The sequence below is a fragment of the Symphodus melops genome, assembly GCF_947650265.1.
Source record: "Symphodus melops genome assembly, chromosome: 6".
NCBI classification, from domain to species: Eukaryota; Metazoa; Chordata; class Actinopteri; order Labriformes; family Labridae; genus Symphodus; species Symphodus melops.
The window spans coordinates 6,465,276-7,041,991 of NC_136696.1; the positions used below are offsets into that span (position 1 = coordinate 6,465,276).

Genomic DNA, 576,716 nt, shown 5'->3' on the forward strand with positions numbered 1-576,716 from the left:
CTGATTGTTAAAATAAGGGTAGATATTTCGATTAATTCTCAAGTCTTTTTTTTTTTTTTTCAAATGAGGTATTTGTTTCAATGTTTGCTAATTGTCCTTCCTCTTCAAATGTCTCTGGAACATTTTTCAGAAACAGCATGCTACTGACATTTTCCAGAGAAGGTGTTAAGATTCCCAAGCTGCTAACACTGCTTTTTTTTTTTTTCCATAAAGATGAATCAGAGGTGACCAAGAGGTGACTTTTACTGCCCAATAACAAACGTCTTCCCTGAATAAACAGAAACATGCACTAGTTTATCAGTATACAATTGATCTGTAACAACTGATATGCTTTGGATACTGACATCCATACATGTCACAAACTATGGCTGATAGGGTGATGTTCGACAACAATGCCGATATCGGGTGATATCAGTGTTCAACTGCTACATCATTGCATACTTACTAAAAGGTAGACATAAAGCACAGGGAACTAATTTAAAAAGAAGGTTGCAATAAAAGAAGGGTGCAAATTGCAGGGTTTCTATAAAATTAAAATATGTTGCCCATACTCAATGCAAAACTCAACTTCTGTTTCCCAGCTGGCTTACTTTATCTACTGTTGGGTGCCGGGCAGTTGGTGTGTACAGATACATTTACATGTAGGTCTGCTATGAGCCTCTCCACACAGTCGTTTGAACTATGGCTACAAAAAAAAAATACAGCAACGAAGGACTTTTGCAATGGTTGTAACTATTAATTTCTCAATTCTGCTGCATTCACAAAATGACGACAAAATGCAAAAACAACCTTCCAAAATTCTGACTTTGGTGAACTCATTGCTCTGTACAATCTTGGGCAAGTCTTGTATTCATAATTTTAAATGTCCTAATTAATTTACATTACCTGTATTATAATCTATCTGTATTACATAAAGTCATACAACTTCTTGCTCAACCTAAATTTTAATGCTCTTGTGAAACAGATTTTATAGACACCAACAGTTTACTTGAAATTGGGTGTCATGACAGCTATGTATACCTGCACAATAACCATCAGCCAACCTTGTTATCCTTTGTGCAGCAGTAGTCGACATTGCATTATATTTGGCTTGAACATGCGTCATCCTCTCTCCTCTCTCAGTGTTATTTCAACCCCAGCGCTTCATGTCAGAGATGATGTATACCTCAGGAGTGAACAGACCCAGTGAAAAATGGAACATAGCTAAAGAGCTACACTGGTGTATTCAAGGCCTTGCATTTAGTGGGGGAAAAACTACATTAGCAGGGTTGTCATGTACAGAGCTGTGGGATATATTACAGCCAGACGCAGTTTTAAAACTAGTTGGGGCCCTTCCAAGAAAGTCTCAAAGCAATATCTTCAGCCATATGGAGGGGGAAATGCATTCTGCTCTCACTGGCACACAGCTCTCTGACTATATTTAATATTGTATTGATATAACCTGTTGGGAAATCATGATCAGTAACTGATATTAAATTCACAAATGATGTAGCTCTCTGATTTTTTTTCTCCTACTCAATACGTTGTACCTGATTTATTTTTTCAGAAATTATATCAAAAACACATTTGCAATCTTCAATGTCCACTAAGTCTGAGAATTATATTAATGAAAGCAATTGATGGAAGAAATTCAGTTTCAGCTATCCAACTGAGTCGACTGATGAGGTTCAGATTGTTTCAATGACCTTTTTCATGTTTTAGCTCTTTATTTTAATTCAAGTCATTTCACACGCAAATACATGAGTAACTGAGATGAGCAGTCCAACACTGCCACCATGCGGCCAAATGCGGGAACAGTGAGCAAGAACCACTTCTTCAACTCATGTTCACAACATGAACAATGCAGTCTCTGACAGCACATCAAGAAATCCGAAAGTCGTTTAATAAAATAACAATATCAAATGTATCAAATGCTTGGTTAAAGAGATTACCAACGGAACTCACGACAACCAGGAAGAGGACTCATATTTCTGTTACACAGCTTTATTAAACTGCTTCCTGTTCCTGTCGAGAGTAGTCGCTGTTATTTTGAACAGGTTTGGTCATGTTTCGAAATGTTTTGGGTAGACTGGTGACAGAAACAGTTCGTGTTCAACGCTATGTAAAGAAAGCACATTTAATAGAGAGGGTAGAAGCGGCCACCGGCTCTGTCAGGAGCTTCTCTCATGTGAAGGACGAAGTGCAGCTGCCTTTCGACGCCTCCCTGCTTCAGGTCCTAGTATGTCCGCTGTCCAAGAAGCCACTCAGGTGAGACAACAGCAGAGCAACGTGAAGGGACGATAGAAAGTAATGGCCGGTTTACTTATTGAGCACTTTAAGTTCGTGTGTGATACATGTGGTGTCTGGACTGCATACCCTTTGAGTACACGGACATCTGGTTTGAGACTCTGCTTGCTGCACTGATGTTACGACATCTCAGTGAATGATCTTGATTTCAATTGAAATCCGCCTCCACTGGAAACGTGTTGTCACTGATTCTTGCATCCTCTTTCTGGTGCTTAACTTTGGTCATTGACATTGACAACAAGCACTACACTTCTGTGAAATCACTTACTCAATGACAGATCACTGAGCATGTGATCAACTCGATAACGCCTCTGATCAGATTCAATCAATTTAATGTCGGCCTATCTAATAAACAATGTGGACACTTTCTGTTCGGATATTTAAACAAAGGTTACATAAATGTAGTTTTGATAACTGTTGTTAAAACAAACTTATTTAGTAACTATTAAGTGACCACCGTGACTAATATTTGTTGCATTTAGGTGTCGTGGGAAAGCTCAGTCGCTGTATGAAGATGCTGTGTAAAGCACTAATGTCTTAAGTTTTTATGTGGTGAATTAACAAATTGAAGATACAAAAGTTTGTCATACAGGATGAATAATGTTCCACGTGTTGCTCCCAGGTTTAATGCAGATACCAATGAGCTGATCAACGAGGATCTTGGCATCGCCTATCCAATCATTGATGGAATCCCCAACATGATCCCGCAGGAAGCCAGACTGATGCACAAAGACACGGAAACCTCAACTACACCAACACAACAATAGAAACTCCATCAGTGCAACTTCAGCAAAGGCCGGCACAAGACCAGAGGGTTTTGTTTTGAAGACCATTGCACTGAATGAGACAGTACTTGATCCTGATCCTTGTACTTGTAATAAGTCAGATACTGCTAAGCCTGTGTTAGAGCCCACATCCCAGCATGTTCTCTCTTTCCGTGATGGTGGGATTGGTCCCAATAGTATCTTTGTTTGGTTTGTTCTACTCTGCTGCGGTGGATGAGAACTTCCCACAGGGCTGCACCAGCAGCAGCAGCCTGTGTTTCTACAGTCTCCTGCTGCCCGTCACCATCCCTGTCTATGTCTTCTTCCACCTCTGGAGCTGGATGGGGATCAAACTTTTTAGACACAACTAGGCTCTGTTACAGGAAGTCTTCACTGGAAAACACTTCAGTACAATGACATCATCTGTTGGTTATGTTGCTTGGATTTCCAGATTGTGCTGCTGTGATTCGTTTTGATTGAAATAGGAAGAGAGTAGATGCATTACAGGATTATGGTACAGAAGCAGCAGTCTAATGAATGACAATACTGAGATTTTGTGAGTAATAACTGGTGAACACATGAATGGTTCTATTAGTGAAGATGTTTTACAGATGGAGGGCTGCTGTGTGTAAAAACTGAATAAAGATGTCATCTTTCCGAATACTGATTCACGCCTTGCTTAAACATATAATCAACGCTATATTACAATAAATAATGGCAGCAGCATTTCTGTCCACTTGTGACTGAGAAAGTCAAAGAACACAAACATGACACATGAGGGAATGAAAACTACCAGCTGAATCTTGCAGAATGTTTTAATAGGATAATGTGGGTTTCTTCACAGTGAAAAAGTTGAACTGACAAACACTCGCTCTCTCACAGAACAGAGACCAAACGGTAGTGAATTAATATTGAGGTTGAAGCTTCCTGAAAACATTTAAACACCAGAAACTTCAAACTGATCATTAAAGAGGTAACGTGAACTACAAACTCCATGCCAAAAACATCAAATATATATATATTCTTATAAATAAAGTCAATCAGACTTTGCAATCTGCCTAAAGTTCATTTAAGGACAAGCTTTTCTTTGAAAGATAACTCCAGAGCTCCTCCCTGCAGCTGTAACATCTGTCTGAGTTGTCTTTTGTACGTCACGTTTTTTGGCTCAAAGATTTTGACCTAACAACAAGCTTCCTACTGAGCGTTAGCATCAACAGCTGAATGTGTCGCTCTTTAACTTAATGCTTTTTGGTTCCAGACCTGAAAGGACGTCGAGCAGCTACAGTTACACTGAGACACAGACGATGATCGCATGGTCAGTGACCCTTTTTGCTTTTCACCTCTCGGCTGCCCTGGGCGAGTTTCATCAGTGGAGACTCCGGTCTGGGAGAATGTCCCTCTCCTTTCGTCTTGAAAAAGAAGGACTCATTGAGTTTCATCTGGACTGCTCTGACCTGACGTCAAACAAACAAATATTGGAAAACAATCAGTGCAATCAGTTTGCTTATGTTCCAATCTTTAATACCCATTAAACTCGTTTAACTGAAGATTTAAATCTTACATTTGGGTGCACATGATGTCTTAATAATAAATAAATCGTATGTATTCTCCTTGGGGTCTGATATGGATCATGTGCTGCTTTTTACTAATCACGAAAACCCTTGATCTCATGACTCATATCAAACCAGTGTGTTTATAGTATCATGAAAGAACACTGATGTTAAACCACACTGATTCAGACTATAATTCACTCAGCAGGATTGCAGCCTGAACAGAGCCAAACAACCTGCCAGGTGAGAAGTGACACACAGACGTCAACTAAAGAAGCTGCTTCATCTTCACCAAATGCAAATAAAGTAGCCCATGAAGTTTAAACCATGAAGGAGAACAACATGCAGTCGAGGCTGTTGGACATTCATCTACAATGTTTAAAATCCACGGTCCAAAGCTCTTCACAGTCCAGCTGTTGTTAGGTCATTACAGAATGTGATTTTATATTCTTATTGTTTTCACATGTACACGTTAACCTCATGGATTAATGCTGATCAAACTGTTTGTTTATTGGTTTAACCCTTACAATGTGAAACAAGTCTACAGAATGATGCCCCGTCTTTGCTCGTCTGATCATGTCAGTGAAAGGATGGAGGATTGTTAGAATTGTTCACAAAGACAAAAATAGATCCCTCATAGATTTGTAGGACAAATAATACTATGTTCCTTATACTTACTGTATGTACAAAGAGTTCAAGACAGAAGAAAAACCTCTACAATGAGAAAATCTATCGACTTCTTTTCTCTGTTAGCGACAGATGCTTGACAAGAAGCTCACTTCAGATGGATCAGGTCGGATGATACAATCCATCTTCTGGTCGCTGGCTTCAAATTCGTTACAGGATAGATTGAAGATGAATTGTTTTAAAGTCCTAATGGCTCTTAAATAGCTGACCTTCTCAGCCCTTGCACAACCTCCAGGCCGCTTAACTCTACAGACATGAGCCTCCGGGGGTGAGTTAGCATGTGTTAGCAGTCAAAGCTCCCTGACTGTGGAACAGCTCTGTGACCTCAACCAGGTCCTCCCCTGCCCTTCTGTCGCCTCAACATGATGACGTTACAACTTCTCTAACCATTGTATTAGTTTCACAGTTATAATTCTAATATTAAATCTCTTTTTTGCCTGAGCTGTTGCTGTTTTTAAATTTCCTTTACAAATACATTTGATTGAATTGAAATGTGACATATGATGAAACAGGTGTTAAATTGTAAATAGATCACATGATATATTACCTGGGTCTGGTCCTGCCTGCCAGTGCGACTGGGCTGCTCGTTGTCCTCACTGGAGGTCGACGTGTCTGCTGTTTCAGCTTTAGCTCCAGTGCTTACAGAGCCAGGATGCTGATAAGAAGGCTTTTCCTGTACCTCTACCTCTTTAAGGTATGAAGAACACGACAGACGCTGTTTATGTTGGTCGTCATGTGTCCCCGGGTCTTTTCTGGCTCTCTGAGCTGAGCTCAGGTCCAAAGGTTCCAAATCCTCAAAGTGTGCGGCGTCTCTCCTTCTGTGGCAGAAGTTCAGGTAGGAAGAGAGCTCAGTGGTGAAGAAGTTTTCTGTCTGTGTAGAAGTGCTGGTCACTGATGGCTGAAGACAAGGTTTTGAAACAGGAGAATGTTTCTTGGACTGTGTGATCTCTGTGGAGGAGGGTAGAACAATGGGCTTGTCCAGGTAAGGATTCATCACTCTGGGTTTGGTATAGAGAGGACGTGATCCTTTTGTCCTCTCAGTGTGGTTTGTGTTTAACTGTGTCTGTGACTGAGGAGACAGTTTCCCCTCTCTACATAACGCACCTTCTTCCTCTCCTTCTATCTTACATGCCCGTGATGTCTTTGGTTTCTGCTCAGGCATCTTCCTGTCATGCTGATAGAATTCTGCGTCTTCTGAACTTTTAAGTGGCTCTTCATGAAGCTGCTCCATCCGCGTAGCCGCAGCCGGAGGTGTTTTAATGGCTTTGTCAACGGCATCATCACTGGAAGGTTGGGAGGGCGGAGCTCCAAATGTTTTCTGGGTAATAAAAAGGTCCTGGCTGTTTATGTCGTCGCTGGTGTTCTGAGAGTCGGTGTGGAGTGTTAGAGCTTTGCCGAGCCGTGTAGCATGTGAACAGCTCTCACTGCCTCTCACAGCTTCATTCACTGTGGGAGACTGCTGAGTAGACGAGACAAATTTGGGACGTTTGATTCGCATATAAGCTGGTGACAAGTCAAACCCCACTTTCTTTTTCTTTTTGGCCTTCTTTTTTGAGTCTTGAGTGAGTTGATCAGGATGGGGCTTGTCACTGCTGAGTGAACTGGAGGTTTGTTTAGCGTGTGCGTTACTGCTCTGTGTGAATACAGCGCTGTCATCTTGTCCAAAAGGTAATCTGTTTTTCTTCTTCTTCTTTTTCTTGTCTTTCCTTTCCTTCATTGCCTCCTTGTATTTGGAGCTTTTCTTCTTCTTTTTCTGGACCTGTTCCTCAGTATTCGTGCTGAAGTTGTTTTTGCTTTTTAGACATTTTGTGCCCTTTTTCTTTCCTTTTCTTCTCCCAGGTGATATCCAAGACTCCCAAAAGGAGTCCATATCCTCAAAGTCACCCATGGATCTGTCATGAAAAGAGCAGAGTTACAAAAAAAACATTAAAAAACTTCAGTCATCACTTTTTTAATACAAAGTATCTACAAGTCTCCCATGTGGAGAGTGCTAAGGCTTTCTTCAAATGTAAAGTATTTTCCAGTTATGTTGTGATATAATCTCTAAGTAAACATTTAGAAACAGTTTGTAAAATAGATATTAAAAGCAGTAACAGACAGTATCCCAAGGTCAGTTACATAACAGGAAGGTCTAACTTTGAAACTCTGACAAATACTGTACATGTGATTATGCAATTTTCTCCAGATGTTCAATTTGGGACTTTTATTTTACTGGGGGGTTTTTTCATCGCTTACCTTTATTAACCTGACTATCTGAACGTTTTTGACTTAGCAGTGTTAACATCTTGTCTTTTGTAGGAGGAAGCCACATGCCTCCAGCTTTTCAATACAAAGAGTGTCTCAGACTCTATCCTGACGGCATGAGCAGTGTTCTTGTAGGGTGTATTTTCATTCAATGTAATGATAGATAGAGAGATAGATTGATCCTTTATTGGTCCTGAAGGAAATTCAAGGCATCCAGTAGTAGTATACAAGACATGCAGGACACAAGACATAAACAGTAAACATTAAACAACTGCTGTCCCCCCCTCCCTTCAGTATGTAATAAACCTGAAACAAGATTTTGGAGGTACTCTACATGACTAAGAGTAAACAAATTAAACCAGTGCAACTAGAAATAGACTCATACTTATAAAAAGAAATGTAAATAACCTGAAAATATGTGTGCTATTGGTGGTGAAGGAGAGCATTGTCTTAGATGACACTTGAAAAACATCACATAGAGGTTCCACATGGCTGACATATGTGACTTTGGTTTTCCAATCATTTATTGATGTTTTATCTCCAACTTCTGACCTGTTTGTCCAAAGAGACACATTACTGTTCTGTCTGATTTCATCTGCTTAACAACTTCATTTTGTGTTGTCTGTAATCTGCCTTGTAATGTAATCAGGAATGATTGGTGGTAACAAAAGTGTGCGTTAGGTTTCATCTCTTCCATGATGAGGATTTAAACTGGTCTATTTTGTTTATCACTGTTATGGCCTCACATTAAGCCCCGGCATGAGGCAGCAGACATGATGAATGCTCTGTGCTTCTATAAAGATAAACTCAGCAGAGTCGAGACTGTACTCCATACAGCCAATGAGTAAATAGTAATTACTGACTATCTAAATTATGCATATCTGTCTTGCATGTACATATTTTATCCACAAATAACTGGACAATTATACACATTTAAAGTCCACTGCCTACAAGTAGGGTTATAGGCTTGACTGAAGATTTGTATCCTGGGTTTTTATGTCAATTACGGTTAATCTGTTTAAGCGAGTGGGCCAAAGTAAGCCTGTGCATCAGTCTGTCTGTCCAGAAAAATCTCTCTGCTACAGTATCAAATGTAGCATTTCGATAAAAGAGGTTAGCAACAAATGTAAGGCGGTTTACAACAATGTAGCTTACTGATGAAGATGTGACTTATCTATCCGAACAGGTATATTATATCTTTTATCCTACAGTTTTTACAGTTTTGTCTTTACCATCCCAGCTGATGACAAAACAGGTAGACATAGGCTAAGCAGAATAACCTAACCTATAAAAAAAGTTGACGTTAGAGTATTCATGTTTGTGTCTTCATAAAATTTCGGTTTGTACGACTTTAACTTAATATCAAATGACAAAAAAGTCAATTAAAATGCCAAACGTTATTAACAACTTACCATTAGTTTCACGTTCCTCGGGAGGCAGATTCAATTTCAGCGGGTAAAACAAAACTTCAAAGGGGCCGCCTTTGCTCTCAACAGGTCATGTTGCATTAAAGTGCAACCACAGACAGCAAGGGCTTCTCCTTCATAACTACAGTCCTTCAAATACATGCACAACTTTTAAGTGAACGAAAAGGGGAAACTTCAATTCGAATACCCCGCTTAAAATGTAAATACTCATTTCTTGCATTGATTAAACTTATTTCTCTTCGTTTTATTGCCGAAATGCATTAGGAACACAATATTTTCCGGCGAATAAACGTATCACCTCTTACCAAGTCAATTTCTTAGAGGGTCCCAAAATGTCGGGGGTTTTTTGGTATGGTGACTATTGGTAGTAGACACTTACTATAGATGTGGAGGAAGCATCCAGCCTGCTGTAGGCTATTTAATAGTATCTACCATTTCTCGCAAAGAAAATACTGTCTAAAATAAGGCAATTGTGCGAGTTCATGTTTCACAAAATATTCACATATAAGACCACTAGAGGTCGCAATTGACCATAACTTCCTATTATGATACTCTGTAAAGCGCTTTTAGGTGTTGATCTTTATTTGGAAGAAGAGGGAAAATGATTTCTGACATTAAGTATTTGATACCGTTTACAGTTTAAGTTGAAGAAGACACCCATTGTACCAAAATCCATGAAACTGGTCTAAATACATGATTTATAACGATTTACAACGAATTTAAAAATAAAAACTAAACCACACGTTTGCAACTTTAAAAAAACCTTTCCTCTCATAAGATTTGTTTGTGCCATGTTTTGTCTTTTGCTCAGTCACTTTGCCAGTAACCATTTTCATAAATACCCTCGATGACCCTCTCAAAATCCTCCACAGGTTCATGACTCATTCTCTGTGTCCCTTTGTTGAAACCAGTGCGAAGAATAAGGCTACCTTGAAATGACTTGAAAACATTTTTCTCTTTTTCATACATTTCAAGAAAATCAACCATACATCCTGGACCTATAAAATTAAACAACAAAGCCCTTTCACACAAAAAGTTTTGATATAATTATAAAGAAATAAGATTATTGATTAGCAATTGCCAGATGCAAAAGGTTGGATCTGTTTAGCACTTATAATCAGCTATATGGGGATATTTTTATATAGGGATAGTTTTCTGACTACTCAAAGCGCTTTTACACAGTATGTCACACTAACATTCATACCCTTTCACACGCTGATGGCAGAGGTTGCTATGTAGTATCATCCATCAGAAGTAACTAATCCATTTACACTGCCACCAAAGCAGTGGAAGCAATGCAGGGTTAAGTTGTCTTGTCCAAGGACACATAGGACATGTTGCTCAGATAGGGATCAAACTCTCGATCTTCCGGTTCAGAGACGACGACTCTGCTAACTGAGCCACAGCCGCCCCACATATGTCAGAGTTCCTATGCATCGCTGATATAATGATTCATTGAGTATTTCTATGGATACATCAGAGAGATTACATTTAGTCAGTGTCTATAGGCTACATTTTCAGCTATGAATTTGTTTATGAAATTGTTGTCTAGTAATTAAAAATCTCTCCATCTCACTTTCCCCCACTAGATTAAAACAGCTTTTATCTCAAGAGAACAGCTTTAAACAAATTATAGCCAGCGTGCACATTCTTGCTTCCTTACAGGCTGGAGAGATTGCAGAATTTCCATTTTAGAGCCTGTCTGGCATTTCTCTTGAGTAATGCTTTGACCCATTTCCATTTAACCATAACATTAGTCTGATCTTTTAATATGTATGAGGCATGAAGAGGGGGAAAATGAGAGAAGGAAGCCCGAAAAAGAGGGCTGTGAGTTATATATTCAGAAATGCTTGTTTGGCACTATGCTTGTACCATCAGAAAGAAGTCATACTGTATACAGGGATGCAATTTTACTGGAAGGTTTTTTTTAATTCTTTACTTTGTGCAAGAAAATGTCGTTGTATAGTGAGTATAAGTTGTAAGTTTGTCATTTTTAAATTGTTACAAAAGTGTGCAGTGGACTGTCATTGTTAGCCAATATAGAAAGCTGGGATCTGTGTGAATAAAACAACTTCAGCCCTCTGTACAGAGGCTGTTGTCCCTGAAACCAGAAGCCCAGTTTCAAATCTGACCTGTGGCTCCTTCCTCACATGTCATTCTCCACTCAATAGCTCCCTGATTTGTCAATTCTCTAAAAGTGGCTGTGGCACAGTTGGTAGAGTTGTCGTCGTCTCTCAATTGGAAGGTCGAGGGTTTGATCTCCAGCTCCTACGAGCAACTTGTCCGATGTGTCCTGGGCAAGACACTTCACCCCGAATTGCAGATTGTGTGAATAGAATTAGTTACTTGATGGGCCATATATAAATTTGAATGGGTAGGTGTGACCTGCGGTTTGAGTAGTCTGAAGACTAGAAAAGTGCTATACAAGTTCATTAACCATTTAAAATAAACTAATTAAACTCCCCGGAATATGTTTACGAAAATCATATGCTGTAACAAGCTTTTTTTTAAAAATTGAATTGAAGAAATTAAAATAATCATAAAAAGACACATTTAAACAGCTTAAGGAGAACAGAGACTTGTGAGAAGTAAGAAAAAAGGTTAAGTGTTTTTCCATCTCTGGAAAAATATAGATTCAGTCACAGACATGTCTCAAACTGGCTGTTGTTAAGAAACGTTATCATCGTTTAGGCATGTGTTATTGATATTGCTTCATAAGTTCCCTTCTGTAGATCAATGTGTTTCTTACCACTTGAAGGGTAAAACTAACAATAAGGGTCATTTCCTGCTATACAAGGCACATTATATTTCAGGAAGTTGTCAAAAACTTTAAATAACTTGAATATCAAGTGAACACCTAAAAAAGTGTGTCTTTAAGGTGTTTTGTGGCTTTATTTAGAACAAGGACAGTCTGTATTGTCTTCACCAACTCTTTGGTGTCATTTTGATTTGAAGCAAAAAGAATGGCTAAAAAAGGCAGAAGTGAAAAACAAACTCCATCCTCGAACCGAATCATTGAGGCCTTCCTGAAAATGTTTATTAGCGAGTCAGCAGATGTGTGGGCTCCTAGATATCTAGATATCTTAGACTGTAATGAGGAGAGCCAATTGTTCTTACAGTTTCGCAAGAAGAACTTCAAGCATGAAATGTTTGAGGCTCTATATGGATCCTGAATTAGGACGGTTTTGAGTCTTTCAGAGGGCTTTCTCAAGGGTACTAGAGGAAGACATCCTAGGGAACCAGGGCCATTTTAGCAAGCCTTTTGATCCAGCCAGTAAGTTGAGTCTGTAACCAAACTTTGGACTTGTGGCTGATTCTCATGAGAGGTAAGCTGCAGATAAGGTCAACTTGAAACTGCCTATTTAAACTGCCTAGATTTGAGGCATGAACAGCTTTCATTGTGAGTCATTTTTTATTGCCAAGTACATTTAGGTAAGTGAGGAATTTGTCTTGGTGTATTGGTTCGAAAAAAAAACAAGGCTATAATAAAATCAAAATAAGCGCTTAAATACGTAAATGGAACATTATGTAAGTTTTGAAATGTTTATGTTAATATTTCTCTTGTGTATCTGGCAGCTCTGTGTCTAGACCAGTGGCTCTTCAACTGGAACTAAGACAATCCTCCTGTGGTCAAAATGTTCTGTTGTTCAGAGGTACATGTAGCACATCATGGAACAACCTACTCAATCTTACAGTACATATTATACATTCTCGTGCAGCAGTGTGTGCATTCACATCTCTTCCAAAGAGTGCAATTACACCTGCACTTTACAATAATGTGGAATACAAAAAAATTTTAGGATATTATCTCCTACCTCCTTACTGTTTCTGCTTTCAAGTTGATGCTAAATTAAGTTGAGAACGTTTATTTGAAAATAGCACATAAATAGATACTACATAAAAATAGCATGTATATATATATATAGCACATCAAACGGATTTTGTTCTGTCTCCAACTGGTCCCATGACAAACTAATGCTTGCAAAAGGTTCCTAGGTATGTACTGAAAGTGCATCAACCGGCAGTGGAGGAACACAGACACTATTTTTGCATTTGCATTTGGAGCGGATGCAGTTTTATGCAAATTTGCGATAATAGGCGTCAAGGGGTTAAGAATTGATTATACCTTTTAAGAAAGCTGAAAAAGAAAAATTAAACTCAACTTCACAGGCAGTTGGTTAATTTGTTTTGCGCTCTTAAACTTGCGTTGTATCTATTTAAGTAGGTATGATGGTTTGTAATAAGTAATTTTCAACAGCCAGCCTCATTCAGACAACACAATTATAACTTTGTTTTTTATGCTTAATCAACGCAATCAATACAGCTAAGAGAAAGGAGTTCGGCACTTCTAGCAGCCTGGTGTGCGGGTGTCTGGTGTCAGCAAAGTTATGGTGCAGTGCCATAAGAAGAAGGACAGTTCCAGGAAAAGGGGGTCAAGTTGTAATAAAGAAGTGCTTGTAATACACATGAGCTCACTTACTGTTCAGTGCTGACCCTTACCCCTATTCAATTATTCATGCCACTCACACTGAGGCGCACAGCTTTTCTACTCATTGACAGATTTGCGAGCCTAAATACCACAACACTTCTATTAATGGTTTCATTTACTTTGATCTATAAATTGTCTTTAATTGGAACAGACATCAATATCAGACACACTGTTAATTACTTTCTATCAACAGGACTATACAAATAATAAATTCACACCAGAAAGAATTTTTTAATTTGAACAAAATTAGGACATCGATAACAAATTTGAATAAAAATAAAAAAAACATTTAATATCACTTTGTTAAACAGTTTGCAAAGCTGCTTAAAGGCCTGTATCACTACTCTGTATCTTTTACAGAGATGCAGTCGTTCATATTTATTATTTGTGTATTTCTGCTTTCTCTCCTTAATTTTAAAGCAACAAATTGTTTCAAAATTAAAAGTACAGAGGCCTCTAATTGAGACCTGCCTTTATTTGTCAGAAAGTATGCCAACACAATTTTAATTAATGACTTGACTGTCTTGTGAAGTTTTATTTTTTATTAAGAAATGTTTTCTGAAGTGTGAAATCAATAGAACTTGCTCAATGAGGCACAATCTGTTCCTATTAATCTTACTTCTATGGTACACAAACTCACAAACAAGAAGAAGTCTGACAAAGTTTATGTACACTACCTGCACTGCACCAAACTGCAGAGTTATATGTAGAATAGCTAGCAGGTTTCTTTTCTGGTTTTCGAAAAAGAAGGGGAAAGGGGAAAGAATATGTGGCTTTCATTTATCAGGTGGACAGATAAAAAAACTCTGAAAGTACGTTTATGTTGTTAACTGTTTCTGTATTATGAGCTTACATCAGATAACATGTATTAAGACTGGACAGCTCAGCACCTCAGCTTAAGTGATACCAAAAGATTTAGAGCTCCACCTATTGACTGGCTGCGGTATAATTCAAAAAACCTGCCCCCTTTGTGTTAACAGAAGGGTAATGGGTCAAACTTGAAAAAAATCAAATAACACTTAAACTGTTATTCTCAAAGATAATTTTGTCTTGATGATGTGTTATTATCTAACTGAACAAATACACACATACACAAGAGTTATTGAATTGTACATAATCATGAGCGTCTGCTTCAGGCCGACAGGAATCTGTTTTGCTGAACTGACCTGACAGGAGGGATCTTTGTTGTTTCGATGTCAATAATGTGGCTCTTCCACTCAATCTCTTCAGTGCAGACTCTAAATCCCAATGGACAAAATGAAGACCCGCAGTCATGTGGGTATTTTGGCTTCAAATTTGTACAACGGGAGGAGGTTGAGGTGGATTGTCCATCTCCGTTAACAGTCAAACTTTTTCGTTAAAGTTCTGAGCCCCCTAACAGGATGAAAAATAGAAATGACAAAGATGTTTTTTTTTTGTTATTTTTAATATGTTCCATTTAAATTTGCAATTTGTCTTGTTTTTGTGTGTTGTCTCTTTAATGGGATTGTGTAAGTCCTCAGTGTTATTGACTTTGTTTATTTGTGATGCATGCATTATTTGCAAAATGCTAAATAACTTTAAAAAAACAAACAATTTCAACATAACATTTTTAAGAGGCAATCTCATCACACATAATCATAAAATCCACTTGACACATCCCACACCTTTAAGACATTGTGTTCCTGTTGTCTTTGAACTTTCTTTAGTGACTTGAGAAATCAGTATCTCTAAAATGTTATTTATCTTCTCTGTCAGCCATCTTAGGACATGCTGTCACCCTCTATAAAAGTCAAAGCTCAACCTGAAATAGAACTCCTCTTCTACTTATTTACTCTACTGCTATCATTCTTAAGTCTCGGGCACCTGCTTGCTTTACTGATGCACCTGACTTGCAATAGGGCCTGCAATGTGTCCCAAGCACCTTTTTCGCCTATGCATGCCATTGGTAACATGTTACACATTATAAAAGCATGAGGTAATGAGGACCGCATGGTTAAGGACCTGAGCTAAGTTCAGAGGTCAAAGTGTTCAGTGGGTGTCATCTAAACATGCCGTGGCCACCATAGTCTGTAATAGTATCACAGGAAAGCAAGCGGGGGTCAATGTCTATGTAGGGCCTCACCGTTTACCCTAAATCTTTTAAAGCTGCTTTGTAAACAATTGGAACAAGTGCCATTTGTTCATGAAACAACATGTGGAATGATTAAGGACTATTGTTTTTTTATTATTATTATTTAAAGCTCTAAAAACCTTTAATTGTTCATTCTTAACTGTTTTAGTGAAAGGATTTGTAAGTGGAATTCGACAGATCATAGAGCTGTTCACAAATAATTTAGTTAAAAACATAATAAACCAAAAATCATTGAGGTGCTTGATGTAATCTCATAGACCCCCTTCTCACCCTGTGTCGTCATGTTCTATCTTCTTTGTGGGACTGGACGAAGGAAGCACCACATGAGGATTGTGAATTGTCAATTTGTCAAGGATAATCATCAAGCACACTTTACACTTTGTGTACACATTAAGAAGTATAACCTTTACAATTCAAAAACACAAAAAATTATTCCTCATACTACTTTTCTGGCAGTCTTCGTGCAGAGGTACGTCAATCCAACACTGCAGTGGACCATAAAGTCCTGTATGGGGGCTCTATGTAAACACAGCCTTTAATGTCATGATTAAGTCATTCCCAACTCCTGTTACAAATATTAAACTGTTACCCTGTTGGTTACTTAACGTGAATATGTAGTGAACTATGTGCTGGATTGATCTTCCCTGGGACACCTGTGGCTGACAGCTGGGGAAAAGTGCTGATGACCCTTATGCCTGATTGACAGAGAGGGATGGGAGGTGTGAGGAGATCTAAAATTCAACGGACAGCTAAACTTTGATGTCTTTCTTAGATGAGCCTGGTGTGAGTTTATAACAGTGTTGGCTAAAGGGGGCTTTTTCCAATATATCAATGGTAAGGTAAAATGCAACCTAATGGCATTCATTTTAAAATGTAGTGAAGTAATAACTTAATGAAAGGAGAATGTAAATACTTATTTATATTCTTCAAAATAGATGTAGTTCAAAATAAGACATTTTTGCAAAAACTTGTTTGCAAAAGTTATAATTGTAAAAGCCATTTATCCGGATACAGCGCACATGTTTTCAGTGGAATTATATATTTTTTAAACGCTTTACAATCTATTTATTAAAATTAAAATTAGACCTATAAATCATGTCTGTGCAACATTTCTGATAAAGATCCTAAAATTCTGCATAAATGTTGCACAGATTTCTTTATTACTTTATTTACTTAAATCTTGTAAACTGTCTTGTTAAGCACAACTAGTGGTTACATTTCATTTTGAATATTATTTTTTTGAACTAACTGTTGGCTCTTGCATTGATGTGTATTTTTCCTTAATGTAAAGCACATTGAGCTCACTGGTAATGAAAAGTGCTTTATAAATAAACATTCTATTCTGTTCTATAAGCACGCACATACAACCACACACAAAACGCTGATGACCAACATCATGACGGCAACCGCATCATCTACGACACAGCTCCTGAACTCCCATATTACTCTTCGATTCAGGAAGTGTTCTCTGACGTCAGGTCTCTGTGAATGCTCTTTTTTTGGAAGGCCACTCATTAAAACAATGTTAATTCTTGAGTCAAGAGTCTTTGTAACCTGGGAAACCCCCTAATGGCCAATGACAGTCATAAATCCATCCAAATGTTGCCGCTTTTGTTGTGAGGCAGACAATAAAAGGTCACAGCAGATGTGGACTAGATCTGGCTACTTTACTGACAGCAAAGTATGCAGGACTGAAAACATGGAAGGAAATTCTTTGCTACAGTCTTAATCAAAATAGGCCTATATCGACATACAGATGAGGATTCTTATTGTTGTGTTACTTCAAGGACAAATGAATCTTATATTAACCAAATCCATTAAAAAATGTAAACATTCAAATCAGGGAAACTCGTACCTTTAAAGATTTAGATTTTTGGTGTGTATTTTTGAAAATATGGTGGGTGTGGGCAGATTTTGTTCAACATGCAAAGCCAATAGTTTGTTCTGGTATGACAGTGTTGAAAGCCTGAAGTTCAAAGGGGGTGTTGTCATTCCTGTCCTGCCCCCTCCAGGAGCTTGAGGTGTGACATCAATAGCAATAATGAAGTCAGCTCATCAATGGCTGGACCCTTGGGCTATAAAAGGAAGTTGGAGAGTCCCATGCATATCATAACTGATCATAGCATTTCACTAAACTACACTGGCTTGACTTTATTTCCACCAGTACTCATCAACTTTAAGCAAACTACGGAGAAGTAATCACAGAACAGGTATGCTGAACACACCTTCAATTAAGTTTGTTTCTGACAGAGTTTAGTTTATTCAGGTGAATTGTGATGTGTTTGAGAGTTAAACAAGGAAAATAGAAATTTAGGAAAATGTTACCCTTAATAAATTAGTTTATATTCAATGGCTTATTTTAACATGAGACATCTTATTTTATGTCAGACATGTTGAAGCTGTAAGAGGTTTGTCAATGTACAACATTAAAAACTTTTGACTAATCTTTTTCATTTGTTTCAAACAGGTCAACATGGTCATCATACAAAATCTGGACTATAAAATCTTGATCACTGTCTGCATTTTACACGTCTTCGCGCTCTGTGAAGGGGGTCCAATGAGGTAACGATCTCCTCCTATCACTGAATTATTTAAGATCAATTAAGATTACCCTCACCAGCCCATGTACATTGCCTTATTTAAGATCTTCTTTTTTTTTTAAACAGTCTGTTTTTCTGTATTGAACTGACAAATATTTCATGATCATGTGCAGAAAAAGGACGGTGAGTGAGATCCAGCTTATGCACAACATTGGAGAGCTAAAGCAGGTGCAGGAGCGTCGGGATTGGCTGCAGATGAGGCTCCGGGGTATCCACACCGCACCGGGCAGGGGCAGCAGCGAGGAGGGGAGCCGGTTAAGGAGGAGACCACGTCCCCAAGAGTTGAGCGACCTCAGCGACTTGACACCGGAGGAGATCCAGTACGCTTTGAAGCTTTTGGAAAAACTTCTCAAATCTAAACAGTCGTGATTTTGATTGATTCTATCTGAACATCGTTAGTCCCAGCAACATTTCCAAATTTATTATTACAAAGTTTTAGAATCTGATCGCCTTTTTTATTTTATCTGATGTTTTTGATTTTTTTTTTTTACATTTATTTTGGACATTGCTTTTGTATTTATTTATTTATTAAACGGCTATGTATGAAATTTCATAAAGGGAAACGAGGGGACGAGGGGAAAGTTTCCAATTTATTTGCACTTTTATTTAACACATTTGGACCAACAAGTTATTGTTGTTTTTTTGTTTTTTTGACAATTGGATCAAACAGGCATTTGCCTTATTTTAATGTCCATTATAATTGTAATCTATTTTTCTGTTGTTGTTTTTTTTTTCAATATCGACAAAACGGACATGTGGTTAGACCTGATAGGATCTACACTTTGACATAGAATAGTTTTATATGTTGTGTCCAGTGTCCTTCATAAGTAAAATATGCTGCTTTATTTTTTACATGGAGGCGTATGTTAAGCATTCACATTTGTGTATTCAAAAAATAAATAAAAACATGTATTTCAAGTGTTGTCTTAGCTGGTTGTCTGATATTAAGGCTCATTTTCTAGATATCTGTGTATACAATTTCGTGAGTGCATGTAAGAACACATTTGACTTGCAAACCGGCATAGGCTGTCAATATGAGGGGCTACAGTCTTTGGGAGCAACCCACAGACCGTAAATCATCACAACAGCAGCGCAAAGGGGGTTCCCTTGTCCCATTGTCTCGCGATGTTTCACGTGAATTCCGCCTTTCCACACCAAAACAAAGATCCCTGGCTAAAAGAAGTTGCTGTTAGCCGGTGTCACCTTCCTACGGGAATACTCCTGTCTTCAACTCGCCTGAGTCTAAGTGGGCTGTTTCAGCAAATCGTCTAATCGGAATATAATGCAAGGAGGTAAACAAAAATGATCTTAAATATTTTTTTTAATGTATACAGACAACTAACGTTACCAACCACCGGCTAGCTTAAAGCTAACTCAAAGGCTAACTAAGCTGTCCAAAATCTGCTTAGCAACCCGAAAGTCTGTGTGAAGAAGAGTTACTTCTTCCCTTTTATATTGTTGGTTACTCAACAATGTTTACACTACCGCCATTTAAAGTAACGACGTATGCCAGATCAAATGTATCTCCTGTAATACAGTTTACATGTTTAACTGAAGAGAAATATGAAGAGTTAAAAGGCTCTGGATGTCAACTTCCTTTAATCAACTTTGTCGTTACTTTAGAAGGAGTAAAACACGTGTAATTCGTACCAATATTAAGATAACTTAGCTGAGCTATTGACTGTGTGATCCTGCTTTTACTTCATATATCTGGACGTGGTAGAGAGTCTGTTTATTGGCACATTATTGATTTACTACCACAAATAATTAAATTATCATCCATATTATTGACGTCCTGCATCATTTCATTCATAGATAAACTGTCCACATACCGCTCATACTAACGGGAGGTTGTTGTTGTTGTTGTAGTACAGACAGATGCCCTGATGGTTAATCCCTAACTGTGCATTATCTGAAGTGATAGCGACACTTATTCTGAAAATAAAAGCCTTTTAAATCCGGAGGTGACCTATTGGTGTCTCCATCTGGAGCTATGGACCAGTGAATACAGAGGGAGTTGGATGACCTTTCTAATATTACAATAATCAGAGTCATTTTGGTGTAGCTGTTCTAGCCTGAAGAGGACATGTCATAGTTTAGTTGAAGTGTGAAAGAGTCCCCTGGCGTCGTGAAGGTGGTACTGCTTGTTGCAGTACTTCTCAGTCAGTCAGCCTGACTGAGAAGCCTTTAAAGGTGAGGGTGGGGCACTTTGTCTTGTACATTTTGTTGTTATATTTTAGCTAGAAAGAAAAGGAAGAAAAAAGACCCTTGACAGACTTCAGACAGGGTGATTCAAGTATTTGATAGCTTCTTCAATAACGGTCGAATACCGCTCTTGATGATAATTGTATACTAATTTAAAGAAACAAGCTACAAACCAGGATAACAAGTGATTACTGTGCACAAATAACGTTTGCCACTTGTTATATTTAACTGAAAGTGAAGACGGGAGAATGTGATCCACGAATAACGAGTGTTAAATGTGCTGCTTTTAAATTGAGCAGGCAGAGAAGGGGATTTACGAGGAGCACGTGAAGGCATCATCCCTCTGATTCAGTCATGCACGCGGCCATTCACACAGTTTAAGGTCCCTCCGGTGACTCTGGATGACGAGCTGCTCCGCGTCTCTCTCGTCTTGTACACACATTTGAAGCTTTGAGTCGAAGCTCTGGATTGTCGCTGTGAGTTTAGGTCCGGGTTGAGTTTGGGAAACGATGCTGATGAAGTTGCAAAGTAATGAGCGAGGATGCTGAAGCTGCCGGCAAGCCCGCTTTGTTCGGAGGAGCGCAGGGCTTTTGTGCCGCTGTCATCCCGCAGCTCATCCCCTGCTGCTTTGTCTTCACTTGGCCCTCTGAAACCGACCGGTAGGTGCACGATCGCCTTCAAAGCACCGGGAGATTAGCTCTTAGATTGTATAACACATTATGTAGCTTTTCATCTGATATACGCTTAAGAAAAAAGATTTCTAATAACGCACTAAAAAGAAAACAAACTGTATTACCCCTGATGGGACCTCCTCGACTTATAAAACGAGTGAAAGAATAAATAGCGATGATATACTATTTAATAGTTATATGTTGCAGTAGGCTACATGCTTTGGGAAATACCCATGATATCGTGTAAATCTTAAATAAGCAAAGAAATGATGCCAATTTCCTTATTGCTATAAAGGTAATACACCTTTAACGTGTTCATGTCCTGTTATCAGCATCATTTGAAATGATTTGAACCCAGACTGCTGCAGAGAGTGTATTCTCTGCCTCAGCCCGTCTATGTGTCTGTGTCAGCAGCCCCTAAATAATAGATGGGACCCTCACCCCTTGAGGCTCTCACCTCATGCTTTTAATAGTCTACCAAGATGCCTTGCGTGTCAGTCTGCGTTATTTTATGTGAAATTGGTAAGAGAACTTGAGTCGAAATAAACACATCAAACCTGTTTCCAAGCGTTTATAAGCGCTTCAGACCGTTTACCCATTCAGCAAAAGAAAAGAGAGATTGTGACATCAACGAAAAGGCGCCTATTACTGGCAACTTGGACAAGTGAAATGTTAGCCGACTCTTGTTCTTTCGAGCTGTGATATCTTGGCTTCGGTAGATTTGCATCGACACGTGAAAGATGAGAGGAGCTGCCTGCACTGAGTGAAATATTTCCTCCTCCGTTCCTTTGTTCCTTTTACCCCCCCTGGTCTGCTCGGGTCTGGTTGCCTGCATGTTTGGTACAAAGTCCAGAAAAATGGTTTTAATATCCTAATTCTGCCCGGCATTTCATTCTCATTAGAAATCAAGCATGAATTTATTCTCTGACAGACTTCAGTGTAGGTCAATAAAACAATCAATCTTAATTAATTGCAGCAGTTTAGAAAAGACTGGATTGCTTTTTTTTTTAAAGTGAATTTTGTCACATTCTCTGTGATTATGGCTGATATGACAGACTGTACAGCTGAACACACTGAAACACAAGGTGTGTGTGTGTGTGTGTGTGTGTGTGCACCTGTGCATGTGCGCGCACACACTTCTTCCTCTCCTTAGCTGCTATGGTGACCCCTATCTTCAAGGACACTGCCTGTCTGCAGCTGTGGTGAGAAATAGACACATATTTAAAAAAGAAAACGCAAGCTTTTATTGAGCTCTTTTCTATTTGGAGTTTGTTCTTTCAGCGTGTAATTGAGAATTGAAACACAAAGTTTGTCTTATCTTTTTCATCTCTTGTGTCTGCACCCATTTGTTGTGTGTTTAGTACAAAGACATCATCTTACACAACAGACACTGATCGAGCCTCACCCCAATCTGTGACCTTGACTGCGTGTTGGTAAGGTGTAATGAGAATTCAAGCTCACCGGTGTTTGGTTCATGTTTGTGCAGAGCAGTCACTGCGCTGTTGATCCTTTTTTTGTCATTGCGCTGGTCTTACCACATCTTAGCTTGCTCTGTCTGTCTACCCTCCCAGACAGTTATCCAATTAGACACCCAATCAGTGAGCTGGCCACTTCCCTGGCTGTCCAGCACTTTAAGATGTCAGCCGCTATCCAAGGAGGTTTCTCTCATTACCGGCCTTTAAAGCTCTGCCAAATAGCTTTTTAGCTGGACACGATGATACTTCAAAAGTTGTAATATTATTATTCAACGATGAACAGCTCATAATCAGCCTCAAGAACTGTCCACCACATGAGTTATTTTGTTCTGTGTAGTTACATACAACATTGCTTCCTAACTGCACTGACCAGTAGTTCACCTTAACGTGTGAATGGTGTGTTCACGTTTGTCCTCTCATGTTCTGCGTTTCACTCTTTTTTACGTCACTAATCTCCGTTTTATGAAATGATTTAAAAAAAAAAAGAGAAATCCCCTGCTTTCTGTTTCCTCTCCTATTTTCCGTCTCCCTGATCAGGTAGCCTCCAGTAGATGGTCATCATCATATTTCATAGCAGCTCCTCTCAGGAGAGCTGGGCTCGCTTCATTAGTGAGAGCTGGACGTGTTTCAGCCTTATAACCTCGCTGCTGGAGATCAGATCAGACAACTGCATCGCTGCACTGGAAGTGAAATGGATACATTCATTAGCACAAAAGCCAGAGTGCCATTGATCACATCACGGCTCCACAATAATCTTATTGTAAAACATATGCTAACCGTTGTCCTTTGTGTATATCAAACCTTCAGCATGGTGATCCACATTGTCTTCCTGACGTCTGTAAAGTGACGCTGCATCGCTCAGCGTGTGTGGCATGCTGCAGTTTGTTTAGTGACATGTCGACAGACCAGTGAAGACCGGCGTTTTTTTTCTTTAAGATATTTGGGATATGTGCGGCGTGCCTCAGTTCTAGTCTGTTCTTTCTCAACTGGAAGGTCAGGAGTCCGATTCCCCCAGCTCCTGCTGTCCCATGTCGAAGTGTCTTTGAGCAACACTAAATTGCTCGTGTGTGACTGCAGGCTGAGCCTGGTGGGATGGTGGCGTCCCTGTTTGTGCAGCGCTGCAGCTTTGAAACAAGTCGGCGTAATGTGTCTCTATCCAGTCCACTGTTATTCTTATTCTTAGCTAGCAGCCAACAATCAAACCATCAAACCATCAAACCATCAAACCATCAAACCATCAAACCAACACTCAGCAGTAAATGGACTTGAGCTTTTCTAGGCATCTGACTGCTCAAAGTGCTTTTACACCGTAGATCATACCTTCACATTTAAACACACCGAAGACAGGCTGACGTGTGTCCTCAGTGTAAATGAATCCATTCATAAACATTCACACTGCACTGATGAAGCAGTGGGTTGGAACCCCCAACCCCCCGCCACCACTGAGCCACAGTCAAACGAATAAAACACTTCTTATTTCCTGCCTTCTTTTCTACACCTGCTTTTTGTTCCTGTTTTTAGTATTTCTTTTATAATACGTATAATATCCAGAGGTTACAGGAAAACGACCCCTGTAGCCTCAAAATGTGTTTTCTAAAGCTATTTTTACAGCTTTAGTTTACATCGAAGGAAAACAAAAAAGGAAATCTACTCTGGGCACCACATGTAGGGAATGAGGGCCGATGAGGACAGCGCTCCTTTATGGATGAATAAATGAAAGGCTTCCCTGAGGAAATGAGTTGTATAAGTGCTGCGCTGTTTTTTTAGAAAGAGTTTGAGAAACTTTGAGATTATTTTTTTCAACATTTTTTGTCCAATTTAATTCCGAAATGTTCTCTCGAGATTCTTTGTAAAAGAGCTTAATAGTTCTATAAAGAGCCAACATTAATCCAGCATGTGCATTTATAATCCTCCTTTCAGCTCATGTATGTCTGAGCTCCTTTGTGTTGTCTTTGCATCAGATGGTGTGTTTGAGTGCTCTCTGAAGTTGACATATTACAAGTGCTCTCTTAGAGCGCCTTATCTTTCTTCAGGAAAACATAGAAATACAGACGGCCACTCCGGGAAGCTTCACTGACTCTGAGGCTAAAAAGACTATTTGAAAGCCATCACGATCAACTCTCTGCTCAAACAGTCCATCATGTCATTTCTGTCTGTTGAGCTCTGTCTCAGCGAGGTCAGCTCCCTCGGTTTGTTTCAGATGGATAAACTCTCTAATGGAGGCGGGGCTAGTGTTTAGTGTGTGTACTTGGTGGAGCTGCAGGCTGAGCTCGGTGGATAGGTGGCGTCCCTGTTTCTGCAGCACTCAGCTCCTGCAAGAGTCCAAGCAAGTCGACTGCAAACTTTTTTTTTCAGGCTCTCTCCTCGTTCCTCAGCTCAGCACGCACAAAACAAACCCTTTACCCCCAGAGCCATTTCTGCACCGCTGCCTCCAGCGGGGGGGGGGGGACATCATCTATCTCACTGTTGCATGAAATAATGCAGCAGTTCCTCACTTTCTGTACGATTTGCAGTGTCATTCCTCTCAGGCTTGAATTGAGGAATCTGTTTACTGTTCTTCAGTTAATTCATATGTGTTACTCACTGTTTGCCCAGGACATGACCTTTCCTCTTCGATAAGTAGAGTTGACTTTTGGCATACTTTAATAAACTTGTCGTCAGAGCTGGTTGTCGTGATTTTTACAGTAAGTGATGTAAAGCATTTTATCTTCTGTTGGGATGATGGACCTCCCTGTAATTTAGCAAACTCACGGCATGTTTGGATGGATACATACAAATTGGTGATTTAGAGAATCAATGCAGTAAAACAGCTCCCAGTGTGTGTTATCAATATGTTTTGGGGGTCGACTCTTGATCTTCTCAGTGTAACCCCCCCCCCCCCCCCCCCCCCGCCTCAGCATCCAGAAACCTTTCCTCCCTCCCTGCCGTGTCTGTAGCTTTCATTTCTTCGGCTTCTGATGTCAAACGAGTCAAAGGAGCAGCGCCCCCTGCTGGTTTAAAAAGAGAGAAAAAGACATTGAAATCTGTTTTTGTCTCATTGATTGAAATTGTCCATGTTTGCTGGTAGAGCAGATGTGTTTGCTCTGTTCCAGTGGGAAGTAGTAGAAGTATACGCATGACCCCCCCCCTTCAGTCTAATTATCAGTTCTTTTATTTGAGCCTTTTATTTTTAGTTTGGTCCATCCGTTTATCTCTGTTCCCTCTAAATGCTGTTGTATTTCTTCTATCCGTCCATGACTTCTTCCTCTCTAAATGTAGATGTATTTGTTTTTACATGTAAAGCACTTTGTAAGCAGTTGTTTTTAAAGGTGCAATATAAATATAGTTATAATTATTAAATCAGCTGAAGTGTAAGACGACATGTTTATGACTTCCATTTCTTCCGTGTGTGTTTTTGTCTTGTAGTGAGCAGCAGTGGGGTTTGTCAGTGTTGGACAGCGCCCAGCAGCAGCAGCAGGTCGGCACTATGAGTCTGAATGGGGCCGGAGCTGGTGGCAGTGCATCTGGAGGGGCTCGAGAAAGAGGCGGAGCAGAACATTACCGGGAACAACGGCGGCGCTCCAGCGACCGCTCACGTGACTCATCCCACGAGAGGGCAGAGAGCCAGCTGACGCCCTGCATCAGGAATGTCACTTCTCCCACTCGGCAGCACGGTGAGGACGATGGGAAGTGTCACGCTGTCTTTTTCTGTATTTACTGAAAGTTTCCTTCACTGGTGTCTGCGTGTCCTTTTCAGACCGTGAGCGTGGCGACGGAGGCTCATCCTCCAGATCCTCCAGTCCACGTCCTCCCAGGGTCTCTCTTCCCTACCCCCACGTTGGAGGGGCCCTGATCAGTGGACACGTACCTCGGTCCCTGGGTTCTTTGGGAGCAGAGTACCACTCCAAGTCGTTGGGCCAGGGACTGTGCGATATGATCTATGTGTATGACCTCAGCTGTAAGGAAGGCCATCGCAGTGGGTTGAGAGTGGGAGAGAGAGTTACTCTGATAGTGGACAATACAAGATTCGTGGTGGATCCTGCCATCTTCACCGCTCAACCCAACACCATGCTTGGCAGGTAATAACTGAGAGATCGATCTCATGAAGCTCAAACACTTCAATGGAAAGACTAGAGGGAACATAAAGCTGTACACAGTTTTATTTCATGAAAGTCGTCCTGCAAAGTGTTCGATTTGTTTGAACTTTGTCAGCACACGCCGAGTTCCTATCACTGAGGGTGGGCTTTCATGTCTAGATCTTTTTAGACACCACCACCACCACCATCGCACAGTTTGTTTGGACACATGAGGAACAGAGAAATTGCACTCTGATGCAGAACAGTGATGTGTGCAGTGATGTCCGTGAGGAGGTGGTCCCAGCTCGCTTCTATACCGACCCTGGAGCGCTTTGTTTGTGTGAGAACACAATCACCCCAGCAACCCGAAAAAATGATTGTTTGACTCATCACACTCTGGTGATAGTAGGAAGAGCAGTACAAATCTAGAAAGATGCAATTAAACAGTTACTAGGCAATATCCATTACAATCAGTAATCTGTATTAATTCAGTCACCATCTCTCATCACTGACTCGACAACATCTCCACGAGTTAAGGATGGAGATGGTTGAGGCATTATCAGAATTCGAGTGTTACCTACCGACCTTCAGCCTCGTGCGCCGGTGATTGCTTTAGCTGCCACACACATGTGAGAGCACTGATGAGTGCCTCTATGTTTATTTCTTCAAAATGATCTCATCAGATTAGTCTTTAATGGAACAATAAAGAGACGTGCAGAAAACAGAAAAAACGGTTGTCAACAACACAGAGGTATTTCAGCTCAAAGTCACAAGTTCACGTGTTCACGGGTCAAACTGTACCAACGGCAGTGTGTTGAAAGCCCCTCCTCCCCCCTGGCTGTCTTTTTGTGAGTGGGGCCCAACATTTGACACGTCTGCTCAAATATTGATCAGACATTTGACTTCCAAATCATGATTACTTCTGTTGGCATGTTCACTGTGTTCAGTCATGCACCGTTTACCTGCAGAGTGGGAAAAGGAAGCTGTGATGTCATGTTGGTTGGACCAAATAATATTACTGGGATATTCAGTGAAATGTTTGAAAGTATTCCTAGCTAAGGACAGTACGGATACAAAAAAAGTGGAAACACTCAGTGTCTCCCCGAACATTCATTTGGTATGGTGGCCTCGCGACAAAGTGTGCGTGTGTGTGTGTGTGTGTGTGTGTGTGTGTGTGTGTGTGTGTGCAGGTATAAAGGTAGGTTATAGCTTATAAAGCACATTTATAACAGCCAAATTAGACCAAAGAGCTGTACATTTTACATCCAAACATCATAAAGAAAAACAAGTAAAAATGCTAAACAGTAGTAAAAGTTCTCGTGGACACTGCTGTTGGGATGAAACAACTCAACTCGAAGTAAAAGCCAACACAAATAAAAGGCTTTTTAAAAAAGACTGTTCAGTTGTGGCAGCAGATCTTATATGAACAGGAAGTTTATTCCAGCTGAAAGAGAAAAAGGCTCAATCGCCCCGAGTTTTAAGCCTCGTTTTATATATGATAATGTATAATGTGTATATACATATAATAACTATATATGTATAAATTGTGTGGTTTGTGTTTATAAAATAACATTGGCAGAGAATCTGAGATATTTGAGAGGAGCGCTCGGTCACAGGTCTCCAGAGAACAGGCAGAAAATCGTCTGAATGTGATCACCAGCCGGTCGATCTGTGCACTTATTCTCATAAATGTCAACGTTGTGTTTGCTTTTGCTCGCTCACCCTTTTAAGGGCTTCCTCACATTCTGTCTGGTAAACTTTATGAGACATTTTAGTTTTTATTAAAAAAACTTAAGGGGAAAAAAATCCTGCACAGTGTGCTGACACTATTTTCTAAATGTTGATCGTCAGAGTGCTGCGACAGAGTAAAGACTGCTGAATTGTTTTTTTTTCGTGGATGCAAATATAACAGTATCACCATTTCCCATTTGGCTTTGCTGAAGAGGATAGAGATATCGCCCATCTGCCATTCCAGGAAACCAAAAGCTATACTTATTTGTTTTGAAAGTACATCTCCCTCCACCTGTTTTGTGCTGCGTTCTATTTTTATGTCTCAAAGTCATGTGCACCAACTTCTTTTGGAAACTGGAGCTGGTTGTTCAAACTGTAAAGTACTGAAGTTCTCAGACAGCTCGTTACCATGACCCATCTCAACACACTGGAGGAAAAATGTTGGGATGATGTGGTGCTTAGACAGTTACCAAGAACCCTTCAAAAACAAGTGACCATCCTTGATTTGTTGAGGATGACATCTTCTGAGTAAGTCGGGTCAGCTCTGTTTTTCTTTGATAAACGGAGTACTCTAAGCAGCTCTTATTTTTGAAGAGTTTCCTGTATTGCTGTGTTTTTTTTTTTTTTTTTTTTAAGCCTCCAACATCTTTAATGTCTCAGCCTAGCTTTGCTGTCCTTTGAATCAGTTTTTGTTTTTTTAATCACCAATGATAACTGTCGTCTCTCGTTTGTGTGTCAGGATGTTTGGTTCTGGGCGGGACAACAACTTCACTCGACCCAATGAGAAAGGAGAGTTTGAGGTGGCCGATGGCATCAGCTCCACTGTTTTCAGAGCCATTCTGGTAAGAGCACTGACTTCATGTTACACCTTTACCTCCTGACTGCTCGATGTCACACTTAATAAACAGTTCCTTCATCTGTCTTTCTCCAATTTTCTGTCTTTTTTGACCTCTATTGACCTTCTCTTTTCTTTGATCTGTGTTACATCCCCCTCCTTTTCTTCCTCGTCTCTCATTGGTCCAGGGAGTTCTGGACCTTTTATATGACACATGGACTGCATCTCTCAATGTTTTATTCACTCCCACCTCATCTCCCTCTATCCTTCTAGCACATTCTCTCAACAAATATAGAACCCTCCACTTCCTCTGATCCTGTTCTCGTTCTGCTGCTCGGACTGAGAGGCATCTTTAGCTACTTTTACATAAACGACCTGCTTTTGATTAAGTTCATAATTCAAAGCTCCTGATATTGTCTGAGAGTGAATCAGCTGGAAGAGGCTGCAAAGATTCTGAAAAGAACTCTAAAACCAGACACACGAAAGTGTGTTTATAAAAGCAACGGTAATTATCTGGTTGTGTTATTTCACGCCGCTCTTAGATGAGTTGAGGTGTTTTTTTTTTCCCCTCAAACACAAATTCAAAGTAGTGTCATGGACAATGTTTTTGTTAGAATATGGATTAAGGCTGACAACTAATCGTCTTTGTTGGGTTTGATTCTTGCTAGACGGAGTGAATCTACAGAGTGTACTCTAGTGGTTCAGTCAGCAGAAACACACAAATGACAAATTAAATGCAGAGCTCCCTTATAGACTGGTATACTGATGATGTATTTTTGTAAGCCAACCCGAAAGAAATGGCGCCAGTGGTTCCTCAGAAAATTCGCCCATGGGATTTTTGTATTGGATTTTGGATCATTGCAGAAAATAAGCTCTGTGTCAAACACACGTTTCTGATGCGTCGCTGTTTAGTTCAGCGGGATAATCTTTACAGATGAACATCATTTATATGGAGTTTGAAGAGTTAATGCAGCCGAGAGAAGTAAAAGCTAACGTTATGCGCTAGCAAACTACACTGCGGTCGGTTTATAATGACGTCACGGCCGTTATGATTCATCGATCTAATCAGCGGTTTTGACAAACTTGCGAAACCGTAGCTTAATAAGTTGTTTATTAACCTAATATTTGCAAGAACACTGAAAAACATGACAAGAGGCTGTAAGGAGGATTAGGGAGAGAGTTCCCGGCATGATGACGTTTAATGTCTGCAACAGCCACTGTAGTTTCAGTTAGCTACTTGTTAGCAACCGCCGTTTAAAGTTCATGTAAAAACTTTAAGTGGGGTCTTAGCTAACATAGTTTATCCCGTCTAACAAAACGTCAACATCTCTTCAGCTTGTGTTAACTAAAGACCTTATTTCAGGCGTCTAACTACAAACCCATTCAAAACACCCATTGACTTTTAGAGTTAGGAACCCGTGAAGCTAAAATGCTAACTCACTTCCAGTCTATACATGTCAGGGAGGAAACAAAATATTGGAGAAGATGAGCCATTTCAATGTAATCAACCGAGTCCTCTCTGTACACTCAAAGTTCGTCCAGTAGAATCACATGATCTTTACAGCTAGCTTACTCCAAACAGGATTTCTTTTAAAATGTCTGACAGTTCACAACAGAATCACTTTAAGACATCTGCTGAATATATTTTTTATATTCCAGTTGTGAACTAAAAGGAATTTTACAGGAATTCTCAAATGACGTCAAGACAGCATTCACCGTGTTCCAACAAGCTGGCGACTCGGCGCGCAAACAACACGGACACCTCCACGAGTACTTTGTTAGCTAACACCAGACGATACGGTTTGAGCATAAAAATACCACGACAACATGTCGACAGATAAAACGTTACTGCTGATGCACAAAGCAGCCATGTTGGATCATAACTCGGACTGCTGAAGGAGGACTTCAGGGAGGAGTTTCTGACAATGTCATCGACCGTGAACTCAGAGTTTTAGACTTCAGAGGTCAAAGGGACCTCACCATGTATGACAGAGACTCAACGTGACTCCATCCTTCATGAGCACCAAGCAACATTTAGCAACAGTGGCCAGGGAAAAGGGCCCTTTAAGAGAAACTTGATCCAAACCAGAGACCAGCTGGAACTGTGTGAGGTTCAGAGGGCAGGATAGAGGGAGGTGCAGGAAGAAGGACAGGGACAAACAGCAACAACAATAACAACAAAGAGTACCAGGGATTTAAAGCTACAATGCTAGTAATAATGGCAGTTGTGTAGCATTAGCAGCTAGGTATGATTGTAAGAATGAAGACTGATAAGCAACGCTAAAAAGGCATTCATTGTGAAAACATTAAAGGATTGTATAACTCCAATCAGGAGAGTCTTCGTCCTTTCATAATGAGGGAACATGTAGTTATTTTACAAGTTCAGAAAAGCAGGAGAAGCAGGATAGAAAGCCCTCAGAGCTCGATGCACTTCGGTGGTCGACGTGAAGGAAGAATGCCGGCTGGAATGAGGAGCGAAGCTGGAGCTGAATACTGATGAGCTGGAACGCTTCCAACTGGGGTCGCAACCATCAAACTGAAACAACAACTTGACAACAGCAGAAGAGAGGTTTCGAGAATGACAGCAGCAGCAGGATGGTTTGTTGGTAAAAGGCTGAATCTGATTGGTTTAGTTCTTCAAAGAGGAAACGCACAGGACCAGCTGGAAGAGAAAGACAGATCTACTGTATGTGACTTAATGAATACATGAGAGTAGAACTAAGCTGTGATAGGCCGACGTCAAGCAGTCATATCAGCTGACAGGCTCTGCAGCTAAAGGGCTAATAGGAAGTGCGTGGTTGTGGTTATTATGGCGTAATGGATTATGGCATGAGCACATCTTTGTCTGCATTAAACAAAACCCAGGGAGACATGAGAGTGTGTGTGTGTGTGTGTGTGTGTGTGTGAAGAGCTCCTCTGGAGGGAAACAGACGCTGTCGTGACGTGAGCACGCACAGACAGCAGGAGGATGGAAAGTGGAGCAGCGAGGGAAAGTGATGTCCTCCTTAGCTTTCGCTTTCATCCCCCATCACTCCCCCCCCCCCTCCTTTGAGCCTCTCTCACTTTCCCTTCTTATTATCCACTGGTTTTCCTTTCATGGCTGTTCATTCTCACCCCCCGTCCTCCTCTTCCTCATCCATCCCTCGCCCACTCTCTCTCTCTCTCTCTCTCTCTCTCTCTCTCTCTCTGCCGCCTGTGTGAGCAAAGCAGCATCAATAATGGCGCCTTGTTTTTTCTCCCATGCCTGTGTGTGTGTGTGAACACCCACTGTTTCTTCATTTCTGTATATATCTGTGTGTGTGTGTGTGTGTGTGTGTGTGTGTGTGTGTGTGTGTGTGTGTGCGCTGAAAATGGCAGGATTACTACAAGTCGGGGATAATCCGCTGCCCTGACGGCGTTTCTATTCCCGAGCTGCGGGAGGCATGTGACTACCTCTGTATCTCCTTCAACTACAGCACCATCAAGTGCAGAGACCTCAGTGAGTACGCTCGAGCGCACATTTAAACTGTGGGAATTGTGTCGGAGCTGCAGGCGGATGTAGTTGCATGACGTTGGTGAGTGTGGAGCAGAGATCGCTTTAGTTGCTACTTTAGGAAAATGTCATGAGGAATGCTAAAGAGCAGGACCATATTTAGCCTGCTTTACTCTTGTAACTTAATGTGGACGTGTTGCCAGCCTGCACTTTTGAATGCTTCTGTGTTTAGAGTTACCTGTAGTGTTACTGATTGACCGACAACATTTACTGCTTCTGCTTGTAGAACCAAACACAGGCACAGTCCTTTGGTTCCTGTTTGTTTTTTACACCTATGTGAAGCTGTTTGCATCAATGCAGCTGTGACATGAAAGTGTGTAAAGATGCACGTCAGCATATGTGTGTGTATGTATGTGTGTGTGTGTGTGTGAGAGAGAGAGAGAGAGAGCGCGTCTCTGTTATTCTGTGCCTGCTGGTGCCTCTTGTTTGTATCTGTGAGTGTGTGGGAGGAGCTTCAGTTCACAGGCTGCGGACTGTGTGTGTGTGTGTGTGTGTGTGTGTGTGTGTGTGTGTGTGTGTGTGTGTGTGTGTGTGTGTGTGTGTGTGTGTGTGTGTGTGTGTGTGTGTGTGTGTGTGTGTGTGTGTGTGTGTGTGTGTGTGTGTGTGTGTGTGTGTGTGTGTGTGTGTGTGTGTGTGTGTGTGTGTGTGTTCTAAGTAGGTCATGATTAGCTGTAAGATCTAATGCCTGTTACGTGGGAAAATGACCAACTAAGTGAAGCACATCTATTCCTGAACCTTCATGATGTGATGGCAGGTTTTCTGCTGGTCTCATGTAGACCATGCATGATGACCATGACCATGATGTAAACAGAGTGTGTATGTTGCTAATGCTAAACGAGCCAGCATTACTAACAAGTCTCAACAAAGCTCATAAACAAACAAGAAGAGGTAGAAATAGAAAATCTGTGTACAGAGGCTGTAGTCCTCGTCACAGCAGCCATGGGTTCAAATCCGACCTCTGCCCTTCGCTGCATGTCACCCCTCGCTCTCTCCTCCCAGCATCACCTGACTCTTCCATCTAATGGAGGCAAACGTAACTCAGTAAGTATTTTAGTGGAAATCCGTAAACGAGCCAGGAGGAGAAAAAGAACGTAACATACATTCTGCTTGGAGGAACATTTTAGATGAGACACACACACACACACACACACACACATACACACACATATGCTGACGTGCATCTTTACACACTTTCATTAGTGTGTAAAGATGCACCCATTTCATGGGTCATCATTAGGACCCAAGTTTATCAATATGATAAAACAAGAAATGTTCAAATGGCAAATATGGTGAAATCAAAGCAAAGATTAGCAAGGGTCAAGAAGTGCTTTTATGTTATGGATAAAATTCTTCAAATGTGAAATAAATTACAGGCAGCTTTTAGTGAGACGGCTACTTAAAGAATATGATATACTCAGTAATCAATAAATCAGTGTTCAGAGTGTAAACACAGCGTCATCCTATTCTTCTTTCTGCATCTTGTCCCATCTCCCCCATCCCATTTTCAAGCCCAGCACAGTTTAGCAGATGGCTGTTCCGTCATGGGCCCGGGTCTGCTGAAGATTTCTGCCTGTTAAAAGGAAGTTTTTTCTTGCCACGCTATGACGGATTAAGCTGGGCTCTTGTAATATAGCCATAAGTAAGGTCCTTTACCTGCTTTATGTAAACATAACAATGAGCATGGTCTTGTTACCTGCTCTTTTGTTAATGTTAACAGACAAACAGTAAGGTCCTTTACCTGCTTTTGTAAAGTGTCTTGAGATAACGCCTGTTATGAATTGACGCTATATAAATAAAGATTGATTGATTGATTGATTGACTGTGCATGTGTTTCATAGAACATTTTGAAGAGCGTTTCTTCTGATAGCGGCCATCTTCACAGCCATGTTGACTCGTCAGCAGTCTCCATCTTTCTTGTACATTTAAAACACGTCGGTGTTTCATGAGTGACCATCCAGCCGGGACGCTCGTACGAGATGATCGAAACAGGCTGAACACACTTTAACACCTAATCCAACAATAAGCAGTAGATGTCGATATTATCGGCTGATACGAGTGTATCAGACTTTTAGTGTCGGCTCATTTTTATGGCAGACGTGCGTCGTTATAACGATATTAATTTCAAATAGTCAAATAGTCTTCAATTTGAGTTTTATTGTCTAACACTAGCAGTTCTCGTTTTACCAGCAGGGGGCGCTATATGGATCACATCGAGCACTAGAACCCTCCAAAGTGACGGGCGACGACACGCATACATGCAAAGTTACTTTGCCAGTTGTCTTGTCTTCACCCTTCATCTTTTGGTTTACGGAGACAAACCGAAGCATTTTAATGGTATGAAGGATCAACGCAAAACGTGTGTCAATGTATCTCTACAGGACACAGCTCCAAGAAAGAGATCGACCCCAATATCACTATCGGCCTCAAAAATCTGATATGGGTCGAGTCCTACTCATCATACATAATGTTTTTCGAAAGAGAACGGTGTGCGTCCTTCCTAAATACAGCAGGCTGATGTTCTTCTTGTACGTTTTAATAAACTGTATGTGGAGCTGTAGTTTTTGAAGTGGGACTTTTCTAGTATTTGAGTGAAAAGTAAGCAGTCCTGCACATTTTCCTCCTCCTCTCCTTTATAAATCTCCGTGCGGTTCCTCCACAGGCGCCCTGATGCACGAGCTGTCCAACGACGGAGCCCGGCATCAGTTTGAGTGTTACCTGGAGGAGATGGTGCTGCCGCTGATGGTGGCCAGCGCTCAGAGCGGAGAGAGGGAGTGCCATGTGGTGGTGCTGACGGACGACGACGTGGTGGACTGGGATGAAGAGTACCCTCCACAGATGGGAGAGGAGTACTCTCAGAGTAAGACACTGCTTCTGGATATTGAGTACACCGTTCCTCTGTGGCGCAGGGCTCCACTTTTAATCGAAACCATTGAACACACACATCAGTGAGCCAAGCTTTGGCCCTGACTTGTTAGGTCTGTCCCACGTACACACACACTCACTGGATTCTATTTTCAGTCTCCTAATCACGAGAGCCTCAAATGTGGATTAAGCACAGTTTAAAATAGTCCGCTGTTTATTCTGCACAGAGCCGAGATCAGCCTCGTGTTCCCCGCTCCAACGTGTTGACAATGTGAGCAGATCTAAAATCTCTCTCTTGTTTCCCAACAGTCATCTACAGCACCAAGCTGTACCGCTTCTTCAAGTACATCGAGAACAGAGACGTGGCCAAGTCGGTGCTGAAGGACAGAGGACTGAAAAAGATCCGACTGGGAATAGAAGGTGCTGATATGTTTCCTTCCTTCACAGAGACTGAGAAGAAAACGTTTTCATCAGAATCATTTCAGTTTGAAGAAGCGTCTTGTCTGTTTCTGGTCCAGATTTAAAGCTGCATCTAGGAGACAATGCAGACTGTTTCACATCAATAGACGTTTGTTTTAGTTGTACTTCGCAGACATGCTGTCCTTAAAAAACGGTTTCCCCTGGAGAATTGTTCAGTTTGAAGAAACAAAAGGAAACAAATATTTTTGCATCATGGACGCATGGAATGACTTGTAATGGAGAAATAGTCTTTAGTCAGTGCTGGGCTGCAGCTCACTTGGTAGAGTCGTTGTCTCTCAACCTGAAGGTCGAGGGTTCAATCCCCAGCAAGACCTAACCCTGAATCCGGCTGCCTCGGTGTCTGAATGGGATTAGATACCTCTCTCACTTTATATGGCAGCCTGTGGAGTAAAGTCCCTGTATGATTCTTTAAATAAGACTTTTCATTTGAGTTAGCATAGGGGACACATGGGGGAGGATGTGAACACCGTGTAAAAAGTTGTTTGAGATAAACTCAGATGTCCACAACAACGACCTTAAAATGTTTTTAATAAAGTTTTCGTGACCAAACAGTCAATCCCAGTACTCACAGGAGGAGTGTGACATTTACCAGCGCTCGTGTGCCAGCTGACCATTTCAAAACCAACAGCACCCAGCACAACCTCCAGCACCCCTGTAAATTGTGGAAAATAGTTGAATATGAAAGGTGCTTGCAGTTGAATGACTTAATGGTTATGCTAAGCTATGCTAATTAGCGTCTAGCGCCTGCTGACAGTTTACTGTAAAGACGTGGTGTCGATCTTGACTCATCGTGGTCAGTTTGAGAAATATTCTAAACGGATCATTATAAACCAGCTGTAGCATTTTCACTCTTGTTCTAATCAGTTGTCCTTTTTCATTTTGATTCAGGCTACCCCACCTATAAGGAGAAAGTGAAGCGTCGTCCTGGAGGTCGCCCAGAGGTCATCTACAACTATGTCCAGCGTCCCTTCATCCGGATGTCCTGGGAGAAGGAGGAAGGGAAGAGCCGCCACGTGGACTTCCAGTGCGTCAAATCTAAGTCCATCACCAATCTGGCCGCAGCCGCTGCAGACATTCCCCAGGACCAGCTGGTGGTCATGGACCCTCCAGGGCCGCAGGTGGACGAGCTGGACAATCTGCCACAGCCGACGCCCCGCGTCAGCGAAGCACACCAGCTGACATACGGGCAGGCGTCGGCGAACGGTGCAGGGCCGCAGCTCGCTCTGGGCTATGAAGGCCCCAACCAGCCGGCTCAGGACAGTCAGAGCCAGGCTGCCCACAACCAGCAGCAGCACAGCACCTACACTCAGGCCACGTACCACTATGAGCCAGACCCAGACACGCCGTCACCCTCAGCATGAGACTGGCTGCACACTGTACCCCTCGTCCCACTGCTGTGTTCACACCAAGAGCAACAAAAGATGAGCAACTAGGACAAACGCTCTCTGAGCATTGATCTGAAAAACTCCAAATCTGTTCACAAATCAACAGAAATGCTAAGAGTGGCTACAATAGTAATGCTAAGAAGCACAGCAATCTGATTGGCTGTAACCAGCCAATAAGCACATCAAGTTCAACCCTTCACAGCTGGTATTGAAGCACCTACTATTCGTCCTTGTGTTGCTTTCAGTGTGAATGCAGATTTGCCCCGACACCTCCTCCTCTGCAGTGGCAGAACACCACTTTGCCTTCTGCGGCACCACGGCTGCAGCCTTACTCAGCCAACATGGCGTCCGAGCGAACGCCATGTGTTGAGCAGAGAGGACGGATGACAAAGAGCAGCACCTTGGCCTCCTTTTCCATCCCCCTCCACTCTTTCTGTTTATCTGACCAAAGGAGACTTCTGTGTGTGTGTGTGTGTGTGTGTGTGTGTGTGTGTGTGTGTGTGTGTGTGTGTGTGTGTGTGTGTGTGTGTGTGTGTGTGTGTGTGTGTGTGTGTGTGTGTGTGTGTGTGTGTGTGTGTGTGTGTGTGTGTGTGTGTGTGTGTGTGTGTGTGTGTGTGTGTGTGTGTGTGTGTGTGTGTGTGTGTGTGTGTGTGTGTGTGTGTGTGTGTGTGTGTGTGTGTGTTACTGTACCTCACTGAGAAAGTGGATTTCAGTGCCTCTTAGCTGCTCTTTCTTCAGGGGTGGACGGTAAGTTTGAACCTTTTTCAGTGAAGGCTTTGAAAGGATTTTTGTTTGACGCCACGTTTACCTTTATTTTGATATTTGTTAAATAATATATTCCGCTCCCTTTTGTTTTGTGACCAATTGATTTGGTTCCGAGTTTACACTTGTTTATTCCTCTCTCTGTTTGTGTCCTGGCTGACCTGCATTGAAAACTCTCTGTCACCGTTGCTGTGAGCACACAGGATGTCAGAAAAGATGTTGAACACAATGCTTTTCTAATAAATAATATTCACAGTCATCCTCCGAGACTCGCTTCTGTTTTCACGTCCAGGGAGGAAACGAGTCCTCTTTCAGCAAAAGAAACAACTGAATGCTTTAAATGAACACTATGATCTTTGATGAACACACAGCAGCCTTGAGAACGTCTAACATCATTTTATAGGTGAATAAGTGATAAACAATGTGGGCATGTAGGGTGTAGGTGCTGATCTGATCTGAGTGCAGTGACTCAGCGTTGGCTCTGAAACCAAATATAGATATTCTGCATCCAGGCTGCTGCTGCATCACCCCCATCAGTGGTGTGTCATTACACAATGACAGGCATTACTACAAGTGAAACAAACATGCAGCAGGGAGTCCTGTTCTTTAGAAAGCAGGAGCATGAGAACATTGAGATGCAGAACCAAACAAACTCTTTTGAGTTTGAACTCTCAAACAAGCAGGCAGCAGATGAAAGGAATGTTCTATAGCTTGAGATGACCTGACTCAGGGAAGGAATGGAGATGAGGAATTAAATATGCATGAGCTGCTTCCACACGGACTATGATTATTTAATGCATGAGTTCAAAGTATAAGCTTTATGCTTTAAATAACTTTTTGGCTCACAAAATCAAACCATGAATAAGCTAACAGGGTTTCTGAGACTCTCCATATCAGAGAGCTGGTCCAAAGGGAAGGTTTTTTTTTTTTTTTTCCCCTCCAAAGAAGCTCCTGAGTAGCTCATCTGGGACATAAACGCACAAAGTGTATAATTTACTGACCTCCTTTCAGATGCCTGGTGATTAAAGAGGATGAGAGCTGTGACAACGTTTCACACGGCCTTTCTCAGCGTGCAGACACTTCTAGCAGCTGGATGGCAACATCGTTTAAAAATACCATTGGGCTGCTCCGATTGGCCGAGAGGACGGATCAGGTATAAACCAGAGTCATGAATGAAACCACAGAGGAAACGAATGATTTCATGAAGCAGATTCTTGTTATGCTCAAAAAAACAGAACACAATGTAGGAGCACGATGTCTTGACAGAAACCAATAATTTTATTTTAAAAATATTTCACTGCTGATACATACAATACACTCATCATACTCATATATATTTGCATAAAGTATACTCTTAACATGATAATATTTAAAGATTTGATACATTATTGTCAGGTGGGGAGGGGTATATCAACAGGGGGGGGACACTTTATTGTAGTGTGTAGCGTAAAAACATTGAGAGAGAAAACCACTAGAACAGATACAGAGAAGACCTCGCCAGCTGCTGCCTGTTGGAGGACAGAAAGGGGGGGGGGGATTTATATGCCAGGTACTGTGTACACTAACAGAGCTGTATACTCAGATGGGCAACACAGAAGCTTTCAACTCTGATAGAGTGATGCGTTCAATCTTTCATTTCTCATGACCTGCCCATGTAGAAAGAAAAAGTGCGCCAAGTTATTGTATCACAGACGGAACAGAAAAGCATGACTCAGAAAGACACTGAAAAAAAACCCTCCGCAATGCTCTGATTGTGTTAAACTAAATAAAAAGCACAAGGAATCACTTTTCCCAGGCTCTCTAGTCAAACAAACATGTTAGCATGTTAGCATAACGTGGCATGTTTTTGCTCAATTCGAACCTGACCCAAAAGGATACGTTTAATTCTCGTAACGTGTTATTACTATTTGTCCATTTTTAAAAACACTTCACATTCAATTCGAGGTTCTGCACACGTATTCCTGATTTCTTGTAAACTAAGCAGGTCCAGTGTTTACATTAATTTGACCAAGTTGAAGAGAATTGGGATTTCATGGGTTAATAAGACAACTCTACATCACAAACAGTTTAAAATCAGACAGACGCTGACCGAGTCGACAAGGTCACGACTGATCTGTCATGACATGTCCTTAAAGAATCAAGAATCAACCTCAAATACATGAGAAGGGCAAAGAAAAAAAAAACCCAAAAACAGATACCATCTCAAATCCCAAATGTTGGAGAGAATCTATAAAAGAACAAGAACGTTATTTCTATTTCACGAGTCTCTCTGTCCAAACAGGCTTTCATTTAAAACAGGCTTTCATTTATGTTTTTCTTCATTTTTTAATTTAGGACGACTCAACCAGTCTTCAAAGACGGCGGGGAAAACATTCAGAACATCCACGAGCAATGTTCAACATCTTTGTGTATATTTAAAAAGAACTATTATATTTGGCTTTCAGAAGAGGACAAAAGGTTAAACCACTTTCATGTCACGTTGAATGAACACGCACACCACAGGAAATCTTTTCAGGGAGGCCACGTGCAATTCTTATTTCTCTTTAAAGAACTTCAGTATTGCATGAAAAGCTCTGTTCACTTTTTTCTAGATTAGGATCGGATAAAACCATTTCATTCATGTAGGATATGTTGGGTTTTTTAGTGAGATTTTTTTTTTTGCTTCAAGTGAAATTTTTTTCCCCAAACAAATGAATTCCAGAGATGCTTCTCTGATTGATATCGGCGGTCTATGAATTTTCCTTCCACAAAGGCAGGCAGCACAACTTCCAAAAACGAGGATCACTTCCTGACAACTAAAAGGTCTGTGAGACTGCACAGAGCTGGCGAGGTGAAGAGGTTCTTCATGGAGGCAGAAAGGGACACGGAGATGAAGATCCTTGTGGCCGTGCCTCCTGATCCTGTTCACTGTCACAGTACACGATGAAGAGAATGTCAGCCGGCTCTATCTGTGTTACAAAAGCCTAGTCTGCTTTTCTAGACTCGCCCCCTACACTCCAGCGCTCCCTGGTAAATAGGTAGTTTTCTTTGACCGTTACGTGTAGCCATGGTACGTCAGTTTTAACAAGCGCTAATGTTGCGTTTGAAAGTCGAGGAGATGGGTTTTTAAAAAGTACCGCTACAGTAAATCTTGTAATAGAATTTACATCACAGGCATTTTCTTCTCTTTAGCTTCTCACAAACTCAGACAACAACTCAGAAAATGTTTGGACTGTTTCCAAGCCCAGGTTCTCAAATGTTAGGTCCAGTTTTAAATATATAGCACAAAAGGCAAACTAAAACCATTTCAATTGTTTCAAAGAGCCTGGACTGATCCAGAGTCAGCCCTCCTTTAGATTACATGTCTAAGCGCTTTTATGGGGTTTGCCATCTAGAGAAGATGAGTAGGTGGAGACCCTGTGACCAAGACCATCAGGTCTATGTTTGAGCAGGCTGATGCCCGCTGTGTTAACCTGTAGAAGAGCACATCTCTATTTATTGGCAGTGAGGAACTTGATTTGTCTTTGTTTGCAGTAGATTAGCTCTGTAGAGACTGAAACACACACGCACACCTGCACGCTGAGCGGGTGCTCTCTACTCAGCTCGGATTCTCAGTAGTTAAAGCCCTTAGAGCTTTACTCTTTATTTTACCTCTGCTGAGGCCTCTGTAACTTTACTTTGAGGACTTGCACAGGTGTTGCAGCAAAAACGTTGTCGATGGCGACTCAAGAGCAACGAAGTAGAGGTCTTCAAAGTTCAGTTTCTATCCCTGAACTGAGATGAAAATGCAAGGCGTTGGATGTCATGATGGTTAAAATCGTGCTTTTGTTGTTGAGGCAATGACAATGTGGACCGAGGATCATCTATTATCCTTTCCCACCTATCCCTCGAGGGGCAGCAGCCTATCCCAGCATGCACCAGGGGTGGATCCATATGAATGTCCTCTTTAAGTAATCACACTGTTCTAAGATCAAGGTGAATCTCACACATTCACTCTACCTGGGAGGACTGCCCAGTTTTATTTATATTTGTTATAAACCGTACACACTAACCATCTAAGGGCGTGACCACGTTAGGGGTGAAGTGTGCTTCGGCACCAAATGCCTAAAGTCCAGTTTGTTTGACCAGAGCGCTCAAGCACACTTCCTTGGTGCGCTTCGGAGAGCTGTGCTTTGACACGTCCTGGAGGTAAGCGTGCTCAGGCCCAGTTTGTCCTGGAGCAGTGAGTGCAGGCTGAGCCAACCAGCTGGGGTGGGAAATGGAGAAAGGGGGAGGGGCCAATTGTGCTAAAGCACGGCATGGAACGGATTGCACTAACAACAACAACAATCCACCATCCCATTTTCAAGCCCAGCACAGTTTAGCAGATGGCTGTTCCGTCATGAGCCCGGGTCTGCTGAACATTTCTGCCTGTTAAAAGGAAGTTTTTTCTTGCCACGCTTTGATGGATTAAGCTGGGCTCTTGTAATATAGCCATAAGTAAGGTCCTTTACCTGCTTTTTGTAAAGTGTCTTGAGATAACGCCTGTTATGAATTGACGCTATACAAATAAAGATTGATTGATTGAACAAGCGAGTGATCATTTCCTGTAGAGTCCGTGTTCTCAGCAGGACTGCAACACCAATCCGAACTCTTAAAGCGGAGCAGAACTTTGGACTTGTGAAGACCTCTACTCAACAGTTGTTCTGAGTCACTGGCTGCAACACTGAGATAATTATGGGTATCATTTTTTTGAAAGCAGGCATCATAACTTACAGAATGTACCTCAGGTGATTTTAGGCAAAAAAAAAAGAAGTATAAAACTGTATTAAAATCAGTTGAAGTACAGAATCCTCGATCCTTCGGGGAAGAGGTTTTCTGAGGATGAGTTTTAGAAGAAGTTGGACAAAAGTGTGTTTTGTAACTTGAGGGACAAAAAACAGCAGCAACGTGGCTTTAACGCATAATATTCTGTCAATATTTAAATAAACTGAAATACATGTTAGTGGATATTTGTAGCTGGAATATTAGAAACCTTTTAGAATCTTACTAAAAAAAAAAAAATAATAATAATTCTGTGTGTTGGTTTTCCCAGGTTGAATATCAGCTGGGTAGGGGGTGTGCACCACGACCATGTTTGTACGGCACTGACATCTCACGACGAGACTTGAACATTATCGAGATGTTGGGTTGCTTGCAGCATGAGGCAGAAATCAACTGCTCCCCCACCAAACACTGCTCCCTGAATCACTGTCTGTGAATGTCTCGGGAGTCCTGCGTTGGTGAAGTGGGACGGCTGCTGACGCGGCAACGAACGGCCCCCCGAGCCACCGTTCGACACGGCTCAATCCATCAGCAGGCACGTTAGCAGCGCAGTCCTGTCGTCTGCCCGGACTATTGTTAGGTGTAATGGTCAGTCACGGTGGCAATGTAAGGGAACATCTCGTCTGCATGCAACTTTCACTGCAAAAAATATCACACTCGTCCACTCACAGGGAATGATGAATCAAAAAGTGTGAGTGGATTCCTATCTTCAGTAGGAGCCACTCAGGCTGAAATCATCTCCATTTGTGTGTTACTCTTTTAGGAAAAATCTGCGTAATCAACAGACTTTTTCATTCCAAAAGATTATTTGTTGAAAACAGACATTTTTTGCAGTGTAGTCGTGTGCAAAAAGCAAGAAAAATGGCAGCCAGGATTTAACCTGACTGGAATCTGTCCATCAGTGGCTCTGGTGCTCAGAGTCTCTCTGCTTCTTCCCCTACAGCTTCCTCACAAAGGCCAAGGTAAGTCGCTGAAGTCGACGGGGCCGCCCAGGCCGGCGTCCGCCTCCAGCAGGGACATGATGACCGCCATGGCCGCTTCATCGTTACTCGGGCTGCTCGAACCGGGCTCGTCCATGATGTCTATACTCAGGTGGGAGTTGTCACCTGGACAAAAAAAACAGCAATGTTTGTGAGGGCAAAACAAAGTGAAAAGAGAGTTCAGTGTGTGTGTGTGTGTGTGTGTGTGTGTGTGTGTGTGTGTGTGTGTGTGTGTGTGTGTGTGTGTGTGTGTGTGTGTGTGTGTGTGTGTGTGTGTGTGTTCATGACCGTGTGTATGTTCATGACCGTGTGTGACTCACTCATAATGGACTGGTTGGAGTATGGGTAGCCTACAGAATCAGGTCCAGGAATGATCCCTGTGCTGGGCAGCTCAGGTGTGCCTCCATTCTGAATCTATAGAGGTGACACACATACACACACATCTCTGTTTACAGTGAACACAGATCAGTTCCAACCTCCCTTCAGTCCTCGGACATCTTTGTGTTTGTTCACAGAACACCGACTCGAGGCTCATTGGAGGAACAAATCAGAGGAAAGTAAGCAAACTTCAGCTTAAGACAGTTGGACTCATGTCTTTGTTTCAGATTACTATCAGGTAACAAATAGAGCAGAGGGAACAGGTCAGAAATACAGAAAGCAGACAACAGCTCTTCTAGGAAAAAGAAAAAGATCTTTAAAATGTTTTTGTTTTCTTTTGGGGGTGGGGTGAAGGTTTACTTCGTCACTTTCATTGTGACCTCCTGACATTATGTGTGTTGCCTGGAAACCTCACAGTGATGATACAGACTTGCTTTATCATTACAGCTTTAAAGGTCCCACATTTTGCCCTTTTTGGGGTTCATATAACTTAATTTATGTGTCGACTAAAGTACTCATAAAATCAAACTGAAGCAAACTCGTTCACACTGCCTCAATTATAAAAAAAAGATCTAGACAATGTGCAGCAGCTTTTTAATGAAAATATCTGTTCTTTTTGTTGAAGCATCAGTGTTTACTGTTTTAGATCACTATGGAGTATTAGCACAATGGACATGGGATCCTTTAAACAACACGCTGCATCAAAACTTTCTATTTCTAGGGGAGAAACATGACAGTTTTTCACACAATACAATTTCTACATCTTGGGTGAAAAAGGTTGCATGCATGCATTACTCTTTTACACAAAAACATATTTTCATTTTAAACTCAACATTTACTCTTGAGAGATATTTCTCTGTTTTATTCTTTCATGTACATGAATGCTTGGCTGGTGCCGAAAACAATTCACTCCACATTGTTCTGTGTGTATTTGTGTATGTGGTCATAAATGTAAAACTGTCCTATCATAAAGATAATGGTTAACAATGACACATTTTTGTCTGTGTGAGATCTCCATCTAAGATTGATCTGCTCTCTACGCTGCAGTCACATGCTCTGCAGGAGGAGGTCAGCAGAGAGATTGGAGAGACAGATCATGTGGACACACTTGTGAGTGCAACTTTTGTGTTGTTTTGTTTTTTTTTTGTCGATGAAATGTCGCCGCTGCTGAGAGCTGACAAATACAGGAAGGAGAGCGTGGTGGGACACGGCGCTGTGAGCGCTGAAGAGAGGACAGGCGTACAAGTGTGAGGTCATGAGAAGTGAACGGAAACATGGTTCACAAAACAAAGTTGTGTGTGAAGCAAACAGTGAAGATTGTGGGAAATACTGAAATATAACGACCACAAAATAAAGATATTTAAACGGGATTTGAATTTTATGCATTTTGTTTTGTTTCATGGTATCGCAAATAAATCAGATGATTCAAAAATTGGACTAAATGTCAGAACCCAAAGAAAGATATCTGATCTATCTCAACTCAATGAATAGGTAGATTTCATAGTGCAGTCACATGACATAAAATGCTATCGACAGAATTTGCTTGTGTGTGAGAGCATGTGTTACCTTCTTGCCCCCTGGGGAGCAGGTGTCGGGTGGAGGGGTGCTGGTGATGTTCAGAGGGCTGGAGCCACAGCTGGATGGAGAGGAGCCTCGAATCCTGACAGACACACACCGTTAGATTCTCAAATCGACTTTTTCTCAAATCGTTCCATTTCCCAAGATCACGACTGAACACATAGTTACACAACACGGAAACTTAAAGATGTATGATAAAACATCTGTGTCATCTAAACCACAATCACCTGATTTTTAACTAGGTCACAGTTTGTTTTTTTCCTTTCTCTCTCTCTCTCTCTCTCTCTCTCTCTCTCTCTCTCCCTATCTCCAGAGACACCTTGTCATTAGGGTTTTAAATCTTCTCACCTTTGGATCTCCATCACTTCCTCTGCAATCATTCGTCCAATCTTGCCTGCTCCTGCTCTTGTGCCACCAGGGATGCCAGGCACCGTCTGGAGCGCCCGCCTTCCTCCGCCTGCCAATCAATAACAATCAGGATCAGGAGGTTTCACACAGTGTAAGGATTTGTTGTAATCAGATCAATTAGCCACACACACAGCAGTGCGTGTATTTACCCTCTGAGGTGAGAACACTGTCCATGCTCTGTGGTGAGGCAGCGGACTGAGGGTATTCTGACACTTCCATCATGGGACACCTGGACAGGAAAAGGCATTTGTGGAATTATTCTTGATATTTCAGATCTGTGTGTGATCAGTGTTACAAGTGTGATGGTCTTCAGATACTTACGACACGACTGTGTTGGTGGAGACGATGTACTCCACCTCCTTGGTCCAGGGGTTCATAAAGCTGAACCAGCGGCTCCTCAGCGTGATGAAGGAGCCATCTTTTATTTTGAATTTGTAACAGTTGGTGTTGATCTTCTCTCTCATCTGAAGCACTGCACACAGATCCATCGACAGTGTTAGAGAAAACTAAATTTTTTTTTTATTCACGCAGCGTTGTTATTATTACTATCATTGGAGTGTTTCTTGTCCTGTCCATCCGTCACATGTACCTTGTCTGTGGCACTCTGCCAGGTGGCCGATGTCATCCTGGTGGAAATACTCGTAGAAGGAGGTTCCCAGCAGCTCCTGGGGCAGGTAGGCGAGGATGGCTGTCGCTCTGCATGGACACACAGAGAGACACGGAAAGATATTACTGACTTAAAGCGGCTCTTTAAAAATAAGAAAGACAACTGAAGCTCCAGACATGTTGATCTGCAGCAAGAAAAACAACCTGTGTTTAGCTCTTTATCAAGGCCAAACGTAAACTCCTAACTAACCAGTACAATAAGTCATTACTAGGGATGTAAAGAGGAATCGTAAAATCCTAATAAACCGATTCAAAGGTGTCAAGGTTGACGTTGGTACGCTGACAAATGAATCGCAGTCATATCGTCAGCAGTTGGAGGGCGAGATTTTGAAATTGAGGACGCACCCCGACTTTTAAATCGAAGGTGTGGAAGCAGTTCGACTTCCATGAGACAGAAAATGAAAGAGATGCCAAAAACTGTGTGCAAATACAACCAACATGACAGCATTTAAGGAGAAGCTCCTATCAGCCTTAAAGGTCAAACCACACAGACAAGCAGGTCAACAGCCTATTGTGAGGTGATCCCTTCTTGTTATGGAAGCAACAAGATGTGATGTATGTATGTGAGATGATCACATCAGACTCTAGTCGAGGTTCAGGGGGCTTTCAGTCGACGTCTTATTCGTTCAGGGAGATTCAGAGCGACCACAAAATGGCAAAACTAAAACTTATTTAACAACATTTAGTTACATCTGTCAGGCCTATTAAAGCTGCAACTAAAAAAGCCAGTTAACCACCACAGAGCTTCTTAATCTGTGTATTCAAGTGTTTATACTGTATACAGTGTAGTAAGCCTGATACACTAATGGACAATCTTCAAGACGTCCTTATTGACTTTCCTCTTTACTGCTTTCTAATATGACCCACTGCAAACATGTTTAGAACACAAACACAGACCACAGATAAACAAAGGTCAGATGATGTACATATAGGGCTTCATATTGTTTTTTAAAAAAGTATCATTTTAAAGGTGACTAATTCACAGTGGGTTCCTTTACGTGAACGCATACACGGTTGAATTCTCTACACGCCTCTGTGGAGTCTCACCTCTGGTCCACGAAGACAAATTTGCCATCGATGGCGTGCCGGGAGACGTACTCAGTGGGCTTCACCCTGATGTCTGCCAGACTGGGTTGGGGAACTATGTGTGGATGCAGGCGGCCGATGGCCACCAGGCAGCTGAGGTTGCAGCCCTCGTTGTCCGGTTCGTTGTCCTCGTCCAGACCCATCTTGGTGGGCGGCCAGCTCTTCAGGTAGCCTGTGCTGTGGATGGTGCAGAAGCTCTTACGGTCTGCTGTAGAGACAAGGGAGTGTGTGTGTGTGTGTGGGGGGGAGACGAGACTCTGTTAGAGCTTATATCAGGAGTGGACAGGAAGCAGCTCAGCAGGATGCCACCCTCACATTGGGAGATTCTCACAGTTCAGTTAACAAAAATCCTCATTGATATAAAACGACTGTAACGGGCTGATCACTTTTCAATCTGGTGTCATTGAAGATTTGAAACGGCTTACATCCTGTGTTTGTTTTCAACTTTTTAATACATAAAAAGGGAAACTGAGAACAGTTCATTCATTTATACAACATATCATTACATCTCTCTGTTTACTGGCTGAGGTTTAAGATTAGCACTCAAGATGCTTCAGGTTCACACATGCGCTTAAAAGGAACCTTTAAATAGAGACACAGTTCTCAGGGGTCTTCTGCCTGTAAAGACGGTGACTGAGGGCTCAAGTCCTACAGGAAGTACGAGTGCTTGAACTCATCCGATGAGGACATACTGCTGCTCTCCGTTGTCCTCGTGTTAAAAGGTTGCGAGCCTGAAGCTCCAAGTTTTAACATCTTTAAAAAGCATTTTAATTCCATGAGTCCTTTTTAAACGTTCTAACATTTCATCAGCATTGATCCGTAGCGAGACCTTTTTTAGATGACGAAAAAAATGAGCCTCACTCTATGTGACCTCTCTGCATTAGGCTACAGTTTAGATACTCAGGGACTTTATAGATGCACTACCTTCATGACAAACGTGGCTCTTTTTGTTTGCCGAGATGCTGGCCGGAGTTTTAGCCTCCATAAGAACCGTTTGTGTCACACTTACTGAGCTTGAATCTTTGGACAGGAGAACTCCCTCGTTAATCAAATCAAAAGTTTCCCTTTTCACAAATCTATTTTTGTAACCCTGAAAAACATTTTTTGATTTGGACTGTGCACTGACATGAAAAGATATCACCACTGGTCCCCTGAGGAGCTCTAAATTGTAACTTTTACTTTTTTTTGTTGTCCCCACTGTGGAAGTCAGAGAAACGACATCAGAGGGAGAATAAAGTTTGTCTGTATGAAATATTAAGCTAAAAGCACTAAAACATTCATTGTGAATGGCGATGCAGGCAATCTGGGTTGCATGGCTCTTTTCGAATGGCCTGTAAATGTTCTCCTGACTACAAAGACGCTTAGTTCACACTCCAGTTCCTCTCCATGAGCGGCTAACAGAGCACAAGCAGCCAGCAGTATGTTTCATCTGCACTCAGGAACACAGAGGGCTGAAAAAGAGATGTACTCCAGAGAAGGAATTCTTAAAGCTTGAAAAATATTTAGCATGCGCAAAGTGGGCGCTGACCTTGTGTTATTTGAACAACGCAGGATGTTATTTGAATCCAAAAAAAACAGATAAAAGCTCAAGTGCAAGAAGAGGAAAAGTAGTCTACAGTATGTCTCGTCGGAGAGCGAGGCGGATCAACAACAGTCCTGTGTTCCAATAACTTTGTGACATTAAAACCAGAGCAGGATGATAATCAAAAAAATAATAATAATAAAAGGTCAGTGGCCCAGTTAACCCAATGATTTACAGGTGTCATGGCCAACCCCTTTTATTCATTCAATCATTTGGAAGTAGCACACTGCTCGAGCTGTAACATCTGATCTGTGTTGTGTGCGACACGGAGTAGTGAACCCTGCTCGCCCGTTTACAGCCGCCCTCCATGCTGAGCTGCACACTCACATGCTTTCTCTCTCTTGAGCTGTCGTGCGCTGATGTCGTTTGTGAACAGGACCTTCTCTGTAATCTGTATGTATTCATCTGAAATACTTTCACAGGATTAGTTTGTTGGCATGGTAACGATAAGTGAGTCAGGATCAATCTGAAAGTGAGGCTCAAGTGAAGGTACGTCGTAGCTGCATCCGGCTCAGCAGCTCCTTTTTCCTTAAAGTGACTGAAGCTAATGACCACACATCTATCAACTATCGCCATGCCAACAGCGACAATGACTTTACAGGCACTGAAGGCGTTGCTGTGGTTTGAGTTACTGCAGCTTCTGTCTTTAATAGTGTTCTTTTGACAGTCTGATTTGATTGAATAAGGAGAAGGTAAATAATGTAATGCATGCACTCGAAGAGGCCAACTTCCTGGCTGGTATAACAGAGGCCTGTCCTGTCAACTGGGGTGTGATTCCTGCTTCTAATAAGGATGTGCCTCTAAAAATAGAAACAGATGAACACCAGGAAATTAAGGCTTTAACTCTCATAAGACGGTAACTAAGTGTTTTCAGTACGAGGATACAGGTTTAGGCTGAAGAAGAGCCCAAGAGTGGTACTGAAGGAGGAAAACTGAGATGCTTTAAAGAGCACAAAGCTGCTTTTAGAAGGGCTTATTCTTAGCTGATAGTCTTGTGTCAGGTGAGCGGGTGCTGTACCTTTTTTCTTCGAGCAAGTGGATGGAAAGTCTTTGTCCTCTACTTTGACAGAAGGCCTGTTACACTTCATCCTGCAGAAAAATGACCGCCTTGCTCCAGAACAGAGTCTGGAAGGACCCGGTGTGATATCTGTCTTTACTGGAAGACCAGCTGCAAACACACAAACAACAAACAGCTCAAGCAAAAGGTACAGATTGTTCAGATGCAATCAAACAACATTTGTGTCCAATATCATCTGTAAATGTGAAAACTTCAGTTCAACACTAAGTTGTTTTTAGTTGTTTTGAGAGGCCTCTATTTCCAGTCTTCTGTTTTGTTTGTCACTGCTTCCATGTATGAAGCTGTGTTCACTCTTTGGTCCTCTGTGGAGTTATTTAGAGGTAATTCCTTGACATATCTTTCTAGTCGCCCTCTCTTAAAACAAGATGTAAATCACTTTCAGCATATAAAAGAAAATTAACGCCATATATCTGAAGAGGATTAATGCATCGTGCTGCTCTTTCTGAGTCTTTAGCTCAATGATTCAGAATGTTTTGAACCTAAAGACTGCCATCAGTGTCCCAGGAACCAAACAGGGATATATAACTGCAGGAAAAAAGCTCAAATCATAGATGGTCAATGGTTAAACCCAGGTGATGAAATTAGCTGTTAACATTTTGACTAATGTAAGAAGGTGGCCTTCAGACGGTTGGTGGCTATAGTTTCATCCAATGAAACACAACACAACACAAATCGTGGCTTAGACATGGCAGGTTAGTATTTTCCTACTTTTAGCGTCGATGAGCCTCTCTCGTGGCGCTGTGTCGGAAGAGGACAGTTGCTCCTTGACCTTGGCTATGTCCTTGGGGTGAAGGTAGTCGAACAGGCTCTGACCTATCAGGTCATTCTGGGGACGAAGAAGAGAGGGAATAAATCACTAAATAAAATCAGCTGACATTTTCCTTCTCTGATGTCGGTGCTGCGATAAATGCTACACTCATTACTCAGCATCTGGAAACTAATAGAAAGTGCTTTAGCTGAAACTGCTGACAAACAGAATCTCCAGCGTGCACTAGAAAGTTGTAATGCGTCTTAATGGTGATACTTGTTGAACAGTTACTTTTTATAATGGAAACTCTGTGCTCCTGCATCAACTTAATGACTGTCATGATGATTCACCTAGAAAGGGTTTACTGTTCAGGGAAAGCTGAGTAGCTTTAACTAAAAACTTATTTCATATCAGCACTGGCCTTTAGAGTACAGGGCGGTTAACAACACCACGTTAGCATACCTGGCTGTAATTGAGAATCTTGTACACAGACTCAGACACAAAGAGGATCTTTCCACGGTCACAGCCGACCACAAACAGGAAACCATCAGCAGCCTGCAGTGTCGAATACACAAAAGCACAGCAATAAATAAGGGACACTTGTCATCAAGGAAATAAAAGAAAAGTTTCAGTATTAGAATAATGGTGTCATGTTGCTCTGTGGTAGATAGCTTGGTTATATTGTGTATAATAAGAAGTAGAGGTGACTTGGGTGCTGACTGTTAAGAAAATGAACAGTGTTAGAGGTACATTGTAAGCTAATCTCCGGTCTGCTAAGTGACACTAGCCATTAGCACTGCACTCACCCGTAGTATCAAGTGCTTCAGTTCATCATCTGAGAGGAAGGAAGGCTTGTAGTTGGCCTCTGTGTAGGGATTGGCTGCACCTACAAACAACAGTAAACACACTACTCACACCTGGACCTCAGCATACATCACCTGGACATGAAGTTAACACTGCTGAAGAAGCAAACTTTCACTCATGGAACACATTTCCTCTTGACAAGCCTGCACTCATCCATTTTTAATTCTATTTGCACTATTACTCAATCCATCAATAATAATGTGTTTGTCAGCTGCCTGAATGTTATCCTTCAATAAAACACGAGAGAGAAGCAGAGAAGTTTACAGCTTCACTTTCTTCGCTCCAAAAGAAATGAGGAATCACCACAACTGGTCACTTTGTCCTGAGGATATTGTTTACAGTCTTAAGCCGTCTGCCTCTCTCTCTCTCTCTGCCTCATTGAATGGTGTGTGAAGCTTCAATTAAGATTTATTAGTTATCAATATGCATTCATCCTCATTATTTCTAAAGGGAAATGTCTCAGGTCAGATTTTTCAATTCACAAAGGGGAGGGAGGGGGGAGAGAGAGGAGAGAGAGAGAGAGAGAGAGAGAGAGAGAGAGAGAGAGAGAGAGAGAGAGAGAGAGAGAGAGAGAGAGGAGAGAGAGAGAGAGAGAGAGAGAGAGAGAGAGAGAGAGAGAGAGAGAGAGAGAGAGAGAGAGAGAGAGAGAGAGAGAGCGAAAGAGAGACAGAGAGAGAGAGAGCAAGAGAGAGCGAGAAAGAGAGAGAGAGCGAGAAAGAGAGAGAGAGCGAGAAAGAGAGAGAGAGAGTCTCCGTATAGAAAGTACGGATTCAAAATAAAAAGACAAACCTCTGAGTGTCTTCATGTGCTGGACAGCCATGCGCAGGACCGTCAGCTTGTCGAGCTTGCGGGACATGGCGTTACAGGTGGGCACCAGTGAGGCCAGCTCGTCGATGAAGCTGTTCATCTTGTCCCTGCGACGTTTCTCGATTTGGCTGTGAGCCTCCCTGCAGAGCAACAAGCAGCAGGCATTAACAGACGGCCAGCGAACACTGATGATTCCCCTCATTTTCCATTGTGCTGCTGGTATTATTCCAGAGGAAAAAATACATGCAAAAAAAAATAAACGTTTTGGTTGAAAACTATGTTAAAAAAAAAAAAAAACCTGTATCCTAAAACTGAAGGTAATTCAAGAAGGGACAAGTTATCCTTTAACAGGCTGAATTCTTGCACTCTGGATAATCACCTCAGGCTTATCTAACATCGTTTAGAACTGCTAGCATCGTGCTAAGAAAACGGCTCTCTGAAGTTGATGGGTGAAACGCCATGTTAAGTGTTGAGTCTATCCTTCAGGACTGGGAAAAGACTTCAGAGTATCTATCCAAACAGCTTCGGCTCTGCCTTCACTCGCTGCTACTGAGGGGAGACTTCTTTCCTCAGTGGAGAGAAGGAGCTTGTCATTAGCGGTTCGGTATGCTTTTACACTCCCTAAGGTCCACATAATGCTGTGATCTACACACTTGAGTGGATAAAGTTTCTTGTTATCAACGTATACAAAGCTCCCTCTGTCCTGAATCAGACGGAGTGACATTTAAATCATGTCAGAGAGATTAGGAGGTATGGGGAAGGAGACGGAGAGGGAGTGGAAAGACGTTTTTATACCTGGCATTCTTAATCCTGCCCTGGTGGTCACTGCAAAGACAAACAAAGAACAATTAAAGAGGGGAAACTAACGTCCAAATGTCTGTGTCGAAAGTTGAAACATTTGGGACAGGGAGGATATAGAGAAGAGGAAGGAAAAAGGCCTGGAGGGAATGAGGCCACAGCTAACCTCGATGCTTCTGTAACCAACCTCATTTGCTGCTTTTAACAACACCAACGCTTATGCAACAAGGCTAATAATGAGGTTAGATTTGACTGTACAACCTGATGACTGCTTGCTGCAATACAAATATGACTTAGATTCAACAAAACCTCTTTGCATTCTTTCCTCAAGCACCAGGTTACATGACAGTCGAACAAAGAGAGGGATTTCCACCCCACCCACTAAACTACACCCAGATAAAACTTCCACTTGACACAGACTAAAGAGGTTGTTTTTTTAAACAACACATTCTGGAATTGAAATGCCCTTTAAGAACGCCTATTTCAAAAAGGTTAGACACGTTTGTAATAAACCCTTAAAAATATCCTGATGTTACGGGCGTGCTCACGCGAGACAGTCCGTACTGCGCCTCAGCATGTTTGATCCTCAAAATCTGCTTCATTTGACCAGTGTGAGCGCTCCGCCCTGCGCTTCCTGTGGCACATACGGAAGAGGTGTGCTTCGGCACGGGACAGTTCAAGCAATGCTACAACAACGTGGAGATGAAATACATTCTATCCCCAGCTCCATGAACAAGAAATCTAGGGATTGTTACGGCTGTATCTGAGGAAGACAACGCACATGAAGTCAGAACAGGCAGTCCTATTTTCTGTGTTTTTGACCTGGGTTAGTCCTGGAGCAATGCAGGCCAGCAGGGGATTAAAGAAGGGAGGTCTACAGAACACTGTACGGACAGGTGTGAGTGCACCTTAACAAATGCTTTATTCAACCTGGTTTTTAAGTATTGACTTCTAAGATTTCTGATTCCAAAACAAAGAAGAAGAATCAGATGAGTCTTTTGGTTCTTACAGCATTGATGGTCTACACTGCACTGTTTCTGAAACCTTCAGCGACCAACATTTTCATATAACCAGTCCTACAACATGCCCTTCAGACTTCTACCATGTCATTTAGCCCCTTCTCAGAAAAACAACCTGACAAACAATGTCGGTATGAGAGTACAGTCATGTAGAAAACAACACTCAGCACTTTGTTTCACCGGTGAATGAAATCAGATGAAAGAAAGCCGCTGACGCAGCATCAATAAGTCAACATATTGATGATGTTACCTCAGTGAGGTCTGTGCTCACTTCTGACACACATTTGTTGCCATTAAACACTGCAATGTCGTTCACTCAAAACCGTTGAGAGATTTCACTCCCACTTGCTAAAATCATCAGATAAAAAGTGATTTCACTCCCTGGAAAGCCTGATCATTCCTCCTCACGTCTCAGGTTATTATGCAGGTTAAACTTTAAGTGAATAGTTCAGCTTCTTACCTTCCCATCTTGTCTTTGTCTGGGTCCATATCACTGAGGAAGGAAGAAAAAAACAAGACATATTCATTGGACGTTCAGAGAAGCTGACCGGACATGACCGGAGCAGAGTTTCAAACACATCGGTTCACTGGGTTTAGCTTCGTCTTTTCAGTCAATAGAGCATACAATCAATCACAGGTCTTTGTCGTTTCTAATCTGGACTTTGTGCTAAAACGATTACATGGAGTCATGTTTGAACTTACTCAAATGAGAAGCCATCGATTCTGGAAAGAAACACAAATGAAAGGATCAGATTTAGTCGATGCAGTGTTGAGAAATGTGATTTGAAAAAGTAAGTTTGATTGCACTTTAATAGTGCACATACTTTCTGCAGAGACTTTAGCAGACAGTTAAAACTCCCGCCCACCTGATGCATTCGCTCTACTGTGTTCAGCCTATTTATTGCTTTACACCATCTGTTGCCTTCGGGTCATTTCTTTTTTTTCATCACGATCTCTTTCTTGGTTTCCTCATTACTCCCTCGACATGATATCTTTCCCTCCCTTTTATTGCATGCCTGATGGGACTTACTGGTAGTCGGTGGTGCTGCCCTTCCTCTTGCGGGTGTAGTCCATGCCAGGCGTGCTGATGGAGCTGGAGATGAGGTCGGTGGAGCCTGGGGACATGAAGTCAGTCATAGTAGACGAAATGTCCATCCTTTGGTCTGCCATCAGGTCATCTGAGAGAGCAAAGACCAAAACCTTTGATCACTCCACCAAACAGATTTTTCTGACTAACAGGTGCGCGGTAATGACTATTGTTAAGCCTGGCTCACACTGTAACACTTGGTATAAAAGTCCAGGTGGAACATCAGCTCAAACTGCACATGTAAACAGAAACCTGAACAATAAAACCAAGACTTGCATGAGCCCTCGTCTCCTCAGCCACAGACGACTGTAGGTTCGTGCGTTTTGCAGACAGAATTAGAGGTCATAAATAATATTGTGATTATATTGTTGTCATGCGCGACTTCAGCAAGACACGTTTTATGACATAAATTGTCAAGATTTTACTAAATATCAGACACATTTGAAATAAATGGTGGCGTCATGTTAAGATCCCACGACAAAATAATCTGTGTAAATAATGGGTTCCGGGCAGCCTCGAGTCGGGAGCGAGCCTGCGATAGTCGAGAAGGAGGAATCGAACCTCAAAAGGTAATTCATGTCAAACACCAAATACAAGCTGCTGTGGGAACAGATGAAAAAAACAAAAAACAAACCCGAGGAGAGAATGTTTCCATCAGCCGATTTAAATATATATAATATTACTATGCAAATGAGGTGGAAAGGTCAGTCACTGTGTGCACAGCAGCACTGCATCACCTCATTATTAGGCATATATAGAGGGATTGTTGTTTGCTCTGGCTGTTTGAATGAATATGTAAATAAACCCTCAGTGCAGGATTAGTCATATTAGCTTCCTGTACAGCAGAACTTGGCGACATACAAGCTTTAAAAGAAAAGACAAAGTCAAGAAGAAAAAAAAAAAAAAGAGAATAAATCTCAGCTCGATGAGCGTCAGACTTGTAAAGAGACATTTTAGCTGCAAAGATATAATAATGTAAATGATGTAAAGGGAGAGTCCCAGTTTAGAGTCACACTCACCACAGATGTTCATCACAGCCTCTGTGTTAAAATCATCTCCTTCCATCCACTCTCGAGCCCTCAACTGTGAACACAAACAGAAACAAGGCGTTAGATAGACACACACACACACACACACACACACACACACACACACACACACACACACACACACACACACACACACACACACACACACACACACACACACACACACACACACACACACACACACACACACACACACACACACACACACACACACACACACACACACACACACACACACACACACAGAGAGAGAGAGAGTTGTCTTGACACATAACAAACATGACAGCATCTGGGTCACAAGTGGAGGTCGAACGCACAGGAAGCCCCTATCAGCTTGGTTACTGCCTGTGTAATAATATTGTTCTTTTCTAAGATTCAGGTCATACCATATCAGTTACATGACAGACAATAATCAAAGCGATGTGACAGCCGTTTTGTAAAGGTGCATTATTGCAACTCAGAAAAATCATTGTGGCATCCAGACAGTCTGAAACTCACTGTGTATCCTGCTTAACAAAGATGTACCTGTGGCTGTGGAGCTGAGGACGGGGGGGTGGGGGGGGCATTGGATATATTGGAATACCCTATTCCTATTACCTTGTGTTATTTATAAACATTAAGTCCATCAGGTTTTTTGTGAGCGTTCACAAACAACAATTTTTTCTCATCTTTCGTTCTGTTACAAACACACACCGACTCTGAAATGTTCCTCTTGATATCCTGTAATGAAATTACGTGAGCCAAGTGTGGACGAGGTTTGGTAACGACGTACCGCATCGAATGTAGAACGACAACGACAGCGAGCGTCCACAGGACTAAAGTTACACAGCAGCAACAGAAGACTCATATTTAGCCTGACGTGTTCATGGGAGGGACGAAAAAGCGGACGTCTCCTTCTCTCTCTTCAACCTTTTCTTCATCTGACGCTGCTTTGACAAAATGAAAGTGACCAAGAGCTACATGCGTCGCTTCATTTATTCACATAGCACACACCAGCTGAATGAGGCTACACCTACAGTACACGCGGGTAATAAGCCAACGCTTCATCAATTATCTTAAATTCACATCAAGGGTTAGGGTTAGAAAAAAAACAAAAACTGGAATATTTGACACTTTTTTATTGAGTTACATACTCTAAGTCAGCGTACTGAAAATGTCATCAAGGTCCAAGAAAACGTGACTACTTTACACTTTTCATGTGACAAATATGGGAGTTGTGGGAAGAAGTGCACCTATAGGTGAGCTCCTGAGCTACTGCTGTGCTGTGGACCATGTGTAAGATGTTGCAGGTTATCAGATGTGAGGGAAGACGGTTCTCTTGTCTTGCTCATTAACCGGGGAAGATGATCTCATATTAATAATTTTTAAAAAACGAACACGTCAAAATGGTCTGCAGGTTTACTTGTGTGGCATGTACTCCATAAAAAAGGACAAAGATAATGTCAACTACGCAGCACACAGTACGCATTTCTCCTTTTATCGGGGTTCCAAGAGAAATGACTGAGTTACTACACTTAAAGAGTAACTTGGCAACCTGAAACAAACAATCACTTCCCCGAGCGCTGGCGGTGAAGATTTCGAGCTTTCGTTTCTTTTCTTTACTAAGACCTGCTCACTGCTGCAGCTGCAAACACACCCACTCATGAGGTCACAGTCTACGGACTCACCCTTTAGTACATTTCCTACATGCCGAGAAAATAGTACGGGGTGGTTAGTCAATGAATTGAGTCTGTATGCAAACTCAACATTTTGTTTCACCTCACTGTGACATTTCTTCAAAAAGAACCCAAAACGGATCAGATAGATAGATAGATAGATAGATAGATAGATACTTTATTGATCCCGAGGGAAAATCAGTGCACTCAGCAAACATTTCCACACAGTTCAAAGATTAAAGCCAAGATACTTAACCTTTTCAACGGTTTTATTTTTCAAATGTTTAGACTAAGTTGTCCAACAAGGGCCTCATGAGTGAGTCAGCATTAAGCTGTCAAAGTGTTGGAAAATCAAAGTCAGCATCAGGTACTCTGTTTCTGTTTGGGCATGAGCTGACTTTCAGACAAACACATGATTGTATAAAGAGATGTATAAAAAAAAAAGGAGTTGCAAAGCCCTTGTTATCCACACATGAATTGTGTTTGAAGGTAAATGACTGTGACAACTCGTATAACAAGTCCAGCTCTCGTCACAGACGAATGGCTTTACACTACATGAAACATCACCGTGCCTGTCACAGAGCATTCCTCTGACGTCACAGTGCTGAACCTGAGCGATTCACATCAAGCTTAACCCTTTGGCTTTTGTCTCTGGACACCAGCCAACATGCACATTCACTGTCTTTGTCTCGCTCCCAGTACGTTACATATAATAATAAATATATTCAAAACATTAAGAGCGCTGACGTCTTAAGTAGAACACTTCTGAAAGAGTCTATTCTCCTTTAATGTCTGACGCCTGACCATCTGAGAGACTTGTCCTTAAAGAATGAAAGGCTCATTTATGTTGATAATAAATGGCTTAAATAATTATATTATTTATATTGCGTTTTTTCCATTATTTGTCAAAGTGCATTTCTGCAATTAAATCCTTTAAGTGTTTTAGAGAAAACTGATTGTGCAAGCCTGATTTCCTCTGGCAGGTCAACAACACAGGCGCCCGAACAGAGAAGGTCCAGTCGTCTTTTGTCTTGAGCCTGGACTGTGGAAAGACTCAAAGCGCCTTGTAAGAGGAGCTACGGCTGCAGGTCAGCTCATGAAAAGCTAAATGGTCAGTGGTAACAGGCATGGGATGAAAATCAATCAAATCACAGGACAGCTCTCTATGTTTAGTGCCAGTTTCAACTTCTCTATTTTAAATTGGTTTACTGTTTATCTGTAACATATCGATATGCATGAATCTGGGTCAAACCTTCATGCTTACATGTTGTCATTTAAGTGTCTTCATGTAACTAAACTTATGCACAGTGCAGATGTGGAGGAGTACGTGTGCATGGCCTGAAAACATTCAGCTCATGTGTGGTCATCTGAGATCGGCACAGGTTCGGGTCGTCAGCCGGTCAGTCAGGGGCCCCTCTGCTTTTTAAACTTCCAACAATAAATAAATAAATCTTACGCTACATCATCAATCTTCTGGATGACAGTGACGTCTTTGAACGATGAACATGAAGCCCTTTATATCAGCTCCTGAGCATAAACAGGCCAGATGACATTTTTTGTTCAGACATCTCTTTAGATTGAGTAAATGTTTGAAAGCCCTCTGACAGATTTACTTCATACTCTGCCATATTTATACTTTTATATTTCTGGAATAGTTTACATTACATACTGTGCAAATATTTATTCTATATTTCTGAAATTTCTATTTAAAATTAACTATGCTGCTACCTGTAAATAACTTCTACCAAACACATCCCAGCTAACCTTAATTAGAGTGACTTCTTTATGTTCTTCTTCTGTGGTTTTTCTTTTTAGCTGTGTGCACTTCAAGGTTTTGTTGTATCAAGACAATAAAGACTTTCTTTTCTATTAACTGAGTGTATATCTTCTGTGCATGGAGAACTGGGCAGTGTGAGTTACCTGGTTAGGAAACTGGAACAGGTCTCCTGGATGGACCTGGGACTTTTATGGATCAGTCTGGTCCCTTTGTTTCTGATCTGGTCTCGATGTGGTCTGATTCAGTCTGACCTCGATTTATCCGGTGTGATGCAATAGGTCTCGCCTGTTCTGATTTGATCCTTAAGCAGCTGCTGCAAACTGTCTGTCCCTGAGAGACACAAAGAGAGGAGTCGGTTAGATCCAAACATATAAGCAGAATCAAATGTATCCAAACACATGAACACGGCCACACACAGACTTAACACACTGAATACTGAAGTCTTGTGTATTCTTTCTCTGTTCAACATGCATGAACATGGTCACTTGTAGTGAGGTTTTTGTCCTGTGTTAGAACTTCAAAGCTTTACTACATTTTCTTTAGTAGTTGGTTCAAAGTTCCCAAGCTAGGAAATGGATGAATATGTTTCAGATCTGCCTCAAACTTTGAAGATTCTTCCAAAATCATGCCCTTTAAAGTTTACAATTGGAGAAAACTGCTGAAAAAAAAAATAGAAGTCCAAAGCAAAGGCCCTTCTGCAGCCCAGGTACTGCACTTCCTGTGACCTTCTGCACCGGCATCAGGCCAAAGCATGACGGAAAAAAAGAAGAAAAGAAAAAAAAGTTGTGTCATGCTGGCAACTCATCCACGCTTTAGGGGAGTCGACTCGTTTGTCTGACTTTTATATATCTCTCCCTTTGATTCACACGGCCTTTGAGTTAGTTTGCAGCTACGTCCATTTCTACTTCAGTGGTTTCAAATTCAGCACTTTTTATTCTTGTTGAAAACAATCAAAATCCATGCCCCTCCCTGGCTTCATGCTCAATCTAAAGTGAGAAACTAGACTCAATACAGGGCTGACTCAAACTGTGACTTCCTCTGAGGGTTTAAAAACAACAGCTGGGTGCGACACCTTCCATTTAATTTTCAACAATATAAAAAAAAAGAAAAAAGCTCAAGCAGCACAGATAAAGTAGCAGGCAGAAGAGTGTGAGGTCAGGAACGACTCTGTGGCTCTTTTACTGGGACAAAGCTCGGGGCTACAAGGGGAAAACCACTATGTCATGATTGAACACTGAAAGGAACTGGTGCTGGAGTGAAAAGTGGGTCAGCCAGTCTCCATGGTCTCCAAACCAGCCAGCCTTAATTTCCATCCACCACCTACTTGTACTTCATCAATGAGTCAGCAAGCCATTCAGCTTCTTTCCCTGTTGTACACCTCACACCCACTCACACAGCGAGGAAGCAGCTGGCACACCGGTTCATGAAGAGTGGAAAGATCCAAGCTGCACGTCTGATGCCCAGAAATCTCAAACCCTCCCACCCTGACGATGATGAGAAAGCTTTTCTAACAGTGGGGAAAGATTCAAGCTTTTGGTTCTGATTTCAAACACTTTGATGCATCAAAAACTGAAATCCCCAACTCTCCTACAAACAGAGCGATGACGCTATCGGACTAACTTCAAAGATATTTCATGACAGAGTTTATGGAAGGACAAGCCGGCTGCTTCCATAAATGATACAGAGCAGTGCATGTTAAACTGATACAGCATCAACTTTTCTATGTGCACACACACATACGCACATTTAAGGCAAATGTACTCGAGCATGTGATGCTACATAATTTCTGCTACTTGATACATGAGCTTCTCATTTTGTCTTTATTTAACTTTTTTTTTTGATTGCTTTTTGCACAGAAATGTCGAGTGCTACAACAATCACCAAAGTTAGTGCAAGTTCCTGTGATCCAAATCCCCATACAAAGCCTCCCCATCCCCTCCTATCTACACGCACAGTCAAATTCACAACAAAAACAAAGCATGGCAAGATAAACACAGAATAAAAAAACAAGATCAAATCAGAAAAAAGAAAGAAAGAAAAACATAATTAATTACAATATACATGCGTAAAAAAGATGTGAAAAACAAACAAATAAAACAGTTTGTTGAATAGTTGAATAATCACACTTTAAAAATTAAAAATTAAGTGCTATCTTCTACCAGGTCAGATAATTTGTTATGATTATTATAACTAAATCCTCTCTGAGCTGTAAAGATTGAGAGGATCAGCTGCCTGTTAACGTTCCTGAATGTGGCTGCAGGATGACAGGGGCAGGAGTTCAATCTGAAGACTCATTCAAACTGTTAGGATGCGTTTGAATCCAGTTCACTGATTTAATGTACATAAATAACAGACTGTTTGTATCCGGTGATATATATCAGTTTTTCTAGCAGGCGGTGGTGCATCACAACAACCAGTGCTGGCAGAGAGTGAACTCATTTAGTCACACTCGCTTGGCTCACTCTACTCACTGTGCTTAATATAGCTCTATAGCTTTTTCTGTGTTTCACAACACAATCAGATACAAAGCAAACCCACTTGTTTTTAAGGTCGTCAATACTTGTGTGGTAAACAATGTTATCAGAACACCAGCTAGCACAGCAGCCGCTGCACCATGAAAACATCACAATAACAAGTGTTTTCAGTGTGACACGGGAAACTCTTTGACAGCTGCTCTTCTTTACTCAGCAGCATGTCGACTTAAACGTGTCAAAGTAAGAAGCCAAGCTTGTGTTTGGAATATTACACAGACGTCTGAGATCAAGTATGTTAGCTAGAGAACTTGAAAGGGTGCTGACCTGCATCTCGGCTGATAGACAGGAAAGATACCGATAAAGAGACAGACAGACTATTGATCCTGAGGGAAATTCAAGTTTTTTTTGTTGTTTTTTTTTTAGACTAGTTTAGTAGTCTCTACCATGATAAGTAAAAACACTCCCACTCGAAACAGGTTGTGGTGACAAATGACCACAGTTTCTCAGTAAGGTGTCGTAGGTCCAAGCTGACGTGACAAGCGTTGACACTGATTTGAAAGTCTTCAGAACGGTGCAGGTGGAAAGAAGTCTTCCAAAAGATATTCCCTAATTTGGTGTTTTGATGTCAGACCAAACAAACTCCCTTGGACGTTCAACAGGGATTAGACATGCCGACTTGAAAAAGGCAACAGCACACGATTCACTCATCATCCCGTTCAGTGAGCCCTCATGCTCTTTGAACGAGGGGTCCACACTAGGAAAAGACCCCTTCCAGCATGACAGACAAGCATCGTCATAGAATAAAGACATTAACTCTTAACTTTCCACTAAGTGTAAAAGTGCCGCTCAAAACACGACGGCAAACTTCCCTCCATAACATAAAAAAAACTAACAGATCCCTTTTTGTCATAAAAGGACCCAGATTTGTCCTCAAAGTTTCCACAGAGCTTTGGTCAGGCATAAAGATAGATTAGATTTGAGTGTCTTGTCTGGGCATTAACAAACATGTATGTACTTAATACTTCAAACCAACAGAAACACACCTTTGAGCACAAATGTAAAATGCTATTAGAAGAGACACTCTTAATAGCTTATGAGAAATGTACTTGCTGATTGTGAACGCTATAAAGAACCTGATAACAGTGGAATGAATGGGTCCCACCTTGCTCTCTCATACATCCTTCCAAAATGTTTCAGCTTTTTGTTGCTGCAGTTCTGCATTTTATTTGTCACACTGTTTTCAAGTTGTTGTTGTAGCTCGCAGAGTAGCCATGGCAACCACAGGAAATAAAACAAGAAAAAAAAAAAAGGATCACTATAGAGATTGTATCAGTTCAAAGTCTGATCATCCAGGCCGGGACTTAAAAAAAAAACTTTTATGATACAAATAAACCCAAACTTTCTTAATTCAACAAAATCCACTACTCCATTTTAAATTCCAACATGATCGTTTTAAACTGAATTTTGAGATTATACTGTGATGATGAAGGTGTTATTATCCAAGCTGTTTGGGTTGGTAGGTAGCCAGACTGCCAAGAGTCTGCAGAACACAAACAGTAAACGCTTGCTATCTGAAGGACTTGAATCAACTCCACAGTGATTTTAACCGAGCTGTTTTGGATAAGACTCCTTTGTTAACTGGACTTGACTGAATCATGTGGTCTAGGTGTGTTTTAATAAAAGATGTGTGATTTTAAACAGTTTCAGTGAGTTTCTTCTGTGATTATGGGGGGCTCTGGATTTGTTTGATCATCAGTCCACCCAAAGTACTATAGTGGCTTCAGCTGCCTCTTCTCAGGTAACAGTCATTATACAAATGCAACATTATGATAATGTATTACCACATGTACGACCTGCACAAAGTGAGAAAAATATGTGATGTGTGATAACCGCCCAGTACTGCAAAAACAACATGGTGTGATAAATGAGCCAAAAGAGTACAGTCTATCTGCTGTCCTTTATGTTTGTTTGAAACGTGAAGACATTTTTACAACACTAATTTCAACAATTAATAGTAGGGCAGCTGATAGCTAGATCGAGCTTTATTTGACTCCGATGAAAAGCAGTGAAAGAGTCCAACAAGTAAAATGGACACATGCTGCGTTACATCAAATAGTTTCTGTTATCTCATGCCATGAATCTAGACTGTCAATCCTTTCACATGTTTCATCAGATGTAGCTATGTGTGTGTTTGACCTCAAGTGTAACCTGCTGTGGACTCACATGGAGCAGGACAGGTCAAATATATATATATAAATAAAACACATGAGTTTATTGATTGGACAAAGCATGGACAGTGTGTCAGGGTTTGCCAGCTTGCTTTGATACTGTTATCTGTTTTCAGGAAATCAGGCCATGTCAGTTTACTTTTCTGTTTAATAAAACACTTGAAGGCATTATTTGTTTGTGTCAATAACTAAGGTAGCAGCTCAGTCTGCATTTTGTCTGTAGTCCTCTGTGTCTGCAATGAATGGTGCAGAATGTTCTCGCTCTCTTTTATTAGATTATTTTGGTCATTCTGTGAATAAAATCTTACAATCTAAAGACGACCAAATCTGTTTGGATTGATACATCATATCATATAACACTTCACTTCCTCTAAGACTTTTTATTACCATATATACTGCATTTTTTAAGAAGAAGTTGATCAACAGCTGCTTGTATTTATCGAGTAGGAGGGACACATTCTAGCTTCTTTAGTCTACGCTAATAATAACAATACTCAGGTTGTTCACTCTGTATTAGACACAAGTATGTAAGTAAGAGATATGTTCTGCAATCTTTGCTCTGTTAGATGTCACTTATACATCCGAGCACAGCTTTACATGTTGAGCTCTTCACAGTCAGATGAATGAAAACTTCCGTGTGGATGTGCATGTTCGCTTGCTTCACTAAACCAATTAATAATGACTTTACGATCCAAATCTGAGGGGACCCCAAAACAAAGTTAATTTTCTTTCAACCTCAACATCAGATTTGACCCTAACAAATGTCACTAAATATTTTTGACACATACTGCTCGTGTATGCTCCTTTGGGGCATTGTATATTTTACCTAAATATTTTGCTATTTTACTAACCCTAACAACATCATAATGAGGAAGAAAACAAAAACAAACATTGTATGTCCTGGTGAGGCAAAATAGAAGGAACAGGGAATGTTTAACATTACTAAAACTTACATGTCAACATTATTTCTTGTTTCATATACTTTATCCCATTTTATTAACCCTCAAACAATGTATTTCCATGACCAGCAGGTTTGAAAGCAATGACTGGCCTGTTGTTGATTTCCATGATCAACTGGACAGTAAGCTGCTGAGACATCACTGCAAAGTTCTCTTATCAAGCGCCTTGATGGCTTCATTGATGAGTAGTGATAACCTATAATATAGGTTTCTACTTATATGGGTAAAAAGGAACAACACTTGGAAGTCGAAGTCTGAAGTTCACAGAGGATTTCTCTCCTGTCATGAGACAGTTAATACATAAACTACTGATAACACTATACGGTAAGGAGGACAAATGAAAGATGTTATTAGTAATAAGAAAACAAATCAATATAAACGATATATAATCTCGTTGTTAACAATAAAAGGCACAAGGCTCCTGAAATATCTTCATAACTGAGCAAGTGACACCTTTGAAGTGTGTGTCCAATGTGTAAGAAGGATTCATGCTGGTGATGATGGAGCACAAGGTTTACTAGGTTATTAAGAAAAATTTAACAACAATAATCTTGATGGAAAACCCTAAAGTCCATTTGGCACAACATCTACATCACAAAACAGATTCACAACCAAAAGTCAAAGCTCATCCATGATCATGTCTTGGCAGTCACTGCGGACACTGCAGAAACCAATGGTCGCCTAATTTCCGCTGCCATGCCAACACTTTTTCACGATGTCCTCGTACACACACAGTCGCCTTGTGTTCAGGAGGAGCTGTGGCCTCCTCGGTGTAGGTTGAGATTGAAGCGTTTTAAGGGGAAAGTGCAATGGGTGTTTGAAGCTGTCGCTGAATTATGTATTATGATGCTGTCGAAGAAACCATGTACCAGATACCTACCAAGGCCTGTTTACATCGCTAGCATGCTAACCTGGGTTAGCAGTGATAGCCCAGTCGCTCGCAGTCCAGTCGTGTTATGTTAACATGCAATAAGCACACCTAACAGCACTTACCGGTGCCTTAACCCCCCGTCAACACGTACATACAGCAGGTCATACACGGAGGAGGTTTCAACACTTGGATCAATAACAGTAGATTTTTTATTTTTCGCTAATCCCAGGCTACAACTGCTAGCTAAGGAATGCTAACTGTCAAGACTTGGCCAGTGAGCTAGTGTCCCCCCTCCTGCTCCAGAAAACCTCACTGACATGACCACGGCGCCGGGAAAACATCGTCGAGAACCACGACTGCTTATAAAACCAGGCAGCGCGGACAACACCGTGCAATAAGGACAACATATAATGAATTCATTTTATACTCACACTAGGTCCAACGAAATTAGTCTGTCCATTGAGAGCCGCTGGAAAAATGTAATAGCAACCCACAGGACTGTGACATAAACGATTCTCGATCGGTGACCCAGTTTCTCTTCACCGTCATGCCTGTCGGACCACTAACCTAGTTTTTTAACCAATGGCGGGTGAGCCACCGCCGGAGGTGCGCCTCTAACCAATCAAACATCGGGACTAGCTGAGGGAATATGACGGACGTTCTTTTCGACCAATCACAATCAAAGTAACACGGCTTCTTGAGTGTGTGATTGTGTGCGTGTGGAGAACACTGCATTACGAGTCAACGAGTTTGTAGGTCTATGACACAATCGGACCCGGCCCATTATTCATTGTTACGTTATATTTATGCTTTGAAGTGATTAAGTCAGACCTATTTGTAATAATAAATATTAACAGTCTATGGTCATCACTTACTTACTTTTTTTTTAAACATTTGGTCAGAGTTATACAACTGAACAGCTGACAAAGTGAGAATGATTTAAACCTTTGGGCAGAAGGTGTCGCTGTACAATTAGTTTTGTGTTTGTCCCAATTATACTGAGCTCCTGAAGTCCTGAAAAGTAAAACAAATTAACAAACGAGATTATTTGCCGATAGCCTAATAATGATGTGGGCTATTCATTTTTGAACTAATTTGTCTTGGCAAATATGCACGTTTGGGATGTTTAAACACTGAACAACAAGGAGAACGGAGATAATGCTCGTATTTCCCCAGTAGGAGGCTCCAATGCAAAATAAATTATGTTGGCCCGTATTATTACCATGTTATTTGTAAGTAGCCACAAGACACATTAAGTTCTAAATATTTTCCATGTCAAGACATCCCTTCGGGGGGGGGGGGGGGGGGGACGGGCGGGTTCAGTGCCTTGCTCAAGGGTACCTCAGCATTGCTTAGGAAGTGATCTGGCACCTCTCCAGATTTGGTTTGCCCTGGGACTTCAAATCATTTTTACACAAGTATAAGTTCTCCCTTTCTTTCTATTGTTCTGTTTGATTTGTTGCATGTAATGTTTCATATTCATCTCTCATTAGCACTCTCAATGTATACTTGTTTGTACTGATACAGATCATAATTATTATCTTGAAAACAATACATCTGTGGAAATGTGATTTTTTATTTTAGTTGGAATACTCATGATATCCTATTCAGTCTGAACATTTGACTGAATAAGATATCATCAGATATCAAACCAGATAAACAGGAATTGTTCCTGAATCATGGTCTAACTCCATACTTCAAAAGTCCTGTCTCCATGCCCTGGTGGACATCTTATATCACACACTTGTTTTGTAAGAGCAGCTTAACCTGATTCGCTAATAAGTCATGGCGCTCCAGAAGCAAATAATTTAATTATTCCACAAATCGACAAGGTAAAAAAGACTGTATTCATCGGGTTCATCAGACACTGATCAAAAGTAGTTATTCACTTGTACGTATTCTCTTTAGTCCAGCCCAGTAATTTCAATGATTAAAGATTCAATGAGGTTTACTTGATTTCCAGGGAACAACAACGTGTTAGGTTGGTGACATGTAAAAGTGACCTCAGCAATGTTTGGCAGTAATAACGCAAAACTTTATTTTTATTTTGTAATTGCAGTCAAATAATTTACCACGAGATGGCGGTGTTGAGTCATATAATATTACCTACTGGGCAATTGTCAACACACCAGTCCTGTTGCAAGGTTTATTTGCTCGTTTTTCCTTAGTTTTGCTTTTTTTCCCCATAATCCTCAGGTTGGCTTTCAAAGAAACAAATCTAGAAAAATCAATATCTTAACCTGATAATTAAGAATTATCCCCGGCGATACGACTGTGTGGCATTCATGACAGTTCAGAGAAATCGCAACTTCCCGTCTTGTACATTTTCTACAGGCTTTAATATGTGTGGGATTCTGAAAGTTTTACTTGTTTCTCTTGTTGCTTATTGAGGTACCAAACATGTTAAGTTATAAGGAAGGCAAATGGAAGAACTTTTTTGGAGGAGAATGAATGTATAGCAAGATAAATGTTGCTGCCCCGTGCCTACAAAAATATATTTTAATTTAAGTTTTTCTACAATTAACAATGTAACGAACTTAAACAAGCGTTAAGGATTGAGTATGTACGAGAGGGCAGTGTGTAAACAAATTACACACACCAAAAGTAAGTTAGCTGTTTCCACCTCTAATTTTTAAAAGGTCCAATCAGTATATCGCGACCTCAGCTTGAGCGCGCGAAGTATTACGAGCAGCTCGTGAAGGCATCGCGCCTATCACATGGCAGGTGATAGTTGAGGAAGCTCACGCTTCTGTACTGCACAGACGAGGGTCAACTCTTCAGTCCAGAGCACCTTGCATGTGAGTGTGTTTTAAGTGTGTGTCAGGAACATGTGCGTGTGTGTGAGTGTGCGTTAGTGTGCAAACTTTAACTGAAAGTGTTTGCGGCAATCAAAGCTGAAGGATATATTTCGATAAAGGTTCAGAGGAGTCGCATTTCGTAAGTGATTCTAATGACTGTACTTATTTAGTTGTCTATTTAGTGTTAAAGGTTAGCTTTTCTTTCTATGAGAGTTGATTAGACCAGCAGTGTGGCTGTTAACTTCACTATAAGTATTACATTGTAATAAAGAACAAAGTCAATACGGTAAATTTAAAGGAATCCTTTTTACTCAATTTGACTTAAAAGACGTAAGTAAGGCTACTTGTTTAACATTTAAGACATTAAAAGGGATAGGCTATTTATAGAGGTATTAAATTGTTAAATGTAAGGAAATTTGAAAATGTTGTTTATTTTTAAATGGTGGTGACTTTTTTAAAACTCATATACTAAACTATTTCTACTTCAAATGATCATTACAAAATCCTGTTACTGTTATGTATTATTGCATTTTCACATTCGATTACAACTTGCATGTTAAAAACTTCTTATTCCAGTGAATGTGACTTGTGTAAACGTGAATGCTGCAGGCTTGAAAACATGGGACATTAACTGTGACTCTTGTGTCTCTCCTCTTGCTCAGCCATGTAGCCTACTGTCAGCTTGGCACTATTAAATGATGTTTAGTTGCACTGACACATGCTGTGTAATTGCAGATCATTAATTTCTGACAGCGTGGGTTAAAGAGGGAGGGAGGGAGGGAGAAAAAGAGGGGAAGCTGATATGCAAATGGAGAATATCAAGGCTGATGTGAGGCTCCCCTCTGCTGAAGCATCTGCTGTATCTGTCGTGCACTGGAGTTCGTGTGCTGCACAGACATCATACAGGCAACTTGAGAGAGAGCTAAGGGAGCCTCCTGCCACTGAATACAAAGGCCCGGGGTTCTTTTTTATTGCAAATCTCATTTAAAAGGGGGCGAGTTGAAAGGCATCATTGCCACTGACGACAGTGAATTGATTAAGGCTGCTTTGCTTGCCACTTGGGTGGCATTAGCACTGTGAAACAACAGAGGAAATACAATCAGCAGCTGAAGTGGTGCAAATGAATACACCCGGTACATTTATGTTGAATTTATATCGTTAAACAGTTTTTTAAAAAATGTTTTTTTTTCTTGTGGTACTAACCCACTTTGGAGTAGTTTTTAAAAATATGTCTATGCACAAATGCATGAATAGAGCACACACTGGATCAGCAGATAATGGCACTCATCCCTGTGATCAAAGCCATCTTTGTAATACTGTACCAAGACTGGTGGGTTTTCTCTGCAGCCATATAGGTTTTAGATGATTGCTCTGTCATCTTAACTACTGCTGCTAATCACACCACCACTGTAGTTCACAGAAGGTAATCCACTGTTCCCTGCTGGTGGAGAGAGCCAGGGAACGAGAGATGAATGAGAGAAGTAGGAGAGATTAAGGCTGAGAAATGGCTTTAAAAAGAGATGAAGGAGAAAGAGGAAAAGGGTAGAGAGCAGGAAGACACATAAGGCTCTTTATCTACACGGAATAATCCTCGTCTTGCTAAGGGAGAGGGAGAAAAGATACTGGCAATGATAGAGGGAAATACATGAAATGAAATGACTCGTATATATTAGAGGGTATCTTTGGTTTGCTGTTGAAGGAGGAAAAAGGGAAATGACAAAATAAAGTGGTGGAGAAGAGTTGAGGACAGATGCGACAGGCTGAAGTCCTATTCCTGTCATAGAGAAAAAACAAATGAAAAACTCCATCATTGAATTGCTCGTGTGTTTGTTTTTACAGTTTCTTTGTGTATTTGACAGTCCATATTGAAGCAACTCAAAATACAAGTGGGTTAAAGATCAGTTCAGGGTATAACATGTGATTCATGTAAGGTAGCCTACATTATGTTAGAGTTATACGGAGCGATTTATGGAGGTAATTGGTCTCTTGCAATATCTGCATGCTAACCACACTGTCCATTCTTTGAGTGATGTTCAGCAGCATTTTCAGGAGTTTGCACTCTAAATATTACAATATTTTTACAGTGTTAAGTAATGCCTGATGGTGGCCTCCTGGTGACGACTTCTTTGTCCTTCAGAGGAGCTGGATGCATGAAGAAGAAAAACTAAAGCGATTGATGAAAGATGGGTTTTGTACAAGTTTGGAAAAACTAATTTCAAGATGCCAAATTGATGTTAATCTACTATAAAACACTGCTTTTTATATTTAAAAATACTTTTTCTAATTTTTCTACCAGACCAAACTGGTTTTATTTCAGTTGGTAGAGTTGTCACTTCTCTATAGCAGAAGGTCGATGGTTTGAATCCCAGCTCCTGCAGCATCATGTGTCCGTAGGCAAGACACTTCCCCTCAAATTGCTCCTGCTGCTTCATCAGAGGCGTATGAATGTGTATGCATGTGCTTAGTTACTTCTGATGGTCACGTTACGGCAGCCTCTGCCATCACTGTGTGAATGTGTAGGGTGTGACATGCGGTGTAAAAGCACGTTGAGTATTCACAAGACTAGAACGGTGCCATTTAATCAAGTCAATGAATCAATTTAGCATTTACTAGGACTCCTCAGGAATCGTTCTTCTTCTGGTTGACATACACTTTCATGGATCTCACAGTGTACTCAATATAACAGAACAGCTACAAATCTGCATTTCTTTTTTAAACAGTCTGAAAAAAACAACTTGTCTTTGTCTTTGTTGAAGGACTGCAGCGGGTAAAAAACAGTGGTAGAGAGCATGGACCCAGCAAGTGTTGAATAGCAAATAAACACGGGAAGAAGAGCAATTAGATGTGATGTTTACAGTCGAGGATAAAAGCTTGGATCATTTGATTTCCATTAGCTTCCTCTGCCCTCTGACAAGGTTTGAGATTGATAGATTACTTTCCACTGTAGCATCCCAGTTGTTAAATAAAAGATCATGTACAGGGAGTGGGACGTTAAATGGATGGAACCATCACCAGTGTGGGAGACACAGTATGAACTACAGTACGCTCTTCATGGTATCAAGAAATGTTATTGGTCGAATCCTCCACCTTGTGTATACACTTCAGAAAATACCCTAAAAGTAGGTTAAGTAAGCATGGCTGTATTCAAACTTATCAATGTTGAACTTGTCAGGAACAATAGCAAACAGACCAGCGGGCAAGGAGAGAGAGGAGGTGCATGAGCATGGGAAAAAAAGAGTGAATTGAGGGAGGCGAGCAAGAGTGGAAATCTAAGGTAAACGAGAGGGACAAGGCAGGCAATATATTGTAATACTATTATGCAAACAACATTCCTGGTTTTTAAGTCTCCAAGCATATACTTGTTGACTAACTGTTGACTGGAGCCCCTTATCAAAACAAAACGCAGAACTAAAGTAGTCGAAAGTTCAAATGAACGTACCCTCATTGAAATAGTGCTATAAAGAAAAATATTTTTGCACAAGCTTGGTTTACAAGCTTACAGGCAACTTATAGTTAGGAGAACTGTCAGTTTAAAGGTCCCATATGATTCCCTTTTTGGAGTTCATTTCTAATTTATGTGTCTACTGAAGTACGTTCACAATCACTGATGTTTGAAAGAAGTGTCTGTTTTCATGCAGACTCTCTCATCTGCCTGTATTTCTAATGCTCAGAGTCCCCAACAAGCAAAAAAAAACCAAGCAGGATTCCCACATGTGCCAAGTCTGATCTGATTGGTCTTACCAATCTGTTGTAATTGGTCAGTCTTTCCGCTTTGTTGTTGATATGTCCCGCCCCTTTTACTATATTGGGAATGCTACAGACAGTCCGAGGGGAGCTTGTGGGGGGCTAGGCACCAAGTGTTTATTGCGGCTATTGCTACTGCTAACAGAGGGACGTAGGAGAACTTTGTATTTTTGCTAATAGATGTGCCTAAACATGCTCAAGACACCTGGAAAACACACGAAGGAGCATCTAAAACCAGAAAAAGTGGAATATGGGACTTTAAAGTATACTTTAGTTGACCAAAATCCCTCATACCATTTTCTAAACGTGAGCAAAGAAGAACAAAACTGTTTGGAATTGAATTAAGGATGCGCCTCCTGATAAAGTTGTTACTGTACACTTAACCCAGTGCCAATAATCACTCCAGAAGATGTGGCAAGTGTCAATATTTGATCTGAATTGGATTTCACAGTATTATTTATCTTAACTTTGGCATTTGATTCAGGAGCTTTAGGTACCCAATTTAAGGCTCATGACTTTACTAGACTGGCGTTTCTGCAGGTTTGGAATCTATAAGTCTCAGTTAGAGGCCCCTCAGCATTTTGTGTTGAATAGTTTATTAATAAAAATATATAAACAATGGATTCTCTCTCTCTCTCTCTCTCTCTCTCTCTCTCTCCCCCAGAGCTGTTTACATTTTTATCTTTGCTGTGCAGGCGTTTTGTTTAAAAATAGTTAACCCTTTATAGGGCAAGTGACTATTTTTGGTAACTTTTGTAAACATTACATATGGTCACCCCTGTGCACCTCAGTAAGGTCGAGAAGCATGTGATCCTCACTCAGCCAATCAGAAGAGATCACCCTATGTCACTGATCCTGGCATCGTGGCATTTGAACCGAATATGGTAACTCTGTCAATGTTTATTGTTCTACATAAAAATTAAAAAATGTTGCCAAATTTTTTCACAGAAATAAAGTTCAGTTTTGTCCCCCAATAACACTCTCAGGTTGAATTTTTGACTTTCAAAGTATTTTGATGAGTGCCCTATAAAGGGTTAAAGGCCCTTCTTGTATTGACACAGGCTATCTCAAATAAAGGCAGTGTACCGTAAATTCCGTACTATTGAGCGCACCTGGATATAAGCCGCACCGGCTAAAAATAAGTAAATAAATGTATTTGTACATATATAAGCAGCACTTGATTATAAGCCGCAGGTGTCCACGCTATAACAAGAGCTATTTACACAGACGTAGGCTACCGGTAACATCCGCAAATACTGTAGCGTCCGTACGGACGTTAAAGGACGACGAGAGCGTTCAAATAATAACTTTTAATAACCCGATCACTGTCGGCCGTGACCACGCCGTTTACAGCAGAGAGCAACGCATCACTTGCCGTAACAATCCAACTCTCTCCCCCAGCGTTCTCTCATACAGCCACTCAACACGTTCTCGCTGGTGCATTCACTGACTCTCCACATAATCGGAATTATGAACACATTACCAACTACTGACTTTACAACATGAACCGTTACAATACGAAGCCTAGCCGACGGTGTCTGTAACACGGCTGATGAAAAAGATGACCGTAATATATTTCACAAGAAAAAGTCCATCCATTCACTGCCTCAGAATGACTTCATTACTCACTTCCTCAGTCTCTGTTGTCGCTGTCAGTGTCATCTTAACGTGCAGCAGCTCTATTTCCTTCTTTGACAGCCAGGTCGATCGCCTTTAACTTGAAAGCTGCATCATATGCATTTCTCCGTGTGTTTTCCATGATGAGGGTGCGTGCATGAAGCGCAAAATGACTGATATTAAGATCCGACGTGACGAAGTCAAATGTTTTTGCGGCAGAAGCTCATTGTCCCCCATAAAAAATCCATGCATTAGCCGCACCGGAGTAAAAGCCGCAGTGCTCGAAGTGTGAGAAAAAAGTAGCGGCTTATAGTCCGGAATTTACGGTAATTATTTATACTGGAGTAAATAAAAGGCTATTGAGAACCTTTTCTACAGTATAAACTCCACTGACCTGTCTGTTTTTTCATGTCAATGTATGATAGCCATGGGCTGTTATGATAGTCTCCTAGTCTTTTTTAATAGTCTCTTTTTTAACTTCTGCAAGGACAATTGTTTACAGAAGTCAAAGGGATCAGAAATTGTGGCAGCCTAAAAATCTGTTTATAAAAGGAGATATCTCATAATGAAACAACATTGACCAATTTACTTAAAGAGGACATATTATAACCATTGTTTACTTGTTTAGGTGTTTTCACTCTCTTTGACATGCAACACACACATAGGCATACTCATGTACAGGATCCAGACATGCACTGACGGAGAGATGTCAGAGTGACGGAGCTGTTGGTGCGGGGTGGGGGGAGTTCAGTGCCTTGCTCAGGGGTGTCCCGGCACTGCTCAGGAGGTTGTCTGGCACCTCTCCAGCTACCTGACAATTCTCCAAGTTTGGTCCTAACCACAATTCGAACCATCGACCCTCCGGTTTCCAACCCAAGTGCCTACGGACTGAGCTGCTGTCGCACTTTGAACACTGCTGTGGTCTAACTGAAATATCTGTGTTGTGCTTTGGTCCACACACAACATGAATCAAACACCAGAGGAGGTTTGTGACCCTGTAGAAACCTGCTCTCTCAGAACGCTCCGTTTTAGTGTGTGTGTCTCTTTAAATGTAACGAGACCCCACCCCACCAACACTAAGTTTTCCCACTAGACATTACTTTTCTGTTGCGAGAATAAAACTGGCTGACCTGTGCAAAAGTTTTTCTCTAAGCTGGAGGGAGTGTCTATGGGTGGAGACACCAGGAGGGGAGGGAAGGGTAATTTTTGAATCACAATCCAACTTGTGATGTCACAAGTTAAGAAAATTTGCAAGATTTGTAAGATTTATGTAGACCACAAACAAAGGACTGGATGGATTTATTTTTCATTTTGTGGGTCGATAGAAACTCAGGTTACCCAAATAAATGTTCATAAACACAGTCCAAGTGGATTTATCTAAATATGTTCCCTTTAAGTGAGAAAATTGCCTTTTTTGAGGCAAATTCTCTGCATTGTCATCTAAATGGAGACGCAAGGCGTAAATTATTTGTTGGGATATAACAGATGGAGTTGTATCCTCTTCTTAAGACCTGATGCAGAGTGTTGTCTGCATGAACATCAGTTCCTGACTGGAGCAGAAGGAGTATTTTATGAAAAGCCTGAGCTCTGGATTGGCTATGCTGCATGTTTGTATGTTTGTGTTTGTTTGCTTCTTGGTGGCATTTACCTGGGACCTTCCAAAAGACATGAACACACACACCCTACACTGTATTTTCTGTGCCTGTAACTTTATCCTGTAATATGATCGGACTCTGTTCTTGTATAGCTGGCTTGTTAGCAGGTTGTCACTGTGACTCTGTGAAACTCTAGTCTCCTGTAGCTAAGGTGCCGTCCTCTGAAGAGAAGCGCTTCACTGTTTTGTCCAGCTCTGCATGCTTGGCAGTCATTGTGGAGTTTGACCACCCTGCTAGTATGTGTTAAGCCTTTTTCACAGTCAATGGAAAACTGGTTCTCTTGAGACAGTGTTCTGGATGGAGGCTAGTGAGGATGCCAGTTGACTGCACTCACTAGATGGCTGGCCAGAATCCTTAAGCTTCATTTGAATCAGCAGCCAGACCACAAACAGTGCATGGTCTCATTCGGTTTATTCCTCCAAGGTCCACCAAGGGAGACGCTGAAAGAATCATATTATGTTATGGACCAAAAAATGACTGTGTTTAGGTTTTAGACTTAAACACCATAAAGAAAAAGAAAGTCTTGCCTGGAAGTTGTTTAATGCTGAAATTCACATCAGGTCCCTAAGAATTAGAAAATGATGGACGGTGATTGCAAATTGGTTCTGAGATAAGTTGTTGTACTTGGTTAAGAATAACTAAAGAAAATAACTTGTCATCACAAATATTTCATTTGAGGAAAGTTGACTATGAATGAAAACAGCCAAACAATTCCAAAGTCTACATTTGATCATTAGCTTTTTAGTAAAACATTATAATCATTAGTAATCATTATACAGGCACACACATCTGGATTGCCTCGATAGCACGTGTGCTTGTTACAACTGTAAAGCCTTGCTGTGTCATCTCATCAGCGTAAACACATGGCAGAATGAGTCCACTATTGAACTGTCTAGTTCATTACTCACAGTTGGTTCCATTGGCTTTTTCTGTTCCCAGCTAAATTCTGATTGGTCAGCCGTAGATGCCACATGAGGTGGTGACTGTCTTGAATGCGGATGTATTAAGTGGTGTTGACATGTTTTTACAGCACTGGCTTGCTGACAAAAGTCTTTGAGCTCTCTGCTGGTTTCTATGCTCGAGGCCATGTCAGGGCCTCTGAGTGAACTGGAGAGAGATGCAAATGCATCTTTCAAAGCATAGGCACCTCTTTTAAAAACACAAAACTGTACTTTGATTCCCCATGTTGCTCTGAATTAATCCATTGTTTTGTTTCCTTTTTTCTCAAACATTAGCGCTAAAGGCTAAACGAGGCAAAGAAAGGGCAAAAAATGTCCGAGATTGAAATAGAAGTTTTAAGAAAAAACTAAAGACCTAGCTAATATATGAACACCGCTTGTTGGTATTGATGGTGACAATGGTTAGGATGGTTTTGATAGTTTTGATGCTGAACAACTTGAAAAACTTAAAACTGTAAAGTGCTCTGCTTCTGTGCACTGCTTGTTGGCACCTGTGTCCAATCAGACTTGAAACTGTTTGTTTGCACTCACTGACTTTGTGTCCTCCTCTCTAGATCCTCGCTTGTGTTACTATACTCTCTGATGTCTGTGCAGGTTACTCTCTGATGTTCACCACTTTAGTTTTTTGCTCTGTTATGAGGCCTACTGTAATTTCTTCTCCAGGCAGGAATTCATGCAATGAGGCCCCTGCGCTGTGATTACAGTCCTGAAGCTGTAAAATCCGGTCTTTGCAAACTAGAGGTTTGGAAAGCAGGAAGAAAAATACAGAAAATACAGCACAAGCTCTTGGGGTTTTAACCCAAATATGGAATAGGTCACTCACTTCCTGTTTAAAAAATGAACATTTTTAACATGAGTCCTTTTATATTCTGGAACATTCTGGCGGCCATAACCTAAACAGAAAAATACATTACTTTGGTTTTTTTTACGACCCAAAAGCCCAATTTAAGTCTCTTTTATTTCCATAAATCCACATATATTGAATTGTGCCTTTTTCATAATAGTACCTGATCACATTTTAAATGAAAGAGGACATATTATTCCCCATTACCACCTTTTCAGACAGTCTCCTGTGGTTTAAGTGAAACATCTGGGCTGTGCTTTGGTCAAGATATAACATGAATCAAGTACCGGAGGAAGTTTGTGAACCTGTTTAAACCAGATCTCTCAGAATGCCCTGAGTTTTCCCAGTAGACATCCCTCCTCTGTACCAAAAATAAAAATGGCTGACCTGCACAAAAGGTTTGCTATAGGCTGGGGGTGGAGTAGATGGGTGGAGGTACCAGGGGAGAGGAGGGGTTGTTTTTATTTATTTTTTCCTCCAGAATCCAACTTGTGATGTCACAAACTGAGAAAATTTGAAACGGAGCATTTTTCTCGGTGTGGTAAGACTTATGCAGACTACAAACATACATGTCAACATGGATACAATTTAGACACTCAGGTTACCCAAATATATGTTATAAAAACACTGTCCAAGGGTTTTTTTCACAATACGTCCTGATTGACATGCCAGCGATACAACTTAAAACGTGAAATTGGTTTCACTGGTTTGGCTTGGTAAGCTAGTGTTACAGCACCTTGCTCCCCAGCACGTGATTGGATCCCAACCTGGCATGCAGTGATTCAAGGTTTGATGGTACCATTACTGTCTGGTTTCATGATTATCACTATTATTTTGGCCAAAAATGATAATAGCGATTATTTTTGATCAATGAGATTGTGATTATGATTCATGATAATTAAATCATTTAAGGGACAATATTTGTTATTATAGTGATCATTTTAAAAAGTTACTGTATATAATTGCCATGGAGGCTGGACTGGGACAATAAAACAGTCCACATCAACGGCTTAAAAAGAGTCCAACATAGTCCAGCAGCTGCCCCCATAAAGATACAGAGAAGTAACTGCTGTCAAACTTTACAGGAGTCGGGTTATTTGATTCGAACCAAGGCTACTGTTGATGAATGTTGCCAACAGAGGAGTTTAGAGCTGAAAAACAAAGAGTGTTAAGGGGCTGCAGTGTGTGTGGAGAAGAGAAGTGAAGGAAGCAGGTCGAGCTGATAAAAGTCGTTGTCCATGTAAACAAACATGTTTGGGAATAAATGATATTTTCCCAAACATAGTTTAAAAAGGGTCATTCATTGAAATAGCTCTGTGGTCATTTCTTTGTCTTTGATGCAAAGCTTTGTTTTACATAGTAAAGCTACCTTCTGTATCAAGCAGCAGTAAAACAGTGGGACCAGTTAACCACTGCATCCTTAATAACAACACTTGTAGAAACACATTTTATTAATTTCAATTTCAGAATACATTCACTGATTTACTAATCCCGACTGAGTTACTGTCGCTGAGATTGCCAAGTACGAATGTCAAAGGGCACCAGAAGACCCAAAGATCAGAACGCTCGAGAACTTAAATGCACTTGAGGCTGTTATTTTGTTCTGCCTGACAAACTCGCTCTCACTACTGCCGCCCAGTACTCTGCTGCTGCTGCTGCTGCTGCTGCTGCTGTGTGAACGTGTGTAACAAAGCTGTGCAACATCTCCTGTCAAAGTGATTTCACTCTTGTCATCACCCACAGATGCACAAACGCACGTAGACACACACTCGCACACACACTCTCACACACACTGTCTGTCTCTGCATTGTTGTGGGACCGCGCTAACGATCTTTGGTTGGCGTACTTGTGTGATGAAGTGGAAAATATAGTCAAGTAGACTAAAGTCAATCATAGTTTAATCCAAACCTTTTGGCATTGTTCTGTGAAATGTTCACAGTGTGAAATATAGAAAGCCTTGATGTCACGTTGGAGGCTGCCTGTGTTTTTGATAGAATTAACACGAAGACTGGGTTTAGATCTGGTGCTCACTAACAGAGGCTACAGGTTTGAATCCTTTGGTGCTTGTCATCAACTCATTTCTCATTCCACATTCCTGTTCCTCTGTTTTATCTAATAAAGATGACCCGTGAATAAGACAAGTCCAAATACATTTCTAAAAATAATTACAGTTATGATACGCCCTGAATATATCCCACCTTTTTCACATTTGCCCTCTTGAACATTTGGTCCACCCTGACACTGTTTTAGGATGTTCTTTACTTAACGTGTTTTTAACATCTTAGTCCGACCACTGTCCACTTATATCTTTTTCTGCACTACAGTTCTGTTTATACCTGTTTCAACAGTCTACTGCATGTTTACATCATATACACCTGTTCACGTGTCTGCTCTCATCTGATACATGCTTGTCTTTTTTACATCTCACGTCGACGCTGTCCTCTGTATCTAACTGTGACTTGTGTGTTTTTAACTTGTGCTAACATCTAGACACTTTCCTCTCTGCTGCTCTTTGTATCTAACTCTGTGACTGGATTCTAACCTGTACTAACACCCTGACACTTTATTCTTGTTGATTGGTTCAATGTTTTTGTATAGTTGCACTGTCGTTATTTGCTGCTCTGTGTGCCCTGGATTGCCCCCCGGGGACAAATAAAGTTTTTTGAATTGAATTAACAGCTCGTACTGTGTCAAACAGTCTGAACGTTCCGTCGTGCACCTGTCTTCGGCACAGTTAACAGAGCACGTAACCCGTTGTTGTCGAACTGTAAATATCCTAAATGTCTCCAAACTCCTTAAGTTGGGCGTCCTTTCTCTGTGAGCTGTGAGGATCAGCGCTTTCTTCTGTCGCTCACGCTAATTGGAGCTGTGTTTTCACTCTGCTCCGAACGGAGTTTTGTCGATCGTCGTGCTCTTTTAGTTAAGTTTGTTTAACTTCTACTTGCAAGCTGTTATGTACCCTTAAGTTATTGATGATGTGATTACATCATGTTGCTCAGGAAGATTTCAGAGGCAGGTAATCCAGGAGGATGTGTACCAACCGGTCGCTCAGGTTTGACACCCCTTATTGTGTCAGCCCAGGTACAGTTGTTTTAAATAAAGACATTGCTTCAGAGACCAAATGTCTTTTGTGCCAGGCTGTAAACATATTTCAACTATCACAACTAAAAGTCAGAGAAATCTAACTTTTATCTGCAAGCCAAACTGTTGCTCTAACATCAGTTGCTAATTAGCTACCAACATGATAAAACACTAGTACAGTAAAGAAGAGCGAGAGGAAGGAGATAAGAGGGAACATCCTCATCTTAAATGTCAGTGGTCCCATCACAGTGAAGTTGGTGAAGAATCTGGTGTTTCCTGTTGGCTCGTTCTACTTGTGTGCGTGCATCAAACACACAGGGACACACAGTTGTATTTACCCTGTGTGACAGGAGGGCCTGCGGGGTTTAGGACTGGCCTATAACTGTTGACACTAATCCAAACAGGCTAAGCCAAATGAGGAGGAACGGTAAACTAACACACACACACACACACACACACACACACACACACACACACACACACACACCCCTCTCCCCCCTCGCTTTGTCTCTCTCTCTCTCTCTCTCTCTCTGTGTTTGTGTATGAGTTTCTCTCTGCTAATGTTTGACCCCTCTTCTCAGCCTCAAAGGTTCACATCACATCCTGGCATTTCCTGTTCTCACAGGCCGGTCCCAGTAATTGAACCTTGTGAAGGTTTTGGTGATGTTAGCATAGTAAATGTCAAGGTTTCCCTCGTTGCAAAACAACAACAGCTCTATGTGAATGCATGTTCATGTAGTAATGAACCTCTAGACAGCCCAGAGCCTCAGCTTGTGTCTTATTGATTCAGTCTGGAGGAATGTGTGTGGCATGAGTTTTGTTTAGTAAGCTAATGTTTTACCACTGAAGGTAACATTTGGCATTGGCTTTGATGTGGGATGTAGTTCATCATTAACATTAGAGCCTAACCGACAGAACAAAAACATCCCATACCGATATATTGAGCGGCTCCTTTCTTAGATTTATTTTGAAGAGATACATACACATGTATTGCATTGATCTCTCAAATGCAGTTATCAAACACAACTGGAAAGTAACTGTGCATGTACATGCACCGCTGCAGTACATCATTATTTGTATGGCACCGATTCATAACGAGTGTTATCTCGAGAGGCTTTACAAAAGAGCATGTGGGATAATATGTAGACACGTTTTCTATCCCTCATGTTCCTGTTGGCTACACTTCCTGCCACTGAGGCGGAGGTCTCAGCGGGCCGTACATGAATGAGGATGGCGATGGTTGAGGGACGACGCGGTTCGATGGTCGTGGCCGGGCGCCGGGGATGTCGGCTGGTAGTAGTGATGACGTAGAAGACGTGTGCTGCTGCCCTTTGGGCCTGCTCACCTTTGTGAAAGACAGTCAGTCAGTCAGTCCTCACCAACAATCCCACGGAACCTACAAGCTGAGTGCTCAGGAGCTCTCAGGAAAGTATGTGGTTTATTTATCGATCACTTCATGCAGTGAGATGATGTGGACGCACAGAGAGCGAGAGAGAGAGAGAGAGAAGAACTCAAGGTGCCAGTTCCCCCGCTCGTCTAATCCTATAGCAGCATAACTAGGCTGGTGTACACCCGTGCCAGCTCTAACTATGAGATTGATCAAAAAGGAACGTCTTAAGGTTATGTGTGTGTCTGACCCCGACGATTCCAGAGAGAAGAAGCACATAAGCTATTGTAGGCTGTCGAAGAAACGTCTGGATATGAATCATGGACACTCGATAAACAGACCGTTTTACAAACTGCCTGCTCGTGTCCCGGGCTGTTGGTTGTTTCTGATGATCTATCAGTGTGAGTTAAGGCTGAACGATTTATCGTTCTCTAATCGAAATCGCGATTTCAAAAAACGCGATCAAACTGCGGTTTTTGGCCGTGCTTCTCCCGACTGACCCAGGAGCTGTTGTAAAAACAAGAACATCACACTGTCTGTGTGTTTCTTCTTAATAAATAAATGTGAAATCAATTCTTAACGTTAGTTTTCATTCTATTAATTTAGAGTTCTGGCATTTAAAGTTTTAACTGGTATGATGTCATTTCCTGTCATGTTTGTAAATGTTGCTGTACATTGAGAACATTGCACAAGCTTGATTTGAAGAAAATCGTGATAAAAATCGAAATCACAATTTCTGTCAGAAAAATCACAATTCAATCTTTTCCTAAAATCGCTCAGCCTTAGTGTGAGAGTATCTCTACACTGAGCTGTGCTTGTTGACAGGCAAGATTACAGCAAACAGAAACAATTACAGAAACATTACAGCCCAACTGAAAAGCAAAGCGTCCAGCGAATGAAAGTCCAACTTTAAATAAAGATAACAAAATAGCTAATTAATATGAGCCCTACCTTGATCACAGTGGACATTTTCTCCTCATTAATAATTGGGAGTAAGGAAGATGCACAGGAGCGGGAGGGGAGATGTGCGCTTGTTGCCGAGCAGAGGAAAACATCTGCCTAAAAAATTTTAAAAAAAACAAACCTAAACCTGACCCGATTCAAGCCCGAAGGGATTTCAAGAAATGACTGCCCGACTTGTCCTGAACCTGGAGTCGAGGTCGGCCCAGGTGGGTTGGGGTAGAGTATCAAAGCTCTGGGCCTTGTGTGAATCCTAACCCTTTTAATGAACATAATGTATGCATAACCAAATGTCTCAGATAGATGATGTATGTACGTGACGGGCTGGACTCTCATGCTCTCAACCTTTTGTTCCTGTCAGGCAAGTTAAAAAAAACAAAGTGCAGACGAATAAATGCAGATCTGGACTCTTACTGGTTCACTGCCTCTTTTCTCGATATTTCTTCTTGTGTCCAAATCAACAATGCGAGTGGAGGAACCCAGCTTTTATATCAGCAAGAAAAAGGTGAAAAATCTTAACGTGCGCATTTATGTATTTAGGTTCTGTTATTAGACAAGATTTAAACTTATCATATTATGAATGAAACGATACAGACAGGACAAAAACACATCACACAGTGGCTTAAAGAATATGAACTAAAACTATACATCAACTAGTTGCACTTGTTTGAGAACTGCTGTGCAGCTCTCTTTAAATATCTTCTTGAATGAGATTAATTAAGGATCATGGTAGGGTTATCTTTGATTCCCTCAAAACATAGTCATGTGCTGATTGTGATTTCAATGTTGAAAATTTCCTTTTTTTCAAACATGATTATTGTAAAGTTTGAATAAAACAACCTATGTCTTATACAACAAAATGTCCTGGATGAACATTTCTAATTTTAATTTTGAAGTTATAGCCACGAGCGTTAGTTTGTTTCATCTCGTGTCATCATGACTGATCTGTGATCAGTCTGATGATCGGCTTCTCCAGGTGAACCGCTTCTATTCATTTCAATGTTGAACGTCCTCGACTGCAATCCAACCCAAAGTGTCCCCACACGCCTGTTTGAACAACCCGGTCTCACAGTCTGCGTACAAATCACACGACATTACACTTTCAAATGACGTGCCATGCATATGCCAAATTGCAATTTTGCGTGCATATGATACCCCAATCCCTGCCACTAACTAGTGTGGCTTTACCTTTCAACGTCATGACATCACCAGCGAAGTAGCGTGACAGTACAAGAATGTACATAACTTTCATCAGGAGTCAAGGGGTTACCCATCCCAGAATCCATTCCTTAAGCCGTCGGGATGTGTTGCAAGTCAGTCTGCTGGTTAGGCTTAGGACAGTGCTCTGGGAGGGACCAAAGACAACTATTCTAACCTCTCCCGATCCCTTTTCCTAACCTTAACCAGTCGTATCATATGCACGCAAAATTGCAGTTCAGCGTATGCATGGCACGTAATTTGTGAAAGTGTAATGTTGTGTTATTTGTACGCAGATTCACGAGACTGGGTAGGTCTGAAAGAAGCCGTCGGGTGATTGTCTTGTAGCTCTGCTGTGTCATGTCACTGTTCTTCTTCATGGGTTTTAACTTCTTCTTTGTTGAGTAGTTAACAGTTAAGAGCAGATTTCTGTCACCTGTATTGGGGTGTGAATACATCAGTGTGTGATTGCCTTTATCTTCAATATGTGGTTACGAGACAAATACAACTCCAGGCGTGGTTGATTTTATTCTACATTGCAATGTGCTAAATAAACATGGCTAACTTTCTGAGTTTGTGCGCTCTAAAGCAGCTGCTGAATAGATGACTGTCTTTGTTTTAAACAAACAGAGAACTTAACCGGCTGCAGTCTATCTTCAGTGTGCTGTGTTCCAGTTGGCCTTACTAACAAGCCAAGTTCATTCCTTGTTGTCTTCTTTAACTCGTTGTTTTATTTCTGCCTCTGAGAAACAATTATGGATCCAAAGTGTAATCTGTACCGCAGCTTCAGTCCTAATCTTTAAAAGCTGTTAATGAAGAGCTGACACTGGTGAAAAAGAGCTCTGCGTGCCTGTGTTCCTCCATCCGATGGTGATTACAGTAAGCGAGCCTGATAATAAGTAATAAGCGATGTTTCTGCGAACAGTCCAGAGGCTAAGTGTGGTACATCGATCCGCTCGGTGTCAGCTCATATCAGCTCGGCTGTTTGCCTTTGTTGGAGGAGCTCTGCCTGGGGTGAGATCTGTTTTTTTCTCTTTTAAGTTTCTCTTCTTCACGCTGCTTCTTTATCTTTCTCTTCTTCTGACTGTGGATCTCTTTCTTTCCTACAGTATGTTCAGTTGCATCATACTGTGATATCATTTAATAATGTCGATCATTACACCATGACCCATAGCTACCCACATGTATGTATAGTTTCACTAAGCAGTCAACAGTGTTTTAAACAGACAGCTCTTATCTGGGGCATACTGTAGATTGATCATATCTGTCGGTGCCTTTAGGCAGGTTGTTCCCCTCGTGAGTACTGGAGTCACACACAATAATGTGGTCACACTGGATACCTGCCAGGTGTGAACGTTTTTATTCGTTAACAGTAGTAACTCTGCACGTTATCCTTCAGGCTGCTGTTAAAAGTTTAGGTGTCTCTGCATCAGGCAGAATTTGTTTTATCAGAGCACACTTAATTAAAAAATGGAGTCAAGGAATCTTTACAGGTTACAGTTAAAGTTTGTTAAAAACACATTTTTATCTCCTCAAAGACTTCAAGTTGTATTCCTCGAGTAGGGCAATGACTGGTTCTCTTTGTGACCTTGAATCAGAAGCAGCATGTTGTTCCTCTACTTGAGCAAAGTGTTTCATGTCCGCAGCAGGAAGACTGTATAGAAGAGAACCAAAGCCCCGTTTCCACACAGCAGTCCGGTACTGATCAGTACAGTTTGGTTCGATTAAGCCTGATCCCGTTTGTGTTTTCACAGCCACCCGTGCCGTATTTGGTAGGCGGCGTGTAAGCCACATGACGATAACCGCTACGTAAATAGTGTCATATGATAGCAGCTAACCGCTAACTAATGAATTCAACAAAGGAGGAAAACGCTACACAAACAAAACCAACGCTGGAAGACATCCAGCAGTTCATCTACTCTGTCACTGTCATGTGACTCTTTATTACAAAAACTTAATTAAGCTTTGTTTCAGAGAAGGATGTGTGCCTCGAGGACAAATACAGACGTAAACATTCAGCTGGGTATCAATGGTTTAAACACGGCGGGGTTTTGTTTACTGTTGAAACACAGGAAGTGACAATTCTTTCAACCAATCAGTGGACTGCAGTGTTTAGCTCCACGTTTTTGGGTGGGCGAACCGAGCCGTACCGCTCGGTGGAAACGGGGCTCAAGACTCCCAGTCCTGTCAGTGCACAGACTGTAGTGGACAGAGCTGTGTTTTATTTACGGGATAGTGTCCTCAAAGACGGTGAGGAATTACTGTCTCGCTTTATGCTCACATATTTCTTGAATCACAAAACCTTTCAGTCAAGCGACCTTTATCAGGTAACGTATGATGCCTATTTTTTCCCAACCATCGTACCTGATGAAGGTCAAAATGTGACAGCTATGACCCGCCGTGATATAATCAGTCTTCTAATGAGCTCTCTGAAGGACGCAGCGTTACCAATGGAGAGTCACTTATCAGACGTTGACATAGAAGGTTTAGAATCTACGTTTCGATTGCATATTTTACATGATGTTCTCTGACTGTATAATATTGACCTCGCTCCTTGAAAATGATATACATCTCAAACTATTTTTAAAACTCTTACTGAGTGAAGGTCCATCTTTCTCTTTTTGGGGAGTGGTCAGGCGTCACTTGAGCACCCTCTATTGACTAGCCCACAATGCACTTCTGCCAAATGGGACAACAGAAATGTATATTGATCTGTTGGTCTGCAATTCCAGTTACAGATTTTCTCCAAATCCTCCTGATGATTGAAAAAAATGAATAAATATAAATTTTAAAATCATGCTGATGACTTCTCTGGGGTCTATAAGTAATGTTTCAATGTTCACATTTCTGTTTGTTACCATCATGATGATCATTGACTGACAGTCATGTGTTGTTGTGTGCTTCATTAAACTCGCTGTGAGGGCAAACCAGATTACATCAGAAATGAGAGAAGTCAACTAAAGTGAGCAGCGTAGGATAACAGTCAAGGAGAAAACAATCAGCAATCACAACAATCACAGTACACAGAGTGGGCAGAAGACACAGCTGTGCTATGTCTTTTACAGGAGTGAGCAGAATCAAATGCACTATCACTGGATGAACTGAAAGAATTACAGCAGCGCAGCGCAGGGAGCCTCGTGAAGCCACACATCAGCCACGGTTCACAGATCACACCCTCCCCGCAGTCATACCCTCGAAAAGATAATCTAACCAGTGTTCAAGCCCACAGACTTAGCTTTGAGATGATACTTTTTATAGCTTCCAGCTCCGTGAATGTGCGATGGTCTGCTATGAGCCTGAGGAGTAAGTATAGCACACTAACTGAGAAATAAATCTAACAAAATAAAACAAGCTATGCCTCGCTTCTTACCATCGTCACAATGCAAATTCTTCAACATGCAGTCAAGCTGAAGGCTCCAAGAGCACCTTAACGCTTCCATCTGTAAAACGTGACGGCTGACTTCCTTGCTGTAAAGTGTGTAGAATCACTATCATGTTGTTAATTCAGTGTTCATGCTACTGTATCTGCTTCGATCACACTTCCCTTCCTTTTACACTACACTGTTTGTTTCAAGCTTTGTTTATTTTATATCAATGATGAGCTTCAAAAAAGCCTTGAAGCTGTCTGCTGTGCGCTCCAAAACACTTCCCAAAATGTGCCATGCCGAGGACCCCCAGAAAGCTTCATGTCTGTGGAGACCCCGTCCTACTAAATTTCTTAAATTCTGTTTATATGATGATGTAAAATTGTTTCTCATAACTATTTCAATGAGTAAGCCCCTTATTGATTCAATCCATGTGATGTCTTTAAACAGTCCTTTATCATTTCTGTAGTAACAATAATTAACAGTAAAAGTGAAAGTCCCTCCGAAACTCCCAGGCGGTCGGATCCCCACTTTGAAAAGTAACCCAGTTAAGGTAAACTCAATATCTAAGAGTCTTTATCAAAGTAAATGTTGTGTTTTTGCTGATGTTTGGATAAAGAAAGGCTTTAATTTTGAAAAAGAAAAAGGAACTTCCTGTTCAATGAAGGTTGTTGAGGTGGTTTGACTGCAAACAGTGTCGCTGTGGACGAAAAAATTAAAAATAAAATAAAAGTTCAAGCCCTAAAAGAAACGGTAACATGTGGAATCTTTGATGTTTTGTAATTCCCGAAGAGGCATGAAGCTCATACCATCTTTTGGTGGGATGCTACACACTGGTTTAAAGGGTGGTTACTTGCACAGCATGTAGTTTCTGGGTTACCAAAGATGCATCAAACACATCACTACTCAAACACAGATTTAATGAAATGTTTGTTTTCACCTTATCTCCTGATACGTTGCTGTGCGTTAATTAAAATGTTGATTAAAATGCTTGAATTAATGATGTCTAGGCGACATGAGTATAAAAGGATAAAATCATTTTATTAATAAGAAAATCTGTTTTGTTTTCAAAGTGATGTAATTCATAATGCCCAGTGGGAGGGGCTTCTGTTTTAAAAGACAGCTGATTGATACTTTAAGCAGTACACATACTTTGGTCAAAACACAAAATAGCATAGAAATGAGGTTCAGCCACATGGATCAGCCAATAGGGATGTAACCATTCACTAAACTCACACTACAATTCACAATACTGGGTTCAGGAAATCATTCTCTCGTGTTTTATTTTACAACATAAGACTGAAGACAAATTTTGAGATGGCTAAAAAAGATTCCTTTGATTTCTTTTCATGAAAACATCATTGCACCTTGTGATATCTTTGCTCTTCCACTCGTTTCGCATTAGCGGCGCTGCTAACCTGCTTGTTAGTGTGGTTTGGCCTCAGCAGCTGCCATGATAACTGCCTGCTTGTTACAACCAGCACACCTCTGCTCTACAGCTGCTGACTCTCACGATATTACCGCGATTGGTTTTTCAGAGTGCCAGTTTGAAGTTTGACTCCTTTGAATCGATGTTTAAATGTCTCACGGTTAATGTTTACAACCCTAATCAACAATATTTCATCTAGCTATTTGGGTCAGGATCGGGCCAATAACTGATACCAGGAACAGATTGGTGCTATCAACTTACACCGCGGGAAATTCTGGCAAGGAATTCTTTATAACCCTCAAAAACTCTGGACTTGACCTGGGATTGTCAGAATGAGCCATTAGGCCCCAAATTGTCACAGTTACCCCGTGAGTATATTCAATTGAAATGTGCTTCCTGTCCAGCACTGCGCAGCAGACAGACACTCATACATGAACAGATTGGCAGCAGATAATTTTTCCAGGACAATAAACCAGATCTGGCAGGAGAGTAAATACAAAATGATTACAAATGAGAGGTCTGTAAATAGTAGAGCGGTTTGCTAACACATCAGCTATTACAACTTTATAAGAAGGTGAAGAAATCATTCCTCTGTGTTTAGTAAAATTGTCTTCAATAAACCACAGTAGTTTGTAGAAGTTCATCAACTTTTTATTGGTAATCAGCTTTGTGTTTGCTGACAGTAATTTGCTGAGGATTTCTTCTGGTTCTTTCTACCAGTGCATATCATAAACCTGATAGCCATTGGTCCAATCAAAAGTCATATATAGCTTTAGAAATGGCTGCTTTCTGCCAGCTGTGGGAGGAAGAGATGAACGCACACACACTATATCACTCTTTCCTCTGGGCTCATTTTCTCTTTGCTCCTTTTTGTCCCATCTGTCTCTCATGAGACCTGAAGCAGAAAACATACAGATTTGTTTTCTGTCCTTTTATTCAGAAGTTTGTTCAAAAAGATCTCATCATGTGGTGGTTTGCCACATGGGCATGGCGATATATTGAGTTTATAAGATAAATCAATGCTGTATATTTTGAAACTAGAGAAGAGGTCAGACATTGTTGTTTAAATCAGTGTTTCCTCCACTGCTCTTCTGGGGGGGTAAAATCAGATTTTTGGTCCCATATAACCCAGCCCGAGTACAGAATGCTTGACAGATATTTGATTCAGTTATGCAGTGCATGTTGAAGGATAATAGGGTATGGATACCTACTGGACACCTAAAGACTCTATTGTGATTACATGTCTGAAATTTAAAAAGTTCTGAGAAAAACGTTTTGTAAGCTTCAGCTAAAGTAACTGGTGTCAATGAGCTTTGACTGCAGAGTTCAGGATTTAAGCATCTATAAAAAAAAAAAAAAAAAAAAAGGTAGGTGATTGTTCAGTGTGTGTGTGCGTGTGTGTGTGTGTGTCAGTTTTGAATGTATAATCTTTTGTTGTCATTAAGCTGCTGTGTTAACATGTTTGACCTGCTTGCTTGGATGACGGGTTGTAGAGGCTGGTAGATGTGTCGGCTGTTTGATTCAGGCAGCTACAGGCCCGTTACAGAGATACAGCATTAGTATCAGCGGCACCTTTTCTGACATGCAAAACATTGATTGTAAGTGTTCGGGGTGACTTCAGATTGTGTATCACTTTGTCTGGAAAATGTGCTGCTCCTCCAAAGTCTACTATAATCTGCAGCACTTATTTTAACACATATTTGTTTGAAGTATGGGTCTAAGATAGCAGTATTCCTGCAATGTCACATTCAGGGAAAATGCAGCACACCATCATTGTATGACAATATCAAAATGATTACTATTACTTTAAATTCAAGTATTGAACTCTGAACACCTCTGAAACTGTTTTTTAATACTGGACACAATCTCCCAATGGGCAGACTACAGTTTTCTGATTTAGGTTTTTATTCACATCATTAGAGTTTTTTTACCATTTAACATTCAAACTTAAATAAATGTGGTCTTCACTTTCACTTTGTAGTTTCATGTCATTTTATTGAAATATAGCTTATAACTTAAAACCAAGATTTCTTTCCTCATCCATTGTTTTGTCCTATCTCAGTGAAACTAGATGTGTTAGCGTCCTTTTCACTCAGGAGAGAGCTGTCACACTGAGGTGGGAGTAGTTATTGGAAACAGGTCCGGCATTGTCATGTTTAGACAAACTTGTTTTTCTGGAGTATTTCTCTCTTGCTGGGAAAAGGCGTGTCTGTTCCTACATCAAGCGAGTAACATGAAATCAGGGAGCACAGACTGTTTGATGTAACCTCAGGAGAAGATCCAGCCCTTCACTTTAACGCTGGTATGTGATCCTACTTGATCATTACTTTTCAATGAAATAGTTGACATTAATTATTCTAATTTATGTGGTACTCCACAACAGTCAGCTCTACCAAACTTCCTTTGACTTCATAATCTGTATTATAATAATATACTGTAATAGCTGCCTGAGCCCGTTTCCACGCAGCAGTCCGGTACTGATCAGTACGGTTTGGTTCGATTAAGCCTGATCCCGTTTGTGTTTCCACAGCCACCCGTGCCTTATTTGGTAGGCGGCGTGTAAGCCGCATGACGCTAACCGCTACGTAAATAGTGTCATATGATAGCAGCTAACCGCTAACTAATAAATTCAACAAAGGAGAAAAACCAACGCTGGAAGACATCCAGCAGTTCATCTACTCTGTCACTGACATGTGACTCTTTATTACAAAAACTCAATCAAGCTTTGTTTCAGAGAAGGCTGTGCAGCGAGGAGAAATACACACGAAAACAATCACAATCTTCATAAACCTCAAACACGGCCAGGTTTTGTTTACTGTTGTCACACGGGAAGTGGCGATTCTTTCAACCAATCAACGGACTGCAGTGTTTAGCTCCACATTTTCGGGTCGGCTCGACATTCTTGGCACCACAAAGGAAGGGTCCCAAAAAGTGGGACGGTACGGATCGGTTATTTGGGAATCTTTCCCGGGATTAGTGGATGGAAACGCCACAAAATGCACGTTGTACCGAGACGAACCGAGCCGAACAGCTCGGTGGAAACAAGTTGGATAGAGATGATTATTTAACAAGATTTAATCCAAGATATCGAGGACACACACACACACACACACACGCACGTGCGCGCTCTGCCCTCTCTCACTCTTTCCCACAACGCGCACACCTAAAATACGTTTCCACAAGCATGGCACAGATTGTGCAATAAAGAAGAGAGCGGAGAGAGGGAAGCTCTGAGCGCTAACACGTCTTATCTCTATATCAGCACCTTTACATACTGCACACAGCAGAGTCATGAAGCAACAACAACTTCCCTGCTAACACACATTGTCCCTCTCTGATACACACACACAGACACACACGTTGAAACAAAGGCGGTGTTGTGCGGTTGAGGTCAACTGTTGTCACAGTGCTGTTTAACAGAGTCCTTGTGTCACAGTGTTTGAATGGTGCTGTCACCCTCTGTCTCAGCGAGCGCAACACTCAGCCATTCACATTAATAATAACACAATTAACACACAAACATATTGGAGGCAGACAAATTGACGGTATTGAAAGCATTGTTGCTGGAAGCTTACTGGCTGTGTTTTGTGCAGATTGTCAGAGTCAGCTGTCATGATAAGTTGTGGCTGTGAAAGTTAGTGCTAATGTAGAGGAGCATTAGGCTGCTCGGCAGGAGGGTTTCTTCTCCCGGGGCATCAGTAGATTACATCACTGTCCTTCCCGGTGATTTCCGCATGTTGATGTGTATTCATCCGTAAGTCAGCGTGACAGCGGGATGGGAGCCTTGAAGGAGAGATGACAGAGAAGGGATGGGTGCCAGGCAAAGATGGGATGACAGGAGGGAGCATGGGGGCATCGAAAATCATGAAACAAGGATGACGGGAGATGGAGGGGGAGATGGAGATGGAGGGGAGGCCAGAGGCAGCAATGATGGAGAAAAGTTAATTTTTCTTTGAGGAATACATGCGTGTGTTTTGTGAGTCTGTGTGTGTAGTATCTTAATTTGTGCCCGTGGTGGTGTTTTTCAAAGACACGTGCATGCATGGGTTACATGCAAATCAAGAAAAAAGTTGTAATTTAAAAAATCTCAAGAAATAACTTGACCTGTGGCATTAGGAAGACTTTTATAACTTCATTAAGTATGGCATGTGGAAATCTTTCAACTTTTTAGACCTTGAGATGTACAGATACATGCCAGTGTATTTTACATTCAAAACAGAATTAACAATCTAAAGAGATGTGATTAAAACGTATGACATGATGGTCATATATGAAGCAGCAGCGGGTGCTATCGTCGCTTTGTTTGACTTCAGTAGCTGAAGAAGAGAGGCGTACACACATGGTGAAAGGAAGTAAAGATTTAGACTTTTATAATGCGGCCTCAAACAAGGTTAGCAGAAAACAAACAGTTGTGCAGATGTATGCATAACTGTGTTTGTTTCTTTGTTTGAGTAGCACATACATGCATGTTTTAGAGCCCAGACATCTCCACAGATACTTGATTGTGTTTTTCTTGCAGGATGGGTGGATGCACAGATTGCATCACCAGCTTAGTTTTTGTATTTGTTATCCAAACCATTCTCATGTTTTAGGGTTGGTTTGACAGCCGTTGGATGCGTTTGGATCGTCCCTCCTATCTCCTTTTTATTGTCCACTTTACCTTAACCCCGGAAGCATTTAAGTGGCGGCCATGATAAGAGCCGTTCGAATTCTCTAAAAGTTAAGGAAAGGTGGGACAATGCTTCCTCTATAATCTCCTTTAGCATAGGAAACACTGGACCATCCTTTACCAGAGGAGATGAGAAAGTGCCATCCCACAATTCCTTGCGGCCACAACTTTTAAAGTGACTCGCGCATCCGACGGTTCACGAAAACCAACGATGTGTTGGAGGAGAAATGTGGAGTCAATCTGCATTTGGCTTCTATACTAACTAGACTTTTAATTTGTTACTGTCTTTGTGTTCCTTTTCTTTCTTTCTTTTTATTTTCTGTGTGAAGAAGGTGGATACATAAATTGTATAAAACCTTGTTAATAAAAAAAAAAAGGGACGCAGATCAATAGTCTGCCTTAAAAAACTTTGAACAATCTTTTAAAGATTTGTTTATTTTTGGCATTTTGCCTTTATTATAGAGGGAGGAAAGTGAACAGAGGCAGAAATCAGGGAGAGAGACATGTGGGAGGGGACCGGCATGCCCGGGCCGCCCCGAGGACTGTAGCCTCGGTACATGGGCACGTGCGCGCTGCCGCTGCACCACCAACTTTGAACAATCTTAAACTGTGAACGTGACGCTGATGTTGTAAAAATAAAGTATCCTGGTATCTAATATAGCCTACCTTATATTTCATACCCACCTCGTAGTTATGAAAATTATTTCACTGGTAAGAGAGCACAGGGGAAACATTTTTAGATGAGCTTTTTGTAGTCCATTTTTTGAAAACTGTAGTCTCATCCCAGCCATAGATTTAGGTAGCCTACCGCGAAACCGCTTTTTGCACGGCCTATTTAAAAAAAACACGGCCTTGAAATTATTGCACGGCTTGACCTAGGCCGTGCAAATATCTACATTTAATAGACGTGTTTACTACACGGGTTTCTGTACGGTGCGCTAAATATCTGATTAGGCTACATTCTAATTCTGGCAAAGAATATGTTTGCCGAATACCGGTACTGAAAAGCTTAAACCTGATCCTGTTTGCGTTTCTACAGCCACCTGTGCCCTATTTGGTAGACGGCGTGTCAGCCGGATGACGATAGCCGCTATGTAAATAGCGTCATATGATAGCATCTAACTGCTAACAGCTAACCACTAACTAATAAATTCAACAAAGGAGAAAAACGCAACATAAACAAAACCAACGCTGGAAGACATCCAGCAGTTCATCTTCTCTGTCACTGTCATGTGACTCTTTATTACAAGAACTCAATCAAGCTTTGTTTCAGAGAAGGCTGTGATCGGCGAGAAGAAATACACACGTAAACAATCAGCTGTGTGTTACAGTCAACGGTTTAAACACGGCGGAGTTTTGTTTACCGACGTAACACGGGAAGTGACGATTCTTTCAACCAATCAACGGACTGCAGTGTTTAGCTCCACCTTTTCGGGTCAGCGCCACATTCGAAAATGCTGACAGATGATTGACTTATCAAGGTCTAGGGATCTATTATTACTGGATGACACATGTAATATTATGAATTTATGTGTTTGTTTGTTTTTTAAAGAAAGTGCAGAGAGAAGCAGTGGGCCAACCAAGGGCTTAGACAACATGAACCAAGTGAGTTGCAGTCAAATGACAAAGGGGTGTGTCAGGGCAGGGGCTGTACAGTAAATCAACATTATCAAGCTTGGGAAAACTAAAATGTGTAACAATGCATCTCATTGAACAGAATGCACCATTTAGAGACTTATTCAAAACCAGTGTGTTAGGGAGCACATAACCTCCGCTCCGGCGTGCCGCGCCGCCGTGAGTGACACTGAAAAAAATTTGCACCCCCTGTATTTTTTTTTGCACCCCCTGTTTTCCCATTTCTGCCTAAATCACTGATCCCAGCAGACCCATGTAACAAACCTCCGCCGCGATCGCATTATTACGTAACAGTGGCAATGCGGTCGGATTGTCAAAACATCGCGATCGCCTTTTTACAAGTCCTTCATGAATTCTCCTAACACCTTTCCTTTCCTTAAAGGTAAAGTGGATAGTGAAAGTAGAACACATGTACTATGCTTATCAAACCCAAACCCCAGCCATCTTTTGCTAATGTAACTTCTTTGTTTGTTTAGTTGAGCAACACACTTCTGTGTTTACCTATATGAGACCTAAAGTTTTATCTGCTCCCTCTCTATTATATCCTTTATTAGTCATTTTCTGTTGCTTTTTTAATTTTTTTTTAATATTCAAAAAGAAGTGATGTGAGTTGCATATGAAGTAATTTTTTTTTACATTTTTCCGTTTTTTTAAAGAACATCTGGACACCTTACCTCTGATGCTTCCCGCTGTCACCATGGAAACGGAGGCCAGCCACATGCTGGAGGCAGCTCTGGAGCAGATGGATGACATCATTGCAGGTAGGAGTCATAAAGTAGCGTTGGCAGAGAGAATACTGTGCTGTACTGATCAGTGAACGCAACATACGCTTCACGTTTGAGTGAATGAGTTTGGTGTGGAGGGATTAGTTGGTTCGAGTTCAAGCTTTTCAGCTCATTGATCCTCAAAGTTTAATCCCCATGGGGTTACACAGTTAGAGTCAGCGTGTCAGAAATCTGCTCAATTTGTTACAAACTGTTTTCTAGTCCTGTGGAAAATTTGAAATAAAGTCACATGTCTGTAGATGAGAAACTGCTAAAAAAAGGTTCAAGCTGTAAACATATAGTAAGTGAATTTTGTTTAAATCTGGCAAATTACAAATACTGCTCGATGAGAAAACAGCGGAGGAGACAAAGTTAACTTCTCTCTGTGTCTTTCGTGGTCATCATCAGACTCCAAGCACACAATAAAACTTCAATAAAACTTTAAATCGGCCAGAATCACTCCTCTTTGGTGTCCCCCACAAATCCCTCCATAAACTCCAACTGGTCCAAAACTCAGCAGCCCACATCATCACCAGAACCCCTTCCTTCCACCACATCACCCCCGTCCTCCAGCAGCTCCATTGGCTCCCAGTTCAATTTCGTATCACTTTCAAAATACTTCTGTTTACATTTAAGGCCCCCCCCCATCTGTCTGATCTCCTCCACATTACCACTCCCTCTCGCTCCCTCAGGTCTTCCTCCTCCCTCCACCTCTCTATGCCCTCCGCCCGCCTCAGCACCATGGGGAGCAGAGCTTTCAGCCGCTCTGCTCCCCGACTCTGGAATTCTCTCCCATCAGACATCCGTAACATCGATTCTTTACCGCAGTTCAAATCAAGACTCAAAACTCATCTGTTCCAATCTGCTTACTCACTGTAATTTCACCTCATTTTGTTACTTGTCTCTTGTTTTTATTATTTGTATTTATTTGTATTGTGTTTTTAATCCAATGTAAAGCGTCCTTGAGTGCTATGAAAGGCGCTGTGAAATAAAATATATTATTATTATTATTATTAGAATGAGAAATGTGTAGTGTTGTCAATGGATTAGAAAAAGTAAGCAATTAATTACAGGCTTCGTAATTGATTAATCCCATTTAATTAAATATTTTGATCAAATGAGAATTATACAGGGACATTTATTGCACAACTCTGTCTTCACTTGTATAGTGTGAACATTTTTACTCGTGTGTTGGACGGTACTCCATTAACAGAAACGATTCAGAGATTTTGAGGAAATTGTAAATGTTGTGAGCTCGTTAATCATTAATTCCATTACTCTACGGTTTTAAGCTGTTGTTTATGTTATTGAGGATTTCAACCCCTACATTTAAAGCCGTCTATTTCCCAATTTTTTGTCGTGGTCAAAGTTTTTAATTTGGTGGTGTGAACAGTCAACAAGCCCACTGTAGTCATTCTGATCTGACTACCTTCTAAATGCTTGTACTGAGTAATAAAAATAAAAAATTAAAATAAAAAGTAGTACCGTAAATTCCGTACTATTGAGCGCACCTGGATATAAGCCGCACCGGCTAAAAATAAGTAAATAAATGTATTTGTACATATATAAGCCGCACTTGATTATAAGCCGCAGGTGTCCACGCTATAACAAGAGCTATTTACACAGACGTAGGCTACCGGTAACATCCGCAAATACTGTAGCGTCCGTACGGACGTTAAAGGACGACGAGAGCGTTCAAATAATAACTTTTAATAACCCGATCACTGTCGGCCGTGACCACGCCGTTTACAGCAGAGAACAAAACCATAACTTGTCGTAACAATCCAACTCTCTCCCCCAGCGTTCTCTCATACTGCCACTCAATACGTTCTCGCTGGTGCATTCACTGACTCTCCACATAATCGGAATTATGAACACATTATCAACTACTGACTTTACAACATGAACCGTTACAATACGAAGCCTAGCCGACGGTGTCTGTAACACGGCTGATGAAAAAGATGACCGTAATATATTTCACAAGAAAAAGTCCATCCATTCACTGCCTCAGAATGACTTCATTACTCACTTCCTCAGTCTCTGTTGTCGCTGTCAGTGTCATCTTAACGTGCAGCAGCTCTGTTAGCTTCTTTGACAGCCAGGTCGATCGCCTTTAACTTGAAAACTGCATCATATGTATTTCTCCGTGTGTTTTCCATCATGAGGGTGCGTGCATGAAGCGCAAAATGACTGATATTAAGATCCGACGTGACGAAGTCAAATGTTTTTGCGGCAGAAGCTCATTGTCCCCCATAAAAAATCCATGCATTAGCCGCACCGGAGTAGAAGCCGCAGTGCTCGAAGTGTGAGAAAAAAGTAGCGGCTTATAGTCCGGAATTTACGGTAGTCTAAAAGCTTTAAAACGAAGTAAGATAACAGGCTGCAAATACAGCTGTTAATGAAACGGGTTTATGCTACCATGGCATTTCATCATGATCATTTTATTTGAAATGTTTAATTCAACAAAAGCCTGTAAGTGATGCATCCTTTTTTAGTGCAAGAGGGGTCATGTTTGCTGCAGGCAGTTCATCCGTTCTCAGTGAAATGTAACTGTTATTTGAGTACATTTTTAATAAGGGGCATTAACAGTGAGTATGGAAGTCCGATAGTTTGAGTTGAATCACACTTTTATTTCTAAATCTCTCTGACTCTGTGTATCAGCTTAAGTCCTCAGCTCAAATGGCGAGACGCTGTGTCATCTTTCCGATATGAACATAAAGTACAACCTCCTCCTTTAATGCACTGTTGAATTAAAACAAAGGGTCTAAACGGAGCATTTCAGAATCTGAAGCTCATCAAGTCCCTTCTGTTTGCCTAAAACGTGCTGATCACGTTCAGTGCTCTGAGTTGCTGTTCCGGCTCTCAGTGACCACAGAGAGAAATACATTAAAAATCCCATTAGCGATAACATCAGCCAATCACTCGCAAGGAAATTAGAGACACTTATCAACAGAATTCAGAAACGTTGGTCATATTGCATTCCATGATCAACATGTTTTTTTCTCCATGGTTTAACTTCCCTTTGGTTTACATGTGAGCACTTTACAGCTTATTGACTTATTTATAATGTTTTTTTGTTTGTTTTTTTGTGACTGAAATAGCTCTTCAAATTCCTTTTTGTCAGGGAGAGGAGTAACTGTCAGGCTTAATTTCTATTCCAGCTCTGAACCCTTCTCATATCATTTTTATCTTACCAGGGATCCTGGTACTAAAATAACTTACAGTAAGTAACTGAAATGACTTGTACTAAGATACACAAAGTACATATGAAACACACAGTAACACTGAAAGAGGCCTCTTCAGGTTAAAACAGTAAAGAAGGATTTGGAGATCATATCGCAACAGCATTTAATCAAAGAGCAAAGACTGAAGGAAGAATTCAGCTGATGGCACCATTATGACATTTGATTTAATGTTATTATTGTGTCATGCACAAACATTATGCCAAGCCCAAAACAGGCCGACGAGTCACCTTTTTAAACTTTGTACAAAGGGACCAAAAGAGGATGAAACGAACCATCGTGACCTTCCAGCCTTTTGAGACAAACATGGCCAACTAATAAACATTGAAGTTAAACAACCACTCCATCCTGCCATCATTAATCAAAGGCGATCTTTACTTATGATGAAAAAGGACAATAAAAAAGTAAGCTAGCTACTTTTTATAAATAAATACCCCAGCGGATACTTAGTACCAAAGTTGAGCAGAGTGCACTTTCTTTCAGGGAATATAAAGAAACCTGTGAGCAGGACATTGAGGGCGCTTTCACACTTGGCAGTCTGTACTGTGCCTAAGCACGCTTCACTCTCGAAGTCCAGCTCGTTTGACGAGTGAGGAATCAGACTCAACGCGAGTGCCTTTTAATTATTTTCTTTTTCTCTTTTCGGTCTGCCTGTCTTTTAAACTGAGCGCCCTTCATCCTCACATGAAGCTATGCGTGTGTTGTACTGTGCATTATTAAAAACCACAACAGGTAACCGTGCTCAGGCCCGGTTAGTCCTGAAACAGTGGGACTGAAGGCCATCGGGGGAATGAACGGTACAGGAAAACTTGGCATAGTGTGAGCGCGCCCTAAAACCAAATTGTTCTTGTCAGTGTGTGAAAAACAGGAATGTGAGACATTTGATTAAACGTTTGGTTTTATTTAACGAGTGCCAATTCAGAACAAACAATGTCTCAACACACTTTACAAACAGAACAGGTCAGGACCGTTCTCTTTATACAGTATCATTAAACCCTTGACGGCTGAATTTGTTTCCAAGTGTTAAAACTTTTTTTTTTAAATATGTTTCTGCTTTCAAGTTGATGCTAAATGAGTTCACCGTGTGCTTCTTCCCTGCCGTGACAGTGAAGTGTTGTACAGTCTTATGGCCAGGGGGACAAAAGAGTTTTTGAGTCTGTCCGTGGAGCACGACTGTGACAGCAGTCTGTCACTGAACATGCTCCTCTGACCGGTGAAGGTGCTGTGCAGAGAGTGGTGTGTGTTGTCCATGATGGAGAGCATTTTGTCCAGAGACCTCCTCTCTGCCACTGTCACCAGTGAGTCCAGCTCTGTACCCACCACAGAGCCGGCCCTCCTCACCAGTCTGTCCAGGCGTGCTGCGTCCCTCTTCTTGCAGCTTCCTCCCCAGCACACCACGGCGTAGAAGAGGACGCTGGACACCACAGACTGGTAGAACATCTGCAGCAGCTTTTTGCAGATGTTGAAGGACCCCAGCCTTCTCAGGAAGTACAGACGACTCTGTCCCTTCCTGCAGGTAGTGTCCATGTTAGGCGACCAGTCCAGCTTGTCATCCAGCTGCAGCCCCAGATACCCGTAACTCCTGACCACCTCCACGTCGACCCCCCCGATGGAAACAGGTTCTAGATGTGGTTTGTTGCTTCGGAAGTCCACCACCATCTCCTTGGTCTTGGAGGTCTTTAGCTGCAGATGGTTGTCACTGCACCACGTCACAAAGTCCTCGATCAGGCTCCTGTACTCCTCCTCCTGTCCATCCCTGACACGAGCAACTATCGCAGTGTCGTCCGAGTATTTCTGCATGTGGCAGAGCTCAGAGTTATACTGAAAGTCAGAGGTGTACAGGGTGAACAGGACGGGGGAGAGCACAGTCCCCTGTGGTGCTCCGGTGCTGCTGACCACGGTGTCAGATGTGCAGTCCTTCAGTCTGACGTACTGTGGTCTCTCTGTGAGGTAGTCCGTGATCCACCTCACCAGGTACGAGTCCACCCTCATCTCGGTCAGCTTGTCTCTCAGTAGGAGGGGATGGATGGTGTCGAAGGCGCTTGAGAAATCAAAGAACATGATTCTCATCACGCTGCTCCCTTTGTCCAGATGAGAGTAAGCCCTGTGTAGAAGATAGAGGATGGCATCGTCCACGCCCACCTTTGCCTGGTATACAAACTGCAGGGGATCCTGTGCGTGTTGGACCTGGGGTCTGAGGTGTTGGAGCAGCAGCCGTTCGAAGGTCTTCATAACGTGGGATGTCAGAGCGATTGGTCTGAAGTCGCCTGGCTCACTGGGGTGAGGCACGAGGTCTTCCAGAGCACAGGAACCTTCCCAAGCCGCAGGCTCATGTTGAAGACGTGCTGAAGTGGCTCCCCCAGCTCAGCAGAGCAGGCCTTTAGCATCCTGGGACACACCTTGTCCGGGCCTGCTGCCTTCCTGGGGCGGAGTCTCTTCAGCTCCTTGCTTACCTGGTCTCTGGTGATGGTGGGGGGGAGGCGGGATGGATTGTCACTGGAGGTTGTGTCTGTCCTGGTGGAGGTGTTGGGGGGAGTGAGAGGGGGGGAGGGGGTGTGTAGAGGGGTGCTGGGGGGACAGGCACTGGCTGCAGCGACGGGGATGTCATACCTGTTAAAAAACAAGTTCAGCTGGTTTGCTCTCTCAGGGTCCCCGTCTTCTGCGTTATGTTTTTCTTCTTGCAGCCTGTGATGGTTTTCATGCCCTCCCAGACCTCCCTCATGTTGTTCTGCTGCAGCTTCTGTTCTACCTTCCTTCTGTACTCCTCCTTTGCCTCTCGGAGTCTGACCTTGAGTTCCCCCTGCACACGCTTCAGCTCTGCCTGGTCTCCCTCCTTGAATGCCCTTTTCTTCCTGGATCGCTGGTGATCCAGGGCTTGTTATTCGGGAAGCAGCGCACAGTTTTAGTGGGAACCACAACGTCCATACAGAAGTTCATGTAGTCAGTTGTGCAGTGTGTGACCCCCTCAATGTCATCACCAGGAGTCTCTTGCAGGGCACTCCAGTCAGTGGTCTCAAAACAGTCTCCCTGGCCACGCGGGGGGACGTAAACAGCAACAACAATCGCGTGGGAAAACTCCCTGGGCATGTAGTAAGGACGGAGACCTACCGCCAGCAGCTCGATGTCTTTGCTGCACGTTGCCTCCTTCACAGTAACATGTCCATGGTGGCACCATCTGTTGTTAATAAACAGCGCGAGTCCTCTTCCTTTCCGTTTGCCGCTGCGTTTCGTGTCTCTGTCCGCTCTCACTGTAGTGAAGCCCGGTAGATCCACGTTAGCGTCCGGGGTGTTTTGAGTCAGCCAGGTTTCTGTGAGGCACATTAAACTGCACTCTCTAAATGTCCGGTTGTTCCTCACGAGAGCAGCCAGCTCGTCTGTCTTGTTGGTTAGACAGTTTACGTTCCCCATAACTATCACCGGAACCGAGGGCTTGTATCTCCATCGCTTAGCCGCTAGCTTAGCCTTTAGCATAGCCCCTGCTCGACAGCCTCTATACCGCCGCCTCAGCTCCACAGGTATCGGATGAACAATGCCGGCTTGTCCCGCTGTCCGGAGTGAGAGCAGCTTCTCCCTTGAATAAGAAAGTTTTCCGCTGCTATTTCCACGAAAGCACGAAAAAGTATCCATAGGATACATAAAGTTATACACTGAAAGTGTACTATAAAACTATAAAAGTAGAAGTTGGCACAGATCCAAAACAAACGAATAACATATCAAGACGAGTACGACAGGGACGGAGCTACTAGATATGCGGCCACTCACGTCGGCGCACAGGTGAGAAGTCTTGGGCACCCCTGAGCTATCGTGATGAATTCATACAAAGAAACCAACATATGACGTCTTTGGAAGAATGTTCAAATTGGCCGTTGTGTTGAGGTTCTCCTCACCTCGATTTTGAACAAACAATAATTAATCCAAATGTGTTTTTGTTTAATTTTTAACAGTAGTCTCAACCTTAGGGCACTAGGGAACTACAGACAATTTGAACCAAAATCTTAAAAAATGGATCAGGAGAAAAATTCCTACCCCGCCTTGAAGTTTGAACAGTTCTCATTTAACCAGATCAGACCAAATTAAATAACCAGACTATTCTTTATCTACCAAATTAGACCAAACTAGTCAATCTGTGGTACTTTCATCAGGGAGCTGCAATAAGACCACAGGTTAGTGACACCACCTCCAAGACAATCACAAAGACAACAATGCTATGAAAACATTTTTTTCTGATGACACTATTGGGTATAATTCAACAGCTTTGTGTTTTTTTCTGAATTGAAAATGTGTGGGAAAAAAATGTCCTCAGTGTTCTCTGCTGTACAGAGAAGTGGACATGGGATGGAGAGACGAGGCGAGAGTGGGTTGTTGTTCTTGTTGTTTTTTTTTGTTCCCTTTCAAGAAGCTTGAAGTTGTTTGTGGGTCTAACAGGCAGCAGTGAGTTTAGTGCACAATGTACCAATGTCACTGTTGATAGTCATTCCTATGAGATGCAACTATCTCTCTACCCTGTAGCCTTCATATCAACACGTACAAGGTTTAAATGTATGTTTTGCTTATTGTCAGTGTCTATTCAGGCGAGGGATGGACAACCAATCTGAGAACTACTACTGAAAGTGGCTGAGAGTTGTTTACATGCGTGGTGCGTGCGTGTTCGTGCAGCTGCATTAATTTAGAGTAAAACCTTTGTGACATGCACAGACTTGTCCGACCTGTTATATCTGCTGGAAACATCGGAAGAAGAAGCGACATCGCAGCCTGTGTTTGTAAACAATCATCAATAAATGACCCGTAAAAACGTTAAACAACTCTGCTTTGTTTTACACCCTGAAAATGGGAGATATATTTCCTCATAGTTTTAAAATAATGTAAACTTTGTAATATACCTTTTAGACAGTTTAGACCATTTCTAGCAGCGTTGTTTGACGTTTTAACTAAGCTATAGTTCTAAAGGCTTTTCTTGTCTAAACGTCACAATATCACCTGATGACCCTGTGTACTGGGGATCACACTGAGTACTTATTGGCCACTGCAGTGTCTGCTTTCTTCAGCCATCACTGAATGGCTTCATCCATTATACTGATGTTACCTCGTTGGCCTTCTTTGTCAGTGTGGTGAACGCTGTTTTTAAAGTGTTGCCTTCAAGCTACTTTACATTTGAAGTGTGCAGCTTGCTGTCTGCACAATGTTTCTGTTCCACGTTATTGTTGACTTGAATGTGGTGGCGCTACATTGTTTTATTTTCACCCTCTGAAAAGCTGCTTCTGCAAACACGCAAACTTATCCTCCACATGTGAACATATAAATCGTATTTTCCCACCCTCTTTTTTTAACAGGTCAGCTTTGTTGTCAAATATAAATCAGGCTAGCTGTAAAAGACTTGCTAATGTACCAAAGTCACACTTTAGCTTAGCGTATGTGAGTGACCTGACACGTCGATGGAGGTTACTGCTTCATCAATGTGATCCCTTAAGTTCAGCCAGTGACTTAAAGGGCAAATCACCAGTTTTATTGGCAGCTTATCAGCCTATTATATTATTCTTTTTATAATTATGAGGTTGTCTATGTCTATTTGATTGAATTGAAGTGGGAAGAGGCTTTTTTACACAGTCTGGGATCTTCTTAAGGGTTGAGGTCCTGGGTGAGCTACGGAATTCCCAATCCCACGCTACCAGTAGCTGGTGAGTGATTAGACCTGATTTAGGCGGTACAGAAATACAGTTAACATTATTGTTTCCTTTTTTCCACAGAGCCTTGAAACTTTAAGCATTTCCCTTATTTCTCTTTCCTACAGAGGTGTTCAAGGATCTTCTTTTCATTGTGTGTTTTTCATTAATTAGGAGTCCATATACTATATGGATGATTTGTAACTATTATAAGCAGATGTTTCAGTGTGTGTGTGTGCGTGTGTGCGTGTATGTGTGTGTACTCTTGGAGGGGTTGCCAGGGAAACGTTCCAGATGACACATGGACAATTTGGAAACAGGGGGAATATATGGCTGTGGTTACATTGAGTCTCCTCATATTCAAAGCGCTATGTTCTCCTGTGCTGTTCCACATACTCTGCAGGTTCAAAAGCAGCAGCGTCGGAGTTCTCTAACAGCATGTATGACCTGGGTTCTCCCGTCAGTGCTGGTCCACTGCAGGTCGTTCAGTTAGCCGAGGACCTCAAACTTGCCCTGGAGCTGCAGCCCAGCCAGGAGGGGAAAGAGAGCCTCAGAGCACAGCTTCCTACAGAGACGGCACAGGCTCTCATCGAGTGGCTTCAGACAGGAACTGTGAGTACACTGTGTGCTGCTCTTCACCTCATCTCTCATCTCAACATGACATTTTGCCTTATTTGTTGTCTTAAGATAATGTTTGCTTTCTATGTTGTGTTCAACTTCCAACTCCACCCACGTCCATCTCACACCACACATTCAATACGTCTCTTATGGAGTTTCAAGTATTTTAACATTCAACATGAATTAGATTACAGTTTGTGTGAAAAAAAAGGAATAAGAATATGTGACCATTAAGTGGTCAAACTCAGATATTTAAAAACATTTCATTAGCCAGAGAGTTATTGTTGAAACTTTCACTGTCCTGAGAAATCACACAGCTGGGTACGACGTTGCACCGCGTTCTCAGTAAACATGCCTCAGTGAATAACAGTGTGCGAGTGTCACTCTGAACAGAATGTTACTCTTATTTCAGTGTGTTAAATGTGATGTTCTGGAAGTTGACGGAGAAAATGAGGCAAACATGCAACATACGGAGCCAAAGAACCAGCTGTTTGATGTTGAAAGGCCTCTTTCAGACGGGACTTTTTTTTCTGTTTATGGCGCAATGTGTTTTTCTTTGAACTCATTTCTAGGCCAGAGTGAATGAAGCTGGACTGGGTTCATCCGTTCATTCAGTCATGGTTAAGGCTTGTTTCTGATGAGTGATGGTCAAACATCAAAAATAAAATGATCACGTGATTTTTATATATTACTGAAATATCTTATTATTTGGTTTATTTAGTTAATTCCCATTTCTAGTAAGCTTATTTTTGAACAACTTTCATTAAAACATTACAGATTGCACACTGACTTCAGATATTTGATCATAAATCACAAAGTTGTCTTCATTTACTTTTTTCAATCTTGAGACAAAGACAGTTCACAGAGAAGCGGTGACGATCGAGTTTGTGAGTGGAAACACTTTAAGGGATTTTTGCAATGAAGAAAGAGATCTCATGCACCTCTCGGTTATCACAATCTATCACATGGGGTTTTTTTTGTTTTTCAGAAACAGTTAGCAGCGGGGTCAGTAGGGGAGGTTGGAGGGAGAGGAGAGGAATTCAGCTGTTGTGCTACAGAAGTGTTATTCTGTGCTGCGCTGGCTTTGCATATCATTGTGAAGATGACCTCAGGAAGCAGCTTGTCTCTCAACAGCTTCTTTCATTATTTCTTGTGCTGTGTAGAAAAGACAAAGCAAACTAAAACAGACAGCTAAATAAACAATGACAATAAAAAACAAGTTCAATGAAAATGTATTGAGTTTTAGAAGTGAAAACTACTACTAAAAAGCACAAAAAATGAGTATGTCTTGACACAGGGTCAGGAAAATGAGCAAATAGATGTATTCATCAATTGATGGGAGAAGCAAAGAAAACATACAGGAGGGGGGATGGATATCCTTTTTTTACCTTTAAACGCAAAGTATTGAAATTCCACCACCAGGGAGCTCAATCAAAAGAAGATTAAAGATGAATCCAAGGCTGGTAGGGAATTATGGCAGTGTTCCTCTTCGCTTCTCCACCCCGCCCGTTAAGGCTGAACGATTTTAGGAAAAGATTGAATTGCGATTTTTCTGGCAGAAATTGCAATTTCGATTTTTATCACGATTTTCTTCAAATCAAGCTTGTGCAATGTTCTCAATGTACAGTACAAACATGACAGGAAATTACATCATACCAGTTAAAACTTTAAATGCCAGAACTCTAAATTAATAGAATGGAAACTAAAGTTAAGAATTGATTTCACATTTATTTATTAAGAAGAAACACACAGACAGTGTGATGTTCTTGTTTTTAGTGTCAGTTTGACAGAAATCTGATCATAAGTGTTGATATATTTTGTGCCTTTGGGGTTGCCAGGTGACTTAGTTCACAGAAGTTATGCAACAAGAGAAGCCAACAATGGCTCCATATTTTCTTCTAGCCATACGGCCAAAACATTTGCCTGTGAGCTTCATTTCATGTTCAGGTCTTGCATTGTTTATTTTGAGTATGTTTAATAAGGTTACAACGTAAGATAACAACAATTGATACATTCGCGATGCTATCCACTAGCATTCCTATTCAAAATCTCATAGACGTTAGCATCAAGCTAGCGGACTTTTCGGTTTAACTTCTGTTTTGATGTCTATTTAGTTTTACAGTGCTTCCTTTATTAAAGACTGGACAAAGAAACTTCAGCTTCTTCATTGGAGGAAGACTGTTAGCTATCTGTCGAGCTGTGTATCAGGCTAAAGATTTTTTTTTTTTTTTTTTTTTTTTTTTTTTTTTTTTTTTCATTCAAAAACTTTATTGAACGTTTCTTTCAGTACAAACGTAGAAAACAAGTACATCAAAATTGCAACGTCAATATCCAGCACTTCATTTCAAAATAGAGAAAATAAATGACAATCTTAAGAAATAATAAATGAGGTCTGAACTGAGAAGAAAAAGGAAATTAAGGAGAAATAAATAGTAAATGAAATATACAAGGGTATGTAATGTTAGTTGTCTAATACTTTGGGAAAGTTTTTCAAAACATCGTATATCATTTTTGCTTTTTTTCCATTAATTAGTTTTAAGGACTTGAGATAAAGTTTGAAATCATTCAGAAAAGAGACAAAATTGGGGGATGACTTTAAAAATCTATTCTTGTGAATAAAGAATTTTGCCAGACACAGAATCAAATTAAGACAAAGTTCCTCATTTGTATTGTTTGAGATTCCAAATGTAATATCATCTCTGGAGATGGAAGGTAGACGTGACGATATTCCCTTTGCGATCCATTTATGGATCTCAACCCAGAATGTATGAGTGTATCAGGCTAAAGAAGTCAGGCACACACGCAGGGGCAGAATAGACGCCGTGCATGCGTAAATTGACACAACAGCTCCTGGGTCAGTCGCAAGAAGCACTGCCAAAAACCGTGGCTTTGGCGCTCACGTAATCGCGTTTTTTGAAACCACGTGTGTGCCTGATAAATCGTTCAGCCTTACCGCCCGTGAAGAAAATGAACTCTGAGACAACTATAGTCACGATGAAATGCATAAACAGATCTGAATGAAATACAGACAAATTCAATGTGTTCAAGTACAATTAATTAATTATTTTTTTTACAGCAGCATATACAAAAACAGTACGGCAACTTTCGGTAGCAGCTCATGCTTCCTTATGTAGCAGTCTCTGACTTAACATCCGATGTATCCATGGCAACGATAAACATGTCATGCCTGTCACTACACGCAGTGTTGCCAGATTTGGCGGTTTTCCGCCCAATTGGGCTGCTTTTGTTTATGTCAATCGGGGAAAAAATACATTGGGCGGGTGAATAAAATTTGGGCTGCTTTTGTCCACATTTGGCGAGTTTTTCATTTTTTTATTTTATAATGTCCGTCAGGACGTTGCAAGGACGACAAGGTCGTTCATCAGCTCAACTCGTCGCTGTCAGCCATGACCGCCACTAACAAGGCAGAGAACAAGCAACAACTTGCTGTAAAACACTTCACCTGACTCTCTCTTGCCGGCTCACTCACAGCAGCTTCGCACATTCTCCGCTCTGTCCCTCTATTGCATTTCCAACATGAACCGTTACACTATTGTGAAAACAGCTCTCTCTCGCTCTCTATCTATCTCTCTTATTAATAAATAAATAAATAAATAATTTGATATATATATATATATAGCCTGGTAACTGAAGCCCACGTATTCTATGAATTAAAAGCTGCTGTGCAGCCAGGTCTTTCAGCACCACAGGTGTGGAAAGCGGCGAGAAGAAAAAAAGAGAGAAGGGAGAGAGGAAGATGAGCTCTGTATGTGTGTAATTTAGTTACGTACATTGTTACGTGCAGTTGGCATTATGAATAATCAGGGCTTGGCGCTAGGATGCCAGAGGTTCATTTTGCAATTTGTGTAGCCTATGGTTGATTCACTGCACTCTTGTTGGTTGCAATTTGCAAAAACCTACGTTTTTATCTATCATTTATATGTGGTTATTTGATCTAGATATGAAGCTCTGGGTGTGTTTTCTTTTGCATGTGTTATGATTTCGCAGGTTTGCACGGGTGTCTGGCAACTTCGTGGTTTGGGCGGGTTTTTATTGGAATGGGCGGGTTCTAAGAGGTGATTGGGCTGGAAACGGTCAATCTGATCTGGCAACACTGACTACACGGCCGTCACGGCAAGGGACAAAGTCTCGAATTCTCTGGCTTTAATAACTGTTATATAGAATATTATGATATTATAGTGTAAACATAGCATCATTTATTCACATAGAATAGGAAACATACTTTCTGTAGTTTGCTCTCCCGATGAGCCATAAGAGTTCTGTTTACTCTGTATTAGGAGACACTGCATGCAATCAGTTGTTTTTTGTGCTTGTATTCAGACAATGATGGTCATGGCGAGCAGCAGGTCTGCATGTGTAATAGCTCTTCTAGGCGTTGTATTAGTTACCCTGTTGGTAATGCAGCTTGATTGTAGCTACAGGGGCTTCATGCAAAGGCTCTTAATGTGCGACTTGTGCAGAGCTGCTTTTTCTTATTATTTTACTGAAATTCTTTTGAAAAACTTATTTTATGCCTCGAAGCTCGTTGCATGCAGTGTTCCTCCGTGAGTAAAACAACAGAAGGGGTTTGGGACAGGTTCCAGAAGATTTCCTCAAAGACACTATTACAACTCTAATCAACTTCCTGTGCTGGACTCGCTCCCTCACAACCTCCGTCTGTCCTGCATGTCCTCTCAGACGGTCTCACTTTTCTGTTTACAGCCTCCTTTACTGTTTTACCTCTTTCTTTCTGATATCTTTCAATCTGTCTTTCACTTCACAAAGCCTGTCTGCATGTTTGGACCTCCCCTACTGTCTGACTTGAGTCTGCTTTTTTAAGTGGGGGAACTTAGTGCAGCAGTCGAGGCTCTGATGGAGGGATGCATAGTTCAGGACTGTTAAGGTAAGACTAAACAGAACAATCAAAGTGAAAGAGATGACTTGAGCAGAAGGTTTATTTATTGTTTGCAAACTCATTGTTTAGATGTTTGTTCTCTACTCAATCCACTGACATAGCTACTGATGGATTCTGTTGTGGATGTTTGTAGCTGAGTGTTGTCCTGCACAGTCTGCTGTTTTCTGCTCAGCCAGCGGTGCAGAGTTTAACACAAGTACTGTGACGGTTAAAGCTGAAAAGGGAAAGTGAATCTTGGATCCATTTCAGCAGATCGTGGAGCTCATTGTTTCAACAGCAGATGTCGCACATGTTGCTCACTTTAACTTGCCAAGTCAGAATCCCCCCCCCCCCTACTCCTCCCTTCCTCCACCATTGTGTCCACGTTTGTCTCCCCAAGTTCAGTCCTTTTGTGCTGCAGTGATGAAGGTGCAGTACGTTGAATTTATTAATGAACAGATGAAAGAAATTGAATTGAGAGAGAAGCGATACACTCTGATTTTGCTGAATGTTTTAAAGCGAGTCCATTCAGTGCTCATAAAGAAACATCTGAAATGTAGTCAAACTTTCAAATACATAACCAAAGCCTCAGATTGGTCTTTTACTTTTTCTTTGATGATATCAAGTCGTGCTGTCATTGTTGAAACATTAATTACGATGCGGTTAAGTTCCGATATTAAGAATTTTTTAGTTGTTGTTGAAAGACTTATTTTTGGGCTTTTTATGCATTTCTTGTTGCGTTAGGAGAGTGTATGGTGTCAGTAGTCGGAGACAGAGAGAGGGAGAAATGGCATGTGGGAAGCCACAGGTCAGATTGCACACTGTGAGGAGTACAGCGTCCGTACATGGCACCCTAAACACTCTGCCCCTAAATCCTCTTTTATAGCTCATTTTTTCTTTTTGTTATTTGCTTCAGTGGCCCTATAGAGGCGTCAGTGTCAAACTGAGTCTGTTTTATAACCAGGTAAAAGTAATGACGATGAATAAGGCATGTTTATGTTCAGGGAACCAAAAAACCTCTTTAAAACTTAAGTTTATGATTAAAGTATGTAAGTGTATGAGGATTGATCAGAGAAAATCTGTGTCACTTCCTAAATGAGACACGGTCTTTGTTATTACTGAATCCACCTTCTTTTTATACAGTTTTCAAACGATCTATCTCTTACAGTGCCTGTGAACTCTTTTCATGTGCTCTGTGATTTCTGCAGCAGATGTACAAAAGCCTGGCAGACTATCAAGGAAGTTTATAAGTTAGGTTGGCTGCCCCCACTTTTCCTCATCTTGTCCACCTTCTCCTTCTTCCTGCTCCTCCCTGCTGACCTCGAGGAGCAGGATCAAAGATCCTCGTGCCCTGGAATTAGTCTGCCCCCCCGTGGGCTTCTCTCCAGGGATACTCTGTTATGAAAAAGACTCACAGTCACAGATACGCACATGTAAACACAGGAAGCATCATTAGTGTGACACTGGCAGGAAGTTCTTCTCATTACTGCTGAGTCGTGAGTGCGCCTTCAAATAATGATCTTTTACTTCTAACTGACTCGACCATTTTAGGAAAACACTTCCAGTTAGGACTATAAAATGACATAGTTCTCTGACTTTGATAACTTTTAGCAATATTTGAGGGGGTGTAAGTACTCAACTATAGAATAACATGGGTTTTGTCCATTTTTAATTTAAGTTAGATATTTTCATATAAACATTAGCATGCACTTCTACATACTGTACCTTTGAATATATCTGGAAGGTAATCATGCTTGCACTCACAGCTGCTGTCTCTCTGCCTTTCCAGCTTGCTTCAGATATCTTATAAGAGAAACGTCTGCTTCTGAGCTTCACAATTCTATTCTAACTATTACTTTTTGATAACTTTTTGTCAGTCTGAAAAGCTCACTGAAAAGTATTTCCCATATTCAGATTCAGAGTTCATTCATTTTTTGGTAAAGAAGGGCGATCAAATATCCTGTAATTCTTTGATCAGTTTGTTTATATAAACATAAAGTTATTCAGTGCAGATTGAAAAACATTTTAAAGCTATATTATTCTTGTAGATATTTTGTAGATTAGCTGATATTTCAGTGACATGCACATGTTGAATGCAATGTCTTCAGTGGTTTAATAAATATAAAAGGTGTCTTAATACCAGGAGTGAAAAGTAAGAAATATTATTTACTCATATCTACTTCCATTAAGAAGCTTTTTTTGTGCTTTATTAAGTTACTATTCAAAATAAGTAATTTGACTTTTATTTAAGTTTTTGTTTTTGTGGGAAATAAGTTTTTGTTTAATTTTAAATAGCATTAGTTCTTCATTCATAAAAAAGACAAAAAGGAGATGCAAGCGTTCAGTCAGTTGCATGAGACTTTCCAGCTTGGTCGTGATAATGATAATAATGACGTTCAGGAGCACAGAGAGATCACAGAGCAGGAGAAGAGGACGAGTCAGGCCAAAAGGTTAACCCAGCTAAAAGCCCAAGTCATGTTGTTGTCATGACTTGTAGTCAGAGTGAGGTGAATCCTTCGCCACATTTCAACTTCCTGTTCGCCTTCAGTGCGTTGTTTCTATAGGACGTATAAAAAGAGGATCTTTCCTTACTCGCGTTATCCACACGTAATCCACACGTTTGAATGAAGATCTTATTTAAGTAGAGCTGATTACATGGTGTGTTTGTAGAATACTTCATACATGTTTCTGTTTGTGCTAAGGATTATAGCACGTCAAGATTTCACAATAAATCCACAATGTGCTGTTGTTTATTTAATGAAACACTCTTCTTGTTTTTGCACTAAGGAGGAGAGAAATCCTACTTTACCCGCCCCCCCCCCCCCCCCCCACCCCCCCTCCGGCGTATCCATAGGTTCAAGTTGACCTAGATAGCCATGTGCTGCCCTTCATTTAAGCATCACATACAAAATGACATGACGTAAAGTTACAGTGAGTCACACAAAATGCACACACAGACGCAGGAGTGCAGGGACATGTTTTGTTATGTGAAGAGTAGCTCATAAGACAGCGAGCAGCTACAATCTCCCACATGGAGTTTGTACTTGTATGAATGACTGCCATTCAGACATCAGTGTGAGCAAATGAAATTAAAAGGCGAGGGCTGGAGTTTTGAGTTTGTGTTGACATCACAGCCTGTTGCTGGTTCTTTATTCGACATCAAATGCTGCTAGTATAGTGGGAGTGTGTGTGTGTGTCTGTGCGAGTGTGTGTGTGTGTGTGTGAGGGAGAGAGAGAGAGAGTGAGTAAGTGAGTGAGTGAGTGAAAGAGAACAGAGGCCAAGACTCAGACATAAACAGATGACAGAGAAAGAAGAAAAACCTCCCACCACCCACCTCTTTTCTAGGCTCGGCCATTTGGCTGTCAGAACGGCCATAGCAAGAAGAGAGAAGAAAAGAGGGGGAGCAACTGAGAAGTAAAGAAGAGAGAGAGAGAGTGCAGAAAAGAGAGAAATGACAGGAGGTGAAAGAGAAGAAAGAGAAACTCAAACCAGAAACAAACAGAGAGGAGGTGCGGAGGAACCAGCGAGTGTGTGATTGAATAAAAAAAAGAGCAAGGTAAAAGTGAGGGAACATAAAGTAGAGGAAGAAACGACAAAAGTAGCGACAGAAAAGGAAAGAGAGGAGCATGGTTGGAGGAGGGGGACAACCCAGGGGGAGTTTTCTAACTTAGAAGGCAGAGATCGTAAAACGCCCTCCTCCACAGCTGTTACCATCGCAGTCACACAATCACACTCAGACTCTCAGTACAGTGCTCACATGCTACAGCAGCCCGCACTTTACCCGGTGTTTGGGCCGTGCTCACACATCCTCACATGCACACAGTGTGAGTGAGTCGGACAGAAACACACAGAAAGGCAGGGCAGCAATGGGCTGGGAGCATGGAGACTCCCATTGACTTCTACCGGCACTTCTCTTGGCTAAAAAAGGTGAGCACATGTGACGTTCTCTTTCTCATTACTGTCTTTATATAACATCCATGTGGCTGGATTAATACCTGATAGACGTGCCTGATCTTATTTTTTTTTTTTTTTTTTTTTTATTTTTTTTATGGAAAAAAGTGTAATGCTGTGATTGAGAAGGGGAACTCCTCTGTCCCAGCACAGCCTCGTGTTATTGTCCTCTTCTTATTGTGTTCCTTCCTATCAGCAGACTGTTTAATGATGTCGTTTCCTTTAAGCTGGGCTGCATCTTTAACTTATTGCAGTGTTGTTAGGACATGTTGTGTGTTTGTGTGTGTGGAGGCATGCATCACAAAGACTGTTATCACATAAGAAGTTTTATCCATTGGCTGATTGTTGTTGACAAAACAGGGTCTGATACTGCTCGATTCAATCAGAGACACACTGTCACAGGAAATCTGTGCTGCAGTTTAGAGCTGAATTGTTTAGGATTAAGAGGGCTTGATTTCTGGCCGTGTTGTTGTGTCGTCTTGGAGTCATGTAGACAGACTGATGTCGATAGAAATCAGTGCCTTCCTGTATGTGTCTTTTTGTGAGTTACGCTTGGCTTACAGTAACACCATACTTGAACCTCACAAGCTGTATCAATATCATTTCATAAAATGATTCAATGGATTTTGCACAGTAACCTTTTGAACTGAGCTTAAATGTATATTCAAATTGATGCTAAAAAAGAAAGCTACAAATCTGATGTTAAAGAAATGCAATGGAGTATCACCTTGATTTGTCTTTGTTTTCTTGTGGTTTGAACTTTCCCTTATGTTTAGAGAGCAGTTCACTAAAACCTTTGACATAATGCAGGTGTGGGCCTGCACAATATGAGGAAATACGCCATGTACAATAACATTGTTCAGCATTGCAATATATATATCTTTATATCAATGTTTTATCAATCCTAGACTATTGTGATGCTATTTATCAAAATGCATCTAAATCTGACCTTTCTCACCTTGTCACTGCTTATACTGCAATTGACAGCCAAGGACCATAGATTTGTCCTTGGTTGTCCTTGTATTTCACTCATGAAGATTGAAGATTCATGGATGTAATGTTGATCGCCGTGGTTATTGATTCAGAAACACATGGCAAACAGCTGAAGTCCATCATGGGAATGTTTGGTGACAAATGGAGGAATGTCTTCTCCTGACCCCTGTTTGCAAGATAGGAAGTGTTACCATGTACACCTAAACACTGCATGCTGTCTCCTTGTAGTGTGGAGGAGAATTCACGTAACGTTTCTTGCAATTACTTTGTAATACATATTTACAATAATATACAATCGTATTTTTGGTCTTTTCATTCTTCGCCATGTCATGCTGCTTTGAAGATACTTTTCTTTTATTCCCTGTCAGTTCTTCTCTACTTCAGATTCAGTATGCTGACTCAGCGGATGGATGAATGATAACGGCATGTCAGAGTAAAAGAACTGTAAATGTGCTTGTTACAAAGAAATTTGGTGTCAGATAATGTGAAGTCATTTTCGGTGTCTCAGTGACTCTGAAACAGTTCGGATGATGTTGAAGACAGAAATGAACTTCTGTCCTGCATTCCTGCTTAAAGCAAACTCCCTGCCTCGTATATAATTGTATCCAGCTCATCTCTAATCAGCACATTATGCTCTATCATGTGAGATTTGAGAGCTGAAAATTCTCAGTCTGTGCCTGTGCTTAAGATCCTGGATACTGAAAGCCTTAGTTTATACTTATCGATACTGTAGGGAAGAGCAATATGGATCAAATATAATCTTTATATGAAAACAAAGCCTTTGGACAAATGTTACTTTGGTTTACACAATTGTGTGCCTTTATTGGAGAGACAGGAAAGTACAAAGAGATGGAAATCAGGGAGAGAGAGTGGGGATTGACATGCAGGAAAGGAGCCACAGGTTGGATTTGAACCTGTGACTGAACCTGTACTACAGCCTCCATGTATGGGACACATGCACGAACCACTGTGCCACCAGCACCCCAACTTAAATCACATTTAAAACAAACAATAGCCTCATCTCTTTCAAAACCAAAAGGGCAATTTTTTTTATTTATAGGTACCTTATTGATAATATTGATAATCATATTAATAATTTACTTACTTTTGAATACCAAAAGAAAAAGACAAACTTGTGCACACTGTGTCATGTGTGTCGTTACTGTATCACATTTTGGTACAGAAACTTTGCTGACACATTTCTCTACCATCAGCCCTTGGTTTAAAATATGTCTGAAGAAAACAAGAAGTTGTTTTGATTATCTGGTAATTTTGATACCATTGATCATTAAACTTTAAGATGTAAGATCAATAATGATTTTAGAAAACACCACATTTTATAAGCACTCGGATTGGATTTTACCACTCTGATAATCAGGAATTGAATATTTGTATTGCAGAGGAATCGGATACAACGTCCAGATAAGGGTATAAGCATTTTTATGTGTTTTATGGCTTTATAGGCGAAGCATTATTAATAAGACAAAGCTTTAAAATACAGATCACCCTTAATTTTACTTCTAAATGTGTTTTGTTTATTTAACCGATGTCCGCGTACACACGTTTGATGGATGGACACTGGTGAAAGTTTTAGGATATCGCCACCACACGGTTGGTAGCATAAAAACATCAGCAAAGATTCAATAGAGAACCGCAATTCATTACATTTTTAAAATATTTTAACTTGTCAGCCCATTTAAGTGTGCAATCGTGTAAATGGGATCTGCATTTGTATTTGCCAAAAAATTAAAGACAAAAGAAATTAACATTTTTCTCCAACATCAAAAAAATAAATCGTGTCATTTTGAGAATTCAATCAGAAAAAAACAATATAAAGATACTGATAAATATATTCTTACAACCCTTATAAATCCAGACTGCTGATTTCCCTTCAAATTCACTCTCCCAATACACAGGACGTGTTCATTGCCAAGCTGTGCACTCATTAATCCCTATGGCATCATGTTTAGATTCGATTTCGAGGCACAGTGGTGTGACTCGAGAGACGACCCAGGCTAATGTGTTCCACACGCTCCAGGACCAAATTAAATTGACACACAGCGCTAAATAAGCAACAATGAATGTGACAATGTGTTGTTTTCAACCACAGAACCAGTTTGAGGTCCTCACTGACTATAAGAAACTCAGGTTTTAAGTGCAGAGGAATCATATACAGATGGTTTTAGACATTGAGGGGTATGGCATATAAACAACTATGCAGTTACTGTATACATTAGTCTGACACAGTTTATATGATATCTTACGTACTGCACATTAACAATAGACAACTTGAGTCATTAAAAGTAGGCGCTGTCCTGTATGCCGTCATGCATTTATAGACAGTTGGAACATGCACAGTCCTGTATGTCATCAGGATCCCACCCTCTCCACTGGACTGAGCCTTTACACGAAAAAACTCTGAAAACTGCACAGCTTCAGAGAGCTAAAAATCCCCCTGTCCAGATGGCTTCTCTTAGGGAAAAATGTTTACAGCTTCAACTTCTGCACTTTCTCAAATATCTGACCTCTACAGTTGCAGGATATTGACATTGTTTAAGAAAGAAGTTAATGTTGTTAGACTCTTATTGTATGGTCATGAATCTTAAAAAAGTGGCCACAGCTGTAAAGATCCGGCCTTTCTCATAGACTGTATAAAACACATGTGTTATATACTGTCTCCTTGCTCTTTGACTCTGGCAGTCCAGCAGGCGATGAAAGACAGATAGAACCAGACCAGCCTGGTCTCTTTTAAGTGCTTCCCCGATATGGCCCTGCTTCTCTACTGTGTGATGGGAATATCTGTGATTACAACATATTTCAAATACTTCTCTTCTTCTCCCACTGGAGTGACAAACTGAAAACTGCTCTGTAGCCATATTGCAAAAATAAATGAATAATAAATAACTGTAAATATGAGTTCAAGAAAACTCTCAGACAAGGTCTTCTGCTTTTGGCACGTTTAGTGGCAGCTAATCCAAACAGGACTTCACTGAAGTTTTCAGCATGATAAACTCTCTTTTAATCTCACACTTTCTTTCTCTTCATCCCTCTCTGTTTTACTTTTACTGTTAATGTTTGATGTTTCCATGATCTTTGTCAGCTCTTTACAAACTCTGAACCTAATGACCCCAGCTACAGACAGAACATCCAGGATACCAGGCTGACATGATTTGAGGGTCTTTTGTCTGTGTTCCTGGACAGACAGTGCTCAGTTAGTTTGACGTTGTGCTTATACTCAGGAATAAAAAACTAAGGTTGTATTGTCTAAAAGCTTAAAGCGTTTTTATCTGGTTATGAAATCAGCTGAAATGAATAATGCCTCCAAGAAAAGCAGATAAAACCATAAGCAGCCAGATTGATAATTGCTAGCTGGTTGTTTTTAATACTTTTAACATGTTCACTTGGTCGATGTTTGACACTGAGCTACAGCATTCTGCAGAAACACCATGTGTTTTCATTTTCCACAGCAAAGATTCATAGTGAGTAATATATTATAGCAAGAGCACATCTTTAAATTGAATTGTTTTGTCAACAGGAAGTTTGAAAAGAAGTTCTATATAAGTTATAATCGTAACGACATTCACCTTACCTGTCAGTGGTCACAATGTTTTGGCTGATATGGTGGAACCTAATTCTGTTTGGATTTTTTTAACAACTCCTGAGGGACACGTCTGCCTTTTACACTGCTAAATACTCCACTTCATTGACACAGCTGGTGGCATATAAAAGGTTATCCGAGCTTTCTTGGAAACGGCTTTTTAAAAACAAGGTGGATGCTCGAGAAAGAATCAACCACAACAATGGAGTTGTAGGGTGTAAAACCAATGAGCTGAAACATTTTTAAAGAGCTGAGTTGAACTGCAGAGTTCCAGGATGACTTTAGGTTGGTCTTATTGGGGAACAGCTTTCAACAACTATATGTACTTAGAGTAAAGTATCTAAATTGTTTTGTGCATGACAAAAGAGAAAAATATGTGTTCAGTCATGGTCTTAAAATATTCTTAAAATGTAAAAAAAAGATGTGTTAAGATGTTGTTGGAAAAAATGACCGTGATAAATATGTCACCTGTATTTTGGTGTCAATCATCAGTCCAGAGAAGACAGTCTGCTTGTCTGATGAATATTTAAGTTCATAGGACTTGTAATTTTTTTTTCATTTTATAATATGATGAACTCTGATTTCACGTAAAGGGATGCTTCAACTATTTACATTAAGCTTTGTATCATTAGAAACCTGGTAGTATTTTTTGAATTGCCGTGCATCTTGCCTTCATTTTCCCCTGAGACAAGAAAGCTCTTTTTCTTATCTGAAAAGCAGCCTCCGAAGACGCAAGACTCATTATTTTGCGTCATCGGAAGCTGCTTTCGTTAGAGGGGGGGAAACTACAGCACTAGCTCCTCATGTGTTCCAAACACTGAAGCTCCAGACCTATAAAAGATCAGTGGACCCTCACTGCCAGAATCTAAAAACAACGTCCACCATATTGCTAGAAAGCTATGCTAACAGGCTCTGTGGAGAAAGCTGAGAAGAACCGACAACAATGAAAAAAATGTTTCAACTTCAAACTGATATGGATTGAAGGTTTTGAAGTTGAATTGGATGTAGTTTAGGCTGATGGAGGAACAGAAGTCGGCTGTCTACCTTTCTACCTTTTCTCGGTCAAGAAGGCACCAACTTCAGACTGTTTTTCATATTCCTACTACATAGTTGACCAAATTTCAATACAGATGTTTCGACTGGTGAAGTATCCCTTTAATAAATGCTCCACAAGGTTTCTGATTTATGTAGCGACTGTTGAGCTTTTCGTCTGCTCTGCAGCTGGGAGAAGCGGAAACTATCATCCTATAATGTCCAGGCTTCACGACCAGATAATGTACTCCTCTCCGTCTCCTTATTAACAGCAGCAGCAGGCAGAGGAGTCAGCAGTTTTGGACACACGCACTCAAAGACAGGATAATCTGACTCTTAAGAGTGAACTGGAAACTCAACTTACCGTAAATTCCGTACTATTGAGCGCACCTGGATATAAGCCGCACCGGCTAAAAATAAGTAAATAAATGTATTTGTACATATATAAGCCGCACTTGATTATAAGCCGCAGGTGTCCACGCTATAACAACAGCTTTGTTATAGAGCATTTACACAGATGTAGGCTACCGGTAACATCCGCAAATACTGTAGCGTCCGTACGGACGTTAAAGGACGACGAGAGCGTTCAAATAATAACTCTTAATAACCCGATCACTGTCGGCCGTGACCACGCCGTTTACAGCAGAGAGCAACACATAACTTGCCGTAACAATCCAACTCTCTCCCCCAGCGTTCTCTCATACAGCCACTCAACACGTTCTCGCTGGTGCATTCACTGACTCTCCACATAATCGGAATTATGAACACATTATCAACTACTGACTTTACAACATGAACCGTTACAATACGAAGCCTAGCCGACGGTGTCTGTAACACGGCTGATGAAAAAGATGACTGTAATATATTTCACAAGAAAAAGTCCATCCATTCACTGCCTCAGAATGACTTCATTACTCACTTTCTCAGTCTCTGTTGTCGCTGTCAGTGTCATCTTAACGTGCAGCAGCTCTGTTAGCTTCTTTGACAGCCAGGTCGATCGCCTTTAACTTGAAAGCTGCATCATATGCATTTCTCCGTGTGTTTTCCATCATGAGGGTGCGTGCATGAAGCGCAAAATGACTGATATTAAGATCCGACGTGACGAAGTCAAATGTTTTTGCGGCAGAAGCTCATTGTCCCCCATAAAAAATCCATGCATTAGCCGCACCGGAGTAGAAGCCGCAGTGCTCGAAGTGTGAGAAAAAAGTAGCGGCTTATAGTCCGGAATTTACGGTACTTTATCGTCTGAGCTTAATATCATTTAAAGTTGTCCTGCTTGTCTTTTATGTTTGCGTCCTGACTTACACATATTTACAGTACACATGAGTACACATATTTCTGCCGTAATCTTAAATAGCTATTGAACAAAAGAAACCAGTGTTTTGTCAGATTTTATATAACATAAAGTTGCTATTCTTAGACAGAGCCTGACTCAGCTCTTTCTTTCACTCGGACGTCTGTCTTTTTAAAAAGTTTCCATTTCAGCTTTTTTAGACATGTTTGTTGGCACTGCAGTTTACATAGTTGTTTTGTCCTGTGAAAATCATTTCACAAGCTGTGGAGAAAATGTTGCCATTTCAGGCTGTGGTAACAACTGGATAAGTGAGCTAGTCAGGAAAGTCATATGATCTCTTATAACCCTTCATCATGTGCTTTCAGAGGAATCTCTCTACTTGAACAGCAGAGACAGTTGCTTACTGTTGCAGGAGTGTGTCAGCATTTTGTGTGCCGATTGGTCCTGTGCATCAGTGGACCAACATCCCATCATCCTGTACAATGAATTATACTTTAACAGAAAAAAACAGGAACTGTCAGCGTGGACTTCATCCTTTGCTATGCAAAATGGCTACATAACTCTTTTCTTTAGTAGGTTGCATTCAATCATATTAAATCAGTGGATGCTACACATTAGTGACTCTCAGTTGTTTTAAATCATTTTCTTTTCTGTGCCTTTAACCAGGTGAACCTGTGCACTCCAGCCAACAATGAAACCTATCAAGATCGACTGCTTCGCCTAGAGGGGGACAAGGAGTCTCTGGTGCTACAGGTCAGAACAGTGTGTGTGTGTGTGTGTGTGTATGTTTGTGTTTTTGCTTCTTTTACAGTTTGTTTCTCTGAAGTTTTAGTTATTATTGCATAAATTGATTCCAACCAGTTCTCTTTACTTGGATAGTCGCAAAAAATCAAAGCCCACATGAAATTAAATAGTACACGATGAAGCGACTTGAGCTTGTATTGCACATGTCTAATCTTCTCACTACTCTATACTATACACGCCGCCAACAAAGTAGCAGGAGCTCCTTGGCGTTATGTAGCTTGTCCTCGGACACATCAGACATGTAGCTGAAGGAGTTGGGGATGAGATCCGTTTATGAGACATCTGACCAATTGAACCTCAGCCACCACAAAGGGAGTTTTCTAACAGCTAAACCAGTACCAGTTCAAGGTACTTATGCCTTTTTTGGGGTTCATATATCATCTATTTTATGTGTCTACTAAAGTACGTTCACAATTGTACAATGGTATCGCTAATGTTAGAGGGGGACAAAAACGGTCCCCAGGTGTCCCAATTCTGATCTGATTGGTCGGCCGATCTGCTCTCTCGTAATTGGTCAGTTGTTCGGCTGCGTTCTTAGATATGTCCCGCCCCTTTTACCATATTGCGAATGCTACAGTCAGTCCAAGGGGAGCTTGTACTTGCTAAAAAGATCTATTCGGCTTGGACCAGTGACATCATGGGTTTGTGATGTCACAAACCCATTTTCAACGAGGGGGGCTTGGGACCGAGCGTTTCATGCGCAGAGGACGAGGGAGAAGACGCGTTTCCTTGAACTTTGAATTTTTGATAGATAGATGTGCCTAAACATGCACAAGAAACCTGGAAAACACACTAAAGAGCACCTAAAACCAGAAAAGCATAATATGGGACCTTTAATGCTGCTGTTAGAAACCTAAAATGCAGAATAGCATATGAGCAAATACACCCACCAGTAGGGCTGAAACGATTCCTCGAATAACTCGAATAATTCGATTACAAAAATTCATTGAGGAATTTTCGCTGCCTCGAGGCTTCGTTAAGTTTTTTTTTTTTTGCGTCATCAAAACTTTGGTATGAGTATAAAACACGTTTAATGTAGCTGCAGCTACCTGCTCCTCTCTCTTACACACAGACACTTACACACGCACACGCGAGCGCGGCGTGCCCCAGCACACAGTTGATCCGTGATCCATACGACCCAGTCGGGAACACGTGATCCGGTCAAACGGTTGGCTTTTCACCGTTCACTCTCTCCGTGTTTGCAGCTAACATAACGATAGCAGCGTCCTCACAGTCTCTGTCATAGACGTGTCTATGGTCTCTGTAGTCTGTGAGCGCGCTGAATGTACGCGCTGCAGGAGCAGACAGAGATACACTTATAATAATAAACAGGCTGATTATATAAAATGTCTAATGTCATCAAAGCTAAATCAAGACAGAACTTGTTTGTGGAATAATAATTTAGCAAATATATATTTAAAGTTTCTCAATTTCCTTATCTGACATAATGATTGATTCTGTGATTGATTCAACAGAACATAATGCTTTCTCAATTAAATGTACTGTAACAGATGTGTAGGCTACACAAAACAGTATTTGCTATTTCAGTCATTAAAACGTGTTTGGCCTGTATTTTTCATCTACCTGCCGCCTTGACCAGTGAATCAGAAAGTTAATTTGGGACCCTGTCAGTAATATGGTGAGCATCATCAGCAGCTGTAGAGCAGAGGTGGTTGGCTGTAACAAGCAGGCGTTTCCATGGTAACTGCAAAGAAGCAGGTTTGTAGGGACGACCCAAGACGAGTTAAACCTTAATTAAGCAAAAGTATGATTTATTCGATTACTCGATTAATCGACGGGATATTCGATAGAATACTCGATTACTAAAATATTCGATAGCTGCAGCTCTACCCACCAGTGCATGACCTTAAATGTCCCTGTTTCACTTGTAACTGGGAGCTTGTGGTAATTTTTCTTCCAATGTTTGCTGTCAACCTCCTTTATTATGGGTTTAAATACATGGGAAAAAAGGGAAACTGTTTGCCTTTAAACCAGCGGGAGTTTTTGTCAGGTTCCACTCCTGCCAAAAAACAAATCAAAACTGTGAACATCACAATCAATAGGAATCATATCATCAATCACGATTCACTCATGTTCAGTTCTGTTGTGATGAAGGAATTTCTGTTTATTCTGACAAAGTAAGTAAGAAAGAATCAGTGCCACACTTGAAATATATCTCTGTTTCCCATCTCTTATCTTTGTACTGTTTCGTGGTATTTCAAAACAAAACATGCCCCGACACCTCAGACTGTCTTTGCATGTGTTTACTGGCGGCATATTGAGTAACTATCACTAACAGCCCTGCCATGGTAAACAGAAGATTATGTACCTCTACCCTGTATGATGTCAACCGGCTCTCTGTGCTCTTAGATCATTTTAATAGCTGGTTCATACAGCTGTGATTTCCACAATCAGCCTTTACATTCCTCCTCCTTCAAACACTACTTTTAAACAGTCCCTCAGGCTCTCATCACCTGTGTGTTTGTGTTTTTCTTTTCTACTCTGGCTTCTATGTGGCTTTATCTCACTTAAAAGTGCCCCACCCACCTGGTGGTCATGGTTTTTATAAAGTGGACGTAGAGTCCATATTTTATGTCTAACCACCTCCAGCACTCACACACGCCTCCTCGTTACACATTCCTCAACAGCGACCTGCTGTGATTGGCTGATATATAAGGTGACTGGGGCTTCTTTTTCCTGACAGAAGATTTGACTGGTTGTTGAAAGATTGCCATCTTCAACTTTCTTTTATTTTCTCTCCACCTGCGCCTCTTTCAGAACTCTTTGTTAGCGTGTGCGCACTCTTTACTTAGTAAGTCTCCCTGTCGCCCAGTAAGGAACTTTCACTTTTATGTGTGTGAGAAACTCAGTAGCAGAGCTACTACACATCTGGAGGTAAGAGTAGTTGTTTACATCACAGGGAACTCTTACTGTTTAAAAGCCCTGCATTGTCTTAAATGTTTGTGGTAGTACACCTTATAGCCTGTTATTCTGATGGCAGCAGTCTTACTGTGAATGTTACTCATTCATTTACTTGTCCATGGATCAGTCATTGCGAGGTAACACTGGACTGATCATTCTCTTGTTCTCTGTCCTGTGACCACATGTGCCTCTGTTTTCTTTGTAATCTGGATCTGGATACATATTGATCCCTCAACTTTAAAGGAGGTTCTTTATTTCCTGAGCATAGTGAGGCAGGATGAGACAGGAGACAGGATGTGGCTGTAAGGGTACAAATTGGAGGAGGCTGAAGTGACAGAAAATCAGCTGCTTTCAAAAGGATTTGGCAAAGTTGAAGAGGACGTGAGAAGTTCAGAAGCTGTGTTTGTGTGGCATTAGTGTGCTGCCTGCGTGTGCTTGACAGAGCAAGTGGGAGAAAAGTTGTTTCACTTGACTTGAGTGTGTTGTCAGGGAGATTTTAGCAAATGTGCAACACATTCCTGAGTGGCATGCTGCTGAAAACAGTGTGTTGTTTGGAATTTGGGTATGCCAGAATGAATTTTGTGTGTGTGTGTGTGTGTGTGTCTGTGTCTGTGGGCGCCTAGGTTTCCATTTATAATAACAATACTTGTGCACCTGGTAGCTGTGCTACAATAGCAATGTGTCACTTGATATGAATGAATCTGTCACCCATTAGGTGAGCGTTCTGACTGACCAGGTGGAAGCCCAGGGAGAGAAGATCAGAGACCTGGAAAGTTCTCTGGAGGAACATCGACAAAAACTTGCCTCTACAGAGGAGATGCTTCAGCAGGTAATACACACACACACACACACACACACACACACACACACACACACACACACACACACATACGACATCCTGATCACCTTTAAAATAATAATAACAACAGCAATATTAAGCCAAAAGACGACGTGGAAAAATGAAACTGGAAATACAAAGTAATAAAGACAGACCAAAGATAGGAGTCGTTGTTTATTAGACAGTACATTCTTACATAGACTTTTTATACATTTTAATCAACAAAATCTTTATTTTCCATCCACCAAATGTTAAATTCTGTTGTTTATGCTCTTTGTAAAGATGTGAGCAAGAACGTCAAGTTTCAGAAATATTTCACTCCCAGCTACATGGTTGATTTCACAGGGACTCTTTTTCCTGAACACCCTTAAATGCAGCCATACTTTGTGAAATTTTGTTATGAACTGAAGGCAAAGAAGAAAGAAATGATGCAGCAGCAGATATCTGGATGAGATTTTGAAGATGCTGTAGTAAATCTTGATAAAGTATGAATTATTATTATTATTAGCAGTAGTTGTATTCATCTGTCAGAAGTGCAGTGGTCACAGTTTCTGTTAAGATTGAAATTTAAGCAAAAAATAATTCATAAACACCAAAACAATTTTTTTGTCATTCTTTGTTGATTCATGAAATTTGGTCAGAAACATTTCAGCCATATTTCAAAATAATGGTCCAACAAAAACTGAACGTTTGTTAGATAATTTACTAGACTAGAAGTTCAAGTCTAAGATGCTTTCTTGGAATGAATGGTGACAACCTTTATTGCCGAAGACCTTAAGCCTTATAGGGTGACAGCAGTGAGAACTTGTGCTGCTGCATGTGTACATTGTGTCTCTTCTGCTTATCAGAGTCACTTTAGATCTGCTGCTGTCACCTGGCCCAGGGAGCTTCTTTCTGAGCCCTTCATACAGCAGGAGAAAGTGGACCTCTGTTTTTACTTCTTATTACCGCCTGCTTTAATTTCTAATTTAAGATTGCCTCTCTTAAACTGTCAACAAAACTCATTCATGAGGCAGTTTTTCTTGGGCTTTAAATTAATTGGGGGGAAGAAATCAGGCCAAATCCAAAAAAGTGCCTGTCCATCTTTATAAGAGATCACAGATTAATCAGGTCTCAGAATACTGATTGTCAGTCAACGTTTAAAACAGTTTGACTGGTTATTTAAAGCAAACCAAACAATTTAATGTTTCCCATAATCATACAACTATGTATTCTGGAAGGTTCCTAATTAAAATTGACAGCTGAATACCAAACATGAAATGTTGCTTCAGACAAAATGTGATATATTTGTGTGACACGTCAAGCTGCTGGTCTCAGTTCATGGCATTAGCGTGTTTCCTGTTTGGCAGCAGTCAGACAGGATGCACAGACAGTGTGACACGAGGTCGGACGCTGGTAGAAGTTAGGTGCTATTGTAAATGATGAAATAAAGGAGGGGCCTTGTTTGAGGGCGCTCCTGCTTTACTTTATACTGTTGACTTTCTCTGAGTCATCACCTGTTCTGTTATGTCAACAAGTTGTTGTCGTTCACATCACTCCAACACACCGTCCTCTCTGGTCATAACAGGATGAGACTAAAAGTCTGTGATGATCCTCTGTCCTCCAGTTCATGGTCATTCAAAGCTTCATCCACAAGGAAACTACAGTAGGCTTAGTTCAAGTTCTTATCCAACCTCAATGACTGAGCTAGAAATAAGAGCCTCTGTGGGTCAATATTATGCTCATGGTTATGTAATGACATGGAAGCCGTTCATTTGTTTGGTTTTTCAGCAAACTAGCTGAAACAAAAGTAAACTCTGGAAAAGGTGATACTACCGGCATTCAAGTTGCACTGTTAAAATAACAGCTCCTCAGTTGTCAAAACGCATGCAGGTGGTTAATGAAAGAAGAGGTGATGCAACAGAGCAGGTTAAAGACACTTTTTAAAACATAATGCTGATAAAGACTTTTAAAATGGACGTATTATTTTTCAACAAAATGACATTTCTCAATTCCAACAAATGACAAGTTGTCTTTGTGCTAGTCTCATTCATTAATGGGGTTTCAATGTTTTGTAAATCATCACATTCAGTTTTTTATTTTTTTTTACATTTTACACAACTTCCTTTTGAAACATGGTTTTACTATAAGGTATAATTACAGCCTCATGGAGCTGCAAGACTTAGACTGAACTTTATTGATCCCTTTGGGATGACTCCCTCGGGGAAATGTAGGTTTCCAGCAGCATATAAGACAAAAATAAAATGTAACAGGTAACAAAAAAGTAACAATATAAAGAATAAGGTCTGGATTGTCTGCAGGCAGAGGAGTGTTTTAAGCAAACGAACAACTCTTAAACTTGAGGACAAACTTCAACTTTACTTGCAAGTTTATTGAATTGTAAGGATGAACATCTTCTTTCCGAGCAGTTTTACTTGACGTCAATAATGAGGCACACTCATGGGATCTGCCAGGCTGGGAGCAACGAGCACACAGCTCTGTGTATCACAGAATCAAGCCTCTGTTTGGACTCCTCAACAGGCTCTTTGTCCTCTCTGTAGTCAAGATAGAGGATTAAAGGCCAAAGACCCAAAATAAGTTTCACATCAGGGTTGTGACGTTTTTAGAAGATGCAAGAATCACAAGTGGCTTTTATCTTTTTATTTATTTTTTGCACACTACTTTTTTCTGTTTTTACCAGTGTTAATGTAAAACATGATATATATATACACACACACAAACACGTGTATATACAGTATATATCAGGCTGCAAATACAGTAAAATAGATGCAGTCGAATCAAATTTTTTCAATCATAGTTGTTTTCTCTTTATGTCACGTTTTAAGTGTGAGTGTAGATTTTCTAATTTCCACTAAACCTGATCCTCCTTATGATGACTTGAAGTCCAACTCCCTCTCAATCAATCGATCAATCATTGTTCATTGTTTGTGTTACATCGAATCATGTTATCTTGAGACTCTTTAAAAAAGAGCAGGTAAAAGAGAGTCATTGTTAAGAAGAATGGGATAGGGGAAGAAAGGATCAGACGCGGGAAGGATTTCTTCTGAGTATTCCTCGCGTTCCTGATGTCCACACTGAGGTGGAGGTCGAAGCAGGCCGTGCATGAATCAGGACGATGGTGGTTGTAGGGACGACCACAGTCTGATGGTGTTAGCTGGGCGTTAGGGACGTCGGCAGATCACCTCACTGAAGGTTGGGGGAGCTCAGTCTACTGGAGAGTCCAGCTTCTGCTGCCAGGGGGGGGGGGGGGGGGTCCATAGCAGCCGGCCGTCACCACCAACAATCTATCCACTCTGAAGGTTTTATTGGACTTATCTGGAGCTGTTGTCTCAGTTAGTGTGTTGGTGGGTTTCTTTCTGTCTGCTTGTTCCCTTTCAAAGCGAATGACAGCTGCCCAAATAACCGAGGTGATAGGAGATGTTTGCTGACAGGGATGAAGGTACGATCGCTTTTTTACGCATTTGTTATCTCCCAAATCTGCTACTCTTAATTATCCTCAATATAAAGAACGGAAGTTTGAAGGATTTAAAAGGTGACATCATGTTAACGGCTGGATGCCCTCCGTCTGTGTCGCTGTCACTTTTTAGTGTGTGTTTGATTGAGAGGGAAGAGGAAAAGAGAGACAACCATGTAACATTGTGTTCTTGTGCCGCAAGGCTACTACATGCTGCGGGAACCACAACTAATCTAAGAAGAAATAGACCTCAGTCAGCACTCTCTCTCTCCCCCCCCCCCCTCTCTCTCTCTCTCTCTCTCTCTCTCTCTCTCTGTCTCTCTCTGTCTCTCTCTCTCTGTCTCTCTCTCTCTCTCTCTCTCTCTCTCTCTCTCTCTGTCTCTCTCTCTCTCTCTCTCTCTCTCTCTCTCTCTGTCTCTCTCTCTCTCTCTCTCTCTCTGTCTCTCTCTCTCTCTCTCTCCCTCTCTCTCTCTGTCTCTCTTTGTCTCTCTCTCTCTCTGTCTCTCTCTCTCTCTCTCCTCTCCCCCTCTCTCTCTCTCTCTCTCTCTCTCTCTCTCTCTCTCTCCCTCTCTCTCTCTCTGTCTCTCTCTCTCTCTCTCTCTCTCTCTCTCTCTCTCTCTCTCTCTGTCTCTCTCTCTCTCTCTATGCTGGAGGGGGATCCACCCACACATGAAGTCATAATTTGACTACATGTGTTAATGGGACTTTACACAGAAATGAATGAATGGAGCGCTTAATTTCTTTTTGCAGTGTTATAGTAATAATTGGGGGTTATTATCATTGTAAAACCAGGTTCATCTCCTCGTCATTTTCTTTTCTTTCGATCCAAGCATATATTTTTTGCACTTTTATCGAACACATGAGCTCAAACAAGTTACACTTGGACTTGTGTCTTTTTGCCATCACTGCTGAAGCTATCAGGAAGCGGCAAGATACAAACAGCTTTTTTAATGCCAGTGGAAAAATAATTTACAACATGTCGAACACTTTAACTAAGATCCCAGTTTTGGAGACTGGAAGTCTTTCAAAAAGTCGATCATTCATTTTGTGGGGATGAGAGTCTTCTGATAATAAGAGTTAATGATTCAGACCTGATTTATTGTAAATGGTTGAATGAATGGTATAGACGGCACTTATATAGACTTCTATTCTCCTTACCACTCAAAGTGCTTTTACACTACATTAGAGTTTACCTATTCACACAGTGATGGCAGGGGGCTTCTATTCAGAGGCCATCATTACTAACTAACCCCATTAACACACATTCACACACCGCTGGCTATGCCAAGAGGAGCAGTTTAGGGCTCAGTGTCTTGCCCAAGGACACACAACATTTGTACTGCGGGAGCTGTGGACTAAACCCCCAACACTGTGATTTATAGACAAACGACTTCCACTGAGCCAAAACTGCCCAGAGAAGTGGGAAAGGTTTCAAGAGTTCAGCTTCACAAATGGCTGCAGCCTCTTTAAAGAGATCTATTAAAAATGCTCTGGAGAGGATGATAATTTGGCACATGCTGCTTCTCATGATTAAAGTAAAACAGATGTCAGGCAGCTGAGCTGTGGGCCTTGACCACAGAGTTCTGATAAATGACCTCTAAAGACTGCTGCTTATCCTGCTGTAAGTGACGCTGGTGTTAGATTGCAAACTGACATTCATCTGCCATAACTAAGCAGATTGTGTGTGTGTGTGTGTGTGTGTGTGTGTATGTGTTGGGCTGCTGAGCTGGAGTAATTATGGGGCTTTAGCTGTCTGTCTGTGGCTGTGGTGTTGACAGACATTATCCTTTCTTTAGTATGAAATACTACACGTCTGTGGTCAAAAGGAGATGACACGATATAGTAAATGTGATATCTGCACTTTTCAGTGCAAACATTAAAAAATAGTGACGGAAAATACTGGATAATAAGTACAAGCATAGTTGTTCATATATTAAAATATATCAGAATCAGCTTAATTGGCCAGGTATGTTTAACACACAAGGAATTTAACTTTGGTCGACTGTGCTCTCTTTGTACAAAAGTAAATATTAAATATTAGCAGTTAACTAAAAATATGAACAAGTAATTAAAGATCTATACTGTATGTACAAGTAAAGTTTAAGATTCAAACTACAGACGGTGCCTAAAGGCTGACTGTAAACTATGGTGATCCACTGATGTTTTATCATCAGATGAACATTTTGAAGAAGTCCATTTCTTTAGTTCATGACCAAATCATACCTGGACCTCGCTACACAGCGAGTGTGAATCAGCGTCACTCTTAGTATTCATCAGCACATATCATGAATTATGCACATCCCCGAGAGCTCTCTTTCTTTGTAAATTTCTCTTGATCATGTTTGTTTGTTTGAAGTTCTTATTGGTTGTGTGTAAAAAACAAGCAATGACATAATCGTCTTTTTAAGTCTCATGTTTGACCTTCAGACCTTCTAAGTATGTTTTGAATAAAGAGCACTGATTTGAAATAATGACACAGTAATCTTGCTTTTTAATTTTCTTGTAAAATGTATTTTTCAGTGTGTGCTTTAAATGAAGTAAAACACCAGGGATTATGTTCTTTTGTTCTACTCTTTCCAGTATGTGGAACAAAAGAAAGCAGAGACAGGAGGAAAGGAGGTTAATCTTTAAGAAAGTTGCAGTTGATTTTATTTTGCCTCAATATAATCCTCAGCAACTAGTTCTTCTTTCAATGCAAATTAAATCTATTTAAATCAATCAGTTTTACTTATTTAATTTCATTCAAGTGTAAAAGTATCTGAAGCGAGTTCATCTTTGTTATTCTATACGTCAGGGGAAAAACGATACAGGACGTGTTAGAGCTGTAAGTCTATCGATTGGATGAAAAGAACTTACATTTCTTGTTTATTTCAAATACCAACAGGAAGAGTGGATCACGGACTCTCCGTACCTCATAGATCTGGTTTATCCCACTTAGGGGAGACAATTCACAGGCTCAGGGTTTTTAAAAAAAATTTCCATTTCCTTCTGACAACTTTCATCTCAATAAGAATGATTTGAAAAGAAGGGTGTCAGAGGCTTAAACAACAATCCAATGCAACTGAAGTTTTTTTTTTTTATTTCGAGTAGAGGAAGTGGGATTAGCTGCTTAGATGAGGAAATGAAAGCAACATTGACACTGAGAGTTGGCTAAGTGTAATGTGTTTCGTATGAGTCAGAGAGAAACACACACTTCTTCATGTTCGATGGCCTGCCTCTCTCGCTCTCTTTTAGGTACACTCTTTTTTTCTCTCTCCCATACCAAAGAAGCACAGTGATATATTAATAGAGTCCCTCGTTCGCCTGTGTGTGAGTGTGTATATTTAGCTTTGAGGGGTCTGGGCCCCCAGCCTGCCCTGTTCTGTTTGAGTGGGAAGATCATTGTATCGAGTGGAGTCGCACGCTGACTTCCTGTTGCGTTAACCTTTAAGTCTGTATTTTCTTCACTTGTGGTTTCTAAAAGCTATTCAGATGTTGTTGTTTTTTTTTCTGCAACTAACCTCGCTGTGTCTGTGTGTGTTTCTTTCAAGGAGCTGATGAGCAGGACCTGTCTCGAGACTCAGAAGCTGGATCTCACGGATGAGGTGTCGTACCTCAAACTGAAGCTCGTCAGCATGGAGGAGACGAACACGCAGGCTAAAGATCCCGCAGAGACAGAGCAGAACAAAGCTGAGGTATGGACGTTGTGTGCGTTTGTGTGTCTGTGTGTTTGTGTGCTTACTGTATGTGAGAAATGTACATGCATATGAAGCGCAACTTACTTACAACTGATGTAACTTGGATCCAGGAATAAACAACTGAAATGCTGTTTGTATCTGAATGAAAGTAAGCAGAAACATGGAAATACAGTAGGCTACACACTGAGAGGTAGACAGAGACACAGAGAGAGAGAGAGAGAGAGAGAGAGAGTTGGCTCAGTATGAATGGGTTTCCAGTTGATATCGTGTGTTGCTTTGATGTCTATATGTGAACGTCATGTGTAAGGGTTACTCTGGACAAACGCTTCTGCTAAATGAATTGTTTAATTGTAGAAAAGGAATAACGAGTGATCATACACAGCAACATGTTTCATTCAGGAATAGGTCACAAGGAAACACTGAATCTTCACACTTGTGAGATGTAAAGCCAGTTTTATAGAAGAGATTTGACTGAAGTATTTTTTTAAGGTAATATCGTCCAACCCTTCCGTACCATACAAGGATCAATCACTACCACTAATCGCTAGATCAATGTTGTTTTACTATGAGAGAAGAATGAATCCCACAGTTATAGATCTGATGTTTGGTCCATCTCTTTTGTCTCTCTTGAAAATGAAAAGTTGTGTCTCCATGAAACTGTCAAAATAGAAGTGACATTTCTGTTTTTGGTATCTGAGCTACTCTTGTATATCTTGGACTTGATGTATCATTGACCACTACTGTAGCTGCTGTCACCAACAAATCCACAACATGCATTTTTCAACTCTTTTGGAAGATTGTGTTGTCACTAAAACACAGTCAGATCTACAAATCCAATGAAAGACATACACATAGTAAGATCACACAGCCCATTCAACTCGACTGGCAGAGGAAAAGAATGAAATGTGTTTGGATGTGATTCAAGCTCCAGCGTTGAGTCTCTGAAACAAGCCAGATCCCATCAAGTGGCCTCCTCTGCAGACAGTTACAGAAACACCCCTGCAGCAGGCGGCCTGCCACATAAACAGCTGCCATAAAACAATAAAGTCAACGCCTCAAAAAGTACCCATCCTTCAAAAAGTTATGCAGGACATTTATAGAGTAATGCTCAAGCTAATCTAATTTGCCTTGAAATTGAATATTATATCTCTTAAATAAAATGTCCTGAAAATAAACGTTTTTGTTCATCTCCAGAAGTCAGTTCTCTTCCTACATAAACACAATCTTAACTTTATTTCTCTGCTAAAGTAACGTGGTTTTACTCTTTGAGTCAGGTCTGATGACAGCTGGTTGCTGCAGTTGTTATTTAGACCTGATCAGGACACATTCATTCACCCAGCCCGTTTGCCTCCATTGGAAAAGTTATCTCAGATTGCGGTTGCATTTCTTCACCAGAAGACAAACTAACAACTCTGACCCATTGATTTAAGGTCTGCTGTTGGGGGGGGGGGGGGGGGTTGGCTGTCAGCATCATGCTTCTGTAAGCTGCATGATTGTATTTAAAAACAGGCAGAGATGAGAAGATCCTGGGCTGGAAGTCATCAGCTGACTCTTGTGCTAGCTTGGTTGGCTTCTCTGTTATTCAGATCCACTCTGTGACACTCTTTAAGTATAATCGGTCAATTATAATATATATAATGACAAATATAATTGTCAAGAAGCAGAGATCCTATAAAACATGTTTTTGTACAAGCAAACACACTGAACAAGGCATTCAGCAGATTTGGCTTCATTTGTCATGGTTGAGACTGAATCCACTTCATATTTACAGTGAGTGCTCACTGCATGCTGTGATATGCAGTGAAGAGAGGCTTCATGCTGCATCTTACTCCAGCAACTTTTCTGCAATGGTGAACTGCATGTTTTTTTTAATCAGGGAGTGCAAACAGCTACATATATATGTGCTTCATGCAAATTTCACACACACACACACACACACACACACACACACACTGAAGAATGCACACAAGCATAGACAGACAATACTACTGTCCGCTTGATTGGCCATTCTTGTCTTCAGTAGTTTCTTTGTGCAGACTTTGTTCATTGTTGTACCCAGCTGCTCCACGCTGGCACCACAAGTTACCAAATCTAGTTTTGTTGTATTCCCCCCTTATGAGTGTGTTTGTATTTGTGAAGTTTTTATTTTATTTTCTGACAGCACCCCGCTTTGATTAAAAGAAAATCACAGAGATCTATTTTCCACACACACATAGAGCGTGATAAGCGTCAGCAGAAGTAGACAGAGAGGGAGAGGTGGTGACAAGAAGGCTCGACATTCGGGAGAGGACCGAGGGGCGGAGAGAAATGGAAGAGAGGGAACGGTGGGACATGTTGAGAGACAGTGATGGACAGATGAAAAGATAAGGTATGACAGGATGTTCTGTAGAAATATTGTTGTCTGTCCTGCAAGGCACACCACACAAAGTGAACATGCGGGACATTCACACTGCAAATCCTGCAGGATGGAACTGTCAGGGACAACTGCCACTGAAATTCTTGATGTGATCTGTCTCCTCTTGTAGCGTTTTCTGCCACTGCAAAGCAAAGATTCTGAACCAAACAAAATATGAACGTTGTTTTATTTTGAATGTCCGGAGAGGCTGCGATGAGTAAAATTAATGAATTACCATAATAATGTATAGTGTCTTGTTGTGCACGCACACACATACACATAATAGTTTAACTGTCTGTATTATAGTGTAGAACCAGGAGTTTGAGGAATTAAGTCTGAGTCAAAGACAAAGGAAGGGAAAAAGTGAGTCAGTCCAACCACTCCTATTCACACACTGGATGACATATGTGAAACATTCTCACCAAAGGCCCTCCTTATGCTGTTCTGAAGGATTGATTTTGAAATGAAAATATTAAAGTAAATCATCAAATAGAAACAGCAAGAATGAACATACTTTCTTGACGTTCATCCACATTAAGCAGTTGATTGCCTTTCCATTGAACCATTGGCTTATAAAACAAACGAGAGGGAGCTAACAAGTCCTTGGATTTGATGACTTGATGTTAAAGGTCCCATATTATGCCCTTTTTGGGGTTCATATATCTAATTTATGTCTACTTATGTGTCTCACAGTCTCTAATGTTACAAAAAAGTGTCTTTTTTTATGTACTGTCGCTCCATGCAGCGTCTCTCATCTGCCTGTATTTCTAACGCTCAGAATCCCCCAGAAATAGAATATAAATCCAGCAGGGTCCCCATGCGGGCCAAGTCTGATCTGATTGTTCAGCCGATCTGCTCTCTCATAATTATTCAGTCATTTGGCTTTGTTCCCGGATACGTCCGCCCCTTTTACCATATTAGGATTTTCCAATGGGCTTGGATCAGTGACATCATGCATTTCATGCAGCTACTGTTAACAGCAGGACGTAGGAGACGGCTCGTGGAAAACACACTAAAGAGCAAATAAAAACAGAAAAATCTGAAATATGGGACCTTTAAAAATGTGATCAACAACTATGTTTGAAACTTATTATTACCGGTCTTAATAGCAACTTTTTGTACTTTACTTTGCATCTACTACTATCAGCAAACATTACATTTGCATGTGCAGGCACAGATCTCCAAAGAGACAAGTGAGACTAGTTTGTCATGAAACAGAATTTCCTTATAAGAGTTTTACAAAGGCAGCATTCATCAGTATCAAACGTAAAAGCATGATGGTTAGTGAGCGTGCCCCATGTACGGAGGGAGTGACCGACCTGTGGCTCCTTTCCTGCATGTCTTTGCCCAATCTTTCTTTCTCCCTGGTTTCCAGCTCCAATGCCTGTCCGTCAAAGGTACAAAGGGCCCCCAACAAAGTGATTGTACCAACACCTATCTTGATTACTTAAACTACTAATGATAGCTAACATCAGCATGCTATCAGTCTCACAATGAAATGCAGCTGCTAAGTGGATGTATTCTTCCTCTTAGTATAGTGTGTTGCCATTCTAGCATTTGTTAATAGGCATGAAAGACAAAGTTGAAGTTAGTTTTGCAGTCATTATCTTCACTGACCAACAATCATTAGCATCCCCAGAGCCTGAGCAGTGAGCAGGGCTACATGACTCAGGGATCAAGTGCAGTAGGTGAAACAAATAATGGATAATGTTTGGTTTCAGTTTAACATTTCTATTTCAGTGTAAAGTACAATGTTATTATTTTTTTGTACTCTTCCTTCACAGTCAGACTTTAACAGGATTCTCAGCTGTTTACTGGGTCTATTAGGCCTGGGCCTCTTTGTTGGTGACCTCACCAACTAAAGCTCAACATCAGTTCTGCCTCTGGTTACTAACAGAGCTGTTGAAACCTTGACAAGTGTATGCTAAGTTGGTGTAGTAATAAGATACGGTGTCTAATGTTAAGCACACGCGTCAAACCTAAATCCAAAATATCCGACGTTCTGATGTACAGAGGTAGTGTTTGTCTTTGTTCACGTTACGATGGCGACTGACACCATCTACATTTTTGTTAACTGTAAACTGAGAGTGTATGTGAGTGTTCGTGTGTGTGGTGAGTAACAGCTGCAAGGCTCCGGTCGGCTGGCAGGAGGAATGATAGGCATCCATGCTGAGCATTCCTGAAGGCCAAACACTTTCACCTCAGGAAACCAGTCCAACACCAAACACAAACTCACTGCTGTCTGGCCAACTCTGTGAATCACTAACACAACAGATTTTCAGAAACAAGGTGTTTAAATAGCTGACCATGCAGTCGGTGATTTATTTTACGAGCTGCAAGAAGGTTTCATAAGAGCAAAAGGTTGGAAAGTTTGTGATTGACGAACATACACAAACACATATAAAGTGTGTTATTCTGTCACTTCATGTCTGCTTGTTCTCTCTGTCTCTTCCTGTCCTGTCTCTTAGTCTTCTGTACCTGTTTCAGGGTGGTGCTGAGTTTAACTCAGCAGAATGCCAAATAGAGCAACAAAAAAAATTCAGCCAGTCTCACAGATGACTGGAGTAGATCCTGAAGTATGTGCTCATTCATAAATAGACTTTGAATCCATGGAGCAAAGAATAAGAATCGTTTTGAATCGGAAATCGATTCTGATTTGAATCGTGACACACCCAGAGATTCACAGCCCTATTTCTAACCCCTCCTCATACCCAAGTTCAATAATGTCTCCATTACACAGTTCCGTTTTTTCTTCTAAAGTCATTTTTGCAGTTGAGTTTTATAAAATCTGATTTTTGATGTTTTGTTTCCTTTGTACAATTTATCAGTCATCCAGGATCAGAAACAGACATTCCCGAATACTGACTAGATTAACAGAGAAGTTTATGTCTGTTTCTCCTCTCCTCTCCTCTCCTCTCCTCTCCTTACAACTTATTATATTTCTTCCTCTTTTTCTTTTTCTCAATCTCACCAATTCATCTCCTTCACTGCCCTTCATTTGTCCTCCATCGTTCCATCCCTTCCAGTGTGTGGTTAATCTCATCAGTGAGCTCCAGGAGCAGATGTGCAAGTTTCAGGAGGAGATCAGCACTCGTATCCAGGAGAAACGAGCCCTGGAGGAGAAGGAGTCCCAGCAGGGGGAGCCCAGAGGCAGCCAGGGCCAGGGCCACAGCCTGCAGCTCGAGTTAGCCAGCTCAGACCCGAGCCTGTCTGGCTCTGATGTCCGGATCCACAATGGAGGACAGACTGTACACGTAGGGAGACTTGATGGATGAACTCTTCCCCTCCCTCCCCCCATCATTACTTCTCTCCTTCCCTTCTACTCTTTTAACCAGTCCACAAACCACCCGGTATTTTGAATTTTCCACAGAATCAAACTAACAGCCTTTCTTGTAGTGTATCTGAGTGTTTACTGCAGGATTCTGGGGTCTTGCACTACTCTGGTTCTTGCTGATATGGAGACTTTTGATTGGTGTTCCAAATACTTCAAAGTCTTTGAGGGCTTAGTATTATTAAAGCTGAGTGAGTAAGAAGGAGAAGATGCCCCACAATCATTTTTGCAGGTACTGTAGATGCGAGAGTATAGCTACTTAGAAACACAGCTTTATATCCTAGTCCCTCAAGTATTTGAAGTATTTGTAAAAACACATTTCAGCCTCGATCAGGAGTTTCTCTTCATGAATCCTCTCAAATTGTATTCTGAACAGGCTTTGGGTTTACGTTTGATCTGATGTGGTTTACTTGCATGACAATGGTTCCTCCCTCAACTAACAATGTTTATCTTTGTCTGTTTCCTCCTACACTGACCAGGTGGACGGGTCAAGTCACTGTAATCATATGTAATGTTGTGCAAGATTCACCCTGGGCTATGGAGATGTGTGGCGTTCAGAGGCACAGCTTGTTTCGCTGTCACTCTAGATCTGGGTCCTGAGGTTCATCCTTTCCCTGATTGTTGATAACTGCACGCAGAAGTATCTGTTTCAGGAGGATCATGTTTCCTATATTAACCACTGCTCTGTCTAGCCCTGGAGACCTTTATAACTGCACTGAATGCGAACCTGATGTTTGAATACTCTCCTATATATACAAAGCATGTGTGCAGTTGGGTTGATGTTGACAACTCTGACTTTTTGTCGGGATTTAAGTTGTATTATTATTAAAGAGGACATATTATCCCCATTTTCAAACATGTAAACAAGATCTCTCAGAACGCTCCGTTTTGGTGTGTGTCTCTTTAAATGCTATGAGCCCCCTTAGTTTTCCCGTTAGACATCCCTCCACTGTAGCAAGAATAAAAATGGCAGACCTGCGCAAAAGGTTATCTGTAGGCTGGGGTTGGAGTTGAGGCGTGGAGATACCAGGGGAGAGGAAGTTACTTTTTTTTTTTTTTACCAGAATCCAACTTGTGATGTCACAAACTAAGAAAATTTGAAATGGAGCATTTTTCTCTGTGTGGTAAGACTTAGGCAGACCACAAAAAAAGAACTGGAAGGATTAAAAATTTTGTGGGGCGATAGACACTCAGGTTACCCAAATAGTTTTAAAACACTGTCCAAGTGTGTTATTCACAATATGTCCCCTTTAACCATTTAGCAGCAGGTGAAGTCAACCACTTGACTGTTTGACCACTAAAGAGAGGCTGTGTTTTGTTTTGTTTTTTTGCTGCAGGATTTGATACGAGAAGTGAAGCAGCTGAAGAGCAAAGTGGAGGAGCTGGAGGGAGAGAAGGGCCAGTATGAGAGGAAACTGAGAGGCACAAAGGTATGAACATGAACGAGAAGCACATACAGCATGTACATGTAAATTATAACTTATAGTAGCCTCTGTGGATAAAGAACAACAGTATATTATTACTGACAGATTCTCCCAGTCTGGATGGAAAAGTGCCAGAGTTTGTGATGTGTAATAATGTACAGTACTGTGCATATCCAAAGAAATAAAAAGCGAATACAGCTGAGGGTAAACATGGTCTCATTATATCAGATCTTTCTCAGAGCTCACAGAGTCTTTGACATCGCTACAGTCTTTGTCACTACATCAAAATGCTGCACAAAAAACAAACAAATTGCGTGCTTCTCTCAAGAAATAAATCAAGCAGTTTTTATTTGTGTAACGCCAATTCATAATAAATGTTATCTGAAGACACTTTAAATAAATAGGATGTCTAGACTGTACTCTTATTGTATTTTTAAAAACAATCCCCAACATTAATCTGCCATGAGCGCAGCACCAAGCAACATTTAGCTAAGAAACAGTGGCAAGAAAAAAACTGTGTTTAAAACATAGTCAATGGTTGCTAACAACCACATTGCATTGACCTTCAGCTAAAACGCAAATGCTTGTAAAAATGACTGGAGGGATGAGCTGGCTAATTACAGAAACATCAAGTGAGACGGTACTACAGTATAGTATTATACATTTATATTGCATAATGCCATACTGTTATTTTGTCGTATAGATTATTGGAACACTAAACAAATGTCATGATTAGGAAAAGGAGCAGCATGCTTTAAGGTAAAGATCCTTTGATAAACAAAGAATGGTCTTCTGACATAATATTAGTCATTGGTTAATTTAAAGGAGGTAAACTGTCATTGCTTTCTCTGCTTACAGTGCTTCCTTCCTCCTCTCCCTCCTTCACTCTGAATCTGTATCCCCTCCTCTTCCTCTCCACTAACCCTTCTCTCCAACTCGCTCTCTTCACCTATTTTCCGCTCTTCTTTTCTTTTTCGTCATCTCCAAATCATCCCCCGTCATTACTCTCTTCCTGCGTCTCTGCTCTCTCTAGCTCTCTATCTCTTATTCTCTCCATGTGTGTTACCAGTCGCTCATGACCCAGCTGTCCAGCCTCAAGCTGACTGTGGAGCACACACAGCTGGAGAAGCAGCACTGGGAGGAGCGCTGGCGCGGCGCACAGGTGCCTCCTCTTTCTCTGTCTCATCCTCATCTGGTGCTTCTTGTCGCTCGTTTTCCTCTTTGTTTGTTCACTGACGCTGAATGGATACTTAGTCCCTTTGCCAATACTCTGCCTAATGATCTGCCCCCTCCTTTCCCACCTCTTCCACACCATTGTTGTCCTTTTGCACTTGTCTTTTCCTCTTTGCCCTCTCCTTTCTATATTTCTTTTGCTGTGCTTGCAGTTCTTTTTTTCTCACTGCTCCTGACCCTTTTTATTTTGGTCCTGTTTGTCATATGACAGCTGAACTTTTTATAATACCCATTTAATCAAGAATTAAGTACCGTAAATTCCGGACTATTGAGCGCACCTGGATATAAGCCGCACCGGCTAAAAATAGGTAAAAAAATGTATTTGTACATATATAAGCCGCACTTGATTATAAGCCGCAGGTGTCCACGTTATAACAAGAGCTATTTACACAGAAAGATGTGACACAAAGACATTTTTTTAACTTTTAATGAAATACGTACTACTGGTAACATCCGCAAATAGGAAGCCTACTGTAAATCCTTTGTCAAACAGTGTCTGTAACGCGGCTGATGAAAAAGATTACCGTAATATATTTCACAGGAAAAAGTCCATCCATTCACTGCCTCAGAATGACTTCATTACTCACTTCCTCAGTCTCTTTTTCGTTGTCGCTGTCAGTGTCAACTTTACGTGCAGCAGCTCTATTTCCTTCTTTGACAGCCAGCTCGATCGCCTTTAACTTGAAAGCTGCATCATATGTATTTCTCTGTGTGTTTTCCATGATGAGGGTGCGTGCATAAAGCGCAAAATGACTGATATTAAGATCCGATGTGACGAAGTCAAATGTTTTTGCGGCACAAGCTCATTGTCCCGCAAGAAAAATCCATAAATAAGCCGCATCGTTTTAAAAGCCGCAGTGTTAAAAACCGCGACAAAAAGTAGCGGCTTATAGTCCGAAATTTACGGTAATTACTTTAGCAAATAATAAGTATTTTGGTGTACCATGACTTTTTCAGACTCTTTTCAGCCTTATTTCAGGTCCTCTTGGCAATTCACAATGAATAAAAAGAAACACATTTACCAGTGAGCCCTACATGTGCATTATATTCTTTCCTGTTACAGCGCACCTGTTGTTTGACACCTGTTGTGTGCAAGTCGCAACTACTATACCAGCTGTTTCTCATTTTTTCGGATTATTTGTGAACACACCAGCAATATGTAGCCCAGCAAGCTGGCAGGTGGGTGACTTCAGCTCCAAGTTATCCAGGTGGTTTTATGGTATAGGTTTATGGTTTTGAAGTACACACTTCCAATCATCAACAGCTTACAAAACTCTCAAATACATGGTTTGACAAACATTCTCACCTCTTTTATTTTAATGTACATGTGGCATGCATCATCAACATGGCAATTGCATACAAAGTCTATATTATGAGACCCATCATCCGGTGAGCCAGAACAAATATTCTGGTTGTCTAAAGAACTCTGCATCTCCTCTAAACCCCTTTTCCACTTGTAGATATCCAGTGACCTGGAAGACACAGTTATCAGATACGTTCTCTGTCCTCCTCCACAGGCGGAAATCGCAGAGCTACAGCAGATCCTTTCATCCAAAGATGCTGAAATCGAATGCCTGCAGACCCAGCTGCTGGCCAGAGGTGGCACAGCCAATGACAACGCAGAGAGAGGTACACACAGCTGACAGTCTGACCAATCACTTTAGATTTAAATCTGTCAGTGTGGATGTGTGCGAGCCAGCGATATGCATGTCTGTCAACTCTGATTACTGTAACATCTAATCAACATGTCCCTCTCTCCTCTGCTGAATACTTAACTCCTTTGACTCTCTGCTGGCCTCTGCTGTAGAGGAGGTGTATATCAAGCATCTGATTAACAAATGTAAGGCATGGTGGGCTGTCCTTTTGGGTCCCATTTTCAACCAAACTTCCCTGCTTTGATCCGTTTTTTTAAATCTAGCTTAAAGTTTTAAATTTATAAATAGATTATTTATTGTTTGATATCTTAGGACGTGTAATATATTACAAATTCATTTTACTAATTTTACTCTGATTCTGTCTTAAATCTTAACAAATCTGCCGCATATAAACTCTTTATTTGGTGTCTTTATTTGGAAGCAGATTGTTTGGTTTAAAATCGGACTACAGCGTTGCTTTCAGTTTGTGTTGGTTGTATTTAACATTCCAGCTTCACTTGACAAAAGTGTTATAAGACTCAACATCCTTTCAATGCCTCTGGTACGCAGAGCAACATGTAAAATACATACTTAAAGGGTATTATTGTGCTCACTTGAAACCATGATGACAATGATGGAAAATAAAATCAAGTCATTTATGTTCTTAACTATCTCATTCTGGTCATATGTGTTTTGCATCAAGTCTAAATACCAGGATCTTTGGAATCTGAAAAGCCAAATGTAGCTTTTGGCTCTTCGTTGTCAATCTGCTCCACATGAGTGTTATTGATATGTTGTCTCCAGGTGAGATAATGTTGGTGCCGTCTCTCTGGTTCACTCACACAGGCGGCGTCCCTCTGTTACAGACACATTCAAAAACAGTTGGAAGCTCTATAATTCTCTTCCATGCCAGCTGTAGCTTAGCTAGCTTCATTTAGAAATCCTATTAAGCTTTTCTGTTAACAGGTTTTTTTAAGTATACATGTTGCATTAGCTCCTAGTTTATTAGCCACAGCAATGCTGCCTTTATCTGCACTTTTATAATGGTGGAAGCTGAAAATATAAACCTGGCTCATAGGTGTTGGGTTGAACTTCCTGGTTATTATTGCTTATAATCAGTCAGAATTAAGGATTCCAAGTGACTGGGGTATCAGCTTGTTTACACCTCTTCGTACGTAAGTGCTGGCAAACATTTGAGCTTTCTTTTTAGCTTTTTCTTTACTCATCTTAAAAAGTCTATCCAGCTATTAACAAAAATGACTTCTACAAGCGTAAGGGAGACTTAACAGAAATAGAGTAAAGATTATGGTGGGCCAAACTGATTCTTCACAAGCCAACATATCCTAAATCTTTAAAAATACAACTGCTTCGAACATTTCACACAATGCGTCCTTTTGCATTTCCTTTCTCAAAATGTCATTTTGAGATGTCTTTTGTTTCTATTTGAATACTTAAATCTAGACTAGAATACCATACTAGGCAGTGACATAAATTAATTAATTGTTCCAGAAGCTCATCTCACGCTGTGGGTTTTACCTTTTTTTTTTTTTTTTTTTTTAACCACCAATTGTATTCACATAATCTTGAATAGTTGTCTGTGACCTTAATGTGTAAAGTTAGTGGATTTACCCTTTAAGATAAGTATTTATGTTTGAAAGGATATTGACTGACACGTGGCACATGTTTGTGTTGTGTTTATTTGTGAGCATTATATTATCAGTAAAAGTGTTGGTATTTGATGTACAGAAGAAGAGAATTATTATATTTTATGTTAGCACAACCACTTCACACAGCACTGTTCAAATCATCACGGGCGGCAGGATTTGTCCCAGGTGACGAGGAGGTGGAGAGTCACGCTGTCAGTGTGTGTTTGCTTTGCTTGTTTATTCATATTAGCATGGATGTCATGACTGTCACCAACATTACATCAGGAAACCATCAGATGCCTTAAATGAACAAGACGTGAAGTTACTGTGAGTCCAAGTGAATACATCTCATAACTTTTTTTTTCTTTGTTAGACCAAGAATACCAGAGGTTGAAGGTTGGGATGGAGTCTTTATTAGCTTCAAACGATGAAAAGGTAAATTAAAGTTTCCTTTGATTTTCAGCTGGAGATAAGTTCAAATTAAAAAAGGTCCCTTGTTATTATGTTTTCGTTCTTTTTCTCCTGCAAACAGGACCGGCGTATTGAGGAGCTGACCATTCTGCTTGGTCAGTACAGAAAGATGAGGGATGTCATGGCACTCACACAGGGTAAGAATTGCATCCTTTTCTTTGTCTGTGAAGGTTCTCAGTCATCCAGGTCATGGTAAATTACAAGCTTGATCCAAAGGCATCTGGACGTGATTGAAGATTTTTCACCTTGCCTCCGAACTGAAAGAGTCCCTTCAAGATCTTTAACCAAGTCCAGCTGCCTTTGGTTCAAGCTTTCAGTATCCTGAAATTAGTTTTTCATTTCAGAGGAAAGTTTGGTCCAATCATCTTTTTCTCCCCGCTCTTTGTTTCTACCAACCAGGGAGTAGTGAAGAGGAGCTGAGCGGAAGTTTGGGACTCAGAGCCATCACACATAAAGCACACTCTGATATCCTCAGGTCAGAGGTAAGATGATAAAGAGTAAAACCTCTTCTTCCTTCCTTTTTTTTTTTTTTTTTTTTTTTTTAACAATAATCCTCACACCAGATTCAGTCCCAGAAATCTCTTTCCCAAAAACATGTAAGCACACTTTTAAAAAAAACAAATGTGCCCTGTCAATTCATAGATATCTTCCAGAGGATCTTCTCCACTGATGTTATCTTCGTCTCCGTACCAGAGAGAGCTGGACTTTAGGTATTCTCTATTAAAAACAGAGTAACATACACTCAAACACGTGTTATAATATGACCACGTAACCCTTTGTTTGTGTTGTAGTATGCAGAACCCTTTGGACATATCCCTAGTGTCTGCAGGGGATCCAAGCTTCTTTAATGGATCGTGGTAAATACTTGCCTTTTTTTTTGTTGACTTCAGTCAAACTCATCATTAAAATCCCATATTCTGTTTTTTCTGGTTTTGGATGCTCTTTAGTTTGTTTTTCAGGCGTCTTGTTCAAGTTTAGGCACATCTATGTGCAGAAATTTAAAGTCCGCAATTGGAAACTTCTCCTACCTCCTCCTGTTAGCGGTAGCTGCATGTAATGCTTGGTCCCTAGCCCCCCTCGTTTAAAATGGGTTTGTGACATCACAAACCCATGATGTCACTGATCCAAGCCCATTGGCTCTTTGTAGCAAGCACGAGCTCCCCTCGGACTGACTGTAGTGTTCCCAAAATGGTAAAAAACGAACGACTGATCAATTACGAGAGAGCAGATCGGCCAACCAATCAGATCACATTTGGCACACGTGGGGACCCTTCCCCCCCCCTCTTTGTGGGGGATTCTGAGCGTTAGAAATAAAGGCAGATGAGCGAGCCTGCATGGAGCTTCAGCAAATGAAAACAGACACCTTTTTCTAACATCAGCGATTGTGAACTTACTTTAGTAGACACATAAAATAGATGTAGGACATAATATGGGACCTTTAAAGTCTCAGCTGTTCTCAACACGGTGCAGGCTGAGAAAGGAACCATATGAGGGCAGAGCCTTTCCTCTTTCAAACTCCACTCTACTTTATTCCTCAGGCATCAGCGCAGGTTGCTCTCCAGCAGTCTTGAAGAGCTGCAGAGTGGATCCTTACAAAAGGTTTGTTGATGCATTTATCATTTCTGTTGTTTTTCATATTACTGTCATCTAATACAAACATAATCCATGCATCTAATTCAAAATGTTGAATCTGCTCTCGCTGATTAACATTGCATATTACATTTTTTCCCCCAAAATAAACTCTGATGTTCTTTAATCTGGTGAGTGAGTGCTAACCTGCTAATTCTGGGATGTATGTGTGTGTTTGTGTCCGTTTGTTCTCTCTTCTCTCCGGTGTCTGTCTCGGCTGTAGGCTGTACAGATCCAGCCAGTAGAAACAGAATCAGACGTAGGGGCAGAGGTACTGATCTTCTTTATAACCTCATCCAACCTAACCTTTCCCTAAGCACCCTGAAACAAACACTTTTCTACATGTGTTCATTATTGTTTACAGTTTAGAAGGGGAAGTGTCCACTTTGGTTTTTGTGTTCAGTATTCTATTTTACTTCTGTTACTTTAGCAAAGCTTGCATGTGGTACACAGGAATTAATGGGATATTATTTGGCTTATTTAATTGCAGTTAAAATATTTGTTATACAAAAATATATTAGCAGAGGGAGATTCTAAGTTGTATTCATGTTGTGCTCATTCAGAGAAATCTCAAAAATCTTATTTCTTTTACAAAAATCCTACCCTCATTATTTGTCTTATCCTGGCCCCTGACACTACTCAATAATTTTGGGGCCCTAGCTTGATGGAAACACTTAAATGTGGCTTGTGTGTACTGTTGCAAGCCTTTCTGCTGTATAGAACTCAACGTGATGTAACGCACTTTGAACTCCTGTTCTCTGTGTGACATCAAAGTTCACAGCTGGATTTTTCCCTCTGAGGAAAAAAAAAAAGTCTCATCCGCATACACACAGTTATTCACACACATTCTCTGCTCAATAGATCATGCTGCACACATAGACACACGTGGTGTCATACTGTTTATACACACAAACACACACACACACATAAAGGGCCAAGACCCACCTGAAGTGGCTGTCAGAAGTACTCTGCGTCATGGATTCCTCCCAGCTGTTTCCTTCTGCTGGCCTTTCTCCTCTTATTCTTTTGGAGCCCCGGTGACTTTGATGCCTGCTCAGATACTGGCATGATCAGAGTCTCAAAAGGACATGTGTTATGTAACAGTGTACAAGAGCAAACTCCTATCATCTCACCTTATGTAGATAAAGATGATGCCTTAGATGCAACCTGAATTTCCAAAAGCTCTCCTTTTCAGTCTATTTAAGCTCTGTGTTGCCATGGTGATAACAATGTGTCCCACTTGAATTAAGGTAAAGAATAAATGAGGGTAGTTACACTTGAAGTTTCTAAGAAGTATCCATCGAAAAAGTAAAGTCTAGTCTTGATTTCATACAGTGCTCAGGGTCATCATTGTTAAAAGTGATAATTGTTTTGATTTGACGTATTGTGCAGAGTCCACACATGGAGCTGAGTAAGTACCGGACTCTTCCTGGGAAGCTGAGTAAAAGGAGCGAGCTGAGGGCTGAGCTGAACGGTGACGGAGATGGAGACGATCATTATTTATCACCCGTCCGGCTCTCTCCTGTCCGTAACCACGACCAGGAACACAGACTCGGTGAGTGTCTCCAGTTTCTTTTAAAGCTGGGTGTATGTCATCTGCAGCTCCTTGCACATCATTCACTGGATTAGTGTTTCTGGTGGTGAGTTGTTTCAATAAAAGGTAATAACAACAACATTTATTAATAATGAGTAGTAAGTGGGACTCAGTGTGAGCACAAGCATTTTTAAGTGGGACTTGCAGCTTATTAAAGAAAATGTTTTAAATTCAACAACTTTCTTGAAGGCAGGACTTTCTGTTAGTGCTGTAATAGAAAAACGTGTACAATCTTGGATAATTTTCCAAAGGGAGAGACATAATGGTTTGATTGAAGAAGTCAAATCTCGTGCTCTAACTTAATTTGGTTATGTCATATACAAGCCATCATCTTTATTTGTATAGGGCCAATTCATTAAAAAAATGTACCTTAGTACATAAAAAGAGCAGGTCGAGGCGTTACTCTTTATCTCTTCTTAGACAATAAACAGCTGAGATGTGGTGGTAACTTTATTTGTACTTTTATGTGACTTTGGTTTACATTGAGTGAGTCGTCCTCCTTTTACATCAACAACACAACTGGACAAAACAAGATGAAATGACAATATTGCTCAATAACACAGAGATGGGGCAGTCTGGGGAGTTTCTATTTGCATTTTTTAATGTAAGACTTCTATGTGTGTCAGTGGGAGGCCATAGTCAGACTGCAAGAACTGTGCTGCTCAAACTATGTTCTCATGTGAAGGTGATGGTTCACAGCCTTAACAACTGATCTCAGACCAGGTGAACTAAGAATGAAATCCATTTCTTTCATGACCCCATAGAAATATTATTAAATGCATAATCAGGAGATCATCTGAAAGGTTTAACAGATTCCTACCATTTTAGTGAAACTACCAAGACAATACTACAAGAAATTTAAGAATTATAATAATACAAAATTGTATCTTGGAAACAAGAGATAACATCAAAGATATGATGAGTACTTGTTTTTTTGTTTTGAAAAACTTTAATGAGAAATAAATCTTTGTTGTGATTGGCAGAAATTCACAGTCTCTTAGTCATTCAGTTATATAGCTCCAAATATCAACAAAAAATGTTATCCTGTAGCATCTGAGTGCAGCTCGAGGTCATACTGTTAGAGACCAAACAGTTCTCCACAGACACTTTGCAGGAGCAGACTCATTTGTGAGTCATCTGCCCGACCGACTCTGCAGAGAAAGTGGAATATAGAGAGACGAAAGTAATGAAACGAGAACCGTAAACTACTTTGTACACTTAAGAGGGATTGTTCACCTCCCTTGACACATTTGTACGACCAAACGAAAGCATACAGTTAGAGAGGTGTAGCATAACAAAGGATACACGTGAGGCTGTTTTCCTCATAATGAAAACATTCAGCTCTTTGTTCTCTGACATTTAGACTCAAAGTGAAACTGTGTGCATGAAAAGTGTAGTGTATGTCTCTAACTGAACCTTTGATGAAGCTGATAACCTGATGCAATAATCATCTGTTGAAATAACCTTTTTTTCACCTAACTTTCATCGGTCTGCTTCGCTCTCTCTGCCCTGCCTCCCTCTCTTCCCCCCTTGTCTGCTTTGCTGCCGGATTGCTCTTTTCTCTGTTTGTGCTCTGGCTGCAGTTCGCTGCAGGAGTGCCAGCGCTCCGGCTTTAGGTACTGTATGCTCACACAGAACTTCAAATGTCATCACCGGATATATACCCTTTCAGGAGGACTGAGTCACTCTGCTAATGTTGTTTGCTCTGACTCTAAGGTCACAGAAACAAGTTTCTTCTGACAAACAAAATATTCACAGCATCTTTCCTACAAATAAAACACGACGGTCCCTGTCACAGCTCAAACCTCCGAGGTGAGCAGAGTCAGTGTGAGTAACTGTTTTGACCAAGGATCAAGCTCCTCCCAAGCCGGGATTATTAGGACTCCCTCATGACTCAGAGAGTTGTTGAAGATAATGCCTGACTTTCTCGCATCAGCACTCCCTGATACTCACAAACTCTTAAAGCAAATAGGCATATAAGCACACAGCCACCCATGTATCATCCTACACTTATCCAGAGCTTAAAGCAGGAGGCCTATCAGAGACTGAGAAGGCGAGGAGAGCAAGCTTAAGGATGTGTGCAGTTCAACGAGCTTAGACATCAAAAGTAAACAAGGATGCAACCTGACATCCCCCCCCCCCCCCCCCCGTTTTGGCTCTCATTAGCTTCTGCAGCACTTACTCTCTGACTAACTGAGGCTCAGCACATGCAGCTGAGAACGATCAAGAAGAGCAAGTGTTCAAAGTGAGCAGGTGTCACATGAATTACTTGATAAGACAGAATGATTTACATGTGACGGGGTGCCAACATTGAGTGAGTTTGTTCTAGCACCGCCTTGGTTAAACTTCTCAAGGAGAGATTTCTTTAGTCGAGCCCGGTCAGGGCCTTACAGAGGGTGTTTCAGGTTTGAGAGGAAGAAAGAAAAGGGGTGTGGGATGACCTCATTCAGCGGTCGCCTGTAAAGCTTAACGAAGAGCCTCTTAGTCTCAGTATCTGTAGAAAACGTTACCTGTCCAAGTTTCTGGCACCGTTTTTCTTGTGAGGCTCTTTTACACATTTAATATATAAAACATTTAATTTAGATATAAAGAGGCTGCAACTAATGCCTGTCTGTGCTCTCTGTCTGCTTGGCTTTCTTCTCACTTCACTAACCTCCTCTGCCTCAGGATCGCCTGGGAAACATGACCTCTATGATGTTGGTAGGTCTGAACCGCGGTGTGTAACTCTGCTGTCTCGATCAGCGAGCTCGGCCTGAGATGTGTAAACAAACCTTTCCCCGTGTACTGTACGTCTATGTTGGGAAAGTGTGTTCAGCATAAAGGCAGCAGATGAGTCCTTGTTTAGAATGCATGATTTATTGTAGTTTTGATGCTAAGAAAATGAAAACCTGTTCTCTAAATGTTTTGAAGTATGACACTATGAGGCTAGCACAGGTCAAACAAACATCAACAGTTGCTTCTTAAATGTATTTATACTGATCTGATGCTCAACTATTGAATCTGCGTTTACTGATGTGTTCAGACAATAACCAGATTAACCACAAGGAGAAAGTTTAATGTGTGATCACATATTGACCCTATTAACCAGTCCGTCACATGTAGCATGCAGCAACATCAGCATTTATACATTGTTTTGTTTTCCTTTCCCGCTCATAGATGCATGTCCAATATTTATATTTTCCCATTCTGATTTCTCTCCAACAGCTCGTGAGAACTGACTCTTAAATATTCTTTTTATTGTATTGAGAATGGAGGTTTTCTCACTAGAAAAGCAAAACGTTAACCTTTAAGGTCTGAAAAGTTAAATAAGCTAACAGTACCTGGAGAAAAGGCTGATCCTGTCACGTTCTGGGTAGGAAACAGGGAGAGGAGGACCCAAGTGCAGAATAACTAATAATTTATTTTAACAAAAAGATAAAACAAAAACTTCCAAGGAAAAATCCAAAACGTTCCGAAAACCAGGAGGCGAAAACACAGGGAGCAGGAAGAAGCAGCAACCAAAAACGACAACATATGAAAGACACTGACAATGACAAGACAATGAACCAACAAGAAACTGAGGCAAACACAGAGACTAAATAGACAAGGGGTAATCAGACACAGGTGATACTAACGAGACAGGTGAGGAACATCAGGGTAATCAGAAAGGCGGGAAACACAAGGAACAAAGGACACAAGACCAGAACACTGAGGACATGTACAAAGTAAAACCCAACACTGATACCACCACCAAAACCAGATCTACAAAATAAAACAGGAAACACTAAAGACTAGACTTAAAACACAAGACAGGAAATAAACTAGCATGCAACATAGGAGGACACAGGGAAACACATTCAAGACTAAAGTAAACACACTAGGAACATACATACACAGAACACGAGGGAAATAATGAACTAAAACAAGATTAAATACAGAACAAAAACCATGACAGATCCAACTTAATCAATCTGTCACAAAAAAGACCAACCGAAAACATGTTTGATTCATTGATTATTGCATCTTTAAAATCATAGTGCTGCCGTATCTATTAATGATGAGCTGTGTACAACATACTGCATGTGTTCACACACAACTTACTCTGCCATTGCTCCACACTTAGCTGAACGTATGCGTTCGTGAAAGTCTCCTTTGTTTCAAACAGAGCGTCCAGAGAAGCTGGAGGAGGGTGTCCTTTCAGACCAGTCCCCTCTGTCCTCTGGAGTGGACTCAGGACAGCAGTCCCCGGTCTCACCAGAACACAGGAAGAGTCACAGAGGCATTAAGAAACTCTGGGGAAAGTAAGATTTCAAGATCAATATTCAGAAACGTTGCAGCACAGAATTATAGAATTAACCAAAAAAAAAAAAAAGTCCTTTGCTGTTCTTCGTTCTTCAGCGTTATGTCTTTCCACAGGATCCGTCGCAGCCAGTCAGGTAGTCCCTCCCAGGGTCATGACCCAGAGCTTGGCGAGTTCAAGAGGGGAGGCTTCAGGGCGACAGCTGGACCAAGACTAGCTCGTTCAGGGAACTCACGGTACGAAGAGACATTTATACTTCCACACCATGTTTTCACTTCTCTGTGTGCAAAATATCTCAAAGGGTCAGGGGATCTGTACTACAGGGCTCAGGTTCCTGCTGAGCTCTTATTGGAGCAACTAAATGGCCCAACCATCTAAATTGACACATCTCTCTTTAGGACACAATGAGAATGCACAATTCTACAATTCTTTTTTCCACAGCGATGTACCTCAGAGAGTAAGGATGCGGTCACACATTCTGTATGACCAGTGTGACTGCTCCTTTCCATACTTGGTACACTTTCTTGACTTTAGCACACTTTGGAGAGGTGTGCTTGGGCACGGTACACTTCATACGCGGCTACACAACACTGACAGCCTTCATTATGGAGAGATCCAGAGTTTTATGGCTATATGACTAAAATGACTCATAAAAGTCACAAAGTAGCTGACATGTTCTCCGTGCTGTTCTCCGATGTGTGGATATGGACTCAACTGCGTAAAGTGAGCACGCTCCATAATAACTTAAAGCATGCATGTGCTTCTTTACAAGGTTACGTCCAAGAGGTAATCGGTTAGTCCTGATTGCATGTGCAAAAAGGGTTTACTGATGAAAAATCTCTCTGCTTTTTTAAACAGCCCTATCTATTACTTATCAATCATTGGGCGAGACTATGTTCCTGCAGAGTGTCGTTACTCTGCTCGTGATACCAACACTGCAGCAGCGAATTAAAGGCATTGAAAATAAGTATAGAAAAATAATTCAACTGGAGCGCTGATATCCTAGTGCCTATATTGCACGCTCCATGTACAGAGGCTATAGTCCTCGTCGCGGCGGCTGTTGGTTCAAAATCGAATCCAACTTTGACCCTTTGCTGCATGCTACTCTCTCCTTAGCTGTCCTATCTAATTAAATTCTGATGTACTTGTTTCTTTTTGTATATTTGTCTATATTCTTTATGTTTCATAACCTGCTTAAAATGTCTTATGGGATCTTTAAAGAAACCTCAAGAAACAGCTTTACAATAAGAAAAAAAATCCCACCTTTATAAAATCCATCTGTCATGTAATACATATTTCTTTCTATTTTTTCAGAGACATTAAGATACCTTTTTCTAAGTGGAGCACAGAGCAGGTGTGTGATTGGCTTGAGGAAATTGGACTCGGGCAGTACAGCATACTTGCTCGCCACTGGGTCACCAGTGGTCAGACTCTACAGTCTGCCAGCCTGCAAGACCTGGAGAGGGTACATACACACTCAAACACACACTACAACACAACGACTCTATGTAAGCAATGTTTCATAAATGATGCAGGTTAGGTGTTTATCTTTTTCTGCTTTTTACCTGATAAGATCATTTTCCATTGATGTTCTTCAGTTCGACCTGTCTGTTCACTGTCACTGTGTGTCTATTTGGTATTCAGCAACACCTGTCATCACTTTTCAACCTGCTTGTTCGTTTTGCCTTCCACACTGTGACGGCATTTCAAACCCCTGAAACCTTTTCTGTCCTTCATCATCAGTGTGTCTCTCACTCTCAGGTGAACCTCTAATCTGTAAATGATGGAAATGAAGCATGTCATTTCTCTCACTGTAATTCTTCCAGGAGCTGGCAATAAAGAACACACTCCACAGAAAGAAGCTTCAACTGGCCATCAAGACGCTCAGCAGCAAGCAGCCGGAGAAGTCTGCAGAGCTGGACTACATCTGGGTCACCCGTACGTTCTCAAATCAACAATTTAAGAAAAAACATAAACAGGCAGCTTTCATCTTGTATAAAATCTGTAATTTGTTTATGTTCCAAAGGTTGGCTGGATGATATCGGCCTTCCTCAGTACAAGGACCAGTTTAATGATGGGAGGGTGGATGGGAAGATGCTGCAGTATCTGACTGTGGTGAGTAAGAATCAATGATGTGCAGGTGGATGAGTTAGTGTTTGAAAGTTGAAGTAGGGTTCAGGCAGGTAAAACAATAGAGGAGTTGGAATTGTTCAGGATAAGTGTACTAAATATACAGACTTAAGAGGCCCACTTTCTTTTTCTCTTAATTTATGGCCCTCATCTATCTGTCTCCTCTACATGTCAGAATGATCTGTTAGTCCTTAAAGTAACCAGCCAGCTGCATCACCTCAGCATCAAGTGCGCCATTCATGTTCTCCATGTCAACAAGTTCCACCCGAACTGCCTCAAACGCAGGCCCAACAATGAGGTAAGCACAAGAGGGGTGTGTGTGTGTGTGGTGTGTGTGTGTGTGTGTGTGTGTGTGTGTGTGTGTGTGTGTGTGTGTGTGAGAATTTACTCTTTAAGTTTGCCTTTTCTCACAAATTGAAATTCTTTATTTATTATTTAAGAGGCATTCTTTCTATTTGTGCCTCACGTCTTCATACATGGGGGAGGTCTGTAGGGACTGGGATTAGGAAATGGAGGGTCGCTGGTTTAAGTTCAGGCATGGAAATTGGTCTGGTAGTTGTAAAAGTTAAGTTTAAGTGTGTGTGTGTGTTTGTTTGTTTGTTTGTGTGTGTTTGTTTGTTTGTGTGTGTGTGTGTGTGTGTGTTTGTTTGTTTGTTTGTTTGTTTGTGTGTGTGTGTGTGTGTGTGTGTGTGTGTGCACCCCTTTTCCAGAACCAGTTCTCTCCCAGCGAGGTGGTCCAGTGGTCTAACCACAGAGTCATGGAGTGGCTGAGATCTGTGGATCTGGCAGAGTACGCACCAAACCTGAGAGGCAGTGGTGTTCATGGAGGGCTGATAGTGAGTTATCAGACAAAGTCCATCTCTTTTGATTATCAATAAATTCATCCTGTAGGAGCAAAGATGTCACATATTTGCTAGTTCCATCTTCTTAATGTAAAAATAATTTGCTTTTCATTGTTGTTTATGATGTAATCTAAAAGATCTTTACTTTTTTTTAGATTGATTAACCATAAACATAATTATTAGATGTAAATATAATCAGTCGGTTTAGCAATAAAAACAATAAAGAAAGCATCTTTTGTTTTCTCATAGATACTGGAGCCTCGGTTCAACTCCGACACGATGGCCATGCTGCTGAACATCCCTCCTCAGAAAACACTGCTGAGACGCCATTTAGCCACCAACTTTAACAACCTTGTGGGAGTGCAAGCTCAGCAGGAGAAGAGGGAGTACATGGAGGCACCGGGGTACACGCCGCTCAGTATAACAGCGAAAGTCAAGGTAAGACGTTACATGTACAGACATCAGTGTGCAGGCTAAGATAGGAAAGGAAAACTCAGTGGCAACAATGCTGCAAAGAGAAAACATACAGCTACAGTCCTGCTTCGTGCGAAGAAGAAAGCACCTTAATCTGAGGTGAAACCCCGGTGTGTCAGCTCAGTTTAAGCTCTGAGCCTTTCTATGTGTTTAAGAATGTGAGAGCAGAGAACTCCCAGACAGCTGTGCTCCTCCTCACAGCTTTTAGACCTCCTCTCAGAGGCAGCCCCGCACTAAGTCCCTCCGTGCTCTGCAGATGAGAAATGGAAGAATAATCCATCCTGAATCATACTGCACACTCTCTAATGAACCATTTACGACCTTGGGCTCTTAGGTCTGCCATTTCTGACGCTACTATGTGACCAACACACCACAAAAGAAATTCAAAGAAGTCTTAAAAATATTCTCTCAGTGATTTTGTGAGTATGGTAAAGTGCTCTGTGATAACCTCACAGTGGCTTTAGTCGGCGAGAGCAAACCTGCTGTGGACACGTTTCATATAAGCTGCTTTTGGCTTTTTGCCTGATATCACTTCTTACTCAAATGCATTGAGAGCAACACTAAAGCATTTATACTACATACAGCAGATGTGATATTTAAAAGAGACATCAAACAAACACCTTTCATCTGCAATAAAAAAAATATATATATATTAAGCTGTTCTCAAGCCGGGCTACTCCTGGAACACTAGGAGTGCAGGAAATGGGTGGGGATTGGACACTTAGACTGGGACTAAAGCATTTAGTGAATTTGGACTCAGTTGACGGAGAGAAGGACTTGGATTTATACTTTTAAACCCTTTTTGTTATAACTTTTGTACCGTAAATTCCGGACTATAAGCCGCTACTTTTTTCTCACACTTCGAGGACTGCGGCTTCTACTCCGGTGCGGCTAATGCATGGATTTTTTATGGGGGACAATGAGCTTCTGCCGCAAAAACATTTGACTTCGTCACGTCGGATCTTAATATCAGTCATTTTGCGCTTCATGCACGCACCCTCATCATGGCAAACACACAGAGAAATGCATATGATGCAGCTTTCAAGTTAAAGGCGATCGACCTGGCTGTCAAATAAGCTAACAGAGCTGCTGCACGTTAAGATGACACTGACAGCGACAACAGAGACTGAGGAAGTGAGTAATGAAGTCATTCTGAGGCAGTGAATGGATGGACTTTTTCTTGTGAAATATATTACGGTCATCTTTTTCATCAGCCGTGTTACAGACACCGTCGGCTAGGCTTCGTATTGTAACGGTTCATGTTGTAAAGTCAGTAGTTGATAATGTGTTCATAATTCCGATTATGTGGAGAGTCAGTGAATGCACCAGTGAGAACGTGTTGAGTGGCTGTATGAGAGAACGCTGGGGGAGAGAGTTGGATTGTTACGGCAAGTTATGTGTGTTGTTCTCTGCTGTAAACGGCGTGGTCACGGCCGACAGTGATCGGGTTATTAAAAGTTATTATTTGAACGCTCTCGCCGTCCTTTAACGTCCGTACGGACGCTACAGTATTTGCGGATGTTACCGGTAGCCTAGGTCTGTGTAAATAGCTCTTGTTATAGCGTGGACACCTGCGGCTTATAATCAAGTGCGGCTTATATATGTACAAATACATTTATTTACTTATTTTTAGCCGGTGCGGCTTATATCCAGGTGCGCTCAATAGTACGGAATTTACGGTAATTTATTTTTAAATAAGGCCAAAATGATTGATTCCATTTATCTATCTGGTATGTGTTCCTCTGCATGTTCAGCCACAGTTTGCAGACGTATCACTGTGGACTGGGCAAATGTGTCATCAATTTCAGTCCGATCGGTGCGTCTCCACATTGAGAGACGCAGTTTGCATGTATGCAGGACGCAAAGCGCTTTACCTTCTTTAATAAAGTGAACGTCCAGACATGCCTTTAGGGTCAATCTGGTCAAGTTTACCATTAAAGACCTTCACGCATCAATACAAGAAAACACATGCTCAACATCATTTATAATACGTGAATGACAGTTTAGCACTGTGCCCCCCCCCCCACACACACACACACACACACACACACACACCTCTAAATATTTACAAGAAGAGCTACAGACACTTGATGATAAAGCTCAGCTTAGAAGAATTTAACATAACTCAATAAGTGAATGAATGTGCTAAAGTGGAGAACTGAAGCTTTCTGGGCAGATGCTGCAGTATCTGACTGTGGAGAGAAACTTTCAGGATTTTAACTAGTCACACACTTCCCTTTTTTATTTCTTATCATTGCAGCCGAAGAAGTTGGGTTTGTCTAACTTGACTCATCTCAGAAGGAAAAGGCCGGATGAGTCCACAGACTACGTTTGCCCAATCCAGTCAACCTCGTCACTGTCAGGACAGTCTGCGGCCAACGGTGTACAAGTGCGGCCGTACGCTGGCTTTAGAGGCCTGAGTCCCATTCTGGACCGAGAGCCCGACCGCCCCAGAGACCAGGTGGGGCACGATGACAGCAGAGCCGATCCATCTCCATGACAACGGCTTCAAGAACATTATGGCAAAACTGTGTTGACACGCTTCCCATAAGCCAATGGGCAATGCTACTACTCTGCTTCCTTTGCTTGTGACCCATAATTCCTCAGCCCATCCTCTCCCTGCTGCTCTAAATCCCGCCCATCAACCCCACCCTGTGCCTTATGAGTGAAAAGATTCAGAGACGCCTCGATAACTCTTCTGGCTGTCTGCAGTCACAGCTGCGGGTCATGAAGGGTGTACTGAGAACATGAATCGACACATGTGAAGTATTTTAATCGTGGTTTCCTGTCAGATGTATAACTGACCCGACCTCAGCCTCAAACCTGTGCCATGATCTAAGTTATCATGAGAGAACACAGCCTCTCTGGACTCCACTTCCTGTTACATTACTTCCTGTGATCCATACAGTCAAATATGGATACCTGTTGTTGTACAGTATTAAATATTTGTTCTAACATTTGTGCAAAATCATTAGAGGATTTTATATGTGTGTGTCAGTCATCATTTACAACTTTGATTTTCCATTTTAAAAGAGTTCTGTCTCATGGTTGAGATGAACTTGTGCAATATTTGCATCATATTAAGGAGGGATTTTATTTAATATTTATGTCATTGCAGAAAAAAGGATGATATAGCATGTTAAGTATGAACATGAGGTGATGATTTTGTACGGTTATTTTCATATTTACAGTATTGCTGTAATAGTATTTTTATAGGTAAGAAAGCCCTGCTCCTCGCCAGGAAGTTTTGTGCTCTTGATAATGTAAAAAAGATTTTTCAAATCATTTAATAAACAAAATCATATGTGCGTTAAATGGACTTCTTCTTCATACTCTAACGGCAGAATGGCCAAAATCAGAAGTAGACAAGCTTTAACATAAAATTATGTTTTCATACATTTATTTTGATATATAAAAAAACAGCACATAGGAGCCATGTCTTTTCTTCATGGACCATCGTGTATATTTTAAATAAACTCTCTTCCAAATCCCAAAGGTAAAGAACCTGTGGTTACATTTTTGTTTTCGCTTTTGGAAAATATAAAGTATTAAACTTTGCTGTGTGGATGCATGTCTGAGTAATCCTCATCAACCACTAACCTGCTTTCATCATCATCATCATCATCCTCACCATCTTGGACGCCGCTGTCATCGCTCTTTATGACACCAGCTTCCCTTCCAGCAGACCAAGATGGCTACTGACCATTACCATGGCAACCCTGATAAAGATAAAGTCATAGAGGGTGACTTAATGCTAGTTAAAAGTTCTCTTCTGCATACTTACAAGATTGCATACAGCAAAGCTTTAAAAGTCCTCGTTCCACTAAAAGTATATCTGCAATCGGTCTTTTAATGGGTTCATTAGACTGTGTGTGTCGTGTGTGTTGCAGATGGCGATCACAGAGGGTACCATGTTGCAAATAGAAGCTCTGTCTGAAAGCATCAACAACCTTACAGTAAGCACCAACACACAAGCTGCTGCTAATGATGTGTGCAGCTGATTGGCTCAGCAAGCGCTCATTCTTGCTTGTAAAAGAAGTTTGGGTCACGCAGATGGAAAGCTAAAGAGATTATCTGGGTGAGAAACGACAATTAAACCCCACGAATCTGTGTGAAAATAAATGAATTGATATCATGACTTCTCTGTCTCTGCTGCGTCATGACTTAATGATATCAGGCAGATGCAGATGACGTCCTATAACTTCTGTTAGCTGAAGTCAGTCATGTAATTTAACCCTGAGGTTACTGATAACAAGCATGTAAAATCATTATTAAATTATTATTATTATTACTAAATCCTGATTACTTTATGAAAAATGTTCAAAGTATTCAAAAGAAATATAGAAAATACAAAGTCTTTCACACAAATATTTTGTTTTTTAAGCTATTTTAAAATAGGAAATTTTTTTAGACATGCAGTTAATTTGTTCCAAAAGCACATTTCAAAAAATATACAATGTAAGCATTGAATTCTAATCAATGGGGCTGTCTTTTATTATTGCTCCTACATACAGTTCTGAGGAGGGAGGGGGGAGGTAGAACATTTTTTTTTTAAAAACGAGTGAGAGTATTGAAATTTCCTTTACCCAACGGTATGTAGAGCCAAACTTATATCACAATGTCAAGAAACAGGAAATGTAAACACTGAATATTTTTTGTAATGGAAAGGTAAAACCTAATCCAAGTATAAAGAAATGCTCATTACTAAACAGAATAATAGAAAAACAGAAAACAATATTAGTACAGTTAAGTATTTATAATAGTTGAACAATAACATTAACATGATATCCAGTAACAAAAGTTGTCAAATGATTTCCTCATTATTATCCTGTGATCAAATCATTAGTTCATGTAAAATACTTTTAGTTGTGCTTTTTAAGCAGTGAGGATTCTGCTGTGAAAAAGGCTTCCAGTTATTTAACTTTGCAGTGAGTCTGGTTCTGCTCTGACCTGGGATAAGTTTAATGTTCTCTTTCATTCACAACATATAATTAACTCAGACATATTAAACAACTTCTCTAGGAGTTTTCCCCTAAAGGACAGTGCTTAATATACATTTTTGTCATATGCCTAAGTGAACTCCAAAATCAAAGTTTGGCCATGAAAAAAAAGCTGTTCTGTCCATTTATCAATATGACATTAAAAAAACTGGTGGTCTGACTTTATTTTCATGTAAACAGTATGTAGTAAGGGATGTCTCAATACCAGCTTCAAACTCTGATACAATAATAGTTACTAGTAGATGCTAGTATGATGTCTGTAACTGGTTAGATACCACAGCGACAAAAAAGTCTGGCCACCCAATATTTTGTTTTGGTTTTTTTTACATTTTATTACCAAAAATAAACCAATTTAGACAATGTTTGGGATACTACTGATCATTAAAATATCTGTGATCGTATCAGTTTAAAACTAACGGTATCTAAAGTAAAGAATGAAAGAAAGTAATTGGAAACACTGAATGTTCTAAACTGATCCCAGCTCAGTGGCAAACACCAAGTCCCACCCTCTCTAACCCATTATCAATCCCATGATGCTTTGCTTCCAGTACCTGCTCAGCCGAGACGAGCTGCGAAAGGAGATGAGACGCTCTCAGACTACGCTTATTTAAAGGACAATGACCCGGCGCTTCTTGCTCACTAACGCTGTCGATCAGTCTGACACCTGTACTGTACCTCAACCCCAGGCCTAACACCGCAGCGTGAGGCGGTCACGTCCACATCTGCAAGGCGCTGATACCTCATCTAACAACTTCAGACCCTCTGCCGTCACACTGCAGTTACAGTGGACCAAGAAACATGCACAATGTGGAGGATCAAGGATCACTTCAAAACCTTTTCCTTTTCTACAATGAACTAAACTGTACCTAAAGCTCTGTGTGGCATTTTTTACTGCTTTACCTCTTTCCCTATGCAATGTATCCTGTAAAGATGACCAATGTGTTCTCTATACTCTGTGCTGTTTTATCAAAGGGGAGAACAGGCACACATTAGCTGTCTGTTGTCAATTATTAAGCGTATAATTTGTTTCATGGAGTCTGTGATGGAAAAATGCATGACGTTAGCCAAAACAGAACCAGGTGAAAACTAAGTGCAGGAAAACACATTTTTACACAATGAGAATAGTGTTGAGGCAAGTATATCAACTTCATAATTTTACAATAAGACACACAATAAAGTACTACAACAAACTGTACTGTATAAATTTTGTCACTATAAAGGGTCTCAGGAGGCATGATATGAAAGAACTGAGTAGGACAAAAACTTAGCCCTTACCATATCATCCTTCAGTGGGTAAAGATTCAAAAGAATGTTTTTTCTAGTCCAAGTCTCTAAAAAAGCTCCTCTATACAATAAAAAGGCCCTTGAAATATGAGGGATTAAATGGAGCTGTTGCACTGCTGGTGGTGGTGGTATTGGTAAAATGCCTTGCAGTATCTGACAGTAAGTAAAAAATAAAAGCGCAGACCAGAGATACCAAATATGTTAATAGCTCATTTGGGGCGGCAGTAGCTCAGTCTGTAGGGACTTGGGTTGGGAACCGGAGGGTCGCCGGTTCAAGTCCCGGCACGGACCAAGTCCGGAAACTGGTCTGGTAACTGGAGAGGTGCCAGTCCATTTCCTGAGCACTGCCGAGGTGCCCCTGAGCAAGGCACCGAACCCCAAAACTGCTCTGGAGCGCTCGCTGTGGGCAGCCCCCTCACTCTGAGACCTCTCCATTAATGCATGTCACTAGAACCCTGTTTGTGCATGAGTGTGTATCTCGGCCTATGTGTGTGTTAGACAGAGTGTAAAAACTGAATTTCCCCTCGTGGGATTAATAAAGTGTAAATTATAAAATTATTTAGAATCAGTGCCCTTCACAAAGTTTCCTGAAAGCACGCTTGGCCTGCCAGTACCCGTCAGCTGCCTCAGGAGTCCTATGCTCGATAGGACCTTCTTTAGTTTGACAGCCTCCCTTACTTCCGGTGTCTTCCGGTTCAGGGATTGCCGCCACGACAGGCACCAGAGACCCTGCAACCACAGCCCAGAGTAGCTGCTTTGACAATGGAGGTGGAGAACATGGTTCACTCAGACTCAATGTCTCCAGCCTCCTCCAGGATCTGCACGAAGCTCTCCCGGAGGTGGAAGTTGAAGACCTCGCTAACAGAGGGTTCAGCCAGCTGTTCCCAGCAGACCCTCAATACACGTTTGGGCCTGCCGAGTCTGACCAGCTTCCTTCCCCGCCAGCGCATCCAACTCACCACCAGGTGGTGATCAGTTGACAGCTCAGCCCCTCTCTTCACCCGAGTGTCTGAGACACACGGCCCGAGGTCGGATGACATGACCACAAAGGCTATCATCTGCCTCCAGCCTAGGATGTCCTGGTGCCACGTGCAATTATGGATATCCCTGTGCTCGAACATGGTGTTCGTTATGGACAGACTGTGACTAGTACATAAGTCCAACAAAAGAACATGGCTCGGGTATAGATCAGGGAGGCCGTTCATCCCAATCACCCCCCTCCAAGTCTCACTGTCGTTGCCCACGTGAGTGTTGAAGTCCCCTAGTAGAACAATGGAGTCCCCAGTCGGAGCCATTTCCAGCACCCCTTCCAGGGACTCCAAGAAGGCCGGGGACTCTGCAATGCTGTTCGGTCCGTAGACCAAGACAACAATCAGAGACCTGTTCCTACTCGAAGGCGTAAGGACATACCCTCTCGTTCAACGGGGTGAACTCCAACATATGGCGGCTGAGCTGTGGAGCTGTAAGCAAGCCCACAACAGCCCTCTCATCGCGGGCAACTCCATAGAAGTAAAGAGTCCAGCCCCTCTCGAGGAGCTGGGTTCCAGAGTTCAACCCATGCATGGAGGTGAGCCCGACTATGTCTAGCCAGTACCTCTCAACCTACACAAGCTCAGGCTCCATCCCCCCAATGAGGTGACATTCCATTTCCCAACAGCCAGAAGCTGTGTCTGGGGATTGGGTCGCCGAGGCCCCCACCATCGACTGCCGCCCAATCCACAATGCACCTGTTCCCACCAAATTATCCTACTCTAAATTTAAGCTTCTTTTTTGCTTCTTTTTTGGTTTTCATTCCCCCAACTTTTCTGAAATTTGCTCTCACAACAATCATGTTGCAGCAGCAGTTTTTTAATGTGGTTTTGGAAAAAGGTGGATTAGAACCACTCAAACCATGACCATACAACAGCAAAATAGAACTCCATTGAATGCTAATGTTGGTCTGTGTCTACTTGTCCTGGACACATTTATAGTTAACTGTGAGACAACAATAATCATATGGTATTTGTTTTAAATGGTAAATAGTAGATCAACTTGGACTTGTATAGTGTTTTCTAGTCGTTGTCCACTCTGTCTTATTTAGCCATTCACACTCTGCAGGTGTGTGACGCGATGTTAAGTGCCCAACTGTCCAACAGTACAACTCCATTCACACACACTCTGACTGAATCTACCAAGGGAAAGCTGTGACTCAGTTGGCAGAGTTGGTTGACTCCGAACCAGAGGGTAAGGGGTTTGATCCCCAGCCCCTGTAGGTACATGCCCAATAGGTCCTTGGGCATGACACTTCACCCTGATTTGCTTAAGCGATGGCGTGCGAATGTGAATGAATGGGATTAGTTACTTCTAATGGTCACTATGATGGTTCATTTTTTCCCCCTTCGGACAAAATATAGAAATGATGAAACAAATGACCCCAGGACTGTTTTGAATTACAGCAGCTAATTTTTGTTTGATAAATAGGAAAGTCCTTTAAAAGACTAGGCCCTCTAAGTTGTAAACAGCTTGAGAAGGACCCTCATACCAACAGATACATTATGTATGTATATGCCATTGAGCTGGACTATCTTACAAAAAGATGATATCCAGCTGGGGATTTAAGATTATCAATAAGAAATATCTATGCCAGATCTAACCCTTGTATCTTATTAAAACCATCCCCTTCTCCAACCGTATACACACTTAAACTACAGTTGCATTAAAGCTACTCATCACCTAACTTCTGTGACTTCTCAACAAAGTACCAAACCCAAAACTCCTGACCCTAACATTTAAGTCCTCTTTTTGCACTTCATGGTGAAAGGAAGACAGTTAAGCATTTTGTTTACCAATCAAACCCTTCAGGCTTTCCCTGGTCCTCGAGCTACGACTGCTGCTGCTACCAGTTGGCTTGTAAGATGAGTCTTCTGTTGACTTTCCTTGAATTTGTCAAGTTCCAAATACCACACCCATGCTAAGAGTGTCAGGAGAAACTCCCCCACCAAACCTGCGACAGAAAATCCTCTTTATTCTCCTGAAAGTTCTGCACATACCAGGAGACGGAAAACTGAGCTTCATATAGAGCAGCACACACGCACATACACGTACTTTGTATCTCAGCAGGGCAGGAGACAGGAGCGGAGGGCAAACAGTGGACTTGAAGCTACAGAAACCTTCAGACCCATACTGGTGAGTGTCTTGAAGTATTTTTAAGGCTTGTTTTTAAGATATTAGACATTCTGCCCAATGTTTTGTTTAGAAGAAGACAACATTGGAGGGTTTTAAATTTGTCTCATGAACAAATACTCCTTTAGTCACTGATACTTGACTGGACAGCAGCAATGTTTCCATGTGGTGGGACACAGCTGCTATTCTCTAATAACACCGTATGTTGATTTCACATATTGTTCTTTGATGTAATGATATAAATGTATCTTTCCAGTGTATAAGGGAGACCAACCTCTGACGTCCACCCCCCAGCATCGGTCCACCATGGGCCAGACCATCCGCAAGCACGCTCCTAACAGCTTTACATCCTTTAAACGTCGCTCTCAAAGACAACCATCACAAGATCAAAACTTATCACCCCGGCCAAGTATTTTCTCCACGTTAAGAAGGGCCCCTGTCCCCAAAGCCAATGATTTTATTCCACTGTTCAACGACTGCATCTCTGCCGCCTCATGCAGAACTCAAGAGTGCCTTGTCTTCAAAGATCCAGAGGACAAGTTTCGACTGATCCCTGAGGTGATCACTCAGGTAGGCAAATGTGTACAAATCCAGTTCATAAAAGTTCATATGTTGTGCATTGAAACCCCCTTTTTTTAATAGCACCAAGACAGCACATCAAAAGTAGAAAGTGAGAAATGCATCGGCGGGGTATGATCGTGTATAAATGAGATATGCTACCTCTGATGGTCATTTTACATAAAAAACTTTTGGCATCAGGGTGTGAATGTGTAGGTGTGCCCTGTGTGTAAAAGCGCTTTGAGTAGGCAGAAGACTAGAAAAAAACGCTATACAAGCTCAGGTCCATTCACCGTTTATACGTTCAGGAAAGGTATTTGCATTGTTTTGCTACAATAAAAAAGGCCTTTTATGAAAAATAACTCGTCTACTTGGCATCACATGTTGCTCCAAAACTTGTATATTCAGCATTAATACTGATTTCACAAATGTAACATTTACCAAAGTCATTTTTACACTCATGCACTGCCATACCATCATGGATGCTGGCTTTTTGAAATGTGCACTGATGGTCCTTTTCCTCTATCGCCAAAAGAATGGAGACAGAATCTAATCTCCTCTGATTTAATGTGAAGCCATATGAGGGCCCTATGATCATGGCCACAGAATGTTGGTTTTTCACCTTGTCCCATATAGGAAAAGGAAGAAAGGAAAATTATTACCAAATTTAAATGAATGTCAAACTATTACTAACTTTATCCTTTCATTTGCAACCTTAAGAAAAGTGTTTGGCAAATGTTTGCCACTGAATACAATGTTGGAGGGGCAGCTTATGTTAGACAGGAAATGCAGGGAGGATAGAGTGGTGGAAGGTTTACAGCAAAAGGCAAAGGTCATTTATCAAATCCATAGCCAGCTTTAGCAGCTAAATGAATGTAAATAAGTGAAGAATGAAAAAGAAAAGTTTTTGTCAAAGAAAAGAGTGTAAATAATTATACACGGAAGCTGGATTGCATTGGTGTGTTCCCAGGAACATGTAAATACTATTGGTTTGTTTCTTTTATGACTTGATGTATGACTTAAGGTAACAGTGTCATCTTTATTGTTCATAGTCACACATTTCCTGCTCTGAAAAGTCAAACAATGAAAGGCCTTAAGACGTACAGGACGTCATGTTATGCATTAAGCTAACCCCTAGTGAATGAAAATGTCAAGCCAATATGAATTGCATACAGAGATTTCATTAGATGATCTACTTTTTCAATAATATAACACAGTAGACTGTGAATTCCCATGATTTTTTTTTAATTTTACACTGACCAACATTTTTCTTGAACTGTTTTATTATTTTACAGCACATCCTTTTACCCCTTCCCATCTTAACCTCAGAAATACCAACGTGTTGACAGTTAACCTTAGTGGCTGTGAGATGTTCAATCAGGTTTTTTAAGTGAGTTAGTTAGTTAGTTTGTTAGTTAGTTAGTTAGTTAGTTAGTAACTATGTTTATTGGTTGTCCCCTTAGGTAAATTCTTTTTCACAGTTCCATAGGTTTTCATGGTACAGATTCGGAAGAAATTCACACATTTTTCAGACTTTTGTTGACCCAATTTTTTCAATCAACTTATCTGCATCAAATTCCAAACGGGCATATATTTTCCCAAACTTCCCAACTGTGCAATTTCTCAGTTTCAATATTTGACATTTTGTCTTTGTGCTATTGTCAGTGAAATATGATTTGCAAATTATTACTCTGTGTTTCTATTTACATTTTACTTACCAACATCAGAACCTTTTTTGGAAACAGGGTTGTTCTTAAGATTCTACATCATCTAGAACTTTAATGTCTTTGAAATGTTTTTTTTCCCCATAGGTCTTCCTGATGACCTACATCTCTCAGAGTGTCGTCCTTAACTTGACAGACACTTTCAACTGCACAGCCATGACCCCTGAGCAGCGCATCCTGCTGGGGGCTGACTGGGTCTGGGCCCTGCTGGATAAACCCACCAAGAACCCTCGGATTCAGATTGCTGTGCAGGTCCTACACCTGTCTGACAGGGAGGACTGCAAGGACAATGCTCTCTCCACAGATGTCAGTGAGACGGTCCTTATTGCCCAGAAAGAGTCTAGCAACAAAACCATGTGTGAGAGGTTGGTGGACTTCTGCACCTCCATTGGCAAGGACTGCTACGCCCTTTTCTTGTTCATGGGGAAGAAAAATGACACTGTGAATATTTACGGAGTTCTCAGTAACAACTTTGAGGCGGCCATCGGGAAATGCAACATTGACAGAGCTTTAATTGAGAATTTCTTTAAAGGGTCGCGGTACCTCCACACACCCACAGGAATGATGCAGGCTATTATCACCAAGAGAGAGGGAGACGCTCTCACTCTCATGATTAAATTCAGCTGAACCAAAGGGATTAATTGATGGCAAATAACACATTTAAATGATCAAGCTTATGTGATAGAAATGTCTTGGAATATTGAGACTAACTGTAACAACACAGACGATCTTCAGAGAAAACTCTGTTGATGAAGTTCCATTCAGTAAGTAAGTTCACTTTTCTCATGTTTACTTAAAGTCCTGTTTTTTTACAACTTCCTCTACAAACTAAACAAGACTAAACATACTGCACTTACTGTATGTCCCTTCAAAGAGCTACAGGAGTTACTTTAACATTTCAGCTCATCCACTTCTTAACAACATAGCATGGTGCAAAGGTTTTAATGGGTAACTGTAAAGCTAGCCAGGTCCCACTGCATACAGTATGTGTGACAGAAAAGACATGTATCCGATGCTATGGCTTTTTTATTTTTTTATTCTGTACATAATTGTTAAAATTGTATAACAACGGAAAATTATTACCAAATTTAAATGAAGATGTCGGACTATTACTTACTTTATCCTTTCATTTCCAACCTTAAGAAAAATATTTGGCCAATGTTCGCCACTGAATGCAACGTGCTGGGGGGGGGGGCAGCTTATGACAGACAGGAAATGCAGGGAGGATAGAGTGGTGGAAGGTTTGCAACAAAAGGCAAAGGTCATTTATCAAATCCATAGCCAGCTTTAGCAGCTAAATGAATGTAAATAAGTGAAGAATGAAAAAGAAAAGCTTTTGTCAAAGAAAAGAGTGTAAATAATTATACACGGAAGCTGGATTGCATTGGTGTGTTCCCAGGAACATGTAAATACTATTGGTTTGTTTCTTTTATGACTTGATGTATGACTTAAGGTAACACTGTCATCTTTATTGTTCATAGTCACACATTTCCTGCTCTGAAAAGTCAAACAATGAAAGGCCTTAAGACGTACAGGACGTCATGTTATGCAGTAAGCTAACCCCTAGTGAATGAAAATGTAAAGCCAATATGAGTTAGATTTCATCCATCCTGACACTAAAGAAAGCTCAAAAAACTAAAGTTCAATCACAAGTTTCCTTGTCAAAACACTGATTAATGCTGTTTGTTTACATCACATACAAATAGTGGGACTCTTGTCGGTGTTCTCCTTAAACAATAAAATCATCATGTTTTTTAGGCATACAACATTGAACATAAATGTACACACTAGCATCAGAAAAACATAGAAAGCAGCTGTAGTAAGGGTATTTTATCAGCTATTTGGCCAATCTGGGAATAAATTCCTTACCAATAGATTTCTTCACAAACGTGTTCATAAAGGTGTCTTATAACACATAAAAAAACATTTAAATCCAACTCCCATAGGAAAATCCGTGAGAGCGGCTCAAAGTCGGGGTACCTGGAATAGTACTTTCTTGGTACTATATACTTATTGGTGAAAATCCAACCAGGGGGTCCCAGTCCCCACTTTAAGAACAGTAGAGTGTGAAGAAAGCTCAGACCTGGACCCCTAATACATTTAGCAATGTGGTGCAGTATATTTTTAACTTGTATTCGAGATATTAAAATCAACATATAGAGCTATTGTAAATTTACATGTAAAAGTGGGCGTGGCCATTTCTCCACCAAGGAATGGATTTTTTGGAAAACAAATGTTTGCAATGGATTCAGAATCCTAAAGAACCCCTAGTTTGACCCCTCACAAGCTACCAAAAGCAAAGGTTAACATTTTCAAATTTTCACCAATAAGTATATAGTACCAAGAAAGTACTATTCCAGGTACCCCGACTTTGAGCCGCTCTCACGGATTTTCCTATGGGAGTTGGATTTAAATGTTTTTTTATGTGTTATAAGACACCTTTATGAACACGTTTATGAAGAAATCTATTGGTAAGGAATTTATTCCCAGATTTTTGCAATATGCCCACTACTGCTGTGTTTGACAACATGTAAATTAGAGTCAAATTGAGGAGTTCTTCAGTGTTGTTTTGTATCTTATTACTACAAACTACAGAATTTTGCACAACCTATTTCACAATTTAAATTTAGAAATAAATCGTTTGAACTGAAACCACTCTAGTGGTGGGTAACTTTTTTATTCTAAATGGCTATAATATCTCTTTTATTCAAAATAATTGCTAAATTGAAGAAAGAATAAAGAATGATCAGTTTCTTCAAACAGTGGTTTCCTGGTTTTGTGTGTAGCTTTTTACACACCACTTGATCAAGGTGACAGACCTGTCTTTTACTTTTTTTTATCAGAAACCCTACCATGTATTCATTAAATTCTAAGGTATTAAATATATGAAGTGAAGAAGGTAACATTTGCTAATTTCTGCAAACATTTAAGATATTATAAATTGCTCTATTTGTCACATAATATTTTAAATTAAATACAAACATGCATCTTCTGAAAATGTGTTTGGCTTCATTGTTCCTCATTATTGTTGCTATACATTGTTTTGGTTTTTTTGTCTGTAAGAATTTGAAATGAGAAAATGTCTGATGTCTGGAAATCTTTGTGTCCCACAATTCAATTCAATTTTTATTCTTGGCGTCACGATTCAGTTCAGAATCTATTTGAATTCAAAATGATTCTGGATACATGATCATATCCATTCGATCCATTAATGAATGAGTAGTTCAGGATCCACTCCAGTCATCTGTGAGACTGGCTGAATGTCTTGCTCTTCTACTAGTTAAAGCACATAGTGTTAACACTTTGCAGGGAGTAACTGATAAGCCCCAACCAAAACATATAGTTCTCAAAGTTATGAATTTATTTATGATCTCAGAAGAATCTAATTTTTTAAATAAATCAACTTTTTCCCACCTCTAGCCATGCTGTTAGAGAATGAAGAAAATTAATTATTAAAAAAAGGTGCATGTTTTTTGTTTTGGGGTTGATGCAGCTTTCTGTGTGTATTATCTGTGTGTACAGTCACTTATTTATCCACAACACACACACACACACACACACACACACACACACAACTGAAACAGTTTCAGGTTGACAGAGACCAGAGTTTCCACCAAGCAGTTTGGTTCAGTACGGTTCGGTTCGGTTTGGTTTGCGTGCGTTCACATAGCCAACCATTGTCTTATTTAATAAACCAAATGAAGATAGCCGGGAAATAGAGTGACATCATATCAGCCCACTATTATTTTTAGTTCAACGAAGAACAGGACACAGTAAAAAAAAGGAACCCTTGAGGGTCGGGTCGGTACCTTTGACACCCCAACAAAAGAGTACCAAAAAAGTAGGGCGTTAGGGATCCCTTATTTTGGTACCATTCCCAAGTTTTGACTGACCCAGGCCACTTGGTGGAAATGGGGCTTAAGAGTACAACAGATCCATAAGATACTAAAACTCATAATAAAAAGGAGCTTTCAACAGCTAACCTCTACATTTTCTGTTGTACTCTTAAGCCAACATTTTCTGTTTTATTAAAACAGAAAATGTAATTTAACAGTCCCAAACCTTCCTTTTGTTTTCAAGTTGACCCTGAAACTCTGTGTTCAGTCACATATATTCTCGGTCATCTTTTTCAATATGGGTTTGAAAAACTAAATGAAATGTTCCAACTAACTGAAATAGTATACTTCATTTTCAAGTTACCTACCACCAGTGATTTCATTTTCAAGTAAAATGTGCTACCACCATTGGCAGATATTTTTACTCATTACAGGCTATACAGGCCCTATTGCTTGAGTTTTTAAACGCTGAAAGAAAACATTTATCTGGACTTAAATAAATGTGGCTTAAAATAAGTGTAGTGCAATATTATTGACAAGAAATTAGACAAACGTGTGCTTAGATTTCAGTTTTTGCAGTGTCTGAAAACAGACTACACAGACTTAACACAACAGATGATTCAGAGTATTTCACTCTAAGATCAGCTGGAACCAATGAGTGCAAAGACAAAATACTGTTTCTATGTATTAAATTCAATCTTAAGTAAAGATTTAACAGTAAAGTGTGAAAGATAAGATTTATTTAATAAGTCTGTATTTTTACGATAAAAACATTTAGACATATCCAGTCATCCAATATGAAGGCACATTCACATTACAGTTTCTTTACTAACTAGAGCTTTACTCAAGTACAAAAACACACACAGTATAAAAGACAAAAAGTGACATCATGACTTTTCTTTTTAACACTGTTAAAGGTCAGGAATGTTTTACAGAAAAACAACAACAAGAATAAAGCAGATTTCATCATAGTTCCTCCTTCTTGCCGTTTTCTTCTTCGTGGTTTTGACGCTCACATGTACACGCAGCAGTTTGGTCGTCTGGCTGAGGCACCAGCTCCATGTCCACGTGCCGTGCAGGCTGTCCTATCTGCCGCTCTGAATACATTTGCAGCACTCTGTAGTAGTAACAGTACAGTCTGCTGGGCTGCAGCAGCTCTCTAGCTGCGGCCTGACCGGCTCGGGCCATCTTTTGAGCTTCAGCATCGTTCTCTTTGGCCCACTGGATTTTTTCCAAAAGGTCTGACAAGTTTCTCTTCACAGGAACGTAATGAGTTCCTGCTTTTAGGTGGGTGTAGAAGTATTCATAATACTGAGAGTCCTGCTTCAGAACCAGACTGTTACCAAGCATCAGGTAAGGAAAGCGGTACGCTGCCACTGTTCCGTCCACGTTCACCTGATACTTGTACTACAAGGAGGGGAAAATGCATTATTAACTGTTTCATTATTCAATGTTTTATAAGTTTTCTCAAGGAAAGGCTACACAGTTGTAAATCTAAAATACAGGAATAATTAGATAATAAATGTTGATGTTCACCTTGAAGAAGTCAAAGAATCCAACAAGCGGGGCTTTGCCTACATGCTTCTCCCTGTCCCTGAAGAAGAACCATCCCGTGATGCCAGCATCCAGCAGCTCCGGGTTCTCCTTGGACAGAGAGGCCAGGTGAAGACGCTCCTCTCGACTGTCCCGACCACGGAAGAACGCTCGATTTGTTTTGTTAATCCACGGAGGACCTGGAAAGTTAAAGTGATCCAAATGTCAACCCTCGCCAAAAAAACTACAACAACATTCAAACAATCTAAGGTCTCCTTACTTCCTGTTTTTTGCATGAAGGTTGAAAACAAAACCAGTTATATCCATAACTTTTCAGTCTGTTCTTTAAAATGTGAAGTCCATGTTTTTAAAAGCCTTAAAAATTTTTTTTTTTAAAAATCACTAAAAACTGCAGCCCTGCCCAGCCCTGATTTATTATTGTATTTATTATGTAATGTTCTTCTTGACTAAAAGGTCCTATGCTTTTTCAGGTTTTATTTGCACTTTATTGTTTTCCAGGTGCATGTTTAGGCACATTTATTTACAAAAAATCAAAGTCCACAGAAACGCGACTTCTCCTAGGTCCTCATGTTAACAGTAGCTGCAGGAAACGCTCGGCCCGTAACCCCCACTCCTTAAAAATTAAAGTGTGACATCACAAGACAACAACATCACTGATCCAAGCCCATTGGCTTGTTGTAGCCAACACAAGCTTCCCTCAGACAGTAGCATTCCCAATATGGTAAAAGGGGCGGGACATATGAGAGAACAAAGCTGACCAATTACGAGAAAGCAGATCGGCTTGGCACACATGGGGACCCTTTTTTTTCCTCTTCTTTTTTATCTTCCTGGGGGATTCTTAGCGAGAAATTCAGGCACACGAGAGAGCCTGCATGGAGCAGCAGTAGATGAAAACAGATACTTTTTTCATACATTAGCAATTGTGAACATAATTTAGTAGACACATAAATTAAACATATGAACCCCCAAAAAGGGCATAATGTGGGATCTTTAAAAAGCCACTAAAACACCTTATATCTTCATCTCAGACTAAAGATTGAAAAAACATTTTCAGTTTTGGAATTTGTCAATGTTTTGAAGAGAACTGCTGACTTCCTCCATTACAAACCTATTTCCTACAAAGTTGTGTAACATATAAATGATAAAAGAGTCTAATGACAGCAAAACATTGAAACCTTATGTTTAATATGTATGAGGGTTCAATGTTAAGCAAATCATCACATTCTGTTCAGTGGTGCAGATGCCACAGTGTGACGAGTGTGTTACCTGTGTTTCCCTGGACAGACAGCAGGTCAATGGTGACACCTCTCATGGTCTCCAAAGTGGAGTGTGTCACCTCGTAGGTTGGGAGGACAACGTCGCGTGTTTCTGTTGAGCCACACCACGACAGGATCGGAACAGCATCCGTCCTCTTCGTCTCTAACGGCCAGTCACCGACATTGATGTAAAACTCCACATCTGGCAACCTTACCTTCAAATAGAGTCAAGTAAGAATCAAAAGAGAATACAATCCCACACTTTGCAGTTGTATCAAGATATTGTGACAAAAAAACCCCCACTGTGAGCCATTCAAAAAGATTACCTTTCTCATTAGCGAGTGCAGCATCTCATCAGAGAACATCTTGAAGTCGGTGTATTTTCCCAGAGTGCGGCGGTGCAGCTGGTTGTTGATGATGGCGTAGTGGATGAGACCTCCTCTGTTGCTGAATCTTTGAGGCACTTCCTGTCTGAGACGCTGCAGGTCGATTGTTGGAAATGACATGAAGTCTGCGAGGATCTGAGGCTCCTCTGCTGGACACTGCATGAAGCTCTGCCATACAGTGGCGTCAGCTTCTGGGCAGTCACAGTACTCATGATAGACTGGACCTGAGCGGTACAGATGATACGAAGGGTTAAAGGATGGAGGCAGACGACATTTATTGCATCAATCCTGTATTACATTTTACTACTGTCTGGTCTCTCACACTGGTCTGAATCACTCAATTTATTTTTTTAATGTGTCTGGATATGTATAGGGCTGCACAGTTAGCGCTGTCACCACAGAGTAAGAGGGCTCCTGTTCTGAGTCCCCATTGGACAGGGCCTTCTTAGTGGAGTTAGCATGTTCTCCCAGTGCAGGAGTGGGTCCTATCAGGTACTCCAACTTCCTCCCACAGAACAAATACATGCTCTTTACTGTAGGTTAAGCAGGGACTCTAAATTGTCCGTAGGTGTGAATATGAGTGGGTCCAGTTGTGCATCTGTGTGTGAGCTCTGTAACTGTCTGACCAGGTCTTTTTATTGGCAGGGCTCTTTATTGTATGTGAGCATGTTGGGAAGTCCACACCCTGCTACGCTGCTTCCTGTTAGAAACCTGCTAAAGAGCTTTAATGGGGGCAATCTTTCAAAAAAAAAAAAAAAAAAAAAGTACAGGTCATTTGAAAGATGTTGGATGGGTGTTCCATGCTGTAGGCTACAGATCATGTGATTCTGGGCTACTGGAGAGAAAACACTCCACATTCAAATCAATGCATCCTATTTGCATGCATGTCTGGACACAAACCTTGGAGGGTATAGGGTGACTTGGCAACAGCAGCATCTTGGTGAAGGACTTCAATCTTGAGGCCTTTGAGCACAGTGCCATAGAGCCGGTACCTCACCAGGAAGGAGCCGTCTCCTCTGTCCAGAGGAGGGGGGACGTGGATTCGGATGTGCTCCTTCTTGTCAAGTGGACTTATCCTCACCTTAAATGTATCTTTACCTAAACAGCAGTGTAAAGAACATTTCAGTACCAGATATAAATCGATTTCATCTTGCTGTATGAATGGTAAACGCTGGGATCTAATACAGGTGTTTCTTCTTTGTTTGGTGAAATGAGTGGAGTGAGCTATCAGTGTTTCTTCTCCTAACTTAGAGTTAGAGTCTTTCCTTTTTAAGAAAACCCTGAACACAGCACTCGTCTCCTTCCCATTGTGAATGACTGAAACCATATGCAAAGCAATACAGACTGACTTGCATAATCTACCCAGGAGGACTTCAGGCAACAGTGGAAACACAGACAGCTATGGGCCACAGGAATCTTTTAGGTCCTTAACAAGAAGCCCCAAACCTTTTAGTTCTGGGGACCTTTGGTAGAAATGGGGCTTTAGTTAAGACACTTAGAAACCTTTTGTTGCAGCCAAGTGAGACATGAAGGATGGTTATTAACCCGTGTTTCTGTGTCGTCGACACGGAAAAAATCCCTACACTCATGAATACAGCAACGGAGTCTTTGAGAATAAAGCGTTTAATAAAAAAGACTAAAGACTAAATTGTGTTAACACTTTAAGATGATGCACCGCTGTTAGCTTGCTAACATTACTCGAAGACATGTTGGTCGTAAAGACCCTGAAAACACAAAGTGTGTGTGAGTGTGCAGCTCTTACCTGGAGACAGTGTCAGGTTGTCTCCCTTTGAATCGACCGCCTGAACAAAGAAGAAGCGGACTGGTAACACAGAGTCGGGCTGCAGCCCTGGACCCCAGATCAGACATCTCCCTGAGCTGATGCCTTCACAGTCAGACACCGGGAAGTTTGTGCTGAGAAATACCACGAATGCAACTAATTTACTAAACGAACCACTCATACAGGGCATAAATAAATCTGCTCTGCGCTTAGACACCATATTCATCCGACAGCTGACCTCTACACGTCTGAATGTTTTATTAATGACTGTAAAGTTTTGACAGAAACTCCTATGCCGACATGTTGGGGGGGAAAAAATCACGCCCATTATCCTGTGATGCCTTCATGGTATGTGGGAAATGTTAGTTGCCGCTTGGGCAGTTATCCACCCAAACACAGATATCTCAACTTTGAATGCTCATTGTCGGTGCTGGATCTTTTGACTTTATGCTAAAATGCTGCAGTTAACGGCTTCATTAATGGAGGTTTAAATAACATTGTTTGAAGAGGTCAGCACTGCCCTTGTTTTGGCAAGAAGGTTGGATCACCAACACTTAGTGCTCCTTTAAAAAAAAAAAAAAAGTTACAGCCTCATTAAAATATATATATATATATATATTACAAAATTGTAATATTGACCTACGTGTTGCCAAGTGGTTCAAGAGTATATTAAAGCAAAAATACATCACAAATTAAAACAAGAGGCATGGGTTTCAAAATTAATACAAGGTTTTTACAGTTTTTTAATTTTTATTTCATTTTTTATTTGTGGATGTCTCAAGGGTCAGAAAAGGTTTCACTTTTACACAAGTAAAGTTCAAGGCCTATACGGATTTAACCGTATAGTTTAAAAAGTGTATAAAAAGTTCTATCTTGTATAAAATGTAATCACAGAGAATGATGATATTATAGTATTCGCATTTAAAGTAAAAATGAGTCCCTGCAACTTCTCATAAAGTGTTTCAGTCTTAAATGGCAATGTGCCAGATGTATGGCTACATGATGCATATTATTTATTGTTATTGTGTAACAAAAAGAAAAGCTTGCAGGTAAGACTATGTGATCACACAGTGATTTAATCCACAGTGACACATTTACATATTGAAATATTACAGATCAATAACCAGTTATCAGAACTCTAATATGCAAAAATGTTCTCTGTTTTGTGGCCCAGCTTGTCTAGATTTGGCAGACAAGCATACTGGATCATTGGAGGAGGTCCACATAGGACCACAAGGACATCATTGGACGGCGCGGGGAGGCGGTCCTTGATCATGTCAAAGGTCACAAACCCTGAACTGTAGTTCCAATCTGAAAGACAAGTCAAGAGAGAGGAGAAAGATCACCCTTTAACTTCTGAGAAATGGATTTCTAAAAATATGCAGCTTAATGTTTTATCTTCATAAAGCTATTCACAATAATACCTCATTGTTAAAGAAAAACTATGACAGGACTTCCATCCTGCTTCTGTGACAGTATACAAATGGGCAGGATTTACCATTCTAGCTCTGTTGACAGGGTTAAACTGCTATATTTCTGGCCAACAGAGATAATTAAAATTGTCAATTAAAGTCAAAATTCTTTTTTTCTAGCCAAATCCAAAATATGAGAAAAACACCATGTGTTTACTGCCTAAAAAAAGGTCTTTATTCCTTTGTGCCTCAGCACGCAAGGGTGAGTCGAAGAAAAATCAGGATCTTTTCATCTTGAGGATAAGAGATTAAACATTTAAAGAAAGAATGAAAATATAATAAAGTCAAATAAACCAACCATGAGAAACTTTGTTAACTTTATCCAGAAATCATTTTTCTTTTCAATTCAAATAATGACACTTTTACGAACAGGAGGAACCGCTCTTCTAATGAAAAATGACAAAATGCTGATGTGCTTCTATTCTGTGTGAAACTAATGATATACAAGAAGGAATTCGAGCAGCGATCAGCCCTCACAACAGAGATTATGTAACAATATCATGCTCATTTATTTCCTCTTGCTTTAAGGATTATGCAAAGGAAGACATAGCGTTTTACTAAGCTACTGTAACACCTAGTTGAGAGTATCTCCCTCCTCGTCCTGCAGGGATTTTCCTTCAGCTGTGGAGTCTTTGTTTGCTTTCACACTCTGAATATTCAGCAGGGAGCCAAAGGACTGGGCTTTTAAACTGATTTATTCAGCTCCATTTAGCCATACATCACTAATACTGCTTGGATTATTCCTTATGGAAACATTGCACATTTGCATATTGGAAAAAAGTCCCCAACATCCTACTTTATTATCAAATGTGAAAGATTGAAATGTTTTGTTTTATTTCCATTCAAAAAAATGTTTTAATCAGCACTCGTAAAAAATGTAAATGTCATTTATAAGGACAGAAATCAATTTCAAAGTTTTTTCTCTATAATAATAATAGGCTGGATGCTTAATACTAACCCGGGTTTTCCTTATTCTAAATAATTATTATGTATTTTAACCTAAGAGACATTGTCCCACATGCCACAGATCATAATGTTATTTGGTTTATGAGGTTGTAGTTTAAGCTCCTGTGAAGATTTTTTGTGTTGTGTTGATTTTGGCGCCCCCTATAGACAAAGCAGGATGATTTAACTCTGTACTGATCTGGCCTCATTCTGTACATACATAAGTAGCATTATGTGAAAAAAGTCTTCCTTTCATTATTTCTAAAAATCTAGCATGCAACTCACGATGAATTATTAACAGGCTGTTCCTGCATCGAGCTTTGAAATTCCTTGTCTGACACCCATCCTGCAGTAGAAGTGACAGGCATACAACATCTATACAGAAATACTCCATATTGTCTTATACAAAAGCTTTGACATGAATAATGCTATTACCACAGTCTGATGTGATGTGTTAACTGTTAATGTTTTACACTCTGAAAGGTCCAGGCATCTTTTAAAGCTGATTAATCTGTTTTAGCTAATGTCAATAGGGGGCAGAACTACAGTTTGACAAAAACAAAAAATTGGCTAACCAGTCAGCAAGTTTTCAGCTTTATCTAATTAAAGACATCCAGCAGCTAAAGACCAACATCAGTTTATTTTTACAGCTATGTTAAAATAAAAATAAAAACATTTTATATACTTTATTATCTCCCAAGGGGAAATTCTGGTTTGCAGTCTGTTATTATTTTTGAGACTTGCTTCTCACACACACAGGCCTGAATCACACACAAAGATGAGTGATGAGTCAAATGCCTCTGGACTCTCTTTACAGATCTTGTAGTAGGATTTTTCTGACAATAAATCTCATTCTGTTCACTTTTAATTGAAAAAAAATGTTTCACCCAATGTGAATATTTACGGTGTGAAATGTGAAAAAAAGTCCCTTCAGTGTGCTGTATATTTTTTAACTGACCCCAGCACAGGGCTGCAGTTTGGCAATACAATAAATAAATAGTTAATATTAGTGCTATTGGTCTTGTTTTATTGCTTATGTCATAAAGAGACATTAGAATTCCTTTTACTCTGTATTATAAACCAGTTAAATTCTCCTCACACGGGCGCTCATGTTTATAAAATCAGGGCCAAATTACACAATCTTCTGTAAGTTGAAGAAATGTCCTCCTTACCTTGCGGAGGTTTGTCCAGCGTGAACCACAGTTTAACTCTGTCAGGATGGTTCTTCTGCACCTCCTCCAGCTCCTCCCTCAGCAGGATATCCTTCTCAGTCTGAGAGGGAGTAGGAACAAAAGATTTGATTTCTTTAGAGGATTTTATTATTATATACTTATTATTATTATACACCTCATCAATAAGATTCGCCACAAAGAACAAACCTGGTTGGCAAATATGAGGGAGCACTTGGTGCTGTCAGTGGGGTCTGCTGTGATGCTGCGGATTAACTGCAGCATAGGAGTGATACCTGCAATGGGGAAAAAAAAAACATTGAAGGTAGTCTCAGAGGATGGTTCTTGTCTCGAGTGTATCTTTGGAAAGATGTTTTCTGAAATAAAATATACATTCTCAGCAGGGAAGACAAATAAAACATCATCAAATGGTTCTACAAGTGGGCTGACTGTGATTTCAGCCTACTGAGCTTCTGTGATGTTCCCCTGAATATGCACAAATGTACATTATAATGATTAAAAAGTAACAGAAATGTCAATGAACCTGTTCCACCAGCAATCATTCCCAGGTGCTTGAATGTCCGAGCGTTTGGCTCTGACTTCTTGTCTGGTCGGATGGAAAACTGGCCTGATGAAGAGAGAGTCAGTCTCAGTAAGAGGTATAGATGCTAACACAACTCAGCTTATTTTATACCACAGTGACATCTGCTGGCAAATATCTTTCTTATTGGTTCAGACACAAATAACATACCATTTCCCTTATACACCAGCAGTCCATTCGGCCCTCTGAAGTCAATAGTTTCTCCTATAGCCATGTTGTCCAGGTACTGAGACATCTTTCCTCCCTCTGGGAAGGAGGGGTGGGTGTTCTTGTAGTACACCTGGAGAAGATAAAACAATCTTCTCTCTTATTTGAAGCAGATGGTTATTGCCTCAACTGAAAGGATGGACATTATTTTGTTTTTTTGTTGGCTTATTACATGTGATCAGATTTATTTTTATTACAGTATGTAATTATTAATTTGCTTTTATTTGTGCTTTTGGTCAGTATTGTGAATTACCTTGACCACTAGGTCTACATAACCCTGGTCATCATCACAGGACACTGGAGTGTAAGCTCTGACCACCAGACTGCCGTTCACCTTGGCTGACAGGTACACATGCTGACCTGGAGAGGACAGGGGAGCGAGACGTCAAGGGGTTGATTTGAGAAAGTAAGAAATTAGAAATAGAAGTTTGCAAGTATGATAGAAACAAGCTGTGGCTTTTCTCTCACCACTTAAGTGGAAGAGCTTGTACTACTACTATTTAAAGTGAAGTTGGTGAATGATTCTCTGACAAACAAGCATATGTTATATTTGAAAAGAGGAATTTCAATTACTCCGAATCTTAGTTGTAGATGAATGAATAGATTCATGACAACTGTCTTTTATTCCCATTTATTGCTTTACAACATCCTAAAAATCACAGATTAAGTCAGGCCAACAGAAGGCCTGGGTGGCTGGTGATTCATGAGAGGTACAAAGTCACAAAAAGTGCTGGTCAGGCATTATTGTGCAAATGTGTGCTTCACACCTGCATACTTGGAAACACCTTAAAACACTAGAGGAAAGTCTTTCTAGTTCAAGATGTTTTTATTTTAAAAGAAACGTAAAGTAAAGAGAGGGAGGATGTTTCAGTACCTACTGGTAGTCCGAGGACGTTATTCGCAGATGGAAGTCCAAACCGAAATTTCTTTGTGTCATGGCTGATTTCCTGTACATAAAGAAAACGGTTTTTTTCAGACTGGGTTAATCATTTTTGTGTGTGATAAAAAAACCCCATCAAATTACTCTAACTTGATGAAGTTTCAGGCCTGAGTAAGACTCCATACGGCACAGCTCTGCAGGGTGTTATGAACTACATTAAAGGAAAATTCATAGTTAATAAACATTGAGTTGGATTAGGCCACTGGTTTCATTCAACCAGTTTTACAACATTATTTTATGCAAACATTAAATGAATGACTATGTTATTTGGCTCATTTGTATTTGCAGAGACTATGTTTCTGTTGAGAGATGCTTGAGTTTGAATGAATCAAACAAAATGTGTTTAATCATTCAGTGACATCCAGTTCAGTTTTTCTACAGAAATGCTGTTAACGGCATATAAGAGGAAATTCTGAGAAAGAGGATATAAGTATGAGCTTCATTGGTCAATGTGTCCAATGCTAAATGGTACCTGTTGCTTTATTTGTCCTTGCATAATGACAGTAAAATGAATAGGGCTGAACTGTTTAACTTTTATCATTTCAATACAGGATAGAAATACGATCATGACTACAGATGGTGTCAGAGCTCATTTAGTCCAGACCATTAGACAGTGTACAGCATTGTTAATGGTTTTGAATCCACAACATATTGATTGAATAATACGTCTCTGTACAAACAGATTGAAATGTCAATGTGTCTGCAAAACAAAAGTCTATGTCAAGTGTGTGTTCTTATGCTGCCTACCTGTTTGTGAATGAGGGGGAGGGGATATTTGATAGTAGAATCCTGCAGAGTGACGGGCAGCTTCTTCTTCTTCTCTCCTGCAGAGCCTCGTAACAGGAAGTATAGTACAGACACAACCACCACAGAAACAGCCACCACCACCGGGATCACCTGTAACACAATCACCATGTTCAGCTTGGACATTAAGAATATATAAAGCAATAATGCATTAAGAATTACTTATAATACATGACAATTATACGGCTTAGAATAATGAAAGAGCATACTTATTTAATACAAACTATGTAGTGGAAATATTTAAAAAGTAAGTAAAGTCAAAGTTTATTCTTACCAAGCTCTGATCCATGGTTGTAGCATGTATCAACTACTACCTCAATTCAGAGTCCACACATGGAGTCCCTATCTCTCTCTCTCTCTCTCTCTCTCTCTCTCTCTCTCTCTCTCTCTCCTACTCACACAGGGCCTCCAATAGGGGTGTGTCTTTCAGCTAGGGAAAGGACCAATAGAAAGACAGGTCCTGTTATGACGCTGCATAGTGCAGAGGTGGTGTTCATGCAGTGAGGAGCAGAGCACTGACATCACACCATTGAGAGAGGGAGGGGAGATACAGCAGCAGATAGATTACGTAACACTGGGCTGCAGGTTCCTCCAAGAAAGGGAACATTTGATCGCAAATAAAAAAAGCATTCTCAAAGGGAAAATCCTGTTAGACTTGAAAAAAAAGTCTATATTTATGTTTCTACTACATTGATAAGTAAGTCTGATTTAAAGTTAACAGGCAAGCTTATTCAATTTCAGTTCAATCCCATATTTATACTGTCATAACTTTTTCTTGTTTATTTTTGGGATGTGGGGAGGTGGAAACAGTTCTAACAGTATCACAAAAAAATGTTGACATCTAAAGAACTCAACCCATACACTGAAGAGATGAATTGGACGTGAGTTGGGTGGAGTTGTAGTGACTAAATCTATGATATAAAATGTCCTTCCTCCTTGATCTTGCACTGAGCTTCATTTTAGATTGAAATCAGGCAGCAGCCAAGATTATATAAGACTCCTTCAAATACCTGGGTATGACTATTACTAGCTCTGGAAATGCTGTCTCACCCTGACTTTCAGTCAACCTACCAGGCTAAGTTAGAGCTGAGGCAGGTTTAAGTATTTCACGCTGCTGGTCACAGTGGACAAGTTTTTAAAAGCAGAGTTTTTGCTAAATGCATGGATTTTGATAATAATAATTTCACATCAGCCACTTCATTGGACTTAACGATCCAGCCCATTTACTGCCCCTTACTGGCCAGCAGGTGTTACTGTAGAAAAAAATGTTTTCAAATGATGGAAAAGGTTTGTGATGTTGCCCATTTTAGCCTCACATCGCCTTCTGGTGTAATCCTAGGTTTTTTAATCTATCAAAAATGTGTTAAATTAATGTTGAGAAAAAGATATTGTAATAATTAATTACATATTATTATTTATTAATTGTCGTTTTATCGCCCAGGCCTAGCTACAATAAGACAGATGAACTTCCAGCAGATTTAACCTTTACATGCTTTAATTGATATTTGAATTAATATGCAAATTAATCCCCCAACCCTCCATTCATGTCCCTTCTCTTTGTAAGTCTGTGTGTCTTGTTGATTGTCTGTATGCTTGTTTGTAGTTCTTCTTTGTACTCGTGCTCATGTTTTTTTCTGGTTCTTTCCCCACACCACTGATATTCACATTCATTTCTGTATCGACCTTTATAGATAAAATAAAAAATTAAATAAACCTTTGCTCCTTTTTATTGTCATATGAATGTGCATCCAAGAAACAAAATAAAACACAATTCAAGAAAACAGCCATTAGAAACATGTTAACAATGAATTTATTTAACTTTCTAAAAGAAATATCTATGATGATTTGAAATGATGTGAGAAACCCAAAAATTCACATCATTAATTTTAAATTAATTAAAAAGGTAATTAAGAGATATTTCTGTCCATTGACATCCTTCTCTGTCTTTACCTGAAGCCATGCACCTTTTGGCATAATCATCAGTATGATAGTTTTCCTTATCATAGTTTAAGACATCTATTTACTGCCAGTGTTATGCTCTTGGAAATGTGTCTCCTGAGGAATCTCCACTGTAGTCTTCATCATCAAGGCTCACGTCCATAGGCAGTCTGGGACCATTGGGTGTTTTCTGGTCCTTATCATCTATAGAGGTCAGGGCTCTGCTGCTGGACTGCTGCACAACCGAGTCTGCTGGATCCACAAAAGAGATCAATGTAAAATTATGAAAGAAGTTCTGTACAAAAAAAACTGTTGCTACCTCAAAATACACCAGGACAGAATATGGAATGACTCTTATTATAGCTTTATTAATATTATTATTATTAGGAGCTGAACACTTTGAGTTGCAGATCTCAAACAATGGACACTGAATACTGCATCACCCCTGAACTTTCAAAACAATTTTTTTTAGATGTTTTAGACTTTAGATGTAGCTTTTAAGTAAGGGAATTTTAGCAGATATGTGGCCAATCTGGGAATAAATTCCTTACCAATAGATTTCTTCACAAATGTGTTCATAAAGCTGTCTTATAACACATATAAAACAACTTCTACAGTATATACTTTTTGGTGAAAATTTGAAAATGTTAACCTTTGCTTTTGGTATCTTGTGAGGGGTCAAACTAGGGGTTCTTTGGGATTCTGAATCCATTCCAAACATTTGTTTTGCAAAAAATCTACATCTTGGTGGAAAATGGCCATGCCCACTTTTTAGTGTAAATTTACAGTAGCTTTATAGGTTGATTTTAATATCTCAAATACTAGATAAAAAGTATATTGCACCACATTGTTTAATGTATTAGTCCAGGTCTGAGTCTTCTCCACACTGTACTGTTCTTAAAGTGGGGACTGGGACCCACTGTGGGCTTGTGAGACACTGAGAGGGGGGGTTGCGAGATGCTTTCCAACACCAAATACAAACGTTAAATGGTATGGTATGGTATTATGGTATAACATTTTTTATTTTTTTTTAAAGTCAAATATTAGTTGAATTTTAACTGATGGTTAACATGGTTAACAGTGGCAAAATAATTTATGCTTCCCAAGTGAAACAATGCAGGTTGTTGGCTACTTCCTATGAGGGAAATTTGACACTACATAAACTGAGTCTGTTTAGGAAATTGTGAATGTCCACTCAGTCCTACTGTTTATAAATGATACTGTATTATTATACAGCCTTTCCTATATTACACTGCTGATGTGGAGACGGTGAGGTTCCCTGGTCTCCAGCACAGTTATTTTAGGGCTCCATAGCTGACATTTCTGGGAACCTTTGCTCTAGTCTACATCATCATTGATACAGTTCTTGCAAGTCATACCTTTACCATTTAGCTGAGACTGTGCCCAAAAACATCCGACCTGACCTGAGCCAATGCAGGTTCTCTCTGAGCCCAACCTGTCCTTTTAACTGTATTTATGGGCTGAGCCTGACCAAAACCTTACAGGGTGTCTTTTATAATTTGAGTTTGTACTTTTTGAATGAGCTATCTGTTTATTTAAAATCTTAATAAGCACAACAAAGAAGCATCTATTATAAAGAAAACAGCATTAGGTTCCCTTGGAAACACGTATCAAAATACAACAACAAACTACTATACTAACTTTCAGTCAACCTAATGACAGACTAAGAGCTTGAGCTGAGGCAGGTTTTGAGTGTTTTGACAACCAGCTACAACATGCCCGCCTGTCATTCAGGTCAGCTACACGCCTTATTGTGAATAACTCTTAACCTTCATCCAATCAAAACTGATGAGTCATCAAAACATTCACCCCCGTACAGTGTGTGTGGATGGAGACACGAGCTAATCACACTATTTGGTTTTTTGAACCAGGCTGTAAACATGTTCATGTCTGCTGTAAAAACAGGCTTTTTGAATGGGTGTGTATGTGACTTAATGTGCTTCTGCAGCCAGCCTCTAGTGGACACTCGACGTCCTGCAGGATTTGATACTTTCACATCGGCTTCATTTATCAATATTAGAGGTTTCTGCATAAATGCACCAGGTACTTTGCACTTGGTGCCAAATGTACCATATCTGGTCAAATCTCTTGATCAAAACAGGAGTTCTTGGTTATAATAGTGAACTTTTTGCAAGTTACTATAGCCATCAAAGAGCTGGTATCTACATGTCCAGTACACATATCATGTACCATCTATTACTCTATAACTGGTAATGTGTCTGGTTTGATACAGGTTCTTATGGAAGGCGATGGCTGAGTTAATCTAACTCGAAACTGTACCTCCAACAGATAGAGGGTGAAGCTGCAAATCAATCTTTCCAGGCCAAATGTGTTGTAAGAAAGGCTAGAAGCAGAACATAAGTAATATCTGTGTATAAACTGTAGGACTGAGTGGACATTCAACATTTCAGAAACAGACAGGTAATGTCTGTGTGTTTTCATTTGCTGGGAGCGACAAACACCTACATTGTTTTACTTACTGTATGTGAATACTTCAATTAATTTTTTAACCATCAATTTAATTTCAGCATAATTACTTTGCCACTGTAGTTGTATTTAAAATTCAACTAATATTTGAACGTTTTTTTTCCAACATAATGGGTGAGATATGCAATTTTAGATAATTTAACGTTTGTATTTGGTGATGGAAAGCATCCCCCCTCTCAGTGAGAAGACTCAGACCTGGCCCCCTAACACATTTTACAATGTGGTACAGTATACTTTTTAACTAGTATTTGAGATATTAAAATCAATAAAGCTACTGTAAATTTACATGTAAAAGTGGGCGTGACCATTTTCCCACCAAGGAATGGATTTTTTGCAAAACAAATGTTTGCAATGGATTCAGAATCCTAAAGAACCCCTAGTTTGACCCCTCACAAGCTACCAAAAGCAAAGGTTAACATTTTCACATTTTCACCAATAGGTATATACAGTAGTACCAATGTACTGTAGTACAATTGTAGTACAAATGTACTGTTCCAGGTACCCCGACTCTGAGCTGCTCTCATGGCTTGTTTTGTTTTTATATGTGTTATAAGACACCTTTATGAACACGTTTGTGAAGAAATCTATTGGTAAAGAATTTATTCCCAGATTTTTAGCAATATTCCCTTACTATCCGTTTAGTTAATACACAAGCTTTTATCTTGCCAACTGTTTTTTCTACATTACACTGAAATGCAAATCAGGAGTCTTATAGTCTCTTTGACTTGGTAACGGCCAATGGACTTGAGCTTTATAGCACTTCTCTCTTCTCACAACTTAGAGTGATTTACATCACAGGTCACACTATTCACACACTGGTGGCAGAGGTTATATTTAAAATGAACATCAGAAGTACACATTCATACACTGCTGACAAAGCAGCTGGAGTAAACTGTGTTTTGCCAAGACCACATCGGACCCACAGCTTGTGAAAAAATATGTAATTCAAACAATTCAATCTAATATCATATACGATGCATATAATATGTAAAGTGGTCAGAAGAACTGTATCACACTGAAAGTTTGACACATTCTGACTTATGAAATTGGGTGCCATAAAAACATTGAAACATTAACAATAACAAACTTACTAGGCTCATACACAGCCAAATAATGTGGGCGACTGTGGCTCAGTCATTGTCTCTCAAAACCGGAAGGTCGATCCCCAGCTCCTACGAGCAACATGTCCGATGTGCAAGACACTTAACCCCGAATTGCTCCCCCTGCTCCGTCAGGGTGTATGCAGGTGGTCGACCGCTTGGTGTGCTAATTGCCCCATGAGGATAAATTGAGTTTCAAAAATAAAAAAATAAGCCAATAAAAGAGCAAGTGCAAGAATTTAGGCCTGGAACTGCTTCACCAGGATGGAATGCAGCCATCATAAATATTATAATTACTTAAAGTCATTTTTCAAAGAAAGGACAGGGATTAGTCTGCATAAGAGAAGGGCAGCTCCCAGAGCTGTTGGGGGTGTGGTGCCTTGCTCAAGGGTATCCTAGCCCCTCCCTAAAATACAGTCCTTTCTTTCTGCGCTCTACAGAGAACACTTACATTTACTGTAGGTACCAGCCTCACAAAACATGTACTACGATTCATAAGATTTATGGCCATAATCTAAGAATGCATACGGAAACACATTTATGAGAGTCACTTTAGGTTGTGTCATGTTAATTTTCTTCCTTAACCACAAATGATCTGGTGATCTGTAAAACAACAGAGCTTCATTAACAATAGACTCTCAACAGAGTTGTTCTAATATTAATAAGATAATACATTAAAGCTTCTCAGGCAAATGTTTAAACGTTTCATTACTGGTTTCACTTCAATTCCTATAAACTGTCACCAGAGGGAGCTCTTTACCTAAAAATATTGTCACACCTTTTACACATAATCCCAAAGTTCTTTGCATTTAGGTTGATGAAGTTGTTGTAAAGTAAAATTGTGAGGAGTTCACCTCTGTGTCAAATCAAATTAATGTTCATATCTTTAACAACTACAAAGACCGCATCTTGCTTTTCCCTGTGGCAGCTATGATGGTGGATGATGTTAGGACCAATACTCCCCAATAAAAATGACCACAACTTAGTGGAACTTTGCAGGCTTTCCAATCTGCCAATTAGGCCATGTGTGGGTAAAGTACATGAGTAGTGGGGCACCAAATATATTGCTGTTGATGTTCATATTGTATACTGTTGGATTCCCTCTGTTGTGTTCACTGACACTCTGATAGGCTGGTAAAACAGAGGACTTTTTTTTGTTTGGCCATACTTTTCATTTAAAGCTCCTCCAGGGGTTTTGGCTGGTAATGAAAGGGACTGAAAATGACCTACAAAAGAAAACCATACCATCAGTATAAAGATAGACTGTATAGACTGAAGATACACTGTTTATGTACAAAAACTGCTGCTGTGGGGTCAAGACTGCAGAGTCAGTAACCAACAGGCGGCATACTTTTTTTGTATTGTTTTTGTAAGATCTTGACATTTATTCATAGTTATTTCTGAATTCCATACGTGATTGGAAACAGCTGATGTACTGTATTTTGCAATATTCTTATAGTAATAATTTTCTGTGGTTGCTCTTGGTCAGGATTTGGAAAATATTACATTTTTAACTAAAATGGTATATCCGACTGGATTTTTGTTTTGTATAAGATGCAAGCAAAGGTCTCCAGGGTACAAGACCGAGCTTTCATGCAGAGAGCCTTAAAGGTAAATATAATCATGTGAGTAAAATGTTAAAGCATCAATGCCCAAAAATTACCGGAGTGAACCCCCCACCCCCTCAAACCACCTTGACAAAACTCAAAACTCCATTGACAGTATCTTAATCTTAATTTTTATAGGACTTTCGAGAAGAAAAGAGGGGACAAAAGGAGTTTCATGTTTAATGCATAATCATTGTTCATGGTGTTAGTTATATATTTAAGTTTATTTCTTTATATATTTGGGAGAGGTTTGTGCCTTTTTTAAAAGTGTGTCCTATCCCTCATGTGTCAATTGTACCTCCAGTGTTAAATGTCCCATTGTCATTCGAAATGCCTGTGACGCTCACTCCTTTTTTGTTGGACCCATTACACCTCGGGTGGGCAGTCCTGTTAAAACCTCAAAGAGGCATAGAACCATGAGACCGTTCTTCTCCTCCGTATTTAATCACATTGTTTGAAATAAAGAGAGAGAATATCTTTAATGTAATCGAGGTTTACTCAGACAGTTGGAGGAGCTGAGTGCCTACATCGTCTCCACCAGACTTTCATCAAATGAATTGTCAATGCCTTGTGAAAGGAGTCTGTGGGACTCAAGTGAGGATAGTTACTCATTTTCTATCTTGACTTACGTAACATTTTCCCGAGCACCTAGATCCTCAGAATTCACTTCCCTCTAACTAAAACAACAAACCTTGAGTCAACACATTAAAATGCACAGAGGCCACAGAGAGTACAGGGACTGAAAAAACCACCTACCACAAACTCGCTGGTGAGCTGCCAAACCATCCTGATGAGCTCTGAGACCATCTCTCTGACTGTCTGCTACTTCTGGGTCCTGATGTTGAAGGTCTGCAGAAAAATTGGACACAAGTCATCATCCTTCAATCTATAAATCGACAAACTCAATTGAATAAATCAATGACCTCTCAATCATATCAAATTAAATGATAAATTACAAATGGATTTGAGCTTGTAAAGTGCTTTTCTAGTGTTTTGACTTCTCAAAAAGCTTTTACAATGCATGTCACAAATATGTATTCACACACTGATAGCAGAGGTTGCTATGTAGTCAGACGATCAGATCCCATTTGTACGCGTTAATATGCCACCGACAAATCAGCGAGAGTAATTTGGGGTTATAAGTGGCTTGCCCAAGCACATATCCGTCCATCTATCTATCTCTTTACAGGTACTGTATACACACAGACTTTACCTGTATGACTGATGAATGTCAGCGTAGCTCTGAAGCCCCTGTGTGTGATGGTGCTGTCTGACTTGAACTGAAGCACCATGACGCTGTTGAAGGACAGTACTGGAGGAGGAACATCGCTTCCACAAAGCACCACTACACAAAACATAACAAAACTAATTTCTGATTGCAGGTCATGTTTGTATTAATAGTTACAACTGGCATAATATAAAAATGCAGTACAAAGACATGAGCAGGAATATTATTTTGCTTTTTAAACTAAGTGAAGTAAAAGAAAAGTTTTTCATTTTGCCACGAACGAACTGATCCATCCTACCTATCTGGTCTAATCCCTCCACATCGCCCAGCACAGTGAGGGAATCATACAAACACCTGTTTGACTCCTCCAGGTAAAAATCAGCAAAGTCCACCTGAAACACAACATAGTTATCAGCCTTTACTTAATACTGTGTACAGTGTCATTCTTATTCAGAGAAACAATGTGTGCATCACCTTCACTATGTGGCCCTTGGGGGCATACACAACCCAGCGCTGGAGACAGTCATTACTGTAGAATTGTGGGTAATTTGCGCTGTGGAGAGCACCCTGAGTCTCAAGAAAAATGACAGTCCCGCATCCTGACAACACAGACAGGCTCATATTAGTCACGCGCACACGTACACGCGCACACACAGCTGATAAAGCCCCTGTTGTTCAGTGTGCAGATGAATGTGTCTATTTATGTGAAACTGGTCAGTCTTCTGTTATGCAAGTAATGTCTGTAACGGGTGTGTGTGTGTGTGTGTGTGTGTGTGTGTGTGTGTGTGTGTATGTGTGTGTGTTTTGTGCAGCTCATTATTCTGTCATGGGACATTTCTCTATCCCCATGTCGCCTCAAAGTCAAAGTAACATAACACCTCATAACAGGGGGAAAAACTGTGTATGAAATGTATAAACTATATGTTTGAGTGTGTTTTATGAATGTTTATACAGTCATAGTTAGGTGATAGGAGAATAAATGTATTACTCTGCCATACTGAACTGCACATAGTGTTTAACTCTGCATCACATGAAGAGATGTGTGTGTCATTGTGCTGTATCTGTGTGTGTTGTGTTTGCCTCCCACCTGGATCAGAGTGTCCCTGGACAGCACGATGCCTCATGACAAAGCCCCCTCCTGCTTGGTTAATGTCTGAGGAAAAGAGGAGTGTTGCATTCTGGGAGTTATTCAGGAGCACTGGGCCAGGTAGAACACTTCCGCAGAAAATCCCTTGAAAAACAGAGACAATTTGTTTAAAAAAGGATTTTTCTTCTCGCTTGTTACAGTAACTGAACAAAGACAGGATAGACTAAGAGGAGACAGTGGTAATAATAAGCAGGAGGACTTGTTTTGTATTCTCAAATGAGAAGAGGTGACTTCATCAAGTTTTTTTTTTTTTTTACTCGGGCAAGGAATGTTGTTATTATTGGGAATTATGACAGAATTAGAGCTCCTTATAGGAGCTTATAGCTGGTTAAGAAACAGATGGATGTTACAAATGTCTCTTTATGAACCACAAAAACAAACCAGCCCATCAGTGAGAAGAGAGGCAGAGTTCAGGGGTAGAACAGATCATGTTGATGACTGATGGCAGGGCAAATGGAAAGCAGGCAGTCTGGTGACAGGCCAGAAGTCCAGACTGGTCAGGAGGGCAGCCATGAAGCTGACTAAATATGCAGAGCAGGTCCAGAGGGCAGCCAGCAGACCAATGAGATGAGGAGAGCAGTTTGGGAGGGTGGCTTGGAGGCTCAGGAACAGGTGTGAACAGGACCATAAATGTGGGACAAGGATAAGGGGTTAATAAAATGATTGGTGAGAACCAGGGGCCGAGCAGGCTGGGCTGCCAAAGGAGAACCAGGAGTCGGTCGTAAACAGAGGAGAGGCCAAAGGTTATATTATATATATTTTATAGTATATTATTTTATATATATATATATTTTTTTAACTCTATTTATTCCCACACCAAGCGGTCAACCACAGGAGCAGCGACCCGTATACACCCTGATGGAGCGTGGGGGGATGCGTGTCTTGCCCATGTTGATCGCAGTGGCTGGGGATCGAACCCTCAACCTCCCAGTTTGAAAGGCACGACTCTACTAACCGGGCCACAGTGACCCACCATCTGGGGTGGAATCACCACTACGCAACTATGGCCCAGTATTGCTCTGCAGGAACAAGGGGTCAGAGGTGCCCAGCCAGAACAGAGGGGCCGAAGGCACTCGTGAAAACAGGGAGCAGACTGGGGTTTTTGTGAAACTTGGACCCTGAGAGGTTGAAGCCCTTAAAATCTGGGAGGCCAATAAGGCTCTGGGGCACTGGGAGGCTGAGAGACTGGAGAGCTTTAAGAATGGATCTCTGGAATGAAATGACTCGAGGAAGCTGGAAAGTGAAGACTCAGGAAAACTGGAAAGTGGCACAGAACTAGAAGATTGGGATGCAAATTGGGGGCGATAGGTGGTAAGAATGAAAGCCAGGACTAAGGATTGGAAACAAAGCCACATAAGCAAAAAGAGCTTTGTGAAAGTTTTCTTTGACACTTCCCTGTATAGGAACGGCCTCTTTGTATTACCTGCAGTTGTCTCTCCAAAAACGAGCCAGAGGCCAAAACTCAAAAGGTTCATCATCAAATTAAATGCCGACTGTGTCATTATTTGGTCAGTTTACTGTTGGAGTGTACAATAAAACAAAAAAAACAAAAAAACTAGCAACAGGACTCAAGTGCATAAATAATGATAATATCTTTTTGGAAATATGCAAAGCCTTTGAAAGACTATAGCCTATGTTTTTTAGCATGACACTGAACCACGTGTGAAGTTGAATCATGTCTCCTGCAGTATTCATCTGATGTATAAAATGTCATCAATGCAGGCCATCTGAGCCTAATGAGTCTTTTTGTGTGGAGTCGAGTCTTGATAATTTCCTCGACAATGCCCTCACCCCTTTCTGTGTGTCTGTGTTTTCAACTCACCAACAGGTCGATGGGTCCCAACTGAAACAGTGAGCCGATCATAGCGACAGTGAGAGTCACTCTCCAGATCAAAATATTCAAACTCTAATAGAAGACTATAACCTGAAGGCCCACTGATGCTCCACACGCATAGCCTGAGGATACAACTCATCCAATCTCTGTAACAGTGATTTACAAAAGTCAGTGAGCGTGTTTGTTTGTCATACTTTGGTCAACGAAACATGGTCAGACAGAAAGATAATAAACAGTGATAGATCTTTTTGCTTCAGAATTTAATTAAGTGAGAAGTTTCTATTTACTATCTATCAGGGTGAAATTAAGACACGGTTAACCAATAGCTGTCAAAGCCCCTTTCTCCATTCCTCGGGTGTCAACTCACTGGTTGTTGTCATAGTGATTACCAAGTAAGTTGGGGTTTCTGATTATCCCCTCATTGTCAATTACAGGCCCGTCCATCACACTGCATGGATCTGTAAAACACACATTAATACATATACACAACTTCAAAAAGCACTGTGAAATCTGTAAGAATAAGAGATGCTGTGACTCACTTGATGAAGTGGTTCCTGACTGTTGCCCATCAGCTTAAGAAAACAAAAAGCAAAATCACCAATAAAAAGGAAACATGTAGAAGAAAAAGCCAATATCATACCATTGCTGAAATCAAATATCATATCACTGTATGAATATGGCCTGGTATATTTATTTACCTTAGGAATACACATGATCAATCAATATATCAAAGACTAATCAGAGAAGAACATGTTGGAAAGTGGAATTGGGAGATGAACTACATCTTGTGACTGAAAACACGATTCCAAACAAATTAGAATGTTTTCACTCAACATGTAAACTGTCTTGTCTATGTGTTGCAGGTCAACAGACACAATACATCCCACCCATCTTATTATCAAGGTTGATATGAAGCCATTTCACACCAACAAGTAACTCAAAATTCAATGAAAAATAAATTGAGTCACCATGGTCACAAAAGCGTGAAAAACAATTGATCAAAAAATCACATATTTGATGTGCCAATGAAGGGTCCTTGTGATTTCAGAGGGAGGAATCAACCTGAGTAGTAAAAATCTGAAAGAAATGATCTCACCCTCTCTCAGTTTGTGCTTAATCCAGGGCAGCAGCAGCCTGACATCAGTGAAAACCCCTGGAGAGCCTCTTCTCGAAGGTGGGCGGCTGCTGTTGTTATCCCATCTCCGACCACATCCCTTCCCCCAGGAAGTCACACCCAGCACTATCCAGTGACCGCTGCCTGAACTTTTCGGGCATACCAGTGGACCCCCGGAGTCTCCCTGGAGAGAGGACAAATAATAAAATATAAGAACAAAGACAAATTCAAACTCTATTAAAAAGTACTTGTGATTATAATGATAATGATTCATAAGTAATGCGTTGTTTAGAGGGGCGTGTGGAGAGATTGGTTTTGAGCCAAACCACACCACTGATTTATGCTAGAGTGGCCTAAAGTTAATTTTGCTTATTTTTTTCTCCACAAATCATATCTAATTTTAAGTAACACAGACAGCAACGTATAAATCGTCTCAGCTTAATTCCTTATTCTTTAAATAAAGATTTTTCAGATTTTTAAAAAATGCATGAAAACTCCAGCATACTATCTAACGTCAAAAATATATTTATTGGCACTGTTAAGGTACAGAAAGATTGATAGTTAGTTCATTGGGGTGGCTGTGGCTTCGCGGTAGAGTCAGCATTCTATGTCAGTCGGACAGTGTTCGATCCCCAGCTTCTCCATGTGTCCTCGGGCAAGTAACTTAAGCCCAAGTTGGGAATGATTATGAATACTGATGGAGACTAAGTAGCAGCATCTACCATCAGTGTGTGTCAAGGTGTGAAATTGTTTTGAGTAGTCAGAAGACGCTACAAGCTCAAGTCCATTTGGCCATTTACCACTGGGAGTTGAAAAATGTGCAGGATTTTTGTGCACATTTTTCTGAACAGGTTTTTGTTTTATTACACATCTCTCTTCTGAATGAGGAAAGAATTTACATTTTGAACTATAAAAAAATATATGAAACATGAAGAGAAAACTATCAGCAGTCTGTTGAAACATGGCCCACATAGTTCATTTTAACTGAAGTCCTACCTCGAGTGCACCGGGGGTTACCCAATCAGATTTCAAGGGGGCCCATGCCACCCCTTGCTACCCCTCTGATGACGCCCCTGTTTATTTGTATACAGTTCCCATATATTAGTTAAACATGACTGCTTGTAGATGCCCAGATTGCATTGGGCTGTTTGGTGTCATTTAAGGGAATGTTGATGAAAGTCCATTTATTTATTTTCACCTGGCAGGTATCTTTCCCTCCTCTCTCCGACCCAGCACACAGAACGGTCATGGCTGGCAGAGGCCATGCTGGTCTTTGAATAAGGATGGAACTTTTCACAGTCTGAAGGACAAATCTACATTTTGCTGGATCCACCAAGTCTAACTGGACTTCTCTTAGTACAGCCGAAGGACGTCCCTCTGGGTAAACAGAGAACTGAATATCAGGAAAAAGAACTCATGTCAGCTTTAACAATATTTGTTGGAAGTGAGAGAACTACTCACTCTCCCTCATCCTACCCCATCCACCTACAATGCATGTGGTGGGTGCAATGCTATCATCAGGCAAAGGCAGACATATTGGCTGGACACTAGCTACAGTTGGAGAAGAATTTGTCATCAGTGTCTAAAGAGTAAAAAAAAAAATTCAGTGATTCAGTAGCTACAGCCAACCATTCATCTACATGGAAACCTGCCCAGTCGAATGTGTTGATCCAGCTTGATCATAGCGATGTCATAGCTCATAGGCAAAGCATGATGGTACTTCTCATGGACTGAAACAGACTTGATGAGAAAGACATGCTCCTCTTCATCTTCTACTCTCTGGTCAAATTCTCCCACCACCACTCTAACTCCACTGAGGTACCGTCTATAAGACAAAAATAAAAGTGACAGCATACTTTGTTTTGGTAATGTCCATACACACAAACATACAACATCAGAAGTATAGGCATTTGTAGCATAAAGGAACAATGAGCAAGCAGCTTTAAGGAGAGATTATAGGGCACTCATAAGAACCGTACTTTGATAGAGTTGCAAAGCAGTGTGCTGCCGTCATTATCCAGAGATCAGTCAGGATGGCCCCTCCACAGAAATGTGAGCCCCTGTATTTCAGGGAAACCTACATCAAAATACCACATCTTGAGAAAAATTAAACATCACCATGCATGATGTCAGCAAGTCTACAGATTGATAGCATGTGTTAGCAGTTATGAGTAAAGTTTGTCTGGGCTATGGCTAAATGGCTCCATTAGAGAGGGTCATTTATAACATGTTTTAGGTTTGTATGGTTCCTAACTTATAAAGCTCACTTGAAGATCTACACAGAAAGATAACCATTTGTAGCGAAAGACTGATTGATTTAATTGTCTGCAAATTTAAGACATAACTTTGATGACATAGTTTATGCACCCGGTAAAGCTGCTAAACATCAGACAAAGACGACAGTGATAACAGCTATGTATAGTATGTGTAGCTATGTATACGTAGCAATCTGTTATTAATGAAATCTACAGGGAACTGCCATGAAGCCCCCTGCCCTCCTCGAAGAGTGACCGTCCATGGCTCACTGCCAAAGTTATAGTTCAGTAAACAGGTGATCATCACATGCCTTCAAACAAGGGAGAGACGCCATGCTCCCTGTTGAAAGTTATTGTACAATTAAATGGACCTTAGAATGTTTTTTTTTAGAACTGAAGAGTTGACTGTTCAGAACCAGAGGGAGCGATCCCTCTTTTCAGCTTTCAGACTCCTTGGCCTCCGAAAAGACGTGCTGAACCTAACTATTGCTTTGCACATTCTAGACAGCTTTTATTCATATTGAAAGTCACCAAAGAAACCAAAAGAACCACATCATCTGCAAAAGCAAGAGAAGAAATTTTAAACCTGACCTGACCTGCCTGGGGACTGCAGATGGAAATTAGCAAACTGCTATAATCAGGTACAAAGCATCTTTATTTTATTTTATTTAATGTTTATTTGATGTGGACATAGAAATTACAATAGACAAACCAGATGCAATGATTTGAGTGTTTTAGCACATGTGCTAATTTGTAACACATTAACAAAGACGGCTTTTGAAAAGATAAAACAATTAGAGTAGAAAGGAAAAAGAAGAACGAAAAAAAAAATGCAAATGAAACAAAACAAAAGCACAACAGACAAAGAGTAAAACAGCAAAAAAATGCTAGCAATTTTCCACGTTAGTTACAAACTACAGAGCAGAGAAAAACATGATTAAGCTGAGCAATATGATTCGTGTGAGCACTGCTGTTTAGATTTTAGCCATAGTTTGGACTGTTGGATTCTAATTTTACGCTGGTGGGTAGAGAGGTCCAAAGTTTGGCCCCCTTTAAAGAGAGAGCCGACTGACACAATGACATTTTGCATCTTGGTACCAGACAATCACCACTAGTGGAGGCTTGTGTGGTTGCTCTTTGAAAGCTCTGACGCCTGATGGTTAGTTTAGATCGGTGGTCCACAAACCTTTTAAGACCATGGACCCCTCTCAGGTGCCACATTTTTTAAAGGTCTCCCTCAATATTGTAATGTTGATAAGCATTATGTTACTGCAATGTATTTATGTACTGTGTAGTACTTTGCAACGATAGGAGTAAGTAATTTTATAATCTCTGAGAAAATGTTAGCTGTTCAGTGTTTTTTCATAACTTTTTTGTTCTTTTCTTGTTGTGACTATGAAGTGACAGACATGTTACGATCATATCCAAGTTGGCACAAAACTATAGTGGACGGGAATATTGGACAAAATAGCTGATTTTATTGGTGCAAGAGGTCCCAGTTTGTAGATATACTTTTTCAATGTTTAACTTTCATAATTTTTTGTTAATTAAATCGACTCCCAAGGTATGGTTCGCAGTCCCCTGGGTGTCCTGGGACCCCACTTTAAGAATCACTGGTTTAGAGAACAGTGCTGACACATAATCTTTTTTCTGAGAGATTGATGTTATGTTTGTACATGGGCCCTGACAACTAAATTAATAAACTAAACTTAAAGCCACCCTATTGGCTCACTTTCATGTCAATCTTTCGAGCCATTCTTAGCCATGGGCCAAGAATCAAATCCCTGCCACGAGTTGCATGCAATCCCACCTTCCAGGTTAATGTTATATTGCCATTGCATAATGCCAGCAGGGCTTACAGGAGGTGATTTTAAATGACCCTGTTCTTTGTTGTAAATCTGTATTATTCTGGTTGTACAGTGACAAGAGGCAAGTAAAGCCATAGAAATAAAATTGGTATTAAATACAAAATAAGATAGATATCCTTTTTTCTTTTAAGTTTTATTAATCATAGTGCATTCTTAGTACCAAGGTTGATAAATACTATGACATTTACATGTTCTGTTTTGAGTATATCATACTGTATGTCTGTGGAGTTATTTGATTAAACAGTAATGGTTCTTTAGTTCACATACACTTACTCAACACCCTGTAGCTGAACACCTTTTACGTGTGAACACAAAATAACATTTGTGGGCAAATGGTGTGGAGAGGTTAGTCTCTGTGAGAATAAACAGCATCAGGGGCTTATCAAACAAAAACGTGCAAATGGAAAAAAAGGAGTCACTGTATTTAACAAATGAGCAAAAGACACATCATCCAGTGATGTGTAAAAATCACCTCATCCAGTGAACTCTGGAAAAACACAATGGCAAAAAAATGTTGAAAGATGAGGGTTTGACCAATTACCAGCCATGGATGCGATCTGATAGTGGTCTCAGTCCCTCCAACCACCCTTAAAGGGTGCACCAACGGGCTCCACAGCAAAGGATTTCCACACTTTGAACCTGACAGACAGGGCAATATCTCCACAGGCTGGTCAAATAAATTCCATTTGTTATCAAGACTATATTTATAAGAGACACATTTGTGGGTTTCTGCCTTTCCTATGAGGTATCATTCATCACTTACCCCTTTGAGCAGCATTGATGCCAGTGTTTAGGCATAACCAGAGACAGAGTAGAGCAGCAGAAGTCTTCGTCACCAAAGCACACATTTTGAATAGGTCCAACAGGGGAGACAAACTGGTTTATAGAGCTGGGAGTGTGTGAGGTGATTCTCATTAACTAGACAGTAAAAATCTTGCAGCGGCGTGGTTGGTGTCTTTAAATGTCATAGAGAGTGAAAGAAATACGAAGGAGTTACCCAGTGAAAGTGTTGGCACTTTCAAGGTCAACTGTGGCGTAGTGAGTTTTTTTTTTTTTTGTATTGAAAAGAAACGAGCAAACTGCTGTACAACATTCAAAGGGAAAAAAGAAAGTAATAAAATGCTGATAAAAATCTTGGGGAGGGGTGCTGTTTCAGCACGGGTGAAGCCACATGCTGATGTAGGTAAATATAGAGAAGAAGCAAAAGAAAGAAATTAAATGGAGAAGCTAAATGCCTTCTCTGTACCTTTTTCTTTGACAAGGCTTGCTGTAAAAAATAAAAAAAATAAAAAAGCTAGCTGGGAGTAAGATGGCTTTATTGTGTGTTGAGCACAAAGCAACCCTTTTATAACACAAACTCACTTCATTCTTTATTTATGTAAACAACTTGATGGAAACGTGGTCTCATTTGGTTCTAAGGATCGTCTATACCTTTCTATGTTTATTTTACATTTCTGTTTTACACACAGGACTAAATGAGATGGCAACACGTCTAACAACAGTGACATTTAGAACTTACCAGACACTACAGCTGAGTGCTTCATGTTTGCTACAAACAGACAGGTATGTATACAAAAACTAGTATTACTTAAGTTCTGAAATGCTTATCATCAAGAGATATTTAGTCCAGGCGTTCAGTTAGAGCATGTTTAAGTGTGTGTGTATTCTGCCCCTGTGCTCCGACTCTAAGCCCTGTAAGCCTCTGGTTCCTGTTTGTGCAGCCCAGTGGACCAGGCCCCACTGGGTGTGCACGGCTGGATGTGACTCAGTGCTTGGCATGGTTGCTGGGCCACAGTTGCCACGCAGCTGTTGCCAGGTGTTATATTGAGTAGCATGAAATACTGGGGGCTCTTGGAAAAGTACTGTTTTCAATAGCTGATGACCTACAAACTGAACGAAAACATGAAAGAAGGCAAGCTGTCAATGGTCTCGGACTTTTGTCTTGTGCTTCTTTCGGTGTAAAGCTACACAGGAGGAACTATCACACAAACTCAGATCCCCCATCAGACATAAAGATCAGTGTCTGAGCATTTGTGTCTGGCTTCGCTCATTAGCATCTGGGAATTATGAGGGCATTTAATGTTCATTAAATGTTCATGTGTTGCCCATTGATGTTAGTCATTGTCATTGGATGCGTACCTAGGCTCTATGTGGGGTGAGGGGAGGAAGGGGAGGGGTTTGAGAATGGAGGAAGATGATTTAATGGTTTGCTATATTTTAACAAATTTGCTTCCATTGTTAAAAACAAAATAAAATGCATTTGATCATAAAAAAAGATTGTATAGGCCTTTGGGTTGAAGTTTGGCCACCCTTGTTTCCTTTTAAAACTGTCTTACAATGCCTTCACATTAATGCTATAGGTCCTGTTATAGAGGGAAGTTGCTTCTATTAAATGCTGTGTCAAATGCTTGATTCTGATTGGCCATTGCAATGGTTTGCCATTCATTGATAGCAGACTATTGTTACAAAGAACAAACTATTCCTATGAAGAGCAGACAGCAGCTCTCAGCTTCTGTCTGTGCATTCAGTGATTACAGCCCGCTCACTATGCTCGAGGGCTGTGCTCAAAAAATCAATACGGCGAAATATCGCCATGTGCTCCTTGCAAATACAGAATCGATATGGCTGCAAAGCTGTGATGACAGTTTTGAAAGACAATTGACCTACAGTATGGTGCAGCCCACAATAACACCATAGTTCTAGGAGTAAAACATTTGAATGTTTTCGAGGATCTTTGTGGACCTGAATCAAAGTTGTATGATCATCTACTGTTTTTCTTAACATAAAAGAACAGCTGCTGTAGTGAATTGTGTAGGTCATTGTACAAATTCTCAGAATACAGATCGGATCATGGGGTTGTGGGAAATACCCCAGCCCTTCTATACGCTATCCAATACATTCCAGTTTAGATGTTTAAATTTGAGGACTAAAGAGTTTGAATTAAAAACAAAATCAGGATCAAACTATTAAAGCAAAGGTCTCTAAAATGAGTGACCTAAAGGGATCATGGCAACTTAAAAATGTACTTCAAGACATTACATGGCTGATATAGTCTTTGACCAGGAGATGTCCTCCTGAATTAATCCTTAGAAATAGATCAGTAAGCACTTGTGCTTTTTTTCCATGCTGGACTTTATATCTTGAATAGTCCGACTATAAACCATACCCTCCTTTCTAGATATTGTGCCGTCTAAAGTTTCAGGTTTAGTACAAACCAGTGAAAGTGGTCCTCCCTTTTGTTTTATACATTAGATCTGTCCTTAATATACCTTTCCTAAAAATGCATCAAACAAAGCATAGATATTTGCTTTTATCCAGCGATGGATGACGACAAAGCATGACACACATTTGATGTTGGACGGTTTAACCTGTTGTCATTGGGAAACAAAACCTCTCCTGTTTGAAACAATATCCAGGCGCAATCTCCAGGGGCCAGTTTGCTTAGCAACCAGGGTAATGTCAGGGCAACAGAGGAAACACGGGCATTTACGTGAACCAGTGATCATGTTACTGGATTTGCATTGCCTCATACAATAAAGTTGTTATGGCTATTACAGCCTATTATTAGAGGACCAGACTCTTTGTTAAAACACATGATTCTTAAAGGTTGCACTATGTGCTGGCACAGATGTGTTGTGGAGTCCTCTTTAGGTTGCCCCTTTCTATAGAATCATTTAAAGTACTTTACTGCTTTTCCAGTCTCTTGTTATAACTGTACAACCCTTTGTTGAAAGGCTCTGTTGTCATCAAATTAAAAAAATCTTAGCAATTCACAAAACAAATGACATTTCTAAATGTCAACATTTAGTATGTTGTCTTTGTGCCATTTCCAAAACAATATCAACTCCATTTTTAGAAAATCATCACAGTCTAGTTTATTTACACTTATTAGGAAATGGGGCTTTTGTGGATTTAAAAATAATGTCCAGAGCATATTGTGGCAGGACCCTGAAAACATTCCTCTGGACATCACCAGTCACTCCTAGAAAATGAAGATTGAGCCGTCCAGATCAAGGACGGGTCAATCCTTTCATTCATGGAATCGAGTGTAATCCTGAATGGCAGCATTAAATCTTAATGGAGCTGTTCAATAGCTTTTACTTTAGTCGGCTTCCAGATAACTGTATGTTCAGTGGAGGACTCATCTGTTATGCACCACAGGAAACAGGTCAGCTGAACAGATTGAGACTAATGGTTCATTCGTTCCCCATCAATCCTTTTGTACCCGTCTGGCTTCATCCGACTCTTCTCTTGTGTATGTATGAGACATGAAACATCAAGAAGAGGATTAAACAGTTTATTCACACTTTTTGGTGTACAAACTCAAGGCACTCTTTGAATTTTTGTTTCTGTTACAGCTCCTTTCCTCCTGACAGTGAACACAATGAGCTGTGCTTATCCCTCCAATGAAAGTTATGATATAAAAACAAAAAACACAAACATAAGAATACAGTATATGAACACCTCAACAAACAATATAGACACTGTAACAAGTCTGAAAGCAATGAGAACGTCAGAGGAAACATTGGACCAGTCTAAGCATAGGAACCCAGGTTTTAACTTTGTAAAAAGCCATGAAAAACCACAAAGTCGATACAGTAAGTTTAAATCACCACTTCCCCTTTGGTGTCAGAGATCAATACACAGGCCATTTAATCTGAAGCATGCAAGGGGAGAACAGACGAGTCACATTACTTCATGATAACAGTGCATCAATCTCGTAAATTTAAAAAAAATCGATTGATAACGAGTATTTAGTCCAACAGGTACATTTCACTGATCACCTTACATTGTCCCAATATCTATGGTCAAAATTTTTTTTTTTTGCTCCACACTGGTTTATTTTACTATCAGTTGAAAGAGTTTGGTAAGCTCATAGAAAATGATTGATTGGTTTGGATACAATTTCTTGCTGCTGGTTTGCACCAATCTGGATTGAACATTTGAATCAAACCTGATCACAGGTCAGGCCAGTGTCAGTCAAATAGGACCTAAACATACCCTCATAGTCCAGATAAAGCAGAATAACAGAGTTCTGGTATGCATGTTTAAGAGATACGTTTTCTTATTGATACAGATATGGTTGGACTACTTTGAAAATGTGCATTGTTTTCTTGTTGTTGCGAAAGTTAGATACGATTTTTGTAACAAATATCTGCACAAGAAAATGCAGGACTGGAGTGTACCACCAAAATAGACAATCTTTTCATTCCCCCTCACCAACAGATCTTCTCACTTACATCCTCTGCAGAGTAACAACTGTAAACAATTATTGCACAGCACTCAAATGTACAGACACTTGCGTCATATTAAAATTACAGGCAATTATAGTAATGCTAAGTTTTTTGTTCAAGACGTCAGAGGAGATTCTGGCAATGCAAGCTGTTATTCCTTTACATTCAGAGAAAATAAGTACATGTACATACACAGTAAAAGTCAAACAACTTGTAAGAGTTCTCTTCCGTGCTCAAGATGCTGCAAGATGCTTATTTTTAAACATTTACTTTTTAAAGTATTATTTACAGCAGCTGAAGTTGGTTCAGAGAGCATGCCAATAAAAAAGCAACACAATGTTATTAGCATAAAAATAAACCTGTTTCTGTATATTATCAAGTCTACCTAAATAGAGCTGTACACAAAATGATTAGAATACAGATCTGATCGCTCTCTTTTCACATTGTTTGAATATTAAAAAAAGTTCAGGCACGATTTACACTTGCACACGTCTTTCCAAAACGTTCCTATTCAACCATCTTTTACATGATCATTTGTAAAATGCTTCACGCTGAGAGAGTTAAAGAAGACACAAAATCACATTCCTAAAACACTCCCGAAAGTTACATGCAAACAGAACTAAATATCAGAATAATGTATAGCAACACCCTGCTTTTTTGAAAAACTTGTAGTGTGCTTTGTAAAAAGGTAACAGACATGACATTAAGTACAAAGTGCACATGAAAAACCCAGGTATGTTTACCAACAACTCAACATGGTAACAGAGATAATAGAAGAAAAAAAAAAGTTAAGTTCTTAATTTCTCATGTAACAAAACGTACACTGCTGACAAGGTGGTATTTTTTTCATCATTTTTCAAATCTTAAATGCCACACAGCGTTGAATGCATGTTTCCAGGTACAGAGAATTAAACAACTTCTTATACATTTCCTGTATGAAAAGCTACTAAAAAGACTGTTCATGAATATCAGGAGGGGCTTCAAGGTCACGTTTTACAGTAAATATATTCTTGTTTAAACCATAAGAAACAGACAGCCGAGTAACCACAGCTAACGTAAGCATTTAGCCAAACATTAGCAAACATTACAAGCAAGCTAACGTAACAGAATGCCAGGAAATCGAGTCTTATGTTGTCGAACAGACTCATCAGCGTTTATAGACAGGATATGTCTTAGGTTAACCGTTTTAAACTTAGCCAATGTGATATCAAATATTTTACTTTTTAATGTGAACTGAAGCAATCTGGATTTTTCTTCTCTGTTGCATTTCAGTCTAGAAATGACAAAAAGATAATTTGCCAGATTCCCAAGGTTTATATAGTTTGCTAAAGCAGAATTCAGCAGGGCATTACAGGAACAGTTTGGCTTCTCAACCCATGGGTTTCATCTACTGAACTAATGCTGAAGGCAACAGTACAGTCCAAGAGTTATATCGCAGAATAAAAACAACGTGAGCTCATGAAGAAAACCTACAGTCGGTATGGCAATAAAAAGAGACGCCAAAAAAACTGAAATCACCAGTAGAGTGTTTCCATGTCATAATGCATCTTCCAGTAAGAAGAGATTTCAATTCGTAACCATAAATAGTAAAGCAAGATGTGAAATATTGTACTTCTCAACTCCACCCGTCTCATCTAGGACTGCAAAGGGATGGAACATTTCTGGAGAGTTTTGGGAATAATCCAAGTTGGAAACTTCCCAAGGGAATTAACTGGAAATTAAGGGTAATTTTAGCTAAGCATAAATTTATGCAAAATATTACAATTTCAAAATAAAATAACATTTCAACAGATGTTTAATATTATGGTGAAAATGTTTTGTATATTATTTCCCTTTATGTAGAACACTGGCTAAAATGTGTGGCTTCAATAGTCTCGTGCTCTGAGCTCAAAGTGTGGTCCAGGGTTCTACAACTCATCTGTCCATGTGATGGAGGAGTGCACAGTGCATGTAGGGGGTGCAGTAAGCGATGTGCTATATTTGATTAAGGAATAGCATAGATATTCAAGTGTACTTGCATAAAATCTGGCTGTTTTAATCAAGATTATGCTAAAATACATTTTCCTCAATTATATTCAAGTTCCCCGTTAAGGGCCAATCTTCAATTTAGTAAATTCCCAGTTTATTCCCATGGAAAGTTTCCAACTTTGAAAAATCCTAGAATCTTACAACCCTAGTCTCATCTTTTTTTTGAGCTATGAGACTGGAAGCAAAGAGGTATTTTTTGGCAACAACAAGTCAAAGACTGGAACAGATTAATTTTAAACATGAAAAAAAGAAACCTGTAGAAAAAGAAGCTTGATTTGAAAAAATCTGCAGAGAATAATCAGTTTGTAGGCACTGTATAAAGCCATTTTATTACAATAAACATTGTACTTGGTGGCAAGTAGACAGTGTAGAGTACACTGTCGATGAGCCAGCCACCCTTCCCTACAATGATATCTCTCTCTTTACATAACGGCATCAGTGTACACTGTTATAAACATTGGTTGAAATGGCTTTGGTCTTGGGTAAGAGATGAGGGGAGCACAGAGTTATAGAAAAAAAACCCATCTACAGCAATCTTGTCCCTTCACACGTCATCACTCATCTACCACCAACAACATACACAAAACCAGCTCCAAAGCAAAACTGAGAGAAGCCTACGCTTTGCCTAGCAAATGCTACTATCAGATAAAAACCCATGAGAGCTATGCTTATTATACATTCTTGTTAAGGCTAGAACACAAACTTGAGGGATGGAAAGAACAAGAAAAAAAATGGCCTCATCTTTTTAGGTAGAAAAATGACTTAATCAGCAGTTGAAGTTTATTGCTGAATGAAAGACACGGTTTTTGCAACGATCCAATGCATAGTTTTGTATTGCAGGCAGCCAGATGAGCGGACAGAGCAAACTGAGCAAGTTTTGATGCCATAGAGCTTAAAGAAAATAAGAGCGAAGGTGGTTCAGAGGTGGACTGGTTTGACTGGAAATGAACAGACTGAGGGCATTTGGTACAGTTGCCAAGTGTGTTTGGTATGAAGTAGCTCATCCAGTAGCTGCGTCCGTCTTCATGAGTTTAATGGTTCAGTTAATTCCATAGAGTCAGGGAAAGCATGGGGCTAGAGAGTGACAGCCAGGTATCATTCTATGGGCTTTAGACTCATGAAGCTATCATCCACAGCCCGTGTTTCTTCATATCTCTGCCGTTCTGCTGCATCTCACACTGCCAAAGTCCTAGTCTCATTATCTCATGGTGGAGGAAGCTCTGAAGTAGGAGAGAAATTTGAAGCAGAGGCTCACCACAAAGTACCAGATGTTCCTGGCCATCTGTGATCGGGCGATGAAGACACGCCAGATGAGCACCACCAGGACGGTGTTGAAGGTGTAGCGGATATTCCTCAGCCTAGGAATCAGATGAAAGTAAGAATTATCACGTACTACAGTTTTAAGGGTTGGTATGCATACATCTGATTGCCACATCCAACTGTTAAGAACTGCTGCAGATGTAAATGTTGACTTTGAACTGCAAAATTGATGGTAATTAATCACCATACACTTTTAAAATTCAGTGATGAAATTCAAAGTCAAACATTTGCTGTTGAACAGCCCCAGTCGGTTTTTGTTCAGTTATTTTGGTTTGAGATAAAAATAAGAAAACAAGTCCATTTCCCATGTTTTAGTGCGGTATGAGGTCACACGTCTGTTTTCACGTCTCGTATCAAAGTTTCACATGTTTGAATTGTGACAATCCTACTTCACACAGATGCTAAATGTGCCGTTAGCTTTGAATTCCAGGAATGTTTGTGCATAATGAATGAAGGGATTGTTGCCAACGTGACAGTAATATCCAATAGAAAGAGTAAACTGAAGCACTGTCAGGCTGGTAAACAAAGCAAAGCAGCACCTGGCAAAATTTAGAAAAGACATTAATATGTTAATGGGTGGATGAATTAAAGTACTTGAGAATTGTGTTGAATTTGGAGGTGCTAAGATGGGATTGTATGGTGAACAGTCTCATGGTGACCTAGATGTGTCATCAGGAAATCGTCCCTCCTCAGAGAATCTCATGAAGGGATTCATACGGTCTCAGCACAGGTTGGCAGAGCTGCCGTTTTATTCTGTAGACTCTTACTTGTTGAGGTGTTTGCGTGCAGCAGGCAGACCCGACAGCTCCTCATTCAGGACATATTTTTTGGTGCCCATACAGTAGTTTTCCATGTACTCTGCCCAATGCAGCTGACGGACATCAAAATTAAACACCTATAGAAATGAGCAGAGAAACTGTTAAAATGAAAGACCTTTGAGATGCCAAATTGTCAGTGATTGGCAGGTTCCACCTTGAACAAGGACATCTGTGATATGCCAAGTGTAAGAACTAATTAGAACAGCATTTGGCTATTTAGATAAGTTGGCATTGATATTTGTCTTTTTCCCACTGAAAACACAAAGGCCAACTGAAATTAGCAAAAAAAATGTTTTATAAATTACCAGCAAAGCACTTTTATACCGCAGGTCACTCATTCACTGATGCAGAGGCAATATAAAAAGTGTCCATCAGAAGAAACTAATTCCATCCACACACATTCATACGATGTTACCGCAGCAGCAGGAGAAATGTTGTCCAAGGGTTGTCCGAGGACACATGGGACATGACGCTGCAGGAGCATAGTGCTCCAACTCTGACTCAGAGTGTCTTATTGGCTTTTTGACATGAACACCACTGACAGTGCCTACACTATAAAGGCTGACAATAAACCCAAAACAATTACAAGAGCAAGTACCTCTAAATGAATCAGTCATGAGACAACCCTCTGGTCCTGAAAAACATTAACGTTTTATGTCCCAGTTTGAGTCCAACACGTTCTTTAACAATGCAGATTCCTCCTAAACAAACGCCTCTTTTCACGACTAACTGACGTCAGCAGTGAATGAATGACTTTCAGACATTAACACACAGTAGTAAATCTGTCTGCTGTCTACATAGTGCGTAAAGGTCTGTGTTGCGTGGTGAGGGGTCAAGAGGGACACACTGAACAATGGAAAGGAAAATACTCCACCCCTACCCATGTTCCAAAATCCCCATCTGTATCCTCCATACCTTCTTATCCTCGAGGCTCAGCTGGGACATCAGCATGGAAATGTTGTCGTTGTTCCAAACCCAGGAGTGACTGGTGAAATACTCCAAGACCATCATGGCTTTGTGGAGGCGGGTGATTGTCTTCATCATCCTGTGACGAATGAGCAGTGAAGGTAAAATGGAAGAGATGGGGAAGGAGCAATAGGCCAATAAGAAAAGATGAGTGAGATGAATACAGTTGACGGGAGTGGTGGTGAGGCCACAGAGATAATTATTGAATAAACAGAGAAAAAAAAAGGATAATGCAAGAGTAAACAGCAGAAAGTGGTTTAGGCAATGAGTCGTGGGTAAGGATAGAGGAGCACAAAATGAAGGACAGGGTTGAACAATGTTGGAAGAGGCGAGAGAAACACCAGAGTCAATGAACACCACAGGTTTCATATACAGTCCCCTAAGCTTGGTTCAGATTCTATGCCCATGAGTGATTTTAAGAAGCAGAATTGGACTAAATATAAAACAGGGGATGATTTGGACTTACAGTGCTATGAGTTCTTATATAGTTCTTAAATATCTTAAATGTTATTTGAATAAGTAAGGGCTCAAGTATTCAACTGTCCAGATCAAGACAGTAATTTATATAAATACATAGAGGTTTTTATATTCCCCACTTTGGCTAAAGGGGTGGACACCACCCCCTCATGATCTCTAAACAACTGAATGCATAAATTACATTCTGATTTATTAACTTTTTTTTTTTAAATTTAGAAGATTTTTCTAAACTTTCTCATAGCACTGTCACATCTGGGACTCATTTCTCCATTTTTGCCAATAAATGATACAAATCAGCCAAGGGCTAACTGGATTTAGTCAGTGTGAAGACCAGGATCACTGACAGCATATTGTCAAATTATACCAAATCCACACAGAGACTTTGTAAGCCCTGCTCATGAGGGAAGACATCTTGTCTTATGTGATCCTGTCCTCCTGTTAACACAGGTAAATCCATGTAATATAGTCCTTTTATATTATAGTTCATAACATGGATTACCATCCATGTTGTGGTAGTCAAGGTGACTGGTGGAAATGTAAGCAGTATAAGTTAATGGAAAGAAATATGAGGATCTGAGTCTTCAAACTGCACCAGTTTCTGTTCAGTTCAGTTTGAATTTAAACAACTTTTTAAGCATTAAACAAGTTAACATTTAACTGCATTTTGAGAACAAGGTCGCAAACGCTTCAATTCACAATGAACGATAAGCCACTTGCATTTTTTTCAGTAGCACTTCCACTAATCATGGCAGATTGAGATGACTCAGGATCCTTCTGTGAGGACGGGACAAACATGCACATTTGATCAGCGAAGAGAGGGAGAGATAGTAACTACTTACAGCACAGCTGCTGAAATACCCAATCAGACCAAATCACACCACGAGAATGTGAGTAAGCTACAAAGCCAAACTCATTTCAGAGAGCACAACATGGCAAAGTCAGCCCCAAAAACTGGGCGTGCATCACAACGTCTGAAAATCGCTTTGACTTGTAGTAAAGAGGGAGCACAGAAATATGATGAGAATCACTTCACATGCAGAGAGGTTGTATTCAGTGGGACAGAACTGTCTCCAACTAGACACAACTTTTATTAATGACCAAGAAGTCCAAGGCTGCCTCAGGGTTTTCCATGATTGGTTGAGACTTTGGGGGGGATGAACGGCATGTTCTCATATTAAAAAAAGGCGTTAAATAAACAACATTAAAATCAGCACCGAGCTCAAACATGCTCCAGTGAAAGCCAAATGTTGCGGTCATGACACAGTGTCTTTATAAAAGAAAGTCCAGCTGGTGCCATGAGGCGAAGCAAAAACACAGCAAACTGTTTTGATTCTTCTGCCGGGGACCTTCTACCATTCCAAATAACCAGTCAGTAAAAACCAAACAAACTAGTAAAACACACATAAAGGGGGTGAGACTATGGAAAATGTTGGAACTGACTGGGCACAGGGGAAAGTGCAGGAGGAGGAGGGGGGGGGCAGTTGCAACCTTACCAGGGCTTGTGGCCTGTCAGCCTGAGATAGGCATCAAAGAGCAGTGCGGGGAGCGTGTGGCTGACAGTCGTCCAGTATTGATTAGTAAAGGGGTTGGAGCGCAGATTGACATTAGGCCTTCTGAAGGCCTGCTCTAAGGGATTGGTCTTGAAGGTCATGTTTATACAGTTTTCTGTAGGAGAAAAATACATACATGACAGGACAATAGAACACAGGACGAGATGAAGGAGAATCTGCGTTTTCTCCTACTGATGAGAGGCCCATGTAGCTTCACCACTGCTAGCCTGTCATTAGCTCCTATGACATCTAGAGTGCTGCAGATCTTTAATATCTGGATATTTAGGGGAAAGAATCAGTTAACTTAAACACATCACAGGGCCAACATGACTGGATTCCAAACGGCATCTTCAGACTGAAGCCCACCTTAGTCCATTTATAAGCTGGACTGAGATGACTTTAGTGCTGAGATTTTTGGAACCCAACCGAGTACATCGTCATTGCAAGTAGTAAGATGTGAAGAGTGCAGAACCCACCAGTACGCTCCTGTATGAGCAGGAGAGCCCGGGGTTGTACATTCTTCAACTCTCACCAAAACAACACACAAGCATCATGTAACACATCAGCATTGAAGCCACAACGTTAGGCAGCTACACTAGAAGAAAGAAGTTACAGGACTAAAGCAGCAGGCGTGTATGCGTGTGTGTGAGAGGGGGATTTTGATGTTAAAAAAACAGCAGAGGTGCGGCACGTCTGAATCGACGAGGATGAGGTTACCTGGGCTCTCGTCCAATCAGCCTGAGGTACAGGTCATAGAGGAAGGCCGGAGCCTTATGGCTCACGGCAATCCAGTACTGATTGATAAGGTGATTGGATGTGAGATTTACATTGGGCCGACGGAAGGCCTGCTCAAGGGGGTTCCTCTTGAATGTGGATATTACATGGTGCTCTAAGAAACAGAAGGTTGTTCAAAACAAGTCATCAATCAGCACAGAAATACATTTTTCTTCAGCCTGACTGAAAGCTTTGGTCCTCATGTAAGATGGGAAACAATGCCATCAGTTTGTGTTTTCCGTACTATAAACCAACTAACACTAATACAACAAAACAGCATTGTACAATTTATGTGAAGTTAACTACAGAAAAAGGATTCACCAGTATAGTTTGACGCGAGTCTGTTTTGATAATGTTACACAATCTTTCTCAGATTGAGCAGAACAATGAAAACTTTCATTTTTAAACAACTGCTGTTAAACACTGTTGGCATTTCAAGGAGATTTTGGCCTCTGCTCATTAGTCAACACACTTATAGTAACAAAAGCGGCCGACTCAAGTGAAGCAATTATTTAAAATGTTATGGTTGTGAAAACTCCATCGGCCAAAGAAAATGAGATGTTGAATATCAAAACCTGAACTGTGTTTATAAAATTCATTGCAACGACAAAGAGATTTACTTCCCCCCCCCCCCCCCCCCCCCCATCAGGAGTGAACGTTAATCTTCTATGTGAAGTCTGACGTTAGGTCATTAAAATGTAACTTGTGATCCTTCTGTGTGACATGACCATCAATTAGCTCTGAACAAAGATGGTTGGTGGGGGAGGATTCCCTCCAGCTATAAACCAGGGAGCACACAGAACAGGTGAACTAAAGCTCAGTCGAGGTGTTGCAGGCAGTGGATCAGGTTACAATCCGGATGTGTCATTAGAGACAGAGTTTAAACATGTAAGCTACTATTATCTTGAGGCTGCGTTTACGCAAGATGAAGGGACTTCTTACCAACTTCACCCCAGTGAAACGGGTTGATCCCACCGGTGGTGCAGTTGTAAACCAGAAGGTTTCTGGGCCTGAAAGAGTTGAGAAGATTTTTTATTTTTTTTGTAACACAATCATTTTAGTTAAAAGACGATAAAAAAAAAAAAAGCTATACTAGTCTGCACACATGTATGCATTCATCCAACCTGCTGTGTTTCTGTGATCCAGAGTACCACGCTGCTGCCAGTGTCGCATTGATGACCACGTCTACTGGCACCAGGTCAGCGACGGCATCATTAGAAGCCCTCATTGTTCGAAGGATCCCCTTCCCGGCCTGGGGGTGATGCAAAAAGGTGCATTAATGCAGCCGTTTACATTTCCAAGACAGGCGGCAGTAACTACAACATGATAACTAATCAATACACAGTTAAAAAATGATCCGTCACACAGAATATTTAAAATTACTGGATGAATGAAACGGACTGAAACCCACTTAAAAAAAAAAATATATATATTTGTAGAAGGTAGAAATAACTTGCACTCATCGTTTCATTCTAGCTGAACAGCCACATAAGAGCTACAGATCATGAAGGATGTTGTAGGCTGTAGGAAGTGTAAGGACCATGTCCGAGGTACATTTTTGTGAAACACTGGACTGCTCAGATTAGCTTGATGGCTGTGATGACTCCACAGTTCATGCTGACAACTGTGCAACGCTATTTTCTCATCATCTCCTGCTTTTCTGCAAAAACAGGCTGGAATAGGTCTTCCATCAGTCTGAGGCCCAGAGTCAAGGCGTTTAGGTAAAGCTTGAATTTTCCTCGGGATCAATAAAGTAGTATCAGAGCAGTACTGCTACATGACAACATAAAAAAGATTCACCTACTAGGGCAGGCGTTCTCAGCTGGTCTTGCCTCAGGACCCACCACCAAATTTCTGATATTTTTCTAAACAAAGACTGATTGAAACGCACATAGTGACCCATTGATAATGACTCTGATCTACTTTTGGGTCCCTGCCCGCCAGTTGAGAACAACTGTTCATGGGAAATGTTGCTCAAAAACAGGTTTGTTAAGGCTGTCAAAAGTCCCCTTGAACCATGTTTTACACATGTAATTTGTCAAAGAAGCATGTTTTCTGTCCATCATCTCACAGACTCTTGAGCTGTGGTGGGTTAAGTATTCCAGCGTCAAACCATTGAATTAACTTCAGTGGTACAGAAACCTTTTCTGCTGCGGCGTTATGTTTTAATTGATGATAAGACAGAAAGGTACTTATAAAAGCTATTGCTAAAGCTGTCATCACTGTCTATAAACGGCAAGAACAGTTTCTCTCTGACTTACTGCAATAAATATTCCACTCGGTCCGTTGAAGTTATCAATCCAACCCTGGAAGAAAGCACAGAAGAACAAGGAATAAAGTAGTGCTGAAATGAAAGGATAGAAACACAGAAAGATGTCCCCTTTCTTAATACACTTAAACAACAAAGTTTGATTACATGATCTTTTTTCATCTGCTTTATGTTTCAAGTGTGACTAACTGTTTTTCCCTCTCTTTGGATCATATAATAGATTGAATATTATGCATTATGTCAATTCAGCTTGCAATATTTCATAGATTAAGTCACGTTTTTTTAGCACAATGGGGCCTACCGTCTGTTCTAATAAAAATAAAATAAAAAAGGGGGAATCAACTCAGATTTCTGCAACCAGTAAAGCTCTCCACATTAAAGAAACCTGGAGAAAAGGTGTGCAGAGCTTCGTCACTCCACATTCCTGACATTCCTACTCCCACCACGTTGGCTGCCCCCAACGCCTCTGTGCTGGCAGCAGCAAAAGTAACACTAACAGTCTGATTCACTCACTGGGAAAGGCTCCTTCCAGCTGGCTCCGACTATGGAAGGTCTGATGATGGCTACATTTAGGTCCCCCGCCTCCTGCTGCACCATGTACTCAGCCAAGGCTTTGGTATAGGTGTAGGTGTTGGGACGCTCCCCGAGCAGCTTTGGAGTCAGTGCAGTCACTAGCTCGTCATCCATCCAGCTGGACGGAAAAAAAAGCAATTAAAACAAATGACTGGCAACAATAATGACATTCTTCACTTCACATTCAGTTACCAGGGTTAAAATTTAAACAAAGTTTTTCTAAATTAGGTTTTAAATAGTGACCTGATAAGATAAGGCAAAACATGAACTGTCAGATAGTCTCCATGGCGATTACAATTCGTCCTCAGCCAGACAAAATGTCTGAATCTAAAGGTCGACAATACATCCAAAAGTTGTTGAAATTTTTTTGATTTTTTATGAGCTAAAAATTTCAACATGAGATTTAAGTCCATTTAGAATCCCCCCCCCACCAAAAAAAACCCAAACGTTTATAGCGATACCGCATGGCTGTCATGTTCGCTAACTAACAACCAAATGACTGATGTATAGCTACAAGTTACATGTAACTTTTAACTTGTATAAATGTTTTCTTTTATTGCCCACTAATAAATCAAACGTGTAACTGACGTGAAAAGTAGATGTTCACCGTCTCTCTGTGTTGGTCCATTTGGTTTGAGATCCACAGGATGTTACCTCTCGGCACACATTCGTTCAACATCTCTCAAAAGCTCGATACATACTTCTGAATCATCCCAATAATCTCCACGTACTCTGGAGGCTTCTAATGCTTCACTAATCTCTCCCTGAGCAGCTGAGACTGGCAGCCTCTACAACATTAGTGCGACTAAGCAGCAGTTCACTCTTCAGCCATGGCTAAGCTGACATGCTCACTGTGTTATTGACATTAATCGTGATAATACCTTCCTACTTGATTTTTAATGCATCCGATAATCTGAAGAAAAAGATCCTCAACCATCCATCAGTACATCTGTCAACATTCGCAAGCGTGTCAATCAATCATCGCCATGACAGTTAGTGTACTATACAAAAGGTGAACATGGGGAACAGTCCAGATCAACTTACTCCAGAGAGTCGATGAGTTTGCGGTAGTCTACGTGGGGAGGGTACACGACCTCCTCAATGAGCTCTCTGTTGCAGTTGGCGTACGCTGTGGACACATGAAGAAACACCTCCAGATGCTTCATCGTGTGGGCTAGTGCCACCATCTTCTGGGTGGCTAGGACATTCAGCTGCATTGCATCTCTGAAGAGAGGGAGAATAAAGAAGTTGAGACTGGCATGTAGTCGGTAGACAACATGAAGTGACCAGATAAAGTAAAGTGTGCAGGATTCTTTGGTCCCATCCATTCATTTTTTATTATTATTTTTTTTTTAAATCAGCGATGCTTGAACAAAGACGTTTGTATTGACACTGTAGAAGGTCAGATGATTCATACCAATCTCATGTGGAGTTGGAGTGCGTTTGTTTCGTTCTACAGCCTGGTTTTAGGCTGAACAACAGTGACATGCACAGCTCACCAGGACTACTCCTCTGGTTCATTAAGAGCCATCACATCCTTTGATAGTTGGTGTGACACAGAGGCCACCTATCACGTAACAACTGTTGTTTAGTTACTCCATCAAACTGTACATGGCACAACAGAAGCAACATAAACCAAGAGGATAAGTTAAGCCCGTAAAATAATTACTAATCAAGGTGGGTTTTATTGTCATTTAATCAAGGTTACTTTGATTGAAAAATTAAAAATAAAAAGGATTAAATGTAATTTTCTCATCTGTCTCTATAATCATTCATACTTTAACAATTTCCTACAACAGGAAGAGAACTACATGAAGAACTCATGAGAAAAAATGTAAAAAATATTTTAAGACACTTTCCTCCGTGTTGTTGAATACTCGAGCAGTTCGCTGAAGGAACACAATCAGCAATGATTGTTAAGTACTTCGTCAGTGAAAAACTAGAAAATGTGTCTGAACAGCTTGAACATTTTTTGCAAATGTATTCTAGCAGTTCTTTGTCAGCACAGTGCCTTTTAAATCATCAAAACAAGGATATCTGATGATTGAATGAAATGAAAGGTTATCTGTTGAAGCACAAGGTGTCTCTCTGTTTACTGCAAACACATGTGAGAACACATCAACACTGCTTTGACTGCTTCCTAATGCATGACCAGTCTAGTGCAGTCTCCTGCTAAATTATCAGTCATCTGACAGAGTGAAGACAACAGACCAAGAGCATGCTGCCCCTTTTTCTCTCATACACATCATTCAAACATTAGAAGCAGAAAACTTACTTGAGTGCCTCGTTAAAGCGAATGGTGGCAGCACAGTGGAAAACAACATGAATCTTTTCTGCCAGGATGTTCTGATCCTCTTTACTGAGGCCCAGCTCCAGCAGAACCAAGTCGCTGTTCACTGCGACGATCTTCTCTGCAAAGTCTGGCTGCTCCTCTTGCACCTTCTCAAACAACTGTATGAGGAAAAAAACACAAAGTCCAAATTATGCCCAAGTACCAGTTCAAAGCAAATCACAAGTACCAGTTCAGATGTGATGTACACATCCTTACACTGTTATTTATTAAAATAAAAACTTTCAGTTCCTTTCTTTCAAGTGTTCATGGTGTCTGTTCCTGTACTCATTCTGTAACACTGCTCTCTTTATTTCTCCCTACTGATACCTTCTCTCATTTATAATGAAGAGCTGCACTTTTTGTTGTTGTAATGTCTATAAAAAAACAAACATCATAGTTTGCACATCTGGTCAGTACACAATCCCTGCTGACCAGACTTCAAACATTCCCTTCTTGCAAAAGCAGCTTTAAAACACTTGTGTGCTCATAATCAAATTGAGTGTCTTGCATGTGCACTTTAGAAAATGCTGACATATTGGTGCGACTTAAGCAGCCTGTGCATTACGCAACATATTTTAACAAGCTTACAGCATGACTATGACAGTGCTCATATCATCACTCTGTTTAACTCCCTCTAGACTGGGAGTCCTGACATGTCAATCATTCAATCTTTATTTTTTTATATTGTATAGCGTCAATTCCAGACAGGTGTTATCTTGAGACGCTTTACAAAAAGCAGGTAAAGGTCCTGTTAACATTAACAAAAGAGCAGGTGACAAGACCATGCGTATCTTTAGCTTTACAAAAGGCAGGTAAAGGACCTTACTTATTGCTAACATGACGTGTAGTTTTCTGCCTGATCATCTCAGGTCACCATCTAAAATCCAATACAGGGAGTTCATGATGAGCTGCAGTGATCGACATTACACACCGAGGGAAGCTGATCCGGACGAAGAATTTTATACCATCTTATTTGGTGTACAGGATATTGTCACGTTCAAATCAACACATTTGTTAATGTTTGATGTTTGGTTCATTAAAAACGTAAAGCCAGTCTAATATAGACACCTTTTCAAAATAAAGGCATGAGGATTATAGAGACTGAGCCACATCGATGTCTTTTAATTAAAGTGTTACAGTACTTTATGTCTTTAATTTTGTCCCTGGTTCAGTAACGTCGTCTTAAAGGTTGCAGTGTTTGATTGTCACATCAAAACATTCTCCTCACCTTGCAGTTGATCATTTCAGTGATGCGGGCCTGAGGGCTCTGACCTGCTTTTGACCTGACCATCACATAGACTGCTTTGACTCCAGGGCAAGACCTCAGCAGCTTCTCCAGCAGAACCTTTAATAACGAGCAGGTTACAGACATGCAACATGAGCTTTTCCTCTCGACTGTCCACTTTATGCTAGCAGCACTGTCCAACTAAACATTTGCTAACTTCCTCCTTTTGTCAGTTGCAGAAGTTGAGGGCGAAACAAACGTGGTAGCAACGCAGCTACCTCACTCTGCATCATCCTGTTAAACTCAAACACATTGTGTTGAGCTGAATACGGGAACATGAAGTTTATATGAAGGGTGTGCCAGCTGTGACACTAAGACACTGTGTTCATACATGTACTGGAAGAAACAGAGCGCTATAATGACTGTTGTCTTAGTACTAGTGCTGAGAGTATTTGGAGAGAGAGCAGGGAGAAAACATAATGCAGAAGTTAAATTACATGCATGGAGGCAGGCCTGCAGTCTCTGGTCTTGCACTAGCACTTCAGGCTGCGGTATTTACATCTAAAGTGACATCTCACCTTCAATCTGAATTTCACAGCACCAGCAGGGGGGGCAAAGTGTTGTGTGTGTGTGTGTGCGTGTGTGTGTATCAATGTGAACGTGCACAGACGTGATGAAGGCTGAGCTCAGATAAAAAAAAATATTTTTTGCAAGAGAGCAGTCTGAAGAGAGCGACTGATTGAAGGGACTAACGCCTCCACTCTCCTCCGATGTATTGTGATGAGCTCTGATTATATCCTGCTGAGTTCTCGTATCAGCTCATTAGGACTTCCTGCAGAGATTGCTGGAGGGCTGGCAGGAGAAACTCGGAAGTGAAGAAAGTTGGAGTGAAAAACGTGGCTGTTCAAGTCCACACATGCAGTCTCCTCTGGTGGATAAACTTGATTCTTCCTGCTTCATTTTACGTGTGAAACGTTCTTCCCCATGTTTATCTAACTACAACCGTACCTTGCCCATGAAGCCTGTTGCCCCGGTGATCAGGACATTTTTCCCTGCATAGTATTCTGGGATGGTCACCATGATGTCTGCGATCTCAGCGAGTTGCTCAACACCACTCCACCTGCTAGGACAGAGAGAGAAACCACACAGGACATCAGTGAGGATAGCAAGTGTGAGACCAGCACCATGTCTGTTCTGCAAAGTGGAGAAAGAACACGTAAAGGTCGAAGGAATTTAAAACTAGAAAACAAAAATAAAGACTAATTGTGGCTTGCTAAGAGGGTTCATAATTCAGTGCGTCTGTCGAACCTGCCTGAGCAGTAATCAGCAGCACTCAGCCTGGTCCGGGCCTTTCTAGCAGACTGACCAAGTTCAACAGCAAGCAAAACAACGAGACATTAAACTACAAGTATGGAGCTTAGTCTAGCAGAAACTTTAGATCTGTTGATGGTAATCTCGATTTATTAACCTTACAGATGGTACTAAGTTGATGGTCTGAATATTTACAAACCAAAACACACAAAAAAAAAAAAAATTGTAGAATAAATCCTTGTGTAATGTAGTGAGGATATATTGAAAAAGCTCAACTCAATTTCCCACAGCCAAATAGAGGACCCTTCAAATTCACCAAAACATTTAACACGAGAAGCTGAAATCAATATTTTATTTGTTTGTTTGTTTGGTCTATTTGCCCTAAACGTGAGGCTGGCTATGAGAATTGTTGCACATTTACTTTCATCCAATAAACAAAGTGGCTTATCTTACAAGTGTGAGGCCAACCTTACAGCGGACAAAACTATTTGAGTGCTCCTGTGTGTGGCCTTATCACAGCAAGTATGTTAGCTTTAAAGCTAAATGACCAATCAGAGCTGATAACGGCTCATTCGGGAGATAACTCATCGAATCATTAACTCAAATCTTACTCTCAACACTTCACATGATGATATGCACAGCTCATGGAAATAAAGGGAACACTTAAACAACACGATGTAATTCCAAGTCAATCACACTTCTGTGATATCAAACTGTCTTAGGAAGTAACACTGATCAATTTCACATGCTGTTGTGCAAATGGAATCGACAACAGGTGGAAATTATAGGCAATTAGCAAGACACCCCCAATAAAGGAGTGGTGCTCCAGGTGGTGACCACAGACCACTTCTCAGTTCTGATGCATTCTGGCTGATGTTTTGGTCACTTTTGAATGCTAGCAGTGCTTTCACTCTTGTGGTAGCATGAGACAGAGTCTACAACTGACCCAAGCGGCTCAGGTACTGCAGCTCATCCAGGATGGCACATCAATGCGAGCTGAAGCAGGAAGGTTTGCTGTGTCTGTCAGCGTAGAGTCGAGGGCATGGAGGCGCGACCAGGAGACAGGCCAGTACATCAGGAGACATAGATAAGGCTGTAGGAGGGCAACAACCCAGCAGAAGAACCTCTACCTCCGCCTTTGTGCAAGGAGGAACAGGAGCCCTGCAAAATGACCTCCAGCAGGCCACAGATGTGCATGTGTCTGCTCAGACACAGACTCCATGAGGGTGGTATGAGGGCCCGACGTCCACAGGTGGGGGTTGTGCTTACAGCCCAAGACATTTGGCATTTTCCACAAACACTACTGAACCTCATTTTGACTTGTTTTAGGGACATTACATCGAAGTTGGATCTGCCTGTAGTGTGTTTTTCCACTTTAATTTTGAGTGTTACTTCAAATCTAGACCTTCATTTGATTTGTTGTCAGCACATTCAACTGTGTAAAGAACAAAGTATTTAATAAGAACACTTCACTCGTTCAGATCTAGGATGTGTTATTTTAGTGTTCCCTTTACATTTTTGAGCAGTGTCAAGCCAATCATTAGTCTGATATCTGTGAACACATCTACAGTGTGTTTTACATTGCTTTGAATAGAACAGGAACATGTTACTGCTGATAAATCCTCATCGTTCAAAACAGGAAATGACACACACACACACACGAGATTTGGCAGCATACAAATAAAGAGAATAATTAAGGAGTGAAAACTAAAATCATTGATCAGAGACTGTACATCACGATGATAAACTACCAACTCAGTTCTCTGCTGGACATGAACTGGTACCGTTTGTGATACAGGACTTCAACAGACGTGTGTGCACTCCAAATACCCGAGTCAATCTGAACTACTACAATCATATTCATGTAGGCAACACTGTAAAAACATTAAAAAAAAAAAAAAAAAGGGGGACGACCTACACACAGAGGACTAAATGTCAAGTATGTTTTCTATTGTTTTACTTGCTTTAGCCGTAGCCAATTCAATGCTCTGGTAGTTACAGTTAAACCAGTTATTCAGCTCAGTTCATGGGGAAGACACACTTGTCAGTTTATGTGAAGAGCTTTACAGACACTTTATGTAGAACGGCAGCCAGGACTTGTTTTATAGCCTTCTGGCTTCCCTCATGTTGTTTCCCACTGAGAGTGGACCAAATATCGATGCAGCAATATACAGGCGTCCTGACTCGTCTCATACAACCGTCAAATATTGATATTTAACTGGTCACAAATATCAATATTATAATTTTAAAAAACGCCACAGGATCTACTCTTTCAGTCGGCGGGTTAAATCTGAGTGTTGTTTCTAAAAGAGGCTGACAGCAGGATCAGGTCGGAGAGTGGTGAGAAGAAGTCAAAAGATGAAGCATGACAAGAGGTGAAAGTGAATCCATTAATCCTCTGGGAACTACCCACTTAAAAAAATAAAAGCATGCAAATGTAGTTTTTTTAATTTCTCAAGTTCCTGATCTGATAAAAATGATGAATTAATTTCAGACCCTGTCAGTAATGTAGTGAACGCCAGCAGCTCTAGAGCAGAGGCGGCTGGTTGTAACAAACAGGCGTTACCATGGCAGCTGCAAAGACTACAAGCAGGTTTGTAGCTCCGCTCACCAACAGCAAGTTCAAGAGCCAATGAGATTACCAGGTGCAGAGGTGTTTTCATGAAAAATTAAAAAGGAACATTTGTCATAATTTGTCTTCAGTCTCATTTTGTGAAATAAATCGTTCGACATGAATCGTTACATCCCTATTAAAAAGCTAAAGATTACAAATGTTTTTGTTTTTTTTACTATGTAGGTGTGAGATCTGGGATAAGAAATGATCCAGGTATAACACACTAATGCATGCAGGAGACAATTAACTATACAGGATGATAAAGACTGTCAGATAATAACATTTGCGTTTGGATAATATTATTTTATGCATCCCCCCTTCTTTCTTCCTTTTCTGATGTTAGGGAAGAAACACGTGTCGGCGCGATACGAGTCGCAGCAGACCAGTGCCCTCCCTGCACAAACTGTCATTTCTCCGTTTGCAAGATGAAATAAAGAATTATTGATTCACCTTGTAGGAGAAAAAAAGTTTTTCAAAAGAAAATCCCCATCTGTGACACCTGCACGCGTACAAAGCCAGTCACAGTCTGTTTTGAATGAGAGAGGACTTTTTAGAGAATGCTGTGCTATCGTGCATACGCTCCGTGCACCCCCTGCTGCTGCTGCTCGGGCCAACGCTGCAGATGAACTTTTTGCTGCATCACATCCTGTGCCAAATGACCTGTTCCAGCTGCAAGCCCGTCAGACCCCCAGCACTGTGACTACAGCCAAGCTGCACTCTGGAAAAAAAACAACCCGTGGCTCACAAACCAACGAACTCCAACCTCACCATGTTGTTAGACGTTCATTATTTAAAGTGTGCAGCAAACAGCCAGCTTCTGAGAACTACTACAGCAACCGATCAACATTCAGTCTGAAACAGATAATGGTAATAAAAGGAAACTAAATATAGAAAGGTACAGAAAATTTAATTGAATTAAGAAAATGTGCGAGTGAATCGTTCTGGCTTAGAAACATCACAACGTTGTGATGTCATCTGTTATATTACTATGAAGCTACTTTACTTCCCAGGGTATTTATTGGTTATATAAGGCTAATCTAACACAAGCAGTTAGTTAGGATTATTGATTATGAACTGGGTTTCCAAGAGTGCATTTACAAATAAAAATGAGGGAAGCAGCATATTCAACCAACTCAAAGCAAACTACGATATTAGAAAAATAAACGCATACTACAAAATATTTTTGTAAAAAGCATGACAGCAGCAGCTGCTGAATGCAGGGAGGACAGGTGGCAGAAGGGAAAAAAAAGTGGTTTTCAATAACTGCTTCATTTATGCACTACATCAACCTCTGTGCTTTCCATGACATTACTCACTGCTCAGATGATTTGGAAGTAAAAAAGCCTTACACAGTGTCTTAAAAGTACAAGTAGAAAGTGTTGTTTTTGTCTTTTTTGTATGATACATACGAGATCAGTAAAGTACAATAATTATCTGTCATGCATGTTCACACGTACTCCACGCTCGCCACTGTCTGTCGGTGCGACGGTGTAGCTCTGTCGGACGGCGCCCGCTCAAGCTCGTTTCTGGAATGTGCGCACCCACGAGCAGATGCACACTCTGACACGTCACAGGAGAACTACAAAATCACGTGGGAATAAAAGAGAAAAAACGTGGAGACAACATGTTGCTTTGTCTGTCTGAGGAGGATTTGTTGTTCATTCGGTGCCTGTTCAGAGGAAATGTTGACTAAGTGATGAAAAATAGGATCACCAGTCTGTACATTGGGTTTTATTTTGAAATTGACTGACTCTTGTCTGACTTCCTGAGCGGGCTGTTATAATCTGTCCAGCTGTACCATCCATACATGGCCCACTAGATTATCACAAAACAGTGATTCTGATAATATCTAAAGAACGGAAGATGAGTAAATTGTGTATTTTTTATTTTTCGGTTTCAGTTGAACCTCACATCCTTTCCACCGCTGTCATTGTCAATAACTGACATTACACAGACATCTTCTTCTTTGGTCAACGACCTTCTGTTCACAATACCCTCATTCATTTCACATGCCAGTCAAATTACCAGGAAATGCATCAAGAAAAGGTTACATTCAACTATTAATATTGGCAGCAGTGAATTGATGATATCACACGAGTCAGCGTGACGATAAAATGCTGCATCGATATGAGTCCGATGAAGTCTTCTGTTGCAGGTCTAATGGAAGAACCCAAATGTGGAAATATCCCAGAAATGCTCACCCCTTTTAAAAGGTCAGCATAACATGACCAATTCACATTGACCGGCGCCCTCGGCCACCGACGAGCTGACATTAGGTTCCATCAATTCACAGTGCCAAGCTAACGCTAACGCAGCCCGAAGCATGACAATCTAAAAGATCCGTTTGGTTTCATCAGATCACTCGACTTCTTTCATCAGCTCACGAGTGCTTTCAACATGCAGTCATGTACACACGTCTTGTTTGCTCTTTTGTGACAGGTTTAAAAACACTGCATCTGCACTGTGTTTTATTAACATGCGTCACACAAACTCAGCTTCTCCTGTTATTTATAAAGGCCAGGATGACGGCGAACAATTCGTACGCTAAACTCATCGTGTGCTGTGCGTGAAAGCTTTACAGGTAGACACTCGTATGACATCACGCTCATTTAAGCTCCAGTTAAATACGTCTCAATCACTAATATGGAGGCATACAGTAAAAACAAAGCAGTCGTTTGGATAGAGTCAGTACTGAAGGTCTGTCCTTTCACAATGCCAAAGAGTAAGAACATTGAGGCTTCTGTGGAGTTTTAAACTTTCAGAGCATTTCTAGAGAGAAGCACTTGGTTGTGGTTGGGTGAAATGTGATAAGACTGTTGTTATGAAATGTCAATGGAACATGTCTTACAAACTGCAGCTCGCTGATCCTTCACAGAGACTGTCACCAGGGCTGATAGCATCTGGTACAGATGTTCAATGGATACACTGTGTATCCCTATGAGAGCTAAATAAAAGCTACTCTATAACACTTCAAAAAGGGAGAAGAAGCGCTTGGCACGTGAAATGGCTTGTGTTTTTTCAGTACCATCCTGTACTCAGGACAGTCATTGAACACATAGATACTTGTGCCAAAGTGCAGATTTTGCTTGGGCAGTCAACAGTCTACAGACACCTAGAATAAGTGAGAATAAAAATGAAAAATGGCGGACCTGTGAATTTTTTTTAGCTCTAGGCTGGAGGTGGAGTCCATGGGTGGGGATTTCTTCTTTTTTTTTTTTAAAAACCACAATCGCACTGTGACATCACAAGGAAAACAAATATAAAATGGAGCATTGTGTTGTAAGATTTCTGCAGAGCACAAAAAGAAGGACTGGATGGATTTATTTCAAATATTGTGGGTCAGTAGACACTCGGGTTACCTAAATAAGTGTTCAAAAACACTACAAGTGTACAAGTGGATTTCCCATGGTGTGTCCCCTTTAATATTACGTTTCTATTTATTACTATATCTTTTTTAGTTCCCAGCCGGGTCACCGTCATGACAGCAGAGAAAAGAGCAGAGAAAAGTTGCTGCAGCTTCATACAACTTGTCGAACTACACACATTCTGACCCAAATGGCTCCATTATTTTAGTTTTATAAAAAACAAAAAACAGCTCAAATGGTGTGAGAGGAAGAGTTTGAAGTTTGTTTGAATATTTTGAGGCCACATCTTGTGCAAGTAGAATACCTGCCAACTCCAGTTAGTAAAGCCAGGGTGTGTTGTGACCTGCACAACCTTTACACGCACACACTGTGCAAACTAGTAAAAGGCACACACCTTAAGAGTGCTGCATAACTTTGGTTGATTAAACAACAATTATTCCCAAAATATCTTCGAACACTTCAGCGTGTTTCAACAGCTTTGTTTAGCATTGAAAACAAGCCGTGGTTTTATTCAGAACTGCTTTTGTTTTGTGATGACAGCGGCTTAAAGTGCCTGACAACTGAAGACATTTGTCTGAGGGGAAACAATGTAGGCAGCAGTTGAATCTTTTAAGGGAGATTGAAGTGCTGGACTGGAGGCTCCTCTCATATTAGATACGTCTATGTGTGAGGAGTGACATTAAACACATGTATAGGGTTCTTGAATTAACGTCAAGATGACGAGGCTGCAGATGGACGTGCCAACACACAATGCAGCCTCCCGTCCCTCCTCCTGCCGTCATGTTCGACTGGATTTGAAAAAATAAACATCAAATTAGGAACGAAAAGAAACTTCTAGAAATTCTGAAAAAAAGTTAACTTGAAGTCACTGCTGTCAGAGGTAACAAGGCAGAACTGGGACAGAAGAGAACATGTTAAAGCTGCTCACTCTGCAGAACTCCCTGAACAGAACTGGTGGAGAATATTTAATTTAATTAAAAAAAATAATAAATAAATAAAATGTTGTCTCTGTATGTTAACAACAAAGAGCTCTCTAATGGTCGGCCAGGCCGGCTGTAGCTCTTGATTAAGTGTCTGTGAAAGATTTAGTGTACCATATAGTCGGGCAGCAAGATGATCCCTGATGCCACATCTTCACTCTGAATAATTGAGCAGGCGTATTAATGCTTTGACGGGGCTCCTGTGGCTGCAGGCCGCACTACAAAGCAGGATTTTCTGTTAGCTAGGTAACTTCAGATAAGTTTTTTTTGAAAGAAACGCCCAGGGTTGACATTTCCTGACTGAAGAGCTCTGCGAGCAGATCGTGAGAGGGGAAGAGACAGACACACACTTTGACTTTCCCCTGTACGACTTCTCCTGTTTTCTACTGCTTCACTGATACCATCACACAGCACAGCTTTGTCATCATGTACCCATGTAGAGTACTTTAGCTTTTTATCAGACTATACTTAAAACGCAAGCTTTTGAATTCGACCTCCAGGGTGGAACGAAACTGATACGGGGGGCATATCGCAGCCATGTGAACGAAACGGAGCGGACTCTCTGGCTGCGATGACCTCACCACACCTCCCCCCATAAATTTGGACATGCGCAGTAGTCGAGAACAAACAAACAACAATGGTGGCGGATTCACTTGTGCCATGTGCTTTAGCAGCTATTTGCGTTGTATAGTCTCTTATAACAGAACCTTGATATGATACACCGTATGTCGCCGCCCAAAGAGCATCAAATACTTGCAGCAAATAGTTCAACCTTTACCCAAGCGCAGTGCGACCATACGCAGCATTTAGGTAAGCCACTAAAGAGGATGTTGTTGGGGAAGTGGTTGTATGTGTAAATTTGTGTTTAAGTGTCTTGCCTACGGACACATTGAAGGAGCTGGGGATTGAACCCTCAACCTTCTGATTAGGAGACGATGACTCCACCAACTGAGCCACAGCCGTTCCTAAGGTTGACAATATTACTGCTTATTCGAAGCGTAAGCGTTTTAAGATCCAGTAATTCTGTCACTTTCTATGCAACATGAAGCTCTAAGCTAAGTGTGCTAACATTAGCCTGCTAACAAAAATGCAGGCTACAGGGGATTGCAGCTCAAGCCACGGACGGGTGGGCCACAGTTCGCGCTAAGATCCTTTGTGCTACAAGTATGCAGGAGTTGTCCCCAACAGTTTGTTTTAATTTAATGCTGATGCTCATGGGCGACATTATTACAGCATCAAAAAGTATACAAGTATATAAGTAAACATTCTTCCTTTAACAGTGCTATATGTAACTTTAAAAAAATACTGCATTTGCAGCGACAGCGCATGGCCGTCACGTACTGCACCAGCAACCTGTTGCTCGCTCACCCTCACATGCTCGTCATACGTGCTGTTACAGCATCAACCGATATATATATATATATATATATATATATATATATATATATATATATATATCTGAACATATATATTCTTAATGAATCATAGTTTATCTTTCATATTCTGCTCAGTTTTGTACAGCAGCGTGACTTCTGTTGTGCACACAGGTCCAATAAATCGGTACACTGTATGGAGGAGAAGTACGAGGACAATGTCAGAGTCCCATTCAGTAACTCAGGTGATTTCTATTAATCGGGTTTATTTTCTGATGAATGGACCTATCTTAAGTCCGAGGGACTGCAGATGTAAACCACCTCTGAGCTAAATCTGGTGCAATACATGAAATGGCAACATTTATGTTTAATACTGCACATGGTCCCTTTGCAAATAGTTGATAATAACATCGACCCTGAAACACTGGATATTTACCGGCATTTTATTTACAGAGGAGGTCAGACATGAAGCGAGTCTGTGCGTCTCATGCAGGCGCTGCCTGACAGCATCAGTGTGTGGTGAGTTAGTCTGCCTGTGAGAGCTGCTAGGATAGAAATATCAGTTACAAGTACACTTATTAGTGGGCGATAAAAAACGATTGATATTTAGTTACAACACACATTTATACTCACACTTGTATACATGTGTACTTGTAGCTATATATCAATCGTTTTTACATACATAACTTTTTACTTGCATCAATCATTTAGCTGTTAGATAGTTCGCCTGATGGCCATGAATTTAAATTGTTTCTTAAAGTCACATACAGCTCCTTTAAGTGTTGGGTTTATTTTTTTGCATTTACCAATGACTCTTTGTGATTGTAGTCTGCATTAACTTATCATTTTCTAATATCCTGGTTTAATCATGGAATATATGATCTGATGACAGTAGACGTCAACGCGTCTGTTGCTCATATGCAGCTCACACCGCCCCGTTCATGTGAACACACTAAACCATGGGTTGATTCATCAAGCTTATAACTTCTTGTGATCGCTTGACGACATGTCCTTTTTGTTAGAGTTAGTGGAGCCAGGTGACCAAAAAATACCTGTAGTCACTGATGATGACTTCGGGTAGACATCCTTTGAGAAAGACTTCTAGATTGAAATGTATACAAAACCTTGTTTTCACCCCTTTCATTAGTTTATCCTTTGTCAACAGTCATCCAACAGCTGCATGAAAGAGGATTACCCAGCAGATGAAATGTGTCGACATGCCAGGTCATAGTGAGGGAAGAATACTCCAGCAACATTAACATCAAGACATCTCTTTCTGCAACAACCTGAGAAGTTATCCCAGAAAGAGACGCCATCTTTCTGCCTATGCTGATGTCATGACACAGCCCACTTTGCACGTGGCTCTTATTACAGGTCGAATAACCCACGAGTTTTTCAAGACACGAGGAACGTCATGAGACCACTTACTGTACAAAGAGCCGGTCACTTCAGAAGTGTGCCAGTCTAACTGTATCTCAGACCTGCGGTCAGGGCACACACACACACACACACACACTAAAGTCCAATATTTGCATAGGAAAGAGAATGAGAGTCCACAAAACTGAGAAAGTTAAACTACAAAAAGGAGGGCACCATTTCTCTACCACCACCCAAAAAAATGCCATTACATTACCGTAGTAATAAAGACAAACACAGAGACAATGAGATATTTTGAGGAAAGCCAACGTGTTATCACGAAGGGCAGCATATCAAGTCTAACAGTCTGCGAAGACACGACATCCCGTGGCGTTTCCACACAACTGCCTCACATCATTACCAGTCACCACTCACACAGCAGGCTACCTTTCAAACCATACCGACTGCTTGGGTGGCTTTGACAATCTTTAATGTGATTACTGCTAAGCCTGGGTGTAAATAAAAAGGTGGTGTTATACACCGTCAGGCATGCTGCCACTCAAGCAACCATGGCTCCTAAGTTTCTTGTTTTGAAACCCTAATAGGAGGAAAACGACGATTAAGATTTTGGTAAAACACAAAGTGGTGGCTTGGGTTGCAGTCAGAGGTAGCAAATGGCTGATATTGGTGTAACTGTGGCATTAAGGGAGATGGCGATTAAACATGGAAAGCCCACACAGTCTAACTTGATCCCGATATCTGCATTTCTGTTCGACGAACAGTTGTTTTAAGCTTCCCCTCCCTCCTCTTGGCGCATCTCTTCCTGCACGATGTCACACGATGAGCAGCCTGTCACACCACTTGGCGCTTTGAAACCCGCTAGTTTGTGCCACTAAGCAAAAAGCACTCAGCACATACGGTGCGTGGACCTAATTTAAAGACTGAACGTACCCGAAATGTCGAGATTTCCCCCGCTCAGGAACTTGTGGAGTCTGTTGAGTGGCTGAGAGGCAACGTGAACCGCTACAAGCGTCAGAGTGGAGACTCAGCAGGAAACCAGCAGCAGAAGCCTGGGCGGATAAATGAGCCACTGTGACGTCAGCGGGCCAGCAGTCTCCAGCACAGATAGGGTGAACGAGATGTACCACTCCTATGCATTTTAATTTTTTCTTAATTTTTCAAAATTATATATTGGCTATAATTATGTGTGAAGAAGATATGCTCTTTCGCTTGGGTCCAAATGTAGTGTTCTAGGAGATTTGAGAAGTCTGGTTACGTATGGAGCGTTTCCACAATTCCTTGGTAAGCCTACAGTACCATAACAATCAGGGTAAAAGTCGGTTATGCACACAAAACACGTTCAACTAAGTTAAAAGAAAAATCATGAAAATAACAAGTTTCCAGCCTTTCAGTTAAAGTGGGGTGTGTGGCTCGTGTGTGTAACAGGGACCAAAGAGAAGATCATGAGAGCAAACACTGAAAATGTAGCCTAAGGTTATGATTGAACAAGAAGCCAAACGCTGCCTAAAACGTTTGTGGCAATCCATTAGAGAATACAAGTTGTCAAATATTTAAAAATATATGCATACATATATGCATATATGCAAACGTTTTAGGCACAGTAGTCATGTGTAAATCATAATCTTTCTGTTGGCTACTACTTTGTCAACATGAATTGCTGATCTTTCATGCCAATAAAGCTTATTTGAATTGAATGGAGAGAGAGAGAGAGAGGAGCAGGGAACTCTCTTTTTGCTGATAATATCTTTCAGCTTCATCCATAAGGGCATTGAGAGTATTTCTCAGGTTACCATTTGTGAGACAGAAACAAAAAAGACAATGTTTGCCCTCTTGTGGCCATTTTTGTATTTTTGATTTTTGATTTACTCAGAAAATAAAAATAGAATCCATCCATGTCTGCATTCATTATTTTCATCCTGTCATGGGGAGGCAGAGATGTACCCTGGACTGGTTCCCAATCAAAGGTCTCATATTAAACATTTGTATTCAAGAATATTGATTTTCTTGATATTCAGTCACAACTAAAAACATGTCTTTTAATGGCGAAATGATATAAAGTACACATATTGTAAGGCATAAATAGTACAGTGCAAGTCCAGCCAAGAAACAACATTTTGTTCTTTAATAAAATGATGACAAGCAGGTGGGCTGCTCTTTGGTTAATGCACAGTAAGGATGTTAGTGCAGTTCATGATAGGGGATATGTATAACTTCCTCATGCCCTCTTCATCTCCAGTACTACTCTCCACAAACAGATTGGCGCCTGTAGAAGGATAAAAAGAGTTTTTAGATGTACAGCATCTTTGTAAATGATTCATTTTCAGAGAGAATTTAATTTATTTGAATGGTTATACTATGTTTGCTCTTACCCACGAGGTTGACACTTGAGATTGTCAGCACAGGAGCAGTGGTCACTCGGACCTTCCTGGTCCCAGGCCAGCATGTCCATCAGCAGGTTGGGGTTGCTCAGACAATGTTCCCCTTTCTGTGGTTTGGGATTACACACTGGAAACAAAAGCTCTGAAGGAGCAAGAGAGAGAAAAGTCAGGAAGGTCAAAATCTTCCTTTAATTTTCTTTTTTAAATTCAGCCTCTGCCAATATTTGTCATGGTTTGGTTTTGTTTATGTTGTATTTCAGTGTTTTGAGTTCTATTTTATTTATTCTCTAGTGTTGCCTCGTGTCTTTCTTAGTTCAGTCTTTCGCGTTTCCTGTTTTAAGTTGTAGTTCTGGTCGTCAGTGTTGTCTGGTTTCCGGTCTCTCTGTGTTTCCCTCCTGTCTTGATTACCCTGATTATCCTCACCTGTCTCATTGGTCTCACCTGTATTTGATCACCCTGTGTTTGATTACCCCTGTGTCTATTTAGCCTCTGTGTTCTTTGCCTGGTGTTGTCTGTTCATTGTCTTTTGCCTAATGTACCCTGCTGTAGGATTATTTGGATGTTCCCTGTTCCTCGTTTTTGGTTTAAGTTTTTGAGTAGGTTTTGGGTTTTTTTGCTTTTTGTTTAAAACATTTTTTTTGAAAGTTTTTTCTGCACATGGGTCCTTTTGATTATTAGTCCGAGTGTTTTTTTTCTATTAGCCTCTTGTGAATGACTTCTGCCTAACTTTTTGACCCTGCTTCTTGCCTGCTCCTCTGGATTTGTAATTTTGTACCAAGACTCAGTATAAATAAAGGACTGTCTTTTAATCACTACCTCAGAGTCTGCGTTGCTTCGATAAGTTATTTGTCATTGTGTCAACACCTAGACCCTGGCAGCAGTTTCAAGCTATTAAAAGTGACACTATGGGAATAGTCAGTGTTGTTGCTAATGAGCCCTTAGGCCTTCGTAGATCATGTAAAAGCATTGGTGTTAGTTTCAGGTCAGTTTTGTCACTAGCTAAGAACTCCTCACACAAGTATGTGAGTAACAACATTATATAGTAGTACAGTTTCAGTTTTGTTATAAATGTGAGAAACCATTGAGCCACAACTGACATGTGGTCCATAAACACCATTTGAAGTGTGTTATATTCAGATGACAGTTAATTTTTAAGCTTACCTCTTTGAAAGGCACAGCAGAGGTCTGGCCTGCAGTCACTCTGACCCTGACAAATAGTTCCCTCTGTTCCTTGGGTGGCATTAACTGTACACTGGCCCCACACACACATCTGCTCTGAGCAGCACTCCTCATCTTTAGTGCAGGGCTGGGGGGGAGGGGGGAACGTTCAGATAAGCAAACATATGTAAAACATACATAGCCTGTGTCTGCATTCATGTAAACTTTGTATTATCGTTGTGATATGGATCTAAGTAGATCGAGTAAAAAAAAGAGATAGTGCTCATATTTGTACATTAATCAGATGTTCAATATTAATATAAAAAATAATTTGTACTTTATTACTCCCACAAGGGGAAATTCTGTTTACACTCTGTTTAATGGACATGAACACACATAGACCGAAATACACACTTGTGCACAAACAAGATCCTCAGGTTCAATGGCAGGTTATAATTTTGTGGGATTTTGTAGGGGATTTATTAAACTATACATTTTTGGAAAGGTTATGGTATAAGGAGTCAGAAAATCAATGTTTGCATTTGCCCAGATGTCTATGTGGTGGCCATCTTGGATTTTTAAAAATGGCCGCCATGAAACTGTAATTTGTAATATCTCAGCTTCTGAATAAGCTGTTGTTGTTGATTTTAACTGCTAAACCCACATTTTCAAGGTCAGAGAATCCAATGGTGCTAGTTAGAAAGCTACACAACTTTGCCATGTTAACCCATAGATGCATTAGTAGGTCTATGCATTAGTAGGACCTGGTGTAGTAGTTTTCTTGCAATATGATTAGAATGAAAAGTTGTTCACATTTAATATTTCATGTTCCTCAAAAAACACGTCTTTTTTCATCATCCCATAGAAATACATCAGTTTTTTCTTTGAGTTTAAAATTAGCTAATGTAAAACTTGGATGTTTTGGAACTATCAACATGCACATTTAGACCACAGTATGATTAAGCAACCTTTTTAATTAGACAGTTTGCATCACTGCTTAGGAATCATCATCATTCTGGCACTTGCAGCTACACTGACACATGATTGTACAGGTTAAATCCTAAACTCCGCAGATTTACTCTTGAATTGGACCAACTCAAGGGAGGCTTTTGGGGCTTGGAGGACCTCTGTGGTCACTGATTTCAGCATGCCATCCGAGTGTTTGAAGTATCCGTTTTGCAGAGGATCCAGCTGTGGATCCTGCAGAGCAATGGCTTTCTGTACCCATACTCTTGTTTGGACATGGACTCTCAAGTTGCCGCTTCAGAGCTCCAAGTTTTGGCGGGTGCTTGTCACTTTCTGCCCTATGTTTGCAGAAGAAGTGCCATCATAGTTTAGGGATTGCCTTGATGTAGATCCGCTTGGGTTAGTAAACTGCACATATAAAGGATTTTAGAGCTAACAGCGCCAGAAGCCATAGCTACTAGTGACATGCATTAATGAAGCGGTCTCAGAGTAAGGGGGCTGCCAACAGCGAGCGCTCCAGAGCAGTTTTGGGGTTCAGTGCCTTGCTCAAGGAAGTGGACTGGCACCTTTCCAGCTACCAAACACATTGCTGGACTTGGTCCATGCCAAGACTTGAACTGGCGACCCTACAGTTCCCAACCCAAGTCCCTACAGACTGGGCTATTGTCGCCCCCGAGTGATTGAGGGTCACTCAATTAATGTATATGATGTCTTGCATTTTTCGAGTCCCTTTTTCATGACTCACCACAGCACTGTCTGTTTTAAAACACTGCTGTACCAAACTTGTGTGCATTAACCAAAAAAAGGTACCATTTTGACAAGGTGCTAATGATTTATGTGCATGAAAATACAAATGTCATGGAATTTAGACACCAAGGACAGCTGGGAGAATCAATGGCTCCTCTTGATATCTGCAAGGATGTCTGGAGAGAGTTGTTGTTCGTTCCAGGGTTCTTGACATCATAGTTTAGTCTCGGTAAGTCAATGTGGCACAGTGTCGGCTCCAGCCTAAGTTTGGTGGGGGGGCATTAAGACTGCTCTGCGGAGCAAAGTTTGCGCACGCTTACGCGCCTGCACGCACGCGCCTGCACGCACACCTTTGTGGATGTAGCCAACCCTAGGCTCGCTTGCCACGTGGCAGCATGATCATTCCTTGGACCTTCAACTTCACGTTGCTCTTCATCAACTAGGCTATTGTGCACATCTAGCCTGTGGACTGGCGCTAGCTAGTGATTGGCACCTGTAATTGGTGGACGTTTGATGACATCATAAGCCAAACCAGAATTGATTGAGAAAATATCAATCTCTTTGTAAAATTGCCGTCAATTTTGAGTGAATAGTGAGCTACTCATGCAAAACACAATCTAATGCGACATTTGACAGCTGTGAATGAGCATAAAATCATATTGATTTTTTAGTTATTTTTCCATATCGTGATTGAGAAGACAATGTCAATGTCACTATATATACTGCCTTGGATACTTGGAGATATATTGACTATTGGGGGTTCCCTAGCAAAAAACAAGATCACAAATCTTGGGGCGATGTGTTTTGGGGGGGGGCTGGGTAACTGCTAGGGGGGGCACGGCCTGCAAATGCCCCCCCATCGCGTTGACACTGATGCGGCTTGACCCTGATAATGGTAAAGTGTTTTGAATAAATACAGAGCCTTTGGAAGTGTCTGGCAGTTATGTTTGAGCATGACACTGAACCACAAGTGTGATATTGAATCATGTCTCCTGCAGGATTCATTTGATGTATAAACGTTCAACGTGAGCCATCTGAGTCTAAGAAGTCTTATTGTGTGGAGTCAACTCTTGATAATTTCCTCGACACAAATATTGTTTATAATCCATTTGAAGTCTTGTATAACATGAAACCTGAAACGAATATGTTATCTCACTGCTTTTAAATTTGTTTGAAGGTAAAGCCTTGTATTTTTACACTTAACAAATTGCACATTAAGGCTGCAATAATCATCTAATAGTTGCAAAAATAAACAGATGAAGCTATATCCATTCATGTGAGGCACATTTTTGGTCAACTGATGAATTGAAACCATTTTTAATACAGTTCAACCTCATATAATGTTAAAAGGAATTCTACTATACATAATCGGTTGCATTCACACACAAGCTCAAAGTTAACATTGAAATTTTACCAGGGTGCTGGTAGTGAAAGTTTTTGTGTGTTTGTGGTGCTTGTGTTTTGAAGTACAGCGCGTCCTGAATATTTGTGTGTGTGAGTAAATCCACCTGCTGTATACACCACACTGTATGCGCCTGCACCCTCTTACTAAGAATGAGGTTAACGGGAACCAAACGCTTTGGGAAAAGATCCTCAGGCTTAAGGAAACTGCAGAATGGCATAAGTCAATAAGGGTTCGTTACTGCCAAATTTCTAATACACAAATGTTTTGTGAAAAAGATGCACCAGGGCAGGTTTAAAGAACCAACAACGGAACCCACAAAGTACAACACTGACTCAATCCTCACCATATCTGTCGGTATGCAGGGGAGGCACTTGGAGTTCTCTATCTCATACAGGCAGTATTTCAGATCCCCACAGTCCTCATTCACCATGCATTCCTGGATTGAGAGATAACACGGCTTACACAATGTATCTTCAGGGAAAGAAACGTTCAAAAATATTTTACAATGCACATCGAACAATTGTGTCAAAGAATGTTGATCAGGTTTAATGTTCACACGATCTGCTTTCAATCCTCAGCTTGCTTTGTTGTGTTGTACAGAGACATAACCTTATAGAAAACATGTTATCCCATCAAAAAGCAGACAACCAAACGCGGTGGTGTACGTATTAGTAAAAGTTATTCAGTGTCCTTTTTAGTTTCATATGATTCAGGGTTTAAAAGAATGTTTCTTTCCACCAAAGCCCATCTCCATGGAAACCATCTGATAGACGTCTGCAACATCTCAGTTGTACAAAGGGGGCTTCACCTCATAATAACTGCATGCAACAAATGGTTGAGTGTATGCTGGGAGCACTTTTGAAAGAATTTTACCATTTGATGTTTTTTTCCTCTTGTACCAAAACTTTGCTGGGATTTGCTTTGAAAGTGATTTAGATATTTGAGATTTAGTTTGAGTGGTTCTCAGTGGCCAGAGGAAACGCTGCCTGCCAAAAGCGACAGCCGACTGTGAACTCTCCATTTCATTTTTCAAAAGTCTCTCCCTTTCTTTGTACATTCCCTTTGGATAATCAGTGCTGAAGCAGAGCCAAGTGCCTGCAACAGCTTCCAGCATTAAGGCTGACTAGACTTTGTCAAAGAAAGAGACAGCAAGATCCACAAGCTATTGGTTTTTAAAACCATAATTTAAAACTCATAATAAAGACATAGGCATGTACAAATATCAAAATATAATGTGCATAAATATTTCCTTTATGAATCTTTTAAAAAGCATGCTGACTATGTAAGTATGCAACTCAGCTATTGAAATGTTGCTTTCTACTGTTAAGAGTTTATTTTCCACCACAGTCAAGGTCAAGATGCCTTTGATGGCATGAATATCATAACTTGTTTATACTTTATTAATCCTACAAGAGAAAAATTCGGTTTACACTCTGTTTATTATTAAATGGAAACGTATTTAAAAAAATACACACTTGTGCCCAAACAGGTGACGTGCATTAATGGAGAGATCTCAGAGTGAGAAGGCTGCCCACAACAAGTGCTCCAGAGCAGTTTGAAGTTCAGGGCCTTCCTCAATGGAAACTTGACAGTGCTCAGAAGGTGGACTGCCACCTCTCCAGCTACCAAACCAATTTTCGGACTTGGTCCGTGTCGGGACTTGAACCAGCAACCAGAAGTGCTCTTAATCAATGCACCAAACCCCCATCAGCCCCCTCACTTTTACATCTCTCTACAAATGCATGACATAACAAGGAATAGCTAACACATGGCTTAAAAAAGACGAGATCAGACCATCCACTGTATCACACACATAAGTCATTATTATTATTCGTTGATAATTAATTAAAAAACACTACAGTCTGGATTCAGAGGCGCTGCTTGTCATCAGGCAATTGCTTGGGGCCCCCAGTAGGAGGCCCCTGTGCACTCAGAAACTTAAATCAAAGCAGTGGCCCAAAATATAACAATGTTGCATTGACAGTAGGAAACCTCCCCATTGGGTCCCATCTGACAGCACTTACTGTCATTACTCTGCTGAGTGTTGCATTGTTGCAGTGAAAACCAAAGTTTGTTAATGAAAGTAAGAAAAATGTAGAGGAATTATACCCCTTTAGGAGGAAGAAGAGGACGAGGAGTAAGCATTGGGACAAAGGCTGACATGATGGGGATGAGTGCTACTTTTAGGGGCCCCTGTCAAGATTCACCCTATTTTTCATAAATAATGACGAAATGTGTTAAAAAAAAGAGTAATGTTGAAGGCTTACATGCAGTGTGAGATACATTTCAAGGTTTACATCAGTAGCTGATCGGGTATTAAAAGATGCATGATCCATGGCTCAGGCTCAAACACCTCAAGAAGCCTTTGGTTTTACGATAGGTGTAGTTGAGAGTTTATTTATTATTTGATGACTTGAATTCATTGATCTTTGTCATTAATCGTGTTGTAATTTGTAAAAATGCATGCATTCAAGAGATTAATCATCAAAAATCTTATTGGGACAACAGTCCTTACAGCATACAGACACTGAATAAGCCTTTACATTTCTACCATACATATCTCAGTTTTATACTCTGAGTCTTCGACAAACTAAAAGGATACCTTTTTTTCTCTGGGTGTCTTTTATAAAGAGCTGAATCAATCAAATAAACTGCATTCTATCGTCCTTGTTTAAAATCAAGTTTAAACCATAGAGGGGAAAACGTCTACACAGTTAGTCTTTTTGGGTGGGAAGGAGACTGGCCTGGCTTGTAGGGTTTTTTGCTTCCCTGGTATTTTTTTTTCCAGCAGCAGCCTCCATTAACATAACCACCTTCTGTACGGCTGCCAGGAAAGCAAGAGATCAGAAGCACTGTTGTGAAGTAAAATGGCTAAAGAGTCGGCAAGCAGCAAGCACTGCCTCAACGAAAGCTGGACTCCTGTTGGTTAAAACTGTATATATATAAACTAGATGTGTTTGCTGGAGGATCTTATTCTTTATCAAAACAAGTTGAGACAATACAGCCACAGTTTCAGAAAGCTCGGCACCAATTTGTTTCTTCATACAGACATCATCATCATTACAATAATGAGGGAACATGTCAAGACGGAAACATTTAATCATACCCCATACTTTAAAACTGTAAAAAATGTATAAATGTAAAAAAAAAAAGAAAAAAAAAAAGTAAACAATGACTGATGCTGACTTGAATGTGGGAAACGTGATGAAGATTCTCTCCTTTTGTTTGCATCATCACCACTAAAAGAAAAACAAAACTGGGTGGTTGGATTTTATTTTATGACCTGAAAACCAAACGCATATTTCCAGACTCATGAGACAACAGGCTAATAGCTTGAAAAGTGCACACTATACTTCAGAGAATATACTTGGTCAAAAAGCCTGTTCCATTAAGAACCACATCTTGATAAGCTGTTTTGTGTATTTATACTCATTTCAGCAGCATCAGGATGGAGCGAAAGCAATCAACAGGAAACACATGGCAGAATGCTTTAGGCCCATAGTTCTCTAATTATTCACCCAGAGCAGACAGGGAGAGAAACAGACTCACGTGATCCACTGTGTTCCACTGGCCAGACAGCTCCATGTGGCTGTGTGAGAGATGACTCACTCCTGTGTCATTATTGGTTTCCTTTAAATGAAAAAAGAAACAAGCTTCTATCACACTTCAGACATGCAAAAAAAAAAAAAGGTATATTGTTTTTTTTATCTGCATCTTTTAAAGTTAAACATATTTTGTCTCACATAACACATTTTTCCATACTGTTGAAAGCTGACTCCTACCTTATCAACTCTATCCAGGACCTGAACCACTCTGTCTCCATCCTTTGTGGTCCTGCTTGTCTGATTGTGGAAGTTAGGAATCAGATCCAGCGATGTTAGAGAGGATTTTGCACTCTCAGTAGTTATCTGATGGATTAAATGTCAGGATTCATGTGGATTCATTTATTACTCTTTAAGACATAAACACATCTGACATTTCAAGTCAACACAACAGAATGGCATGGTTTGGATTGTTTTAGCAGCCTCCAATATGAAGGACAGGGAGGGAGAGATCTCTGTTGATCATCATCACAATGCTGGCCTATGGAGCTGTTCAAACACATCTAAATGTCAACATTTATTTCCATCTCTGAGGGTTGCACAGACAGCTGAGTCATTCCCTTCCTCCTGGACATATGTTGAAGTTCATCTTTATTTTTTTGTCTTGATGCTCTTTTTCTTTATTTTTGATCACTTCAATACTATTATCATAATGGGGTCTCTTATTGTCGTCATAATGTTCTTGCAAATTTTGTAAGAATGTATTTGTCTAAAATTGCTGCAACAACCAGGCCAGTAAAATAGTCTGGGACTTTAATTTGGATGTGCTTATTTGTAAAGTTTATGGTATTTATGACTTTAGAATATAAGATTTATAATGTGGAATAATTGACCCATAACAATATAAATATCCTGAGTTTGGGTTCAATAGGCCTATATAGCCCAACCACCTGGGTTTAACAGTTCACACTCCATGCTGGATTTCACTATGGATTTAAGCATCTTGTCTCTGCTATAATTGGTCATAATTTAGTTTAATTTAAGTAGTTTTAATTTAATTTTAATTTAGTTTTAATTTAATTTTAATTTTAAATAAGAACGACACAGTTTGAGTTGTTTAACCCAGCATTTAGAGTCTGGAAACTCTGGCGAGTTTGTTGATTTACAGCCTGATCGAGGATTATCTCCATTTGAAATAAAGAGAAAGCTTCACATAATTAAAAAGTAATAATGACAGTTAAATCAGTGAGACTCACTGTTAAACATTATAAATTCCAATCGAGAGACCTGATGCCTTCCAGTCTAACTTCTACCAGAAATAGGTTGTGTTTAAGTTTCTCTTTCACAATCAGTATAGTGTTATTCAGTTAGACCTTTGTTGACTGAATTGATAAGATACAGACTTTAGCATTTACTAAGTTAAGTTTGATTCCGACATGCTGTGGATCAGACATTATGCATACATGGAAACTATGCGTAATGTTTCAAATACCGCATCCTGGTGGTCGAATGTAAACTGACTGCCAAATATTTAAGCGTGACTTACACTGATGTGACTTAACGATCTAACACTGTTATAATAGACCAGCTATAGGCTAGCCTATGACGCAACAATATGCAACTGTAACTGTAGTAATGTGTCACTCTCTCCATTGCCATAGACAACACAGCCCTTGTATGGATGAATAAAAGATGACGCAGACCTGGTCCACAGCCTCCTCCAGTATGTGCTGAGTGTCCTCCATCAGCTCCTCCACCTCTCGGAACATGTCGTTGAGACTGACCGGGTTCCTCTCCAGTGCGTCCCGCAGGACCACAGTCCCGCTTCGCGCTGAGCCTCCGGCCACCCACAACAAGCTTAAACTCAGAGACACCAACAGAAACATGATACCGGACATTTTTCCTCTGTCTTCCTTGTCCTAGACGCTGCTGTCTGCCCTGTACACTGAACAGCAGAGTAGTGTGACGCACGGAGGGCGCACAGCCGCACACAGCTGGATCCGTTTTATTTGGAAAGTCTGAGGAGTGCTGCTGACTGGGTTATAAACCAGAACGAATCATGTTTAATGGTGTGGAAAAGGTTCAAATTGCATTTACTGAAGTCATATGTAGATCAGATGGCTGGTTATAATGATGTCAAAAACGTGCTTACTGTAGCCTACGAAAATGTATAGAATGGTTACAAATAAAAGATCAAAAGCTGGTGGCAGACGTTCTCCAGATGTGATCTATTCAGGGAAGTTCACCCTATACACACTAAGTAGAGACATCAAACACGCAAGTGGAGCAGGCAGGAAGTAGTACACTGAGGTTTAAAGTTACATTAAGAGGTTAAGCACATGAGGCCATTATGAAGACAGCAGAGATGTTTTATTTGATATGCTGCACGCACCAAAGGCTATAACTCTGCTTTGATTAAGGAAAGGAATTGATTGATTTGATGAAAATATATGTCGATTAATTTGTGGGACTGTCTGGCTTGGTTATTTTTTTATTATCATTGTGATAATTGAACAAGTACAAAACAAAAATGTGCACATAGACAAAAAAAACAATTAAAAATACGCAAAACACTAACAAAGACAAATACAGTTAAAGTAGATGTAAAAGTCAAGTAATAAGTTGATGTAGTGTAAAGGAAATGTATGAATGTGTGTGGCAGTGTAATGCATCAAAGTTAGCAGTTGAGCGGAAAGCAAGAGAATAAACAACTGCAAAATAATAATAAAAAAATAATGAAAAGAGTTAATACTAATAATAAATAAAAAAAAGATACATGATAATGACGATGCCTATTGGAAATGATACCACAGTTTTCATAGAAATTGATTGGGGTAAATAAAATACTAATAACATTAACAAGAATATAATGAAAACAATGGTAGCATGGGTTGTATAATATCTAGTAAGTTGGATGGCTATACAAAGAGGGCAGGGAATGTGTTTTGAGGGGTACAGATGTATAATATGTCTGAAGTAAAGAAGGAAGGAAAACACAAATAAGAAAAATACTATGTGGAGAATAAGGGGTGGAGTGTGGATATTACTTATGGACTGGTGGATGTGACTTTAGTTTGAGGTAAGAGTTTTCTGAGATTTTGGTGACTTGTCAATGGATTCCAGGCTGATAAATTGTTCTTTTTGCTAGCTATGATTATTTCTGTTGCGTTATGGTTTTCAGAATTGGACCCAAATGCACGACACAGAAACAGAGCAAGCAGTCTTAACAATAGTTTAATATAACAAGGGGTAGTGACACTAGTGACAAAGATGAGCGAGAGTCCAAGGTCATACGTGAGCGGTGCAACAATAATCCAGGTGACGATCCCAAAAACCCAATTCCAGCACGCGTGAGGTGAATCCAAACAGACGAACAGTGGACGAGCAGACGACAGGATACAGGAGCCAGGTAAGTCTTGACGAAGAGAAAAACACGGAGAGGGGAAAAGAAAACACAGGAGGAGCAGACAGACGGAGAAAACAGACATGTGGGAAGCACTAAAACCCCAGATCATGACAGTAGCCCCCCCCCCATGACCGCCTCCTGGCGGTATACCAGGGTTGGCCCGATAAAAGTCTCGAATCACTGAGTGATCTAAAATCAGAGATCTGGAAATCCAGCTTCACTCCTCCTCCTCCTGTGGACCTCTATCAGAGACAACGTCAGAGGGAATAGCATGCAACCTAAAGACGTGAACTGTGAGCAGTTCAGCGGTCTCGGAAGCAGAGGGCAACTTGGGTAAGGCAACAAAAAACAATGGTTAAAATAACAGTATTACCTTCAGAGACAGGTAACCCAGTAATGAAGTCCAGAGCAATATGAGACCACGGCCAGCCAGGCACTGGGAGAGGATGAAGAAGACCTGCTGGTGGACGATGAGATGCCTTGCTCCGGGCACAGATGGAACAGGCTAACACAAACTCATTTATGTCTTTGTTCATCGACGGCCACTAGAAGTGTCTCCTGATGAGGTCAGTAGTCCTAGAAACCCCAGGATGACAGGCGATCTTTGACGAGTGTCCCCACTGAAGAACCTGTGAACGGACTTGATCAAGCAGTTATTAGGACCCCCTTCAGGAATGGGGTGGGACCTCTGAGCATTGTGGACCACTGACTCGATTTCCCACGTCACAGAGGCCACCAGGCATGACGAGGGTAAAATCGTGTCATTTGAGCTCGGAGTCTCCTTGTCCTTAGAAAATTGTCTCGAGAGAGCATCCGGTTTAATGTTTTAGCTTCCAGGTCTGTAAGTGACCGTGAATTGTCTTTTGGCAGTCTGAATGTAGGACAAGTTTTTATGGTCTGACCATACAACATATGGTGTCTCTAACCAGTGCCTCCACTCCTCCAGTGCTAGCTTCACAGCTACTAGCTCCCGATTTCCAACGTCATAATTGCGTTCAGCAGGTGACAGTTTGCGTGAAAAGAAGGCACACAGAAGTTTTTGGTCACTAGAAGACCTTTGTGACAACACTGCCCCCACACCAATGTCCGAAGCGTCCACTTCCACAATGAATTGTCTCTTAACATCCGGTTGCACCAGAATAGGCGCGGACGAAAACCTAGTCTTGAGGTCCAAGACTAGCTGCAGGAGACCAAAAAAAAGGCACAGTGAGAGAGGCGAGTTGGGTTAGAGGTGCTACAACCTGACTGTAGTTACAGATGAATCTCCGATAGAAGTTGGCGAAGCCCAGGAATCTCTGTGGTTGTTTGCGAGAAGTTGTGTCCCACTCCATAACCGCCTCGATCTTAGCAGGATCCGGTCTCACCTGCCCGCTCTCCAGGATGTATCCCAGAAACGAGACCGAAGATGTGTGAAATTCACATTTTTCAGCTTTCAAAAAAAGTCTGTTCATTAATAGTCTCTGCAGAACCTTCTGCACATGCACTACATGTTCTTCTAGCGGGCGAGAAAAAATCTAAATGTCGTCCAAGTAGACAAACACAGAGTGATTCAGAAAGTCCCTGAGAATGTCACTGATTAGTGCTTGAAAAACAGCAGGGGCATTAGTTAACCCAAACGGCATGACCAGTTACTCGAAATGACCCAGAGGAGAGTTAAACGCTGTTTTCCACTCATCCCCTTCCTTGATGCGGACGAGATAGTAGGCGTTGTGGAGGTCGAGTTTTGTGAAGATGGTGGCGCCCTGAAGAGGTTCGAAGGCGAAACTGATAAGGGGTAACAGGTACTTGTTTTTAACTGTGATGTTATTGAGGCCTCTGTAATCAATGCATGGCCGGAGGGATTTATCCTTTTTATCGACGAAAAAAAACCCTGCAGCGAGTGGAGAGGACGAAGGGCGAATAAAACCTGAGTTGAGGGACTCCGTGATGTAACCCTCCATTGCCTCTCTCTCGGGAGCTGACAGGTTGGAAAGGCGACTGGTCGGAAACGGGGCACCCGGGAGTAAATCAATGGCGTCAATCATAAGGTCTGTGAGGAGGGAGCGTGAGAGCCTTCTCTTTACTAAAAACTGGGGGCGTCGTCAGGTCATTTTTACCGGGGCTCGAGTCAGAATTGGTTCTCTGTTAGGTCTGTGTGTCCGTGTGCGTGCAAGGTCTGATTGTCAGTGCTGAGTGATTAACGTTACGTCAGCGTATCAGACGGTGACTCAAATTTCAGCGGGAGATGGTGGTAATATTTACAAGCTTTGGAGATGGCAGACAGGGGACAAGCAAAACAGTTATCTTTTAGGATTTTTCCAAAAGAGACGAAACGGTAAGCAAAAGCTGTGAGCCTGTGTGGTAACGTCTCAGTGCTGATTAAACCCTGTTGATTTATATTAAGAATCATATTCGACTGTCAGTCTTAATAAGGATTTGAATGGAGGTGCTTTTAAGCTAAAGGTCGTCTGATCCAACAGAAATCTTGCTGCAACTGGTGAGCATGCTAGTTCAACCGATTTGGACAGTTGATTAAGCGATGTCCATCCTCGCAACAATAAATACAGAGTCTCAGCTAGAAACGGCTACTTCTTTCGGCAGGAGTTAACCGACTACATCCCAACTACATAGGGACCTCAGGTTGGACTTCAGACCGTGGTATGTCTTTTTGAGCCAAGCTAGTGACGAAAGAACCAACCTGTTTTAACAAGGTTTCACAAAGTTCCTTACGTCCTCTTTCCCGAAAGCGGTTGTCAATTTTGATAGCAAGCGTGATGAGCTCCTGTAAACTACCCATTTCCGGACAACCCACCATGCTATCCTAAACCACCCACGTTTAACCCTTTAAAGAAAATGCCTTGTAAGGCCCGATCGTCCCAGCCTAGCTCAGCCGCTGACGTGCGGGAGTCAATGGAGTACTCGGCCACACTATAGGAATTTTGACAAAGACTGAGTAGCTGGTTGCCTGTATCTTTGCTGGCCACGGGGTGATCGAACACGGAGATCATGTCCTCAGAAAAACGCCTGTATTCAACGTGGCTGGCGAGAGGGTTGTGCCAAAAAGCTGTTCCCCAAGCTCTCGCTCTGCCTGAAAGCAACCCCAAAACATACGCTATTTTAGAGCGGTCACTAGTCATATGTGAGCGAATGTGTCTCGAAAATGAGCGAGCATTGAAATAAAAAGGATTTACAATCCCCTTGTATCTTTCAGGGGCCGGAACAAACGGAGCAACGGAGCTAACGTTAGCATCTGATTCCTGGTCGGCTGGGTCCATTGTGGCCAGATTATTCTGTGGTTTTCAGAATTGGACCCAAATGCACGACACAGAAACAGAGCAAGCAGTCTTAACAATAGTTTAATATAACAAGGGGTAGTGACACTAGTGACAAAGATGAGCGAGAGTCCAAGCTCAAAAGTGAGCGGTGCAACAATAATCCAGGTGATGATCCCAAAAACCCAATTCCAGCATGCGTGAGGTGAATGCACGCAGACGAACAGTGGATGAGCAGACGACAGGATACAAGAGCACAGGTAAGTCTTGACAAGGAGCTGACGAGGGGAAAAACACAGAGAGGGTAAGTACAAGGAGACCACCGAGAACATCCAGAATACAAAAACTGGAGAGCCTGATTTGAGGTACGATACCACGAGGTGAAGACAATAATCCGGCGCCAACTGCATGGAGAGAGCCGGCTTAAGTAGTGGAGCTGATGATGATCATCCACACCTGTGAGAACACCTGAAACAACTCAAGCTCAGGGGGGGAAGGGAAAACACAGGAGGAGCAGACAGACAGGGAAAACAGACAACAAACACACGTGGGAAGCACAAAAACCCCAGATCATGACATGTTGTGATTTACTATGAGTTAGTTGGTCCAATGGGTTATGTGGCAGGCTCTATTTGATTTCCAGTTCTAATAGATGATTTTCCTGGTGATAGTTAGAGAGATGAGTAGTGGGGTTCTGTGGTTATTTGGGTATGAGATTTGTGTTGTGTCTCCGAGCAGAGAAAGTGATGCTGACGGGGGGGATTTTGCAGCCCAGGATTGAGGAGAGTTCAGTGACTGTGAGCCAAAATAAGTGAACTGTTTGATAGACGCTCTGTGGATGGTTTTGTATTGTATAAGTTTTAGCTTTGTATTGTTGGTCATAAAAAAAGCTGTTATTGATTTGTGTCCAGAAGTCCTGGATTGGGAGGCAGCGTCAGTGTGATGGAGGTTGTTGATGTGGCTATGATTTTATAAAGTTTAGAGAGAATTTTTTAGAGTTACTGATGTTCATGATGTTTTCACTTAGTGGAGAAGTTTGTAGATTGTTATTGATTATATTGATTTGGGATTTAACTATTGATTTTAATTGTTGATACTGTAGGAACTGGTCCCTCCCAACCCCACCTACTTCTGGCTTAAAAAATATTTTTCTAAAATCGAAGAAAAGAACACAATTAAAAATCTTTCAGATGACTTCTTCTTTATCCTCATTAGGCTAAAGAATAAGAATATGGTAAGAGAGCCTAAACAATATGATTGACTGATGTGTTAAAAATAATAGGGATGTGCAGGCTGTTAACACCATATTGTATATATTGTATAACTAATTCATGATTTTAAACCAACGTGGAAATGTAATTGTAGGACATCCTTTAATTTACATGGCACATATCTGATGCAGAGGTGTTAACAATCACTTAAATAAATACAACCATTTGAGCTGCAGTAGTTAAGGAGTTTTCAGGGCTCCATGGTGTCCAATGTTTTCTAACTCAGTTTCAAAGACAGCAACATGTTTCATCATTGAATTTCAACCTGGGAAAAAGGCCTCATTTGAAATATTTGGGGACTGTGGTTAAAAAAGGAATGCTAGGTGTCCTTTAACCTTTGCTGCTACAACAGTGTTATCTGATAATAACATAAAAGTATATACACATAGGACCTTGTTGTATTCGTTAATATTGTTCTCTCAGGCATTTTTACATTGCTATCATTTTCACACATTCACATGAAGTTAAGAAACCACTTGAACATTTAGGGCTATGGGGAGGTTGGTGCCCCAGGCCAGTGGTTACCAAAATGGAACTGGCCCCACTGGGGGTCACCAAGTTTTAGATGATTTAAAATTATTTATTTGACCCATTAATGTAAAATCTAAACAAAACAAGTACTTCAATTGAGTAGTTAAACCCCTATCAGTAAGTGAAATTAAAATTAAATGAATGTGAGAAAATTCTTAGCGTTCACATGACAGTATCAGTAGGTGTCTGCTGCTCTTTATGCATAAAGATGCAAAGTTTTGTGTCTCCGCTCAGTGATACAGTCTGCGCATAGAAATAGCGGTAACTTGTATTAAGCTTCTTGCTTTTCTAACAACGATTTAAAAAATAAAATAATATTACAATTCTAAGGTGTTATATTTATAGTGTTTGTGTGTGTGTGTAATTTACCAGTGTTTGGATAGGTGTGTGTGTGCATGACTGTGCACTTCTTTAGATGCCTTTTCAACCTCTGGGGACAGTGGAGGTCTCCACTCTCTGGCACCCTTATTTTGAGGGTTGTTAGCTGAAAAGTTTGAGAACACGTGCACCAGGCAGCTGCCCACACAGTGTTATAATTGTCGACTTCTAGATGAATACATTGAATCATAACAATATTAAAATGATTATTATGTTTCTACACAATCACTTTGTGGAATGTATAAAAACTTAGACTCTTAATTCTTAATGAATGTAAAATGAACAATCTGTTCTTTCGTAATGTCATAGCAGTCCTTCTCCACCAGATGGCAGAGTCTGGCAGAAAATCTAATCCAAACAATGAATGAAATTTGAGAATGAGATATACAGAAAAAGTGATAATTACCTCAATTTACTTCTGAATTCATCTGTCACAGAGCAGTTAAAAGTCCTTTCACTAGAGCTGATAGTTTGTATGAGGGGAGTGAGCGTTTTAAAATGGATAAATGATGCATCATGGAAGTGCTCATCAGTCACTTTTATCACTTGTATATGTAGCTGTGTTTTGCTTTGTGTGGCTGCAGCCACTATGTGGTTATAATATGTTGTTTTGTCCCATTTCGCTTTACACACACAACAAAATACTGCACGGCAATTGAAGAAAACAAAATGGTTTAGGAGTTAATTAAAGATTCTGGTGTTTATATTTAATACCGTCACTTTTTTTTAGCCCCCTACACTTTTACTGAAATATTTTCCTGCATGTTTTGATAATGTTCCAAAAAATCTGTAAATCTGGAGATTGTTCTCCTTTTGTTTTTAGGGACTCATTAGCTTTAAAGCCCTTCATGGTAAAGACCTCAGTAATATTGGAGTGGAGCAGTTGCATGAGTGTATGTTATCCAACTTCAGATCCTGATGCAGGGTTCTGCTGGCTGTTTCTCGGTCCTATCGAGACTAACGTGGACTGCTGAGAGGTTTTTTTAAAAAAATGTCAAGCAATTTATAGATAAATTGAATAAATTACTGATCAACTAAAGAATATAAAAGTTTACTGTAGGGACTTTGCACTATAGGCCTATCAGAGGTTGCCAGGTCCATTGCAGGTCAACACATTTATTTATAGGCCAAGTCCTGAATAGCTACTGCAAAGGACCTATAGGCTTTTATATGTTGATTATATCATTTTTGTTGTGAAGTTTAGCTTGTTTGCAGTCTTCTTAATCGCCAGATAAGCTGTTTAACAAGGATTTTTGTCCTGAAATATTACATTGACACATTCCCTGGCAGCTTTGCTGTTTGTATGCTCTTTGCCTTAAATGCTTACAGTAAAAAAAAGCCAAATGACAGCCAAACTATTTTTCCGTTTAACGCTCGTATTCCTGTTGGAATGCAATTTCAGAGGTTGTGGAGACGCAGCTTTTCAGATTCTGCACATTTAGTGTCAAGCTATAAAGCATTGCAGGAAATGGAGTAGATTTACTTTCAAAATAAAAGCAGATTTGCCTCGTGTTGACCGTAAATAGCAAGGCATCGTGGAAACGTTTTATTATGTTTAAATATTCCTCTGTCCTTTGGAACAATATGAGAGTAAGCTATGGAGCTGTTTATTTCAAACAAACAAATAGCTATTGCAAACCTATCAACTCGGCTATTTAAATAGGCTACGCCTACACTTTCAGAAAAGCTGACATAAAAAACTGCATTAAAAAAAAAAATCTTTCGTGGACTCCTATCAGCAGGATGTGTTCATTTGTTGCCACTATAACTGAGATAAAATAGCACAGGTCAGGTACTTCTTTTGTCAATGAATTGTAAAGGAGTATTCTTATTCCGCAAGGTAAATATCAACCGGAAATTCGTGCGTCCTGTTGTTGAGCTTGATATTAATCTACAACACACGAGTCGGCACACACACGGCAACTTTCTTGTGAGGAACAGGTCGCTACTTAAAACCAGAGCCCAAGTGCAGACTTAATGTGTGAACCGTGCGGATAGTTTGAGATTTTTCTTTTCGACATACTGTGGATAAAACACGAAGGACTCCAGAGGGACAGCTGTCGAGCTCCCAGGGACTCTGCTGTGTAAGTAGCTGACAGCCGCACTTTTCTCTATCAGCGTGAAAACACAACTGAGCGCTTATCAGGAAGGTTCTTTTGATTATTTATCGTCTTTATTTGAACTCTTTCTTTCATGCTTGTAGTTAGACTTTGCTGCGGCTAAATCATTCAACATTAACTGTAACCAAATAGAGTTAGGCTACAGGTGATTGGACAGACCTGAGGTTTAGCCTCCTTGTTATTTAATTATTATTATTATTTATTTTTTTACAACAAAATGTCAGCATTTAGGAACATTTAGTAAACAGAAGTTAACTTCTCTTGGACTTTTGTTCTTATTTCTTACTTTCAATCTACATTGAAATATTTCGAGGCGCCTGGGCACATACAGGCATTTAAATAACATGTTCTTACCTCTAACCCACAGATATAGCTTAGATAGGCCTAACTAAAGCTTTATATTTGTTGTCAGGTTATAAAGAATATGGGTTAATTCCCCCCCCCCCCCCAATATTTTTAGCACATTCGCCCTAAGGTCCTTAAAGTACACTCCATCTACCAAAGTGAATTTCCCAATGAGTTTAAGGGTGTTGAGTCTACACTAGTAGAACTGTATTTGTTGGAGTGTTCCCCATCTTTAATCCTCCTGTCCATGCAGCAGGTGGCTTCACCTCCACAGAGACCTGAAATCCAGTAAGGCAAGATGACTGCAGTTGAGGAATGATGTTTCAGCAGCAGGATAAACTTACATTACATTTGCACTCGGGTCCAATAATGGATTAGTGTTCATTTTCGCTCTGCACGGTCATCCAAACTTAATGAGTGCTTCCAAATATCATGCTGCTGATCATGTCAGGACTGGGAGCAGGCCTCCAATAATCTTCCCCTCAGGGAGTGTGTTAGTATGACTCCCTGGGTGCTGGAGTTTTAGTGAATGACGAGTTGGAAGAGCAAGTGTTGCAAGCAGCTTTAAGTTGCTGTTTGTGAGTGTCGGTGGAAAGGAGCTTGGTCAGCATAAGGGGCTAACGGTTCAGAGGTCCAGAGGTCCAGAACAAATCCCTGATAAATGGTGGTTTAAAGAGAGTTATTGTTACCATGTTGCTGCTCTTGCCTCACCATTACTGCTGACTAAACCGTGTGCACGTTTAAACCCTTCCAACTACTCAGAACTACAGAGCTATGATTTGATGTGCGGTCTACCGAGACAAACGTGTAACGTTGAGTTCTCAACACTTAAATTAGAGTCTACTAAGACATGACTATCTTTCCCCCAAAGAGGGTTTTCTCCTGTTTTTTCCAGTAGACATTTGTATTTTCAAAGTTACTTTTCACGATCTGTTCTTAATGCTAATGATAAAATACTCTTCTTGAGTCTACTATTTTTTTTAATGTCATTTCTCAGACTTTGTATGAAAGGTTCCCCTAGGAGTTTTTACTTAAGCAAACAATTTAGAAGTGGGACATATCGTTTGTCTCTTTTAGGGCTTCAAAATAAAACAAAACATCTTCATTGATTAAAAAAACAAAACATCAACCTAATGTTTTCAAATCTTCAGTATTTTGCATAAGGGACATCCATGGCTGTTTCTTAATTGTCTCTGTCTTCACTCATCACTACATGTAGGACACTATAGTGTAGCAGATTCATATCACATTAACCATTTGCTGTTCGTCATCATTTGGTATGTTCTGAAGATAATTTACTTTCTTAAAAATGCTGAACATGAAATTGTTGGACTGCCAGTAGAAAGTAGTGTCCATGTCCAGGACGCTGATTTTAGTACACTGTAGAGTTTTTAGGGCACCATGCATTATCACATATGACGTGGAAACAGAAATAAAAGTTAATAATAAATAAATAAAAGTTGTGCAATATAACGGTAAATTGGAGGTGAGTTTGGAGGAAGTCGACGGGTTCTAGCTGACTGTCAATGCTGCACTTCTTGACAACTAACCACTGCCAGTGAAAAATGTGAAACCAATGACTGGTTTGATGTCTTCCTGGTTGGTTTTTTAAAGAGCGACAGGGAGCAGCCCAGAGGTTGCTCCATATTTGTCCAGAACTACAAAAACACTACACTGGGTTTCTTTTCTCTGCATTCAAGCAGAGGAGAAGAGCACTTACTGTAGTTCAGAAATATTTCATTCAAAGTCACGTTTTCTCGTTGAATCATTACTAGCATCATTTGGTTTAATACACAACCTGTACATTTGCAAACAACTGATGTTATGTGACTAAACACACTGATGAGTCAGCTGAGTTTGAATGAAAGAATTAGTAGAAAATGAGCAAACAAATAGAAATACATTTTGGTCACAGAAGAGGCGAACGGTAACCTGAGGCTGTGAAGACGCCTGCAATGACTGAAGCTGCTTGTTTGGCTCTTCATGTTGTATGTTTGTGTCTTTGATAAAGACTCCTACTGTACATGTTTGCACATCTTAACTGACCTCAGCAGTGCTTCAAGTTTGTATTTTCCATTTCGTATTTCTTTTTATTTTATCTTCATTTCTGACTCTTACTGTATGCAGCCAACCCTCGATATCATCTCAGGACGTTTCATGTCGACCTTTCCTTCTTATCTAATCATGATGTCCATGCAGCAAAAAAAAAAAAAAAAAAGAGCTGTTAGACAAGCTGTTGCTTCCTGGAATGCCTGGGCGACTTATAAGGGGTTTGCACTGCCTATATATCAGCCCAGGGGGAGAAACAGGAAGACAAAAATACACCAGGGAGCGTGTGTCACTGTCGCTGGCTGACCAAATGCTGTCCGATGAGAAAGGCCAAGTTGAGCTGCAGTGTACCGGCGGATTTTCCAAAGGAAACCAAACGTTGAGATGTTGGAGGTTTGACTTGGGTCGAAGTAAAACCCTGCAGGGGATTTCTTGTCTTCATCAGATAGTTTGGATTTTTACATGTGTAAGCTGTGTACGAGAATATTACTTGTAGATAAGCAGCAGTAGCTTGCTGACATTTAGCTGCTAGTTTGTTAGTTTGTTTTCATTTTAACCAAATGAATCATCCTTTTAAAACCACCGGGTGGAAACAGTTCTTGGGTTTAAGAACATGTTCGTAATTCTTCCCTTGAGGAACTTCAGAACAAGTTTATGCAAAACCTTCCTAACAGATTGTTGAATGATGTTGAATGAGGCCAATTCAGTCCCTCCAGGAAGTCGCGATCGCATTAATTCACGCAAATTCAACCAATCCCCGCGACTTCTGGGTGATCTTGCAATTTTGTCCAATCACCGTAACTTTTCTGCAAATTTGAACAATAGTTTTCCCCGCAACTTTCACCAATCAGAATAGTCCCCTGCGGAAACAGCGAACTGTACGTCACCAAAATTTAGTGAGTTTGTTTAGTCAGGAGAGTGTGCATGAAGCATTTGTGCGCTGAAAAGGAAAGCGCTGCAGGTCCGTCCTGTCTCCATGACAACAGTTTGTTGACAAAGTGCCGCTGTGTAGCTGACTCTGCTCTGTCTCTTTTTACTGCATGTTTAATATTTTTGATCGTTTTTTAACCCAGCAGACATGGAGCATAGACGATCTGGGTACAAGATGTGATCTGTAGGAAGATAGAAAATACAGGGAATATCATATTGAAAAGAGCAAACATGAAGTCAACAGCGCCTTTCTGAAAAGAGGAAAGAGCTCAGCACGGCCACACAAAAATGACTGTGTTTGTGTTTGTGTGTGTGTGTGTGTGTGTGTTTGTGTGTGCGCGTATGTGAGGGGAAGAAGTCAGAGAAGAAGTGAGGCAGAGGAATATGCTTCAAGTAAATCGCTCTGCTCAGAGTTAAAATATCACTCAGTCACGTCGAAGTGTGTGCAAGAAAATAATTAACATGAAAAAAAACTTGCTAAAAACTATTTACCAATTTTTGCTTCCTGCCGCAATTTAATTGCTAAAAACATTGCAACATGCGTTGTAATTTTTTGAAAAAGCTGCCGCGAAATCAGGCATTTTAGGCCGCAACAATCCCCCGAAAAGTCTGATATCCTGGAGGGACTGCCAATTGTTGGCACATTGAATCACTAATCTCTATCAGGACAGTAAGACTGCTTTAACTAACCTGCCATCTGCTCTGTGTAAAGGTAGGTTTTATTTTTGTGAAGATGCACACTTTTTAAATATTTTAAAGGATACTTTACATTTTGCATATTTAAATCTGTAACATTGAGAATCTTGACTGCTGGTGGAAGCATGACATGTTGTACACGAACAGTCAAATGGTTTTAATGCTAAATTAACCTACAAAACCCTGTACTTCATGAGGACACACTGGTCCAAATCCCAGCACTCAGTGTGGGTGTTACGTTTAATCCAAACCGTCAAGTCTAGACAGGCTGCTGCAGTGCATGTCTGTGGCACAATCAACCACAAGGCCTGGCCTATTAGGACACATGTGCACTCCTTTAGTTTTGTTGAATTGATAAAGTACCAACGAGATCGACTGATTGGAAGTACGGATTGACAGCTGAGTTGCTGTGTAAGAAGATGCCAACATTCGGCGCGTGGTTTGCTGCTTAGACCTCCTTTAACTTGTTGTAATGATGATATGGATAGCTGCACCGTGTGGACATACTGTGTGGGACGTAATGCAACAACTGCTCACAAATTGCCAGCCTAATCCAGCACCAAACCTACACAGTGTGTGGCGTTAATACCGTGAGGATTAAGGGTTTGATTTCAGGTTTCACATGCACCAATTAAAGTGAACATATGGTGAGTACATTCAAGCCAAGCTACTGAACGCTGTGTTAGAGAGGCCAGGTGAGGCCTCACTTAGATCCTAACTATGCTTGTATCTTGTCCTTAAAATCCAATTTACTCAATGTAGCACACAAGTAATGAGGGGAAGATATAGGACATACTGAAACTCACCAGATTTCAATATAAATGAATAGTTTTACACTTAATCGAGTTATTGAAACTTGTTTCACGGTTTTTGTCTGACAATGAGGTAGCTCATTCAGTAACCTGGTGTAACACATTTGACCACTGTAATCGTCTTTGTAAAACAGTTGCCCTTCATTTTTAGTTTTAATTTATTGTTGAGCTTTGCATTTTTCTTAGTAGTCGGGGTGTAAACGGAAGGTCTGTATTTGCCTGCCTGCAGCAATAGTGAATAAATGGTGAGTGTCACATGTCCTGAAGATCATAATGCTTTGTTTGGTTGTCAAGATGTTTGATACTTTGGTATTTTTGAACAATGTGTTCCAAATGATACAGTATCCATTATTTTAATAGCAAAGGACAGACAAAAATGTCACGCCCATGCGGCCCATCCAAGAAAGTGTCAGTGCTGGGTGCTGAAGACAGAAAGACCAAGATGTGCGCGTGCGTGCGTGCGTGTGTGTGTGTGTAGTGATTTCCCTTTATTTAAATTCTGGTTGTATGGAAGGGTTCAACTCTCCCTGATATTTATATTTGCTGAACCAGACCAGAGATGCAAATCGTTCTCTTTGCTTGTTCTTGTGAACATCAGTCAGAGGCCGGACTGTAAAAATAAATCCAAACACAATGCTGAATCCAGTTTAAAAAAGAAAAAAAAAACCCAAAAGAGGGACTTTTAAATAGAGATGTTCCCAGGCAACTAATGTTCAACAGAGACTTTAATAAGGCCAAGCTCGTCTAAAGGTAAGAGAGCAATCAGAAAACAGGATAACATCCACATACCTGGTTACACATTACTATGGTTAATATGACAGTTTAACAGTTTGGAGCCAACATACATTTTTACCTATATTACATTTCTCATCAGAATCCTCTTTATTGCTATGTTGAAGATCAGGTAAAGACCTTACTCATTGTTCTGTGTTTAGTGTCGTTCACAGTGACAGTTTGGTTCCAGAGTTATTATGGTTGAGACAACAGTCTGGACGATGTTCAAACAATACGTCAGTGTGTTTAACCATCATCCTACTTTTATGATCTCCTCCTACCTAATCTGCTCTCTTCCTCAATCTGTTAAATGTAGCTATCAACTCTTTTATCTAATGTACATTTACTGAATATATTCTAACACACTATAAAGGACTCGTGTTGAAGAAGAGTGCGTCTGCACCGTAAGGCAGCTTGTCGGGGGTTTTCCTCTACAGCCAGGCGAGGTGAACTCAGACTTACGACACACTCGGTGTTAGCTCACTTAGTATGTTGAAGTTACAACTGATATTTTGAATGCTTTGTAAGCCTCTTGATGCATGAAGAGAAGTAGTAAATCTGACCACCAACCGGAGTTCAAGCATAGGCTTAGTGAAGCGTGGAATAGGATCTTGTTGTACTTTACCCCCTGAGAAGTTTTGTCTTAAAACTCAGCTGCTCCTTTAAGGCTTTGTTATAAGCTGCCTCATGTTCAATAATGTTTTCATAAGGGATCTCTGCAGTTATACTTGGGCAACATGTTTCCTGCAGTAACAAGTTGTTTTACACTTTGCACCGACCTACACAACCTTAAGGTTGTTAGACAGAACAGACATCATCATTCAGAGTCAACATAGCGAGCATAATTAGCTGAAATTCAGACAACCTCATTGTGTTTTGACAGATATGTAAAAATCCATAGAACTTCATGAAATTTTGGACGTCAGACCAATGCATGTGCGAACTCCAATGGCGACATTTTCCAATCTGTCATCACCCGACTTTATTTGGAATCATCCCTGCCAGCGAGCTCGTACAGTTTTGCAACCTTTTCCCATGAAGTTGGAAGTTGCCAGTCGGAGAAAACAGCAGGACATGTTCAGGATGATTCACTTTGAGCGTGTGTGAGGGGGTGATGTGCTTATCATCCTGGAACCAACGTATGACTCCTTTGTAAATGCAGCATCGGTAAGAAGGTGGTTCCAACGGTGATCGTCTCCCGCTTCAGAAGCATGCGTGTACAACTTCAAGAGATTTCAGGGTCACTATAAGAGAACTAATGAATGTATTAACATCATTCTGTTTCATGGTTCACATTTACTGCCATCTAATTTTTCTGCAGTTTTTTGATTATTCAAACTGAATTGTGACCACACACGTAAAAGCTCTTTTCCGTATGTTTAAGATCATTCACAGTCCTGTGAGCTGTTTTCTGCTGACACAAACTGAGCTGATGAGGAGGTTGTTCCCCCTCAAAGTCCCTTATCAGTGAGTTAAGTATGGGAGTGTCACTTGAAGCCATAGACGAGTTTGATGTGACTCAGAGATATTCACACACGAGTTTCCTGTCTAGAAAGGCCGTTAAGCAGTGTGAGCAGCTACTGACTGTATGGAAGGTTACTCCTAGTGTACAAATAAACAAAACAACTGGGGTGGGAATTATATAGATTGAAGATTTGTATTTGTCACATACTTGTACTGATGTGCAGTGAAATATAAAGACAGTTGGGCAAGGCCAGGCAGTAACAATAAACACTCAATTTAGTAATACACATACAGTAAAATAGAATATAATGTAAATGTGCAATGTCTGCAAAACACAAAGATTTATTAGGAGCTGTCAGCATTGGTTAGTTAAACCTGATTAACTAAGGTCTGAAATGAATACGTTCTTTTTTTCATAGCGATTGTTGTTGTTATTTTGTAGCCTCTGCAGTGACTTCCTGTCGTCACAGTGATGGAGAAGACATGAGGGCTGCGTCTTTTCTCATGGCATAAAACTTGCTCTTTTATACCGCTCCTTTTGGCTGTTTTCACAACGTGTTTAATTATTGATCCGTAACAATTTCCTTTTTCTGTGGTTAAGTTACTGTCGAAAGCTTCAATCTACCAGAAGGTCCTTTTTATTTCAAAAACAAAAGCAGGGTTAAATTAAAAAAAGTAAAGTTCCCTCAGCTTAAAACAGAATCATAAAAGGCTAACATATTAACTTTTAAATGCAATCTAAAGGAATTTCAAGCGTGATTATAAATTTGCGATTAACTGTTAAAATTTAACTATTAATTACATGTAAAATTTGCTCTAATATTATAAAATAAGTCATCATTTAGGAGTTAACAGTTAAAGAAGGCAGTCACCTTCAGTGTTTAAAAATGATGGCTGGAAAAGCCAAATACATGCCATTAAGAGCTCTAACAGCTTCAATGTTACATGTTTAGAGGTTAAAAAGTGTAATTGTCTGACGCTCATATTTACATTGTCTGAGGAAGTACATTTCTCAATTCACCTGTTTTGATTACATGAATTCTAAAGGTCATCTTAAATGTGCTTTCCGAAGGACATGGTTGATTTGTTGGCCAGATTAGATTATCATTCTTATGACCGTTTCTCTGAGGCTTAAGGCCCGCCTTCACTCTACCTCTTTACCTGACACTAACATCGTTTGGCTTCCAAACGTTTTATTTCAGAAACCAGTGGATGTTTTATACAGTCTGTGAGTTGAAGCGTTTGCTGTAACTTACTTAATTAATTTTATTTATTTATTTATTTTTTTCAAATTTGATGAAATGACGCTGTTAAGTTGTTTTTATGAAGAATAATTTCTGACGGTAATACAAAAGTTAATTATTAAAGTGAATTATAAGCAGTGTAAAGTTTTGGATCTTGTAGTGAATTAATGGTATCAGTTTTCAGTTATGTCTGGGTCAGTTCAGGATTATGGGCCCACCGTGCAGCAGTGTGGGAGGAAGAATTATAATATTTGTGATGAAATCATCTTTAAAGAAATAGTAATAGGGAGTGTTGAGTTCAGGGTCACATGACACTGCAGGTCTGTTGAACTGAATGTCTCTGAATTTTGAGTGAACTTGTCATGAGGCAGATGTTTGTGGTTGTTCATTTCAACTTCTTCCATTTCTCTAGATTTTATGGTTGTCATCATTCACCAGACTTTTCTGTTTGTATGTAGCTGTTGACAATTTCAGTCACCAGAAAAACAAAAGTGCTGTTGCTGTAAATGAGCGGCATCGCACTCAGCAGCACCACTGAACTGGACAGATTCAAATTCCATACATTTCAAAACGAAAGAATTTGTAACAGAATTCTCCACGCTCTTAAACTCCCTTTTTGTCTGAGCTCTCCTGACACACACACACACACACACACACACACACACACACACACACACACACACACACACACACACACACACACACACATACACACACTTCTCAACAAGCCACTGACTTCACACATACGTTTTGTGAGATTAGTGATGAACCGATTAGACTAAAACTTGTGATGAAGTATTCCAGAAGTATCATGTCGACACTGTGCTGTTTGGCAGGATGTAAAGCCACATTGAAAACACTCTCTAATATAAGTATAATGGAGAATCCTGTAACAAGCCTGCTTTTTCTTTATTTTAACATAATATTCGCTAATCACTGGCAGTTCTTCCATTTTTGCTGGTGCTTGGCACTAAATGCTTTCTGCCTCTTCTTTTGTGATTTAGCAACAACTATCAGATCCACTAAGTTTTCCTACCCCATTATAAGACGCAGGTCAAAAAATGGGAAAATATATTTATAAGATGATACAATGGTTCCCCAATGCTTTGATTATCTAAAAGTATTTGGAGCACCGAGCCTACTTCTGTTGTGTGCCCAATATACAGAGGCTATAGTCCCCATCTTTGCAGTATTCTTATTGTGGATACAGCCTCTCTTTGTCTGTAGCTCGGGAACACACTTCTCCTGCTTTACTTGTCACCTGTACGCTCCCGTTTCTTGTCCCTTAGGTTATCAGTAACCTGATCCTGTACTTTGTAATGTTATCTTTCTTAACATGTACGTCCTGAGTTCCTTTGGCATTCCTGGAAACTCACAATGGAATATTTCACTGCCTTTAATCTTTACATTGTACTAAAGAGATTTCTCTAATTGTAGGCCGGAACATTCTTTTTGCTGGGGTGTTTACTTATTACAGTCTCTTTGACCAGCAGACAAGTTAGGATTGATAATGCTGTAGCTTATTTAGATTCTGAGATCTCCAATGGGATATTAAATCTTGTGTATCTCCGTATCCAGAGTTCCAAAACATACTTTTATGTAGGGATATCCCAATACAACTTTTTCACTTCTGTTACGATACCGATATTGCATCCTTCAGTATTGACCAATACCGATATCGAGCCGATACGATATCAGCACGAATCATAGATACTTTTATTACTTATTTTTGTACAGTGGAACGTTAGAAAAGGCTTGATCAAGTGACGTTACTCAAACAGTAGGTGTAAGAAAAACTGACCCATTAACTAATTGATTACATAGATTTTAACCTTCAACATAACATCTACAGTATTCTTCAATTGAATAAAATAAATGATACACTCTGAACCCTGAAAAATAACCTCAAAAACCCCCCCAAAAAATAATTATACTTTTAATGTGCAAACAACTCAAGTTCACTTCAGTTATTTTTTACTGTCAGTATATAGTGGGAACAACTGAGGGCGGGGACAAAAACAACAGCACAATATTTTCCACTGTTCAAAGTTAAGAGTTCACAGCTTGGCAATACGGCAAAAGACTGGTATAGTTTTGAGTCCTAAAACCAGGAAGAGAGTTAGCATTTTAGCTTCACGGGTTCCTAACTCTAAAAGTCAATGGGGATTTTGAATGGGTTTGTAGTTAGACGCCTGAAATAAGGTCTGTGGTTAACTGAAGCTGAAGAGATGTTGACGTTTTGTTAGCTAAGACCCCACTTGTGAATTTTAAAGTTTTTACATGAACTTTAAACGGCTAACGAAACTACAGTGGTTGTCGCAGACATTAAACGTCATCATGCCGGGAACTCTCTCCCTAATCCTCCTTACAGCCTCTTGTCATGTTTTTCAGTGTTCTTGCAAATATTAGGTTAATAAACAACTTATTAAGCTAACGTTTAGCTAGCTTGTCAAATCCTCTGATTAGATTGATGAAACATAACGGTCGTGACGTCATAATAAATCGACCGTGGTGTAGTTCACTAGAGCATAAAGATAGCTTTTTACTTCTCTCAACTGCATTAACTCTTCAAACTTCATAAATGACGTTTATCTGTAAAGATTATCCCGCTGAACAAAACAGCTACGCATCAGAAACGTGTGTTTGACACAGACCTTATTTTCTGCAATGATCCAAAATCCAATACAAAAATCCCATAGGCAAATTTGTGTTAGTGGAAAATGGTCTGCATATTGGAGCGCTTACATCAGAGATTTTAGATGCAGTGCAATAAAATCTGATAGACGTTTTCTGGCTGATATTGGACCAATATCAATATCGGATCGAGACACCCCTACCTTTATGGCACTTGATCACTCTTGAGACTGCAATTGAAGGCGACCTGTTGGGATTGATTTTGGGTGTTTCTGTGTAGCTAACTCCCTGTATTCCAACAAAGACAAAGTTGGAATAATGACTGGCATCAGTGTCTATAAATTGAAATGTCAACTCAAAGCAGATTGAATACAAAATGTCTCTTTATGCATACCATGAGTTTGTAGAATGTATGAGCTGTTCATTCACATGTAAAGGGACAAAAACAATTGGTTTTAAAGCAAGTGGTTTCCTATGCCAGTAAAGTATCGCTTGGACCAAGGTGGGGTCCACCCTGGGGACCTACACAGCGACCATGTTGTTACTGTAGACTAAATGACTGTGCCTGAGCTATGTCCACATTTTTAAGGAAGATCTGAGTTCCTACACATACGGCACACATTGTGACAAACACCAACCAGCACTCTGTTTCAAAACATTGACATCATGAGCTATATCAAACATTACTTTTTTATTTGTTGCAAAGATGGTGCATACTGATTTTCAACAGTCTGCACGATGTCACCTTAGTTGATTTCAGAGTGGTCTGATGATGTGATACTGGTGCATGTGAACCTGGGCAACACTGAGACAGATAGATTTACAGTAAACTTGATAATGTAAACCAACCACAAAATCACCTTTTGAAGAGCACTGCTGTACCCAACAAATCCCAGAGGTTTAGTGCCAAAGAGAGGGCAGATGACAGCCGTGTGAAGGGGTGATCAAATATTTGGGGAATACTAAAAGTGATGCGTACTGTACTTTATTGTAGATGGAACTTTTTGGGTAGTGAAAATACATTCAGCAGAAGATCCCATACAGAGGAGTCCGTAACTGGGTTTCTGTGTTTGAGACCCAGAAATTAGAACTATTTCCATAAATATCCATGTCAGTTTGCAGTAGAAACTTCTCCATGTTTTGGCTGATTCAGGCAGTTTAAAACATTCCTTGAAATGCAAACAGATCTGTAGATACTGGAAACCTCCACACCCTCCCACGCTCAGACACACAAGTTAGAAAGAAAAGATGCAAAGTTCACCACTTCCTGTACTGTACTAAAGCTACCAGAGGGCACACTGCCGGCTGGGATTATATATAGTACAGCATCTGCATGTCATCCTTCCCAAACATCTTGAGCTCAGTTTCTCAATAGACGCTTAAGTGTTAGCCAAACAGATGTCGACAGTCATTCTCTGACCTGATATCAGGAGGTTGTTTAAAAAAACCCTTGAATGTCTTTGTCTCCAGCTTATTGTGTCCAAAGGTTTCCTGTTATTTAGAGGCAGAAAGAAGGTTTGTTTTGCTCTGATGGTCTTCACTAAACAATGTTGCGCGGAAGATATGGTTAAGTTTTGTTTTATAGCAAATCATTGCTGCTCTGGAACATTGTTGAATTACATAAAAACAACATTTTGAACCTACTTAAAGTGCTGCTTATTGGCAGCATTTGAAGCATAAAGCTAATCTGCTGCAGCATTCCGGGAAACCAGGACCTTAGCTTTGGAAAATGTTTAATCTGGGCAAAGAATGAAATAGCAAGATGTCTTAAAGGGTTTTCACTTTGTGTGTAGCTGAGAGAGAGAACGTTTGAGGACTGTGTGTGTGTGTGTGTGTGTGTGTGTGTGTGTGTGTGTGTGTGTGTGTGTGTGTGTGTGTGTGTGTGTGTGTGTGTGTGTGTGTGTGTGTGTGTGTGTGTGTGTGTGTGTGTGTGTGTGTGTGTGTGTGTGTGTGTGTGTGTGTGTGTGTGTGTGTGTGTGTGTGTGTGTGTGTGTGTGTGTGTGTGTGTGTGTGTGTGTGTGTGTGTGTGTGTGTGTGTGTGTGTGTGTGTGTGAGAGAATGAACTAAAGGGCCTGCCAGGTTTAGTCCTTTAGCAACAAGCCTTTTTCTCTGCCCTGACACACACACTGTTTGCACACAGAGTTCCTCCACACCTTTCCAGGTGATTTTGTTTCAGGTTCGTTTGATGTTGTATTTGTGTCTGGTGTGTGTCAGAGAGCGAAACAGAATCCCTGCTTGAGCTCCTTCAAAAACTCATGCAGCAGGATCAGAAACTTAACTGACTGTTAGATACCTGCAGTAAGTTTGGCAATGGATTAAAATAACTTAATAAGTCTGTTATTTAGTGGAGTTTGAATAAGAATCCATTAGGGGGCGTTTTTATGTCCGTGTAGCATTTGCATTAGGTCCTTGCATGACCTGTTGAGTTGCTGAAGGCATTGTACAGAGTTGTTTGTTTTTGGCTGACATGTCAACCAAGTGTTACTTAAAGGTATAGTACCTGTGGATTAGCAGGATATGATAGAGGGGATCAGAAGGTTTTCTCCAGTTCTTGGGAAGTCTGATTACTTATTCTCAAAACACCTGACGACTATTCTATGCCTCTTGTGCGCTTCCTTCTGGAGGTGATTTGGGAATGGCCAACTGGGAGATGTGAGAGTAAACCCTGTAGAGAATGTATATCCCCTTTGAAAAGGCATATGCACCCCCCTGGAAAAGCTAGAAATAGGCTACTGCCGCTGCGACCCAACCCAGATAATGGATGGATGTACCTTTTTAAAAGTGAATCAAATCGACAATTGAACTTGTAGTCCATTTCTATTGTTGCAGGGTTGTAGGCAGTTCATCTGCCAGTATTTTGTGGACTTTGAGAAAGCTTTCAACCATGCCCCCCTTGAGGATATTGCTGTTGTTATGTAGAAGTAGGGATTCAAGGTGCCATCTCGCCCTTGTGTTACGTAAGTTACAGCTGTATCTGATTTTTTTTTAAAAAGTAAAAAAAAAACACCTTTTTCTAGAGGGGCTTTGGCCCCACCAATTCTGTTAGTTATCTAATGTCTAGTTTGCAATTTTGTTGTGAGTCATGTCAAGCCACATGGTGCCAGCTACTCCAACGCTGAGACCATGATTCTCATCATGAAATCCAATGCGTTCCTTCCTTCCTATTGGTTGGGCTCAAGTTGCAGCCCCCACATGAAGACTTCAACTATCATGTAACCATTTTTCACATAGAACATCATAATGATCAGGCCGTTTGAGAAGTGGTAATGCAAGAGTTGGCCAGGACCAAAACAACAGCAACAGGGGTAACTCAGGTGGAACCCATTATATAATGTGCTTTGCTTAGTGTATGCAAGCAGCTGAAATGGGTTTACTGTTTGCTGGCTGGGCTTGTCTAATAAGGGTACAATAGTAGCCATTCACACCTTGTATTATCAAACATTTGCCCTCAGTTGGCTGGGCTGGACCTACTGGAGAAAGATCCTGCAGTATGTAATCAACCAGGAGACTTCTCACCTGTGCGCCGACGTGAGTGGCCGCACTTTCAGTAGCTCCGTCCCTGTCGTACTTGTCTGATATGTTATTCGTTTATTGTGGCTCTGTGCCAACTTCTACTTTTATAGTTTTTATAGTACTATACTATATAGTCTTTATAGTACACCTTCAGTGTATAACTTTATGTATCCTATGGATACTTTTTCGTGCCTTCGTGGAAATAGCAGCGGAAAACTCTCTTATTCAAGGGAAACGCTGCTCTCGCTCCGGTCAGCGGGACAAGCCGGCATCGTTCACCCGATACCAGATGAGCTGAGGCGGCGGTATAGAGGCTGTAGAGCCGGGGCCCTGGTAAGGGCTAAGCTCGCGGCTAAGCGATGGAAGTACAAGCCCTCGGTTCCGGTGATAGTTATGGGGAACGTAAACTGTCTAACCAACAAGACAGACGAGCTGGCTGCTCTTGTGAGGAACAACCGGACATTTAGAGAGTGCAGTTTAATGTGCCTCACAGAAACCTGGCTGACTCAAAACACCCCGGACGCTAACGTGGATCTACCGGGCTTTACTACAGTGAGAGCGGACAGAGACACGAAATGCAGCGGCAAACGGAAAGGAGGAGGACTCGCGCTGTTTATTAACTCTTTCCCCGCCAGAGAATTCTAGAATGTTTGCCAGCCAGCGCCAGCCTTTTTCACCATTTTCACCAATCTTTCAAGACTCACAGAATATTTTGTTCTTTGAATATGTAAATATTGAATACATCAAAAGAAAGATCAGAGCCTCTGCTTTCATATACAAAAAACTATTTTATTCAAACTTCATTCAATCTTTTTTTATCAGCACTTGAATATCGGCCATTTTCACAAAAAAACCACATTCCGGACAAAAAGCTGAGAAAACAGCACTTTTGTGAAACACACTTATTTTCAAGAAAAAAAGTGATTTTGAGTTTACATTTGGATTCTTTTTACTTTCATTTGACAACTACAGTTATATTTTAAAATAAATAACTAAAATAAATAAAAATGATTACATAAAATTATTAATTTTCTTTGAATAGTGTAGCACTACAACATTTACAAACTATATTATACATTTTTCTTCTCTTATACACTCAGAAATACTTTGTTTTTACAAACACTTAAATATCATTATTATTTTCAATAATAAAACATTAGTTGAACAAAAACCTGATCAAGAAGAGAGACAATTGTGTCTCCCAGGGAAGTGCCTTCTCCGCAATAGGGTTTCATGTTGTAACAGTAGCCTGTGTCAGAATCGCAAAGGATGTAGGATTTGAACCCATATTTGACAGGTTTTTGGGGATTGTACACCCTGAACGCTAGCAGAAGCATACCCTCGTCAATGCAAATGTTGGTGTTAGGTTGATACATTTGACTGAATTTAGATATAAGGTAATATAAGACAGGGCGGACTTTGTACAACCTGTCAGTGCTATTTGCTGGCCTTGATTCATAATCATTGGAGTGTAGAAATCTCCATATGATTTCAAACCGGTTGTGGGACATGACCTTGTTGAAGTAGGGGGTGACCAAAATGTCATCTGTAGACCAGTACATTTCAAGGTCAGGCTTACGAATGATATGATCAAGAGCAGCAGCATCATTTAGAGGTCCAGGATTCTCAGTGAAAGGAAAGTCTTTTGGCTGCCAGTTCATTTCTTTCCACATCAGATTACCTGGACCAGGACCTGAACCTGGCTGGTTTACAGACCCTCTTGCTTGGTCACCAGGTACTTGACCTCCACCACACCCATAAGATCCACAGGTCCGACCTCTGCCTCTTTGCTGTGTTCGACCTGTAAATAATTAGAAAGACAATTTTTTTATTCAACAGTGTGATGTGCACAAAGAGAGAAACGTTATTTTTCGGCCTCTTCATATCACATCTTACCTTTTTCACCTTGAGTAGTTCTGTATAAAGGACACCTGGGCCTTGAATCCCTGGACTCTGTGTGTAAAATGACAGTAAAATGTCAAACAAATATTCATTTGGTAAATAGTTTGTGTACAAAATGAAAGCTAAATTATTTCTTTTTTTATCTTCTCTCACAAGTTAGCAGATGCTCTTGTCTTGTAGTATCTAATAATCATACAATCCAAGTAACATACTATCAAACTAAATAAAATATGTTATCATGACTCACCTCTTGCACCTACGTGTATGTCTGGACCTTGGAGACCTGGACCTTGGAGACCTGGACTCGTGTCTGGAAATTACAATAAAATGTCCGTCAAAAATTCGTTTGGTACATAGTTTATGTACAAAAATGAGAGATGTTATTTCGACGTCACGTTATCTCATGAATTATCAGATGCATATGCTATCACGGTGAATCAAAAAATAACGTGATCATATCTTACCTCTGACACGTCCTGAATCCCTCCATTCACTATCGCCGCTGCTGTCTTCATCCAGATCAGTTTCACGGAGGTCAAAAAATGAATTATCAGAGTCTGTATCGATAATTAACTCTGTAGTTTCCGCAGCCGAATATCTCCTTGCTGGCGCCGGCATGTTTGTACTGTTCAAGAGCTTTTATCTCATATCTATACGGATAATGTTGACTTTATGACGCGCGTCAAACTCACATACAGACTGATAGAACACCGCCCGCTGGAAAATAAGGACGTAGAAAATGTTTGTTTTTTTTCTCTCTACTTTCCCGCGGGTGGTCTTGTTTGTTGGTTTTTGACCCCACAGTCCTGTAACTTTTTCACAATGTCCGCCAGAGCGCCCCCTATCGTATTACACTGAAAACACCAATTGACGGAAAATTCCGTCAATGGCGGGGAACGGTTGGATCCAAATGACGGAATATTCCGTCAATGGCGGAGAATGAGTTAACACCAGATGGTGCCACCATGGACATGTTACTGTGAAGGAGGCAATGTGCAGCAAAGACATCGAGCTGCTGGCGGTGGGTCTCCGTCCTTACTACATGCCGAGGGAATTTTCTCACGCGATCGTGCTCTGTATTTACATTCCTCCCCGGGCACACGCCGAAACTGCGTGTGACGTCATCCACGCGACCACCTAAAGATTACAAACGCTGCACCCGGATGCTTTCATCGCCATCTCAGGGGACTTTAACCATGTTACTTTGAACTCCACACTACCGGACTTTCACCAGTTTGTAAGCTGTCCCACCAGGAAGAACAGGACAATAGACCTCCTGTATGCAAACGTGAAGGACACCTACACTGCCACCCCGTTACCACCTCTGGGTAAGTCCGACCACAACCTGGTCCTACTAAAGCCACAGTACAAAACTATGATACAGAGACAACCGATAACTACACGCACCTTCAGAAAGTGGTCTCCTGAGGCAGAGGAGGCGCTCAGAGACTGCTTTGAGACCACTGACTGGAGTGCCCTACAAGAGACTCATGGCGATGACATTGAGGGGGTCACACACTGCACAACTGACTACATGAACTTCTGTATGGACGTTGTGGTTCCCACTAAAACTGTGCGCTGCTTCCCGAATAACAAGCCCTGGATCACCAGCGATGTCAAGGAGATCCTTAACAGGAAGAAAAGGGCATTCAAGGAGGGAGACCAGGCAGAGCTGAAGCGGGTGCAGGGGGAACTCAAGGTCAGACTCCGAGAGGCAAAGGAGGAGTACAGAAGGAAGGTAGAACAGAAGCTGCAGCAGAATAACATGAGAGAGGTCTGGGAGGGCATGAAGACCATCACAGGCTGCAAGAAGAAAAACAACAACGCAGAAGACGGGGACCCTGAGAGAGCAAACCAGCTCAACTTGTTTTTCAACAGGTTCGACAGCCCCGTCGCTGCAGCGAGTGCCTGTCCCCCCAGCACCCCTCCACACACCCCCTCCCCCCCTCTCACTCCCCCCAACACCTCCACCAGAACAGATACAACCTCCAGTGACAATCCATCCCCCCTCCCCCCCACCATCACCAGAGACCAGGTGAGCAAGGAGCTGAAGAGACTCCGCCCCAGGAAGGCAGCAGGCCCAGACAAGGTGTGTCCCAGGATGCTAAAGGCCTGCTCTGCTGAGCTGGGGGAGCCACTTCAGCACATCTTCAACATGAGCCTGCGGCTCGGGAAGGTTCCTGTGCTCTGGAAGACCTCGTGCCTCACCCCTGTCCCCAAGAAGAAGAACCCCAGTGAGCCAGGCGACTTCAGACCAATCGCTCTGACATCCCACGTTATGAAGACCTTTGAACGGCTGCTGCTCCAACACCTCAGACCCCAGGTACAACACGCACAGGATCCACTGCAGTTTGCATACCAGGCAAAGGTGGGCGTGGACGATGCCATCCTCTATCTTCTACACAGGGCTTACTCTCATCTGGACAAAGGGAGCAGCGTGATGAGAATCATGTTCTTTGATTTCTCAAGCGCTTTCGACACCATCCATCCCCTCCTACTGAGAGACAAGCTGACCGAGATGAGGGTGGACTCGCACCTGGTGAGGTGGATCACGGACTACCTCACAGAGAGACCACAGTACGTCAGACTGAAGGACTGCACATCTGACACTGTGGTCAGCAGCACCGGAGCACCACAGGGGACTGTGCTCTCCCCCGTCCTGTTCACCCTGTACACCTCTGACTTCCAGTATAACTCTGAGCTCTGCCACATGCAGAAATACTCGGACGACACTGCGATAGTTGCTTGTGTCAGGGATGGACAGGAGGAGGAGTACAGGAGCCTGATCGAGGACTTTGTGACGTGGTGCAGTGACAACCATCTGCAGCTAAACACCTCCAAGACCAAGGAGATGGTGGTGGACTTCCGAAGGAACAAACCACATCTAGAACCTGTTTCCATCGGCGGGGTCGACGTGGAGGTGGTCAGGACCTACGGGTACCTGGGGCTGCAGCTGGATGACAAGCTGGACTGGTCGCCTAACATGGACACTACCTGCAGGAAGGGACAGAGCCGTCTGTACTTCCTGAGAAGGCTGGGGTCCTTCAACATCTGCAAAAAGCTGCTGCAGATGTTCTACCAGTCTGTGGTGTCCAGCGTCCTCTTCTACGCCGTGGTGTGCTGGGGAGGAAGCTGCAAGAAGAGGGACGCAGCACGCCTGGACAGACTGGTGAGGAGGGCCGGCTCTGTGGTGGGCACAGAGCTGGACTCACTGGTGACAGTGGCAGAGAGGAGGTCTCTCGACAAAATGCTCTCCATCATGGACAACACACACCACCCTCTGCACAGCACCTTCACCGGGCAGAGGAGCATGTTCAGCGAAAGACTGCTGTCACAGTCGTGCTCCACGGACAGACTCAAGAACTCTTTTGTCCCCCTGGCCATCAGATTGTATAACACTTCACTGTCACGGCAGGGAAGAAGCGCACGGTGATCCCTGGACTCTTTTTTCACTTTTTTCTCACTCCTCATCTGCACTGCTGATCTCAGAGTCAGCCCCCAATTTGGATACTGTAATGCATATTGATAGTCACTTTACTGAGCACTGGTCACTTTAAAGATAATCACCCTAATCATGTCTGGTTTCATCCTACTGTTGTGTTATGCTACATCTGTAATGGCTGACATGATCACCCTAATTAGGTCAAGTTTCACTCTATTGTCTTCAACTCTTAATGCTAATCTGCTCCTCAATAGTTGGGTACTCAATGATAATCACCCTAAGCACTCCTGGTTTCAGGTTATTGTCTAGGACACTTAATGCAAATCACTGCTCCTTTAAGTTGGTGAGCCAATTTACATTCCTGCATTGACTGCTTAACGACTGTACTCACACCTCTGGCACTACCTCCAACACCTCTGTACATGCACATGTAACTAGTTTCTAGAAGGTCAGCACTTTGTTTCTAAGGTTCCTTAACTGTTTACAGGTCTCTTTTAACCAGCACATGTTTTTCTCTCCTCACAGGTTATGTACATTATGCTATATAAGTTTTAAGTCTAATTGCTAATGCTAACTGCACAGGTTCAATACATAATTATGTTTATTCTTAGTCACATAGGGGCTGCTAAATTTTGTTTGGGGGATTATTGCATACAGAGGGGGGGGGGACAGCGGGTGTGTATTGTAACTAATGTCTTGTGTCCTGCCTGTCTGTATACTGCTACTGGATGCCTTGAATTTCCCTCGGGATCAATAAAGTATCTATCTATCTCTATCTCTATCTATCTATCAGACCTTCTTATTGTGTCTCCTCAGTAGGTTGGATGAGCTTGTTAACTTTGTAGGTGGCGACTACATATCCTGTAGGGATGGCAATTTACTGTCATCTCTGTACTCGAGTACTCTAATTACCTAATGAAAGAGTACTCGAGTACTCACAGATTATTATTATTTGCATGATTATTATTTTTTAATGCTAATGACTTGACGTGAGACTGCCTGTTTCGCTCTCCGCTGTTTTCCAATTGTGTTTAAGCATCAAACTAATATTTCTTTGGTATGTAATTTTAACGCCACAAATCTCTCATTGAACATTCACTCATTGTTTTGTTATCACTTTTCTTGACTGACATGTCGCAGGTGTAGCAGACAGTTCTGTATTTGTTGTGCTTTTGCTTTCTGTCTAGTTTGTCCCTTGAGAGTTGCCGTAGCTGCCTATTGTTTTTGTTGACATCTGGCTCCTGTGTACTGAAGCTGAAGCTGTGGCCGGAGAAGTCATACGTTTGTATCCTGTTCATTATTTTCCTTACTAGTATATTCAGTGAGGTGAAAATAAAAAGCTGGGTCACAAGAATAACGCTGTATGAGCCAAAAGCAGCGCTCGCACAGGTGCAAGAGTAACGAATTGCAACTCGAATAATGGAGTCAGCGGCGAGTACTCGTGCTCGTACGCACCGCTAATATCTTGAAGAACATGCTGTACCACATCCTGACCCCATGACAACCAGATGAGCTGCATGCTAAAGGGTCTACTCTGACCCTCTGCCTTTCCCTCACATTATCCTCGATATTTTCTTCTTTCATGGATACAAAGGGAGAAAAGCTTGTCTGGTTTGTCTTACTGTCGAGAATGTGTTGTTTGTTGTAGCCTCTTGAGGAGGAGCAGCATTAGGGTTAGCTTGTTGGGCTGGTCCTGGCTGTTAGTTCATTTAACAGTGGTCTGGTTTCCTCACTGGTGCATTGCTGTCGCTCTGTGAGTTGGAAGCGTGACTGCTTTGTCTGTATTTCTTCAGCTACATCGTGTGAGCCTCCCCTATGACTGCTCAGCTGAAGCCCTCCAAGTGCGCACTCAGTCATAATCCTATCAGGCATTCAGCTGAGCTGGAGGATAAAATATGTTTGTTGTAGAGACAAAATATGCAAGCTTGATTAGTGACTGTTTGAACCCTGCTCGCTTGTTGTTGGATATGGAAAATCTTCCTTGACAGGAAGGTGAATGGTCCGAGCCGTATGTTCCTGTGTACCTCCTACAGAATGCAGCACATTGACACTTGTGCTATATGAGGCTGTTTATTTTCAGTGCCAACACTCTTTCCATTTTGTAACGTGACCGCTTATTTACAAGATTTCAAACGTGTTCTGTAGAAGACATTATTATCAATGCAGGCCTGGTCATTGTTTTCAATATGATTCAAAGTAGAACTAGATAGTAATCGTTTTCATGACAACCTTTAATACTTAATGACTTTCAAGCAAGTTTTAAAATGATGTGTTAAAAACCCGTCATTATAAACTGTATTGTGTGTTTTCAGATGTGAGCTTGCAAAGTAAGTGTTAGGAAAAGATTTCTTAGAGAGGGCTAGTTTATGTTTGCAGGGTCATTTTTCAGAGCTTTTCCCCTGAAAATATTTCCTGGTGGAGACCAATGAGAGAGCCAGATTAGGGTGCTGCTGACAGAATTAATGACGTCTGGTACATAAGACCCAGTCACTTTTGGTGGTTTCCCAAAGGGAACAAGATTGAAACTGTCCTTCTGCATGACGATTTCCTTTGTGTTCAGCCAAATGTGTAGTTTCTATGCAGCTTTGTAGTCCTTTATAGTCCTGACTGTTTTCACCATGTGAGGTTTAAAATCCTAATAGCTACTGGTATGGTAGTTGAGCTCTCAGCCTGTTGTTAACGTTAATAGTTGTGAGGTGAACCCATGTGGTTTGGTATTAACTTTGTAGATGAAAGACGGATCATCACCAATGTCAACACAGAAAAACAATCAACAGTTGTGACGTTTTTCAAACTTAGCAGCATACATGAAAAGTAACAACCAACATACTTTGGTTTTCTTGGACTATTGGACTACTATTCTTACTAAAGAATTCAAATTCAGAACTTTGACCAGCTGTCAAATAAAAGAATAAGCATAGTAGACTAGCACCTGTCTCATTTTAGGCACTGAACACGTGTTGTACCTCACAGAACCTTTACAGAGTCGTGTCTTTGATTGATTAAATCTATTTAAACGTTAAGTCCATTCCAGGGATTGGAGGGAAAGGGAGCTCGCGAAACTTTTCTTTTTCTTGCTCTCCAATTAAAGACGCAATCTGTATATATTTCAATCAGTGATTTAGCCTTTGTGCTGTCTCTTGGAAACTTTCTGCAGTTTATAAATGTTTGTTAAATCAGTGCTTGGTGCTGATGCTAGCGGTTACTGCTGCTTGGTATTCCTTTAATACTCCTTTAAAACTTAAAGACTTTTTGTGCCTCTTTGGAATCCTTGCGTGAAAGTTTAGCTTTAAATGATGATATTTAAGCTAGGGCTCTGGATTACTGTGTCTCTAAAAATCTTGTATTCTTTCTTCCAGAACAAAGTAAGCATGGCAGCACCCACTACATGACTGGACGGTAGAAGTGACAGTGTGGAAGGATTCAACAGCCAAAGGAAGAGGAATAGAGGAGCGAGTCATAAAGGATATCAGACACTTCCTGCTATCAGAGGAGATGGGTGAGACGGAGGATGAGCGCACAGCGCAGGCCAGCGTGCTCTTTGAAAACTTTGTTCAAGCTTCCACCTGTAAAGGGACTCTGCAGGCCTTCAGCATCCTCTGCAGGCAGCTGGAGCTGGATCCTCTGGACTACAGTAACTTCTACAGTTCACTGAAAGCTGCAGTCAGCACCTGGAAGGTCAAGGCCCTTTGGACCAAACTGGACAAAAGAGCACAGCAGAAGGTCTACAACCAGAATAAAGCATGCAAAGACACCCGGGTAAGAGAGACCAACTGGGGTTGGACTGCTGATAGACTTATCTCAGCAGTCTAGGGATGTTTGAAATTCATCTGCACAGTTTTGGAATACAAACATAATCAAATAGGGTAAAACTGTAATGGAAGGGACATCTCCAGGGTTCTTAGATAGACTAAACGGGTGTCTAACTGTTTACATGCGAATAAGTCACGATAGCTTTTCCAACGTTTTTCTTTTCTTTTCTGAGGACGCGACAACACTATTGGAAAGTATGCTTACTCTCACACAATAATCCTAGCTTCTTATCTTTGGTAACAGTCAGTGACTTCATGCAGCTGAATCAATCGTCTTTTGTGGTGAAGTTTAAATTGACAAAAGAGGTTTGAATAAATAAGGTTTTGCAAAAGAGGTAACATGAATCAATACTTTTCTCTATTTTGTACTTTAATGGCTTTAATTGTCCAATATATTGGAACTGTCAAGACAGTGAGTAACAGGTCAATATTTCAAATCTTTCACCACGTGTTCAGTACCACCATTATTATTTGGTTTGGATTCTATAGGCTATAGCTTCAAACAACGTTAACTATGTTCAGTCTCAAGCTTCTAATGTTCGAAAAACTGAAGAGACATTTGACCATGGGGACACAGCCTCAATGAAACAACAGAAGGCCAAACTGTTAACATGGGAAATCAGTCCATATATCATCAACTCATGTGCTCGGTGGGAAACGGAAAAGACATAGAACCGAGCAAAAAAGGGTCTGACGTTTTAACTGATGGTTATTCAGATCACAGCCATTCCTTTACATCAGAATGTATTATAACCTTTGATACTGCACTGACACTTCAGACAGGCAACTTAGAATTTCCCACTTCCCAATTCAACTGACACGCCTCCTGAAGTTGTATTTACTAGTCGGAATATGGAAAAAAAAAGTAGTTTCCCGACTTAGAATCCAACATGGCTGCTATGTGCATCAAGCGCATGAATAAAAGTGCATTAAAGCTGTAACTGCAGTGTTTATTAGCTGCTTGCTGCTCTTTTTTTCCTGTGCTGAAATCAGTCACACCGATAGTATCATGCAAGTTCTCTCTGAGGTTGTGTTGCCATTTTATTTTCATGCACTAACTATAACGTAGTGTGTTGTTATAGTCTGGTATTAGCTAACTGAAGGTTTTATTAGCTAAGCTTTTCCAATTTGCAAATGGAACGCGCTCAACTCGGGGTGTGACGTCATTCCCAGATCCGAGGTATATGTAACACAGCGTAATACTTTCTCTCTTTTGTCTAATTTGTGTAGAAACAAACATCAAATAGTCAGAGAAAAGCATGTGACTTACACAAAAGCCTTAGGACATAATGCAAGAATTGATTGGCTTCTTCCTGTGTTTCTTATTTTATCTGTCTCCCTGCCAGACCATGTATGTCTAAGGATAATACGCAGCCGATGTCGCTAAGTTCATAATGACCTCATGCTGAAGGAAACGATAAGACGTCCAGAGGGGGAAGGAGGCCACAGACTTGCAGGGGGAAGATTATCAGAACTGGGTTGGGCTGTGGGTTGGCCAAAAATAACAACAGAAATATTCACTTTTTTTTTTTTTTTAAGAAACGGCTATTCAGAAGAAAAAAAATCTGGCACTATAGCAGGGTGGGAGTTCTGAAACTAAACACACTAAGTTCTCTGTATCTCTTATTCTGCTGGAAGATGCACAATGCCAAAATAAGTTCTCCCTAAAGTGATATAACAGTCATTTCACTGCCTCTGCTACTTCCCTTACCTTACCTGTAACCTTTCTTTGTAAAGTGGAACACTGCACATTAACACAGAAGTGGGACAATAACTGTATCATAGAGGAGTCTTTTTTTTTATTTATTTTTTTAACATTTTTTGAAACAGGTTGTCTATAACAACAAATTGACATACACAAAGAAGTACAACATTATGGACTAAGACAAACATATACTCACATTGTAGTAAAAGACGAGACAAGAAAAGAAAACAAAGACACATGCACTCTATCCATGAGTATTGAAAGACCACCTAAAAGGCTGTAAACCTACGGTTCCAGGTCAGACAAAGTCCTCACACTGTTCAAGAACGAGTCCTAGGTTTTGTAGAGTCTACTAGCAGATCTGTTAAGGGTGCATCAGATTTTTTTTCTATCTTGATATTATGCATCATGTCTTTGATCCATTGGTTGTGCGATGAAGGGATTACACCCCTCCATCTGGATAGTCATAGGAAAAGTCTTGCTGATAGAGAGCAAAATGCAATGACCTTCTAAAAACAGGGAGTAAAATGCCAACCTGTTTGAGACACCCAAGATACCTTTTAGTAGAAGAGGGCACAACCATGCAGCCACAAGACTTGGACCTTTTTAATTTCTTGTTGGCGCTTTGTTTACAGATGAGTATGATGACATCATGAATCAAACAGCAGCAACATTTATAGTTTTTGTGTTTCCAGCTCATTCGGCTTTCTCGTGCCTCCTTTTTTTTTTGTCTCAGTGTCTGATCATCGGTGGGGGTCCGTGTGGTCTGCGGACAGCCATTGAGCTGGCCCTGTTGGGTTGTAAGGTGGTTGTGATCGAGAAGAGAGACAGCTTCTCCAGAAACAATGTGCTTCACCTCTGGCCCTTCACCATCCATGACCTCAGGGGCCTCGGAGCCAAGAAGTTCTATGGAAAGTTCTGTGCTGGCTCCATCGACCACATCAGTAAGTCTAAACCAGTGACGTCGAGTTGGGAAGTTCACTGAAACTAAACATTAACAACTTTCTCAAAGGATGACGAACAACTTCTTTTTATGTGTAGACTTCTTCAAAACTTTAACTTGGATGGTTGTAGCAAATAAAAAACACACAATACCTGTAGTCCCCGACCAATCCATTCCTCCTTCAAAAATATGAAGAATCAACTCAATCATTGATACTTGAGAGTGAGTGAGATAAACATGCAAAACACCTGTCCGTGTGAAATCCCCACGATGCAAATAATATTATGGCAACAAAACCAAAGCCTTGCCCGTAAATGTGCCTTTCACATTTGCTCTGTCTATTTCACAGTGTTGCTGGGTTTGGCTGAGGTGTGTAAGAGGGGAGAGCAGCTTTGTTTGTTGCAGTTTGTATCCTCAGTCTCCTTTTGCGTGAAGTTTCCATTGGCGCTCCATTCTGTCCAGCTTTAGGAACGATGTCATTAATATCTCATCTCAGCAATGAACTCTTCTTTGTGCATGACTCTTAACATTAGAAACATACATACATCTTTCTCCCATAAATGCTGCTGAAAGATGTTCTTTAAGCAGTGTTACCTTTTATTAAAATGGTCAAAAAGATGAGAGAGTTAAGAGCAGGACTTCAGAATAGAGAAGGAGAGAGTTAGTATCACTTTGACTTGTTATTTTATTGCCTCTCTGATTGGCTGGGTCCAGGTTGTCCTTTCTTCTCGCCCAGTGACGGTTAGAATTGGCTCGTCCCTCCTGCATCTGAACAGGAAACAGTAAATAGTATAGATTAAGGATGATTACTGTATGTTATTTATGACTGAGAGTTCAAATTGTAAATGTCTTTATTTGGTGTCTTTAGTGTTTGCTGGCACATCCTGTAGCGTTTTCAATTTGAATGGGGAAAAATCAAGTTGGCCTTCCTAAGGCAGGTACTCCATAAAACAAAAATCACAGGACTCCTCACTGGCCGTTTTCATTTATTTGACAGAGCATCTATAATGGAAAAAAAACCATGCACTAAACAGAGAGACATTAGAAGTTGAACATTTGACCACTAAAACACTGAAGCCTTTGAACATGCAGCGCCTGCTCTCCCGACTGAGCCAAACCAGCTGCTGTGTTGGCGACAGAAGTCCGATAGCACACCCAAGCGAAGGCTTGTTTTGCCCCGGCTTTGTACAAGTTCATCCTCAGTGAACTCATTTCACATTAAACACAATAAGTTGGTCTTGGATCAACATATGCCATATTTCCCTCTCAGTCAATAAACTGAATGCATCATATGAGTCACTGTAGGTAAACTTCCATTGCTATCAAATGAAAAATACTCTTCAAAAAGCTACAACCACGTTTATTTATAGCTGTGTGGTAAAATTACAGGAGGCTGCATATGGTACAGTAAATAGGCTGGCATCTGTTAGCTACATAACACTGTTATTACCATTAGCAAGGTGATTAATAACTGTTTCTGTCTTGAAGTATTATGCTCATGAAACTAATATTTTTTGCGTGTAAAGAGCTTTCTCTGCTTGTGTCCTCTTTAAGTATTAAATACGTGTGTGTGTGTGTGTGTGTGTGTGTGTGTGTGTGTGTGTGTGTGTGTGTGTGTGTGTGTGTGTGTGTGTGTGTGTGTGTGTGTGTGTGTGTGTGTGTGTGTGTGTGTGTGTGTGTGTGTGTGTGTGTGTGTGTGTGTGTGTGTGTGTGTGTGTGTGTGTGTGTGTGTGTGTGTGTGTGTGTGTGTGTGTGTGTGTGTGTGTGTGTTCTCAAGGCATCCGTCATCTCCAGCTGATGCTGCTGAAAGTAAGTCTCATCCTTGGAGTGGAGATTCATGTCAACGTGGAGTTTGTTAAACTTGTGGAGCCGCCAGCGGAGCAGACTGACGACAGTGAGTCTGCACCTTTTTGTGCGTTATAATCTGTGCAAGTGGCAGGGACACCTTTGCATGTCCTTGCTATGTATGGATATCTCTCAGCTCACAAAAAAAAACACACTGTACACTGAAGTGGTCAACAAGTGTGAGAGAGAGGGGAGCTATTTGCTGTGTCAGATTGGACTGTGTGGAAAATAACACAGGGCTATTCTCAGAGTCTGCTGGACACAACATTTCAGCTATACTTTAAAGTTGTTTCCCCAATATGCCAAATGTCTTAACTGTCATTTGGGGACATGAGACATTAATATGTGGACGTAAAAGACAGAGAATCAAACAGCTGCTGATGGACAACAAGATTAACCTCAGGTGGTCAAAAAAAGAAACTGCAGCTCTGCATAATGTGAATGAAACTATCTTTGCTTAATGTTGCTTAGTGCTCATGATCGAAATACAACAAAGAGTAAAGAGTGTTACAAATACAGATTGACAGAGATCACATGTTTGAAAGGTACGAAAGTTATCAAATTAAAGTGAGTTCTTCAACTTTGATGTGTTCCTTTCGAGGTCCTGGTTGGCGAGCAGAAGTTCATCCGTCCAGCCATCTGGTCTCAGACTTTGATTTTGATGTTGTTATCGGAGCTGACGGACGGAAGAACACCTTAGACGGTAAGACGGAGGGAAAATCTAACGGACATCCTGAGTTGGGAGTGGTGCTGTGGGGTAAAACGGGGCATTTATGTTCAAAATGAGTCCTCATTATGGAAAGATGACCCAGATCTTTCCATAAAAGGAGTGAGGTGTTGACGGGCTGCTCTCAGTCAGTGGCTGAAGCATTTCCTGTTGACATCCTTTAAGTGGAAACTTAATAGTGTGTGCGGGGTCAGCAGGGGTGGTGTGTGTGCAGGCTTATGAGCTGTTATAGAGCTGTGTTTTTATGTGTATGTTGTGAACCTCTGTAAACGCACCTGTATCAACCCTTGTCAATGTGTACATTGTTAAGTAGGTTATTCACATAGTTTTATAGTGTCATTATCAGTGCTAAAAAATGTCTCCTATCTGTTGACCAACAGCAACTAGGAGGATTAGATATGTTATCCCATTTAGATGGGTTTTTTTTGTCCTATCCAAGTTTAAATGTGTCTCGGTCAGCCAAAATGTAAATAGCTTTCACCACAGGTGCAGTTGTGGCTCAGTGGTAGAGTCGGTCGTCTCTCAACTGGAAGGTCAGGGGTTTGATTCCCAGCTCCTGCAGCCACATGTCACATGTGTGCTTAGGCTCCCAAGTTGCTCCTGCTGCTTTGTCGGCGGTGTGTGAATGAATTAGTCACTTCTTTCAAATGCATCCTGCAACATGTCCGATGTTGTCTTCAACAAGATTCTTCAGCAAGACACTTAACCCTGAATTGTTCCCGCTGCTCTGTCGGTGGCGTCTACATTTGAATGAATACGATTAGTTACTTCTGATGGTCTGCCATCAGTTTGTGAATATGTCGGTAAAACAGTAGTCAGAAGACTTGAAAGGTGTTATACGACACATGCTCAAATCCAAGTCCATTTCCCCCGCTTTACCTCTGATTTGTTTTTTTTTGTTTTAATTCCTATGGTTTTCTTTCTTTACCTGCAGGTTTTAGTCGCAAAGAATTTCGAGGGAAATTGGCCATCGCTATCACGGCAAACTTTGTCAACAGGAACACCACAGCAGAGGCCAAAGTGGAGGAGATCAGTGGCGTGGCCTTCATCTTTAACCAGAAGTTCTTCCTGGAACTCAGGGATGAGACGGGTGAGCAGCCCAGAGGGGGAAAAAAAAGCCTCCTCTTCTCTGTTTACAAAGTACATGTACAATGCAGGGCTTTCTGTTTACTTAACCCACTTTAAAAGCTTCCTCTAAAAGAGCAGTAATTACACCCTGTTTTCAAATGTGTGTAGGTATTGACCTCGAGAATATAGTTTACTACAAAGACAACACGCACTACTTTGTCATGACGGCGAAGAAGCAGAGTCTGCTGGACAAAGGAGTCATCATAAATGTGAGTTCATTCATGCATATGCACGCACACATGCACACACTCACTCACTCACTCACTCACTCACTCACTCACTCACTCACTCACTCACTCACTCACTCACTCACTCACTCTCACAGAACAGAGCATGAAAGTCTGCGAAGATGAGATGGAATATATTCTATAAGACTCGAATGTCTTCCTGTCAGTACAGCAGGTCTTCATGGCTGCCTCCTACACTGACACTCTTCACAGGGACTTAGCAGTAGTATAGATTACAGGCTAAAACTGTGGCGAGTGACCCGAGCGGTTTTAGGATCAAGAGTGAACTGTTTCAGCACTCATCGATGCCTCTTGCTTCAAACACACAAACTAAGCTCATCCATGTGAGGAAAAGTCTTTGTACTCTGAGATGAACATGAAAATTCCAGATATTTTTATTGAAAAATAATAATAAAAAAATGAAAATTGAGAATAATAAAAGATATTTGAAAATAAAAAAACCTGTGCCAAACATGGTACAATTCTTTTCTCACTGGCTGCTCATCACTTGTGGAAATTTATCAGACGTAACTTTTCTATTACTTTTATTATTTTCAACAGCATTTACTTAAATTTGCGTTGACAACATGCAGATGGAAGCAGAGGGCTTTCACACTTTCTCAGAGGAGCTGTGTATGTGAACACAAACAGCCACAGTTTTTCGATCTGACTTTCTCCTACCAGACCTCTGATATTTTTTCCTGCTGCAAGTCCGAGTGAGCTGATGTGAGAACGCCGCAGAATATTCTCTTGACATTTCACCTTGAGCCAATAGGAGGGGTTGTGTTGTTAGTACACTGTGACTGCTGCAGTTTACAGGCGACCACTTGAATCCCACCCCCCGCCCTCCAGTCTGACAGGGAGAGTCTCCCGCTGTGAGGAGCATATGTGAACAGGAGAATCTGTGGAGCAGGCCCACTGACAATATCTTGATAATTTCAGGAGTGCATATGTGAACACACACACACACACACACACACACACACACACACACAATAATAACAACCTGTTCTCAGAGCAGATAGTGAAAGTGTTTTCTGGGTACACTGGAATGTGTGTGTTCACCAGTGCAGTGAGCAGCTGGCTGTGACACTGATTGATGGGCCTCCATTGAGGATTATAATGAACAGGAGCTTTAATTAAATACTTGTCTTTCCTCCCCTGTGCTGTCGTTCTCTGATGCCCTCCTCCAAGTGTAAGGGTCAGGTCATTGTCATTTGTCAGTTCTCCAAGGCAGTCATTTATCTCTCTCTGTCTGTCTGTCTGTCTCTCTCTCTCTCTCTCTCACTCTCACATACTGGCATTCCAGTGGCATACACGTGCAGACTGTGTCTTTCTCTCACACACGTACACACAGGTGGTGAAACCCTGCCTCGCTGTGCCCTCAGTGGTCTCCGTCTAATCTTACATTGCCTTACAGTGCCGAGTGATTGCAACACTCTCAGCTGTGTGAGAGTGAGCTCAGAGAGCAAAAGCCTCAGAGGCCTCATCACTTTGGATGCCTTACTTATCAACAAATGAACCACTTATGGACATCATAGTTCTCACTCTGCAGAATAAATGTACAATTTAAAATATGAGAAATAGGGATTATGTTACTCAATCAGTCCAAAATATTTTCTTCTAAATTTGTCTTTGTTTCTGACCTGGTTTTAAGGATATTTTATTTTGGTGACGATAATACTTCACACCTCCAAACAACAAGATCCAGTTATTTCCTGGGTGACTCAAAGGGAAAGGAAATCATTGAATTAGCCTTCCTTGGACTTGCCACTCACTGTCATTTTCACTGTCACACATTGCTGCCAAATAATATGCTACTTGTGAGGTTGACAAAAATGGAATAACAAATGTGATTTAAGTTCCCTGAAATTATGGAAACCAAATCAGGAAGCTCAAGATTATGTGCAGGAACCATTCTAAGAACTTTCAGCGAAGGTATTGTAGATCGCTTAACAAAAGGTTAAAACCAGCAATAACTCTGAAGAGAAAAGTCTTGGTCCTGGTAGAGTGCAACTTTCTAAATATTTTCTCCTACAGGATTACATCGATACAGAGCGACTGCTGAGCCTTGACAATGTCAACCAGGAAGCGTTGCTCTCCTACGCCCGTGAAGCAGCCGACTTTGGCACAAACTACCAGCTGCCATCCCTGGACTACGCCATCAACCACTATGGACAACCTGATGTTGCCATGTTCGACTTTACCAGCATGTACGCCTCGGAGAACGCCGCCTTGATCCGGGAGAAACATGGACATCAGCTGGTGGTGGCGCTGGTGGGAGACAGTCTGCTCGAGGTACAGTAAGGAGTGACAGCGGCTGTTGTGTTCTGCTCATGTCTGACTGTGTGACATTCAGCTCGTGTGCTCTCGCTCACACCATGTTCTCTGCTTGCAGCCCTTCTGGCCGATGGGTACTGGTTGTGCTCGGGGCTTTCTCGCAGCCTTCGACACTGCTTGGATGGTGAAGAGCTGGACACAAGGCAAGAGTCCACTGGAGACACTGGCTGAGAGGTGTGTGGATTTGAATGCAGCATACTGTAACTTTATGTACCGTAATTTCCGGACTATTGAGCGCACTTGGATATAAGCCGCACCGGCTAAAAATAGATAAATAAATGTATTTGTACTCTTTTTCATTGTCACTGTCAGACTTTCATCTTGAGGCAAATTCGTGCTTGTGCTGTTCTCTTCATCACGCAGCAGTCCAGCACTTCGAAACCCGTTAGTGATAGTTGATTTTTTTGACGCTGCTCCACGCTGTCAGGATCCACTGGCAGACTTGAGCAAAAGTCGCATGAGGCAAGTTTTGGTAAATGAATTCTCACCGTAACTCCTCCAAGCTTCCCACTCAACTCGGAGTGCCACTTTAAATGCACATAACGCATGTCATTTCATTGGTCCGATGTGATGAGGCCAAATGTTTTGGCGTCATGAAGCTTGTTAACCCCCAAAAAATCCATAAATTAGCCGCAGCATTGTTTAAGCCGCAGTGTTCAAAGCATGTGAAAAAACTATCAGAAATCACGGGAAGTAACATTAGGTCTTGTATTTATTTCCATTGGATACATAATAGTGATGAAGAGCAACAGTAAGCATAATTCCCAAAAGGCGAGAGAGGTTTTTGTTTTATAGTGTTGATGGCAACATGTTTCCTGTCTTCAGACAGATCCAGGGCTCGAAGTGTAGTTCTCAGATCTTTCAAGCTAAACTATCAAGAATGTGCAGATCATATCTGCTCTTCTGTTCTTCAGGGAGAGTCTCTACAGGCTGCTGCCTCAGACCACCACGGAGAACATCAGTAAAAACTTTGAGCAGTACTCCATCGATCCTGGCACCCGCTACCCCAACCTCAACTCCAGCTGCGTACGCCCACATCAGGTCAGACCGACACTTTAAAAATATCTGCAATTAAAAGCTAATTGAATTGAACAATTTAAGAGATATTTCATTTATGGAACCTCAGCTCTTATTTACCATGACATCAGAATAAAATGTTTCAATCCAGTTTGTGTGTTGGAGAACTATTTTAACATTCAGGTTTGTGAATTATTTTCTATGTAAACTCCTTTAAAACGATGGTCAACTAAAGGACATTGTCTCTTCTTCTGTCTTTCCTCTTTTTCCCCCCTGGTATTTTTCTTTGTCTTCCTTTCAGGTGCGCCACCTGTTCATTGATGGCCAGGAGTCTTCATGTCAGCTGGAAGTAGGAGGACCTCAACGTAGATCTGTGAACTTATCCAGAAGAGGTGAGGCATCACATCTTCAGTGCCATTAGCTGTGTAAACACTAACATCCTAAAGTAATGATAATGATACATTAAAGATATGAAAGACAAGGATTTTAAGTTAAAATAATAATGATAAGAAAAACAGGAATGGTAAGATCGCTCGAAGCTTTACTCTGTAGATGACATTCACACACTGATTCTACACGCTGTTGGCGAAGAGCTACTTGTTGTTTAGTGTTTTTTCTAGGGGCACTTTGACATGTGACCGCAAGAGATGGGAATTGAACCCTAGAGTGTTTTGTCTTTGAGCAGTGGTGATGGGGCCACGGGCAAAAAATCCATTGGGGGCCCTGCAACCAGTGTTCATCACCAACATGTCTAATAGTGTCCGAACACTGACTCCTCTTCCTCTTTTTCCCTGTTTCTTTTTTCTCTCCTTATTCTTCTTTGTTTTTCTTGATTGACCACAATTGACAAACTTTGGTTTTGACAGTGAAATCCTTAGCAGGAAGAGACAGCAAGAGTGAGTGCTTTCAGATGGGGCCCCCCTAAGGGAGTTTTTTTTCCCCCTACTGTCATTGCAGAATTGGCACATTTTGGGTCACTGCTTAGGTTTCAGTTTGTAAGAACTCAGGGGGCCCCCTTCTGGTCTGGGGCCCCAAGCAGTTGCCTGTTGATAAGAAGCGCCTCTGTCTTTGAGAGATGAGCCACTTAGCCACAGCTGCCCTAATAATGGTAACACTAATGATACAAAATATGGATTTGTTGTTATTGTGGAGATGAGATGATGATGATGGCATTAAAAATAATAGTAATCACATTATCGCTATCATTATAACACATGAATAAAATATACAGTTGAATATTAGAGTTCCAGACATAATACATTGACTGCCTTTAAATTCAGTAACAAACAACAGACAGTATAAGTCAGATTGATTTAAAAGATGATGTGATGACATAGCACAGGAACATTTGTGTCCAGTCTGTTATTAATAAATCCGACTTTAAACTCATGAAAGATCTTTTGGCATGTTTTGGGTCTATGAGGATTGCTGCCAACCTCCCAAATGTGACTTCACTCTTCTTCCAAAGCTCCCTCTTGTGTTGTAATGGTAATCTGATCAGCCGATGAGTCACCGCTGAGATAAGAGGCAGACAAAGCCCATTAGCACTTCATGAAAGTGAGGCTCTTCACAAGTTAAATTAAGATGCTGCAATTGATGAGTGAACGTCTCAGCCCTGAGTCAGTGTGGCCACGCTGTTCGAAGCGCTCGGTGGAAAAGGGGGCCTAATGGCTCACTGGAGAAGAAGGCTGACGTCATAGTGAATGCTTCTGTGTCTCTGCTGAGGGGAAACTTTAGCCTTATCTCAGTCACAGCTGACACACCTCATCACAGACAATACAGCTGGATAAGATTTCACCCACATGAGGGTCAGACATGATGCCTCTGACAGACGTGTGCTAACCTGCCCTGCTCTGCTCCAGCAGGGTAACGCTGATAAACAGTATGGGACAGGGGCGCCAGTTCCTTCACGGACATTTTGGCCAATTCTCGGCAACAAGGCCACCTCTAACTTTACGCTCCTCAGGTTTAGACATAAAAAGTGAATTATTAACTTGTCCAAAGCAAAATGAGGGAGAGTGTGCATCAGGTCCCCTGAGAAATAAAAATCCAGTATTCCCTTTTTCTTGAAGCTTTGATTGCTAACAACTTTAGTCCCCTCCTCCTTAATATGATGTCGGTGAAACAAAACTAAAAAAGGTGTACAACAAAGATGTAGGTTGTAAAGACAAAGCCTGGAGCTAACCGTCACTGTAGACCCTTATGAGCGCTGATGGGAAGGAGAGAGCGATCATTCTGTGTGGGTTTGTCGCTGTGAGTCATCTCCACTCCCAGCACAAACAGTCATCTGACCCATGGGTTGTTGTTCATATACAAGGACAGACTCTTGTTTTCAACCTGACTTCATTGAGGATCATCATTAGTACTTTGTAAAAAACACGTTTTAGAATTTGTTCATGCATAACTTACATCTTTGAAACACAATGTCATCAAGCTCTCAGGATCGTTTCCTCTCTTTATTCTTTCCCTGCACAGGAATGAAAGACACTAATAAACAGAATTGGGCTTCTAAAGTGCATCAAAGCAGTTGCCACATATTGTTAAAGACGGACAGATTGTACAGAGACTTGAATGCTCTGTATCTGCACGGTTACTTTGCTTGAGGCTTGCTGTGAAGTATATCTAGTTACATGGTTTATTTATACATTTTTATGACATGAATTTTATTATTCAAAGTCTACAGTTTGTCGGTACCTCACTGATTTCTTCGTGGGTGTGTTTTGTTTCTCTGCACAGACTCTGATGTGCGTCCTGGCCGGCTGCTGACCTGGTGTCAGAAGCAGACTCAAGGTTACAGAGGGGTCAACGTCACCAACCTCACGTCATCCTGGAAGAACGGCTTGGCCCTCTGTGCTCTCATACACCGCCAGAGGCCAGAGCTCATGTAAGAACACACAGCAGCCACGCTGCAAACTGAATCAGTGACAGTTATTCAGGTTGGGGAAGTTTTCTGAGGCCTTCTGAGGAGTCATGTCCAGACTGGCTCTATTTGAACTAAGCATGAACGCACAGGATCAAATGAATTGTTTTATTGAAGTCGTGTTTAAACAGTCCCTCCCGAGCTAAGAGTTAAAAGAGCTCTTTGCAAAAGAGACCTGGGAGGGAACAAATAACTTAAACCAAACAATTATAACAAAACAGTTCATTTGATTCAAAGAACAGTCATACTGGCAGCTATTTTAGATCTCAGTCTTAAGAAAAGTAGTGGTGTCCGCATGGACTAATTATTAATCAAGGTCTGAAATTAATCCTGTTTTTTAATCGCAGTCAGTCTCATGTTATTTTGTCCCTTCAGGCCTACCACTGTTGTCATAGTTTGAAAGAACGACCTGCTGCATGTTTGAATGGCTCAATTCTTTTAAAGAGACGGCTCAGCTGACGAGTCAAAAGTAAAAAATCTTACCTTATGACCTCAAACATTTCACCTTTTACCATTCCTTATAGCTGTTTTCACTCATTTTTTGAGCGAGTTGTAACGTGTTCTTTTTCAGTTGTTAAGTCAACGTTGTATCCTTCGGTCTACTAGGAGGTCCTTACATTATTTCAAAATAAAAGTCAAACAGCAAGTAAAATACAGATAACAATTCAACATAAAAGCCTAAATGTTTTTTATTTTTAATTTTGATTAAAGGTAAATAAACACACATAGTTTGGCGAAATTCATCTTCATCATAGGAGTTGTCGCTAAACATTTATCATCTTTTTTTTTTTTAATTTCGTTTAACAAGATTGACACAGAGTCTCTCACACATTGATTGCCAAATAATTAAATGTGATCAGAAAGAAAGAACGGCTTCCTCTGCTCAGTGTGTTGGAGGAACCTTTAAAGCCCATCAATGATGTGATTGGATGTTAGGTTTATCAACTCATTACTGAACATGTGGTGCTAAGTGTCCTGAATGCTTAAAGATTAAGACATGAGCATTCTAGAGCCCTTAAGAGGCCAGTGATAACAGAACTCATCGTGGTGAATGTAGCCATCTCAGTGTGGATTTAAGTGTCCAGCAGTTTCTTTTATTCTCAGAATATAGAAAATCACGTCGACACATTTTTCTCTTTTCTAGAAGCAGACTCTTGTGCTGGACAGTATCACCATCTTGTATGTGACCAAACAAGTGCATTGCAGTTTTGTTCCAAGTTGCCTGTGAAAATCTGACACTACACCTAAGTATAGTGTCAAAAACAGGGTGTCATATAGTTCACGCTGACCTACTTGAGCCAGTCACAATGCAGACAAGTGAGACGACAAACAAACACATCATCATGATTAATGGGTATGACGTGATTACTTTGAGAAAGCTCTTTTAGAATCAGAATCAGTTTTATTTGCCATGTATGTTTAGCACACATGGAATTTAACTTGGGTAGACTGTGCGCTCAAATCTAAACATTAAATATTAGCAATTAACCAAAAAATATAAACAAGCAATTGGAGACTAATGTGTATAAGACTAAATAAGGTAATAGTGCAGCGGTAGTGCAAAAGGATGATGAAGTAAACATGAGGTAATTCGAAAAACTCAACAGCTACAAGAGAGAACAGTTCCATGGTAACCATCTGCGGCGCCATCTTGGCACATGTCCCAAGACGTAGACTCAAACGTTCTTCACTGACCTTTGTTGTTGCAGGTTGCTATGTTCTCTCAAACAGAATATAATCTGTACTCATATAGAGAAGATGATTTGATGTTGTACATGTTTAACAGTGGTGTTTAGCTATGATAGTGCATTGACTCGTAGTATGGGTGGTCAGTTCACCAGTCTGCTACTAGTTAGTAAAGTATATTATGGCCAATCAAAGAACTGTTTTAATTCATATGAATTTGGCGCAAACTCTTTGATCTTCAAGGAACAGTTGTGTTTTTTCGTAAAAGATTTCTTCTTGTGATTGCTTCAGCTATCATATACCTTTACATGCCTGCTATCATTGACGTTCTAAAGGAGCAGTTTAATGGTGTTTCACTGAAATACTCACTGTTCACCAACTTGTTGCTTCTATCTGTCGCTTTGGGCTGAACAGGCCCAGTGTACGCGTTTTTATATTTAGCAAACCTCGACGGCACATTCTGTAAAACTAACTGTCGCTGGTTTGTTTGTTCAGTGTTGTTGCATGTCTTCCAAAATTCTCCCCCAAATCCTGTCCATCTCTGAATTCTCAGAAATAACCCGTCCAATCAAAGAAAACTTTCCTCTGAAATAATCCTAAAAAAATAGAAAAGAGTTGAGAAAGCTGATAAAGAAAAACAAGTTCAAAAACAATTCAGCAGCTCTAAAGGAACCTGAAACAATAACTTAAATTTATAAGGTCTTCAGAGCACTCAGAGTGTCACAGTTAAAGTGTCAACATTCACACACACATTCAAACAGTGATGGCAGAGGCTGTAATTTAAAGGGTCTTCTCACCACAGTCCAATCTTATTAGCTCACTCACACATACTCACAAATTCATGTTCGTCCTTTGAAAACTCATTCAAGGCTCACTATGAAGATCATCCATTAGTGATGAAGCCATGTGAGCCTCTGCTGCGCTGACCGTCTGTACCCGAAGTTACAGTGTGGGCTGAAAAACATTTTCAAGGTCTGTAAACAAAGAGGAGCTGCAGATGAAAGTGGTGCTTCTCTGTAGTTACACCCCTCTAATCACTTTCCAACAATGTCATACTAAAATGTGCCTAGCATTAATATCAAGAGTGGGGGCAAACGTAATGAAAATACACTGAGTTTTTCTACATATCTACATTAAAGATATGTTACAAATAGTTAAATTCAAAAAGGCATTGGGTAAAACCATTTTTTTCAGTAAAAGTTAACATAAGACTTCATTATTCTGTGGTCATGTGGTCAGCTGATTATGTACACGACTTTGTCGGGAGGCTTTTTGTCTTGTGATCATCACGTCCGTAAGCGGACTTTTCTCTGGCGTGCATAGCATTGTGGGACAATTCTGAAGGACTTTCTCTAATATAGTCAATCACTTACTGATTTAAAAAAAAAACTAGTTCATGTAGAGCATAATCCACCTGCAGTTTTCCTCCTCATCTCACCACACACGACCATCCAGCAGCAGGAATGTTGAGGATGTTTGAAGACTCCAGCACACTGTCTTACCTACAAACATTCATTGGTGACTTAATAAAAGTTTGTTTGCAAGGTTTTACCTTTAAGGTTTGGTGGACACATTGCTGTCCTATGCACCAGTCTTATGAAATGAATGTGCAAAGGTTTTGTTCCATGATACAGAAACAGCATGAACTCGTAGGCTAACTTCCCCTCCCTTTGGTTCGTCCTCAGTGACTTTGACTCTCTGAACGAGGAGGACGTGGCCGAGAACAACCAGTTGGCGTTTGACTTGGCCGAGCGGGAATTTGGCATCCAGCCAGTGACGAGGGGAAAGGAGATGGCTGCAGAAGCCGAACCAGACAAGCTGCTGATGGTTCTCTACCTCTCCAAGTTCTATGAGATTTTCAGGAACACCACAGGAAACAACAACGGTAAGGTTTCTTCCTGCTTCAGTAAGGAAGCTGAATTCAAATGTAGCATTAGTAACAATCCCACCCACAGAGACTGAGCCCTCCAAAGATGTCATTAAATAATATTGATGTGTGTTGGATCAGCAGAGTTAGCGCCAGCCTCCTGGCTAACATTAGCATCCTCAGCCTGACTTGTATCAGCTTTGGAGCTGCCTAAAAAAAGCTTGTCAGCAAATTATTTGTTGGGTTCAAACACTCTAGCTGTGTTTCTTTTCTTGCATCCTAACCTATGTACAGGTCCTGGTGTAGCAATAAGCAGTCCAACTTTGCTGATCTAATAGTTAAGTTCATGGGATGCCCATATCGTTGATATTATAAAAAAAAAAAAGAACGGCTCATCCCATTTTAAAAATTGGGGGGGGATTACACTTTGATACAGGCAACATAAAGAAACATTTTGTTGTGTTAATAAAATAAATGGAGGTTATTGCTTTAATTTAAGATGGGCAATGTTTTAGCTTACTTCAATGGACCCACCAATGTGGCTTGACCCCAGGAAGCTTTTCCCTTTCCCCCCTCTTACGGGCGGCATTGAGTAGTTGGATGACATTTTTCTGTTGTTCATCCAAAGACAAGATAAGGATTTGGTTAAACATAACATTTATATTGAGAAAATTATTGATCAGTAGTTGAGTGGATGGCTGGTGTGCTATTGATCCTGTGGCTGTCCTACCTGTGAATGCTCAGTTTAATAGACTCATTGGTCAACTAAAGAAAGATTGTTCTCCTTCTTGATTAATGTTACAGCAACCTTCAGTAGATCCTTGAATTCAAATGTACAGGAGTCAACTCAAGCTCTGTACTGTAAACCATGGTATCCAATTTTGGCATGGAATAGAGTGTCAATGCCTCCTTGACTTGCTAACCCCTGTTTCCCAAAGAGGAAGAGATCAGTTAACAAATGTACTGCAGCTTATGAAAAAGAGATCCAGTTCAATAGAACGAACAGATGAAGAAAAGGCAGCTCCTTGGAATACGACACCTAACCAAGTAAAGCTGTGAAAACAGGATGTAGTGCTTTTTTTTAATCAAACAGGGAGAGAGGGAAGTACTTGCAACCTCACTGTTAGACTTTTAATAGTAGTACACATTATCGCTTTTAGTTTTTAACTTCTTCAAAATCTCTACACTAAACATATCTAAAAAGTTTTTTCTCCTTAAGTGGAAGCCAAGTCATATTTGACACAAGTGAGGCTCAGGGACTATTTTATCCTTTGGGTGAGCTAGAGTTGCATGTTACACAAGCGTGGTCAGGTTCGTCCCTGCCAGAGACATGACTGGTATGCGCACTATGTCTGTGGAAGCCATATCCAATCACTCCGTTGGACTTGGAGGTCCTCGGCTTCAGTCACACGAACACTGTCAGCTCAGGCTTCAGCTGCGTTTCAGCTTTGCTTTATTATCATCGTCCTGCGAATGTCAATTCACCCACACTGCTGTCACCATGGAGATATCCACGCCTCTGAAAGGCTGGGAAAGCCATTTTTCCAGTCCATTTGGTGGGAATTTAGAATTCTGTAGAATTTAGAAGACTATTTATATGATTGGGGAAAACTCTGCTCACAAAGAGTTTAATATTGGGTTTCATTGTAACTTGATTAAAGAAATATTACCGTAAATTGTTATCCAAAGCTGCAGTAATGGTTTCTGGCACAGTTTGTATGCAAGCTTGTTAGCAACTTTTTTTAGAGGGCAAAAAGTGTGTGTTCATAGAAAATTTAACAATCCTTTTGAAAATGAATAATGTTATCTTTTACACCCAGATTCCGAATTTTAAACCACACTGACACAGGAGTGTGAAAACTATTCTTCTATTAATAATAGCTCAGAAGTGGATCAACATTACAAGATGTTTTTTTGTGGTCTTAAACTATTTAAAACAGTCGAAGTTATGTGGAGAAACTGCCAAAAACACCAAACTGAAAATCCGTTTCAGCCTGGGTTAATTATGAGTACTTATCTAGAATCTTTGAGCAGAAAAGAGAAACGCTTTAGTAGAGTTTGAAGAGCTTCAGTATGAAAGTCACTGACAGTGGAGGTGGAGAATGGATGTTTCTGGATGAAATAAGAAGTTTCCGCTTGAGATATTTTCAGAGACGTGTAATTCCTGTTTTTTTTTGTTTTTTTTTTAAAGATTCTCTTCTCGTGTTCCTGTATATCTGATGGAAGGATAAAGTTATGTAATCTATACTCTGTGATAACTGGACGAGCCACATGAAATGTTTCTCTAAGTTACATTTGGATAAGAATCACCACGTGTCCAGTTTGTCCCTGGACACTTAACCCCTCGTTGCTCCTGCTGTTTTGTATAAGTATTATGTTTTGTAAGTATTTTTTATATGTCTGTGTTTATATTCCAGGTTCAAGGCAACCAGATGAGAACAGTGAGGAGTATCCATCCAAATCAAATCACAAGCTTGCTCAGCCCAGGAAGAGGATACCCAGGGTAACGCAAAACATAGTTTGAATTCTACATGTTCTGTTTTTCTCTTTCTCTGGGCAAGATGATGAGTGAATTTATAATAAGTGATAAGTTAATGCTACACAGATATTTTGGCATTGTTATAATGACTCTGTAGAGGCCTTCTTGATGATGAACAGTGTAATGCTTAGTTTTCTGTTTTGATAAAAATTAACACTTAAACCGCTCTTAAGTTCCTCTCTGTTTGTTTCAGCATGATTCAGATACTCGGGTGTTTGATATGTTGTTGTTGTAAATGAATCTTTATTAAATCTACTATCCCAGGATGACAAGAAGCTTGAGGAAGATTCAGTTCATAAGAGACGGCGAAAAGGCAACCACTACCTCACAGAGGTATATTTCAAGGGGCATTTTCAATGTTTGGTGTTTCCAGTGCTGAATATTAAGTGAATTTATTTCTCCTTCTCCTATGATCCCTCCACGTCCCTTGCATGGCGTCAGCTGTCTTGTCACAGTGCCCCACCTGCTGGTGAGGATGGAGAGCTACGCGAGAACAAGGTCCGCTCCATGGCAACTCAGCTGTTGGCTAAGTTTGAGGAAAACTCGACAGGAAAGACGAGCAACAAGGTGAGAGACAGAAGGTTTGAAAACGATATCAGAAGAAACTCTGACAGCCGTTAAAGGATCAGCCTCACTGAAGATGAACATTAAAGACATTAAAGCTGTAATAACTTAAATATTTTGAGCTGGTTACTTAATTTTATTAATACATTACTGAATGTATGAGCTTTGAGTTTTACTATTTGTAGCTGAAAAATAAAAGACATCATGTCCCCCTGTGGACTAAAGAGTTGACTTTTGTCATCTGATGGAACAGAGACCTGATTGAGTTGTTCATATTTGACTGGTGAAATACTGATGTAAAATGTTTCAACAATTGAGTATCAAGAGTCAAATCAGACAAAAAATCAATCTTCTGACTTTTGAATTTTTTTCATCCATTCAAAGGAAATTTAAGACATCAAATTCAAAATGTGAAATGGGTAAAATATTAATGCTTTAAATTGAATCACTTTCAAATGTCTTCAAAGTTTCTCACAGGTTATTTCTTAAATAATCAACATTGTCATTATTGTCTTTCCTCCATGTTCCATTCAGAATGTAAATCAGGCTTCATGTTATTATTCACCCTCACCCTGCTGCAGGTGTTGGTCTTTGCCCTTTCATGACTACATATTTCCGAATCCATGACAAGCATTTACATGTATGTGAAAAACCTATTTGTCAATCTCTTCATTTAATGTTCTTCTCCCACTGAGAATATTAAGAACTCTCTTATCCTTATCGTGTCTTTGAGATTACATCTAACATCCAGGTGAAAACGTGCTGTAAATGATCTCCAATCTAATGTTTTCCTTTTCCTAAGCTTCAGTACTTCCCTGTCCTTTCCTCTTTGCATCAGTCTGACGAGGACCCATCTGATTCCTCCTTTCATCCTTCTGAGTCCCCTTCCACCTCTCCACTTCCTCTCTCTGAAGAGGAGGAGGAGGAGGAGGAGGACCGACAAAACCCTCGTTTTGCCAAACCAAAGGAAGCCCCCCCTCCCCCTCCCCTGCCTCCCCCTCGCCCCAAGTGGCAGGTACGCCTCCCTCCGAACATGTCTTAGCACTTTTTGTGAGTGTGGCTGGATGGATGAGTTCGCCATTTGATTAACAGCACTATGCAGCTCCTTATACTTATTACGTCTGAAACTTAAAATGTGTCCTTTTTTTTTTTCTTTTTCTTTTTCTCTTTTGTAAGATAAGCTGTAAGTTTTATTTAGGCAGAGATAATAAGTACTGTGATTCATTAGTGTTAAAACTCCTGTTTCCTCCTCCTCTCCTCTTTCCAGCCTTCCATCTACCTTCGTTTACTGGAGAATCCCAGCGCTGCGTCTACCCCTAAATGCTCTCGCTCTCAGGGCAACTACAGTCGCTCTCCTTCACCCTCACGCTCTAAGAGTCCATTAAGTCCTTCCCGTTCACCAAGCCCTAATGTAGCTAAGCATTACATCCCAGAATGCACCTCTCCTCACCAGAGAAACGGTCAGCTTTCTGCTTCCACTCCTTGTGCTTGGGACAATGATCCTTCCTCCGTCAGGTCAGAGGAGTCATTGCAGCAGGTGAATGTCTTATCGGATGTGCTTGATATTTTTACAACGACTTCAGTTTCTTTAGGGAGTTTCATGTTCTCTTCCTGCAAAATGCTGTCTGTGCAGAGTAAAGGCAAGAGACTGTCTACGAGAGAATTTTCCGGACAGAGTATAAAAGAGAGAGCCGTCCTCCTGTCCTCCATGTTTACGGGGTCTAAGAAACCTCCTTCTGCTCTTCTGTCTCCTCTATCTGAGTCACAGGTGGTGTATTGCACCAAACACTGCTTGGCTTTTGTCAAATGTGGGTTAACTGTATGCTCCTAACAACAGCAGGCTTAAGGGACAAGAACAGTGCACATGTTTCCACATGTTCTACAAGATGCAGTACAAAGAATCAGAAGTAGAATCAGGACCAGTACCTATATTGTCTTATTCCGGCAATAATATCTACAGTATGCTTGATAAAAGATATTCAATATTCAGATCAATTAAGGGGCTCATTGTTTCTTCATTTTACATATAGATTTTTTATTTCCCCACTACCACAAGTTTTGCTTGAAAACGCCAACATTACTGATTGGGTGTTCTTGCACATAAATTTGGATTTTTAGATGCTTTGCTCAGCAGTTTGATAGTACAACCTGTGAAGGCAGATTATGAACAAAACATTTCAGAAGTGTTGTTCTTTAGAAGGCTATAAAGGAATACGCTTAATAATTAATTTATGTAACCATGCAGCTTAAGACGTTAAAAAGAGCTCTGCATATTAACATGCTAAAGTTGTGCCTTTATAAGTGTAAAATGTGAATTTGTATATTTATGTTATCTGAATTTTCCTTCGCAGAGTTTAATTATAGTATACGGTCTTAAAAAAAAGGCATTCTCAAGGCAACACTTTAAAAATAATAGACCTCATAGACGTTAAACTTTACTCATTGCGTCTTCTTTTTTTTTACTGTGATACAAAACCATTTCTTCATATAACCTGGTTTTAGGAATGTAACAATATCTAATGGACGGATTTAAATATAAACAATGTAAATCGATAAGACAAAAACAAAGATATTTCATAATACTCTTTTTAACCAGCAGAGGGCACTTTCTGCTTTTAGCTTGTCTTGTACATCAGTGGTTGAAGAAGTAAAGGTGCACAAACGTGGCTGAAGCGAGTGAAGATTATGTGGCCATGGACGCCCTGTCTGGTTTCATAGTGGGGTGAAGAGTGAAGTAAACGCATGACGGACATGACAAGTGGGAAAGAATGTATACTGATAGACAAACGGCATGACGCGACTGAGAAACTCGAGAGACATCGAATAACAAACAAAACATGCAAGGGAAAGTTTGTTGTAACTGAAATAACAGAATTACTCATCAATAAGAGTAGGACTTCCATCAGAATTGATAAATGGACATCAATTAGGTCACACTTCATGAAAACATGATTAAACCCTATAATGAACCCAGTTTTGTGATTTATATCACTTTCTGAGTGGTGTATATTGTTTCATCCCTACTTGTTATTATTGCAAATGTATTTTTTGAGCTTTTTTCAAGAACTCAAGTAAACACTAACCTTGTGTGGTTTGTATGCTAACAGTGGGGCTTGAATTAATATGATTGACAGTGTACTGCCAACATATACGATTAACACAGCTCACTTTTTATTTTATTTCTGAACATCTGATTGGTTCACAGTCATACTTGACTTGACCTGTATCCTGCTGAAGCCAGCGATTGAGAATAGCTTAAAGTGTCTTGAAATAACTATAAATCTCCAAAGTTTGATAAAAACTGGTTTCATTGAGGACTCAAGCTGATATACAAAGAAGCTGTTAGTGGAACATGTGTTTAAGGCCTTTACTTTGTTTCTGTTAACAGCTTTATTATTCACTTACACATTTTTTTCTAATTTAGACAGTGTGTGTGAAATCAACTTTGATCTGATGTCTATTGTTTACCCTTCACTTTCATCCTTCTGTTTTAATCCGTTCTGTCCCTCGTTTCTCTCTGACTCCTCCCCTGTAGGTGGAACCCTCTATCACCGCTCCTTCATTGTCCCCTCATCCTTCTCCTTCTGCCTCTTTATCTAAGAGCTCCAGTGCCTCCCCCGTTGTCCATCCTGTCCCTGACCCCACTGCTCAGGCCGGTTTCTCCTCTGTCCCCTTGCACACTGCCGGACTCAAGGACAAGAAGCAAAAAGACTTCTCTCTGCCCTCAACCTTCTCTGTCCCTAAAAGACCAGAACAAATGTCTTCTCTTCGTGTTGACAACAAAACACCTGCTGCACTTACATCAACTTGCGTTGATGAGACCTCCTCTCCCCTCTCTGATGTAAACGGTCAAACAGCTTTACACATCGGACATTTGGAGAGAACAGCTGAGATTTCTCAAAAAAATCTAGAAAACAAGCAGGACAAGATTCACAGACGTGCTCAGGAGACATTTGAAAAAAAGAACTTAGCTGAGGATGATCACATGAAGGTAACAGTTTCCTCATGTTTATCCATGTGCAGTATCATGACAAGCTGCAGATCTCTAGTTGCAGCAAGCTGTTCTGTTCACTAGCTCAATGCTATCCAACATTTTTTTTTTATTCCGTGTCATGATGCAAATTTATTTGTGTTAGTGTCTCTCTTACAAATGTAACCAGTCAACGACTGAAGCAAGTCAAAAAAAACTTCTTTGAATGAAGAGGAGATCTCTTATGTCTGATTTTGAAAAGACTCATCCTAAGTTCCTAATTCTTCAGAAAGAAGGAAATGCTTTTTAAATATTCAGCTTTTTATTTAATGTACATGAATTGCCTATCATCATCCGAGTGATGTGCATTCTGGTGTCCACTTAGCCCAGTGGGAGCTGCACTCTTGAGAGCCCTAGAAGAATGTCTCATAAGTCAGTTATTCGCTCTGAGAGTTGTCCAACTGGAGCGCCTACTTACATAAAAGAGGTACCAGTTCATTCTTCTGGTCAATACTGTTTTATAAAGTAGATCATGTTTTCCTCCTGTCCTCTTTCTAATTTCTCTGTGGTTTCCAATTCCCTCTGTTTTTCCTTCAACCCTCCGCTCCTTCTGTGTCCTCCCATGTGTTAACGTTAGCGTACAGTTGGAAAGGTATCATCGGCCATAGACGCTAAAGCTCAGCTACTGGCCGTCTTATATGAGACGGACCACAGGCCCAATGCCACGCCGGTAAGACGCATGTGGAGTGTCAAACACAAGTCTAACCCAGTGTTTACTTCTTAATGGTGTTTTAAAAATGCAATGCCTGCATCTCCAGTTAATAATTGCCTTTGTGTAGTCAAGGCTACAAAGAAGCTCATGTATTGTTTAGAGTTTTTTTTTAACATATCTGTCTGCAGATTTTGCTTAATTTTTTACCACCTTTTAACCTTATCGGAGCAAGAATTCCTGGCAGAGGTGCTGGGCTGCAGTCTAGTACATTTAGACGCTTCGATCTTCAAGTCCATTATTCGCTTAAAGCTTAACCACTGCTCCATGCAATGCTGAAGATATTAATGTTGAAATGTTTAGATTTTTAACTTGGCCTGATTTTGAAGGTTCTGCATCTTACTCACTCACTTTAGATTTGACGCTTGTAAATCTTTATTTCGACTTTGGAATTTGAGGTGAGACTTTTGTCTCAAAGGTTTTCTACCACGCTCTGAGAAACGGACTCAATGGCTTTGTTGCTGAAAGATTCTGCATGTGTAATTTGTGTTAGAACAAAACGTTGTGGTTGAACAAGGATAACAAGCTTGAGTTATACCGACAACAAGACTCCCAGGGACTTAGCATTTGTGTGTGGTATCGCTTGTTTCATACATGTGAGGCATGTAATTCAAAATAACAAACTTTTCCTTTGAGACCTGGACCTTGAGCAGACTCTGGCCTGGCATGGATCCTTTACACTTACATATATACACATGTACTATTAAATGAATAACAGTGTGGATTACCAGAGCCCTGGGACATGAACTGTGTCTCTCTCATGGTATTGCTTATAGCTTGTTTGGTGTAATTGCTATAACTTGTCAGCTTGACTTTATTTCTTTTTAAAATGCAGATTTCACCATTCCGTCAACAATTTGAAAATCACTTGCACTGTAACTTTCATTTAATTTCTTCACTGATTTTTGGCAGTTAGAACGATTGCAGCAGCTTTTAAAATTGAACCTCTCACCGCTGAACCACGGGACTAACTTGCTTCAAGTATATTTCTGCAAACCTTTGTAAGGACAAATCCTCATCCCTTAAAGAAGCAGTGTGTTTCCCCTCTCTGACTTATCTCTGGTCTCGTTTCTTTTAGTGTGTGGTGCGTAAGGACTACCCTCCCGGCCTCGGCGGCAGTGACATTTGCCACTTCTGCACCAAGCGGGTTTACGTGATGGAGAGACTGAGCGCTGAGGGTTACTTCTTTCACAGAGAGTGTTTCCGTTGTGATGTCTGCAACTGCACCCTCCGGCTTGGAGGGCACACCTTCGATTCACAGGATGGTAGGTCTGAGTCACTGTTACTATGGACATCATGTGGTTTGATAAATACGTCCAATGAAACACTAGAAACCTGACCTAACTGATGTCACAAATTTATTGTGGATGTCATACTGCAGTGTTTTTGTTTAAAGGCTTAGGTTAACTTTTTATAATCTTTTATATTGTAGGACTCTAGCTGAGTGGATTTTTGTGTGCTTCCTTTGTAGGGAAGTTCTACTGCAAGATGCACTATGCCCAGCGTCAAACCAGCACTAACACGGGGAGATTCAGAAGGAGAATGGTAAGCAAGATACATTTGTCAATGCTCAATTTACGAAAACTAAAATATAGAAAGGGAATGGAAAATGTGTATTTTGAAAGTTCACCAGCCAGTCTCTGTTTAAAGAATGCTGCCACTTTTGTTGTTTATCTGCTAAAAGATTATCTGTGTGCTGCTACTCAGGAAATGATTGCCTAGCAACAAACAATGTTATCTCTTTCTAGAAGTCTTAAAACTGTTCTAGAATAGATGCATCCAAATGTCCTAACATGCTTCTTTAGATTCTTTTTCATTTACACAATCTTTAACAACAGATAATGGACTAAAGTAATATTTCTAAGTTTGTATTCAAGAAGCAGAGTGATTTTCTGGCACAACTTTAACAACTTGCATGATGAAGATCAATTTTATTAACTTTATTAGACCCAAGTGTTTCGGCTGGTGGCCTTCATCAGGATCATGGAGGAACCTTGTGGCCTTCTTCAAACAATTACAATAATCGATTCAATTTCGATTCTTGGGGTTACGATTCTATTCAGAATTGATTGTCATTTCAAAACCATTCTTTAAACTATTCCTCAAAGAAACGTTTCTTTTGGGGGGGTTTTTTCAAAACATTTTTGGAAATTATGAATCGATTTTAAATCTTAGAATAGAGGAATCTCGATTTTCTTTTTACCACCTCTGATGAGGATCATCCCCAGCCCCTGAATGTTCATATTCAACAAAAGATAGATGTAAAAAGTGTCAGCAATTTATAGCACTGAATTTTTTTGGTCAGTATTGTTGCTTGCTAAAAACGTGTCGGAAGAAAAAAATACAATATTTTTTTGACTGTATTATTTAAACCCCTTAGCTGTGGGCATGCTTGATGATCCACTTTGACATGCCTCTAATTTAAATCAATTGACTTTTTCCTTTGATGTTTGATAGAAGAAAAGATTTTATTAGATTTCTTTTTTTTTTTTCTGTTGCTCTTTCTGGAATGTAGGAGGACCAAAGCCGTGTCAAGCCCTCGCCTCTGGCCAGTGGGAGTTACTCAGTGATGGGCAGCGTCCAGATTCAGCCCTCAGGTACCCTGGTTTCCTTGCTAAGGCGAGGCTTGAGCTGGCCAAGGCGTGCTAGCCGGGCTGTGTGTGTGTTGCCTGGACAGCTGTTTGAAAGTGTGTTTGAGTCATTCACAGCTGGAAGAGCCTACATGAGGAGCTACTCACAAGACTTTATGTTCCTGTATGAGCTACTGAGCCTGGGCTGTCCTCTTCTTTGCATGATGCACGAGGTGCTCGGACAAATCTACCAGGAGCCACAGCTGGTCCAGTAGCCACGTATTGGCTACCAACCATCATGGGAAAGAGAGTTAGACTGGGCTTATTTGTGTTCAGAAACATTGTCATTTCAAAACAAATAATATCTCTGCTTCCCAGATTCCAAGTGTCATTTTAGTTTTGATTTCAAAGGGACATTTAATCTAGCGAATAATAAGTAGACATATATGTGCTTTGCTTGATTTGTTTGCACCTGTTTATTTTTTGCCTGGTGTGAATTTTTCCTGCGATTTTAACAAAAAGCCATTGAGAGCAAAATGTCATGTGGGTGCTCTGACTGATGTTTGAGTATGAAATGGTACATGAACGTGCTCTCAGGTTGGTACATGCATCATAAACAGCAGCTCTGACTTGACCCTTGCATCTTGTTTTAAACTGTTCAGACTTCAGGCCCAGAGTAAATATGTATACAGGTTTGAAGAGTGTTGAGATCTTGCTGAAGTTCCTTTTCCTCCTTGAAGTCTCATCCTGTCAGATTGTGACTAAAGGTTGAACTTTCCTATCTGCACTCCAGACACGCTTTGAAGTATGTTAGCATCTCTTGTGTTACTGTACAAGGATACTTCCCTATAAACAACAGGACAGAAAGGTTTTATTGACAGGAGTTGTTTACTGAAATCCACATCATTTTGATGTTGCACTGACTCTGCATTCTGCCTGCTGCACTTTACCTCTGCACCTCAGAGACATGCATTGGAAATGCCAAAACAGTGTTATTTTTCAAATGTGATTTCATTTGATCAGTATTTTTTACTGAACCTCAATTGATGTTTTTAAGTTTCTCTTTTTGTTCTGTCATTTGATTTTGACTTCTTAATTACAGAGTATGATTTGTTTGTTTTTCTTTGTGTTAATGGAAGAATTCCTGAGCTCTGCTTGTCACAACCAGTACTTCCTATAAAAAAAGTCCATTGTTTACAGGGGCAAAAGACCTATCTTTGAATTTTTGATCAAATCTGAGATGCAGTTTGTCGAGGAAAATCCGTAAAAGCCAAAAACAATGAGAGCTTTTGTCTTTCGATGCTGTGTATTTTATTATTTTACATCTGCCTAAAAAAGTTTCTACCCCCCGAAAACCCACATAACTGAACATCACATGTATTTTAAACTGAGTGGAAATATTTCACTTGTTTTTGTTATTCAAGGTTTGGCTATTCATTTCTTTTGTATATTTTCATCATTGTTTTTGTTTTGATCTTGGCTGTTATGGCTTCAGATCCTCGCTTTCATTGTGCAGAATTAGAGTATTTCTTAAAAAGCACTTTTGAGGCCCTGGCCTGTTGTGGGACAGTCCCTTAATGAAATGTTTTGTGTAATATTTGTATTACAGAGTGTATAAAACTCAGCACTCTGTTTGATTGAGATCTTCCCTTTTTCATCTTTATAACCCACTTCTAATTCATTCATTTTCCTTTTTCATCTTTTTCTTCATTTTTCATCATTTGTCTGTTTTAAATTTCCAATGCTGTTTCCAGAGCTCTGATTAGCTGACGATTGGCCAGCTTTGGTCATAAAACCTTCGTAACACCCCCTCCCCTCCCAACCACTCTACAGTACTCTAATTAACCAATCAGAAACCAGCATGAGTCAGCATTTTCTAACTCTTAAGTTCTTTCAGGTGCTATGTGTTGCATCTTCACATGTGATTTTAAATTGTTATTGTTTTATATCAACAAAGACATTGCACACTGATAACTATAGTTAAGACTCAAGCCAACACTTATAAGTCTGTTTCTCAATACTTTTCCCTACTTTGCTTGTTGCGATGCTACCAATGTGGCTCAAGGAAAGACTGTTCGTTGGACAACCAGTCCCAAAGGACGAGTTTCAATTACTTTTATGATACACTGACCACCGCCTCACACTACACATTTTATTTTTGGAAATATCTTTTTGTTGTTTGTTTACGTTTTTAAAACTTTGGTTTATAAAGAAATACCTGCAAAAGTTTTGACATTCCATCAACCTCAGCTGTACTTCGTTTGAGCATCTGAGCTGCCATGAACCAACCTGGTCACTCTCAGAATGAAAATGAGTGTAGAGGTTAATGACATGTTGATGCACACATAGCACCTTTAGGTGGTCATGTTGCTCCGTCGCTGTAACAGCTGCACTAACACATTTGTTGTGCTGTGGTCTTCGTTAACCCCCCTTACAACAAAAACCCATCGGAATGTCCCTGAATTAATTTTCTCTCTCTGATGCATCAGTAGCAGCAGCATCCCTTCCTCTCAGGCCGATCTGACAGTAACAGCTGTGTACATGTCTGTGGTCTGTCTGTGGTTCCCTCTGTTTCAGAAGGAGGCCTTCCCCCCTCAGAGCCCCTCTCCAGATCTCTCTCATGCACCTCCTAGACTTTGCTCAGGAGATCCGCAGCGCCAAAGCAGCTTTTTTTGCACACTGCCAGATTTATATATCTACGTATATATTTTTGGCTGTACACTATATGCTTTATAGGTTTATATATTTGAGCAGCCTGCAGGCCGTGTTCCTTTTTTCCGCTATGAAATTTACTGTAAAATTGCATAATTTATGGTATTTATAAGCTGTAAATATATATTCAAGAATAAATCAAATTGATAACAAAGACATCTTCTCCGTGGTTTGTTGCCAACTAGTCCAGTTGTATCATCTGAATAACGGAAACGTTTCAAAGATCATTTCTACTCACCAAATCAAACCATTTCAACAAAGCGCCCTCCATCAAGCAAATCCTTCCTCCAGTCCCTTTGCTATGTTGAAGTAACATCACCCACACAAATCATCTTCACAATCACAGCTTTCGTTAACCCAACAATAACGTTCTTTGTAACCTCTAATGAGACGCTGAATGACTCGTAGCTTTGCAGCAGATTCGAAGGCCGGCGCTCAGCATCGGGCTGAAACAGCTCGCCCTCCATTGGACGCTTTTAAAATGTTATACTTGAAAAAGAGACCACTTTTTATGTTGATATGACTTTAAAGATAGAGCAAATCATTCAACCAGAATAAGCCTCGTCATAATCAAACACTGCTGAGCTGATTCAAAGTCAAGCTGACTAAACCTCACTTTAGTCAACCTGGACAGAATTGGAATGAATCACTGGTCAGCTCCTCCTGTCAACTTTCTCATGGGATCTGCTCGTGGGTCTGCTCTATCTTTTCCTCTGGGTTTGCTATCTGTGTTTTAATTGGTTAGGTTTCATCCTCTAGTGGCTAGTTTCATTTCGTAACATTTAGCAAATCCAATGTGATGACTTTGATAGGTACCATTTGAGGAGTCTCAATAATAGAAGAAGTGGATATCTAACTGCATAAATGTTATTTTAAAAGGTTTCATTTACTTATTTTAATTTCTTTGCTCTGACCAAGTGGAATCATCTCTGTACAATGTTGACTTCATTACTCTGTGAGTACTGTCCTGAACATGTTGTGTTTTATTAGTGCTTGTGTTGCGACTAGAAATTAATTTTCTCCTGGCGAGTTACAGAGCCTTTGTGGAGTGCATGCGTCATTCTCTTGTTCTTATTTTTAATGAATGCTTTTACTCTATGAAATGGATTTTAGAATTTGCTTGCTGCGTAACAGGAATATTTGTACCTGGCAACCATTCATGTATTGTTAAAACAGTGACTGTTTTAGGTGATATAATGGAAGAATATGTGCAACTGCTCACCTGTTCAGAAATCCTAGCCCCTTGTCCCATAATGCATGAAATGAGGCACATGCTATGATTTTCTGCATTTAAGATCAGCATTGGTTCAAATATTGTTAAAATTAATTACCCAAATACTGTTTCTATTTGCAGCCAAGGTGACCAGCCTGCATTCAGAGCAGCTTGATAAACTTCAGAAAAGACTTCCTGAAGACACAGAGATGGCTGTTGAAGCTTTGGATGATTTCTGTGTCGAACCCACAGCTCAGGACACTTCAGGAGCCCCGGGCCAGGAGAGTACCAAAGGTCAGTCCAGCTTTGATAGATTTTTTAATAAATTGGCCTGTCTTACCATCTTGTGAGGCAACATACAAAAGATCTCCATGCTTTTTCAATTCTACAAAAGGTCAAATCTTCCAGAAAAGACAGAAATACAGAGATACCTTATCTCAAAACCATAACAATAAATAACCTCTAAACTGATAGTGTAATACTACAGTAAGCTCAGTTTCTTATGATTTAGGGCTGCTGCTGTATCACAGCGAGGAGATCCTGGTCTAATCCTCAGGCAGAAGCCTCTCTGTGTGGAGTTTAGGTGTTCTCTCTGTACATGTGTGGGTTTTCTTCAGGTACTCCGGCTTCTTCTCACAATCCATGGATTTGCTTGTTATTAATTCGTGACTGTCAAATTGTCCGTGTGTGTATGTGAATGTGAGTGGGGTGTGGCTGGTTATCTGTCTCGATATGTCAACCCTGTGATTATTTAGCAAACAGCCCAAGGGTACCCCGCCTGTCGCCCAATGACAGCTGAGATCTGCTCCGGCTCCCATGACTGAATGGTTAAAGCAGTAGCCTATCGATAATGGACCGATGGATGGGTCTTGTTATTTAAAGAAAAGATCAAATAATTATGTGAAAAACATGAGAATTAATAATAAAAAAGTAGGTCTGTTAATAGTTGCTCCTACGAATGGCTGAGATAGAAGATTATACGATCAACAACTATTTTGATCTGCCTTTACTTCCTTCTTCATTTAACAAGAAGAATAACTTTTTGCATAGCAAGAATAATATATTGATCATATTAGATCCTTCTCATATTTTCTAGAGGAAGCTTTTGGATTTATTCCCCTTGATTATCAGAACCCTTAGTTTTGGTAAGATGACCTTTGTGTTGTCTATTGTTTATCATGTGGTCATAGAAACTGACTTCATTACATAGGTGCTTTAGCTTGACACTTCTCCAGAAGATTTAGTGTAAACTGTAAACTCACCTTGCCATGTAAGCAGTATAGTAGGGGGAGCTGTGGCTCAGTAGTACAGTCGACTCCCCAGCTCTCCTGCATCCTTCACAGTTAAACCCTGAGTTACTCCAGCTGCTACGCTCGCAGCGTATGAATGTGTATGAATTCCATTTACCATTTTACTACTCCTCACTCTGTTATTTTTTTAGAATACGTACAGGTTAAAAGTTAACATTTGTCTTAAAGCTCTGTTGAATCTACATGGCTAACAGGCTCACAGAGAGACGCTGATTCTTTCCTCACCCACTGTAGTCACTTCTAAAGTGACCTGTTGTGTTGTACAAGCAGAGTCAGCACTTAACTGACAACACACTGTACAGAGTTTGGTCTCCATGCTTTTATAATGCAACAGGTCAATTGGTCAGTCTTCCAAAAAAAAATGGAAGTCTGCCTTTCTCAGTGTGTTTTGGTGTCTTTCTTCAATCTCAGAGGGTCCTTCTAACATCAAACAGACTAACCGATGGAAACGCAAGATCAGAGCGAGTGGGTACCTCGTCTTTAATTGTTTTTCTTTGCATGGCTTCTCCAATCTGTTTAGTGAACTATAACCTTCCACACTTTATGTTGTATGCTCTGCTTTGTCTACACTCCTGTTTAATCAAATTATTTTGACTTTAGTAATTAGTGTGAGCATCATTTACAGAAAGAACAGAGCACTGGGTGGTTGTGTGTGTACGTGTATATATATATATGTATATCAATGTGTGTAATATGTCATTTACATCACTAGAGGTCACTATCTTTCTCCTTTAAAGACACAAAGAGTGTTGAACCAAACATCTCTGAGAAACTCACAACAGTGTTTTTGTGATAAACACATACAACTCTTTTTTCACAGTTGTTTGTGTGGCTGTTTATTTTTTCCAAATCTTCACAGTCTTTAATGTACAGTATATGTAGAATCTGCACTAAGCACAAGTGCTAAATGTAATGAACATTTAAAATAAATAAATGCTCTTTTTGCCTTATTCAGCGTTCCCTCTGATCTTCATCAAGCACTTCCAGAGTAGCTGGTCCCAGGACAGAGCAGGACCAGAGACCGTCCCTGAAGCTGACTTTGAGGAGGTCGCCTCAGCAGAAAAACAAACTGTGGGTTATCTGTGTGAAAATGATCTGCTTCACTGACTCTTAATATAAAGAATTATAAACCTAGAGTAAGAGTAATTGTTCAAAAAGGTTTTTTTATTGCGCTTACACAATTTTCTTAGAACCACAATGGCAGTTCTGATACACCAGCAGATACCAAGAATTCCTCCGAGGGAAGTGAGAAGAGTGGAGAGCGCTCAGCCACAAAAGGGCTCGTCTGCAACTCGTCCTCCCCAAAGAAACGCTTGATGCTATCTCTTTCCGAGAAAGAAAAGCTTCTAAACTGGGACATGCTGGCTACACCAGAGGAAAGCCCGAGTAATGCAAACAACAAAAACACACAAGAACTTCAAGTGAGTTCTTTGTTAATGAAGCTTTAGGTTTTTTCTAAGGCATAGTTCTGCTCTTTGTCTCTCACTCCTGCTGCCCTCAATAGTATAACACAGTGGCGCAGAGAGTGATGTGAGCAAGATAGGAGGAGTTAATTCCACATTATGTTAACTGCATTTTTCCTGTCCTCTGATGTTTTATCAGTTTCAAGCAGAGACGGAAGCAGATAAGCTTCAGACGGACTCCAGCCAGGATGGGCAAGCATCCCTGAGCCAAACCTCTGCCTCATCAACCTCAACCTTCCAGCTTATAGCCAACGCCTTCAGGAGGACATTCAGTGTGACCAATCCTTCCAGCAGCTCCAACACTGCAGTCCCAATGTTTGTTTTAAAAGCTTGTTTTCTTACACTGTTTTTTTGTACTTAATGGCACCTACATTACATTTCATATCACTTTTTTTTTTTTTTTTTTTTTGCTACTCACCAGAAGGCCCAAACGCGAAGGCAACCGCAAGCAGCGGCCAATGTCATTGGGAGCCGTAGGCCTCACCTCCCTCTTTAGCAACGTGGGTCCAGAGCCATCTCGAGACGAAAATATGACTGACAAGACTGTTGGGGGCAATCCATGGGAGTCGGGACAGGATCTGCCGTCACTGTTGCAGAGCGTTTCGCTGAGGGGCCGCAGAAGCTCTGGAGGGGTATTCTCCGATGACATGGCCTCTTTGCCCCGCAAGAGGGTCAACTTGTTTTCATCTCTGAGGCTAAAAAAGAGCAAGGCATCAGAAAAAGATGGGCAGGACCAGGAAGTGCAAAAGGAAATTATGACCATACTCACCAACCTCAGCAACAAAGGTGGGCCAATGAATCCTTAACTTGGATAATAACTTGACATAATAAGGTTTCAACAGCTTGGAACTTGGTGTAATTGCAATATTATGCAAAACACAGCACTGACTTATTTCCGTTTATGGTGTTGGAAACATGGTACAATGGCCTATTATTGACATATCCAGCAGACAGAACCTTTGTTTTGAGTTCTGTGGAGGATTGGTTGTAGGCAGTATTGAAGAGGTGGGATTTGGGGGATTTCTTGAAGGAAGTGAGTGTGGGGGAGTCCTAAATGTTTTTTTGTGGGGGAGAGCTCCAGAGGGTGGGAGCAGCAAGGAAGTAGGCCCTGTCAACCCCAGGACCAGTAGTTTGTCCTGCAGGGGGGGAGCGCAGGAGGTTCACGTCAGCAGACAGGAGAGCGGCCTTAGAGATGGAAGAGGACGGTGATGGAAGAAACTAAGAAGAGAAATAAAGAGAGTGACCCAACAAAAAGCCAGAAGAGAGTAAAAATTGAACAGGCATTTCGCACGTTGGTGAGAGCTTTGCCAAACAGTAGGCTGTAAGTCAGATGCCATGCTGGCTATGTCAAAATGTGTTTTAGGACATTGCAGTTGCACCCAGAGACCAAACAAAACTAATCATTCCGCCAAAATGTTGTTTTAAATAATACATGATTTTTTGGTTTTGGTTTTCATGGTTTTTTACATTTAAAAATAGCATTGCTGTTTTTACTTCACTTGCTATTTTCTTCCTTTTTTGATGAAGCCTCCAGTCAACAGAACCTGGAAGATCCTTCCTCGAGTGACGATGAGCTTCAAAACATCACGTCCAATGAGAAGGTTAGTGCAGACCATTACTTTGTACTGGAACACTGGACCCTGCAGGGAAGTCTTACATGTGCTGGATTTACATTTGTGCACATTTACTGAATCGTTCCGTACTTCCTGTCCCAGCTGTGTACGGAGAGACTGAGGAGGAAGCAGGAGAAAATGGTGGCCCAGCAGGCCAAAAGAGAGCAACTGAAGCGGTTACACAGAGCTCAGGTAATGATTCTTCTTTTTGAAGTCACTAATGTTTTGATGAATGCTTCAAGCTAAGAAGCTCAACAGGGTGTTAGTATACCAAGTTCAATATTTCACACATTTAGCTGATACTCTTTGGGTACAAAACTCAAAGAGTGAGAGTCTATAAAGAAGAAGGAACACTTCAGTGCAAAACTACTCTTAAAATACAGCAAGGACATGAAAACAACAAAACGAACCTGAGCTGAAACGGTGATTGACAAGACTAGAACTTACTTTAGATACCAACTTGTTTACACATAGGACTTTTTACACTTGCAGAAAACTCCTGATATTTGCCAGAGGAGCTGTATGTGTGAGCTCAAACAGACTTTCACTGCCATCCCCACTATCATTTTTTCTGCTGTAAGTCCAGGTAGTGTAATGTGAGAACGCAGCTGGAAATGTCACCTCCAGCGAGTGGGAGGTGGGAGTGATGTTTATATCCAGTGACTGGAGTCAGTGACACAAAGTCTTTTTTTGATAGTGCGATTGAGTTGAACTACCTTTGGCATTAATATAAAGGCAAATATTCTCATTAAAGCATCGCACAGCGGACTATGTTGCTTCATTTGCTACTTCTGCGTCTTTTTTGCATCACATCTTACCTCAGGAAACCCCCGCCCCCCTTCCAGCCTCATTAATTATGCAGCTTGCTTGTTTCAGTCGTTTTGTTTTCTATACCGAATTGGGGTAGAGTTTGTTCTTTTGAAATGCATTCTAACGAAACACTGAGGATGATGGATCTGTTACTATTCCAATAAAGAAAGGAATTTTAAATAATACAGCTCAGTTTATTTTGTTACTGATTGTATTGAAGATGTACTTTAGATGGTTGTTTCAATTTCCTTAATAATGTCATGTTCTTCACCCACCTGTTTGATCTTGTTGCTTTACCTTTGTTTTAAGGTGTTGCAATAGCGTATAAGGCTATCTGAGCTTTGTTTCCTCTAGATTAAGCTAACAGGCTGATGCCTCTAGCTTTTGATTGAATGTAGGCTCAAGAGTTGTATAGATCTTTTTATCCAGTATTCTTTTCATATTATTAGAATTGAGCTGTGCTCATGGTTTCTACTTTTTCCGTGTTTTAAGTTACAGTCTGAAATCTCTGCCATGACCCTAGTGACATGGAGGTGAATGGAAAATAGCTTAAAACATTTTAAAATTGAATTGAAAAACATCTTTCCCTGAAACCAATAACAAGGAATTGTAACAATAGAAAGATATCTCAAAGTGTGGACTATTAATCGTCTCCTTCGTACCTCCCCCAGACCATTCAGAGACAACTAGAGGAAGTTGCAGAAAAACAGAGAGATCTAGAAGAGCGAGGAGTGGCAATAGAAAAGACCATAAGAGGAGAAACAGGTAATGTACAATATGCTCACCCACGCACCGGTGATTTAAGAAGGTCCTTGAGCCTGAACTACACATTAAAAAAGCTACTTCCATTGAAAGAACTCTGAACCATCCGGCCTTAGTCTAATGTAATGCCCAATGGAATTCCACTGTGAATACATCGATCTTCTTCTCTATTCATTCATGTGCCCATACTTCTTAAACTATTTACAAAAAAGTATTGCCTTGTAATCGCTGTCTGGTTAAAAGCCTCTACACACAGTACAGCTAATAGCTGTACTCACAATAGACAGTGAGACTTCATCGTTGCTTCATCTTTTTGCAGCATAGGCCTTTGTTTGTGTTCCAGTGAATAGTGTTATCTTGTCAAGTTGAGGCAAAGCCCATGGTTTTTTTCTGTTTGTGTACATGGATGTTCCAAGTATGATGATGTTCTTATAATGGCTTTACATAGTTGGTGTAAAATGTTAAATATTTTCTCTATCCTGCCTCCTTCCTTTTCTTCCTAACCCTGTGACATCCATTATGCCTCTGTCTCTCTACTTTCTTCAAATCCTTACAAACCATTTCTCCTCCCTTTCTTCATTTTTCCTTCTTTGCTCTCTGACTCTCCTCCTTTCAGAGTCAGATGACAGTGATGAGACCCAGCTCTATCAGACCTGGTTTAAACTCGTTCTGGAGAAGAACAGATTGGCACGCTACGAATCTGAAGTCATGATCTTGTAAGTGACTGCATTGGATCAATCACTTATAAAGGTTTGAAAAACAACAATTAGGATTTGCAGTTTAGAAGAAGAAAAAAATCTGTTCCTCACTACTGAGGTCACCCAATTGTTCTCCTCTTGTAGTGCCCAGGAGCTTGAACTGGAGGACACACAGAGCCGACTGCAGCAAGAACTACGGCACCGGATGGCTGTTGAAGGTGAGGGTCAACCATTCACACAAACACGATATCTGATTGCACAATACATTAAACATTCCTGTATTCTCTTCCATATCACTCCAGATACAAAGAAAAGTGCCTCTGAGCTGCAGGACGAGCAGGAGATGCTGTCAGAGATTATGAGGACAGTGGAGAAGCGAGACATGCTGGTGTCTATACTGGAGGAGCAGAGGCTGAAGGAGAGGGCGGAGGACAGGGACCTGGAGAGTCTGATATTATTCAAGGGCTATGAGTTTAACTGGGTTCAGTCAGATGACACCTGGGGGCAGGAGAACGTGAACTAAAGGATAAATGTTGAGACCTTCAACAAAGAGACCAATATCTTACCATACAATCTTATGTCCTGCTTTTTTCAATTAAGCTACAACTGTAGAGGAGGCGTTTTAAGGATGTGATGTTGTGAAACCCTTGGTGCACATTCATTCTAAGAAATACAGCAGGGCTTCCAAGAGTCTCACGTTTTGCTGTTTGCTGAGCTTAGAGAAGAATGGAAATGGAGCCTAAAGTAATATCTTTCTTTTATAGCCATGATGGCTAACAATGTGTCTGCCTAAAAAGGCTAACTTACCTGTGTTCAGAAGTGCAATTTGTCCCCAAAACTGGATGTATAATAGGCTTAATAACTCTAAATATTGGTGTGCCTTGTAAAAATTGGCTGCATGCTTTAAGCATGGAGTTTTTGTTATGGGTTTGTTGTCATTGTAGCACTAAAACGCCTCACCGGATAGCACACATAGCGACTCAATATGTTCCATTTAGTTTTAGTGTTTTGCACGTGTTAAGTTTTAAACTGTCTTAAATCCAGAGATTAGTTTTATGTCATGCACTGTTCGCCAATTTGTAGCAAGGCCTTTTGTGTTAACATTCATTTCACATTAATATTTTTTTTATTTTTCACTTTGTGCATTAACACTGTCCAAAAAAGTCTGAATATACATTTACACCAAGACACTATTAAACACAGGATACGATTATTTTATGCCATCTATTTGTAGTTGTTTTTTTCATGTTTTAAATATTGTGTGTTGCCACATAATGCAAGGCTGACTTTGGAAATCTACATTTGCACAGGTTGAGACTGTATTGCATTTTAAACTACTGACCGCACCACGGTTTGTGATGTCACAGCCTTATCCTCCATTAGCTGTTGACCCACCTGCTGTGACTCTGGGGACAGAGGCCAGTAATTTGTCATGCAAAAGTTTTGTCTTATTCTAGAGCTGAAATAACCCGTGACCAACTGCTGACAGTGGACATTAAACTGTGATTGTTTTGCTTTTTTTTTTGTCAGTGTGAGCTGTGAGACAATAATACCCTTCCTCCCACAGGAGATGATGAATAATGTGTTTACATGAGTTTAGACACCATAGTACTTATTTTTGTTTGCAGGCTTTGTGTACATTTCTTGTGAGTGAAGTAACCCTTTATCCAGTATAAGTTATAATAACTTGAAATGTTTCTGTATGTTGGTTTTATGCTTCTTAAAGATTTTAATGTAAAAGGTAAATAAAAATAATTTAGAATTTTTAGAACTGTTATGGGTGTTTTATTTAACGAAGATACATGAGCACCAACCAGCCATGAGCACCAACCACCATCTCATTGGAACCCACCACCTCAGCCAACCCTGTGCGGTTACAATAACAACACCTCAATTTCAAAGCTGACTGTGAAATTTAAATTAAATTTCTAATATCCATAATAATCCAATTTAAAATTCTAATATCCTGACTGAATAAATTAGGGCTACACGTTGTGATAGGCTGCACCTTAAAAAACTCTTTAAAAAAACAACAACAATGAATTAAACTTAAAGCCTATACATCTGTTTGGCAATTTCAAAATATTTTAACATTTTTTAAAGGTGTCATGTTCATTGATCCGAATCAGATATAGCCTTGGCTGTAATTAATTAATGCACAGATGGGAATTACCATAAGCATGACAAGCCTTATCTAAAAGTGCTATATTTGCTATATGAGGGTTTTTATTGAGATAGGAAATAAGAAAAACAATCATTTCACTTCTGGTTACCATTGCACTCGTTCTTAACTATTTGGACACTTCCTCCGTGGAGGTCCTACTGCCCGCGGTCAGCACCCTCCTGCCTTGCTCCTGCCGGCCGTCCTCCACAGAGGACAGGGAGGAGCTACGCACTCAAGCCAACTTCGGGAGAAAATGTGTGGAATTCCGTTTCCGCTTTAGGGAGTGGACGGTGATTTTTTTTTTTTTTTAACTTTACTTCCCAAACAACTTTTAATTCCACGTCAACTCAGTTTCGTGTAAACTTTCCCGGACTAAAGAGCAGTAAAGACGATGGCGTCTTCGCCTCAGAAGTCTCCGTCCTCTCCGAAATCCCCAACAACACCTAAATCCCCGTCTTCCAGAAAGAAAGATGACTCTTTTCTGGGAAAACTTGGTGGAACTCTGGCAAGGAGAAAAAAAGCAAAAGAAGGTAAATAGCTCGCAAAGTGATAAACCAGAAACTGACTGAACAATTTCTTGCTCGTTCAAGTTCTGTAGGCTGTTTCCAAAAGTGAAGATGCAATAAATGACTTTGATAACACTATCACTTTCACTCACAGTAGTTTATGTCTGTTTAGAACAGATACATTCAAATGTTATACAAATCAAGATTTTAAGAGCAGGCTCGTTTCTTCTTTTTGTATAGCGTATGTGAATTCAGTTTGAAACCTTTGAGCTCTATCTAATGGCTGCTTGTGTTTTCATGGCCGCGGGCTGTCTGTTCCCATGTAAGGTCTTGAATCTGCTTCTGCTGTAATAAGTGAGGAATGAGGCATGAGTAAACACAGGCCCGTCACAGACTGAAGCAGGAGGCAACATCCTCTCTGCCTTTCACAGATACTACCAGAACAGAAGTGTGCATGTTGTTCCTCATGGGAAAGGTTGTGCTTTCTGTTCACTTTGCGCCATCACAGGTCAGAGTCTAGGAACTCTGGGACATTTAGTTAACCAGTTGCGTTTTTAATGTCCCAGATGTGATGGATTTTAACTACCATAGAGGTGATAGAATATTCCAACACCCTCCTTTTCTAATTAGGTGACACTGTTCAGTTTATAGCCATGCAGGGATCCTTCTAAAACAGCCTACAGAGAGACTGTGACATTCATTGTTTAAAGGCCAGGTTTTATCATCAAATGAGAAAGGTCTCCTTCAATTGGATGATTACTTTTGTGTCATTCAGGCTACTGCTGCACAGCTGAGCCCCATTTTGTGTCATCGTCAGGACATGCATGCAATCACATTACATTCATGCTGGCTTCTGCACTCCACAGACACACACTCACTGAGCGCTGTATGTTCCATGATTTGATGGAAAACGTTGGTTGGCCGCTCTTGTCTTGATCATTGATTAAATTAAAGTCCTCGTGACGTTTATGGCATTTGCTGCATGTGCAGGGGAGAGACGGGACACTGGGTGAAACAGGAGGTAGGATCGGATGAAAAGAAAAAAGTGAAGGGGGGGGGGGGGGGAGAGAGATACGGCTGAGATGGAGCTCTATAGGACTGGGATGTTTTAATTTGAAAAAGACATGACATGTTCTTAAGGTTTGAGAGCATTGTGCTGCATGCACACGGACACCTTACTGTGTCTGGAAATACAGCAAATAAAGCAAGACATTTCTAGTGCTTTGAGAAATTAGATAGCTCACATAGAATTTCCATTATAAGAGACTTGTAGGATGAGCTGCAGGGGAGAGAGCTGATCCTGCTAGCCAGGAGAGGATGCTTGAAACGGGGACGGAGACAGACAGACATGGGCTGCGGAGCGCTCTGCCCTCCAGGTAGGACAAAACACCAGAAAGCCTTCGTTCTGTACATCACTAGGGCATCACAAAAAAAAGCTTATGACTGAGCAATGTATGAGCAATGTTGATTCCACTGACAGGTTTTTTTTTATTATCATTGTTTAACCAAGTGGGTAGATATTTGCATTTTCATTTTATCACATTGGTCCAGAGGGGGAGGAGTGATATACAGTGAGGACACTCAGGACGCCTGCAGTTCCTGTTCATGCGACTTAAAAACATGGAGAATCTCCACTGAGCATAAACGATGTGTTAACAGAGGCAAGTTAAAAATATAAAAAAAGACAATTAATTACTCAACACATTTATTCGATTTCCTTTCATCAGTGCATGAAACAAAATATCTGTCTTCATCGCTTGAAAACACAGAGTGGCCTTTAGGATAATAATCATGTGTGTGCTAAATATGACCTGCTTTTTAAAGCTAAATATAACTCATCTTACAATAATGTTAGTATGTTGTGGAAGAAATATATGGCTCACCTCATTACCAGAATTGACTGCTTATCAACAACTAGCTTATTTGCTTTCAGGTCTCAAGAAGAGAAGAGTTGATGTGATGGATTTGATTTTATTGAAGCTCTGACAGAAAATCAAACCAGTTAGCAAAAACCTTGAAGTTGAAATGTGTTGTCCTTTCTTAAAGCGTTCTTTTAAATGATCTTACATCTAGAGGTTTGCTCTGTCGTTCACTGTAGGTCACTTTGTAGCCAGGTTATGTGTTCCTCAGCGTGTCTAATATTGAGGGTTTTTTCCATCTGTGCCTTAACCCTGTCAAATAGAGTCCAAATACCAGGATTCCATTCAACACAGAAAAACGTTCTGCATAGTTTTTCTCGCCAGCTTCTAAGATGTACCATACATTTAGCCTTTTCATGCCAGTGTTTTCACACATTCACCAAAGCCCTGGTGATTTTCCCCGACTGATTTGTGACCGTTAAAGGCTGAAATGTTTACCCTAACCTTTCCTGTGTTTTTACTGCCATCACCTCGTAACGTTCTCCACGTAAAGTCGAGGTGAGCAGACATTCAGGGAAATTCCCCGTGAGCGAGCGGGCATGGTTGATTAAATATATTCTGTGGGCCGGTGTGTGATAGGTCAGATCTTCTTGCATATAAGGAAGCTTCTTCAGTATTCTCTTTTTTTTCATTCATCACAATTCAAATTGATTTAAAGGCAAATAACCTGTCACTATAATGTAAGACAGTCGGTTATGTACGCCATTATGGATCTACACAAATGTATGTTTTGCTTTTTGGGACATCTTCCCCCTCTTTAATCATTAAAACTTTATATTGAGAAGGATATGTGTGAGTAAATGAACTTAGAGAATTTCAGGGGCAACCGGTGCTGAATATTTTAAGTGATTTAGTAAAAAACAGATTTTGATACAAGTTCCCTTGTAATGCAAAACTGACCTCATAAAACAGCATTTGACCAGTTGGAACCTGTCATGCCTGTTGTACTCCATGCTAGGGCTGGGCCATTTGACCTCAAATCAATATCACAATAATTGAACATTTTACCTTGATTACGATTATTGAATGATTCTTTCGTTTTTATTTTTTTGCTCTCTACTGTATTTATGCCCCTCTATTAAAGCTGAGATATTGTTTCTGATCAAAGAGTGCATATCTAACGGTTTTGTGCTTATTTATTGAATATATAGAAGTGAGATCAAAGTGTTGCTTGAAATGAAAACAACACAGTTTAGTTTTAAAGTATAACATTAAATTCTCTAAAACAGTACAATATAAACAACTTGTATTTCTTTCTCACTGTTTTTCCCCAGTGTTTCCATTTGACCTCTTTTTGCTCGGTGTCGTCTTCCCTAAAGACAAACTCTGTCCAAACGATTAATTTTCGATTAATTTCCCCGCCCTCCTCCACACCATATCAGGGAGGGTAATGTCAGCCTCACTGTTACACCAAATAAATGGAGGGCATTCAGGCTAACAGTGCACGTGCTTGCTTACTGCTAATAATGATGTGAAAAGCAAAATAAATTTGAACTAAAATTGGATCTGTTGCACCAACACAGTCTGGAGAACTGATGAACTTCAATAAATGGCAGGAATGTGGTCACAAACAGGTTTGGCTGTTTCACCCACCACTGCAGCATTGGCTCGAGCAGCAGCAGCTCAGCAGTCAGCGAGCAGGTTGCTCCGTTCCTTAGTATTTTTTAGAACCTAACCAATAAGGCTGTTTGAATTGTTTATAAAAATGGATACATTTGACTCACACATATAATGACGTTTATTTGTATCATTCCTGCAGCTTGAAAACTGATTAATGTTCATTTAGTGTCTATAAGGGAAGATAAAAGGGATTAACATTTTCTAGAGTAGATCCTGATCAGTGGGTTGCAATTTACAGAACAGAAAGTGGCATGTGCCACTCTGTAGGAATATTCTCATCTGTTACTGTGAGATGTGTTATGTCCATGTGTGTACGTGTACTTGTGGATGGTGTTGATTAAAGAGGAAGTTGTTCCAGTGAAGGCAGAGAAATGCACAGGATGTTCACTCCATGCTCTCAGCACATGTACACAGTCTGACACACACACACACACACACACACTCACATCAGCTGTGATCGAGCGTCCTCAGGTATCTGACACACTGAGAAGAATGGCATGCTGGGATTCTGTAAAGCCTGCTGAGAAGCAGGAAGCAACAGCAGCCTGAGACTGCTGATGTCAAATGGTTCTCAATGGAGGGCCTGCAATGAAAGAGTCATCCATATTACAGATGAAAGCTGCAAGTTGTTAGTTTTGGAGTTATTCCTTTATTTTTTTCATCTGATCTTATCTATTTGAATTATTAAGATTTGATGTTATTTGTTTGATTATATTTTAAAGTTAGCTTTCTGTCCATCCAGTCTGAGTCTGGTCATGACTATCACATTTATATGAAATAAAGAAGACAACAGGACGAAGCCAGAAGCTGTGGAATGCCCTATGACATGCTGACGTCTACATTGTTTGTCTGATCAAATGTAATCTGATATGTTTGTTCTTCTTTCTCATAGTGTCTGAGCTTCAGGAAGAAGGGATCAATGCCATTAACCTTCCTCTCAGTCCTTCCCATTATGAGCTGGACCCTGAAGACACCATGCTAGGTAAACAGCCACGGTTCCTGTTTCACTTGTTGACATACAAATGCTTGAAGAATTTTTGTACAACGAGTGTGGTGATATATCAATGTATAAAGGGGAAAAAAATCCTTCCCTTAGCTCTGGATTCAGGATCATGTAAATGTACTTGTGATTGTACAGTATATCACTTTCTAGTCTTCTGACTACTCACAGTAGTAGTGTTCACAATGACTGTGAGATGAAAAAAAACGCAATACTTAGTTATGTCTGCTGTCATAATGTAATATATCAATGGATCTTCAAAGATTGTTTGTACGGTGGTCCTGACGGTCAACTGAATGCAAAAAAACCTAATTTCAACAAACAAAAAAATCACAAAAGAAAAACATTTGAAATGTTTCATAAAATATCTTTTCAAGTCACAAGTTGTTTTTGTGTTTCATGAAATGTTTGTTGATTTCTATTATAGACATTTTGTGAAATCTTCATTGCATTTGACCTTCAGGGCCGCTGTAGTTTTTGACCCATCTGGCTTGTTTTAGAATCTTTTATAACCATTCTACCCAGCAGTATCATCTCACTGATCAAGCATGTCATTTAAACGCCATCAACAGCCATGGAGTGTTAAACACATCAACTTCTTGAGCTAATGAACCTCTTTAAACTCAAAGACACAAACAAGGAAATGACAAAGGCCCTGTTTCAACGTATGCTTGAAAAATGCTTGACAAGAGTTAATACTTTTCAGTGGTTTATGTCAACCTATCATTTATTTTCTAGTGCTGATCCCACCAGCCCCAAGAAAATCTTTTACCTCTCTTTCTTTTCACATGGCATCTCCATCGATTTGTATTCAAAGTAGGGCTGTCAAGCCATAAAAAAATGTAATTGTGATAAATTGCTGAATTTCAAAAAAAGATTAAAGATACAATATGTAGAGTCTGCCGCTCTCTACTCTCAATCAATGTTACAAAAACAAATGATGGCATCAAGGCTGGCGGGGAATCATGGGAGATCTCTCTGCTACTAGCTTTAACGTTAGACCAATCACATTTAAGAAGTTAATGCTGATTTAATATGCAAAATGTTAAACTTTAACAAAACAGATATCAAATCTATTTTAAATAATGTATTTCTTCAGAATGTATTTAAAAAAAGGTGAAGTTAAACTCCCTCTGGTTATTGTTGTTCATACTGACTGAACAGCACTTCCCAGAAGCTCCACTCCAGTCCACTTGAAATATGCGCTAAGTCTATTTTCCACTGAGGCGCTTCCAGCATGCGTTAAGTTAAACGGATCTGACGGAGCAGGACAGGCAGTCAGACACAGCAGCTCATCCGGTCAATTTTAAAATACATGTACAAAGTCCTGATGATGTTTTCCATCACTATATCAACATCATGTCAAAACAGCCACCAAATGAGCCTAAACAGCTTTAGAAAGGCCACACTACCTATTGTTTGTAAGTTCTCTTTATTCATACACAGGGTGGACTTTTAAACAAAGGCATTAAATGGTCTGATCTTAGATGCTGATACATATCTTCCTCACTTTCTTTGTGTTTCTTCTTTTCCATCAGAGGAGAATGAAGTGCGTACCATGGTGGATCCAAACTCCAAGAATGACCGCAAACTGCAGGAACTTATGAAGGTGAGGTTAGAACTGTAAAGTCATCATTTATCTTGGTTGTCATGTGCTGTAACAACTCGGAACTAGTAAGATATGTAAAGAAAGCTAAAGCACCTATGAGGAGTGCAAAAGGGTCCAGAAAAGTGCCTTTGACTGTGAATAATCATCATGTACCATCCCTACTTGTGATACATAAAGTGGACGTGTTGCTGTGAAGCTCAGCGTCAGCTCCAATAACAAGAACACATTGGGATTGACAAGCAAACAGACAAATTCCTGAGGAAACATTTTTTGCTCAGTCTTAATCTGACGAGGCCAAGCTTAACTCATACTGTATGCTATTGATATTTTCTTTCAATTGACACGCTGGTCTATAAACTACTACAGGCTGATTAATGCTACCTTTACATACAGATAAAGCATTTGCACATGCATTTTGAACGTTAGAACCGTCACTCCCATCGTACGCCCATACGATCTTTACGTTGGGCGAATGTTAAAAATTGCTTGTCTCACACAGACCTCCACTTCTCTTTCACTGCTTTCCAACTGACATTTCTATACAATCTACACGCCCAGATGTTCCCTTCTGTCCTTGTTCCCAGGCAGGCTAACATACATATGTATGGATACACCTTCTAACCAACTAGCATAATCTCTCCTCAGAACGTTCCAAGGTAGACTTTTTCATCGTGTTTTTGCTGATATGTCTTAAACTATTGGCTACACTATTGACCCCCCCCCCCCCCCCCCCACACACACACACACACACACACACACACACACACACACACACTTTTCTAGTTCTATTGCAAGTTTGTGATAGTTTGAAACTTTTTTCGATCCATGTAGGTGTTAATCGACTGGATAAATGATGTTCTGGTGGGCGAGAGGATCATTGTAAAAGATTTAGCTGAAGATCTGTATGACGGACAGGTCCTGCAGAAGCTTTTTGGTGAGGAGTTGAACTGTACCTTTTGAATAAATTCCCTCAGCATAAACAACTGTTCTTTGTGTTTTGAACTGCTATTGTTTCATTGAAATCGTTACTGTTAGCACTGGCTGTAATAACATGAAACCCATGTTGAACTTGAGGTTTTGATGCTCATTATAAAACTGTTTATGGTTAGCTTGAATGTATCTTCTTAGTGTTTGTTTGTCAATGTTTCTGTGTGTCTTTTGTATTCCAGAAAAGTTGGAAGGAGAGAAGCTGAACGTGGCAGAGGTGACTCAGTCAGAGATCGCCCAGAAACAGAAGCTGCAGACTGTTTTAGAGCGCATCAACGACTCGCTCAAACTCTCCACCAGGAACATTCGATGGAATGTTGACTGTAAGAATAGCTACAAATAATTGTTTTATAACATTGCAATCTCTACTTTTGTCGTTGAGGGTTGATTTGCTCAGTCCATTAAATATAGAGTGAGTTATAGCTTGTTCTTGTTAAGCCTAACTCAAGATGTCCCTATTCACACCCTTAAAGCACCATGTGAATCCCTGCCTTCTCTCCTTTTCATCTTTCACCATGATCATTTCTCTTTTTCATCTCCACAGCCACAGTATGTAAATATCTTATACTGCTGTTTTGCTTGTCACTTTTGGCCCAAGAAGAAACAAATGTGTTGGGGTGGCATTTACTCCCTCCTCGAGATACGTTTTTAGCCCACTTGTTATGAACATAGCTAGTTCTAGAGAGCAAGCAGCAGCACAGCTTTGACAGGTTGGAGAAAATTCAAGTTCTGCTGTACAATTAGTCAAGTGGGTCATTAAGGTGCTTCAATCTATCCTCTCAGCTTGGTCTATGAGTTTAAAGGGTGAGCGATTTGACCTTGTGGCTGCTAAGCAGGAGGAAAATTAAATTCACTGAAAGGAAACAAAAGGTGAACGTCACGTATTTTCCCTGAAGGAAAGCAACATAAATGGAAACCTGCTTGAAGTCACTCTTGAATTTGTGTAACAAGTTTCCAGACCCTCCACATTTAGCCCTTCATATTGTTCTTGTACCGTGTTTGTTCACTGGGACAGTGTGCTGTCTATTCACTGAAAGATTAAATGTCATTGAGATGTCAGCACCGAGACAACAGATACGGATACATGTAAAAGTGAGATGCAGTTCTTGTGATGATGTCCTTGAAACCTTAAACTCTTCAAATTTCAAAAAGGACAGGTCCTGTTCGTTGCTGTTGTGAAATACAATAAACCGTATATTAAAAAATAAAAACACACAAGAAAGGATTTTAGAAAAACAACACAAATACTGCTTTGTCTGCTAAAGAGCAAATTAAAATACCTTTGTTATTGTTATATAAAAGGACTAAAAAAGTCAACAAAGACCAAACATTAATCCACCATGAGCACAGCCCTAAGCAACATTGAACAAATTTACAGTGGCAAGTAAATTGTTATTTTTAAAGGTCTCAAGAAACAAAACATGGTGAGATGATTAGGTACCAGGGCCTGCTCTGTTTATACTTTATCCATAGAAGCACTTTAACACTGCAGGTGCTGTGACGCTTTCTATGGACCTAGGAGAAGTCAAAGAATCAACTTGAAGGCCAGACAACAAAGTGAAATAACTTCATTATCTTTCAGAATCTCTAGCTCGACTTTCATGGGACAAAGTCTGCTTTATCATTTGAGATGACATGAATTATGACAGATTTTTTATTAACATTTCTCCTTTTCTTATTGAGCGTGAAACTCTTAGGATAACTTTCGTTGTACTCATGCTTAAAGTACAGTGGCTATCAAAAAGCTTTTTGTATTTGCATACCTTTCCTGCCGTTGTATTTATAAGCTCCCTATAAGCTGTGAGCGTTCAGATGACGATGCACATGCATGTCCATAGAGCTCTCCTCAACTCCTTTAACTGACATAGGGAGTTAAGATAGTCACAGTTATCCTCCCAGGTCGCTTCCTTTTACTTGTGTTATGAATTGTAAACGTGTGTGTGTGTGTTTATGTGTGTGTGTGTATATATATATATGTATATATGTATATGTATATATATATATATATATATATATATATATATATATATATATATATATATATATATATATACATACACAAGGGGGGGATGTGGTAGAACATCTTTTCGATATGGAACAGAAATTATTTTTTTGAAGGTATTTCAGGAAAGAATTGCCGTATCAAAAATTATACATTTCCAACCCAACAATACAACATTCTTAAACACACCTCTGGTACTGGTTTGTCCTTGAAGGCTCTTTGTGTGATGTATCTTTACAAATGGTTAAGAGCACAGTTGAATGAAAGTTCTTTTTTAGTCCTTTTATTTGGATCTCTTTTCAAGCAGTTCACTTTTGTTTGTCCCTTCTTTCACCCCCGCCCTCTCCCCGACGCCTTTGAATAACTCATTTGGGTGTTCTAATGCAGTGAGGATCTAATTGGATTTTATGAAGGCTTTTTAGCTTTGCTCTCTGTGATTTGTCAGTCAGTGCCATGGCCTACAATCAAAGGCTTCTTTAGACACTTTATTGATCCAGATGATTTGGTAAACCCATTTGTCCGGTTGATCAAAGACATGTCTCTCAGCCTGTCTCACTGAACACGAATTTCTTGTTTCTATGCCGGAAAAGTGAATTTAGAGTTCTATCCTTTAAGCCATCTTTTGCTATATTATTTTTATCCTTTAAGATAAGTATACATTTCTGAAAGGATCGAGAATAATAAAAAGACAGCCTTTGGTTAGATAACTTACAACAGCTGAGTGAGCTGCTGTGACATTGACTTTAAGAAAAACATGCAGATATATTTGAAAAGGTTGATGTTTGTTTTGCTTTGTTTCCCTGATTGATGATGGTGAATAACGAGTTGGTTTCTGGTGTTCTCTCTTCTGCTTTTCTCCACATTAGCTGTGCATGCCAAGAGTATAGTTGCCATCCTGCATCTTCTGGTGGCGCTGTCGCAGCACTTCAGAGCCCCAATCAGATTGCCAGATCACGTTTCAATTCAAGTGGTGGTTGTCCAGGTGGGTGTGACATTGTACTTCATGACCTGTAAAGAACAATACATGTTATAAATGGAGAATTTGACAACCCTTTTTACAACCGCTGACTGTGAACTACAGTCCCATTGAGTAGAGGAGAGTCTTCACATGTGTTTGTGTTTTCATACCATGTCTTCCAGAAAAGAGAAGGCATCCTGCAGTCGAGACAAATCCAAGAGGAAATCACTGGGAACACAGAGTAAGTGCTCTCAGCTATCAAAGCTATTTAACTCATAACATTAACATATGTTTAGGGTGACTGACCAACACCACTGCTCAAACTGTCAAAAGTTTGCATAAAACTCCAGAAAATCATGCATGGATCTGTGCGTAATAAATGTGTTAGAAGAACTTTGTCTCAACGTGTGCTTTTACGTGTGTGAATATAAGCACAGCTCTGACCGTGCTCACGAACAGAATCTAGCAGTAGAACATTTAAACTACAAATAAAAAGAACTACAAAATGTCAAAGCACGCCATAGTCAATCTCAACGGAGATGCATGATCCAAGTCTTCTTAAACAAAAAACCCCTGTTAGGGATTTTGTCTAGTTTGAAACAAAGGCGTTGCCTCAAACCCTTTTAAAAGACAGTTTTGGTTTATGAGATAATTTGGCAAACGGTGCGCTCCCCAGTAAGTGTTTCAAAAGAGCACACTGATCTCTTTGGTCCAGCTTGTTCTCTTGTGAGAACACTACTTGATTTTTTAAAATTATTATTATTTTTTGTTCTTGGAGAGAGCTGTGTCCTCAATGCTCTGATCTGGGGTGAAACTGTGGATTATTCTGTTATCCTCCACCTGCAGATACTTCTCTTGTGCCGTGATGTTTTTATTTGTGTATTATCAAACTTTATCTTCGTGTACTCCTCTGACATGCATCGTGTACAGAAGTTGTCACCTTCTCTCATTAGTTCTTTTGTTAATAATCCGACTAAGTGAAACTTAGCACAACAGTTACTAAAATTATTTTATTTCTCTATTTAACTATTTATTTATTTTATGACTGTTTTTTATTCCACCTCATCCACTTTCATTTCGACAACACCCCTCTGATGACAGTAGTGAAAATGTTAGAATTTGTGGCCACGGATTACTAATTTGAGGTCACAAATGATTATTTCGTGGCCTCATATTAGTAATTCATACCAGCCACACGTGATGGATTAGATGAGTGAAGAACTCTCTTGAGTTTTTCAAGTGTGGAGGTGTTTTATTCTTGGATTTTTGAAAGTGGACTTGTACTGCATTTTCATCAATGAATGAACTCATACTATGCATCACTGTTCCACACTGTACTGTAATGTTTCCGAGCTTCTTAAACTCATTTTGAGACCACTCCAACTACGCCCTTCTAATCAATCCATAAGGACACGTTTCATTGGTTTGTTAATAAAAAAGATTTCGATCAAAGACAAATCTGACAAGACTCTTAATCTGTTCAAGTGTTCAATAACTTCTTTCAGGGTCTTGAAAGTTGTGTGGAAAACATGCAACTGACACACTGAAATCAGTACCACAAAAACATTGTAATTGGATTTTTACCTCAAACACAGCAAGTCAATAGCATTCAAACCATAGTGGGACTTTGAATGAAAAACCTTGAAAATCGTCTTTTCTGCACAAATCTGCAGCGCTCTGTGATTTCAGCTGGCTTACAGGAGAAATGTTTTGCAGTGAATGAAAAGGCAACCATTGTATTTCAAAAAGATATGTGATGGCACCCTCAGCTGACAAATCAGACAGTTTAAAACAACACAAAAACACACTTTCTTTCCCTGTGAGGCTGTCCAGCAGCCTGACAGCAGCAGAGAGGGTGATAACAGCAGGCCAACGTGCACCAGCACTCACATTTTGTCATGCTAGATACACCGTTAATAACACACACACACACACACACACACATGATCACAGTGCAAATACGGTTATTACCCCACAACCAGGACCATTGCCCAGACTTGCCTTCCTTTGCCATCATGGATTACACCGTGAACAACGTGTGTGACAGTCTTTGTGTGTGTGTGTGTGTGTGTGTGTGTGCCATTTCTTGCTTGCCTGCCCACTGTGATATCTCTTCCTCGGGGGGACACTCACACTGCAGCGTTCTCTTCTTTCCAAACCACCTGAACCGTTCCAACAACAACATCCTCCATGCGCTAACATTGTAATAATAGAGTGAATTGGCCGTCCATTCCCATAGAAAGCTGCATGTACAGACAGGCTCGGCTACATTCATTGTATCAATACCCAGCAGTTTTTTTCCTCTGTTGAGAGTGTTGCATTGTTATAGTAAGCAGTCATTGTTAACATCCCTGTAATGACACCCATGTTATTTGAATACCCAAGGTAAGACTGTGTTATTGTTAATCAAATTATGATACCCTAGCTGCATTATTGTATTTTCATTTCTGTGACATAATCCCTCCATTCTCTACATTCCTCTGTGGTTGAACTGGAAGCACTTGTCTTTAATTCTCTCTTTTGAGTCTTCAAGCAGGAACTGATTCTGATTGGTGTGTTTGATACATTCATTCTCTTTCCTTCTCTCAGGGCTTTCTCTGGCAGACATGGTACGTAGTCGTGAAGAAATAAATACTGAACCATGCTCTCTTGTTAGTTCCACATGGCATTGTCTCTTTTTTGGCTAACATGGATCTGATTTATTCTTCGCAGAGCGTGATGCTTTCGACACCCTATTTGACCATGCTCCGGATAAACTCAATGTTGTCAAAAAGGTATAAAGTGTTGCAGTGGTGATGTCATATTTCAGCCTTGTGTGGCGAACGAATGGGCCAATAACATTTAAATTAATGTATAAAAGAAGAACTTATATAAAACCGTCTTTGTGTTAGCCCTTATTGATCCTTGACAGGAAATGGAACCTTTAATAAAAAGAAATCTCAGTAGTCCCTTCTTTTCAATCTCTACCCCTGAACCTTTTGAGGGCATGATGTAGTTTATGTCGAGAAAAATCATATTTCAGCATAAATTGATTTTTTTTTTCTTTCTTCAGTTAAGCAAAAGTAAACTTCAACAAATTAACATTCAATTCTAATCATGAAAATACAATTTTACTTTTTGATTACTTTGAACAAAAACACAGTTTTTTAAAAAAAGAATTACCTTGGAGAAAGAAATTTACATTTTTCATTGAAGTTAAAATTAAATTCTAAACTTGTTACAAACATTCAAGATTTTAAAATATTATGTTCAATTTGTGATGGGAGCTGAAATTGCTTTCAAAACAAACTAGTTTAAATTCTAAGACATGAATACATTAATTTGAATTTTAATAAGTGTAAACATGTCACTGTTTTCAAAATGCTGCATCTGTTTGTCCATCTTTGTGTTTGTGTTTATTTTTTGTTTGTTTTTGTTTCGTGGATGACTGGTCCAACATTCCCAGTGTTGCTGCTCATTTCTCCTGACACACTTTTTCTTTTGTATTCTCAGACATTGATCACATTTGTGAACAAACACCTGAACAAGCTCAACCTTGAGGTGTCGGAGTTGGACACACAGGTACGTGTCACATACCCACACACATGCCGCCATGCTTTTTTCCTCTCCTGATATGACTTTGTTGAATTTTTTATTGAATTTTAATGTAAGTTATTTGCATGAACAATTTTTCTGTTTTTTTGTCTACATTATTTTACCAAGTACAATAAACTTTAAGGGTTTTTCTAAGTCAGTTTTAACAGTTTATAACACTGATGATTATTATTGATGTAGTAAGTATTATGAATAATAATACTAATCATGCTTTTTTTGTAACAACTGTCTCTTTTGTTCAGTGACAGTTTTTTCCTCATTCTAATTCAAGAGATCCTGTCATTATTGTTTATCACTCACTTCTGTGTATTTCATCGTCGAGCCGCTCTCAGTCAGTCTTTTCTGCTGCTGTCTCAGTTTGCAGACGGTGTTTATCTGGTATTGCTGATGGGGTTGTTGGAAGGATACTTTGTGCCACTCTACAACTTTTTCCTTACACCAGAGAATTTCGACCAAAAGGTAATGCTACTCAAACATCTCATGTCAAGCCTTCACATTCACACACTGATGGCAGTGGTTGCTACGTAAAGGCATATGCATTCTTACGCCACCAACAAGGAAGTGTGATTGAGGTTGAGTTCAACGACACATTTGACATGTTGCTGCAGGAGCTGGGGATCGAACCCTTGACATTCCATTTGCAAGACGACAGCTCTACCACTGAGCTACAACTCGACCCCTTCTTAAACAGTGGAAGAGCTGGAGCATTTCTCCTTAAAAAGAGAGCCCGAAATGTAACAACGACCTGAAATGTTATTAATAAAAAAAAAACATTGCTTGCCGCATATGACATTATGGTGCAGGCAAAATATTGTTCTCCTAATAATGTAACAACTGGTTACATTTCTGGTAAGAAGTTACAACGTTTTGGGCTCAGCATTTTGTTGCATTATCGTCCAGTTGCTACATTTTGGGTTATGTTACATTGTTTTATAACATTTTGGGTCATTGTTACGTTTCTGGCTCTAACAAACCTTTTCCATAGCTCGTTCTTTCAGGATGAAACACTTGCAGTCTTGAACTCTTTATCTGTAACAATAGGCTGTAACAGGGACTCTGATGATTCATGACAAAAAACTAAACTTCTCCCATTACTGTCAGAACATATTCTACTCTTGTATTGACACATCACATTCAGATATGTTTCATAAAGTTATCAATCCAACAATCAACTACAGATAGAATTTATAGATTGTATTTAACTTGTTTTGGCTGAAGACTGATAATTCAGTCGCATGCAGTTACTTCTCCTGTCTTTGACTTGGAACTTCTATATGGTGATAACACCAAACTTTGCTCAGTTTATAGCAATATTTGGTGATAAATTGAGCAGATTGTACAGTAACTTGAGCTTGAATATTTGTTTTGTAGTCTTCTGACTGCTCTAAGTACTTTTTACTGTGCAGGTCAAACCTACACACTCACACACTGATGGCAGAGGCAGCTCTATAAAGAATCCATCAGTATTGACGCAGCAGCCAGAGCAATTAGTGTCTCACCAGAAAACACTTCAACATATGACTGCAGGAGTTAAGGATTGACCCCCAGAGACACCCGACTCTACTAGTGAGCCACAGCCAGATTAAGCATATTAGATTTCTGATGGAACTATAGCTGTATTTGCACGTGACTTTACGCCTGCTGACCTTGTCTGATCATGAAATAGTCCCTCTGGGAAAAAAAAGTGAAATTCTCTAAAACTGGGCTCTCCAACCTTTTCTTCATAAGAGCTACTTTCAAAAAATCAAAGTGGCCAATTTTTGCTTGCATTTATTCACATAGCACACATCATTTAAATTAAGCTTTTGTTTGAACACATGCAAAATTGCAATAAGCCAATGCTGATGAATAACCTTAAATTCTCATCTAGGTCCACTTCTTTTTGTGCCACTACGGATTTACATTATATATATATACACACAACCGTTTCTGCTGAGCTTGAGCACACACACACACACACACACACACACACACACACACGTATATATATATATATATATATAGATATATATATGTGTGTGTGTGTGTGTGTGTGTGTGTGTGTGTGTATGAATATGTCTATGTATATGTGTGTATGTAATGATATTAAGCCTTCAGATCAAGGTAATGTGTTTTCAATTTTTATCATTTAAAACTGAGAAGATGGTAGCCTGACCCGCTCTTGTTTCTGTCCTCTTGTTTAAGAAACCCTCTTAAATCAGTACTCTATTTGTGAGGAGCATCATGCACTCGGGGTCAGGCATTTCCTCTCCATAGCTTGATAAATGCCATCCGTTTTCCCTCGAGCCCATTCAGGGCAGAGCCGTCTCTCCTCTCCAATGGCCTCTGTAGTACTACGGTATTCTGAACAGGCGATCTGTGGAGACACCACAGTAGCCTTTTGTTTGGGTCTTGGCCAGCCGCCCCTGCCAGGCTGTCGAGCAGAGTGGGCATCAGTGCTACAATGTACACACACACAGACACTCCTGGCCTGGAAGAACAGGCAGCAGCCCCACAGCATCTGTAATCTCCTATTGCACAGGGAAAGACTGGAGTGGCTTAAGGGCTCAGCTCTGTTACTGTGTGTGTTTTTGTGTATGGTTGTTTGTGTGCGGGTGTGAGCCCAGAGGCCTATCAATGTTATACCAGTCAGAAAAAAAGCACTCTTGCTTCTTCTTAGCGAATCTCCACTGAAGGCTCATTCTCCTCTTTTCTCTTTGACTGTCATAGAGGGAAGGTTACTCTTTTTACACAATAAGCCCTTGTAGGAAAAGCTTTTAACACATCACAGCAGCATGAGCACACACACACACAGATACAATGGACTGATATTAGAAAACATCTTTCAACCTCTGTGATTGGTATTTCTCATTTCTTGCAGGTTTTTTTTATGCTTGCTTGTCAGTCTGTCTGTCTCCATGCAGAAGGACTGGAAAGCATAAACCATCTTGAACTGATCCACCTTAACATTATTTGTGCTCTATGTTTTAAATCAATGTCAGGCCTTTGTTTAGGATCATGAATCATTTCCACCTAATTTTCAGTTCCAGGAAAACCTTGTTAGCCGCATCTCTGGTATGTTTGATCCCCCTCCTCGTGCTGCATTATGTAAGCTAATCTAGTGAACCTTAGCCACTCTGTTCCAGTCAGTCTTTGTCTGCATACAGTCTCATTTAAAAGTGTTAATTGAACAACTGTACCTGAATATCTGGCTTCAGTGATGGTATCAATTACTTGGATGTATAGGAGGTTTGTAAGTGAAACGGTTGGCAAGAATCTGTTGGTACATGAGGGAGCGGAGTGTTTGTGCAGCTGCTGAAGGCTTATGGTGTTACAGAACAGAGCTGGGGTGTGTTTGCCGACACAGGAAGCTGTGGTAGCACGATTGAATCGACGCACAGCGTATTGTGGGATTTATCAACCAGTGTCTTTGTTCTGTTATCAGTGAGGAGCTCTCTACAAAGGGGCATGATATGTACTTACTGAAGTTTAGGTCGTGTGTGTGTGTGTGTGTGTGTGTGTGGTGTTCATCCTGCTCGGTGTTGTCCCTCTCTCTGCAGGTCCACAATGTGTCCTTCTCATTTGAGCTGATGCAGGATGGTGGCCTGGAGAGACCGAAGCCCAGACCAGAGGGTAGGACAAACATTTTCTTTTATTGAAGCATCTTCATTTTAACATGTGAACTGCCAAGACTGTTAATATTGGAAACCCAAGTCTTATTCATGTTATTACAGAGACAGCTGTAGCTTCCTAATACTGGCAAATCACTGTTTTATCCAAACATGGAATTCATCTACTAGTTTTAATTCTTACACCTTTAAAAAAAAAATTATACATATATACATTTTTTTAACATGAGCTGGGGGTTCAGCAGCATCTGTAGTACAGTATCCAGACAGAGGAATCTATATACGTACAGAGGTCAGTACGTAAAAAAAAAAAAGCAAAAAAAACTAAACTAAATGCCATAAAGCCAGACAGAGGGACATGATCATGTCACATTTGCACTTTATTGCAAAGAATCAATATTAAGTCTTGATAGATGTTTGTCTTTATAAAACTCCTTTACTCCTTTTTAGACATAGTCAACTGTGACCTGAAGTCAACGCTGCGTGTCCTCTACAACCTCTTCACCAGGTACAGAAACGTAGACTAAAGACCATGTCTAGCAAGAGGGACCACTTTGGACCATGGACTTCATCAAAAAATGTGTGTTTTATTTCTTTTCATGGTAAAAAAAAAAAATCTATCATTATTATAATGCTTACATCACATGTTGTTCTTGATGAAAAGTATACCATAAACACCCAACTCAAACGTCCAATCACACTGTGACATTACTGTGCAGTCCAGTAGGCGTATATATTAAAGAAGATGAGCACATTTTTGTGTAGCTGAGGCTGTATTCTGTAATGATTTTGGTCCCCTCATTTTGGACTTTAGATGAACAAAACTTCTACTTTTAAATTTCAAAATGAAAACATATACATTGTATTTATTGTCCATTTTGTTACACCAGCTCTTTTTTTACTTGCCAGCTGTTTGATTGTCTTTTCCCTTTTTTTGCTCATGTCAGTAATAAGTGCCTTTATTAAAACATGACACCACCTATCGCTCATACTGGGATGTATATTTGTTCCCTGATGTCTTACCGCCTTAGATTTGTATGCACCTGTGTAGGAACATTTGAAACATTTGACCAAAGCTATGATGTATCCACTCTGAAATGCATAAATGCTTTCATTGCCTCACTTTCTTGTTTTTCAAACTAAAGTATGATTCATATTTTTCTAATGAAGTTAACGTTATGCTTATATTCACTTTGCTTTTTTGTGCTTATACATCACGTTTTATTTGTAATAAACTTTTTATTTCTCTTCCTTCTGCTTGAATATTGCATGTGTGTAATGCGTTCCTTAAAGGCTATTTCAGATCAACAATGCAGTCACTGTCTATGGTTTTGAGCAGCCAACCCATTCTCTGTCATGGATCAATTTTCCTTCATTCAGTCAACAAATCTTTTTGTCCATCCCTGAATAGGATTCTATTTTCCCTCCATCTATGGTCGCGAAGAGCATTGCGTTTTCATAGATGTTTAGATTCATGCTAAATACATACAATTGGTTCTGTGTGTGCTAAATAGATGCAAGCTATCCCAAACAGAGTAGAACTGACAGAAGAGTGGACTAATAGATGAAACATTTTATCTTCTCTGACTCAGCAAAAAAAAAGTTTTATTTAATCAAAAACAAAAACTGTTCAGGTTAAAAATCTCTTTTCCAAAAGTGTCCTGGCCAGTACAAACAACGAGCAGCCGTACATACACACACACTACAGGACAAATGACTGTAGGACATGAAGAAGACATCAAATAACAAGGAAGATAGCAATCTATCAAAACTGACCACAATGAAGGCTGTATCAGAGAGAACATCGACTGCCAGATGTTCCTGTTTGCAAGTCATTCAAAATTACATTCAAAGCATACAATGACACAGGCTCTTGAAGAGTCAGGTTTTCTTTTGTAATTTGTTTCAAGTAAAGAGAGTGACACAACGAGGTCAGATACGGGAGGTCATAAGAGCAAACAAATCCAGTGGAGCAGGCTACGGTCGGTAACGAGGGACAGGCCAAGTCAACGCACAAAGTCAGACAAGAAAAATGCTAGGACTAGGTACTCAAAGGAAACTCTAGGAACTGGCAACATGAGGGGAGACACATGAGGTTTAAATAGGGCAGACAATCAGGGACCACAAGACACAGGTGCCGGTAATCAAGACTAACAAGACACATGCAGGTAATTAGGGGCGGGGACTTGACACACAAGGTGAACACATGAGGAGGAGCTGAAACAGAGAAACAAGGGTAAGTAAAACAATCATAAACAATGTAAATGTGACGAGGAAAAAACACAATAACAACTTAACCCGGCTGACTCCTGTCAGAGCAGCAAACTTTTTCACTTTTCCCCCTAATTCACTTCTGACCATTTAAACAGGGGCTATCAAAGAGTGTAAGTTACTGAACTCTTCTGATGGACGTCGTTCTGAAATGTAAGAGACGAGCAGAAGTGAAAGTGACTAATAAGCCATTTTCACACATGTACTTCTGAAAATAAAGACAGGCTGGAGTGTTTGTTAACTCGTCCCTGAAGAAGAATATCCATGTTGGGGGGAAGGTTGGGGTCGTGTCATGATGTAGAAAATATGGCGTGAAAGTGGCTGTTGAATGGAAAGTGTCTGATGCTATGATGACAGTTTTTTGCTTTAAATGAGTGATTTGTGTATTTGTGTAGACTTGTTTGTAGCAAAAGAGTGGAGGAGAAAATCCTGAGGTACAGAAAACATAATGAAGCAGTTTCATTTAATGCAAAGTGACCACACTGATTGCACCCTCCAGTATATGGTAATATGTTGGTTGCGGGATATAAACATCACCTGGGTGGTGGATTTTTCCTGCCAGCTCCCTAATAACCTCCAAATTGTTCATGTGAAAAATGTAATTTTGATTTTTGCCCCCCCACAATGAACTTCGTTAAGCACAGCTCATTTCATCGTATGGTGCCAGAAATGTTTTGAATGTTACAGCAGTCATATGCGTAATGCCTTCACATGAATTAGTGTGATGGCATTGGTGAGTGGACGTAGCAAAAAGACTGCAACTCAAGAAACCCAAGTTTCTTTTCAACAGAAAAAAAGGAAACTCAAACAACAGGTTTAAGGCTGGTGGCGTTACTGCTTTGTCCACCAGTATCATTCTTTTTACTTTGTCTTGCCACATGAAATCACATCCTGTGAGGTGCATCTGTGAACAAGCCACTTGTCTGAAAATGGTTATAGTTTGATAGTAGAGGGTTAAAGTTAATAATCTATCGTGTGAGCTCAGATGCCTTCAGTGTCCAGTTCTTCAGGAAGCTTATAAAACAAAACAAAAGGATGTGTCTGTGTAAAAAGCGAAAAGCTCTGCAGGCACAAAGATTATATGTAAGTTTCAACAAAATGCTTGGAGCGCAGCGTAATATTGTCAGGGCAACAGTATCTGCTGATTATTGTCCACTCAGATGCTCTCCTGTCAGTTGCAACCGATCCTGAGGGATCTGAAACCATATTATGATCATTTCCTCTCCGCTCCTTCGTACGAGCTCCAGGGAACAATTCAGTCGCTCTAGTTATTACCTTGTTACATTATTGTTATTGCATTATTGTTACATTGTTATTCTGTGTGTGGGTCACATGGGGCTACATTCCTCTAATTGAAGACGGCACAATAATAAACGGAGTGATGTGTCACAGATGGAACTGTTTGTTAAAAAGTTTCAGTTTCACCAATCCTAATACACCTTCGTGTACAGCCACTGAAAGAGCGAGATACCTTGTACATGTGGTTGCAGGGGCTAGGGCTCAAACCTCGAACCCTCCGTTGAAAGATAACACACTATCAAACGAGCCACATTTTATGTCATGAAAAGACATGAAATAAAAATTGTGTATGCACAATTGACTGAAGCTAGTTTTTAGTTATTATGTTTAACTTAACATTACACCAACATTTAACATTACAGGTCAACATCAACTACATTTGGGATGCATGTGGCCTGCTGGTTGGTTCACAAGGCCGATGTTCAGAGGCTGAAGCCTCAACACGGGCACCTCAGGTTCCGATCCACCCTGTGGCTCCTTTCCTTCATTTTATTGTTCAATCTCTCTCAATTTGCTATCCTATCCTCTAGAATGAAGGCACAAAATACATCTTTAAAAATCGGCCACATGTGTATTAACTAGCATTTTGTTTTTCCTTATGAAACCTGCACGTAAAGATAACTAAACCGCTTTTGACTACTAACGGCTTCATTTTCCAAAGCTAAACCTCTACACAATCAGAGTCTGTTTCAGACCCTCATTGCTCTAACACTATGAGAAGCCCAAAAAAATAAGTTAGTGTTGCATTTGGTGGTAGATGAGTCAGCAGAGCTAGCATGATGATGATAACGCAGAAGCTTTGGAGATCCCAAATTGCCCCTCTATAGCTTCCAATGACCTCAGAGATCTTGGAAAAAAAAAGGGCCACAAAAAAGACAGTTTTCCTTGTGTGGATCAATAAAGTATCAGATTATTATATTATGTGGCATTAGATAAAAGGCCTGACCATGTAGCCGAATAATGTTTTGCTGGCACTCCATTTAGGTAATGTTACAAAGTAGAGCAGAATTGCCTCATCAATTTTATGAGTATTGATATTATATGTATTACTCTGACACGACTCCTTTTCCCATCATTTCCTCAAAGCTCTTCTCCAGTCTTTTGGATACATATCTCAGCAGAAACTGTACGACATTATCACTTTAGCCTTCAGAGAAGAGACAGGGAGGAGTTATTATCAGATAGGACTTATACAGTATATCCCATTATGTGTTCTAGTGTGGATGTGCTCTGCCTACTATTATAGTGAAGTATTCTCACTCTGCGAGGTCACTGTGCTGATGAGAGCTAGTAGTCACAAAAGGTCTTATCTTACATGAAAAAATGTGTATGAGTGATCTAATGTAATAGGGTCACTCTTAATGACCTGTGAAAGGCACACTGAAACATAGAGTAACTCTAAGTAAGTACAGTGATTTTACAGACAATATTCAGGATATATCAATTACATATGACACGAAGCTGTTCATTTAAGATTAATGCATTTTTCTTTTTCTACACTTTATAATTGTTGCTGTTATGGGGGACAGTAGGTTGCTTACATTTATTTAAACCAACAGAAGTGTCAGTTACAGTTTGTCTGGTGTCATTAAGAACAGCATAAAAACATTGATACGGCCTGTAATGTATCAAACATTACACAAAAAGAGAAAAATTATGCAAATATTGGATTTAAAAAAAGAAAAAAAATGCAACGTAAAAGACTAAATAAATTAAGCGCCTTTAGCAGCGAGGTATTATATTTACAATGTACTTGTGAGTCTGTGATGACATGAACCAGTTAAAGGTAATCTCTTTAAGCAGATAAAGTGTGCGGTCACTTTGAGATATCTTTAAGTGGCAAGAGCGGTTCTCCATTTTTTGAACAGTGCTCATGTATACTAATAAATGGGGCAAGGATCATTAGGATCATTATGTGCACACTGGACGTCCTATTGAAACAAGGCTTGACCATTTTTAATAAATGCTAAACAGTGACTGTTCTGCTGGGTAATTTGAGTTATATTCATCTTTTAGCATTGCAGACAACAATCAAAATGTCGGACCTTCATACTGTGGTGCATAATCTCAAGTGTAGGATAGCCTATATAATAATAATAATAATAATACATTTTATTTGTAAATATGGGGCCAGCCCAACCACCGTGGGCCACATAAACACAATGTAGCTTGAGGTAAGGCTTTCGGGGATAGAATGAAGTTTCAGTATTATTCAAAGGTGTTTGGGCAGTAACATCAATCAAATCAATGACAATGCCATACTCCGTTTTCTTTGAAAGCCTGGTGCAACTGTAGGTAAGGGCATAGCTATTTCTATTGTAGATTGAAATTCTTTACAATGATCAGCTTCTTATATCATTTTTTTAAATCGTTTTGCCTTCTTTTAAGGCATGTGTACACTCATATGTGTGATGTTTTTTTGTCTGTTTACTGTAGTAGTCTATAACTTCTGACTCGCAGCAGGTCAGAGCTTTTCAAAGCTGTTGACCTAAATTTGAGAGTTTATGTTGATGATTCTTTTGATAACTGTGAAACAACTTCTACGTACTAATGTAGTCCAAACAACTCCAGCGTACGTTGAGTGTGTGTAATATTATATTGCTGTATTTTTGCTTGTGTGACACATTTCCATTGGGAGAACAGCATTATGTTGAAATTGAAAAGATGCCCAGGCCACGATGTTTAATAATATGGCCATTAACAACCATTCTAAATATTCAGCATCTCTTTTGGAATTTTGCGAGTAGCCTAAAATTCTATTGAGGTTTTGAGCCTGCTGATCGCCAACTAGTGCTGAAATCTCCACAGATCCATTGAGTTTGGTTGGATTTTTTTTTTCCTGTGCAATGAGTATACTTTTTGGTGAAAAGAATGGCATACTGACTGATGTCATAACTTTAGTGAATAATTGTTTGCCAGTGAAATAAATAAAATATTGGAAAAAAAAAGTTAAACTGCAAATTTCTTGACATTAAATTGATGCAAAATTAGGTAGAAGTATGTTATGAGAGTAATTTTTCAGTGGATGTTGTCAGCACATGTGTTCTGTGTTTCTGGAATAGATTTATTGGCAGCCTGCCCACCCCACTGAGGAAGTGAGAGAAAAAATACCTTTTTCACATTTTTTCAATAAAAAATATATGGTGCATACACTAAAATGGCCACTTTTTTTTCGCAATATTTCCAGCAGAGCAGACCCTCCAATTATTGGTCCTCAGGGTCAAAGTTAACAGAAAAAACACAAATAAAAAGTATACTAAAACCAAGTTCAACCCATTTTTGAGACTTTGGCTCCCCGGCTATGATCAAAGCACACATCTGAGTGAACGTTCTGATGTTTGTGGTCTGGTGATGTGCAAAATATTCTTAAATCAATATGGCTGCCGCAGGTGCAGAACCAAGGGTTGGTCAGGGCCACCTTAGAAATCTGATTGACTACCCAAGTGGCCATCCTAAAATCCTTAGCTTAGGGACTTGTTTTTAAATTAACTTTTTGGACAATGATACAACAGACTGCTTGAATCTTTCTTTTAATTTCAAGGCAGCCTATTGATTACTGCTAAACTGTGACCCTTTAAACATAAATCTTCTTTCTCAGTACTTAAAGAATTAAGCAAAAAATTATTTATATATTGCTACTCATTTTAACAGTAAACATGTTTTTCAAATAGTTGAATAACGTTTATTTATTACTTTAAGTATTGAAAGTAGATATGAATAGCATTTTTTTTCTCTCTCGTGTGTGTGTGTGTGTGTGTGTGTGTGTGTGTGTGTGTGTGTGTGTGTGTGTGTGTGTGTGTGTGTGTGTGTGTGTGTGTGTGTGTGTGTGTGTGTGTGTGTGTGTGTGTGTGTGTGTGTGTGTGTGTGTGTGTGTGTGTGTGTGTGTGTGTGTGTGTGTGTGTGTGTACACATTCTTAACACTTCCAGTCACCCCTGCAGAAGTCAGTAACCCAGTTTAGCCTCCCCTGTCAAAAGGTCTGGCTTTGCCACTGGGTTGCTGTTCTTTGCAAAATGTCCACACATCTTTACCTATCTTTATGTTTTGAATATCTCTTTATTTATTCAATTGGTAACATGGCATACAATGATCGTTAAGAAAATAAATGTTCTTGGTGTCGACTCACACAAACCTCCAGTAAACCTCCCCACCCATGCATATACATACACATGCACACACACATACATGTGTGGGCCTGTGTGTGCAAAAAACATACAAAAACACGACAACAACAAAAACAACGATATTGCAATGTTAAGTGTCCCTCCCTTCCTTCTGACGAAGTATTTATACATATACATTTTAATAAAGAGCAGGACAGTGAGAGCCTCAATGTCCTGTAGTGTCTTTAATTTGGTTATATAGTTGATCACAGGGCCCCAGTCAAAATCACATTTTTCAGATGATCCCCTCAAATTATACTTAATTTCCTCCAGATTGAAGAACATCATTGGGTTCTTTGAGCAGCGCGATGTTTTGGGTGGTAGTGGGGAATTCCATTCCAATCATATTGTTCTGTGAGCTAAAAGAAAGACAAAAATAATACAGTCCTTTTTTTCCCTACCTGATTGTTTGGTGAACTGGTATTACTCCAAAAAAATAGCTGTTTCTGGGCCTCGTTTCAGCGACCTGTTTAGAGCCGTGGCAAGGTGGTTGAAAATGTTTGTCCAGTAGCCATACAAGTGGAGGCAGGACCAAAGCATGTGTGTCCTGTTTTCTGCAGACATGTGCCATCTATTTACAAGTATCTGATGTACTCTCATAAATTGTTGAGAGTTTCTAGTTTGTAAGATAGCAACCATGGACAACCTTACATTTGATCAGATTAAGACTGTAGCAACATGTGCTGTCATTCACTTGAGACAAAACCTTGTGCCAGACATCATCATCTATAACTTTACCAAGTTCCTTCTCCTAAACTTTTTAATATTGTCCAGAGAAGTGACTCTGAGCTGGGATTTTAGAATGTATATTTTTGCGATGAAGCCTTTCTGATTCCTGGGTATGTCCAAGATTGTGTCGATAATAGGAACAGGAGGAATATTGGGAATGTAGGCGTTATTTGCTTACAAAATTATGGACTTGGAAGTATCGAAATAGATGAGAGTACGGTTAATCAAATTTGTCACACAATTCACTAAAGCTGCAGAAGACGTTATCGGAGTAAAGGTGCTTTATCAGTTCCGAAGGAGGAGGAAAAGATGGTTATTGTGTATCGGGCTGTGGTTAGGTAAAGCCCAAAGTTGCCCAAACACATCTTTATGGCAGTAACTTCCATACTAGTCTTCAGCTGGAGCCTTCAGCTGTTTGATACAATGGCTGGGACTAGAGACAGAAGAGGGTGGTAATAACGGAGGAAGAGAAGATGAAAGAGTAGCTCAGCAAGAAGCTCAACTATAGAGTAAATATTGGACAGGCTTTTACATCAAACTTTTATTTACATGTGATGTGTCTTCTGCAATGTAGGGATGAACTGTATTCATCCCATCCTCAAAACAATGTCATTAAACAAATGTGTTTTTATTGTGAGACCCAGAGCAAGTTAAAGGCAGGACATTTACACTCCTGTGCCTTGTCTGCAGTGTAGAACACACAGAGACATAATAGCTGGAGGAAGCCATACCAGACCAAATCCACCATCAGAGGGTAATAGAGAAAGACTGACAATGTATGATTTTGAAGTCAGAATGGTAAAACAGTGCTCTGTTTGCGTATGCTGGAGTTTGTGTATGGGAAGCTCCTGCAGTGTGTTTACAAGCCCTGCTCCTCTCCTCTCAACTCTGTAATATCATGTTAAACCACACACATCAACAATGTGACACCAATATTGCACTGTCACAGATGGAGTGTGTAAGTACAAAGGCATAATGAGGTTGGAGCTTCGATGTGTAAAACCTACTTATATCTTTGTTTGACTAAACAACTTAAGTCTTGGATACAAACTGCGTATATTTCTGCAGAACCCCAACACCAAGCATTATGAGGATGAAATGTTCAGTGATGTGGACATATCACAAGTCCATGTCAACAACAGTGAAGGACTCAAAACATTAGAACATATCAGTAAACAAATCTTTTAACAGTCCGTCATTAACAACTCTGTGTGTGATAGACAGTATTTACCACAAGTAATCATTGAATAATCGTGCATTCTCTCTCTAGTTTATACAGGAACATATGAAGGGGCAGGACAGTGCAGTCTGGACATGGTTTTAAACATCTTCCCTGATCACTTATGATGCACATAATGACAAAAGGAAATCGGATTCAAATCAGCAGAATCAATCTGCTCTGCTCAGCAGCAGAGGAGTGACGGTGCTGGTGACCTCTCTGGACTCGTCCATTCATTCTCATTCCCTCCCAGAGTGAGAGTGAGATCAATGACGTTCATGGAAATTGAGCCGCTTAAACGTCAGTCCTTGAACTACTATCTTTCATGTCTGCATTGCTCTCTCTATCCAAGCATCACATAAATGTCAAAAATTCAAAAGGAGGCTTGTATGCTCCCCATTTCTATAAAAGGCAGCATTTAAAAACACAAAAGGAGGAGAGGAGGCTCGGTGTACCTGAAGCCCTGAGTTTGACAGCACATTACACACACTGTTTTTTTTTTTTTTACTGTAGTCTCTACTATTAAGGTTGCATTGTAAATGTATTGTGTTCCAGTAAAGTGGAGCATTGAGCCAGAAAAGCTCACAGAGGGCTCACTAGTAACAGACCTGAGGAAAGAGCAGCTAAAACAAGCCCTAAGGAAAAAACCTAAATGAATAGGTTAATGTTAATACAAATATTTTTAAAGTGATGCCCTTTACAATCTGTATGTTCTTAACTACAATACTTTTATTGCAGATGTTCATTTTACAAAATGATCACAGTGCCAGAAAAGGAAGTGATGAGGGTGATTCTAAGCTATAATTTATTAATCCCAGATGTAGAGATGTCAGAATAGTGAGCGCTCCTGTGCTGGTTGGGGGGTTGGTGTCTTGCTCAAGGACAGCGAGACAGTACTCAGGAAGTGAGCCGGCCGCACTGGGACATGACCAGCAATCCTTGGGTTCCCAACACAAGTCCTTATAGAATGAGCTACTGCCACCCCAAAGCAAGTAAACAGACATAAACAAAAAAAACCCTGAAGTGTTCTTACTTTCTAATTTTTCTAGACTGTATTGACATAATTCTCAAAATTCGGATCCTCCTGATTGTCTGGGTTGAGTTGCATGTATTAATGCAAAGAGCCACATTTTGCACTCAGACTTTATCCTTCCTTTTTCCTGGCTGCCAGCTAATTTTCCATGTGAAGCTGACTGAGCAGATATGAGAACGCAGCAGGTAATATTCACTGCAAGTAAGAAGAAGGGGGCTGATGACATTAATATCCTGGGCAGGAGCCTGTGACCATTATGATATCTTTGCACATAAGGAAACTGCTAAATTACGTTAGCCCATATATTCTTTGTTCTTTTGTTGAAACAGGTAATATCTCAAACTGCACACAGCATCGATATAAAAGGCAAAAATCGTCATCAAAGGGTGACTCTCTGTTGCTGCGTCCACAATTTTCACGTCATTCTTATAAAGCCATGTCCTGCCTCCATCGACCCCTCCTTATCTGCCACAGATAGCCATCAGCCAACAGATAGTGAGGTGCATGTGTCAACGAGCAATTTACGATAAAACAGCGGCAGCCCGCCAGAAATTTTCTTAACATTTCTTGGAGGGAATGTGTGAGAACTTTTAGTTAGATGAGTTAATAACTGTAGCTGTTTTTTTTAATCAAGTAGTGTTTAAAAATAAAATTTAAAAAAAGCACTTAAAAATGTGTCCTGAATTACAATAACGTATAATTATGCTTACAATCTGCTGAAGATTAAATAAAAGCCTCGTGATTTAAATCTTAAATAAAACTTTAAGAGGGGCAGGCTAATCAGGGCAGTTTTGTTTATTGAAATAACTATTACTGCCGGCCTGAATTACAAGATGCCTCGACACATCATCTCGATGTTTTGCAGAAATTTGACTAGGAATTTGGCATGAAAAAAGTACAGGTAGAAGAAGAAGAAGTTACACTTTATTAATCCCACGAGGGGAAATTCGGTTTTTTACACTCTGTCTAATGACACACACATAGGCCGAGATACACACTCATGCACAAACAGGGTTCCAGTGACATGCATTAATGGAGAGGGCTCAGAGTGAGGGGGCTGCCCACAGCGAGCGCTCCAGAGCAGTTTTGGGGTTCGGTGCCTTGCTCAGGGGCACCTCGGCAGTGCTCAGGAAATGGACTGGCACCTCTCCAGCTACCAGACCAATTTCCGGACTTGGTCCGTGCCGGGACTTGAACCGGCGACCCTCCGGTTCCCAACCCAAGTCCCTACAGACTGAGCTACTGCCGCCCCAGGTAGAGCCTGGATGAAAAATTAGACTGCTAATTGTTGAAGACAATTGTTGAATGTCAGGACATTTTCATGGGGGAAAGGAGCTTTTGATACTCGGTGATAAAATAACTACAGGTAAGTCAAAAGCTGCAAGATAAATTATCAAAATAAAGAACTGTCTAAAAGTTGCCTTGCTTCTTGAAGGAACTGTTTAAAAACAAAATGGATTCATTGGACAATATCAAAGCTAGAAACCTCGGATCCTATCTGTACCACTTTCGTTGTATAATAAGGTTTGCTCAAACAAAACACACGTCTTAAAGTTAAATAGATACTGGCACAAACAAACTGAATATGTATGAGGATGGAACACACTCACAATGCCCAAGGTTTTATAAGAGGACATATCTCTACAGCACAACTAGATGCTGTGCTTCAGGGTGAATTCAGATTCAACTTGCTATGAAATAAATTCCAACAGCTGAAAAGTTAATCAATGTATGCTGAAGTATTTCTTTAATTACTCTTTCTTTCAATTTCAGATCCATTCCTCTTGACAGACTAAAGTATAACAAAGCTTCAAGGCCAAAAATCATTTCATCTTAAATTTTAATCAGTTTGACTACTTCTATTAATGACAAACTTTTGTTTTGAGAATATTCAGTCTCGTTTTAATACTCTACATCAAACACACAAGCAGCAGATGAGACGAGAGGCATCATTGTTGAAGTAGATTTTTTAACCAGTTTGTCTGTTTTAAGGATGTGAATACAGCTTTTGATCTGAGAGCAAAGTTAAACCAGAATGGAGCGTTTTTCCCAGCAATACATCCCACAAACACGTGACAGTCTACTTCAAGATGTCTAGCATACATTTAATGTGGAAATGCAATGACATTTCTGCAATAGGTGGAACCTGCTGTGGTGAGAACGATCTTAAGTTTAAATGGGAGTAGGGCATGACTGCAGAGATGGATTCAACTTCATTTGAGTTGATGTGACTTTCAAGGACACCTGTAAGGAAACTGGTCTGATCCAGTCAAATTTCCTATTTTACTATAAAAAATAAATGTTCATCATTGTCAAGCATTTTTTCTAATGACGACTCCGAGGATCTTGCTGCATTAGCCTCTAATCTTAACCAAAAGAAATTACAAAATGTAGCAATGTAAGCTGTTTCCTACATTAGACATGTAACTTCACCTCTAATTGCTCATATTTGCTCACATTTCAAGCTTTTAACAAAAGATAAAAAAAAGAAATTTAATCTCTCATGAACCCAGCTCTAATACAAACACATTTTTTCATCTGATCCGAAAAAAAGGAAACGCGCGCTAAATGTTGGGGTTACAAATAAAACACACAGTTTTTGACAAATATGTTGAGTGTAAATTCTTGCCTTTTAATGGCTTTTTTTTTAAAGCATCTTGAAACTTTTTTTCCAAATCCCAAGTCACTTACTATGTTTTCTTTTCTGCATTCTGCTTCTTGAATGTTTTTGTTGCGCATTGATATTACTTGTTGATCCCTGAATTACTGTCAAGCCAATGGCTGAATGTAAATCATTTGCATACAGGTGTGCCTTGATGGTTGTGTGTGATAAATCTCAAAGCTTTCATAAAAACAGGGCTGTCTGTTTGCTACTATAGGACAAATGACAATGTTTGAAACTACTTTATATTAGGACAAATGGGCAGCGGCTTATTAATTAGCAGATTATTAATTCAAAAGTGGAAAAAAAAGAAAAAACAAACAAAGGAAACAACTGAAACGTGCTGCAAATGAAATAAAAATGCTCTGGAAAACTGCACAACATCTGGCCATTTGTGCTTTGGACTCTCAGCAGGTGCCTGCAGGTAGAGCTGCAGCTGAATTCTTTTTGGTTGTTTTCTGGATTTATCTATTTTTCTTTGCATATTTAACGTATTTGAAGTGTTATGCCATTGTTAAGGCCTGAAACAAGATCAAAGTTTTAGAAAGCACAAGTCTCATATTTACTCTCTCTACCTCAGCAAACTTTATTTCAGTTTCTAATTGCCCCTAAGGTGTCATGAAGAAGGACTGATACTGCTTTGAAAACAACTCATTATCTGTTATACACAAGATAAAATGAAAAAATTACACCTTTCACACCATTATCGGCTCTGTATGTTTGCCTAAAACTGTAAAGTGTGGTGTTTTTCTGAAGGTCAACAGACACTCTTACTGGCTCTTACATACTGCCAGTTCAAGGCAAGGTCATCGTGCCCCTGCTATACGGCTAGCCAGCAATGTGTAACACACAGAGGTGAAATGGTTGAGCATGGGCAGAACTGCGTTGTGTGTGTGCACAAACTGGGATATCAATATTACATTCTTCCAGATGAAATGTGTCAGTCCAAAGACGTTATTATGACAGAACTTTGTGAAGGTGCTGTTGCTGAATAGCAATCTGTAAAGGGCTAATAAAAAGTTGTATGAATGTTGGGATTGAGAATCTTGTTCTCATATGTGCATTTTGTCATCATAAATGCATCTTTGTATCCACTTTGTTATTTTCAGAAAAATAGGCCAACATTTTAAATTACACACATTTCGACAAATAAGAAGGTTTCGGTTACAGTTGTGATGCCCTGTTCACAGTTGTTTGGACAAGTATTTCTTAAGCATTTTTTAGTCTCTGCTAGGTGTAAAAGGTTGTAAATGTCCAGTTTCAAACTGGTAATCTTTAAACGCCAATTGAAAGCAATCATGGAGTTCATAATGTATAACTTGGTGCCTTAATAGAAGAAAAAACAGGTAATAAACTCACCAGATTAACTGCTGAAATTAGCTGCCTAAGCATTTTGATATGCATGGGACCTGACGAAGATTCACTCAATTGGAGCACTTTTGGAGCCATCTAAAAAATTGAGTTTTTGGCACTTCAGTGTTTTCCTAATTTTGCAGCTTGAGAGGCATGTAGATATTGAAAATCCATAAGAATCTCAGTGCCCTGATAGGCTTCCAACAATTAAAGTGAGTCAGACATGCATATACAAAACACCTCCAGGAGAGGCAGAGGAGGGGTTAGAGCGGAGGTCAGACTGTCGACCTTAAGTCTCCTAACTTAAAATTCGACCAGCCTGTTTTGTGTTTCGTTGCTTTAAGAAGAACAAGAAGCGCATGCCTTAGATATGACAGAAACATCTTATGCACTCTCCTCATGTGAGTATGCTGTGTGTGGGTTTGCTTGTGTGTGTCTGTAACAATTTTATTTTACTCACACACACACACACAAACACAGCCACGCTGCCATGTGGAATGTATGTGTGCTGGTTGGCCTGGCTGGCTGTGGTGTCGGGTTGCAGTAGGTGTTCCAGGCTGTGACCCTGGCATATCTGTGTTTGTTTTATGTCACAGCCCCTCCCTCTGGGGAGATGACAGTCCAGCAGTGCCTGAGGGGATGAAACCTGAGATGGGCAGAGCTTGGTAGTAAACAACAACTCTTTCATGAGAGCCGGCTGCCTGCTGCATTCAAAGTTCTAAGAGAGAGAGAGACAAAGATTTTCTGGTAAAGGCAGTGTTTACTGAAAGTGTTGGTCTCCAAATATCCTGGGGGTTCCTTAAGGATGGTAGGAGAGAACAAGACAAAAAAAGCCAAATTTCACTACTTGATTATTTAAAGTAAGAACAATAGTCTGTGTTTACCTAAATGGAAAGGTAAATGATTCCTTTATTTCACAAAAAGACAGTTTAGATATTTGACTACAGTTACAGAATTGAGTATGGCAGAACATATTTGTGATCATAGCCTATAAACATACAAGGCCATCGGAAAGTAACAAAGATATTTGCCTTTTATAGTTGTATAATAATAAATAATAATTTAGCTTAAATCTTGTAGTACTGCCTATTGTGTGGTTTGTCACGGCTGTTGCTGTTGATGCTAAAGGCCTATTTGTCCAATTTTCAGTCTGTTTGAAGATAAGCTCATAGTCAATATCTTTGATTTTAATATTTATACTGTACATTTCTCTGTTTGTGAGATGAAGAAAGGATTATAATAGCTCATCTTTACCTTTAAGCCAACATTACTTGCAGAGGCATAAGTGAAACATCAACAGCTTTCTGTTCAACTGTTCGGTTTCTGTTTAGAAAGTTTTGGTTTATAAACATGAAAAGTAGAATTGGATTAAAAAATAGACTTGAGGGGTCGCCGGTGGCGCAGCGGCAGTGCGCGCGACCCCATGTATTGAGGCTCAGTCCTCGCGCGCGGGCGGCCCGGGTTCACGTCCGGCCTGTGGCCCATTTCCCGCATGTCTCTCCCCACTCTCTCTCCCCCTTTCCGACTCTATCCACTGTCCTCCTCTATCAATAAAGGCAAAAAGGCCGAAAACAAAAACTTAAAAAAAAAAAAAAAAAATAGACTTGAGATGTGTGTGAATAGGCAATTAATTATTGCAGGAGTACCTGCAGAAAACATCTTTAATGTGGAAGTTGTACATGTCTAAAAGGGGTCTCAGAAAGAAAGAAATAAAAACAGGTCGCCGAAATCCCACAGTGACAAAAGCGTCAGACACAAAAAATGATTGTTTTTTTACCTTTATATCAGAGCTGTTAAATTGATATTTACAGTTTTAGTGTTGTTTATACTTTCCTTCATGTCTTCAACTAGAGATGTATGTTTTTAACAATATATAACTTCTGTGCTGTTGGGATGGACATTAAAATCATGCATCCACTTGCTGTTGCAAAACTAACCATTCCCGTAAAAACTTTAACTTCTCCTTCACTGCCGTCAAACTGACCTTCAGATTCATTGATGTATGTTTGACTCCATAGGTGGGGATATATCTCTTTACAGCTAATTACAATTGGCCCTTCTTTACAGCTAATTACAATTGGCCCTTCTTCCGTCACATGATTCTAACAAGTTAGCAAAAGGCAAGTAGTGGTTGTATATGTTGAGTATGTTTACAGCTCTGTACGCTTCTTACATGCTCTGCACTTTACTTTTAGTTTAAAGGTAATTCATGCTATCCCTCTACTTTATGTTGATATCTGAAGGCAGACTACAACATGACTTCTTATTTTTAAGGATTTATTTTTGTAATTGTTCTGCCTTCATCTGGGAGAAAGGATAGTGGATGTAGTCGGAATTCAGGGCGATAGAGTGGGGAATGACATGTGTCAAAGGGCCACATTTCGGATTCGAACACTGGCTGCTCACCATGAGGACTTTAGCCTCTGTGCAATCTAACCACTGGACTACTGGTGCTTCAAACAATGCAACTTCTCCTATGCTGTGAAACCAGGCACAGGTAATATGTTGCATGTGCAGGATGCCGTTTGGGTTGGATTGTGACGTTTACGTGCCGGAGTTAAGCAATTTCCAACTCGCACCTGCTCCATTTTTCTGCATAAAGTTTGAATGAGTTTATGTAATGTAGCATGTAATGTAATCCACCTTGACTCAATGGGAGGGGTGGTGACGTTTCACTGTAAGGAATTTGTATGAATCTACAAGGAAATTTCAACAGTATGATTCTGTTATTTTTTAAATACAGGACATTACTATAATGGTTAAAACAATATTTTACTGCATTATTGCTTGAAGGAAACAAAAATGGTAATTTATCCTAGTTTTGGCAATGCTTTTTGGGAACAAGAAGTTGAGACCACATTTTTAAAAGGACATTGGAGTTGGATTGTCGTGTAAAAACAAATTAAGCTTCCAGAAAATGTGCAGGAATATGGTCAAAATGAACACAAAGTACGGGCAGAAGGCTCAGTTGTGTCTGTATGTGTCGGACACAGAGTATAAATGAGCCCTTAAGGAGGGCTGGCAGGAAAAGGTCAGTGTAAAAATTGGGAATAAAAAAGAATCAACATGTTGCAATTAGACGTGTCGCATCATCACAAATGTCTCAGGACATTTTCACAAGTTTTGTGCATGTGTAAAATTTTACAAGTGGCTTGCGAACTTCAACTTTTGTGACCACACTTAACCATAGGAAACAGTTTAAAAAAAGACCAATGTGACATGAAGAGAACAGGTATAAAGTCAGGAGACCACCCTCTAATTTTAGTTATGCAACGGTTTCTATAAGTCAGCCAACACAATCAATAAATCAACAAACAATAATAGGCCATACTGGGCCAAGTAAGACCAATCAGAAATGGACAGTTTGTTCAAGTGGTTACTAATAATTTAGTGTTTTCTACTTTAATAAATCCAATAGTCTCGTCAAATTGTTAAAGTAAACCTTTAGAAGACATTAAACAAATTGTATTGGTTTTTAGTGTTTACTTTATCTTGGACTTAGCATGAAAAGTTTCACCTTTTCACAATGATGTTGTCACTGTATGTTTTTCATTTGATTAGTTATCAGCTGCTGTTGCATGCACAGCCGCCCTCGTTTGAATCTCGACCCATTCTTTACTGAATAGAGTTTGGGCGCTCCACTGTTTTCTTTTGTTGTTGAACGCAGCCCATACAGTCCGGCCCCTTCCCCTTCCCCCCAGCTTTCTTTTTTTTCACCCATCCTCCCATCTCTCACTCACTCTACCTCATCCATCCAGGGTGACGCCAGTCCCTCTCACCCCGCCCCGTTCAACTCAGTCCACTGCGTTCATTTCATTCCTGCTCCCATTCCGCGCATATTTCGCATCCTTGGAGAGACGCTGCGCATTTTACGCACTCAGCGCACCCGACCCTTCCTTAAACCAAAACCGAGAGAAGACTCTGGAGTTGACCGAGTGCTTCCCGATGCTTTAAGGACTCCATTCCGTGGGAAAGTGTGGGAATAAATCCATAAAGAGGCGTTTGAAGCGAGGTAAGTTCCCAAGGAGTATAGTCCCCCCCCCCACCCCCATCAGCCTGTAGCCTTCACGTCTGAAAGCCCCCGGACGTTTCGCTTGTTTCTAAACCCCGAAGTGATCACGAAAACTGAAATTACAGAAATTAAGGCGAAATTACGAACAAGATATTACACTTAATCCCTTTATAGATGTTAAGAAGTCTAACAAGCTTATTAATGATTTGTAGCGTGAGCTTCAAAACGAGGGATTTGGCTTTCTCCTCAGTTTTGTCCTCTTTTCTCCCGACACCAATAAACAAACCTGGTTTTCTATCATATCTCTGTCTTCGATATGTGAAGAAACGCTGTCGTATTTGTATATCGGAGTTAAGTTGCTGGATTGATCTTGTTGTAACGCCAAACGGATGAAAACATGTTCGCCGCTGCGCTGGGAGGCAGCTTAACAAAGCTGGGAGTGAATGGGGGACTTGTTGCATCGGCGGGGTTTTCTCTTTTCCTCCACTGGCAGGCCTGAGTCACAGGAACAGGCCATCGGCTGATAACATGTTCACAGCCTGTGTTTACGTAGCGGACAGAGCACATTACTGTAAATGCTCAATGAAAACACGATCAAACAAACTGCTTGTGAATTTGTTAACGCGTGTCCTCCCTACATCTTTAGGCGATAGACATGATGAGGAAGATTTTTCTTTCTTATTAGAGTTTTAGTGTTTAACCATTTACACCTTACACCATGTAGACTAAACGGGGGTAAACTGTGAAAACGGAGGTCAATTCTATGCTTTTAATAAGATTGTTTTTTTATTGATTCTAGCCAGGTCAGGCACATTTTTTATTTTAACACCGACTCCAATCAAATCAGTTTGAAGTGTCTGTGGTGACTGGTGGTGATTTTGGGACCTCGTAGTTTTTAAATCCCTCCCTACCAGCCTGTAATATCCCTCCATAGACATATATGCCTATTTGTGTATTTCCTTTTCAATATTGATTAAAGGACTGCTCTTATCCTTTATAGCAAGACATCTGTGGTAATGCAGGCCAAACCACAATGTAATTATTGGAGAAGATTACAGCCTTCAGCATGAAACATAGTAGCTGCATTACTTCTGTAACAGTAATCCATCTGTCAGATGGGGATGGAGGGGGGGGGGGGGGGGGGGGGTGATAGATAAAAGGTTCTTGTACTGAATTGATGTGGTTGAATGAAACTGTCAAATGGGGTAAATGTTTAGTTTTGTCAATGAGAAATGAAATTGTATTATCACGATGCTATAAAACCTAACAGATTTTTAAAGTCAGCTATTTAGTCCCTCAATCAACTATGATGCTATTATACTTTTAACAATTATTTTCGTAATTAATACAAAATATATTGCCTATCAAATGTCAGTAAACATTGAAATCAGTCTGTTTAAACTTATCCAAGCGTGAGTCTTAATATTTGTTCATATCTTTTACTGGTTGGTAAGAAGTCGATTGTTTAATGTAAATACATTTTTAATATATTGTCAAAAACCCAGCATAGAAAAAAAAACCAAAAACACATCTGTATATTTGTAACTAATTTATATTACGTTTATTTTGTCAGCAGTCTATGTGACTTGAAAAGAATACGTGTGCTTATCTAGTCCAAATATATTAAGTTTTGCTCCATCTGCTGAACATGTAAAATATTGACAAATCAGAAAAAGGTAACCTGTGAGTGCATTAGGTATGGGACCCTTTTTTAAATTTGAAATCTCCTTTTAACTATTAAGTTTAAAAATGATAAATCAGGCAGGATATATGTGTGTGTGTGTGTGTGTGTGTGTGTTTTATTGTCTCTGCATGTACAAAGACCTGTCACTCTGGGCAAACAGCCTCCCGTCATCCCCCCCCCCATTCTTCTCCCTCTCCAGTCCGTTGACATCTGTTTTGAGTGCTCCGTGCACCTGTACAGACTGGGGAAGTTTGTGTGTGTGTTGTAAGTGTGTGTGTTTGGGGTGGCGGGGTGGGGTTGGGGTGGAGGGGGTTTGAAAAGAGATGCAGAATGCAAATTTAGGCATTTGTTCTGGGCCTGAGCAACTCAGACTGACTAACGACCATTTAGTGTGTGTGTGTATGTGTGTGTGTGTGTATGTGTATGTGCCCAACATTTGTGTGTATGTGTTTGCCTCTTGCTGTCCAGGCCAGGCAGGTCTATTGTTGCAGCAGCAACAGGCGTCGGTGGATGAGGACGCACCATATGGCCTCTGTGTGCTTTAGTCACAACTGCTGTGTATGTGCACGTTTGTGTGTGTGCGTGTGTGTGTGTGTGTGTGTGTGTGTGTGTGTGATCTTGCACTTCACCAGTGCTGTAACAATATGGTGGACTTGTGAGCGGCAGGCTGCTCGCCTTATTCCTTGTTGTTTCATCTGTTGTCTCATTTCTAGACAGGAGGACAAAATCCGGCGCACATTTCTTTTATGAATTCGGATTAGGAGGAGTAATCTTCCTGGAATGTAATGATGTCTTTTGATGTCCAGATGTAGTCCTACTTCTCCATTGTCATTCTCATAATTTAACTTTTTTTTTTCCCCCAGTTTTCTAGCTGAATTTATTTATATTACCGTCGATCCAAATCTTTGTTTGGGATGAATCAACAGGTGAAACATTGACTCATGCTGGTCCTGGCTGTAAAGACACCTGTGTTGTGGTTGCTTCTTAAAAAACAGTTTCCTCATATTTACAGTCATGATGACATACACCCATTTCATGCAGTCCTGTTTCTGTTTCCTGTTTTTTTCCCCCCCTAGTCATCTTGGATTATAATACATTCGTCATTTTCTGCACATTGATGTCAGAAAGGGGAAGGAGTGTAGCATGTTGCAGAAACAATGATGTGATTTTAGGAAGATAAAAACTCCTGAGTGTTGATAAAGGGATCCCATAAGCTTGTATGTAATGAAATTTGGGGAGTGGAGCCGGTTTATTAGAGAAACAATGCTGAGTGTGTGGGGGGTGAGTGGGAGAGTTAGATGGGGGCAGGGGCATAAGGGGTCGGTGGGGAGAAGGAGGGTGGGGGCTGGCTTTGTTTAGGGGATGGGGGAACAATAGGTACCCTCCTGGGTGGGGTGGAGTAAGGGAAGCTGGTTTCTGGCTGCAGGAGGCCATAGAGCCTGTGCTGGCTTGTCTGACTGCCTGGACTCCCCGTTTCTTCTCCCCTCATCTATTTGTCTCTCTCTTATATCCACAATGTGTATTTTCTTTGGTTTACTGTTATGGACTTTTTATAATTCAGATAAATCCATGTGGCATATGTTTGCACATGCTATTGTTGGCATTACCATACAGGTGTTTTTGCAAAATGCATCTGTATCTCCTTTGACGTAATTCTCTGCGACTCAAAGGATTGAAATAGGTGAAGCTGTGTCTCCCGAAGTGTTTCTCACAAAAAAGCTTGATTTTCAAAAAGCAGAACAGTTAGGACAAATATTTTTCTGCAGTTCAAGTGAAGGAAATTTAATTTGAACAATTGTTTTTTTTTGTTTTTTTAAAAAAAAATGTGATTCACCTTAGAGTTTTGTAACATCCCACCATTTTCAGTCATTTAAAATAGAAGAAAAATAGTTTTGCTGTTTTTTTTGATAACAACAAAAAAATAGGTGTACACAGCCTGAAGTAAGTGATCTGTCAAGTTTAGCCATTTGACAACCCTACTCACAATGGTGGCAAAAACAATTTCTTTGCGTGGCGTAACACTGTTCAATGTGCGCCCCACACCCTTCAGACAACAGCTTCTCCTAACTGGTAATGTGGACAGTTTTCTGCCCTTATTCCCGGGTTATTAGACTGAGCACAGAAGAGTGACAAAGTAGAGGGACTAACCCTTCATGGGAAATCTAAAACAAACTCAGGTTTCCTGTGCTCAACAGGAAGTGGCCTGGAAGTCTAGATTTCAACTAAGGCCCATACTTCTTGTTTGTTCTTCCCGGTTAGGGGAATTAGCACGATAAACACTCTGCAGAGCAGGATGACAGCTTACTCTGCTCTCTGATACCCTCACATTGGATTGGAGTTTGTTCTCCACATCAATTAAAGTCTTGACCATGCCTGATAGTGATTAGTTTTTTTTTTTTTTAAATTAGTTTTCTGTACTTGTTTGTCTTTTAAAACTGAATACTTATTATGCTGACAGTGATTGGTATATTTCCATTTAAGCCTCAGCCTCTTTCCTGACATTTTTGAGAAGAAATGCGCATGTAAATGCAAGCAGACGAAAGATTTCATCCACAATTTACCTGCCAACCCCCTTGTAATATGTCTGTGAGCCGTGTTTGTGCTGTGAAATAATGAACTATATCTATTTGCTTGCACAGCAAATGCACGAAGAAGAGAAAGCATTGCTTTCCTCCTTTTACGCTCAATTATACTGACACATTTTTGCAGTCATTTTTGCAACCAGAAATAAAGCCAGTTCTGTCCTGAGAAAAGTTAGGCACACTGGTTGCAGAGAATGCACAGCAGCCACAATCTCAGCCTCCTTATAAACCTGCATCAGTCTAAATTGAGCAATACCAAAGTTTTAATGGACCACAAATGGAAAACATAGTTCAGGGGCTAATTTATTTTGTGTCTGTGTGTGTTTGTGTGTGTGTATTTATATCTCTGTTTTAGCAGTGGAGATGAGAGCAGAGCATCTGTTAGCTGTAGAGGATGTAATTGTGGCGGAGAGATGGATATGGAGTTCATGGTACTCTTTCACTTTCACGTAGCCATACAATGTTCTTTTAGTGGGTGGGGGATAAGACTACTACATGCTGGCACACACAAACGTACATGTGGTTTCTCTCTTAGCGCAATGCTCCCAGGCTCACACTTATTAAATGGTGTTGGTATTGCTGCAATCTCCCCAGGCCTTCCTTTCTACAGGCTGAGGATATTATCTCTCCTGTGTGTGTGTGTGTGTGTATGTGTGTGTGTGTGTGTGAGAGTGTGTGTGTGTGTGTGTGTGTGTGTGTGTGTGTGTGTGTGTGTGTGACAGTAACTGCCCCCTACCCAGGAAGGGGCCAGATAATGGCCTAACCTGACTTAGCAAAAGCTGTTGGAAGAATAAAGGTAACAGAGAACGACAGAGAAAAAAGTTGCTAGCGAGACCTTTAACCGTCATATTTTAATGAGAAAATAAGCAAGCACCTCTCTGTGAGCAATTTGTAAACAATTACTGTGTGTGTGCATAAATGGTAATGCATCTGTAAGAAGAGTGGGATGCTTTGAATCACAGCCTCTTCACCGCTCACAAAGCAAGTCCCGCTCTCATTTTCGCCGTTTTTTCTTAAGTGTGTATAAGCACAGGAGAAGCACAAAAGTAGCTTTGTGGGTTTTGTTTCACTGTGGCTGCTTTTTCATTGAGCTCAAATGAATATTTCTTTGTTTTTTAAAAAGAAATTGGGTCAGAACTAATCAATCGGACTCAAGATTTTTTTTCTGGCATTGTGTAAAATGATCTTAGCAGTAATGGATTATAAGAAATTGTGACCATCTAATCTAGAAAGTGTGAAAGCAGACAATAAAACTGAACGTAATGGAGGATAGAGCAGCTTTGCAATTGGATGCTATTGATACCAGTTTGATCTTTGTGGGAAGTATTAATGCTTTTTGAACGTATAGATAGTCCATTAAACAAAAAAAAAAAAATACCCATGCAAATAACAAAAGAATGAAAACAAATGCATTTGATAGTTTAAGAAACTGTCACAGTTTTCCTAGAAGCAGAAAAGATCAAATCTAGCATCTTCTGAACTACACTTGAAAAAAACTCCTGTAAACGCCCTGAAACTTTCAGGGTGCACGGCATGTGTGAACTTAAGAGAACTATTCAGATTTCACCCAGAATTTTCACCATCAGCTTTTTGGTCAATTTTCCATGTGCAGTCGGGTGAGCTGTAAGAGGTTGATGATGTTCATGTCCTGCAGCCAACACAAGACTGTACATGATGACCATCGCAATCTCAGTGCCAGTATGTTCTTTTTCACTTTATGTAAATGTCTCGAACCACACATAGCATTGATTTAAAGGCAAACAGTAGCTTTGGACTTCTTTTCTTGCTTCTTTTTATTGTCATTTCCTGCCTCTTGAGATCCCCTTTACAATACTGTGTGAACAAGCAACTTAGGAAGATTTCAGGGGCAGTTTGCCTGAAATTTTCTGTACATTTTCACAAGTGCATATTTGAAATCAGCTTTTTTGCATCTTGTGGTTGTTAAATGTTTCGGAGATATTGGAACTACACTTACCTGTCCTTCAGTTTAAATCCAGATGCACAAAACACTGTTTGTAAAATATGCCACAGGATTGATGGCTGAGTAGCTATCTGAGAAATAATATCCTTACAGAACATATGATCTGACCCTGCACATTTTTCAGTCGATGGGGTGTTATCTGTTTCGACCACGAGAAGATAACAAAGAGATGCCCCGATACCGATAACAATATTCGACGGTCCGATACCATCCTTAGGTACCTGTACTCATAAAACTACGCGGATACAGTGGCACCGACACCACTTTACTGCGGGCATGAACCCCTATTAAAGTTGAGTAGAAGCGAGATGTCAGCGGTATGGAGATATTTCAGTTCACAGTGTTTATTAAAGCTAGCAGCGTGAGACAGCTACAGCCAACTTTGCAGCTAACGCTGGAGAAGTGAGAGAACATTTCAAGAGACAACCCGTGTGTGGTACTTGTACTCGGTTTGCAAAAAAGTGGTATTGGTGAATTCGAGTGAGTGCTCCTCTATTGCATTTAACATGGCTAACTCACAGTTGGTCAAGGATGTGTGTCCTCATGTGACCTCTGTCGTTCACCCTTCGTGACCACTTTACGATGGTTGTATCCATAGAAGTGTATGTAAGGCACAACAAATGTTTCAAACATCGTTAGAACATTGGTACGCTGATTGCGAAACAGGATTTTGAGGTCGGTCTTCATCTCTGGCTCAACAGTAAAGATCTAAAGTGAGTTGTGTTTAGCAGTAGTTGGTGTTAACCACAGATATAATCAAATAGGGAAGGGCAAAAAATTAGCTCACGTGATGATTCCAAATACATTTGAAATGCTGCATTTGAGCATTCAGCTGAGGTTGAGTTCTTAGATTCTACCCCTGAGTATAACTTTATACTCATTAAAGCTCCAAGAAAGTTATACTATTTTTGAGTGTCTTAAAAAACCCTCAGAATTTCACGTTTTACTGCTGTTTCCTTCATATCAAGTTCCAATTTGGGCTTTCTCTCTTTCCACAGATAGACAATGATCTGAGTGTTAAGTGAACAGTTTTTTTCTGTTACTGAGAAGTTCAGGCTGGATAGATGTGGCATCCGGTTCTCTGTCTTTAAAGTAGTTTCCTTACTGAAGGGCTTCAGCAGCAGCAAGTCATCCACAATAAAAGGATTTGTCATTTCAAGTGAAACAGCTCCAGGTCTTGTCCACACATCTGGATAAAGTGCGCCTAGTCTAACCTTGGACAAATTTAACCCTTGAGTATCACTCAATAATAATGTCCAAATTGGATTTTGAAGTTTAACAACTGCCAAGGTGCATGGAGAATAAAGAACACTAGTATGTTTTATTTTAAACCGGTCAAATTGAGTTAGATAAGTAATACTGCAAGAGTTACTGGAGCTTTTAGACTTCCTCAAATTTTATTTTGAGACAAAAAAAGGCATGATCAAAGGTGTCAAACCTCTCGTCGAATCTGCACAGCAGATACCCCACCTCTGAGAATTACACAGTTTCTCTTGGTCTCCTTTACAGAGGATCAGGGACACGAGATCATTTTAATTTAATTAAAATCCTTAATTTCTTTTTAAACAAATTAATGTTTTACTTCAAGTTCCTTTGATGAGTTTTTAACATACTCAACAGACTGAAAGTGTTGCCTCTTTATGAGGGGGGTGGGAGGTGGTTGTTACCATGAGCTAGGGTTTAATATTTTTATTCATTTACTTACCTTTTTTTAATGTTTTCGTTTTTCTTCTTTTCCTTGTAAAAACATGTCTTTACATTTGTGTGTAAAGTACAAAATAAATCTCAAGAGAGTTCACCAAAAAAAGACCATGTGCGACAAATCAGTCTTTTTCTGTATAGTTATTTAAGTGCCTTTAACAACAGGCTGCTATGTAGCGAGACCATCGGAAGAAACTAAACCCATTTATACACGTTCATACGCTGCTTAGAAAGCAGCAGGAACAATTTAGTGTTAGGTCTCTTTCCCAAGGACACTTTAGCTGCTGGAGCTGGGGATCGAACTTCCAACCGTCCGATTAAGAGACGATGACAACTATACCACCCATGAGATATATCACTTTGTCCACAGGGGGCAGCCTAATAGACACAGCAAAAGCTTTGCAGGAGCGTTAATCCCTCGATATTTTGTTCATATTTCTTAGTATTAAAAGAAAGTTTCAAGATCACTGGCAGTGCTATGATGCAAATTTGTAGTTCGGCTTCCATTCTAAATAGCTTTCAACATTCAAAGTGTCCATTAGTGTCTGCCATTAGTCAACTAGTCCTCACATATTTATAAAAAGTTAAAGAAAATTTTGGGGACAATAAAAAAAAAAAATTAAATTCCGTGGCTGAAAAACATCAAAGCAATGAATACTTTAGTACTAAAATAAGATTCTTAATAGGATATATTATTAATTTTTAGCAACAATACCTCAAAGCAAAAGCAGTTCTCTTAATTAACTCTTAATTTGCTGGTTTAACCATCAAGGAAACTCAACATTTGTGACTTTATTTAGCACTGTTTAGTATATTCCTATCCATGTCTGCATCAATTTTAAATTGATAAGTTCAAGATAGTTTAACCTTATAGATCAATAAAGATTAAACCTAGTGTAACTTTTAAGCTTCAGTCTTTCATATGTTAGTAGTTGTGAAACTGCTGATATCTTTAGGCTGATTCAGTTGGCTTCAGTCTTGCTTGTAGAAATGACAATGAGCAGTGGAGACGTATAATTAGATTTTATAAAACTTAAACCAGGTACTTATTCACTCATCAGTCAATTTCAAAATGTAGAAGAGATCTGGTCACTTAATTTTGAAAAGACTCATTCAATATACTGCACATTAAAGGGATGTAAAAAGGAGAAGAGGAATACGTTTTAGGTTTTTTTCCCCTCATAGTGACAAGTCTGATGTTCAGGGTCAGATTGTACATCAGCATATCATTTATTTAAATACGAGACGTGTGGAAAAACATGAGGTGTACTTGAATGGTCTTTTTTTGCAAATGATGTGTCCACCGTGGAGGCTGTGAACATGGCAAGACAAATGAAGTAACACTGAATCTGTTCAGGTAGACATTACTTTTGTGGCACAAAGCAATATAAATAAATGTTCTGCCTTACGGTACTTGATTAAAAAAAAATCTTATGTAAGCAGAAAACTGGAAACATTACATCAAGTGTTGTATAATTTGATTTGTGTTATAGGGCAACATTAAAACATGACAAAAAATTGTAAAGTGGAACAATGTTTGCTTAGAGGATTATGAGAAAATCCTCTTGTATAAAACCATTGGTGTGAGTGTGTGTGTGTTTGTGTGTGTGTGTGTGAGTTTGTGCGTGTGCATGTGTGTGTGCACAGTTGGAAGCAGTTGAAACAGATGCTGCTGAGTGGTCCAAGAGAAAAAAAAGTGTGAAAGAAGCAGACTAGCCGGTGATAACACATTTAACTTGTATACCAACAGGACCCCCTGCTGCACACACACTTTCAAATACAGACCTCGGCCCCTCTGGTTATGTCGACGACGTGTACACATCAGTTGCATAACATTTCATTACAACCTCACTCGCCTGCTTTTGACACTACAGGGGCTGAGAACCATACCAATTACATGCTCAGGAACAAACTACATGTAGTTGGCATGTAACGGAAGCCATAAAGAACTGAAAGAAAAAAAGTGGAAGAAGAAGAAAGGCAACACAGGGAGAGTGTGAGTCCAAGGCAGCTGCAGGACTGTGGCTGGATGCCCTGTGTGTGTTCTCCTGAGGGCTGGCACTGACACCATGACGCCTGCTGTCCTGGCTGGAGTGGCCTGGGCCTGCCTGGTGACAGAGAGATACACAGAGGGGAGGGGTACTCAGGGTGCAGAGGAGTTGACCAGACAGAGGTGATTGTTGTTTGACTAATGTCTCTCTCCAGTGTCCATCTGCTGCTGGGCCCCTCTCCTGCACACATCTCTTGAGCCTCACTTTAATTCTTCTAAGAATCATGAAACATCCTTTTTTCACAGCTCATAACCAGTTCTAACTAGTCTCTTGAGAGGTAGTAGATGTCATAAAATAATGACACGGAACAAGGAACAGTGTCCGAACCTGTGTGATAACAATTATTGCCTTTATATCCAAGTATTTCATTTAGTTTAAAATATTCTTTAATACATGAGAGAAGAAGAACACACTGAAGAATGGAAAAAATATACTGAAGCAGTTTTATTACTTGTAGTTATAACGCACAGGACGTGTTTTTGCTCCTGTGCTGGTCGCATGACATAAATACGAAATCAGCACTTCTCACTCGTTTGCTGTGACTGCTGCTCATCAGTTTACCCTATCTTCATGCTGAAAATATTTCTGGGGCTGGCGGGAAAAATGTTGTGAAGCGGAAATAATAAATTGGCTGATTTGGTAAACACTTTCAGCTTAACTCCATGAGATGTTTTACAGAACCACATTTTCAAGTAAGGATTTGTGCTTTGAGCTTTTTGGACACTTTACATTTATTGGTGGCATATAAACTTTAAAGCTAAAAAGATAACGCTGTGGTGATATTACCAGATATGTTGTTGTGCGTCTGAGACATCCAGCAAGTATAGGTCGTCTTGATTGAAGTTTCATTTATATAAGAGCAATCTTTACTCTCATCTATTAAGGGGTATATTTAACAATTCCAAATGCTCCATAATATACACCTTGTCAGTAACTCACTTTAAGGTTTTAGATGGATTTATCATAGCTGACTTGCTTACTAAAACAATGCTTGCCATGACTGAAAAAAGGGTTATGGGTTTGCTGGCTGACGACAGTGCTTCATGAAATATTGGTGGAAGTGTAAAATAGGAGATCATTTTGTTTTGGGTTGATCGCTACATGGTAAATGGCCTTGAGCTCATATAGTGCTTTTCTGGGCTTTTACACTACAGGTCACATCTACCCATTCACACCCTGATGGCATTGGTTGCTACATGTGTCCATATGACTGTCAGTGCAGGTTTTGTGTAAAGTGTTAAGGCAGTACACCCCAGGATGCAAAAACGGCACTGTGACACACCTCCTCCGATAAGCTCCAGAGCCAAGAACAAGTAAAAAATCAACTGACTATATCGACGATATAAAAGTCAAACTAAACATTGATAGCTGACAGAGAATTGGATAACTTTGTCTGTTTGTACTGTATGCATCCTTCATACTCTCCCTCTCTCTTTAATTCTGCATTTACAGGATTTCATGTAAAAATAGTCTTACATGATCAAAGCCTGTAACAAAGGACCTCTCTACTTCAGAGCCAAAAGCTGCATATTTAAAACAAAACATCCACAGTTGGTAAAGATAATACAAATCTTGCCTGTAGCAATCCATCCTGTTGGATGAATGGATTCTTCTTTTGAATGGAAATTTACCAGAAAGGACGCTAGTGTAGAGGTCGTTGGACGAACGGAAATAAATCGAACACGCATGAGGAGAAAACCAGAGAAGAAACTCTAGTAAAACCATTCATTACACATGGCTGGGAGTCTAAGCCAACGGATGTTTTCTTTTAGCCTCACAGTGTTTTCCCTCAGGTGTTAAAAACCGTTGAGCTGGGCTCAAGTGTGCAGACAGGGTTAAAATGTGTCCAAAATGTTGCCTGCAGCTCTACATGGTTCTGTTGCATATAGTGTGCCCACTGTCAAGTGTAATTGTGTTAAAATTAGCCAGGCAGAGACACGCACACAGACCCACAAAGTATACACACACTGACATACACTTCACACTGCAGGCTTTTGCATGCTGTGGCAAGGGACAGAGCATGGGAAGTGTGAACAGTAGAAGACCAGACAAAATGACATGTGTTCGCCCAAGGAGCTGGCACTGTAATGGTGTGTGTGTGCATATGTTGGTGTATGAGAGTGGTGCATACTGGGCCAACACTGCTGTTTACCGTGGGGGATTTTAGAAGAATTGTAGGCAGCTGGCAAGATACGTCAGTTTCCTTTTTTACCTAAATCTTCTGTTAGCTGAGTGTAGAGGAAGAGGCCTCTGTCTGTCTGTCTGTCTGTCTGTCTGTCTGTCTGTCTGTCTGTCTGTCTGTCTGTCTGTCTGTCTGTCTGTCTGTCTGTCTGTCTGTCTGTCTGTCTGTCTGTCTGTCTGTCCCATCTTTACTTGCTCCAGTTAGCTGCTTGTGTGGATTTGATAATGGGCTACTACAAAGGTTTTAAAAAATAGGCAATTTCTCACATGAAAAGAAGCAATAATTTCCCTCTAGCAACCGGAATACAGGCCTACAATTTATCGATCACAACTTAAAAGCAGTTCTAGAAAATATTTTTTTGGGAAAAAATCCAGTCCTAATATCAGCATGAATCACAGAAGACGGAACAGTTTCTATTATATTAATCTTCTTTTGTTGATCAAGGTTATAAAAAAGAAAAATGTAATTGAATAAAAAATCCAAACTCTATCATATTCAGTATGTGTGGACAAAATACAAATAAAGCTGAATTTGACTCCTCTTTAAAAAATGATGAAATGCTTTCGCATAAAGCTCTTTGAGTTTCTACCCTCGACTTTTGATCGCCTACTCTTATTAAATTCTGAAACAAAATGATGCAGTGAAATTAAGGGAACCTCAAATCATGAAGTTCTTTGGTCAAATTCTTTAGAAAAAGCTTGAATTTGATCACAAGGACTTTACAACTTCTGTGGCCTGCAGTCATGTTGCATTGTGCCATTCTTTTATCCACAAATATGGAGCTGTTTTGAACAGCTTTGATTACTTCTAATGCATACTTACCAATATTTGTATCTGTTTTTTTGTTTTGTCATTTCTAGAGCTCCTGGAGTTTGACATTGGATTTCTGACTGCCTGGCAGGGTTGTGTACATCCTACCAGCCTCCATCCCATTTGTGGTTGATTGTTAGCACAGCATCTGGTTAAAGATAGCCGCCAGTATGGATCACAGTAGCTGGAGTGGCAGTGAAAGTGCAGGGGAAGACATGGACAGACTGAGTGACTCAGGAGGGGATAAGACCATGGATGGAGACCCTGAGGGAGTCTGGAGCCCTGACATCGAGCAGAGCTTCCAGGAGGCCTTGGCCATTTACCCACCATGCGGAAGGAGAAAAATTATCCTGTCAGATGAAGGAAAGATGTACGGTAAGTTACAGGAGATTAAAAGGCGTGTGATCTTAATTGTTGTAAGAAGAAGGTGGGGTAAATTTGCCACAAAATCATGAAACAAAACAGAACACATCTGAAGGTAGTTTTGTTCAAGCAGCAGTGTCATTTCTACAAGCAAGGCTAAAGCCAATTGAATCAGCCTGATATGTTTTTAAATTTTTTGATATATTTCTGGTTGCTTATTTTCAAACCGAGTCAAGATTTTGAATGAAGGTTGAATATGCAAAGCACAATACTTGATTTTGTGGAACATTACAATGATACCTATTCACTGAAATGTTATCATTTTTGCAGTTGAACACTGCTTTACACATTGTGTTTTTCTGGTAGAATAGGATGTCTGTGCACAGTTTTATAACACATCCAGTGATTGACCGAGCTGTTGAGGTGTTTGCTGTGGTATGTTAGACTGTGAGAATTACTTAGTAGACAGCTGTGTGTAAGGACTGTCTCTCAGGGCTTCAAGTGTCACAGACACAGGAAAGAAGGATGAACTGTAAAAGAGAGGAAATAGAGATGTGCTGTAAGGTGAATCATGTGTATGTGTAAGCACTAAGATTGTGCTTGACAGAGAAAACTCAGTATATGTAGTTGTGTGTGTGTGTGTGTGTGTGTGTGTGTGTGTGTGTGTGTGTGTGTGTGTGTGTGTGTGTGTGTGCACGCGCGCACGCACTAATAGAGTGATGAACAGATGGTCCTCTGGCTGCCACCAGCTGCGCCTCCCTCCTTCTCTTTCACTTTATTTTTTTCTCCCTCTCTCTGTATGCACATTGTACTCTAGTGATTTCTTTGTGTTACTACTTAAGAGTTGGACCTCCGAGTTTTGAATCAAATCCTTGTCATTAATAGTTGTGGTATTTTTGCAATCCATACATCATAAAGACTTGGTTTTAAATGGACATTTAGTGGCTTAATTGTAAGTTGACAAAAACGTCTCTGGTTGTTAAGCATCTGGAAAAAGATCACCCTTTGCTGGTCATGTCCTTCAACAACAAACTTGTCCATAAAGCTGCAAAACATTCCCTAATATATATTATAAAACATTAGAAAAGGTACTTTGTAAAATAAAATGGTGCTGCTTTGAGGGAAAAACTGTTATGCTTGCCCTAATTAGCTCCAATGAATGTTTTAATACTATTTCTCTTCCTGTTTTACACCAGTCAACGTTTTTGGTTCGCTCTGGACAATCTTACCATCTACTATACGTCTCCAGCAGCAACGGCAGGCAGCTGTGTTAAACAACAACAACAACAACAACAACAACAGAACTCTGAAGTTAAAAGGGTTAGGGTTAGAAAAAACATCATCCTTAAAAATAGCTAAATGAACTGATGATATGTTGTGAGTGTGCAGTTTACGGTTTGTTGCACCACCATTTGCTATGTTACTGTTTTATAGTAATCGGTAACTCTAAAGCTAAATATTGTCTTACAGCTGTTTGTTGTACCATAGTGATATCTTTTTTTATTACAATCAAGGGGCCCCAAAATAATGTAATGATATGTTGAATTGTCCACATATTTTTTGGACACATAGTAGTGAAGTCACACCATTAAGAGCCACAGAAACTTTAATACTGACATGCTTCGAGTTATTGATTATTCACCAATCAATCAGTCTCATTTTGTTCTCTGCCTTGGCGACATGTTCAGCACTGTTTGCGTACCCTGTTTACTTTGTGTCCTAGTTGTTGACACGTTTATCACTGTGACCCAATTGAGTTAGACAGTGTCTGTTTTCCAAGGCAGAGCAGGAAAGACAAAATGGCGAGAAGGGATGAGCAGCATTTGGCACAGAGACCAGGGGTTTTAAACATCTGTGCAAAGCAGAATTATGAAACAGCTATTTTTTTCTGGATCATGACACATATAAGGACAGCTTCACATGTTGACCTATTAATTCTGTTTCATTCTTCCACTGTCTTTTGCAGGAAAAGTTCTAAATGAACAGAAGCTTTGGATAACTTTAAATTCTGGCAATATTTTCTTCTTCACTATTCAAAAGTGTCATTAAGAGGATTTTTTTGTCGCTTATTCAAACTTTAAAGGTAAAATGAGTGGCTGATGACTATAATCATGCATGATAAAATAGAAAAGAAAAGGAAATTGTGTAGAGTGCTAAGAAATCTTGTATAAAAGGCAGAGGGAATGAATGATGGTCAGGACTATTACCCTTTATAAAGGTACAGCAGTAGTACAGCATAATGTTGTTGTCCCCTCCAGAAACATTATATGGATCTACTAGAAGGATAAAGTCACTTAATTGGTATTGATTCTTTCCTGGTTTTTTATGCTGTGGATGATAGACATGTAAAGAACATATGCTACATATGCAAAGGCTACATCATACAACAAATGACAAAGAGGAAGTGTAAGCTGTGACACTCACACTAGCCAAGGTGTGATATTTATGTTTCACTGAGAATATGAAGGTTCCGGAGGCATAATGGGCCGACTGTTGCTCAGTGGTAGACTTAGTCATCTCTCAACAAGGAGGTCAGGGCTTTGATCCCCAGCTCTTGCAGATGTCTGTTGTGTCCTTGGTCAAGACACTTAACCCGAAATTTGCTTCCGCTGCTACGTCTGTGGCGTATGAATGTATATGAATGGGATTCAGTAATAATAATGGACACTTTACATAGCAGCTTCGCCATTACTGTGTAAATAGGTAGGTGTAAACTGTGGTTTAAAAGCACTTAAAGTAATCAGAAGACAAGAAAAGGTCCATTTACCATGACTAGGGGGGAAGTTACCCCACTCTGTACTATCTTCTGAAGGTATACAAAGGGATTAAAGGGGTGAGATGGGATCAGCCTCGCCAACGGGGGGTTGCAGTGCTGTGTATATGTACATGTCTGAGCGTGTGTGTATGTGGGGTTCCCACTGTGCTGTGATTCCACAATGCACAATGCAACAGGAATTTACAAACTAGGACACAAACATTACGCTGAGGCAGAATCAATATAAATGTACGAAGATGTAATGACTGCTGAGAGCGAAGCAAAGAAAACCAGACACACATGGGCCCAGCTGAAGAAAACTGCTCAAAACAGAATCCGTTGGAAGGGTGTGGTTGCAGCCCTATGCTCCACCATAGGAGTCTAAAGACAACAACAACAACAAATAGTTTTGTGTCACATTCTTCATCAGCTTGTAAGGTCGGTCAAACATGTAACACATAAATCAGATTGTGAAATTAGAACATTATGGAAACAATGTTTGGTTAAGATATGGTTTGTATAAAATATGCATGTGAAATAAAAGCAGCATAAAAAAGTAAGTAGCTGCTTTTTTTTTTAATTTAACCTTTATTTATCCAAGAAAAGTTCCACTGAGGTTAAAAATCTCTTTTTCAAGGGAGTCCTTGTATTGACTTCATTGACACTTCCACTCTCTCTCTGGGACCTGCTCTGTTGAGAAATTAACTCAATTTGACAGACTTTGTTCCAGGGAGCTCAAAGGGTAAAGTCTGTTAAATGTCATATTTAAAGGTTATTTTCTCCAGATAAACGTTTTAAGATTTAGGTTTAAGTAATTAATAATTCATGTGCTCTGAAAAAAAACCCCAAAAAAGTATCATCTGTAAACACGTAAAAACTTCGACCAATGTCGACACTTGGTGCAAGTTTTATAAACCAATGAAGCCTCTCTACCATGCGTGAGCCCACGCTGACATCCGCTTCTGGACCAATGGTGCAATTTATGCCTGTTATGCCTATTCTGTCATGTGTAAACGCAAGGAGCCGGAATGGTGGGGCGAAGTTGCTCTGTCCCCCTATCGGCCATCAGATGTATACTAAAAGGGTGGAAGATGGTGGCATTGTTCACAGAACAGTGTTGTGTATATGTGTGTGCATGTCTGAGTCTGTGTATGTGAAGCTTACGTGTTTACGCGCAGTAATTCTATTGCCTCCTCAAAGCTGCAAGGCAATGTGAAACCACACCGGTATTACGCTGTTGCAAATGTAATGTTTCATTATAAAGCAACAGCAGCCTCATGTTGAAAAATGAAGCCAATGAGGAAGTGAAGACATGTAGTGTTCCTCGTGTGTCCACTTAGGCTGATTTTAAGTCCCTTTACTAAACTCCCTGTGTTAAACTGTCAATTTTGACACCGTAATAAACATGTTTTTGATCTTGTACAACATTGTTTTTGGTCTGAATAGCTCATGTTGTTATTGGTACAAACTGTACGGGTCCATTTTTAATAGGAGCATGACTGATCTGACTGTAACTGCCTGTTACTAGGTTAACCAATAGCTAGTTTGAGAACATTTACAAATGTTTAGGTACAAATGTGTAAAGATGGTGGAACTTGGTTTACAGCGCTGATGAAGAATTGCAATCTTTCAGCAGAGCTTTAGGGGGCTATGCCCAACAGAATTCTCCCCGAGCCTTTGTTTTAAACCTTCATGCCTTTTTAATAGAAATACACCTTCCACTGGATTTCAGTGTTGGTATTGATACTTGATCCAAGTTTACCATATTCAAAATTTTAAATCTTGAGACAAGTCCTGAATTGATTTCGGCAAAGTTTTTTGTTAAATCTGCATTGATTGTGTATTTGTGAGGCAGGGGAAGCATAACATTGTCAAAAGAGATCAATTATGCACACTTTTACGATTAATGAAAGTCAGTCTGGGACTCCTATTGAGTAGTGTTGTGAGATTTGTAGACTAAGAACCTCCTTTTGCATCTTTGAATGGCTTCAGTAAAAACCTTCATTTCAGCCTCTGTCTGAAATGGCTTATATCAGCTGCTGTCTCTTTAAGGCCCCTCTTTACAGTGTAGAGTCTACACTGACCAACTTTCCTCTGACTTGCCAGCACTGCTTGCATTGGCAGGGAAATGAGCTACTGGGTGGGCGTGTCCTTGAAAGAGCTGACGGGCTGGACATGTCATACATCTTTGCTCCGCAGAATTATTCTGCAGAACTTGACCTCAGTTTCTGGCCAAGTCTGGCAAAGTTCTCCAAAAGTGTCATTCAGAGCATCAGGAAACCACGTCCTTTGATTACGCCAACAACTGTGTATCTTGAGTTTACATTATACAGTAACATTATATATATTGCAAATTACCAATATAATTACCATATGGATCAGCATAATAGATCTCCTTTAACTTAACATTAACATGGTGAACATGTTCCCAAATGGTTTGGGTACACATAAAGACTACTGAAAGTGTTCAGTTAAGACTTTGGAAAGTGACATGAACGTATTAAGTAACTGCCTTCAAAGTCACACTGCTGGCCGATGTTCTGTGAAAGATGGTGTTACTGCCTGTTGTATTTTTCAGATGATGTGATGTCAGCAAAATAGTGCAGGGTTTAGTTACTATTAGTTGTGTGGAAAAAAAGTGATGTAGGTGGTAGATTGGTTGTCTAAGATAGCTTAACCCCTGTACCAGATGAGGATTTAATACATGAGCTGAGATCTCCGCACTGCCACTTAGAAAATCTGACCTCTCCTGTGAGTGTTGCAATGAGCCCACACTCCTAATTTAGCTTGAAGGAGTCCGGTGGTACACAACAATATGTGGCCCTACATTACAGCCTTATTAGCTCGAGCAGTCAGCACAGCTTTAAACTTATGGTGAAAGGTATTTTGTAAGGAGCTGAAAGTCTTAATCTCTCTGTTGACCACTAAAGTAATGTTTTTTTAAGGGTTGGAAATGAGCATTTTTCCAAGTTCTGAAGACAAACCACAGAGGACACTGCATATTTTTATATATATTATTCCCAATCTAATCAGTGACAAAAAAAACAAGTTAAACTGTTGATTACTTATGTTTTAGAATGTCTCGTTTTGTTAATTCTGAGGATTTTATATTACACAATTTTACTAAATATCTTGCTTACACAAAAAGTGGCCATAGCCTGGAAATTGGGGAGGTGTGTGTGTGTGTGGGGAGGGTTGGGGGGCATGTTCGTCATGGTTAATGACCATCTGACTTTGGCCTTGAAGTCTTTCACTGTGCAAGTAGAGAGAGAGAGATAGGAAGAGAGAGGGAGCAGAAGGGAAGCCCATTCACTATGAGAGGGACAGGGGAGGGGAGATGGGGAACAGCCAGAACAGAGGATGGATGGAAAGACAGAGTGGGAGGGGGTGGGGGGGAAGGAAGTCTGTTTTTTTTGTATGTGTGCTGCAGAGTTTTTGAGAAAGAGGGAGGGCCAGAGTGAGGGATGTGTGCCGCAGGGTTAGTGAAGGATGATAATTCACCGTTAAGCCTCCTAGAAAGACCAGCTGGCCCCTCTGGAGTCAGATGTCAGCCTCCGCAGCCAGGACTCATTCTGCTTGGATGTGTGTGTGTGATTGTGTGTGTGTGTTTGCGTGTGCATATGCGTATGCGCGTGTCCTGGCACTTATGCATGCATATACATGTTAGTGTGTGTGTGCTTGTGTGTGTGCTTTCGTCAGTTGCAGCTTTTGACTGCTTGAAGGAAAACACCTGCATGTGGAGCTGTAGATTTTATCATTCTAAGCTCCCTATCTCAGTGAGAGTGGGACTGGTCAGAGGCACACACAGGCACACACAAATGCAAACATACACGAATACACATGCACACACACCATCTGCTTGTTAGTTAGGGCTATTGTTGCGAGCCATTTGGGTAGTGTGTAGAGGTTTGGCTTTGTGCTGATCTTGACCATGAGTTGGCCAGCTGGCCTGACTTTGGGTTTCCACATGGTTGGAAAAGAAAACAGGCCACGAGACAAACCAAACCAAACTAAACTGCAGAACACTAAACATGCTTGGTAGCAAATAAAACAACACTGAAATTACATGATCTAATAACATTTGCTAAAGAAACTGCTGTCCTTGGATTTTAACAACTCAGCAGTAATGTTGTTGGATAGTTGAAGCCAGTGGCACCATCAATTATTGAATTGGACACAAGGACACCTCGTTCTGTCACAAGTTTTCTCATGTAACACTGTGATTTTTTGCTTCTTTTCTCTTGTTCTGTCTCAATTTTCCTCACTAATCTATACTGGCCAGGTCATGCTGAGTCTGCTGTGCTCTCCATTGAATGGGTTGAATTATTCAGCATTGCAAGTGTGTGTGTGTGTGTGTGTGTTTTGTGTGTGTGTGTGTGTGTGTGTGTTTTGTGTGTGTGTATGCACGCGCATTTGTGCACACACATAAGCATGGGTACAGCTGGCCTGCTGGTTCCTTTAATCAGGGGACGGCCGGTCTGCATGAATGCCTGTATTGTTGGGTCATGTGTATTCAGCCATTCTGCCATGGCGTGTGTGATTTTCTGTGTGTCTGTGTGTGGAGGGCTCAACAGGGGTAACGGTGATTACAGCGCAACTGTGTGAAACTGCACGTCACAGGTCGCTGGGTCAACAGCGGTGAATCAGGCACTAAGTTGCTTGTTAGTGTCATATGATTTCTCCTTGTGATTGTCTTTGAGAAAGAGGGATAGTTCAAACAGAACCTTACGTTTGAATGTGTTAGTTTGTGTGTGTGAGAAAAGAAAACAGAGTGCACATTTGATGCTATGTTCCATGTCTTTTCCTTTAGGTCGAAATGAACTGATAGCCAGATACATTAAGCTCCGAACAGGCAAGACACGGACAAGGAAACAGGTAATAATACCAGGTTACTTTAACTTCAATCATACTGTTGATACAGTATATATTTTAACAAAGCAAATTATACCGATGGAAAATGAAAAATGTGTTAACTGGCCAACTGTGGATCCAATGTATTGCAGATGACAATATTAGTATGCTAATGTTATGTGTTGGTGTTCTGCAGGGGCAGCTCGCACTTAAACTGAAGTGCAACAGGCTCGAAACAGTTTAATTTGAGGCTACCAAAGCTTTTAAAAACTGGCACAAAAATTATCATTTCCTCCACAAGCTGATTTATGTATAGAGTGTATGTCCTCTAAGCTGCTGTGTCACAATAGCTTAGATTAATCACTTTAAGTGTGGTAGCTGTAATATCACCAGACCTATCCGTACTGCTACAGCCACATTTGAATTTAAAAGGTGTCTTCTGAACAAAAAGATCTTGGGCTTCTGAAAAATAAAGAATGCAGGAGTGGACCACCTAGACAAATACTAAATCAAAACCCTGCTGCATATATTGTTATATTATTACAACCAAACAAGGCGCCACGATAAGCCATCTAAAAAACACAGCTCTCCAGTTCCACTTTTACTGGCTCTGATTTATTGTTAGGCTTCTATTTCGAGCACAAACACAAAAGCTTACCAAGTATAAGGGATGTGAAAAATTGTGGATTTTTATGCATTATTTGTTTGGTGTCCATCACAGATGTTCATTCCTATGTATCAATCATTTATACTTTGTGCTCATTTGTTACAATTTAGAAATTGTATAAAGGCTTACGTTGTGTTCAACAGCAGATATCGTAAAAAGAGTCAACCTTGTGACACGTGTTTATTTTAAATATTATGACACAACATGAAGTGGCAATCTCTTCATGAAGTGTAATCTTAGCGACTTAGTTCATGGCCTTCCCAGGTGTCTTTTTGCTCTTTCATGTGCATAGATTGGTTTATTCACTGTTGTCAGGGGTGTTGTGTGTGTTTGTGTGTGTATATCCTTCCAGTGTGGCAATCGTCCTTTCATAACCATGGCAACTCACTGTTTGGTCCTTCCTCCTCTCTTTTCTACAATCCAACCCCCCTTGCCTCTTCTCTCTTCTCCTCTATTCTCCTCTCCTCTCTTCCAGGTATCCAGTCATATACAAGTTTTAGCCAGAAGAAAATCCAGAGAGTTTCAATCCAAGCTAAAGGTAAGGGTTGGGGGAGTCTTACATCGAAATTCACTGTCATGGAATTAGTATGACTATATATATGATGGCTGAGTTTAGTCATGGCACTTTTTCAGAAACGTGGCATAAAAGAGCCACTGCATGTCTTGGACAAACAGGCAGAAAGAGCGCCACCTACAGAACAGAAATTATCGAAGCAGAAAACCCTCTGGAAAAATACTTATGGCAGTATTTATCATATTTATATATATATTTGTCTTCTGAAAGACAAATTACAGCAAGATTTATGAGAAATTAGAGTTAAAATTACAGATTTTCACCTTAATTGTTCAGAAAATAATCCTATACTGAGAGCCATGTGAATCATTTGACTGCCTCTACCAAATCTTGTTATATTTTCACTGTGGCTGGATGGATGCTTGTCACAGTGTCTTCAGTATCCTTGGTGTCTAATTAGTCTGGGTTAGGTTTTCAACCCCCACTCCCTCCTCTTCTTCCTGTCGTTCTCTTATATCCATACATTAATTCATTTGTCTCCTTTCAACCCTCTTTTCTCTCTTTTAATCTCTTTTCTTCTGGGTGTCCTCCTCTTCCCTCCCTCGTTCTGTTTTCCAATCACTGTTAGCGGTAATTAACTTCATGTAAAGCAACAAAAGAGCGCTTGTTTTCTGAGTGGACAGTCAGATACAATTTGAAACAAAGCAAGGATGAACAGATATCTGCTGTCATAAATAAGTGGCAGATAGTTCATTAAAACTGATAGCAAGTGTTTTTTCATCAATATAGGTATTACACAGAATACTTATCCAGGTTACGCTATTAATATTATTACAGTATTATGTTTTTATTAGATTTAAAAACCTATTGTAAAAGGAGTAAGTAACAACATTTTATTTAACCCAAATTTCCTTCATTAATAGAAAAGTAAAAAACGTTTTTATTTGTACATATTAATGTTATTTGTATGTGTGTGTGTGTGTGTGTGTGTGTGTATATATATATATATATATATATATATATATATAATGGCATATGCTTTCCTCTAAAATAACTAAAATAAAATAATTGTAAAAAAAAAGGCCACTGTATTTCAAATATATATTATAGAAATATCACTTTTTACTGTAACACACCAGTGAGTTCCACTGTGCACTGTTTCCACTATTTCAATAACATTTTAAAGCACTATAGTACTCAGATATTTTGAATGTTAAAATTGTTCAAAATCTTTAGTGGCAACAAATTGTGTCATTTCCCAATAAGAATAGCAAATTACGTTAAAAAACCCATATGATTCCTGGTATTTATGAGAACCTAACAAGCTGTCCAGCACAATTCCTCCTTTAATGTTATTACCTCCCCTATGATGAGAGATTTTTCTCACTGACAATTAACTTAAGTGAAGCTTCCAAGAAGTGATCTCCAGCTATTGTGGTGCTTCTAATTCCAATTCAATCAGCTGCTTTCTGCTAGAGGATTCATAACTTTCCTTGCTCACAGAATTTTTTCGAAGCTATTTAGCTATTGCTAAATCCCCCTCATGGGCTATTTGTCAGAATGCTAAAGCTGAACTAAACTTTCCTTTCCTGAAGAACATGTTATTTGCAGAGTGAGCCAGATCCAGTAGAAATAGTACATGAAAATAAAAGAAATAAATTAAAAATTAAATGTTAAGGCTTCACCCACCGAGGGAGCACTGACTGTCAAGATTGTTGACAAGAGTATTGATAATCCTTAACCATAAGTAGTGGTAATATGTTCAAATCTGTAAAAAAAAATAAAAAAATCATTTAATCATGTATGTGATTTCCTCATTCTAATGTTTGAATGTAAAGTCCTGATGTTTTCATGTTAGGATTTGTTCAGGACTTGTAAAATATGTTTATTGTGACAATGATGAGGTTGTTAATCTGATTATATGTCCAGGACCAAAATGCGAAGGAGAAGGCACTGCAGAGTATCTCATCCATGTCCTCAGCTCAGATCGTCTCAGCAACAGCCATACACAGCAAGCTCCTGCCGGGAATAGTACGGGCTAGCTTCCCCAGCAATGCACAGGTGAACCTACACACACACACACACACACACACACACACACACACACACACACACACACACACACACACACACACACACACACACACACACACACACACACACACACACACACAAACAAACAAACATAAATAAAATGTAATGGGAAGCAGTCCTGGTAACTACATAACTCCAGAAACACACATTGTAATCCATTAGTGTATTCAAGCCTCAGTCCAGGTTCCTCTCTTTCTGCATCTCCCTCTTTCACCTCCCAAGCCCATCACATATTCAACAGATGGCTGTTTAACATGAGTTCTCTTCAAGGTTCAGTTGTTTCTTGCCTAAAAGTGCTTTGGTGGGATAAAGTTGGGTCTTTGTAAATAAGACTTGCTATTTCATTATGAATTGGCAGTATATTAATAGATATTGACTGACTAATTGTGTTGTCATTGTGTGAATGTGTGTATTTTTCTACAGTTGTGGCAGGGGATGATACCAGGAGGACAGTCCAGCTCCACCACAGAAGAGTAAGTCTCACTTACCTTACACACACTCTCTAACTATTGAAGATTGTTCAGCTTTTAATGAATTATTGCTTAGATATAGGAGTTACTTTTCTTTATTGTTTGGTAAAAGATGGGTAATGTCATTAAACTTTATACTAAGTATATAAAATATGCTTTAGCACTCAATCCTGAAGTTCGAAAACAAGCAAGTCCTGGAAGATGGGTCAAGAATAGCAACGAAATACTATAAATCACAATACAATGCAATAGGGTAAAGAAGCACTGTATAGGTTGGTAAAAGAAAAGATGGATCACATTGGTAAAAAAAAACTGCCAATGTGATCTATCCACACACACACTTAATCCATATACCAACTAATATTAAAGTGTTCAATTGTATGTTTTTATCACAGAGATCCAACCCTGCTCAGAGAGAAAGAGGAGGATGCATCGTTTAAATAAGAGAATATAAATATTTGTTAGTGAGCAAGACTGTTTTTTTTTTCAAAACACTTCTGAGAATATAATTCATTTTGTTATCCTGAAACAACATTACATTGAAAATGGGAATTCACCATCGGTCTCTACTTGAGGGTTTTTATAGTGAGGAGGGGGAAAAAAAGAGAGCCGTCACAAGTTTGTAATGAAGAAAAAAAGGTGATCACAATAATCATCCTTCAGCCACTTATTCATGAACTTCAACTGTTTTACCCTAATTCTTTTGTCTGTACACGCATCCATTTTCCTTTCCATATTTTCTGCTCACATGGACGGTGAGGATCATGTGTTACAAGTTTGCTGCCAGGTGCTGTTACTCGACCATGTGATGATAATGATAATGGTAGATAATAGCGCTTGTATAGCTTTCCTCTGAACTCAGTGACACTCTTGACCTCAATGCTCCTTCTGCTCTTCATACAAGACAAGGAACTGAATTCTTTCTGTATAATGCAGGTACAATGTGACTAGCCCTACTGTGTCTCTTCTTCTTTCAACCTTTCAATGTTATCCTCACTGTCTGTTTGTGTCTCTGTTTCTCTCAGTATCAAGCCGTTCTCTCAGCAAGCCTACTCTGTGCAGACAGCAGGGACCACCACAATCTCAGGTGAGCTCGACCATGGTGCAATTATCTCCTTTCTGTAAAGCAAATAGGTGGTTCTCTCTCCTGCCATTAGGCCACTGGCTCTCTACAGGGTAGTTTATCACTCTGTCCGGGCCCCTGGGTCTCCTCTGTGCCCAAAGGTTTGTCTGTGAAAAGGTAAAAGAATTGTGGTCTGACCTTTCTGACACCACTTGAGGTTGTAATTATTCTTAGAGTAGTTCACCCTAAAGTTTCAAGTTAAACATGAAATAAAATTTAGAAAATGTATCAGAATTAGTGTTTGTTTTTTGAATTTTAAAGGGGTAAAAAGTACCACAGTCAACCACTGTTATACCTTTTTTCTTCCAGTAACAGCAGCTCTAACATTTTTATAAATGGTGGCACTGTTATCTGCTTATAATTACTGATGCATTGTGTGGAGACACAAAATAATGTATAGTTACATATCAGATATGTTTCCTTATGATATGATACGATACTACACAATACAATGCAAAAGACAAGACACAGCTAGATATGATCTGATAAAATGCAATATAATGAATACCACACAAGACCACCACAGTGCAGTTATACAATCCTATAGGTTGTGATATGAAGGGGTTAAGTTAGGTTACGATACACTATGGTACGATACGTAATACTTTATTGTGCCCTTGGGGAAATTTGACTTTGATTCTGTTCTGTGCATATTCTAAGAGCAATATGTACTTTATTTTTACTGCAAGGGGATATTCAGATTTACACTATGTTATTGAACATGGTACACACACAGTTAGAAATACACACATGCACAAACAGGGTTCAGATGAGTCCATGCAACATGGTTTCACTTTCTGAGCAGAAGCTATTCAGTATTGTTTTTTGGCTTCCACTTTCAGTCAGATTACAGAGTTAAGTGTACAAGGTCCTCCCACATGATTAAAGGTACAGACTGCTAACATCTCTAGTGATTATGCATTTGAAAAAGGGACAAGTGATATTTCCTACTATAGATATATCAGCGGCTATAGTAGTGTTAGTCCTGTAATATACTGTATATTAATTTCAGTTTCACTTTGACTTTTTTAGGGAATCATTATAAAATAAATATATTCTTGCCAAATGGCTTACTAAAGAAGAATACATGAACAAAACATTCATTTCAGGAATTTAAGACAGTAAGAGGCCCCGAACATGCTGTTTATATTATACCTCATAAATAAATAGAAAATACGTTCTAAACAATGAATCAAGGCCCTTGAATGTTTATTTGTACCCAAGTCAAGGGATGGCAGCTGACAGTTACAGTTGGACAAAACGAAGTGGAGAGAGGAGAGTATGGGCTTTGCATTTCGCCTGTCTGAATTATTGTTAACCCTGTGCACCTACTTTTTTTACGTGCCTTTTAGTGCTAACAGCCTCGGAGGAACTGTGTCCATGAGAGTCTATTAATGGCATACATTTATACAAGTGCACAGCAAAGGACAATGCCTAAATCACTTGACCACGTTAAATACCATGATTTTATATGACGGCAGTTGTGAAGTGGTGTTAAACATGCTGTGTTTGTGTGTGTTGTCAAGGCTATGAGCCTCCCACTGCCGCCCAGACACACAGAGAGCCAGCGTGGCATGGTCGCTCTATCGGCACAACCAAACTACGACTGGTGGAGTTTTCGTCTTTCCTGGAGACCCAGAGGGACCAGGATGCAGTAAGAACAACACACACACATCTGCACACAAACACAGCGGCCCTGTCTTCTATAAGCACTACCTATTGTCCAATAAACAAAGATGACAGATAACCCCACAGCAGACAGCAGCTTTAAAGCCCTTTCTGTGTATCCTCGTAAGAATAACCTTTGTAGAGCTCTATCTCTCTGCCTGCTCAGTCTATCTGTCATCCTGCCAGACAATAGACTCACTATCATTTTTCTTCCTCGGGCACAAAGACAGCTGGCATTCATCTTGTTAATATTCTGTTTGGACAGTCTCAAACCTCGAACTGTTCTTTGTGGACTTCTAAAAGCAGACTACTTTGGCAGTGGATCTCACCTTACCTGCACAATTTAGCTTTCCTTTAACAAGGGTGTTGCAAATAACAGACCATTGAATTAAAAACGTGTCTGTGTCAGGTTTATCACAAACAATGGCAACGCCACACACCCACTTTCTCCCACCTACCAGCCAACCCATTAACACACAGACTGCCTCCCCTAATTTCTGAGGGCAAACAGGAGGTTAAAATAATTTTATTCAAGAGAGAGGGGCAGGAAAAAAAGATCTCAACAAAATTATAACAATGATAATAATACACTGAAGGCTCTGTGCTTCATTGTCCCACTATTTGTTGAAAAACTGTCACATCACCTTTAATACCATACATTTTGGATACATTAACGTTACTACAAACTTTAATAATGTTTTGTATCGTATGCTTCCTTCTCATGACTAGCTTGTTTGTCTTTCCTCAGTACAACAAGCACATGTTTGTGCACATCAGCCAGAGCAGTCCGAGCTACAGCGACCCCCTGCTGGAGTGCGTGGACATCAGGCAGATCTACGACAAATTCCCGGAGAAGAAGGGTGGCCTCAAAGAGCTGTTTGCCAAGGGACCACAAAACGCTTTCTACCTGATCAAGTTTTGGGTGAGAATACAAACAATGAAGAACTTCCTGTTCTCATGCGAGTTTGTTTCATGATCTTGGCTTTCATAATAAGTCAACTATATTTTAGTACTGAACCAAATATTTTTACTGCTTATTTTCACCCAGTACAATGTCACTGTCTGTACTACTGTGTGTGTGTGTGTGTGTGTGTGTGTGTGTGTGTGTGTGTGTGTGTGTGTGTGTCTGTGTGTGTGTGTGTGTGTGTGTGTGTTTGTGTGTGTGTGTGTGTGTGTGTGTGTGTGTGTGTGTGTGTGTGTGTGTGTGTCCTGTCTTTCCACCTGGAAATGGAGGTGGTGGTTTGATGAAAGCACCCTCTCTTTGTTTGAACACCTGCTCACCTCCTCACTCACAAGTTGCTCTGTGAAGACGTGTGTGTGTGTGTGTGTGTGTGTGTGTGTGTGTGTGTGTGTGTGTGTGCGTGTGTGTGTTTCTGCTTGTTTCACTTTATTTTCCTTTATGTGGGCTGCAGTAGATGAAAAGGCCCTTAAAACCAAGAATGAAAAAAGACAGTTTTTTCCAAAAGCGAAATGCTCACAAAATAACTTTTCCCCAGTTCCAAAAAAGAAATAGGACTTATAATGAAGCCATACTAATAATAACTAAAAGTGTGATACCAATCTTAGACTGCTTCTTAGCTCAGATTGTGATCACCCGATTTCTAATGGGGACTGTAATACTGTTTACATAAGTTTGTTAGACTTATTCTTCAGTGTTTCACTTTGCTATTATGATATTTTTATGTAACCTGTTACCCCAGAACATGATGAATGATAATAACCTTAAGGTTGCTCCTGCCGGTAGGTTGATCATTAGACCATTAGGATGACAGTTGCAGAAACCATTACAGCGGACAAACATACTTAGTTGTGTACACTAAATAGTAACAGTACTTACACCGTCCTCTTTTCCTTTGGTTTTGAAAGCATAGAAAAGAAGGCATCAGTATTTATTCAGCTGCAGCATAGGGAGAAATCTAAAACTTGTTAAGTTGGTGGTGCTAGCTCACTGTTGCTGTGCAAAGATTGGACAATCACTGTTTCGGGGACAGGCTTGTCTACAGTGGAAGTAAGGCCTACAGGCTTACTGCAGGCCTCTAAAGTTTGTACAGTATACAACAAATGTAAGAGTGATATGAGGTGCTTGGATCATGAACACAAACCAAGAGTGCATGTTGTGTTGAAATTGTATGAAGCTCTGTGAACTACAGCACAGCAGCACATTTATTTTAACCTGCTGCTGTAACAAAGAGTGTATTAGTATTAGTATTAGTTTTATGTGTGTGAATGTACCAGTCCTTGACTTAGCATTTTGTTTGTGCGTATGAGAGATTCTATGCGTCTACGTGGGTGTATCCGAGCGTGCAGTCTCAGCCCTAAGACACACTGGTCCTTCGAGAACTCATTACAAACAGTGCAAACCTTTCATCCAGGTGCAGTATGTTCTTGCTGCTCTTATGATACGAATTTAGGAACACAAAGTTACAGAAGGTTATTTTGTTTTGTTTTGTTTTTTTTACCTTTAGAGGATTTTAAACATTAACATCAAATCCCAATATTTGTATGTAGTAGCTTAAAACTTAAAATGAGTATAAATACAGTTCAATCAGGAGAGACAAGTGATATTAAGAATGAATTTATTACAGTGAAAGAGTGATTGACAGAATGAGATTTGACAGAACGTTTTGGCGCTTAGACTCTATGGGGTGGATAAATCCAAAGGTTTGGATAAATGTTCCAGTTGTACCAGTAGAACTGGAAAAAATTACAGTTTAACAGATGCCTCCACAGTCATCACTAGTACAATGAAGGTGAATTGATTTTTTTTTCTCGATGAAAATTATTTAAAACCTCCTAAGATAGTAGCTGCCTATTCAGACTGCCAGTTTTGGGGTGAATATTTAAGCCTCCTGTGCTATCTTCCTGTCAGTGATCCCATCCCTTCGCCACAATCAGAGGCAGTAACAGAGGCATACTGTTAACTGTTCCATGTCCTGGCTGTTAAGATACCCTCAGGTAGTAATGTTATCAATGTTTTTTTTTTTGTTTTCAGGCGGACCTGAATCACAACTTGCAGGACGACCCTGCAGCCTTCTATGGTGTCTCCAGCCAATATGAGAGCTCAGAGAATATGACCATCACTTGCTCCACCAAGGTCTGTTCCTTTGGCAAGCAGGTGGTCGAAAAGGTGGAGGTGAGAATAATTTAAAATGTTTTTTCTGCACTATTTAAGCATCTTTCATGGGCTGTTTTGTCAGCAGAGTCAGCTATACGAAGTGTTAATGAGAATTTGTCTGAACATCTGCGCTAGTTAGACACTGAACCAAGAATGGCGAAGAACATAATGGCAAACAGAAAACATAATGAAGTATTTTCATGACATAGACAAATATGGCACTTGTTTGGTGCCTACAGTCAATCGTTGTACATCAGTTGCAGGATATAAACGTCAACAGCCCCCGACCCCCCTCTTATGCTGCATTCTCACATCAACATACACAGACCTCACATGGAAAATTAACCAGGGGACTGGCAAGAAAAAATAAAATCAGAGTGAAATATTGGTTTGTTTGCCTTCACACATGCAACGCAGCCAGAAAATGTCAGGAAGATTTCAGGAGTTTATGTGTAAAAGCTCCAATGGAAAAATGTCATCTGTGCTTTAAGATCAAGCTCTACACAACCTGTATAACTGTCATTTAAGATTTTATGGAAGACAAAAAGTGCCTCTGATTGTCTTGTCATCTTAAAAAGGTAGAATGAAAATAATTTGTCAGACGCTTTTGTAAACACCATTTTTTAAGTTGGCCACTTTTTCACAGCTGAACAAGATTAAGGGAAAACAGCTTTTGTTAAGCAAGCTTAAGCGTAAGAAAGCCATACTTAGAAGAACAAAGCAATTACTCAGTGAGATAAAACATTATGTACAGAAAGGTTTGCATCCATACATCCTGAACATTGCAAAATAGAAAAGTATGGATGATGAATTGGTTCTTTTGAGGCACATACATCATTGGTGAGTTTAAATGTGAACAACTGTGTGTGTATATTGGAGCATGTGATACAAAGGCATCATTTACCCAATTAGAAAACCTCTTAATCCTAGCAGTGGTCAAAAGCTCACTGGGCACTTTTAATTTCTTGGATCTTGGATTCACAAATTAAGCTTATTAGTATTAGTATTAGAATTGCAAGAGTGCCCTGCTTTAATGGTCAGTTCTTACATTTGAGTTGGTATCATGGTAACTGTTTTCTTTCCCTGTCTTAGACGGAGTATGCAAGGTTTGAAAATGGACGGTTCGTCTACAGAATTAGTCGCTCTCCAATGTGTGAATACATGATCAATTTCATCCACAAGCTCAAACACCTGCCTGAAAAATACATGATGAACAGCGTGTTAGAGAACTTCACGATTCTGTTGGTAAGGACTTCACACAGTCTGTGCTATTTGTGACATACTGTATATGTGAATACATATTTAACCCAACTTTTTTTGTGTCCGTGTAGGTTGTGAGCAACAGAGACACTCAGGAGACATTGCTTTGTATGGCGTGTGTGTTCGAAGTGTCCAACAGTGAGCATGGAGCACAGCACCACATCTATCGACTCGTCAAAGAATAACACACTTAATCATACTCACTCAAACACACGTATGGCCTTTGCTTAATGATTGATGGTAACATTGGAGGTAGATGTTTGACAACTACATTCTACAATAGTGTCTTTCAACAAACATCTCAACTTAACTCAACTTTGTGAAGAAGAAACGATGGTTTCATTTTTATTGCTGCTTACAACACATTACAGCAGTAAAAGGGTAATGTTTAATTTGTATCAAATATGATACAGTAGCCTGCAGAATCCTCTCAAATCCAATTTCTTTAACTTATCGATATGAACTACTCCGTCTGAATTTCATATGCACATTAGCTGTAAAAAAATAAATAAAAAAAATCAACACCAACAGAAAAGCCTTGTGGCAGTGCAGCCATAGAGACCAATTACAATGAACCTGGTTGGTTGTCTCGGCATCCTGACTCATCAGGAGATTTCCTGACTCCTTTTGGTTTCTCCTCCTTTTCTCAACACTAAAATGTGTATGGTCTGACGTGGGACATTAAACTGGTATTTCTGTCATGTGTTTTGGAGATTTAACCTTGAAAAATAAAAATCTCCACTTTACTTCCCTCAACAAAAGTGTGTATCTGCCAAGATACTGATGGACACTGAAGATCAGACCCTGTGTATCTTATGTAACCAAAAAAGAAGAAGAAAAACACGGCACTAACATAAAGTACAGTTAACAGGTGGTTTTTATTGATGGCATCTGAAAAATTGTGTGAGGTACATACCTGCACAAAAAGGGGTTTGTCCAAAGAAAAGAGATAGCAATTTTACATTTTTGTATGTTTTCTTAAAAAAAGGTGGCTACTTTGCAAAATTATTTGTTGATATAAGCATATAGACTATATTTTAATTCCAGGAACACTATCAAATATGTATGTTATAGGATAGTATAATTGAAAATCAACATTTCAGGTAACTTTATGTGCAAAAAGTTATACGTTTATCAAGATTGTATAAATAAATGATCCTGTTAATTTTATAGTCCTTTAGAGTTCTGTCCTGGCTCACCTCTGACTGCTTCATAGTTAAAACTTTCTAAGTAAGTTCAATGCTTTTAAAGCGAGTCAGTAGCAAAAAGAATGTTTTTGCATTCATCGTGATGGAGAGGTTAGAGAGCAAACATTTATCTGTTAGGGAGATACATAAAAACAGCATACATTTGCAAAAATAACACTTTTCACATCCATGAATCCTACCATGTAAGGCAGTCTGAGTATTGTTAGGGACTTGTACACACTAACAGCCAAAAATATTTGTCATGGTCTGAGCAATGCTGAGACTCTGAAACTATACGACATGTTGTACAAAGGGAGGAAACATTTGAAACCATACACATACGTCTGATTTTTACATGTAAGATGTTACTACAATAGTCTTCACCAGCTGATTTGAGCTTTAACATATCCATAATGTCAAACTTATTGAAGCCTAAAACTTCAATGTGAAGCAGTGGAACCTGCTTTTTAGTTGAGGAGTTTTCTGTATTACAACCACTCGTTCAATTCTTGTTTGTAAGTTCAAGAAAAAAAAAAGAAATTGTTGAAAAAACAGTTCCCTTTAATCAATCCAGAACTGGCACCTTCCATTAAGATTATATAATGTCAGAATTAAAGTAATTTATGAATCAAAACCAAAAAAAGTCAATTGTGTTATAGCAGTTAATCTAATGCTGGTATGCCTGTGCCATGCTCAAAAGCATGAAGTGCCTTTGGTGGAGAATAGCAGCAAAAATATGTTTAATGTCTAATATGTTTCGCCTAAGACATGTTATGTGATGAAGCAGGTATAAATCACACAGGCCTACTCCTGTTTTCTACAGTATGCCAGAGAGAAGATTCCTCATGATATGCATGTTACTTATTACTTGAAGACAGCCAGCACTGAATCCTCCAAGAGACTTAAGAATAGTTTTATTACACACAGGTTGTTATTGAAACACACTCTTGTCCATTTGGTCAGTTTGTGTTTTACACGTGTGACAAATTCATAGTGAACTGCTTGCACTCTAGACATTGGCTGGTGAAAAAATGCTTCTTTGATTTGTTACTCCCTGACAGTTCCATATTTAATATCTCCCAATCTGGCAATCAAATAAATTTAACATAATACGGTTGAAATCAGATTCATATCGTAGGACAAAGTCCTGTTAATATTGTTCTATCTACAATCCTAAAACAAATAATTTCACTTATAGGACATCATGTCATTCTCCGCCTTGTTGAGGGTTAGATGAGGAGTGTCTTGTGTCTTTTTAAAATAGTATGAGGCCAGAGCATTAGAACTGGCTTAGCTTAGTTTATATAAAAGAGAAGAAAAATGGGCAGTTTCTGAACACATCTTGGTTACTTTCTAGGAAACATTTTAATTCTGCACAATATGTTGTGTTGTGCATCTACACTTAATAAGAAATATCCCCCTGGTTTTGTTTGGAAAAAGAAATTCAAGGTACATTTTCATTTTGAACATGTATCAGGCTAGCTGAATCCCTCTATCACCATTCTTTCTGCAAAGCTCAGATAATCAACTCCAAACATGATGGGCGTAATGATCCTCTTATCCAATTCAAGCTGAAGTGTGAATGTTGAACTATGTCTTCAAAGCTGTACAGGAACACATTGTCTTTATCCAGCATGTATTTATCAGATAACTTATTTAGTTATCAAAGTTAGTCCGATAACACAGTGGACCTGCCACTCTGAACAGACCCCAACCTCCTTTTACATTGTTGGTGGTAGAGGTGAAGACTCCTGACACACTGTATATGTACACAAACAAAGCCCAACACAAACACCAATAATGAACATGTTAATGCAAAGTGTGTCCGCACAAAGAAAACCACATTTAGGCAACAATTCTGGCCTTAATGCATGTAAGTGCTACCTTTCGTGGCCAGCTGTTCAATATTTTTAAACAGCATTTTTAAACATTATTGAATCACTTTGTCAAGAAACACCCTTTCATAACCTGCCTGAAGCTTTTTTGAGATGTTTGTCTCACACTAGGTGTATTGTTGTTTGCAGGCAAACTACTAGACTTTCTCTGCAGAGTATAATAAACATGCAGTATGACCTGTACATGATAACTTATCACAGAATTAAAGAAGCTGATTTTGCAATAAAGACCCTCTGTCAGAGCATTGTCGACAGCCTGCTGACCAAAGACTACAAGTGATTAAAACAGAAATATCTCAATGGATGCACTTCTATGCCAGTCTCAAAACATAGGTTATAAACCTCATTTACCATGTTACCTTTATTTAATGACTTTATTTGACTTGCTATGGACACCTCTTATAATATGAGTGTGTAGGACAAAGCCCTGTATGAGATCATCCTAATTGTCTGTTAAAATTAACAAGGATTCAGCTGTGAGCTTTTTCTTTTCAATGGCAAATTATTTTCACCAACTAGTGAATGTGCTGTCTTTAGTTTAAACAAAGAGCAGTGTTTACTGTTTCATTAAGGATAAGGTTATGATGTAAAAAAGTTGAGTGAACTGACAGGTTTCAGAATCATTGTTGTCTGTGTTGTTAATGTCTTCTCGTGTGTGGAAACCTGGATATGTATCTTTTTTGTGAACCACATGTGGCACAAATACTATGTTTGTAATCATATCCAAAATGGCCTTGACTCTTTCTGCACCAGTGCATACAGTGCACCTATGAGTGCACTGAGGGTTTTTGATAAGGTGCTTTGTATAACGGTGACAATGACGTTTATTACAGATGTTGTGTCTATCTTTGATATTCTAATATTGATCCTATTTTGTGAAGAAGACTACATTTAGGAATATCCAAAAGCTAGTCAATTGTGTCTATTGGTACTGCACAGGGTCTGATCTTTATCTGGTAACTTTCCCCCTTATTGCTAAAGTATGTTAGATATTTTCTAGCTTTGTAGAGATTTTGTATGTATATGCTATTCAGATTAAATAAATGGTCAGTTCCAAAACTGTGTCCATGTTTTTGTTTTTACTCTCTTAGTCCATATTGACTATAAAGACTGAATTTGGATTCAAATGTGATTGTGCTGAAAAAAGGGTTTTCTGAAGATTTTTTAACCCTTTATAGGGCAAGTGACTATTTTTGGTAATTTCCAAAAACTTTACATATGGCCAGCCTCAGTAAGGTCGAGAAGCATGTGATCCTCCCTCAGCCAATCAGAAGAGATCACAAATATGGTAACTTTGTCAATGTTTATTACAATTTTTGAAAACAGACTGACCTGTTCATTACAATGAACTTCTATGCCAGTCTATCTATCTATCTATCTAATCTTGTTAAGCATTTGAGTTGCAGGTGATGATAAGTCAAACTGAATTAAAGATGCTAAAGATATGTGCTTGTCTATATGCTCAGGTTAGGTAGATACATATCTAGATGCTCCAGTTGTGGAATCATAAAAGATGATTGCAGTGACTGAGTCAATAAATAAACAGCTATAGTACAGTGCCTGATCTATATGTGTGTTCAGTAAATGTGCAAACCTGTGAGAAATACACTGCTGAGGGAATCATCATCTCGTTTTCTTCAAAGCAACTGAAAGATCTGAGAAATGAAACAATAATTCAGTCTGCGTCTATAATGCTCAACAACTGAATGGGACTGTAGTTCTCTATTTGAACACCAGAGAGAGCCATACTCAAAGAATCCAACTGAAAGCAGCTCCAAAGCTCTCTTTCTCTTCATGGTCTAATAGAAGTGGGGAGGATGTCAGGTCTGAATGGCTTTTAACATGCTTCTTCACATATATTGATATCAGTATAAATGGGCACTAATCTCTCACTTACAATGGACCTGTGATTTAAAGAAGCAAAGCCAATTTTGACAGAAGATAACTTTGTTACTCGTATTTGCTCTCTTGTCAGAACTAACCGGAAACACTCGAAACCAATAGTAAGTCTGCAGGTCAGACAAACGTGATGTCCTCACAGGAAATGGGGATAAATATAAAACACATTCTGTTGTCCCACATCCCTAACATAGCACTGAAAATCCTCTTTATCCAAAGCTAGTGTGGACAAGCCGCTGTGAGTAATGGGTCTGTGTCTGGATAAGCAATATACAGTGAGTTCAAATTCCCTGATGGTTTTGAGTGGTTATTTTACAACAAGCATGGCTTGATGCATCATTGAGTGACAAACTAATGGTTGCTGGTGAGGATGAACACTTGCCATTAATGTAATACTCTCTCTCTCTCTCTCACACACACACACACACACACACACACACGCACACACACACACACACACACACACACACACACACACACACACACACACACACATGCACACACCAAAACGCTCCTAATGCAGATAAATCCGTTTTAAAGAATCAGCGACCATATTCTGGGCTGAAATAGTTGAAAAAGCAGATTATAGGGTCAGACACAAGACAAGCCTGCGGGGTGTAATAGATGGATTTCCTTCTGCTTCATGCTCAATCCAGCTGAGCTTCATCACACTGAAGCATTCAGCTGTGTGGGGATTATCAAGATGAAACGGTACAACAATGCACACCATCGTTTAACACTGCTGAGTAAGTGCTTCATTTGGGTTTTTGCTTCAGTCTGTGGTTCTTTGAGCTTGTTACCTGGATGCATTAGTGGTATAGTTTGCATTAGATATCATGAGACTTTCAAAATATATTGTACTTCTAAAGGATTCAGAACTGAAGCACAAAAGAAATCAAACGTGTTAGTTCAGAAATTCAAAAAGGGTTCCAGTGTTGTTTCCTTTTGTCTGGGGCGCTTTGATCTAAATCTCATGGGAAAAAAAAGAAAATATTTCAGTGGGCTTAGAGTAGTAACATAAATCTTAATTATTACTTTTAGTGATGCTTTAGAATAATATTTTGTTCACATCAATAGAGAATTGAGTTGAATTGACATTAAAAGATATAAAAGTTTACTCATATTCTCTCCCGGGAGTCGTTAAGATCTCCGGTCTCAGGTTTCATCTCTTTCTATCTGTATCTCCCTCCATATCACACTTTCCAATCCAAACAGTTGCAGATGGCTGTTCAATATGAGTCTGGTTCTGCTTTGTGGTTTCTGCCTGTTAAAAAGAAGTCCTCTTCACTTTTACTCTGTTAAGTGCTGTGCTCAAGGTGGATTAAAGTTGGTTCTTTGTAAAGCACCTGTCTAGCACCTGCTTCTTTTGTAAAGGGTCTTGAGATAACATTTATCCAGATTACATTGACTTTCTCTGTCCGACAGTTAAAGTTGGAGTAACTAGAACAAACCATGAAATATAAAGGAGTAAAGATAGATGCTTAAATGTTAAAGTGCCTCATAATATTTCATTTTCAAAATTTTAAATACCAATAAAGCTGTACAGAACAGATGACAGTTCACTCTGCAAACCAGTTTCAAGACCTGAGTATTTTGTTTCAGTGGAACATGATTAATATCATCAATCAATCCTAACATAGCGCCTATTCATAAAAAACGTTACCTCATGTATTTTTTATGTTGTGTTTTTTTTACAAAGACACAACATTAATCCATCATGAATATGAGCGAATCATTGTCAGAATAACAGACTCTGACTGTAAAGAAACAAGAAATTAATCGGTGAGCAGGAGTCAACATTTTGCGTCACACCTACTTTTACTCGCAGGTTTCCCTGTGTTAAAGGAAGGAGTGTTTTTTGTGTTTGTGCATGGAAGGGCGGAGGGCGGGGGGGCGTGTCCCACCCGGTTCAGCACCCTCCTGTTTTGTCCCACACACAGCAGAGCAGCAGCCTGTCCTCTCACAAGGACCAAGGACGCACTTTTATCCTCCTTCCTCTGCGCACATTGCTGAGATCAGACCGCCGGGGAGATAGTAATGACGTCCCGGCAGGCTGCTCCGCTAAAACATTGCTGGGAAACATAAATGGATGAATACTTTTCTAAAGACTATTGTGACGGCCATTCACGGCGGACTTTATACTTCTTATTTCAAATGGGAACTGACAAGAAGCGTCGGGAGCGCTGACATTGTTTTTGGATAAATGTTTTGCGCCGGTTCCTCTCAAAACGCTAAATGAAGTTTCAGGTCAAATATAAACGACTCAGATGAGAACTCGTCTTATTACTTTACTTTTCGAGTTGTCATAAACAGAGTGACCGAAAAAGACACGTTTTAGAACCGTATTTTTAACTGGAGATGGAGCCAGAGGAGGGAAAGATATCTGTTTGGGTCTGCCGGGAGGAAAAGCTGGTCTCGGGGCTAACGAAGAGAACTACCTGCGCTGATGTAGTCAGAGTTCTGCTGGAGGACCAAAACCTGCAGCAGGGCGCCTCGGCCGCGATGCTGTCCGGCTGTCCGCAGTCTTACTGCGTGGTGGAGAAGTGGCGAGGCTTCGAGAGGACTTTACCCAACAAGACCAAAATCCTCCGACTGTGGAGCGCCTGGGGGGAAGAACAAGAGAATGTCCGCTTCGTCTTGGTTAAGAACGAAGCCTCGCTGCCCAATAACGGGCCCCGCAGCGCAGAGGCCCGTGTGGTCCCGAGCCGAGAGAGCGGGGGTCCTGGCGGAGTTCTCAAAGGTACCGCCAGGACCTGCTGGACTGCCGCAGCAGCCGCCGCCAACCTGTCACAGGAGAAGCAGAGGCGCATAGTAAGGAAGGCTTTTAGGAAGTTGGATAAGATGAACAAAAAGAAAGAGCAGACTGTTTCTAAAGATAAATGCTCAGTTGAAAAGATGGAGACGCTGGTTCACCTGGTTATTTCCCAGGACCACACCATACGCCAGCAGATCCAGAGGATCAAGGAGTTAGACCGGGAGATAGAGCGATACGAGGCCAAAGTGCACTTCGATCGCATCAAGAGACACGGGGTGAACTATGTTCAGGACACATATATGGTGGAGTCGTCATCGGAGGCTCCCGCGCCATCGGACAGTAAGGGTAAAGCTGATCGACAGGACGCATGGAGTTCAGCGGAGGCGATCGCGCAGTTCGAAGAGTACACGCGCCAGTGTGAGGAGGTGGTGCAGCTTCAGGAGGAGCTGACAGAGCGCGAGGCGCTCGTGGAGTGCATCACAGGCGAGATCCAGGAGGAGCTCAATCGACGTTGGATGAAGCGAAGGCGGGGGGAGAGAGCGGAGGCTGCCCAGGACACAGACAGCGCCGCAGAGGAGATGTGTTTGGCCTCCACTGTCGCTCCAGTTGTGGAATCAGGCGTGGAAAGTTTTTCTGAGAACGAGCTTGCTCTGGAGGAGGAGCGGATCAAAACGCAGTTGGACACTAGTCTGTACATCGGCCTTCGGCTTAAGACAGATCTGGATTCCATCAGAGGAGACTTGGACCTGAGTCTGGCACTCTGGGAGACCAAGGAGAGTGAACTTCTGGACCTACTGGCTAAGGTTGAGACCATGGAGATAGAGCAGGTGAATAACAAACTAACTGACGATGGTAAGGGAGAGCTGGCAGCAGTGAGTGCTGAGGCTGAGCCAGCATCAGCAGAAAAGAGCAGTGGCTGGGTGGAGCAGGCTCGAGGTCTGTCCAAGGCCTGCAATACAAATGACGAGGACTCAGACACAGGCTTGAGCTCCATGCACAGCCAGGACTCTGACAACCCACCTGTCTGTGAGTCACTGGTATAGACTCTTTTCATTTAAATCATGTTGAACTTTTATGCAATTGAAAGCTACAAACTCAGGGGCAGAGAGCTAGCAGAAAGTTAGCAGTACTGGGAGATATTCATCCCCAACCAAAATGCACCTCAGTACATACACTGTAATTCTATAGCAATAATTATTGTATGTAGTTGCACAATAAGCTAGCAAGGACAGCCTGCTTACAGATGTCTGAAAGACATTGCACCTCTTTAATTGACCTTTGACCTCTATGAGGAGGGTCACCAAATTATATAAAAAATAGCTTAGAGGAGAATTATGACCAGTTATGTGTGTATGTAGTCTAAAATAAGGAAGTAGTTGATCTAGGGTTTATAAGGAGTTAGTAAACACTTGCTTTGTAATAATACAAACAGATTATTTGACTAAATTGGCTAAAAGGTAAGGCTGGGTGTTTCAGAGACTCCGTTAAACATGACATGTTAACATGGCATGAGCCTTAATGTACACTGAAATACAGTCAGGGCGGTTTCCAACATGCTACCTTCTTTTTTTCTATTAAGTGCACAATGATAGAGAATGAGATCAGTTCATTTAGTCTCTTGAAATTAAATAAAAAATGATCTATTCAAAATGTCAGTTTGGGTAAAATTGGTCTTGAAATTGTCCTTCAAGAATAGAAGGTCTGTTTATTTTGTCAATAACTGGCAGCATTCAGCTTTTCCAACAAAAAAAGAAAGTTTCAGACAACCCCACATTTAAAAAACTTATATATATTTTAGCCTAAACTAAGTAACGTGTGATTTATTGCCTCCTAAAAGGGTTTCATTGCCAAAAAGAAAAGATCAATCTACTTTTAAAAAAAAATCAAATTCAATTCATGTTTTCTTAGTAATACTTTGATCAGCTTGGGAACCCTCAAGTTCCCAGTCAGGTATCCAAACATACAGACAACTGAAGAGACATAAAGTCAGAGCCAAAACAATGAGTTTTGGGTATTATTTGTAGGGATGCTTCAGATCCAGCATCAAGAGTAATGAACATTTTAATGTGGATGACTCACAAGAGGCAGACTTAAAAAAGTTAGAATAGTAAAGGCAGAGACCGAGACATCCTGACAGTTCTGATGGAATGTGTTAAGATGCTAAAACAGGAACCTACTGCACACTTCCTTGAATGCAACATTTGCCCACTTTTTTTCTCCCAGATTTTTAATTTGTAAGGCAGGGCTTTAGACAAACATTAGATAACCATGATGACATCATCAGGATTATCCAAAACTTTAGCATGCTCCCCCGAGAGCACCACAAGAAATTATACAACTATTTTCACAAGGCTGAGCGTCCTCGTGATATACACAAGGAATGCTGTTTAAATTATTTATCATAACAATTTATGTCTCCAGTGAGAGGAAATTTGTTTAACACTCTGTTTAATAAACATGAACACACTCATGGGCCGAAATACACACACACACACACACACACACATTACAAGGAAAAAGTTCCGCTTTTATATTGTGGCTTCTTTCCCTGAAATGCATCTCTTTCTGTAGTAAATAAGGCAACCAGGAAGGCCTGATAATAATTCAAAGGCTAAGTTTTAAAAAGGACAGAGTTAATGTATTACGTATAAGAATAACATGAACACACCAGGAATTTTAAAAAGAGATGGACATTGGTTGAAATTTTCATTAGGTTCTATCTGAATTCAAAACTATGAACTTTCACATGGAACGTCGGGGTAACTCCATGAAGTTTTCTTATTTGTAGTTTAAATAGATCAAAAATGTAAGACTAACTAAAGATCCATTTATAATATGTACAATAAATGTAAGTCCTTCTGTGGGCCCAAAAACATCTTTGATTAAATTTTAAGATGCTTTTGAATCAACTTCAGTAATCCCACAGTTTCTGCATCTCTGAACGCTGTAACAGTTTTAAGCCTTAGATCCCTTTTAACACCATGAAAATAGTTGATGCAAAGCAGTATTAGTGCTTCCTAGTACGCTTTTCTAGGAACAGCCTAGACAATAAGCAACAGGAAAATAAAACAGAAACTACCAAAATACTTGATTTTGAGAACAGCCTTCAACTATGTCACTGTGTGTTTTCTCGGCTGTTGTGATGTCAAATCTTCCATGTTTGTCTTTGTCAAACTCTATAATAGTGAGATTGAATAACCCTGTGACACGTAGACCAGATTGATGATACTGTTCTGTGGAGTTAGCTGTTTGTTGTATCTGAACTCAAAAATGACCTGTGTGTAGCTAAATATATCACTTGATCTGGGACAGTTAGGGCTTCTCAGTCTATAACATTCAGCCTGCTTTGTCTGTATACTGTATGACTCCAGATCAGCAACAACAGCAGGAAATACTTAAACACTCACATGCACATGCCGGGGGCTGCATTGTGGCAGCAGTCACAGCACACTGTTACCCATGACTGTTGGTATTGAAATAAACAGCAAAACATTTTTGGACTTGAGTGTGGATTTATTCAGCATGACTGACATGTCTAACAACATTTGTATGTGTGAGCCGCTCAGTGTTTACACTTCGCAGTTAAACTCCTCTCTGATAAAAATGTACTCCACGCACAGGCTAGTGTTTCATGCTTTTTGCTGGAAAGGTACTTTTCGTACCTCTAGGCCTGACTGTGAACAGTGTGTATTTGTGTGTGCGTTTGTGTAAAAGTGAGGATTGTAAAGTGCAAATTGCAGCCTCTTTATTCTGTGATATAATTGATGCTTCTACACTACTCATCCTTCTTACTCTGAGTCTTGTTCCTTGTTCCAGTTTTCATTGTTTCAAAGAACATCTAATTGATGATTATGCCACACCCTGATACACTAAGCTATGTTTGGCATGTATAGTATTATCTACAGAGCCTGTCTACAGAATAAGCCCTGCAGTATATATACATTCAAAGAAAAAAACCCTTTTCTTAAGAGTGTTTAAATATAAGAGAAGTTGAGGTACTCTCAAAAGGAAGTACTATAGTCTAAATTGTATGTACACATTACGAAAAATATCAGGTTAAAATGCTGTAATCAAATTACAGAAACAACTTGAGACCAGTAACAGAGAGATTTTTAATTTGCTGTAATTCGAGTAGTGAAGAAGTTGATGGATGATCAATTACTCAAGCCACCAACAATCCAGAAGAATCCCAAATAGAACTCGGGAAATCCCAGGAAAAAAATCAGATGATTTGTTTTCCACTTAATCATAAGAGCCTGAGATAAAAAAGAAAAATCCTTATTGGGTTTTTTAAAAAGATGTACAAGAAAATGAGCAGCAATAATAAGAAATTAATGCATTAACTCTACATCAGCGGCATCCTTCATGTCCTACATGTCACTAGATTCACTATTCAAACAAGCTGACTCCAAAGTTGCTGGAAAAAATGCACTTTAAAAAGTAAATACATTTATTTCAACTGAATATTATAAATCTCATTAGTGTTTTTTGGCCTTGACACTTCGAATTGTTATATGAAGTTAACTACAGTATGTTGCCAGATCCTGTACAGCTGTTGTGGTTGCTGCAGTGTCATATAGGCCATATCTAGACACAAACTGGGAACTGGGAATGAAGGTGAGGCCCTTCAAATGATAAGCTTCAACCCCAAAACATGAGACACAGCTCATAACTTAATACTAAGGTGAAGAGGAGACAATGACAACGATGGAAACAATGAGCTTGCAATGACATAATTAAGGAACAATAATAATTTTGAAATGATTAAGGAATAAGCAGTTGGACCATCAGTTGAGTAGAAGACTGACCACTCAAAAAAGCTGAAAAGTTATTTTCTCATTTGGTCATCAGACAATGTCAGAAGGTGTAATTGCCCATCGTCACTGGATGAAGAATGGCAAAGCAGCTACAACATTATCAAAGACACATGCTCAGAGAACGCTCCGGACAGTTATCTGCTGTGATCACACATCAGTTCATATGGACAAAACAAGACCTTATACTGGGGGGTTCGGAAGGGGAAAATCTGCTTAATGTCTGGCTAAAGTGATTCGGGTATTTGTGTTCTCACACACAGTTCTATGGGGTAATGTGTTTAGGAATGTGGTGCATGTGTGAAAGGGGCTTTAGTTAAATAGTAAGACATTAAAGCAGTTGAAATGTTTACCAAGCAGAGCTGAAGGGTTATGCACATTAACAGGGGAATTCCAGGGAAGTATGTGTTAATATAGCAAATAGTATATTAATATTCCAGAAAGATATGAGACATCATATCATCATATCTAACCCGTTCAAACTATATCGACTAAAAATATATTTTGTAAGGCTTTAACAGCATCAGAGCAAAAAACTGAGAGCCAAAACTTAGCAGGGCCTGACACTGTTAGCTCAGTCAGTTGATTGTCAGCCTGCTGATCTCTCCCATGTAAATGTGATACTCGATATACCTGCTGTCAACCGATATCACCCATTTCATTCCTACACTGACTGCTTTTTAAAGCAGTCCAGGTTTTTGTTTACTGTTTGTTGAAATGACCACGAGCCGCACCTGCTGCACTCGATGGTGAGTTCACCTTTTTTGAATAAATACAAGAGTAAAAGTTTGAGTTATACAAGCCAGCAGCTGACACATACTTTCTCTTCTGTCTCGAGTGGCTGATTGTGCTTCAGTTACACTGTAGGGTTCATTTGATATCAATAGGATGCTTCTGCTTCTGGAGTGATCTTTCTATCTGTCTGCTCTCCTTTACCCTTTGAAAGCTTTTGAGACATTTGACCTTTGTCAGAATGAACATCATGTTACTTCAATATCAGACGTACACAAGCATTTTAAGAGAAAGATCTAATAGATCTGATTATATGATATGTGTCAAAAATGTCTTTTTGGCACACTGCAGGAAATCATGCTGATGGTTAACAGGTATTGAATTGTTAATTTTTTTAAATACTTCAACACTTTAAGAGTTATGTTGCTATTGCCTTCCATATCAACATGCGATTAAATATGAGATCTTTTTTTATAGTATAGTTCAATTGTTAAACAGGAGGGTTTTATAAATTCTAATTGTTTCTGCTTTTTCTGGGTGCACTAGAACAGAATTCTTTTTTTTTCTTTAAATCAAACAGTCAAACAAACAGATAATCAGACAAACTAAAATAATGGACCATATAACCATACTTATTAAAAATACACATAAACATATATTTATAATGATTAATAAAAAGATAAATATGCAAATTAAGAAATCGGACTAGGAGGGAAAAACTCAAAAATACACACTATACATACATAGAAATCCATATTCCCCAAGGAGGTTTCATCAATGAGCTAGTGTATTGAATATCAGTTTTGGAGTTGCTGTTGACTGAGAAGTAAGATGATTTACTGATTAATAATAGGTTACTCTCTTTTGTAGAAACTGGCAGATGAGTGTTTAATTCTTTTCAATGACAGAAAAAAGATAAGGTCATTCAGCCATGATGGGGTAGGTGGAGGATTTTTCCAAGATTTCTGCCTGTTAAAAGGAAGTGTTTTCCTGTCTGGAGATAGCATAGTCTTGACATAGGATGATAAGTGTTATCCTGCCTAGTCATTTAATGCTTAAAAAGAAATACTCTGAAATACCAACAATCTTGCCCCCCCAAAAAAGGTCAAGCATGATAATAAAAAGGGTCTTGGAGGATTCTCCATAATTTCCATTGTGTAAAAAGCATTGATACCTTATTGTTTTGAAAACAAATCCTTTAATAGAAAATGAGATAACCCATTGAACCATGAAGTTAGTTTAACAAGCTGATGGATTGTTCTGCTTATGAACAAAATGTATTTTATACCCCTGCACTATTCACTAGATGACTTCTGTCTGAGTTGTTCTGGACCAATTATGCAAATATGTGAATACATACAGTATTCTTGTTGTAACGTATAGAAAACAATCAATCATCCATAGAGCTCTAAAATTACCAATAACCTACCGCCTAATATGTGGAATAGACAGTGCAAGACTATAGCATTCTTATTTTATTTAAAACACTAAAAACGTATGAAGCTTTCCAGTTAGGCCAGAAGGAATAGCCTACTTAAAACTGTGTGCATTAATGTGTGAGAGAGAGGGGTGGCTGGGGTAGAAATGGAGACAGTCGGAGAAACAAACAGACACAGGAGGAGAACATACATTGGTTATGCAACCTTTGCTGAGTAATTTTTCATATTTTTGTGCATTAGTGTGTTGGGTTTTTCAGAAGAAGTGTGAGTTGGTATGATGACAAGGCAGCAGCAGATGGTCAATTCCTCCTCCCCAAAATCATGACTTTGTATAACTAGACCTTCAAAATAACGCTCTGAGGGAAACATAAGATATGTGTGTGTGTTTGAACAATGGTTGAGTGCTTATAGGACTAAAGCTGTTTCCACCTTCAAAGGTCCCTCGTCCTATAGCCTTAAAAGAACTCATTTCCACCACAAGAAGTGCTGGGCCAGGTTGTTTTTTTTAACTCCTTCTCCAAGAGTAATACCTTGGTACATGAACTTGAGGGATGGGGCTTCCAGCATTGAACATATTTGATTTGTGCAGAACACTGGTTGACCAGCAAGTTGTTTGGCTGGCTGGACAAACTGCCATGCCAAAGTCCAATTTATATAAACAGTTTACTGCACTGTTGGAAGCAAGCGGCAACCTCTGGTGTTTAAATATGAAACAAATGTAGAAGTTGAAAAACTGCCATTCTGTCCACTGGATGCTGGCTCCAAAAGCCAGAGAAGTCCCATTAAGACCCATGGTAATATGCCCCTTTTGATTGTTTGTAAGATCACCATTAACTTCTATATTAAAAGCAATTACAACATGGTACGAACATGTCTAAATAGCTGTGTGAATTTGTTCACTAACCTATTTGTGTTGATTTTATGATTGCTAAATAAGGGCAGTTATGTTGACTGACAGTGAAGCCAGGATGGGATGTTAAGTGTTCTCCAGCCCAGTCTAAAAGTTCTAAGTTTAATGTCTAAAAAGAAGTACTCTGGATTATTTAAAGAAACACAATAAATTAAATGTTATCTTGGTCAAAAAAAGGTCAAGCATGATAATAATTTCCATAATTTCAATTGTGTAAATCCCTGCTGTCTAAAGATGGTTTGAAACCTTATTGTTCAGAAAACAAATCCTTTAATAGAAAATGAAAAGTTAGGTGAACAGTTATAATTTAGTCTTTATTCCTGTAAATGTGTGTACTTGTTTCTCTTTAAAAAACAAAGGAAAGGAAGCTTCACATTGAACTGAACTGAAAACCTCACAATGACAAAAACAAAAGAACAACATGAAGACTTACACAGCCAACTAAATAAATGAGCTTCACTGAGTGCTTCAGGCTGCGGAGATGAACACACAAACAGCTGTCCAGGGTGGATAAAAGAGGATAGTGTGTGAATGTGTGTGTTCACATGCAGATGTGTGTTAAGTTAATCCCTGCAGGAGCTTGCAGACAGATAGGATTGTGTGTGTGTGTGTGTGTGTGTGTGTGTGTGTGTGTGTGTGTGTGTGTGTGTGTGTGTGTGTGTGCGTGCGTGTGTGTGTGTGTGTGTCTCCTCCAGATCACAGACACACATCTGGCATCATTGGCATCTTTCTAAAACAAAACAAACATTTCATCATCAGGATGTATTAAAAGCTCAAAATAGGGACATTCCAGTCGCCCAGCCTTTTAGCAGCCTGTCTTTACTCACATTACTAAGAAGACATTTGACAGAAGACATATTTTGAAGTTTGATTTTGGGAGCTCCTAGGCTAGATTATCACCATTTTTATTTAAAGCTTTAAGTGAAGAGACAGTTGCAGCAGCCACTGCACTGATCATCTAAAGTTGTGAATGTGTGTGTTGCCAACACTCAGGGGCATCCATCGGTCAAACAGCTGGTGACAGATGCGGCTTAATTTTTGTTTTTGGATATTTTAAACACCTCACCAGAAGTTCCCCTACAGGTCGTCTGACACGAAAAATAAAGGTCTTTGGTAGGATTCATCTTGTGATGACAGATCACAAACATATTCTGTATTTTTTTCTATTGCCTGCATGACACTATGTATCATGCATTTGAGCAGGTTTCAACTATGAATTAAACAAACTCTGTACCACTGTGTTTTGTACTGTATATGTGCCATATTTACATAAGTGCAGATAAATCTCTTAAGTCAATATATTAAAAATAACCAATGAGATGCTTGTCTATAAGGAAGAAAAAGGAATCAGCCTATGTTTTAAATGTTTTAAAACATAATAGCCCAAATTGTACTTATTTTCAGGTGCTTTATTACTGTCTTAGTTCCAGTAGTTGTTTTTCTTTTCTAGTCAATTCTTTACTTTTTTCTGGAATGATTTGGCACTATATACTTCACGTGTGTTTACTGGAAATTCAAAGGAAATATTTCCTTTAAACTGGCTTATGATCTACTCACATCTCAACAGGAAAGAAATGTGAACATTGGGTCTTCTGGTTCACGTCAAAGACTGCATTGTGGATAACAATATGCCCATCTTCCACTGATGATGTTGTTTGCATATGTCATACATATCAGTATATTGGGACTTGTTTACAACTAGATAGAAGCTCATTAAAATGTTTAAAAATGTGATAGTTCAAATCCCACACACATAACCCAACACAGAATGTTACAAACCATTGCTTTTATAATAGATAGATATCAAATGTGAAATATTTTTTTCAAATAGATATTCTGATAAAACTTCAATTTAGACTTGATTGTTTGATTTTCAATTTAAAACCCAATGTGGTTTAAGAAGAGTTGACAACACTCATAAAAAGTATCAACCTGACGCTGGCATTATAAATGAATCACTTCTATCATAAGTATTTACTTCCATGGGACCATTAGGGTCCTGTCCACTCATTAACTACTTTTGGGATATTGTCTTTTTAACGCAATGCCCTGACAGAGCAACAGCCACTACAATAATGGTGTGGACCACACTGCAATGCAGCTCAAAATATGTCCCAACTCATAGTGTGTCCTGCAACCATCCAATTTCCATTTGTAGGTTGGTACAACTCTAGGCGAGTTTTTCACTTTCAGTGTGCACGTACAGTAAGCCTGATAGGGCACCCAAAGGCAGCATCCCTGGAAAAAAGGTTTACGTAGGACCATGCACAGCTGCATTGTGCATGATATAGCATATTAGACCCCTCCATCATTCACCTTTTATCACAGCTTACATGTAACTCTGACCCCTGAGTAACAAGCCTTGGAAAGCTCATGATTTATAGAGCTTGTCGTTCATATTATTTATTTAGATGGGTTTATACCCCAAGGCAGAGTCTAAATCTACAGCCTGAATAAAATCCACCAACAGTGACAACTGAGTAAAGACTCAGATCATAAATAATGAAGTAGAAACAGCTTGCAGGGCCAGAGCTGTTATTCTGCCTTGTCAGACTCCATTAAGACAGGAAATGATGAGGATGGCAAGAATGGAATACAATCATAAATAAAAAAGAAAAAAGAAATAGACTCACAATGTTTTGACAACAGTTAGGAGCAAGTGAAGTTGCACCATCATTCAGAAGAAAAGAAATAGCAAGGTGGAAAAAGTTAAAATGTCACTGGTAATCAAATAGTGGTTTGTACAAACTCCAACATGCAGACATGAATTTGAAAGCTAGTTAAAAGTAAACTTCTTCCTCTAAAGTGTCCGAGAAAGAAATTGAATAGTTTGTTGCTCAGAGTTACTATTTTTTTTAATCGTCATCTCTTCTGTTAGCTTAGTAGAAAGTAAAATGCGGCATGAAGATTAGCTTCGTTCCTGGGCAAAGTTTTTTGGAAAACATTTTAAAAGCCTGTTTGGGTTATTACTGCTCATTTGTATTCTGGTAAACACTGCACAGGGGTAAAAAAAAAAATCACAACAGAGCTATTTGATTATTAAACTTGATAAGAGCATGAAAACAGGAACAAGATTTTCCAGTCATTAAAAAAGACCTGCCCTTTGTTGGAAGAAATGAGAGTAAGAAGCACAAGTTAACCCTCAACAGTATGGCACAAACACACAAACACGAGTTTAGAATTTAATGATGTTAATATTGGTCGGACTCATACAATGGGTCTATAAAGGGTAATTTTCTATAACTCAACTAAGCAGCAATCTCCTGTGTTGAAAAATGAGACCAATGCAGACTCGTCAGTATTGATTATATTAGGCTGAAAGTTATTCATAACTAGAGGCATGGCTGATCTGACTGACACATGGGCTTGTTGTAGCAGTTTACCTGAAAGGCATAAGCTTCAGCCTCAGGTATTTACCTTTGTCAAGGTTGGACGAAAGTTGGTTTGAGTCAGCATTTACAATATGGTGATTGCCATCATCGATCAATCGATCCCAAGCTCCTGCAATAACATGTCGAAGTGTCATTGGTATCGACACTGTACCCCAAATTTCTGTGCTGCAGGGTGTGAATGTGTATCAATGGTTAGCTAATACTGATGGACACTTTATATAGCAGCACATCACTGTGTTAATGTGGTATGAATGGGTAGAGTGAAATGGAGTATAAAAAGGGCTTTGAGAAGCCAGAAGGTTAAAAAAGTGTGATACACACTTACTGTGAGTCCATGCAACATTTACCAATGCTGTCCTTCAAAAGTCTGCTCCAGAAGCCAAGAGGTGACGTTATTGAGACTATGTCAATAATCTATATCTACATACTTTAAATGTGAGATAATATCACTTTGAGCATTTAATTAATCTGAAACAATGCATTATCACAGATACGCTTTGTCTCAGATTTTTTAGGGGTAAAAAAAAATTGGTCACTATCATTTAATTCTACCTTTATACAGAGACAAAATAATAAAGTGACCTTTACTTTAAAAAGCTATATTTTTTCATCAGACAAAACTAAAGTAGCTATCCAGTCAGGCAGGTGAAAACTTTATATTTTAATTCAACTTAGAGCACCTTTAAATATCCTCCTTCAACATCATATAGTTCAACACAAAACTATGTTTTTATTGGAATGTTTTCTGAAAATGATCTCTAAACTCTTTTTGCCATTGTTGGAATGAGATTAAAATAAGAAAAAAAACCCTGCACTGAAATAGTGAGCAGTGTGAGTAGATGATAAATAAGAGGAATGAAACACTGTGATTTATAGAGGAAGGGGGAGGGAGTGAGGCCTTGACGTTTATGAACTTGATGAGCTGGTTTTGTTCTTTTCTCCTCTCTGTTTTTATTCTGTCACTTCAATCATCCTGCACCCGTCTGCCACTCAATTAAGGCAGAATGCCAGCAGAGAGGGTGGGGAGAGTGATCAATATTTAACGAAAGCAGCTCAGCCAGACAGACAGAGTGGCGGTGGTGATGTCACAGACAGGAATAACACACAGGCACAAACTGAAAACAGAGCTACACTGAGGATATAATGTATCTGTGTAAATAAAGAAAGCACGGTTTGAGGATCTCTAATTAAAAATATGTCCTTAGACTAATATTAGCTGTTATTTGCTGAACAGTTACGAGGTGAGGTATTAAAAGTCATGATGTGACAGATGAATATTTTAGGAAGTTTAAACTCCCTTTGAGTGTGCTGATTAAAGTCTCTCTAAAAATCTCTTTTATTTCTGTGTTGGTTATGCGTCTCCTTGGATAGGGCTTGAATTAATTAAGCAGCTTGGACTAGTATCCCTGGCATTAATACATCAAATACATACATTGCACTGTATGTATTGTATATAATAATTGTAATAAATACATTAATACTTTTCTACACAGAAAATACATTATTTATTTTTTTACTTTTACTGAGATAGTTGGAATAAAAAGTTACTGCTCATTGTCTTTATAACTGAGCTCTTTTTGAATTGGATGTGTAGTTTGTAGGACATGGCATAATAACTGAGCACTCACTGATTTATTCAAAGTCAGTCATGTGTATTTAGGAGGGACGGTTAGAGGAAATGAGACGCAATTGGATGAAGTCCAGGTGCATAATTTGTTGGAAAATTGAAAGATGAAAGTCAAAGAAACCTATTGGAAAACTGATATCAAACATATGTGGAATTATCTTGACATCAGCACCATCACAGTCCTGTCTATTTCTAGTCATTCGTTTTCCAGATGGGCTGTCCCGGGTCAAAGAGATTGGAACAGTACCATTACACTAATAGAAAGGAACAAATCTGTGATGCAGAAACTATGGCCTGTAGAATTAATGAAATTGATATCATCCAAAGAGAAGTTACAGTTGCATCTTTTAATGGGTCAGGTCAGCATTATTACATAAAAAACATATACACAAACTAAGATGAAACCCTGCAGCCTGAAGTTTTGATACTCTGAATACAACCTGCTTACAGAAAGGTCTGTTTTTTAAAGAATAACTATTAGTATGAGTAGAAGCTACAAGTGTTACATCAGAAAATGTATTTCATGTAATGTAATGATATCATAGTTAATTGATTAAACTAATTATTCAGATCTTTAGATAATTCTTAAACCAATTAATTTTCCAATGTTAAAACTTACCGGTATCTGTTGCCTGTTTGAATATATGAAGTTGTGTTTATCAGTTGGGTGTGGTTGTTCATTCATTGGAGTTGTGATGGCAAGTATGGGGACAATCTCCACCCAGTACAGTAATGTAAACTTTAGATCAAACATCAACCAAGAGTCAACACATACTGCCTGAAGCTGCCTTGACCTCTAAAGTAAACAGACCTGCCTGTGTCAGACTTTTTTTAAACAGGGGAGGAAGTGACATTTAGCAGGTCTGTGAGTTGTCATCACTTTAAATATCCCCTAAGCTGACAATGTGCAGCATTGTGTGTGTAGACGTTTTAACACTAAAACAAGTTCCCACAGGTGGGTGGTATCAGAGCTTCCTACAGACAACTTATCAATCATATTTCAGTAGGAATTTGCTCTGTAAAAGACATTAGCTCCTCTTACTTCCTCTCTTGAAGTGTAGTATATATAGGGTTGTGTTATCCCACAGTGCAATGTGAGCGTAACGCTGAAGTTGATTGAAATTTGATAAGGTAAGAAGGAATTTGGCTTTTAAAATGACTGAATTAATTAACATTTACATGATTTATTGAATTGAAAGTGAAAAGATAAAATATTGCTGCCTCCTATGATAATATACTGCTGAGGTCTTTCCTTTGTAAATGTGTCTCCCAGGCGAAGCTGGTTAATGTCCTTGTATGACACTTAAATAAATAGCCAAGTATAAGTGTGTGTTAAAGGGTGAATTTGGCATTTCACGTGAAGTGCACAGAGTGTAAAAAGACCAGATGGGCTCAATAGAAGTGGATTCCATCTAACAATTCCTGTAACCTAAATGTGACATCAATAATCCACTCTACTTTCTCAAACTAATTGTTCTGCTGAAGAAACTGTTATGAATCAAGTGGGTTTGTATTCAATAAACAGTATTCAACTGAGCAAAAAAGCAAATCTTCCAATCTCTTTCACCAGATGAAATACTACCAGTGTGGCAGATTTTTCTGAACCTAAAAAAACCTAATTCACTAGCAAGGACCACGCCACAACCATATACGTTTAAGATACTAATTTAATGATTGATGGCATGAATGATGAGACATGAAGTTATGCAAAGGTAATGATTATGATGGAGGAGGACGTTGTCGGTAGGCTGGTCTGGAAGGATGAGCTGACTGCAGGGCAGAGTGAGACTCAGGGTGAGGGTTCCGTCTCAGGCGTAGTGCTGCCTGAGTTGATCATTGCCCCCCAGACTGTACCTAGAATTAGACGAACGAGGGAGGAATGGTGAATGGAAGAGAAAAGGGAAGGGAGGGTGGGTCGTCGAAGAATTGAGACAGATGGTGTGGAGTAGGATGGCTTAGTTTAAGTAGTCTTGTCTTGTGATTGGAGTTGTGGTTTAGGTGTGGTCCTGCGCCCGAACCTAAGTAAATACATTAGCTCCCTATAAAAGCAAACAAAAAAAGGTGGTACATATAACACTGTACACACTATGTAAGGGGGATGTAGTTCTCATTGCAGCAGCTGTGTGTTTGAATCCAGATCTGACCTCAGCCCTTTCCTATCGATTAAAGGCAAAAATTGCCCCAAAAATTATCTTCAAAGTATCCATCCCCTTATAGAGTTAACAATGTAATGTGTTTTAGAAGACAAAGTAAATAATGTAATGTGTGTTAGAAGATTTTAATGACTCTAGGTCAGATAAACTGTGGGCTGACATTTGGGCGATCAAGGGCTGACATTTTAAGTTAACATACTGTAACAGGGGTTACAGTGTGTTAACTTATGAAAGGGGTATTAATAAAGATTACTCTCAGCAACAACCAAAACAACCATTCATCTTATTTTTAAACTGTCACTCAAAAATTTGTTTTGGCTGAGAAATAACCCTTAAAAACAACTTTAATTTAAATAACTCAAATGATTTTTTAGACACGTTTGTTTCCATGAACCAAAAAGAAAAGTCTCGTATTGCTACATCGGCTATCATTTCAGCTCCACATTATGACACACAGCGACATAAGTGCAATATGGATGATGCTAAAAGGAGCAACAGCAATACTGCGTGTCTGAAGTAAAAAGATGTGTGTATGAGAGAAAGATGGAGAGAGACCAGGCGACAGGATGAGCAGCATGCAGGATGTTTAATCCAATCCAGCCTGATTTTAGTCAACACCAGTTGAATGGAGGGAAACAGATGCAGTCTTTTACTTTCCTGTAGGCGACTTCCTATGACTTCCGCAGAAATTAGTTTAAGACGTTTCTGTGCTATGCATTAAACTTTCCTTTTCTGCTTTCTTTGGCAGAGATTGATATATTGCGGTGAGTGTGTGGGGTTGAAAGAGCGAAAGAGAAGGTTAGAAAGTTTCAGCAAAATGTTTCAATCTTTTTTCTTTTTTTAAAAAATGGATCTAAATGTAAAAATGTTTTAGCTGTTATTCCTACCGGCTGTTTGCTAGGTGTCAAGAAATACTTTTGTTTCTTTTAAGTAATCTAGTCCATTCAACCCTCACCGTTTTCGGTACTCTTTATTATTATTAAATCTGAAAATTTGCATAAGGTACATAAGGTTCAAGCACTGGCTACTTATAAAATATTTTTAAAGTATTTTTTAATACATACCAATTATAAATATAGATTTATTTATTACTGGCTCAAACAGATCACTCATCACAGGAAAAAAAACAACAGAACTCAAGTTGTCCCATCTGGCATTGGTTTTTTTTACATTACAGAGACAAGTATTGAACAAAGGTAATTTTTTCTTCTCATTAAAGCCCTGAAAAAAATGCCACACATTTACATCATCTATTTAAGCGAAAGGACTACAAGGACCCAAAAACATAACATTATATTTTTGACCGTAAAATGGCTTCTTTTATAAATCGTTAAATCAGGAGTCTTAAGAGTTTCCTACAATCAGCACCTCACTGAGTTATGCTGACCCTGTTATGATGTTCCACATCCAGTATCAACTCAGAACAAGGCAACTTAAATAACTGGGATAAGAAAATATTCATGCTGAACCAGAATTTGTGCTTTCTTGTCACAACAGTGTCATTTTTTACACTTGCAATGTGTAATGTACTTTTGTAACCTTATTTCTGTGTTGTCAAGTCAGCACTTGAATTAATTATGAATACTCATTACATTTGAAGTCATTATTTATGCCGTTAACATTTGGTATGTGCTGCAGTCTCTGCCAGGATTGAAACAGAGACACTCCCATGGAAGTTCATTAAAGTTCTTATCCACTGTGGCACAGATATCAGGAACACGAGGCCTCTCCTCTACTCCTCCTCAGAATGAAAGAATGTGATTGCAGATTAGCTAAACAGGGAGGATGTCAGGAAACAGGAGGGAATCATTAACCTGCATATCCAGCCATGGATTTTAAACTCTCACATTTCTTCTCTCTCATTCTGGATCAGTTAACTGTTTTCCTTTTGTATGTTTTTCTTGCTGTCTTTCTTTATCGTCAATGCTGCAACTTTTCTCATCTTACATGGCGTTATTTCTTAAACTAAAAAACAAAGCACATAATAAATACCTATATTCAATCAAACAAATTTGAAAAAATACTTTTAAATTATTCATCTTTTTATCTGAATCTGTATTTCTGATAGTACGTAGCATGAATATTATATTTGTAATTCTTTCCAAAACTTTCAAATTAAGAGAGATGTTACCAGCTGCACAAATGAATTCAGGAATGAAAAGACGAAGTGAAGTAAATGAAAGACAAAAAAAAGTGTGGTGATGTAATATACAACTACATGACATAACAGTGTATGCTAACATTTTAAACAAATGATATTTCAAATAATCAGACATACAAATATTAAGAAGAAAATTCCACATTTTCAACTTTGGTATGGTCGTGCAGACTGTTCTTTGAATAGGCAACATTAATTTAATAATAATTTAAACATTTGAGCTTCACAAGGTTTTCATCATACTGAAAAAAAAAAAAAAAAGTATTTCACTTTTATGTCTGTCCATTCAGTGGAATCCTTTATTCAAGATCAATGAGAGAAGGAGATCAGGAAAGACTGAGTTTATGAAGTATACACAAGTATCTTCGTCTCTAAAATAATCCCTTTGATACATTGTAATCCAAAGTATAGGCCTTACGTTGCAACTCTCCTTTTTTTCCAGATAATGTGAGCATAGATTTTTAGAAAGTAATACCTTTGGCCTTGACTGAATATCGATGGATCGAAGAGGTTGCTGTGAATCCAGCTAGTATAGGAGCTTCACTTCATTTCTCCATGTCACAAGTTTCTTTTTAAATGATCTCAAATCAGTTCACTACTTTCTGCCATCAAGCAAAAGCCCTGTCACACACACTCCACAGACACAATTTCAGGCAGGTTGTGATAGCGTTCCAAGTTGTTCTGTCACAAGTCCCTTAAAAACAGAAGATTTTTCATTTTCCATCAGGGTGTCTCTGGAGGCAATATATGACATAAAAAGGACACGCGAGTCACAGTGTGTTGTGTGTTGTGTGGTGTGTGTGTGTGTGTATAAATATATATATATATATATATATATATATATAAAGATCATCAAAGATGGCTGATGAAGCAACATAGTCCAACACCATGATGCTAGTTTAATTCATTTAAATCAATGTTATAAGAAATAGGATGTATTCACATGATGATGACAAAGTGTAAGAGATCAAAAAAGATAGAAAAAATTATGAAGCACAGACTTGTCTTGAATATGAAGTCTTCACACATGAACTCATTCAGAGTTCATGTGGGCCTACTTGAAAAAAGTCTGGATAAAGTTTGGGGCGAATTGTGACAGGTTGCTTTTGAACATGCAGCTCTCCCCAAATGTTCTCTGGGATTGTATTAAGGAGTTTTGCAAGTGTGTAAAAAGGCTAAAATCCACTAATCAAAAACCCAACCACATGAAGAGGCTAAAATGTACTACAACATATAGAACAAATTATAACAGATGGAGACACAATTTATAACCACTCAAATCCCCATAAGAAGAGTATGTTTAGTGTCATTGGGAAAAAGTGAGCCTCCTGATTGAAATGTGAACTCTTTAGTTTCACATTCAACCTCTTAATAGATTTTCTGTGAAGACAGATTAAAAATAAAAAAAAAAGGCAGCTTGCCTGACAGTAACAGATTAAAAACTCAAGCAGAAGGTGAAAGTTAATGTTTTCAAAATGTTACGTATTGAAACTTTTCAGGCTAAATGAACACAGGTATGTGACCTCCAAGTCCAACCCTGCGTTCTGACCAAAGTCGTGCAGTTTACCTTTGATCCTGAACTAGCAGGTCAAGCCATTACAAGGTCAGAGGGTCCACTCTGTGCATTCCACAGCTTTTAATAAATCACAGAGCTAAAACACAGAGCTTTCATCCATCCACATCAAATTCAGAGTCAAGTGTTTTTTTTCTCTATTGTCGAATAAAATGATGGATTTAACACCTGCATCAAGCTCTCCTTTTATGACTCTGCACCTGATGGAGGAAGAGGAAAAAGTTTTATTTTCAGTCAATAATCTGTTTTAAGTTTAAAAAATATTATTTAGTTTAGCTAACCATTGTTTTTAGATTAACCTCTTTGTTGTATTTTCAAATTGATAAGTAAAACTTTAATCAATAAAAATTGCTTATAGATGGTCTGTAGTGAGAACAGACGTGCACAAATAAAGCCTGCTAATAGACATTTCATGCTACAGGTTTTTTTTTGTTTTACAGATTACAAAAAAAAGGACCAATTTAGCTAAAGGTGTGATTGATTAAACAAACCTCCCATTAAAGGTCTCATATTCTGCTTTTTCTGGTTTTAGTTGCTCTAGTGTGTTTTCCAGGTTTCTTGTGCATGTTTAGTTACATCCGACCCAAAAATTCAAAGTCTGCAGAAATGCGGCTACTCCTACCTCCTCATGTTAGCAGTAGCTAAATGAAGTACAGGGTCCCTAGCTCCCCTCGTTAAAAATTGTGTGACATCCCACTGCGAAGATGTCACTGATCCAAGCACATTGGCTCATTGTGGCAACCACAAGCTCATGCTGCTCTGCTTAGAGAAACATTCTGCATTTCCAATATGGCAAAAGGGGCGGAACATCAATGATAAACGATGCCAAACGTTGCTACCCAATTACGAAAGAGCAGATTGGCTGACCAATCAGATCAGACTTGGCACACAAGGGGACACTTTTTTGTTTTCTTTTTTTCTTCATGGGGGATTCTGAGCATTAGAAATACAGGCAGATAAGAGAGCCTGCATGGAGCGGCTGTAGATAAAAACAGACCTTTTCTAACATTAGTGATTGTGAACGTACTTTAGCAGATAGATATGAGGGCATGAAGGGCATAATGTGGGACCTTTAAACTTCAGTGGCAGCGCAGCCTAGTATTGTAGTCCAGAACACTCTGACCGAGACCAGAGTGCTCCAAACTGAAAAAAGACCAAGACATTTTATGATCGAGGCCGAGTCAAGACCAAGACGACAAACATCAATGAAAACTCATCATCTTGTGAGCAGGGAGCATGTCACTCACTAAGACGTTACACCAGTAATGTTGCGGTTGTAACTGGAGCATTCTTATCAGAGTAATAACATAAAATGTGCTTGTCAGTATTCGTCTTGATTTACAGTAATATCCACACAGTCCGAGATGAAGACAAGACAAAAAAAATGCTTTTGATTATGAGAGGAAACCTTCAAAAAGAGGTCTTTAGACCGCTCTTAAGACTAAGACGGATTTTAAATATGACAGCACTGCAGCCCACAGGTCAGTTAGCCTATATGAATGAGTAACCTTTATAATAAAGTCATGATAATAAGCAATCATTAAAAAGGATTTTATTTTGTTAGAGAATAAAAATCAGTTCTTTGAAACATGGGTGAACTGGAAAAATAAACAGCACCAGGGCAAAGCACATGTAAAAAAAGACATCAGTGCTACAAGCATGTGTACATGCACAATACTTTACCCTCGAAACATTGAATTACAAAGACACTCTCATAAAAGGCCTTGTATTCATATGCAGTCAAAATCTGCTTTTACACAGCTAAGTTACTCAAGTACTTTTCAATAATCTACAGTTTGGATTTGTGCTGGTAGAGAACTCATGCAGAAGTCCCCAGATGACATTAACAATTTAATATGGGTCTTAGGTTTTATGAGTTATTCATCTGGATCCCAGATCAAACTAGATCACCTACATGACTAAAGTGTGTGGTATGTTTGTTATGAAAACATGTTGTATCTCTTCACTTGTTAAACCATCAGATCAGCTTGGACTCTTTGGTGTTTCGGAATGGGAAACTGGTCTGATGTCTGGAAGACAACTCCCTAAGAAAGAAAGACAGGAAAAAAATAAACATTTATTATACAGCGTTAGAGGATAAATACAGGTTATGCTCACATCAGAACAACAGCATCCATGGAGATAGAAGTTCACAAGCAGTAAACACACAAGCAGGCAGATGATTGCCTGCTTGAGTTAAGCAACAAGAATTTAGCAGTGAGTCTATGTGCAGGAAGGCAAACTTTTCTCACAAGAAAGACGCAATGAACTGAACAACAACACACCAGACCAGATCCAGGTGCAGCTCATGTTAGCTCAGCAAACCAAGGAGGAGCTACTCCATCCAAACAGACAAAGTTTGATTTGAAATCACTGTAAACCAGGACTAAAACAGGTATGTTGTGTTGACAACATGCTTTAAGTCAATTGTTGAATCTGTTGCCTTCACTGAATTAGTAAAATACCCACATTATTAAAAAGGTCTGCAAAATAATTTGAAATTTGTTTCCCCCCAACACAGCCCCAGGAACCACTAAATAAATGTGTAAATTAACGAGTATTAGCACAAAAGACTAACGCTCAAGTTACTACCCAAAGTAATTAGTTAGATTTGTTATGCAGTAACCGAGTTTGAAAGTAGTAACTAGTTATACATTTTCTGTTTCCTGGTGTATTATTCTTATTCTTGCTCTTATATTGTGTACATTTTTAGTGCTCTTCTACTTTGTATTCCATGTTATATTGTTTTGTTACTAATACTGTATGTTTGATGTCTTGCTGCTGTAACGCCACAATTTCCCAGCTTGGGATCAATAAAGCACATCTATCCATCCATCCATCTGTCTGTGAGTTCCTGTCACTGGTTATTTTTTAATGAAAAAGGTGGTTTGCATTTAGCTTGCTACGAAGTGATAAAGCAGATATGTTGATTCACATAATCGGAGAAGAAAACACACATTCCGACTATCACAAAACTAATTGTGCTCTTTTTAGATATCTTCTGTTCTTAATAGCTCCTTGCTTTTCTTTGCCCTCTTTAGAGACTTCAGCATTGTTCCAGAAATGTTTTTCATTTACACATGACAGCTCTGGTTTGTTTTTTGACACAAAAGGACTTTATATTAGATCCACTTTGTTCTGTCAACTTGATATTGACAAGCCTATCTTGACTCCACATGACATTAAACACCATGTTTGCACCGTTTAATAAGATCAATGACTTTGACTGTGGTGTGAGGGTGTGTGAGGGGGCACATGTGCCAAAGGACACTGTGCTCAAATGTTCCATCTTGAGTATGTGTTTGATTGAATCAGTGTTGTTTGGCCTGTGTTTTATTGTTGGTGAGCTGAGTGAGTGTGGAGCGATTATCTTGAGCAGGTTAGCCACGGTGGCTTTAACTGCATGTGGTTGGAGACAGACTCAAACTGATTGTAAGTAGCCATTCACTCTGGCCAGCCCACAGTCTGGCCTTCTTACAAAATCTGTCTATGGAGCTAATTCAATGGATGAATTGTCACTATTGTGATTGTGACCCTTGACACAAGCCTTACACTATACGAGCTCCATGTCCAAGTCAGTCACTGCCAATTAGCAGCACAAGTCCATGGAGCAACCAGTGAGGTAGGCCCCAGATTATTCATTTCAGTCTTTAAATGAACTTGAATAACCACATTCACACCCAAGAAAAGTCTTTGGAAAAACTATAATGCCCCTGATAATTATTTCCTGAGGAATGGATATGGCTCTATATAATGAATGCATACGGCTCAAAAACTACCACCACCCAGTTGGGAAACTGACCACCCACACAGAACAAATGACAAAACAAGTGCAAATAAAATACGCCTGTCACCACAACAAGAAATTTTCTCACACAATCACTGGAGTTAAACATGCATGGACAGTGTCCTATCAAGCATTTGCAGTTTCCTCCATTATGGGAAAAATCAGGACATAAATTAGCATCAACTATCCCTCCCTTTTTGCAACATCTACCTTTAACCTCTATTCAGATCCTTCAGCTCTTCTATCACATCTGTCACAGTCATCCTGATTAATTAACTGAAAACAATACTGGTTGTAATCTTATTATGTACACATTAGAAAAGTGACACCACTCTTCCACAAACTACGGAAACTCTGAGACTGTTAGCTTAGCAAAACATGAGAAAGCAGAGGGGAATGGCTGGTCTTCCTTTTTCTTCAAACAAACGTTTTAAGAAGAATCTATCAAGCTCACTGGTAATAGAATAGATACTTCAAACTTTGATTTGATTTTGGCACCCTTGATAATGCAGTCCATCATTGCCGTTCTGATTTCTTTTAACAGTCAGATGTATCACTAACCGTCAAATCTTTGCCATGGAAAATGTAAAAAAGAGGGTTTTTTTTGTTTTTTTTAAGCAGGCGACTCACACTCACTTTGTCTGACACCCCTACCTAGCTGAAGTTGGCAGTTGCAGCATTAAAAAGAAAAACATAGTAATTTCCTTCTTCCTGATGGTCTTGTTTGCTTTTCTGGGAGATATTAAAGCATCAGTATTTAATTCTGTTTCATAACCAGTTAACAGCTCCTCACAGGACCTGTGAGAAAACAGTGACAGAGATATTATTCATGTCTGTCAGAGGATGTTGCACTCAAAGTGAGCATAATGAGCTCTTTTGACAAGTTCAGGCCTGAAAGATTAAGTCTTCTGACTGATGCAGAGATCATTACAGTTTGCTACCCTGTCATATAAGGTTACTCAGTTAATAACGTTTCCTGCCATAAAGAGTCACATTTGGTCAAATGCATGCCAAACCATTTAGACATCCACGCACAGTCTGCAGGCCTGGTTCAGTAATGTGATAGTGTTAGTGGAGTGACTTGAGCTCAGGTTGCTTAAACTTAGAGCATGTGAGCATTGACACACTACATTGCCATGCTGACACATGTGGGAGGCTTGAACTACAAAACACAGGATGTTGAATGTGTACGACGTATATCTATGCATGTGTTTGTCTAGGGCTGGGTTAGTTACATATAGTTTTTGTCCATACCATTACAGCACTGTTACTGTGATTGTCAGGCAAAATGTGCACTTTAGAGCATACTGTACTTTAATGTTTTATTCCTTCTAAACTGAAGAATAATGCAACCATAAAATATATGTTTACGTTGTTTTTTTCTAAAGCTACAGTATACAACCAATGTAAACATCCTGATTTAACAAATATCGGAAAGTTCTGGGTATTACTATCATCTTAATGTATTATTGAATTGATATCGAAGCATATTGAATAGACAGGCAAATGAATGAGTCCTAAAACCCAGAAGTTAGTTAGCATTTTAGTGACATGGGTTCCTAACTCGAAAAGCCAATGGGGATTTTGAATGGGTTTGTGGTTAGACGCCTGAAATAAGGTCTGTAGTTAACACAAGCTTAAGAGATGTTGACGTTTTCTTAGAAGAGATAAACTACGTTAGCTAAGTCCCATACTTTAAAGTATTTACGTTAACTTAAAACACTGGTTGCTGACAACTGGCTAATTGAGACTACAGTGGTTCTCGGGGACATTAAACGTTATCACACTGGGAACTGTCTCACTCCTTACAGCCTCTAGTCATGTTTTTCAGTGTTCTTTAAAATATTAGGTCAATCAAAAGCTTATGACGCTACGGTTTCGCTAGCTTGTCAAAACTGCTGAGTAGATTGATGAAGCATAACAGTTGTGACGTCAAAATACACCGTCCGCACTGTACTTCACTATAGCATAATGTTAGCCATTTACTTCTTTTGGCTGCATTAACACTTCAAACTCATAAATGGTGTTCATCTGTAAAGATTATCAAGCTGAACAAAACATCTACGCATCAGAAACATGTTTATTTCACAGAGCTTATTTTCTGCAAAAATCCCATAGGCAAATTCCCGTAGGAACCACCGACGTAGTTACTTCTGGGTTGGCCTTCAGAAATACGTCATCACTATTCCAGTCTATTGTGAGGTTGTAGACAATACCCAGCTCTATCCGAAAATATTCAATGCTGAGTATGATGTTTTAACTTTACACACTACAGATCCATTAGGACTGAGACGAGGTGGAAGTACTGATCACACAAGCAGCTGGCTTTAAACTACACAATGTATCCGAATCTATGCAACTGACCCTGCCTCTCTGCACTTTTCTAGTCATTTGTTTGATCTTTATCCTCTCCAACAATCAGCTTTTGTCTCTACTTTTATTATAAACAGTGGTGATCTGAAAGGGGATAAAATGCCCTCATTTCAACTGAATGAAGTTACTAGGCTGACAGTCCGATATTATTGTAACAGTAAAGAAAGGACTTCACCTGACTGTGTGTATACGCATTTTTTAATGTGCAGGTAATCAAGATATCTTTCGACCTAACTAGTTGCTCGACCACTTTTGTCCAAACTAACCCCTCTTCAATGTGGCTTGCTTCTAATTTGACACCAAGTCTAAATGTTTTAACACCTCAATTGTGACTTCTTTTAAAGAGAAAATTTTAACTCAGTAATATTTTATGACAAGGAAGGTAACTAACTTGAGTTGAACATCAGTCACTCATACATGGACGTACTGTATAAATGAAATAGTAGAACATGTGCAAAGCTAACATATTAGACACAAACATACATTGGTACATATTTAAAATACACATGTATAGCGAATGTGTGAACATGAACAAAATGAAGAGATTCTTACCTCTCTGCTCGAGCAGACATACATCCTGCATAATTTAAATTTAATTATACTGCCCGGAGAGGACGAGAACAGAAGAGACACAGGAAGCCATTATGTGCTGCACCAGTATAACCATTTCTTCTGTGGCAAGTTAGCAAATCACACCAACTGAGCTCAATTACTCAGCTCTTTAAGTCATAAGTATAGAGTAGAACTGAGATGCTAATGACACCTGCCACCAGAGATCAACTTGGCTTGATGAAAAATAGATCATACTGAAATGCACATCCTCTGTTAACTTGCCCAAGGCATAATGGTAATACTGATCAATTAAATGACTGATTAACTAGCAACATTTTGATCGGTCTATTTTCTACAGGTAGCCAAATTTTATATTACAAAAGAAATACGCAAATACAAGAATCTAAGAAATGCCAGAGATGGTATCTGCCAAGGGCATCAGGAAAAGGTGAAGTTTGATTTGAACTAAAAACAAACACTTGCATTCACATAAAGCAAGTGAGACATTTCAGCAACATTTCTAACATCGAGTTATTATAGAGTTTCTGTACTTACTTGATTAATGTGTAATGTTAATTCACGGTTGCTGATATCAGGCAGACCAGACACAGTTCACCTTTAAGAGATCAAGGACAGCTTGGAGAGTGTCAACAACTCTTCCTGATATCTGCAAGGATGTTTGGGAGAACTTGTTGTTCACTCCAAGTTCCTAGACATCATAGATTATTCTAGGAGGGTGAATGTGACACGACCCTGATAATTGTTTCTTTTAATAATGGCAGAGCTGTTGGAAGTGTCCTGCAGTTGTGTTTTAGGATGACACTGAACCGTGTTATGTTGAAACATGTCTCCTGCAGCATTTGTCTGATGTATAAACTTTCCAATAAGTCCAACGAGTGTTATTGTGTGGAGTCAAGTCTTGATAATTTCCTCAACACAGATAAAGGGCTGTAAACGATCTGTTGTTTTCGTGGCGATTAATTGCAAAATTTCAAAGGTTAATCATTAAAATTTCATTGCATGTTTAAAATGTGATGTTAACATGTAAAGCACTTTGTGCTACTTTTAAAAAGTATGAAAAGCGCTTTATAAATAAAGTTTGATTTGATTTGATTTGATAAAATTCCATCAGTTGCATTTTAAAGCAGCGTTTAAATCTGTATTCCCAATGTAAAGCAATTACCAACAGTGGCTTTTTTTGGAATCAAAGTAATGCTAAGAAGTGTCCTCTATGAGCTTGACTTTAGATTTCTTATTTAAATAACTGCTGCGCTGCTACAGCAGTGTGCTCTGAGAACATATGGCAGGAGACAGCGAAGGTGTGCCAAATAGGACTAAATATTCCGTTAATAGTGCAACTGCAAAAGACATGTCAATTTCGGACTTTAAGCACTTCGGGAATGGTGCATTAACGCTAACAGCCCTAGTATCATGTAACTTGTTCCAGCTGAAGGCATCGCACGTTTGCATTCTTACAATTACTAATGAGCAGTTAACAAATAGGACAACTAATGCTTATTTCAATGTTATACCGTTGCAGGCATTCAGACATAAAACAACAAAATGGACAGACAGAAATCTTGAACCTGAGTATGGCAATTGAGAAGATACTCGCTTACAAAAAGTACCTGAAACAGGAAGTAATCTGAAGAGTCTGAGACCAGTATGTTATTTATGAAATGGCTGAACAATAAAATAGAACTACAAGTTTAACGTCAGTTTATTAATAGTTGAAATTGATTCAGATTTATTTCTCTTGATTGGTTTATTGACAAATCATTTCAGCACTATATTTTGGTTTCATTGTCCCTGATCAATTGGAGTTGTGACATAATACATTAATTCACTTTTAAGTAGTCTTAAAAACACAAGTCATACTAGTTATGTAAATGTAGCATGAACAAACAACGATTGAGAAAACAATAAAAAATTAGAACTTCCATTAAACATCCACGGTGAGATGGGAAAGGCGACTTGGTAAACAATATGGTGAGAACGTTAAGGAGAGTTCAGAGGAGGGGTCTCGTATATCTGAATCTTCACTGATGCTACTCAGCATGAGAACTCACTGAATCTCATTCTTTTTGATGTTTTGTCAAAGCACTACAACCTGGCTTTTTTTTTTTTTTTTTAACCTGGAGACGTTTATTTGACACATCAGTGAAGAGCTGGCCTCTCACTTATAGAGACAATAGGCTCAATCATTCACCACCAACCTTTACAGCCCTATTTCCCTCATCCTGTCCTCAGCAGGTGTTCATAGTAAGACAGAGCGGATATCAGTTGCAATCTCAGATACGGGCGGGCTATAGGAAGTGCTGTGAAGATGATGAGACTTTAAATGACAGTTCATTAGATGCAGGACAGATGTAGATAAGGGCAGTAACAGGGTGAGTGAGTGTCTGTGACTTATTTAACTGATCCATTAATAGAGTCTCTTTTTGAGGCCGTTTATTTTTTACAGTCTTTGGCCAATAGACAAAATCTCAAATTTGTAATCAGATACAGCCATCACAAGTAAGTTCACTTTTAGCACTGCCACACTTAGAATCACAAGGTAGTCTTTTGTCACATTCTTAAATAAACAAATAAGATAGGGACAATAAAGCGTGCTTTTTTCCCCCTGTCTTTACTGCATAATTTGATCTGGGGGAAGATTTCTTTTTGTTTTTGTTTTCTGCTTTAAAAAAAAAATATCCTAATTCAAAGAATTGACAAAGATGCAATTCCTTCCCAATTTTCTGGTCATCTTTGTCATTGGATCATCCGATGGAAGGGTTTGAATTTCTGTGATTTATGTAGCTCTTTCCTTCTTCTGTTCAGTTCATTGCATTATTAATTTTGGCAGAGGGTTTGAAATTAGCTTGAAACGATGGTAGAGGGCTCTGTTGTTGATCGCTGTTGTTGATCATCATAAGGGATGCTCAATGAAAGAAGTCAGCCGAGCTCTTAGTAAGACTAAAGTTGATAACCACATTTGATTCCCTGTTTACTTTTGTACTTTTAACCTACAAGCCTTTTTTCCTGACTGCCTTTAACCATGACCTGAAAAGACTAGCATTCACTTTCTTTAAGATTACAGATAAGAAACGATATAGGACATGTCTGAGTGAAACCTGATTTTTCCATTAAGAATGACAGTACCCTTTGTGACACAGAAAATAAAAAACTAAGCGCTGACACAGCAATGTATTTTCAATCTTTACAATTTATCACTTTGCTCTGCTGCAGACATGGAGGGAACCCTTTTATTCAGGTCTTCAAAAAAACACTGAGGTGTGGTCCATTCATGGTTCATTCACTTTTAAATGTATAGCTGTTGGCTTTTGTTCGCCTCTCTAAACAAAACACCACAGCCATTCAAAACGCTGTACATTCTGTCTCGAGGCTAACTTTCAGTTATGCTCTGTTCAGTAAATCACTACAAATTTAGTACATTTGTAAATGTTCAGTAAATTATCAATACACTGTAGTGATATGATCGATATCTAATTAAAACAGACTCTGAATTTCCATTTTAATAAGATACACAGGATGTCTGAGTATGCTACATAATGATGACATGGTTGAAGGTTTTTACTAACAAAAGGTGACTTTGGTTCTGGAATGATTAATGAGCTTAGAAACAAAAAAGGAGATTTTGACTATAAACTTTAACAGATATATGTGGATCTCATGAAAGGGGAAATATTTGAATGCAGTGTTTAAACATTGATCTCTGCTAATTTATTTCATTTTAAAACTATCAGGGTAAAGGTCGACAGTCATCATAGAGTCAAATGTGTGCATATGAGGCCGAAGGCTTAGTCTTTGATCAAACAAACACCACAATGAGGGATGTCATCGGAGCCTTGCTTTTTCACTCAGGTGTGACCTGGAGGATGTTATCATTCACATGGTTGAACTATGCAGTTGCAGTAGACTTACAGACCCCGATGTGTACGCACGCACACACTCACTCACTAACAGCCGGACATTGCAGGGAAATCTGAAAGGAATCTAATGAGTGAATAAGATTGCAGTAAAATGTGTTAAGAGGACAATACTAAAACAAAAGTCAAGAACTCTAAAACATTTTAGCTGACAACTGAAATAATATAAGCAAACTAAAAAAGTCACAATTCTCTCCAGCTAAGCAAGGCACAATTAACTCTTACTTGCCCAAATGTACCAAGACTTACACATACAGTTTCAAATGACGTCAAAATCTGTCCTTTAGCAAGGATACACATACAGTAAGCTAGAGGCTACCCCGAGGCACTGTGAACTAAATCAGACAACTGAGCAGACACACAATTAAACCTGGAATATAAATTGCATCAGTTTATAAGTGGGGGTGTCCAAGAGGGACAGAGCGACAAAACGCCTAAACTGTCTTCCATGCCTGATGATTTCCACTGTGGTGAGTGCACAATGTGCAGTTTCTGTGCAACTGTGGAGCTCTTTCTAGAGCTATCTGTTTTCCCCATGTGGAGTTTGCAATCCTGATAGCTGCTGGCACAGTAGTTGAACCTGCTGTTATGTCGGATAGTTGTGATGTATGGACCCCAAAGTTTATTTACATAAAAGTACAATTTTCTTTGGATGAATGGCTGTGACTGAATGAGGGAGAGAAGCTGCATTGCTTATTCACCCAATTTTATGGCAAGTAAGATGTTTTACCTGCATTCCAGTGGATGAACTAAATATCATGATGTAGAGTACTCATCCATGTGTTTGCAGCGATGTAGTTTTTAACTTAGCTTGGTAACTAATGCGCATATAACAGTGATTGAAGCCATGCCTGATTTGTTTATGGTAGTCCGGGGGATAAAGGTGTCACATGGTTGGTTAAAGCACAAAACACTGCAGTTAGAGCTCCACTGTCCCTTTGTTTCTTTAAATAGGATGTGCTGCGTTTGATCACTGATCCGTTCTGTATCCTCACTACCCCGTTACATAACAGCACAACACCTGCATTGGAGCAATTCCCTTAGCAATGGTAGAGGCTGTTTATGTATGGATGTGTTTGTTTCTAGTTCATTTAACACGAGATTCAGTTTGCCCATTTGATTTAGGATATTTCATGCATAATCAACCTGAAACTGTTTTACAAACTTACAGAGTTACAATTTCCTTGAAGAGATTTTTTTGTCCAAAGCGACATATATCTGAGAGTAAGAAGAAGACTGGCAAGGATCGAACAGGAGTTAACAATGTGTGTAAGGCAACAAACCATTTTAAGTCAGATCAGACACAGGTGCTGACAACCACTGAGGCCATGCAGTGTATTTTACGTCGTGTTTCATCAATTGAAGCAAGCACAATTATCAAGCCACATCAACATAAACATTTTGAAAACACATGATCACGTTTTGTCAGATATTATGGATGTGTAGCAAAGCCAGTATCATTTTTTTAAGTGCCAGCTCACACAGAAAACATTTGACCCTCATGATGAACATTTTTACATTATTTTATAAGAGAGTCCAGATCAAGTCTTCTACTCGCACTGATAATCAGTTCAATGAGATTAGCAGAATATCTGCTGATATTTTCAAACTCCTATATTAGAGATTAAAAAGCTTGACATGTCAAAGGCTCTTTCATGTACTAAGGACAAACATGCCTTCATCTAAGCGGTTCATCTAACTTAACTTTTATTTTTTATAAAACATATGCAAAAGGATTTATCAATAAAACCAAAGTGGTTTTCTTCTTGATACTGATTTTGATGTTATTCATGGACAGCTACACTCACTGCTTTGCCCTTCATACATTTGACGGCTGTCTTAAAACAAGGTATCCATACAGCTTACTTTGCCAATATCAACATGTTCAACTGAAATAATTAAGCTGACATCCCCTTTATGCACAGAGGCCCCACAATTCCACTGCGAGCAAGCACTTGGCAACAGCAGTGAGGAGAAACTTCCTTTTAATTCACCAAAACCTTAAACAGGAGCGGGCCATAGGGCATCTGCTTTGAACACATAGTAGCACGTTACTAAAGAGAATGCGTCTCTGAACATTTCCCCAGAGAGACAAGATGAGAGCTGAGTACAGGACCAAAGAGTGGCTCCCACACTGCTGAACATACAGTCTACAGCAGCAGAGGATCAGGTGACAAGCTCTAGTCAACACACACTTTAAAACACACAAATACCCACCAGCTCATGCAGTATGCATAGGTGTGAATCATGGTTCTGTCTCATCCCATACATGCAACCTGAATGGCTGCACACTGGACTCTGCCTGTCATCCTTAAAGCTGGTACAGATAATATCTTTTCAGTCACAAATTCATACCGTGTTCTTCTGACAGACTGCAGGGATAACATATGTTCTGCTACTCTAAAATGGGAAAAATGACTAATCGCGTCAGTGACTTTATCCTGCACACCTGAACGCAACGATCACCCTCAGTGTCCTCACACAGTGACCAAATACTGAAGGGAGGTTGTGTGAGCTTCTATTTTTCTACAAGAGAGTGTTTTGTGTCAAGAAGAAATGTAATCAAAGTACAGAGAACAATGTCAAACTAAAAGTTTCAAAACGTATACTGGATACATGCAACAATACAGAGGTTCTGCAAAATGGGAAAAGTTCATTTCATGACTGTGCAATTGTGTGATTAAGTTTAAGGAACTGGGTGCACGTGTAAACCTGTGATTGCAATACTGGTTGAGCTTGTTACCTGGCACTGTGTCAGTATTTGCTTGAGCTGTGATTCTCTCTGGGAAAATGTTTTCTGTCTTGCTAACCTGCTTGTCTCCATTTTGTTTACTGTGTTACCGTGTGTACGATTGAAGACAAACAAGTTTCATAATTAGCTAAAATGCAAGTTTTGTGTGCATGTTTTCTGCAGCATTGCCGTGCACCCATGCCCTTTCCTGTATGCAGCACTTTATCTGTCATTGCCTCTCTGTGGCCCTCTTTTTTTTAGTTCTTTCCTTTATCTGACCTCCAGAAAGAGAAACGCCATGAAACGTGGAAAAGTCATTTCAGGCTGGGTGTGTCTGGGCCTCTGGCAGGCAGATAGTGTCCATCACTACGGTAGGAAACAGAACAGCTTTGCTCATCTTCCTGTGCATGTGCAATGTTTCTCCTCTTTTTCCCACACACAGTCAACCATGAAATACTCCACTTCAAGTTCTCTTTCAGAATGCATGCATGCAGACGTAAAAGAAATTCCGTAGTTCAATAGCAGATATGTGATGAGTTTACCTTCTATGACAGTCTTGGGAGGGACGTATGACATAAAAGGTGCATAACCTACTAAACAGGAAACTGCAGGTCTATTTATGTACTGTGGTGACCCCACCCTGCCCTGCAATGGAACATACAGCAGAGTCTGTTTGCTCTTTTGTCTCCATGTTTCACACACACACACACACACACACACACACACACACACACACACACACACACACACACACACACACACACACACACACACACACACACACACACACACACACACACACACACACACACACACACACACACACACACACACACACACACACACACACACACACACACACACACACACACACACACACATAAAAAATCATAAAGTCATTCAACATTACAATAAACAAATCGGTGTGATCTGTTAATATTGATTTTAACACCACAGCCTGTCACACACTAATCTGGAAATCATGCAGGGACCTGGCTGTGGTGTTTCTGCCTGTGGATGGTGCTGCTCTTGTGGTTCAAATATGACATTTGTCAGCATGATCCTTTCAGATTGAAAAAATACAACATATTTGAGTGTTGAATCATTTACCTTGTGTGGTTGTTCAACATAAATCTGATCAGAAGCAAAGATTGCTTTTTGTTTGAGGAGTGGTGCTAGTTCTCTACATTGTCCATGTTTTCAAATGAAAAAAAAAAAAAATCAAATCGATTTTTGATTTTCAAGAACCCTAAAGCAATTTGTTAGCTGTTTCAGGAGATTGCCACTATACACTTGGTATCTTCAGTTCAAAGAGTTAAAAATCAAAAGTGAAAAATCAAAAACAAACTAAATATTGCGATCACATATTGAAACTAGCTTACATGGTGGATATCATTTGTTTGGGATTCCATAGAAATACAACAAAGACATCAAATGGAAAATAACATATTTTTAAGAAAATTAAGCCACTACATAATTTACACCTTATTTTCTATTTTACTTTAAAACATTAATGTAGAGTACAAAAATCATATAATAAATCATAGTCAGGATATCTTTCTCAAACAAACATACCTGCTGTTAGTGTCGAGATTGTTCAGTTTCGAGTTCTCCATTCATCAAAATGACAACTTAACAGTGACTCTAAAAACTGGCTAAGCCGTCAGCCAGTGTGGAGGTGAAACGCATCACAGGGAGGTCAAATAAGAGTCAGTGGGATTCGGGCTGAGATGCATCTCCTTGAGGTGCTTTTACACTCAATACCTGGATTACTTTACTGCAAAAAGGAATAAATACTAATCAGACCTTAAATCCACTAATGTAGAATGCAGTATTGGCAGGTTTTATCTTCAACTTGCAATTCTTAAGACTTAGAAAAGTGGGATGTGGGATTTTGACAATTATAAAAAGGGGGTACATTTAAGAAAAAGTGACTTCAATTCAATTCAAAAAACTTTAGTTGTCCCCGGGGGGCAGACTTGTTAGACAAATGAGACAGTCGTGATGCTCTTACTTGAGGAGAGCTGTGCGGGGTGTGTCCTGCTGCTTTGGCTGGTCCTCACGTTGACTTGTGCTGGACGACGATGGACTTGAAGCCAGGACAGATGGAGAAGGAGGAAGGGTCGAGGAAGAGGAGGAAGTCGGTGTTTGGCTCGGATGATTCTTTTTGTAGCGGAGGACACGGAGTGACTTCACTCTGGTGGGCTGAACTTGGCTGTGTTTGCCATGGAAATTGGCCACCTTTCCAACAGGACCTGTGCCTGCCCTCTTGAAGGTTCTATAATAAAATAATATTGGGTTAAGGTAGTGCTTGCTCTCCAGATATTTGGATGTTTGGTGAGTACATTTCAGAGGCTATCTGACGAAATGTCTTACCAACAAGTCATCAAAACTATGCTATGAGTATGAAGCGAGTTTTATGTAGCTGCAGATATACTCCTCTCTCTCTGCTGTCATGACTGTGAGCCTTGGGGAGCACAATGAGAAACCAACATACCGACTAGCGCACACGCCCACACCAGCCAGCCACCACGTGGCGCAGCCCCTTTAACTTTCAGTGCATCAGCACACAGTTGATCCATACGGACCGAGATCTGGTCAAACAGTTGATTCTACCTTTCTCCGCTAACTCTGTGTCTGCAGCTAACGTAACCATAGCAACGTCCTCTCACAGTCGCTGTAGTCTCAGTCTGTACACGTCTCCATTCATTCAGTGAAACAGCGCTGCGTTATAAACACTGCAGGTATAGTGCACGCGAAATCCACGTGCAAAAAGCATGTTTCTTAAATAATTCAACTTCTGATCTGATAAAATTGTTGAATCTGTGACTTAAATCTGCGATTAATAAAACAGAGCATAATGCTTTCTCAATACAGTACAGTACAGTAACAGATGTGTCTTTGTTATTTCAGCCGTTATAGTATAGCGTCAGCAGCTGTATAGCAGAGGTGGTTGGCTGTAAAAAAACAAGCGTTACTGTGGCAGCTGCGAAGTCAAACTATTCCAACAAGCAGGTTAGCAGGACCGCTCGCCCAAACAAGTGTAAGAGCCAAAGAGACTAAGAGATGCATTGGTGAGAAAAATGAGAAATGAGAAAAAAATAAAATAAAATCTAAGCAATAATTTTTAGTCATAATTTGTCTTCAGTCTCATTTTGTAAAATAGTGAAAGAATTATATCATGAACCCAGTATTGTGAATCTTATTGTAAGTGGAGTGAATCGTTACATCCCTAGTATGCACATGTTTAGGTTTCAACATCAATACACATTCGTTCATGTGCCCCTAAATTGTTGGCAAGACGGCCAATCAGCTCATTAAATAAACGGTCACAAAATCAAAGTGAACATATAAAGCTGCTCATACACACATGAGGAAGAAGGATTCAATGTAGTTGCCAAAAAAGAAAGCAGTGCCTTCTAACATTTGTATGAAGTTTCTCCTCCAGCTAACTTCCTGTGTTTCTACCAGTTTCTTAACAAATGCAAGACAACCATTCAAACAGGATTCCTTCAGACAAAGACATACAGAAAGTCAAGATGCCAAGACAATGCAGTATAGCAAGAGATATGTAACATGGTCATGGTATAATGTCAAGCTACCGTGGTATTCAAGCATTGTGACTTTTTAGGCTATAGGTAAGGGAACAAAGCCCTGAACTTTGACCCTTCAGAAGCAGCATCCACTAAGAAAAGTGTGATACAATGAAGAGTCCTCAGCAGATGACATTGTTCTTCAAGTGGCAGCCATGTAAACTCTCCAGCTTAGACCAATGAACACCAGGCAAAGAGAGGCAAATATTTATACAGTACAACTGAAAAGCAGCTTTAGTTGACGACACTTAGAGAAGTATTTAAAATATTAATTGAATTCTAAAGTAGTTAAAAAAAGAATTCTTGCTAGTCCAGCCACACAAAATTATCTTTTTTGTCTACCAGAAAAGCTCCACTTAAATAAGTAATGTATGACAGGACCAAGGATGATTTTAAAAGCCTGAGATCTGCCAAGGTCAGGACCACTGTCATGACTTGTTTGTGTCTTTTCTAACAGAGATCTGCCTTTTGTCATCTGTTGATCTGGAAGACAAGATTTAGAAAAGATATTCTGACAAAATGGACAGAGGGAATTTTGCAGCACTGCACTTTGACAAACTTAGGAAACGTTTAAAAAAACAGTGCAGGCTTGAATAATAAAATGTTTTTCAGCGACTGAGGTCTGCATGAGGTCCTCCTGGCCATCTTTGATTTAGAAAATTTTCATCAAGGTCGCTGACCTGCTCACAAGACGTTTGGATCATGGTTGTCACAATTTCATGAATACACATTGCTAAGTACATTTCTTGGAAATCTTTTTGATAATATGGGTTGGCATCACCTGTGCTAAATTTAAGAGTAAAACCTGATTCATGCTTCATGTGGTCAGTGTGGTCAGCATGGTGTGGCTGGAGTGTACGGTCCCTGCGAATGTCAAGTTGTTTCATACTGAATGCGGTCAGAGCGGGTAGAATGGACCTCTTCCGTAGTCTCTCTCATCTCTTTGAACTCCTCCATTTTGAAAGTGACAAAAAATTTGAAAGGCATAAAGTCCATTCGAGCTCTATAGCCAATCATTGCAACACGGTCAGCGAGCTTGATGAGAATGTATCAAAGCATCCACAGTATGAAGGCCACTTTGCTCTCTCAAAAACTGTCACTGACTTTTGCTTCAAATGCAATGAATGAAAATGTATTCTAAATGTATGGTGTGTAAACCCTGAGCAGTGGGATTTCATGAAACTTGTTCTCTTCCTTGTTGTATGTCTCTTCCTCCTCGTCATCTTGATGACAGTTGTTCTTTGTTTTAATCTCTCAGGCGTGCGCTGTTCTCAAGACCGAGCAAGACACATTTTACAGTCGCGTCCTCCTCTACTAATTTGTCACCCAATAACAATAATTCTCATGGTGACCTCTGAGGACCCCTTCTGACCCACATTGTGGTGATAACAAACTAAACCACAGAGCACAAAGACTGCATTTGTGAGGAATTACAAGTATGCTTAAAACACCAGCACTTACACGTGCATGCAAACACATGGAAGACAGAACGTGCACACACACAGCACTAACACAAGAGTGAAGGCCTTTTGTTTGGAGTAGTACCCCTGTCAAAGGAAGAAACAACATTACCATGAGAGGATTAGAGGACTCTTGTAAAATTTAAAGTCCTGCTGGATGGCTTGCTGGTTTAACTACAGATACAGTGAATGTGAAAAATTCAACTTTTAATTATAAATAATAAACTGAAAGAGATCCACAAAAGAAGCTGATGTCATACAAGGAGAACAGCATAACTGATAAGAAAAAAAAAGTATGAGTGGGTGCACATCTTGTTATAGTGTTTTAGCATACACAGATGAAATGAAAGAAACTCTGAGATGACACTGCTAAGTAGATTTCTTGGAAATCTTGTAGGTCATGTGTTGGTAGCTCCTTATTAGCAAGCCATTTGTTTTAAAGATGTAGACACTTCTTGCTTTCAAACATATGGTGTTATAAGCAGGTGACTAGAGCAACCTGTGGACATTGGAGTAAATGCTATTCTGCCTGTTGAAAGTTGTTAAACTGCAGGATTGAATTTTAAAATTACTCTTCTAAGATAGAAACGTTTCATATTGTTGCTTTATGTTCTTTTTAGTTTATCTGTTGTGGTCCCACTTTCTTCTGCTTCTGTGAGAAAAATTGGCAGCAAAATCTGTGTATAGGGCCATATTTTTTTTAATTTAAATATTGATATATGACACTCGTGATTTGAGAATTGAATTACACGATGCATGACAGGGATATTGCCATATGGATATGTTGTCCCACTTTTAATTAACATTGCTGCCTTCAGATTACTGCTGAGAATTCAAAAGTTACGGCAAAGCTTGTTTGAAGCAGCTCTGATCCCAATTCCAAGTACAAGTGTTTGCTGTTGATGTAAAAGTCGTTAGCTTGGTAGCTTAATGAAATCCTTTTAAAACTTCCGTTTACAGCAATTTCCTTTGTTTTGGCTGACTTGAATGAACCAGTTCCCTAGTTTCACCTTTCCCCCACCTGCACTCTGCATGCTACACTGAGCAACTATACAGATGGGCAAAGACAGGACAACACCAACGTGTCCACTTGGTGATTTATCACACATGGAGTGTCTTGGTCTTAGAGATTTGATGAGCTTCAGAAAGATTTACTGTTGGTCGACTCTCACTGCAATATAATGCAAAGGTTGTCACGCCACTGGGCCCTTCCTCTGTCTGCTATGTACAAAGAATTAGAGTAAAATACACTTCTTGCAGAAACTTGTTAGAATTTATACTAAGAGGTCCACAGATGGCCATTCATGTACGCAAACAGTATCCTACTACACAGTCAAATGAGAAAAACAAACACTTCAGGAAAGAGCTGATGGGCATGAGTTCAGGCATGTGAAGTTCTGTATGCCTTTTGTAACCTTTGTCCTCACCTGTCAGCTTTCCCATTACCAGCTGTATCAGTCACATTGACAGATGCCCCAGTGAGATCACCACTGCTTCCCCGCACTGCATGCTGCTGTGCTCTGCCCATCTGCTGGCTCCGCCTCCTGGTTTTAATCTGTAAAAAGAGGATGGTGATCCATCTGACCATAAATCAGATAACTATGAGGTCCTTCATCACAATGAAGATGTATGAAGTTGCTCTTTCTTAGCTCCTAACCCCCAAAGTCCGAATAGTTAAACATCATTTAAAAGGTCCCATACTGTGCTTTTTTTAAAGGTTCATGCATCTAATTTATGTCTACTAAAGTACGTTAACAGTCACTAATGTTTGAAAAAGTATCTGTTTTCATGTACTGCCGCTCCATGCAGCGTCTCTAAATCCCCCACGATCAGGGTTTCCACGTGGGCTTAGTTTGATCGCTCAGCAAGGATGTCACATGGCTGTACAGCACGAGCTTGATCTTGCTACAACGAGCCAATGGGCTTGGATCTGTGATATTACATTGACAAATTTCATTTGGGGCGGAGGGGGAAACACTTGGGGCCGAGTGTTACATGCAGCTACTGCTAACAGGAGGACGTAGTCGCGTTTGAATTTGTGCAAAAACATGCACAAGACATCTGGAAAACATACTAAAGAGCATCTAAAACCAGAAAAAGCAGAATATGAGACCTTTAAAAGGAAGCGTTTAAATCAGTTTCTAGACTGAAGTGCTTTTAGTCCTTGTGTTAGGAAGTAAGGTAGCACTTTAAAACAATAACTTAAAGACTTTGAACATGTTTTAACCAAACATGTCTGAGGGATAACAATTTTTTCATGTGGACTCAGCCAAAACACCAGTTCCTGTTCAAATACAAATACAACTTTGCTACATGGTGCTATGTTTGAACTGACAAATTACATTTACAGTTCACACAGGGTTTAAGGATGTGTCTGAACCTTTTTACAACTAAAATTTGATTGAAAATGAGAGTTGGGTCATTTTTGGTGAAGAAATAAAAAAAGGGAAGTATAGATGAGTCAGCATGAAGAATAAAAACTTCACTTGTCATTAACGGTTAAAACAAGAGGGCCTGTACACACGCATTCCAAAATAACTATAATAAACTTTATTTTGTTAATGAAGAACTTCTTCTTTGTTTCTATTTCAACAGATTTAAAATGTTTACTTTGAAAGTACGCTTTGGATCTTTTTCATGTGGATACCTGAACCTTCAGGAAACATGTAAGAACACAGGTATTAACAAGCCACGGAAAATGTTTTTTTTTGTTCATGTCCAAAATGGACAGCTAAGGCAGCAACTGACTTGCACATTAATGTTAAACATGATTTGCACTTTGCACGTGTGCCAGCAGGCTAACCTTTGCTAATGAGCATAGGTTGGCGTAAAATTCATCCGCCAATGTTATTTTTTTTCTGGTTCATTTACAATGAATATAGTTGATGATGCATTCATGAGTCAAGACAACAATTTTCCAAAATAGAGGACTAAAAGTTCCTTAGTCACATAAGCTTCTTAAGAGAGATTTCAAGAAAAATCTGAAGGAAAAGAGCAAAAGAATGAATGTTAGTAAGTTGCATGCAATGACTACTTTTACAAAGCGTTACCTGAGCATGTGTAAGTGAAGCGGAGGTCCGTGTCCTAAGCCCACGCCTGCTGGGTGCAGGACTGCGCTGTCTGGGCTTGGCTTGTGTTTGAAAACCCTTCTCTTCAAGCCCCTGTCTACCCATTGGGTTTAACAGGTACCGCTGGGCCAGACCTATCACACGGTTCAGCACCTTCTTGACCCCAGTGACTGACTCTGCAGTAGAAAAAAAAACAAAAAACGAGTTAATGTCATAACTTCCTTAGACAAATGTCTTTTTCCCTGGACACTTTCTTCTGGTGTGTATGTATGTATGGATGTACGTATATATATATATATATATATATAGTACATATGCCATTGAGGAGGATGGTATAAAGATGCAAATAGATCTCATTTTTGAAAAAACTAACAAAAGGCCTTTGCTCCACTCAGTTGCAAATCCTGTGACGATACTTTATGCCGTGCTTATTGGGAAAACAAATCAACTTATCATTCCATTACAGACCTCAACTCAGCGATTTTTCAGTGTGTGAATGTGTCCATGTTACACACAAATGTGTGTTATCAGTGGCTCGCCATATTTACTCAGGGGGCACATTCTGCCAATGTAGGAAAGCTGTGAACATAAACCCACTTATAGCTCTGTGCTGTCCCTGATGTGTCTACATTTCTACTCTCAATCCCACACAACAACTAACAACCCTTGCTGTGTGCTACTTGGTAAAATATTACGAGCTTTAATGCATACGAGTTTATTTACTTCTTTTATGCCATCTTTCCACCATTGCTTTCTGAATAATGTCATCATATCTTTCTGTTACATGCCTCTCTCTTTTTTTTTTTTTTTTTCTTCAAATTTCGATGTTGAAATGAAGTATATATAAGTAGTATATTCACATTTTTGGTAGTTGTTTGCTGAAACTTTTATTTCAGTTTACTCTATCCTAATTGAATAACTATTTATACTGAAGTCTACATCATGAATCACTGTCATAAACTATACTGTATTACATATCATAATGTATCACAAAGCTCCTGATTAAGGGTTAGGATAATTGTACGTTTTTAATGCTAAAGCTACATGAAAACAGGTGTGCTGTGATATCACAGTAGCATTAGCAATGTTGAATAGATTACCCAATGCATCAATTTATTTAGTATATGTGTGTGTTACCAACAAGTCCTTTGCTCATAATGGAATAAAGTCCTGTAACTGTCAATAGTATAAGAAAGAGAGTCAGCCAGTTCTGGACTGATTGATGTGTACATTGCAAAAGTCAATTATGTGTTAGTCCCACTTACAAAAATGAGACTGTTCAATTTCAGTCATGACTGCAATAACATGCTAACATTTATTTTAAAAGTCCTGTTTTTGTTGGATTAACAGAATAATCCATATACCGGTAATCCTTTTAAAAAAAAAAAAAAAAAAAGTACTGACTTGATTGTGACAAGGCTGAAGATGTTTCAACTCAAATGCACAAAAAAATACATTCTAATTAGTTAGAGGTCCAAAAGACACTAGAGACACGAACAACTACTTCTGCGTCTATGACAACATTGGAAGATATACGCAGTTAGATGTAGATGAATTTAAAACCAGCATGATAAAATGTGTTTTGTTTTTTATCAGCATTGCTGGTGATTTTTAAGAGCCTCTGTTTCGACATTTCTTTACCGATTATCTATACATTTCTTTTGTCGCAAGTTACAAAAATCAGGTCTCTGTCGTGACTATACGGTGTTTTGTAAGTTGTTCAGTTTGCTTAACATTAGCTTTTGTTAGGGAACTCCACCAGGAAAAAAACAATGTAAAGGTAAAGTGTCCTGACATAGGCAGCTGCTCTAGAAGAAAAAGATTTACTTTTATTGTTCCCCGAAGGGGAATTAGGTGTGAGGGAGCAGCCCCCGGCAGGCGCTCCTGAGCTGGATTGGGGGGGGGGGGTTTGGGGGGGTTTGAGAGACGACTAACGACTTAGCCACAGCCGCCAGGTGTAGGGGGTGAATTGCTCCCCTGCTCCGTCAGGGTGTATGCAGGCCGCTGCTCCTGTGGTCGACTGCTTGGTGCGTGAATGAACGGGGATAAATAGAGTTTAGAATAAAAAAATTTAAAAACAATTTACCCTCGTAAAGACGAGTCATGCAAGTTCCTCAAATATTTTTGTTAACTCCTGCACCTTCTTGATTTTCATTAGTTGGTTGAGAAGTGAAACTGGTGTTCAAAAAGTTGAGCGATTTTCAACGGAGAGCACGGTTTTCACAGCGCCAAAAAACAGCTGAGAGGCCATTTGAGCTGTGGACTCTAAAATTTGGAAACACTGAACTGCACAAGTTTTGAATAAAAAATGGACACTTCTAGCACTCAAAACTGAGTTAGTCGACACAGGCACCAAGTCTTTAACTTTTAAGCAGTAAGGTAATTATCAAGGGTTTAAATGTGACTGCTTTGTGATTTATGAAGTCCCATTCAGACTTGTACATCTGAAACTTTTGCATGCCACTGCATGTTATATATTGAGCCCGCTATACTAAAAAAAAAAAGGATTTGCACTTTTATCTTATTTTATGGATGAGCTTGGATCATTCCTTATTCAGGCTAAAACATACTGATGTGGTAAGTCTGAATACATTATTTTTGTCCTACTATAATCCCAAGAAATGACAAGAGATGCACCCATTCACCTTTCTCAGTCGTCTTTTCATCTTCTGGAGGTGTTGATCCATTTTCATTTCCTCCTCTGCTGACTTGAGATGGATGTGTGACTTTTTGATTTTCATTTTTTTCTGAAAAGGGACAAACAAAAAAATGAACATACAAGGCAAGATTTATCAATGAATGGCATGAGTAGAAACTCAAATGTTCAGCAATGTAACAAACAAGCCCCACAAACAGTTTAAATACATTTAAAAACATCATATCACTATGAAACATAAAAGTGGTTGAAAGAAAATGTTACTATTTTAAGTGTAACACCTGCTATAGGATGCACTTTTTTGCTCAACCTTTAGGCAGACTCATGTTAGAAGCATTTCAGTTAGGTGAGTGTAAGTGCTCTGTAACTGGGCTGTGGTACGCTTAACTTCTTAGAAGTAGCACAGTACACTTGCTACTGCATGAACACAGTTAACATGCAATGGACATTCACACTTTAGCAATCTCAGCCTTGCATGATCCTGGAGTGTTAGATGGCTGTATCTGACCAAAATTACTCAAAATAAGCAACAAATAAGTTAAGTTATGGTCATGCCGCTAATATACAGTCTTTTGTAGTGCAACTGGACATGTTAAGATGGATAATTTATTTTTTAACACGATTCTCATCTACTCTGTCATGAACTGTGAGCTGTAAGGTCTTAAATAGACAGGTGTGTGCCTTTCCTTATCAAGTTCAATCAGTTTAATTAAACAGCTGGACTCCAATGAAAGAGCAGAACCATCTCAAAGAGGATCAGAAGAAATGGACAGCATGTGAGTTAAATATGAGTGTCACAACAAAGAGTCTGAATACTTATGACCATGTGATGTTTCAGTTTTTCTTTTTTTTAATAAATTTGCAAAAATGTCTACATTTCTGGTTTTTTTTGTCAAGATGGGGTGCTGAGTGTACATTAATGAGAAATAAAATGAACTTTTCTTATTTTAGCAAATGGCTGCAATGAAACAAAGAGTGAAACATTTAAAGGGGTCTGAATACTTTCTGTACCCACTGTAGATCGGAATTTAAACCGGATTATACGAACTGCAAATATTGTATTTCCTTACTTGGAGAAAAAAGTTCCAGATTGCAGTTCCGGTGCACTCTGGCAGCACTACACGAAGTTTGATAATATACAAGAGGTAGCCATGCTCAGGCCTGTTTTCCCCTCGAGCAATGTGAGTGCGGGCCAGTAAGGGGAGGGGGAGAGGAGACAATCATGTTCCAGCACAGTACGGGGAAACGGGGCCTATTGTGAGAGTTCCCTTACTGTCATTTTTGCTTTCTAGGATCGTTCTGCTGCCGAAAACATCAACAGTAGTTAATGTGTAAATACTTGGGAAACAGTTTAAGCTTCACAAGATGCTATTTAGTCTAGTTCAATTAAGATAATTATCAATTGACCCTTTTGCCTGTTTTACACAATGCCGTGTTAGTACGTTTAATACAAATTGATATTTGTGATTAAAGTTGCAGCACAAGCACTACTAAGTTACCAGCTAGTTTTTGAATTGCAGGTGATATATATATATATATATATATATATATATATATATATATATATATATATATATATATATATATATATATATATATATATATATATACATACACTGACATAATGTTCTATTTTTTTGAGGCAATGATCATGTTTGCCACAGACCTTTAATGTTGTTTTAAACTCACATGGCCGGAAAGAAATTGAGCTGTGAGTGTGGGTTGTGTTTCTTCTGTGGGAGGGCAGAGGCCATGTTTACTTCTAATTTGTTACCACCTATATCAGTGTTTTAACGTAAGCTTTGGGGATAAGGCGTCATCTAAACACAGAACTAATGATAAAGTACTGTGTTTCCTGACTGAGGCAGAGTTTCTACAGTCTGGTTATCTTTGAAGTTAAAACAACTACATTTTCCAGACTCCCCACCCCCACCCCCACTTGACTCACCCTGACTCAGTATCGCACTCTCTTCCTTCCCTTGCTTCAATCTATCTCAATCACTGTCAGACATCTGTTAAAAAGAGGTTCCCTTCTACAGCAAAATGCCAACTTCAAAACAGAGCCGTGTCACAGCATGTCTCCTGATCCTGATCCGAACTAGATAAGATCATTCGGCTCTTTAAAAATAAGTGGAAATGTCAAGTTTTGGAGGTCTGTGAATATGTTCAGATTTGGTTATTACAAACATGCCCAAATTCAGACCTCTTTTTGGCAACTTTCTTCTTCTCTCCAACATAATCTTATACAGAGACATAAAGAAGGGATCATGGAGCAAACCAATATCTGCACTAAAAAAAACTGTGAAAGCTAAAACACTGATGATCTCACCTGCAGAATTTCCAATGACTCAGAGGTCTGACTGTTATTGTTTTTGCTCCTCGATTTGTCCTGGTTCCACTAGTGCTTCTAAAGATGCCGTGTTTTTCTGAATTTTTCACCGCACTAATAAGTCACTTTCTTTCTCATCAGTGGTGTCACTCTTGCTCTATTTCACAAAATTTAAAGCCAAGTCATTGCTTAAACAATTGAAGATGTTGTAATATACTGTATTTTACTTCGGAGAGAAAAAAGATATCAGATAAAAGCAACTTCCTCCGATAAATTCACTTTGGATTCTGCATGTCCTTACTAGCTACCATAGTAACAACAATTATACCTTTAATCAAAAGACTAAAAGAATAAAACAGTATTAGAGATTATGTCCAACTGGTATTTGGAATTTGGTAGAACATACCCTTACTCAATTTATAGGAAAAATTCATCCAATAACATGAAGCCATTTGGACAAAAAACAAACAAACCATGACATCATATCCATTGACAGAAAAACAGCCGACATGGGCTGTCAGAAGCTGAGATAGAAAAATAGCAGACAATGCATGCCTTGTTTTTCTCAAAAGCCCAGAGTCCTTCAGGCTAATGATAAAGTTATAAATTATTGTCATCACCACTAACCATCAGCCCTCCGTCCCTCTGAGTGAACTAGCACATAAAGTAAGAAATATTACTTAATGGGGAGGTTAGCTATCTGATCTTAACTGAAAGAGGACAACCAGTGGAGCGCTTTTGTCTATATGCGTTCACTTTCATTCAACCATTTGAACCTTTTTTTGTTTTGTAAGGAAAAACTTCAACCATTGTCCACAAAAATAATACAAATGGGGGGGAATCACAATAACTGAAACACGATTGTGTCACAATACTTGTTCAGTCAGACAACTCAGTTTGCATGCGTTTGATATTTATTGTAACAGCAGAACATCGTTTGTTTGGCGTCTAGACTCCAGCCTCATCACTCCTGGCAGTTTTATTTAACATGCAGAAATTTGATTGATGAGATGCTATCTTAAACCCCCAACTGTAGGTCAGAGCGGCAATGAAAAAGCAATGGGGGGAGTGCTAAAATCTTGCAGCCTAAATAGAGAGATAATTGGAAGGAGGTTTAATAATAATAATAATAATAATAATAATAATAATAATAATAATATTGCATTGGGACTAAGAATATTTCTCAGCCCAGCGACACTAATGGGAAAAACACACCCTACTCTTATACAGTCCTAACAGGACAGCTGAGCTGTTATTTAAGCTAATCTTCAAGGTACTTACAGAAAAACCTATTTGTATCCAGTCTGATCAATGATTAGTCAACTGCAATAAGGTTACCACATTCAAACGGTATAACATTGACTCCCTCGCCTGAAAACAACTTGAACACAGTGTTCATCCTGCACTGTAGTTAAGTGTTGAGAGTCAAGGTCGAGTTTGTTTCCGCAGTCGAGTTGTAATTATAGGTCCAACTGATGGCCTCAAGGTCTGTTACAAGAAACACACAGCAAGCATACTCATGTGCATCTTCTTCACAAACAAACACAGATTGAGATAACAAATTACATAACACAAACACAGTGACGTGGGAAGCAAGAGCTTATAAATAAAAACATACAGCAGGGTGCAAATCACAGCAGTTAAAAATGTCAGTTGGTGAGATCAGCGCCGGGGTTTCTCTATGACTCAGGAATATAATGAGAAGGTATGAATGACAGTGTGTTTTACTGCTATCTCTCTCGCTCTCTCTCTCAGTTTCAGATGACAGAGTGCTCTGCTGATTCCTCAGTGTTCAGGAATTAATGCTGATGACACAGTCTTTTGAAGGTTGCGTTTTGGTGTGTTAGAAGCATCTGCTGTCCTCTGGGAGATGGCAGGGCAGCACACCTGTAGCTGGGATTGAATAAGCTCTAATGTAAGACTGGGCTCAGCACATCCCTTGGCCTGAGAGTTTACTGACGGTGCGTAATGGCACCTTTGAAGTACAGCTTATCAATGAAGGGGGGAAAGTAGACAGAACCAGTAGTGGCAGACGGGTAGATCTTGAGAGATATGATGACATCATAAGTTTTGTTCAATTTGATTGTCTGTCCATTTGGTTTACTTTTTTTAAAATGTAATTTGGTAAATGGTAAACTAAACCCAGTCCCTCCAGGAAGTCGTGAAGTCGTGAATTCACACAAATTCAACCAATCCCCGCGATTTCTGGGTGATCTTGCAATTTTGTCCAATCACCGCAACTTTTGTGCAAATTTGAACAATCAGAATAGTTTTCCCCGCAACTTTCACCAATCAGAATAGTCCCCTGTGAAAACAGCGAGCTGTACATCACCAAAATTTAGTGACCACGAACCAAACTCACTTCCCTGTTTATGTTCAGTCAGGAGAGTGTGCATGAAGCATTTGTGCGCTGAAAAGGAAAGCGCTGCAGGTCCGTCCTGTCTCCATGACAACAGTTTGTTGACAAAGTGCCGCTGTGTAGCTGACTCTGCTGTCTCTTTTTACTGCATGTTTAATATTTTTGATCGTTTTTTAACCCAGCAGACACGGAGCATAGACGATCTGGGTACAAGATGTGATCTGTAGGAAGATAGAAAATACAGGGAATATCATATTGAAAAGAGCGAAGAGAGCGAGAGAGAAGTCACTGAGTGAGGCAGAGGAATATACTTCAAGTAAATCGCTCTACTCAGGTTAAAATATCACTAAATCATGTCGAAGTGTGTGCAATAAAATAATTGACTTGAAAAAAAATCGCAACTATGTCGCAATTTAATTGCAAAAAACATTGCAACCTGCGTTGTAATTTTTTGGAAAAGCTGCCGCGAAATCAGGCATTTTAGGCCGCAACAATCCCCCAAAAAGTCTGCGAAATCCTGGAGGGACTGTAAATCTTCTGCAGAGGTCTTTTCAGTGAAATCAATCAGCCGTGAACTACCCAAGCCAATGAGTCAGATTCCACCATACTTGAGAAAAAAAACCCAGCAGTAGGACCGCTACCTCCGCCTTTGTGCAAGAAGGAACAGGAGCCCTGCAAAATGACCTCCAGCAGGCCACAGATGTGCATGTGTCTGCTCAGACGGTCAGAAACAGACTCCAAGAGGGTGGTATGAGGGCCCAACGTCCACAGGTGGGGGTTGTGCTTACAGCCCAAGACTGTGCAAGACGTTTGGCATTTGCCAGAGAACACCAAGATTGGCAAACTGGCCACTGGAGCCCTGTGCTCTTCACAGATGAAAGCAGGTTCACACTGAGCACATGTGACAGACATGACAGAGTCTGGAGATGCCGTGGAGAACGTTCTGCTACCTGCAACATCCTCCAACATGATCGGTTTGGCTGTGGGTCAGTAATGGTGTGGGGTGGCCTTTTGGGGGCCAAACAGCCCTTCATGTGCTCGCTAGAGGTAGCCTGACTGCCATTAGATACCGAGATGAGATCCTTCAACCCCTTGTGAGACCATATGCTGGTGTGGTTGGCCCTGAGTTCCTCCCAATGCTAGACCTCATGTGGCTGGAGTGCGTCAGCAGTTCCTGCAAGATGAGGCATTGATGCGATGAACTGGCCCGCCCGTTCCTCAGAGGAGACCCCTCAGGAGACCATCGGCCAGATCATCAGGAGCATGTGCAGGCTTTGTAGGGAGGTCATACAGGCACGTGGAGGCCACAAACACTACTGAGCCTCATTTTGACTTGTTTTAAGGACATTACATCAAAGTTGGATCTGCTTGTAGTGTGTTTTTAACGTTAATTTTGAGTGTTACTTGACATTTGATTTCCATTGATCATTTTTGTGCGATTTTGTTGTCAGCACATTCAACTATGTAAAGAACAAAGTATTTAATAAGAATACTTTACTTGTTCAGATCAAGGATGTGTTATTTTAGTGTTACCTTTATTTGAGCATATATATATATATATATATATATATATATATATATACTCAACAAAAATATAAACGCAACACTTTTGTTTTTGCTCCCATTTGTCATGAGATGGACTCAAAGATCTAAAATTCATTCCAGATACACAATATTACCATTTCTCTCAAACATTGTTCATAAATCTGTCTAAATGTGTGATAGTGAGCACTTTTGCTTTGCTGAGACAATCCATCCCACCTCACAGGTGTGCCACATCAAGATGCTCATCAGACACCATGATTAGTGCATAGGTGTACCTTAGACTGTCCACAATAAAAGGCCACCCTGAAATATGCAGTTTTTGCTTTATTGAGGGTCTGGGGACTCAGAACCAGTCAGTATCTGGTGTGACCACCATTTGCCTCATGCAGTGCAACACATCTTCTTCGCATAGAGTTTATCAGATTGTCAATTGTGGCCTGTGGAATGTTGGTCCACTCCTCTTCAATGGCTGTGCGAAGTTGCTGGATATTAGTGGGAACTGGTACGCGCTGTCGTATACGCCGGTCAAGCACATCCCAAACATGCTCAATGGGTGACATGTCCGGTGAGTATGCTGGCCATGCAAGAACTGGGACATTTTCAGCTTCCAAGAATTGTGTACAGATCCTTGCAACATGGGGCCGTGCATTATCTTGCTGAAACATGAGGTGATGTTCATGGATGTATGGCACAACAATGGGCCTCAGGATCTCATCACGGTATCTCTGTGCATTCAAAATGCCATCAATAAAATGCACCTGTGTTCTTCGTCCATAACAGATGCCTGCCCATACCATAACCCCACCACCACCATGGGCCACTCGATCCACAACATTGACATCAGCAAAGCGCTCACCCACACGACGCCACACACGCTGTCTGCCATCTGCCCTGAACAATGTAAACCGAGATTCATCCGTGAAGAGAACACCTCTCCAACGTGCCAGACGCCATCGAATGTGAGCATTTGCCCACTCAAGTCTGTTACGGCGACGATCTGGAGTCAGGTTAAGACCCCGATGAGGACGACGAGCATGCAGTTGAGCTTCCCTGAGACGGTTTCTGACAGTTTGTGCAGAAATTCTTTGGTTATGCAAACCAATTGTTTCAGCAGCTGTCTGAGTAGCTGGTCTCAGACGATCTTGGAGGTGAACCTGCTGGATGTGGAGGTCCTGGGCTGGTGTGGTTACACGTGGTCTGCGGTTGTGAGGCCGGTTGGATGTACTGCCATATTCTCTGAAACGCCTTTGGAGACGGCTTATGGTGGAGAAATGAACATTCAATGCCCGAGCAACAGATCTGGTTGACATTCCTGCTGTCAGCATGCCAATTGCACGCTCCCTCAATGCTTGCGCCATCTGTGGCATTTTGCTGTGAGACAAAACTGCACATTTCAGAGTGGCCTTTTATTGTGGGCAGTATAAGGTACACCTGTGCACTAATCATGGTGTCTGATGAGCATCTTGATGTGGCACACCTGTGAGGTGGGATGGATTATCTCAGCAAAGCAAAAGTGCTCACTATCACACATTTAGACAGATTTGTGAACAATGTTTGAGAGAAATGGTAATATTGTGTATCTGGAATGAATTTTAGATCTTTGAGTCCATCTCATGACAAATGGGAGCAAAAACAAAAGTGTTGCGTTTATATTTTTGTTGAGTGTATATATATATATATATATGTGTGTGTGTGTGTGTGTGTGTGTGTGTGTGTATACACACAAATATAATTTTGTAAACATCCCATTAAAATTGTGTGAAAGCTAAGAAAAAATCTAGAAGGAGTCAGTGTTATCAGTAATAGGTTTGCAAATCTCTTCTGAGTTCTTATTGCACCCAATGTTGTGTTCTGAAAAACACGGCTGCTGCAGTAGTTTGGAAACATATCATATCAGGCATTGAATCTGATTAAATTTAGCATTAGTATTAAAGAGTTACAAGGAGGATAAGCTCACTGAGGTTTAGTCAGTATAGTTAAAACATACTGAGCAATTTGTCGAGATTCAGTCGCCTCAGCATGACAACACTAACCGAGAAAAGAAAAGCCCTTTGAGTTTGTTGGTAAATCAAGAGTATGGAGGCTGGGACTGGACATGAGTTGCAAAATAGAAGAAGGAAGGAGGGAAGAAGGAAGAGCAAGCAAAGAAGCTAACAAAAAAAAAGACTGGAGAGATTAGGCAGGAATAGAGCTAAGGAAGGGGAAGAGCAGATGTTAAGGCTAAGGCAGGAAAAGGTTGGAAATACAAAAGTTAAGTCAAAAAGTACTTATTAAGTATGTGTACCAACTGTGTTGACATAAACAAACATTTAGGGTCAAATGTAGAAATGAGAAATTAATAATAAACAACTAGCCAGTGTCACTAAAAACTATTTGAGGAGAGCCATGTCACTGTGCACAGCAGGCATGCCTGTTGTGTGTCCTCCCCTTCCTCTCTCCAAAGATAGGAATGAGAGAAACTTTGGCAGGAAATATCTGCCACTCTGCAGCTGACAGGGAATATTTGTTGAGTGTGTGCATGCTTGAGAGGTTATTGGCAGTGTTTGTATTTGAACCAGCATGACAATTGTCAATGCTTCATCCCCATTCTACTCATAAAGTGTCAGTGCTTAAGTAGCAGACCATTGGACACACAGTGTAAGTACATAAATCGTAAGGTTTGGACGGTTCAGTTGTACAGTGTGAGCTGAGATTCTGCCCATGACATTTAAACAGTCGGACAGTTTACTCCTGTCTTAACGAATTTTTGTATGGAGAAAAAAAAACTGAACATAAAACACATTTTTTTATGCACATAGAAAGCAGACAGCTAAGAGATCCTAATGAAATGAATGACAAAAACTACTGCATGAGCATATGTGTAAAGGGCCAGTGTCACTGGATTTAAACCTCATAAATTGAGACTTCAGGCTAAGATTTAGATTTATCTGAAATTTACACCGTGAATCACTTTTCACTGGAGATGCTACAATCAATGTAGCCCATGTCTTTATTTTTTAACAACTCAGTCATCCACAGTGTATTATGGAAATATATTCATCAGCTAATATTCTCAAAATGGAGACAAAATAAATCTGTGCTGTTGTGCCTACCAGTTTCCAAAGTCAATAGCAAAATCAACTAGAACTGAAATATGAAGGTAATTCTTCTTAGTATTTTTAGATAAATGCATAGAAGCTCTGGAAAGGAGAGAACAGTGGATACAGATGGATAGAGGGATGTGGAGATAAGAGAGATAAGACACAAAGACTTGACCCGACAGAGAAGTAGGGCATAATGGAGGGGAGGGGGCTTGTATGCCCCTGATCCTAACCGACCTGGGAGTTTTGACCCTACCACACCCAATCATTCAGAGCCTGCCTTCAGGCCCTATGCAAGGTCAGAGTTCATTCCCAGTGGGCGAAGGTCCAATAAGAACAGGAAAGCTGGGGTATGTGGGCACTAAGCAACCAGTGACCCTTAAACAATTATAGGGTAGGGCTAAGGATGGCGTTATCACAAATGTAATACTTTGAACACAGTGAATAACAGGTAGGACAGAGAAAAGGAATGAGTGATGAAAAAGGGGTTGATGGGAGACCAAGTGAAAAGACAACACAGGATCTAAAACAGCAAGGTCTCTACTTCCTAACCTGTAATTACAGCTGCCAAAACTAAAGAGATTAATAATCTAAAAACAGAGTTTGGGGCCTTTAATTTAAACTTCACAAGTTCTTGTTGTATTGTGTTTGTTTTCTTGTTGCTGGATAAATGGATAAATGAAGACAAAAGGTCTTTGCCCCAGTGATGGACTTTAAAACCAGACCTCTAATTTCTTATCTTAGATGGTCTGCTTCTCAGATTCAGGAGTGAGCGTCTGCTTACCAAAGCTTGATCAACTAGGGTACTACATATGACCACACAGAGACCTGTTCTGAGATTCATATAGGTCAGTAAAACATTTAGCATCCACTCAAGCCCCTCTTTCCTAAAGTTTTTGTTTTGTTTGCTTTTCATGTATACTACCTTGTCCATCTATCCTGCTATTATTCATCTTGTTCTTATTATTCCTCAGTAGTTCCTGTCGACTTCTGATTGAATACTTGTGTTACTTGGGAATGGACATCTGCTGGGATGATTTACACTTAAATACTGGTTTGTACACAGAAATACAAAACCAGTAAGACAATGAATAAAGAGGTAATGTTAAGAACGAGCATTAGTTTGCATTTTTATTTCTTCCCTCTAATGTGCACTCACAGAGAAAGTTTGCCAGAAAGTTTGCCAGAAATGTTCAACAATAAGCTTATCAATGTTCACACTGAGCTCGGGAGGGTTTGCCTTTCAGTGGTGATTCACATCACTAATATTAAAGCAGGACACATACTGCTTGTGTGGATACTTCATTCATACAGATGAAAACTAAACTCTCTCTGTCAGACTCTCTTTGTAATTATGCCAAATGTTTCGTTGGTTCACTATCAGCTTTGTTTGTATTGTGAAACCAAGATTTTATTCAAAGGCTAAATCCCTTAGCAGCTTGCCACGGTGAAGCATTGACAGCCATTGCAAACATAATGACAAAATGAAATGAATAACTGCAGGTAAAATTCAAATGTAAAAACACCACTACTTTTGATTTGATGCTCGATGAAATTTGTCGGTGAGAAAAACAACTTTTATGACGCCTACTTTCTATTCAGAATTAAAGCGTATAGCTTTTTCAGAACACAGTTACCTTAAGCATAACAACGCCCTTGGCATAATCTTTATTTTTTTCATGTTAAATGGAGCTCACAGACCACTCATTTCAAAATAATCAAACTGTTGAGACACTTTGGGTCCCTTCTAACTCACTGGCCAATCAAAATCTAAAAGGTTTCTTATATCAAACACAGCAACAATAGAAGGAGGTCACATTTCCAGGTCTAGATTTGCTGCTAGGTAATTGTTCCCTCCTTGAATAAAAGCAATTATTAAGCATAGAGCCATTCAAAACCATCTCAACAGTTACTAAAAAGGGAAGCTCAAGGGCTGAAGATAACTATAGTAACCACGTAGCACAAGGCATCATTTGGAAGCGCTCTGAAATTGAGGTTGTTATCTCTACCAGTACAAAAAAAAAGCTTTGTGACCAGTGACCCAGTCAACAGTTTAGCCAAGCCTTCAGGACACTGGCCCTGCCCTATAACCTGCAATATGAAGTTGAACTACTTGGTACAGGGGCGAGCCAGCAGCCTAGTTGTTAGCACACTCACCCATGTATAGAAGTTTAAATCCTCTGGTATGGTTCTGGCCTTTGGCTCCTTTCCTACGTCTCTCTCTATTCTCTTCACCCGGTTTCTGACTCTATCCTCTGAACTTGGTCTAGTATGTAGGTCATTGTTACTAAACACTACAAAACAAAAGTTTAGGTTAAGACCCCTCTGTCCCACACGAGTTAAAGAGAAAGGTTGGTGAACAAGCTCATTTTTCATCTCACCAAGAACAAGCTGATGGACCCTCTTATTTTCCTAGAAACCTGGTCAAGTGATTCCAACTTCTAAGGAGTAAGATAAGAGCTCCGGCACGGTATATACAAAACTGTTGAATAGAAGAGGTATGAAGCCAGCCCATGAGTCACAGTTCCACTCTCAAAAAGTGGCCTCTATTTAAGGGAGTGGGATAGCCTAAGCTTGATTGACTACCACTTCAACCATCACAGACCAATACAGATGGAGAGGGAGGGGCCATTTCAAACAGCCTTTACAAATGAAATGCTTGAAACACAGGCCCTAACTAAGGTCAGAGGCAAGCTACGTGCCCTGGGCTAAGAAGTCTCATCCAGGTTAAAAAGGTGAAATTCCTGCAAGTCTAATTGACACACCAAAAGATGCTTCAGATCACAAAGGTAACTCACATAAGGGCGCCGGTAGCGAAGTGGCAGCACGCGCGTCACCATCTATACAGTACATTGTATATAGTCCTCACGCGGGCGGCCTGGGTTCGACCCCGGCCTGTGGCCCATTTCCCGCACGTCTATCCCTGATTTCCGAGACTATCCACTTTCTCTCCCTCTCTCAATAAAGAGCAAAAAAGCCAGAATATAAAACTTTAAAAAAGGTAACTCACATATTGTTCTACAGATACCTCAGAAGTGTGTGTGTGTGTGTGTGTGTGTGTGTGTGTCTGTGTCATTCCCTTAAGAATGTTTCAAGGAGAACAACTCTCATCTGTAGGTCATAAACTCCAGATTCTGACCCTAGAAAATCCCCCAGATCATATCCTTTATAGTCTTATTGTGTTTACGGGTGGTCACTCTCTGAAAACTCAATGTGACCCTTTCTTTATACCTGACCTTACATGTGATCACATGGACTTCCTGCTCCTCTTTCAGATCAATACAGAGGGGAAATGGTGCCATGGTGATTACCCTCACAACATATTGAAGAGGTTCTGGTGCAACACACACACACACACACACACACACACACACACACACACACACACACACACACACACACACACACACACACACACACACACACACACACACACACACACACACACACACACACACACACACACACACACACACACACACACACACACACACACACACACACACACACACACACACACACACACACACACACACACACACACACACACACACACACACACACACACACACACACACACACATTAATTAGTGCAGTACGCCTTAAGGATCCAAATAACAGATGGACAGTGAGGTAAAAACAAAAAAATGGAGTGATGACAGAGATAAGACCGAGACTATAAGAACAGATGGCAATAGAATTCACTGGCATGAAAAGTATGGAAGCACAGGAATGCATCAAGATAAATACAAAACACATACAGTAAGAGAATTTCTGATTTCCTTTCTGAAGGATTTGACACCCAAGTTGTATCCCTATTCTTATGACATAAGTTGATAGAAACCCATCATTCACTTGGTCGTCCTGCAGGTCCAAAGGCCTGACTCTAGGGTCAAGAGTTGGAAATAAGCAATAGTTTTAAACTCCCTGTGCAGCATATCAGTACCATGCACTTCACTGAAACTAGATTAAATCACATTGTCCCTATTAAGTGAATGAAGTCAAAAATATTTTTTCAGAAACATAATTGAAATGTATTCCATATAAAAGTGGCACTGGTAGTAGGAGGTTGTTTGGGGGCACTGTAAATGCTGAGTCACTGCACTAAGGCTGAAGCTGCAGGCTCACAGGAACTATGCTGGTGTCATGGGAGCCTGTGGAGAAGTACAGGACTATGGCATCTGCTACTACAGCAGGGGGGGCATGGGGGGGAATAGTGACAGGATAAATTATAGGGGGCAAAGGAGGGAGAGTGTATGCATGCAAAGGAAAACAGAGCTGAATAAGAAGGAGAATAATTCATGAGGGGGGAGCGCGGGGGGAGGAGAGGGAGATATTTAGTAGGACACACAAAAAAGAAAGAGGGCAAAGGGAGATATGGTGTGTGTGTGTGTGTGTGTGGGGGGGGGGTAATAGAATAGGACTGTAACCTTTAGAAAGACAGAAGGACATATTTAAAGGAATGAGAGCTTCTCAGCCTGACTCAGCTTTACCTGAAGTCACTTCAATTCTGTCTTTAAGTGCTGACTCATCATGCTGTTGGACAGACCCCAGGGATCCCACCGTCACAACTGAAAAAATCCACAACAATATCAGTCACCACATTTTTTTTTTTACTAGGGCAATGCAACAACAAAAACAATCATTCAGAGCTTTCACGTTAAAAGAATAAATGAAGATATACATATAAATGTTTCCCCACAGAGCTACCAGCAAAAATTCAAAGGACCGAATAATTTTCCTTTTAAACAATCAAAGATCCGATCAGTGTGCTGCAGACGGAGGAACAAGTCTGCAAAACAGTTCCAAAACAATGAGGCAGCAATGTGAAGAAGTAAACATTCAGAATGTCTGGTACAATAAAACCAACACTATGGTCGTTAGCAGATGAGATCAAACATGACATCAAAATGACACAAATTGCAAATCTACAGTAATTTGTACTATAGCAGGAGTCTGCAACCTATTTTATAAGATCCGTCTTTTGAACCCTCTTTTTTATACAGCACATTTGTCTGTGAATTAGGGATCGGTATTGGCGGCCGATGGGTCAAAGCTAGTCCACCATCAATAATCTTTACCAGCAAGTTCTTTTGATTGTATTATTTTCTGTCCCTTCTCTGATGTGACGCCACTCTTGTGGTTAGCTGCTTATGGTGACAAGCCTCTCCACACGAGGCTCATCTATTGTGATAACTGAGTGGCAAGGGAGACTTTAAAACAAGAAATAATAAAATGCAGTTTGCAAATCTGTACACACACTTTGCAAATCAGTGCGCCTGAATCTCAAATCTGTGGGCGAGGTATCTGAAACTGTGAGGATGGTTTTGCATTGGTAATTTGTGTGGTTGTGACAGTTGCTACCATGCTCTCGGGTTGGCTTGGTAACATTGTGGTTACTGTCACATTTTTAGCAAGTGTTCCCCATCTGCATCATGTAGAGGGCAAGGACCATTTGCCAATTTCAGGCAGACAGGAAAAGTATATCAGAGTCTTGTTAATTGCATTAAATAAGAGGCCATGGTGATAATTTAAAAACATCGATGACACGCACTTATAGACTGGCAAAGGAAAGAGTCCTAATACCCGGAAGTGAGTTAGCTTTGGTTTCCTAACTCTAAAAGTAAATGGGTATTTTTAACAGGTTTGTGTTTAGACGCCTGAAATAAGGTCAGTGGTTAACACAAGCTGAAGAGATGTTGACGTTTTGTTAGACGAGATAAACTACGTTAGCTAAGACCCCACTTGGGAATTTTGAAGTTTTTACGCGCCCGTAAAATGGCGGTTTCTAACAAGTAGCTAACTGAAACTACAGTGGTTTGGTCTTCTCACTAATCCTCCTTACAGCCTGGAGTCATCTTTTTGGAAATATTAGGTTAATAAACAACTTATTAAGCTAGGGTTTCGCTAGTTTGTCAAAACCGCTGATTAGATCGATGAATCATAACGGTCGTGACGTCATTATAAACCGCGTAGTTCGCTTGTTGCATAACGTTAGCTTTTTACTTCTCTCGGCTGCATTAACTCTTCAAACTCCATAAATGATGTTCATCTGTAAAGATTATCCCACTGAGCAAAACAGCTACGCATCAGAAACGTGTGTTTGACACAGGGATTATTTTCTGCAATGATCCAAAATCCAATACAAAAATCCCATACACAAATTCTCATAGGAACCACGGGCGCCATTTTTTTCAGGTTGGCCTACAGAAATACATCATCATTATACCAGTCTATGGTCAGTGTATTAAGCCCTTGTATGCCAAAGATGGCACAAGTTGTCTACCACTGTACTATGGAATATCTGTAACATATTGTACCAGCAATTTGCATTAAGAGTCATGTCCTTCTCCTAGTCTTATTTTTTTCACATTGACTTGACAAAGACCAAATGTTTTTCAGGAACATCAATGCTGGGAACAATTCTCCAACAATCCAATAGAGCTAAACACACACAACATCATTATCGCTATGCCCAGTGACAACACTGTGTTTCAATGACAGAGAAAGTGAGTGAAAGTGAGAGAGAGAAGGCCAAACACAGGAATGTTTAACTGTGTTAGTGAGGCTGAGAATGAATCAGCCCGTTTCCTTTGCTGCCCTAAGGGCTAGACAGTCTGACAGCCCAGAAAAGAAGAGTGACTCATCGTTAGTCACACACAGCTACACATTGTACACACGCACTCACGCAAACAAGGATACAGGTCAACACACAGTGTTAGCGGTTAGTCCTAACGGGTTGCATTTGTTTGTGGTTTCCACATCCTTGAAAGAAAACCTATCATGATCCCTCAGAGTCTTTTTGTGTCATTTTTGTAAAACAAACTCTTACACTGAGTCACTCTCTGTCCCCCTCTTCTCCTCCCTTGCCAACTTATAAAGACAATCCTGCAGCCACCGACATGTAGCCTCCCTCTGTCTAGTCTAGGAAGGCTCATACACAGACAAATGTGGACACTACAGCCAAGAAGTAAAAAAAAAAACACACACAAACACACACACACAAGTATACGCACATCAGGTTTGCATTCCATTCTGTCTGTCTTTTGTGAAGATGAGACTGCGGGGTGAGGGGTTTCAAGATCTTATAGAGCGGTTATCTGAGCAATCTTCAAAAGAAAAAGAGCTCCTTTGATCTGTCAAGTTAAAGAAGGCCTAGACTCATGAACACAAGCAGTCAGGTGAACTTGGGCAGCCTTCAGAGACTGTCAACTGATGTAATACGAGTTTTTTTTATAAGGTCCAAAATACAGTTTCATTGGTTAAGGTAGTGAGATACAGAACAGTCTTGTTTTCTTTCTGCATGAAAAAGCCGTCAATGTCTCTTAAAAAAAAAAAAAAAAGTCCACACACCCAACCGTTTTTTTAACAAAAGTTTCAGTGTGTCTGTTAGTGTGTGTAATAGGATCAGCATATGTGTCAGTAAGGGTTAATTAAAGAGGGCTGAATAAGTAACCAGAGTTTGCGCGACTGTCCTGTGAAGTCCCAAGTGTCCTTTTGCTCCCTGAGCCTCTGCCTAAAAGAAACGTCTTTGTCTGTAAAATGTGTGTGTAGTACCTTCTTTGATTCCATTGTGGCTATCATCCAACACTAGACTGTCCATGCATTTAAGTTCCCAGTCCTGGACCTCGGTATTCCACAGAGCAGGGACCAACACAGTGTACTGGGCCCTGCAAGGGAGGGAGGAAACAAGATGGGAGGACTGATGACTTCACAACTTACAAATTAGGGCAAAAGAATTTAACTTGAAAAATAATACTGCAACAAGAACAATGTGCAATTGAACATACTGTTTATATGCGTTTGTAATCTACTTGTATGTTTTAATTCCAAGAAACCTTGTTGAGAAATAGAAGAGGCTATTCAAATTTGAGGGTTTAGTCTAAATGAGTCTTGCGTTTTACCTGTGGCTTGTTTTTGAAATCGTTATTTGGTCATCTGTGTGTTGAGAAAGTTTGAGGTGAGAGTGTGCATCCTGCAGGCATTACTTTTTTTAAAGTCACAGCACTTCAATAATGTGAGAGATTAAGCACCTCACAGTCTGCTGAGGCAATTAATGCTGCAGTTTTAATTGTTACCACCGATGAAATTCTGCTCTCTAAGTTTTGCAATGTTATTAATAAGTCTTTAGACATGAGGCCCAACCGTTGTGATAACTAAATTGGTCTTGAAACTTGTCGAAATGGGAGGTATGTCTTTAGACATCTACTGTATATAAAAACGAGGAAGGCAATGACGTCTTCGAAGTCCAGACCTCTGGTCCCATTATTTATAACATGCATTTATCTTTGTACATTAATGTGGCAGATAAACACAATATCATAACTCTAAAAATTGTGCAGAAAATGTTTTAGTAGGAAAAACAATGTTGTTGCTTAAAACATCCTGGAAGAGACCTCCAGACCCACCTTTACCTAATGGGACCAACAGTGAAATGTAAATGGTAAATATTAATTGGACTTGAGCTTAAATAGCGCTTAGTCTTCTGACTACTAACAGCGCTTTTACACTGATGGCTGCTTTGTTTAGAAGTAACTAATCCATTCATACAATGCCACCGAAGCAGCGGGAGCAATGCTGGGTTTCCCAAGGACACATCGGACATGTTGCTGAGGTAGGAATCGAACCCTTGACCTTCCGGTTGAGAGACAAACCACTGAGCCACTGTAAACATTTTACAATTTGTCATGCATTGAGCAACAGGTTGTCACTGAAGATAAAGTATTTTTAATAGCCTTCAAGGAATACTTCATCCATTTGCATAAAGCTTTGTATTATTAGAAACCTAGTAGTATTTTTGAATAGTCTTGTATTCGTCATTTTCCCCTGAAACGTGAAAGCTCTGAATTTCTTTTTTGAAAAGGAGCCTCCTTTGGTTAGACTGGCTAGCTCCTTATGTTTTCGACCACTGAAGCTACAGACCTATCACAGATCAGTAGGCAGGACCTCATTCCCAAAATCAAAACTTAACGTCCGCCATATTGCTAGGAACCTATGCTAACAGGTTCTCTTGAAAAAGCTGTTAAGAACAGAGAATGGTGAAAAAAGGATTTTTCAACTTCAAACTGATATGGATGAAGGGGATTTTGAAGGTCTTCAGCTCGAATCGGATGTTCATGGCTATCTCTACGAGCCACAATAAAACAACAAGGCAGCTGCTGCCAGTCGGCGGCTGTGATTGCGAGGAGCCTGGTGGTGTCAGTGCTCTCACTGTTTGCCTGTGGACGCAAACAGAGGCCGTTCGCAGGAATTTCCAAGACACCAATTCCTTCTGGAAGAAATCTCGGAACCAGTAGTATTGACTGTAAATAGAGCACCCTAGCTTCAGTGTGGAGTGGCCTGTGGTGCTGAGCATTCTGGGAATTGTTGTCTTTCTACCACATTGGCTGAAAAGACACTTTCTGCCTTTTCTCGGTCGAGAAGGCACCAACTGCAAAAAGTATTTGACATTTCTACTATATAAATGCCCTCATGTCAATACAGATTCATCAATACAGATTCATACTTCACCTGTTTCAACAGGTGAAGTATCCCTTTAAGTTGTGAGCACATCAGTAACCTGCAAAAAGTTGGAAAAAAGTTGGGATTGTGATCCTTCCATAAAAAAATTATAAAAAGTTATTTTGCCATATTGTCCGCACCTTGTCACAAACAGCAGCAGAGCAGGCTGTAATGAAATGATACGTCAAAAGTAATGAATCTACTTTCACTCCCAGTCATCAGTGGAGCCGCCATACAGCCTGAGTCAATAGCCTGGAGTTATGCAGCACTGCCTCTGTCCTACTGGCTGTCTGCTGCCCTCTATATCTATCAGCCTATAATCTATGACAAACAGTTTTTCTGTTTAGGGTTATTACATGGATTAGAATTTAAAAAAACAAGGAGGAAAAAACTGGTGTGGGGCTGCTAACTTTAATGATTTGTTTAATCATTTTTTAAACAGTTTTGTTTTTAAATACCTGTGTTTCAATCGGTTAAGACTCTTTTTTCCTGTTTTCTGACCTCTTCAAGATATCGCTAATTTGAAAGGCTATTATGTCTAAAAGACAAAAATGTCCTAAAATTACAGTCAAAATACAGGCTGATTTGTTTGTAATTGTTAACACATTGCAAAACGTGCTCCTCCAAACCAAATTAAAATATTAGTAACCTGTATTTGAATTGTTCTTACAAAACAGAGTTGTTGCCGACACAGGCACACATAAACAGTCAGAATGAAGGTCTCCACAGACAAGATACACAATTCAACTAGAAATTAGGGGAGGAGTCACATTTAACTCTATTGTGCAAAAAAGCGATCTAAGTAGAAAGAAAAAAAATCAAGATTAATCAGCCTGGCGATCATATTGTCTGATATTGGCATATGCAGTGACAATCGGTAGCGGTTAATTTTATCGTAGATATGCGCCAATATTACTAGATTTATTCACCAGTCAAAGAGCTTTTTCTTTGAGTATCTTTGGATTACACTAGCAGTTCTCTTTCACCAGCAGAGGGTGCTATATGGATCCAACAAGCATCATCACTCTCCTGGGTGACAAGCAGTAATGCAGGTACATGTGCAATTACAGTACTTTTCACTTGAGTCCAGTCTTGTCTTCATTATTCATCTTTTCCACAAGTGTTTGATAAGTGTATTTAAGGCCTCACCACTATAAATGATAGTTGTAATGTTAAAATGTTTTCCTCTCCCCTACATTGCTGTCAGTCCCAAAAATCCCTATTTAATAGAAAGCTCAAATGTACAGTATGTTAGAAAATAATTTGATGATATAAGAGTTAACACAGCAAACACAGGACACCTGATGAGGTTGACAGGAAAACAGGAAATCAGATTGAATGGGACGGTGCTCAGATTTAACTAATTTAAAATGAACAACAATTGCCACAGCCAAAATGCCTGTTCCTGAAACAGTTCAGAAATTCCTTTGCAAAATACTTTAACTTCAAACAAAGTCAAACTCAGACACAATAGCACTATTCGCCCCTCCCAGAAAAAGTGACATCCCAACACCCCAAAATACTTTTAAAGCCATTTGTACTTTGATATACATTATATTAAATTTCCTTTTTGTTGTCATAGTTTGATCTAAGTGATGCTTTTGATGAGCAATTATTCATGAAACACAAATAGGCCATTGAATAGAAGTGGAAGAAATAAACGTTTTTTTACTGCAGATATTTTCAGTCAATGTGTCATGCACTGACTTTCCAGTCATCACAATAATTCTTCCTTTTCGTAACCTAATAAATACAACTCCAATGATGTCACTGAAGGGAATACACATTTCTAAGATAGAAATCTGTGTAAGGTATCTTAGGGACAAGTTCTGCAAGATATATGAGCTAGTTTTAAAAGATAGACGTCAGGGAGAAAAGTCAAATTTATGTCATTTTGAATAAATTATTCAGAAAAACAGGAGGCATCCACTAAGTGATCCCTTTGGAAGACATTTGGGAGGGTTAAAATGTAACTGTTTGTTTTAAAGGGAAGCAAAACAACTTTATTGAAGTCGGCCACGTCAGTGTGAAGCAAGCAAACAGTGTGACAAGGGTCTTAGTTTTATAATGAGGACAAATGAATGGATTGAAAAAGACAAGGGAGGAGGAGGGTAGAGAATACAGAGGAGGAGGGAGAGCTGAGGGAGGTTGCTAAGTATTGACTAAAGTGAAGGACGTGGTGAACAAAAGAGAAAAAAGAAAGTACTGGTGAAAGACAAAATGGAAAACAGTGTGTAGGAAATGTGTAGGAATGAGAAATGGCTAAAGTAGACGTGGACACTGAACCATAAAAAAACATCATGGAATTTATTTTTTTGTCCATAAATTGGGTAATGGATTGAGCATTGGTTAAACAAAGTCAAAATGGTGAAGAACACGTTTATTTAATAAAATGGATGTGTGCATGTAACAGGAAAACATAAAACATAGTTCAAGTGATGTGTTTTATGTGGTTTCCAAAGAGTGAAACAACAGACACGTTAATGTCATTTTCAACTGAATTCCTTTGATGACAATCCTTTTTAAGTTAAACGCTCTAAAGTATATGTTGTAGCAAGATTTTTTTATCATCAAGCTGACACTTAGAGATTCATTTTAGAAGGACAAAAAGGTTAAAAGGGTCATAGTTCGGATTTTTTTTTTATGGTATTGTATGAGGTACTTGTCAACAGTGAGTGTATTTTAATTCTACATTTCTATAATTCAGCAGACACTTGGATCCAAAGTGACGTACCTCAGAGAGTACAGAGGACACAAGCAAGGATCTAGAAAGGTGGAAACAACGTCAGTGAGAGCCAACAAACAGCTTTGGTGCTGATCCGCATCAAAACCATCCTTTATCGTCATAATCAAACTCAACCATCCTCATCACTAATATCATTTAGTGGGAAGGTATTGAGGAGATGGATCCTCAATCTGTGTTTTTCTCCATGACAAAAAAAAATCAACCAGGTCAGCTCCTGCAGGTATCTTGATATACACCTATAAGATAACATGTTTAGCTGGAAAACTCATGAACATCATTTGTGTTTTCGTTTAGACTCAGGGTCTATGTAGTCGACCATAACATCAGAGTTTTAATCAGGCTGTGTTGGAGGTTATCCTCAGATACAGGATATCAGCGTGGTACGGTAATCTCTCTGCTCTACGCCATACATTTTAGGACATCCTCAGGTCTCAGACGAAGGTGTCAAACCTCAGACGAAAAAGCATCAGTTCTCAGGAAAACCTCCGTCGGGTGTCAGGGGGTGTGTGACTAAACGGCCTCAGACATTATTATTTTATTTATTTATATTTTAAAATTGGGGGGGGAGTGGAGCGTTGCCGGGGAATATGAAACGTCATCAAGATGCGACCACAACAACCCTGGTGCGTCTATGGGCACGGAATGAAAATACACAACAGTAAGTTTTAGATAACGCTCGCCGTTCCGTTTCTTTTGCTTATGCCATTGTTAATATATTTTAACTAACTAACTTAACTGTGGTCGCAATGGGCAATATACATTGTGTTGTTCTGTATTGGTCTGTGCCTTTTTGTTCATGTGTTGATATGATTTTGTTTAGTATTGATTAGAGTGTAAGCAGCTGAATGTTTGCCAGCCCTTTGAGTCCAAGACAAATTTCTCCAAGAGGACAATAAGTGTATCGTACTCATGAAAGAGGTGGATGTTTAGCTTTGCATTAGCTGCAGGTCAGCATTGCCCCTTCAGTGAGAAACCAGCCACAGTGCCAGTATGGAATCTAGTCTACATTGCTGCAGACAAGGCTATCCGTACAATGTAATTCAACTCATACCTATAACCGATGACAAGTCTAAGCTATATTTACATTTCTTTCAGATCTTTACCGACTGTCGTGAGCCGCCTGACAGCCAGTTGGCCAGAAAGATTTGGATATGCAATGGATGAGCCTCAACCAATCATCTGTCAGAAAAGTCCTCAATGGGTGCATAAATGCTCCCCTTTAAACCACTCTTAGAGACAATGAAATATTTCAGAAGACGGTGGTGCTCCTGCTCCCCTGTTTCATTTCTGTGTCTTTCCCACTATGTCCCTTCCCCCACTAGCCTAGCTTCTTTCTCCGGTCGCTTCCCCCTGAGACCATGTATTCATCTTTCCTATTTTCTTTAGTCCACTTGCTCCCTTACCCTTTTTCTTTAACAGCATCTTCCCAGTGTAAGGGGATCCTTCCCTGGGAGACAATCACACCACTTAGGGTTGACTTCTGACCAGGCTTTCGTAATGATGCCAAGCCAGAAACAAGGACTTCCCAATGTGACATCGTGGCAGGCTGCCCACTAAACACTAGAGCTGGGACAAGACATGACTGTCAGTGAGGCAATAGATACATTGCATGATGTGCAGTTACTCTCCATGTAGTCTACAAAACGTTGCTACCTTACTGCGGGTACAAAACAATTCTAATCATTTATACCGCAATAAAAAGATTATATTTTCTGCAAAATTTTGCAATAAATCATACAGATTTGTCCTTCGCAAATCATGGCTGCCTACTGTACCTAGTATACATTCTTGTCCCGTCATCCCTATCTGTTGTACTGCTGCATTAAAGGGATACTTCACCCATTTACATGAAGCTTTGTATCATTAGAAACATGGTAGTAGTGTTGAATGGTCAATTGGTCAATGCAATATGACGCTTTTTGCATCACATGAAGAAAACTTCCAGGCAAAGAAAAACACATTTTTCTCGTCTCAGGGCAAAATGAGGGCTGGATTCACGACCATTCAACACTACTACCATGTTTCTAATGATACAAAGCTTCATGCAAATAGGCGAAGTATCCCTTTAAGGGAAACTACAGTACTTGGCTGTGTAGCCTCCAATAATCCATTCTCAACTGCAAATGTCATTAACCTAAGTTTGACTACCTTTGACAAACATACTGAGCGAACGCTATAATGAGAGCGCAGACTTTTAGATTTCAGTGATGGAGGGGAGTTTATCTCACACAACAAATGTGATGAACTGGATTTTAATAATCACTGTGCGCCAGTCCCTCACACAAAGTGGTTGTGTAAACAAACCCGGTGACCCTGCTGAGTTGCCATAACTACAGCTCCGTGGCAACAAAACATGTCCATCGCCGTGTGACGTTTATATACAACATAGCTAGAGATTGTCACAGAGACTGTCTGAAAACTCAACTGAAAGCAGCAGGGGCTGCCGCTGAAGAAATGCATTGAGCATAAAAGATTTGTATTTAAACATATACAAACAAAACCTCACCAAAATAGCCAAAACTTTTCCTGGCATGTTCTGTGTTAAACATGTCCACTTTGATGAGGGGGATTGATATTCATGAGATGCCTGGGGCTTAAATCTGAGCTCTTAACTCTTGAGAAGTGTTCGTCACATTCTTAGCAAGAGCCAGTTTCTCTCAACACATTTAAGAAATAGTCTTGAGGACAACTGTTATGGATAAGTGTTACATTATCACAGCAGGTGAGTCTCGTGTGTGGAGGCTTGTTGTTAATGACGTAGAAATCCAAACATCAGCTAAAATATTGAACCTTATAAAGCTAATGTTCAAAAAATGGTGTTGCACCTCTGTCAATGCTATTACAGGGAGACTGACCACAGTCTCTCTTTTCACTTGCAGAGCATATGATTTGTGCTGAAATGTGTCCGTTGTTGATCTGCATGCTGCTGTTCGATCCAGATTATAAAAAAACTTTAAAGGACATGGAGTGTGGTGACTTTTCTGTTTTTTTCTATTTTTAATTTGACCATTTCAGTACATGTTAGAGATGGGTGTGCATCATCATCATCATTGAGCCATATTGAATAAGGCCTGACAAAGAAAGTTAGCCAGTTATGAAAAGAAGATAGCATGGTTACCAAGCAGTGAGACGTATATGCTTTAGTAATTCAGTGACACTGAGTAATCAGTATCAGTAATCATATCAGCCAGGCTTTTCCCCGTCAGTTGAATCCCTCATAAACACAGACGCCCTGCTTGTCAACAGGCAAGGCAGGCAACTTGCTTGGGGCCCCAGACCAGTGGGGGGGCTCCTGAGGGGTCACAAAATCTGCAAATTTTACAAAACCAGTAGGAAACTTCCCAAAGGGGGCCCATTTATGTGCACAAATTATTGTTGTGAAAAACAAATTTCCCGACCAAAGTCAGCCAAGGAAAATTAAGACGAATTATCCATCTATTGGGGAATAAAAAACAGGAAAAGTGACAACTAAGCGTCAGGACATTGGCAGACATTATGGTGGTCAATGTGGGTAGAAGGGCCCCCAATTATTTTTTGCCTGGGGCACCATCAGACGCTAGAATTGCCACTGCATAAACATCTGGTGTTCAGCCTCACTTTACTTACACTTCAACAGGCACTCTCAACAGCAGGGGCAGCAACGCTCCCTCATCATCCAGGTCCATCAGTTTAGGCTCCAGCAGCTCAATAATGGTCAGGGTCGTGCGAAACACAGCGGAAAGGCCTGAGGACAGACAACAGGATTTTTACTAAGAGGTTAAGGCTTTGTGTTTGTCGTTCATTAAAATGGGAAACAAAATGATGATGAGCATAGAAAAACCCGTCAAAGTGTTCAATTTGTGTTTGTGTGATTGAGTGACTTAGTGTGTGGCTACATACCGTGCAGAATGATTAGGTCCCAAACAGCAAGGACAGAGTCCCAGCAGGGCAGGGAAGTGAACAGAGTGAGGAACCATGGCATGACAAAGTGAACTGTTAAGACTCCCGCTGATTCCTGCAGGGACGTCAAGAAAACACAGGCTTGATAGATCATAATGTATGCGTAGTTTGTTACTACTCTTGTTTCTGTCACTTTCAAACATCCAACACAGGCGATGCAATTGAGTTTGTGCAGAAATATTTGTTTGAATGATACATTTTGTTAAAGCTGCTGAAGAAGAACTATCAGGGGATTTTCTAATCTCCAGTGGAGATTACATGTATATTGGTTGAATAAAATACAAAGCGCTACCGCTTGCCTTTGTTAATCTTGTTCCGTATTTTATTTAAAGGACAGTGCACATAAGTCAACATTTCTGTAAATGTGCCCGTGTTAGCCAGCAGGCTAATTTTCAACTGTAGCACTTTGGCAAGATGTTAAGCTAGGCACAGGGGGGCAAAAAAATAAAAACATATCAAAGAATGCACACAGCAAGAAATAAAACAGTATAACATGATGCCAATAGACTGGTTCCATTAAAACATAACCATTCATACAAACCACCATGGGTTCGACAGGACAGCTACAGCAATACATAGCAACAGACAAACATGCACTCAGATTAAATACTATCAAAGGTGTTCATATTTTTGATTGCTTAAAAGCGGTGGGTACATTTATGGTGGGAGGGGCAATTTCTAATCTCCACTGGCAACTGGTTTCATCATTTAGAGGCTCTCACAGAGAGACCTAATTGACCAAAGGAGCTGGAGCTCAGAGGGAATACACAGTCCCCTCTTAGGGCAGACCTTGTGGTCCTACCGTTAGATTTCTTCTGCTTTATAAAAGTGCAGAGTGGTGGTTGAACCTTGCCATTGATAAATTTAAAAATGAGGCATGTGTCAGTGTTTTACATGCATAACTGAGATTGGCTTTCTTTATTTTCTTTTTGTAAGTTATTAAAAGGCATCAATATCATTTTCAGTCAGTTCCGTAACCAACTAAACTTTAAAGTATAAATAAGCAAACACTCGTGTGACCGATGATTAACAGCACTCTGAGTCATCTGAGGTTGAATGCAATTGTATTAGAGGGGCACTGATGGAGCGATTTGACAGATTGATTGTCAACTTGTTTTGTTGTGATCGGTAACTGGCATCAGATTCTGTGCCTATCTGAGCCTACGCCCCCCCTCTCTCTTACAGTAATACATATTCATCACGTGGCTATACCTGACCTTAAAGATAAAGACATGCTGGGGGTGCTGGTGGCGCAGTGGTTAGTGCGCTCGTCCCATATATGGATATGGATATATATCTCTCTCCCTGATTTCCATCTCTATCCACTGTCCTGTCTCTCCTATAAAAGGCATAAAAAGCCCAAAAATAAATCTTAAAAAACATGAAGACATGCTGCATGTTTTCAACATCCTGTTAGTCATTCTGTCTTTAAGGATCAGTCTCTTAATCTTTTCATTTTGTTTTAAATTATGCACCAATTAGAAGTGCTTGATGGCTATACCTGCATTTTGCTTCATTTAACAGAGAATTAAGCATTTCACCAGGCTCTCATTGTAAGCACAAACCCAGTTAGAAACCAAAATATTGGAAAAAAAAAACACTTACCATGTGCTCAAAGAGCTTTGGCTTCCTGTGTTTCAGGAACTGGTCAAACATCTTCACCTGATGCTGGATCCTGATCAAACCGAATATAACAGCACTATTTCATTAAGTAGAGCCATACTGTACCACAGATCTCCACTAGCACACTCCTTGCACTAGTGATGTTGTCACAAACTATTGACAAATAATTTTGCAGGTTTTCACCCAATATACAACTCAAATTTCTTAAAAGTTGGGATGTTTTGTCATTTCCAATTAAAAACGGAATATGATGATTTGCAAAACTTTGAAATGCAATATTTGGTTGAACGTAGGACAAAGACAGAGGTACTTCCAGTTACATGATGGGGAGGTAAGGCTGCGCAACATCAGAGCTCCCAAAACACTATTGGGAAAATGAGTGGGGAAAGAAGACACCAAAAACGCAAAAATAATGAAGATGAGGTCGATTCCCACTTGCTCCACGTGAACCAGAAGATGGTCATCAAGAAAATACAAGGTAAGCTAGCTGTGATACAGGGATCTGCTCTGGGCTAAAAATAAACATCAGTAAAGAGATGAGAGACCTTAAAATCAGCATCTGGGCAAGCTCTTAAGAAGTGACGTGAAAAAGAATTTGGATCATCTTAAACAAGACATTCACCAGAGACTTGCTGCCCTCGCTACTAAAGGTCTAAAGGAAATCACAATAATCATGTCATTGATTTCAGCTATAAAGTGAAAGAGGATGAAGCAGAAACACGGTAGCCTGCTGAGCCCAGCTTTCTTCTCCTGACAACGCCTCCCTGAAACATCAAATAAAAATCCACAAGAAAAGCTCACCAACTTGGAATCTATCTTTATAATCTGTATTAACTTTGTAAAAATCTTCCTAAAAGATAAATTTAACTACGACAGGATTTTAAACTACATGTTCAAAGACTGAACTGATCTCTGGCACAGAAACCTGTAGATAGAGCCATGCCGAGTACAAACATTTCTGAGCCCAGTGAGGGTGATTTTCTACCAAAGAAAGAAAAAAAGTGAAAATCTCGATAGGAAACAAAACTCTCTCATATGACCATGACGACACCACTGAGATTGTTTAAAAGAGAAAAGAATACAGCGCCGCTAAAAGGGTTTTAAAAGAAAAAGGCATCCGATTCCAAGAATCCCAAGATGCTTATTTTTCTTTACCTCTAAACCAGTCAGGGAGATAAAGCAGGAAATAGTCGTTTGTGATGCCAGCTCCCACAGCAGTGGATACTACACTGCAGCGTGACTTTGAGCTAAGGGAAAGCTACAAGAATTGAATGAATCCTCTGATAAGTACTGTAAGTAATGAAGCAGGTGGATTATGTTCCATTATGTCAAGATTATGACCCTATACGTACAGGTTTTTGTCTTTTTGCGTTCTGTGTGTGTTAGATTTCTTCTGACTTGAGTCCAACATTTTTCTTTGTGCTATGGAATCACTTGCCATAATGCACAGCAGATATCTTTGATGTTGTTTCTTACATACTTCAAGCAAGGGCTGCTCGATTACGGCCAAATTCACAATGACAATTATCTCAAGTGACAAAATGAGCTGCACAGTAACCATTTAACGACTACCTTTTTTTTTCTTTTTTTTTAAAGGGATACTTCACCCATTTTCATGAAGCTTTGCATCATTAGAAACATGATACACAGCTTCATGTAAATGGGTGAAGTATCCCTTTAATGATTGTGGAAAGCCAAATTGTAATTAAAATTGAAACTAAATTCATTGCCCAGCCATACTTGGAGCCCTTTCTTACTTGGTGAGGCCGACATCGAACAGCTCAGCAAGGTACTTTGGTTTATCCAACAAGGCCGTCAAAGCCCAAAACGCTTCTTCCTCTTCCAACTGCATCAGCAGCACTGCTGCTATGTAGGACATCCCTGTAAGACACAAAACAGTGCTGTGGATGTTAGGGACACAACATTTGAAAATGTTATTTCACAGCTTAGAAAAAAAACAAAACACCATTATATTAGCAGGTTGTATTGCTAAGCGAAGTTTTACATCGATATGCTGGAAGAACACACTACGCCAGATGCACTCATAACAACTTCTCAAACTTTCATCTAAAACACAATACAGTGCACAACACATTCTCAAAGGGAGCAGCATTGATGCCTGTACACCTTTAGGTGCCAAGAGGTGTCACAGCGAAGTGGAAACCAAAAAAGGACTTTACTCATGGAGACAAAACTATTTTCAGTTGGTAGATTATCCAACTTCCCTAATGGGCTATGCTGTCACACAATTCATTAGCATCTTTTTTTTTTAAGTAACAGGTAAAGCAAAGGTTCTTTGGAACATTTCACAATACTGTTCTGCATTTTCTATCACGTAATGAATGCACTCATAATCATGAATTAATGAAGGACTCATGATGAACTAAGCCGTGCATTAATCAGCAACAATATGATCATCTTAAGTCATTAATGTATTACTTCAGCATTGTAGTTCAGATATTGTATTAATGATCAAGCTAATAATAATAAAAACTATGCTTCAGTATTTAGAGAGTGATTCAGGAAATGTTTAAATAGGCCTCTGGTTCCACCTGGTGTTCTCATGATGTACTGCACCTTTGTTCATTAAATGAGTGTTTAAGGTTGCAGCTGAGTGAGGGATCATAAATCAACCTCTAATGAAAATGTGTGCCCTCCACTGTTGTTTAGAAGAGGCCAAATGATCTGAAGATAATGTAATGACACACGCTGCTAATAGGCCTTACCTTGGCTGTATCCAACTTGTGGGTTGTACTTAGCATATGCGATGAGGACCCTAAAGAGTTTAGCTTGGCCCTCAATGGCTTCCGGGCTCTCACCCATCAAAGAGCGGTGCGTCGGGAAGGAACGCTCTGTGGAATAGCATACATTGACTTGAACTGATTCAATTGTTCATTTCTTCCAGAATAGACTTGGAGTATGTTTGTACTTTGTGTACCCAGAAAATATGCAGTGTGTATGTGAAAAGTTTCAATATGAGATGAACTACCAAAAACTATAGTAACACACTGCTCATTTTCATCACATCCAACTGATTTTAAATCATATTGTGACTGTCTTCTCCATCTGAAATGTACTACCATCAATTAAACGGATACACAAAGCCTTCAACAAGTGTTCCCCTATGTGCTCACGTAAGTCCAGGGCGATCTGTCTGAAGACTGTGATGTCATCGACAGAGTAACTGGTCTCAGAGCAGCTTGGCGGCTGCTGATGATTCAGACCCAGGTCATTTTGGGTCTCGCTCAGTGTTGCAATCGCAGACAGGATGCCGTATTCACTGACTCCCAAGTCCACCAGGGGCCCTCGCACCTCGGACAAGCACTTCTGTTGGAGAAAGCCCGACACAAGTTAGTGTTAGAAATCAATGACATGTATATTGTGATTTCCTTTAGACCTTTAGGCCACATTACCCTTTTCTGAATTCTAAGTTTCATACTCTTTGATAAGAAGGACTAAGTTTATAACATTGTTAAGAGTTAGGGATGGCGGAACTGTAGAGCATGTGACTGTTAGAATGGTGCTCTCTTAGTTCTCCCATGGGCCCATATATTGAACCCTGAAACAATTTGCGTTTTAATACCACAGTAACACATTTGAAGTCCTGGACCCACAACATTTGGTCGTCTCTGTTTCGGTGGTTTCTTATTAAGTTCTTGAGTTTTGACCTTTCAGTCTGTTAATCATTGCATAGTGGGGCGGAGCCACAGCCAACATTCTGCAGGTCAGGGCTACACTAAACACAGCAACCAGGTGACTTCTCTGTCTTCCCCAGTTTGTACACAAGAAGACAGGGAAGGAAAGCATTTGACAAAAACATGTGCAAAGGCTAATACGAGGGAAACATTGTTGGCCATGTTGTCTTGGTAAATGGCTGAACAGTTTATTACTGAGGGGCAGAAACTGTGAGGGAGACCAGAGGGATTATACTATGAAGCAAGTTCAACCTACCGAGTCTTTTTTATCCAGCTTCACTAACCCAACAAAGGATCAACTGAAATGGTCACACTCGGTTGTCATATCAACTTGATACAACAAACCAAGGTTTTCATGAAGTCACAAAAAAGGTTGTTGTGTAACCGCAAAATAGTAAAAGTGATCAGGATCATGAAGCAGCTTGCCGTCACCAAATGATCATATTTATGAATTTAGAGTTAACTCGACTGTGATATTTATGAGAGATACAGCAAAAAGAAGAAGAGCAAGCGGCAGAATAAGACTCGCCCAGGGCGAAAGCTCAAATTAAGGCTCATTATATTACAATAAATAGATCTTTTGATTATAAGTCCCATTTATTCTGATAAATAAGCTTGTTGCTCAGATGTATTTATTTAGCATGTATAATAATTCAGCTGCAGCTAGATTGTATCAAGACTGGTTTGAATATGAAAACCTATTTCAAAGCATAAGTAAGTTTTATTTCTTAAAAATTAAGGCTACAGGTCTTTTATTAGTGTATGTCATAGGATGATATCAGAAGTATAATGAATATCATTAAATTATTAGATTCGATAGTTTCTCTTCCTCCTCCCCTTTCTCCATCATGCCTGTTAAATAGTAAAAAGGGACTTGAGCTTAAAGCACTTTTCTAGTCTTCTTTCTACACAAAACACTTTAACAACTCAGGTCACATGTACATACTGATGGCAGAGGCTGCTATGTAAAGTAGTGAGACCCTCAGAGAAACTAATCGCATTAGTTTTTTCTATAAATGTTGAAGGCCCATACATGTTGCTGTCTTCATTTCAAACTGTGTGACACCACACATGAGACAATAATTAAGTCAAAGGAAGAAGCAGGAATTATTATATTCAGATATATTATCATAAGCAAAAGATACCCAGAGAATGCTGAACTAGTTTCTTAGTAGCACTGTTTTACATCTTTTTGTGTCCCTTTTTGAACGTTGCATGTGGACAAAATGACTAGTTTAAGGAAGACACAAAGCATTCCTTTTATTCGATGCAAGTAGCACTGTACTTTACCTGGTAGTTGAAGTCATTCGTTTCTATCAAACCGTCAGTAGTGAGAAGGCATTTCCAAACTCTCCCCCTCAGGCTTGGAGGAATACCCATTCTAATAAATCGCTCAATCTGGAAAATGAGGTGCATGTTTAAATGTCACATTCTTTTACCTAGGAGACTGTATAGCCTACTTGTTTTATTGATGATCAGAATCAGAAAACGTGTTACCTGGCTCCTGCAGATAAAGCTGGCTCCATTCCAGTAACTGAGTAATTCACACAGCTCTTTCACCCTCACTGGGCTCAGCTGGGGGTAGCTGCAAACAGAAGTCACACAAGTACTGTAAAGTCAGTTCCCTTGTTGCAAAATACCACTTTGAGCTTAGTTTCAAATGATATCACTTGAGACCGAATATAACGACAATGCCCGTTAGAGCTCCAATTTATCCTTTAATCGTTGGAGTTATTTATCCTCCACTGAAATGTCACAAATATCCGATTGCAGCTACTGGGCTTATTTGTTTGATTTAGACTATAGAAATAAAACAAGACTTTTCATTCGATTCAATGTTTAATGTTTTGGTGTGTTTAATAATATGCTACGCTGATAGACATGTTTTGTTCCTATTAATTGAGATAGCATATTATAAATGGCAATGAAAAATATATGTAAAACGTTAGCAGAAATCATAAAGCCTAGTCTATCTAAGGTTAAATTAGCAAAACCTGTCTAAATGACTTTAGATCGTCGACTTTATCCCCACTGTAACACAATGATACGAAAGAATAGTCCATCGTAAATTGTAGCCTAGTCTATTTCTGATAAAAGGAAAAATAATATGAGTGAAACAGAACTAAAGTTAAAAGTAGCGTTTAAAATCTTAACAGCTTGATGAAGAAATATTAACTATGTTTCAGCAAAATGTAACGTAACTTTGCGCACCTGTAGTCATGACATCGGTGATGTATTTTTTGGTGCTTTCGTTTAGTAAGAGCAAAGCCGAATTCATCAAAGTGCAAATTCTCACTGCATCTTCTAAATGTGGAGCTTCTTCTACTGGCGTTGCTACTGTTTCTCCTCCTCATAGTTTCGGAAAACGTTTAAACTTCACTCTTTTTTCAAAAAGCCTCCCATTCAACTAAAATGTTTGTTTCTGTCACAGTCGCTCAACGGACACACTCGACCCGCCCCGTGCACTGCGTCATCTTAAACTGGAGAGGAGGGGAGGGCACAAAGACGTTTCAGCTGTAGATCCTGTTTACAAATACAATATATCTATAAGAAAACTTTAATTATCTCGGCCGTGGGGCGTATAATGGCACCGAAATTGATAATACGTTATTTGATCATACTGGCGTTTACATGGCAGACTATAATCAGTATTGGCGGAGCTACATAGCGTGATATTTTTTTGTGTTTTTCACAGTCGCTACGTCAGTTACGTCAGCGTTTCAGGCAGCAACTCAAATTTCAGCGGGAGATTATCTTAATACGTGCAGTTTACAGAGATGGCAGAACATGAAATGACAAGATCTTTCCAAAAGAGAAGAAACGGTAAGTATAGCATTGAGACTGTGTGGTAACCGTGCTGATTAAGCGCGCCTGATGATGTTATATTATGAATCATAGAGCTCAACATTGGCCGTCCACTTTTTTTCGGTGGCTCTGATTCCGGAAATACATTTCCCCATTCAAATTCTCCCTTAATTTTTCACAAAATCCTTATATTAACATATTGGCGCCTAGAATCAAGACAATCAGATACCTCAATGTTCGTGACTATAGTTCATTTAATTCGGCACCAACACATTTAACGGAAAAAAGATAGGAAAAAAACTACATTATTTTCAACCGGAGTCAAGGAACTACCCCTCCCACAATCCTTTGCGAATAATATAGTCTTTTTTCTCAAAAGTAATCTTTGTCGTTAGATAGATAGATAGATAGATACTTTATTGATCCCGAGGGAAATTCAGGGCATCCAGTAGCAGTATACAGACAGGCAGGACACAAGACACAAGACATTGGTTACAGTACAAAACAACGGTTACAATACAATACACACCCGCTGTCCCCCCTCCCCTCTCTATACAATAATCCCCCAAACAAGATTTAGCAGCCCCTATGTGACTGAGAGTTAAGGCATTAGCATAAGATTTAAAACTTATGTAGCATGGTGTACCTAACCTGTGAGGAGAGAGAAGCATGTGCGCTGTTTGCATGAGAGAAGCATGTGTGCTGTGTGTGCTGGGTGTATGTACAGAGGTCTTTGAGCTTATGCCCGAGGTGTGAGTACAGTCGTTAAACAGTGAGCAGTGATTTGCATTAAGTGTCCTAAACAAAGAGGTGAGACCAGGGATGATTCGGGTGATTGCCAATTAAGTACCCAACTATTGAGGAGCATATTAGCATTGAGTGTTGAAGACAATAGAGTGAAACTTGACCTAGTTAGGGTGATCATGTCAACCCTTACAGATGTAGCATAGCAATACAGTAGGGTGGAACCAGATGATTAGGGTGATTATCGTTAAAGTGACCAGTGCTCAGTAAGGTGACTATCAATATGCGTTAAAGTGTCCAACTGGAGGCTGACTCTGAGGTCAGCAGTGCAGATGAGGAGTGAGAAAAAAGTGAAAAAAGAGTCCAGGGATCACCGTGGGCTTCTTCCCTGCCGTGACAGTGACGTGTTGTACAGTCTGATGGCCAGGGGGACGAAAGAGTTCTTGAGTCTGTCCGTGGAGCACGACTGTGACAGCAGTCTGTCACTGAACATGCTCCTCTGCCCGGTGACGGTGCTGTGCAGAGGGTGTTGTGTGTTGTCCATGATGGAAAGCATTTTGTCCAGAGACCTCTTCTCTGCCACTGTCGTGTTTGTTGTGTTTATACTCTTAATGCAAGTGTTTTACTCAGGAACTACATTCACAGCGCCATGACAACGTTATTATTACTTTTAGAGTAAGCTAACTTGCTAGCTAGCCTGCTAGCGAAACTTCTCTTCTTCTTCTTTTAGTGTAATGGCGGGTTACAAACCTATCTAAAAGAGGTGTATACCGCCACCTATTGTACCGGACTATGTAGCTTGAGTTTATACATCTCTATTTAATATCAAGTAAATGAAATAAAATAAAATAATAATAAAAAATAAAAAAACAATAACTAAATGACCTAAATCCGATTATATATCTCTATATCTTTCAAAAATTGTATTACAGCTTTCTGTGTTTTCTTGATTCCTTCTCCTGTAGTTCCAAGTAATCCCTCAATACTCCATTTCCTTCCTACTTCTCTTATCTTTTGATTTAGTCTTATCCTCATTCTTCTATATTTTTTGCAATGAAACAATGTGTTCAACGTTTTCTGTGACTCCACATTCCTCACATTCATCTGTTTCTCTTTTACCTAACAAAAACATTGTGTTATTCAACACTGTATGGTCAAATCTCATTTAGTTAAAATTGTCTCCTCTCTTCTATTTTTCCTATTTACTCCTTGTGTATTTATAGATTTCTGTAAATTGTAATATTTCCTCCCATTTTTATTCCTGTCCCATCTGACTTGCCATTTCTTTGTCATTTCTTTTTTGATCAATGTCTTAATTTCGCCTTTACCAAAAGGTACATCTATAAATTCTCCGATTTTAGAAGAAATTTTAGCTATTTCATCTGCTTTTTCATTTCCTTTAACTCCTACATGTGCAGGTACCCAACAGAATCTCACATCTATACAACATACTACTCTATCTGGTTTCACTTCCTCCACCCATTGAAGTCCTATAATAATAGCCATCATTTCTGCCGTATATACTGACAACTGATCACGTAATCTTTTACCAATATTTATTTTTATTGATGGTATGCTTATTCCTATACCTACCCTATCCTCTTCGTCTTTAGATCCGTCTGTCTGTATATATATCTATATAATTGTAATGTATTTTTAATATACTGACGTACCAATATTCTTTTCTCATTGTCTCCCCATTTTCTTTTTAGGTCCATCAAACTCAAATCTACCTCAGTAGCCGGAAACATCCAAATAGGAATATTACTGACAGGAGTAGGAGATGTAATGCATATATTTTCAATCTTATATTCCTTTACTTTTTCTTTTATTTCCCAACCAAATCCATTACCGTTAAATGACTTGCTGAAAGCTTAAATCCCCATTTATAAGACCATTGTTCAACTTTTCTTATTGATTCTTCAATTTTATCTGTCACATTTTTGGGATTTTGTCCTCTGACCCATATGGCTCCATCATCCGCATATAGCGCTGATCCAACTCTTCTATCTAGATTGGAAAAGATATCATTAATCATAACATTAAATAGTACAGGACTAATAACACTACCTTGTGGAATCCCATTTATAATATCATATTCTTCAGACACTTCTGAACCTATTTTTACTTTAAATCTTCTATCTGAAAGAAAGTCTAATACCCAGTTATAAAACCTGCCTCTAATTCCTATTTTGTTCAATTTAATTAATAGCCCTTCCCTCCACATAGTCATACGCTTTTTCAATATCAAAAAATACTATATTCATAATTTCTTTCATTTTAAATGTTTTCTCTATCTCATTGTTTACTTTTACGATAGCATCCATAGTTGATCGTCCTTTCCTGAAACCACTTTGATAAGATGCATATAATCCTCTTTGTTCTAGGAAGAAGTTAAGCCTTCTGACTAATATCTTTTCCATCCATTTACATAGATGAGATGTTAAGGCTATGGGTCTGTAATTACCCGAATTATTAGGATCTTTCCCAGGTTTATTAATTGGTAATATTAATGCACTCTTCCAATTTTTTGGTAATTTTCCTTCATTCCAAATCTTATTGAAGACATCCAATATTCTTTCATACATTTTCCTAGGAAGTTTTTGAAACATTACATAACTTAATTGATCTTCTCCTGTAGCAGAGTTCTTAATTCTATTTAAAACTGTTATCAATTCATTCATGTTGATGTCAGCATCCAAAGAACTTTGCTCACGGTCTTTTTTATTATTCACATCCTTATTTTCGTCTAGAATTGTGGCTTTATTTTTCCTGTGATCATCATCTAAATGTTGACCTATGTACACTGGCAAACTTCTTTCCCAACATATTTGCCTTATCTTTATCTGTTATTGCCAGTATTCCATCTTCTTCTAATACCAGTACTTTAGTATACATTTTCTTTTATTTTAGTTTTTTCTTAAAACGAGGCTAATGCACGCTCTTGTGTCCCCTACAGGATTATATACCATCATTTTACACCCGGCTAGCTCGTGGTAAGTTTACCCTTGATGGTTATGACATAGAGGCTAAAAATCAAATCCGCTATGAAGAAATCGAATAGGATTTTGTCTTCTGGAACCACATTGTTGAGCCCAGCAGTCAGTATTTCTCAACTCACTAATTTTACCATACAATGTGTAGGCTACTGTGACAAGTAGTAGCAGAGCATCCTAAAAACAGGAGGCTCTGCTACAAGTTGGGTGGTGAAGAGTAATATATGGGCCATCTCAGCTGAAGTGGATTTATTTTTTCTTCTACAACATTTAAGTGAAAAAAAATTGGTGTTGAATGCAAGAGAGAGCAATTGCATGACTCTGCTGATGTGATGTCAAGCATATTGGTGGGAAAATCATTACACATGAAGCACCCCTTGCAAAATCTAAAGAAAGTTATAGGCTATAACTTATAAATACGACATTTTTAAAATCTGTCACAGATTTTTCTTTGGTAATGCATTTGTGTCAGATAGTATGTAATAATATTGTGAAAATGTGTTGTAATATTTTCTATTTAAAGCAATGTTCAGTATCCCACTTTTAAAAAGGTTGGTTTTAAAGATAACCATGGGACAGCATCTAAGTTATTTACTAGAGGATCGAGGTGAATTTTGGAAAGATAAAATCCCTCCACCTGTTCTGTATTTGGGTTTGGAATGTAGCATAGTTCGTCTTTTTAGTTTGAAAAATTAATAAGGAAAGCCACATAAAGGGTTTTGCTTGTTTTTTTCTTTTTCTTTTTTTTCCTTCATTTCAGCACCCCAATCATCTTCACAAAATGTTAACTGAACGTGTAATTATTCTCACTCTGCTGTCTGAAAAAATGTGTGTTCTACACTGTCTGTGCAGTCACCAATTTCATAAATACTTTATTTTTCACATTTCTGTCTTTTTTGTCTTTATTTCATTAGTTTTGTCTTTTTAAAAAATGTTTTTTTAAATATGTCGTGTCTCCATGTGAAAGTTAATCCTTGATGGATTTTAATGTCATATAGGTCAAGGGTTCCCAAACTGTTCAATTTAGGATCGTCAGAATCAGGGTGCCAAAGACTGAGGACCCCAATGTCCATACAAACGTTTTCTGTAGAAAGAATAAGAACCAAGATAAATCAAAATGGACTTAGCTGAACTCCTGTTCAAGATGCGCCACAATAGAGTCTGAAAAGAGGGACTGGGTTACATCAATGTGTCATGTGAGTTTGGGGAAAATACAACATGAAAAAAATATATGAAAGTATATTTTATCAAACTAAGCGTTGTAGTATAACTAAGATGAGTTGATTTATATGTCCAATAACTTTTAATGGCATGACAACATGTTATATTAAACATTTCAATAATAACCTCGAGAAAACAATGACCATCAGTGGCAATATTGACTGATAAATCTACAGCTGCTGTATTTTTTTGGTGTTGTGTTTTTAAACTGTAAAGGCCTTAATTAATATCACAGCTGAAGAGAGACAGGAAGTAGTGGAAGAGGAGCAGGGGATAACATGCTGCAGGGGACTAAGCATTGAACTCAAGCCTTGGGCCTTTGAGGCTAAGTTAATGAAAATATACATGCCATTTAAATGCTCTTTATTGTTATGATTCAAGGTTTACTGAATAACGTCCTTTAAATTGGACATAAGCGTACGTTTAATATGAATGACAGTGAAAGATGCTGCATCCATTTTCCAGCAGTGGATAAATATTAAACCACAATGGGTTATGTGCTTCTCTTAAAAAACCTTGCTTTTATAAGACATGCTTTTTTAAAAACTGATAACAAGTTTTCAAAGCTGAAGTATATCTTCATTCAACAGTGACTTGATCATTTCTCTTCGTCTCCACTTTGTATATTGTTTGGTAGCCATCGTCCCAGGCGTACAGCTGTTTCTCTCCTGGGTGGTAATGGATGCTGCTGTGGCTGGTGTAGCGCTTCGGGAAGAACATCACTGGGCTCTCATCACTGATGATATATTTTACATCAAAAAAAAAAAAAGAGAGAACATTTGGCAGGCGTAATAAGTACTAATTTAATGAATATATTTTGTGAGAGAATAGCTTATATGTGGGCTACTGTATCTTGATGGCTATAACAAACCTGTGGATGGTGTCATGGATGTCAAAGAGACACTGTACGGTGGAACGCCCTCCATAACGTGTGTTGTATACCACATAGAGGGTTCCACATATAAGGAAGGCTCCCTCTGCATCACGACTTCTGCATTGTGTATCCCACGTGTACTCTACTGCCAAAGACCCTGCGATAGAAAGACAAAATGGAGAAATTATAGGTTATTTGGCTATGCTCTGTATACATCTGTGTCTATGTACAGGGGTGCTGTGCTCTACCTTTATCCAGTTTGGTAATGATCAGGTTTCCTCCGTACTCAGGGTCAGCATGGATGACCCACAGTCCAAGTTCATCCACAGCCAGGTCCAGGTAGGTGTTAGGGTTCAAACTGTAAACTGGTAGACGACCTGCTCCTGGTAGCAGTGTATTGTCAACCACAGTACCATTCAACAAGTCAACCTTTTTCAGTGGAAAGAGATTAAAATAACAAAATTCTATCAACGTTTTATTCATTTTCAGTACTTTCAGACGTGTAACAGCTGAATTGGATATGTGAAAATATATCTATAATGTTGCTCACATTTAAAATTCCAATTAATAGTAAACGTTATATTTGATAACTTATGTTGATCATTTTAGGTATGTTATATGATAGCCAGCTAATATTTCCTTATTGGAACTGCAGTTAGAGCTGATTGGAATTCCATCATTGTAAATTATTGAATGAAAGGATGCCATACTTTATAAGGGTAAGCACCAGAGTCAATAGGATTTGTTGCATAGCAAGTTAGCCCTGAATCAGTGCATCACGACAAGCAGGCAGTAACTATTGCCACACAATGAATATTCAATGTCATGTGACCTCTGAATAATCAAACAATTTATCCAATCCCTTTTATATTTTACAAACCAAGTGTAAAGTAACAAAGATTTACGTAAAGGGTCAGACATGTACAATATAAAGCTTTAGGCTTTACTTTACTCACACACCTTCAATATCTGGTTCGGTGTATCTGCCTTGTGGTAGTAGAGGAATCTGTTGTAGACTACATGACCGGTTCCCTGCCAGTGAAAAGGAAGCTGCAGAACCTTAGCTGGTGGTGCAGTGGTTCTCTCTGTGAAACTGTGCAGCGAAGAATACTCCAGCAGAGTGTTGTTACGGATTCCACTGAGCAAGTAGACCTAGGAGATTTACAGTAACAACCATTAGAGAAATAAGTCAAATATGTCTTGTGCAACTCAGCTGATGGTAAATGGACTTGAGCTTTTATAGCACCTTTCTAGTTTTCTGATGACCTAAAGCGCTTTTACAGTGCATTTCACAGCCACCAGTTCGAACACTGGTAGCTGAGACTTTACCAACTGAGCCACAGAGCCCTTATACTGCATCATTTGTCATTCAAATACAGAGATCAAATATTATATTACAAATATTAGTGTCTCATATAACTGCTTCTCAATTTGGCCTCGAAGCATTGTATTTTTTTCGGGAGCTGTAGTAGCTATCATCTGTTGATTAAAGATTGGGTTGTAGCCTGAAGCATGCACCTTTATCAAAGTAAAATTGTAACTGAATGACAACCACTTGGTCACACTAATTGTTTTCTTGCATAGGGCCTGTGCTTTCTGAAACAAGTGGATAATTCCACTTGTACTACAAATGCCAAAAACAAAACATTCCAATGCGAAAATCTGGTTCCTGGCCAGAAGATTCTGCATTGTCATACTGTAAATAGTGATTAAGGGGGAAAAAAGTACAATAAGAATGAACTGCTGAAAGACCAAGGTGAGTAATAATTATTCAGCAGTTCAACACTCAGACAAAATCCTAAGCTCAGACAGGAAGACAGCTGTCTATTGTAAACAGTCCACTACTAAATTATGATCAGTCTCAATCCACATCTTTAAAAATAACAGACCTTGTCTGATCTTTCGGAGGGATCCTTGAACCAACAACCGTAGGCATCTCCTGTCTTCTTCACAATCTTGAGAGACTTGATTTGATTCAGGACTGAGTTGCAGTCTGGAGGAAAAGGTAGAAGATAATTAAATGGTAGGTTTTTTTATTCCCATGATAAAGTCATAAACATTATATTTCGTATATTATTGTAATGGTTTCAAGTCTTACTCTTTCCTTATGTACTATAGGTTCATTTTAGACCTTATATTATACAAACACAAAAATACACACAAGGTGCACTTCCTACCCCTCTCAATTGTGATCCTGGCTTTCTTCTGTTGCTGGTCTAGTTCTGCTGCCTTTATCTGTTGTTCCAGCAGTGCCTCCTCTATCTCAATATTAGACTGGAGGGGAATCTTATTTTCAAGATATTCCAACTCTCTCTCCACCCGGTCCACACGGACAGACACACCATCCATCTGGCTCTTTACCTCTGATCTACGGAGAAAATACAATACAATTCTTAAAGTTTCTCCAGAAACTACTCTATATCCTTATTGAGTGACATAAAAGGTGAGTCATTTATTCCTCTAAAAATTACCCGCTATTTTTTCTTTGTGTAAGGCTTACCTCAGAACACTGAGAGTGGAGAGATAACCTCTGATATCAGAGGAGAGGTCATAAGTCTTCTGGGTGATGCCCACAGTGTTCTGCTCGCATATATTTAGACGCTCCTGAATGATACAGAGGAAAGTGTTAACAATACAGAATGAAAGCCATATTTCTTCTCACAATACACTTCAAACCTCACCTAGCGCCTGACCATGGCAGCTATCACATTTGCTATTGTTGATTTTTTTTTTTTTCATGGCAAAGTCCTGTTGGTCACGATGAAAAATCAATAAAATAAAGACATGGGTGAGGCAGCTGAGAGTATACAAATATTTTGGCCAAAGATGTTTCCATAGCATGTGATGTTTTTTGTTATGGTATTCCTTAATCTGCTTAACGAAAGTCTGATGTGTATAACATTATTGCAAATAGAGTTACAAATCTTATGCAGGGTAGAACAAGATAGTAGATAATAGACTTGACAGAGTGCATTAATGTGAGCTGCATCATAAAAGTCATGATCTCAAAAAGAAGTACACCTACCTCCATCTGAGCCAGTCGCCTCTCAAGGTACTGGAGTATAAAGTTATCTTGGGAAGATCCCTGACTCCAGATTGAGCCAACAGTCAGACATAGAGGTATGAAAAGAATGGGAAGCACTTTGCTTGACATTACTAGGACTTCTATTAACAATTCAGCACTAAAACTCTCACTGCTGCTTTAAGAACTTTGGTGGTTCTGTCTGAAATGCCTTTTTAGTGATAATCAGACCTTCGCTGTGAGTTTCCAATTTCTCCTGCAGCAAGCCAGCAGTTAAAAACTGTGTCACTCTGATGAAAAAAACATTAAAGTTCCTGAAATGGCTTGTCTGTTCTCTCCTGCTGACCTCAGTACGCGTTTAGTCTTGTCAGAGTTGTTTCCCAAAGAACTTTCTTTCTTAAATTCAGTTGTTGCGCCAGTGGATTTGGATCCAATTTAACCTCACCCACAGTCCCTCTCAGCCCCTCCCTCTCTTTCTGTTTCTCTCTCACCGTCTTTTTCTCTGGAGTTTCTGTATCTGAAGTATGAGAGAGAAAAATAAAAGAGGAGGGGGAGACAGAGACAGCCAGGGCTAGAAAAAAAACAAGATTGTTCACATCGGTGAGTTTTGTAATACTCTCCAGATGGGCCTCTGACACGTCCTCAGTTCTCACACTGAGTAAAAGCTGTTTAATAAAAGTTTTCGCCTTGGCTACAGTGAAATGATTGGCACCACATTACAGTACCTTATGTGAAAAAGAATAACTTTTATTATCCTACAAACATGCCTGTTTTTCAATGCTTCATATGTTATTTATTTAATCTTACAAAAAAGGCAGTTTCCACCGGATGGATTAACAGTTTATTGTAGTGTAGTGTATTACATGGCCTCAGATCAAATATGAAATTGTTGCCTTGTAATTTTCCTGCTCCCAAGTCTACACTTTGTTGTTAAAGATATGCTATAATATAATATCACTATATCCTCCAAATCAGTGGTTATTCTTCCTGACGAGACTGAGGGTTTTACAAGCAGGAGTACATAAAGGGCTGCATACAATAGCACAGTTATCTGGCTTTATAAATCTGTGCAGTTTGGCATCTTTTCTTCATAAAAAGTTGTGTAATGTGGCAACTTTCTGGCGGTTGCAGTTTTCCCTGCCATTGCACACATTTTTGAAGGGCTGCAGTATAAAGGTTGAACTTTTTTTTCTCCATCTGCTGCCTTTCTGAGCCAGCTTGGCCTTTTTTTCTGCACATTTTCAATGAAAGAAATGCACTTCAGTTTGCAACACTACTGCAGTCCATGGGAATAAACAGAGCTTTGAATGAATGGATCAACTTAGCAAGACATGAACAACAGTTAAGGAACATTTATGCTAATGCAACAAGACATCTTTTTATTTTGTTTGTTTTTATGTTTGTATTCATACTAGTCCTCTGTGGTTATACCAGGTTTCTACCACAAGATGGTGCCACATGACCTTTAATGGCAAGTGTTGACACGCGGAACCATTACACTTAAACAAAATAACAAGATCCACTCTTGAAAAATACCAGGTTATAACAAATATACTACAGGAGTTGTACTTGCTTAGTCAGGAGGATCTTAAGGTCAGGAGGTGTCAGACAAATTGAAAATCAAAAATGTTTTGCAAAAGGGAATATTCCAACTGCATTAACTGAAAAGACGACTACAAACAACACAACACATGAGCAGATGCTACAACACAATCGCAAAAGCAACACAACACCAATGCAAATGTCACAATATAGAATTTGTATTGTGGTGTTTCTATGTGTGTTTCTGTTAATGTGGTTGTGCTTTTACCTTTCGAAAAGTCTTTTAATGTGCCCAACATCTGACCATCTGGCCCTTCCATTTTACATAGCTTCTACATCCTTTTTTTTGCCATTGTAGAAATTATCTCTCTCTCTCTCTCTAACTCTCTCACACAACTCCTCTCACATAGTCTCTCACACACACACACACACACACACACACACACACACACACACACACACACATAATAAGCTGTACCCTCATTAATGTTTAATAACAATTTGTGGAGACCTATAAAATATCCATAGACTCTCAGCAAGACATCCAACGGGGTTCATATTCAGGACTGACAAGAGTAATCCCAAGAGCTTTGTAATGGTGTATGTGTGGCATTTGTGTGTGTGTGTATGTGAGAGAGAGAGAGATAATGAGTTTGTGTCTTTGTTGAGTGTGTTGTTGAATTTATGAATATCTTCAAAATGTGTTTGCCGGCTCATAGGGACATTATTATTAGTATCTAGGTTTTTCTATGGCTTGCTGTGTATCGTGTCTCGAAAGACTTTTATGTAACTATCTACTGTAAAAAATTTATTTTATGAGACAACCAAAGTTATATAAATATTTGATATGTACTTTATTTCTGTTTGTCTGTCCTTTTGTATTTTTATTAATTCATGTATCTCTGTGTGTTAATATATGTTTGTTTTTGTATTAATGTGTACATGTCAGTGTGTGTGCATGTATGTATGATTAAGTGTCAGCTCCAGCACATCATCACTTTTAGGAACAGCTGTGGCTCAGAGTTGGTCAACCGGAGGGTTGGCAGTTTGATTCCCAGCTCCTGCAGCCACATGTCAATGTTTCCTGTGTCCCATTGAGCAAACACTTCACCCTAAATTGCTGCGAGTGTAAATGAATGCATCAGTTAGTACTGATGGACACTTTGCACAGGCTTTGCCATCAGAGGTCAAAAGTGGTGTAAGCGGGTAAGTGTGACCTGCGGTGTGAAAAGCACTTGCAGTCAGATGTTTTCTTTTTAACTTCACTGTTTTTCTACAAAAAAAAGCCCTTCGAGGGAGATGTGTTGCAAAGGAGCCTCACTATAAAAACTATGATTGCATTAGATTGCTGTTTATTTTATCTATGCACAATGTATCAGTCCCTATCAAAACAAAATACACATTTAAAACAATAGAATAATAAAAAAGCGCTATAGAAGTCTTGTTTACCATCATTTGACAGATTCTGAAGTTTCAAAGACAGCCTGGAGAAAGTAAAGTCACCTGTTGTGTAGGACAGAATCTGAAAAGAGACCATGTTAAAATGATTCTTTGTCAGACACTACATGAATAGGTCACAGCTATGCTCTGAAACCTATTATATCCACTGCATTATTCCATGTCACGACAGCACTTTGCTGTGTCAAGCTAGCACAATACAGCGCACCTTGACCCATTGGAGATATGGCCCTATGCTTTCTTTATTCTACATAAAGATTCCTATCAGCCTCCTGGTGCTCATGTATAGTTTATTGGAATAAATGTCATCATACCACTGTGTCTCACTAAATAGCGACCACTGTGTGAATGGGTAGGTGTGACATGCAGTGTAAAAGCTCTTTGAGTAGTCAGAAGACTAGAAAAGCCCTATATTGCTCAAGTCCATTCCATCCATTTACTTGTTACTAACATTGCCAGACTGTCTCTCTTTCCCACTCTGTCGGTTCTCTGACTTCCAGTTGTTCAACTCTTACATTTTTAATTACCAGAATGCCCCCTGGTGCTGTAAGCCCAGGTGAATGCCAATCATCTCCAGCTCTAATATTAATTAGGTTTCATTCCAGGACAATTTAATGTGGTTTTAGTATAAGACCTATTGTATTGTAATCATTCCTTTACAATCAAGTGTCATTTAGTTTTTCTTAGGTTACCTTTTATTAAGATGTTTATATAACATAATAAGACCACAATTATGTAATTCAGTTGCATGGTGTTCTAGAGCCAATGCTAGTGAGTTATAATTGCATATTTTATCCATTATTTTTGAAATGATATACAAAAATTGTTCTCCTTTAAATAAAACTTCAAGTTTCCTTAAGTGAGAAAGTAATGTGTAATTCTTAAAATATAAGTTTGGCCATGGCTGCAACAATGTGTCTGTTGTTCTTTGTAAACAAAAACGCACAAATAATAGAAATGTTCTAAAGCCACTGTTTGGTTAAGATACTGTGTGTGGCTATGCACAATGTTAAATGCATTAACCACTTTCAGCAACAGTTGGGTGTCTTGTACCGTTGTTTTGGGGGACAATTGGAGCTGGGATTGCACTACAGCCAATCCATCATGGCGCTTGAACCACTCGAAACACAAACGGAAACCAGAACACTTTAGATAACAAAAAACTTGTCACCAGAATGAATAGGCCTAGTGAATGGGTTATTGACAACTAGATATTACTTGTTCAAAGGTCTGATGATATCTTGATATCTTTATCTTATTATTAAATAAGAGAGAGAGAGAGCAAACCAGCTCAACTTGTTTTTAACAGGTTTGACTGCCCCGTCGCTGCAGCCAGTGCCTGTCCCCCCAACACCCCCTCCCTCCCTCTCACTCACCCCAACACCTCCACCAGGACAAACACAATCTCCAGAGACAATCCATCCCCCCTCCCCCCACCATCACCAGGGACCTGGTGAGCAAGGAGCTGAAAAGACTCCGCCCCAGGAAGGCAGCAGGCCCAGACAAGGTGTGTCCCAGGGTGCTAAAGGCCTGCTCTGCTGAGCTGGGGGAGCCACTTCAGCACGTCTTCAACATGAGCCTGCGGCTTGGGAAGGTTCCTGTGCTCTGGAAGACTTCGTGCCTCACCCCGGTCCCCAAGAAGAAAAACCCCAGTGAGCCAGACAACTTCAGACCAATCGCTCTGACATCCCACGTTATGAAGACGATTGAACGGCTGCTGCTGCAACACCTCAGACCCCAGGTCCAACACGCACAGGATCCCCTGCAGTTTGCATACCAGGCGAAGGTGGGCGTGGACGATGCCACCCTCTATCTGCTACACAGGGCTTACTCTCATCTGGACAAAGGGAGCAGCGTGATGAGAATCATGTTCTTTGATTTCTCAAGCGCTTTTGCACCATCCATCCCCTCCTACTGAGAGACAAGCTGACCGAGATGAGGGTGGACTCGCACCTGGTGAGGTGGATCACTGACTACCTCACAGAGAGACCACAGTACATCAGACTGAAGGACTGTACATCTGACACTGTGGTAAGCAGCACCGGAGCACCACAGGAGACTGTGCTCTCCAGTATAACTCTGAGCAATACTCGGACGACACTGCGATAGTTGGTTGTGTCAGGGATGGACAGGAGGAGGAGTACAGGAGCCTGATCGAGGACTTTGTGACGTGGTGCAGTGCCAACCATCTGCAGCTAAACACCTCCAAGACCAAGAAGATGGTAGTGGACTTCTGAAGGAACAAACCACATCTAGAACCTGTTTCCATCGGGGGGGTCGACGTGGAGGTGGTCAGGACCTATGGGTATCTGGGGCTGCAACTGGATGACAAGCTGGACTGGTCGCCTAACATGGACACTACCTGCAGGAAGGGACAGAGCCGTCTGTACTTCCTGAGAAGGCTGGGGTCCTTCAACATCTGCAAAAAGCTGCTGCAGATGTTCTACCAGTCTGTGGTGTCCAGCGTCCTCTTCTACGCCGTGGTGTGCTGGGGAGGAAGCTGCAAGAAGAGGGACGCAGCACGCCTGGACAGACTGGTGAGGAGGGCCGGCTCTGTGGTGGGCACAGAGCTGGACTCACTGGTGACAGTGGTAGAGAGGAGGACTCTGGACAAACTACTCTCCATCATGGACAACACACACCACCCTCTGCACAGTACCTTCACCGGGCAGAAGAGCATGTTCAGTGACAGACTGCTGTCACAGTCGTGCTCCACGGACAGACTCAAGAACTCTTTTGTCCTCCTGGCCATAAGACTGTACAACACTTCACTGTCACGGCAGGGAAGAAGCACACGGTGAACCCTGGACTCATTTTTCACTTTTTTCTCACTCCTCATCTGCACTGCTTACCTCAGAGTCAGCCTCCAGTTGGACACTTTAATGCATATTGATAGTAGCCTTACTGAGCACTGTACACTTTAACAAAATAATCACCCGATTCATGTCTGGTTTCATCCTACAGTATTGTTATACTACATCTGTAAGGGTTGACATGATCACCCTAATTAGGTCACGTTGCACTCTATTGTCTTTGACACTTAATGCTAATCTGCTCATCAATAGTTGGGTACTTTAATGATAATCACCCTAATCACTCCTGGTTTCACCTTATTGTTTTGGATACTTAATGCTAATCACTGCTCCTTTATGTTGCTGAGCATTTTAATGGCCCAGTCTGCATCCCTAACTGTCTGCATTGACTGTTTAATGACTGTACTCACACCTCTGGCACTACCTCAAACACCACTGTACATGCACAAAGAACACTTGTTTCTAGAAGGTCAGCACTTTGTTTCTGAGGCTCTTTAACTGTTTACAGGTCTCTTTTAACCAGCACACATGTTTTTCTCTCCTTCACAGGTTATGTACTTTATGCTATATAAGTCTAATGATAATGCTAACTGCACAGGTTTAATCTGTAATTATGTTTACTCTTAGTCACATAGGGGCTGCTAAATTTTGTTTGGGGGATTATTGTATACAGAGGGGAGGGGGACAGCGGGTGTGTATTGTAACTAAAGTCTTGTGTCCTGCCTGTTTGTATACTGCGACTGGATGCCTTGAATTTCCCTCAGGATCAATAAAGTATCTATCTATCAATCTATTAATTTAGAAAAATATCTGCCATTAAGTCTGATTCAGGGAAAAGAAAATCTCTTGTAGCTTTAGGTTTGCTGGCTTCATTATGCAGAGGGCATGTCGCTGCGGCCAGTGGGTTCAAATCTGGCCTCAGCCTATCTAACAAAGGTAAAATGGCATAAGAAAATTCCTTAAAAAACAAACAATAATTATCAAATCAATCAAGACTAGACATTAAGGAGTAATTTATCACTTAACAGACAGAGCACACTCTTGCACAGACTCACAAAACAAGAGGAGATTGAAGATCCACAAGACAAGCCCAGCACACACTCACAACAAGGCTACCTGCAAAGTGGAAATTTTACATTTAACTAAAATACTTTTGTTTGATTATTTTCTGCAAAGAAGGGAAGGCTAATTTTGGTTTTTGAGGTTGTTTTGTTTTATCTTGGATCTTCCTTAACAACATAACAATTGTATTCTTTCTCCTGGCCTTGTTTTTGCTTCTGAACTGTCCACCATTTTTCTAAAATGGAAAGGTAACACCTCCAGTCAAGGACATCAGAGAAAACAGGCTCTGAAAGCAGGAGACATCACATATGCATTAGGATTGGACAGAATAATGTCACATGGCTATAAATATTAGAAACCTTGATCCCAGAGCTGTGTGCAGAGAATATGTAGTCCTAGGGGTTTCTGTTTTATTACCAAGTGGAACCCTGCAAGTATTGTTTCTATATGGTATTCCAATCAGATGACCAAAGATAAAGAACTATATGACAAGTCTTGTCTATGACAAGTCTCAAGAGCTATGAGGAACAAAGCAAATACGTCCACTATCCCTCCCATGATGAAAGACATTATTTGATGTATGAGCTAGAATGATGTCTATAGGTGAAGGAATGAAATTACAAGGTTATTGCCTCTGAACACACACACTAGTTTTGTTGTTCTGTAAGAAATAAGTATTGTTTAGATCCATTATTGGAATGAATGAGTTTGGTCATTAACAGATTTTAATTTGCCAACACATCCCCAGCTATGTTTAACGTGCAACAAGAGAACTCAATTGAAGCAAATGTAAAAGTATTAAAAATTGCTGAAAATATTAGTTGTACACATCTTTCAGAGTTTAAAGGTCAAAGGTATCCTTTTGTCACCACAGGGACTGTATTGTATGTTGTAGCCGGAAAAATACAGTACATTAACAACACTAAGAAATAATCCATCTAATTCAACTTTAAACTGTTATACTTGTAGGTGTGTATAGCAGAGATAAATGTTCAGTTACTCCTGAAGCTACTGTGATTTATTCATAAAACATGGTAAGGTATCTTAAAAGAGGAAGTAAATTGGTTGTACGGCCTTTGAAGTATTTAGGCAGTAAGCATTGAGGCTGTTCTGGACATCAAAACAAAAGGCCATTTATTTTTATAGTTTTGTCTTTCCCTGTCTTATGTTGTACATATCTATGTATTTTAGATCCTGTTCCTCGTGTTCTCCTGACCATGATTGAGCTCACCTGCTTCTTATTATCTCCTGATTGTCTATGTCTTATCCCCTGATTGTCTGTGTATATTATCCCCTGATTATCTGTGTATTATCCCCTGATTGTCGGCGTATATTGTCCTCTGATTGTCTGTGTATATTGTCCTCTGATTGTCTGTGTATATTGTCCCAATTGTCTGTGTACATTATCTCCTGATTGTCTGTGTATATTATCTGTGTCCTCGTTCATGTTGACAGTTTATTGTGTTTTCCTGTGCTGCCTCATTGCAGTAATTTTTTGTCCTGAGTTTAGACCTGCCTTTTTGACTTCTGCCTTTATGCCTGCTTCTGCTGAATTGAACCTGTGTACTGACCTTTTTGGGTCCAACATCTGGTTGGACCCAAAGGTGGTAGGTGCTGTGTAGCATTTAAAAGTTGGGCAAGAGAGATTTAGAAGTTTGTCCACTTCAGAAGGGGCTGGTCCTCCATACCGTACTCAAGCACAGTACACTTCCTTGGCCCTGGAACGCTTCGGAGAGGTCTGCTGAGAGGTAATGCACACAAACGCAACGTGTACATGACGTATAATCATTGAGACCGCTCCTCTCAACAACAATTTTAAACAACAAAGGGTTCAAGTTGGTGTAATGTGGAGGTCCAGTATACGAGAGTACAAGTACAGCTCTCTACATCCCATGCCATTTGGATTCTTTGCCGAGAATGTGCCATCAATCTGTTCATTGAAAAATCTAAATGAAAGACAGAAAAAGTTGTGATGGGGCTTTGTTTTAAGATTAAAACAGGGCATTTGACACTGTTGATCATCAGATTCTCCTTTCTAAATTGACACACTTTGACTTCTCTGACCAAACTATTGATTGGATAAAAAAATATCACAATAGTTAACATATATCGGGAAACACTGCCTGTTACCTTCACTGCAGTGACTTCTAGTCCCTGCTCGGATAACGTGGAAACTAAACCTCTTTTGGATGCTCTTTTTATTGTTAACATGTTAACAAACTGCTGCCAGCTAACTTTGTTCCATCTTGTATTTATTTTTTTGTCTATTGTTGCCACTGTACCAACGATTTTTTTATACATGTTGCTGGTGTCAAATTCAAAATGGTCGTATGATTTTCCAAATATCTTGTAATTCATAAAAAAAAAAAAAATCAATAGCTGGTAGATGGTAGTTTTTCTACGAGGTCTTCCCGGGAAAAGCAGCTCATATGGACTTCGTCTCTTGTCTTCAAAGCGAATGTTTTTTAAGGCCTGGAGTGACTGTGTAATTCAATCTGCAAAGTATTTGAATTAGATTTGTCTATTAGCCATACAAGACATCTGCTTTGAGTCTCACCTAATACAATAGTATTATCTGACTCTGTTCAGTCGCGACCTTCCTTTCTTGTCATTCCCTGAGGCACAAAACTCCATCATGATCCCTCTATCCCCCATGTGATCCAGCATTAAAGGCTTTCACCCTCATATTATTATTTTTTTTATTTGCACTAATTTAAGATTACATAACACTATTGTCCACGTGTTTGGTCTCGAATTAGTTTTGTCAATTTTGACAATCCAATGTTTTTCTGATCAAATTCCAACATTGAATTTTTACTTTTTCATTGTTTCCTTAATTATTTTTTGTACTTATTTGTCTGCCTTAGTTACTTGGGTTTTAAGCTTTTTTGCACACCGTTCTTTCATTCTTTTTTTTAAACTCTTTTTATGGAAGGATTTTTTACTTGATTTCAGAAAACAGGCAATGAGAAAAAAGAAAATAAAGGGATCACTCTTAACATAGATTATCCAGAAGCTGTAAATTCCCAAACCTGCCTTCAAGATTCATTCTCATTTTTTAAAAGTCTGTTTGATTTTACATCTGGTTCAGTAAGTATTGTTAGTTATTGTTTATTTTATCTAAAACCCTTTCTTCATCACTAGAACCAGAGCCAATTCTGTTTTTCTTCATTTTATAGTCTGTTTAAGAGCTTATTTACTCCCTATTTTATTTAATACATTCATTGCTAAAGTTGTTGTCTTTGCCATTTTTTTTTTCAATTCATTCGAGAACTTGACACCCAGAAAATTAGATTGATAGGGTGAGGGTTTCTTTAATTTCAGAAAACGAATAAAATTGCAAAAAAAAAATCACAAGAAAATACAGAGAAAGCTTTTTTCTATCAGTCTAAAGTGAGCCTAATTGTTCACCAACCCCTTCCATATTACCAAATTGATTTGATTGAGTTTTCATAAAAAGGATCTGAAAACAGAGCTCTGCACAACTGTAACTCACAGTTTCATATGATTCAGTTTAGAATTTAAATGGATGTGCATGGTTCTTTCAGAGAACATTTTAGGAACAGATCAATTCATGTGGAGGCTGAACAGATGCCCTCTGTTCCTGTGAGGCAGCTGGGCTGGCTCTGGCTCAGCTGAATCCTCCCAGATAATCTAAAATCTAATCTCCCACCTTCAAAAGGAACACAGACACACTGAAACACATACAGTAAAAAGACACTCAGGTGCACTCATGTGTTCACATTCACACATGGATGCAAAGATATATTATGCACACTTTGATATTGACATAAATAATGAGAGTAAAGTAAAGCAACCAAGTCATAAACAACACACATAAGTGTCACGGGTTAGCAGGTAGGAAACAGGGAGGAGGACCCAAGTGCAGAATACATTAATTTATTTTAACAAAAAGGCAAAAACAAAAACTTACTTAGAAAAACCAAAAATCCAAAAACCACAACGAGGAGAAACACATGGAGCAGGGAGAGGAAACAACAGGCCACGACAACTGACATCCGACAAGACAATGACACGACAAGAAACTGAGGCAAACACAGAGACTAAATAGACAAGGGGTAATCAGACACAGGTGATACTAACGAGACAGGTGAGGAACATCAGGGTAATCAGAAAGGCGGGAAACACAAGGAACAAAGAACACAAGACCAGAACACTGAGGACATGTACAAAGTAAAACCCAACACTGATACCACCACCAAAACCAGATCTACAAAATAAAACAGGAAACACTAAAGACTAGACTTAAAACACAAGACAGGAAATAAACTAACAGGCAACATAGAAGAACACAAGGATACAGGGAAACACACTACGGACTAAAGTAAACACACTAGGAACATACATACACCGAACACGAGGGAAATAATAAACTAAAACAAGATTAAATACAGAACAAAAACCAAACCATGACACATAAGTATAAAGTTTTAAAAAAACATGCTTTTTTTAAAAATCATACAGATTATGTAAAAACAAATATTGTCCACAATGTAAGGAATTAAGCGTTCGAACCTTGAACCCAAAGGCCTAACCACCATCTGAACTAGAACTGAGTAAGGCATGACTGAAATGTATTTCCTGATGGTTTTTTCTAGCTATACTACTTCTTTTCGTGTCTGCTTCTTGTGCTGGTGGAATATATGCTCTCTATGACAAATTAAATACAGGTACTGTTCGGAAAAAAATTTGGTCACAACCTAAAATGTGCTGTCAAGACCAAGTCATCTGACTCTTCAGAGACAAAACATGCCACATTAACTCATTCGCACCATAAACAAACTGACTAACTAACTGCCATGTAACGTGCCCAGCAGTAAAAACTTACAGTATCCCATTATATACACATTCATACACCACTGACTATGTCACTTGGGAGTAATTTTGGGTTCTGTGTCTTGCCCAAGGACACATTGACATGTTCAAAGATTACAGACTCTACCACTGAGCCACAGCTTATCCATAAAAAACATTGACTTCTTATTGATTATGATATCTAATGCAGTTTAGGTTACATCTAGTGATTCCTGGACTCGCAAATCAGATTTATCAGTTTTATACCTTTTAAAACATTATCAGATTCAAGGTAGACACACATTTTGTAATTAAGACATGACAAATGTAGCAATAACAAACCTGCCTTTCTGGCAGGAGAAACTCTAGGTTAATCCGAGCAAAAAAATTCTGCTCTTTGTGTTCACATATACAGCCCCTCCAGGTAATCTCTGAAGTTTTTTTAGGAGATTTCCATAAATGTTTGTAAAGGGTATACAGCTCCTCTGGAAAAATTTTCAGGAGATTTCTGCTAGTGTGAAAACTTTCATATTGTCACTCCCCATTGAAACATTGAATCAGTATTGACACAAACGCGTATTTAACATTGAATTTGTATGACTAATTTTAGCTGTACCATGTTTTCAATTAGATTTTTTCATTGTATTTTCTGTGTTCACAACGCTTAAGATTTCAACGTTGCCCACACTGAAGACTGAATTGTGCAAGCAAATTGTATTTAGATATACCGCCAACAATATTAATAAAAGCTTAGTTATTTTTGAACTGCTTGATAAGAAAGGCATTTTTGGAGGGCCAAAATCACCCTTTGAGAGGGAGAGAGGGAGGCAAGGAACCCTTTATTAGCTTGTTTAGCAGGGCTTAATGTGACTTCATTATTCTGTTCTGCCCTTCATTACCTCCATCTGTAAAGGTCAAGTCATGTTTGCACTATTAGGTGCCTCATTCTAAACGTCTGCTCATTGCTTCACAACACGTGCTAACACAGTGAGAAGTATCATATGACTGGCTGACTCATTTGGCAAAAGAGAAAACGATAAACAGCAGGGATTTCTTGACATTTGCACAGTTCAGATCAGGAGAAGATGAGGCACACAGAGATCTCTGCTGGCTTTCCCTCCGAGGACTTGGAAGGATGCTGCCAGCAGGGCGGTGTTGTGGTAGAGGTGGAGGAGGGCTGATGGAGGCAGAACTTCCTGTCTGTATCTCTACATCTCAGTGCACTGAGAAATAATTGAGCGCAGCGAAAGCCGTGCATTCATTCGAAGACCTTGGCCGGCGCTGCTAAAGCCTGGGGGCTCCGTGGTGATTCAGCAGTGGATGGGAGAAAGAGGGAGAGACAATACAGACCTAACGAAAGACGTAAAAAAAAAAAAAAAAGAAACGGAGAAAAGAAGACCCGACAAGCTGATGTTTCTTTGGTAAACAAAAAAAAATGCCGAAGCCGATTTTTGAAAACTTCTTCTTGCTGAGGTAAAGATCTCCTGCGTTTGCTCAAAATCCCTCTTAACTCCCGGAAATTCGGAACTCACTGGATTGTCGCGCATCATCGAGCTCTCCAGACCTAAGTGGTGTGAAGGTAGCTTTGCGTTACTTGAGACTTAAAGTGATTGTGTGAGAGAGCTGGGAGAGGATCAGTCGAAGTGGCCGACCATTCAGAAGGATGCTGGAGGGCAATGACTGCAGAAAGAGAGGATGAGATTTGTCAAAAGGCGCTGGAATTGCTGTCCGACCTGTGCTCTAAGGGGGAGGTGCAGGATGACAACTGCCTGGATTTCATTTACTACTTCAGGGATCTGGCCAGACCGCGTTACACAGACTCAGGTCAGATTCCATCATTTCTCACATAAAGTAAAAGCAGATTACTTTCATTAGACTTCTACCTGTCTTTTCAAAAAGCCTAAAAAAAGAAGAAGCTCCAACTGTTGGAGCTTCTTCTTTTTTTATGGTTGGATTCGGGTATTGTAGGCTATACTTCTACCCATGTGACAGCATTCTCAGATAGTAATTATTTTATGGTTTCCAAGTTGGCAGACTATTAAAGAGATGTATGTAGAAAAGGTTCAAAAAGGACACCGATGTGTGTCTTTAGTTTACTTGAAGGGAGAAAAATGTTCTGTGAACTTGTTGCTTTCTACCAGATGTATAGAAACTAAACCATTGCAGTCCAGAATGTGTTTTGTGATTGTTTGCAAACGCACTTAAGTATTCATCATCAACATCGTCCATCAGCAGAGAAAGTGTGTGATTTGGTTCTTCTGGAATGCTGTAGAGAGAGAAGTTGCCCCACCCGTAATTCCCAACAGCTCACAGCACTTTGCAGACATGGATCAGCAAAACAAAGAGGATCAGTGATCCACTCCCAGCTTGGAGTAGTTGGTTGAAATGTTATCAATATTAACAATTTTAAACACACATACCCTAAAAACAAAGGGAAAAAAACCACTTGAAAATATATGAATTAATATATCTGAAAATATTCTAATACAAACGAGCCTTCTTCAGTTATTTAATAATTGAATTACATATAAACAGATGTTTCACTGCTGAAATCCAAGTGCAGGAATTTACGGTTATACCGATTAGGCATGGAAGCTGTTTCATAAGAAAATTGTACAATAAATGCTCAAAGTGTCATGTTTGTTATAGCCTAGAAAACAAGCATAGGCTAGAACACTATTCCCAATGCATATATCATATTATGGTAAGCTTGCTGATTCCATCTCCCCTCCTCCCTCTCCTTGTCCTTGTGTGTGTTTGTATGTGCTAGTGTGTCAGTGTTTACATATATGTTGTTTTTTTGGCTCATAGCAGCTGAGGCTCGGCTGCTGCCTTTAAACATGTAACAATCCATTATTAAACATGTATGATGAAGAGGAAGTTCAGGCTACCAGAGTGGTTCCCTTGAGGAGCTGTGACCCACTTTCTCATATATTAGACTGCTCTAAATGAATGCACACACACACAAGCCTGATCCATAACAACTACTGTTCAAACTAAAAAAGGAAAGAGGCAGAGATTTGAGTGACTGTGGATCAATGGTAGAGTCGGTCAACCATAAAAATCCGGGGTTCGATCCCCAGTCCTTGAAGTCATAGCAGCTGCTTTGTCAGTGCTGTATGACTGTGTATGAACTGATTTGTTAATAGTGACGTACACACTGATGACAGCAGCCTCTGTCATCAGTGTGTAAATGGGTAGGCGTGAACCCGTGTTACACTATTTTCTTTTCCTCAAAAAAAAAAAAAATAGTTGTTTATCTTCTGCAAAATAATGGGTTGAAACAAATGCTCTTCAATAGAGTAACATGGTTTTAGTTTTAATTGCACATTTTGGTGAACACATTTTCACCTGTTCAAAGAATCAATGCCAGTGCAATTGTTGGATGTGATTCAAGTGTCTTTGTTTTCACTATTAAAAACGATAGGTGTACAAAACTTTTTTTTTGTTTCTGTGAAATGGTTAAAACATGTTTCTTTCATTCCATACTGAATTACTTGTAACATGATATGTACACAGGTGTTGTCTGAGCATTAGAGACAAGGCAAACATTTGAGCATCAGACACTTTATTTCTAGGTGTATTTTTATTCTCCAATTTCTCATGAAATTGTATTAAGTTTTGCAAAGGGAAACATATTTTGATGAAACAAAAAATAGCAAGTACTTCCTGCATCAAAGTCAAATTTCCAGTGTTGTGATGTTGGGTGCATGAAAAACAGAGGTTTTCTTTAGTTTTCACATTAGCTGTACTCAATTCAGTTCAAATAGCTTTATTAGCATGAATGTGTAAATATTTTGCCAAAACATATCAAAACAAATAATACATTAATAATAAAAAAAAAACATGTTAAAGAAAAAAAGTGTAATTTATTGTTTTGTAGTGTGTGCGTATTTGTGCCATTGTGTGTGCAGATTGGTTTGTGTGGGTGTTTAAATTGTGTTTGTGTGTCTCTTTGTGTGTGTGTGCTCTTCATTTACGGAAATATGAATTATCCAGATTTTGACACAATTACTTTTACACATATTTCTAATGCAGTTTTGAAAAGACTAAGGTTTTCCACTGAAGACATTCTTTTTTTTCAATGCCATCCCCAGGTCATGAAAGATTGTTAAATGGTCCAGCTCTTAACGTAACCTCTTAAATAAATCCTAACTGTAAAATTATGAACTCTTTTCTCTTTTTCTTCCCCTCTGTCTCAGGGATTGTTTATGGCTTTAACAAGTTTTTACTTTGTTTTTATCATTAATGGACAATTATATGTAGTATTTTTCAAAAATGTTGCATGCTGGAGCTCATTAAAAACATGCAAAATAGCTTTTTCTGAGCTGTGAGGAAACGTGATTTGAACATAGGGCTTATTACCCTTTATATGCTGTGAAGGAAAGACAAGGACAAAGATAAGCGAAAGACAAACCAGCAGGCAGACGGAGAGCAGTTCAATATGAACACTGGATGCAAAATGAAAGCAGGACATTTGCTGCTGAAGACTGGCAAGTTTTTTTGGTCTTTATTAGAAAGAAAGGAAATGAATAGAGTCGGAAATTGGGGATAGAAAGTAATAAAAATAATAATGCATTTTATTTGTAGAGCACTTTACATTTGAGAATCTCAACGTGTGACAGAGTTTAAAAGAATAAAAGTTAAATAAAACTCTCTTTTAAAGTTAAAAGTGTTGAGAATGACATGAAGGAAAGGAACCACTGGTAGGATTTGAACCATGCTGCGCGCTTTTGAAGACTGTAGCCTCTGTACTTTTGCACAAACTAACCACTAAGCCTCTGGCACCCCTAAAGTCTTGTTTCTTTACCCATGTAACTCTCAAGTCCATCAGTAGAGTTTAAAAAAATGCACTGCTGTCTGGACTCAATGTCATGCTATTACAACTGTTTCTTATCAACAAGTTCTCTGCAGGTTAATGTTCATACAGAGATCCTCATATCATATTTTCATTTTCGGCAGCACCATCTTTACAGGAAACTTTCCACTTATTACGCCTTCTTTTCTCTTCCTGCTTGGAAGTTTTGAAAGCACCTCTCTGATGCAGTGGACAGATTATGATACAGTGATGCCACGGTAGTAACAATTCAAGAAGTGCTGTCTTCATGAAAACACCTGTCAGGGAGTTACTAAGGGACAGTACTAAATTTGACACAGATGGCTTACTTTTATATGCAAGAAAAACCCTATTTTACCACAAGTTTGTTGTTCACAATGTATTATTCTCCATAAGAAAGATGAGGTGCATCCTGGGGACGCATACATTGCGACTTTAGTGCATTCATTAGATTCTTTTGTGTCAAGATATGTGCCTTGCAAGATCACTTGGGTGGTGTCTCCTAATTGATAACTTTGTCATGAACCTTTATAAGATCCATACACACTATGCTGCTATAAAAGATGGAATGTCAAGGGATGGTTTCAAAGCCTGTGGTTCCTCATTTATATCTCATTGCAGACAGAGTCACATTGAAGGGGTGTACAGCGATGTCATACCTCATTTATGAACTCTTCTGCTGCAGTCACACCAAAGAAGCATTTGGTTCCCCTAAAGCCTCTGATGATGTTCCCTTAGCTAAAGACATGTCAGCTTCTGATGAAGGTACTTTAAAATAATTCAGTAACAGCCCAAAATATAATTTTTCTTTCTACAGTATAAAATAACTTTTTTTTTTGATCTAACATAAATAGATCTGCATTATGTTATTACCTCTACCATTTGATTTATTGATAGTTAAACAAAGGTTTTTTCAAGACACTCATCTAACTTGGAGAGCCATACACATCTGTTGCATCCTTAAAGTTTCCATTAATAAAGAGGGTTGCCAGGTCTGTGCGAAAAACCATCAGCCAATCCAAAACTAGTTTAAAACAACTCTACAGCCATCTAAACTGGCACCCAAACAGCCCTGTAAATCAAAATATGCTGCTGCAAAATCCTTTTTAGTGCTTCAGAGTGAAACACTGCCATTATTGTCAAATGCAGTAATATGCTTAACAAAAAATATAACTTCAATTCAATTAAAACAATTTTATTTGTCCCTGGGGGGAAATTAAAAGGCACACAATGCAGTAAATAAATGACAGTGACGGTTCTTTTTAAATGCTAATGTCGTTACTGATATGTTTTGGAAGAGTTGATGAGTTATTTTGTCAGGTGAATGGTTATTATGTTAGCGTCCACCTTAGGCCAGCATGCTAGCTGCCGAGGTTAGCTTGCCTTTAATGGAACAATACATGGCAAATAACACACTTTGTGTTTTTTGTTAAGAGGCTGAATGAGCTAGCAAAGTTAGGATTTAGACCATAGGCTTTTGGCAGTGGATGCTGCTCAAATGAAGTTTGTGTGTGTGTGTGTGTGTGTGTGTGTGTGTGTGTGTGTGTGTATGTATGTTACAGAAGACAACATAATTTATGTCCATATCACCTTTTTTTTTTTTTTTTTTTTTAAAGATTTATTTTTGGCGTTTTTATGCCTTTATTATAGAGGGAGGAAAGTGGATAGAGTCGGAAGGGGGGAGAGAGTGGGGAGAGACATGCGGGAGATGGGCCACAGGCCGGACGCGAACCCGGGCCGCCCGCGCGTGAGGACTGAGCCTCAATACGTGGGATCGCGCGCACTGCCGCTGCGCCACCGGCGACCCCCATATCACCTTTTTAACAGCAAACTTAAAATTGAGAGCATGAATAGGCTTATTAAGACAAGCTTTCTTTGTTCCAGAAAACCTGACTACCTCTGAATAAAACATTATTGTAAAAAGCAGAAGAGGCAAATAGAGGTCCTACCCATGAGAAAGCACTTTAATTTCTTTGTCTCAAATCTGAGGGATAAATTAAATGTTCAGGGAGATAGGTAAGATTTAATGGTACCCTTGATTGCATTTTAGGTTTTGTTGCCAGGCAACATAATTGTGGTTATTTAGTTCAGTTATCGTTGAGCCTTCGGTAATACTTTTAAATGAACTCAATATTGTTAATGGCTCTTGTCTTCTACACTCTTCTATTCTTGTTCTTCAAAATTCTACCCACAACACTATTATGAATTCCCTGCATGAACATTCCTCCAGGTTTATCCCTGCGCAGCTATACTTCCCTCTCCCCAATAGGTACTTTTAAAGTTGTTTCCAACACATCCCAGCCTCCTCTTAAAACCACACTCATGCCCTTTCCCCTCTATACCTCTTATTGGCCCACTGCTGACTTAGCTGTGCAGCTTATTGACTCATACTCATAGCTTGGCTCCTAAGGGGAAGGACTAGAGTACATAAAAGAGTTTATGATGGCTGGGGATTGGGGCCAACTCTCTGACATTAGCAAATTCAACTTTGAAGACAAAAATAAATATAAAGGTTGTCATTGTAGATGTTCTTTTCCAAAAAGTCTCTCAGTCATTTATCAGTCTCTGATCCTTTTTATAACATACATTTAACATAACATGCAGGAAAGGAGGGCGTATCTTAACTATACACACATACAGACACAGACACGTATAACAATATATATATATATATATATATATATATATATATATATATATATAAGAAGAGGTGCTGGCTATTCATCAACCAGTGACATCAGGAGGGCAATATTATAACTGCGAGGACCAGGACAGATGTTTCAATACAAAACCGTGTGGTTATCTTTGAAGCAGAAATCTGGATTAAAAGCTGAAAAAGTAATAAGACTGCTTCGAAAACTAAAGCCACACAGGACATACTGTAATTCAATCAGGAGAGACGAGTGATCTTAGTATGAATTTATTTTGGTGAAAGTGTGATTGACAAAAGAGATTTGACAGAAGTTTTGGCGCTTGGACTCTATGGGGTGGAAGATGCGATTTAGTGATAAAGTTCTGCTTTGCCAACGATACGGCTGAGAATGATGCTTTGCCAACGATATGGCTGAGAATGATGCTTTGTCAACGATATGGCTGTGACTGATGCTTTGCTGAGACCTTGCCGACTGGGACGAAGAACACAGATGCTTGCGTTGAATTTGCTGTATTTATTTGTATATATACATGTATGCATATATTTCAGGGACTGCCAAACCATCCTCAAATGTGGGAGCAAACCCCCACTTATGGTCATTTACTGCAAAGATAAATAACAAGCAAAATTAGACCTTTAAGACCGTTGATTAGAGTTAATTGAGCCGCTAAACATTTGTACTGAGGGACCACTTCACATTAGAGTGAGTAGACCGGCATAGCCTAAATTCAGAATATTTGATTAATAAAATTAACAGACGAAGTTTTCAAGCAAACGACGGATGGTACATTTCTGAAGCCACCACCACCATTTATTTGTGTAGCTTACCCTTTGCTGTCAAGGTTTTAGAGATCTTTGCGCTTTGATGATAGAAGCTGCTCCAGGACGCACGTAGGAGATGAAAGCAGAAGAAGACCAACGCCCCAGTTGCTGCAGAGAAGCTATAGGCAGGCCTTGCATTGCAGCAGAGGTGGTGGCTCCTATCCTGAATGAGTTTCCTGAATTGTGCTTTGGCGATATGTGACTTTTTAGGAGAGTCTGTTTTAAGTGACGACAGAACCAGGATTTTGATTTGAGATTATTATTATTAGTGAGGAAAAGAGGAGCTTGCGGATGAAGTGGAGACCTGTTTTTTACATAATTAAGCATGGATTTAAAGGGACAAAATTCAGAATTAATTAATTTAACTGTCGAGGCAGCTAGTCCCTTCCTCTATTTAAGAGAATCCAGCATAGAGCCTCGGAAACCTGGTTAAATATGGACGGGCTGCTTTTACACCCGAACGTGAGATGCACGGCAAAATACAACTTGGATTTCCATTTTAGGCCAAAGAGATGCCACTGTGAAGGGTGAAGAGGAACTATTTTAAAGGCATCTTTGATGTCGGCTTTGGATAACTGCGTACCCTGGCCTGCTAGTTTAATCAGCTTATTAGGCAGATGCCTATTTCTCATTATTGTACACTCAGCACCCCATCTTGACAGAAAAAAACTAAATGTACAAATGTTTGCAAATTTATTAAAAAAGAACAACTGAAATATTACATGATCAAAAGTATTCAAACCCTTTGTTGTGACACTCATATTTAACTCACATGCTGTCCATGGCTGGATCACAAGTCCCTTATTTGCACCGAGTGTCCTCCGAGTTGTCTCCTCCACTTGTGTCTTAGTCCCGCCCACCATAGATGCACAGAGGAAACGAAGCCGAGGAGAGAGGACCGAGGAAATCAGCTTTAAGACACATGAGACGTCGTTTCCTCGACAGCGTCACATGACACGACATCAGCTGATCACGTTCAGCTGTCAATCAGCCTAACAGCTGTTTATGTCCACACAAACATGCACTGTATTATTTCTCATCAAACACACACACTGTATTATTTCTCATCAAACACACACACTATATTATTTCTCATCAAACACAGTTACAGTGTTTCGTCTCTTTAGCTGATAACAAACACCTGAAGAACAACCTGCAGTCTGTTTCAAACCAAAAGGACGATTTCTACTGACTAAAAGATTTCATTTTGAATTGTCTATTATCATTTATTATTATTATAATACAGTTTTGACTTAACCTAGCCTGTATTTAGATAACAAACTCTGTATTTTATAAACAGAGATATTTATGTGTCAGGATACTGAAAATGATTGATTAGAATCTAAATGATGAAACTTTGTGAAGATAAATAAGTGTGAATGTAAAACGGACTCCCTCTTCATCAAACTGTCATCCTCACCATCTTCAGACATTCAAACAGTCTGAGGGATGATGAACAGAACATGAAGGATGTATTGATTTGATAGAAGTTATAGAGCTTCATATTTGGTTTTTAATCCCAGCTCATCACAGACTGACTCTTTACAAACTCACTGATGTTCATCATCTGTTTAAATGTCCGACACTCCGTTTAGCGTCTTTTCAATGTTTGTCATTTTCTCCGGTATTAAACTCTGCTAATGTTAAGAAGTTTCACTGAAGTCTGATCCTCTGCAGCCTCTGCCCAAAGAGCTCACAGACAGAATTGTGGCAAGGCACAGATCTGGCCAAGGTTACAAATGGAATTTCTGTAGCACTCAAGGTTTCTATAAGCACAGTGGCCTCCATAATCCTTAAATGGAAAAAGTTTGGGACGACCAGAACTCTTCCTAGACCTGGCGGTCCAGCCAAACTGAGCAATAGTGGGAGAAGAGCCTTGGTGAGAGAGGTAAAAAAGAACCCAAAGATCACTGTGGCTGAGCTCCAGAGATGCAGTAGGGAGATAGGAGAAAGTTCCACAAAGTCAACTTTCATTGTTGCCCTCCACCAGTTGGGGCTTTAAGGCCAGACAGAAGCCTCTACTCAGTACAAGACATGAAAGCCTGCATAGAGTTTGCCAAAAAACACATGAAGGACTCCCAGACTATATGACAAAGAAGATTATCTGGTCTGATGATCAATTTCTATCTTTATTTGTAAATAAATCAATCTTTATTTGTATAGTGTCAATTTCATAACAGGTGTTATCTCGAGACACTTCACAAGAGCAGGTAGAGGACCTTACTCTTTGTCTGTTGACATTACAAAAGAGCAGGTAAACAGACCTTACTTATTGCTGATAAGACCAAGATTGTACTTTTTGGCATTAATTCTAAGCGGTATGCAATTGTAAGAAAGTACCAAGTACAGAGATATCCTGGAAGAAAACCTCTTCCAGAGTGCTCAGGACCTCAGACTGGGCTGAAGGTTCATCTTCCAACAAGACAATGAACCTAAGCACACAGCTAAAATAACAAAGCGGTGGCTACGAAACAACTCTGTGACCATTCTTGACTGGCCCAGCCAGAGCCCTGACCTAAACCCAATTGAGCATCTCTGGAGAGACCTGAAAATGGCTGTCCACCAATGTTCACCATCCAACCTGACAGAACTGGAGATGATGGCAGAGGATTCCCAAATCCAGGTGTGAAAAACTTGTTGCATCATTCCCAAGAAGACTCATGGCTGCACTAGCTCAAAAGGGTGCTTCTACTCAATACTCAGCAAAGGGTGTGAATACTTATGAACATGTGATATTTCAGTTTTTCTTTTTTAATAGATTTACAAAAAAATCTACATTTCTTTTTTTCTGTCAAGATGGGGTGCAGAGTATACATTAATGAGAAATAAAATGAACTTTTTTGAGTTTAGCAAATGGCTGCAATGAAACAAAGAGTGAAAAATGTAAATGGGTCTGAATAATTTAATTTAATATACCCACTGTATATTGTGGCATATATCAGCTTGGAAAACAGCAGGATGATTATCATTTTCCACAAAGATTATTGCTTATGTTGTGAGAGACAGCTAAGAGAACAGATACTACTCATACTTTTAAGTGGTGACTGTAAAGGTGGCCAATTGGCAGATGTAACCAGTCTCCGCAATCCCCATATAACATAGCTCTGTGTAGATTGGCCTGTTGCCAGGTCACTGATGAAGACCGCATACATATCTCCTGCATTGTGTTTTTCCGTTTCTACCTGTCTCCACTGGTAACCAGTGCTATTGAACTGAAGAGGATTCACCAAACCTTCCTTTTACTAATTTACAGATCTGGGCATATATTAAACTAAAAAGTCTTTTCTCAGATGATAATGGAGTCAGAGTAAAAAGGAATGAGAGATGACAGGCAGAGGGAAGGAGAGCATGTAGGGAATATAAAATCACCAGACACAAAATAATTTAGCATTTATTGACATGCCATTTTACTAAAAAGATGACGCAAAGATTTTTACACTTGGCACTAATACATGGAGTTGACAAAGCCAAAGTTGTTGCTACTTTTTTGTTGAGCCATCCAGCATTTAAGGTCTCGGATGCAGTTGTTCAGTGTGTTAAGACGGTTAAAATCACCAGGATTAGAAGACAGATATGGGAAGAATCCTTAAAAAGTGGTAGGAGCCTCACTGGCATGGTTAACAACACTGTACGAAGTCCATGAGTTATGTCAAATCCTATCAGTCAGATCCAAAAGAAATGTGGTTGCTTAACATCAACGCGTTTCCCTCATCCACTTTTTGCAACTTTGTTTTCTCTAGTGAAAGTAATATACAGGAGAACGATTGTATGTCAAATGCAAGACTTTTCTGTAAGTCATATTAATTGTAGGGCACCCTTTAAGCCACAAATACATTGAAAGGTGACAAAGTAAGATAATGTGTTTCTCTAGAACCAGTGCTCATCAAACACAAAAACGGGTTATATTTTCATTCACAGACCCACATTTAAAATTTTGAGGGTGTGTCGCCCATCTGTGGAGTTGCTGTGTTGAGAATTGATAGGCCAACATTTTTTCTGCATTTAACATTAACAAACATTCTTGGTTCTCCAACTATATTTCTGCATGCTTATTCATACAAACCTCTGGATAATAGCAAAAATAGCCTACAATACTTCCTAATATAAATGAATGTCCTGACTGTTTGGATTATTGATTTATTTTTGTCACTTTGACAAATCATCCCTTGACATAGCTTTGACAATACAGTGTGGGATTCAGAAAGCTGCAGATTTGGCTTTTGTTTTTTACGCGATGGAACTAATAGTTGAATGATTCCAACTTGAGCAGGCATTCATTTACATTTTCCTACACGGAAAGTAGTTTTTCCAATTTTTCCAAAATTTTCAGACACCAAATGATTGCAAGGTTAGAGCTATTTGTGTTAAACAGGGGAGCCTTCATTTATAATGAAGGCAGCTTTATGAGTAGTGTAGAGTGTGTGTGTGTGTGTGTGTTTAAAAAAAGAAAGAAGTGCTGGCTAGTGAAATGTCTACACTTGATATTCATTAGTTTGATACATTTCTTACCTTGACCTTTTTGCTTGAACCAGTATGCATATTCATGCATATTAAAATAGCAACCCTGCCATAGACAATTATACTAATCAAAAACTCTCAGATTTTTTTCTTTTTAATTATAATTAGCAACTTACTTAAGTAAGAAGGGAGCTCATTGATAATTGGGGCTCCTGAGTCTGATGAACTGCCACCAGCTGTACTGGGTTTAGCTTGGTGCCTTGATTGCATCCTGCATAGAAACAGGAAAAAAGAGACATCCTGTGGCTTTAGAAAGGGCATTAACAAAGGAAATTATATAAGGTAAAGTCTTCTGGGCTGTTTCAAAATTTTGGCATCAGATTTCTTTTTTTTTTTTAAGACTAATGATGTAAATAATGATGTTAATAGCTGCAATCAATTTTTGAATAAGAAAAGCTGAGGATTGATACGTCCTTTTTTATTGTTAATAAGATATAGGCAGTTGGTGCAGTGGTCAGCACTATCTCTTTACAGTAAGAAGGTTCCTGGTGACAGAGCCTTTTGTGTGAAGTTTCCATCTGCTCCCTGAGCATGCATGGTTCCATAGTCCAAAAACTTGCTTAATGGGTTAAATTGTTGAATTAAATTTTCCTGTAGGTTTGACTGTGAGTGTGAGTGTTTTTTTTGTTCAACCTTGTCATTAACTGGGACCAATCCAGGGTGCACCCTGCGTCTCACCTAATGACAGCAGGGATCAGATCCACGACCATGGAATAAGTATTATAGATAATTAAGCCCTGTTTCCACATAGCAGTTCGGTTTCGGATCGGTACAGTTTGGTGTGGTCTGGTTCGATGAAGCCCGATCCCGTTTGCGTTTCCACAGCCACCCATGCCTTATTTAGTAGGCGGCGTGTAAGCCGGATGACGACAGCCGCTATGTAAATAGCGTCATATGATAGCCGCTAACCGCTAACAGCTAACCGCTAACTAATAAATTCAACAAAGGAGAAAAACGCTACACAAACAAAACCAGCACTGGAAGACATCCAGCAGTTCATCTACTCTGTCACTGACATGTGACTCTTTATTACAAAAACTCAATCAAGCTGTGCAGCGAGGAGAAATACAGACGTAAACAATCAGCTGTGTATTACAGTCAATGGTTTAAACAAGGCAGAGTTTTCTTTGCCGACGTAACACGGTAAGTGACGATTCTTTCACCCAATCAACGGACTGCAGTGTTTAGCTCCACCTTTTCGGGTCGGCTCCACATTCTTGGCACCCCAACGGAAGGGTCGCAAAAAGTGGGATGGTATGGATCCGTTATTTGGGAATCTTTCCCGGAATTAGTCTATGGAAACACCGCAAAATGCATGCCGTACTGAGACGAACCGAGCCGGACAGCTCGGTGCAAACGGGGCTTTAGTGGATGGATGTATTAAATACATGCCTAATACACTGCACATCAAACGAGAATAGTGAACCACGTTACTTGTTCTTTACCTTTGACAGCTGAAGTCTTGCACTGTGTCAGGACCAATGCACTAATCTCATGTATTTTATCTCTACTGCTTTCCATCAATCCCAGCTGCTATCATTTTATCCAGCTGTGTTCTACCTGCTCCATTTAAAAAATCTGTGCAACACATAACTTGTTGTGATTTAAGATAACAAACAGATAACTAAAACAGTATACAAATCATTTACAAGGAAACTAAGAATTAAAGGAGACACGGAGGTCAGAATGCCAAAAACAAATGGCTAGGTGAGGGAGATTTGCATGGCATTCTTAAGGAAGCTAAGGTGGATGCTCTGGGTGTTGGGTGTTGTGATTTAGGGAACCAGGGCACCATGTCTTCCTTTCTCTTCTTTTGAGATGACCAGGCAAGGCTAAGGTTACTTCCGGATATTTGGTTGGGTCTTCAAACAGTTCTTTGATGGCGAGATGTCTTTTGGCTAGCAGACAAGGAGACTAGTGTAGTGCTCAGTGTCTCCAGGAAGTGTATAACGAATACACTCAGAGTAACATTGAAAGACTGCAGTGTGCTCAAGGATGTCTTTTTGGGTTTTGTGTAAAAACTAAACTAGTGTCCTTTACAGAAGAAGAAAGATTTTTGCTGGTTACATGTTTCTACCTGTTTGTTCTATTATGATATGTAAAGAGAAACTAATTTCATACATGCAGTTGTCTTTTGATAAATGAAGACTATATATTGAGACTATAAGAAATTTCCATGTCAGTGTTGAATATCTACAAGTAATAGAAACTAATCCCCTTCCATAAACTGTTTTCTTATTATCAATGTCATGTACACAACTGCTGTTCTGTGAATGTCACTCAATGCTACATTGTGAGATACCTTTGGTTCTTGACTGTAAACTTGTAAACCATTTCAAGATCCAAACTACACGTCTGACCATTGAACAACAAACACGTTTTTCTGTTTAATTTTTCCTACATTTAAAGGTCTACTTTAGGCTACTCCTCCTGTCACTATATTCTAACATTGGCGACAGTCTTTATAATCCAAATCCACAAAAATACATACTCTACAGACATTACATCAGTAAATATCGACTAATTGATTAAGAAATGTTGCCATATCTGTTCAGCTGTTTCTTCAGTAAGGCCAGCTGAACTTTTGAATGACACTTAATGTTTTTTTTTTAAAGATTTATTTTCATGCTTTTATGCCTTTATTTAGAGAGAGGGTGGATGGCGTTGGAGATCGGGGAGAGAGGGGGGGTGGACATGCGGTAGATGGCCACAGGGTCGAACCTCTGCGCTACTGGCGCCCCAAATAACACTTGATTTGACCAATCAGGACCCTCCATTAACTGTGCCGAGGCTACTATAGGGCGCAACAGGGGTTCTGAAATTCAATATCTGATTTTTTTTTTTCCATGGTGTATTTGCATATTAGTCAGGAAGTCATAACCATCCAATGTAGACCTACCATGAGCTACAGTACCTGAGTGTGAAACAATAGTATATGCTCTTGGAGAAGACACAAGTTTGAATCAACCTTTTCTTTAAAACGTGGTTTTTCCTTGGTATTGGGGGAAATAACTACGCTCATGATCAAGTGTCACAGCAACGTGTCTGATTAATGGAGCTAACTGTTACCATGAAAATGTTTCCTGCCCAAATCAAACAGTTAATTAGCTAACACAAACAATTATGGATATATGTGTTATAGAACTGTTCCTGATTCACACAGTGTTAAATAAAAGGACCCAAATACACAACTCAGAGACAGAGACTTCCAATAAACAGTCTTTTAATGACTAAAATATTAAATGTGCACAAGAAGGGGGGTGTGACATCCGTGAGGTGATGTCCGTGCTCTCCGTGACCACAGGTGGCGAGGAGTGTTTCCCAGTGAATTCCCAAGTGAGTCTGAAGCATGTTGAGTGGTCAGTGAAGTAATCATCTGTGAATTGTGTTAAGGTAGCACAGGGCAAACGAGCAGGAGGCAGCAACACGGCCTAGAGCAACAGAGGACATAACCATGATTAGCTTTTGGTTAACAATGGAAAATTCAACAAACACTATCAAATAAACAAGGGAGCCAGAGATCTCTGCCCTAGCTACTATACCACACAAGCAAAGAGTATAATCTGACAATGAGTGGATGTTGAGCCCAGGTAGAGATATGGTAGGTGATGAGTTGATGAGCTGCATTAGTTTTTCATTTTATTCCAGCATTAAAAAAACAAGTTTTCTGTGTTCACTCTCTAAGTCCTCTCTGTTACTCTGCTCTGTTCTGTAGATGTATCTGTGAGCCTGTTGTCCTTGCTGGTGACCACCTGTGGCCTGGCTCTCTTCAGTGTCTCAGTCTTTGTGTCATGGAAGTTATGCTGGGTGCCACTGAGCGGCCGCTTTCTACCAGATCTCCTCAAGGGGGCTCACTTCCTGGGAGGAGACCAACAGCCTGTCCTCACAGAGGTATCTTAATGTCATTCAAATTTCTTAAGAGAGAAATCTGAAACCGATATGTGTTGAAATTATAAAAAAGTCCCCAAACGTTAACAACGTGAGACCCCCGCAGCATGTACTACAGTCAGCACTGATGAGCACAAACGTCCAGAGTGAGTTAAATCAGCTATGTCCCTGTGAACTGCATGATACTGCATTCCCGGTATTCTTTCTGCATTGTTGTCAGCTCTTCCATCTTATTAAGGAGAGATCTACATTCCCTACAATAAAAGTCTGTACAGATGGTTTGTACCGTCCGTGAGTGTAAGCAATGGAGTAACAATTGGCTCAATGGGTCTTTTCCAGATAAAGTATGAATTAGTCCAGAAAGAAGAAAATTCAACACCAGTATTCCCATAAATTGTAGACTGAGGTGTATACATGCATGCAACTCCAAACCCCATTACCTAGGTGTGTTGGTCAGATTTCAAGAAATTTGACTAAGTATATATTTAGTAACACTAACTCAATAAATTGACTTTTTTTAACATAATTGTTTCTTATTACTACTCTTTAAGGTCCGCAATCTAATGTATAGTTGAAAAGTTTGCACTTTCACTGCAGGTTTAATTTAAGCCCTAAAGACAAATTTCTGCTGTGCAGGTGGATGGAGAGGAAAGGGAATACAGTGAAGATGGTTGTGTGAAGGAGCCCATTGGGCCACCCCCATCTATTGCTGTACCAGAGTCGGCCCTGAAGATTAGCCACACATCGCCTGATATCCCACTGGAGGCTCAGGCCAAGTTGGAAAAAAACCAGATCCACACTCTGGCCAGGGACAGGGTTCAAAGGCAAATTACTGAGCCTACCTCCTCTGTACGGTCAGTAAAGATCTATCCTTACAACTACCATCCAGCTTTTGTGAAGCAGGTTAAACATCAATTACAAACAAATTACTTGGAACTCTTAGTTTAGAGTTCCTTTACCACAGTTTAGACCAGATATTAAGATTGTGATCAATTAAAGTGGTTTGAATGAAGTTGTCTTCAAATTCTACTTATTGGCAGGCACAACTCCCTTCGTCGTCAGTTGAACTTGTCCAATCCAGACTTTAATCCTGCTCAGTTCCAGCGTCAGGAGTCTCTGTCTGGTTTGGGCAGAATCAAACCAGAACTCTACAAGCAGCGCTCTGTGGATGCTGAAGACGGTCGTCGTTCCGACAGTTGTGGTCGTCTGGACTTTGTCCTGAAGTTTGACTTTGACTTGGAACAACTGATAGTGAAAATCCACAAGGCCCAGGACCTCCCAGCCAAGGATTTTACAGGAACCTCAGATCCATATGTTAAGATCTACTTGTTGCCAGACCGCAAAAATAAGCACCAGACAAAGGTGCACCGCAAGACACTCAACCCAGTGTTTGATGAGGTGTTTCTTTTTCCCGTGGCATATGCCGAGCTGCCTAGCCGCAAACTGCATTTTAGCGTCTATGACTTTGACAGGTTCTCTCGCCATGATTTGATTGGCCAAGTGGTGGTGGACAACTTCCTGGATCTTGCTGACTTTCCCCGGGAGACAAAGCTGTGCCGGGATATACAGTATGTAACCTCGGTGAGTTACTATTCCCTTAAATTCTATCCCATCCTGTCTGTGTTTTGTTCTCATTTATTGTTTTCCTTGCCCCTATAACCCCTATCCTGTATTCAGCCCCCCCTCCCCCCCTCAATAGAACATGAGAAATATAATAACTATCTAACCCTGTTACAAGAATAATGAAGCTGGAAAAGAATTTTGGTTGATTTGTTTCTCATTGACCCTCCAAGTGGAATTCATCTGATGTTTCAGGAAGCAGAGACATAGAAATATACTTAGACACAGTTCATTTTTAATGAAAGCAGTGGGAAGCACTTGGGGATAGTGACCCAGATCTATACTGACATTAGACTGGGGCTGGTATGACAGAGATACAGCTTCATCGTCTGTATGACATTATTCACTTGGATAAATCTACAGTGTTGGAACATTGTGTATCTCAGTAAATAAGTAAGATTCCCTGCCAGGGAATTATTTTGTTATAACTGTCTTTTTAAGGCGAGATTGCAGTCAGATAGGTCTCAGTATGATAAAGAATATTGTTTTTCTTTTATAGACAAACTGTGTCTGGGCAGGCCATCCTCGGGGGGGGCAAGGAGGGGGGGGGGGGGGTTGTTTGGGCAGGCCATCCTCACCAACAGTCCCAAGGAACCTAAGAGAGCTCAAGGAACCTAAGAGAGCTCAAAAGGAGAGGTTAGAATACAAAGATAGTGACAAGCTACTGCTTGTCACTATAGACATATCTTATTACTATAAGATAAGAAAGCTGGGAGAGAGAGAGGGAGAGAGAGATAAGAGATCCTGGTGCCAGTTCCCCCGGTAGTCTAGGCCTATAGCAGCATAACTATGAGCTGGTCCTAAGCCAGCCCTAACTATAAGATTTATCAAAAAGAAAAGTTTTAAGTCTATTCTTAAAAGTACCTAGTGTGTCTGCCTCCCGGACCCCGACTGGTAGACGATTCCAAAGGAGCGGTGCCTGATAACTAAAGGCTCTACCTCCCATAGTACTTTTAGAGACTATAGGCACCACAAGCAGGCCTGCATTCTGGGAACGTAATGTTCTTGTCGGATAGTACGGTACAATTAACTCTTTAAGATACGATGGTGCCTGACCGTTTAGAGCTTTGTAGGTGAGCAGAAGGATTTTAAATTCTATTCTAGATTTTATAGGGAGCCAATGGAGAGAAGCCAATACAGGAGTAATGTGGTCCCTTTTCCTAGTTCTAGTAAGAACACGAGCTGCAGCGTTTTGGACGAGTTGGAGGGTCTTTAGAGATTTACCATAGCACCCTGCTAAAATAGAATTACAGTAATCCAACCTGGAGGTAACAAATGCATGAACTAATTTTTCAGCATCATTTTGTGACAGGATCTGCCTGATCTTAGAGATATTACGAAGGTGAAAATAAGCTGTCCTTGAAATGTGTTTAATGTAGGAATCAAAGGACATATCCTGATCAAATAGAACTCCTATGTTCCTAACAGTGGTACTAGAGGCTACACTAATACTACTAAGGGCCGTCATATCGGCAGAGAAAGTCTCTCTAAGGTTCTTAGGTCCAATCACTATAACTTCAGTCTTGTCTGAGTTGAGCAGTAAGAAGTTTCTGGTCATCCAGGTCCTGATGTCCTTGACGCAGGCTTCTAGTTTACAAAGCTGGTTGGTGTCTTCTGGCTTCATTGCTATGTAGAGCTGAGTATCGTCTGCATAGCAATGAAAGTTCATGGAGTGTTTTCTCATAATACTACCTAGAGGAAGCATATATAATGTAAATAAAATCGGACCAAGCACTGATCCTTGAGGCACTCCGTGGCTAACTTTGGTGTACAAAGAGGACTCATCATGAACATGCACAAACTGAGATCTGTCTGATAAATAGGATCTAAACCAACTTAAAGCAGTCCCTGTAACTCCAAGCAATTGTTCTAGTCTCTGTAACAGAATCTGATGGTCAATTGTGTCAAAAGCAGCGCTAAGATCTAACAGGACAAGCACAGATAGAAGTCCCCTGTCTGAGGCTAACAGAAGATCATTTGTTACTCTAACTAGTGCAGTCTCAGTGCTATGGTAAGCTCTAAATCCCGACTGGAACTCCTCAAACAAGCTGTTGTTGTGGAGAAAATCACACAACTGATTAGCTACCACTTTCTCTAAGATCTTGGAAATAAAAGGAAGGTTAGATATAGGTCTATAGTTAGCTAGAGTTCCTGAATCAAGAGTAGGCTTTTTAAGGAGCGGTTTAATTACAGCTACTTTAAATGACTGGGGTACATAACCTGCTGCTAAAGATGAATTGATCATATCTAGTATGGAGCTGCTAACTAGAGGAAAGACTTCCTTAAACAACTTGGTTGGGATTGGATCTAAAAGACAAGTTGACGGTTTAGACGCAGAAGTAATCGAATTTAGTTCTGCGTGGTTAATTGGAAAAAAACAGTCGAGGTTAGTATCAGAATTTGGAACCGTTTCTGCCGAATCGAAAATATAGGAGGAATCTGAACTAAGTAAAGAAAGTTGCTAATTTTGTCTCTATTGTTTAGAATTTTATCATTAAAAAAGCTCATGAAATCATTACTGCTAAGGGCTAAAGGAATAGATGGCTCAAATGAACTATGACTCTCTGTCAGCCTGGCTACAGTGCTGAAGAGGTATCTAGGGTTGTTTTTATTTTCTTCGATAAGAGACGAGTAATAGGCAGTGCGGGCCTGCCGTAGAGCTTTCATATATCTATTATGACTATCTTGCCAAATTAAATGAGATTCTATCGTTTTGGTGGAGCGCCAAATTCTTTCAAATTTACGTGACGTTAGTTTTAGAGTACGGGTTTCTAAATTGTACCATGGAGCTGATCTCTGTCGTTTGATTGGCTTCTGTTTTAGGGGGGCGATTGAATCCAGAGTAACTCTAAGTGAATCCACCGCACTATCTACAAACTGATCTAACTGAGAGGGACTAAAGTGATTATAGGAGTTTTCAACTAGGTTAGGGGATGGAACTGAAACAAAGGCAGCTGAAATAGCTTCCTTAAATTTAGCTACAGCATTATCATTTAAATTTCTAGAGAGCACTTTTTTATTAAGAGGAGTTAAGGTTGGTAAAAAGAAATCAAAAGTTATTAGGAAATGGTCTGATATCAGAGAATTTTCCAGAAAAACCGACAGACTATTAATTTCAATACCATAGGCTAAAACAAGATCCAGGGTGTGGTTAAATCGATGAGTAGGTTTGTTTACACCCTGGGTGAAGCCAATAGAGTCCAATAGAGACATGAAAGCCGTGCTAAGACTGTCATTAACAACATCCACATGGATATTGAAATCACCTACAACAATTATTCTATCACTGCTAAGAACTATGTGTGATAGAAATTCTGCAAATTCAGATAGAAATTCTGAATATGGGCCAGGAGGGCGATAAACTATAACAACTAGAACTGGCTGAAAAGTTCTAGAGACTGGATGTGAAAGACTGAGTGCAAGACTTTCAAAAGAGGTATAATTCAGCTTTGGTCGAGGATTGATTATAAGACCAGAATTAAAAATAGCTGCTACTCCACCACCTCGGCCAGTGTCTCGAGCTATATGAGCATTCAAATGACTGGGAGGGGTGGATTCATTTAAACTAACATATTCATCCTGAGAAAGCCAGGTTTCAGTTAAGCAAAGTAAATCAATATGATTCTCTGATATTAGCTCATTTACCAGGAGAGATTTAGATGCTAGGGATCTAATGTTTAGCAAGCCGCATTTAATTGTTAGATTTTTTTGCCAAATTGTAGTTTTGATTTTGACTAAATTGTTATGATTTACGCCTCTTTTATTGATGCTGGAATTGCCTAAGACAGGTCTGGGGCGGAGAACAGACACAGTATCTATAGTATAAGTAGGGTTACAGCTATAAGAAGATCTAACTGAGTTACAGTTAGATTTACAGTCACAAGGACAGCTATAGTGGCAGGTAAACAGATGTAAAGGAAGCGCAGAGAAGTGTGTAAGACTGCAGCTCTGCATCCTGGTCTGAACTCTGATGAGTTGTCAGGGTTTGGGACTAATAAACTCTGCTAAGTTTCTAGATAATAGAGCTGCACCAACCAGAGTAGGATGGATGCCATCTCTAGCTAGCAGACCAGGCTTTCCCCAAAAGGACTGCCAGTTATCTATGAAGCCCACATCGTTTGCTGGGCACCACCTCGATAGCCAGCGATTGAATGAAGACATGCGGCTATACATGTCATCACTGGTCAAATTAGGGAGAGGACCAGAGAAAACTACGGAGTCCGACATCGTCTTAGCAAAACTACACACCGACTCCACATTAACTTTAGTAATTTCCGACTGGCGAAGTCGGGAGTCATTTGTGCCGACATGAATTACAATTTTATCAAATCTACGTTTAGCCTTTGTTAGCAGCTTTAAGTGAGCCGTGATGTCGCCCGCTCTGGCCCCGGGTATACACCTAACTATGCCCGCTGACTTCGTTAACTTCACGTTTCTGACTATGGAGTCTCCAATTATCAGAGTTTTTGTCTCAGCGGGTACGTCGCTGAGTGGGGAAAATGAGTTTGAAACATGAAGTGGTTGGTGGGGAGCCGTGAGCCTCGTTTTCTTACTATGCCTCCCTCGGACAGTAACCCAGCCACTGCCTCCCGGCTGCTCTGGAGCTACCGGGGGAGATTTAACACTATGTCGGCCCGCACCGGCTACAGAAGGCTGGCTAACTGCTGCTGCGTAAGATGACTGTGACTCTGACTCAAAGGTGCGGAGCCTGCTCTCTAACTCAGACACCCTTGCCTCCAAAGCTATAAATAAACTACATTTAATACAGATACCTTTATCAGTAAAGGAGGACGAGGAGTAACTAGACATCTGGCACACAGAACAAGAGAGAGCAGGAGAGGGAGAGGCAGGGAGAGAAGCCATCGTATGAGAAGCTAACTGCTAAGTTAGCCTGAGAGTACGTAGTTTAACGCAAACAAAAGATCTATAGATAGCTCGCAGGGGTGCTTGGTGATTATTTCGATTACTCAGAGTGTGCAGTGAATGGAGACAAATGTAAGAAAATACACAGGATAAACAATCTAGCTTTAGCTCTATCGATCGGTAGTAGCGATAGAGCGAGACACAACAGGAAGTGATGCAATACGCTCACCGTAGTACGATTTGTTTGATTATGAAAGTTATAGAGATATGAAGCTGAAAGAAATTAGGCATCATAAAATAGTAATTTTTATTTTTATAATTTTTATTAGATTGTGGACTTTTTATGTTGGTGCTTTTTTTTTTGTAAATCTGGATGCTTAGTTGGAATAGCATATTGACCAAAATATTTACAGCGGCACTTTCATTGCCTGTGACAAAGATTGATATAAGGCATACTATATGAGATGGGACTATGTCAAAAACAATTTCTGTACAGATAAAGGATATAATATTGCACCTAACACACCTATTGTTTTTTGCTATTTTACAACCAACATATTTCTCCTCACCAAACCTCCAGACTTCTCGTTGGAGGAGGTAATACTGATGAACAAAATGATAAACTTGCTATATTATCACATCATGTATTTTTCTACTGTTAGTTAGGACAGCAAAGTTGTAATGTAGATGACATTTTCATCAGTTCAGCTGTGCATGTAATAAAAAGAAATGCAAGCTAAGGAACAGGCTAAATAATGGTAAATGGACTTGAGCTTGTATAGCTCTTTTTCTAGTCTTTACACCGCATGTCACACCTACCAGTTTATACCCATTCAGTGATGGCTGGTTACTATGTATATTGACCATTAGAATTAACTAATAACACTAAACTAATCTTTTTAACATTTACCTTTCTATAAATTGGTAAATAGGTATATGGATGTTGTATCCTTTGTGTGTGTGTGTGTGTGTGGGGGGGGGGGGGGGGGGGGGGGTCATTTCACTTTTGATAAAAGACCCCTTAACATGTGTTAAAGGAATAGAAACTAGTCTCATCACAAAATGATTAAGGGGCTCACATAGTGCCAGAATTGTAGCGTCTTCTCTCACTGGTTTTTGAGAGACTTTTAAACATCCAGCAACAACACAGCTTCTTTTCATCATTTAGCAAAGTTCAAAGACAGAACATTATGGTTTGCTGGGTCAGCACCATGCCAGTTCAGACCTGCCGACTGATTCAACTGATTACTATTGTGCATGGACCTGCCACCTCTTAACAAAAACACACGTAGACACACACGTAAATGCATACAAAGAAAGGGAGACTTGTTGTTTGATTAGAATTACAGTTCTGACACCTTCCACACTTACCAGCTGAATAAGGTCAGTATAAATGGGTTAGAACCTCCTCTGAGATACCCAGCTTGTGATCTATTGCTATCCTGTCTCCCGAGTCTGCATCTGTTGAGTACACTCTCTAAATATAATCCTTAATTAATGAACACACAACACAAACTGAAATCAGTATGCAAACTACTGGACATGTCTCCTTTTCCTAAGGCAGCTTGTGGATGTATTCTTTCATAATAGATAGAATAAACTCACATTACCGATAGGCACTGTTAGTTTCACTTGTTCTTGCATTGTGCTAAAACTTCATCATCTGTATGGAATAAAAGAATAACCGATAAATTACTTATGATTAGATACACTTAAAGGAACTGGAGGGTGGGGTAATCACTGTATATCAAGCTCTGTTTTGAGCTCTACAAAAAAGTTGCATTACTGTTTGTCCCCTTAAACCCTTTGCTATTGCATCTCGAAAACCCTAAATACAATAAATCCACATGTCCAAATAGATCCAATTGTTAACTTATTATTTACTAATGTAGATGATGATGATGATGAAAACCAACATGTTTTTTTGGTACTCAACTTTCGGTATCAACTTTATCTGCCAAATAATAACTGTTGTCATTTTAATTCTATTTCTATTCAAGTTCAAACACTTTATTTTGTAACTGAAGCCTACAAATGTAACAAAAAATAAAATCACATTTCTAAGATATCTTTCTTTTACCGTTCCATAGAAGAAACTAGGCTACCTCTCTTGGGATATAAGGGAGGGTCCCCATGCTGGTCAAATCTCTGGTCTGTGTGCATTAATCATAACTACTGGTACAGAGCGAGCCTCAAACACTCATATCCATATGTAACGTAATACACACATTATGAGCCAAATGCTTGTCAATAAATCAATAAGCTGTTTCCTATTGTGAAAAAAAAACAGGGTGAACTGACATTTTCCAAACATAACGAATTACTGACATGATTACTGTATTGTCATTAGTGTTTTCAAGAGGTTTAGAATTAGCACAAGGATTTTGTCAGTTGTATTAAGACATAATAATAATAAATCAAGGTTTTCCATGGCAAGATTCTTTCCATGCTGAAACCAGAAATCCCTAGTGATATACCACACACCAAGAGATAATGTAAAAACACTTCTGCTTGTTTCTCTTTCAGAGCATGAATGCAGCTTGACTCTGATCTTCAAATGTTCATGAAGCACCATAGATCCATGAGCTTGTGGGCATTAACAAATACAGTTTTATACGATTTGTTTGAATAAATGGATAGGATGCCTAATTTCCTTAGTAGGAAAAAATCCTTGCAGTGTTGACCAGGTCAACATCTAGTAACAGTCTTGGCAGTTTCTTAAGTAAAAGGCAGTTATGTTAAAGGTGTGACTGTGCTAAAAATGTTTAATAAACTGTGTACTAAAACTAATTCATCAAGCCAGCTACATCGACTTATTGAATAACCACATTAAATGCAATTCTATTGGGTGATAAGGCCCTGACAAATTAGTTTGCTCAAGTAACAGTAGCTTTGATTAACCACACTATATCAAGCAACTTGATTTGAAGCTAGTCACTTCCAAACAATTAATATTACAATTGTTGCAAAACATATGTAACTATAGGTAAGATCTTCTGTAACCCTCTGTTCTTTCAGAGGGATTATGTTGTGCCTTTTTTAGAAGTTCATTTCAGATTTGTATGACTTTTTTTAAATGACTTCTTAATATAAATACTTTATCAGTTTTATGGTATAGAGCTTTCTTGTCTTGCAAATTATATCCTTTACATTTAACAGAAATCATATGTACAAGGCAAATAAAAAATGTTGACTGAATATTCTCTCACATGGGAAGGTCCCCAGAGTATGCCTTTAAAGTCTTGAACTTTTCGAAAGTTTAATAGAGAGAAAAGATACACATGTAAAAAAGAAGGTGAGGGGTGGATTGCATTTTTAGGGTTAAGATAAGATTAAAAAAATAAAAATAAAACTTGTTTGGAACAAGAAAGACAAATTCTTGTGGTGGAAATCTGAGGTCTTGGACTTACTAAACCTTTCAGTTGTACTATAACCTGAGCTGGTTACCTATGGTACATCATTTTTGGCATAAAAACCAACAAAAAGTAAATGGACCTTATTAAAAGAATATCATTATAAAAAAAAAAAAAGATAATTACTCATGCATTTATGTTCCTCTTTTTGTTTGACTCCAATGTTTTTGTTCCATTTGAATTTGCAATAATCACAAGGTGCCCTAATGAAAAGTGCTGAGTGAAGACACCCCTGATCCAAATTATGCTCTTATGTCCTACTGATAAGTTACATAACCTACCTTAACTGCATCACACCCACGCATAAAACTTTTAAACAGTAATTATCGTATGACATCACAGCCAATTTCAACAGACCCAGGCTCAATACATGCAAGCTCCAAGCAGTGAAAACATTGATTGTGACAATATGCATAACTTTTTTTATACAGTATCTTTAAAAACGTTAGTTACGTACTGTAACTCCAGATTCTATGAGTATAGGCGCAGCCCTCTAAGGCTATCGCTATTGGTTTTATCCCTCGTACGCATGCGCAGCACTGAAGAGTTGTAGTCCACGCCCACCCACGAGGTGGGCCCCTCCCACAGTCAACCTGCCGGTATATAACCGGAAGGGACCGTGTGTTCTGTTCCCCAATAAAGGGCTTTTCTTCAGCCGTTCACGGAGTCAGTGGGGCCCACCGCTTAGAGGGCTGCGCCTATACTCATAGAATCTGGAGTTACAGTACGTAACAAACGTTCTATTTCGTATAGGCTTCGCCCTCTAAGGCTATCGCTATTGGGTTAGAGGCGAAGCAGGATGTAGTCAATGCCACACTGGGTCCGAGAGGTACCACAAGCACAACAACACCCCGAATAACCATTTTTCGCCTGACAGCATCAGAGGAAAAAACGGAACATCCCACTCTTACGCAGACAGAGTGCTGAGTACTGAGTGAGACATTGAGAAACGGGAGGCATCCCGTAGATAAAAAACGCACAAAGGAGCACGGAGAGGACCACGAAGCTGCAGTGCAGATGTCGTCCACCGTCACGCCCCCGTGCAGGGCAGCCGAGGAAGCAACTCCCCTGGAGTAGTGCGCCCGAATACCCGCCGGAGGCTCAGCTCCTGAGGCGATATAAGCCTGTGTGATGGCGTCACACAGCCAGTGTGACAACCGCTGTGTTGACAGGGGCTGTCCCACAGAATGTGCCCTGTAGTGTACAAACAGCTGCTGGGAACAGCGTATGGCAGCTGTGCGCGCAACATAGCATGCCAGAGCGCGCACTGGGCACAGCAGGTGGCAGGTCGCCTGCTCCCCAGATGTGTGGGGAGGGGGAAAAACCCCTCCAGCGTGATCACTCGCGACTTGAACCCGCTAGTGATGACTTTTGCATGAACGCTGGGTTTGGCGTGCATTTTCGCGTGCCACGAACATATCCACCTCCGCTCTGCCGAACCTTTCCCATAACTGGGAAAAAAAGGTCTGTATGAAGGGTCCATGATCCCGGAAGAGGACCCCCCCCTGACATGATGTCCGCTCCCCGGTTCAGTTCGCCGGGGACATACAGAGCACGGAGAGAAAGCAAGCGTGTGCTCGCCCAGACCAGCAGCTTTCTGGCTATGCCGAGAAGCTGGGCTGACGCCCTGTTGTCTGTGCTGATCAGCACGTGATGATTTTTTTAGCAGAGGGATGCGTTTGTGAAAAAACGAGATGCGTGACGTAGCCCTTCCCAGGGGAATCCCTGCCGACGTCACGCAGGGACTCCCCCAGTGGGCCAAGTCCAATACAGCGGATAAGGAACGCGGAGCAGACGAATCCGCTGCAGCCGGAGATCGATGCGTTAACGAATGAACACCGCTGCAGACGTCTCATGTGGGGCAGGCCCAGAGGAATAACGACATGGGCCGCCGCCATCATGCCCAGCAGCCACATGACAGTGAGAGCTGTCACCGTGCTGTGTGGCTTCACTCGGCTTAATAATCCTCTCAGCGCCTCCACCCTCTGCTGGGGGAGCCGCGCTGACATGTCAACCGAGTCCAACATCACCCCAGGTACATTATGGACCGGGATGGGATGGGGGAGCTTTTCGCCCAGTTCACGATGAACCCCAAGCTCGACAGATGAGACACGAGCGCCCTCGTCTGGAGAGCTACTTCCTCTCTGGAGCGAGCCTGTAACAACAGGTCATCCAGATAAGATAACACTCTCATCCCTGCCCGGTGAAGCGGAGCCAAAGCTGCTTCTATGCACTTGGAGAAAGTGCGTGGGGCCAGGAAATAACCGGACGCGAAGCGCAGGAGCTGCCTGTGTTTCGAGAGGATAGGGACATGGAAGTAGGCGTCCTTTAGGTCGATGGACGTGAACCAGTCGTCCTGGTGAACACACTCCATATGTTGATTGTCAACATATGAAATGGTCTGACCACAATCGATTTATTGAAAAGAGACAGGTCGAGGATGGGCCTCATCCCGCCTGTCTTCTTCCGCACGAGAGAAGTAGCGGGGTAATAACCCCGGCTCTCCTCCTCTCGCTCCACTCTGGAGATGGCACCCTTCGTCAAGAGCTCCTGCAGCTCTGACCGAAGAGCCAGGCGTCCCTCCCCGGATGGCATGATCGTCTCCACTACCCCATTGAATCGTGGAGGGGGAGACGCAAACTGCAGGGCGTAACCCCGTTGAAGCAGTCTGTCCAGCCAGCTGTCCAGGGAACATACGTGCCGCCACACGGAGTAATGCTCCGAGAGCGGGCGTACATGTAGAGGAGGCTCAGCCCCCCTGTCCATCAGCCACGTCAGCGCCCCGACCACTGCATGAGGAGCGAGCTCCCGTGCAGCCCAAGGGGGGGCCGACTCGACAGGGCTGTTGGGGAGCCCGCAGAAGCTCACACACAGGATGGAGACGGGAGAGAAAGGTCCACACGACGCTCCGAGCCAGCGCTCGTGGGCTCATGATGGCCCCCCCACCTGTCCGCCGGAGAGCTCACCGAGTGAGGAACACTCCGGTGAAGAGAGGACTGAGGAGATAGCAGGTGTCTCGCGGCCGACGTCGCAGTTGGCTCATACAGCCCCGCTGGGTTTCTTTAGCACAAAAAAACGAGCTGGCTCTACGCTCATTGTGGGACTGGACCGCCAGTTTCGACATGGAATGAGCCAACAGGGACAAATTATTAGCCGCAGCAGAGGCCTGGTAGGCACACTGGTGCGACCTGTCCGTCAGGCGCTCCTGAAGCAGACCCCCCACCACCGGCGGGGGCCGAGAGCGGCTCCCGGCCCCCGCCGAGCGGCTCCCAGCCCCCACCACCGGCGGGGGCCGAGAGCCGCCTGCAGCCTGATTCCCAGGGGAGCCTGGGCAATCTAACTCGGCTCTCTGAACTATCCGAGCAGCTCCCGGCCCCCACCGACGGCGGGGGCCGAGAGCCGAGAGCAGCCCGATTCCCAGGGAAGCCTGGGCAATCTGACTCGGCGACGGTGTCAGGTGCATCCTCCAGCCCCCCCGACAGGGAGAGGGGAGGGATGGGAACCCTGACACTGACCCACGGATGGAGTACGGTAAATCCGCAGACTCCTTTCCATGGTCCAGCATGTCTATCTCCCGTTCCATTGTGCATTCCCCCACCTGCCACACCGGCTCTGCAGCTACAGCGAAGGCTTCCGCTCTCCGCTGCAGGTCATCACGGGGAAGGCGTAGGCAGCTGCTACCCATTGCCCGTGAAGTTAAAGCCAGGCTGGCATGCTCCGGCCCAAGGCAGGCCTCACAGAGACGGTGGGAATCAGCCGGCATGATGTACCCGGTCTGACACTCTGGACACACACGGATGGAAGAGGTAGACATGGTTAATTTATGTTTCTCTTACAGGTGCTTGTTGCATACTTACTCGCTGAAGAAAAGAGGGAACAGAACACACGGTCCCTTCCGGTTATATACCGGCAGGTTGACTGTGGGAGGGGCCCACCTCGTGGGTGGGCGTGGACTACAACTCTTCAGTGCTGCGCATGCGCGCGAGGGATAAACCCAATAGTGATAGCCTTAGAGGGCGAAGCCTATACGAAATAGAACAAATGTTTACAAAGTGTTTTGATGGACAAAGCAAATGCATAAACGGGACAACAACAGAACAGACATCAACACAATGGCCAAACAGAGAGTACAAAAATAATGTAAATGCAAATAACAGGAATAAGAGCAATACAACCAGCAGGAATCAAAAGGCAGTTAATGCTACAAAATAATACAATGAAGGAAAATTAATTTAAAGTCTACTAGAAGGAAAAACATCAAAATTGAAGTCGGATGAGATGACATCAAATCACAGGCTCTAAAAGAGGGGTCTCCAAACTTTTTTCATATGAAAGCTACTTTAAAAAAAAAGTAAGTTGCCAAGAGCCTATTGCATTACATCGCAAGCATTTATTTACATTGCACACATCAGTTGACTCAAGCTACTGTTTATACATGTTTGAAAAAATTCACATCAAGGTTCAAGAAAATATTTTACACTTCCTTATTGTGCCACACCGAAAATGTATATCAAGGTCCAAGAAACATGTTTGCAATTTGTTTTCATGAATATAAATATATATATAAATATAAATAGTGGTATGAGCAACAGATTTAACTGTTGTCAGATTTTTGTAAATTTTTTCACACAGTCGGTCAACCTATAGGTGCTACTGAAAACCTGCCAGCAAGCTCATGAGTTACCTGTTGGAGACCCCTGCTCTAAATAAATAAACAAGAGATGGTAAATGAATATACAAAGCAACAGAGTGCAGAAGAGTTAAACATTAGAAGGAGCATAAATTTGTAAAGACTCAGAGACACTTAAGAAAGAGATAGATAACAATTTTAAGAGTAATAAAATTAAGAAAAAAAGGGATAGATTGATGAAAGTCTTCAAAGGTAAAATCACATAAAAGTAAGTTTTAAAGGGGTCATATTGTGAAAAATCCACTTTTACAGTGTTTTTGAACATATATTTGAGTAACCTGAGTGTCTACCAACCCATAAAATGATAAAGGTATCCAATCCTTTGTGGTCAGTCTTTGTGTTTCAAATTTTCTCAGGATGTGACATCACAAGTTGAATTGTGGTTTAAAAAAAAGAAAAAAAAACCCTCCTCTCCCCTGGTATCTCCACCGATAGACTCCACCCCTAGCCGAGAGCAAAACTTTTGCGTAGGTCCACCATTTTTATTGTCTCTAGCGAAGGAGTGATCTCTACTGTGAGAACTCAAGGGGTGTCATTGCATTGAAAGAGACACACACAAAACGGAGTGTTCTTAAAGATAAAAAAGGTTAAAACAGTCACAAAACCTCCTCTGGTGCATAATTGCAAAGTAGTCCATAGTACATTTAATACATTGTATTTTATCAATGTTATGATAATGAGGGTGTCCATGTTCTAAAACCCCTGCTCTATTGGCCCCTGGAAACAAATGAAAAGTTTCCTGGTGCCAACATTACATACGAAAAAGTAAGGCAAAGAGAATACAAAAAGAAAATTAAAACCGCAAGCGTTTTGGTTATGACTATGGGCCCAAAGCACCCTGTGCATGTCGGCGTGTGTTGCGACTGCGAGAATGCAACCGTGACACGTAAATTTTTGTTTGATTTGTGTAAAAGTCAAAGTTTGACAGTACGCTATGGCCAGGCCATTTTATGTAGCACAACGGGAGATATTCAACTTGTCTAGAACCCACTGACATTGAGTTTGTAATGACCTGATGAACAAGGTCTTGGATAAGTATGTTCCAATAGGAAGCTTGAAAGTGTAAAATTGGGTCATTTTTCATATATTAAAAAAAATATGCCGGACTTCCTGTTGGGTTTTGATTATGGGTGCAAGTGGATTTTCTGTAGGTTCTGAGATGGTTAACATACAAAACAATTGTCATGCATGTCGAAGAAAAAAACATCTATGGGGAGGCCTTTTGGAAAGGTAAAAAAGGGGTGCACAGAGAGACATCAAAGTTTGATAGTACGCCGTGGCCACGCCCTTTAACGGAATAACGTTCAGAGCGCAACGGGAGATCTTCAACATGTCTAGAACACACTGACACTGAGTTTATGATGATCGTATAAACACTTTTGTCGGAGTTCGTTCAAATAGGTAACCTGTGAAAAAGAAATATGAGCCATTTTTCTTGCATTAAAAAAATATGGCAGACTTCCTGTTTGGTTATGATATGGGTGTAAGAGGATTTTATGTAGCTCCTTACATGCCTAATGTGCATAAAAAATTTCATGCATGTAGCATGAAAAAACCTCTATGGCGAAGCCACGCCCACTTTCTCTACCCACATGACAAGTTTGACTTTACGCCTATATTAAGCCGCTTAACAAACAACTTCCTGTTTGTGATGAACAACGCGTTCGTATCACCACGCCCTTTTTGCCATTTTGCGAATTTTTGTCATGGAAATATGAAAATATTACATTTTTTCGTCAGACCCGATGACATTGGAAATTTTGGTGAGTTTTCACTCACGTTCAACCATTTAAAAATGGTAGCAAAGAGGAGAAAAAAAGGAAAAAAAGAAGAAGAATGTGCCGACGCGAGTGGCCGCACATTCAGTAGCTCCGTCCCTGTCGTACTCATCTTGATATGTTATTCATTTGTTTTGGCTCTGTGCCAACTTCTACTTTTATAGTTTTTATAGTCCACTTTCAGTGTATAACTTTATGTATCCTATGGATACTTTTTCGTGGAAATAGCAGCGGAAAACTTGCTTATTCAAGGGAGAAGCTGCTCTCACTCCGGACAGCGGGACAAGCCGGCATCGTTCACCCAACACCTGAGGAGCTGAGGCGGCGGTACAGAGGCTGTAGAGCCGGCGCGAAGCTAAAGGCTAGGCTAGCGGCTAAGCGATGGAGGTACAAGCCCTCGGTTCCGGTGATAGTTATGGAGAACGCAAACTGTCTAACCAACAAGACAGACGAGCTGGCTGCTCTTGTGAGGAACAACCGGACATTTAGAGAGTGCAGTTTAATGTGCCTCACAGAAACCTGGCTGACTCAAAACACCCCGGACGCTAACATGGATCTACCGGGCTTCACTACAGTGAGAGCGGACAGAGACACGAAACGTAGCAGCAAACGGAAAGGAGGAGGACTCGTGCTGTTTATTAACGCCAGATGGTGCCACCATGGACATGTTACTGTGAAGGAGGAAACGTGCAGCAAAGACATCGAGCTGCTAGCGGTAGGTCTCCGTCCTTACTACATGCCCAGGGAGTTCTCCCACACCATTGTTGTTGTTGTTTACATTCCTCCGCGAGCGCACGTCGAGACTGCGTGTGACGTCATCCACTCGAACATCTCGAGATTACAAACACTGCACCCTGATGCTTTCATTGTTATCTCAGGGGACTTTAACCACGTTACATTGAACTCTACACTACCGGACTTTCACCAGTTTGTAAGCTGTCCCACCAGGAAGAACAGGACAATATACCTCCTGTATGCAAACGTGAAGGACGCCTACACTGCCACCCCCTTACCACCTCTGGGGAAGTCCGATCACAACCTGGTCCTACTCAAGCCACAGTACAAGACAAAGATTCAGAGACAACCGGTAACAACACGCACCTTCAGAAAGTGATCTCCTGAGGCAGAGGAGGCTCTCAGAGACTGTTTTGAGACTACCAACTGGAGTGCCCTGCAAGAGACTCATGGTGAGGACATTGAGGGGGTCACACACTGCACAACTGACTAAATGAACTTCTGTATGGACGTTGTGGTTCCCACTAAAACTGTGTGCTGCTTCCCGAACAACAAGCCCAGGATCACCAGCGATGTCACAGGTTGCAAGAAGAAAAACAACAATGCAGAAGACGGGGACCCTGAGAGAGCAAACCAGCTCAACCTGTTTTTTAACAGATTTGACTGCCCCGTAGCTGCAGCCAGTGCCTGTCCCCCCAGCACCCCTCTACACACCTCCTCCCTCCCTCTCACTCCCCCCAACACCTCCACCAGGACAAACACAATCTCCAGAGACAATCCACCCCCCCCCCCCCCCACCATCACCAGAGACCAGGTGAGCAAGGAGCTGAAAAGACTCCGCCCCAGGAAGGCAGACAAGGTGTGTCCCAGGATGCTAAAGGCCTGCTCTGCTGAGCTGGGGGAGCCACTTCAGCACGTCTTCAACATGAGCCTGCGGCTTGGGAAGGTTCCTGTGCTCTGGAAGACCTCGTGCCTCACCCCGGTCCCCAAGAAGAAAAACCCCAGTGAGCCAGGCGACTTCAGACCAATCGCTCTGACATCGCACGTTATGAAGACCTTTGAACGGCTGCTGCTCCAACACCTCAGACCCCAGGTCCAACATTTGCATACCAGGCAAAGGTGGGCGTGGACGATGCCATCCTCTATCTTCTACACAGGGCTTACTCTCATCTGGACAAAGGGAGCAGCGTGATGAGAATCATGTTCTTTGATTTCTCAAGCGCCTTTGACACCATCCATCCCCTCCTTCTGAGAGACAAGCTGACCGAGATGAGGGTGGACTCGCACCTGGTGAGGTGGATCACTGACTACCTCACAGAGAGACCACAGTAGGACTGCACATCTGACACTGTGGTCAGCAGCACCGGAGCACCACAGGGGACTGTGCTCTTCCCTGTTCTGTTCACCCTGTACACCTCTGACTTCCAGTATAACACTGAGCTCTGCCACATGCAGAAATACTCGGACGACACCGCGATAGTTGGTTGTGTCAGGGATGGACAGGAGGAGGAGTACAAGAGCCTGATCGAGGACTTTGTGACGTGGTGCAGTGCCAACCATCTGCAGCTAAACACCTCCAAGACCAAGGAGATGGTGGTGGACTTCCGAAGGAACAAACCACATCTAGAACCTGTTTCCATCAGGGGGGTCGACGTGGAGGTGGTCAGGGCCTACGGGTATCTGGGGCTGCAACTGGATGACAAGCTGGACTGGTTGCCTAACATGGACACTACCTGCAGGAAGGGACAGAGTCGTCTGTACTTCCTGAGAAGGCTGGGGTCCTTCAACATCTGCAAAAAGCTGCTGCAGAGTTCTACCAGTCTGTGGTGTCCAGCGTCCTCTTCTACGCAGTGGTGTGCTGGGGAGGAAGCTGCAAGAAGAGGGACGCAGCACGCCTGGACAGACTGGTGAGGAGGGCCGGCTCTGTGGTGGGCACAGAGCTGGACTCACTGTAGACAGTGGTAGAGAGGAGGACTCTGGACAAAATGCTCTCCATCATGGACAACACACACCACCCTCTGCACAGCACCTTCACCGGGCAGAGGAGCATGTTCAGTGACAGACTGCTGTCACAGTCGTGCTCCACGGACAGACTCAAGAACTCTTTTGTCCCCCTGGCCATAAGACTGTACAACACTTCACTGTCACGGCAGGGAAGAAGCACACGGTGAACCCTGGACTCATTTTTCACTTTTTAGTTTTTTTTTCTCACTCCTCATCTGCACTGCTGACCTCAGAGTCAGCCTCCAGTTGGACACTTTAATGCATATTGATAGTCACCTTACTGAGCACTGGTCACTTTAACAAAATAATCACCCTAATCATGTCTGGTTTCATCCTACTGTTGTGTTATGCTACATCTGTAATGTATCACCCTAACTAGGTCAAGTTTCACTCTATAGTCTTTGACACTTAATGCTAATCTGCTCCTCAATAGTTGGGTACTTTAATGATAATCACCCTAATCACTCCTGGTTTCACCTTATTGTTTTGGACACTTAATGCTAATCACTGCCCCTTTATGTTGCTGAGCACTTTAATGGCCCAGTCTGCATCCCTGCATTGACTGTTTAATGACTGTACTCACACCTCTGGCACTACCTCAAACACCTCTGTACATGCACATGTAACTAGTTTCTAGAAGGTCAGCACTTTGTTTCTAAGGCTCTTTAACTGTTTACAGGTCTCTTTTAATCAGCACATGTTTTTCTCTCCTTCACAGGTTATGTACATTATGCTACATAAGTTTAAGTCTAATGCTAATGCTAACTGCACAGGTTTAACCTGTAATTATGTTTACTCTTAGTCACATAGGGGCTGCTAAATCTTGTTTGGGGATTATTGTATACAGAGGGGAGGGGGGACAGCGGGTGTGTATTGTAACTAATATCTTGTGTCCTGCCTGTCTGTATACTGCTACTGGATGCCTTGAATTTCCCTCGGGATCAATAAAGTATCTATCTATCTATCTATCTATCTATCTATCTATCTATCTATCTATCTATCTATCTATCTATCTATCTATCTATCTATCTATCCATCTATCCATCCATCCATCCATCCATCCATCCATCCATCCATCCATCCATCCATGGACTCGTTCCTTCTTTTCCTGCAGCTGATGATCTTTTACAAAGAAAGACAATGACGATTGAGGCCACTGCAGGCCTTGTCAATACTAGAAGAAGACGGTTAAGGGTTAAGTTTCTTGCTCAAGGACACATCAGACATGTTGCTCCTTGGAGCTGGGGATCAACCCTCCAACCCTCAACCTTCCGATTGAGAGACGACGACTCTCCCAACTGAGCCATAGAAACCCCACTATTGACTGTGTTGTGTTTAATTGGGACCTTGATAAATGTAGTCAGCATGTGTGTGCGTGTGAGACAACCACATGACAAGCACTTACTCTTATTTCCCTGTCCCTTACAGGGTAATATGATTCTCTTTATTGTTATTATTTACTGAGATGCTATCATGGAAAAGCAGTTAATTAAACAGAATTTGAAAGTTAAATTGATAACAAACCCTTATAACCATACTGTAGTTCTTGCAACTTCTTGGTAACTTTTAGCTTTAACCATTCTTAACTCAGAGTAATGAAGGATTCTTGAGCCTATATAACCTGATTCTGTCAGAATAAATTCATCCATAGAGTTGGAGTTGAGTCTTGGAAGTGAGTTATTTGCGTTCACCATGTTCAGTCAGCTAGATACATTGTACTGTTCATTGGCCTCTGTTTAACAAGATCTCCAATCTTGACGTGAGCTGAACAAACTCTATGTGTGTCTTGTTGTTATCCTGCAGCTATGTTTAAGTTAACAAATTAATACAGATATCCTTTTGTAAAGATACATTGATTTTGATCTGTTCTTAGTGAATTTAAATTAATAAGCCTGATGATCAGACGTTGATCTTTGGGTGAAGCAAGCATAATAGCCTGTATTTTTTTTATTTTCCCAAATTGGTTGGTGGTTTTTCACTTACTTTAATCAACCTTTGTTCCATCAATGAGAGGATGCAAAAACCTGAGGTGTTCAATAAAACACAAGAAGCAGTGAAATATGTTGGAGGGCACTGCACTTCAGAGGCATTCATTGTAAAATTTCAATTAATATGCTGGCTTTTAATTACTTAAATCTATGGTATTATTCTGCCTTTAGTTTTCAATAACATCCTTTAATTATTGAGAAACAAAAATCATGCACAGCGAAGATGGGAAAGATTATTTTTATTGTACAATTTATGCCAGAAAGAATATGGAATATGTATAAAACTATGATGTCAATAATTTAGTTCATTAAAGGGATACTTCACCCATTTGCATGAAGCTTTGTATCATTAGAAACATGGTAGTAGTGTTGAATGGTCATGAATCCAACCATCATTTTGCCCTGAGATGAGAAAAATGTGTTTTTCTTTGCTTGAAAGTTTTCTTCATGTGATGCAACAATCGTCATATTGCATCACATGAAGAAAACTTCCATGTAAATGGGTGAAGTATCCCTTTAATTTATTTGAATCAGGGACAGTGTACAATATATTATCCTCAGAAGAGAAAAGATGCTTTGTACAAGATTTAGCGAGCTTGCTAATTTCCATCTGTTGTCCCTGAGCAGGTGCTGGCAACAGTAAAATACAGATCAACCACCAGTCACACACACACACACACACACACTCCTTTTGCAACTCCCATTCGCACCACTTTTTTATACCACAGTCTGAGAGAATAATCTAATTTGCTGAACAGTGTGGATTTCCTCCTAAGAAGTGAACACCAATCCACTTCCAAGGGAAACTCTCTCATCCGCCATTGTGGGCGGCTTTCGCTCAGTTGCTCGAGTCGGTCAGTTATTTTTTAAACAGTTGGCAGTTCCATTTTCTGCTACTGCAGTAACACGTCTGATGTGTCCTGGGGCAAATAAGTTACTTTTGATGGTTTCTTTACATAGTAACCTCTGAAAATCAGTGTGTGAATGGGTAGTCCGTCTGAAACCATAACACATATCGTGATTGCACAAGATATGCTTCCTCTTAAACTACCATTTACCATTGTCAACATTCTAAATTAATGCAGTGGTATTTAAAGGTCGCAAATGATGGCCTTTAGGGGGTTCATATATGTAATTTATGTGCCTACCAAAGTACGTTCATAATCGCTAATGTTTGAAAAAAGGGTCTGTTTTCATGTACTATCGCCAGCGCAGGCTGTATTTCTAACTCTCAGAATCCCGCATGAAGAAAAAAAAAAAAGTGTGCCATTTCATCTGCTCTTACATGCTGTAATTGCTCAGTTGTTTGGCTTTGTTCTCAGATTTATCCTGCCAGCCGCGTTTCCACAGACTTTGAATTTTTGCACATAGATGTGCCTAATCATGCACAAGTCACATGGAAAACACAGTAAAGATCATATAAAAACAGAAAAAGCATAAAATGGGACCTTAAAATGTGTAAATTGTTTATAGAGATTCAATCAGTATGCAATTAACATCTAATCACAGCCTCTTGGAGTCTTTGTACAACACTGAAGCAGTCCTTCCGCAGCTACTTCTCTGATTACCTCAGAATCGAATCAGTGGCACAAAAGCTTAAAAAATTCCCTGCAACTTCGCTTTTTATACGATCAGTCACGCAAAGTACCATCTTCACTATTCATTGTGCGATTGTTCTGTGGGTGAAACAAGATCATAATAATATATAAATAATTATAATAATATATATTGTAGGATATAAAATGCATAGCTTTTGCTTGGACCACAGAGTTACAACGTTAAACAAATGCATAAAAAAATTCATTAAAACACAATGTAATAGTGTCCAAGTGGAATAATGCCCTTCAACGTGTCCATTATCAGGTTTTCATTTCTTCCACTGTTGCTGGGTTATCAACAGTCATCTGGCTCATCATTAATAAAAAAAAAACCTCATTGTCACATTTTCAAGTTTTTTTAGCATCCATACTGCAGTGTGCGATTATTTCATGAAACAGATGAGCTAATCTTACCTTTCACACAGCATGAAACATAATTGCAGGCAGGATGGTGCATTTCAGATTTTCTGAATTTACACGAAAATTTAGCAGTTTTTTGATCTCTCACTAATAGTTTTAGTTACTGTTTAATATACAGTAAAACACATAAACATACAAACACAGCTTCAAAAAGGTAAGCATTGAGAAAGAAAGGATCAAGAAAAAGAGTTTAAGGATAAAGCCTTGCTGCTCTTGAGGGATAGAAGGTGCTATTTCAATTGGAGAATATGGACTGTCCATACTAACTCACGCTTTATAGGGGCACTTAAGAGAACCATTCTAATTTCATTGGCTGAGCACAAGTGACCATAATCCTGACCACAAGCTTGATTTGAGTGCTTATGAGAGTGTTGACTGGCACTCTAGAGTCTAAAATCGTTAGTGTACTGCATGAGTGTGTGTGTGCGATGAGAGATTGATATCTTAATATTTCTGCAGAGCTGAAAGGTTTACTAATCCTTTTTTATGAATCAACATCATAAATATACAGAGCTCAGAGTAAAATTAGTTTAGTTTATTGGTTCATTTGAGTAGCAGATAAAAATAACAGAGAACAGATGTACTCACAGGGAATAAAAGAAATTCAACTATGTTGAATCAAATTTGTGTCATGCTGGTACACAAGGTGAGCTTTTCAGTTTAAGGGATTATTATTTGGTGCCCAGGTCTGGTTATAAAAGCCCATCCCTAAATCGAAGGAGAGCTCAAACTGGTTGGGAACCAGAGGGTCAATATGTGGGTATTCCTCCTGGCCTGCCGCCTATATTTAGCATGTGCTTTAGAGTATAAAATCTTAATTTCTGTTCAGGGATAATAAAGTCTTCTCTCAACTGGAAGTTCAAGGGTTCGATCCCCAGCATGCCAGTACATGACTAATGTGTCCTTGGGCAAGAAACTTAATTTTAAATTACTCACAATGCTTGGTCGGCAGTGTATGAGTGTTAATTAATGGGGTTAGTTACTACATAGCACCCACTGCCATCAGGGTGTGAATGGGTAGGTGTGACATGCAGTGTAAAAGCCCTTTGAGACAAGAAAAGTGCTATATAAGCTTAAGTCCATTATCATTCATCTTTCATAACACAATTATGCCACAGCAACACGAACATAAAACATACAAAGGTCTTTTCAAATGTCATCCTTACACACACACACACACACACACACACACACACACACACACACACACACACACACACACACATTCATCCCATTTTGTTCATTTGTTTGTCCCCAATTTCAATCATAATGAGAAGTTTAGAAAAATAGCATCATAAAGTGTGTGTGTTCAGGTGAAGACTAGCAATCTGACAATAAACAAATAACACATTAACCTGAGAAATAATCACTAACTGAACAGAGTTCATGAAGACACATCAAACACTTGTTATATCCTGTTTCACAACTTTGTCCGTTGAAACATACAGCAGCTGAAAGAAAGTTTTTGTTAGGATGGTTTTTGGAAGTAATGAAAACCCTGTTTCCCCTGTAAGAAAATCTTGTGAGTGTTTGTGTCTCATAAACACTGCACTCTCACAGCATCACACATTATTTTCAGATGTGTTAATTGGGATATGAGGTTCACATGTGTACGTTAGACAAGATGTGAAAGCAGTGATATTATTGCAGGAAAAAAAGTTCTAAAAAATAATGGTAGATCCTCTAGAGTAGTTGGAAAATGAAAGCTTGCACAACTCTGAAAATTATCGGCAAACGTTTGTTGTTAGATATTTATTTGCTATATGCATTAAAGAACACAAAGCTTCTCCAGATAAGCATATTGCAAATAAGTAAGTATATCTTTGGGAGCCATAGTGTTGCGACTCTATGTGCATCATATTGAGTGTTAGTAAACTATAACAAAACATATTATCAGGTGATACTTTTTATTTAACGGTGAACTGATGAAATGATCTGATGCTTTAAGAGGGTACTACGAAGCTTCTTCTCTCATGATTCTCTAACTCCTAAAAGAATAATGGCATTAGAGATGACAGCTTCTCTGAAAAATGTAAGAATATACTGAAAAAATAGTATTTCTTTTTATTCTATTTTTCTTTACAGGACAATGTGGACTTGGGAGAGCTGATGTTCTCATTGTGCTATCTCCCCACGGCTGGAAGGCTCACCATCACCATGATCAAAGCTAGAAATCTCAAAGCCATGGACATCACTGGAGCTTCAGGTGTGTGCTGACTGACAATGCAATGGCTCCACAGAGAGGTGAAATTGTCAAATTTTCATATGAGATTCAAGTTATTTATTAATGTTAGTTGATGTGATTTTTTTGGTGCGATTGCTTTTTAATATTTCATATATATGTTTTACATCCTAACTAGACTGGCCACATTTCATTTTTCTTCAGATCCATATGTAAAAGTGTCCCTGATGTGTGATGGTCGGAGGTTAAAAAAAAGGAAGACATCAACCAAACGTAACACTCTGAACCCAGTCTACAATGAAGCTATTGTGTTTGATGTTCCTCCTGAGAACATTGACCAGATCAGCCTGCTAATAGCTGTCATGGACTATGATCGGTGAGTAACATATTTAACAGTCTCAACTGCATATTCAGCAAGGTACCTAAAACAACATTTTCCATCTTGATAAACCTTTCTTTTTGATCTGCAGGGTAGGACATAATGAAGTGATTGGGGTTTGCAAAGTGGGAAGTGAGGCGGAGACTCTTGGGCGAGACCACTGGAATGAGATGCTGACATATCCACGGAAACCAATTGCACACTGGCATCCTCTTATAGAGGTATGGGCAACTGTGTGTAATGTATATTTAAAAAAACAATCTGAAGATGGCTTTATCTCAAGTTTCTCTGTAACACTCTTGCAAAGAAAACAATTAAAGTTACCAACCAATAGCCACCACTAGCAGGACTAATATATAAAAGATAAAATGCCTTTGACCGGCATATGCAATTTCATTAAAATTATTTTCATATTCTGCTTTTTGGTTTACATATGTGCTCTTTGTGGTATTTTACTATTGCTAATTGTCTACTGGTGGGATTGAGTCAGCAGTTAACAAGTTTGTGGATCAATTTCACCCTCCTGGCTGATTGAATTACAAGCTCTGAGTAGGCCTACAGTAACCACTTGTGTTAGGATTTCACCTTTCCGCTTCAAATGCAAATTAACACAAAACCTGGCTCACAATCATTAGATTTAAAAATAAAAATAAAAAAACCGACAAAAAAACCCCACTGCACTAGCAGCACAGTGAAGTGTGTAAGTACGACCAGAAGAGATGATGTGATATAGCCTACAAATGCCTGTTTGTAGTATTTCAGATATATAGGATTAGGTAAATTACGTGGTGCAAATGACCCTGTCTGCTGCAATTTATAAAATAGCTTCTGCTCATGCTCTGTGGATAGGCTCTCATTAAAGGAGCCAAGCTGACGAGCATCTCTTGTGGCTAATATACTTATTTTTGACAAATACCTCATACAACCCTACTTGAAGAAATACTGAACTATTCCTTTGTTAATGCTGGATGAGAAGTGTGGGAATTTCAAATGATTTTTTAGATGTTGTGAAAATGGATAACAGTGTCACAGTATTATACAGGTATCAAAATTCTGTGAAATTATTTTTACATATTTTCCTTAAAGAGTGAGCGTCCTCTTGTGTCAATGAAAGCAGCAGAATAAGGAAATAGATACTTAAATCCTTTTAAAAAAAATTATATTTGAAAGAAAATTAAATTAAAATTACTTATTTTCATACCCATACGACATATACTTATTTTCACACCCATTTGACATACAATCCAATATTAAAATGACCCAGCGTTAATCCATCATGAGTGTAGCAATTTAACAAACGTTACAGTGGCAAAAAAAAAAAGTCCTTTTAAGAAGCAGAAATCTAAGGCAAATCCAGGCTCATGATGAACCGCATCTACCGAAACCGCACTGGGCTAGAAAATGGTATATGTGGAGGGGTTGATGGTTCAGACAGGCCGTCCACCAATGATCTCGAGGAACCTAAAAGAGCTCAGGAGCTCGCGGGGAAAAGATGTGGTTTGAAACTAAGATTTACAAATTGCGGCATGTGGTAATATCATGTGAATACACAGAGAGAGATTGTGATGAAGAGATTGGTGCTCAAGGTACAAGTTTCCCAGGTAGTCTAAGCCTATAGCAGCATAACTATGAGCTGGTCTATACCTGTTCCAGCCATAACCATAAGATTTATCAAAAAGGAAGGTTTTAAGTCCATTCTTAAAAATACAGTGTTTCTGCCTCCTGGACCCTGACTGGTATATGATTCCAAGTGGATGCGCCTGAATACTGAAGGCTCGGCCTCCAATAGTACATTTAGATACCATGAGCAGGCCTGCATTCTGGGAAAGTAATGTAATTCTCAAAGGCTGTTATGTAACTATTACCTCTTTGAGATTACGATGGTGCCTGACCATTAAGACCTTTATAAGTGAGAGGAAGGATTTTAAATTCCACTCGAGATTTCATAGGGAGCCAATGCTTGTGCTCTTTTTCGTTCTCCCCTAAGGTTATTTTATAAAATAAAGTACAACCTTTTATTTTCATGGAACACATGTTGTTTTAAACAAACATAAGGTAACATTTGTGTGGACGTTGCCTCAAAAACATCTAGCAGTCTAGAATGTTATTGGGAAATAGAACAGAACAGTTTTAATTGGTGAGATTCCCCTATTTAAAGTAAGAGTGTAGTGAATGTGAGAGAATAAACAGAGAGCATAATTCAGCTCAGTCAGTGTGCAGTTAGAGCTCTTTATGAATCATAAATGAGGATGGTTCTTTTTTTAGTTGCATCCTAACACCAGGAGTCTAAATTCTCTCAGCTCATATCAAAGCACTGCATTAATCTTTAGAAGTAAACTGAGTACTAGCTGTCACACAGTGTCTACCAGAGGCGGTGCAGAATTTGCAATGGGTCAGTGACTCTGATATTGCTAACACTGGTTAAACTGGAAGAGCTCTCTTGCTGTCTCTAGGGCTATTTGTGTTGATATAAAACACATACACACAAACACACTTCCAGAGAGGTTGTTTCAAACATTCTCTAGTAACTGTTTATGTTCTTTTGTGATTAGGCTAGAGCAAATATTTTCTGTGTGCAAAAGATTCTCAGCTAATGAATGTGTATATGAATATGCATTATCCATTATGTAATGTTAGCATTGCCATTGAACAAAGCCAACGCTTAACTGGTTAAGCATGCACAGTAGCTACAGAACCGTCAAGATTTTATTATTGTGAGAGAGAGAGTTGGGAATGACATGGGGATGGCATCAAGACATGACTTTAACACCTTTTCTTAACCTTGTGGCGTTTTCCGAGGGTTAAGGTAAAGTGGATTGTGAAAGTTGATAGGAGGGACAATCCAAATACACCCTATGTGTATAGGTCCTGCTGAACCTCTGGAAGCCCTGTAGCAATTTAAACCCTGATTTTTTTATGAACACTAATTTTAAAGTGATATTTAAAGACTTAATTTACTGATTTAGGTAATACAGAATTGGAATAATCTGAAGTTGAATTTATGTTGTTAAAGTGTCTCTCCCCCTTACTCATGACTAGACATACATTATTTACTCATTTTCTATTGTATGAGTGGGTGCTGTCAGATTGGGGCCCCTGAAGGAGGTTTCTTACTGTCATTTCAAACTTTGCACATTTCACACCATCGACATTTCACACCAAGTTCATAAGCCCTTGGGAGCCCCCTACTGGCTTGTTGATCCAAGTAGTTCCTGCCTGGCCAGCTGCTCTGTCTTTAGGAAATGGTTTTCTACTTCTACAAAATATGACATTGCGACCAAGTTTTTGAGGGAGTCCATTCTTCATTAAAAGTTCTTTTTTCACGAAGAACTGTTCTCAATAAAGAGCATGTAAAGGTATTGTTGTTGTGTGTTTTGATTTAATTAATCGATAAGCATAATGTTAATTATTTAAGTATGTGGGCATTGATTTTCCTGACGTAAAAGAATAAAATATTTATTTTTCACTAAAACAAACAAATATATGCTTTCCTCTTATCCACCTCAGTATTTTCTGAAGTTTTAGAGTACGCCTTGCTGAACCTCTGACCACAAACTGAGAGTGTTACTAATTTACCAGCTTTGTTTCTTCACCCACACTTACACACAAGACCAACTTTTAAAAAATGCTCTTTCACTGATGCTATTGGGTTAAAAAGCAATGGAAATAATAAAAGCTGCCTCTTTCCTCTTTGACTCTTTGACATACCGTATGAATGAGTGGTTGAATCAACTAAAATGAGACCAATTATAAGAGTAAAATTGCATGATTTGATTATAATTGATTAGGTTGTAAATGGCAATTAATAGAATCATTTTGTGTTTGGTCCTATGAAAGACCAATAACATATTAACATGATATCCTATGATTTGGTTTATCAAGGTAAGTGACATTCCTTTGTGTAAGGGCTTTATTTAACATTTTGATTCAATATATAGTATATATAGCAGTATCAGTGTTTGTAACTAACCTGTTTTTCCCTCCCTCATTCTATCTTCCCTTTTATCTTTGTATTGTGGTTTAGTGGGTTGGACAGGGAACAGTGGGAAGTGGAAGCCAAGGAGGATCCACCAACTCCCTGAAGACACCACCATCACCATGACTGAACACAACTGCAATGAAAAACACGTCTTCACTTACACAAACTTAAAGACAAAAATACACAGTCTCAGGTGTTAAATGATAGTTGGTGGATATATAAAAAGTTCTTCTTGAATGTTAAAATATACAAGATGTGACTAACAAGTAACCACAGTAGTAACATCAACTGAAATCCATACAAAAACTTGTGTCACAAGATTGAACATGGCTGCAGAGAGTAAGGCAACTAACTTCCTCCCCTTCACAACCAAAAACACTTAACTGCATTCCAACTGTACTATAACAATATTTTCCTTTGCCATTTTGATTTGTTACTGACAGTATTAACATGTTTAATTACAGTATGTAGAAAGTAATGCTTTTTTTTTTTTTTTAGGAATTTACAGTTTGTGGACCAATCTATCTATCTTTTTTAGATAATTGAAGATATAACTTGTGAGCTGAGTAGTAAGCTATGAAATAACATTTTTAGATGTCAGTTTGAGAGAGCTTTTTGTGTTTGGCTGTTATGTAGAATATTCCAACCTTACTTGCATCAATAAAGTGTTACATAACTCCATGGCAGCAATAGCAGACATGACGATTCTGATTTCCATCTCATTAAGCTCAGTTTCAGCTCTATTGGTGACTATCTCACTGACACTTCCTGAAAAGATTTCAAATGAATTAATTTGCTTTAAGAATGTGTAGATCCACTAACAGAAATTACATGAGGTGTACTATTTACTACATGTTTATTAACATATTTTGTATACAGGGTGTGGTCAAAATAAGGGAAATGCAATTACTGGGGGAGGTGACAGTGGCATGCTGATTCAACGAAAGATCCTTCAGTATCATTAAGGGATTAATAATGATTGTTTATTATTCTAATAGTCTAGACCTTTTCAGTGAAAGAATTATCAGTAATAACATTAACTTGCAGTTATTGAACCAATGGTCCAGATGATCAAAAATAGAATCCTGAGACCTCAAGCTTGTGGTATGATCATGTATCCGCAGGCAGACAATTGCCATCTGGCCTGTGAGGGGGCAAGGCAGAAATTAAGCGTGAGTTGGTCGAGGCCGGAGGGACTAGAGCAGGGGTCTCCAACAAGTAAAGACAGTGTAACCAGTGTAATTCACCTACTTGTGTATACTGGAAGGCCAAGACAATGCTGTCTTGTCCTTCCGCTATACACAAATAGGTGAATTACAGTATGCCTACGTATGCTGCCAAAGCAATTTTATAATGTACTTAGTGTTCTCCGTTTGTTATGAGTCTCTCTAGGTATAGCCCTTTTATTTATTTTTATTGCAAACAGCTGATGTGGCGAACACTTATGTTTGGCCCCCTACTAAACAAACATTTGTATATTGATATAATTTTATTAAATAATGTAAATGATGACACTGACAGAGGAAAAAGTCAAATAAATTGATCTATAAGTGGCAATATGTAGTTCATTATTAGTAATTATTCATTTAAAGTTTTATGTTTTGTGTTTTTCAGCCAAAGGATGTTCCCTTCATTATTTTACAACCATTGCAAGCCATGGGCTCAGTTACTGCATACTGCATAACTTATGAGGAGTTAGTGCTAGGGCTTTAGGGTGTGGTGTGGCATTAGACCAATGATTGTAGGGCCTCACTAGTTTCCAAAGTTGGAGAGGAAAATCTTTAACATTTGTAATTATTTAAAATTGTTTATGGGAGCATAATTTGTTTTTGTTTTTTTCAATAAATCTGAGTGTCATCAGCATAGCAATGGAAGGAAATTTCATGCTGATACATGACATGGCCTAGGGGAAGCATGAAGAGGGTGAAAAGGTTGGGGCCGAGGACTGATCCTCGGGGGACACAGCAGGTGACAGGGGGAGTCCATGGATCTTTTGTCTCTCAGGGAGATACGCTTGTCATAAAGGCCGATGGTAGAGTATAGGCAGTTAAAGAGGATGTTGTGATCAACAGTGTCAAATGCTGCTGTCAGGTCTAAGAGAACAAGGAGAAATGTTTGTAAAAATATATACGAAAAATATGGTTTTATCTTCAAATAAAACCCTATCATTAAGTGAAATAAAATGTTTATCAATGTGTAAACATTTTTTGAATGACAGAAGCATTGTAGGTGTCTGCTCCTCATTAAACAAAAGGATGCACACACCTCAGTGTCTTTTTATTAAGTTAATACAAGAAAATGACTCCTTTTTTTAAAATATAAATTACTATATAATAATGATATGGCTTTTAGGTTGTTATTTTGTGTTGCAAGTGTTTGGATAGGCATATAGTATTAGTACTTGTTTGTGGCTTTGCACCACAAACAAGGGAAAGTGGGGTCCCCAGTCTGTAGCCCCCTTCTTTCGGGGGTTGCGAGCTGAAAAGACAAGGAACCCCTGACCTATAATTAGACTGAAGGAATCATGCTGAACAGGTTTTGTTCAGGATAAGAGATCATATTTTCAAAAATGAAAGCCTCTCTTGATCATCACATCCTATATGATGGAGGTACATAAGCAAAGGATTTATGAGGGGAAGAGGGAGAGGTTGTTTAGAGAGTACTATTTTGTTTAACTGATATCATACATTAGAGACTGATAAATGCAACAAAGTATTGAACTGATTTTACTTCAAGATAAAAAATTCTGTGTACTTTCTGCATTTGCTTATGTTTTCGCCATACCTCTGTGTTCGATCACAACAGGGCTTCAGCTAAGATAACACATCTCAAATGATACATCTGTGCAAGATCATACATACCACAAGAATACATCTGTGGGTTAATTGACGCTCTAATGATGCAAAGTGATCACACCATCTTCATTTTTTTTATCTGCTTCTAGCATTTCCCAGCTGGATTGATACCGCCTTAAACTTCTGAACCCTTTTCTAAGACCAGTGTTAATAAAAAAGCAAACAACAAAATTAACCAAACAAAACAAATGTGCTTGATGGTTGTGAGATACAGATACATGTATCTACCCTTCAAATGGCTCCTTTTACTCATGATATCTAACAAACAGCCATTTGGATTAATTCTTTTTTTTTTTTTTTTTACATGACATTAGTGAAATTGGGCATCAGCCAACTTCTACTGGTTTGTTTTTCCCTTTAATTTAGACCACACGCTGTGGTTGCTTTAATAAGCCAGTGTTAATTGACATTTGGATTGATTGATTAAAGCACTGTTTATGTCTCATGTATTTGACACTGTCACAACTAACTTGTTTCGACTTTGTATGTTTGTAGGTACAATGCATGCATTATTTTTCTGAGTCATTTCTAAAACTTTTGTGAATTACTAATAAAACTGTAAACACAATGTATTATTATCCTAAGAGAGACTATTTAAACTGTTCATTTAGAAGATAATAAGTATTTCTATAGACATAATGCTTTCATTAATGAGGATTGTGAGATACAGAAAAAAGGTTTCTGTGAAATAAAGGATTAATGAGACTCTTATGAATGTCTAATTGAATTTTTACGTTCATCCAGGTGTTTCCTTGACTTAGATGTTCTTGTTGCAAAACACTCAATCAATGTCATTAGATCCTTCAGTCTGCTTTCAACAGAAAGAATAAATAGTTCAAACAGGACAAAAGTGGTGTAACATAACTTTTAATCAGATTTCAGTGATAGGACTCTTTGTTGGCCTGTAATGTGTGTTTGTGTTTAAATGCTTAAATAATGTGATTGACACATGTGTGGTTGTACCTTTTAAATATTAATTAGAAATATAATCTTGATTTTAAACAAATCTTAGTCTTTTATGAGGCTACTTTTTCAGCACTTAACGGGCGTATTATGTTATACATAGATAAGGTCTTGTGCTGTGCTTACTTAATACGTTCTAAAATTGAGTGCCTGATGATCAATAGTGTTATTTAACAACTGGAAACAATCCAGAAAAAACATTTAACTGTAAATTAACAGTTGAATGTAATAAGGTAGTATATTATTGCCCATATGAAGCTGATTGATGTCAGTCTTTAGGCATTCTGGCTCCTTCAAAAACAATAATTACTTGTTTATTAAATATGCCTGCATATCGTGAACGCACTCACCTACCGGAGGTATCAGTCCGCTGTTTTTGGGCAGAGAACCATGGCCTCAGATTTGAAGGTACTGAATGATCATATAGAATTATCAATCATTCCTATTTTGTGTGAAATTTGGTTAACCTGAAAAGCTTACTCACAAAGTTGTTTGTGCCATTTATCTCCTTGCCAATTTTTCAGTTGATTCACATTCAAAAGCTATAATCCATTATTAGGCATTCTTTAATCAATTAAGATAGCATGGGATATCTCGACTGGGACATGAACTAACAACTACTGTAATGTTCACAGACATGTTCACTAACACACACATGCACACAGACACACACACATTTGATGAAATGATAATTGTTCACATCTGCAAGTAAAGCAAAGCACTGTTCTCGATTCTGAGCCATCAGCAAGGAAATTCAGTTTTTGTTTCATGGCTGAAATGTTATCCTACATGAAATCAACTAGGTGCAGTCTTGATTTTATTCCCACAAAGTTTTTGAAAGTGTTTTTTAACACAGTTGGACCCAGAATCGCACCCATTGTCAACAGTTCCTTGGCAGAAGGTGTAGTTCCCTTAGTTTTTAAACATTCTGTGGTCCTTAAGGTGACGGACCTCCCTGACAAGATAAGGCTCGCAGACTCAATCAATTCTAGAGCTGAAACGATTCCTCAAATAACTCGAATAATTCGATTACAAAAATTCATCGAGGAATTTTCGCTGCCTCGAGGCTTCGTTAATTTTTTTTATTTTTTTTTTGCGTCATCAAAACTTTGGTATGAGTATAAAACACGTTTAATGTAGCTGCAGCTACCTGCTCCTCTCTCTGACACACAGACACACAGACACTTCAACACGCACACGCGCGCGCACACACGCACACGCGAGCGCGGCGCGCCCCTTTTAACTGCACACAGTTGATCCGTGATCCATACGGCCGAGTCGGGAACACGTGATCCGGTCAAACAGTCGGCTTTTCTCTGTTCACTCTCTCCGTGTTTGCAGCTAACATAACGATAGCAGCGTCCTCTCACAGTCTCTGTCATAGACGCGTCTCTGGTCTCTGTAGTCTGTGAGCGCGCTGAATGCACGCGCTGCAGGAGCAGACAGAGATACACTTTTAACAATATACAGGCTGATTATATAAAATGTCTAATGTCATCAAAGCTAAATCAAGACAGAACTTGTTTGTGGAATAATAATTTAGCAAATATATATTTAAAGTTTCTCAATTTCCTTATCTGACATAATGATTGATTCTGTGATTGATTCAACAGAACATAATGCTTTCTCAGTTAAATGTACTGTAACAGATGTGTAGGCTACACAAAACACTATTTGTTATTTCAGCCATTAAAACATGTTTGACCTGTATTTTTCATCTACCTGCCGCCTTGACCAGTGAATCAAAAAGTGAATTTGGGACCCTGTCAGTAATATGGTGAGTGTCAGCAGCTGTAGAGCAGAGGTGGTTGGCTGTAACAAGCAGGCGTTACCACGGTAACTGCAAAGAAGCAGGTTTGTAGGGACGACCCAAGACGAGTTAAAACTTAATTAAGATTTATTCGATTACTCGATTAATCGACAGGATATTCGATAGAATACTCGATTACTAAAATATTCGATAGCTGCAGCTCTAATCAATTCCTTTCAATCCCTTCTTAAAACGTACTTTTATAAATTTGCTTTAATGTGATGTTGTCTTCTTAATGTCGTTTCTGTTTTTAGCATTTTAATCTTCGTTTAATTCTTAATGTGGACTTATCTTTACTATTCCCTTTTTGCTTCTGTTGCTTTTATATACTGTATAAACATAAATATAGCACACCCAGTATACTATACTCTTTTTTTTTTTTTTTTGCCAGATTAGGCAACACAACTGAGTTCAAAGATGTTGAATTAACAAATCTAAAGCGAACTTCTTTCCTTCACTACTTAAGGATGCACGCACATCCTCAGTTCACCCTTCATCTGTCAGAAGATTTTAAGGGAAAAAGACTTCAGTCATGATAATGGGAACTGTCACAAAGTGCTTCTGCCTGAATCTCTGAAGCTAAAAGCATGGCTAATTGTTTCTCCCACTGTATGAGCTGTAACTCCATGCGCACAGCTCATCTGCTACAACCATCATTCAATATTGATTGTTAGTAGATAAGAAGCTATTGTACTTTATCCATTATTTATCATTCATTGGTATCCATTGCTCATAATATGCGGGCTGACTTCATAACAGCTTCCGTTGCACGCCTATCGAACATTTCACTTAAACACGGATTCAGATTTTACATCGGCAAAAAAATTAGGTAATATATGAAACTGCAGGTCCAAAAGTTAATTAGTTTAGTAAGTAAGTAAATGATCCAGAGACAACCGGTAACAACACGCACCTTCAGAAAGTGGTCTCCTGAGGCAGAGGAGGCGCTCAGAGACTGTTTTGAGACCACTGACTGGAGTGCCCTGCAAGAGACCCATGGGGATGACATTGAGGGGGTCACACACTGCACAACTGACTACATGAACTTCTGTATGGACGTTGTGGTTCCCACTAAAACTGTGCGCTGCTTCCCGAACAACAAGCCCTGGATCACCAGCGATGTCAAGGAGATCCTTAACAGGAAGAAAAGGGCATTCAAGGAGGGAGACCAGGCAGAGCTGAAGCGTGTGCAGGGGGAACTCAAGGTCAGACTCCGAGAGGCAAAGGAGGATTACAGAAGGAAGGTAGAGCAGAAGCTGCAGCCAAACAACATGAGGGAGGTCTGGGAGGGCATGAAAACCATCACAGGCTGCAAGAAGAAAAACAACAACGCAGAAGACGGGGACCCTGAGAGAGCAAACCAGCTCAACCTGTTTTTTAACAGGTATGACATCCCCGTCACTGCAGCCAGTGCCTGTCCCCCCAGCACCCCTCTACACACCCCCTCCCCCCCTCTCACTCCCCCCAACACCTCCACCAGGACAGACACAACCTCCAGTGACAATCCATCTCCTATCCCCCCTCCCCCCCACCATCACCAGAGACCAGGTTAGAAAGGAGCTGAAGAGACTCCGCCCCAGGAAGGCAGCAGGCCCGGACAAGGTGTGTCCCAGGATGCTAAAGGCCTGCTCTGCTGAGCTGGGGGAGCCACTTCAGCACATCTTCAACATGAGCCTTCACCCCAGTGAGCCAGGAGACTTTAGACCAATCGCTCTGACATCCCACGTTATGAAGACCTTCGAATGGCTGCTGCTCCAACACCTCAGACCTCAGGTCCAACACGCACAGGATCCCCTGCAGTTTGCATACCAGGCAAAGGTGGGCGTGGACGATGCCATCCTCTATCTTCTACACAGGGCTTACTCTCATCTGGACAAAGGGAGCAGCGTGATGAGAATCATGTTCTTTGATTTCTCAAGCGCTTTCGACACCATCCATTCCCTCCTACTGAGAGACAAGCTGACCGAGATGAGGGTGGACTCGTACCTGGTGAGGTGGATCACGGACTACCTCACAGAGAGACCACAGTACGTCAGACTGAAGGACTGCACATCTGACACTGGTCAGCAGCACCGGAGCACCACAGGGGACTGTGCTCTCCCCTGTCCTGTTCACCCTGTACACCTCTGACTTCCAGTATAACTCTGAGCTCTGCCACATGCAGAAATACTCGGACGACACTGCGATAGTTGGTTGTGTCAGGGATGGACAGGAGGAGGAGTACAGGAGCCTGATCGAGGACTTTGTGACGTGGTGCAGTGACAACCATCTGCAGCTAAACACCTCCAAGACCAAGGAGATGGTGGTGGACTTCCGAAGGAACAAACCACATCGAGAACCTGTTTCCATCGGGGGGGTCGACGTGGAGGTGGTCAGGACCTACGGGTATCTGGGGCTGCAGCTGGATGACAAGCTGGACTGGTCGCCTAACATGGACACTACCTGCAGGAAGGGACAGAGTCGTCTGTACTTCCTGAGAAGGCTTGGGTCCTTCAACATCTGCAAAAAGCTGCTGCAGATGTTCTACCAGTCTGTGGTGTCCAGGGTATTGTAACCGATGTCTTGTATTGTAACCAATGTCTTGTGTCCTGCCTGTCTGTATACTGCTACTGGATGCCCTGAATTTCCCTCGGGATCAATAAAGTATCTATCTATCTATCTATCTATCTATCTATCTATCTATCTATCTATCTATCTATCTATCTATCTATCTATCTATCTATCTATCTATCTATCTATCTATCTATCTATCTATCTATCTATCTATCTATCTATCTATCTATCTATCTATAGTGCACAACATAGAACTCAAGAGTCTAGCCTAACCACCATTACTAATGCAATGACATTTTCTGCCTTTATGTAAAAAATGTTGTTTTGATGATGCATGCAACTAAGGAGTTTTAAATCAACTAAGTTTTTTTTTCAATTAAGTCTCTCAACCGGAAGGCCGAGGGTTCATCTCCAATGTGTTCGTGCGCTACTTCTCCGAATTGCTCCCCCTGCTGCGTCAGGGGCATGTGAGTGTGTATGAATGGAATTAGTCACCTCTGATGGTCTACAAACATAGCATGGGAGTGAATGGGTAGGTTTGATATGCGGTGTAAAAGCGCTTTGCGTTGTCAGAGGTAGAGTCCAATTATCATCTGATGTGGAAAAGCAGAGCCAATGCAGAAGAGAAAAAATAAAAGTTCAGAATGTCCACTTCAGAACTGCTAAATCCCCAGAAGTCCTATCAAAAGCCATGTTAAAATACATGATAACAGAAGTAAGTGCTTCTAGCTTGGTTAAAAAAAAACTTTGTTTTGAAAAGCTCATTTGTATCTGAAGAGGTTTTTTGCTTTATAACTCACCTTTGACTTTAATTAAGGATTAGAGTTCTGCTTTGTGCTATAGCTCTTCTGACTGATCAGAGCTTGGACCCAGACGCACGACTTAGAGACAGGTATACAATGTAACAATTTTCTTTTAATGAACAAATGTCCTCGCTCTCCTGTGAGCGGTGCAGTGAGTTCTTAAGTCCAAACGCGACTTCGGTAAAGTTGATCCGGGAAAGCCGAATCTGTGAATAACAGTTGAGTGTTGTTGAAACAGAAGGAAAAACACGAGGAGAATGAGTACGAGAAAACCATACGTTCACTAAGAAACATACTGTAGCGTCCGTCGGGACGTTAAAGAACGACGAGAGCGTTCAAATAACAGCTTTTAATAAACCGGTCACTGTCGGCCGTGACCACGCCGTTTACAGCAGAGAACAACACACAATTTGCCGCAACAATCCAACTCTTTCATCCTGGGTTCTCTCATACAGCCGCTCAACACGTTCTCCCTGGTGCATTCACTGACTCTCTACATAATCGGAATTATGAACACATTAGCAACTTCTGTCTTTGCAACATGAACCGTTACACTGTCTCCCCCTTACTGAATCCCTCGCCCCGAGGGATCACAAACAAAGTCCCTGAGGTGACCCGGGGCCTTTTCTGTCTCTGGGGCCGAGTCATCACCCCTGCAGCATCCTGCTGCTGTGCAGGAGGTGAGCCCAGGGGTGGTGACGTCCCACCTCTCCGAGGGGATGTCAGGGTCCTGGGGTGTTTAAGTGGCCACGCATCCCCTCTGTATGGGGCCAACCTGTGAAGAGCCACTCATCTCCCTCTAGGGGGCAGCTGGACCCTATACACGACCTCCCCCAACCTCTCTAACACCTCACAGGGCCCCACCCAATGACCGACTAATTTTGGACACCGTCCTTTCTTCCTTTTTGGGGTGTACACCCACACCAAGTCACCTGCCCTGAAGTCCTTCCCCCTGGACCTCAGGTTGTAGTTTCGTTTTTGCCTTATCCCTGCTTTTCCAAGCTGGTCACGGGCAAAAGCATGACCTGACCCCACCCTATCCTGGAGCCTCCTGGCGTATTCCGGCCCTGGCGGAACTGCTGGTGTGTCCATCTCCATCGGGGCTCCCACAGCCAGTTGTTGAAGCCGGGCGCGGGACAGGTCGGGGGGGCCTTTACGCGATGTGCAGAGGTCACAGCGGTGGCAAAAGTCCACCACGTCCCGTCTGAGCTGGCCCCAGTAAAAACTCTGCTGCACTCGGCGAAGGGTTTTTGAGACTCCAAAATGCCCCGCTCCAGCCGTGCCAAGACAGGCTTTTAGCACACTTCTCTTAGAGCTCTGGGGACCACCACCTGCCACCTCTTCTCTCCTGTAGCTGGCACTTTCCAGGCTCTCTGAGGCCCCGTTTACACGGAGACGCTGTGACAGAAACGCATCGAAACGACTCCACTCCGGATTCGAAGTACAGACCGTCTACACGGCAGTCTTGCCTGAGTGAAAACAATGTAGTTCTCACGCCCGGCCAGTAGTGGGCAGTGGAACTTTACAATGCGAAGCACGCGACACTCACCAGTACAACCACTTCCTCCACAACATCCTCTTTAGCGGCTAGTTCTCCCAAGTCTTACCCAAATGCTGCGTATGGGTAAGCGCCCTGCGCTTGGGTAAAGGTTGAACAATTTGCCGCAAGTGTTCGATGCTCTTTCGGCGGCGACATACACGATGTATCATATCAAGGTTCTGTTTATACAACGCGAATAGCTGCTGAAGCACATAGCACAAGCGAATTCGCCGCCACTGTTGTTTATGTTTGTTCTCGACTACTGCGCATGTCCAAATGTATGGGGGGAGATGTGGTGAGGTCATCGCAGCCAGAGAGTCCGCTCCGTTTCGTTCACATGGCTGCGATATGCCCCCTGTATTCGTTTCGCTCCACTCTGGAGGTCGAATTCAAAAGCTTGCGTTTTCACCCCCGTGAAACACTGACGCCGTGTGAACGAAAGGCCGCCTCAACTGTTTCGTTTTACTGTCACATCGTCTCCGTGTAAACAGGGCCTGAAGCAAACCGTCCTTAAGTCGAAGAGCTGAAAACTTCTTGTAGAGCCCCTTCATGGCAGGGGAGCACACGGCGATCTCATTCCGATATGGCCTCCTTCCGGACTCCACCCACAACAGCACTGGTCGGAGATCGGCATCTTGCTCTTGATGCACTCTCCATTCTGATGACCCAAAAATAAGGCTGAACGATTTTAGGAAAAGATTGTTCTGGCAGAAATTGCAATTTTCGATTTTTATCACGATTTTTTTTTTCAAATCAAGCTTGTGCAATGTTCTCAATGTACAGTAACATTTACAAACATGTTCCTAAATTACATCATACCAGTTATAACTTTAAATGCCAGAACTCTAACTTAATAGATCAAAATTAAGAATTAATTTCAGATTTATTTATTAAGAAGAAACACACAGACAGTGTGATGTTCTTGTTATAGTGTCAGTTTGACAGAAATCTAGTCATAAGTGTTGATATATTTTGTGCCTTTGGTGTTGCCGTAGGTGACTTAGTTCACAGAAGTTATGCAACAAGAGAAGCCAACAATGTCTCCATATTTTCTTCGAGCCATACGGCCAAAACATTTGCCTGTGAGCGTCATTTCATGTTCAGATCTTGCATTGTTTCTTTTGAGTATGTTAAATAAGTTTACGTGAGACAACAATTGACACATTTGCGATGCTAACCGCTAGCACTCCTATTCAAAATCTAATAGACATTAGCATCAAGCTAGCGGACTTTTCGGTTATTTAGCATATTATAAGATGAATAACTTACGTTTTGATGTCTGTTTAGTTTTACAGTACTTCCTTTATTAAAGACTGGACAAAGAAACTTCATCTTCTTTATTGGAGGAAACCTGTTAGCTATCTGTCGAGCTGTGTATCAGGCTAAAGAAGTCACGCACACACGCAGGGGCAGAATAGACGGCGTGTCTGTGTAGGTTAGTGGACAACAATTCCTGGGTCAGTCGGGACTGCCAAAAACCGTGGCTTTGGCGATCATCGCGTTTTTTGAAATAGCGATTTCGATCAGAAAATGATAAATCGTTCAGCCTTACCCAACAATCTGCACTGCTCTGCAGACCAGTCCATCCTCGCCAAGCACAGGGTTGTGCCCTTCTTCAGTGCAGAGCTCCACCTCCCGAGCCACTGTAGGCTCCAACCATGTCCCGGCTGGGATCACATCCGGTCTCACCAGCGTCGCAGTGGGGCCCGTATCAACAAGGGCTATGCGCTGGGTCTCTGCCAGGGTAATAGGGAAATGCAGGACACAGGGGCAAGGGTCTGTATCGTCCCGTCTACGCAGACCCTGGGCCGTTTCCCTGATCACCAGCACGCCTAGGGCACCTCATGCTGAAGTGGCCAACCTGACCACACACCCAACAGACAGGAGGACTGCGACGAGGGCGGGTGTCGTTGCGTAGTGGTTGCAGCGACACGGCCCGGACTAGTTCAGTCAACTCCGTGGCCCAAGCCGGCTTTTCCCGACCAGGATCCACTTGAACCACAGATCTCACAGCGGGTCCAGTCATCGTGGTCACATCCCGCGGGCCTTCCAATAATCTCCCTCTCCAACACCAGTTCCAGCGCACCCTGCAGGGTGCGGGGGTGCAAACTGGTCCCGGGCTAGCTCACTCTGTACATCAGCAGGCATATGGGCGTATGCTCGCCAGCATCTCTATGCCATTAGCCAGCAAACGAAGCGGCTCCCCCGGCCGCCTCTGTCGATTAGACAGCTCAGAACGAAGAACCCCAGGCTGGCCGCACTGCCCAAAACGCCGCTACAGGGCACCCACTAAAGCCCCGTAGTCATCCCTCTCAGCCAGACTAAGCAGCAACAAGCATGCTAGCGCGTCATCAGTGAGGCAAAGGGCAAGCTGCAGTGCCTTATCCGCCTCAGACCAGCCCATGGCACGTGCCAGCAGCTCAAAATGGGCATGGAAGGCAACCCAGTCCACCTTACTTTGGCGTTTTCACCTGGAGCCGGCTCATGGGGGTACCGCCATGCACGTTCCAGGCGCCAGCGTGCTCCTACCCAACCTGAAGAGCCGAACCTGGCATCGGTAGCTAGCCTCCTGGCTGATTGTCTCAGGCGCTCCATGTGGTCCGCATGACGGCTCCACATATCGCCGTAGTCGCTGTCCGTCACCTCCTCCTTTATTTTTGGCCGGTACACTCTCGCTGGGAAGCCATACCGTCGGCATGCTGCATAGCTGTGGCTAACACTAGCGGCTAATTAACTCCGTAGCTTTACTTCTGACACCAATGTAGCATCCGTCCAGACGTTAAAGAACGACGAGAGCGTTCAAATAACAGCTTTTAATAAACCGGTCACTGTTGGCTGTGACCACGCCGTTTACAGCAGAGAACAACACACAACTTGCCGCAACAATCCAACTCTCTCATCCCGCGTTCTCTCATACAGCCGCTCAAAAAGTTCTCCCTGGTGCATTCACTGACTCTCTACATAATCGGAATTATGAACACATTAGCAACTACTGTCTTTGCAACAAGAACCGTTACAATACTAAGAGTCAAGATTCGACAACAATCACAATACCACTGGAGTAGTCAATAATTCGGCTAGGAGTGAAGGGCAAGTCCTGAGATGTCCACTACACCTTCGCCCTATCCATTACCCCTCCATTCGCACGTCCACGCGGAGGGCCCGCCATATTAAGTCCGTATCAAACCACTTAGCAGGGAGTGGTAGTGGGCCATAAAACCCAGTCAATGGGGATTTTGAATGGGTTTGTGTTTAGACGCCTGAAATAAGGTCTGTGGTTAACACAAGCTGAAGAGATGTTGATGTTTTGTTAGACGAGCTAAACAACGTTAAGTAAGACCCCATTTGTGAATTTTAAAGTTTTTACGTGAACTTTAAACAGCGGTTGCTAACGAGTAGATAACTGAAACTACAGTGGTTGTTGCAGACATTACACGTCATCACACCGGGAACTCTATCTCTAATCCTCCTTACAGCCTCTAGTCATGTTTTACAGTGTTCTTGCAAATATTAGGTTAATAAACGACTTATTAAGCTAACGTTTAGCTATCTTGTCAAATCCGCTGATTAGATTGATGAATCATAACGGCCGTGACGTCATTTTAAAGCGACCGCGGTGTAGTTCGCTAGCGCATAACGTTAGCTTTTTACTTCTCTCGGATGCATTAACTCTTCAAACTTCATATAAATGATGTTAATCTGTAAAGATTATCCCACTGAACTAAACAGCGACGCATCAGAAACATGTGTTTGACACAGACCTTATTTTCTGCAATGATCCAAAATCCAATTCAAAAATCCCATAGGCAAATTTCCGAAGGAACCACCGGCGCCATTTTTTCGGGTTGGCCTACAAAAATACGTCATTACTACACCAGTCTATACTGGTGGTGGTTGAACAGTTGATGAGGTGCCAAGCCTACTGCTGATTACAGAGCCTAGGGGAATGAGACAAAGGAGGAGCAAGACAAACAGGGAGAAATAGACAACACACAGGTGGCAGGGCACTCTACAGGACTGAATCATAACAGAAACTTGAATAAAAACTACGTAGCCTTAATTCATTAATTAAATCAATCAGAAATAGTTATTTCTTCTCTATTCGCTTCCTGAACAACTTTGATTTCATTTAGGTTACATGTTTTTCATTCTTCTATCGCCATCTTGTGGATTGACTTTGTAAGTACATGGTCAAAAGTACTGTTTGGAAGCTGTTGAGGCTACAAAAAAACTTCAGCTCAGTTATTTTATGGATATTTTATTTAATCCTTTCACATGCTTGGAAATGATACTACTAATGATAATACTTGTAATAAGAATCATATGTGGAAAGTGTACTAAATTTTACCAACATAATTAAACAGCCTTTATTTTTCTTTGCTTGTTAGATAAGGCAGCATTTGAAAATGAGTCAACTGATGTCATGAGTTTTACATTCATATTAATTTTTATTGGAAAAATTATTCCAAAAATAGCTCTAAAAAACTAGCCAGTGAAGCAGAGCTAATACAAAAAAAAAAAAATCAAAAAATCACAGAAGATGTCCAAAATTACAAAGAAGAAAAGGCTATAAAGTAAAGGAAATATAACTTTGAAGATGAAACAGTTAAGAAAGTCACTGCTAATTCTAAAACAGAGACTACAGATCTCTCTTAATGACAGTACAGAGAAACACAAATTTAAAACACAAAATAACAACTATATGAAAAGCTATATTGGTACAAGGGTTCCAATAACAGGCTACAGTACTGTTTTTTAAAAATACTGTGAACACATTTGCAAAGTTTTCCATGGAGCCTCTGTTGCAATCTCAACTTTGCAGCAGTGGTGCACAGCTGATGTTTAAAGACATGACACTGAAAAAACAGATCACCACAGCGGATACATAAAGGCTAATATTAACAGTACAAAAAATTTCCCTTAAAATGTTTCTCTTATATAAGAAAAGTGGTTTTTCGTACTAGTTTTAGTTGCAATTCAAAGTATCGGTTATATACTAATTAGACTTTTTAGAATTTAGAATTTCTGGGTTATGTCTAACAAAAAATGAGACTGTCCTTTTTAAAAACTTGCCAGTTTTAAGTATTAGTTCTGGGTTGACAGTTAATCAGTTATTTTTTTCTTTTCTTCAAAATCATTATTCTATCATATATTCAGTTATATATAATTTCATTATTGCAGTAAAAAAGTTTTGTTCCAAAGTAATATTTTTGTAAGTAAAGAGCTTTTTCATGTCTTCAAAGTTAAAAGCTTTCCCCCTTTTATTAATTGTACACAGTGTCTTAAAGAGGTTTGGGGGCTGGGGAAATTCAAAAAGCATTGTTGGCTAGGCTGGAATTGTGCAGTGATTTTCTGCCATTACTGCTCCACTTATGGAGAAAAGCAAGTAGTTTAGTGGTACGTGGGTATGAAATGTATCAAATGGAATTATTAGAATTACTGTAAGTATAGACTTTCACATATACAAAATTGTTAGGAATAACCTGCAGTACATCTTACCAGTGACCCATACACATCCATCTTCTCTCTTTAGCTCATAATTGAATTTAAATCATTGTTGCATTCTTTGTTGTTGTTTTTTAATTCATATTATCTGTCTACCTCACAAGCTTATAGGTGTTTTTTGTTCCTTTTATGTAATAGTAGTATTGCTAGCTTAAAGTAAGGGAACCATAACCCAAAAGGGCTGTTATACCAAATAAACACAGAAGATATGAGAGACCCAGTTTGACTGTGAGATATGAACATCTCTGAACATTTATACCTACAGCATGATTGATATCTTTTTATGATCCAAACTTAAACTGGAGTTTTCCCCCTGCCTGACTGAACAAACAAACATTTCAGCTGGCCACTGCAGGCTGGCAAACAATTATGACTTGGTTTAGAAAAATACTTCTAAACTAGATGAGGATATTTTATGCAGTAGTGGTATGTAAAGGGTAGACTCTTAAATGGTATAAATAATGTTGGGAAGGCATCTTTGTATCAGGAGAGTAAGAAGTAATCACAGGCAATATCTTAAGTTCCTGTGCAGCTATTTTTCTTGGAATGAAAAGATTTTTGTGAGAAGTTCACTGCAAACGCAATCAAGCTTGATAACAAACCATCTGTAGTTAGTTTTTTTAATAGAAAATCGCTCAAAAGTTGTTTTCATTGCAGAACACACCATTTCCACCTAAATTCGAGCATTACTGTCTACAGAAAAATGTAACAAAAACTTACAATTGCTTTACTAAACACTATATTATACATCGCTCTTTTTAAAACTCTTTCACAGATTCATTTTCTAAAGGTCCAGTAAAACCCACAATCTTCCCTGACATCTCACCTCCCTGCACATAGAGGTCATTTAAAAAACAAACAAAATGTATTTAAAACTCATGGACATATGCAGCTGTTGCCTCTCCTCCTCTCCATCTCAGTCGTGTTGCTAGCAGGGATGAACGTTACAAGCACGGATCTCCTTTCGGTCTTTACAGCTTGCCATCAAGGTACCTTTACCTCTTTTCTTTGCCATCATGAAACGTTCCTGGATTCCCCCTCCACATGGTTTGGTGCAGTCCGTCCAGCTGGTCCATGGCTGTAGCCTACAACCTATTAGGGAAAAAAACAATGGATAACACCTCAGTTTTGATCTCATTTATTAGCTGTTTTAATAATAATACATTAAAACACATCCTTCTCGCCAACCTAGCTGCTCCTCGACAGCTGCATCTCTTCCCTGTTTTCCACGCCTCCTTCTATTTCCTCCACCTCCTCCTTTCTCCTCCCTTGTTTTTGTTCGGCACTTTCTGATCTTGCATTTCTTCCTCTGGATTGTCTCTGGACAAACACTCCCCCCGAACTGGGGCTCCAGTTTGATCATACGGGTTCGAATTGTGTGTCCTTTTCCACAGGACTTGTTGCACTCTGACCACTCTGACCACTCAGACACCATACAGTCAACAGCTGAAAGGATAAACAGAAGTTTGGAAACAAGAGGACATATCAGAAAAATAAGCAGGAAGCAGTGACAGACAATAACATTTGAGGCTGATAGACAAAGTGTAATAATCAGTTACAATCAACTTTAAGAAGGCAGAATAGAAATTAGTTGACTGGCCTAAACACGGTCGATGACAATAGACACTAGCACCCAGGGACATGAGGAGGATTTTAGAAGGACAGGGGCAAAACTCATGAAAGTGCATTTTTCTTACTAGTTCCATTAGTCAACGCTCTAAAAGAATAATTTTGTTACATAGTCAAAGGAAAGCGGCTGTTGAAATTATCATTTTCATTATTATAAAATAAGGAATGTAAAAATACACAATGTTAAAAAACAACATAACTGAGGATATAACATAATACAAACTATATTGCATAACAGAAATCCAACAGAGAGCTGAATATATGATTTGATCCTAACATATTTCGCATCATGTGTTTTTTCCTGCTGAGAATAGTCTAGAGGATTCTTCCATATAGTTAGGCAGATAACCATAACAATCGTGCATTTTGTGATAAAAGCATGAAATTTGGTAACCTTATAGCCAAAGGCATTCTGAAAATAATGGGATATATCTTTAATTTTTAATATGGCGGCCATGGCAGCCATTTTTCAAAATTGCCATCTCTTATTAGTGTTTTCTTATGTGTGATAGATTCAAATAAGATACTGAGGATAAATTTGTTAAATCTATTAATCATTCCATTATGAATTTACTTTTGCATGCACCCCATCACCCCCGATTCGGAAAAATTCAAGATGCCTGCCATTTCAGCTGGTATTTGGACTAGTCAGCTACTGATGACTTTGATGTGGGATGTTACATTTTTTGTAGATGCAGATTTTCAAATAAGGATATTAAATTTGATTGGATACTTCCATCTACCTCACAGTTAAATATGAATAGTGTTACTAATTCAAGTAATAGAGTGGTTGTCAAAACACAGCCAGGGCATACTGGTGACACCACTGCTGTGAAACTCAGCATGGGGTTCAGTGTCAGCTAAATACACTCTGCTTTATAATGCCATGGATTCTGTCATTAGCCCCACATCCTATTAATATTGTAGTTTGCAAATAGATGTTAGATGGCCGCACCTGAAGGAACTAACTTGTTTTTTCCAGTCAAAGCGAGTGGAAAAAGGGAAGCCATTTTTAGAAAACTCATCAAAATGTTTAAGGTCATCAGGTCAAAATTGTTACATTTTCATTAAAAAAAAAAAAGTTTGCAAAATGGCTCAAGGAAATCCCCTTGACATTTTAAAAAATGTCTCCCCATCAACACTTTTTTTTTTTTGCATATTTATCATGTGAGACCTACATAAAATCCTCTTACATCTATGGTAAACATTTTAAAGAAAGTACAACATGTTTTTTGGAATGCAAAAAAAATGGCTCAAAGTGATTCAAATTCGGGTTTCACAGGTTACCTATTTGAACAAACTCCTAAAGCGTATATCCGATTAAATGCAAACTCAGTGTCAGTGTGTTCTAGACATGTTGAAGATCTCAGCTTGTTAGTGTTATATTTCTTGATTATTGTTAGCTCACAGTACACATTTTTTGATACAATAAATGTGACATAATTCTCAAATGTTCACCTCCAATCAAATGGTTTTTTTTTCATTAAGATTCCTGTTAGCTTCTGTTTTAAACAGTAGCTACTCAAAAACTAACAAATATATCAATGAGTAAAAGGTAATACTAAACTAATTAGACCAAGGTGGTGAAAGAATACATTAGTCTACACATTTTTGGTAAAGGAGAGCAGCAGTTTTGTTCTTGAGCTACTCACGGCACTCAGGTAGCATGCACTTCTCTGTTTGCTCCAGCTCCTCGGTGCACTCTGCAGGATCAGACTTCAACATCCTCTGACGTGTGCGTATGCCCCGACCGCAAGTAACACTACACACACTCCAGTCGGACCAAGGTGACAGCATGCATGGGATGGTGTCTGCAAGAGTGTAACATGCACCACAGAGAGTACTTTAGCAACTTTAACTGTCTATTAATATCTGACCTACGTAACACTCGTACCAAATATTTCTCATCAGTCAATTCAGCCAAACATGTACAAAAAAACAAATAACAAATGTATAATAATGTGGGGTATTTAAAGTATTACCACAATGGAATTTAAAAGAAAGAACATGAATATTTGGTAACTTACGGCATTCTGGCATCATACACTTCTCCACTTCAGCTATCTCTGTCTTACACATTGATCCATCTATAGGTGGCATCTTCACCATGCGCTCACGTCTCTTCATACCTAGCCCACAGGTGGCGCTGCAGGGGTCCCACTCGCCCCACTCAGTCACCACACAGCTGCTGGGTGCTGTGGAAAGGACAAATACCAAGACGGCAATTTAGACTAATACTGTCGCTCAGTAATTCCATCACAGGGAGATCCAGTTTTAGCTTTGGTGGTTTGAAGTTAGAGCTTAATTTCAGAAAAATCTTATTATCATAATTGTTCATAGCACATATCAAAGGAGTCATTTTCCACCAAAATATTGTCTCAAGTTATGAGGGTTCGTCCATGACTGAAGACGTTTCTCCACAGCTGGAAAGGCATTTCGCAACTTATGTAAAAGTGGAACTCATTTAGTATAAAATAAACTCATATGTAGTTTTTTTTAAGTAAGGGTATTTTAAATTGAATTAAAAACAAAAATGTAAAATGTAAATTTTCCAAAAATTCACTTGGGTAAATGTACTTGGTACTTTACCAAATATATGGTCTTTAATGATTAAAAAATAAGAACATGCTCTGTAGTTCTGGCCATCTAAGGAAAACTTGATCTTCTGCATCATACACTTGTGCAGAGTGCATCATTCCAGAGCTGAACATCATCAAAAACCTGCAAACCAAACAACTACAGATAATGTGATAGTTCAACTCAATAAAAAATGTCATGATTAACATGAAACAGACAGCTTCTCAATCCAAATGTACAAATGGGTTTACTTTGTCATGCTGTCAATTATTAAATAAAAAAAGATATGAACTTTTTTTGTTATTATTATTATTTCTCTATAAAAACATCCACATGGCGTGAAATAAGGAAGAACTTACAGCATTCATCATTGACCACACACTTTTCTGTCTCCTCAGAGTTTAGCTGGCAAAGTGAACCATCCTCGGGATACTGTTTGACATACCGCTCCCTAGACCTCATCCCCATACCACAGGAAACACTGCAGGCTGACCAGCTGATCCACTCTGACATCATACACGTCGATGGCTCTGTCCAGCAAGAAAGCAAATATGGTAAAATGGTAATGGTAAAATATGGTCATTTTTCTCTCTTTGTTATATCAAGATTAGGAAATGTTAAATGCCGAACATGTTAAATGTCTAAACTTGAGCTGGCTTGTTTTTAGGGATCGCCTTATTGCAAACAGCAAGGGTAGCTTAACTTTTTGAGTTACCTTTTATTAACTGAACTATTAAATGAAGCTTATTTTGGTCATAAAACTGTTTTCTTCTGTGTACTAATACCAAGACCTCAGTTACCACAATCAATTTATATAAAGGGGTTGTGTTGTTGTATTCCCTTAAAAGAGGGGCTGAGATCAAAAGAGAACACAAACAAAAGGACTGATAGTTGAAAGATTAAGTTCAGGGGTGTCCGTTTAGCTAAATTGATACAGTGTTAGGCCCACTGGGCAGCTGTGGTTCAGTGATGGTCCTTGAGACAATTCTATTGGACAGGGACATTGCATACAGTATTAATAAATATTTCTGTAAATGTTTCCACCCATATTGGCCAGATTTTATAAAAGCCACCAAAAAAATAGATATATTATAACAGTAATGAAGCAGACAAGTAAGTAGCCACAGGTGAAAATACATAAACCATAAAAGACAAACAAGAGGCAGCACAGAATATTATGAGAAAATATATAAAACATGTAGGATACGCATCAAGCAGATCTTGGTTAATATTAAAAATACATAAAACATGCAGGACAGACCTGGAACAGTATTGAACATACAAAATGAAACAGGTATTAGTAAATGCACGTATCCGAAAACCCTTTAAACTAAAAGTTACATGCACACAACAGGACAACATTTAACATGATTATACAAATAACACGTACAAATTACACAAGACCACATATACATCGAGTGAGCTCGATGTATATGTGAAGCTCACCTCAACAGACGACTAAAGCATGCAGACCACAGTAATCACAAACACAGGACATGTTCAACAACAACCGGACACAAGATGGCAGCAGTGAGCGGAACAGGTTTACTGCTGACAGATGTGGTGATTACTTTGCTAGTGTTTCAAATGTGAACTACATAACTGGTATGTGTTGAGCTCTATGATAAATGTTGGGATGTTGTTTCATTCACGTGAGGCTTTAAGAGAAAAGGTTGACTGAAAAAAAGCACACTTAAGGGAAAAACCCAGTTGCCTCTTGAGACTGCAATAATATCAGTCAGTTTCTATGAAGAACAGACTGTGGACCACATTGCAGACAATTGGGGAGCAACCACAAATTGAAGAATTTAACAGTGTTTTTTGCAGAAGAATTCAATCAATAGTTTGTGCTAATATTTATTTATTTCACAAATAGGGTTTCTAAGGGTTTGTATCCTGCTCACTCTGTCGGGGTTATTTTCTGCTGTAACGTCCACTCACTATACATTATCCATGTGTACTATACCGTACACTGAAGAGCCATTATTAGCTATAAATGGCATGCTTATAGTTGATTATTAGTCTACTCTTTTCTCAGTCATAACTTTAAATGATCAATCACAGCAAATGCTGTGCAGTGTATTATAGAATTTGGTAACCATCAATCAAAGATTAGTGAAGAGTCTGTGGTGTATAAATGTGTAAGATTGGCTTATTTGTGGCCTTAATCACCAATCATCAAGATCTGGTGGAGACATAAAAAGTGTAGCTTCAGTGTATTTTAGGTCTGGAGAGTATTGATGCTTTTTGTCTTAAGTTCCTGTCACATCAAGCCGATTCAATGAGTAAAATGTGACAGACCGACCAACCAACTTTTGGTACATTTGTACATTAATTTTTACCCTCTATACTGCATCCTGGTCCCATGCAGGGCTGAAAGTCTTGGGTATGTGGACATGGCACGCTGCGGTCAAGCTGGGCCTTCAGCATCCTCTGCCTCATCCTACGTCCTTTTTCACACGTAGCACTGCTGCATGCTGACCAGGGGGACCAAGCTGAGTAGATACATGTCTCTGGTGTGTCATCTTAAAAAAAAAACACACACACAAGAATATTTGGATAAGGAAGGATAATAATTATTTTCAAACATTTGGCTCCTTTCATTGATTGACTATAATAAAATAATCACTGTTACCAGCAACATTTTCTTCTGCCATATTCTTTTTGTTATTAATTTTGCTTAATTACAGGAACTAATACGATGCAGTATGGCAGAGGAATGAGGGACATACAAAATATTACTACAGTATTTACCTTGAATCCTAAAAGGATATGCTGATGATGTATCATCAGTAGAACATTTTTTAAGAAATTTGTCAAGTGGACAACTATCCCGTCTAGCTTAAAGGTGAATATAGACAGAATGTACCAATGTACAACAGAAGCATTGCCATGCAACAGTAGTGTTCACATTCCTTCCAAATGGCTACGCATGTAGGCAGGGTATTAAATTCTATTGGAAAACCCCATTCATAATATCCCAAGATTGCAGTGCTCCGATCCATGCTCAAGCACGGTACTTCCTTGGCCCTGGCACGCTTCAAAGAGGTGTGCTTAGGCACATACAGTTCATGCACAAGCACCCAGATACACAACACTGACAGGCTTCATTATGGAAAAATCCCAGAGTTTTCTGGCTGTATCTGACTAAAATGACTTAAGGGTCACAAAGTCAATAAAATATCTGTCTTGTTCTTTGATGTGCAGACACAGACTCAACAGCTCAACAAGTCTTTCCAGCAGCCATATACACTAGATCCTTTTAATGTTAGAACATTGTAACTTTTCTAAAGGTTCTAAAAGGGTCTATATGGCAAAATGTTTGAAATAGTTCAAAATAAAAGGATTTCATTCCCATTGTTTATATAGTAGAGCACTGATACTAGTATAAGACTGGGGCTTTAATAGATAGTTAAGGTGAATGTTTGGCAAACATTTGGTGAAAGGCATAAGCAGGTAAGGTTCAAGTAAATTACAAAAAAAACCCCCGAAGAAGTCCAATGAGCTTTTTACATAAATCTAATTAATCTTGGTTAAAAAGGTTTATAAACGTCATCAAAAAGAGCAAGTGTGAGGATTTGTATTTATTTTGTATACCTTCTTCATTCTCCTCCTGTCCAATATCAGCAACTATGTCATCTACTGTGTCTGGTACCTTATTACACTGCTCCCCCTGCGTGAACAAGAAAAACGAGGGTCAGTTAAAACAGAAACAAACACATGCACGCAAACGCAGGCATGCACAGACACACTGGCAGACAAAGACTATCAGACAGACACGGTATATATTCCATTTTACCTTTCTAGCAATACGTTCCAACACCACCCTGGCTAAAGAGGAAATGGCCCCTCCCTCAGGGTCATAAAATGGGCTCTGAATATGGTCCAAACTGGTTAAGGGGCGAATCTTCTCCTGAGGAATTGTTGGCCTGTTTGGGGACTTTGAAGACAACAAAGTAGGATTTGAAAAAGAAATGGGAGGTTGAGTTGAAATTGGAAATTAGTGAAGGCATCTGGGAGAATAATTATTCAGAAATTCATGAAGTAAACACTAATGCAAACATTTGGAGAGAATTTCAGTGGAAAGTAGTCAACAGACTTTTATAACCTTACATTCGAAAATATTGAGGAATTATGGGGAAGAATCTGCAAACTTTGTTCATATATTTTGGAACTGTCCTCTGTTACAAAACTTTTGGAGACAGACTTTTGACTCACTTAACAGAATATTTAACTTCCTCTTACCAAGGGTAATTGGCCATCCTCGGGCAATAATACTCATTTATTACATATACTTCTCATCGCAGCGAAGAATGCAATAACATTAAACTGGCTTAAGAGAGATCCTCCAACATATGAGACATGGAAATTTGTTGTCAAGGGTATATACGTAATGGACAACATAACTTTTAAAGTAAGACTGCAAAAGGACAAACTCATTGAAAGATGTTCTCCATGGCGACGAGCAATGGAAGATGTACAGATCCAGGTAGGCAGGGAAACTGGGAAAATGTGGTGATATCTTAATTTTTAATTTAGATACTGTACAGAGCAGGTATGGAAACAGTGTGGTTGCATAAATTGATGAAATACTGGTAAAAAATAATGGTTATGTTATTGGTGATGTGTGTGTCATGTTTGTTTTGTGTGTCACATTTTATTTTTACTCGTTGTTGCTGTTGTTTTAGTTGTTATAGATGTTATATGTGTGGTTATTTATGTGAGGTCTTTGTTATTTTGTGGTGCTAGCAAAACAGGACTCCATTTACAAAGTGACACTGCTACCTAAAATGGTAGTTCCTGCAGGCAACTAGAAACTTGCCAGCCTCCTACACCTTTGAGAGACCTACACCTGTAGATCCATTGGTGATTCATTGGTTTTAAGGCTTTTTTTCTAAAACTAGTTCGATGTAGACTTTTCTACCATAAAGTATCAAAATTCAGATACATTACCTCATATGTGACACCGCTATCAGTGCCTGCATCCCAGGGAATGAGGTCTGTCACAAGCCTCTGGACCCAACCACACTCCTTGGTGCAGAGGTCCTCTTGTGACAGCCCCACATTCCAGTCTGGGCTTGGCCCGAGCATGGTGAGGAACGACATAAGATGACGGGTTTGGTCCACTGAAAACTCTGCTGATGGAGCTGCTCTCCTAAAATAAAGGGTCAATGGAACAAATCCATGTGCATTAAAACATTTTTTTAATAATAAATACCATCGTAAGTCAAAATGATCTATTTGTATGTAGTTATTTGTAAACTATTCACATTTTTCGCAAGTTTCAAAAGTAGATTTCTTTAAACAACTTTTTTAATTTCCCAGATATGTCCTCAAACTTTCTTATTTCAGGAGGTGACTTGAACTGTGAGATCAACCCAACGCTTGATCACAATTGCACACAAATTGCTGCAACCCATAAATCTGCTTTGGCAATTCAAGCGAGTTTTCAATCTTCGATCCCTGGGTTTTTTCAATCGCAAGGGGAAGGCTTTCCCCCTTGTTGAAATGTGAACCATGTTTATTCAAATAGATTACTCATTGGTAGATAACAGGATGATTCATATTCAGTGGCAGACTGCTGTCACAATCGTGCTCAACAGACAGACTTAAGAACTCTTTTGTCCCCCGAGCCATCATCTTTACAACACCTCACTGTTATGGCAGGGGAAACGTACTCTGGCTACGTCTCACTTCCGTCTCATTTGCACCGAGTGTCCTCCAAGTTGTCTCCACCACTTGCGTCTTAGTCCCGCCCACCAGAGATGCACGGAGTAAATGAAGCCAAGGAGAGAGAACCGAGGAAATCAGTTTTAAGAGACATGAAACGTCCTTTCCTCAACAGCGTCACATGACGCGACATCAGCTGATCACGTTCATCACAGCCTAACAGCTGTTTATGTCCACACAAACACACACTGTATTATTTCTCATCAAATACACAGTTACAGTGTTTAGTCTCTTTACCTGAACAAACACCTGAAGAACAACCTGCAGTCTACTCATAACCAAAAGGACAATTCTACTGACTAAAAGATTTCATTTCCTGAATTTCCCTCGGGATCAATAAAGTATCTATCTATCTATCTATCTATCTATCTATCTATCTATCTATCTATCTATCTATCTATCTATCTATCTATCTATCTATCTATCTATCTATCTATCATTTTGAATTGTCTATTTATTATTTATTATTATAATACAGTTTTGACTAGCCTAGCCTTTATTTCAACAATGAACTCTGGATCTGCCTCTTTGCTCCTCAATCCTCTCACCTCCGTTCGCTATAAGAGCTTTGAGACAATCCTCAACATGGAACTCTGGAACTACTTCCGGTTTGGCAGAGGACCGAGGAGACTACAAATAAGGGAAGTGAGACGTGCCTCTGTGACATTCTCATTTACACGGCTGTCCTGAGACTCAGCCCCTGGTTGGACACTTTAATTTTTACCTCAATATCATTTTATTTGCACCTTAATGTGTTGCACTAACTGTTGCTAAAAGTCTGTTTTAATTTTGCACCACGCTAATTTAAGACACAGCTGTATATACATAAACGAGACAAACTTTCAGAAGGTCTATACTTTCTAAGGTCTTTACTTAATATTTTTCCTTAACTGTTTATAGGTTTTATTTCAATTGCATATATATTTCTATTCCTGCACAGGTTATGTAAAAGTCTTTGTATCCATTCCTTCTGTGGATTAGTGTTCATTAGAAACTATAGCGATTTCTGATCATTCCAGTGTTTGTATTAGCATCGAGTTCAGATCTGAGCATCATCCATGAACCGTATGGCAATACAGCACTTTTACATAAAAAACATTTTTATGACACCAACAACAAAAAAAATATATTTAGAATATTTTAGCATGCTATCATTCAGTCTCAGGTAAGGTGAAGGTGAGGCCTTTAAAATGTTTATGGGAGTGTGTTATGGGAGTGTTTGGGAGAGATGTGCCCACAAGGGAAATCATTAACATTTAAGAGCTATGAATGTAATGTAATGGGATTGCTTTCTTCTGATAGAAACATCTACAGTACCATCAGTGTGTGAATGGGTAGGATTGACCTGCGATGCAAAGTGCTTTGAGTAGTCAGAAGACTAGAAAAGCGCTATTCAAGCTCAAGTCCATTTACCATTTACTATTTAGTGGGTACTTGGTGATTTATGGTAAACGAAAAAGTAACAACAAATATAGCCGTCTACTAGTTGACGGTAATCTTTCCCTTTGTCGGTCATACAGAATGATCAGTATCAAAAAGAGGCAGTGCTACCACCAGTTAAAAGTACTAATCATTTCATAATCATAGTTTAATAAGTGTATCCGTTTAAATTTCCAATCACATGTTACCCAGAAGCCCTTGCCCTTTAGTGAAACAGATGATGAGTGATACTTACAGGTTGAGGGGTTGCCATGCTGGCCACTGAGCCTTCGTTTTAATGACAGTCAGTACTTCATTTCCCTGAGAGACAGAGAAGGGGGAAAGATAGCCTTTTGTCATGGAAGTGAATGTCAGTGAAATAAGGAATAAGGAAAGGAACATTGGTTAATGCCAGATTTAAAGGACACTCACATCAAGTCCAGACATCTTTATTTTCAGATGTCTTGATCCTACTAATATAACATCTCTTTCACACACAGAAAAGCGCTTTGATTCGACATAAGAATCACACTGAAACACAGCAAGGGGTGCAAAAAGTACATGCACTGGCTTTGCTGTGGCAATAACACAATAGATTATGGCAACAAGTTATGTGCAGGTATGGACAAACATGGACAAAAACACAAGAAACACAAACCTTTAATTATTCAGAGGCCTAGAAATCTAACTATTGGCAATTGTGTCTTACATTTGCAAAGATATAACAGCTTTGGCTTTACTTAATGAGAGATTAATCTCTTGTCCTTTTACCCCTCATGGCTCCTTTTTGTCAGCCTTATATCCCTATATTTTTATCTTTTCTTATTCACTTAGTCTCTCAATTCCACATTATTAAAATTGAAACCTTACCACAACTATAAAAAGTGCATGGAACATTAGTAGTAGTAGTAGTAGTAGTAGTAGTTTGTTGAGCAATTGATAATTCAAAAAACTCAAAAAGTAACTGGGTTCTTAAGCTTCATAAAAACACACATCTGTGGTATCTGCTCAGTGAAGCTGCACTTAAGCAAAGATGTTTTAGATGTAAATGGCAACACTAACTGAGCAATATGGCTAAAAAAACCACTCAATTGCAAATTAGATCATAATGCATATTCGCTGATATACTTAGGAATATTCTTGGTTTTGTTGTTGTTTGAAGATTAAAAATTAAAAAATATGGCCTTTACATTTTTTAGTAGAGAAAACTATCATCAGTTGCAACCACATTTCCCAGCGATGTAAAGATTCACTGATCCCAATAGGTTCTAATTCCAACATTCGGCACAGGAAGCCCAATTAAGATGACTCAGTTTAGTGAGTCATGTTGCTGCTTACTCTGCATACCAGCTTAGCATCTACGGCCTTGCAAGACTCAAAACGTTTATCACCTTTTAACTGTCATAAGAGTAAGGTCAGCAAGTGGCTTGCGAGGAGAAAACTACAAATGTCTGAAATTGCCAGAGCTATTTATAGCACCCCATCTCTGAAACCTAGTCATGTGGATATGAAGCAATGATCACTGCAAACATCTGACAGTTATTTACTTTATAGAGAAGGAATTAAATGTATTGACACTTGAGCTTTTAAACACATCACATTAAATGTATCATTATCCTCTCAAGGCCTATCATTTTGCATAAATATAATTTATTCTATTTCATTTAACACAGCACTGATGTGCTGCACAGAGAGTTTATAGCTATTGCTAATTCCATCTAGGGCTTGCAGTGTATAACATATAAAACATTCAGTTATTTAAAATCACATGAGATCATCAACCACAGTTGGGAAAAACAAGTCACAGGTGAGAAAATTGGAGCTGAGAAAAGTGTAAGGAAACACACAAGGGCAGGAGGTAAGAATATCAACTAAACAAGTAAAGTAGGGGCAAGAAATACAAAATATAACAGGAAACACTAAAGGCGAGGCTTAGAATTTACATCTGTGTGAGTTTGTATGTGTGTGTGTGTGTGTGTGTGTGTGTGTGTGTGTGTGTGTGTGTGTGTGTGTGTGTGTGTGTGTGTGTGTGTGAATACTGTATGAATGTACACCTAAAAAGTTAGGGTTAGGGTTAGGAGGAGGAGGTGGATCTGATGGGAGAGTTTGCAACACTCTTGTGCCTTGTACATTATTTTGATTATTTACTCACAGGTGGGAAACAGACTTCTGAGATTTAAGTTTTAGAACTTCGTGCAAAATAACTTTACTGCCATGTTACTGTATAAAGAAGGTTGTAGAAGTAAAGCTGTCTTAGACCAATATGAGAAACTTAAAAGAAGCGAAATCTACCATGACCAACCTATTTAGTTACAGAGAACGAAGGGAACCTGGAGGCCCTTTGCATGTCAAACCTTTCACAGTATTTTATGAGTGAGGCTTTGTAACAAAATAGTCCCTAGTTAAGCTGTGAACTAAGGCACATGTCCCATGGTTCAAGGCAAAATTAGGAAGACAAATCTTCAGCAGTGTCTATAAATCTTTTCACTCCAGCCTTCTTTGTCTCCCTGTTGTCAAAGGAAAAGGTATTGACTGTTCCCTACTGCGCTGAAAGCTGTTCAAGTTTTTAAGACACCTTAAGCTTTCACTCAAAGAATGCATACTAAATGACTTAACACAATAGTTTTAGCCATGGCAGGCAGTGTCCAAAGAAAGGTGGGACACCTGTTGGCAAACTTCATCTTAAACATTTTACAAAGTGTTTTAAGATAACATTTGTGATTGATTTATGCAGTACAAATAAAGATCGATCGATTGATTGATTGATAGATAGGTTGTCAGTCAACTAGGTAATAGTAATTCAAGTCTTGATCTGGCCATACATGAAAAATCTATATTTAATAATGCTGCCCAATAGCCTTATTCCCAAAGCCCATATGAGAGGTTGTGATGGCAGTCTTGTCTACTTATGTTTGAACACACATATCAACCACATCACACACATCAACCATATAAAGAAAGTAAATTGTGTAGCCCTTGTTTAGCTATTCAAATATATTTTCACATTTTCTCGAGAATGGTTTTTCTTTGAGCGGTGGGGTCTTCTGGAAAATAGATTATATAGTCTTGATTAGCATTGCTATCAGTACCTGAGCCGTGCTTCTTATGTGGAAAGTGTGAATACTCCAACCTCTGAACATGCACTCAAGAATAAAAGGAAGGAAGGGAAAGAAGTCTTACAGCACATAAAAACTTGGTAAGCAGTGTTAATCATCAGTAAAGCTGTTTTCACATATGCACACGGAAAATATCTCTATAATTACGAGAGTGCTCTCGAGATTCTCCCTACCTTGCTGTTCACATATGCTCAGGGGGCAGGGGGTTTCCTGAGGTAAGATGTTGAGTAAAAAAACAATGTGAAGGTAGCAGACAAACAGAGTCTACTGCTCTACACTGTAATGAGAGTATTTGCCGAATTATCTATGTGTAGCCCAACAAAACAATATAACAAATAATTGTAATAATTGTTGACAATATCAACAAAAGAACTGAAAACAATATATTGGCAAACTGAAAACGCAACGCAATCGTATGATTACATGCAAGGACATGGTAGGGTCATGTGTAGAATCTCTATGCACTGTGCAGTAGTCACAGTACAAAAACATCACTCCCGCTCCTTTTGGCTTGAGCTGAATTCTCTACAGAATATGCTGCTGCATTCTCACATCAAAAATACTCAGAGTGTGGCAGGAGAAAATCCGAGTGAAGTTTGCCTGAAAAATTCAACTGTTTGCGTTCACATATACAGCCACTCCGGATAATCTCCTAAATTTTTCAGGAGTTGCATGTTTCTACTCACCATCACTGAGGTGGTTATTCCTAGTTGTGACTGCTGCAGAAAAAGGGCCTGCCCCAATGGCCTTCACAGTTTATTGACAAGCTTACTGTCTCAGCTCTACTGTCCCAACTTTAACCCCTGCTGCTTCAACTGCAGTTTCAAAACAAGCCAGAGTGGGGTGTATTTTGAGGTAAAATAATTAAAATTTTTACTAATGTTGCAGACTCTAAAAAAATGAAGGAAGGCTTAAAACCTGTAAAAAGTCTACATTTGCCATTTATTGTTTCTCTGACTTATTTGTATTATACTGGCATGAAAAGTTGCATACAAGCCCCATTAGCTGCATGAGGGATCCAGGATTATTTTTTACAACACACCTCCTGCATGTCAGAGCCTGTTCTGCATATTTGAAAATCTGGAAAAACTGCAGTGGTAAGGTACTTCCTATTTTCTACTCAGGCAATTGTAAGAAAAAACAGAGAGAGCTGCAGTTGGGTTGGAGATAATATGCCACTAACAGCTCCACGTTGTGCCTCCATCTCCATAACTGTAGTAAGTGGTTATATGGGATATAGTATATTTTACATAGCACACAATGTTACTCGAGCAAACTTGAAAATGGTTCTCGGCAAAATGGAAATATATTTATTGAAAAACAGACAAACACTGACCATCAGAATTAAAACAAATACAGAAATATGAACTTAACTGACTCCAAAACATGTTAGAAAGGACAGAACGAACCAAGAGGTTGTTTGTTTTGGGGGTTTTTTAAGATCAAATTTAACAGACACGTCAGCATTTTTTTTGTCTCCCTCTCAGCAGTTTTTCCCTTCAACCATAAAACGTTTACTTTTTGATTACAGAAAAAAAGTGCCCCATATATTTAAGTGCACTATGCCCTGTCTGGCCATAGCCATATTCTTGGCATCTACTGTATTTTAAAGCTGCAAGTTCTCTTATGTTTTGTGTCGTGCAGAGTGTGCCATTACATTTGTGTTCTATCAGCTCAGTAGTTTTGATATGTAAAGGTGCTAACTTCAACCAAATTACTGAGCAGTTCTAAATTGAAATTCTGAATTTTTTAATAATCAACCTTAAAGTTTATGCTTTTTCATGGAATGGGAGCCCCTTATTTACATTCAAATAGCCTACATGTTTTTGCACGTTGTACATTCGATGCACACCGGCTATCATTTAACATGTAAGAGAAGAGCTGTAGAAAGGTTACATGCATTGTATGTTGATGTTACTTATATAATAGCATACCTATTACTAAAGGTTTTCCTAAAGCCACATATATATTTTTGATACATTTTAATTAGTAGTGTCATTAGGAAACTGTAAGTCCTATACCACTGACCAATGTAGCCCACAGGCCTTCTGTTAGCCACTTATGGAACTGATCAATGTTTGCTATACACTTACTGCACATATATTATTTGTTTACTATGATGAAAATAGTTATTGTGAATTATGTAACATGCATAACAATTATATAATCTAATACAACTGAATAATTTTATTATCGATATTTACTTTTTTGTGGAAAATATTCTGCCCCTTCCATAAAAAATGGAACCCATCAAAATGGAATCAACCTGCTTTTGGTGTGTGAACAGATTTTTTTTAGCAGGTATGAAAGTTTGTTCAGAGGGCACATATAACACTTTCTTCATTAAGAGAAGAAAGCAAGAATGATTTACGAAAAATTCAAAGGTTCAAATTTAACAACAGACTTGGTGCCAGTGTCAAATTTGGTCATGATCCTTGTGACTTTCAGAACAATGTGTTCTGGGATGTCATTGTATAACACTAAGAGCTGTCAGGTCTGGTTTCCCCTGCTGTTGTGCCTGTGTCTGTCCCTCTGCCAACCTGTCTGCATCGATTGACTTAGGCCTGTGTAAAATATGAAGCACACGTAAAGCACTGGGCAAGAGAGTTTGATCTTTAGGCTTTGTCCACCATCACCACAGCTGATTGCTCCTGTGGATTTAAGATTCCCAGCTAAAACAGGGATTACTGACCCATGTCGGCATCCCACCTTTACAGCAGCCTTTGATGTTCATCCGATCTTAGGTTAGCACCCCAAAGATAAGGACATGCATCCTTTTAGTTGTTTTTAGTTCCATTAACTTGTTGTATTAGTGCATGGACAGCTCAATTTTGCTCAGCCTTGAGAAAGTACAAACTTTTGTCATCTACAAAGTTAAGTGTGTACTACATGTGAATTAGGACAAACAGCAGATTTAGATCAAGGAAAGTGCCATCCTTATTTTAAGCATGTTGATGAATTTCTATTTGATTTGTTTCCTTTTTATGAATGTTTAAAGATGAAATTCCGACAGCCGGCTTGTGAGCTCTGCCATTGTGCAGTAGCCTGCATTAATGCAGTGGCATAGCAGCACCTGATATTATTATCATTTTACGTATTTTTTACGTACGTAATTTTTTTTGTATTTTTTCCGAGTTAAAAGTTTGTTCGGACCATAAGAGAAGCTTAGATGTCCACAGGTTTTTCCTGAATTCCTTTCCATTGTTGTTAATGGTTAAGTTACATAGAAAGTGATTTTAAAAGTAAAACATGGCATTCAAACCCAACGCTGTTGAAGAGGAACATCTAGGCAACTGAATTTAAAATACAGTATTAAACAATTTGGGGTTAAGAGCCTTGCCTAAGGAAACACCAGACATGTGCCTGCAGGTCTGAACTGAACTGAACAAAACTGGGGATCAAACCCCAACCTCCTGGTTGGCCAACTCTACAACTCATCCACAGCTGCCCAATTTAAAAAAAAAAAGAAAATGGCTCAAACTCAAATGGCATTAAATAAAACAGACACAACAGTTGGACTTTTCCAAAAAGAAAAAAAGGCCAGTTTCTTTTATTAAGTCTAGACACTTTGGCACTCTTCATTATCCTTCTAGTATAAAATCAAACTACACTGTATTCTTTGTAAATCCCAATCTACAGAACACAATTAAGCCATCTCATTCTGCTATTAAACAGTATGAAACGTGTTGTGTCAGGGTAGGTATTTTCTAAAGGACTGACACAGCCACCCGAGAGAGAGGTTAAGGCTGCCTGTCAGCCTCTAATGTCTACACGCAACAACCCAAACCTAAACTGACAGGCACACACCAAACTGGCAGCACTCTAACAAAACACAATTTTTCACTTGCAAATGGCCACTTGCAGTGCTCACGAAGAGAGAGTGTGATAGATAGAAGACACAGAGCTAGCCATATACTGTGGGCCCAATTGGACCAGCCCTTGGGAGAGAAAATATGTTATTTGAAGTCCACAAAATACCATTTTAAGGCCAGCCATAAGTCAAACATAACATTGTAAAAAAACTTGAGGTTGCTTTCACTAACTGTTTTTCTTGCTGAGTTTGTCATTTATCGTTTGTTATTAGTTTAAGTTCCTCACAAGCAGTTCCATATAATATAATTGGATACATAAAATAAGATAATCCTTTATTCATCCCGCAAGTGGAGAAATTTACAATTTACATGATTTCAAATGTTATTCTAGGAATGCCAAGAAATGTGCTTCAGATAATTCAAACTACAGATGAATACAATTTGTATGACTTAACTATGTTAAGCATAAAAAAACCCAAAATAAAAGTTTAAACAACCTCTCACACAGGATAGCTTTCCATGTAAACATCTGACACTAAACAGTTTAAGTGGAAAAAGTTAAGGAATGCAATCACACATGTTTACCAGGTGATCACTGGAGAAACAGATGGATGATTTCATCCTGTGTAAGAGTGGACATTTTAATACCTTCCATCAAGTTACATGAAACAATAATTCGAAGAAGCAAGACTTTTTCCGTTATCTTCAGTGCTTGCTTTTGTTGGATACATGTTGTACCACCCAAGAAGTACACTCTACACTAAATCTTTTAGTAAATTGTCCTGAGGTAGCCGAGTTCTTCAATGTCTGTAGTAAAGATCACTATTTTGTCACTATTCACAACTTCCCTCCTTCCCATCCTGATTTCAGCATTGTTTGGTTGTTGTTTGTCACTACTTGTTTGCCTTGTTGAATTAACTTGATGACTCCATAGTCAAAGACTGCTCTCCCTTGTCCTCCTATTTATAGTCAAAGGGGCAGCAGTTCAGCAATGGTAAGGTGGTTTTACACTACTATAGTCTTTTTTTGTCTATAATACTTTACCCTAAGTACTTTAATGATCCCCAAACTGTGTGGTTTAAGGTTTCTTTTGTGTGTTTTGAACATGAATGCAGTTGAAAAAATAAACCTTTATTTATGCCCAGGATGAGGACTAAAAGAGGCATTACATCCTTTGTACCACTGAAATCCCTCGTTTAATCTTCAGGATAATTAAGATTTTTTTTAATGATTTTGTTTTAATCTCCTGTCTTGTAGGCCTATATGTTAGTTTTTATTTTCATGGTTCAAGGCAAGTTCCCCTATGAGTAATAAGGTTTCATTCATTCATCAGTACTTGGCCCAGATAGATAGATAGATAGATAGATAGATAGATAGATAGATAGATAGATAGATAGATAGATAGATAGATAGATAGATAGATAGATAGATAGATAGATAGATAGATAGATAGATAGATAGATAGATAGATAGATAGATAGATAGATAGATAGATAGATAGATAGATAGATAGATAGATAGATAGATAGATAGATAGATAGATAGATCCAGTAGCAGTATACAGACAGGCAGGACACAAGACCTTAGTTACAATACACGTGATGGCCAATACATGTGATGGTCAATACACATGATGGCCAGATAAGGTTTAAAGTAAAACATTTAAATAGTGGGGATTCATCAAAAATGGAGCATGACCCCTACCCTCTGTCGAATCTCTTCTTCCATCTTGATGGGGGAGCCATACTCGGCTACCTGACGAACACCCTCACTTGCATACCCTCCATATTCCCAAAGCGTGTAGCTTCGGGAGTGAGATGCACCTATCAGAGCTGACCAGTGGTTGGCTCGTCCTGAAAGACAAAAGATAAAGAAAAATTTAGTGTAAGTGATAGCAACTCTGATGAATAATATAAATTCAAGCTGATTAAATGAGTATCTTTCTTGTTGCCAGTTGTCTTCAAGGGTTTCAAGAAAAACTTAAAGTATTATTCAGATGGTCAGCATGTGTTTTTTGGTTCAAAATTTTGATCTGAAACAGATTATTGACACAATACTGGAAGATAATGATTATTTAATACAATGTTTTTTTCTGACTAAATGGCTCATGATTTGAAAATGATCCTTGTATCATACTGAGTTGGTTGTTTAATTTTACAATATTTACGCAGCCATACTTTGTGAATTAGTTTTCCCTTTCTTGTTTCCCTTTCAACAGTTTGTTGTGAGTGTTCGTTCTCTATCCCTGTCAGCTCCATATGAAGTTGACAAAGAAGCAGCAGTGGTGTTTTCTAAGGGCAGTAGTTGCTGCTTTACAGGGACATACTGTATATCTACATGGTGGTCTGTTGAACTCACTTGGGTAGTCTTTTGGATGTTGTTGCTCTGACCAGTTGCCATAGAAGGTGAGCCTGTATTTTGCTGTCCCACAAGCACAGCATTCCACGACTGGAGCTTCTGTGGCTTCCCCAAAAACACGCTCTACAGGGAGACAGGACATTCAAATAGCAACGCACATAAATACACGCTCCTTGAAATTAATTCTTTAAACCTTTAGCCATATTACTAACTCCTGTGTCATTTCAGTTTACTGTCTCTCCCAAATGCCATGCAGTATTGTCAATGCCTTCCCCAGGCTCCCTACCACTGTCCCCAAATGTTGGACATCAGGCCTTCAGCATACACGCAGTTAGGTTTTTTACCAAGCACTCATGTTATTATGTTATGTTCGACTACATGGACAGTTGCAGATGTCCATGTAGGTTGTTGCCGTTTTAAACATATATCAAATATTTTCTTGTGAAGGCAAATGTCTGAGAATTACAACTAGAGGTTTTGCAGAGTTGACCATTGATGTTCATAACTGACCCTATATGACAGGAAATTGGGTTTTGTATGGTGTATCAAAAAACTCAAAACATTTCAGGATTTTTAATATTTGTTTAGATCTGTTAATAAGCATTGTATATGTGCATGTTATAATACTAGCAAATGGTCATACTTTTTGTGGATTAAACATTTCTGACAGACTTTTAGAGGCTGCTATAGCCTATACTGTACAACACATGGCAGCTCTGGACAGTATATCTTTTAAAGGAATGGTCAAGGGAATGAGCTCATTATTGATGAGTCACTTTAAAATAAGTTTCCCCTTCCTCTCATTGTGAAAGCAGATAGAGTTAGCAAATGAATAGATAGCATTTGGTCTCATTTTGTCATATATAATTTTTATTTTAAGGAAAGATATAAGGAAGATTTTGTAAAAAAAAAAAAAGGAAACCCATCCCATGATCACTACCTGCATTCTTCTATCCCCACCATCATTTCTTCGTTTAACTGCTGTTCATCTTCTTCTGTTTCTTATTCATATCTTTCTAACAAATGTGTTAATGATGTTTTGGCACAAGGGCAAAAGTGGTTAAAAAAAAGGCAGCGTTATAAAAAGAACAAAGATAAAGAGATATGAATCCCATAGAGAAAATATGTAGCTATCGTTACCTTTTTCACACAGTCGAATAGTGAGAGAGCCTTCCTCCTGGAAATATATGATTCTCTTTTGGACAATACTGGCCCTGAAAAGAAAGGATTAAAGGTAATGAAAAAAAGGGGTAAAAAGGCTATTTCATTTAAACTAAGACAGAAAGCAAAAGGACCTGCAATATTTTATGCTACAACACTTTTGTTGCTTCTTCTAAACACAAACTCACAAGGTTCTCCTTTCCCAACTAATCAATAAGAAATTCTGCTAGATTTCCCATGCTATAGAGTAAAGTGACCACTGTTTTTTGAGACTCTGTCTGAAACATGAACATGTTTGTGAACCGCTAGTCTTTGCAGAAAAGGCCGCAGGGTTGCTCAAAAACAGACATTCAAATACTTGAGGCAGTTTACAGTGTTTGTATTTTATTTATCCCTTAAGATGTATTATCTTGTTTTCAACAGGGTCCTAACAGAAGACAATTCACAACATGACATAATTATGAAAATTGAAAAGAAAAGAACAGGTTTACACAGAAATATTAATTGATTTATATGTAGAAATCCACACATATAGTGTATATATTCTTCAATTTAATTACATTTTAAAAACTTTATTTGTCCCTGGGGGGCAGCTCTGGCAGGGGGAGGTGTTTCGATGGGGTATGGGTTTTAGGCCACTGGGAGCTGTGTTGTTTTGTGTTTCCCACAAAACTTGAAGTCATTATTATCGCAGAGGCTGATGGGGTTGGCGTCAATAAGACAGAGGAGGATGAGAAGGAGAAGAGGAATGCAATCTAAGACCTACAACAGCTACAGCGTCCAAAGAGGAGGGGGAGAAAATCTTGCCCTCCTCTCTGATGCAGAACAAACAAAAACATTCCAAAGGAGGGGAGGACAGCTGTCTTACTAAATGGTAAAATTGTTAATGACTTAGAAAGCCCTTTACTAATCGTCTGAACTACTACAAAGCCCTTTTACAATACATGTCACATTCACCCATTCATAGACTGAGGCTGCTACATAAAGAGCCCAGCTGCCTATCTGTTCTTTTCCATTCACACACATTCAAATACCACTGACATTACAGCACAAACAATTTGGGGTTAAGGTACGTGTGGGGTGGCTGTGGTTAGTGATAGTCTGTAAATTAGAAATTCTGGGTTCAAACCCCAGATCCTGCAGTCACATGTCAAAGTGTCATTGGGCAAGACAGCAAACCCCAAATTGCCCTATCTGCTGCTTCTGCAGCAGATGAATGTGTGTTAATGGATAATTATTGTTATAATTGTATTGACAGTGGTCTACCAACTCAGCATATTCTTGCAAGGTATTAATTGGTCATAATAATTAAGTACATTTCCATGTGATGTCACTTAATTAAAAAACTTTAAAACTATTTGCATTTAAACCAAAGTAAGTATTGCTCATTCTCACCATCTGTGCCAACTGATTATCTTATTAAGTTTTTGCTTTCAAACAAGGCTTGTTCGAGCCTGAAATGAAACAAAAACCTGAAATGTTAAATGAAAAATATAACAAAGCCCAAAATGTAATAACTGGTCGATAAAGTAACAAAATGCTGAGCCCAAAATATAGTAACTTTTTGCCCAAAATGAAGAAGTTGGGTCAGTTATTACAGTATGGGGCAGGCAAAATATTTTTCTCCTAATAATGTAACAACTTGTTACATTTTGGGCTCAGCATTTTGTTACATTATCGACCAGTTATTACATTTTGGGTTTTGTTACTTTTTTTTTTTTTTTTTTTTTTACAACATTATTGTTTTTACATTTTGGGTAGTTGCTACATTTCGGGCTCCAACAAGGCCTCTTGAAAGTATGCTCTTTATCAAAAGCTGGTCAATGAACATAAAACTCACTTCAGTATAACACAGCCAGACCCAGTAGGTGGTGCTGTCCAGAAGACCTGTATTCTTGTGCGTCTACGTGGTGTACTCTCCGTCACTGCAGGGGCACAGTTGGACATGAATTGTGTGTCCTCTTCATCAATGATCTAGAAACAGAAAAAAGGAAGATATATATATGTGTGTATATATATATATATATATAATCATATTTCTATTGTCATGAAAAAAGTAGTATCCAGGCCGCTCTAAACCAAGATGTCATTCACTTCAATACACGAACAAGTTTTCAGAAGTAATTTGACAAGACATACTAAATTCAGTTTATGAGCTAAATTATTTTGTCAAATCTCAAAACTCTGAATACTTGGTAAATAACAGTGTAGATCTGGAGTGGATTGCATCTGTAAATGGGGTTGGTTTTTTTTAATGTCATGGTTTACTCTTGTTTAGTTCGTTTGCTCCTTGTTTTGTTGCATAGATGTCATTTTCTGTCTTTGTTGTAATTGCCTATGCTACTGTCATTAATGGATGTGTGCTATTTTGACAGAAATACTGTGTTAGAACCTTGAAATCTTTGGATTGTTTTTAATGTCAAGCCTGGTTCACACGGCAGGATAATTACGCCGATTTTCTCCCCTTCCGATAATCTTAAGGACGCCCCGATCATCAAAAGATAATCTTATAAAATCATCCTGCCGTGTGTGGTGTGTTAAGACTGCTCTCGTCTGGTCGGAAGAATGTCGTGACCGCTCCGATCTCAAATCGGGGATATTCAACATGTTGGATTGTTTTGGCCTGATCTCTCATCATGTGTGGTGTTCCCCGAGGAGAAAACGAGCACGAGCCTGTTTAATGTGATGCATAGCCAATCAGAAAGCGAGGTGACGTAGTAGCGAAAACACCGGGAGCAAAACAACAACTACTCACCTCCATATCAACATTTGGCAAGTACAGATCATGCTCCCGTTGTCTCCGCTCCTTTGACTGATGCCTCTTTTTAAAACGTGTTTTTCACATAAAAACAGCACAAACGATCCCTATTACATCCTCTTCGTCCGTTTGTTGACTCTGGAATCACGTTTGATCTCAAGAGGTTTTGCGAGATTTCCCGTCTGATCGGGGGATGTTCGCGAGTGAAATCGGTTCGTGTGTGGTGTGTTGATGTTGCCGTGTGGCCGCACACCACACACTGTACGACCGAAACTGTAAAACCTCCGATTATTTATCGCCATGTGTGTGGTCTCTAAAGTTTGGGAAATCGGCCGACAATTTTAAAATCCTGCCGTGTGAACCAGCCTTAACAATTCCTTTTTTATGACAGAGTGGAAAAAGCTTAAGCAAAAAGCAAATTATGCAAGAGAGGTCTTTAAAGAACCTATCGGGGCCCTAGATAGTAGCATTCTTGTATAATTATGAAATCTTAAGTTTCCACAACCAATCGTATCCCTATTTGTTAAACGGATTGTAAGCAAGATGGAGGTAGCTGCATCAGATTTGAAATTGTGTGACATCATAGCAGTCCAACACAGTGTTGAGAGCTATTAATTAGGGTACTGTACCAAACCAAACTGAACACTTGGTGGAAATGGTGGTAATGAAAGACGGCAAACAGGCACATTTAAGTTTAACGCCATTTTGTTCCATCATAGATAACAGAGAATGTGTGAGACTGAAGGACAAAAAGACAAAGCGACAGGCAAAGACATAAATACAGAGTGTGGGGAGGCTGTCAAAGGAGTGTTTATTTTGTCTGAGACTGACATGTCTGTTCCTTTATTTGTCCATGTCAATTGTACACTCCCTTAAAACCTCACTAGTTGAGATGGTAAACACAGATGCTTCACAAGTGCTTACATAAGAACATACAGAGCCCTTCACACGTATAAATATGACACCGCAAACAGACATCCAATATTAAGAAGAAACATGCATTTGTTTGTGGTACGGTTGTGAGTTTTTGTTTATTTACTGTATAAAAGTCATCATCAAATGCAAGTCAGATGATGATAACAGGGACAAAAAGAAAATAATAGTGA

The 576,716-nt window shown here is 40.0% G+C and overlaps 18 protein-coding genes across 38 annotated transcripts in view; 8 read left to right on the forward strand and 10 right to left on the reverse strand.

The window, feature by feature from the left end:
- The first annotated feature begins 3,055 nt into the window (after positions 1–3,055).
- Positions 3,056–3,711, forward strand: LOC306825758 (phosphatidylinositol N-acetylglucosaminyltransferase subunit Y-like). The gene has a single exon (XM_079346713.1). It carries the CDS (start codon positions 3,209–3,211, stop codon positions 3,419–3,421), a length of 213 nt encoding a protein of 70 aa, XP_079202839.1. The 5' UTR covers positions 3,056–3,208; the 3' UTR covers positions 3,422–3,711.
- An 83-nt stretch (positions 3,712–3,794) lies between these two features.
- LOC306825757 (uncharacterized protein) lies at positions 3,795–9,030 on the reverse strand. The gene is made up of 3 exons (XM_079346712.1): positions 8,944–9,030; positions 5,835–7,179; positions 3,795–4,504 (listed from the first exon to the last, which is right to left on the reverse strand). The coding sequence occupies exons 2-3, from the start codon at positions 7,173–7,175 to the stop codon at positions 4,367–4,369; spliced, it is 1,479 nt and encodes a 492-aa protein (XP_079202838.1). The 5' UTR covers positions 7,176–7,179; positions 8,944–9,030; the 3' UTR covers positions 3,795–4,366.
- A 10,235-nt stretch (positions 9,031–19,265) lies between these two features.
- Positions 19,266–37,557, forward strand: LOC306826099 (BTB/POZ domain-containing protein 10-like). 2 transcript variants are annotated; one of them, XM_079347208.1, is made up of 8 exons: positions 19,266–19,452; positions 25,917–26,164; positions 26,248–26,569; positions 29,037–29,139; positions 32,490–32,610; positions 35,324–35,521; positions 35,836–35,946; positions 36,895–37,557. In XM_079347208.1, the coding sequence occupies exons 2-8, from the start codon at positions 25,978–25,980 to the stop codon at positions 37,365–37,367; spliced, it is 1,515 nt and encodes a 504-aa protein (XP_079203334.1). In that variant the 5' UTR covers positions 19,266–19,452; positions 25,917–25,977; the 3' UTR covers positions 37,368–37,557. The 2 variants fall into 2 exon arrangements, with proteins under 2 accessions (XP_079203334.1, XP_079203333.1); XM_079347207.1 differs by lacking the exon at positions 19,266–19,452 and adding an exon at positions 20,713–21,024.
- Positions 37,558–39,410: 1,853 nt separating this feature from the next.
- LOC306826097 (basic helix-loop-helix ARNT-like protein 1) lies at positions 39,411–67,620 on the reverse strand. Its single transcript, XM_079347205.1, has 20 exons — positions 67,459–67,620; positions 60,639–60,825; positions 57,034–57,097; positions 55,958–56,105; positions 55,630–55,650; positions 55,388–55,420; positions 53,906–53,935; positions 53,093–53,250; positions 52,246–52,325; positions 51,902–51,994; positions 51,400–51,517; positions 50,632–50,781; positions 47,993–48,239; positions 46,869–46,975; positions 46,601–46,751; positions 46,429–46,508; positions 46,220–46,328; positions 45,860–45,953; positions 44,236–44,329; positions 39,411–44,041 (listed from the first exon to the last, which is right to left on the reverse strand). The coding sequence occupies exons 3-20, from the start codon at positions 57,077–57,079 to the stop codon at positions 43,884–43,886; spliced, it is 1,917 nt and encodes a 638-aa protein (XP_079203331.1). The 5' UTR covers positions 57,080–57,097; positions 60,639–60,825; positions 67,459–67,620; the 3' UTR covers positions 39,411–43,883.
- Positions 67,621–69,763: 2,143 nt separating this feature from the next.
- ppfibp2b (PPFIA binding protein 2b) lies at positions 69,764–167,002 on the forward strand. 13 transcript variants are annotated; one of them, XM_079347196.1, is made up of 32 exons: positions 69,764–69,825; positions 97,022–97,128; positions 106,437–106,645; positions 123,081–123,167; positions 126,856–126,969; positions 133,963–134,106; positions 139,531–139,758; positions 141,173–141,265; positions 144,010–144,121; positions 144,300–144,332; positions 146,146–146,207; positions 146,305–146,380; positions 146,643–146,725; positions 146,886–146,953; positions 147,035–147,100; positions 147,782–147,842; positions 148,096–148,143; positions 149,265–149,427; positions 151,050–151,082; positions 152,134–152,166; positions 153,611–153,746; positions 153,862–153,981; positions 155,060–155,210; positions 155,572–155,683; positions 155,772–155,860; positions 156,051–156,173; positions 156,586–156,711; positions 156,967–157,155; positions 159,452–159,652; positions 161,082–161,147; positions 166,572–166,640; positions 166,894–167,002. In XM_079347196.1, the coding sequence occupies exons 2-32, from the start codon at positions 97,047–97,049 to the stop codon at positions 166,915–166,917; spliced, it is 3,201 nt and encodes a 1,066-aa protein (XP_079203322.1). In that variant the 5' UTR covers positions 69,764–69,825; positions 97,022–97,046; the 3' UTR covers positions 166,918–167,002. The 13 variants fall into 13 exon arrangements, with proteins under 13 accessions (XP_079203322.1, XP_079203317.1, XP_079203323.1 ...); XM_079347191.1 differs by having other exon boundaries at positions 69,785–69,964; XM_079347197.1 differs by having other exon boundaries at positions 69,785–69,964; positions 166,575–166,640.
- A 6,471-nt stretch (positions 167,003–173,473) lies between these two features.
- On the reverse strand, positions 173,474–178,098 carry poglut3 (protein O-glucosyltransferase 3). Its single transcript, XM_079346981.1, has 6 exons — positions 177,714–178,098; positions 176,852–177,049; positions 175,892–176,175; positions 175,576–175,780; positions 174,292–174,488; positions 173,474–174,162 (listed from the first exon to the last, which is right to left on the reverse strand). The coding sequence occupies exons 1-6, from the start codon at positions 178,057–178,059 to the stop codon at positions 173,722–173,724; spliced, it is 1,671 nt and encodes a 556-aa protein (XP_079203107.1). The 5' UTR covers positions 178,060–178,098; the 3' UTR covers positions 173,474–173,721.
- A 693-nt stretch (positions 178,099–178,791) lies between these two features.
- On the reverse strand, positions 178,792–184,199 carry cyb5r2 (cytochrome b5 reductase 2). The gene is made up of 9 exons (XM_079346550.1): positions 184,144–184,199; positions 183,813–183,962; positions 183,000–183,072; positions 182,379–182,485; positions 182,069–182,198; positions 181,862–181,945; positions 181,528–181,613; positions 181,321–181,420; positions 178,792–179,042 (listed from the first exon to the last, which is right to left on the reverse strand). Exons 1-9 carry the CDS (start codon positions 184,156–184,158, stop codon positions 178,870–178,872), a joined length of 918 nt encoding a protein of 305 aa, XP_079202676.1. The 5' UTR covers positions 184,159–184,199; the 3' UTR covers positions 178,792–178,869.
- A 1,483-nt stretch (positions 184,200–185,682) lies between these two features.
- Positions 185,683–198,401, reverse strand: LOC306826100 (ovochymase-2). The gene is made up of 14 exons (XM_079347209.1): positions 198,325–198,401; positions 197,994–198,170; positions 197,807–197,892; positions 197,544–197,722; positions 196,328–196,529; positions 195,771–195,803; positions 195,599–195,689; positions 195,220–195,353; positions 193,338–193,481; positions 192,725–192,849; positions 192,549–192,642; positions 192,236–192,367; positions 191,779–191,871; positions 185,683–186,056 (listed from the first exon to the last, which is right to left on the reverse strand). The coding sequence occupies exons 1-14, from the start codon at positions 198,357–198,359 to the stop codon at positions 185,902–185,904; spliced, it is 1,680 nt and encodes a 559-aa protein (XP_079203335.1). The 5' UTR covers positions 198,360–198,401; the 3' UTR covers positions 185,683–185,901.
- A 6,348-nt stretch (positions 198,402–204,749) lies between these two features.
- far1 (fatty acyl CoA reductase 1) lies at positions 204,750–232,141 on the reverse strand. Of its 3 annotated transcripts, none has more exons than XM_079347212.1 (13): positions 231,985–232,141; positions 221,043–221,157; positions 220,038–220,154; positions 218,753–218,928; positions 217,522–217,701; positions 216,418–216,595; positions 215,897–215,941; positions 214,760–214,887; positions 214,578–214,645; positions 212,805–212,976; positions 210,784–210,913; positions 209,818–209,945; positions 204,750–209,088 (listed from the first exon to the last, which is right to left on the reverse strand). In XM_079347212.1, the coding sequence occupies exons 2-13, from the start codon at positions 221,112–221,114 to the stop codon at positions 208,929–208,931; spliced, it is 1,554 nt and encodes a 517-aa protein (XP_079203338.1). In that variant the 5' UTR covers positions 221,115–221,157; positions 231,985–232,141; the 3' UTR covers positions 204,750–208,928. The 3 variants fall into 3 exon arrangements, with proteins under 3 accessions (XP_079203338.1, XP_079203337.1, XP_079203336.1); XM_079347211.1 differs by lacking the exon at positions 212,805–212,976 and adding an exon at positions 213,579–213,750 and having other exon boundaries at positions 221,043–221,154; positions 231,985–232,138; XM_079347210.1 differs by lacking the exon at positions 212,805–212,976 and adding an exon at positions 213,579–213,750 and having other exon boundaries at positions 231,985–232,138.
- Positions 232,142–233,067: 926 nt separating this feature from the next.
- On the reverse strand, positions 233,068–243,353 carry dkk3b (dickkopf WNT signaling pathway inhibitor 3b). Its single transcript, XM_079346552.1, has 7 exons — positions 242,954–243,353; positions 241,491–241,616; positions 241,258–241,338; positions 238,052–238,144; positions 234,594–234,738; positions 233,424–233,574; positions 233,068–233,317 (listed from the first exon to the last, which is right to left on the reverse strand). Exons 1-7 carry the CDS (start codon positions 243,146–243,148, stop codon positions 233,293–233,295), a joined length of 816 nt encoding a protein of 271 aa, XP_079202678.1. The 5' UTR covers positions 243,149–243,353; the 3' UTR covers positions 233,068–233,292.
- A 32,154-nt stretch (positions 243,354–275,507) lies between these two features.
- Positions 275,508–314,993, forward strand: mical2b (microtubule associated monooxygenase, calponin and LIM domain containing 2b; the record flags this gene model as incomplete). 2 transcript variants are annotated; one of them, XM_079345572.1, is made up of 36 exons in its annotated part: positions 275,508–275,771; positions 278,266–278,473; positions 280,250–280,384; positions 280,919–281,020; positions 281,979–282,134; positions 282,281–282,381; positions 284,440–284,697; positions 284,798–284,913; positions 285,654–285,780; positions 286,058–286,148; positions 288,493–288,640; positions 292,048–292,247; positions 294,647–294,732; positions 295,033–295,101; positions 295,210–295,335; positions 296,171–296,347; positions 296,600–296,869; positions 296,966–297,100; positions 298,868–299,323; positions 299,688–299,789; positions 299,940–300,032; positions 301,150–301,336; positions 301,543–301,616; positions 302,587–302,668; positions 306,708–306,860; positions 308,288–308,341; positions 308,832–308,947; positions 309,067–309,297; positions 309,479–309,654; positions 309,761–310,125; positions 310,867–310,940; positions 311,055–311,144; positions 312,434–312,527; positions 313,141–313,240; positions 313,367–313,440; positions 313,525–314,993. In XM_079345572.1, 36 exons carry the CDS (start codon positions 275,508–275,510, stop codon positions 313,743–313,745), a joined length of 5,511 nt encoding a protein of 1,836 aa, XP_079201698.1. In that variant the 3' UTR covers positions 313,746–314,993. The 2 variants fall into 2 exon arrangements, with proteins under 2 accessions (XP_079201698.1, XP_079201699.1); XM_079345573.1 differs by lacking the exons at positions 296,171–296,347; positions 296,600–296,869; positions 296,966–297,100; ... (1 more) ...; positions 299,688–299,789; positions 299,940–300,032.
- Positions 314,994–315,544: 551 nt separating this feature from the next.
- On the forward strand, positions 315,545–334,440 carry parvaa (parvin, alpha a). The gene is made up of 13 exons (XM_079346922.1): positions 315,545–315,916; positions 320,324–320,413; positions 321,970–322,040; positions 322,872–322,974; positions 323,210–323,350; positions 325,896–326,011; positions 326,170–326,228; positions 328,577–328,596; positions 328,700–328,761; positions 329,480–329,548; positions 329,939–330,040; positions 333,121–333,193; positions 333,640–334,440. Exons 1-13 carry the CDS (start codon positions 315,778–315,780, stop codon positions 333,714–333,716), a joined length of 1,122 nt encoding a protein of 373 aa, XP_079203048.1. The 5' UTR covers positions 315,545–315,777; the 3' UTR covers positions 333,717–334,440.
- Positions 334,441–335,334: 894 nt separating this feature from the next.
- Positions 335,335–385,629, forward strand: tead1a (TEA domain family member 1a). Of its 3 annotated transcripts, none has more exons than XM_079345259.1 (12): positions 335,335–335,425; positions 364,970–365,294; positions 372,848–372,912; positions 374,031–374,093; positions 375,999–376,130; positions 376,587–376,636; positions 377,659–377,720; positions 379,283–379,410; positions 380,173–380,346; positions 382,417–382,557; positions 383,632–383,784; positions 383,871–385,629. In XM_079345259.1, exons 2-12 carry the CDS (start codon positions 365,090–365,092, stop codon positions 383,982–383,984), a joined length of 1,287 nt encoding a protein of 428 aa, XP_079201385.1. In that variant the 5' UTR covers positions 335,335–335,425; positions 364,970–365,089; the 3' UTR covers positions 383,985–385,629. The 3 variants fall into 3 exon arrangements, with proteins under 3 accessions (XP_079201385.1, XP_079201387.1, XP_079201386.1); XM_079345261.1 differs by lacking the exon at positions 335,335–335,425 and adding an exon at positions 348,565–348,663; XM_079345260.1 differs by lacking the exon at positions 335,335–335,425 and adding an exon at positions 351,702–351,928.
- A 5,113-nt stretch (positions 385,630–390,742) lies between these two features.
- Positions 390,743–392,915, forward strand: rassf10a (Ras association domain family member 10a). The gene has a single exon (XM_079345250.1). The coding sequence runs from the start codon at positions 391,139–391,141 to the stop codon at positions 392,576–392,578; it is 1,440 nt and encodes a 479-aa protein (XP_079201376.1). The 5' UTR covers positions 390,743–391,138; the 3' UTR covers positions 392,579–392,915.
- Positions 392,916–411,869: 18,954 nt separating this feature from the next.
- LOC306825124 (uncharacterized protein) lies at positions 411,870–468,460 on the reverse strand. Of its 3 annotated transcripts, none has more exons than XM_079345678.1 (16): positions 467,514–468,460; positions 466,800–466,887; positions 466,593–466,700; positions 464,742–464,934; positions 464,334–464,459; positions 463,365–463,488; positions 461,590–461,683; positions 459,925–460,039; positions 459,652–459,769; positions 451,356–451,468; positions 448,292–448,369; positions 434,475–434,576; positions 431,812–432,005; positions 430,189–430,316; positions 425,723–425,986; positions 411,870–412,378 (listed from the first exon to the last, which is right to left on the reverse strand). In XM_079345678.1, the coding sequence occupies exons 1-16, from the start codon at positions 467,654–467,656 to the stop codon at positions 412,312–412,314; spliced, it is 2,055 nt and encodes a 684-aa protein (XP_079201804.1). In that variant the 5' UTR covers positions 467,657–468,460; the 3' UTR covers positions 411,870–412,311. The 3 variants fall into 3 exon arrangements, with proteins under 3 accessions (XP_079201804.1, XP_079201805.1, XP_079201806.1); XM_079345679.1 differs by having other exon boundaries at positions 461,590–461,659; positions 467,514–468,459; XM_079345680.1 differs by lacking the exon at positions 448,292–448,369 and having other exon boundaries at positions 467,514–468,459.
- A 4,956-nt stretch (positions 468,461–473,416) lies between these two features.
- On the reverse strand, positions 473,417–477,827 carry olfml1 (olfactomedin-like 1). Its single transcript, XM_079345681.1, has 8 exons — positions 476,968–477,827; positions 476,443–476,546; positions 476,120–476,310; positions 475,832–475,935; positions 474,903–475,094; positions 474,191–474,371; positions 473,940–474,099; positions 473,417–473,804 (listed from the first exon to the last, which is right to left on the reverse strand). Exons 1-8 carry the CDS (start codon positions 477,094–477,096, stop codon positions 473,648–473,650), a joined length of 1,218 nt encoding a protein of 405 aa, XP_079201807.1. The 5' UTR covers positions 477,097–477,827; the 3' UTR covers positions 473,417–473,647.
- An 11,902-nt stretch (positions 477,828–489,729) lies between these two features.
- syt9b (synaptotagmin IXb) lies at positions 489,730–536,047 on the forward strand. The gene is made up of 8 exons (XM_079346084.1): positions 489,730–490,478; positions 505,200–505,375; positions 506,009–506,226; positions 506,413–506,953; positions 530,567–530,687; positions 530,868–531,039; positions 531,134–531,263; positions 535,067–536,047. The coding sequence occupies exons 1-8, from the start codon at positions 490,331–490,333 to the stop codon at positions 535,142–535,144; spliced, it is 1,584 nt and encodes a 527-aa protein (XP_079202210.1). The 5' UTR covers positions 489,730–490,330; the 3' UTR covers positions 535,145–536,047.
- A 13,906-nt stretch (positions 536,048–549,953) lies between these two features.
- spon1b (spondin 1b) overlaps positions 549,954–576,716 on the reverse strand; it is a 34,089-nt gene continuing 7,326 nt past the window's right edge. The window contains exons 3-16 of the mRNA XM_079345950.1: positions 574,693–574,826; positions 572,832–572,905; positions 571,692–571,814; positions 571,038–571,186; positions 562,662–562,726; positions 560,210–560,411; positions 559,056–559,196; positions 558,854–558,929; positions 557,599–557,781; positions 555,616–555,786; positions 554,707–554,874; positions 554,332–554,490; positions 552,239–552,496; positions 549,954–552,142 (exon numbers count right to left, since the gene is read on the reverse strand). Coding sequence (XP_079202076.1) covers positions 551,979–552,142; positions 552,239–552,496; positions 554,332–554,490; positions 554,707–554,874; positions 555,616–555,786; positions 557,599–557,781; positions 558,854–558,929; positions 559,056–559,196; positions 560,210–560,411; positions 562,662–562,726; positions 571,038–571,186; positions 571,692–571,814; positions 572,832–572,905; positions 574,693–574,826 — 2,067 coding nt within the window. The 3' untranslated portion in view covers positions 549,954–551,978. The remainder of the gene's footprint in view (positions 552,143–552,238; positions 552,497–554,331; positions 554,491–554,706; positions 554,875–555,615; positions 555,787–557,598; positions 557,782–558,853; positions 558,930–559,055; positions 559,197–560,209; positions 560,412–562,661; positions 562,727–571,037; positions 571,187–571,691; positions 571,815–572,831; positions 572,906–574,692; positions 574,827–576,716) is intronic.

Coding starts and splice junctions, on each gene's coding strand:
- LOC306825758 (XM_079346713.1), top strand. CDS start 3,209: ATGTTCTCTCTTTCCGTGATGGTGGGATTGGTCCCAATAGTATCTTTG.
- LOC306825757 (XM_079346712.1), bottom strand. CDS start 7,175: ATGGGTGACTTTGAGGATATGGACTCCTTTTGGGAGTCTTGGATATCA. Junction 4,505..5,834: donor GCAGGCAGGACCAGACCCAG/GTAATATATCAT, acceptor GTTTGACGTCAG/GTCAGAGCAGTCCAGATGAA.
- LOC306826099 (XM_079347207.1), top strand. CDS start 20,897: ATGAGCGAGGATGCTGAAGCTGCCGGCAAGCCCGCTTTGTTCGGAGGA. Junction 26,570..29,036: donor CCCAACACCATGCTTGGCAG/GTAATAACTGAG, acceptor TTTGTGTGTCAG/GATGTTTGGTTCTGGGCGGG. Junction 29,140..32,489: donor CTGTTTTCAGAGCCATTCTG/GTAAGAGCACTG, acceptor TGAAAATGGCAG/GATTACTACAAGTCGGGGAT.
- LOC306826097 (XM_079347205.1), bottom strand. CDS start 57,079: ATGGAAGGAGATGATTTTAACACAGAGGCTGTGATGAACATCTGTG. Junction 52,326..53,092: donor GCACATGAAGACACTCAGAG/GTTTGTCTTTTT, acceptor TGTTGTTTGTAG/GTGCAGCCAATCCCTACACA. Junction 45,954..46,219: donor GAAGTGATGGAGATCCAAAG/GTGAGAAGATTT, acceptor TGTGTCTGTCAG/GATTCGAGGCTCCTCTCCAT.
- ppfibp2b (XM_079347196.1), top strand. CDS start 97,047: ATGCTTCCCGCTGTCACCATGGAAACGGAGGCCAGCCACATGCTGGAG. Junction 141,266..144,009: donor GGAAACTGAGAGGCACAAAG/GTATGAACATGA, acceptor CCTCCTCCACAG/GCGGAAATCGCAGAGCTACA. Junction 166,641..166,893: donor AAACCTTCAGACCCATACTG/GTGAGTGTCTTG, acceptor GTATCTTTCCAG/TGTATAAGGGAGACCAACCT.
- poglut3 (XM_079346981.1), bottom strand. CDS start 178,059: ATGGGCGTGATTTTTTCCCCCCCAACATGTCGGCATAGGAGTTTCTGT. Junction 174,489..175,575: donor GTCTGTCCAGGGAAACACAG/GTAACACACTCG, acceptor TTAACTTTCCAG/GTCCTCCGTGGATTAACAAA. Junction 174,163..174,291: donor GATTCTTTGACTTCTTCAAG/GTGAACATCAAC, acceptor CCCTCCTTGTAG/TACAAGTATCAGGTGAACGT.
- cyb5r2 (XM_079346550.1), bottom strand. Junction 182,199..182,378: donor ATGTAGACCTAGTGGTCAAG/GTAATTCACAAT, acceptor TATCTTCTCCAG/GTGTACTACAAGAACACCCA. Junction 181,421..181,527: donor CCCTCATATTTGCCAACCAG/GTTTGTTCTTTG, acceptor ACTCCCTCTCAG/ACTGAGAAGGATATCCTGCT.
- LOC306826100 (XM_079347209.1), bottom strand. CDS start 198,359: ATGACGGCAGCACACTGCTTTGCAACTCTATCAAA. Junction 192,850..193,337: donor CCAGGGACACTCTGATCCAG/GTGGGAGGCAAA, acceptor CTGTGTTGTCAG/GATGCGGGACTGTCATTTTT. Junction 186,057..191,778: donor AGCTCACCAGCGAGTTTGTG/GTAGGTGGTTTT, acceptor TGGATCCAGCAG/ACTCGGTTGTGCAGCAGTCC.
- far1 (XM_079347212.1), bottom strand. CDS start 221,114: ATGGTGACCATCCCAGAATACTATGCAGGGAAAAATGTCCTGATCACC. Junction 210,914..212,804: donor CTGACAGGCCACAAGCCCTG/GTAAGGTTGCAA, acceptor CATTCGTCACAG/GATGATGAAGACAATCACCC. Junction 209,089..209,817: donor GCACGCAAACACCTCAACAA/GTAAGAGTCTAC, acceptor TCTGATTCCTAG/GCTGAGGAATATCCGCTACA.
- dkk3b (XM_079346552.1), bottom strand. CDS start 243,148: ATGTCCGGTATCATGTTTCTGTTGGTGTCTCTGAGTTTAAGCTTGTTG. Junction 241,617..242,953: donor TGGAGGAGGCTGTGGACCAG/GTCTGCGTCATC, acceptor TTAATCCATCAG/ATAACTACTGAGAGTGCAAA. Junction 234,739..238,051: donor CCTGCATACCGACAGATATG/GTGAGGATTGAG, acceptor CCTCCCCCCCAG/CCCTGCACTAAAGATGAGGA.
- parvaa (XM_079346922.1), top strand. CDS start 315,778: ATGGCGTCTTCGCCTCAGAAGTCTCCGTCCTCTCCGAAATCCCCAACA. Junction 326,229..328,576: donor GAAATCACTGGGAACACAGA/GTAAGTGCTCTC, acceptor TCCTTCTCTCAG/GGCTTTCTCTGGCAGACATG. Junction 329,549..329,938: donor TGTCGGAGTTGGACACACAG/GTACGTGTCACA, acceptor CTGCTGTCTCAG/TTTGCAGACGGTGTTTATCT.
- tead1a (XM_079345259.1), top strand. CDS start 365,090: ATGGATCACAGTAGCTGGAGTGGCAGTGAAAGTGCAGGGGAAGACATG. Junction 376,131..376,586: donor GCTTCCCCAGCAATGCACAG/GTGAACCTACAC, acceptor ATTTTTCTACAG/TTGTGGCAGGGGATGATACC. Junction 376,637..377,658: donor TCCAGCTCCACCACAGAAGA/GTAAGTCTCACT, acceptor TGTTTCTCTCAG/TATCAAGCCGTTCTCTCAGC.
- rassf10a (XM_079345250.1), top strand. CDS start 391,139: ATGGAGCCAGAGGAGGGAAAGATATCTGTTTGGGTCTGCCGGGAGGAA.
- LOC306825124 (XM_079345678.1), bottom strand. CDS start 467,656: ATGAGGAGGAGAAACAGTAGCAACGCCAGTAGAAGAAGCTCCACATTT. Junction 463,489..464,333: donor ACAAGTTGGATACAGCCAAG/GTAAGGCCTATT, acceptor TGTGTCTTACAG/GGATGTCCTACATAGCAGCA. Junction 434,577..448,291: donor CAGAATTGAAGTGACTTCAG/GTAAAGCTGAGT, acceptor GTCCCTTTTCAG/AAAAAAATGAAAATCAAAAA.
- olfml1 (XM_079345681.1), bottom strand. CDS start 477,096: ATGTCAAGCAAAGTGCTTCCCATTCTTTTCATACCTCTATGTCTGACT. Junction 476,547..476,967: donor GGCGACTGGCTCAGATGGAG/GTAGGTGTACTT, acceptor TGTATCATTCAG/GAGCGTCTAAATATATGCGA. Junction 473,805..473,939: donor ATCCATGACACCATCCACAG/GTTTGTTATAGC, acceptor ATATATCATCAG/TGATGAGAGCCCAGTGATGT.
- syt9b (XM_079346084.1), top strand. CDS start 490,331: ATGACTGCAGAAAGAGAGGATGAGATTTGTCAAAAGGCGCTGGAATTG. Junction 505,376..506,008: donor AACAGCCTGTCCTCACAGAG/GTATCTTAATGT, acceptor TCTGCTGTGCAG/GTGGATGGAGAGGAAAGGGA. Junction 531,264..535,066: donor ACTGGCATCCTCTTATAGAG/GTATGGGCAACT, acceptor ATTGTGGTTTAG/TGGGTTGGACAGGGAACAGT.